Source organism: Phalangium opilio, unplaced genomic scaffold, assembly GCF_054372755.1.
Source record: "Phalangium opilio isolate 3A_F unplaced genomic scaffold, DU_Popi_V2 ptg000082l_1, whole genome shotgun sequence".
Classification (NCBI taxonomy): domain Eukaryota; kingdom Metazoa; phylum Arthropoda; class Arachnida; order Opiliones; family Phalangiidae; genus Phalangium; species Phalangium opilio.
The window spans coordinates 13,172,501-13,578,587 of NW_028324189.1; the positions used below are offsets into that span (position 1 = coordinate 13,172,501).

General features: G+C 37.9%; 25 protein-coding genes and 6 long non-coding RNA genes across 63 annotated transcripts in view; 17 read left to right on the forward strand and 14 right to left on the reverse strand.

Moving 5' to 3' along the window:
* The window catches only part of dre4 (SPT16 homolog, facilitates chromatin remodeling subunit dre4), a 13,345-nt gene extending 3,220 nt beyond the window's left edge, over nt 1–10,125 (forward strand). Inside the window, exons 3-19 of one of the 2 annotated variants that reach the window (XM_089848903.1) lie at nt 613–837; nt 1,807–2,046; nt 2,104–2,519; nt 2,860–3,049; nt 3,118–3,180; nt 3,253–3,384; nt 3,812–3,927; nt 3,995–4,077; nt 4,656–4,854; nt 4,933–5,068; nt 5,151–5,277; nt 7,073–7,191; nt 7,264–7,578; nt 8,757–8,926; nt 8,987–9,261; nt 9,336–9,404; nt 9,468–10,125. In XM_089848903.1, the coding sequence (XP_089705029.1) occupies nt 613–837; nt 1,807–2,046; nt 2,104–2,519; nt 2,860–3,049; nt 3,118–3,180; nt 3,253–3,384; nt 3,812–3,927; nt 3,995–4,077; nt 4,656–4,854; nt 4,933–5,068; nt 5,151–5,277; nt 7,073–7,191; nt 7,264–7,578; nt 8,757–8,926; nt 8,987–9,261; nt 9,336–9,404; nt 9,468–9,697 (3,105 nt within the window). In that variant the 3' untranslated portion in view covers nt 9,698–10,125. The remainder of the gene's footprint in view (nt 1–612; nt 838–1,806; nt 2,047–2,103; nt 2,520–2,859; nt 3,050–3,117; nt 3,181–3,252; nt 3,385–3,811; nt 3,928–3,994; nt 4,078–4,655; nt 4,855–4,932; nt 5,069–5,150; nt 5,278–7,072; nt 7,192–7,263; nt 7,579–8,756; nt 8,927–8,986; nt 9,262–9,335; nt 9,405–9,467) is intronic. The other variant, XM_089848904.1, reaches the window with a different exon arrangement.
* A 1,730-nt stretch (nt 10,126–11,855) lies between these two features.
* On the forward strand, nt 11,856–16,995 carry Vps35 (Vacuolar protein sorting 35). Its single transcript, XM_089848915.1, has 13 exons — nt 11,856–11,887; nt 12,132–12,231; nt 12,296–12,494; nt 12,564–12,687; nt 12,758–12,943; nt 13,003–13,219; nt 13,288–13,481; nt 13,540–13,636; nt 13,710–13,858; nt 13,919–14,282; nt 14,348–14,650; nt 15,290–15,673; nt 16,471–16,995. The coding sequence occupies exons 1-13, from the start codon at nt 11,871–11,873 to the stop codon at nt 16,648–16,650; spliced, it is 2,514 nt and encodes an 837-aa protein (XP_089705041.1). The 5' UTR covers nt 11,856–11,870; the 3' UTR covers nt 16,651–16,995.
* An 802-nt stretch (nt 16,996–17,797) lies between these two features.
* On the forward strand, nt 17,798–32,321 carry LOC149651834 (uncharacterized). 4 transcript variants are annotated; one of them, XM_089848916.1, is made up of 30 exons: nt 17,798–18,209; nt 18,310–18,450; nt 18,527–18,607; nt 18,675–18,754; nt 19,501–19,604; nt 19,665–19,726; nt 19,797–19,830; nt 20,245–20,293; nt 20,362–20,474; nt 20,541–20,623; nt 20,689–20,830; nt 20,895–21,028; nt 21,115–21,225; nt 21,299–21,394; nt 21,791–21,979; nt 22,051–22,100; nt 22,175–22,251; nt 22,308–22,418; nt 22,486–22,802; nt 22,867–23,121; nt 23,184–23,368; nt 23,444–23,570; nt 23,626–23,762; nt 24,351–24,468; nt 27,092–27,151; nt 29,756–30,100; nt 30,167–30,318; nt 30,867–31,095; nt 31,165–31,270; nt 32,114–32,321. In XM_089848916.1, the coding sequence occupies exons 1-29, from the start codon at nt 18,132–18,134 to the stop codon at nt 31,228–31,230; spliced, it is 3,726 nt and encodes a 1,241-aa protein (XP_089705042.1). In that variant the 5' UTR covers nt 17,798–18,131; the 3' UTR covers nt 31,231–31,270; nt 32,114–32,321. The 4 variants fall into 4 exon arrangements, with proteins under 4 accessions (XP_089705042.1, XP_089705043.1, XP_089705044.1 ...); XM_089848917.1 differs by having other exon boundaries at nt 32,175–32,321; XM_089848918.1 differs by having other exon boundaries at nt 24,363–24,468.
* Nucleotides 18,479–19,297, reverse strand: LOC149651835 (uncharacterized). The gene is made up of 2 exons (XR_016371358.1): nt 18,963–19,297; nt 18,479–18,817 (listed from the first exon to the last, which is right to left on the reverse strand). It is a non-coding gene; the product is annotated as an uncharacterized LOC149651835 (long non-coding RNA).
* On the reverse strand, nt 31,217–36,466 carry Prp16 (ATP-dependent RNA helicase l(1)G0007). The gene is made up of 11 exons (XM_089848921.1): nt 35,770–36,466; nt 35,299–35,706; nt 34,151–35,240; nt 33,938–34,084; nt 33,127–33,400; nt 32,747–33,050; nt 32,350–32,677; nt 32,120–32,268; nt 31,741–32,056; nt 31,464–31,681; nt 31,217–31,403 (listed from the first exon to the last, which is right to left on the reverse strand). Exons 1-11 carry the CDS (start codon nt 36,063–36,065, stop codon nt 31,322–31,324), a joined length of 3,612 nt encoding a protein of 1,203 aa, XP_089705047.1. The 5' UTR covers nt 36,066–36,466; the 3' UTR covers nt 31,217–31,321.
* A 917-nt stretch (nt 36,467–37,383) lies between these two features.
* On the forward strand, nt 37,384–40,232 carry LOC149651837 (ATP synthase F(1) complex subunit epsilon, mitochondrial-like). Of its 2 annotated transcripts, XM_089848944.1 has the most exons (4): nt 37,384–37,559; nt 38,749–38,873; nt 38,949–39,005; nt 40,108–40,232. In XM_089848944.1, exons 1-3 carry the CDS (start codon nt 37,531–37,533, stop codon nt 38,960–38,962), a joined length of 168 nt encoding a protein of 55 aa, XP_089705070.1. In that variant the 5' UTR covers nt 37,384–37,530; the 3' UTR covers nt 38,963–39,005; nt 40,108–40,232. The 2 variants fall into 2 exon arrangements, with proteins under 2 accessions (XP_089705070.1, XP_089705069.1); XM_089848943.1 differs by lacking the exon at nt 38,949–39,005 and having other exon boundaries at nt 37,403–37,559.
* Nucleotides 40,233–41,442: 1,210 nt separating this feature from the next.
* Nucleotides 41,443–61,141, reverse strand: LOC149651838 (mitochondrial coenzyme A transporter SLC25A16-like). The gene is made up of 9 exons (XM_089848930.1): nt 61,123–61,141; nt 60,856–61,060; nt 58,497–58,723; nt 53,526–53,589; nt 52,098–52,219; nt 49,629–49,695; nt 49,380–49,542; nt 47,874–47,942; nt 41,443–46,944 (listed from the first exon to the last, which is right to left on the reverse strand). The coding sequence occupies exons 2-9, from the start codon at nt 60,911–60,913 to the stop codon at nt 46,773–46,775; spliced, it is 942 nt and encodes a 313-aa protein (XP_089705056.1). The 5' UTR covers nt 60,914–61,060; nt 61,123–61,141; the 3' UTR covers nt 41,443–46,772.
* A 2,040-nt stretch (nt 61,142–63,181) lies between these two features.
* LOC149651839 (uncharacterized) lies at nt 63,182–65,758 on the forward strand. The gene is made up of 3 exons (XM_089848940.1): nt 63,182–63,218; nt 63,292–63,346; nt 64,986–65,758. Exon 3 carries the CDS (start codon nt 64,994–64,996, stop codon nt 65,444–65,446), a length of 453 nt encoding a protein of 150 aa, XP_089705066.1. The 5' UTR covers nt 63,182–63,218; nt 63,292–63,346; nt 64,986–64,993; the 3' UTR covers nt 65,447–65,758.
* On the reverse strand, nt 64,950–103,573 carry LOC149651840 (uncharacterized). 8 transcript variants are annotated; one of them, XM_089848935.1, is made up of 3 exons: nt 103,192–103,573; nt 96,630–97,938; nt 64,950–66,064 (listed from the first exon to the last, which is right to left on the reverse strand). In XM_089848935.1, exons 1-2 carry the CDS (start codon nt 103,200–103,202, stop codon nt 97,098–97,100), a joined length of 852 nt encoding a protein of 283 aa, XP_089705061.1. In that variant the 5' UTR covers nt 103,203–103,573; the 3' UTR covers nt 64,950–66,064; nt 96,630–97,097. The 8 variants fall into 8 exon arrangements, with proteins under 8 accessions (XP_089705061.1, XP_089705059.1, XP_089705060.1 ...); XM_089848933.1 differs by lacking the exon at nt 103,192–103,573 and having other exon boundaries at nt 64,950–65,643; nt 65,769–66,064; nt 96,630–98,007; XM_089848934.1 differs by lacking the exon at nt 103,192–103,573 and having other exon boundaries at nt 64,950–65,649; nt 65,769–66,064; nt 96,630–98,007.
* On the forward strand, nt 76,534–80,259 carry LOC149651841 (uncharacterized). 2 transcript variants are annotated; one of them, XR_016371355.1, is made up of 6 exons: nt 76,534–77,847; nt 77,941–78,149; nt 78,236–78,486; nt 78,555–78,712; nt 79,802–80,035; nt 80,110–80,259. It is a non-coding gene; the product is annotated as an uncharacterized LOC149651841 (long non-coding RNA). The 2 variants fall into 2 exon arrangements; XR_016371354.1 differs by having other exon boundaries at nt 76,534–78,149.
* Nucleotides 83,554–109,895, forward strand: LOC149651842 (uncharacterized). Of its 5 annotated transcripts, none has more exons than XM_089848924.1 (11): nt 83,554–83,706; nt 83,796–83,884; nt 90,353–90,429; nt 91,711–91,776; nt 93,376–93,457; nt 93,597–93,701; nt 95,268–95,399; nt 95,946–96,073; nt 103,644–103,732; nt 107,248–108,021; nt 109,706–109,895. In XM_089848924.1, the coding sequence occupies exons 3-11, from the start codon at nt 90,425–90,427 to the stop codon at nt 109,753–109,755; spliced, it is 1,431 nt and encodes a 476-aa protein (XP_089705050.1). In that variant the 5' UTR covers nt 83,554–83,706; nt 83,796–83,884; nt 90,353–90,424; the 3' UTR covers nt 109,756–109,895. The 5 variants fall into 5 exon arrangements, with proteins under 5 accessions (XP_089705050.1, XP_089705052.1, XP_089705053.1 ...); XM_089848926.1 differs by having other exon boundaries at nt 103,644–103,726; XM_089848927.1 differs by lacking the exon at nt 90,353–90,429.
* A 5,525-nt stretch (nt 109,896–115,420) lies between these two features.
* LOC149651843 (uncharacterized) lies at nt 115,421–131,447 on the reverse strand. Its single transcript, XM_089848942.1, has 2 exons — nt 130,567–131,447; nt 115,421–115,832 (listed from the first exon to the last, which is right to left on the reverse strand). Exons 1-2 carry the CDS (start codon nt 130,676–130,678, stop codon nt 115,612–115,614), a joined length of 333 nt encoding a protein of 110 aa, XP_089705068.1. The 5' UTR covers nt 130,679–131,447; the 3' UTR covers nt 115,421–115,611.
* Nucleotides 131,448–132,264: 817 nt separating this feature from the next.
* Nucleotides 132,265–136,413, reverse strand: LOC149651844 (uncharacterized). The gene is made up of 2 exons (XR_016371357.1): nt 135,451–136,413; nt 132,265–132,472 (listed from the first exon to the last, which is right to left on the reverse strand). It is a non-coding gene; the product is annotated as an uncharacterized LOC149651844 (long non-coding RNA).
* Nucleotides 136,414–138,070: 1,657 nt separating this feature from the next.
* LOC149651845 (uncharacterized) lies at nt 138,071–140,189 on the forward strand. The gene is made up of 3 exons (XM_089848923.1): nt 138,071–138,317; nt 138,408–139,235; nt 139,318–140,189. Exons 2-3 carry the CDS (start codon nt 138,416–138,418, stop codon nt 140,187–140,189), a joined length of 1,692 nt encoding a protein of 563 aa, XP_089705049.1. The 5' UTR covers nt 138,071–138,317; nt 138,408–138,415.
* A 118-nt stretch (nt 140,190–140,307) lies between these two features.
* LOC149651846 (uncharacterized) lies at nt 140,308–144,353 on the reverse strand. The gene is made up of 4 exons (XM_089848922.1): nt 143,380–144,353; nt 143,039–143,313; nt 142,542–142,711; nt 140,308–142,477 (listed from the first exon to the last, which is right to left on the reverse strand). Exons 3-4 carry the CDS (start codon nt 142,568–142,570, stop codon nt 140,455–140,457), a joined length of 2,052 nt encoding a protein of 683 aa, XP_089705048.1. The 5' UTR covers nt 142,571–142,711; nt 143,039–143,313; nt 143,380–144,353; the 3' UTR covers nt 140,308–140,454.
* A 2,517-nt stretch (nt 144,354–146,870) lies between these two features.
* LOC149651847 (uncharacterized) lies at nt 146,871–153,854 on the reverse strand. Its single transcript, XM_089848941.1, has 4 exons — nt 153,685–153,854; nt 153,536–153,577; nt 151,798–151,980; nt 146,871–147,254 (listed from the first exon to the last, which is right to left on the reverse strand). Exons 1-4 carry the CDS (start codon nt 153,697–153,699, stop codon nt 147,108–147,110), a joined length of 387 nt encoding a protein of 128 aa, XP_089705067.1. The 5' UTR covers nt 153,700–153,854; the 3' UTR covers nt 146,871–147,107.
* Nucleotides 150,410–151,020, forward strand: LOC149651848 (uncharacterized). Its single transcript, XR_016371356.1, has 2 exons — nt 150,410–150,728; nt 150,849–151,020. It is a non-coding gene; the product is annotated as an uncharacterized LOC149651848 (long non-coding RNA).
* Nucleotides 153,855–153,927: 73 nt separating the features above from the next.
* LOC149651849 (uncharacterized) lies at nt 153,928–155,413 on the forward strand. The gene is made up of 2 exons (XR_016371353.1): nt 153,928–154,092; nt 154,315–155,413. It is a non-coding gene; the product is annotated as an uncharacterized LOC149651849 (long non-coding RNA).
* A 4,136-nt stretch (nt 155,414–159,549) lies between these two features.
* Nucleotides 159,550–182,693, reverse strand: LOC149651850 (cytochrome P450 2J4-like). 4 transcript variants are annotated; one of them, XM_089848948.1, is made up of 9 exons: nt 182,332–182,460; nt 181,447–181,637; nt 164,206–164,330; nt 163,148–163,254; nt 162,621–162,922; nt 161,671–161,780; nt 161,323–161,575; nt 160,270–160,454; nt 159,550–160,041 (listed from the first exon to the last, which is right to left on the reverse strand). In XM_089848948.1, exons 2-9 carry the CDS (start codon nt 181,449–181,451, stop codon nt 159,869–159,871), a joined length of 1,260 nt encoding a protein of 419 aa, XP_089705074.1. In that variant the 5' UTR covers nt 181,452–181,637; nt 182,332–182,460; the 3' UTR covers nt 159,550–159,868. The 4 variants fall into 4 exon arrangements, with proteins under 4 accessions (XP_089705074.1, XP_089705072.1, XP_089705073.1 ...); XM_089848946.1 differs by lacking the exon at nt 181,447–181,637 and having other exon boundaries at nt 182,332–182,693; XM_089848947.1 differs by lacking the exons at nt 181,447–181,637; nt 182,332–182,460 and adding an exon at nt 164,562–164,974.
* A 127-nt stretch (nt 182,694–182,820) lies between these two features.
* LOC149651851 (uncharacterized) lies at nt 182,821–192,124 on the forward strand. Of its 3 annotated transcripts, none has more exons than XM_089848951.1 (8): nt 182,821–182,995; nt 185,514–188,365; nt 188,438–188,543; nt 188,813–189,122; nt 189,652–189,866; nt 190,457–190,743; nt 191,312–191,546; nt 191,618–192,124. In XM_089848951.1, the coding sequence occupies exons 2-7, from the start codon at nt 188,316–188,318 to the stop codon at nt 191,544–191,546; spliced, it is 1,203 nt and encodes a 400-aa protein (XP_089705077.1). In that variant the 5' UTR covers nt 182,821–182,995; nt 185,514–188,315; the 3' UTR covers nt 191,618–192,124. The 3 variants fall into 3 exon arrangements, with proteins under 3 accessions (XP_089705077.1, XP_089705076.1, XP_089705078.1); XM_089848950.1 differs by having other exon boundaries at nt 182,913–182,995; nt 183,060–188,365; XM_089848952.1 differs by lacking the exons at nt 182,821–182,995; nt 185,514–188,365; nt 188,438–188,543 and adding an exon at nt 188,551–188,741.
* An 11,115-nt stretch (nt 192,125–203,239) lies between these two features.
* On the forward strand, nt 203,240–212,572 carry LOC149651852 (uncharacterized). 6 transcript variants are annotated; one of them, XM_089848967.1, is made up of 7 exons: nt 203,250–203,379; nt 203,452–204,575; nt 205,971–206,317; nt 206,489–206,703; nt 210,726–211,012; nt 211,738–211,972; nt 212,044–212,572. In XM_089848967.1, exons 3-6 carry the CDS (start codon nt 206,287–206,289, stop codon nt 211,970–211,972), a joined length of 768 nt encoding a protein of 255 aa, XP_089705093.1. In that variant the 5' UTR covers nt 203,250–203,379; nt 203,452–204,575; nt 205,971–206,286; the 3' UTR covers nt 212,044–212,572. The 6 variants fall into 6 exon arrangements, with proteins under 6 accessions (XP_089705095.1, XP_089705093.1, XP_089705090.1 ...); XM_089848964.1 differs by having other exon boundaries at nt 203,452–204,421; nt 204,488–206,317; XM_089848965.1 differs by having other exon boundaries at nt 203,452–204,383; nt 204,462–206,317.
* LOC149651853 (glutamate receptor ionotropic, kainate glr-3-like) lies at nt 208,689–314,617 on the forward strand. Of its 2 annotated transcripts, XM_089848970.1 has the most exons (5): nt 208,689–208,811; nt 310,353–310,456; nt 310,811–310,902; nt 310,967–311,054; nt 312,263–312,600. In XM_089848970.1, exons 2-5 carry the CDS (start codon nt 310,412–310,414, stop codon nt 312,431–312,433), a joined length of 396 nt encoding a protein of 131 aa, XP_089705096.1. In that variant the 5' UTR covers nt 208,689–208,811; nt 310,353–310,411; the 3' UTR covers nt 312,434–312,600. The 2 variants fall into 2 exon arrangements, with proteins under 2 accessions (XP_089705096.1, XP_089705097.1); XM_089848971.1 differs by lacking the exons at nt 208,689–208,811; nt 310,811–310,902; nt 310,967–311,054; nt 312,263–312,600 and adding an exon at nt 313,606–314,617 and having other exon boundaries at nt 310,248–310,456.
* LOC149651854 (uncharacterized) lies at nt 218,096–220,865 on the reverse strand. Of its 2 annotated transcripts, none has more exons than XM_089848961.1 (3): nt 219,854–220,865; nt 219,584–219,789; nt 218,096–218,166 (listed from the first exon to the last, which is right to left on the reverse strand). In XM_089848961.1, the coding sequence occupies exons 1-2, from the start codon at nt 220,170–220,172 to the stop codon at nt 219,611–219,613; spliced, it is 498 nt and encodes a 165-aa protein (XP_089705087.1). In that variant the 5' UTR covers nt 220,173–220,865; the 3' UTR covers nt 218,096–218,166; nt 219,584–219,610. The 2 variants fall into 2 exon arrangements, with proteins under 2 accessions (XP_089705087.1, XP_089705088.1); XM_089848962.1 differs by having other exon boundaries at nt 218,111–219,789; nt 219,854–220,150; nt 220,626–220,865.
* On the forward strand, nt 220,995–222,673 carry LOC149651855 (uncharacterized). 2 transcript variants are annotated; one of them, XM_089848959.1, is made up of 2 exons: nt 220,995–221,256; nt 221,475–222,673. In XM_089848959.1, the coding sequence occupies exons 1-2, from the start codon at nt 221,160–221,162 to the stop codon at nt 221,972–221,974; spliced, it is 597 nt and encodes a 198-aa protein (XP_089705085.1). In that variant the 5' UTR covers nt 220,995–221,159; the 3' UTR covers nt 221,975–222,673. The 2 variants fall into 2 exon arrangements, with proteins under 2 accessions (XP_089705085.1, XP_089705086.1); XM_089848960.1 differs by having other exon boundaries at nt 220,997–221,256; nt 221,498–222,673.
* Nucleotides 224,049–235,064, forward strand: LOC149651856 (translation initiation factor eIF2 assembly protein-like). Of its 3 annotated transcripts, none has more exons than XM_089848956.1 (3): nt 224,049–224,197; nt 224,267–224,721; nt 230,631–235,064. In XM_089848956.1, the coding sequence occupies exons 2-3, from the start codon at nt 224,280–224,282 to the stop codon at nt 231,194–231,196; spliced, it is 1,008 nt and encodes a 335-aa protein (XP_089705082.1). In that variant the 5' UTR covers nt 224,049–224,197; nt 224,267–224,279; the 3' UTR covers nt 231,197–235,064. The 3 variants fall into 3 exon arrangements, with proteins under 3 accessions (XP_089705082.1, XP_089705084.1, XP_089705083.1); XM_089848958.1 differs by having other exon boundaries at nt 224,056–224,197; nt 224,272–224,721; XM_089848957.1 differs by having other exon boundaries at nt 224,065–224,201.
* On the reverse strand, nt 233,769–297,547 carry LOC149651857 (carnitine O-palmitoyltransferase 1, liver isoform-like). Its single transcript, XM_089848955.1, has 18 exons — nt 297,392–297,547; nt 297,215–297,333; nt 271,882–272,045; nt 267,394–267,548; nt 265,916–266,038; nt 263,810–264,021; nt 254,338–254,423; nt 251,273–251,377; nt 251,072–251,203; nt 250,051–250,235; nt 249,322–249,461; nt 247,836–248,035; nt 247,603–247,756; nt 246,491–246,562; nt 246,249–246,412; nt 244,199–244,355; nt 241,277–241,393; nt 233,769–239,943 (listed from the first exon to the last, which is right to left on the reverse strand). Exons 3-18 carry the CDS (start codon nt 272,004–272,006, stop codon nt 239,755–239,757), a joined length of 2,316 nt encoding a protein of 771 aa, XP_089705081.1. The 5' UTR covers nt 272,007–272,045; nt 297,215–297,333; nt 297,392–297,547; the 3' UTR covers nt 233,769–239,754.
* Nucleotides 289,119–295,993, reverse strand: LOC149651858 (uncharacterized). Its single transcript, XM_089848954.1, has 2 exons — nt 295,754–295,993; nt 289,119–290,174 (listed from the first exon to the last, which is right to left on the reverse strand). Exon 2 carries the CDS (start codon nt 290,169–290,171, stop codon nt 289,464–289,466), a length of 708 nt encoding a protein of 235 aa, XP_089705080.1. The 5' UTR covers nt 290,172–290,174; nt 295,754–295,993; the 3' UTR covers nt 289,119–289,463.
* Nucleotides 314,618–322,597: 7,980 nt separating the features above from the next.
* On the forward strand, nt 322,598–323,276 carry LOC149651859 (uncharacterized). The gene is made up of 3 exons (XR_016370895.1): nt 322,598–322,811; nt 322,879–323,021; nt 323,124–323,276. It is a non-coding gene; the product is annotated as an uncharacterized LOC149651859 (long non-coding RNA).
* Nucleotides 323,277–325,064: 1,788 nt separating this feature from the next.
* On the reverse strand, nt 325,065–325,985 carry LOC149651860 (uncharacterized). Its single transcript, XM_089847124.1, has 2 exons — nt 325,802–325,985; nt 325,065–325,563 (listed from the first exon to the last, which is right to left on the reverse strand). The coding sequence occupies exons 1-2, from the start codon at nt 325,916–325,918 to the stop codon at nt 325,075–325,077; spliced, it is 606 nt and encodes a 201-aa protein (XP_089703250.1). The 5' UTR covers nt 325,919–325,985; the 3' UTR covers nt 325,065–325,074.
* A 79-nt stretch (nt 325,986–326,064) lies between these two features.
* On the reverse strand, nt 326,065–329,332 carry LOC149651861 (uncharacterized). Its single transcript, XM_089846976.1, has 7 exons — nt 329,289–329,332; nt 328,151–328,190; nt 328,006–328,082; nt 326,887–326,909; nt 326,734–326,813; nt 326,316–326,471; nt 326,065–326,250 (listed from the first exon to the last, which is right to left on the reverse strand). Exons 1-7 carry the CDS (start codon nt 329,330–329,332, stop codon nt 326,065–326,067), a joined length of 606 nt encoding a protein of 201 aa, XP_089703102.1.
* A 12,157-nt stretch (nt 329,333–341,489) lies between these two features.
* LOC149651862 (N-acetylglucosamine transporter UNC93A-like) lies at nt 341,490–368,315 on the forward strand. Its single transcript, XM_089848972.1, has 7 exons — nt 341,490–341,786; nt 347,075–347,311; nt 352,993–353,285; nt 354,678–354,859; nt 360,041–360,408; nt 362,317–362,587; nt 366,535–368,315. The coding sequence occupies exons 2-7, from the start codon at nt 347,153–347,155 to the stop codon at nt 366,738–366,740; spliced, it is 1,479 nt and encodes a 492-aa protein (XP_089705098.1). The 5' UTR covers nt 341,490–341,786; nt 347,075–347,152; the 3' UTR covers nt 366,741–368,315.
* The last annotated feature ends 37,772 nt before the right edge of the window (nt 368,316–406,087 follow it).

Genomic DNA, 406,087 nt, shown 5'->3' on the forward strand with positions numbered 1-406,087 from the left:
CCTCGCAATTAGGTCTCTTAGGACCCCTAGTTAAAAGGCCAATGTATTATTCCAACATTTCGTTTTGCATGTACATTCTGTACTGGCCTCGCAATTAGAACACTTAAAACGCCTTGTTAAAGTGCATTACCCAATTTCATTTTTCCTGTTTATTCACGAAGTATGCGCCTCTTTACACGGAAAAAGACAGTAATATAGCAATATTTTGGTTAGTCAGAAATAATTTGGAAAAGGCGGCAATTTATTGTTAGTCAGCAATATTTTGGAAAAGGCGGTAATTTATGGTTAGTCAGCAATATTTTGGAAAAGGCGGCAATTTATGGTTAGTCAGCAATATTTTGGAAAAGGCGGCAATTTATGGTTAGTCAGCAATGTTTTGGAAAAGGCGGCAATTTATGGTTAGTCGGCACAATGTAGCAATTCATACTATTTTCTCCATCATAGGTTTTGCTTTTCCATGTAGGGGGAATACTACTATTTTTACTACCATCCTACTAAAAAATTTACCACTATGGAAAACGGCCTCTAAAATAGGAATGACCCTAGTTAGTTAATGCTACCATATTTCTTTATTGTTTCCCACCATTTCTGATTGTTTCATTAAATCATTAGACGTGGCTTTTTGGATATGAACTCACTGACACTGTCATGGTCTTATGCGAGCAAGGAATATTTTTACTAGCTAGTAAGAAGAAGGTTGAATTCTTGAAACAAATTGATTCTGGCAAAGAAAATGAGACTGAAGTGCCCCCTGTTACGTTACTTGTTCGTGATAAGGGAGATAAAGATAAGGCCAACTTTGGAAAACTTACCGATGCCATCAAGAAAAGCAAAAATGTTAGTTTTTTACAGGGTTCATACAAACCTGGAAAAATCAACCTGAGGGAAAACTCAGGGAAATTCATAATTTTTAGTAAAATTCAGGGAAATTTGCGTCAAACAGGCGCCGAGTAATTAAGCAAAATGCTCATAAACATACCCTCCATAGGATTAACATTACACTATACTTTGGAGGCTCATAACTGCGGTTCTACTAGAGATACGGGGATGCCCTTTGAGTATGTTATAGTCCTATTTGCCCCCCATCCAACCATACTAAAGACTTGGGACTAAGACAAACAGGGGCCGAGTAATTAAGCAAAATGGTCATAAACAACCCCCTCCATAGAAATAGCGTTACACTAAACTTTGGAGGCTCATAACTCTGGTTCTACTAAAGATACGGGGATGTCCTTTGAGTATGTTATAGTCCAATTTGCCCCCATCCAACCATACTAAAAACTTAGGGCTACGTCAAACAGGGGCCGAGTAATTAAGCAAAATGTTTGTGAACATTCCCTACATAGGATTAACATTACACTATACTTTGGAGGCTCATAACTCTGGTTCTACTAGACATACGGGGATGCCCTTTGAGTATGTTATAGTCCTATTTGCCCCCCATCCAATCATACTAAAAACTTAGGGCTATGACAAACAGGGGCCGAGTAATTAAGCAAAATCTTCAAAAACATAGCTCCTTCCATAGGATTAACATTACACTCTACTTTGGAGGCTCATAACTCTGGTTCTACTAGACATACGGGGATGTCCTTTGAGTATGTAATAGTCCCATTTGCCCCCCCCCCTCCTTCGTTAACATTTTCTCCATATGATACTCCATATACGGGAGAAACCTGGAAAATTCCGGGAAGTATATGGGGAAAAACCTGGAAATGTCAGGGAAATTTGTTTTCCAAAAGTTGTATGAACCCTGTTTTAGTTAAACCTCATTTAGATGGCGAAATATAACAAATAATTTTATAGGGTAGAACAACGGGGGAGTTTGCAAAAGATAGATTTGGTGGTGAATTTATGGATTTATGGAGAGCGGCTTACGGAGCTGAAAAATTTGAATCAGTTGATGTCAGTGCTTCAATTGCTCTTATTATGGCACCCAAGGAAGATTCGGAGCTTTCAATTTTGAAAAGGGCATGCCAGCTCACACTAGATGTTTATACCAAATATCTAAGAGATCAAATGATGGAGATCATAGATGCTGATAAGGTTAATTAAGGATTTACATTTATAACTTCAAACGGTTAACTTAATTTTCATCAATAGAAAGTAAAACATTCTAAGCTAGCGGAAGGTGTTGAGGCTGCTGCCAGTGATAAGAAATATATCCACGGTGTTGATGTCAGTCAAGTTGATCTTTGTTACCCGGCCATTATCCAATCTGGGGGAAATTACAATTTAAAGTTTAGCGTTGTTAGTGATAAGAACAACCTTCATTTTGGAGCAATTACTTGCGCATTAGGAGTTCGTTATAAATCCTATTGCTCAAACATTGTCCGTACATTACTGGTTAACCCTTCTCAAGCTCAGCAAGACACCTACAACTTTTTAACTGAGCTTGAAGATGAAATTTTAAAGACCTTAAAAGATGGAGTCAAACTCAGTGACGTTTATAATGCTGCCTTATCATATACTGAGAAGAATCGCAAAGATTTAGTAGAAAAAATGACCAAGAATGTTGGGTAAGTAAACCTAAAAATAAGGTTTATAAGAAAGTCCGAGTCCGACTATGGCGAGTACTCGCGCAGCCCTAAAAATTAGGTTTATAAGAAAGTCCGAGTCCGACTATGGCGAGTACTCGTGCAGGCCTAAAAATAAGGTTTATAAGAAAGTCCGAGTCCGACTATGGGGAGTACTCGGGCAGGCCTAAAAATAAGGTTAATAAGAAAGTCCGAGTCCGACTATGGCGAGTACTCGCGCAGGCCTAAAAATAAGGTTTATAAGAAAGTCCGAGTCCGACTATGGCGAGTACTCGCGCGGGCTTGGCTAAGTAGTATTTATGTCAGTTTATTTTATTCATAGGTTTGCAATGGGAATTGAATTTCGAGAAAGTTCACTCCTTATAACATCCAAGTGTAATGTAACTGCGAAAAAAGGCATGGTGTTTAACATCTGCGTTGGTTTCTCTGGGTTAGAAAATAAAGATGCCAAAGATGATCCATTGGCGAAAATATACGCTTTATTTATCGGTGATACAGTTCTTGTTACTGAGGTATTTATTTACTAATCAAGTCTTTTATTTTAATAATAACTTTTTAACGTAAGTTTAACATCCCACAGGGTCCAGCTACCATTTTAACCAACAATAAGAAAAAACTTAAAAACATTGCCATCTTTTTAAAAGTAATATTTTGCTGTTGCGGTTGAATTCTTGTCAGAACAAATTATTTAAATTAATTCTTAATAATATTTCAGGATGAAGAAGAAGAAGAGGAGGAAGAGGAAGAAGAAGATGATAAACTACCGGCAACAGAAGCCTTGAGTAAAACCCCTCTTGTTTTGGGTAGAGGCGCTCGTAGAACAGCCATTGTTGAATCAAAACTGAGAGTAAGAAACTTAGTTCTTTATTTTTTAGCAGTATTTACTTGGGTTGCAGTCTTGGAAGGATTAGATTAATTTTAGTCCCTTCTCAGATTGCAACGTATTTTATTTATTATCATTTTTTTCATTTCTGTTTCCTTTTGTAATTAAAAATGGTTAAAATAAGTTAAATAACCAAATTAAAACAAAAGGTGTTGTGTGCTTTTAAGTTTGATGTTCGTTTAAATTAGTTTTTAATACATTTGTACTTTTTTGCAATTCAGTATCCAATGGTGAGTGGGTTAAAATTACTAGGTTTTGAATGACCGTTCCGTTTTAACATTTTTTTTGGTTATTTTTGACTGTTGTTATGTTGTTTAGCTTTTTTTAGGTATAATTTCTACTCTCTCAATTATTATTATTATCTAATGATTATCACCTGCTCAATTTACAGACTGAAGCGTCCGCCGAAGAGAAACGTAAAGCTCATCAAAAGGAATTAGCGGAACAAATGAATAATGAGGCACGGGCTAGATTAGCTTCATTAACCGGAGTACAGAAAGAAGAAAAGTGTGTTTTGAATCTTGTAGCTTGGTAAATATAAAAGGTTGTTAATGTTATTCGTGGTTTTTTTAAGGGTTCGCAAGTCTAATATATCTTATAAATCAATTGGGCAAATTCCCAGAGAACCAGAAATCAGGGAACTTAAAATTTACGTTGGTTAGTTGGTATTTCAGAAAAGTTTTTGTTAAAGGGAGGGAGAAGTGGAAAATCAAGTGATTTTTTATCGATTCTTCAACTAATTATAAGACCAGTCTGCATAGTGAAACATTCAGGAAATAGTGTCTCCGAATGATTTTAAAATTCAAATTAGGTTCAGATTTTAAGGATAATTTGAAATTAGGACCTCCGACCAATCGCGTAACGCCCTGCCTTTATATTAACAAAAATCACGTGGCACGCTCCATGTCTCGCGCCACGATTGTCACGTCGCGCGCGAATTTTATCAAATCTCGTGATAAATTTCATTCAACACGGAACGTGCCACGAGCATTGTGTTAATAAAAAGGCAGGGCGTTACGCGATTGGTCGGAGGTCCTTCTTTAAAATTATCCTTAAAATCTCAACCTAATTTGAATTTAAAAATCATTCGGAGCTGGTATTTCCTGAATGTTTCACTATGCAGACTGGTCTTATAATTAGCAGAAGAATCGATAAAAAATACCTTGATTTTCTACTTCACCCTCCCTTTAAAGACTTGATACTGCTTTTAAGGTATAACTAATGTTATTTCGCAGATAAAAAATACGAAACCATAATTCTACCAATTTTTGGTGTTCCTGTACCTTATCACATCTCAACTGTTAAAAATATTAGTCAGTCTGTTGAAGGAGATTACACTTACCTTCGAGTGAATTTCTTTCATCCTGGATCAGCCCTAGGAAGAAATGAAGGCAATATTTTCCCAAATCCCGATGCGACTTTCTTAAAAGAAATGTAGTTCTTTTTATTTTTTTATTATTCTTTTTAAAAAACTGTTTTATTAATAATTTTTCTTGTTATTTTATTTTATAGAACGTACAGGAGTACAAATGTCAAAGAACCCGGAGAAATATCGGCTCCTTCCTCTAATTTGAATACCGCATTCCGATTGATCAAAGAAGTACAGAAAAAGTTCAAAACAAGGGAGGCTGAGGAGCGGGAAAAGGAAGTAAGTTTAATAATGCTTATTTTATTACTTTTTATATTTAATTATTGATTGATTGATTGATTAATGATTGTATTAATGACAGGGAATAGTTAAACAAGACTCTTTGGTTATGAGCTCTAATAAAGGCAACCCCAAGCTCAAAGATCTTTACATCCGCCCAAATATTTATTCTAAAAGAATATCTGGTACTTTAGAGGCTCATACAAATGGTAAGATTATTTTTAGAGGCGTGCTAGTCCTAATTTTTAGAGGCGTGCTAGTCCTAATTTTTAGAGGCGTGCTAGTCCTAATTTTTAGAGGCGTGCTAGTCCTAATTTTTAGAGGCGTGCTAGTCCTAATTTTTAGGTTGCGAGTAGTGGAAAACTGGACTCGCCAAGTCCTCGAGTCCAATTTCCCAGTACTCGCGAGTTCTAGGGGGAAAATGGACTCGTCGTGTAGTGTTACTAGCCTTGCGGAGGACTCGCGAGTACCCGCAAATGTCTAGGAAAACGGGTAGCAAGTCGGACTCGCGTGCGTGTACCCGCAAATGACTAGGAAAACGGGTAGCGATTCGGACTCGCGGGCGAGTACCTGCAAATGACTAGGAAAACGGGTAGCGAGTCGAACTTGCGTGCTAGTACCCGCAAATTTCTAGGAAAACGGGTAGTGATTCGGACTCGCGGGCGAGTACCCGCAAATGACTAGGAAAACGGGTAGCGAGTCGGAATCGCGTGCGAGTACCCGAAAATTTCTAGGAAAACGGGTAGCGAGTCGGAATCGCGTGCGAGTACCCGAAAATTTCTAGGAAAACGGGTAGCGAGTCGGAATCGCGTGCGAGTACCCGAAAATTTCTAGGAAAACGGGTAGCGAGTCGGAATCGCGGGCGAGTACCCGAAAATTTCTAGGAAAACGGGTAGCAAGTCGGACTCGCGTGCGTGTACCCGCAAATGACTAGGAAAACGGGTAGTGAGTCGGACTCGCGTGCGAGTACCCGCAAATTAGGAAAACTGGTAGCGAGTCTGAGTACCCGCAAATGTCTAGGAAAACGGGTAGCGAGTCCGAGTACCCGCAAATGTCTAGGAAAACGGGTAGCGAGTCCGAGTACACGCAAATGTCTATTAAGACGGGTAGAGTCCGAGTACCCGCAAATGTCTAGGAAAACTGGTAGAGTCCGAGTACCCGCAAATGTCTAGGAAAACTGGTAGAGTCCGAGTACCTGCAAATGTCTAGGAAAACGGGTAGCGAGTCCGAGTACCCGCAAATGTCTAGGAAAACGGGTAGCGAGTCCGAGTACACGCAAATGTCTATTAAGACGGGTAGAGTCCGAGTACCCGCAAATGTCTAGGAAAACTGGTAGAGTCCGAGTACCCGCAAATGTCTAGGAAAACTGGTAGAGTCCGAGTACCCGCAAATGTCTAGGAAAACTGGTAGCTAGTACCCGCAAATGTCTAGGAAAACTGGTAGCTAGTACCCGCAAATGTCTAGGAAAACTGGTAGCTAGTACCCGCAAATGTCTAGGAAAACGGGTAGCGAGTCCGAGTACCCGCAAATGTCTATTAAGACGGGTAGAGTCCGAGTACCCGCAAATGTCTAGGAAAACGGGTAGCGAGTCCGAGTACCCGCAAATGTCTAGGAAAACGGGTAGCGAGTCCGAGTACCCGCAAATGTCTATTAAGACGGGTAGAGTCCGAGTACCCGCAAATGTCTAGGAAAACGGGTAGCTAGTACCCGCAAATGACTAGGAAAACGGGTAGCTAGTACCCGCAAATGTCTAGGAAAACTGGTAGCTAGTACCCGCAAATGTCTAGGAAATCTGGTAGCTAGTAGGAAAACAGGTGGCGAATCCGAGTGCGAGTCGGACTTGGACTCGCATGCGAGTTCCCGCAAATTTCTAGGAAAACAGGTAGAGAGTCGGACTCGGACACGCATGGGAGTACTCGCACAGGCCTAATTATTTTTGAAAGAAAATCATTGTGGAAAGAAAGCTGGAAGAACCTATGAAATGACTTCTACTGTTTACAAAAGGTTTCAGATTTACATCTGTTCGGGGTGACAAAGTAGATCTTCTTTACAACAACATAAAACACGCTTTCTTCCAACCCTGCGATGGAGAAATGATTATTCTCTTGCATTTTACTCTTAAAGTGTGTTGAGTAACGCTACTTTTTACTTTTTAGACATTGAGAGTTGGTACGAATATAAGCTTTGCGTTTCAGAACGCCATTATGTTTGGCAAAAGAAGAAACAATGATGTTCAATTTTATACCGAAGTTGGTGAAATCACCACTGATTTGGGGAAACATCAACACATGCATGACCGTGATGATTTAGCCGCTGAACAAGCTGAAAGAGACATGAGGCAAAAGCTTAAAACTGCTTTTAAAACATTTTGCGATAAGGTGGAACAAATGACCAAACAAGAGGTTGAGTTTGATACACCATTCCGGGAATTGGGATATCCAGGAGTTCCTTACCGAAGTACAGTTCTTTTACAACCAACATCAGGATGTCTCGTTAACTTGACTGATTGGGTAAGTTTAATTATTTATAATCCAAGGTTCATACAAACCTGGAAAACAGGGAAAACCTGGAATAATCAGGGAAATAATTAGTTGACAAAAACCTCAGGGAAAACTCAGGGAAATTTGCATCAAACAGGGGCCGAGTAATTAGGCAAAATGGTCATAAACAAACCCCCCTCCATAGGATTAACATTACACTAAACTTTGGAGGCTCATAACTCTGGTTCTACTAGAGATACCGGGATGTCCTTTGAGTATGTTATAGTCCTATTTGCCCCCCATCCAACCATACTAAAAAGTTACGGCTGCGACAAATAGGGGCCGAGTAATGAAGCAAAATGTTCGTGAACATTCCCTACATAGGATTAACATTACAGTATACTTTGGAGGCTCATAACTCTGGTTCTACTAGAGATACCGGAATGTCCTTTGAGTATGTTATAGTCCAATTTGTCCCCCATCCAACCATACTAAAAAGTTACGGCTGCGACAAATAGGGGCCGAGTAATGAAGCAAAATGTTCGTGAACATTCCCTACGTAGGATTAACATTACACTATACTTTGGAGGCTCATAACTCTGGTTCTACTAGAGATACGGGGATGTCCTTTGAGTATGTTATAGTCCTGTTTGCCCCCCATCCAACCATACTAAAAACTTAGGGCTACGACAAACAGGGGCCGAGTAATTAAGCAAAATGTTCAGAAACATAGCTCCCTCCATAGGAATTATTACATTAAACTTTGGAAGCTCATAACTCTGGTTATATTAGAGATACGGGGATGTCCTTTGAGTATGTTACAGTCATATTTGCCCCCCCCATCCAACCATACCAAAAACTTAGGGCTACGGCAAACATGGGCGCAGTAATTTAGCAAAACGTGAACAAACAACCCCCTCCATAGGAATAGCATTACACTAAACTTTGGAGGCTCGTAACTCCGGTTATATTAGAGATACGGGGATGTCCATTTTATTGTGTAATAGTCATATTTGCCCCCCCCCCCCTCCTCCTTCGTTAACATTTGCTCCATAGGATACTCCATATTCGGGAAAAACCTGGAAAATTCAGGGAAGTATATGGGGAAAAACATGGAAATCTCAGGAAAATTTGTTTTCCAAAAGTTGTATGAACCCTAGCTGTAATCTTTAAGATACAGTTTGGTACTTAAAAGTATTTTATTTTAGCCACCGTTTGTTATAACTCTGGAAGAAGTGGAACTGGTTCATTTTGAAAGAGTTCAATTTCATTTGAAAAATTTTGATATGATCTTTGTTTTCAAAGATTATCATAGAAAAACATCCATGGTTAACGCTGTTCCCATGAACATGTTGGATCACGTTAAAGAGTGGTTGAAGTGCGTTATTTATTATTTTGATGTGCTCGTAATGTTTTAATTATTTAACTATTAATATAGTTCTTGCGATATTCGTTATACCGAGGGTATTCAAAGTTTAAACTGGACCAAAATTATGAAAACTATTACCGATGACCCCGAGGGATTCTTTGAGAATGGTGGTTGGTCCTTTTTGGATCCTGATAGTGAAGGAGAAAATGAGGATGATGATGATGAAGATAAAGAGGATGATCAATATAAACCAAGTGAATCTGAAGACGAGGAAGAAGAGAGTGAAAGCGAAGATAATTACTCGGATTCAGACGCATCTGATAATTCCTCATCTGGTATGAAGAGTAAATAAATATTAATTGACCAATCAGGATGTGTTTGAAAAAAATGATCTCAATGTGTTTTGCAATCCTTTCAGGTGGAGAGGAAGGTAGTAGCGAAGAAAGTGGAAAAGACTGGTCAGAGCTAGAAGAAGAAGCGGCTCGCGGTAAATTAAAAACGCTTTGCGCAAATGTTTAGTTAAAATTTTAACTACGTTTCTTCAAAATAGCTGATCGGGAAAATGAATACGAAGCTGCTCCAAGCTCCCGACACAATAGAAACAAAAAATCATCTTCGTCTCACTCCAAATCTAGTAGCAAACCAAGTAGTAGCAGCCACAGTAAAAAATCTTCGCACAATAGTCCAAGAAGAGACAAACATCATTCATCCTCGTCCAAAGGTAAACGCGGTCGCGATACATCTGGAAGTGAAAACACCCCTAAGAAAAAGAGAAAATAAAAAAGAGAAATCATCTTCGTTTACACGTATTATGGTTTTACTTCCACCAACCAAAAATTAATAATCTTTTATTTTATGTTATATCGCGTGAAATTCAGGAAAAAAAAGCCTCCATTCTCATCAGAACTTTGTATATAAAATCAAATCACGCTCCTGCCCCTCAAAACTTTTTATTTTTTTAAGTTTAAGCTGTTAGAAATTAAAAATAAAACTTCCGAGGGATAAAAAGTTAAAAACAAAAGGATTCTTTTAAATTGAGAATTTATAAACTTCAGCTTTCTCGTTACAGTAATTTAAATTTTAATATAGTTTGAGTGAACTGATTCTGACTCCCCCTAACCTTTTCGCGTCTTTATAGTTATACATTGTAATTGAATGTTTTTGGTTCATTCACTGAAATAAATCTTAAGATAATTGTAGTTTTTCAAGACGGCGCTTTTTTAAGTCATTTACGGGAAGGAAGGTAATTAAAAATTATCCCATACTTTCTACTCTACATACATTTATTGTCATTCCTCCATGGCATGGCCAACTTAGATTACCTGCGGTAGAAAGCCTGCCAGCTTTACCCGAGCCCCATGTTAAAAAAAGAACTAGCAAAATCGCCCCTAGTTCCGACTTTCGCCGCTAGGTGCGCTACCAACCCAGTTTTCCTCCTAAAGCTTTTTCTATGGGAAAAAATATTCGGAAGTGGACTCGGTTTTAGAGCATTTTTAATATATTTACCGATTTTTTTCGTGGCCGAGTTTTAAATGAGAAGTCAAGTAAGTTCTAATCTATATTTTGAGACCAATTTCATAACTTTCCGTCCGTTATTTGACGAATAATCAGCATTCAAAGTTGGAGTTGTTTTTAAGGCGGAGAAATGCGCCGTTTAGAGTTAAGCCTCGGTCTGGAGGAAGTTTACAATAAAATTTAGTGGCGCCGTTGGACGAAGGCTTAGGTTTTCCGAGAAATTTATTTTATCCGCATGAAAAACAACCCCAACTTTGAATGTTGATTACTAGTCAAATAACGGACGGAAAATTATGCAATTGGCCTCAAAATATAGATTAGATCTTACTTGACTTCTCATTTAAAACTCGGCCACGAAAAAAATTGATAAATATATTAAAAATGCTCTTAAACCGAGTTCACTTCCGAATTTTTTTTCCCATAGAAAAAGCATTATGAGGAAAACTGGGTTGGTAGCGCACCTAACGGCGAAAGTCGGAACTAGGGGCGATTTTAACATTTGCTAGTCGTTTTTTAACATGGGGCTCGGGTAAAGCTGGCAGGCCTTCTACCACCGGTAATCTAAGTTGGCCATGTCCATGGCCAGGGGAGAAATTTGATTGGCGGGAGAGGGGGCGTTCCCGCCGTGTTTCGTGTGTATATTCCGCCATTATCAGGTCTGATTTACGCCGTGTCGGAAGTTTTGTGTGGACTACTCGTTTTAATTTTTGGTTTTAGAAGACTTTTATTACAAAGGTGATATATACTCGGATAATATCTTCTCAAACATCATTAGATTTACTGGAAAATGGTATGTAATGTTCTAATTTTAGTTAATTTTTGCTAAGCCTTTGACATGGTTTTTCCGGATCATCACTCGTGACACTCATCAGTCACTCAAAAGGGGTGGGGGAGGGATCGGGATACTTAATTAAAATTTAAATCTGTGAATATAAATTAAAAGACATTATAGTGGTTTAATAGTTTTGAACAATGTATTGTCATAGTCTTAAAAGAAAGTGCTTGTAAATAATATACCCCATGTAGTTGTTAATTAATTAATTTAAATACCTTAATGCCCCTCAATTAGCAGTGGTCCAATCCAATGTGCGAGGAATTTATCCATATTAAGCATTAATTTAGCTATTTGTTTCTAAAATTTAGTTTGAATATTGATTGGCCAAGTGTACGTGTGTTTGGAAATCTTATATTGATACCATACAATAAGTATTACAATGGCTAAAGCTGAGATGGTGTCAAATAGTATCCGGAGCCAATCAAACTATGAAAATACATTGGTATGTTCATGTGGGTTTCGTTTGTGGTTTATACGTTTTGTGGTAGCATTAAATGCTGGTTGAACATATATTCTATGAAATATAAAGCTTATACACAGCTACATCAATTGTCAGGTTGTCAATAAGAGTGTTCAAAATTGTCTAATAGAGATGAATTAATAATGGAAGTTAATAACTGGTTCATAAACATTAAAGAACCATTTCGTTCCTATGAAATTATTCCATTAACAGTAATTTTCCAAACCTGTTTCTTAAATTCTTCCCCCACCACAAGATGACCCAATTTTTTTATCTGCCAAGTACGTAAAACTTTCCTAAGGAAGTCTGGAATCTAATCTCAAATATTTCTTGTTGTTAACTGAATTAGTCAAATGAATATATATCTGATCAAATCATAAATGCGTGTCTAATAATATGAATAGTTATCCTCTGCCCCATCCTGGAAAAAAACCTAAAAATTCCCCCAAACCCTCAATAATAATTAAAATCCCAAAGAACCAGATGTTAAAACCAAATTTTAAGGTAGCCAATGCGAGATTAGCTTCTTCGGATGATGTTAAAGGTATCATTTGGTGTTGAATTTTAGCCCCAAACTCCGCAAATATCTCCTCAAGAGGAGCAGGAAAAGCTTCTAGATGAAGCTCTTGGTGTGGTTAAGGTCCAGGCATTTCAAATGAAAAGATGTTTGGACAAATCCAAGTTAATGGAGGCTCTCAAACACGCGTCCAACTTTTTAGGAGAGCTCCGTACTTCATTATTGAGTCCTAAGAGCTACTACGAACTTTGTATCCTTTTTAGCCCCTAAATTTTAAGTGCCGTATCTTATATAAACAAACCCTTAACAAACTAATTAGATATGGCTGTAACTGACGAACTTCGTCACTTGGAAATATTCCTTTTAGACGAGTTTCAAAAAGGTCGAAAAGTTGCTGACCTTTATGAATTGGTTCAGTATGCTGGAAACATTGTGCCTAGATTGTACGTTACGTTACTTTTGCAACTGCGAAATTTAAGGTTATGCGTTCTAAAATAAGTTTTTTTGGGTTAGATACCTTCTTATAACTATTGGCATAGTTTATTTGAAAAGTAACGAGTCTTCGAAGAAGGATTTGCTAAAAGATTTGGTTGAAATGTGCCGAGGTGTTCAACACCCTCTTAGAGGGTTGTTCCTTCGTAATTATTTGTTGCAAAGCACCAGAAATATTTTACCTGACACTGATGAAGAGAATACACCGTAATGAAAAGTAAATTTATCCGTTATTGGTTAGAATTTACAAGAAATTTATCATTCAGAGACCCTGATATGTCAGGAACTGTCAAAGACTCTATAGACTTTATTCTAATGAATTTCGCTGAAATGAATAAATTGTGGGTTCGAATGCAACATCAGGGACATTCTAGGGAGAAAGACCGACGCGAAAAAGAGAGACAAGAGCTTAGATTGTTAGTTGGAACAAATTTAGTTCGTCTTTCTCAGTTGGAGTGTGTGGATATGGAAAGATACAAGAAGGTTGGAGGATTTTCATATTTACGATAGGTTGAGATTGCCGAATTTTGTCTAATGATAAATATCAAAAGATGGTACTTCCTGGTATCTTGGAGCAAGCGGTCAGTTGTCGAGACGCAATTGCTCAAGAATATTTAATGGAATGCGTCATTCAAGTCTTTCCTGATGAATTCCATCTTCAGACTTTGAATAATTTCTTAAGAGCTTGCGCGGAATTGCACCAAGACGTCAATGTTAAAAATATTATTATTGCTTTGATTGATAGGCAAGTTGCGTGAAAGATTAATATAAGTAATTGGCCTAATTAATAAAACTCAATTTAGATTAGCAGTTTTTGCCACAAGAGAAGATGGTGTTGGGATACCTAGTGATATTAAACTCTTTGACATCTTTTCGGAACAAGTGGCTCAAATTATTCAAGTGATTTTGCGCTTTTTAGCAATTTTAGATTCTGTGCCAAACGTACGTGGAACTAATTTAAAAAACATTTTAGTCTCGACAAGACATGCCACCCGAAGATTGCGTATCACTCCAAGTTTCCCTTATAAATTTGGCCTTAAAATGTTACCCTGATCGTGTAGATTATGTTGATAAGGTTCTTCAAACCACTGTAGAAATATTTGGAAATATGAACATTGGAAAGTATGTAAGACAATGATTTAGGACGGGTTCGAGTATTAAAAATTTCACTTTCTTCTTCAGAGTCGATTACACAACACCTTTAGCTCGCGAACTGCAAAGGCTTTTAAAGATTCTAGTTCAAAACTACAACAATCTTTTGACTGTTTTGAAATTGAAACATTTTGGAGCTTTGATTGACTTTTGCGATTATCATTGCCGCAAATCCATGTCCGCATTCCTGATGTACAATGCTCTAGAGAATGAAACTGTCTTTTCAACTCCCGACGAAGTTGATCAAATTTTGACCCTAGTCTCTCCATTGGTTCAAGATCAGTCTGATCAACCAGCCGAAGAGGAAGACCCTGAAGATTTTGCGGAAGAACAAGGACTTATGGGAAGATCCATTAATTTAATGCAAGCTGACAGTCCAGACCAACAATATCTCGTAATTAAATCTTCTAAGACGCAATGCGATCCATTCAACTCTTTAACTTATCATTAATTTTATAGATATTAATCACAGCGCGTAAACATTTTGGAAGTGGAGGAAATAAGAGAATTCGTTACACTTTGCCCCCTTTAGTATTTCAAGCTTACAAGTTAGCCTTTAGGTACAAAGAAATTAGCGAGGAAGATGATAAATGGAATAAGAAGTGCGAGAAAATCTTCCAATTCTGTCATCAAACAATCAGCGCCCTTATAAAGGCTGAAATGGCTGAATTACCATTAAGGTTGTTTTTACAAGGCGCCCTCGCCGCTGGCATTACGGGCTTTGAAAACCACGAGACTGTCGCTTACGAATTTGTGTCTCAGGTTAGCTTTGTTTTGACTTGGGCTGTGCGGGTACTCGAAAATGACGGGTACTCGACTTCGAGTCCGAGTCCGAGTACTCTCGGACTCGGACTCGAAACTGGTTTTCCTAGGACTCGAACGGGTACCCGGGTCCTTGACCAAGGCCTGAAATTACCCGTTTAGGGCTTGTCGAGTCCATTTTTCTTTACCAACCTGATAGCCAACTTTATCAGCTACTGATTAAAATGTTTTCATATTTAAAAAAGTTAAAATTACTATTAATGTTTAGTTTGAAACAGTTAGAAAAAAAAAAACAAAATGTTTTAAGAGTAAATTTGACGAATTTTGGGCTCGGATTAAGAATTTTGGACTCGAAACCATGTTTTTTGGACTCGAAAATGGACTCGAAGTCACTCGAAACCATGTTTTAAGGACTCGAAGTCACTCGAAACCATGTTTTAAGGACTCGAAGTCACTCGAAACCATGTTTTAAGGACTCGAAGTCACTCGAAACCATGTTTTAAGGACTCGATGGACTCGACGAGTCCACTTTTCCAGGACTCGGACTCGGACTCGAAACCTAAAAATGAGGACTCGCACACCTCTAGTTTTGACGAAACAAAATTGTACCGTGATTCATTGTGGTTTGAATATTTTCAGGCATTTTCTCTGTACGAAGATGAAATATCAGAAAGCAAAGCTCAGCTAGCCGCCATTACGTTACTAAGCGCCACCATTGAACAAACTAAATGTTTCAGTGAAGAAAATCACGAACCTCTAAGAACCAAGTGCATCCTAGCCGCTTCTAAATTGTTGAAGAAACCGGATCAGTGTAGAGGAGTTGCCATTTGCTCTCAGTTATTTTGGTCGGGTAAAACGAAAGAAACCAATGGGGAGGAGTTAAGAGATGGCAAGAAAGTAGTGGATTACTTAAAGAAAGGTATCAGGATTGCCAATCAGTGTATGGATTCGTCAGTTCAAGTTCAACTGTTTGTTGAGTTGTTAAACACGTACATTTACTTTTATGAAAAGGGAAATGATCAGGTAATTGTAATTTTTTCTTTATTGTTTTGGGCCACTTCATCAAATTAATTAAACAACTTGTTATTTTGGGTATTCGATAGGCCTGTGCGAGTACCCGGTACCCGAAAATTACCCGGTCGGGTATCGGGTCAGGTACCCGACCCGATACCCGAAAACTTAATTTCTTAATACCCGAAATTATTCGAATATTTAAATTTCCCCGCTCATTACCCGTGACAAGGCTTAGGGCAATCAGGTATTGGTTTGGCAAAGTTTCTTGAACTTAGAAGAACTTAAGTTTGAGTAAACTTTTCCACAATGCTCAGTATTATTCATTATTTCAATCCTCGCTAATAGCTTAAAGGTGGAATTCATAAACGTCGGACGCAACGCAATTTAGTACAGGCAAAGGCAGGGCGTCGTGCGCAAAATTCGGAAGTTTGCGCACGACGCCCTGCCTTTGCCTGTACTAAATTGCGTTGCGTCCGACGTTTATGAATCCACCTTTAGCGTCGTATTTTTGTACTTTTCGCCATAATGGTATCCAAGTCTTTCATGACACTTATTTTTTTCACAAATAAAAGTATTTCATCCCGATAAGTACCCGATATGATTTTTTGCTACCCGAAAAGCACCCGACTAATGGTAGTTTAGCTAGGCCTAATTATTCGAGTACCCGTTAGAAATCCGGGTACCCGACCCGATACCCGATTGGAAGATTTTTCAACTACCCGTACCCGACCCGAAACCCAAAAATCACAACCCGCACAGGCCTAGTAATTTAACTAATTAACTCGCTATTTTGGTTGATTTTTCAGGTTACAATTCCTATTTTGAATCAACTTATAAGTAAGATTCGGGAAGAGTTACCGAATCTCGAGTTCAATGAGGAAACGGACCAAATCAATAAGCATTTCACAAATACTTTAGAACATTTAAGAAATCACTTAGAAAATCCTGAGGGTAATGGACCTTCCTATACAGGAATTGTTCTATAAATACTAATCAATGTTTTCACGCTAATACAATCATCATTAATTTGATTTTCTTTTCTTCAAATATTTGCCTATAATTCAGTAGTCTGCCCTCAATTTAACCTTAAAAATGTTATTTACGCTTTAGATCTCGTACAAAATGTTTGAAATTAAAGAGTATGTCATATATTTTATCATTTGTACAATTTTAAATAAGCAGTTAATTGATAAATTAAAATCTTTAATTTATTATTATTATTATTAAATCATTGTGAATTTAATATGAAAGTTAATGTAAAAAAATGGTTGTATATTTTTGTAGTTGATTGGTGGATTCCTTATTGCAGGAATAAAGAAATATGTAGTAAATTTAATTGGAATTAATTTGAAATTTTTTCCAGTGTTAAAATAATGAAGGAAAAAAATGCGTTCAGTAACAGCTACCAAAAAGACCGGTTTCAATTAAAATCCACGAGATCGGTTGTCTTCAGAGTGGGAAATAAGGCACTGGCACAGGGCAAATGACCAGTTTAAAAATTGCCTGGTCAAGTTTAAAAATTAAATCGGAGGGGGGTCAGTGGTCCACGGGACCACTAAGAAAATTCTAGGGTAACCAGGGTCCAGACAATATCCGAACTATTTTAATTACCCACTCATTGAGTTCAGAACATGTTACCCACTTCTTTAGTTTAGCAGACGACGCGCCCTGGTCAATGGTCATGGACCAGTTTATTTATTCCAGGCCAGGGGGGTTGCTGGCCCAATGTCCAGTTTTAAAAAAATCCTTATTTCCCACCCTGGTTGTCTTACTCATTGAGTTGAGAAAATTACCACTAGAGTGGCCTTTCATCCGCAAGGATATAGACTTTACTTACTTACTTACTTTATCACGTGCTTGTGGCGCCATCCCGGTGCAAAAAATGGAACTAAAAGAAAAGGCGGGAAATTTGAACGAAGTTCAAGAATACATGTAAATGGCCGAAATTCAAGTTCGTTTTCTAGATGGCGACACCATCGTTTGATAAACTTGGTGGCTGTCCGTCCGTCCCGTTGTTTTAAAAGTGTCCCGCGTTCCCCCAATAGGCAGGTTAACGCTACTCTAGTGGTAATTTTCTCAACTCAATGGTCTTACTATTATTTGCTACGTAGTGCTGAACGCACTAGAAGCCATTGAGTTGACAGTTGAGTCTCAACTCTCAACTGATTTGGTGAGAATTTTCCGTGCGTAAAGAGAAAGTACTTAATTAGATAGAAAATTAATAACTATTAAATTTTAAACGCTGGTGCAACAAGTAACTAAAGATCTTATTCAGTGATGCGAAGTAATTTTTATTTGTATCATTGTGCGGTATATTAGTTTTACTATAGTTATAAAAGTTGAAAGGCCAAGGCCCTAATCCCATGTGTTTCGGTGTTTGGAGTTGGCGGTCTTTTCGAACGTTAATAAAGCGCGTCTTGTGAAAAAGGCCCGAATAAATGCACTAAAAATTTAAAAACCGATAAATATGAATAAAGAAGAAAGTGTTAATGCCCTAAATCAAATTGTTTTTGAAAACTTGGACGTGGATGAGGTGTTCAAAGAGGTAAGAGTATTTTATAATTATTTTGTGGTGAAGGTATAAGTCGCGTTACATCAACACCATGGGAGCAAGGCATAGGAACGACATTTCACCCTTTGTTCAGCTTTCTTCGTGCCCCAATGAAGAAGTTTCTTGGCTTTGCCCTTCATTGACTTTACTAATTGATGTATTAGACAACCTTACAAAGTCTGTTTATGAATATGATAATGGTGATTTGGTTTATCTCTATAATGAAGATCAATCTGTAAGTTTTAAAATTAGTTTGGTCAAAGTTATCGTAACACCAAACCCAATATTTTAATTTTAAACGAACGCTCCAGATAAGGGTTGAAACAATTATACGTAACATAGCAACTGATTTAAATTCACGGAAAGATGTAGCGTCCGCAATTTGTTCTAAGGTATATTAGCGTTAATAACTCAAAGGTTTAACACTGTCATTCTTCAATTGATCATTTTTAACATTAGTTTCAAAAGAAACTGCCATTGGAAGTGTTTTATTTGTTACACAAGCATCACGTTTTATATTTGGAGGAATATTTTTCGAGGCAAGCTATGTCCCTTGTTGTAGCGTAAGCAGGGTTCATACAAACCTGGAAAACAGGGAAAACCTGGAAAAATCAGGGAAATAAATAGTTGACAAAAACCTCAGGAAAAATTCAGGGAAATTTCGAATTTTTAGTAAAATTCAGGGAAATCAGGGAAATTTGCGTCAAACAGGGGCCGAGTAATTAAGCAAAACGTTCATGAACACACCCTCCATAGGATTAACATTACACTATACTTTGGAGGCTCATAACTCTGGTTATATTAGAGGTACGGGGATGTCCTTTGATTATGTTATAGTCCTATTTGCCCCCCTACTTCGTTCACATTTGCTCCATGGGATACTCCATATACGGGAAAAGAACCTGGAAAATTCAGGGAAGTATATGGGGAAAAACCTAGAAATCTCAGGGAAATTTGTTTTCCAAAAGTTCTATGAACCCTGGTAAGTTCATAAGATATGTTCCATAAGTTTATCACTGGTTACAAACTGGAGCTTGTCATGAAGTGACCACGTAGGTCATAGATTCGAGGTAAAGCGACGCCCTGTGACTGGAGCGCTGTCAAAGGCTTAGTACAGACTAAATAGGAAGATGGACTGCAAAATTAACCCAGTGTGCTGTCGCTAACATTACGGAGTGTAGGCAGGCAGTGTTATACTTATGGAACATATCTTATAAACTTATGGTTGCAGTAAATTTAATATCTTAGATGGGCTTGTATTAAAATCAACTACATTTAAATATAGGACCATTTCGTCAAACGAGTCTCAAAACAGATTTTCAAAAGCAATCTTAAATTTATTTCTGTCACCGGACACTTCCAAGTCTAATTCTCAGAGAATGGCTTCTAGTAAGCTATATAACTACCCGAATTTCACAATTGTTTGACATAATTGACATAATCTTTTAGCTGTTATGTCATTTCTTATGGAAACCAACTTTGAAAGTGGAGTAAAACCTTCTATTAGAAATGTATAATAACAATTACACGTAATTATATCATCTATTAATATTATATTAATTTGAATTTGCGTGAACTTAGGCATCATCTAATATCCTGGATATCTTAATAAAAGGTTAGATTGTGTATTATCAAGAAGTGATATCTAGTTTACTAGGGAGAAGGTATTAGATGCCTAAGTATTCGCGCGCCATAGTCCCAGTTCCCCTTTCAAAATACAAAGGGGGGGGGGGCGTAAAAGGAGGCCGGGCTATTTCGCTGCCTCTCCTCAGTCGGAAAATACGTAATTTTCGTCATTCGCGTTGGCCGCGCTGACGTGAGTTTTCAAGAACCAATGAGATGCTGGTTGTAATTTAGAGGCGGCGGGGATTAACTCCAGACCTACTATACGTTTGGACTGGAGTTAAAGCTGGAAATGTGGCGAATTTATACCTTCTCCCTAATAAACTAGGTATCACTTCTTGGTATTATTAAGGGTTAAAATGTCAGATTTTTAGAGAATCTATATATTTATTTCTGAAAAAATTAGACGTGATTATTACTTCCATAAACGATCATTCAGTCAAACAATATGAAAGGTATTTTAAAAAATATTTAGTTTTAGTATTTTAATAACCAAAAAAAAAAAAAAAAAAAAATCCTGTAGATTGAGTTTGCTAACCGCAGCCATGAATATTGCTGGCACAAACCTCGCAAAGTTATCGCCATTAGCTGAATATATACTGTCAGAAATTATCAACTCAAATTTACCTGAAAAATGTAATATTTAGGTTTAATTTCTTAAAATATTAATGTAAATTTAACTAAGAACGTGGGATTTATTAGACACAACTACTAATTCTATACGAAGTCATCAATCGTGTCTTTTTAAACAAAATTCCATGTTTTTCAATGAAGTTATTCATAAAGTAATATTATCCATGTAAATAAAATTATAAACTGACGCGTTCAATATCGCCTTCACCTTGCATAGATCATGGTGATATTAGACACGAAACGACTTATAGAAACGATAGAAGTATCGTTGCAAAATGAAAGTTTAAATTGGAGATGCGCTTTGACTATTACGTCAGTTTTGCTTTATACCCATTCAGAGGGTACCAAACTTCTTTATGGTAAATTAATTAATCAATCGTAATTAATCGTTATTACAGTCGTTAAACTTCGTTACACAATTAGGTTTGTTAGATAAATGCTTAAAAGAATCTTTATCGGAAAGTAACGGTATAAAATTTACACGATGTTTGATTATGGCCAGACACGTTGCTCTGCAAAAAACTCCGACGAGTTTAACTTACGAGAAATGGTTTTACGTAAGCTTGTGTATTAATTAATTAATTGTTATTGATTTAACCTTCCTATCAACTGCGAGCTAAATTTTTTAACGAATTTAAAATAGAAATATTTTGGAGATGGAACCACGGCTTACGTAAATACACCAAATATTTTCGCGTTTCTTATAAATTGTTTAACAGAAATGGTGCCGCACGAACAAGCTCAATTTCTAAAGGTAATGTTGACTTGGAAGAAATGATAAATCCACGGTCACTTCCGAGTTGACCGGCTAAGTTTTTAACGTTTAGGTTCATTTATTGAAACCACCTAAAGTGGCACCGCAATGCCGTCCATTACTTAATGAATATATAGTGTTGGCCAAAACGAGGTTGCGAGATCTTAAAGTACGTTCTGTCGCGAATGGTTGCAAACAGGGATAGATTTAATTTTAGAAGTAGGAATGGAGAACAGAGTAATCTGGGTCTGCGTTCGTCAAAGTCCCGGACCCCCTTCCCCGGAACGGGTGGGGAGTATGAAAAAAAGAGGCGGGTCATAGCGACAGAGGTATTTTTCGCCGTCCCCGTCAGAAACGTCATCAAAACGTAGTTTAAGTGAGCCAATAAGATAATTTAAACTTTTCGTTACGTGTTGGAGGGAGGGGTTCTATACTGGGTGGTCTATGAGTCGGACTGAAGTAAATACTAACCGTTCTCCATTCCTACTTCTAAAATTAAATCTATCCCTGTTGCAAATATTCTTGAAAGTCGTACGATTGGAATTAAGTGATTATTGTTAATTAGGAGCCTTTTGAGGAGATGGGAATTTTTGTGAAAGCTTCAACTGAAGAACCAGCTGAAATTGATGTAAAAACGGCTCTAGAATCTTACGAAGCTTGTAAAAAAATACCTTCGAGTGTTATTGAAGCTAGTGTTTTAAAGAAAAATTATTTCAATAATCGATTCTTGAAAATTCTAATGAAACCCAGAGTGGTAAAGATTAATTTATTAATTTTTTTTTATTAATTGCGGGGGAGTTTATTTATATATTTCTTACGTTATAGCTTCCCGATGCGCCTGATACTAAAGTTAAATTCATAGACGAATTAAAAAAGTATACATATTTAGGCCCAATTATTAATTTTGTAGTTAACAAAATTAATTTTGTTGCGTTGTGTTGCGTAACAGAGCCGGAAAAATATCGCAAATTGATTATGACACTTATTTAGAAAATTGTAGTCTCGAAGCTGTGAAATATTTTTCTGGTAGGTTTATGAGTTGCCATTAAAGCTTTCTTCGTTACAGCCTCATTTTTATTCAGGAATTGAAAGTGATATTGATATGGACGTTGATGAAACGTCAATAGATCCGCAAAATGAGATTCAAACTGATTTAGAAATTTTATTTACTCGCATTTCAGATGGGGATACTGGTAAATAATTAAGTTGTTTTTTGGTTGCGTATTTTTAATTAGAAAATTGGTTTACAACATGAAATAGATTTTTTCACACTGATTACTAATCTTTCGACAAAACTTGCCACTTTCTTGGAAAAATTGCCTACAAGTCTAACGCCCGTTAAAAAGAATAGTTATAACTACGCGGACCTTTCGCAAATGGACGCGAAATTTAATCCGGTTATAGAACAGATTGTCAATTATTTTTGCCGAATTCGGCAATATCTCGAAGACAATCCTATAGGAATTGATATAAATTCCGAGGAAACGACATGGGATTCCTTATACGTTACAATGTTAACTTGGCACGAGATGTTGGAGTTACCACTCTTGAGTTACATTTGGAGTAATTTTTTAACGGTAATTAAGTTATTTTTTGTTAATTTATTTTTTCCCGCGTAGTTTTTAATTATTTTTACGTTAGATTCAGAATGTGGTGGATGCTTCAAAGATGAAAGGGCTTTGCTTATTGGTTTATAGAGTGCAACAAATTTATGACGTTCGTGTATTTGAAAGTGAAATGGAGAGAAAATTTCACCACGCTTTGTTCGATCGCGTGAAGATTCATTCTTCGGAACAGAGAAACAATTTCTTACGGATAACTTCGGAATTCCTTAGAATTTATTTCAATGATAAACCAGATGATGTCAATTCCATGGAAAATTCACTTTTAACCAAAGTAAAACAATGTCGGAATGGAATACATCGAAAAACAAAGAACCTAACGTTGAATTTTTGTAGTTCTTCTACGTCTATACTTGTCAAAGAAGAAATACGATTGATTCTGAACAAGAAGATAATGTTTCAAAATTCTTCAATCTTGATAAGTTTCAAAGGGAAATGAAGAAAATTTCCTTCAAATTTGAAGAGTTTTTGAAGTTGGAGTGTGATATTTCAATAGACACTTCAAGAAATCCCGAAGATAGGTCAGTCAGTCAGTATAAAATTTAAATTTAATTACTTTTCTTACTGTAAACTCAGTTTATATTGTAACTTTATAGGCTTGAAAGAATTAGGTTTCTGTTTACAGTATGCAAAATTGAGGTTGAAGAAGGGTTGTCAATATTATTTAAAGTTTTATTGAAGGAAAAACGACCAGTTTACTTTCCCTTGACCCTTTTCTTACAAGTAACGCGTCACTTGTAATTTGAATTACTAGTTATTAATTATTTTTTACTAATAGGAACTATCTAACCAATTACAACCAATGAAGGAAGGAACTTCATGGTTGCAATCTGAATTTTTATCCTTATTTGAAAGTAAACCTAAGGAACAAGCTGGCCAAATTCATTTAGATGGCCAGTTAAGGAGTTTTTTTGCGTAAATTAATTTTATTTTTAGCCTCGAATAGAGCTATCTCAGAAGCCTTAGTGTGACGTCACCCATGCTATAGAGCTATTTCAGTGGTGGAAAAATTTCGTCTGCTACGAAAATTGGGCCTGCCTTTGAGCAGCCTGGGAAATAGCACACTTCCTCTGGTCCAAAACCAGTTTATTAATTGCTTGGACTAGTTTTTTAATTCAAGAAGTGGGGGTTACTGGTCCTCAGGACCAGTTTATTAATTGCAAATCTATAGGAGAACAAAGCCTGGGACCACTCCGGAGACCAGTTTATTATTCAGGACACTAGGGGGGTCACCGGTCCCAAGGACTAGTTTAAAAAATATCCTTATTTCCCAGACTGCCTTTGAGTGTAGGGCGGCCATTTTATGAGGGTTTTCTCTATGGGCAAATAACATTGGTGACGTAGCCATTACCCCCCTCTGAAATAGCTCTATTTGCCCATAGAACCAAAGCGGTACCAAACATGGCCGCCCACTGCCAAAGCTAAGCCCGTGACGTTTTACCTAGGCACTGACGTCACAACTGAGATAGCTCTATTCGCGAATCCATGATTTAACTGTTGCAGTTACACTTTTAGATTGGCATGTGGACTTTCACCACATTTTCTCTTTGTTAATTATCCCAATGAAAATGTTTCGGAAGCCTCCATGGTCACTGTTAAAAATATAATAGAAAATTATATGGTAAGTAGTTAACCCGATTTTAGTTCGGTTTTAGGTTAAGAAAAATGCGGTTTATCGCTGTTTTACGCTTTTATTGGATTTGGACAAGAGTCAGGTACAAAAAAGTTTAAGTTTTGTTACAAAAACTGTTCAAAAATGGCAAATGAGCGAGATCTTCAATGTTTAAAACGCTTCGGCTTTTGCGTAACGCGAAATTTGATGAATTGATTGGTATGGTGAGGTATTTTTTGGCTAATTGACTTAGATAAGGTAAGATAGGAGACATATTTCGCCACCATTCCATCGGATCAGCTTTGAAATTGGTGCTAGCGCATCTGTTGTATCGTTGAATTTCTTCTTGAGCTTGCGTGGACAAATTTGCGTCGGCTTCTCCTTCTGTGGGCAAACTTTCAAATAGTCTCTCCAATGAGCTGTAAGAGTCCAAGTGTCCATTTTGAGTTGTTTTCCTCGGTGGTTTCAAGTACGTGATTTCTTCCATGATTTGTTGTTCCACGTTTTCTTTATTATTCATTAGAGCTAGATTCTTGAATCTCGGATCGAGCCACATGCTTTTCTCTAATAAGATTATCGTTTCCGCTTCCGAATAATAGGATTCGATTTTATCAGTCATTATTCTTTTGAAAGATTGAGCGAGATGGGAATCGTTGTTGTAGGGTTTGATGATCTCCAAGAATTTGTAACGTAAGGGGATCAGCATTGAAATTGGGATGTGATTCATTTCATTCATTACCGAAAGAAAGTTATCGACTTTATCCAGTTCGCAGCGCAATTCTTTTATTTCAATCCATTGTTTCGTTGATAATTTTAAAGACAAAGACGTTTTCTGATTGGGATTGGCGACGCCAATTGATTCCTGTTTCAAAACTTCTTCCAGTCTGTTTGTCACGGCTTGGTATACTTCCAGAATTTTCATGTTTTTGACGTTAAAGTTTATTTTCTCCAACAAGCTACCGCAAACTCCTTCGCTGAGCGCGTCTTGTAAAGCCACGCAAAGTACAGTTTCGAAACTCGGGATGCTAACCACTCCCAGAAATGAGCAGTTCTTTTCAAAATTCATCATGGAGCTTGTTGATGAAACTAATTCTTTATTTCCTCCGTTAAAAACGCTGACATTCATTTCGTTTAACAGCCTTTTGATTCTCTCAGTTGTAAATTTCCAATTAGTATGATTGGTATTTGTCGATAAGTTCCCCAAGACTTGATTCCTAATCTTCCAACGCGCGTCTAAATAGCAAACCCGTACTTCTAAATAAGTAATACACCAACGTGAAACCCATTCTTCTAATAATAAAGAGAAAACTTCAATTTGATCTTGAATCAAAGATAATTTGAAATCAGCTTGACATTTACGGTATTTCGCTTTTAGCATATTGTTAAAGATATCTAAATTGAAGGTGAAGTTGTCATTTAGATCGGGGCTAAGGATTTTTAATAGACTTTGGAAACCGTCTTTTGTGACCATATCAGACCCAACGAGGTCTTTAACAGAGTAGTCTACGAGATGTTCGTAAATTTTATCAGAGGGTTTGGTGGTGGTGGTTTTATTTGGCGTTGTTATAGGAATAACGTCATATTTGAGGACATCAGATTCCTCAAAGTCTTGCTCAGTATCTAAGTCCTCCAATACTTCAAAATTATCATCAAAATCGTTTGAATCATTGGCGCCTTTCTGTCGTTTATAAGAATCTTTCCTACCATTGGGTCTACCTCTTTTTTTGCAATTTCTAGGGCTGTCAGATAGTTCTAACCTATTGAGTCTAACAACAGTTTTTTTATTATGAGTGTGTAATGGTTGGAATTCCGTTTCATCAAGGTTTTTTTCATTCCTCTTCCTTGGCAATTCGATTTCAGGGTGTTTTCTCGCGAGATGGCCGTATAAATTCGTGGTATTTCCGCAGTAACCTATTTCGGGTGCCGAACATCCATTGACAAGGCAAAAAACAGTCCCAGAATGCTCTGGTAAAATGGTAACCCCGTCTTTCGAACATAACCCGAAATATTGCCATATTAGTGATTTTCCTTTTGGTAAGGGTATTAGATAATATCCTTGGGCGTTTAGATTAGATATTTTTTCATTTGATACTTGTTGAGTATGAGAAATTAACGCTACAACGTTACTTGGTTGATTGTCCTTCATTTCATCGCTGTTTTCTTCGTAATCATCGTCATTTTCTTCGTTAATATCATCGCATTGCGATTTTTCGTTTATTTCCTCTTCGATTGATGTTAAATTCGACATCGATTCATCCTTTATAGTATCGCCCGCCTCCATTGTTGACATTATCGCCGCGTTCCTGATAGTGGGCTTTGCTGGAAGATTGCGGCGGTAACAACGCCCTATTCGTTCACGAACAGTGAATAAATTCAATTCAAATCCAATAACTATTAGCGGACGATCTATCTCTACTTCCCTGTTTTCTCTTTATTAACACACTATCGTAGAACAAGGTCGATGCAAAGACGCGCTCTACGATTCGCTCGTTTCTTTCCTATCGATTATTTCATTATCGATCTCAATGTTTTTGTTTTTCCCACCCTAGTTTGTAGTTTTATACGAAACTCAATTGAACTCGATATTGAAAATGTTCAAAATATCGCTAAAATTTAGTTTTTAATATTTTAGAAGCCATATATGTGCGAATCTGGATATCTAACTAAGAAGTTGACTGTTTATTTACATCTTGTAAGTACTAAAATTTAAATCCCCCATTTTTGGCGCGCTTTAGACCCCATGATGGGGTACAACCAATCAGCGTGTAGGAAATCTTAGGCGGGATTTATGAAAATATTTACTCGTGGGCATATTTAATTTTCTCTATGGCCTAATTAATTATAGATTGATTTAATTTTCTCTGGGGCCTAATTAATTATAGATTGATTTAATTTTCTCTGGGGCCTAATTAATTATAGATTGATTTAATTTTCTCTGGGGCCTAATTAACTATAGATCGATTTAATTTTCTCTGGGGCCTAATTAACTATAGATCGATTTAATTTTCTCTGGGGCCTAATTAATTATAGATCGATTTAATTTTCTCTGGGGCCTAATTAATTATAGATTGATTTAATTTCCTCTGGGGCCTAATTAATTATAGATTGATTTAATTTTCTCTGGGGCCTAATTAATTATAGATTGATTTAATTTTCTCTGGGGCCTAATTAATTATAGATTGATTTAATTTTCTCTGGGGCCTAATTAATTGTAGATTGATTTAATTTTCTCTGGGGCCTAATTAATTATAGATTGATTTAATTTTCTCTGGGGCCTAATTAATTATAGATTGATTTAATTTTCTCTGGGGCCTAATTAATTATAGATTGATTTAATTTTCTCTGGGGCCTAATTAACTATAGATCGATTTCATTTTCTCTGGGGCCTAATTAACTATAGATCGATTTAATTTTCTCTGGGGCCTAATTAATTATAGATCGATTTAATTTTCTCTGGGGCCTAATTAATTATAGATTGATTTAATTTTCTCTGGGGCCTAATTAATTATAGATTGATTTAATTTTCTCTGGGGCCTAATTAATTATAGATTGATTTAATTTTCTCTGGGGCCTAATTAATTATAGATTGATTTAATTTTCTCTGGGGCCTAATTAATTGTAGATTGATTTAATTTTCTCTGGGGCCTAATTAATTATAGATTGATTTAATTTTCTCTGGGGCCTAATTAATTATAGATTGATTTAATTTTCTCTGGGGCCTAATTAATTGTAGATTGATTTAATTTTCTCTGGGGCCTAATTAATTGTAGATTGATTTAATTTTCTCTGGGGCCTAATTAATTGTAGATTGATTTAATTTTCTCTGGGGCCTAATTAATTGTAGATTGATTTAATTTTCTCTGGGGCCTAATTAATTATAGATTGATTTAATTTTCTCTGGGGCCTAATTAATTATAGATTGATTTAATTTTCTCTGGGGCCTAATTAATTGTAGATTGATTTAATTTTCTCTGGGGCCTAATTAATTGTAGATTGATTTAATTTTCTCTGGGGCCTAATTAATTGTAGATTGATTTAATTTTCTCTGGGGCCTAATTAATTGTAGATTGATTTAATTTTCTCTGGGGCCTAATTAATTATAGATTGATTTAATTTTCTCTGGGGCCTAATTAATTATAGATTGATTTAATTTTCTCTGGGGCCTAATTAATTATAGATTGATTTAATTTTCTCTGGGGCCTAATTAACTATAGATCGATTTAATTTTCTCTGGGGCCTAATTAACTATAGATCGATTTAATTTTCTCTGGGGCCTAATTAATTATAGATCGATTTAATTTTCTCTGGGGCCTAATTAATTATAGATCGATTTAATTTTCTCTGGGGCCTAATTAATTATAGATTGATTTAATTTTCTCTGGGGCCTAATTAATTATAGATTGATTTAATTTTCTCTGGGGCCTAATTAATTATAGATTGATTTAATTTTCTCTGGGGCCTAATTAATTATAGATTGATTTAATTTTCTCTGGGGCCTAATTAATTATAGATTGATTTAATTTTCTCTGGGGCCTAATTAATTATAGATTGATTTAATTTTCTCTGGGGCCTAATTAATTGTAGATTGATTTAATTTTCTCTGGGGCCTAATTAATTGTAGATTGATTTAATTTTCTCTGGGGCCTAATTAATTGTAGATTGATTTAATTTTCTCTGGGGCCTAATTAATTATAGATTGATTTAATTTTCTCTGGGGCCTAATTAATTATAGATTGATTTAATTTTCTCTGGGGCCTAATTAATTATAGATTGATTTAATTTTCTCTGGGCCTAATTAATTGTAGCTAGATTTAATTTTCTCTGGGCCTAATTAATTGTAGCTAGATTTAATTTTCTCTGGGCCTAATTAATTATAGATTGATTTAATTTTCTCTGGGCCTAATTAATTATAGATTGATTTAATTTTCTCTGGGCCTAATTAATTGTAGATTGATTTAATTTTCTCTGGGGCCTAATTAATTGTAGATTGATTTAATTTTCTCTGGGGCCTAATTAATTGTAGATTGATTTAATTTTCTCTGGGGCCTAATTAATTGTAGATTGATTTAATTTTCTCTGGGGCCTAATTAATTATAGATTGATTTAATTTTCTCTGGGCCTAATTAATTGTAGCTAGATTTAATTTTCTCTGGGCCTAATTAATTGTAGCTAGATTTAATTTTCTCTGGGCCTAATTAATTGTAGCTAGATTTAATTTTCTCTGGGCCTAATTAATTATAGATTGATTTAATTTTCTCTGGGCCTAATTAATTATAGATTGATTTAATTTTCTTAGGGTATAATTAGACGAAGGAATGCTGAGGAAGTTTTCAAGTTTTTCAATACTAACTGTCCTCTTATTATATCGTCAGTGATTCACTTTTGGCCCGTTATGCCTAATTGCTATTCTGATAGAGAAAATCAGTATATCGAAACATACTTCAACGAAATAAGGTCACTTTTTGATAAGGAGACTAAATCCACTCTGTTGCCTAACGAATTAATAGGCTTAATTTTATACAAAACTGGTTTGAGAAATATTTTGCAAACCATGGAGAATAAGTCGTTTTTAAATGAAGTTTACCAATCTGCCGTTCAATATATGATTATAGAACATTCTCTACAATTTACTACCTTTAAGGTACATTGGCGCCGCCGTGACTTCTATTTATATATGATATCTAATAGGTTTTTCATTCAATTGTAGCCTACTGTAAAATGGCCGAAAGATTACTTAAAGTTTATTAGCGCAAACCCTGATATTCTAAATTATTGCAAACAAGGCGTATTTGAAAATGGTTTAATGTGTAAAACGTTCCCAGAATCCATAGTTTTGGTTTATCCGTTAATAGTTTCAACGTAAGTCGCAAATTTCGATGTCAATTGGCCATATGTCTAATCAGCGCCACTAGCGGATGGTCTGAGAACTACTCCCATAGAGACTAGGTATATTTAAGAGGGTTTGCAGAATCATAGCCAGGTGGCTCGAACGCCGCGCCATCTGACGAAAATTCTGCAAACCCGCTTAAATATACCTAGTCTCTATGGGAGTAGTTTTCAGACCATCCGCTAGTGGCGCTGATTAGACATATGGCCAATTCTGGAATTTTATTAATATTTTTGTAAGATATGTTCCATAAGTATGACACTACCTATACTTCGTAATGCGAGAGACTTACAGCTCGAGCTAGTTCGAGTCTCGAGAACGACGCGAGAATATGACTACACTCGGTTTTACAGTCCATCTTCCTATTTACTATTTAGTCTGTACTAAGCCTTTGACAGCGCCTGATCTATGACGTCTCACCTACGTTGTCACTTCATGATAAGCTCTCAGTAACCAGTGACAACTGACAACATATCTTATAAACATAATTACGAATTAAAACTAATAGATTTAACTTTAGTTTGATGTTGGAGTTACACGAATCGGAGTTCATCGAATCCAGTTCCATTAATTTTCGCATTGCATCTTTAATAATATTATTAACAAATCTTTCTACGTGCAATAATATTGACGACAAAGTCAAAACTTTACCAATGGCTGAACATATTGTTGCATTAACAAATGTTACTAGTCGAACTGTGAAACTCCTGCAAAACATTCCATATATGATGCTAACAGCTTTATCCAAAGTTAATAATAATAAGGTTACTTTTAATTTAAATTTAGAACACTTGATTAATTTAACGCTCTGTTTTCAGGATTTAATTGAAAAATGTATCCCTCCTGTTAAATTAACAATCATACAAAGGATTAAACAACAATGAGTCAATGATGTTTTATTTTGCGTTTTACATTTCCTTAATGGTAAGTAAATATGTTTAATTACATTTAAAATTAAATAAGTTCATTAATTCTTTACAAGCCAAATCTGGCAGGCATTCTTTTGGGTGTCCCTGGTGTACCGGGTTCTTTGCGACCTGGTGTAACAATTCGTGTTCTAAAAGAAATATATTATATTAATTAATCCTTTATTAACTAACGTTACTTTGAACCTTACTTTTTAATTAGAGATATTGATTTAGCTTCAATTTCATCTTTTCTCTGTCTAATTTGCTCCTGAGCTAATGCCATTTCTTCCTCCATTTGAGTTTGATTTTCCTTGGCAATTCTTCTACCATCCAATCTGGATTTTCCCGCGTGTTTAACGCTAAAAAACATGGGACCTAATTCGGCTAACCAGTTTCCATCAACTGCGGTAACGCATTGCATGTATTCCTGCAACAAAATATTAAAAATTAATCTTTAGTCTAACAATCGGATTAATTAAACTTTACTTTGGATGTCATGACGAGTTCGTGATAAACAACGTAATCAGGCGTAAAACCCATTCCAAATAGAGCGCTGGTTGGATGTAAATGGCATGGCATTCCAGTACGACAGTTGACGTACTCCCCAATGCCCTTAAGTCTCGCGGCTTGATGAAAATAAGCTGAACAAATGCATTTTCGAATTATATCCCAATCAGTTCCGCATGAAATTAACTTCATCTTCTGTTGATCCATAATTTCCTTTAACTGCTGTCTAACTTCTCTCACTTTCCTCATGGCTTTGACGTGAATAAAGTGTTCGTTGCACCACGTCGCTGAATAACTTTAAGTACAATTACAAATTAATTAAAAATTCACTACATTTTGCTTTTACTTTTAGGTATACTTATGCTGTTTCCATTGAATATAAACATTCAAGTACGTTAAATGATCACTTTCAGGGACTTGGAACTTTTCGTGGGCGGCGTCACTCTCTTCCTCGCGACCTTTTGGTCGATAGAAAATTGCGGGAACTGATAACATTGATACAATAATCTAGAATGAAAATTAATTAATATTTGTTAATTAACAATTTTTCCATCAAGTAATTGTACTATCTTTTTTACGCGTTGTTACCAGTATATCCATACTGCATTCCATTTCACACGACGCGATTAGCATTTTAGACATAGCTGGATCCAATGGAAATTCTTCCATGGAACGTCCCAATGGTGTTAAATTCCCAACGTTATCCAAAGCGCCCAATATCCATAATTGATACATGGAATTTAGCATATTGTCTTCCGGAGGTGGGTCCATAAAATGAAACTGCAGAAGATCCTGAACGCCGAGTGACTTCAATAATAGAACTACGTTCGATAAATTAGTTCTTTGAATTTCAGGAACAGTTGTTAAAAGCATTTCTTGCTTATATTGACTTTCGGTGTATAAACGAAAACAATTTCTGTGGTAAATAAGAAAGAGTTTATTAGTTTAGAAGGTAGGTGTTAGGAAATGTAGCGGTAGACATTACCCCGGTCCTGTTCGTCCAGCTCGACCGGATCTTTGATTCGCATTGGCTTGACTGATAGGGTAAATCTGCAAGGCATCCATACCAATTCGAGGGTTATAAACCTTTAATTTGCAATAACCACTGTCTACTACAAACATGATTCCATCAACTGTTAACGATGTTTCGGCTATGTTAGTAGCCACGACGCATTTTCTAATTCCATCAGGAGCCTTTTGGAATATTTTCGCTTGCAAGTCACTAGGTAATTGAGAGTAAATCGGCAAAATTGCCAATTGCGGCGCATTATCAATCTCTCCCAGGCGATCTACAATTAACAAAATTTAAATTGTTAAATAACAATGCTTTAGAATTGTTTCATTTCGGGTTATTAATGTTTTTACCAGAAATTAGTTCGCAAGTAACTTCAATGTCCTCCTGTCCAGGCATAAATATTAGAATGTCGCCTGGAGTAGTTTGAAGATGGATTTGCAAGGCTTGTTTTACAGCCGCGTCAACGTAATCCTCAACAGGGTTCTTGCTAAAGAATAATTCAACTGGAAAGGTACGTCCGGGTATTTTAAATTCGGGTACTGAACCAAAAAAAGACGCGAATTTCGAGGAATCCATGGTAGCTGATGTAACAATTAATTTCAAGTCTTGTCTCCGAGCTACAACCTATTGATGGATAAAAGTTTGTAGACTTATATCAAAGTGAAAAAGGTAGAGGTGTGCGAGTCCTAATTTTTAGGTTTCGAGTCCGAGTCCGAGTCCTGGAAAAGTGGACTCGTCGAGTCCTCGAGTCCAATTTTGCAGGACTCGTCGAGTCCATCGAGTCCTTAAAACATGGTTTCGAGTCCATTTTCGAGTCCAAAAAACATGGTTTCGAGCCCAAAATTCGTCAAATTTGCTCTTAAAACATTTTCTATTTTTTTTTTCTAACTGTTTCAAAACTAAACATTAATAGTAATTTTAACTTTTTTAAATATGAAAACATTTTTATCAGTAGCTGATAAAGTTGCCTATTAAGTTGGTAAAGAAAAATGGACTCGACAAGCCCTAAACGGGTAATTTTAGGCCTTGGACCAGGACCCGGGTACCCGTTCGAGTCCTAGGAAAACCAGTTTCGAGTCCGAGTACTCGGACTCGGACTCGAACTCGAGTACCCGTCATTTTCGAGTACCCGCACAGCCCTAGAAAAAGGTTAACTCTTACTTCTCTCAGTAAACCAAAAAGGACATCAGTGCTTAAGGAGCGTTCATGAGCTTCATCCATTATAATAGCACTGTAATGATCCAAATCAGATTCCCTGAGGGATTCTCTTAATAGTATACCATCTGTCATATATTTGATGATCGTGTTCTGTTTTGAAAAATAATATTAATTTGATTTTTAGTACTAAGTAATAACTTATGACAACAACTTTACCTCACTAGTACAGTCCTCAAAACGAATGGCATATCCAACTTCTTCACCTAAATTACATCCCATTTCATCCGAAACTCTCTTAGCAACTGACATGGCGGCCACGCGTCTAGGTTGGGTGCACCCAATAATGCCATACTTGCTGTAACCATCCTCGTGCAAGTACTGTGTCAATTGGGTTGTTTTTCCAGAGCCAGTTTCGCCCACGATAATAACTATACTGTTATCTCTAATAACATTAAGTAACTCTTGTCTAACAGCAAAAACGGGAAGGTATTGTCTTTGCTGTAGCATTGATTTCTTTCTAGCAAAATCACTGGAAGCTTGTCCACTTCCTTTCATGTGTTCCGCAAATCTGTGTTCAGCTTTGTAGTCTTTATTGTTGTCTTCCTCATCCTCTTCCGCAATCTTCTTTTTCCCATCATCATCTCGTTTGACTCCCATTATCTCTCCAATTCTAGTTCCAGCCAATTCCCATTCCTTTTTCTGAGCTTTACGACGTTCCTTTTGTTCTCTGTAGTATCTTACAATGGCACTTCCTTTACGCGATATTATTGCCATGTCAGAAGCTGGATCTTTGACGGGAATAATTGGTTCTGGTTGTTTAGTGAAGACTATTCTTCCATCCAAAAATGGAGGAACAAGATTATGGACCAATAAATGTACTCTGGCTTCGCTAACTTCTTCAAAATCATCATCGTGGTCTATTTTTTGTACCACTCCACTGGTTAACATTCTATTTGTTTCCCACATCTCATTATCTTTGTGAATTTGGCGCTGTTGCGCTGACATTTTCTTCTTTTTCTTCAACTCCATCGCCTCTTCTTTTTTCTTGGTGTATTCGACGGAAAGTCCGGAGAAAGGGTTATGAACATCATCGTAACCTTCATCCATAGAATACCATTCTCTATCGAGTCTTTTTTGCTCCTCTTCCCAGTGGCCCTTTTCTTCTTCAGCATCCCATGGTATTGCTTTTCCATCTTCCCTTTCTTTCTGGCTGGAAATTTGGGGTGTGGCTCCAGTTTTTCTCCGATCTGGTGCCCAACTGTTATATTTGTGAGTGGGTGTTGCAGCTGGAGTGTAATCGTAAGGCCTGATGATGAAAATTAAGAGTTATAATCAGGTTTATTAATATTAACCATTTAAATTACCTTCTTTCTGATCTATCACCCCTTTCACTACTCCGTCTTGAATTTGGGGTTGGTAGATCCCAAGCGGAATGATGGAGAGGGGTTTCTTCATCCTCTTCCCAATTGGTTCTTGATGGGGAATCTTTGGGTCTTATGGAAGGTGACGGAGGTTCGTCTCGTCTTCTCGGAGTCTCATCCCAGTCTCGTCTTGAAGATCTGTTGGAATACTCACCCTTGCTGGGGCTTCTTTGAGACCTCTCACCATCTTTACGGCGTTTAGAACTACTATGTTTATGTTTATCCTTCTTGGAAGAAGCGTAAACTCCCTTTTCTCTTTCGCGATCATGTCGACTATGCTGTTTTTCTTTATAAGAGGTGCTAACGCCTCCAGTGTGCGATGGAGTTTCAATTCGAGCGGGTCTATAATGCCTGAAAATGCAAATTGAGACATTAGATAGGCCACACAATCACATACTACAATGTCTTATATACCTTGGTTTATCAGTTTTATCTCTGGAATCTTTTTCTCGATCAACCTCAACGTCTTCCCAATCGTCATTATAGGAACTTACTCTTGAACGTTTTTCTGGTTCATCTCTTAGCTCTCTTTCTTTCCTCTTAGCGGCAGCGAGAACGTCCAATCCTAGTAGTGAGGTTTTTCGTTCTGGAGCCTTAAATACGTGTTTATCATCGTCCGATTTTGGTTTTTTTAATATTAATCCACCGACTTCGTCTTGGCTTCCTTCCAACCTATGTATGGACTCTAAATTTATGTTACTTTTATTCATTTTAAAAATTTAATGCAGTATTTTAATGAGTGAATGACAATTGACCAGGGCACATCGTCTGCTAAATTAAGCAATACCGTTACAGTAACCGTCAGGCTGGGAAATAGCACACTTCTCTGGTCCAAAACCAGTTTATTAATTGCTTGGACTAGTTTTTTAATTCAAGAAGTGGGGGTTACTGGTCCTCGGGACCAGTTTATTAATTGCAAATCTATTGGAGAGCAAAGGCTGGGACCAGTCCGGAGACCAGTAAATAATTTCAGACACTAGGGGGTCACTGGTCCAAAGGACTAGTTTAAAAAATATCCTTATTTCCCAGCCTGGTAACCGTACAGCATCGGCAAGAAAGGAGGGCTGTAAATAAACCTACTCACGTTAATCAAGGCCAGAAGGCCTGTGCTCGCATAGAGACTATAAACCCCAGGTTTAGTCTCTATGGTGCTCGGCGCCGATTTTTATTTTTTCGTTTGGCAATTTAATGTGCCGAATTCTCTCACCCGAGAGCGCTATTAGTTGGAAGGAAAGGGAGGGTGAAGTGGAAATCAAGTTTTTTTTTATCGATTCTTCTTCAGTCTGCATTGTGAAACATTCAGAAAATACTTCCAAATGATTTTAAAATTCAAATTAGATTCCGATTTTAAGAATAATTTGAAGTATCCCCCTCTGACCAATCGCGTAACGCCCTCTTATATACATCCTCCTTGATTATTCGTCAAATAACGGACGGAAAATTATAAAATAGGTCTCAAAAAAAAAATTAAAACTTACTTGACTTCTCATTTAAAATTCGGCCACAAAAAAAAATCGGTAAATACATTAAAAATGCCCCAAAACCATAGATATAGTAAAACTATGTCCAAAAACCGAGTCCACTTCCGAATTTTTTTCCCATAGAAAAAGCATTACGAGGAAAACTGGGCGAAAGTCGGAACTAGGGGCGATTTTGATAGTCGTTTTTTAACATGGGGCTTGAGTAAAGCTGGCAGGCCTTCTACTACTGGTAATCTAAGTTGGCCATGCCAAGGTCTTTAAAATTCGCCCCTCCCGAAAGCAGGGATAAGGGAGCCGAAAGTCCCGGAACTACCGCGCATGATTAACGTAGGCAGTGCCCACTCGATCACGCGCTTAACGGTTGTGCTTTAAAAATATTTACACGATTGTAGGAATCAAATGACATTTATACATCAAATTTTATAAATAAATCAAGCATAAGTAAAGAATTCAGATTACCCAAAAAGGGGTATACTTGCTTCTCGAAAAGCTAGTTTCAGAGAGAATTCTCTCTGCTAGTTTCGGACTGGTGGACTGCCAAATTTGAAGGGCATTTACAATTTCAGGAATTACTAAACCGTCCATTGAGTGCTCTTCCGTATTCTCTGCTTTGTGGAAGCCGGGTTGCTGCCGAACGTAAAGGTCATCCAATTTAGACGAATTTCCAGTCTATTTTCAAAAATATAATATCACCATGACTTACTGGAGGCAAGCTGGATTAACGTAAGATATTTTCCACACACTTGAAATAATTTTTATTTATATCTACGTATGTTAATCAACGATTAGGCAGTGTTTCTTGACTAAGCCTTGGTTCTCCAATTAAAATTTATCCTTGTCGGGTTCCTGGGCTCGGGGGTCGATGAGGGTTGGGGTGGGAAACTTGCTAATATTAGTATGCAAAAATTAAGGACATTGGTCCTTAACAAATTTATTCTATAAAACTAGGGATTAGAAATTAAAATATGAAATCTAAATGGTCGGAAAACCCCTTAAGCATGTTCAGTGTTGTGCATATGTTGTAAAACACCACAACTTGACCTCATAAACTGAAACTATGATCTGAACAGGGCCCCCAAAGGTCCTATAATTCCTATAAAATCCTATATTTTCAAAACTGTCCTATAAAATCCTATATTTTTGGCGAAATTAATCAAAAATCCTCTAAAATCCTATATTTTCAAAACTGTCCTATAAAATCCTATATTTTTGGCAAAATTAATCAAAAATCCTCTAAAATCCTATATATATATTTTCAGAACTGTCCTATAAAATCCTATATTTTTGGCAAAATTAATCAAAAACCCTATATTCTCAAAACTGTCCTATAAAATCCTATATTTTTGGCAAAATTAATCAAAAACCCTATATTTTCAAAACTGTCCTATAAAATCCTATATCTTTGGCAAAATTAATCAAAAACCCTATATTTTCAAAACTGTCCTATAAAATCCTATATTTTTGGCAAAATTAATCAAAAACCCTATATTTTCAAAACTGTCCTATAAAATCCTATACTTTTGGCAAAATTGATCAAAAATCCTATATATTTTTGAAATTTGCGCCAGTTTTAAGCAATCCATCGGTTAAACCAGTTGAAAAATTAATATTTTAGTGTCCTATATAATCCTATAATTCTGGAAAAGTCTCATAAAATCCTATATTTTGGCAAAACTCGTCAAGAATACTATAATTTTGAAATTTGACTTTAAAAAAAGAGAAATTAATATTTTAGTGTCCTATATAATCCTATAATTCTGGAAAAACGTCCTATAAAATCCTATATTTTCAAGAATTAATTAGTACCTATAATTCCTATAAATATTTTCTAAATTCGGCTGGGGATCAAATTCTTGTCTTATATCCTCAAATTTTGGCTAAACACAATCCAAATCTTTAATATCTTTGACAGTTACTTGCAATTTTCGACCATCGCTGCTAGGGCTGTTCGAAGCGTCGTGAAGCCGGAGTTTAAGAAAGGAGCAACGGACGCTTCAATAATGAAGAAAACAATCTGGAAGGATGGCAAACCCACAAGTAAAGCCAGCAATTAATGTTTATTTCTGATTTCAGAACATATTCTTCCTTTTTCTTCTTGTTAAACTCGTATAGGTTTAAAAGAGTAGAATGGACTACCTCTCGCTTTATTAAGGCAGCTCGTTCAAATAGGTTTATTTTATAAGTTTTATTGAGAATGGTTTTCTTGATAAACATTGCTTGATTGACGAAAGTTACTAGAGATATTAACCAAATACCATTAGAAACTACTGTAATTTTACCAAACATATCTATAAATTACCGTAACTTTACCCAATTACATTAGAAATTAGCGTAATTTTACCAAATGCCTCTATAAATTACCATAATTTTACAAAATATGGCTACAAATTACCATAATTTTACAAAATATGGCTACAAATTACCATAATTTTACAAAATATGGCTATAAATTACCATAATTTTACAAAATATCGCTACAAATTACCATAATTTTACAAAATATCGCTACAAATTACCGTAATTTTACCAAATATCGCTATAAATTACCTTAATTTTACCAAATATCGCTATAAATTACCGTAATTTTACCAAATACCGCTATAAATTATTGTAATTTTACCAAATACCGCTATAAATTACCGTAATTTTACCAAATATCGCTATAAATTACCGTAATTTTACCAAATATCGCTATAAATTACTGTAATTTTACCAAAAACCGCTATAAATTACCGTAATTTTATCAAATACCGCTATAAATTACCGTAATTTTATCAAATACCGCTATAAATTACTGTAATTTTATCAAATACCACTATAAATTACCGTAATTTCACCAAATACAGCTAAAAATTTTACCAGATATTGTAGTTAGAACTTTCATAAAACATTTTATTGAAAACAATTTAAGAGTTTTTATGTTACGGTAATTTGACGTCTCTAGGCAAGAGCAAGACTAAGAGATTAATTTACTAACAGTCTGTTGATTTGGAAGGATAGTGAATTTTCTTAAGAATAGTGTTTGCAATGATTATTTTCAAATATCAAAAGGTTTAACCATTCATTATGTTTTTACTATAATCCTACTAAATAATTTAACACGCATCAAAAGGGACTCCCATACTATTTAATATTCCCCATAAACTTCAAGCACGCTTTAATTTTATTTGAAAATAGCATAATGAAGTATGCTTAAACATGATCATAAATTAATACATTAGTAATCATACTAATTTACTAGGTTCTAATAACCTGTTCTCTTAACTTTCAGAAGCGGTAGCGAGTGCCACCTCTTGAGTTATCGTCTTCTATTTTAATGGAATTGGAGTAGTTTTGACATTATTGGTGTATATATATGACAGAATTCATAGTTGATTAAAATTAATGTAAAATCCATTTAATGGCCTGTGTTATTATAAATATTATTAAAATCTGGAAAGGCACAGTAGTGTTTAACTTTTCGTAGGGGTGGTAATTTTCCCCGCTAATCGTCACGCCAATCAGACGCGTTCCCTCACTAGGCTACCACCCAATAAAGTTCGCCGCCACTTTGGTGGAAAGGGGAGGAGCCATTTTAAGCCACATCCCTCTGGCCTCTCCCTATACTTCAATCGATGAAGTTATTTTGAAAACTATTTGGAAGGGGGGGGGGGCAATTAGCTTCAGCATAAGTTTATCATGCCTCTAAGTACACAAATATGGGTTACAACTGGGCATCTTACGCAGGCTACTGTGAGTCTGTGACGTCAGAACTCGTATAGCGCGAAGATCCGAAGAGAGAAAATTTTGAAATTTCTGTCGCGGTGCAGCCACCAAGCGGTCGAGACGATTACTAAATGGGTCACATGAAAAAAAATCATCCAATGGAATAAAAGAGATTTTTACGTTTCGTATAGGCAGGCATTGGGGGGGGGGCGAATTTTACTTAAGAAATCCCAAATCCCTCTCTCTCGAGATAGAGGCGGTTTCAGTCCTGAAACATTCTAAAATGGATAAAAGAAACGCTAGGCTAGGCAGTACAATTTTGTATTGAAGTTGAGCTGATAAATGATACGGAGAGAGTATGGGGTTTCATTAAAGGGAGCCAGACAAACACTATTGCCATAGAAGTAGCAGCCATTTCTCTACTTAAGAGGCATGATAAACTTATGGCTTCAGTAAGTTTTGGATGGTAGAAAGGAATAACCTGGTAACACTGCAAAAGACAGCTTAAACTTGTGGACTCTATGTTGAAGGGTTCACATCTCCAGATGCCACAGTCCAGGATCGAACCCGAGACCTGCTAAATACGAGATGAAAGCGATGACCATGGGTTGATAAATGATAGGAGAGAGTATAGGGTTTCATTAAAGGGAGCCAGACAAACACTATTGCCATAGGAGTAGCAGCCATTTCTCTACTTAAGAGGCATGATAAACTTATGGCTTCAGTAAGTTTTGGATGGTAGAAAGGAATAACCTGGTAACACTGCAAAAGACAGCTTAAACTTGTGGACTCTATATTGAAGGGTTCACATCTCCAGGTGTACACATCATACGAGATGAAAGCGATGACCATAACGCCACCCCTTAAATTATAATTAGTAGAAAAATTACACGCAAACAAATATTCTCAAGTATTTTAATGGTATAATAAAATATAACATTTTATATACAACTCTGTTATCATGCCCTATATATTATCAAGAACTTATTCAAGATAGCGTAATAACTTGAAACGTGAACCTTAATTCTACATAAAACCATAGCCCCCTCGATCACGCATTCGACATCGAAAGCGAGCAACGTGATCGAGTGGGCTATGCATATACCTAAATTATTTTTAGCGCCATCTAGTGGCTAAAAGGTCAAGTAAGTCCGTTATTTAAAGTATCCAATAGAGGGCGCCGATAAAAGCAAAATAATAGGCCCCTCCCTAATAAGTATAACTTAAAGCGCCTTCATGACCTTGTTTCACCATTCTTATGGCATATTGAACACGTTCTTGATATTGTACTTTACATCAACACTAAAAGGGAGGCGGTCTCAAATGTAACGTAACCCTCGTTTTAATATTGCAGTATAATTATATATAATATACAATCCGTAATAATTTTTCTAAACACCATTTTTAGAAAAATAAATATAAATAAATTATTATATTATATAATTATTTGCGGGGAAAAGTAAACCCAATATAAATAAAAGTTTTGGTATTTAAACACGTAAATAAAAACTATTTAATAATAACCTATAAATATAGTTCTATTCCCATAAATATTTGTTTAATTTGAGTTGTAAGAGGTTTCGTAAATATTTTCAAATAATTACTTTCCCCCCCCCCCCGAGGTTTGACCAAACCATGTAGCCGTTAGTTAAATTATGCACCAAGTTAATGTAAATCTCTTTCAGGTTTAAAAATTAATAAAAACAACAGATCTTAAGACCCAATTAATCTTCACCAACAAATGTGATTGCGTCTAAGAGTACCTGGGAAAATTAATGGGGTCGTCATTGCTAACGCCATCTAGCTTCAATGTAAAGCAAAAAAAGTAGCTCTCTAGCGTTAAAAATAAGTAAACACTGAATTAAAGCATCGTTTATTTTTTTATACGTTTATTCTTAAAGAAGGCATCAGTGGTTGCGGGTAAAAATTATTTGAAATACGTCATAGGCACCACGTGACACCAAGAAGATTCAAAGACTTGACGTGAAATAGGAATGGGTACTTCGCCTGCCCCTTGTTTTACACCCGATTGCAGCGCTAATTTCTTAAGTGCTAGTTTTCAAAATAAAACCAACAAAGTTTTTTTAACCACGCCTCTCCTAAGTCACGTGCCGGTGCCTATGACGCATTTCAAATAATTTTACCCACACGTAAATTTTACCTTCTTTACAGTCCCTTTAAGTTTTTGAAGGCAATTTTTAGTATTTTAAATAAATAAATGTTAAATTTGGGTAGAAACGTTGTATTCTTTGGATAGGCATTTAAAGGGATGTAAAATGTGTTATGTAGGGGCGGGGCTAATATCAAGACCGTTAAACACAGATGGATTGGAATGGAGATATGGCAGCACTTCTCTAGCGCCACGCAATGACCAATATTGAAACTTTTTCGACTCAAACCATAGCTGTAATATGATCTATGAGTGGAAAGGTTTCGGGACTACCGCCAGGGGTGACGGCAGCTCTACTGGGCATGCGTGGATTTTGTAGTGCAATCCACCTTCTTCCCTTTCGCCAGAAGTTAGGCTTAGCTCGGGATTCATGGAGGGGAGTAACGGGAAGAAATTTGTCTGGCTACAAAGGCCAAAAATATGTACTGTAGCAGACGACAGACGAATTTCTTCCCGTTACTCCCCTCCATGAATCCCGAGCTAAGCCTAACTTCCGGCGAAAGGGAATAAGGTGGATTGGAATAAGCATGGGCATTTTTTTTAATCTATCCGCAGAGTCGTTCCACACTATCATGTGACATTGCCCAATCACTACTCCAGGAAATACTAACACTAGTAGTTAAAAGAATAATTCTTGACACGCTCTTACATAACGAATTCTACACCCTTTTAATATTGTGAAAGTTGTGGCATGACAAAGGGTTAACTTTGCGCCCTTGCAACCAGGCTTCCAAATAAGACAAGTCTACAATTCGAGAACCAATTTATTATACTGTGAGACCACTTTTAAAACTCAAAACCCGAGCCTCACTGGTCCCAAGGACTACTTTAATAATTCCATTTTAAATTAGTAGGGTAAGGGGCACTGGTCCTTGGGACTAGTTTGATTATTAAAGACACCAGCAGGCTGCCAGTTCAAATGAAATGATTGGAGTTCAATTGACCTTGTGGCTATTTAATTATTTAAAAGTATTCCAAGGTTATGCATTTTAAGTGGCGCAGTGGCCAGTTTTTTTTAAATTGAAGTGCTTGGGTTTTATTGGCCACATGTCCAGTATTGCAAAGTTACACATTTTAAGTGGCCGGTTTTTTTAATTGAAGTGCTTGGGCTTTATTGGCCACATGCCCAGTATTCCAAGGTTACGCATTTTAAGTGGCCAGTTTTTTTAATTAAGTGCTTGGGCTCTATTGGCCACATGTCCAGTATTCCAAAGTTACAAATTTTAAGTGGCCAGATTTTTTAATTAAAGTTCTTGGGCTTTATTGGCCACATGTCCAGTATTCCAAGGTTATGCATTTTAAGTGGAGAGTGGCCAGTTTTTTTTTATTCAAGTGCTTGGGCTTTATTGGCCACATGTCCAGGATAAGTGTCCAGTTTTTTTTAAATTAAAGTGCTTGGGCTCTATTGGCCACATGTCCAGGATAAGTGACCAGTTTTTTTTAATTAAGTACTTGGGTTCTATTAGCCAAATGTCCAGTATTCCAAGGTTACAAATTTTAAGTGGCCAGTTTTTTTAAATTAAAGTTCTTGGGCTCAATTGGCCACATGTCCAGTTAAAAAAAAACCTTTTTTCTCAGCCCAGGACACTAAGGAGGACCAGTTTGAAAAGAAAAAAAAAATTATTTCGAAGCCTGGTTGTAACACCGCCATTTTTACAATATTTTGAAAACTAAAAGCTGAGAAGTCTCTCACCAGATGGCTCCAAAGAACAATTACAAACTGTCGAAAAATGGGCAGTACCTTTTTAAATCGCGTTCAGGAATTATTTGGTTTTAACTTCATTAAAATTGAAGTTTATGATTGCCTTAGTCTAACTAAAACACTATGAAAGCGACAAAGCCTATTTGGACTTTTAAAAAATATCTTTGGATCTATTTTGAGATGAGAGACTGAACGAAATTTACCAAATAACAGTATTTTTAATTTTATTATTATTATTTTTTAATTTATCAGGCCAATTAAAAAAATATTAAGTTCTAGATATTGAGGGAGCAATAATTAGGAGACAAGTATCATAAAAGCGCCATCTGTCGATCAAATTGACAAATACAGGGTTTTCCTAAAAAGGGTAATTATAGGACCGAGGTACAGTGAGTTCGTTCTATGGGAAATCAATTTTGAGTCCAAAATGTTCAATGACATTTTGCCCTAAATTATGCATTAGTGTATTTATCGGATGACCTCTTAATTAAATTAGCATTGTCTTCGAGTTTATTACTAAAATTCCAGGGGTCATCTGTAAGACACTAATCATAACTTGTATGACAAAATGTCGTAGAACATTTTCGACTCAAAATTTCTTATAGAACCCACTATACTTCGATCTACAACCCTTTTTGTATATCAAAATGGTATGGATTGGTATGACCTTAGTAGACACGCAAATTTAATTTCAAAATTATTTTCGAATGTCACCAATTGATGGCGCCACCCTAGAAATACGTGTAGTCTGCTATTTGGTCGCCCCCCGCGTCTTTAATAACCCCATAGAATTAATTTCAGTAACAGGCGGCTCCATTAGCACCCCTAGCATTCTGGCTTACCTTACAAATTTGATCTTGCCAAAGGTAGGAACCAATCAGACCTAGTGGCTAATGCACTAGGTCCGATTGGTTCCTGTCTTTGGCTAGCCACTGTGTAGTAGAAAAGCCACCTTAAGGGGGTAGCAACGGACCCGCCGTTTGCTTTAAGGGTAGCTTTTTTACGCCCCTATAGAAGAGAGGTTGGATGGAACGTGTTAATTGCTTCTAGTTTTCCCGCTATAAATGTTTTTGATTAAATAATTTTACAGGAATTGTTTATTATTATCAACATTATTTGATTCCATTAAAAAATTTGAAAAAGAGTCCATAACGGAGGAAAGGTTTGAAAAACATTACTGTGACATTTTTCAAAGTTTAAAGCGTAGCTACGGGTCCAGCGGATACCCTAAAAGGTGACTTTACTTGTGAACTCCGGGTTTAGCTTGCCTTGGCGAAAGCATTAGACATTTACTTGAAATTTGGTAAAGATTTTGATGTCAATTTATCAAATCACCTTATTTCCAATGCGTGCCAAGGCTTAAAACGTGATTTTTAACTGACAAATCTGGGTCAAAATAATGCACTGTCTGCTTCACAGTACACAATATTGAAGCGTTTCCTCTGTGAAGCAGACGACTTATCATTTATACCTAGATTTGTTGGTTAAAATTCGTCTGTTAAGCCTTGGCCACGCATCGAGAATAAGGTGGATTAATTGACTACGAAATTGTTTGCCCATTTTTTTCTCCCTTTATGGCTGCAGCCAATCAGGGTGCAAATACCACATTTATTTATTTATTTCCAATGCGTGCATGCCGAGGCTTAAAACGTGATTTTCAACTGACAAATCTGGGTCAAAATAATGCGCTGTCTGCTAAAACATTACACAATATTGAAGCGTTTCTTCTGTGAAGCAGACGACTTATCATTTAGACTCAGATTAGTTACTTAAAAATCGTGTGTTAAGCCTTGGCCACGCATCGAGAATAAGGTGGATTAATTGACTATGAAATTGTTTGCCCATTTTTTTCTCCCTTTATGGCTGCAGCCAATCAGGGTGCTAATACCACATTTATTTCCAATGCGTGCCAAGGCTTAAAACGTGATTTTTAACTGACAAATCTGGGTCAAAATAATGCGCTGTCTGCTTCACAGTACAGAATATTGAAGCGTTTCTTCTGTGAAACAGACGACTTATCATTTAGACCCAGATTTGTTAGTTAAAAAACGTGTGTTAAGCCTTGGCCACGCATCGAGGATAAGGTGGATTAATTGACTACGAAATTGATTGCCCATTTTATTCTCCCTTTATGGCTTCAGCCAATCAGGGTGCTAATACCACATGATGTCACAGTGACGTTTGCTCTAGCGTTTCTATCGAGTCTCTCTAAAAGTTTTTTTGAACAAAGCTATTTTTTTTAAGTATATTGTCAATTTGTCGCTAAAATTTTTTACGGTGCGTGTTTAAATAGTTTGATAGGTTAATTAAGGTTGTAGTAAAAATAGTTAAATATTGTTCATTGATTGCGGACGCTACATTAATCAACGCCAGTGTCGAGTCCAAGTAATTGTTTGGTGACTTCATAGGTTGAGAAGGAAACAGCGACCATTGGTATAGCTCGCAAGTAATTGATGCTCATGCCTCGATACAGACCCTTCACTACACCGTTTTCTTTCCAAACGATGTTTAACGTTGACAAAAATCCTTTGCTGTAATCAGAAATTAATTATATTAAATTGGCCATTAATTAAAGGTCCGCGCAATTCAGGTTATTCGCATGGAACTTCACAAGGGTATGTGTTTTCCTAAAATCGCGTATGACGAATTTCATTTTTCGACATAAAGTCAGCATCTAGTCAATTTGCAAATTCCCCGATTCAACCTAAAACAATTTGCAAATTCCCCGATTCAACCTAAAACAATTTGCAAATTCCCCGATTCAACCTAAAACAATTTGCAAATTCCCCGATTCAACCTAAAACAATTTGCAAATTCCCCGATTCTAACTAAAACAATTTGCAAATTCCCCGATTCTAACTAAAACAATTTGCAAATTCCCCGATTCCAACTAAAACAATTTGCAAATTCCCCGATTCAATCTAAAACAATTTGCAAATTCCCCGATTCAATCTAAAACAATTTGCAAATTCCCCGATTCAACCTAAAACAATTTGCAAATTCCCCGATTCAACCTAAAACAATTTGCAAATTCCCCGATTCAACCTAAAACAATTTGCAAATTCCCCGATTCAACCTAAAACAATTTGCAAATTCCCCGATTCAACCTAAAACAATTTGCAAATTCCCCGATTCAACCTAAAACAATTTGCAAATTCCCCGATTCTAACTAAAACAATTTGCAAATTCCCCGATTCCAACTAAAACAATTTGCAAATTCCCCGATTCAACCTAAAACAATTTGCAAATTCCTCGATTCTAACTAAAACAATTTGCAAATTCCCCGATTCCAACTAAAACAATTTGCAAATTCCCGATTCTAACTAAAACAATTTGCAAATTCCTCGATTCTAACTAAAACATTTTGTTGCATATAAGCCCTGCAGGATCAAGTAAAATGAGCAATAGATGAACACCATAAGGCAATTGGTTCTAAAATTGAAAGAACATAATAATTTACCCAAATTTCTCTGTTTCGGGAAACATCATACTTAGCTGCATTCTCCGTCTCGCTACGTCCATCGGGTATCTGTCAAAATATTGGGAGAAAAAGATGCTAGAAATTGGGGAGGAATACTCGGAAAAATGGCGGGCGGTCTACGTCAGACGTATCGGGAAGACCGTTCGCCATTTTCCAGTTATCGCGCCGATTTCCCTCAGATTATGCATTCTTCCCCCATCATCCTTGGTTAACCAAGGCAGGTAATACATAGTTTTCAGGCAGTCTGGGAAATAAGGATATTTTTTAAACTAAACCCCCTAGTGTCCGAAATAATAAACTGGTCTCCTGACTAATCCCCGCCTTTGTTCTCCTTTAGATTTGCAATTAATCAACTGGTCACTTCTTCAATTTAGAAACTAGTCCAAGCAATTAATAAACTGGTTTTGGACCACAGAAAGTGTGCTATTTCCCTGACCAGCATGGGAAATAAGGCGGTGGCACAGGGCAAATGACCAGTTTAAAAATTGCCTGGACCAGTTTAAAATTGAATCGGAGGGGGGGGGGGTCAGTGGTCCACAGGGCCACTAAAAAAATTCAATGGAAACAAGGATATTTTTAAACTTGTCCTTGGGACCAGTGACCCCCTAGTGTCCGAAATAATAAACTGGTCCCCCCCCCCCTTCTTGAATTTAAAAACTAGTCCAAGCAATTAATAAACTGGTTTTGGACCAGAGAAAGTGTGCTATTTCCCTGACCAGTGGGGGAAATAAGACGGTGGCACAGGGCAAATGACCAGTTTAAAGCATAGCGCGGCTCCAGTGGATCCCCTACAAGGGGACTTTCCTCCTGAGCTCTGGGTTTGGCTTGGCAAAGGCTAGTGGGCGGGATTTATACATGCACGTATAAATCCCGCACACAAATGCCTCTAGCTTCGCCAAGCCAAAAGTGGAGTTCGTAATGAAAGTCAACTTGTAGGGGATCCACAGGAGCCGCGCTATGCTTTAAAAATTGCCTGGACCAGTTTAAAATTAAATCGGAGGGGGGTCAGTGGTCCACAGGGCCACTAAAAAAATTCGAGGGAAACAAGGATATTTTTTAAACTAGTCCTTGGGACCAGTGACCCCCTAGTGTCCGAAATAATAAACTGGTCTCCTGACTAATCCCCGCCTTTCATCTCCTCTAGATTTACAATTAATAAACTGGTCCTGAAGACCGGTAAGCCCACTTCTTGAATTTAAAAACAGAGTCCAAGCAAAACTGGTTTTGAACCCGAGGAAGTGTGCTATTTCCCAGACCCAGACTGTTTTCAGGCTAGGAAAATTGATACTATTTACACCAGGATTCGAGGCTACTTTGTACTTCACTTTGTCCGCAAAGTTACACCAGGAGCCCAGGTGTAAATGGAGTTAATCTTTGATAGTCTGAAAACTATGTAGTTGAGGTTGGTCTTGTACCAGCTGTATATCAAGTGCCATCCTTCACATCCTTCTCTTATTATAATCTTCTGATAATATGATAACTTACGACACACTTTGGGCGATAGCACCAGCCAAACCTCCACATAGTAATTTAGCGGGAATGATTAGAACCAATCCACCGGTATTACGTTCACAAGGTTTTCCTAATACTGTAGGGAAATATTCCAAACACAAGGCTTTCAAACGTTCAAAGAAGTAAAATGATAGACCTGCGAATATCAAAAAAGCATTAATGAAGATTAAAATTAAATTAACGCCCTTTGAATTGAATATATTAAATATATTAAAATTATACCAGCGTAGGGAACCATTCCGATTAATGTGGGAGATAAGCCTTTGTAAAGAGCGCGTATTCCACCTTCCTGAAAATAAACAATATACATATATTAAATATTAATGTTTCAGCTTTATATTGTTTCTAAAAATTGTTAATAATAAAACAATGGATATCGTTATTTATTCTCTAAAGGTATAACCATGATTTGATTTCCATATAGAAATAAATATATATATATATATATATATATATATATATATATAAATATATATAAAGGATATTATAGGACTCAATATAAAAATTGGTTAACTAGGATCACATGAAATTTTATATAAAAATTGGTCAATTAGGATAATATAGGATTTTTTTATAGAAATTGGTTAAATAAGATAATATAGGATTTTTTTTATAAAAATTGGTTAAATAAGATAATATAGGATTTTTTTTATAAAAATTGGTTAATTAGGGTAATATAGGATTTTTTTTATAAAAATTGGTTAATTAGGATCATATGAAATTTTATATAAAAATTGGTTAATTAGGATAATATAGGATTTTTTTATAGAAATTGGTTAAATAAGATAATATAGGATTTTTTTTATAAAAATTGGTTAATTAGGGTAATATAGGATTTTTTTATAAAAATTAGTTAGTTAGGAAAATAAAGAATTTTTTTATAAAAATTGGTTAATTAGGAATATATAGGATTTTTTTATAAAAATTGGTTAATTAGGAAAATATAGGACTTAATGTAAAAATTGGTTAATTAGGATAATATAGGACTTAAGTAAAAATTGGTTAATTAGGATAATATAGGATTTTATATAAAAATAGGTTAAATACAGGGCTCCCACCAAAATCTTAAAAAAAAGTAGGGAAATAGGGGATTTTTTTAGGCTAGAAATAGGGTGAAATAGGCACCGAATTTTTTAAACTAGGGACCAAATAGGAACCAAAATGGGATCTTTATTTGAACTTATATTTTCACAAAATGACAAAGTCAGATATATGTAAAAATATTTTATCATAAAACTGACTTATTTTTTGTTTATTACATTACTACGTTTTATCTATCACAATTCTATCACACTTAACAATCAGTCTTTTTTCGTTTTTCAACGAAATAAGAAATATAAATGTGTAAATTGGACTTTGGGTTGAATATTATAAGCTGATGGCACATTAAACTAGGAATATGGTGATTTAGGGACCAAATCACAATTCTATGGTGGTTTAGGGACCTCAAAAAAGTAGGGGGTTTTAGGTATTTTAGGGACATGGTGGGAGCCCTGTATACGATAATATAGGATTTTATATAAAAATAGGTTAAATAGGATAATATAGGATTTTATATAAAAATAGGTTAAATAGGATAATATAGGATTTTATATAAAAATAGGTTAAAAATAGGATAATATAGGATTTTATATAAAAATAGGTTAAAAATAGGATAATATAGGATTTTATATAAAAATAGGTTAAATAGGATAATATAGGATTTTTTATAAAAATAGGTTAAATAGGATAATATAGGATTTTATATAAAAATAGGTTAGTTAGGAAAATATAGGATCTTTTTATAAAAATTGGTTAGTTAGGAAAATATAGGATTTTTTATAAAAATTGGTTAGGAAAATATAGGATTTTTTATAAAAATTGGTTAGGAAAATATAGGATTTTTTATAAAAATTGGTTAGGAAAATATAGGATTTTTTATAAAAATTGGTTAGGAAAATATAGGATTTTTTATAAAAATTGGTTAGGAAAATATAGGATTTTTTATAAAAATTGGTTAGGAAAATATAGGATTTTTTATAAAAATTGGTTAGGAAAATATAGGATTTTTTATAAAAATTGGTTAGGAAAATATAGGATTTTTTATAAAAATTGGTTAGGAAAATATAGGATTTTTTTATAAAAATTGGTTAGGAAAATATAGGATTTTTTTATAAAAATTAGTTAATTAGGAAAATATAGGATTTAATATCAAAATAGGTTAAATAGAATAATATAGGATTTAATATCAAAATAGGTTAAATAGAATAATATAGGATTTAATATCAAAATAAGTTAAATAGAATAATATAGGATTTAATATCAAAATAAGTTAAATAGAATAATATAGGATTTTATATAAAAATATATAGGTTAAATAGGACAATATAAATTTTATATAAAAATAGGTTAATTAGGATAATATAGATTTTATATAAAAATAGGATAATATAGGATAATATAGATTTTATATAAAAATAGGATAATATAGGATTTTATATAAAAATAGGTTAAATAGGATAATATAGGATTTTATATAAAAATAGGTTAAATAGGATAATATAGGATTTTATATAAAATAGGTTAAAATTATAAATATATAATATAGTTTCACTCCCCTTACTAACTTATTTCTATTTGCCTTTGCTATTACCAGGGATATATTTAATTTTAAAATTAAATCTATCCCTGCTATTACGAAATGAAACTTACAGATCGGACAATGGTGGTCATGGTATGAACTATTCCAGTGTAGATATGTTCCCCCGTAACTTGAAAGGCTAATCTCGCTCGAATGACGTCCAAAGGATATGTTGCTAACACTGCCGACACACCTATAGAAAATTAAATAGAAATTGGAATTTAATCAGTTAGGAGTGTGCCAATATTAGCGTATAGTCGCCTTATTCTAATCGATTAAAGGGAGGGTGAAGTGGAAAATCAAGCGATTTTTTTATCGATTCTTCAACTAATTATAGGACCAGTCTGAAAAGTGAAACATTCAGGAAATACTGACTCCGAATGATTTTAAAATTCAAATTAGGTTCAGATTTTAAGGATAATTTTAAAGAAGGACCTCCGACCAATCGCGCAACGCCCTGCCTTTTTATTAACAAAATTATCATGGTACACTCCGTGTCTCGCGCCACGATTGTCACGTCGCTCGCAAATTTGATCAAATCTCGCGATAAATTTTATTCGACACGGAACGTGCCACGAGAATTTTGTTAATAAAAAGGCAGGGCGTTAGGCGATTGGTTGGTCGCAGGAGCTTATTTCAAATTATCTTTAAAATCTGCACCTAATTGTAATTTAAAATAATTCAGAGGTATTTCCTGAATGTTTCATTATGCAGACTGGTCTTATATAATTAAACGAAGAATTGATAAAAAATCACTTGGTTTTCCACTTCACCCTACTTTTAATAAAAGAGATGGGCACAATAATTGATCGATTAATCGAAGTGAATTAAATAGAAATTGTTTATAATTGATCGATTAATCAAAGTGAATTAAATTGAAATTTTTATAATTGATCGATTAATCAAAGTGAATTAAATTGAAATTTTTATAATTGATCGATTAATCAAAGTGAATTAAATTGAAATTTTTTATAATTGATCGCTTAATCAAAGTGAATTAAATGGCAATTGTTTATAATTGATCGATTAAACGAAGTGAATTAAATGGCAATTGTTTATAATTGATCGATTAAACGAAGTGAATTAAATGGCAATTGTTTATAATTGATCGATTAAACGAAGTGAAACAAATATCAATTATTTATAATCAATATCAATTGTCTATAATGAATCGATTAATCGAAGGGAATCGAGTATCAATGGTTTATAATTGATCGATTAATCGAAGGGAATCGAGTATCAATGGTTTATAATTGTTCGATTAATCGAAGGGAATCGAGTATCAATGGTTTATAATTGTTCGATTAATCGAATGGAATCGAGTATCAATGGTTTATAATTGTTCGATTAATCGAAGGGAATCGAGTATCAATGGTTTATAATTGATCGATTAATCGAAGGGAATCGAGTATCAATGGTTTATAATTGATCGATTAATCGAAGCTAACCAAATAGCAATTGTTTATAATTGATAGATTAATCGAAGTGAATTAAATTACCTGCAGCAGAGCCAGCGATAAATTTACTGGCGTGTGATTTGTATCCCAGATGATTTTTTAATAACTGAAAATATACAAAAGGAAACATTAATTAAAGAATATGGTTAAAACAATAAATCTAATGTGTCCCATGAAGGCTACTTTATGTACACAAGGGCGGAGCTAAATTGAATAGAATCGGGCCACTCAACACAACCCCTAGGTACATTAGTTTATAATAAACCGCAACCAGTTAAACTAACTTTAAGCCTCCCAAGAACATCCTGGTAACCTTTAACACCCGTTAAAGAATTTTTTGTTATTTAAAAGAACAAATGAAATAATATATCAAATTGGAACCACATATTTCTTATTCGACACTACGTGTTACGCATCACTGCAAAGCGGATTCCAAGCCATATACTACCCGAATTGGACAACTAATAACACATGACTGATTCGTTCGTGGACCTATAGTATGCGATCCTCTTCAGAGATTCTCCCAACACATACTCTTCAGTAAAGTAATTAAAAGCTAGTCGCGGATGTGGTTTAGTTCAAATAAATGCCACTAGATGCTCCCATAGTCGAGGGGTTCTGGTAGCGACGAGTTCTGATTGGTTAAAGCCTTTACCAAGGTAAAACTGGTGGGTAGAAGATTAGCCAGCACGGCTTAAATTGCTAGTTTATTTGGTTTTATACTGATACAAGGTTTTAATTATATAGTCATGGCAGTTATATGTATGCAAACGTCATACCCTTCTATCTCTTAGGTCAGTGTCATCCCAGTACTGGGCGCGTACAGTATCCCCTCTTACAACAGAGCCGCCCAGAGGGAGGAAATCACAGTCTACGCCTCTTTCTACCGCCAGTAGTCTATTTTATTTACTCTTTTCCAAGAAAAACGTAAAAATTCTAGTCCTGGGTTTATTTTTAAAGTTATCGAAACGTTATGGTACTACTCTAACAGGGTTTTTACAACTTTTGAAAAACCGATATCCCTGACAATTAAAGGTTATTCCCGCAAATGTATATTTCCCGGACGTTTTCAGGTTTTTCCCCCATGTATTTCCCGGAAATTTACAGGTTTTTCCCCCATGTATTTCCCGGAAATTTACAGGTTTTTCTCCCATGTATTTCCCGGAAATGTCCAGGTTTTCCCCCCATGTACTCCCCGGAAATGTCCAGGTTTTTCCCCCATGTATTTCGCGGAAATTTACAGGTTTTTCCCCATGTACTTCCCGGAAATTTACAGGTTTTTCGCCCATGTATTTCCCGGAAATTTACAGGTTTTTCCCCCCATGTATTTCCCGGAAATGTCCAGGTTTTTCCCTCATGTATTTCCCGGAAATTTACAGGTTTTTCCCCCATGTATTTCCCGGAAATTTACAGGTTTTTCCCCCATGTATTTCCCGGAAATGTCCAGGTTTTTCCCCCATGTACTTCCCGGAAATGTCCAGGTTTTTCCCCCATGTACTTCCCGGAAATGTCCAGGTTTTTCCCCCATGTACTTCCCGGAAATGTCCAGGTTTTTCCCCCATGTACTTCCCTGATATGTCCAGGTTTTCCCCCATGTACTTCCCGGAAATGTCCAGGTTTTTCCCCCCATGTACTTCCCTGAAATGTCCAGGTTTTTCCCCCATGTACTTCCCTGAAATGTCCAGGTTTTTCCCCCCATGTACTTCCCTGAAATGTCCAAGTTTTTCCCCCCCATGTACTTCCCGGAAATGTCCAAGTTTTTCCCCCATGTACTTCCCGGAAATGTCCAGGTTTTTCCCCCATGTACTTCCCGGAAATGTCCAGGTTTTTCCCCCATGTACTTCCCGGAAATGTCCAAGTTTTTCCCCCATGTACTTCCCGGAAATGTCCAGGTATTTCCCCCATGTACTTCCCGGAAATGTCCAGGTTTTTCCCCCATGTACTTCCCGGAAATGTCCAGGTTTTCCCCCCATGTACTTCCCGGAAATGTCCAGGTTTTCCCCCCATGTACTTCCCGGAAATGTCCAGGTTTTCCCCCCATGTACTTCCCGGAAATGCCCAGGTTTTTCCCCCATGTACTTCCCGGAAATGTCCAGGTTTTTCCCCCCATGTACTTCCCGGAAATGTCCAGGTTTTTCCCCCATGTACTTCCCGGAAATGTCCAGGTTTTTCCCCCATGTACTTCCCGGAAATGTCCAGGTTTTCCCCCATGTACTTCCCGGAAATGTCCAGGTTTTTCCCCCATGTACTTCCCGGAAATGTCCAGGTTTTTCCCCCATGTACTTCCCGGAAATGTCCAGGTTTTCCCCCCATGTACTTCCCGGAAATGTCCAGGTTTTCCCCCCATGTACTTCCCGGAAATGTCCAGGTTTTCCCCCATGTACTTCCCTGAAATGTCCAGGTTTTTCCCCCATGTACTTCCCGGAAATTTACAGGTTTTTCCCCCCATGTATTTCCCGGAAATTTACAGGTTTTTCCCCCCATCTATTTCCCGGAAATGTCCAGGTTTTTCCCTCATGTATTTCCCGGAAATGTCCAGGTTTTCCCCCCATGTACTTCCCGGAAATGTCCAGGTTTTCCCCCCATGTACTTCCCGGAAATGTCCAGGTTTTCCCCCCATGTACTTCCCGGAAATGTCCAGGTTTTCCCCCCATGTACTTCCCGGAAATGTCCAGGTTTTCCCCCCATGTACTTCCCGGAAATGTCCAGGTTTTCCCCCCATGTACTTCCCGGAAATGTCCAGGTTTTTCCCCCATGTACTTCCCGGAAATGTCCAGGTTTTTCCCCCCATGTACTTCCCGGAAATGTCCAGGTTTTTCCCCCATGTACTTCCCGGAAATGTCCAGGTTTTTCCCCCATGTACTTCCCGGAAATGTCCAGGTTTTTCCCCCATGTACTTCCCGGAAATGTCCAGGTTTTTCCCCCATGTACTTCCCGGAAATGTCCAGGTTTTTCCCCCATGTACTTCCCGGAAATGTCCAGGTTTTTCCCCCATGTACTTCCCGGAAATGTCCAGGTTTTTCCCCCATGTACTTCCCGGAAATGTCCAGGTTTTCCCCCCATGTACTTCCCGGAAATGTCCAGGTTTTCCCCCCATGTACTTCCCGGAAATGTCCAGGTTTTCCCCCCATGTACTTCCCTGAAATGTCCAGGTTTTTCCCCCATGTACTTCCCGGAAATTTACAGGTTTTTTCCCCCCATGTATTTCCCGGAAATTTACAGGTTTTTTCCCCCCATGTATTTCCCGGAAATGTCCAGGTTTTTCCCTCATGTATTTCCCGGAAATGTCCAGGTTTCCCCCCCATGTACTTCCCGGAAATGTCCAGGTTTTTCCCCCATGTACTTCCCGGAAATGTCCAGGTTTTTCCCCCATGTACTTCCCGGAAATGTCCAGGTTTTTCCCCCATGTACTTCCCGGAAATGTCCAGGTTTTTCCCCCATGTACTTCCCGGAAATGTCCAGGTTTTCCCCCCATGTACTTCCCGGAAATGTCCAGGTTTTCCCCCATGTACTTCCCGGAAATGCCCAGGTTTTTCCCCCATGTACTTCCCGGAAATGTCCAGGTTTTTCCCCCCATGTACTTCCCGGAAATGTCCAGGTTTTTCCCCCATGTACTTCCCGGAAATGTCCAGGTTTTCCCCCCATGTACTTCCCGGAAATGTCCAGGTTTTCCCCCCATGTACTTCCCGGAAATGTCCAGGTTTTCCCCCCATGTACTTCCCGGAAATGCCCAGGTTTTTCCCCCATGTACTTCCCGGAAATGTCCAGGTTTTTCCCCCCATGTACTTCCCGGAAATGTCCAGGTTTTTCCCCCATGTACTTCCCGGAAATGTCCAGGTTTTTCCCCCATGTACTTCCCGGAAATGTCCAGGTTTCCCCCCCCCATGTACTTCCCGGAAATGTCCAGGTTTTTCCCCCATGTACTTCCCGGACATTTCCAGGTTTCCCCCCCCCCCATGTACTTCCCGGAAATGTCCAGGTTTTTCCCCCATGTACTTCCCGGACATTTCCATGTTTCCCCCCCCCATGTACTTCCCGGAAATGTCCAGGTTTTTCCCCCATGTACTTCCCGGAAATGTCCAGGTTTTTCCCCCATGTACTTCCCGGACATTTCCAGGTTTTTCCCCCATACATTTCCAGGACATTTCCAGGTTTTTCCCCCATAAATTTCCCGGACATTTCCATGTTTTTCAAACCCCATATATTTCCCCGACATTTCCAGGTTTTTTCCCCCATATATTTCAAGGACATTTCTAGATTTTCAGGGAAAACTTATTTAAGCCTCACAAATTTCCTTGATTTCCCTGAACCTTTTTTAGTCAATTTATTTCCCAGGCATTTCCAGGTTTTCCCCCATATATTTCCCCGACATTTCCAGGTTTTTTCCCCCATATATTTCAAGGACATTTCCAGATTTTCAGGGAAAACTTATTTAAGCCTCACAAATTTCCTTGATTTCCCTGAACTTTCCAAAAAAAAAAAAATTATAAATTTTTTAGTCAATTTATTTCCCAGGCATTTCCAGGTTTTCCCCCATATATTTCAAGGACATTTCAGGTTTTTTCCCCCATATATTTCAAGGACATTTCCAGATTTTCAGGGAAAACTTATTTAAACCTCACAAATTTCCTTGATTTCCCTGAACTTTCCAAAAAAAAAAAAAAAAATTATAAATTTTTTAGTCAATTTATTTCCCAGGCATTTCCAGGTTTTCCCCCATATATTTCCCCGACATTTCCAGGTTTTTTCCCCCCATATATTTCAAGGACATTTCCAGATTTTCAGGGAAAACTTATTTAAGCCTCACAAATTTCCTTGATTTCCCTGAACTTTCCAAAAAAAAAATTATAAATTTTTTAGTCAATTTATTTCCCAGGCTGCATTTCCAGGTTTATATGAACCCTGTCTAACCCCTAATTGCACAGCTGCCTTTAAAAATGACTTGAAAACGCAGCTCAATTCAATTCATCATTTTAAATTAAAACCGACAAACAATAGACATATAACATTTACCTTTTTGTAAACTTCAAATGTGAGAAATTGCACAGCACCGTAAGGGAATATTCTGACCATCTGCGCTCCGTTTCCTTTGTAAAGTCCAATAAAGGATTCTTTTTGCACAATTCCCTTTAATCCACTGACGACGCCATGGTGTTTGTAGTGAGTGTTATGAGCTTGAAGCAAAATCTTTATCCTGTCTAATGGAGCCACAGTAGATTTAGCACACATTCCAGCCATTCCTAGATTTTAAATGGCAAAAAATTAGGTTATATGAAATTAAAATTTATCATACATTAGAAACTATTTGATAAATGAAATTTTAATTATTTACAGAAAAAACGGAATATTTTTAGGTTTTATAGGATTTTATGGAAAACCTAGAATATTTTTAGGTTTTATAGGATTTTATGGAAAAATTAGAATATTTTTCTGTTTTATAGGATTTTATGGAAAAATTAGAATATTTTTCTGTTTTATAGGATTTTATGGATAAATTAGAATATTTTTCTGTTTTATAGGATTTTATACGAAAAATAGAATATATTTAGGTTTTATAGGATTTTATGGAAAAACTAGAATATTTTTAGGTTTTATAGGATTTTATGGAAAAACTAGAATATTTTTAGGTTTTATAGGATTTTATGGAAAAACTAGAATATTTTTAGGTTTTATAGGATTTTATGGAAAAACAGAATATTTTTAGGTTTTATAGGATTTTATGGAAAAAACTAGAATATTTTTAGGTTTTATAGGATTTTATGGAAAAAACTAGAATATTTTTAGGTTTTATAGGATTTTATGGAAAAAACTAGAATATTTTTAGGTTTTATAGGATTTTATGGAAAAAACTAGAATATTTTAAGTTTTATGGGAAAACTAGAAAATTTTTCTATTTTATAGGAAAAGTAGAAAATTTTTCTGTTCTATAGGAAAACTAGAAAATTTTTGTTTTATAGGATTTTATAGGAACACTTGAATATTTTTCTGATTCATAGGATTTTATAGGAACACTAGAATATTTTTCTGATTCATAGGATTTTATAGGAAAACTAGAATATTATTCTGTTTCATAGGATTTTATAGGAACACTAGAATATTTTTCTGATTCATAGGATTTTATAGGAACACTAGAATATTTTTCTGATTCATAGGATTTTATAGGAACACTAGAATATTTTTCTGATTCATAGGATTTTATAGGAACACTAGAATATTTTTCTGATTTATAGGATTTTAGAGGAAAAACGAGAATATTTTTCGGTTTCATAGGATTTTAGAGGAAAAACGAGAATATTTTTCTGTTTCATAGGATTTTAGAGGAAAAACGAGAATATTTTTCTGTTTCATAGGATTTTATAGGAAAACTAGAAATTTTTTGTTTTATAGGATTTTATAGGAACACTAAAAATTTTTTGTTTTATAGGATTTTATAGGAACACTAGAATATTTTTCTGATTCATAGGATTTTAGAGGAAAAACGAGAATATTTTTCGTTTTCATAGAACTTCATAGGAAAATTAGAATATTTTGTTTTATAGTAAAACTGGAAAATTTTTCGGTTTCATAGAATTTCATAGGAAAATTAGAATATTTGGTTTTATAGTAAAACTAGAATATTTTTCTGTATTACAGAAATTAAACGAAAAAACGGAATAGTTTTCTGTTTTATAGGAATTAAAGGAAAAATGGGATATTATTCGGTTTTATAGGAATTAAAGGAAAAATGGAATATTATTCGGTTTTATAGGAATTAAAGGAAAAATGGAATATTATTCGGTTTTATAGGAATTAAAGGAAAAATGGAATATTATTCGGTTTTATAGGAATTAAAGGAAAAATGGAATATTTTTCTCTTTTACAGGATTTTATTGGCAAAATCGAATATTTTTTCTGTTTTAAAGCAAAAGTAGAATATTTTTTCTGTTTTAAAGTAAAAGGAAAATATTTTTTCTGTTTTAAAGTAAAAGTGGAGTAAAGGGCTTTGTAGCCTTTTTACATTGAAAACTGTAAGATGCAAGAGTATAGCAATTATTTTCATACTAAACAACAATTATATTAGAAAATTAGGACTTTGCGGAAAATACGGGATTTTATAGGATATTTTAAGAAATTAAAAGTCAATATAGAATAAGTCAAGAAATATGGTTATATTTTTCAAGAATCTTTTAAACTATACAATTATCATAAAATTCACAAACTAAAATTGGTCTAGATTTCCATTAAAAAACTGGTTCAAACGTTATAAATTTGGCCATATTAAGAATGAAGAAACCCAAACAACGCGGAGACCCTGACCCAAGTTAGATTTTAAATAGAACACCACATAATCCACATTCAAGTTCAAGTTTATTTCAAAACAAAGATTACTTACCACCGGCAAAAAAAGATTTCAACATGAAATCTGATGATTTTGTTTCCTTCTCGGCCATTATTAAAATTAATTAAACTATTATGTCTATTACGTTTTTATTTATTAACTTAATTTGATTATTTTTGGAGCCACGTCGTTTTTGTTGCACCGTCGGGGGTAAAGACGGTTCGTATACCGTTAGTTCCGTACTCAAACACGCCCGGGGCTGTAAAGAGAATTTAACGTTGACCTTTCCGCGTTACATACAAATTACAAAAAAAAAATTGCTTTTAGTTCTATCTGTTCCGCGTTTCCCCTGATTGGTTGGCGTAACTTCGTATTCAGAGTTGGGCACTCCTCCTTAGATAGATTTTTTTCCTATCAAACTATCATAGATGGCGAAACTATCAATTCTTCTGGCTATATTTTAGAGTGGAACTCCTTCTTAGATAGATTTTTTTCCTCTCAAACTATCATAGATGGCGGAACTATCAACTCTTCTGACTATATTTTAGACTGACATTGCTGGTTAGATAGATATTTTTCCTCTCAAACTATCATAGATAGCGAAACTATCAACTCTTCTGACTATATTTTAGACTGACATTGCTGGTTAGATAGATATTTTTCCTCTCAAACTATCATATTTGGCGAAACTATCAATTCTTCTAGCTATATTTTAGACGGGCATTATTTGTTAGATAGATTTTTTCCCTCTCAACAAATCATAGATGGTGAAACTATCAAATCTTCCTTCAATATGTTAGATTGGCTCTCATTGTTAGATAGATTTTTTGCCTATCAAATCAAATTGAAATCTTTAGGAACGACTAAATTAATCGATTATTTAATTTCCGGACTTTAAATTTGATTGTTTTCGATCAAACTGATTTGGGCTCTACCTACTTTTACTCTGTTTAATCGATTCCTGATATTTCCTGATTTTGTAGAATTTCTAATATTTTCATATATTCATATAATTTCCATAATCTCATTTCTCAAGTTTGACTTTTAACTGTCTATAGTTCAAAAGCTACTATCCAAACTTTTTCAAATTATTCGCCCTTGATTTAATCTAAACCATCTACTATAAACGGTTAACTAATAATAATTAAAGGCAAAAATTGCAATTAAAACTGTGGGTAATAAAAATCAGAAAATCTACACTTTAATTTATCTACTTCTACGTTTGGATGATTTCGTGGAATCGTTCTTCCTCCTCGAGTAGTCGTTCACATCAGTGACAGCACGGAGCTTCTATATACAAGAAGCTCCGTCTTCAAGTTCACAGTTTGAACTGTTGAACCATCGTTTATTTTATTTTTATTTATTTGTTTGAGAGGGTTATAACGACCACCAAGTACAGAATCTTCTTATAGAATAAACCTACACTTGCTAACGTTCAAATATATTAAAAACTTCGATATCATTCAAAAAACGACTTATCTTTCCAGAAATTTTCATAACTATCAAAATTGCCTATCAAAGATTAGCACATAATTTTTTAAAATGAAATCAGAAAACAGATGTCGCCAAATAAACTCACTCAAAGAATCAATTTATTTCTCAAGGAATAATGCCTATCATTTTTTATGATTTCTAAAAGATGGGGTTAGTAGCCAGATCACGTTGAGAATCGATATTTTTCTCTAGAAGATTTCAACGAATCAATGAATCATATCAACTTCGAGTGCACTTTCTAAGCTATCAAACTCAATCGATCATTATAATTCAAATTTTTCTCGAAAATAACTATCAAAATTGATACTTTGATAGGGGCAGATTTAGTTTTCTATCGTATCAAGTGGTAAAACTATCAAATGATATGATAGTGCCCATCTATGTTCGTATTTCGTAAGTGTCTTATCTCCTTGAAACGAATCCGATTTTTAGCCACGTAGAACGAGCAGACGACAGTCAAGAACGGCACTCTGACGCACTCAGGCAGTCTGGGAAATAAGGATATTTTTAAACTAGTCCGATTCGTTGGGAAGCTTGGCAGGCTGGGAAATAAGCATAATTTTTAAACTAGTCCTTCGGACCAGTGACCCCCTAGTGTCTGAAATCATTTACTGGTCTCCGGACTGGTCCCAGCCTTTGCTCTCCAATAGATTTGCAATTAATAAACTGGTCCCGAGGACCAGTAACCCCCACTTCTTGAATTAAAAAACTAGTCCAAGCAATTAATAAACTGGTTTTAGAGGAAGTTCTGCTGGAAACCCTCGCGCGAAAAATAAAAAATACTGGACATAAGAAAAAAACCCACCGTTTTGCTTCTAGCAGACGACGCTAAGGAAAAAAATCGACGGTAGCGCGTGCGACTAAAAATACAAATCCATTGATGTACAAATCTCGCGCTTAGTTTGAGCCTTTTGAATCTAAAAGTAAGTTGTGATTTTTTTAGGGCCTATTTTTTTTGACTTTCTAAGCAATTAACGTTCTAATTATTATTTTCAGCTACACAACACAAGTAAAACAGCTAACAAAAAAAAACCAAAAAAGGCAATAAAAAGTAAGTTACGATTTAGTGAAATAATATATATTGCCCCCCCCCCTTAATACAGGCTAACCTTGTTGTTTTATCGACTACAGTCTTTGCAACAAAGGCTAAAGGCTGATTTACATGGTTTCTAAAAATCTGCTTGTGCGTGAACTTTTTGCTAGCCGGGAGTGTGGCGCACTCCTGTAAGCCAAGCTTCTGGGCGGCAAAGTTTGAGGGAATACGACACATGTCGGCGATCCTACCCTATAGGTGCCGACTGTCCCGTGTCCGCCGGAGGTGACTTACCCCAATTCCACCTTCCGTCACCTTCCAAGTAAACCTCATTTCCTTCCCTGCTTATACACATACGACCTAGCGGCCCCCGTCAGTGCTGGGCCGCGTAGGGTCTCCCGCTCATTTCTTCCTGGTGCTCAAGGCCTAACGGCTAAGCACTAGTGTCAGTAGGTGGCAAAAAAAAAAAAAAAAAAAAACTTTTTGCTAGTGACAGAGCTTGAGATTTTTTTATTTACGTTTTTACAGGCCCAAGCGCAAGCTTCAAGCATTTTGATTTACATGCTTTTAAAAATATATTTTAAGATATAACTTGAAATTGTTCAGATTTTTGTTAAGCCTAATGTTTCAAACTCTTCTTAAGCCTAATGTTTCAAACTCTTCTTAAGCCTAATGTTTCAAACTCTTCTTAAGCCTAATGTTTCAAACTCTTCTTAAGCCTAATGTTTCAAAATTTTGCTAAGCCTAATGTTTCAAACTTTTGCTAAGCCTAATTTTATAAATATGTGTTTGGCCTAATTATTCAAATATTTGTTTGATATTCATAACGTCAATTCGGTACATTTGCCATTTCAAAGAGGCCTAATATCCAGTTAAAATTTTGTCAAAATGATTAGAAACGGAAATTTCATTGATGGCGGTAGCTTTTTTTGACGCTTGCTAGAAAAAAACCAAATTCGTTTTGGTTGCGGATTGAGATTGTAAAAAACCAAACCAAGGAACAAGCGAAGCTACAAGCAGTCATGTAAATGGCCGAGCTTGAGCTTGTGCAGAAAAGATTTAAAATATTTCAAGCAAAATCCTGTTTTTACGAGCTACAAGCGTGCATGTAAATGAGCCTTTACTATTTTGCGCTTTTTCTCTAACTTTAAAGCCAAGTGTTAGCCAACCAAAGGGGGAGGCAACTAAGCCTTGGCCTTTTCGACAGGGGGATTTTTCCCACGATTATTTCTATTAAAATCGCGAAAGATAATTAGAATTAATACTTACTCTCGTCGCTCCCATAACTTCCCTCATTATTTGTTCAAAAGCTACCATTTGATTCTTACCCTTTTCTTCAGCCTGTTTTTCAGACTAGTCCCTTTCAGAGTGGGAAATAAGGCACTGGCACAGGGCAAATGACCAGTTTAAAAATTGCTATTTTAATTACCCACTTCTTTAGTTTAGCAGACGACGCGCCCTGGTCAATGGTCATGGACCAGTTTATTTATTCCAGGCCAGGGGGGTTGCTGGCCCAATGTCCAGTTTTAAAAAAATCCTTATTTCCCACCCTGGTCCCTTTTCTCTATTAAAATCAGCCTCCATTAATGTGAAAATAGTCCTTAAGTAAAACAAAGGCTAATACCAAAATAATAAATGTCTTTATTTCAAAATCTAGTCAACAACATGGACCATGCCCATGTTGTGTCTCAAGCCAACAACTTTACTTTTACTGTACACATTTATAATGGTGGAAGAGCTCCCGCCCCCAGGATGGTGCAACCGGCTGCACCTATTCCCCGCGGTCGTGCTCGCAACCCTCGGAGACCTGATAATCCCGAGCCTGCCGTAGAAGAACACAATCCGGAGAATGCCAGAGGGGAAGGTGCGGTGCCGGTTGTCAACGAAGTTCAACCACAACCACCAGCGCCTGCCCGAAGGCCGCTCCTCCTATTCCACGCCGTCAGAATCCCGCTGCAGTCGCAAAAGTTGAGCCTGCGCCTAACGTCGAAGAACAAATTCCGGAGAATGCCAGAGGGGAACCAGAACCGCCTGCCCGAAGGGGGCACCTATTCCCCGCGGTCGGCGAAATCCTCCCACCCCCCCTCCGGCTCCACTTCCCCGCGGTCGTGCTCGTAACCCTCGGAGACCTGATAATCCCGAGCCTGCCGTAGAAGAACACAATCCGGAGAATGCCAGAGGGGAAGGTGCGGTGCGGGTTGTCAACGAAGTTCAACCACAACCACCAGCGCCTGCCCGAAGGCGGCGAAGGGGCCAGGAAGGCCCAGGGCGCGGCAATTTGATAATTAATCTAAATTAAGTGAATCAACTCGGCCCTGATTCTCAAACAAAAAAAAATAAAAAAAAAAATTAACTCTCCGTTAAAAAACCGAATATAATTTGAGATGTATAAAATTTTAAAATTAAATAGTTAAAAAGCTTTTATGGAAATTGTTGTTACTTTTAAAGGAATTTCCAGTTTTATGCCAGACGTGTTTGGGTGATAATCCATACATTAGGATCTTAAGCTTGATTATTATTTATGAAATAATTATTATTTTAATAAGTTTATTTCTTCTGGTTCTAGAGGCGGATCAATCTCCTCTTGAGGGTCTTCTCTTGGATGGATTAAATGGTTTTCTGGGTGCCCGCCATTGTGGTCTCGTTCACCCCGTCTTATTTCTCCTCCTTTGTAGTACACGTTCATCGTAATATGGCAATTGTCCGAGATGGATATAAATCTATCCATTTTGTTGACTAGATTTTGAAATAAAGACATTTATTATTTTGGTATTAACCTTTGTTTTACTTAAAGTGTTAGTGACATAATTTTCGTCACCCACAAACTTAAAATGCTAAAAAAATCCTTGAAAAATCTAGTTTATTATGATATGTTTACTTTTGTATTTGGTTTCGTAGAAATTTGTAAAATTGCAATCAAAGTTTAGTGTTTGGAAAAGGCCTAGTTAAAATTTTGTTTCGCTTAATGACGTAGTAAGGAGAAACTTTCACTCTAGATGTCGCTCACGTGACGCCTATAAGTGTCTCAGCGCCGCGTTAAGCCTATTTTATTCAGATTCGCGCGGCATTAGTAGACTCGGGAGTCTCGGGCGCGCGCGCTTGGCTTTTCCGCGAGATGCCGTGAGTGACGTAGCAAGGAGAAAACCCGCCAAAAATCTTCTCCGCAAATTTGCTTTTGCCCCCCTAATTTCAAGTTTTCAAAGTGTTTTTCTGTGTTTTCCTTCATATTTAAATATTAATCAAGCATATTTTTGGAATCAGAAGAGTTTAAACTCTAAAAAAAGTAAGGTTTTCTTTAGATTTCAGATAATTTTTAAATCACGTCGCTATTCCTTTAAAGTGTTAGAGTCACCAAAAATCGCTATTTTTAAAACTAAAAGGTTTTATTCCCATCTGAAAGATCAAATCTTTCTGATTCAGAATATCTATTTATATAATGCATTATAATTTTCCAAATATTATTAAAACCCCGGCTTTCGGAACCTACTCGCAGAATTTTTTCAAACTATTTTGACAGTTAAATTTCGCGGTACTCCATATACCCCTGGTGACGTCACTATTCGAGCGCGCGTGAACCGAGACTCCACGCGCGACTCCGCAAGTCCTATTTTTTATTGATAGGTGGTGCTTTCAAAGTGATCGAATTTGACGCGCGCGCGATGTTTAAAAACTAGGCTTAGCTCTCGTAATGAAATCTGTCTCACGCTGGTCAACCTCTTATGACGTCACCAGGGGTATATTTATAATTTATTCCGTCTTAATGAGGTATGTGAAATATCAATTTTCTTTTTCATATTACAAAATGAATAAATTTCTATAAGACTTTTTACTTTGGATCTACTGTTATTATAACCCAATTGATCTTTTAAAACCAAAATTAGCCACTTTTCAAAAAACGTGGCACTAACACTTTAAGGGTAAGACTATGGTAAATTTCATCCTGTATTGCTTACATACCTAGGAGGATTCATACCATTTACATAAGGAGGCCGGATTTTAGACTCATTCAGTGAGTCAGGCCTCCTTGCGTAACACCTTAAGCCTGGCCTCCCGTGTAAATGGTATGAATCCTCCTAGTCTGTAAACTATGTATAAACTGAGGCTGCACTATCCCTTTAAATTTTAGGCGGTACAAAAATTGGAAAAATTGGGGTGCCTTAGCCGAGGGTAGAGAATGGAATTGGCACGGAGCTGTATTGTAGAAGGAGTAGATACTAGGCCTCTAGGGCCTAGAGTCCTAGACATAAGCGTACTAGTGCTCCGCGCACAATTTTCGCGCATACCGAGCCAATGTAAACAATCTCTGACGTCACGTGTTTTAAAGAAGGCGTCCGTTCTCTTCTTTCCCGGCTTAATTCTTTGAATATTTTCCATATTATAGTTAATATAAATAGAAATAATAGTAAAAATAAAAATTTAAATAAGATTTGCAAACGCTTGAGAAACTCCCCTCACCCGGACTCAATACGCAAAAAACCGAGGCTTAACCCTCCTGAACGTTCGTAGCTCGCGGCCATCTTTATTGTTTACATTGGCTCGCCTAGGTTTGGAGGGAGGGTCAAAATTCAGACCCCTTTTTTATGGACAAATAAGGTCTAGCTTTTTTTAATAGAGGGGAAGCTACGAGTCTCTACTCCTTGTACAATACAGCTCCGTGGAATTGGCTAGACCGAGCATGGATAACTCATAAGTTCATAAGATATGTTCAACATAAGTTTGTAATTGGAGATTGTCATGAAGTGGCCAAAACTGGACAATAACAGTAAACACTGATTTAAATAGAGATTGAACTTACATGGTAGCAGCAACCGTAAAATGCACAGAATAGTTCTTTTACACAACAAACTAGCTAAGCCTAATCCTAAGAATGCGCGTGCTGAAATACAATATCAGTTGTCAGCACGCGCAAAGCTATAGAGCTAGTTCAGAGGGGTAATGGCTACGTCACCAATGCTATTTGCCCATTGTAACAGATACATAGAAATATCTGGGAACTGAACCCTTGGCCATTCTGATGCTTCACTGTTAGTTTCTCCTCGTAAGGATCGAAACCAACAAATTTTAGGAACTTTTTTTCATAAATTAGTTTGTCTTCATCAAGAAGCGAATCGAAATAGCCTTTCAAAAAAAACTCATTTTTAAACTAATGTTCAGTCATTCTATAGGAAGAATCAACGGTATACTGAAAAATCGTCTACTAGGTTTGGCTCAGCGTTGCCAGATGAAAATTACCAAATTATTTTACCAAAGCCAAAAAATTATCGATTTTCAACCAAAATTATCGTACGCTCTGAGCGCCTCCAAAATAGCAGTAAAACCTATGCGAGTGTTCTGATTCACCTTGAATTTATACTAAAATCAGTACAAGGGTCATAAGGAGATAGGATAATAACGTCTCCAAGCGTTTCTCACATCCTGCCTTTCGTGTGTATTATTACTATGGGATGAACATGATTCGCTGCCTCCCATTTCGCCTTTTTCTACCCCTAGCGAGACTTTTCTGCCCAGATTAGTTCAATTTCCCGTTGATTTCGAAATTATCGTACAATTATCGTACGCCTAAGCCGAATTATCGAATTTAGCGTACTATATAGTACAGCCTCAAAATTATCGTACGCTTCGAAAAAACTCTTAAAATTATCGCATTGTACTATAATTATCGTACGTCTGGCAACGCTGGTTTGGCTCACAGAAAATCTGGCAGCCCGACACCGGGGAGAGAACGGGGGATGAATTCAGGGGTAAAAGGCGGTCTCCCCCTTTTATGAAAACTATGAAATTCATTGAATCTCCCCCAAACGAGTGAATGGGCTTCTGAAGCAATAGATATTCCCAGTGAAGACCAAGCTGTGTCAGAAGAAATATTAACTAATAGAGTTTCTGTAGAAGTGCAATACCTAGTTCAAGGTCAATTGAGGTGCAGACCGTTGGTAACTTGTGGGATGATGCCGAGAAAGTTAGCATTGGGACAGATACTTATACGGAAGAAAGCATCCAAACAGAATTGGATGACTTCTATAAAAAAAATAGTCACTTTGGCTATGAAAGACCACACTTATGCAGCTTCATCACTACAATCATTGAGCCCAATACGTAATGAACCAAGAACTGCGGCTTTAACTTCTACACCCAAGGCAAATTTGGAAGGGCCAAAAACACTTTTATCACCTTGTTTGAGCCTGATTTCTGAGGAGTCTGACAATTTGGAGCAAGATACTTTTGTCTCAGCTAATGCCTCATTGTACGAGCCCAGTTACGACAGTTGTCAGCACGCGCAAAGATATAGAGCTATTTCAGAGGGGGTAATGGCTACGCCACCAATGCTATTTGCCCATTGTAACAGATACATAGAAATATCTGGGAACTGAACCCTTGGCCATTCTGATGCTTCACTGGTATAATTATCAAGTTTCTCCTCGTAAGGATCGAAACCAACAAACTTTAGGAACTTTTTTTCATAAATTAGTTTGTCTTCATCAAGAAGCGAATCGAAATAGCCTTTCAAAAATTGTTTTGGCGTTTTAGAACTCATTTTTAAACTAATGTTCAGTCATTCTATAGAGCGGTGGCGCCATAGGATCTCTATGGGTGGCGCTAAGGTGTGGTGAAACGTCATAGCGAGAAGTGAGGGGGGAGTGAAACAGCGTGCTGCCATCTATAATGCCAGAGTAAACGTCAATAAGTTTTGGGTAACCATCTAGGGAGCGCTTAAGCCAGGGATAGATAGACTTTTTTAAGACGGAATGGGTAACAGGATTATTCGGGTGCGCGTCCAAGTCCACGACCCCCTTACCCGTGACGGAGGGATATAAAAGAAGAGGCGGGTCTTATTTTCGTTATGGCGTTGTATGTATATCCGGGTCAAATAAACGTCGTCTGCCAAGTTGGAATGGGCTTAGAAAGAACATTGTTGAACAAGAGGTTCCAAGGGAAACCCTTACAATTTTGTCGCGCTTTCTAATGTATTTTAGCAATGTATAATGAACTCCATATTGATATAATAGCAAAGGATAATTATTACAAAAACTATATTTAGGCACTGTATAATTAATGCCTTACTTATATACAGTAACATTGCATTAATATTGAAATCGTATAAAGAATATCTCCTCAACAAAAGCCGAGATACAACAAACCCCAAAAATCCTTATTTCTCAGCCTCTGCCTGTTCTCATGCGGCTCTGTCGACACAGGCCAGATGTCCAGTTTAAAAAAATCCTTATTTCTCAGCCTGTTACGGCTACAATGACAGGGAGCCGAACATAAAGAGGTCACACAAAAGACACGTGTCCTTGGAATGACCCATATTAGTTTAAAAGACGTTTCCGTACAATTTAAATGAGATCATAGTGTTTAGCAGACGGCATAATGAATTTTAAACTTATTAGGACGGTCTGAGACAAGGACTAGGCAATATCCCCGTCGGCGTTACAGCGTCACTTTCGGCGAAAATGAGCCAAATAACGATGAAACCGAATTAAAAATAACGATGAAACCGAATTAAAAAATTAAACACCGTTAGCGGAATGCAGTGAGCAACAAAAAATGTCGAGTCAGCACATTTAATTACCGAAATTCAAAGAATAACAGCGAAAACATGAGAGTGGAGGTATATTTAGTAAGGTCTCAAACACAGTTATAGAAAAAGCCCCGTCATGAGTCCCGAGGAACAAACAATACGAGCTTTTCCAAGACCAAACACTTAGCTCACAAAACTCCTGCCCATTCACTAAGCCTTGGTTAACTTCATCAAATTCGTTTACAAAATCATGAGGATAGTAGACATGATTGGCTTAAGAAAGAATTAGCGAACACTTTTCACCCTTACAGATGTACTCCAAATCCAAAACACCGGCACCAAATTCACTAACTACCTTCTTAATTGCTATTAAAAACAATTCCCGAATAATTACCGGACCCTCGCATTTAGACGGCTCCATTTTGAGCCCCTGTGATTCTGTGAAGACGCTAACGCTTATCTGTACAACCATAGCCCACTCGATTCGCTATACGCGATGTACGAGGTTACCTCCCATTTTTAAAATGTGAGTAGTTTTTGGTAAATGCCATCTAGTGAGCGATTTCTGTACTTTGATTTTATTCCGTATTTTAAAAATGGCCGCGGACAACAACAATCTTTATGACACAGAGTTAACCCTTTGTCAGGCCCCGAATGAAGTTTGCAAACGCGCGATCTCCACTCCCTAAAATCCCTATCACTACTTTTACAGCCAAGAACGGAACATTTTCTAAGCCAATCTGCCATTTTTATTTTTCAAAACTTACTAATTACCAATGAGAATTAAAAAATATGTTCAAATCATCGGATTCATCGAGCCAAAGGATTTCAGACGATGGTTATGAACTTCCTGCTTTTGAACGCTAGATGGCTTTAAACACCGACGTTTAAAGAGACAAAAATAACGAATTTTACGCTTCACTTCGAAGCTAGATGGCGGTATCAAAAACTACTAAGACGCAATGGCAGCCCCCCTTGAATTTGCCTGGTAAACGACGTATACTCGTCTATGAGTCGGACCATAAGTTTATAAGATATGTTCCATAAGTGTGTCACTCGTTAATGAGAGCTTGTCATGAAGTGACGTAGGTGAAACGTCATAGATTCTCGTAAAGCGACGCCTAGTGAGGCGCTGTCAAAGGCTTAGTACAGACTAAAGAGGAGGATGGACTGCAAAACCGAGTGTAGTCAATTCTCACGTCGTTCTTGAACTAGCTCTCATTAAGCCTCTAACATTACGAAGTATGGGTAGTGACATACTTATGGAACATATCTTATAAACTTATGTCGGACTGAAGTAAAGGCCGAACATTGTTTATTCCGTCTTAAAAAAGTCTATCTATCCCTGCTTAAGAAGCCTTATAATGTCGCGTAAACATAGACGTTGTTGTGTTAAAAATTGCAAAATAGGGAAAAATAAACTAGAAGAAGTAAGTTTTTTCAGAATACCGAAAGTTATTGAAAGCCAGGGTGAAAAAACATTTAAGCTTTCGCGGGAAAGACATAATCTTTGGCTTAGAAGGCTAAGGCTTAACAGTATAGATGTTCAAAATTCAGATAAACGAGTTTGCTCAAGACATTTTATCACAGGTTGGTCATTTTTTAATTAAGTGTTTTATACATGGATGAAGGATGCGCGGCTGTAGCAACTCCCTATACTAAAAAGTAGACAAGTCGATACTAGCACGGCCTGGCTACCAGCGCTGGAAACCCTCGCGCGAAAAATAAAAAATACTGGACATAAGAAAAAAACCCACCGTTTTGCTTCTAGCAGACGACGCTAAGGAAAAAAAATCGACGGTAGGGCGTGCGACTTAAAATACAAATCTCGAGCTTAGTTTGAGCATTTTGAATCTAAAAGTAAGTTGTGATTTTCTTAGGGCCTATTTTTTTTGACTTTCTAAGCAATTAACGTTCTAATTATTATTTTCAGCTACACAACACAAGTAAAACAGCTAAGAAAAAATCCAAAAAAGGCAATAAAAAGTAAGTTACGATTTAGTGAAATACTATATATTGCCCCCCCCCCCTTAATACAGGCTAACCTTGTTGTTTTATCACGAATGGCTAAAAGTGCGCCTCTTTTTAGGGTAGAAAGAAACTAAAAATAATATTTTTTAGGAAAAGGTGGCAATAAACAAGCTAATTAGCCATGATTTGGAAAGGTACCAATAATTAGGGGTAAAAACATATTCTATTTAGTAAAATTTTGGAAAAGGGGAAATGTATTCAGTTGATAAAACTTGATAATAACAAAAACAGGCGCACATTTAGCCGCTCATGTTTTATCGACTACAGTCTTTGCAACAAAGGCTTACTATTTTGCGCTTTTTCTCAAACTTTAAAGCCAAGTGTTAGCCAACCAAAGGGGGAGGCAACTGAGCCTTGGCCTTTTCGACAGGGGGATTTTTCCCACGATTATTTCTATTAAAATCGCGAAAGATAATTAGAATTAATACTTACTCTCGTCGCTCCCATAACTTCCCTCATTATTTGTTCAAAAGCTACCATTTGATTCTTACCCTTTTCTTCAGCCTGTTTTTCAGACTAGTCCCTTTCAGAGTGGGAAATAAGGCACTGGCACAGGGCAAATGACCAGTTTAAAAATTGCTATTTTAATTACCCACTTCTTTAGTTTAGCAGACGACGCGCCCTGGTCAATGGTCATGGACCAGTTTATTTATTCCAGGCCAGGGGGGTTGCTGGCCCAATGTCCAGTTTTAAAAAAATCCTTATTTCCCACCCTGGTCCCTTTTCTCTATTAAAATCAGCCTCCATTAATGTGAAAATAGTCCTTAAGTAAAACAAAGGCTAATACCAAAATAATAAATGTCTTTATTTCAAAATCTAGTCAACAACATGGACCATGCCCATGTTGTGTCTCAAGCCAACAACTTTACTTTTACTGTACACATTTATAATGGTGGAAGAGCTCCCGCCCCAGGATGGTGCAACCGGCTGCACCTATTCCCCGCGGTCGGCGAAATCCTCCCCCCCCCCCTCCGGCTCCACTTCCCCGCGGTCGTGCTCGCAACCCTCGGAGACCTGATAATCCCGAGCCTGCCGTAGAAGAACACAATCCGGAGAATGCCAGAGGGGAAGGTGCGGTGCCGGTTGTCAACGAAGTTCAACCACAACCACCAGCGCCTGCCCGAAGGCCGCTCCTCCTATTCCACGCCGTCAGAATCCCGCTGCAGTCGCAAAAGTTGAGCCTGCGCCTAACGTCGAAGAACAAATTCCGGAGAATGCCAGAGGGGAACCAGAACCGCCTGCCCGAAGGGGGCACCTATTCCCCGCGGTCGGCGAAATCCTCCCACCCCCCCTCCGGCTCCACTTCCCCGCGGTCGGGCTCGCAACCCTCGGAGACCTGATAATCCTGAGCCTGCCGTAGAAGAACACAATCCGGAGAATGCCAGAGGGGAAGGTGCGGTGCCGGTTGTCAACGAAGTTCAACCAGAACCACCAGCGCCTGCCCGAAGGCCGCGAAGGGGGCCAGGAAGGCCCAGGGCGCGGCAATTTGATAATTAATCTGAATTAAGTGAATCAACTCGGCCCTAATTCTCAAACAAAAAAAAAATAAAAAAAAAAATTAACTCTCCGTTAAAAAACCGAATATAATATAATTTGAGATGTATAAAATTTTAAAATTAAATAGTTAAAAAGCTTTTATGGCTAGTCCAACTTAACCGGCGCAGAATATGCCACTAATAAAAAAATTAGATTTTAATAGTTAAAACCAAAGTTAATTAAATAATTTGTTAATTTGTATAATGGCAACATCCAAGGGAAGCGATACTTTGGGAAGATGCTGTAAGTCTTTCTACGTGTTTAAATGTTACAGACCAAAGAAAAGTTTGGGAAAGAGTGTAAGATATGTTCAAGACCCTTCACAGTGTTCCATTGGTGCCCAGGAGCAAGAATGAGGTTTAAGTAGACGGAAGTCTGTCAAACTTGTAGTAGACAGAAGAATGTTTGTCAAAAAACCCACCGTTTTGCTTCTAGCAGACGACGCTAAGGAAAAAAATCGACGGTAGCGCGTGTTTTTTCTTATGTCCAGTATTTTTTATTTTTCGCGCAAGGGTTTCCAGCGCTGGTAGCCAGGCGGCGCTAGTATCGACTCGTCTACTTTTTAGTATAGGGAGTTGCACATCCTGTAGAGCGTCGAATGTTTTTCACGCGCATCCTTCATCCATGCTGCCAGCTTTACTCAAGCCCCATGTTAAAAAACGACTATCAAAATCGCCCCTAGTTCCGACTTTCGCCCAGTTTTCCTCGTAATGCTTTTTCTATGGGAAAAAAATTCGGAAGTGGACTCGGTTTTTGGACATAGTTTTACTATATCTATGCTTTTGGAGCATTTTTAATGTATTTACCGATTTTTTTTGTGGCCGAATTTTAAATGAGAAGTCAAGTGCTTAAGTTTTAATTTTTTTTTTTGAGACCTATTTTATAATTTTCCGTCCGTTATTTGACGAATAATCAAGGAGGATGTATATAAGAGGGCGTTACGCGATTGGTCGGAGGGGGATACTTCAAATTATTCTTAAAATCGGAATCTAATTTGAATTTTAAAATCATTTGGAAGTATTTTCTGAATGTTTCACAATGCAGACTGAAGAAGAATAAAAAAAACTTGATTTCCACTTCACCCTCCCTTTAAGTCCAGCTAATAGCGCTCTCGGGTGAGAGAATTCGGCACATTAAATTGCCAAACGAAAAATAAAAATCGGCGCCGAGCACAGGCCTTGATTAACGTGAGTAGGCTTATTTACAGCCCTCCTTTCTTGCTGATGCTGTACGGTTCAGCCATGGAAATAACACAGGTTTACAGGTCCAAAACCACTTTATTAATTACTCAGACTAGTTTTTTTATTCAAAAACCGAGGGTCACGAGTCCTAGGGACTTGTTTATTAATTCTAATTTTTGTTAAATATTGAAAGGGGACCAGTTTATTAATTCAAGGTTTTCGTCAAATTTCGACTCCTTTCACATTGCAAGGAGTCTTAATCTTATTTCCTAATTATCTCTACTCCTAGTCGTAGTTTCAGATTAGAAGTAATCAGTACAGCGTTGCCAGACGTACGATAATTATAGTACAATGTGATAATTTTAAGAGTTTTTTTCGAAGCGTACGATAGTTATGACGCTGTACTAGTACGCTAAATTCGATAATTCGGCTTCGGCGTACGATAATTGTACGATAATTTAGCGGGAAATCAAACTAATCTGGGCACAAAAGGCTCGCTAGAGGAATAAAAAAGGTGAAATAGGATGAAATTATTAATGTTTTAAGTCCAAAGGCAGGATGAGAGAAACGTTTGGAGACGTTATTTGTCCATATTCTTCAGGACCCTTGTAATTTGTACCGATTTTAGTAAAAATACAAGGTCAATCAGAACACCGCTATTTTGAAGGCGCTCGGAGCGTACGATAATTTTGGTTGAAAATCGATCATCTTTTGGCTTTCGTACGATAATGTAGTCAAAGATGGCTAAATAAAATTGGTAAAAATGATTTGGGACCATGTAATTTTATATTTATAAATAATTTTAAAGTGGGACCAGTAGTAAAATAAATCGCACAGGGGTAACTGGTCTTAGGGACCAGTTTGAATATTGTTGATGTAGGGGTCGCTGGTCCCGAGGACTAGTTGGTAAAAAAACCTTATTTCCATGGCTGGTACGGTTACGAACCGGTAACCAGGCTGGGAAATAAGGATATTTTTTAAACTAGTCCTTTGGACCAGTGACCCCCTAGTGTCTTAAATCATTTACTGGTCTCCGGACTGGTCCCAGCCTTTGCTCTCCAATAGATTTGCAATTAATAAACTGGTCCCGAGGACCAGTAACCCCCACTTCTTGAATTAAAAAACTAGTCCAAGCAATTAATAAACTGGTTTTGGACCAGAGGAAGTGTGCTATTTCCCAGCCTGCTAAAAAAATGCCTTGACTACTAAAATAAATCGAAATCTGGGGGTTCACTAGTCAACTTGACTAGTAAAAAAAATGTCCCAAATATTCGTAAACCATGCGTCTCACTAGTCAGTGACTACTAAAAAAAATTGGCATAGGGGGCTCACTAGTCAGGCTGACTACTAAAAAAAATATCCTTATGTAGAGCCCTGACTCTGACGCTCTCAGGCAGTCTGGGAAATAAGGATATTTTTGAACTAGTCCGACTCCTTGGGAAGCTTGGACCAGTGATCCCCTAGTGTCCAAAATAATAAACTGATCTCCGGAGTCCGGACTGGTCCCAGCCTTTGTTCTCCTATAGATTTGAACTTAATAGTAACGCCCACTTCTTGAATTTAAAAACTAGTCCAAGTAATTAATAAACTGATTTTGGACCAGAGGAAGTATGCTATTTCCCAGACTGTTTCTAATGTCTATGCGTTGCCTACGTTAATCAAGGCCTGTGCGCGGTAGTTTCGAAGATGGCGACTTTTAAGAAACGAGACATCTTTTTTTCTCCGTATTTTACCGCGAGACGGCATTGATAGCTGGACAGTATCGCCATGGAGGAAGGATACGAGCTATGGGCTCGTTTGAAAAAGGCCAGTTGTCTACCCCTCAACTGTTAACCCTATATTCTTATTAATAGAAACTGTCTTTGCAGACAAGGACTAGAAAAAGTAAGAGATAAGTTTATAAATTAATTGCCTGAAGTAACAGATATTAAAATGTTGACTTTTGAAGACATGATTATAAAACATTTAATATTCGAAAAAAATTCTTATCTTATATTAAATATATAAATATCGTAGGCGTTGATAGGGGCCAAGTTCTTTGATAGGGGCCAGCGTGGGAAATAAGGCGGTGGCACAGGGCAAATGACCAGTTTAAAAATTAAATCGGAGGGGGGTCAGTGGTCCACAGGACCACTAAGAAAATTCATGGGTTTCCAGAGTCTAGACATTAGCTAATATCAGGAGTTCATAATAACCCCCTGCTAATATATATTAATTATCCACTTCTTCAATTTAGCAGACGACGCGCCCTGGTCAGTGGTCATGGACCAGTTTATTTATTTCAGGCCAGAGGGGTTGCTGGCCCAATGTCCAGTTAAAAAAATCCTTATTTCCCACCCTTATAGGGGCGCTGTAATGTTTTCAAAATGGCCGTTTCAACGGGGTATATAATGTGTTTATCGAAGAATTAGGAATTTTAAATGTTGACAAGTTTAAGGTAACATTATTTGAAATTTATATATACGCGAATTAGGTATGACAAGCTCTTAGTAACCAGTGACAAACTTACGGAACGTATCATCATGCGTCCCTTCTTTGTTTTCTTGGTTGAGAGGTAGGTATACTTTCGTTGGCCGTGACCGAGGTCTTTACAGCAGCGTCGGTGAAATTTTCATGGTTGACTGTTCTATTACTGAATAGTTCTATTCTCTTTGAAATGGAAATCGTTGTTCGCAGTCGTATGATTAGTACTTAGTTTTCACAGTGATGTCAAGTATTTAAACTTCGGGTCACGCCTAGGGTTCAACTTTATTATTTTTATATTATTTACATTAATTTTTTTGGCCTATTTCTGAGATAGCGTCTGTCTACGAGATCGTTAGCTATGTCTGTCCGGATTCACATCCGATGTTTTGGAACTCTTAACGTAATTTATGTGTATAATTTGCGAGGTATGACGTGTCTTTAATTAAACGTTGCGTCATTATGATATATGATTAACAAAATATCTAAATTTCAGCTTTTAGTATCCCTTTTGAAAATATCACATGGGATATATATGTCACGTGATTATAGGAGCGCGTGATTTTAAAATATTTCAAATCACGGGATTCAAAATTGCTAGGCCTAACTTGAATTTCAAAATTTTGCTTAAGTCAACAAAATTTTCCAGCAAAGGTAAGACCTTCAAGTTTTTATATGAGCGGCTAAATGTGCGCCTGTTTTTGTTATTATCAAGTTAAATCAACTGAATAAATTTCCCCCTTTTCCAAAATTGTATGTTTTACTTCAAAATATTGCTACATTGGAAAAACTTTACTTTAGCTCGGGCATTCAAAGTACACTTTTTTCAATAAATATAATTTCTTGGAGGTTAATTATATGGTGCAATTGCACTATATCTATGCACATGAAATAACGGTCTTACCTGACTAATTAGACCACGGGGAGTTTAAAAAAAATAGTTAAAAAAATATTGGCCCGCCGCAAGTTGGTCAAAATTTTTTTTGAAAATTTGAAAATTGCATGTACTTACCGCCATTAAGACCGCTACGCCTTTTCCAAAATATTGTCGTTTATCTTCATTTACTTCCCAAATAATGTTACGCCTTTTCCAAAATATTATTGTTTATCTTCATTTACTTCCCAAATAATATTGCGCCTTTTCCAAAATATTATTGCTTACCTTCATTTACTTCCGAAATAATCTACGCAATTTAGCAAAATATCGTTGTTCATGGCGGTAAGTACATGCAATTTTCAAATTTTCAAAAAATTTTTTGACCAACTTGCGGCGCGCAAATATTTTTTTAAACTCCCCGTGGTCTAATTAATCAGGTAAGACCGTTATTTCATGTGCATAGATATAGTGCAATCCTACCAATTATATGATAATTAATTACATTTAAGTCGCGGTAACTATTTTAATAAATATTTTCACGACCATAAAAACCCGACCAGTTTCTTCTTCCTAGCCACGAAGTACTAATTATCTTATAATTAACCTTGAATAAACGATATTTATTGAAAAAACTGTATTTTGAATGGGCGAGCTAAAGTAAAGTTTAGCCGTGACATTTATGAGGAAACGATGAAAGCTGTGATATTTTGGTGTCTGATCCAACTTTCTTTAAATTCTAAAAATCCTTATTTTTCCTGATATGTTGCAACCCTGATTGAGCTATGTAATAGGCTAGTTTTTGGCCAGCTTTGAAACTAGGAAAGTAATCTTAGTTAATGGTAATCAAGTTTTATTTTTTAAAAAAGCGGTGAAAAAAAAAAAAGAAAAAATGAAAAAAAGGTGGAGGAGGGCCCTAAGAGCGGCGAAGGTGAGAAGATGGAGGAGGGCCCCAAGAGTGGCGAGGCCTCCTCCACCTAGGCGAAAAAAATGAAGAAAAGGTGGAGGAGGGCCCTAAGAGCGGCGAAGATGAGAAGATGGATGAGGGCCCCAAGAGCGGCGAGGCCTCCTCCACCTAGGCGAAAAAAAAATTAATTTTAAATGTAAGTCAATGTAAATGTTTTACAATTGCAAGATTATATCAAAAATAATAATTTTTATATTATGTTTTATGTAGGTCCAAATGTGAATTTGAAGATATTTTTTTTTGTTATAATATATATTTTTGTTTATAATATTAATATTTTTATTTTTTAATTTTATTTTTTTTTTTTCAAAATTGAATTTTTTTTCTAAACTTAGTAAAATAAACAATATTGAAACTAAAGCAGGGCTCGTAGTGATCCTTTAATTCCTATATTCTCCTATAATTTTGGGATGATCCTATAAAATCCTATTTTTTCAAAATTTATCCTATAATTCCTATATTTTCGCCGATTCTAGTTTTTTTACGCTGAACGGTAGCTCTAAGCCTGAAAAAACAAGCGAGGGGGCGAAATTTTCATCTGAAAAATATATTAATATTAAACCAAAAGTAAACGTGTCACTTTGATTCGTAATGAATGCATTGAATTTGAAAGGTTTTGACTTAGATAGCATTGATAACCAGGGCCAGAAATAAGGAAAGATTCTTATAGGACATGTGTCCAGTTACGCCCCCTTTGACTGTAAAAGTTATTGGACATTGTCCACTGGAGTGTGCAAAAATACTGTTGCATCTTTATAGTTTAACCATGAAAACTACGGAAAATTTATTGGTCAAGGTGTCCAGTGACCCCCTTAGTTTTTAGAAAAATTATGGGACATTTTAAAATTTTACTGCACAATGTCCAGTGTCCTGTGCTTATTTCCGGCCCTGTTGATAACTGGATCGAAACGGGCACGAAAATGAGTATTTAAAATTCCAAGCGAAGGAAAATGAACATTTCAAATTCCAAGTGCAAGAAAATTTTAAAATTCCTTAAGTCCAGACTGTCCAGCTATTAGCGCTCTCAGAGAGAATTTGGCAACTTATAGCGTTTTTCTTTGAGGTGATCCGAGCGCTCCCGGAGCGCTCCGAAAAAAAAATCGTCTTTCAGAGGTAAAAAACGAGCTGCTCCGAGACGGAGGCGCGTCTTACATTGGCCCAGTCGCTCCCTCCCGGTTAGCTCCCGGATTGATCCCAACCGCTCCGACTAGCTCTAGAAATGGAGCGACCAAAATGGAGCGCCTGATGACGTCACAAACCCGCTCTAAAAAAAGCTTTTAGTCTTTCATTGGGAGCAACTACATTCGGTCCTCCGAGCTAGAGCGATGACGTAGTACGAAAATATGGAGCGATCTTGGAGCGCTCTCAGGCGACCACAAAGGAAAAGAGCGCTCCGAGATCGCTCCATATTTTCGTGTTACGTCATCGCTCTAGCTCGGAGGACCGAACGTAGTTGCAAAGAGGAGAGAAAGAGGTAGAGAGAATCAGTATAGGCAGCCGGGATCCATGCGTGGTGAAAAGGGGGGTAAATCTATGGAACCTGAGCGCACTGCTGAGCGCTGCTTTCTCGTGCACAGTTGACGTAGGGGATGACAGAGATAAGGCGAGGAGGTCAATGCCCCCATGCACAAAGGATGTGCGTTCTAAAACTAACGTACCGAAAGTTGTTTTTACTACCCCCCTATTTTCCCATTTTTCGGCGGATTTTATAAAGCGCGTTTCTATTTCCCCCTCTCTCTCTCCTCTTTGGTAGTTGCTCCCAATGAAGGACAAAATTTTTTTCAGAGCGGTTTTGTGACGTCATCAGGCGCTCCATTTTCTAGAGTCGGAGCGGTTGGGATCAATCCGGGAGCAACTGGGTCAGTGTAAACAGAGTTGGGCACTCCTCCTTAGATAGATTTTTTTCCTATCAAACTATCATAGATGGCGAAACTATCAATTCTTCTGGCTATATTTTAGAGTGGAACTCCTTCTTAGATAGATTTTTTTCCTCTCAAACTATCATAGATGGCGGAACTATCAACTCTTCTGACTATATTTTAGACTGACATTGCTGGTTAGATAGATATTTTTCCTCTCAAACTATCATAGATAGCGAAACTATCAACTCTTCTGACTATATTTTAGACTGACATTGCTGGTTAGATAGATATTTTTCCTCTCAAACTATCATATTTGGCGAAACTATCAATTCTTCTAGCTATATTTTAGACGGGCATTATTTGTTAGATAGATTTTTTCCCTCTCAACAAATCATAGATGGTGAAACTATCAAATCTTCCTTCAATATGTTAGATTGGCTCTCATTGTTAGATAGATTTTTTGCCTATCAAATCAAATTGAAATCTTTAGGAACGACTAAATTAATCGATTATTTAATTTCCGGACTTTAAATTTGATTGTTTTCGATCAAACTGATTTGGGCTCTACCTACTTTTACTCTGTTTAATCGATTCCTGATATTTCCTGATTTTGTAGAATTTCTAATATTTTCATATATTCATATAATTTCCATAATCTCATTTCTCAAGTTTGACTTTTAACTGTCTATAGTTCAAAAGCTACTATCCAAACTTTTTCAAATTATTCGCCCTTGATTTAATCTAAACCATCTACTATAAACGGTTAACTAATAATAATTAAAGGCAAAAATTGCAATTAAAACTGTGGGTAATAAAAATCAGAAAATCTACACTTTAATTTATCTACTTCTACGTTTGGATGATTTCGTGGAATCGTTCTTCCTCCTCGAGTAGTCGTTCACATCAGTGACAGCACGGAGCTTCTATATACAAGAAGCTCCGTCTTCAAGTTCACAGTTTGAACTGTTGAACCATCGTTTATTTTATTTTTATTTATTTGTTTGAGAGGGTTATAACGACCACCAAGTACAGAATCTTCTTATAGAATAAACCTACACTTGCTAACGTTCAAATATATTAAAAACTTCGATATCATTCAAAAAACGACTTATCTTTCCAGAAATTTTCATAACTATCAAAATTGCCTATCAAAGATTAGCACATAATTTTTTAAAATGAAATCAGAAAACAGATGTCGCCAAATAAACTCACTCAAAGAATCAATTTATTTCTCAAGGAATAATGCCTATCATTTTTTATGATTTCTAAAAGATGGGGTTAGTAGCCAGATCACGTTGAGAATCGATATTTTTCTCTAGAAGATTTCAACGAATCAATGAATCATATCAACTTCGAGTGCACTTTCTAAGCTATCAAACTCAATCGATCATTATAATTCAAATTTTTCTCGAAAATAACTATCAAAATTGATACTTTGATAGGGGCAGATTTAGTTTTCTATCGTATCAAGTGGTAAAACTATCAAATGATATGATAGTGCCCATCTATGAGTGTAAAGCTACGTTTTCATGGTCGCTTGTAGCGTGTAAATGACTAGCTTGCGAGTAAAAAACGGGCGAAACTCGCAAGCATTTTCATTTTCGTGGTCGCTCTAAACATACGCTTGTAGCGTGAGCTTCCAAACTTTGATTTTTGAACGCTACACGCCGAGATCAAATCGAAACAGATATTTTAAAGACGCGGAGCGGCTCCGGGAGGGCTCAGATCTCCACAAAGAAAAACGCTATTAAATTGCCAAACGAAAAATAAAAATCGGCGCCGCGCACAGGCCTTGATTAACGTAGGCAACGGTATATGGGTATAGTTTTCTGGGTAGCTTCACCGGACCGTACCGTCCATAACTACCATTACGTCGTCTGCTTTAAGAGTAACCGACGGATTTGGAAAAAACAAAAATGTTTTGCACTGAAATCAAGAAAAATTTGTAAATTTTATTAGTATTTTGGCTTTATAATTTTGTTTCATTTATTATATTGTGTAGATAATTAATATTTGTTATTGTTATGTTTCTAGAAACAATTTAAACCATTAAAAGGGCAAGCTTTGTTAGGGGAACAGTTCCTTCTCAAGCAAAAGAAAAACGTTCATATAACCCCTGACTGGTAAGATATGTATATTAACCCAAAAGTCCATTACTTTATTACATATGTAAAATGTTCCGTGTACAGGGTTTCAAATCCGTTAACTTAACTTAGAAAGCATAACAAGCGGTTAATCAGAACTTTTGATTTTATTCACATAAACTTAAACTAAATAATTGAACATAACTAAAGAAACTGAACCATGAGGTTCAGGGAAATAAGAACGACTACATTCCACCCGGGTGTGAATGCGAATGTATATGCTACAAGATAAATTTCTCTTTATATATAATTCCATGTGGATGCTAACTCCTATCCGCGAAAGGGGGAAGGGTGGCAACCGGAAAGATCAGGATGTATGGGGTTGAGGTAGTTAAGCGACGGCAGTGGACTGAGCATAAACCGGCGGTTTTAAAATGTGAGGCTTCCGTCCACTGTCGTCTGCAATGGGTCGTCTGCAACGGTAGGCCTAAACCGTTGCACATAGCGAATAAAGTAATGGACTTTTGATTAAACTGAGGGGAAACACGGCAATTTTACAGAATAGCTTCTGGTAGCAGATCTCTTTCGTTTTTATGTTTATGATATGCAATATTGGATGAGAAAAATTATGGCACAAGCGTTTAATTCTTTGGCGTGCGCAAAGGCTTAGGGATCCATGTCATTGGCTAAAAAAGCAATAGGGACTTGGCAGTACTACGTCACGCAACGTCAGGCTACCTTCCAGTAGTGCTAAAAAACATACCAGGAGGAGGGGCTTATATAGCTTTCATTCTGTTAAAAAAACATACCATAATGGCGCTGGGGGCGGAGTTAAGCCCGAATTGCCAAGTCCCTATTATAAGTGGAAAAAGGACCATACACGAGTCACGAATTAAGATCTCTGCAGACGAAAATAACCAAACCTAACCAAACTAAACCTAGCATAACAAAACTAAACCTAACCAAACCTAATATATAAATATTTTGGAAAAGGTGGCAGCTAATTAATAGGAGAATATTTTGGAAAAGGTGGCAGCTAATAAATAGGGGAATATTTTGGAAAAGGTGGCAGCTAATAAATAGGAGAATATTTTGGAAAAGGTGGCAGCTTAGTAGGAGAATATTTTGGAAAAGGTGGCAGCTAATTAATAGAAAAATATTTTGGAAATGTGGCAGCTAATTAATAGGAGAATATTTTGGAAAAGGTGGCAGCTAATAAATAGGAGAATATTTTGGAAAAGGTGGCAGCTAATAAATAGGAGAATATTTTGGAAAAGGTGGCAGCTTAGTAGGAGAATATTTTGGAAAAGGTGGCAGCTAATTAATAGAAAAATATTTTGGAAATGTGGCAGCTAATTAATAGGAGAATATTTTGGAAAAGGTGGCAGCTAATAAATAGGAGAATATTTTGGAAAAGGTGGCAGCTAATAAATAGGAGAATATTTTGGAAAAGGTGGCAGCTAATAATTAGGAGAATATTTTGGAAAAGGTGGCAGCTAATTAATAGAAAAATATTTTGGAAATGTGGCAGCTAATTAATAGGAGAATATTTTGGAAAAGGTGGCAGCTAATAGGAGAATATTTTGGAAAAGGTGGCAGCTAATAAATAGGAGAATATTTTGGAAAAGGTGGCAGCTAATAAATAGGAGAATATTTTGGAAAAGGTGGCAGCTAATAATTAGGAGAATATTTTGGAAAAGGTGGCAGCTAATAGAATATTTTGGAAAAGGTGGCAGCTAATTAATAGGAGAATATTTTGGAAAAGGTGGCAGCTAATAGGAGAATATTTTGGAAAAGGTGGCAGCTAATAAATAGGAGAATATTTTGGAAAAGGTGGCAGCTAATAATTAGGAGAATATTTTGGAAAAGGTGGCAGCTAATTAATAGAGAAATATTTTGGAAATGTGGCAGCTAATTAATAGGAGAATATTTTGGAAAAGGTGGCAGCACCATAATTTGTTTCATCCAATTTTACATATAATAAACATAGAAAGAAAAGTGAACGACTACCACGAGCTATTCTGAAATATGTCCGGAAACACCCTTGGTAACGCTAAATCTTTATTTATGGCTATAATTTTATTATTATCAACATGTTACGTATGTTATATACTTTTGTAAAATGGTGGGGCTCATTCCTATTTTAGAGCTCGTTTTCGATAGTGGGAAATTGTATAGTAGAGTAGTAGTATTCCCCCTACAGGGAAAAAGCAAAACGTATGATGGAGAAAATAGTATGAATTGCTACATTGTGCTGACTAATTGTAGGTCAATGTGCCCCTGTTTTCGTTATGATTAGCCTCATAAATTGCCGCCTTTCCAAAATATTGCTATTTTTCTGTCTTTCTGCTGTGAAAAGGCGCATACTTAGCCTTTCGTGAATAAACGGTTAAAACAAAATGGGGTAGCCTTTGAACTAGGCGTCTACAGTGGCCTACTTGCGAGGCCAGTACAGAATGAACATGGAAAACGGAACCAGGGACAATTACAAGGGCCTACTACTGTACAAGAGTTACCTAGGAGAATTACGAGTTTCCCCCTGATAATGTCCTTACGTTCAAATGATATTAGACCAGGTGAAGTTAGGTTAGATTCAAGCTATGGGGGTGAGAAGCTTGTTTATAATATTTCATGTCAGGCCCCTGAACTAAGTAGTAGACAATTAAATGAAAACAATTAAAAGTGGAGCTGTGTAAAAAATAAATTAAAGCAATGCATAAAAGTAGCATTAATAAAATCATAAGAAAATAATATATAGCTCCCTATAAGTATGAAACTCTCCATTTAAGCCATGTAAACAGCATTTTCTTCCATTGAAATTTGTAAAAAGTTTCTAATGCCACCTATTAAGAGTTTTTGGCGTTAAAAAGATGAAATATTTGTTTAGAAATTTTTCAAATTTTATATTGTAATTAAATAGGTAAAGATCTAGACATTATTATGATAATTATAACTGATTAATTACATGTCAAAATTATCATAATAAATTAATAGATGGCGCGAGATTTTGACGAACGAGGCTAGCTCCTACACTGGTACGAGATAAGGAGTATCTTGTATCTCTACGGGCGCGGCGATATTTCCCCGGCCCATCGTGCCTTTCGAGGACACCTTAGGTGGCGGCGGAGGTTCCCCCCCCCCCTTTTACTCGTAGTACCGAAACTTCTCCCACGGGGCGTAAAAGCGTAAGCGCGCCAAATTTGGGAGCAAATGCTGTAGTATGAAAATGTACTACGTTTCATACTTATAGGGAGCTATATATTATTTTCTTATGATAAAATATATTTACAAAAAGAGATCAAATAGAATATTTACAAAAAAAAAATTGAAATGGATAAATTATAAAATCAAAAACGGATTTATGTACTAAGAACGTCGGATCATTGTTTTAGCCTCTGGTACAGGGCCGGAAATAAGCACAGGACACTGGACATTGTCCCATAAAATTTTAAAATGTCCTATAATTTTTTTCAAAACTAAGGGGGGGTTGACCAATAAATTTTCCGAAGTTTTGATAGCTTGACTATGGAAGAGCGGCACTATTTTTGCACACTCCTGTGGGCAATGTCCTATAAATTTTCCAGTCAAACAGGGGGTCACTGGACACATGTCCTATAACAAATTTTTCTTATTTCCGACCCTGCTCTGGTACCATCCTAGCATACTTTATTGAGAAACTTCGTCTGCTTATATTTTGACTCCACCCACAAATTTTGTATATAGCGACTTACTTTGGAAGCTCATAACTCTGGTTATATTAGAGATACGGGGATGTCCTTTGATTATGTAATAGTCCTATTCTCCCCCCTCCTTCGTTAACATTTGCTCCATAGGACACTCCATATACGGGAAGTATATGGGAAAAACCTGGAAATCTCAGGGAAATTTGTTTTCCAAAAGTTGTATGAACCCTGTACTGCATGTAAGATTTGCCCTCGGTATAGGGAATTTCGTTCTCTCAACACGGAACCTTGCCATGAATATAGCACTATTCGCTAATAATATTGCGGAATGGTTAATAATCAAAAATTATTTAAACAGTAAAACTATACAAAACCGTGGTTACTCAATATTTGAATTATGCCTCTCCGTCATCGGTTTAGCTTTTCAGTCTAGGAAAAACACTACTAATTTAGTAATTTTACTACAATCCTACTAAAATAAATTCCCACTATCGAAGGAATTAAATAGGAATGATGCAAATTGGATCATCCAATGGTGGTCATACCTGTCCACTATCGCTTGGGCTCAGCTCAGCTCGCGTTACTTAATAAAAATTCACGAAGAACTCTCCACAGGCTTAAATTTCAATCAATTTTTCCTAAAGGCTCATTTACATGCACGATTGTAGCTCGTAAAAACAGGATTTTGCTTGAAATATTTTAAACCTTTTCTGCACAAGCTCAAGCTCGGCCATTTACATGACTGCTTGTAGCTTCGCTTGTTCCTTGGTTTGGTTTTTTACAAGCTCAATCCGCAACCAAAACGAACTTGGTTTTTTTCTAGCAAGCGCCAAAAAAAGCTACCGCCATCAATGAAATATCCGTTTTTAATCATTTTGACAAAATTTTAACTGGATATTAGTTATACAGTGTATACCTGACTTTTTTGAAATGACAAACATACCGAATTAACGCTATGTTTTATATTGAGGCAAATGGTAAGGATGAACCACCTTATTTTGGAATACGCTAATTTTAATTTTAAATCGAAACGTACAGGTATTTTTTCTATCAAAAAAGTTGGTCTTTGATATCGTGATAACAATATCAAACATATATTTGAATAATTAGTCCAAACTCCAAACACATATTATTTATAAAATTAGTCTTAAGAAAAGTTTGAAAAATTAGGCTTAAGAAAAGTTTGAAAAATTAGGCTTAAGAAAAGTTTGAAAAATTAGGCTTAAGAAAAGTTTGAAAAATTAGGCTTAAGAAAAGTTTGAAACTTTAGGCTTAACGAAAATCTGAACAATTTCAAGTTATATCTTAAAATATATTTTTAAATGCATGTAAATCAAAATGCTTGAAGCTTGCGCTTGAGCATGTAAAAACGTAAATAAAAAAATCTCGAGCTCTGTCACTAGCAAAAAGTTCACGCACAAGCAGAATTTTAGAAACCATGTAAATTAGCCTTAAGAGCTCAATCTCAGTTTTTATAAATGAGCTCACCTTGGGCTCTTTCACATAATTTTGACGGACTCTGCTCGAGTTTAACCTCGCTGTAGTATCTTTCACGGGCCAGGGTTGGCAAGTTTTTGCCAGGGGTGGAAAAAACCGCGGTTTTTACCTGGTAAAAACCGGGTGGCAAACTAATTTTTCCGCGGTTTTTACCGCGCGGTTTAAACCAGGTTAAAACCGGTGGCAAAAACCATTTTTTCCGCGGTTTTTTCCACTTTTTAAGGTTTTTTCCAGTTGCTATGTGAAGTATTTGACTTATTATTCGTTAAATATTCGCGAAAACCCGGCAAATTTGAATACTAAAAATTTAATAGAGTAATAACCACCTCAAATTTAAAAATTAAAAATACTATTGTTATTTTTCTAACATAACATTAACAAACATCACGAAAATGCAATTAAAACTCGCTAGTTTACCACTTTGTAACCATGAATTTATTTTTTGCCGGTTTTTACCGGTTTTTTCCACGTGTCCCGGCAAAAACTAGTTTTTTCCGGGTTTTTGCCAACGCTGGCTCACCTCGAGCTCGGCTCTGTCAATTTAGCAATCTTTCATATTTGCGGAGAATTTATCTTCCCATCAGTGGAGATATTGAAATAAATTGAATTTTATAGCTATTTTTAAGCAATAAATTCAAAACTAGGATATTTATTTACTATCCAAGTGACACGCCCTACTTTTGGATTAGCAAAACTTCATCTATCAATGAGTTACAACAGAAGTAAGATGAGACTAGAAGTAGAGAGCTCTAGCATTGGTAGTAGATCCTGGCACTAGTGAACAAATTTGAGGATTTTATGCCACCGCTTCCATCGCGCCTACACTAGACTGAGAAAAAAAATTGGTCGAGTTCCAAAAAAATTCCTACCCCCTTCCCCTCAACCTAAAGCCGCGGAACACGGACGCGGGTGCTTGAATCTAGTTCGGCCGTCTACCGCCGCGAGAGTTTCACGTTTTGGAGGGAAAACTCAGAAACCGCTACCAGAGGGCCAACCGTTGGTGTGTTATCAAGAATATTCACTTTCGCCAAGTGAAGAATTTGGAATCCTCGATATTTCTAGTCCCATATCTTACTTCTGGTTACAATAGTTTCTGTTTGCACTAAATAGTAAATGGGGCGCTGAGCGTAGCCTTAAAACAGTGAGCTCTCGTAATTTTGAGTTCACCTCGGTCGAGCTCAAGAAAGGCATAAAATTTGTAACAATGCTCAGGGCAAGCTCTCGTACGGTTAATATTATTGTTAAACCTGGGCTCTGCTCCAGGCTCACTTTGTGACGTATTATGAGCCCGGGCTCAACCTCAGAAATGTTTTTCATAAACTTTCAGGCTCGGCTCGGGCTCTAGAACTCATTCATTATTTTGAAGAGCTACGCTCAATCTGGGCTCGGGCTCACTGCAATGAGGTGAGCGCGGAAATAGGCAGGGCTGCCACGGGTCAGGGAAAACTTGGACAGGGTTGCCACGGGTCAGGGAAAACTTGGACAGGGTTGCCACGGATCAGGGAAAACTTGGACAGGGTTGCCACGGATCAGGGAAAACTTGGACAGGGTTGCCACGGGTCAGGGAAAACTTGGACAGGGTTGCCACGAGTCAGGGAAAACTTGGACAGGGTTGCCACGAGTCAGGGAAAACTTGGACAGGGTTGCCACGGGTCAGGGAAAACTTGGACAGGGTTGCCACGGGTCAGGGAAAACTTGGACAGGGTTGCCACGGGTCAGGGAAAACCTGGAAAAGTCAGAGAATTAAAAAAGAGGGCCGAAAAGTCAGGGAATTTTAAAAATTTCAGCAAGTCAGGGAAAAGTCAGGGAATTTTAAAAATTTCAGCAAGTCAGGGAAAAGTCAGGGAATTTTAAAAATTTCAGCAAGTCATGGAAAAGTCAGGGAATTTTAAAAATTTCAGCAAGTCATGGAAAAGTCAGGGAATTTTAAAAATTTCAGCAAGTCAGGGAAAAGTCAGGGAATTTTAAAAATTTCAGCAAGTCAGGGAATTTTAAAAATTTCAGCAAGTCAGGGAAAAGAAAGGGAATTTTAAAAATTTCAGCAAGTCAGGGAAAAGTCAGGGAATTTTAAAAATTTCAGCAAGTCAGGGAAAAGTCAGGGAATTTTAAAAATTTCAGCAAGTCAGGGAAAAGTCAGGGAATTTTAAAAATTTCAGCAAGTCAGGGAAAAGTCAGGGAATTTTAAAAATTTCAGCAAGTCAGGGAAAAGTCAGGGAATTTTAAAAATTTCAGCAAGTCAGGGAAAAGTCAGGGAATTTTAAAAATTTCAGCATGTCAGGGAATTTGATTTTAGTGGGTAAAATTTCTAGGGATAAGTCTTTATTGAAAGAGTAATGAAAGTTTCTCCTCATCCTCCCTTAACGCTGAAAACTCTAGAGCAATCCTTAAAAATGTCTAGAATTGTTTTTATAAAGTAAATGTTCTCTAAAAAATCTCTGTTATTTATAGTTAAAATGTTTCTTAATCATTTTGGTGCAACAAATACATTGGAGAACTTAATGTAGAGAGTTTATTTAATTATAAGCACTTAAAACGTGCTGTAAAAATATACACTTCCACTATAAAAAGTTCAGGGAAAACCTGGAAAACTCAGGGAATTTCGTTCTGATAATTTCGTGGTAACCCTGATAGGACATACGGGCTTTCAGACCTTTCCCAACTTATAAATAAATGTTATCTTAACAGGGAAACTGTACTAAGTACGATGGATTTTGCGAAAGACTGTAGTGTTATAGTCAAACGTTTAAGCTGGTAAGTTATGAATAAAATGCAACTTGGATTTTAATAAGGCTAGCTTGAAAAGAAATAGGTCTTTCTTGCTATTTCAAAAATTAAAAATACTAGCAGAGTAAATAATTGATAAGAAGCTCGGTGTAGTTGTATTTGTAAAATGGGCTTGAGGAATTCCCTAGTCAGGAACAAAATTGCACTATTAGTTATGACAACGAGGGGTCCGACATTTACACGAAATCCCGTACGCTTCTCGCAAAATCGCGAAATATTTTAAACAAAATCACGAAACCTTTGAAAAAATTACTATTACAAAGAGGAAATACCGAAATTTTGGGCGCAATCACGAAATCAAATTAAAAATCCCGAAATTTTTGGCGCAATCGCGAAATCACAGAAGAAATGCCGAAATTTTTGGCGCAATCGCGAAGTCACAGAAGAAATGCCGAAATTTTTGGCGCAATCGCGAAATCACGAAATCATTCTCGAAATTGAGAAATCAAAGAAGAAATCCGGAAATTTTTGGCGCAATCGCGAAATCACGAAATCATTCTCGAAATTGAGAAATCAAAGAAGAAATGCGGAAATTTTTGGTGCAATTGCGAAATCAAAGAAGAAATTCCGAAATTTTTGGCGAAATCAAAGAAATCTCGAAATCAAAATGGAAATCACGAAATCATTCTCGAAATCGCGAAATCAAAGAAATCTCGAAATCAAAATAGATATCACGAAATCATTCTCGAAATCGCGAAATCAAAATAGAAATCACAAATCTTTCTCGAAATCGCGAAATCAAAATAGAAATCACGAAATCATTCTCGAAATCGCGAAATCAAAGAAGAAATCACGAAATCATTCTCGAAATCGCGAAATCAAAATAGAAATCACGAAATCATTCTCGAAATCGCGAAATCAAAGAAGAAATCCCGAAATTTTTGGCGCAATCGCGAAATCACAGAAGAAATGCGGAAATTTTTGGCGCAATTGCAAAATCAGAGAAGAAATCCCGAAATTTTTGGCGAAATCAAAGAAATCTCGAAATCAAAATGGAAATCATGAAATCATTCTCGAAATCGCGAAATATCGAAATAAAAATGGAAATCACGAAATCATTCTCGAAATCGCGAAATCAAAGAAGAAATCCCGAAATTTTTGGCGCAATCGCGAAATCACAGAAGAAATGCGGAAATTTTTGGCGCAATTGCGAAATCAAAGAAGAAATCACGAAATCTTTGGCGAAATCAAAGAAGAAATCACGAAATCTTTGGCGAAATGAAAGAAGAAATCACGAAATCTTTGGCGAAATGAAAGAAGAAATCACGAAATCTTTGGCGAAATCACAAAATCTTTGGCGCAATCACGAAATGAAAGAAGAAATTATGAAATCTTGGCGAAATAAAAGAAGAAATCACAAAATCTTTGGCGGAATCGCGAAATGAAAGAAGAAATATCGAAATCCCTTAGGATTTTTTTGGGAATGTCGGACCCCTCGTGTAACAACATTTTGAACTAGTTAAGCCTTGCCATATTTCTCTTAGCTTTGAAAGCGAAAGCTACAATGTATTGGGAAACCTTTCTTAATTGTTATTTGTTCGTTTTTGAAAAAATATTTTACTTTAGGAATGATTTAGAATTTGACAAACTCCCTTTACAAAGTTCCAAAACGAGTTTAGTAAATCTTCAAAGGATGGCGATTAAAGAGGTATTTCCGAAATTATTGGAATAGACTAATGGCAGTTTCCCAACTTTGACTGTATTATGGTCTATGGACAAATAACATGGGGTGCCATTAGTCTTCATATAGTCTTCAATAGAAAGTTGCGGAAACTTCGTTTTTTTAGGAAATGGATTACGAGGAAGATTGTAACTATGATCACTTAAGCAAAGATGATCTTATCAATGAAGTAAAAGCCAAGAATTATCGAATCAGGAAACTGGAAGCTAAGGTATTTTTCAAAGCATAGGGGGAACTGTTTTTAGTAGTTCATATCCCATTTTAAATGTACAGCGGTACAGGAGTTGTCAAAGTTGAATCTTGCGTCCCTTAAAAGAAAGCGCCGCTCCATGATCACCCCTAGCATTCTGGCTTATCTTCCGGACACGAATTTTACCTTGCCAAAGGCAGGAACCAATCAGACCTAATGCACTCGTTCCCATTGGTTCCTGCCTTTGGCTTAACTAGCCTTCAGCAAGCTTAGCCACTGTGTAGCAGAAAAGCCATCTATAAGGGGCATCAACGGAGCCGCGCTTTCCTTTAAAGTAGAACCAAGGATGATGGGGGAGGATGCGAAATCCGAGAGAAATAGTCGTGCTAACTGTGGAACGTCTAAGGTTGGGTGGGACGCCAAAAATGGGGGAGGAATAGTCGGACTCAATGGCAATTGGTTCGTCTGTACACTACCAACGAGATATACAAGGCCATAAGTCTATTATGTAAGGTCCTTACATAATAGACAAGGCCCATGCACGCTCATTTCGAAGCGGGGTCCCTCACCCATATATATTTGACTTGTGTGGTTGATAGATGGCGCTTCTTGGTCTCTAAGGCCTAATTTACATGAAATCCCTCCGCGCGCTCCTTCATTCGAGGTTCGAAAATTAGAGCAGGCAGCTGGTCACGTGAGGTTTACATAATTTATTTAGACTTAAACGCGCCTCTAGCGGAGAATCGTGGCGATTTAAAAGGTCCGGAAAAAAATATTAAAAAATTGGCGCCCGCATGGGCCTTGTATATCTCGTTGGTAGTGGTCTGTAGCACTTTTTGACATATTACAATTGAATCCGACTATTCCTCCCCCATTTTTTGGTGTCCCACCCAACCTGAGCCGTTCCACAGTTGGCGCGCCCATTTCTCTCACATTTCGCATCCTCTCCCCATGATCCTTTTTAGAACAAATGAATAATTACCTCTCCGAGTGACGATGACGTCACGGAGAGGTATTACACTGGACGTGTCTGTCTGTATCTGTCACCGCGTTCGAATCTGGCAAATCGGAGAAAATGTGTTCGCAGAAAGCAATTTCGTTATGATTAACAGAAACGTCTAGCCTCCCAATGGCAGGGCTATCATTTATAGTGAAGCAATCGCCTTATATACCCTGAATTTCCAAATATTGTTAAAGAGACATACGCTTGAATTCAAACGTCAACAATAGCTATGTTCAAAATTATTTTAGGATGAAAGTTTCTTAGAACGATTTAACTATAATTAAGCTAAATTAATGTCGATTAAAATAATTAATATCAATTATATTTATTTAATTATTTAAGAAAACCCTCTTAATTCCGTCTCGACTCGGAGAGGTTTATTTTGGTTTCACAACTTAAGATTGGTGACAATACCTACCAGAATTGTCTCTAATCTAAGGGTATTGGTAACGCATCCCTCTTTATTAACCCAACAAGAACCTTTGTTGCAGATCCCCCTTCTTCTGTTTAAAATACCATTCAGCCAATGAAAGTCCCGAGAATATTAAGTGTTGTAATTGTAATGTATGTCTTTTTTTGTTTAGTGTAATGTTTTAATTTCAAACATGGAAAAAGAAAAAGAGAAAACAACTTTGACGATAAATAAGCAATTACACGAAATTGAAAGACTCAATTGCGTCATTAACGACCTGGAAAGGAGAATCAAAGATCTTATGGTATGGAATTGCGAAGCTTCGTTTTAAAAACCTCTGATTTATATAACAAAAGATAGAATTAATTTCTGTGAATTCAAAAATATCAAGCTTTTAATTCTCCCATTTCTGCTTATTTGGCAATACGCATTTGAAAATGCTTCATATGAAATTATTTGAAATCCTTGTTTTATGAATGGTCAAAACGTGTCCCGTAGGCTGACGTCACAGATATATTTTTCACGTCAGATGGCGCCACTCTCTACGCTATCAGACCCAGAGTTTAGGCTAGCGAGAAGCTCGAGACGCCTATAGGATTCCCGAGCTTTTTCCCCCTGACGTCATAGTGACGTCATCAAACGGTCAAAAACAAGCTCGACAAGACAAAATTATTGATATATCGAAACTGAGTTAAATTCGTGATTTTTCAATGGATTTTAAAAATAGAAACTTTGCTTCAATTATATTAAAAGCTTGATATTTTGAAAGTGTAACATAATACCATTTTCGTGCTAAAATATGATATGAAATTGTAAATTCGCATTCCCTTTAATTACGTTTAAAATATAGGAGAAAAGTGGAACACATCAATTAGCTAATGTAAAAACTGAACCCGTTGAAAATGAATCGGGAATAAATGGCCAGGAATTAACGGTTTCAATTGTGATGCAGCAACAACCGAAAGAGAAAATTCAAAGGTATTTAATTGAAAGGGTGACTTGGGCAACTAAGGAGATATCAGGGATAGATTTAATTTTAGAAGTAGGAATGGAGAACGGTTTGTATTTACTTCAGTCCGAGCCCGTCCCTCCAACACGTAACGAAAATTTTAAATTATCTTATTAGCAACTACGTTTTGATGACGCTGTTGAAGGGGACGGCGAAAAATATGTAATTCCTTTTTACCTCTGTCCCCTCTGTAACGTGGAAGGGGGTCCAGGACCTTGACGCGCGCCCAGGTTACTCTGTTCTCCATTCCTACTTCTAAAATTAAATCTATCCCTGGAGATATTCAAGATATATAGTGGCAAAACAGATGTCGCTAAAAGCATCCGTAGACCATTAATATTGCAACAGAATGCCCCAGTGAGAAATTAAATTGGCCGGTCGTTAAAGGGGAATTCCGCTACAGGTAGCCCTGATTTAACAAAAGGGGGACCTCGTGACAACGTTAAGTCTTAAAAACGGGGATTTAAAGATAGGCCTAGTTTAACAACTTCATCCCGTTGGATTTATAAAAGAAATTATTCATACCTTCGGCTCATGTTGAAGTTAAACGTAGTTTTTAATCGAAGAATTTATTATACAAAAATGAAAGAACTTTCGACAAGAATTTGCCGAGGGACGACGGCGCGAGTACAAAAACTAGTCGCGAGACGCGGGACCAGAGCTTCTCCCCGTCGACGGCTTCCGAAGTTCCGAACAAAATTGAAGTGAAGACAAGTGCCTGGGTCTTTCACGGGCTTATATATTGTAAAAATCATAAAGAAAGGGGGGAGAAGGAGAGACAAGGAAGAAGAAGGAGTTGTCGTAGACGACGAAGGAGCGGACATATTCCCCGTGGAATATGTCCGTCCCTTTGTCGTCTGCAACAGTTTCTGGGCGAAACCGCTGCAAACGCCCCCTCGAAAAAGAAGAAAACAGGATAGAAAATTTGAAAGGAAGAAAAGGGAAGGAGGAGCCTATTTTTTTCGCTCGGTAGAACAAAAATTCTTTTTTTTTTCAAAAAGCGATTCTGGTATTATATACGCCGTTTCGTCGGTCTTTTTGAATAAACTTACGCGGGCACAACGAGGAACGGTGCATGCCCTCAGCCTGACACGCGGCACATTTGTAATTGAGAGGGGGGCGCGTAATGATGGGAAATCCTTGGGGAGTTACTGGATATAGTCGTACCAGGTCGCTTTGGGAGATATTGTCCCAAGTTACGGGGAACATTTCCCTATTTCTTGGCGGGGCTCTTTGATATGGTTGGTCCTGGAGGAAGAGTTTGGAGTAATCATCTAGTTCACATAATTTTTCCTGGGGAATAGGTATTTGTCCGTAATCTAAAAAGTTTATTTCTAATTGGGAGATGGTGGGTCGAGGTCGAATAATGGGGGGGACCGGAACAATGGCTGCGGCTTCTTCGGCTGGGAGTTCCAATGGGATTTCTCCTTCGGCGGTAGCGATGTCGGCGGGAAGCTCCAAGGGGATTTCTTCAGTGGCGATGGCTGTGGCGGCAGGAAGTTCCCGGGGGACGTTTTCCGCTGCGATTGTGTTAGCTATCAGGATCTCAATTGGGATCTCCCCTGAATCATTGTCAGGAACTTCTGCTGGGGCGGCTCTGGCGTCATTATCTGGTTGATCATCAGGATCCGGGTGCAAGATTATGATGTCCTGAGGATGATGCGTGGGGTTTTCAACCCTCTGGGTATTTGAGTTATCCTGGAGAAAATTGGTTGCAGCTGGTAATGAGACTATTTCAGGGTCCAGTAAGAATTCTTCCGGCGCCATAGTTTCCATCCTTCCTCTTTTATACCGAGGTCCCGTGGCCCAGTAAAGGGGTTTTTTCTGACTAGCTCTTAAAATAATATCATCATTAGATAACGTGAACATAAATAAATAAGAAACAAGCTCCCAAAGGGATGAAGTTAATGCGTAAAGGCCCGTTTTCAATCAACTTTTTCCAAGCTTTTCGCTGTGGCTTTTTTGAGAACTTTTGACGGGCTTTCGAAGATAAAAAATCTTCAAAAAAATTAAAACGGAAAAGCTGAAACTCGTATCGTTTTCAAACAAGCTTCAAATGAATAAAAAATTACAAGTGGGCGTGTTTTCATGTGTGTAGACGTCATTTTCTTTTCAAAAAAAGTCCTAAACCCTAGCAAAACGCGCCAAAACTGTTTGAGCGGCAAAAGCTTAAAGAAAATGAGAAGCAAATATCAAACTCATTTAGATATCTGCTTCTCGAAGGTTTAAAGCCTGAAAAGACGAAAAACTGAATTTGAAGCTTGTTTGAAAACACCAAGATTTTTTGCTTCGGCTTAATTTTTGTTCAAAAAAATCTTGATTGAAAACGCGCCTTAAGGATTTCGCGATATTAGACGGCCGTTAATACTGTACGTCGTGGGTGAGCCAACCGGACTCTTTCCCAAGGAGGTTTTGCTATAGGTACTCGTTTGAAGTTAAAGTCTTCTGGTTCTAAATCGACGATTCCCCTTTCTCGTAAATATTGGGATATCTCGTTCCGAGAGCGTAGCATGCTGCTCTTTGGCCCTGGTGGATAGTAGTATACGTCCATATCTACTTTGCCGGGCTGGACAGTGTGGCGGTAGCATAACTCGCGAACCCAGCCTTTCTTGAAGGGTTTCTCATAATTGGTCGGAAATTGTTCCTGAGTAGAAGACGGTATAGGAGAATGAACTTCTCCGCTACTTGGGGATTAAGATAGTTCGTCTACGGGAACTAAGCGTTTGGGGGTCAATGAGATGAGCGGTTCAGGACTTGTTTCTCGGGGCTGTGGTTCTCCTTCCGGACTCGTGGATAGTGAATGAACTTTCGGAGCCTTTTTCTTTGGTCTTGTCGAAGAACTTCCTGTTGTCGGAGCTCTGGCTCGTTTTCTTCTTTTTTCTCTATCGGCGACTCTGTCTATTTCGTCTGAGGATGAACTTAATTGGTCTCGAAATTGAGCTTGTGGACGTCTTTCTCTTCCTTGGATAGGTGGACTAGGAGTAATTACAGGTTCTTTAGTAGTGGTACTACTTGATAATTTTCTTAATTGTTTCTTCTTTCGTCCTATGGAAGAAGAGGTGGTCGTTGGGTGACTTCTCTTTCGGAGATCGGGGACCTCAGGTTCGTCACTGGAGAGGTTGCTACTTGATAATTTTCTAACCGGTAGTCTTTTAGGTCCAGGAGCGGCGGAAGAGGTAGTCGGATGACCTCGTTTTTCCGGTTCCGGTTCGGATATTCTATCTTCATCAGTAGACGTACTTAGTTTTTGAAGAGTCTTTCTTCTGGGTCCGATTCCTTCTGTTGTCGTTGTTGTAGGGTGATTTCTTTTTGGTCTTTCGGCTGTAGGAGTTGAAGGGGGAATTACTTGAGTTGTCGCTGGAGGAGGTAGAGGTCCTTGAGGCAATGGCTCGGTTACTGGATGGGTCTCTCCTTGATTGACAATGTTTTCCTGTGATTCCACTTCCGGCTGGATTTCTTCCGGTTGATGTGTTTCTGGTTCTTGAGTTTTCTTTTTCGGTACTCTGTCAACAAAATAGGAATGGGCCGATTATTTCTTCTACTTCCTCGAAAGACTCGGAGGAAGGCTGAGGTCTGTCTTCTGGTACATCTTGAGGTGGTATTCCTTCTGGAGTCTGAGCTCTTGGTCTTGGCGGAGAGGTGATTTCTTTTGGTCGAGTAGTTTCATCTTCCTGGGTATTTTCCTCAGGGATGACTTCAACTGGCTCGACTATTTCTTCTCTCGGAGTTTCTGAGTCTTCATTTTCTTCCAGTGGAACTTTTGACGTCAGATAGAGTTTGAGTTGAGACATGTTGATGGGACCTGTTTTCTGTCCAGAGATCATATCTTCGAGGATGTAAACAAGAGGGCTTCTTTTTTCTACGATCTTGAATGGTCCAGTCCATTTTGGGCAGAGTTTTCCCATTCGACCGAGATTGGCGTTAGATAGAGGATGAGTTTATTTCCAGACTATCGTTCCGACGTCAAATTCGATATCTTCTCTTCTTAAAGAGTAGTATTTTTTCTGTTTGGCTTGAGCCAATTTCGAGAAGTTCTTTGTCAATTTCCATTGGTCCTTTAGGATCTTCAAGGTCTCGGATCTATCTTCAAATTCTTCCAAGGGCATATTGATGTCAATGTCTCATGGGAGTCTTGGCTCTCTTCCCATATTGAGGTAGAATGGAGATCTTCTTGTTGTCTCATGTGGAGCTGAATTTATCGCGAAGGCGAGAGCGTTCAAAGTTTCGTCCCACGTTCGGCGATTGTTCTCCACGTAGATTGAAATTGTTTCTCCGAGAACTCGATTTACTCCGATTACTCGTTCTGTGATGTTCGACTGAGGATGATATGGAGAAGTGTGGATGGGCCCAATGTTGAATAATTTGCAGGTTTCGTGCCAAAGAGATGACACGAATTGGGTTCCTCGATCGCTCAGGATCTGTATCGGCAGACGAAGTTCTTTAGGGCTAGTGCGCAGGCATCGGCAGTTATTCTTTTCAGAGGTATTAACTCGACGAACTTGGTCATGTAGTCTGTGAATACGAGTAGAAATTTATATCTTCTTCTGCTGACGGGAAATGGTCCCATGATGTCTACTCCTATCTTGTCGAATGGTCCAGTCGGAACTGTGGATATCATAAGTCCGGGAGTTTTCCGGTTGCTTATCTTGTATTGCTGGCATAGGACGCATTCTCTGACGTATTGCCTGACGTCCTTGTCCAGATCGGGCCACCAATATCTATGTCCGACTTTCTCTCTTGTCTTGTAATGTCCTCGGTGTGCGGAAAGAGGATGGTCGTGAAGAAGTCTCATGGTTTCCCTTCGGAGAGATTTTGGTAGATAGATCCTTGCTGGACGTGTTCCAGACGTTTTTCTGTATATCAAGTTGTTGACCATCTCGAAATCTGGGTGTTCCGGAGGATTGTCTTGTCGTAATAGCTCGATGATTTTGCGGATAATGGGATCTTCTCCTTGGGCGGTAATGATGTCATCGCGGTCGAAAATGTGAAAGTTCGCGTGTGGATATGGAGGAAGAACGTACGCATGATGAGAATGATCCGATGGGACATTAGAGTTTTCGGATGTTGCTTCTTGATTTTCTTCTTCCATGGTGGAGGCGACTGACATGGCAAACAGTCCCAGAGGAGCTCTTGAAAGGGCGTCTGCGACAATATTTTCGACTCCTTTCTTGTGTTGGACTTTGAAGTCGAAGGTTTGGAGGTACATCGCCCATCTGACGAGTTTTGAATTCGTTTCGTTGAGTCCAAAGAGCCATTGTAGTGCTTTATGGTCGGTTACAACGGTGAAAGGTCTGCTTTCCAGGTATGGGCGGAAATGTCCTATGGCCCAGTATATCGCGAGACATTCCTTCTCGGATGTGCTGTAATTTGCTTCGGCATTTCTTAGATTTCTACTGGCGTAGGCGTTTGGAACTTCAATCCCGTCTTGGATCTGTGATAGCATTGCTCCTAGGCCGGCATCTGAGGCGTCCGTAGATAGGATGCTTGGTGCATCTGGCTTGTATGCTGCTAGAGGTGGATTACTGCAGATGGCTTCCTTGATTTTCTGGAATGCTTCCTCTTGAGCGGGACCCCATTCGTACTTGACTCCTTTTTTCTTTAACTGGTTTAGAGGAGTGGCTATCTTCGAGGAGTGTGGTATTAATCGGTGGTGCCATCCGGCCATTCCAAGGAATCGTTGAAGTTGTTTCAGCGTCTTCGGCTGGGAAAGTTCTTGATGGCTTCCACTTTGGACGGATCTATGTAGATTCCGGTTTCGTTGATGACGTGTCCCAGGACTACTGCTTCTGACTGGGCGAATCGGCATTTCTTCAGTTGAAGAGTAAGGCCGGCGTTCTTCAATTTGGTCATGACATATTCCAGAGCGTTCTTCTGCTCCTTCCAAGTTTCGGATGCGATCAAGATGTCATCTAGGTATACGACGATAGAGAAATTTTCTCCATCCCGGAAAACTTAATCCATTAGACGCTGGAAGGTATTTGGCGCATTGCAAAGTCCAAAAGGGAGAACGTTGAATTCGTATTTCCCGGCGTGAGTGATGAAGGCGGTCTTTGGTGAGCTTCCTGGTTCCATTTCGACTTGCCAGTAGCCTGATTTCAAGTCCAAAGCTGTGATGTATTTGGGTTTCCCCAACTTACTTAAGGTTTCGTCGATACGAGGAATGGGATATGGATCCTTTGCGGTGATAGCGTTTAATTCTCGAACGTCGATGCAGAAGCGATATTTCTTTTTTCCTGTTCCGGATCCGTCATCTTGTTCAAGGATTACGACTGGTGAAGCCCATGGCGACGTTGATGGTTTGATGATGCCATCCTTTAGCATATCGTAGATATTTTGTTCGATAATTTTCTTCTTTTCGTCGCTAACTCGATAAGGTCTTTTATGTATAGGCTTAGCGTTACCTGTGTGTATTCCGAAGTTTCCGAATCACGGGAGGAAACCGAAGAAATATCCGAATCCTGGCTTTCGCGATAAAATTTTAATTTCGGGCACGATTCGGGATTACTCATTTAAATTTTCAAAAATAACTAAATTCAAAATTATTATCTATCCAAAAAATAATTTGGTTTATCACGAGATTTAATTCCATAAATAATTCTAATCTAAATAAATAATACAATAAATAAATTCTATTATTCAATTCGATTTAAAATTAAAATTGGGAAGCACGCCCTCGAATGTTCTAGAAAGAAGGGTACCCAAAATGGCGGCTATCTCGCTCAAACTAGAACTAACCTGTAACGAAGCTCGCGAATCGGGCCCGACCACCCCGTCGGAAAAGAAAAGCGACGGGACGGGAAAAAAAAACAATAACCGAGGTTCAAAAAGACGGGCACGGCACACGGGGGTTCGAATCCTGGTCACGGCACACGGGGGTTCGAATCCTGGTCACGGCACCATTTGCAACAGAATGCCCCAGTGAGAAATTAAATCGGCCGGTCGTTAAAGGGGAATTCCGCTACAGGTAGCCCTGATTTAACAAAAGGGGGACCTCGTGACAACGTTAAGTCTTAAAAACGGGGATTTAAAGATAGGCCTAGTTTAACAACTTCATCCCGTTGGATTTAATAAAAGAAATTATTCATACCTTCGGCTCATGTTGAAGTTAAACGTAGTTTTTAATCGAAGAATTTATTATACAAAAATGAAAGAACTTTCGACAAGAATTTGCCGAGGGACGACGGCGCGAGTACAAAAACTAGTCGCGAGACGCGGGACCAGAGCTTCTCCCCGTCGACGGCTTCCGAAGTTCCGAACAAAATTGAAGTGAAGACAAGTGCCTGGGTCTTTCACGGGCTTATATATTGTAAAAATCATAAAGAAAGGGGGGAGAAGGAGAGACAAGGAAGAAGAAGGAGTTGTCGTAGACGACGAAGGAGCGGACATATTCCCCGTGGAATATGTCCGTCCCTTTGTCGTCTGCAACGGTTTCTGGGCGAAACTGCTGCAATATTACACTAAACATGGCAATCTCTCGTTGATGTTTAGATTCTAGAATTTTCTTTACATTGAAAACTGTAATATGTTTTATTTGGATAGATTGCTAAGTACAGCTGCTGAGATAATCAACGACATTTCCCAAAGTCTACTTGACACGGAAGCCAATAAACACAAGAAATCTGGTAATGGTACGTTAATTTTGATAACTTCACGGAATTCAGGGTTCGTACAACAAGACCTGGAAAACCAATGAGATAGATAGAGTTACAATTCATATCGGCTTACCGCGAAACACATTGCTTTTATCAAGCACGTTTATCAAAACATGACAGCGCCATCTGTGAGCCTCTAGCGGAACTAATTACAACTTTTACTCGCTTATTTGCAATCAGAAACATCGTTATGATTTTTATTTCATCTATTTATTATATTAAAAAGGACTAAAGTTTTTATTATTTAACTCGCGTATTTTATTTAACACGTTTAAAAAACTATCTTGACAGCTTGTTACGCAGATTATAGCAGCAGACGGTAATAAAAAAGTTCTTAGGGTGGCGCCACCCGTATTTGATAAAGATTCATGCTCGACAAAAGGTGTATCGCGAAACGTCGATCTCGAGATTTCACGTTGTGACTCTAGGTTTAATATATATATTCTATCTCATTGTGAAAAACTTGGAAAAGTCAGGAAAGTTGATTATGGGCCTAAAAGGTCAGGGAAAAGTCAGGGAAATTGAAAATGGAAGTAAGAAGTCAGGGAAAAATATATTGGAGGGAAATTTAAAGTAACAGGCGGCTCCATTATCACCCCTAGCATGCTGGCTAATCTTCTGGACACGAATTTTACCTTGCCAAAGGCAGGAACCAATCAGACCTAGTGCACTAGGTCCCATTGGTTCCTGCCTTTGGTTTAACTAGCCTTTGCTAAGCTTAGCCAACGTGTAGCAGAAAAGGCATCTTTCAGGGGCATCAACGGAGCCGCCCTTTGCTTTAAAGTGTGGCTAACTGTAGGGTGACCAGAAAATGTGTTGTCTGAGATTTTACCAGTTATTTATGATTTACTTAGATAAAGTTGGCTTATTTTTTATAACAATAAACGCTCTTTCAGACGATCCAACTTTTTGACTCGGCTTGATGGGTCAACTCGAGTTCAATCAACTAGTTGGATCGTGTGAATAGACGCTGGAACAACAAAAAAGTTGGCTCAACTTTTTCATTTCATTTAACCAATCAAATGAATTATCAAAATAAAATATTTTTTTCGCGGGTTATTTCGTAAGTGCCAAGGTAGATGGCGCTTAAAAAGTTCCATTTGGCGGTAAAAGTTTATTCTTGAAGGAGAGAGTAATGGAGTGGAAACCCCCATACCTTAAGCGTTGCCTTTGTACCCCCCACCTACGGCACCATAGTCCTCCCATCATCCCCAGCGGTTAGGTAGGGTCGTGCCGGACGAAATTGTAAAGGACGCTCCCTCTATCTCAAAAATAGAAGCTAGTTCTCATACAAATAAAATGGCGCTACGCGGCAGCACTTAGCAATCGCCTACGGAAGGGAAGGGGCGTGCGCGAGGTACACTGGGAGAGATACGGTGCCGCAGGTCGCCCATCATCATTTCCAATCCATCTGACTCCCTTATCCCTGGTTTATTCGAGGGAATAGGAACAAAGAGAGTATAGGGGAGGAGTGGAAAGAGGGGAAATCTTGTTGCTCTTTTCTACCGCGCATCTTCAATGCGCAGTACCGAGGCATTTCCGTTTGAGACATTAAACGGTATCGTAGGTGGCGCGACTGAGCCGGAAACTCCCTCGTACCACTAGTATAATTTAGGGGCAACATTGTAATTTAGCCTTGTGGAGCGGGGGAGCTTCCACTCCTCCCCTATACTCTCTTTGATAGGAAGGATTTATTTCACTTTTCCGTTCAAAAGTTGGGCAAGTTGATACAATTTTATGACCCATCGAGTTGAGCCAAAAAGTTGGATCGGCCGGGAGTGTGGCGCACTCCTGTAAGCCAAGCGTCTGGGCGGCAAAATTAAGAGGGAATAAGACACATGTCGGCGATCCTACCCTATAGGTGCCGACTGCCCCGTGTCCGCCGGAGGTGACTTGATCGCCACACCCCGTCCGTCACCTCCCAAGTAAACCTCATTTCCTTCCCCTGCTTACACACATACCGAACCCTGAATAATCGCATCCTTGCCGCGGACGTAAGAGCCCAATTCGCATTGAAACCTCAAAAAAAAAAAAAAAAAAAGTTGGATCGTCTGAAAGGGCCTTTACTCGTGCAAAAATGACTCTATTGAATTTAGATTGGTTTTCATGTATGTTCGCCATGTACATTATTGAAAATGGTCAGGGAAATTTGTGGAAGTTGGTCAGGGAAAACTTGGAAAAGTCAGGGAATTTCGTTCCAAAAATTTTGTACGAACCCTGCGGATGTTAATTATCTTTCTAGTTTACAGCTCCTAAAGTTAGCCATTGCTGGTTGGTTAGGGATATGGTCAGTGTGAAGTAGTATGAAATCTATATTGTTTGACAGGCTTACTAATCGCGCCTATGACGTCACACCCAACCTTTTTCAACCGGAGCCTCCGAGATGATCTAGGCCCGTGCCTATCGCGAAGCGAGAAAATTGTTTTAACTAATTTAGTTCGCCGTGTTTTCTCGCTTGGTAGCGCTTTTAGTACCGTAAAATAAAAATAAGTTTAGCCTCGTGACCCCGTCGACTGCTGCAATATTTGGGCAAGGCATAGACGTTGAGCGGTGAAGCCGAGGTCGCGGATAGTAGAAAAATGTTTTAAGACCTTTATTTAAAAATCATGCCAAAGAAGTCTAATCTAACCAAAAGATTCGATAAAAAATAAATAGCCCCTGAAACAATTAGTTTAAAGGGTATGGGAATTTACAATTTCATATCATATTTTACGATGAAAGTGGTATTATGTTACACTTTCAAGTTAATACTTTCAAAATATCAAGTTTTTAATATAATTGGACCAAAGTTTCTATTTTTAAAATCCATTGAAAAATCACAAAAACTGCAGTTTCGATATATCAATAATTTTGTCTTGTCGAGCTTGTTGGCCCGTTTGATGACGTCACTATGACGTCAGGAGGAAAAAAGCGCGGGAAGCCTATAAGTGTCTCGAGCTTCTCGCCATTCTAAACTCTGGGTCTGATAGCGGAGAGAGTGGCTCCATCTGACGTGAAAAATATATCTGTGACGTCAGCCTACGGGGAAACGTTTTAGCTTTTCATAAAAAGTGGATTTCTAATAATTTCATATGAAGCATTTTCAAATGCATATTGCGGCCAAATAACCGCAGAAATCGGAGAATTAAAAGCTTGATATTTTTGAATTCACAGAAATTAATTCTATCTTTTGTTATATAAATCAGAAGTTTTTAAACGAAGCTTCTCATACCCTTTAATTTAAGGGTGAAACCTTTCTCTTTCATAAAATCTTTTTAATTGGCCCCTAAAATATCAACGGCAATTTATGGAAGACCCCCTTCGCAACTGTAATAAAAGCGCCATCTAGTACACATATTGGGTGTGAAAATATTTCCTCTATGAAACTGTTACTGGATATTTCCCCTCATAAAAATCGACACGCACGGGCCTAGATCATCTCGGAGGCTCCGCTGATACGTAGTTCTCATTTAATAAGACACTTATTCATTTTAATATTTTTTCTTAATTAGGCTCATTGGAAGATGCCGAAGCTGTCAATGTACAAGGCATTCTGGATAAAGAAGATATTATTCAAGAATCACGTCCAGCTGTTTCTGAGCCTCAAAATGTTGCGGAGATTGGCAATGCAAACACCGAAACTACAATTACCTTGGAAAAGGCTGAAAAAATGGGGCTTATAACGCGAATTACGAATGTAAGTGTCGCTAGACTGAAATGCAGTGACAGTGACAGTTCGCCTAACCTCGAGGTCAAAAACCAAGTCGAAATGTCTCCTGACACAATAACGGAAAGCGATTCGCCACGAGAACCTCTTGGGAACAATATTAACAATTCTTTTCTTAAGTCGCAAAGTGTCTCAACAGAGGATATTACAACTCGTGTTCCGGAATTGAATGTTGAAGTCGAAAAACACTTGGATCATCTTTCTCTTGACGCAAATATCGAAATAGATTTAGTAGCAGGAGCCCTAGAAACCGATCTTGCTGATATCCAATTCAAAATCAGCTTGACAGAAGCGAATGAAACTGATAATAGAGAAAATGAAACTATGAAACCGAAGTTTGTTGATACGAAGTCATTGAGTGTGCCAGTGTGTGTTCCAAAGGTTGAATATCACCCAAATGAACCCTCAGAATTGACCTCCGTCTCTATGGAAAGCGATTTACCCTTAGTTCCAATTGAAGTTGAAAAGAATAGTTCGGTATCCGACTCGGAGACATTTGAAAGTGTCGCTCCGAAGTATTCCGAAGGTAATACCGCGTCGGCTCGATCTGAAATTGCAGGTGAGTGAGAGGTTCTATTCCTAAGCAACTATACCCGCCTTCTCGGTGTAAAGTCAACAGGGTTCATACGGTACCTGGAAAGTCATGGATTTGGAAATGGGGTGGGGGGAGTCAGGGATTTAAATTAATTTCCTAAAAAAGTCAGGGATTTCGTTTGATAATCAAAGCATGCTTGGAGCAATGCTAATTATGGGCTGCAAGATGAAGTGGGCTCTCGATCGTAAACACCTTAATATGGTCAGGGATATACTGGCAAAATTTTATCAGGGATAAGCTGCGCTTGAATGTTATTGTATTTTTGAGACCAGGGATAGATTGAATTTTAGAAGTAGGAATGGAGAACGGGTTGTATTTACTTCAGTCAGACTCATAGCCCAGTAAATAGCCCCTCCCTCCAACACGTAACGAAAAGTTTAAATTATCTTATTGGCTGACTTAAAGCGAAGCGCGGGTCCAAGTTGACTTTCCTTACGAACTCCAGTTTTGGCTTGGCGAAGGCAGGATGCATTTGTGGGCACTTATAAATCCCGCCCGCTAGCCTTCTCCAAGCTAAACCCTGTGTTCAGGAGGAAAGTCAACTTGTAGGGGATCCATTGGACCCGCGCTTTGCTTTAAACTACATTTTGATGACGTTGCTGACGGGGACGGTGAAAAATACGTAATTCCTTTCTACGTCTGTTGCTATGACCCGCCTGTTCTTTCATACCCTTCCGTCCCGGGGTAAGGGGGTCTGGGACTTTGACGCGCGCCCAGATTACTTTGCAACGGAAAAGTTGATTCTTGTACCGTTGACAAGGGCGTTCAAATACTTAAACTTAAATTAGGAGACATTGATAAATCAAACACTTTTTGATTTTTATTAATATAAACTAAAGTAAATTTTAAACATAACTGAAGAAACTGAACCATGAGGTTCAGGAAAATTACAACGACTACATTCTACCCGTGTGTGAATGCGAATGTCTATGCTACAAGATAAATTTCTCTTTATATATAATTCCATGTGGATGCTAACTCCTATCCGCGAAAGGGGGAAGGGTGGCAACCGGAAAGATCAGGATGTTTGGGGTTGAGTAGTTAAGCGACGGCAGTGGACTGAGCATAAACCGGCGGTTTTAAAATGTGAGGCTTCCATCCACTGCCGTCTGCAACGGTAGGCCTAAACCGTTGCATCTTTGTTCTCCATTCCTACTTCTAAAATTACATCTATCCCTGTTGATACTAAATTGTAAATGATATATATCGTTTTTAGCCAGGCTCTTAGTTTGACCCGAGCTGTAGTAGTAGTAGTAGTGGTAGTAGTTGTGGCCGGATTTTTCGCTTCGTTATCGTCAGATTTTAGCTTGAAAGGAACTCTATAGTACCTCAACCCACCCATAGGGGTAACTGAGCTCGGTTAGAAATTTTATTTTAATTAAAATATTTTCACATCGCACCCGCGGGATTCGAACCCGGGTCGCTGGTACAGCAGTAAGACACGCTACCACTGAGCCATGAATAATTGTCAGGAAGAGCGAGTCGGGAATGAGGGAGGGCCTTATTTATTTGTGGGATCGAATGCTTCTGTCTTTATATTTCTTTTCTTTTTATTTATGTGCTAATTAAATATAGATAACGATGTGGCTACTATTAAGGCCCAGCCCTTGGGCCATCTTGTTATATTTCTTTCATACATTTTTTCTAGGGAAATCCAAAAATAAAAAAACGTTCAACTCGGTTCAAATATTCTTCTGAATATAAAAGGGGTCTACAACGTCACGTTAGAAAGGGTAACAAAGGAAAACCCTTCAAGTGCGATCAGTGTCACCGTGCCTACGCGATAAGGAGTGGTTTAAACAGGCATAAACGCATTCACAGTGGCGAAAAACCCTTCAAATGTCATCTGTGCGACTACGCTGGTACTAGTAAGAGTACTTTAAAAACACATCAACTGGTTCACACTAGTGTTGAAAAACCCTTCAAATGTGATCAATGTGACTATAGCTGCTGGAGTAAGGGTAATTTAATCAAGCATGAACGCGTTCACAGTGGTGAAAAACCCTTCAAATGTCGTCAGTGTGACTTTGGATCCAGGGATAAGGGTAGTTTTGTCAGACACGAACGCATTCACAGTGGTGAAAAACCCTTCAAATGTCATCAGTGTGACTACGCTAGTTCTCGTAAGAGTTCTTTAATCACGCATCAACTGGATCACAGTGGTGAAAAACCCTTCAAATGTGACCAATGCGACTACGCTAGTAAATATAAGAATGCTTTAATCACGCATCAACTGGTTCACAGTGGTGAAAAACCCTTCAAATGCGATCAATGTGACTACGTTAGTAAATATAAGAACGCTTTAATCACGCATCAACTGGTTCACAGTGGTGAAAAACCCTTCAAATGCGATCAGTGCGGCTACGCTAGTAATTATAAGAGTACTTTAATCACGCATCAAAGGGTTCACCGTGATGAAAGACCCTTCAAATGTCATAAGTGTGGCTATGGATTCAGGCAGAAGTCTCATTTGATATTACATAAACGTAGAAATCATAGGAATTAATAGATGTATTTGAAGACTGCTTGACAATGTAAATTGTTTTTAATCGTACCATGAACATCATCTTCCGTAATGAATGGGCTGAAACTGTTCATGTAACAATCGATTAAAATTCTACATTCTGAATTGTATTGTTTTTCCTTACAGTCTAATTAAAAAGCTAGATTTCAAAGCTGAGCCATTATCCCATAGTGTAATTCATTAAACAATATTAATTAAATTATTTAATTATGAAAGACAGAAGTATTGAAAGATGCGCGGTAACGTCATGAACTGGACCCGTGGGGATTTTGTCAGACTCGGCAGCGGGTATTGGCAACATAGAGACTATAAACCCCACTTGTTATTTACAATATGACAGTGATTGTATAAGGTTCTAAGACTTGGAAGTATTATTGTTCCGGACTTTCTTAATGACTGATAAGTCGATTTTGACTTGTTTTTGATATATAAGCACCACTTGCCATGATCACAACTGACCAAAGCTTTGACACAGTTATAACGAATTTGGACAGCGAATTTCAAAATTGCACGACTTGGTTCAATGACATAAGTATGTCAATAAATATAAAGAAATGTGAATTCATATTGTTCGGCCCTTCTCCAAAATTAACCGCTATAGATCACATAACGGAACTACCCTTGTCAAAAATTGAACGAGTGAGGGCGAGGGGTCGGACGTTTAGGAAAAAGTGTACGGGATTTCGAAATACAATTTGATTTCGTCGGATTTCGTTTGATTTCGTCGGATTTCGTTTGATTTCGTCGGATTTCGTTTGATTTCGTCGGATTTCATTTGATTTCATCGCATTTCGTTTGATTTCGTCGGATTTCATTTGATTTCATCGGATTTCGTTTGATTTCGTCGGATTTCATTTGATTTCATCGGATTTCGTTTGATTTCGTCGGATTTCATTTAATTTCATCGGATTTCGTTTGATTTCGTCGGATTTAATTTGATTTCATCGGATTTCGTTTGATTTCGTCGGATTTCATTTGATTTCATCGGATTTCGTTTGATTTCGTCGGATTTTGTTTGATTTCAGAATTCGATGAAATCCATTAATTAATTAATTAATGTTTTATACATGACAGGTAAAGCTGGCTCATTACAAAAACTACAAATTTTACAAAATACAGCGGGAAAAATTATCTTGGGAGTAAAAAGACGGACATGTACCAAATACGTTCATACTAGCCTATCATGGCTAATGCTTGAGACTCGCCGGAAAGCTCATCTAGCGTGCCTAGTATTTAAAGCCCAAAAGGGCCATGTTCCCAGATATATCAGCGATCTGTCGCATGTACATGTAGTGATCGTACGGGGAACCCGAACCCGACCCGGGATGTTGGGGATCCCCGGTATTTTCCAACCCGACCCGACCCGGCCAGTCAATTTTGAAGTCGGGTTTAAAAAATTCGGGGTGGGCCCATAGTAGAGGGAAAGTTATTATTGACGGTCGCGCTTTGTGATAGAGTAGATAGGAACTCGAATCTGATTAGGGCGAGCTTGAATATTTAATTTTTTCTTTCTCGAGGCTTCTAAAGCCAGAAGAACACTGATATATTTCGGCAATTTCATGGTCGTCCGCCAAACGCCAATGTATTAATTGTGTGTTAAGTTGCGAGCAATTAATTTCAAAATTGAAAAAGTGGTAGAAGAGTTTCCCGAGAACCTGAAACCCCATTCAGCCACTGCCCAAGACAAAGGACAAGGACAATTTGAAAACTTTACAGATGGAAGTTGCAGCTGTTCAGGGACAATTAGTTACCCCAAACCCTTCCACTACGTTCTATCAGATAGCAATGATATGGCAGATTCGCCTACTATTGGATTCACTATAGCAGTGGTAACTTGGAACTAAATTACTGAAAATAAATTTCTATGTATAATTTTTTAAAATATGTTAATTAAGTTTATTTTATTGAAAAGGAAAACCCCGACCCGACCCGATTTTCCGGGTTTTTTTCGCAACCCGACCCGACAAAAATCTCACCTCGTACGATCACTATGTACATGAACACAAAACAAGATCAGCGGCAAGTAACCTTTATATCTGTTCACAGTCATCTAACCTATCTAAACAGCGACTATCGTTTCGGGGAGTAGTGCTGTGGAATAGCCTTCCTCCCACACTAAAGGATTTACAAACCTATGGAACTTTTAAATTGAAACTTGACTCGTATTTTAAAAACGAATATGTTAACGATACTTAATTTAACATTATTGAAATTTCATGGGGATTTCTTTTTTATTCTTTTTCAAATTGAAAATAGACTCAGTATGTATGAAAAACAAATGAGTTAACAGTTAAGTTAATTAGGACGACACTTTTGTAAATTAGCCTAGCTAAAAAGAATATCGTCAATAAAAATGCCTTTATTATTATTATTATTACTTTATGAAATTTCTATCCCATTTCATTCCAAACTTCGGTCGTTCGAGAGCTCTGATTTGCTGTTTCAAGAAAATGCTCATAAACGATCCTGGTTTCTCATTCTGCAAACGAGCTTTGAATGGTTGCTTTAATATGGAAATCTCCTTTTTTGCTTTCCTATTTACAACAGCTTCGTTTCTTTGATCTTTGCTTAATCTTGTAAGAAGAGTGTTTCTCTAATAAAACCTTTCCTTCCTCAGTCTTGGTCAATTCTTTTGCGCGGTGACGCAGTCGCAAAACACTTAAGCTTCGTCTGTGAACAATGCACGCTGGGCATTTCTTCTTTCTCTTTTGAATGAGACAGTGACAATCATTACTATAAACTGAACCAAACTGTTCTGAATAATGGCTTTTTGTTTTGCGGTTATTTTTGGCACGTGACTTATAAATTGATATCATGTCCTCATCATCATTTCCAGGACAAACTTTATATTCATTAACTTTTAACAGGAACTTGTAAATATCACCATTAGTTTTCAATTCAATATGTTTAAAGAGTTTTTCTCTGGATATCTCGACACCCAGAACTATTATTCTCACGTCAAGTTTTTCATCATAAGAAAAAATGAACCGCAACACCACCAAAGAATTTTTGTTTGGATTTCAGTTCCATGCACCAGCCAATGGGTGGAGATAATGATGAAAAGTTAAGAGAATTCGTGTTATTTTCATCTACTTCTTGTAAACACAATTGCGTGCGTTTCGTATCTTTTCTTTCCTCGAGTTTGGGTGTTTCAGTCTAAAAATATTTGGAGTTTGTAAAATAGAATGCTACCAGAAGGGGATAATAGAAGAAGGATGCCACTCTGTATCATCTTAATACATTAGTTATGTAACGTCACTCTTCCCAGGCTCCCCCTTTTAGTTGCTTTCCCGCTCATCAAACTACAAATGGGCATCGCACCGTAAGGTGAATTATATAACTGTTTGGTACTAAATCCTCAGCAATAGACTCTATAAACCTCGTCATGGGGTGAGACGCACACCTCTAAGTAGAATGACCGCACACCTCTAAGTAGAATGCTACTAATTTTTAAGTTTAATTTAGTACTTCAAAATTTAGAATTTGTTTGTCAATTTGAATTTTTCCGCTTGGTGTTTCTTGACTTGACTGTAAAGTAGTTAATATTGTAGGTCATAACCGCTATATAGAGCTATTTCAATTCGGGGGAAAGGAGAGCTTTTGAGGCGTGGTTTCGCCAGTCCCCGCCTAGGAGCCATATTGTGCGGTAAATTTAGCATAAAGTTCTTCAGCGTCCCGCACGGAGGGAGGGTGAAAACCGGCTCCGTTTATTGGCAGGCCCAACTGTGACGTTTCCCCCCTTCAACTGACAATAGGGACTTGGCAATTCGGGCTTAACTCCGCCCCCAGCGCCATTATGGTATGTTTTTTTAACAGAATGAAAGCTATATAAGCCCCTCCTCCTGGTATGTTTTTTAGCACTACTGGAAGGTAGCATGACGTTGCGTGACGTAGTACTGCCAAGTCCCTATCTAGTTCTCGCAGATCGAGGCTTTGATATAGATGATGCAGTCGGTTTTTATCGCGCAACTATCAAGTATCCCGCCTTTGTGAATGGGCAGAAACAGTTATCTCCAAAAGATATGTCGAGGCAACCAGAAAACTAGCTAATGCGCGTATCCACGTGAAAAGGGTTATTGGACAACTTCGACAGAAATATACAATCCTACACACAAAACTGCCAGTGGAATTATTAAAACGCGCTGAAACTGAACAAGCGGCTACTATAGATAAAATAGCTACTGTCAGAAGGGAATAAGAGAGAAGGGACACACTTTATATCTCCATAATGCTTTACACTCGTAACAACAGTCTTACTAACCTCAAATCAACTACCTTTCACTGATTGGCTATCTAACTTCTGTCTTAGCTGTGACGTCAGATAAGAAGGTTGACGTATAAAAACTAGTTTTGTTAACAACTTTACATTGAAGGAGATAAAAATGGCCGAATTTCATGTTGATAAACGAAATCAAGCTGTGCAATTAATTTAGATGCACGGGAATTGAGATCAGATAATTTGAAGGTAATAAATAGATGAAAACGAATTATTCTGAATTAATATTAAAAAATAAAAATTAGTTTTAATAAAATACATACTTGAGGTTATAATTACACAAGAACGAAACATCGACAGCCCTAAGCCTTTGGAGAATGAAAATTTAGCAGACAAATGGGCCGATACCGCGGAGAACTTAAAGAACTATTTTTGCAGTAAATTGGTTAAAAGCTGTGCACTTGCGCAAAGTTTTCGCGGTTTTCTTAAGGTTGGTCGGACTCTCGTTACCATAGCAGGCTCTAATGTCTCCCTTCTCTCTTATTCCCTTCTGCTACTGTGTGTTGCGCTTTAACGAACCTGACCCCGTCAGTTGTACCAACTGAATAAATTGCAAATAAGAATTACAAGTAATTAGTTAATACTTTTTAATAACTCGTAAGACAAAAGTTAAAAATTATTGAACATTATAACGAGTGCATCAGTAAATTTTATCAGGTACCGCAAGTATTTTTTTTAATCACATCACAGTAGAATTGTAAAGCCATTTTCCATTACACATTAAAAAGAGTTAATCACGAAAGACAGTTTAATTTCATCTTATTACTCGAGTATTTTTTAAATTTAAATTAAAATTTAAGTTTAGAGGCGGATCAATCTCCTCTTGAGGGTCTTCTCTTTGATGGTTTAAATTGTTTTCTGGGTGCCCGCCATTGTGGTCTCGTTCACCCCGTCTTATTTCTCCTCCTTCGTAGTACACGTTCATCGTAATATGGCAATTATCCGAGATAGATATAAGTCTATCCATTTTGTTGACTAGATAATGAAAACTGTCTTTGTACACAAAGACGCGAAAAAGTAAGAGATAAGATTAGAAAATTAATTGTTTGAAGTAACAGATATTCAAATTTTCATTTTTGAAGACGTGATTATAAAACATCAATTATTTTAAAAAATTTCTTATCTTAGTTTTTTTCACCAAAATTCCTTAAGTAAAATATTTTATCCTTAAACATGTGCATCATTTTAGAAATAGAAAACGTATGCATTTTATTTTCTTTTTAAAATTTAGAGTTAGTTTGAGTATTCGGGCCTATAAGGAGAATAAAATGGACAGAAAATCGTTGATAGCAGACAAATTAAAAGGAGCATGGAAACTTATTCTAACGTGTTCGTTAATTTTAAAGTTTTCGAGGTTCCAAAAATTGACGTGTTGTATATCTCTCAAAAGATCACGATCAAGCTACAGATCCTTTTGACTATAATAACTACATCACAGTCAAAGGGCGAATGTAATTTTCGGTTCGCAATATCTTCAATTTTAAAATATAAAATTAAATTCTTCTAGCTCAATTTTTCAGATATCCGAGTATTTGAACTTCCTCGAAGCAAATGTTTCTAGAAAATAAACAGTAGTATCAAGGTAGTTTCTCTGCAATTTTTGTGAAAAAAACTAAGATAAGAAATTTTTTAAAATAATTGATGTTTTATAATCACGTCTTCAAAAATGAAAATTTGAATATCTGTTACTTCAAACAATTAATTTTCTAATCTTATCTCTTACTTTTTCGCGTCTTTGTGTACAAAGACAGTTTTCATTAATATCTGTCACTTCAGTCTTAATATGAATTAAAACTGTTTAGAAACTAGTATTTTAAAACTTATACTGAAAAAAAGGGGCTCCATTTTAGTCTTGTGGTGTTGCTCGTTTATTAGTTACCGCGTTTGAACTAACAAGGCCCTAACCATCTATTATAGAAGTATTAATCTTGATTGCTTCAACGCCCAGTCCAACTCAAATTGCCTTCCCGTCATGGATGCAATAATACAAATAGATTCCGAAGACCTAGGCTAAAAAATTATTACGTAGACCTGTGTATAAAAACAATCTATACACCTGTGCACAAACATATTCCATAGACCTGTGCTGGGTGACCACATTTCCTAAATTTTATAATTTTTCCTATTTTCGGATGTCTTCCTATTAGTTCCTATAATTTCGAAAATTTTCCTATATTGTCCTATTTTTTGAAATTGTAGATATTTTGTGCGCTCTCACTTTTGGTTTTGTTATATATCACTCAAAACAGAAATTTGACAGAAAGCAATGCCGATTTCCACTAGCTACTAGCAATCAGCCACCGTGGATTTACTATACAGGCTAACGCTTCTGTGATTCAGATATTCCGATCGTGTTTTAAGTTTAAGTTTAGTATTCCATGAGGTATGTAGCTAAAGCTATGGAGGCCTCTAAAAATATTTGTCACGGAAGTCTGTGATGTTTTAAAGTTATAGCATACGTTTCTAGGATTACGTTCCATAAGTATGACACTTCCTATATTTCGAAATGCTAGAGACTAGAGCACGGCTTTTTCTATCCATTATCCACAAATTGGTGGATAACCGATTATTTATATACTAAGTTGTGGATTATAATACGATTTAACATGTAAGTTCTGTGGATAATTTTCGAGTATGGATAAAGATAAAATAACGTGGATAATGGATAGATAATGCCGAGCTCTACTAGAGACTTAATGAGAGCTAGTTCGAGAACGACGCGAGAATTGACTACACGCGATTTTATACTCCATCTTCCTATTTAGTCTGTACTAAGCCTTTGACAGGGCCTCATCAGGCGTCGCTTTACGAGAATCTATGACGTTTCATTTACGTCACTTCGAGACAAGCTCTCAGTAACCAGTGACAAATTTATGTGACATATCTTACGAACTTATGGTTATAATTAAACCAAAGTTCCTATGTAAATCTTGTCTTATTACTTTCAAAGCATTTGCAACCTATATTTTGCTATTTTTTCAAGAGTAATTCTCTTGTCTTTTCCTGTTTTTTTAATTATACATCTATATCTATATAAATCAAAGTCCTGACTGACTGACAGACTGAATGATAATCATCGCCCAGCCCAAACCGCTGGCCCCAGAAGGCTGAAACTTTGGAGGAACGTTACTCGTAACTAGTAGGCGCGTACTAAGAAAGATTTTTCCAATCCGCCGCCATCTTAATAAATGGCGCCCAGAAATGTAAGAAATCTTCTCTTTGTTAGTCCGCGCGTTTCAACCGATTTCACCAATATTTAGTACACTGGATTCCATTAACCTATAGACGGGCTGAATGGTCTTTCGGGATCGATTTGTTGTCATCATTTTAAATGGCGGCCAGATATTTAAAATCCCTTCTTTATAGAATGTCTGCGTGTAAAGTAATAAAAAATGTCCCGACGAGCTGATGGGCGACGCCGAGTGCCTTCGCTCCTAGGATGCTACAAAAATATTAGTCGAATCAGTAAAATGTACCCATACTTGATGGAAGTTCTTACTACACTCAAGCGATGCCGCGGGTAACAGCTAGTCTCCTATAATTTCCTGTAAATCAATTGTAAATTTCCTATTTTCCTAAAACTATTACAAGGCTTTGTTGTGGTCACCCTGCCTGTGCACAAACATATTTCGTAGAGCTGTACACATACAGATACCATAGACTTGTGAAAACACATGTCATATAATTGTGTACAAACAGATCCCGTAGACTTGTGCACAAACAGATCCCTTAGAATTGAGCACACACTGATGCCATAGACTTACGCAAAAACAGATGTCATAAACTTGTGCAAAAAGAGATGTTTTATAACTGTACACAAAAAGATTACATGGACCTCTGCACAAAAACATTCCATACCCCTATGCTCAAAAATATGCTCAAGAATATCTCGTACACCAGTGCACAAAATTACTGCATATCTATTTGCACAAAAATATCCCGTATCCATTTGCAGAAAAATGTTCTTTAGACCTGTGCAGTGGCCTTTGCAAAAACAGATTCCTTAGGCCTCTGCACAAACCGATTCAGTAGGCCTATGCACAAAAACATTCCGTAGACCTGCGCACAAAAATATTCCGTAGACCTGTGCACAAAAATATTCCGTAGACCTGTGCACAAACAGATTCCGGAGACTTGTACACAAACGGAAGTCACAGGGTTGCGCACAAACAGATGTCAAAGACTGGCGCAAAAAATACATCATAGATTTCTCAAAAAGAGATGTCATGGATATGTGCACATCAGATTCCATGGACTAGTGCACAAACAAAAGTCTTAGACTTGTTTACAAACAGAAGTCATAGACCTGTTTACATAAAGATTCCATACCCATTTGCACAAAACAATTCCATACCCATTTGCACGAAACGATTCCATACCCATTTGCACAAAACTATTCCATAGACCTGTGCCCAAAGAGATTCCATAAATCTGTGCACAAAAAGATTCCCTAGACCTGTGCTCAAAAAAATATGCCGTAGGCCTGTGTACAAACAGATTCCGGACATCTGTTTACTGATTCCGTAGCCATGTGCACAAACAAATTCCGTAGACTTGTACACAAGTGGAAGTCACAGGCTTATGCCCAACAGATGTCAGAGACATGTTCAAACCAGATTCAATAGTTTTGAGCACAAACAGAAGTCATAGACCTGTGCACAAAAACATTCTATAGACTTGTGCACATCAAGTTTCCATAGACCTGTGCACAAAAGATTTCATGGAGATGTGTACTAAAGATTTCATGGAACTGTTGCACAAAACATTATATAGCCTTGTGCACATAAAGATTCCATAGACCTGTGTACATAAAGATTTCATACCCATGGCACAAAACTCTTCCATAACCATTTGCACAGAAATATTCCCCAGACCTGCGCACAAAGATATTTCATAAAACTGTGCACAAAAAGATTCCATTGACCTATGCACAAAATATTCTATTGGCTTTTGTATAAACATGTGACATAGACCTGTGTACAAAAATATTCCATGGACCTGTGCACAAAAACATGCCTTGGACCTGTTCAGAAACATTCCATACCCCTATATGCTCCAAAATATTCCACACCCATTTGCACAAACATTTTCCGTAGACCCGTGCACAAACAGATGCCGTAGACTAGCGCATAAACAGATTCCATAGATTTGCGCACAAATATATTACGTAGACTCGTGCACAAATAGATTCCACAGACTTGTACACAAACAGAAGTCACACGGTTTTGCACAATCCGATGTTATAGACTTGTGGACAAACAGATGTCATATGCTTGTTTAAAAAACTGATTTCATAGACTTGCTCAAAAAGAGATGTCATCGACATTTGCACAAAAGATTCCGTAGACTTTTGCACATAAAGATTCTTCAGACTTGTGCACAAACATATTTTGTAAACCTGTACACACACATATACCATAGACTTGTGCAAAAATAGATGTAAAATATTTGTGCAAAAATAGATGTCTAATATTTGTGCAAAAATAGATGACAAATATTTGTGCAAAAACACATCCCTTAGACTTTTGCACAAACTGATGCCATAGACTTGTGCACAATCATATGTCCTAGACCGGTGTACAAAACATTCTATAGATTTGTGCACAAACATGAGTCATATACCTGTAGCCAAAAAAATCCCCCTTACTTCTGCACAAAAACATTCCATATCCCTATGCTCAAAATTTTCCTTACCCATTTTCACAAAAATAACACTTTCACCTGTGCACAAAAATATCACGTACACCAGTGCACAAAAATATTCGGTATCCATTTTCACAAAAATATCACGTACACCTGTGCACAAAAATATTCGGTATCCATTTTCACCATAATATTCCGTACACCTGTGCACAAAAATATTCCAAATCCATTTTCACCATAATATTCCGTACACCTATTCACAAAAATATTCCGTACACCTATTCACAAAAATATTCCGTACACCTGTGAACAAAAACCGTTCGTACACCTGTGCACAAAAATATTCCGTACACCTATGCATAAAAATACTTCGTACACTTGTGCACAAATAGAAATCACAGGCTTGTGCACAAAGAAATGTAGACTCGCGCTAAAAGACATGTTATAGACATGTGCACATCAGATTCCATAGACAAACATTTTCAATACCCCTATGCTCAAAAAGATTTCAAACCCTTATGGTCAAAAAGATTCCATACCCATTTGCTCAAAAAGATTCCATACCCATTTGCTCAAAAAGATTCCATACCCATTTGCTCAAAAATAATCCGTAGACCCGTGCTCAAAAATATTCCGTAGACCCTTGCTCAGACAGAAGTCACTCGCGTGTGCACAAACAGATATCATAGACTTGTGAATAAACAGATGTCATAGACTTGTGAATAAACAGATGTCATAGACTTGTGAATAAACAGATGTCATAGACTTGTGAATAAACAGATGTTATAGACTTTTGCACAAAGAGATGATATAGACTTGTTTACACACAGGTGCTTTGACTTGTTCACACACAGGTGTTATAGACTTGTTCACAAGCAGGTGTTATAGAATTGCTCACAAACAGGTGTTATGGAATTGCTCACAAACAGGTGTTATAAACTTGTTCACAAACAGATGATTTAGACTTGTGCACAAACAGATGATTTAGACTTGTGCACAAACAGATGGAATAGACTTGTGCACAAACAGATGTTTTAGTCTTGTGTACAAACAGATGTTTTAGACTTGTGCATAAACAAATGTTATTGACTTGCGCGAAAAGAGATGTTATTGACTTGCGCGAAAAGAGATGTCATAGAAATGAGCAAATCAGATTCCATAGACCTGTGCACAAACAGAAGTCGTAGACCTGTGCACAAACAGAAGTCGTAGACCTGTGCACAAACAGAAGTCATAGACCTGTGCAATTAAGATTTTTCACTTGGGCACATAAAGATTCTTTAGACTTGTGTGCATATAAAGATTCTTCAGACTTGTGTGCACATAAAGATTCTTCAAACTTGTGCACATAAAGATTCTTCAAACTTGTGCACATAAAGATTCTTCAAACTTGTGCACATAAAGATTCTTCAAACTTGTGCACATAAATATACCATAGACCCATGAACAAAAAATTCCATAGACCTGTGCACAGAAGATCCCATACTCCTATACTCAAAAGGATTCCATGCAGATTTGCACAAAAACATTCCGTAGACCCGTGTAAAACAATATTCCATAGGCCTGTGCACGAAAAGATTCCATAGACCTGGAAAAAAAATATTCCACTGACCTGTGCACAAAAAGATTGCAAAGGCCTCTGCACAAAGAGATTTTATACCCTTTTGCACAAACATATTCTGTAGGTCTGAGCTTAAACAGATTCCGTAGACTAGTACACGTAGGCCTAGATGTTATAGTTTAGACTCGTGTAAAAATTTAATTACCTATAATTGGTAATTATCTTTATTTGTTTATTTTGTTTAATTATCTTTATTTGTTTATTTTGTTTAATTATCTTTAATTGCTGATATTTTTTAATTAAGTTTAATCTGTACTTCGCAACTAAATTAGTTGGACGCGCAAAAGTTATAATGACAATTAAGCTAGCTAATTGCCATACCAATTTGATTATCCGCAGTAAAACGACGTAAGTCCTAGAATGACTTTCTTTATTACTTAACACAAGCAAAAAAGTCTCAAGTTCCACAGTTTAAAGGTAAACCACGTAATTCGGAGCAGGTACTTAAAACTTTTAAAAACAATACTTAAACTTTGTTTTTCTTAATGAAACAAAAACTGGCGCCCACTTTAAAAATGGGGCTTTCATTTAAGACCGTTTTCAAATCTATCAAACGTATAGTTATTTTTGTAAGGGTAGTTACAAAATGGGTAAGTTTGGAAAATTTCCCATGTTATTTCTATGGAGATTCTCTAGTTTTTCGCCAAAATCTGTGATTAATTTTATGGAAATGAAAACCACCCTTAGCATTTTTATGCTTTATAAAATGAACTATTGGATGGATCATCTTGAAATTTTTACCACATATTAAGGGCCCGGAATTTAGTTCAGTAAAAAAATTTCAAAACAATAAACTTAATACGAAAAAAGTTACAACCAATCCAAAAACCTTCCTTATACATTAGAGCCGTCATCAGGCCTTATCTAAGGGAGCTACCGCTCCCTTAGAATTTTGGTATTAACCTTTGTTTTACTTATGGTAAATTTCATCCTGTATTGCTTACAGACTAGGAGGATTCATACCATTTACATAAGGAGGCCTGATTTTAGACTCATTCAGTGAGTCAGGCCTCCTTGCGTAACACCTTAAGCCTGGCCTCCCGTGTAAATGGTATGAATCCTCCTAGTCTGTAAACTATGTATAAACTGAGGCTGCACTATAACTTTAAATTTTAGGCGGTGCAAAAATTGGAAAAATTAGGGTGCCATAGAGGGTAGAGAATGGAATTGGCACGGAGCTGTATTGTAGAAGGAGTAGAGACTAGGCCTCTAGGGCCTAGACATAAGCGTACTAGTGCTCCGCGCACAATTTTCGCGCATACCGAGCCAATGTAAACAATCTCTGACGTCACGTGTTTTAAAGAAGGCGTCCGTTTTCTTCTTTCCCGGCTTAATTCTTTGAATATTTTCCATATTATAGTTAATATAAATAGAAATAATAGTAAAAATAAAAATTTAAATAAGATTTGCAAACGCTTGAGAAACTCCCCTCACCCGGACTCAATACACAAAAGACCGAGGCTTAACTCTCCTGAACGTTCGTAGCTCGCGGCCATCTTTATTGTTTACATTGGCTCGCCTAGGTTTGGAGGGAGGGTCAAAATTCATACCCCCTTTTTATGGACAAATAAGGTCTAGCTTTTTTTAATAGAGGGGAAGCTACGAGTCTCTACTCCTTCTACAATACAGCTCCGTGGAATTGGCTAGACCGAGCATGGATAACTCATAAGTTCATTTGATATGTTCAACATAAGTTTGCAATTGGAGATTGTCATGAAGTGGCCAAAACTGGACAATAACAGTAAACACTGATTTAAATAGAGATTGAACTTACATGGTAGCAGCAACCGTAAAATGCACAGAATAGTTCTTTTACACAAACTAGCTAAGTCTAATCCTAAGAATGCGCGTGCTGAAATACAATATCAGTTGTCAGCACGCGCAAAGCTATAGAGCTAGTTCAGAGGGGGTAATGGCTACGCCACCAATGCTATTTGCCCATTGTAACAGATACATAGAAATATCTGGGAACTGAACCCTTGGCCATTCTGATGCTTCACTAGTATAATTATCAAGTTTCTCTCAAGTAAGGATCGAAACCAACAAACTTTAGGAACTTTTTTTCATAAATTAGTTTGTCTTCATCAAGAAGCGAATCGAAATAGCCTTTCAAAAATTGTTTTGGCGTTTTAGAACTCATTTTTAAACTAATGTTCAGTCATTCTATAGAGCGGTGGCGCCATAGGATCTCTATGGGTGGCGCTAAGGTGTGGTGAAACGTCATAGCGAGACGTGAGGGGGGAGTGAAACAGCGTGCTGCCATCTATAATGCCAGAGTAAACGTCAATAAGTTTTGGGTAACCATCTAGGGAGCGCTAGCTTAAGCCAGGGATAGATAGACTTTTTTAAGACGGAATGGGTAACAGGATTATTCGGGTGCGCGTCCAAGTCCACGACCCCCTTACCCGTGACAGAGAGAATTTAGAAGGGGAGTGGAAGGCCCCCCTTTGACTCTATTAAACGTGATGACGCCCAAACAAGATGTCGCGTTGAGCTTTTTGGGGTAGGCTAGTTTCCGGTCACGTGTTCTAAAATCTATCTATTACAAACGCATCATACCGGAAATCGACCTGCCTAGATAACGTTTAGCAGACGACGTTGCGCTACATTCCAAACCACCCCTTCCACTCCCCTTCTAAATTCTCTCTGCCCGTGACGGAGGGATATAAAAGAAGAGGCGGGTCTTATTTTCGTTATGGCGTTGTATGTTGTTGTGTTATGAACTTTAACACCTTTAGATTTGTATAAAAACGTAAACTTTATTGCATTATTTATGCGCGTCTGTATTTGCCTCTACGGGACTTAAAGTAACAACTACAAAGATAATGGGAGGGTACGATATTTATATACTTCTTATCTGTAGACTTTAACCCCTATTAAGCGGGCTGACCATAAGCTGATAACACATCCTCTCCCATAAGTTAAATTCCTACATTACAATTCAATATTTACAACTACTTTACAGTAATGATTTTAGCTAATTAATTACAAATTAAGTCTATCAGTTTGTTTCACTTGGCGACCACTTCTGGTGCGTATTATTGCTGTGTGTTCGTTACTCCTGGCATCCGGAACTCTTGCAGGGTCAAGTTCTTCATTCTGACTAGTTGATGGTTCGGTTGGTAGATTATTCGTCAATGGATCTGCAGGCCTGATACTCTCCTGCACCCAAAAAATAAGTGACGGAAGTGACTAAAAATTTTAAAAAAAGTGACTAAAAAGTGACTTAAATAAAAACATTTTAAGGTTGAAAAACTGCCCTACAGGGGTCCTAACATATGTAGAACGTAACACTTAATCTTTAAGTTAATGTTATGTAAAACATTCTGTCCAGACTCCACAGTTCCAGACAATCACTACTAGCCAGCGTTGCCCTTATGAAAATTCCAAAATTAAAAAAAAAAAGCGGTACAACGTATGTGGGTGGCCAGGTGATCTGATTCACTTTGTATTTATACTCGGGGTGTGCGAATAGCACTTTTTGGGTATCAAACCGGTTACCGTATACCAAAAAGTTTTCCTTATCAAATACCGAATCGAATAGTTTATTCCAAATCAAATACCGAATAGTTAGGCCTAAAAGATTAATCGCGACTAGTTAAGTCTAGTATTTGCGAATAGTTAACCCTAATACTCGTGAATATTAGGCTTAACTATTTGCGATTAATCGGTTAGTAACCCTAATATTCGCAAGGAGAAAAACATTTTGAAGCTCCTATCCTAATTGGTATATCTGAAAATTTCCTAGGCACTTGCTGGTAGTTTTTGATGGGAGACAAATAAAATTGGGACAGGAGCGAGATCTCTACGGCTCCCAGAAAACAATTTGGTTTAGTTAAGTACAGTTCCAACAAAACAAAAACTTAAGTCTAAGGAAAGGAACTGTGCCTTTTTTGTGTTTAGAACTTTAGACGATTGAAATATACTAAGTTGTTAGCAAAGATTTAGAATTCAAATATCAAAATACTGAAAATTTCAAAAAAGTGACAAATAGTGACTCATTTCAGAAAAAAAGTGACTTTAGTGACTAATTTCAGAAAAAGTGACTTTTAGTGACTGAATTTAAAAAAAGTGACTTTTAGTGACAAAAGTGACTCAGTATCAGGCCTGGTCATCTGGAATTGAATTCTGATCGCCGACTATCGTTGGTTCTGTATTAGTAGCTTCCGTTGAGATGGTTGGTTCTGTATTGGTAGCTTCCGTTGAGATGGTCGGTGCAACAGGATACTGAACAGCGTGGTTTAGGCACATCTCTTTAACTCCAGTGGGATGTAGTATGTGACGGGTACCATCCTCTGGTTCTTTTGGCATTGGTACCAAGTGAAATCGATTTCTTCTTAGCAAACCATTGGGCGTTTGGATTAGGTATGATCGGGGCTCAGACGTTTGGTCTTGTATGGTCCCTTGTACTCTTAGATTTGTGACCCACACTCTCTCTCCTCTCGAAAGTGATTGCAATGGTTTCACCCGGTGACGGCGATCATAGTCTTCCTTCTGTCTCTGCCTACGTTTCTCTTCACGTTTGAGGACAATATGAAACGGCGGTATTTGTGGCAACAGCTCCTTGTTCGATGTGGGTAGGGTTGTTCGGAGTTTTCTGCCCATCAATAATTCCGCTGGACTATATCCGTTGGCTAACGGTGTCGACCGATATGCTAGAAGTGCCAAATTCGGGTCCTTGCTCTTTTTCAAGGTCTGCTTTATGATTTTCACGGCTGCTTCTACAAATCCGTTACTTTGCGGGAAATTCGGGCTTGACGTCACGTGCTTGAATCCAAATTCCCTTGCGAAAGCGGTGAAAGTTGATAGTAGTTTATTTTGAAATTGTGGTCCGTTGTCGCTCCTGACTTGCTCGGGGATTCCATGCGTGGCGAATATTGATTTCACGTGATTGATGATAGCAGCTGATGTTAAGTCATTGAGCTTTCGAACTTCGAAATAGCGAGAGTAGAAGTCTGTTACCAAGAGATACCACTGTTTCTCTAGGTAGAAAAGGTCCATTGCCACTATTTGCCAGGGACGGTCTGGGAATTCGCTCGGAGAGAGTGGTTCATGTCGGTTTGTGATTTCTTTCGTGCATGCTGTACATTTCTTTACAGTTTCATCTATTTGCTTCGACAGTCCTGGCCACCAAACTGTAGATCTTGCTCTAGCTCGACATTTTGTTATGCCCTGATGGCCCTCGTGTATTCTATCCAAAACGTCGTGTTGCATTTCGCTTGGTATTATTATTCTGGATCCTTTCATCAGAATATCTTGCTGGACGGAGATCTCATCACGGTATGGATAATATTTAGTGAGCTCTTGTTTTAGTTCCCTCGGTTTTGGCCAACTCGATTCCGAATACTTCGTCAACGTTTTGCAGGTATCGTCTTGCTTTTGTGCTCTCCAGACTTCAGCCAATCTTTCGTCAGATACAGGAATGGAAGCCGTAACCAACTGAATATGTGCTGCGATTTCTTCTTCTAGCTCAGCATTACCGGTTTCTGGTAACGGGCCTCTTGATAAGACATCTGCTATGATTAAGTCTTTTCCTGGCGTATAATAAACAGTATAGTCATATCGCATTAGACGGATACGTAGTCGTTGTAGTCTAGGTGACAGGTCGTCAAGTGCCTTGGTTTGCATTATGGCTACGAGTGGCTTATGATCGGTCTCGATCAAAATCTGAAGTCCCAAGATGTAATCTTGAAATCGCTCGCAGGCCCATGCCATGGCTAAGGCCTCCTTCTCTATTTGGGCGTACCGTACCTCCGCTGGACTTAACGTCTTGGAAGCGTAGGCGACGACCTTCAATTGCTTGTTATCTTGTTCTTGACGGAGAACGGCGCCGATGCCATATGATGATGCGTCCGCTGATACTATGGTTTTCAGTTTTGGATCATACAGTGACAACACAGGCTTCGATGCGAGGATGGTCTTAACTTCCTGGTAGGCGTTAGATTGAGAGACGCCCCAAAACCAGCTATTCTTCGTGCTTAAAAGTGCATTTAATGGTTGAATGATGTCGGCCATCCTTGGGATGAACTTCCCCAAATAGTTTGCAAGACCTAGGAATCTTCTTAGCTCCGTGGGATCCTTCGGTTCCGGAAAATTCGTAATTGCTTGAACCTTTTCCTCGTCCGGGCTGATTCCATTTTTGTCGATAACATGACCCACAAACTTGATACGATTTACAGAGAATTGGCATTTCTTCAAATTCAACGTGACGCCTGAGTTTTGCAGTCGTCCTAATACAGCACGAAGGTTTGTGTCATGGTCTTCCTGTCCTTTTCCAAAAGGTAAAATGTCGTCCAGTAGCGCAATTGGCACTCTTCTTGGGGTAGTTAATGCGAATGGAACAGCATTTGGTACCAACTAAATCTTGTAAGATGTTTTCATCTTTCCCAGGCCGTTGAAAAGTGCTGGGAATTCCTTGACGGGATTCACCGTTGATCTTGTCTCTGTTCCGATATCTTCAATTATTTGGATCAGTCTGAGATCCTCGCTTGCCGTTAACCCCAACAATGGAAGTTGTAGTTTCTCGATAACGTAGAGATATTCATCGATTCTTACACCGTGGTATTCCAGCTGAACTTGGATTCTGCCTTCCGTTTTCAACCGTGATCTTCCCGGTCCATACAGCCTTTTGTCTGATGGTAAGAGCGTCATCTCAGTTTTTCTTGGTTCATACCAGTCCCAAGGTATGGCAGAAACTTCTGCTCCGGTATCCACTTTAAATTTGACCAACTCGCCGTTTACTTTGACTGGTACTATCCATTTCTTGTCCCGTTCCTCTGATATTGAATGGATGTATGCGTCTTCTTGCTGCATAATCTTGCTAGCTGAGTTGTCTTCCTCACGAAATAGACTTTCCAGGTTGATATCCAACTCGTGGATTTCCATGTCGTCTACGGAAATGGCTCCTAGGAAGACATCTTCCATCTCGACTTGGTTAATAGTGGTTTTTCGGCAGTACTTCGCAAAATGTCCAACGGCGTGACATTCGTGGCATTTGCTGCTCTTCGCTGGACACTTGTCTCGGGAATGACTTGCTTGGCTGCCGCAACGAGGACATCCTTTACTGTTCTTCGTTGTGTTGAACGGTGGTTGCTTCTTCGTTATGTTGTCGTATGTGCGCTTCTTACGGTTTTTCCAATCCGACTTCTAGCTGCACGCACTTGCGCGTTTGTTGTTCGGTTGGGTTCCAATTCGGTCTACTTGGCTAGCTGGTTTGACTCCATTTAAATCCAGCTGTTCCCGTTTCCGATCCTCAGCGCTTCTGACCGTCTGTATAGCTTGGTCTAGTGTTAGCTTCGGGTCGTCTTGTAGCCGCTCTGATAAGTGTTTGTTGTGTATTCCAACGACGATTCGGTCTCTTATCAGTTCGTCCCGTAGAATACCGTACTCGCAATGTTCGGATACAGCGTATACTGCGGTAATAAATTCATCCGCCGTCTCACCTTCTCGTTGTGTCCTTGTATTGAATCTTGCCCTCTCGTAAATGGTGTTTCTGCGTATTACGAAGTGTTTATCAAACTTGTCCAATACTACAGAGTATGTCTTCTTTTCCGCAGCCGTCAGTGTGAACGAAAGAAATATGTCATCTGCTTGATCTCCCATGAGATAAATTAACGCGTTGACCTGTTCTTCCTCCCCTTTTGAACTGAGACCAGAGGCATTACGGAAACGTTCGAAACGGCGGCTCCATTTTGGCCACTCGCTCGGGCAAGCAAAGGTGAAAGGATCCGGGGTTGAGACTTGAAACACGGGCGCAGAGGCTGGCACAGCGGTCATGTTGAGTTGTTTTTCTGTTTAAGTAGCAATAGGTAAGCGTTACAGTCTAGCGTCCGCAAACACGATGATAGAAACTGGACCGCGACGGCACGAAACGCGTTACCGATACTCTGAGAAAACGAAAATTTAAAAAACTACGCGGTTATAGAGCGCTCGCGAAAGTTTCTTCTGACACCATGTTGTGTTATGAACTTTAACACCTTTAGATTTGTATAAAAACGTAAACTTTATTGCATTATTTATGCGCGTCTGTATTTGCCTCTACGGGACTTAAAGTAACAACTACAAAGATAATGGGAGGGTACGATATTTATATACTTCTTATCTGTAGACTTATAAACGTCGTCTGCCCCTTCGTCTGCCAAGTTGGAATGGGCTCGGATTGTAATTTTAGAAAGAACATTGTTGAAAAATGGAAGTTACGCAAGACATAGGGCTTGCAAGTGAAAAAAAACGGGGAAGACCCAAGAAAATTAAAAGTGAGTTAGAATCGAGTAAAAGTCCTCATAGATATTACAGCACGAACAGGTTTTAACCAAACACTTAGCTCACAAAACTCCTGCCCATTCACTAAGCCTTGGTTAACTTCATCAAATTCGTTTACAAAATCATGAGGATATTAGACATGATTGGCTTAAGAAAGAATTAGCGAACACTTTTCACCCTTACAGATGTACTCCAAATCCAAAACACCGGCACCAAATTCACTAACTACCTTCTTAATTGCTATTAAAAACAATTCCCGAATAATTACCGGACCCTCGCATTTAGACGGCTCCATTTTGAGCCCCTGTGAAGACGCTTATCTGTACAACCATAGTCCACTCGATTCGCGCTCTATAGCTATAGCGCGAGCAGCTTGCGTCGTGACGCGCGTGATCGAGTGGGCTATGGTACAACGCAAGAGGGGTCGTAGTCATAGCGACAGAGGTAAACAGGAATTACGTATTTTTGGCCCTCCTTGTCAGCAACGTCACCAATACGTAGGTTTAGTGAGCCAATAAGATAATTTAATTTTTTGGATACGTGTTGAAGGAAGGGGCTATATACTCGTCTATGAGTCGGACTGAAGTAAAGGCCAAACATTGTTTATTCCGTCTTAAAAAAGTCTATCTATCCCTGCTTAAGCCTTATAATGTCGCGTAAACATAGACGTTGTTGTGTTAAAAATTGCAAAATAGGGAAAAATAAACTAGAAGAAGTAAGTTTTTTCAGAATACCGAAAGTTATTGAAAGCCAGGGTGAAAAAACATTTAAGCTTTCGCGGGAAAGACATAATCTTTGGCTTAGAAGGCTAAGGCTTAACAGTATAGATGTTCAAAATTCAGATAAACGAGTTTGCTCAAGACATTTTATCACAGGTTGGTCATTTTTTAATTAAGTGTTTTATACATGGATGAAGGATGCGCGTGAAAACCATTCGACGTTCTACAGGATGTGCAACTCCCTATACTAAAAAGTAGAGTGGGATATAGACCGAGTGGGGAAAGGTGAAGCCCCGCCCATTGACATGCGCGGTAACCACTGGATGTTTTACTTCCAACAGTAACACGTAGATGGCGGGAAAATCTACACTTTGGCGCGAAATTTAAAATGCTTCCTTTTACAACATTGGTGTTGATATAGATAATATTAGTTCAAATCTTAATAAAAAGGTGAATATTTGTGTTAAAATATAGATTGTAAAATATATTTCCCACCATGTTTTAAACACAACATACACATTGTCTATTGCTAAATAATAAAGGATTTACATGGATTATTATTAATCTCGACGTTAAGAAAAATGGTTAAAATTATTTGTAGACCGAGCGATGATGCCTAAATTGGAAAATACCTGCACTTTTGTTTTTGCAAGATCATGTCTTGTTTTTCAATGAAAGACTAATAGTTTTCTGATAGCTATTTTGTTTCAAGGCTCATTTTTCTCTGAATTTTTGCAGTTAATTCCAGGATGAAGAGAGTAGTTTTGCAAAGTGCGGTGCTTGAAGTCAATTTAGCTACCAAAAACGTTAATAATCACGATAATGAAACAGACAGAATGTATGTTAAACTTGTTTTGTTATTGTCTTAACTTTGCATTAATATAGCCGAAGCAAAACAAGTTTAAAATACATTCATTCTATTTCATAATCGTGATTATTTACAAGTAACTTCAAGTGCCGTACTTTACAAAGACTTCGCTCTTCATCCCGGAATTAACCTCAATTAATCACAAAAACAACCCTGATAACAAACAAGCAAGATATGTTATTAAATCTAATTTTATTATACATTTCCGCTGTTCATTCTTTTTTTCATCATAGGAGCTTCGATTGATCTGCATTTGAGAGTTTCTTTATTATTTCTACCAAAGAAATTCAGAGAAAAATTATAATTGAATGTTTATTGTGTATGAAAAAGAATTGTAAAATAACTCACGATATTATAAACTTGGTACACACACATTTTCAATACAAAATATCAAGAGAATAACGCATAAATTAAATAGTCACGCGTACAAATTTAAATTGGAAAAAAAGAAAGTAGTAAATCAGTGATTTTTTTCTCTCTCTTCTTTTAACGTTTAGTAGGCCTAACATCGAGGGGGAAACCACTAAGAAAATTTTGTACACCTGATTTCAGATTTCAAATGACTTCAATTGAACTATCAAAGACTTCATTCGACTTCAAAGACTTCACTAACTGTATTTGATTTCAGATGACTTCAATAAAATTTATAAAGACTTCAAGGGACTTCAATACAATTTATAAAGACTTCAAGTGACTTCAATACAATTTATAAAGACTTCAAGTGACTTCAATACAATTTATGAAGACTTCAAGTGACTTCAATATAATTTAGAGACTTCAAGTGACTTCATTACATTTTATAGACTTCAAGTGACTTCATTACATTTTATAGACTTCAAGTGACTTCATTACATTTTATAGACTTCAAGTGACTTCATTACATTTTATAGACTTCAAGTGACTTCAATAAAATTTGTAAAGACTTCAAGTGACTTCAATAGAATTTGTAAAGACTTCAAGTGACTTCAACATAATTTAAAGACTTCAAGTGACTTCAATGGAATTTATAGACTAAAGCCGATTTCTATTTTTTTCTCAATTTAAATTGTAATAATTAAAAAATATCTATGTACTTCGCTATTAAGTACTAAGGTTCAGAGCAACCGAAAGCAATTATCTATGCAGAATTATATCAAGAATTAATTTACTATAAGAATGCCTAAGTCACTAGATTTTACGCTTCTACTCTTACGCCGGTGTTAGTGGACAAGTAAGCCCCACCCCTTTCATGTCCCTCATTGCTCTGCGCTTTCCTATTGGATCCCGCGGGGATAGGTCATACAGACGCGATTGACGTATTCCGAATAGAGAAAGAAAACGTCTAGCAAAGTAAGCAGAAAATGGAGGCTGCCAGCGGTGCTGAAACGGTTAGGGAATAGTTTTTAATTGCCATTAACAAGTTAGTTAAAGGTTTTGAACCTAACTTAATGGATTTTGAATACTTGTCTCTACGTGAAAATCGTTCGTTCTATAATTGTTTCTAAATCGAATCAAGTGTACTATACTTATGATTTCGTGAGTTCCAAAAACCAAACCAAGGCTTAACGAGAAGGTAAAAGAGATAGATGGTGGAAAACATAGAGTAAGATAAAATATTAAGTCCCGCCTTCTTTTCCAGCCTCCCCCCACCCATGAGGGGGGATTGTCGACTATCACGCGCGCACCGGACGCCTTTTTAGGCCTTCTTATAGTAAATTCCTTCTTGATTATATGGCGCAGATACAATGAGGGACATGAAAGGGGTGGGGCTTACTTGTCCACTAACACCGGCGTAAGAGTAGAAGCGTAAAATCTAGTGACTTAGGCATTCTTATAGTAAATTAATTCTTGCCCGGATAGTATACTGATCCATTTGATCGTCGCTTATGTCTCAAGAATTCTGCGACGTTCCACGCGGGAAAATATGATCACGTGATCGGCCGCTATTTACGGAAAGAAGTTTTTGTCGTGGCATAGCTAACTCAATCACGCCAGTGAGCGCTTGGGCAGTAGTTTTTGCAAGGGGTCGGTCATTCATGAAATCCCGTACGCTACCCGCGAAATCCAACTTAAAAAATCTCAAAAAAAAAAATCCGAAATCAATAAAGAAATAACAAAACAGTAAAGAAATCACAAAATCAGTAGAGAAATCACAAAATCAGTAAAGATACCACAAAATCAACAAAGAAATCACAAAATCAGTAACGAAATCGCGAAATCCATTACAAAATTCACGAAATCCAAACTCAAAAGAAATCACAAAATCCAACGAAATCAATTGAAATATCCCAAAATCTGCCGAAATCATGGAAAAAATCCGAGGAAATCACGGGAAAAATTGCAAAATCCGTTGGATTTTATCGAATTTTGAAATCAAAAAATCCGACGAAATCAAACGAAATCCGAAGAAATCAAATTTGGATTTCGAAATCCCGTACACTTTTTCCAAAACGTCCGACCCCTCAGGTTTTTGAAACTGATTATCGTCTGATTCATACTCGAATTCATAGTTCAGAGAACTAGAAGACACAATTTTTAAATTGGCTGCTTGTATGCTGTATTTCGAAGGATCCCAATTTAGTTAAATAGTAGTTTAAATTAAGCCAATTAAACTTCGCCACAAACAAAAATATATCGTTTTTACGAATATTCTTTGAAAACGGAATGATTAGCAGCCGACATTAAGTCCAAAAAGGAAAAAATTCTGGGGAGGAGTGTCTGGCACAAGAGTCTGGTAGCATTGCACCTACGAAAACGGCCGAAAATTGAGGGATCAAGACCAACCCCCCCCCCCCTGTTTGACTGGAAAATTTATAGGACATTGTCCACTGTAAAGTGCAGAAATAGTATCACATCTCCAAGGTCAGGCTATCAAAACTTCCAAAATTTTATTGGTCAAACTGTCCAGTGACCCCCTTAGTTTTCAACAAAATTATGGCACATTTTAAAATTCCAGTGTCCTGTGCTTATTTCCGGCCCTGATCAAGACTATTGAAAATAAAATTTGAAGAAAAGGAAATTTCCACTTATGAAAGACGGAATTTCAATAGACTTCAAGGGATTTTTCTACCACTTCATTTGACTTCAAGAGATTTCCAACGGACTTCGTATGACTTCTAAGAGACTTCAAGAGATTTCCGAGAGACTTCAAGAGATTTCCAAGAGACTTCAAGAGATTTCCAAGAGACTTCAAGAGATTTCCAAGAGACTTAAAGAGATTTCAAAGGGACTTCGTATGACTTCTCTTGACTTCAGAGAGACTTCAAGAGATTTCAAAGGGATTTCGTATGACTTCAAGAGACTTCCGAGAGACTTCGACTGACTTCAAGCGATTTCCAAGGGACTTCGCATGACTTCAAGGGATTCTCTAGGGACTTCCTAAGACTTCCGAGATTTCAACTAAACTTTGCGATTTATAGAGACTTCAAAAACAATTTATGGACTTCAATTGTGATTTCAAAAATTTTGTACACCTGATTTCACAAGTGGTTTCCCCCTCGCCTAACATTCAATAAGTTGCAGTCGAATTATTTTATGTACATCAGATAAGTTGTTCGAGTAAAGATCAAAAACTCTAGTTAAGGAATTGCATTTGCATCTTAATTGTTATACTGCGATTGTAAAATGTATTTTGGGCTGCGCAAATGTTTAGGAACAGAAAAATTAAGAGCATTTAATAGAGTCGAGAGCGGACGAATGTTAAGAACTAACTTGCGAATAAAAGTAACATGATTCGGTCATTAAATTTGAGGAGATCAAGGATTGTCAATAATAGTCCATAATTCTAGGAGAGCGATAGCTCTCTTAGATAAGACTTCACACCGACTTTAATGTATAAGGATGGTTTTTTGATTGGTTATAACTTTTTTTGTATCGTATTAACTGCTTTGAAAAAATTCCACAGAACTACAATTCGGGCCCTCAATATGTGGTTAAAATTTCAAAAAGATCCACTAATTAGTTTATTTTATAAAAAATAAAGTTGCTAAGGGTGGTTTTCATTTGCATAAATTTGTCAGTGTTTTTGGTGAAAAAGTAAAATTTTCCCATAGAAATAACATGGAGTTTTTTTCAAATTTAGCCATTTTGTGGCCACCCTTTTGAAATGAAATATTCGTTTGTTACGTTTGGGAACGGTTTTATATCAAAATTTAAACCTTTTTCTAGGACCATTTTTAAGGTTTTTGAGAAAAATTAATTTTAAGTATGTTTAATTTTAAATTTTAAAAACTACCCCAATCTGCGATATTTTAGCATAGATAATAGTCAGTTTATGATGTTAGCACGGTTAAGGCTATTTGGTCCAATTTTCGTAGTGGTAAAAAAACAAGAGAACCTAAGCTTGTGTTAGCTAACAAGTTAAGTTGGAAAAGTACCCCACACATATATATTAAGTTAACAAGATTACCTGCGACTGTTAATTAAGCAAGAAAAACATGGCGTTTGAGCTCTTGTAGGTGCTTTGCCCGGGTGCTTGTAGGTACTTGTGGGTGCTTGTAGGTACTTGTGGGTGCTTGTAGGTGCTTGTAGGTACTTGTAGGTACTTGTGGGTACTTGTGGGTACTTGTGGGTGCTTGTGGGTACTTGTGGGTACTTGTGGGTGCTTGTGGGTACTTGTGGGTACTTGTGGGTGCTTGTAGGTACTTGTGGGTGCTTGTGGGTGCTTGTGGGTACTTGTGGGTACTTGTGGTTACTTGTGGGGACTTGTCAGGGCCGGATTTACAATATTTTGGGCCCTAGGCAAGGCGTTAGTTCCGGGCCCCCAGCCCCCCAACAGACCACAGTTTAAAAGAATCTAAGAGACATACTGCTTTTTATATTTTTAATTGACTTAACACTTAACTGCATATTTAAATTTCTTTTTGAACTCAATAGTTAAATTCCTTTCTTTCTAACATAAGAAATTTATAAATTATCTGTTCATAGTCTATGAAGTCTTTTAGTAAATCCTTTTCAATATATATCAAAGATAAAGAACTTAATTTTTCCTGGGCTGATGTGGTTCTTAAGTTTTTCACTCTTTTTAAAGCTGAAAAGGATCTCTCGCCTCTTGCATTGCAAACACAAGTAAATTCTCAAAACAATTTCTAAGTTTGGAAAAGTTGAAATGATATTATTGGTACGAATGAAGGAATCAAAGAATTCAGGGTTTTTGCTTTCTCCATTCTTCACGAAATGCTTGAAATGTAGCAGTTCGTTTTCAATCTCTTCAAAATTTAAATCATTGCAATACGGTTCTGCCAATTCTTGGAAAGCTCCAAAGAAAGATTCATCGGGGGCATTAATGTTAAAAACAGGTTTGAACTTTTCATTAGTGTCCTTGTTAGCTTTAGATTGTTTTTTAGTATTTGTCATTAGATTGTCACATAAGACGTAAAATGCTTTTATTTTGAAAGCTTCCCGTCCACTCACGTGTGTTATCATCGTTTTTAGCCACATCGTATGATGTACATCTACGATGAGTCTCTTAGTTTTGCGTGCCCTGTTGTACTCGTCCTCTTACTAGTACTAGTACCAGTAGACGTGAAAGAGTAGCGCGTTTGGCAGTATAGAATTTTTCGTTCGTCATTTAAGGGAGAGTGAATGGGACAGAATTTTGGTTATGTGATTATTACGTTCGTGTATTTTAAGAGGATGGGATTATAATAGTAACTTTAAGCATTTTATTTAATTGTACCAGTAAGGTTAAGCATTTGGGATTGTGTTTTACGATTGCTCGACATATTTAAAGTGAAAAAGAGGATTATCGTGTTACCTTAATTAAAATGGAAGGTTTAATACTCCCTCTAAATTTCCTGTCACCCGTCAACAACAAGGGTTTCACGCTTTCAATCCCGCTCCCCTATTTCAAAATCCAAAGAAATCGAGGAGAATTTCTAAAAATTCCGACGTTATATTTAGAATGGTCTTAAGGAGATGTTTATTATTAGAAGTTACCAGAAGTAAATAGGGGAAGTACGTATTCGTACCTTTAGCTAGTGCAAGTCGTCCTTCTCTCCCAGAAACAAGCTATCGCTTTAAATTGGCCAATCAGAGATAGGCAGAGAACCGATAGAAATTTTTGAAGGTGCGCCACCATACCGTGAGAAACCGAACTACAGAGTATAGACGATTAGACGACGATTTCCGTCCTTCTTTCGCCCGGGTAGATTGACATTGAAAGTTATCGTTAAATTAAGACAGAAGTAAATAGGGGAAGTACGTATTCTTAGCTATTTCGCGAGACGTCACTTTATCGGTTTTTTCGCGCCACTGACTATCCGCTTTTTTTGGCGGGAAACCGCGGATGAATACAAGAAACTATTTTCTTCGAAGGTTCGTCTGCTATCCAGCTGAATGCTGATTTTGTTATGGTACCTGACTGACCTGTGAGTATTAGCGTGCATTACAAGTTTATATATGAAAAATCGTTATTAACTCCGATTATATTAATAAAACGATATATTTTTTACATTTAGGTATAAAAATGAACATAAGCAACATTACTACTAATGTAAGGGAAGAATTTAAAGCCATTTCCCTGTTTGAAAAAAGGTATAAGATCTTTGACAGGCTTAAAGAAAGTGGTGATTTTGAAGAGCTATTTAACATTATGGTTAGCAAATTTGAGTACCTTAAAGATGTTGCTAAACCTACTAAAACAAATGAAAAAGCTGGGGGCTATGGATTTTTTTTAAATTCATGGCAAAATTGGAGAACATCTGTGATTTCACTGGCGCTTGGAATTGAAACCGAAGAAAGAGCGAGTGAAAGTGATAAGAAAATGATAGATATAATTGTCAAATATTTGAAATCAAAGTCTGATGGGATGGTTGAGGATATAGTTGTAATTTTGAATTGGATAGCTCATGCTATTCTAGATTGCAACAATGAAGAAGAAATGAATAATTTAAAGTCAAATCTCTGGGAAGCCAACGTGGATAAAGTTCAAATTAATGATGAACCTAAAATATCTTTAAGGCATAAACCAACGGATATAATATACGCAGCATACAGATTAGGAGGAGGAGCCCTTGGGGAAATGATTAATGTTAATAAGAGACGATTGGACAATAAAAACCTTTCTAACTCTCAGGTTAGCAAAGCTTCACAGTTTTTGGAAATTGCCCTGTTGCTCCGTGATCCTGTTAAAAGTGCCAAAATGATACCAAAAGCTATGCATAACCGAGACAAAGGTGGAATGCATTTCTTACACGAATTACTTGTGCAATATACAAACGAAGTTGGGCGGGTCGTTGCTACCCAATATAAAGAAATTTGCACTATCGGGGAACGCAATGTGATAAGTAAATTTTTTGGTCAACATCTGACAACCAAATTTCTAATTTAACTGAAATAATGGAGTTATATCGTATTGGTTTATTTTAGAGAAAACTATGCAAATACTTCTTTTGGATAAAAATTTGGAAAAAATGTTCTACTCGGCTGTATCTTCTATCGATGGCATTCTAAAACGTGGCTTTTCAAGAGAAATTTTGGAAGAATTCCGAAAGGTCCACCTGAGAAAGATGGGCCACGCTATTCTAAATGACTTTATTTCCGCTAAAACTGAGCAAATCAATAGGAAAAAGAAGAACCGTGGTCAAGGGGGGCAGTTATTAAGGGATCAGCTTTATCAACTATCATCTGGGTCCAAAAAAAGTAAGGCGAATATCCAACCAAAGAAAAAGATAAAACAACGAAGTTCTAGTCAACAAACACCAAGAAAAAACATGCGCAAGACAACTTCACTTGAATATTCTGCCAAGAATACCTCACCAATTCTAAGCAAAACAAAACCTGCCAAATTTACCGAAAAAAACTCAAGACCGGTTTCACCAATCTCAAGCAAAACAAACCCCACTAAACGAGGCAAAATAAATGAATCTACCTTGAGTAAAATTAATTCTGTCCAAGTGATCTCAAAGGAAATTAATTCTGCCCAAACAATCTCAAAGAATATTAATTCTACCCAATCGATCTCAAAGAAAATTAATTCTGCCCAAGCGATCTCAAAGAAAATTAATTCTGCCCAAACAATCTCAAAGAATATTAATTCTACCCAAGCGATCTCAAAGAAAATTAATTCTGCCCAAGCGATCTCAAAGAAAATCAACTCATCTAGAAGTGAAAACTACGAATTAACTTCAAGCCAAAGAAATTCCACGCAATCTGGTTTAGTAGAACAAACCAACGCCAAAAGTGCCTCAATTAGAGGAAGAATTCGAAAACCTAATTTTAAAATGGATTTTATTTATTAGTAGATGTAGTTTTTAATGTTCCTAGCTTATAAGCCAAATATTAAGAATTTTAGAAAACAAAATGGTTGAATGTTTTTAGTCTACTTGTGATAGCTGAAGTGTGATACAATATAATTTCTATCCTGTGTTATGAGTTTGTGATAGCTGAAGTGTGATACAAGATAATTTCTATCGTGTGTTAACTTATGAGTTTCACAATAAAGACATTACCACAAATTATCTGTCTTTTCACTGTTCAAATTAAAAAAAATTATTTATTCATAGTTCATTTGTCTACATTTGGCAAATCTAATATAGATGAAACATTTAACTCGACGTTTCTGTAGGCATTCTCGCCAGTTTGAACTTCATTTTTCTTGGGGCTTTTCATGTCAGCACTGATAAGGATGGATCTACGAGCAGTTTTGTAATTTGTGCTAGTTAGTTTGCCAGCTGTTACGAAACGTAACTGGCTGAAAAAGGATTCTACAACGCTGCCATTTACTTTGACAGGATAGACATAAAAACTAGGATTTCTTTGGTGAAAGTCTTTAACAAACCCAAGAAATCCAAATACCATCACACGCAACAGATCCCATGTTTGCCAAGCTAAGAAGGTCTTTCCATCTTTTCCTGACAAATCTTTATTACTTTTAAGGGTTTCTGTAGCCCAGCTTTCGAAGTATTTGAAACCTTTTAAAATGTTTTGGGCTGGTTCGCTTTCGACAGAGTGTACCTTTTTGTGAGAAAGAAAGCCAACTTCAAATAAGTTATGGCATGCTGTTAAGAAGTCATAGCACGCCATAACTTCCTTTTCATCATGGGGTGCTTGTATTTCTTCACAAATAGCATTATTTTTGTCACCCACAGCATGCAGTGGCAGAAAAGTTGTGTTTGGGTTGGCATAATTGTAAAGTTCACTCAAAAATGGCAGCTGTTGAAGTATCTTTGCGGGCGTAACATTTAACTTCGTCCATGCGTCCCGCTCAATATATGCGTGACGTAAACCTTTCACTTGAGAAAGCTCAAGGTTTTTCTTTCTTTCATCTTCTCTTGCTTCAACGTCTTCTATTTGTTTCCAACCGAAGCCAATGTTGCCCTTTTCAAATGATCTTGTGCCACCTTCTTTTGAATGACTCAGCCCATTTATGAGATTTTTTAATTGGTGGCTGGGACAGATGATCCAATAGATCCATCGGTCCGGCAATAATGGGTTTCGAAATCTTGGTTCAACATCAAAGTTTAAAGTTCCATCTTCTCTAGATGTGTAAGAGTACTGACCAGTTACACCATGGCTGGATTTGATCATGGTCAAGTTAGAGCTAGCGCCATCGCAAATAATTGCTGATATAAAAAATCCAACAGATTGGAAAGCAAATATGCTTTTCTGTGTCAGAACTGTTAATTCCTCGTGAGTGAAGGGTACGTGGCTTGGAAAATAAGGACCAATTACGTCAAATTTTTGTCCAGCGCATCTCCAAATGAATTGAAGAACGTACTGGGCAGCTAAGCACTCATTTACAGTCGTATTTTTATAAAAGTTATGTAGCGACGGTATCTCCTCCTTATCCATAGCTAATCCAATAAATTCGTTGGTATTTGCATTCCACACCATTTTACCGATTACCTTGACCTCGTCTAATACTAGGAAACCTTCTTGAGGCGGTCTTTCGTTTTCTATATTAGTATCGAACTTAGTCTTAAACTTTTCGCTCTCTCTTAACAGATATTCAATATCTATACCCGCGTCACATTTCATCTTCTGAACTTTCTTTTGAATAGTGTGTATACTTGGCAAATTAAAAATCTGCAGAGATTTCAGTGCTCTGTATGATGCGGGTGATCTTGAGTACAAGGTGAGGGCCAGACGATAAGTTAGAGGGCTCCAAGTATTCCCCTTCCTAGTTTCTGAATGTTTCTCTTGGTCTTTTAAAAATGTGGATAACTTGTTGTTTTCACTATCGGTCTTCCAAGACATCTTGAACGCTTTTGATAGAAGAGGGTTCCGTTTCTTGACTTCGGAAATGGCTTTCATAAAATCATCTTTGTGATTCAAATTAATTTCATTAAGCATTTGAGCTAATTCATAACTTTGTTCAGTATTAAGAGTTATGGCGTTTTCCTTGACTTCTTTTTCCATTTGTAGAATTCTTTTACTTAGCCGATATCTTTGATTGCGTAAATTCCTAATTCGTATGTTTCTACTTTTTGGTGTTAAATCTTGGATAGGGAATTTGGAACTGATGTGTCTTCTTTTTAGTTTAGTTCTTGGTGTTACATCCACAGCTTTCTTTCTATGTCTAAGGTACCTGAAATAAGTTTCATTAAAAATATGTCTAGTAATTGTAGTTTAGAATGAGTGTAAGTACTTACTTATCTAACGAGGAGCATTTTGGGCACATAAATCCATTCACACTACCTGATGCAGAAACAGAAGATTTTATTTTAGGTATTCTGAACAAAATTGGACAGAGTTTAGATTGCTGCCTTTCGCAAGGATGGTGTAAAATTTCTAAACTCTTTGGTTTTCCGAAATGAAAGGCCTGCAAAAGTAGTAACCAATTGTAAACATTAGTTGTCTTTTCTAGAAATGTACAAGCCAGGTAATAATACAGGGTTCGCACAAAATCTTTGGATTGAAATTCCTAGACTCTTAAAGATTTGTCCCGTCCATTTTAGGCCTATTATCAATTTCCCTGACACTTCCCGCCTGTTTTCAAATTCCCAGACATTTACAGATTTGCCCCATTCATTTTAGGCCTATTAACAATTTCCCTGACATTTCCCGCCTGTTTTGAAATTCCCAGACATTTCGAGGTGTTCATGGTCGTGTAAGAACCCTGTAATATGGATATTCTCGATTTACTGACATTTTTAATGCCTGAACAAAAGGTGTTTGCTTCAGAAAGATAATTTAGCGCTCTAAACACAGGCGCTGGATCGATGGCCAAGTTTTCAGAATCCCAATAAGTTTCTTGAATAACTGGCTTAAAAACTAAAACCACAGAAACAATGCCATCTGAGGTAAATTTGATTTTCACTGGAACTTCATGCAAACCCCCAATATCTTGAAGAGAGTCTTTACGCCAAATTTCCAAACACGAAACTGAGCTGTGTTTGTTATGTTGCAAAATATAGTCAATATCTGGTGAAATAATTATAAGACTTGTTAGATAAGCGAAATATTTTTGATTAGAAAAAATTAACCCACCTGTTCTATCTTTAATGACATTTAAAACTCCCTGAAGACGCTCATTAGTTATTTGAAGATTATCTGAACAGGGAATCTTAGCTGCTGCTCGAGTATTCAGCTTCTCTACGGAATCTGAAGCTTTTCGTTTATTTTGATTTCTTAAAGCAGTCTCACTAATGTCTGTAAATTCACTTATAGTTTTACCGGAGGCTGGACTTAATATTTCAGTTTCGGATAAATTTGATACACCATAAGAATCCGCGAATATTTTACAGTTCAGATTTGGTTGTTGCAAAGCCCCAACAACTCCTATAGAGGTATCTCAGAAGCCTTATTGTGACGTCACCCATGCTATTTGCCCATAAAACTAAAGCGGTACCAAACATGGCCGCCAACTGCTAAAGCTAAGCCTGTGACGTTTCACCTAGGCACTGACGTCACAACTGAGATAGCTCTATTGTCACTAAAGTTTGAGATTCAGAGGCATTTTTAGCTAGCTCATTTGTTTCACCATTAAGCTCTTGGGTTTGTTCTTTCAGAGAGGTTGTTGATCCTTCTGGTAGTGTCTTTACATTAGACTTCTTGAGTTTACTATGGCCGAGGCTTAACGAGTCACTCGAATTTGGCGAAAAATCTACTTGAATACCTTTAGTTTTGCCTTTAAAACTTGTCTGGCTTTTCTTGTCACTAGTTTCACGGTATACTAAATTACACTGGACAGAACTATCCATTTTTAACTCTTAATTTAACGATAACTTTCAATGTCAATCTACCCGGGCGAAAGAAGGACGGAAATCGTCGTCTAATCGTCTATACTCTGTAGTTCGGTTTCTCACGGTATGGTGGCGCACCTTCAAAAATTTCTATCGGTTCTCTGCCTATCTCTGATTGGCCAATTTAAAGCGATAGCTTGTTTCTGGGAGAGAAGGACGACTTGCACTAGCTAAAGGTACGAATACGTACTTCCCCTATTTACTTCTGATTAAGAGTTAAAAATGGATAGTTCTGTCCAGTGTAATTTAGTATACCGTGAAACTAGTGACAAGAAAAGCCAGACAAGTTTTAAAGGCAAAACTAAAGGTATTCAAGTAGATTTTTCGCCAAATTCGAGTGACTCGTTAAGCCTCGGCCATAGTAAACTCAAGAAGTCTAATGTAAAGACACTACCAGAAGGATCAACAACCTCTCTGAAAGAACAAACCCAAGAGCTTAATGGTGAAACAAATGAGCTAGCTAAAAATGCCTCTGAATCTCAAACTTTAGTGACAATAGGAGTTGTTGGGGCTTTGCAACAACCAAATCTGAACTGTAAAATATTCGCGGATTCTTATGGTGTATCAAATTTATCCGAAACCAGAAGTAAAATTTACTTCTGGATAAAGTTATGGTCCCCTTTATACGTGTTTCTGCTAAGTGCAGATTTTGAAAATGTAAAACAGTTTCTTAACATTCTTAATTAAAATGAAGACTGAAGGAACAGATATTAATCAAAAATGTCTTGATTAGAATCAAGACCTAAAAAGTATCGATAAGACTGAGGTTATCACTTGTCTGAAGGATCAGATATTAATTTTTCTTTTTAATTGAAACTTAAATGCATGCTTAAGAAAAAACAACGTTCCATTACCGTTTTCCGTTGAAATAAATTATTTTACTGCTAATCAATTTCAAAAATTTACTTATCTCGGCTTTTCGACCACAATTCCATTCCCCGAAAACATTTTATCATTACATTAATTAGTTTTGGGAGATAACGTGTCAAAATAACCTATAAAACAATAAAAAACTGTAATAGCGGTCTGTTTAGCCATGAAAACAACCTTTTAAAAGTTACAAGTACTATATAACCCTTTCGAGACTAACAGGACCTGAGCAAACTATAGCTTAACCTGCTACTAGTACGACCAGGGAGAATTGATGTAAACTGGAGTTGAAATTTCATCATGTGCGACCTGCGGCCCTGAAACTCTCCCATAGTCCCAGTGTGTGCAGAACATAATTTTTTCGCTGTTATCTGCCAAAATCAATCTTTCTAGGTAGTGTCGCCTCCTCACTTGAATTTTTCATGATATATTAAGGTTTGAACGAACAAAATTCTAGATTACTATTTTCACTACCATGTCCCTCTGCTAACTTGAAGCAAACTTTCCTCTCTTTTTGCTGCTCATTACCGGTGCCATTCCCTTGACTTTCTATTAGTTATAACTAATGAGTTTATTTATTTCAAACAAAAATATTAAAAAATGGATTCTTTTTCCTTTTGTGCTACTTTGAATTTACAAATGTATATAACGTTGTGCCGTGCCATGTCAAATAGTCTCTAACCATTGTTAGAAACTAGAGAGAGAAATTGGGCAGTAACACTGATCATGCCCTGAACTATGAGAAAGAACAATACGACGGTTGACTAAAGTACACTTGATATTACATCATTTTGCAAAAACCGCGAGTAAAAATCTTACTGTCCCTATTGAATTTGGCGCCATTGGTTTTAGAATAATTAAAATGTTCCACTGCGAAGCGTGCCGGTCTCGAATGGGGATGTAACGTCTTTAGGAACCTTATAAAACGCTAAACCATACACGTACTCTCCCAAAAGTAATTAATGTAATGATAAAATGTTTTCGGGGAATGGAATTGTGGTCGAAAAGCCGAGATAAGTAAATTTTTGAAATTGATTAGCAGTAAAATAATTTATTTCAACGGAAAACGGCAATGGAACGGTGTTTTTTCTTAAGCATGCATTTAAGTTTCAATTAAAAAGAAAAATTAATATCTGATCCTTCAGACAAGTGATAACCTCAGTCTTATCGATACTTTTTAGGTCTTGATTCTAATCAAGACATTTTTTTTAATAAATTGCTTTAAGGGCTGCACCGAACTTGTTCGTATTTAACACGAGAACAAACCGTGCTTAAAGGCCGACTTCCATCGAAAAGAGTTCTAACGAACTGAAAGCCGAGCATCGAGTCTAACAATGAAGCGACAGTGCCAATTTTTGAATCGCCGCTTTGGTAAAAGATGGAAGGGTTCTCGCTAACTGAAAGCCGTGGTTCTAGCGAACTGAAGATGAACAATAGAAATGCTTTTAAATTTATTTCCTCTCTGAAGGAAATTCTCTATTGCGTATCTTCAGTTCGCTAGAACCACATTGCAGGGCTTTTCAGTTAGCTAGAACCCTTCCATCTTTTACCCCAGCGGGGGTTCGAAAATCGGCACCATTGCTCCATTGTTAGTATGGATGCTCGGTTTTCAGTTCGCTAGAACCCTTTTCGATGTAAGTCTGCCTTTAAGAAATTTATTATTATGGATTAGGGAAGCGCCATACATATTATCACGCATTAATGTTCTTCTCCGCGATCACAGTTTTCAAATCGGAGCAAACGTGTTCGCAACTTCTGGACCGCGTTCACAGTTCATATCACTTATCCGCCAATCATTAAGAAGTCGTTAACCCTTCATTCATTTAAGAATTCCGATGTTGCAAAATTTTGAAAAATATGATAGGGTTTATTGATTCACTTCTCATTTTATTAAAACGTCGTTAATATATATATATATATATATATATAATACATTAATTTGCCCATATCAATAGAGAAAAAGGCAGTGAAATGAAGAAGACAGTTACATGAGTATGACATTATCACTTGATTTTCATTCTAATGGCTATGATTACTTTTAAAATAAGTTATGGTTGTTAAAAGATACATTTAAAATCAAGGTAGTGAGGGATATTAGGGATTTTAAGCTATATGAACGTGTCCACCTCCCGCACTATGGTACCGCAAGGCTAAGGGTGGTGTTTGATGTACCTGGTGACGATTGTTCTCGTTCGGCGCGCCTAGAATCGTTGATCGCCACTTTTTAAAGAAACAATATCCATCCACGCACTAAAGGGATAGATAATATAGTTTATTAATTATTGCTGTTGCAAATATATCTAGTAACCGCAGCGATTATTTGAAAGATCAATGGAAAAGCATTGGGATTTGCCATGTTTATCATTATTAATTTATTTTATTTTCCAATGTAACAATTATGATTTCCGCTAGCTAATTGGACCAAGTCATCTTGCGACTTATTGCCACTTATCTAACGCCTTTACAATGCATAGAGGGGTGGTGGCAAGCCCCTATGCCACAGCTAACCGACAGCGCCTATACTAACTATTACCGTTAACCTCAGCAAGTTTTGATTTGGAAGGCAAGCGTATATTTGAAACCTTTTTACTTCATTTATTTTGGTAGTTGCGTTTCGTGTGTACGTTTCCCCTGGTAATTTTGCCTTAATGAATACACGCGATGCAAAAAAGCCTAGGTTTGACAGAGAACTCGTGATTTGATGCATATTATTATATGTTACTAGTATTTACGGTTTTATTTTTGGTTTATATATTGTCATGACATTTGAAAATGCACACTAAATTTGGGAAAAATCGCTTCGGTATAAATGGTTCAAAAACGGCTTACATGTTTTGACCCTGACAGAAAAACAGCCAACCATAACCGTGTAATACAAGAAGATCAATATTGAATCTCAGACCACCTAATCCTGGACAGGCAACTGAATAGGGGATAGGTTTGCTTAGAGCAACGCCTGACACTAGCGCTGTGGCGGCGGGTGTCGCAAGTTTATCACCAAAACCTAGTAAAATAGTACAATTGGCGATAAATTGCGGTCGGCAGACGCGTGAGGGCGAGTGTAATGCATTGCCATTTGTTGACGCGGGTACAACATGGCTTTGCCTGTCTATGGTTATGTGGTCCGAAATTGAACTTATATCAGTTGGGAAAGAATTTTTGCTCAAAGAGCTTTATATAGTGGACCAATATCTAAATTTTTATTGCAGTTGCAAACATTTAGATATTCGCCTACAATAATACTCGGGAGTCGGTACGACAGAATAGTGGCTGATATTGGTTCAGTCACATCGGAGACTAATTACGACATTAAGTAACGAGATTCCCCACTCGGCTTCTTTACAGGGAGCCTATTCTCTAAAAATCTAAATCATTTGGACGATGATCCAAATCTAAACGTTTGGATCGGCTCCATTTGGATAGGGCGCTTAAAACCGTATTCTCTAACCCAAATCCAAATCGACATTTGGATCTCCCGCCAAACCTTTATCCAAACCAAATGTACGTCACTTAATTCCTCTTTCATTACGTAATTTTACTTACTGTTTATTGGTCAATTCTTTTGCAGCGTTTAATATAAAAGTAAAATGTTTTTAAGCCTTGGGTTTTTGCATGTTAGATTGTAATAATTTTGTAAAATTAAGAAACCTCTTAATTTGATAGTTTAAGCTTATTAGGCCTAATTAATATTAAGTGGGAAATTAATTTGAATGAAAAATAGGTGGATATCTTTTATTAATTGGGAAATAATGCACACATTTTTACATTTGAATTTTAGAAGCTAAGTTATTATTTATTTTGTGTATATAAAATTCAGCGTTAATTTCACTAAGGCAATAAATTAATTACCAACGAGGAATTAACTAGTACATATGTTTAGTATTAGAATTTAATTGTTTCAAAACTAATAAAGTTTTGAACCAGTTTTTGTAATTTAGTTATTAAAATTTGTGATTGTCGATTGGTCAATATTGTAAATTAACCAATGGTGGAATCAATTTTTTTTAAACTCAATGAAACTGAAATATCAATCAATCATCTACTGAAAGAGGTATCAACCTACTTTTTTTCAAAAGAAGGTAAATAAGGATTAGATGGCTTGCTGCTTCAAACAAGATTTTTAATCATGAAGAGAATATTTTGTTAATTTTGGTCAAATTTAGATATTCGGTAATCGAGTTGATATGAATAAAGCCCTTTTTGCTCATGTCTATTTTAAACTTTAATCACAGATTTCGCTTACCATTTTACAAGCATAATAAACACTACTGAAGGACGCAAATCTATCTGTGATCGGTAACGGTGACCAATATAGCAATTTGCCCAATTAATCGGTTTGAACTTCATTTGCACATTTCTACTCGTTAATTTGATATGTTGCGAGAAATTTGAATGGAATATAAGTAGTTATCTCTTTCAGTAGATAATTTTTGATGTTGATATTTAAGATTCATGGAGTTAAAAAAATTATTAAGCTTTGATATCAACATCGGTTAATTTACGATATGGGCTTATGGTAGTCGGTTTATAAGATTAAATCGTTACTTTAAGTGTCACTAGACAGTATCTACCTCCAAAATCGAGACTTAGTAACTTTATAACCATCTCCTAGTCACAGGATATCCGAGGGTCAATTTCTTACATCATTGACATGTGATAGTGATTATCGGAGGAAGGCTTGCTATAATAGCTGTCAACTTTTGGCAAGGCCTAATACCGTTTTGCTTGACTTTCGCTGTCAAATTCCTTTTGAAGCATAGATCATATAGTATCCACCCTTGATTTTCATTTAGCAACACACGTTGGATTCGTAAACGGTAAACCTCGACGCGTACCACGATTAGAAGCATTGAAATGCAAAAACAACACACTGACCGCATACATTTTTTTAGTAAATAACATTCACTCTACAGCTGTTTTGGGGGCTGACAGACGATAAAGAAAAAGCCTTCGGAGTCCGGCCCCTTAAAGGGGGTGGTTTCGAGGGAACGAAATTCAAATGCAAGGCGCGTCCCTTGAATTCGTAAATACCGACGTTTAACGCAATTATAATATTGAAATCTTATACAATTAAGTTAAATTTAAGAAAACAAAGCGCTACTTTCAAAGTCTAAACTTTAAAAATACGACGATAAGAGAAGGCGAAGTAACGGGCAACGAGACTCGAGAGGCACACATTTAAATGGCAAAAATTAACGGTAGGCCAAGGCTTAGCGCAATTTCACCGCCTTAAAAAAAGGGCCAAGTTTAGAAATAGATTGTGGGACAATAAAAAGGTGGAAAATTATGATATTAGGCTTATATTAAAGCTTGAAACCTACTTTATATTATATTTAAAATCCATCCATAAGCAAATCCTCAAAAAATATGAAAATGACCACGAAAAAGAACCCACTCTCAAATTTTTTCCCCTTAAAAAAAAATGGCGGCCACAAACGGGGTGAAAATGGGGAAAAGAGCTATCCAAATGACGATTTGGCCGGCCATTTGGCTTGCCAAATGTTTGGATAGGGTTTGAACACAGCCCACTCGATCACGCAAGTTGCACTCGCTATAGAAGCCCGTTCAAAGAATTCAAAACCCATGCATTTTCAAGAATCGAGGGGATGTAGTGGAAAAGCTAGTAAAAACATGAACGAGTCTAGATTTTTGAGACAAAAAGCACTGAAATGTTAGGGGGAATTGTCGAGTTGATGAACAAACTTTTATAGGAAAGTGAAAAATGTAAGCTCTAGCTTCCTGATTTTTTTACTATTTGTAAATTAAAGTACACTAAAAATTTAGATAATATTTTGAAAGGCTTAGGACTAATAGTTATTTTTCTAAAAATTATCAAACTTTCAGTTTGTGGTTTTTTCAACTCTGGATGACTTCTAGCCATTTTAAAACGCGCTGGGCAAATTTTTCAAATAAATAATTTTTCCCCCAATACTTGTAGTACTTGGTTTTCACATATTTGCCAAGTTGTTTTAACGACTAGTAAATTGTAATAATAAATCAAATATAAGATATTAAATACAGTATTTTGATGAAGAACGTTATCAGAAGGGAATTCCCTTCAGGCGTTATTAGCTGGATTGGTTGGACCTAGTCTTTAATTTTTTACTGAAAACTATTAGCGCTTGAAACTTCAAGATTTGTAGGACTTTAGAAAACGTTACTACGCACCTCTCAATAAAATTTCAAGACATTTGATCCACAAAAAACGAAATTACGCCCATTTTACCCCAAAAAACGGCGTTTTTCTCATAGACATAATGCTAATTCGTAGACTGTTTTGACGAGCTTTATCGGTTGGGCCTAGTTTTTATTTTTTTACTGAAAAACTATTCACTCTTGAAACTTGAAAATTTGTAGGACTTTAGAAAACGTTACTACGCACCTTTTCTTAAATTTTCACGACATTTGATCCACAAAAAGCGAAATTACACTCATTTTACTTCAAAAAACGGCATTTTTCCCATAGACATAATGCTAATTCTTAGACTCGTTTACCAAGGAGTACTAATCGGTCATATTCTTGACTTTTGGCTGTTTGAAGGGGCTTCTATAGCGAGTGCAACTTGCGTGATCGAGTGGGCTGTGGTTTGAACCAAATGAAAAGGGATTTGGAGTTACAGAATACGGATTAGTGTCATTTGGGGATGAGCCGACCCCAAATCCAAATCATTTGGATTAGGAACGATCCAAATGTAGTTAGAGAATAGGGTCCCTGGCCACAGGTACCGGTCCTTGTTACCAGGATATTCCGCAAAATCAACTCTATTTATTTAAAAAAGAATATTAACTATACCAAAGAGACGGCGCACAGAATTAGGCAACCGCCACAGATTGGGATAAAGTTGATAAATTTTTCCAGGCAGTATCCTTCAACATCAGGTGTTGATTTTCTATACGGATTGACTGTTAATTCACCATCTTCTCCTTCGACATATATGAGGTGGCACTCCCCTGGATATCGTGTACAGTACTGTGCCTGCAAAGTAATAAGTAGAAGATAAGACCATTAAACACAGATGGTCTGGAATGATAAGCTAAAAGCCCCCGTTCTTCTAATGGCATCGCCTAACGACACCCCTAGCGGGAGAGTTCCGAAACGTTTCTACTCATAAATCATGTTATGGATATGGTATGTGTCGTAAAAAGTTTCAATACTTATCGCGGTGTAGTGCTGCCCTAAAAGAAGCACGCGCTGTATCTCCATTCCAGTTCATCTGTGCTTAATGGTCTTAGGTAGAAATGTTTCTACTTGTATCTGATAAATTGCAGAGATATATAACGAATATATGAACTAATGAGTGCAGTGAACGCTTAATTCACGTTGCCTCCCGCGGAATACTAGGGGAAAATTCGCTTATGAAACCATAATGTAATGCTACAGTATTTATTGCTCTAACAAAAATGCTGGACAGAAGACCCGATTTGGTCATGACATGATACCAAAAGCATGGAAGAACTAACGCGAGATGGAACAGGCCCCTAGTGTTGAAAAACCTGTCGTCCAAAAACTTGAATACCCCCTTTAGATTCCTCCTCCCTTCCTAAAGGTGAGTACGTGGAAAGGCTGCGCGCGTTGGTTGGCGCGCGCCAGTTCAATTTCAAATTTTAGTGAACAAGGCTTACGTTACTCTCGCCAAGTTTCGAGAGATGGACGGTTCGGCGCTGCTTCGGCTTTAAACCTCAACGTTAAAACAGCTGTAACCAATAACAAATCAGAGGCGCGCGAATATTGCGCAGACCGAACTTTCTGTTCCCACTATCTCGGAGAGCTCTCCTACGTCACTCGCTTCATTTCTGGTAGAGGCTCCGCTACCTTCGTCGCCGTTCCATCTCGCGTGGTTATTCCATGCCAAGAGAAAATAGAATAGAGTATAGTATTTCTGCCTCGGTGTACTGCGGCTCGTTTGAGGGGTTATAGTAACGTCGGTTGATATCTCATCACAATGTGCACAAGAAACATAAAAAAATTGGCGAAAACAATTGTGAAATACAATGCATTACTGTAAAGAGGGCATTTATGCATTTTCCAGAAAATAGTGACCACAATGATAAAGTTAAAAAGAGGAAATTAGAAAAGAATCCAGATAAAATGTTAAGCCTTTGCCAAAATAAACCAAACGAGCCTTTAATAATAAAGATAAAACCAATCTCTCTTAATCCTGTAAAAGACGTCTTCTGTGGAAATCAGGGATAACTTTTTCTACTACTAACCTTACTTGAAACCATATTATAACTTTAAATATTTTAAAACCTTACCAGTTACCAACTCTGTCCAGACTACAAACACATTCGAGGAAGCTCTAGCATACACAATAGCAGACGACGGTAACCGCGCATTAACACAAGACCAGACAACGGGGTCGGTACTCGGTAACCGCGTAACCGCGCATTAACACAAGACCTACTTTTAGGGAGTGAATAAGCTTATTATAGCTACGCCGATTCAACGGCCAACTACGGCGAAACTCTGATGACTCGCGACTTTTGGCCATTTTCATACTTTGCCCTCATCCACTTTTGATAATACTTACCGAGCAAAGGCTCACATATTGTTTTCTCAATTGATAGTGATCCTAAAATAAGAATTTAATTTTTGCGATATTACAAAGTTATTATTATTATGTTACAACAGGGATAGATAGACTTTTTTAAGACGGAATAAACAATGTTTGGCCTTTACTTCAGTCCGACTCATAGACGAGTATATTGTCCCTTCCTTCAACACGTAACCAAAAAATTAAATTATTTTATTGGCTCACAAAAACTACGTATTGGTGACGTTGCTGACGGGGAGGGCCAAAAATACGTAATTCCTGTTTACCTCTGTCGCCATGACTACGACCCCTCTTGCATTGTACCATAGCCCACTCGATCACGCGCGTCACGACGCAAGCTGCTCGCGCTATAGCTATAGACCGCGGATCAAGTGGGCTATGGTTGTACAGATAAGCGTCTTCACAGGGGTTCAAAATGGAGCCGTCTAAATTCGAGGGTCCGATAATTATTCGGGAATTGTTTTTAATAGCAATTAAGAAGGTAGTTAGTGAATTTGGTGCCGGTGTTTTGGACTTGGAGTACATCTGTAAAGGTGAAAAGTGTTCGCTAATTCTTTCTTAAGCCAATCATTTCTACTATCCTCATGATTTTGTAAACGAATTTGATGAAGTTAACCAAGGCTTAGTGAATGGTCAGGAGTTTTGTGAGCTAAGTGTTTGGTTAAAACCTGTTCGTGCTGTAATATCTATGAGGACTTTTACTCAATTCTAACTCACTTTTAATTTTCTTGGGTCTTCCCCGTTTTTTTTTTCAGTTGCAAGCCCTATGTCTTGTGTAACTTCCATTTTTAATCAATGTTATTTCAAAAATTACAATCCGAGCCCATTCCAACTTGGAGGACGAAGGGGCAGACGACGTTTATTTGACCCGGATATACATACAACGCCATAACAAAAATAAGACCCGCCTCATACCCCTCCGTCACGGGTAAGGGGGTCGTGGACTAGGACGCGCACTCGAATAACCCTGTTACCCATTCCGTCTTAAAAAAGTCTATCTATCCCTGGTTACAATAAAATCTATATACCGACCTTAATTGATAAAATCAAATCTAGTATTCCCAAAATAACGGCGAAAATACCGAACATCACAATCCAAATCAGGTGCTGTTTTTTAAAAACAAAATTTAACATTTACGAAAGTCGAGCCAGCGAAGAATAAGTTACCGTGGCGTAGTGTCTTTCTTGTTTGTTAAGGTCTTTGTACTCCATAACTAAGCCAGCGATAGAATAAATTGCAATTAAAATGGCACAAATAAGGCTCATGACAACTAAAGAGGTGGTCGATGAAACATCTCCCGTTATATCACGAAATTTATGCAATGATATCCCCCCGAAAACGAAGACTAAAACTAAAAGAAACTGATAAAACGCGATTTATAAATTAATAATTCCAAACGGTATTAAAAACTAACAATGATCTTATGAGAGAATGTGAAAAACACTGCAAGTTAACTTACCAATCTCATGGCTGTTGATCGCGTCACCAGTGAACATTCAGCTATATCATCAGAACGTCTACGCGCAGTCTCCATTCGCAATTGGTCCTCCATGTTAAAACGTGATTGATAATTATATTTAAAATTAAGAGATACAAAATTTTAACCCGCTTTGAAGCAAGCCGTTCAGTCTCTCGAAGATATTAAAACTGAAATAATAAAAATATTCTTACGAAAGCGATTTTTTTTATGGTCTACTATAATTTTTTCGCCATGGAGTCGCATTGACAAAGAGTTATTTTCAATATTATGCATTATTAGGCGATTCTTCAATATTACTCCTATAAAATAACTCCATCGCAAATACTAATGGAAAAACACATAATAAAATTAAAGGGTCTATTTTTTATCAGAATTTGCCTTGTCATGTTTTTAAAGCAGTTTGAAAAAATACTCCCAAGATTTTTACCTCTCCGAGTGACGTATGTCACGGAGAGGTTCTGTAACGATCGTGTGTCTGTCTGTGTGTGTGTCTGTGTGTCTGTGTGTGTGTCTGTTGTTACACCCACGTGACCGCGGTCGCAGTTTCCAAATCGGAGCAAACGTGTTCGCCATTTCCGAACTGCTTTCACAGTCACGGAAATGGCTACTCTATTTGAGTTCTCACACCACCATCTTATGGCCTTCGTCCATCCCACATGGACACCAGTCTGTACAAACTGGCTTCTAACACTACCATCTTATGGCCTTCGTCCATCCCACATGGACACCAGTCTGTACAAACTGGCTTCTAACACCACCATCTTCTGGTCTTTGTTTTTGTCCATCCCACATGGACACCAGTCTGTACTTGCTGGTTTCTAACACCACCATCTTCTGGTCATTGTCCATCCCACATGGACACCCGTCTGTACACACTGGCTTCTAACACCACCATCTTCTGGTCTTTGTTTTTGTCCATACCACATGGACACCAGTCTGTACACCTGGCTTCTACACCACCATCTTCTGGTCTTTGTTTTTGTCCATCCCACATGGACACCAGTCTGCACACCTGGCTTCTACTCCGTCGTCATCGTTTGGTTTAAGACATTCGCGGCGATCAGCAAGGGTTACGAGAAACGTCTAGCCTCCCTAGGGTGGGTTGTCCACGATAGGTTTTCGCAATTGCGGTTGTTCTTGCTTTTGACTGAAGTTCGACACCCTTATATACTACCTATTTGTGTAAGGCGAAGCAACCGGCGTATGCTTCATTTCAAACGCCAATATTAGTCAAGTCTCTCAAGAATGTTTAATTGTTCTTTTTTAAAACGATGTAACGTTCAATAAGGCGAATAACTAACGAAGAAAATATTAAATATTAATTATATTTATTTTAATATTTAAGATAATCTTGTTTCTCAATTCAAAATTAATACGGAAAGAGTTAAAAAGCAGCATCTTGTCTGTGTGTGTCCGTCCGTTGTTACAGTAGTGCGCTGCGTTAGAAGTTCGTTTTGATTTGATGTGTAAAGAAATCCTACAGAACCATAATATTCCCTTTATCCTTAATATAAAGTGAATATGTAGAAATATTTTTCGTAATTATGATGTATTTAGTACTTTTGTAGCTTTAAAGCTCTATTTCATTTTGATATTCCAAAGACGTTTTTTAATATTATTATTTAAAATGGATGTTTAAATATTACTTAAGCTATACTACATCTGTTTATAGCATAATCCTTTCTAAAGTGAATACAAGCACAACGCTACTATGTTGGTCAAATGAACTTTTATTTGTCAATAGGCCTAGTGAACCAAAAATTAAACGCTTGGGTTTGGATTTCGTTTCTGTAATGCAGAGACATTAACGGTTCAGAGTGAGCCGAAAGTTAAATACACTTTAGGCTTAGATATTATAATCATGGTGGAAATCTGGGCCGCGTTCAGCAGAGCCCAGCGCTGTTAGCAGTGTCCTACATAACGGGATTTTGTTTTTGAATTGTGGCGTCACGGTGCTTAGCGCTGAGCTAGCGCGGTCTTCAAAGAAAATAGTCGGCTCTTTGGATAACGTGACGTAAAACGCATAGTTCTCAGCTTGGCGAAAAAACCATGGAGGAATTAATACAAATAGCTCTATGGGACTATAGCTATTTAATTGGCGTGAAACCGGTTGATCACGCGAGAATTTTAAGAGATATGATAGTTTCTAATTTTAATTATAAAAGTTGTTATCTATCTCTATAAATATGTTATCATACAATTTTTGTTAAGCCTTGGTACCTTGCACGCTTTATTGCGCTAGCGTCATTTATAAAACGCCCATGACCGGAGAAAAGCTATGACGACAGAGCTCACCGGTAAACATTTCCAAAATCCGCTGTCTTTTTTGGTGAGCTCTGCTGAACGCAGACCAGACCAGTGAAAGGTCTGATCGTAATCGGATAATAGCTTCGTGTTTTCATGCTTTTTATGGTACGCATTTACTTTCAGTGTGTGTAGCCAAAAATAAGCTTTGGTGTTATGTAACGTTAACAGTCATGTTGACAAACTAAGAAAATCGTTGAGGTGAAACGAGAGGATAGTGTTTATATGGCAACGCTGTTGTGAATATGGCTTTGAACATAGAGGGCATACAGTTGAGGAGTAGAAAATTGGGCCTTTACAAGCACGTAAAGGTAATATCCCTCCTAAGTTTTATCTCTTCATTTCCCGTTTCTCCCCCATCGGATGATTTTAATGTGTACAAGTATAACATTATTGGATGTAAAATGTCGTCTAATTTACAGTATATTTGCTATCTTAGTATACTGCTTTAATATTTCATAAATTTTAACTTAAGAAACATTTCCATATCTGGGTAAATAAGTTTGTAAGTTGTCGTCTTGACTCGGAGAGGTAATATTTTGGTTTTCCCAACTTGTTATTGAAATATGTTTAACATTTTAAGCCTATTTTGCGTTTCGTCACAGACAGTAGCATTATTGTTATAGATTTATGCCAACCAGTAACTTCTATAGTATAAAGCGCTATGCGCATAGGAGACAGATTTTTTTACTGTACGGTTTTCAAACTTCCGGTTTCTACGCCACCGTGTGCATCGATGATACACTGATCGATGCTGGAAGAGCGTGGTTTTTGCTGAACATTCGTTTTTTTGACGTCAATATCAATGGCGACTGATAAATTTTACGTGGGCGGAAATATTTAAATTGCCAAAAAAATGGACAGTTAATATTACCAGGGATAGATTTAATTTTAGAAGTATGAATGGAGAATGGTTAGTATTTACTTCAGTCCGACTCACAGCCCAGTATAGAGCCCCTCCCTCCAAAGGGAAAGTTCAGGTAACATTACACCTTAAAAGAATGGCCCATTTCTAAATATAGAAGGAAAAATATTTTAAAAAAAATGATCTCTTATTACAAAACAATTAGCATTTAATTAGTCTTAAAAACGAGGATTACTGCGCCATCTGCCGTTGGTTTAGTGGCGTCTGTTAAACCGAACCTCTTAGCCCTACGGGATAGGTTGAATTCTCACAGGCTGAGAGAGGTAAGGGTAAGAGAGGTTTAGTATTTACTAAGCATGGGCGAATACCAGTTTTTGACTGTCGAGACGAATATCGAATAGTGAAAAATTTTCTTATCGAATACCGAGACGAATAGTTGTTTGGGAACCGAATATCGAATAATTGGGCTTAACTTAAAATTGCCCTTATCGAATAGTTATCGAATAGTCAGAAATAGAAGGATTAATTAAAATCAATTTAAATTATATTTAGAATTTAGATGCGCTATAGAGTAGTAGCACTTCAGGCCTATTTTCCCATAGAAACTTATACATTAAAAAGTGTAACTGCCATTACTTTTTTAAAACATTTTTAGGGTTAATATTTTTGTTTTCTTGAATAGTTAATCGAATATTTAACGAATAGTTAATCGAATATTTAACGAATAGTTAGTCGAATATTTAACGAATAGTAGGCCCGAATAGTAAAATTCACTATTCGTTATTCGTTCGAATACCCGAAATGGGGCTTATCGAATATCGAGACGGTTATTCGTCTCGATATTCGATCGAGTTATTCGTGTTACTCGAGTATTCGCCCATGCTTAGTATTTACTTCAGTCCGACTCATAATCCAATATAGAGCCCCTCCCTCCAACACGTAACGAAAAGTTTAAATTATCTTATTACCTCACTTAAACTACGTTTTGATGACGTTGCTGAAGTGGACGGCGAAAAATACGTAATTCCTTTTTACCTCTGTCGCTATGACCCGCCTCTTCTTTCATACCCCTCCGTCCCGTGGAAGGGGATCCGGGACTTTGATACGCCCCCATTACTCTGTTCTCCATTCCTACTTCTAAAATTAAATTTATCCCTGTTATTACTAAGAATCATTATTTGATTGCAAAATAATTTTAACCCAATACTTTCGGAAATGAACTACAATTTAACGAAATTGGTTAAGAATTGTTACTGGATGGTTTGCTGGAGCACGAAAAATGCGTTCAACAACTTATGACGATGTGTTGCCAAAGTCAACGCAATGGAGAAAAAAAACTGTTTAATTATTTTTAAGTTTTATTTGGTTTAATGTACAGTACATGTATTTTTATACCGTATCTTGAGAACATAATCACGGATTTTATAGATTTCAAAGATGTAAGTTTATTTGGTGTAGATTAATTTAGTGTAATTATTTTTAAATTCGAAGAAATTTTATATTTGCAGTAATATTAAATGAAAAAATTTCTAACACATCCAGGCCTATGGGTTTCACAGAAAATAGGTATAATACGGTTTTTAGGATTGCTTAGCGGGACTTGTTTTGAAGAAAAACTACGCGGTAATTATTACAATCAGTGTAATGATCTAGCTCTTGTTATCGTCGCTCAATTTTCAATGTGGGATTCGTAGGCACGATAGTCAATGATATTTCTTTGGAAAAATCCAGTCCATTAGTAGATGGCAAAAACTTAAATTTTTGAATCAGCGTTGTTAGTGTAATGAAAACTTGCATCAAAGCTAGTTTTTCGCCAGGACATTTACGTTGGCCTGTAAACAGTAAAATGAATAGAAAATTTCATCAGATTAAATAGACAATATTATTGTTGTCCCTACCAGTCTTCAAACTAAATATTTAAACTAGTTGCCCTACTCTGGATTAACTTTTAATAATCCCAAGTTTATCATAATTGAAAACTGATCCAGAGACTAAATTAATTATATTTCTACGCTTTAACCTTAGCTAATCTCAAGATTGGTAACGAAAAATTTTCTCACCATAGGAAAACGGGATATAGTTGTCGTGATTTATAATCTTTCCATCGGGACTGAGAAATCTTTCAGGATTGAATTTTTTGGGTTCAGGCCACACTTCGGGATTCATATGAATGTTCCACAGGTTCGCCATTACCACAGTGTCTACTGGTATGTCATAATCGAATATCTTTGTTGCCTTTTGAGCTCTAGAACAAATAAAACGTGTAAATTTTCTCCAGCTCTGTTGGATTAGTGTCAAATTGTCAACTATTGGTAAGGTATTTCAAAGGTAGAAAATGTAAAGCTTATGATTATGTTTAATGTTTTTGCAAATTAAACATGGTGCTATTGAGAAACAAATTAGATTGATAAATATCAAGGGCAAAGTGAAATGAAAGAAGGTTAGGCGATAAAAGAAAAGGAAATCTTACTCTTTAAGCCCCTGCGGTATACTGTGAATATTTGTGAATGCAGGCAAACCGATGTACATTTGCCAGGTTTTTACTATAAAAGCTATGATCACATAAGAGGCAGAAATGTTGATGAGCCCCCAATGCCTCAAAAGTTGAACCTAGCTTCGCCAGAAAGACCAGAAATATAACTTTATAAGAAGAGGACAGTTGCCCAAACATAGAAACGAAAGAGAAAGCGAAAGTTGGCAGCGTCGAAAAACACCATAATATTCACAAAAGAAAGCCCTCATTCACCACTTCAAATATTTCTAATTGCCTTTGTTATGACATAAGTTCATAAGATATGTTCCATGAGTTTGTCACCGGTTACTGAGAGCTTGTCATGAACTGAGGTAGGTCGTAGATTCTTGTAAAGCGACGCCTGGTGAGGTGCTGTCAAAGGCTTAGTACAGACTAAATGGGAAGATGGAATGCAAAACCGACTGTAGTCAATTCTCGCGTGGTTTTCGAACTAGATCTCAGTAAGTCTCTAGTATTACGAAGTTTAGGAACATAGCTTATAAACTTATGATATGGTTAGATAATCAAAAGTTTTAATACTATCTTTTGACGCCAATACCCCTACCCCTTTGATTTATTTAGACTATAAGAAACTACACACTTTCTTGCAGCTGACAATGGGGTAGTTTTTCTTCTTAACGTTTCTAACATAACAGGGTAGTTGTAGGGCAGTGAATCCCTATCCTTCAATGATATTTGCTTTTCAGGTCCCACGTTGCTTATAATTTCGTTGTAGGCTTTCTCCTGAATATCTTGGTGCTTTGCCAATAACATTAAGCCCCACTCTACGTTAGTTCTACTCGTTTCACTACCACCTAGCAGGAACATTTGCGAGTGGCCGTTAAGCACATTAGCTGTAACATTGAAAATTTTAATTATTTCGATTTACCATAAACAATGGTATTGTTGTGGCTTCTAAACCTTTAGAACCGTATGTCTAGTCACATACTTGTAAATCCATTTTCACCATTCGCCTTTTGGATCTGAAGTAAAAAGTGATCCATGAAATCTGATGGTTCTTCGAGCTCCATGTGCTCCTTGTGTGACTCTATTTCGGAACTAGAAACAAGAAAATTTTGGATTACTGAAGTTAACATCTACTTGTGTTAGCGAAACATTACATAAACAAAATGTACTCTGATATCATCTGATACTACTACTATACAGGGGAAAACAAGGGAAAAAACTATTTTGCATTACTCAGTGTGGTTTCCAACGTGCAAATGTTGTACAACAAAATACAACAAACTATAAGGCCTAACTTTGAGTAGAGTGCCTACCCAATTCAATACTCGTGCGATATAGTGGCCACGACACTATATGATGCCATTTGTAGCATACCATAAAATGTTCTTTTTCCCTATAGTGTAAATGAGCCCTTGCAGTGACAAATTTCACAATATCACTTGCCATAAAACTAAATAATTAATTTTACGGGTCTATTGAATGGGTTTCATATTTCTAAGGCATTTCGAAAACAACCTGAACGCGACTCATCAACCCCCCCCCCCAGTAAGGGGAGGCTTTCATTTAGTCGCGTCGCAAAGCAAAGTGAACATCGAGATTTTACCCGTTTCTTTCTTTGTCTATACACGAGTTTAAAGCTGATTTTCATAAACAGTTACTTGCCATACTTGTATGCGTGTAGAAGGGCACACACTCACAACCCAAACACACAAAACATAGGCGTATTACTCCACGTGGTTCGAAAACTATCCTCATACTGGGGAGTTTTTTTAGGAATTTATAGGAACATTTCCCTCACGAGGAGAATTTCCGTTCAGTATTACGAATGTTATAGAAAATTTTAACTAACAGTGATGGGTACTTATAATTTCCAGGATATTCTGGAAATTTTTTTAAATCTAATTTACACTTGAAAAATGGAAGATGACTTACTTCAATAAGTTTTCCATTTTGGTGATAGCCTCGTTTGGGGTTTTGAAGTTAGGCAAAAACTTGAGTATCGGTTTCAGAAAAGGGAAAGCAAATAAAGTCGAATCCGAAGCTACGTTCCGCAAAGCTTGTCGTTGATAATCATGTAGAACCTTCGATTTTGGATCGCCATCCGGTATAGTTTTTCCGCATATCATAGAGAATATAACATTATCAGATGATAAGCATAGGACTTCTCTGACATTGACATCGTTATCATAGGCGATCTTTGCATCTATTTTATGAATTGCTAGACTCAGTTGTTCCTGCAAAAATATTATCAACAAGTTTGATTCTTATTTCAAGGAACAAGCGTTAGAAATATGGATGAAATTAACCACCAATAATTTGGTTTCCCTCAAAAACTTAAGGAAACCCAAATTAAACGATTAATTATTTTCTAATTTATCGAAGGGATTTATGTGGCAGACTATTAGTTACATCTGAAATTCCATCTTCAATCTTACTGCAAATATTTAAATCGATCATACTTGAATGGCTTCTTCAATGGTGTCCTTTCCCATTCCCACATTTCTTAAAATAGTTTTGTTGAACCGTGAATGTTCCACCCAGAGTTTGCCACCCATATTCGCTACATCTAATTGTAAAATTTAATTGTTTATGAAAGATGTTTGCCTGCTATACATTAAAGGATGCGTTCTTTGGGTCATATTGATGGGAAAGTACAAAGAACATGAGGACTACAACATTTTGTCACGTAGATATGGACTCCTAAACATTAGCCGCTAATGTCAAGGAAATAGTCACACACGAGGAGTAACTCATCAGTCTTCCCATTTTGTTTAGAAGTATGAGTCGGATAGCCTTCAATCTAAGAACACTATGAAACTTTATCTAACAGAAGTGTACTCTGGTAAAGTAAAGCTAATTCAAAGTGTCATAGTGTTTTCAAGATCTACAGCACCAAGTACAAGGGTTTAGAGTTAAGGTACCTGTTATTCGCACAATGTTAACATCATTATTTAGAGGTATTGTTCAAAATGTTCACTCTTTAGTATCATCTCAGGGACATGCAGGGGCCAATGTTTTCCAACACATCTCCGAATCTAAATATTGTAGGTCTAATATTTCTTGACACTTTCCACTCAGTTTTAAACAAATAACACACCCTTCACTTTACGACAGAGTTATCAAAAACACCTTATGTAAGATATAAAAACCAGTATTATCAAAATCAAATAGCAATAACAAAGTGTGGTACTGTGGTGTATAATGAATTTTCGGTTTCTAGGTTGTTTATTTGGCCTAACTTCCTTTTTCTCTGCCCGGTTTCTCTCGTAGTACACTCGCGCTATAGTTTACTTTAGTACTCTTTCTCGTTGTTTCAGAGACAGCCTGATCAATTTCACAATTTGTTATTTCTACTCGTTTTTGGTATGGTACAGAGCATGATTGTGAAGAGCTTCAACAATTGGTGTAACCGAAGCCTTGCGGTAACGCGCTTCGGTTAACTGTTATAATAGGGCCGCGGAAACATTCATTTGGCAATTGCACTTGCAGCAATTTACTTTAAAACGATAGAACTCACTATCATATTTTTCATTAAACAAGAAAAGTCCTGGTGGTCTAGCTGATAACTCATTTTTGGAATAGGCTTCTTTAACAGCAGCCAAGTCTTCCAAAATGACAGTGTAGCGACTTCCCAGATATAACCTGAAACAATTATTTTTATTTTAGCGTCGAAAATTGTCAGTGGCCATCAGCTAGAATCGAAACCAAGTAATTTAATCATCAAATCTCTTAAATATTTTAAAGTCAGTTAAGTTTGCACGAAAAAATAAAGTTGTCAAATTGCGTTGACCTTGACTATAATAGAATTTTTTGACGATATATTCCCTGATACAAAAACATATGTAGCCTAACTCAATGAAATTTGATATTTACTCTTGCTTGTTTTTTCTGAGCAGTGACAAACGATAGGATAGTGATAAGATAGTCTTTATGGTATAAACTGATAACTGATAGATTTTAATGTAGTCAAGAACGTAAAACGACATATATTCTTCTAAAGCGACCACTGATAAGGCAATATCAGAAGTTCATACGCTATGGCTCATATCAGAAACACTAGAAGGTTTTACAAGGGGTTTAGTTGACTTCTTAGAGGTTGGAACCGCGAGCCCCTTGTCATAATCTAAATCCACAACATTAAGCTTTATCAGAAGTAAGATAAGGGACTGGAAGTAACGTGCTCTAGCATTGGTAATAGATCCTGGAACTATAGTCTGTCAAACGAAAGAAGAGCCCTGAGAAATTTGTCCAAATTGGTGTCGCCACCATCGACCCCATAGTACTTTATCAACTTGTTTTGTTTTGTCAATAGTCGTCTGTAATATAGTCTGCTATATACAGATAGGCTTAATCGCAATAGAACCAATACATTTTGCAATATATATTTAATACGTTTATGTTTCATGGTTTTCTACGACCGAGTATTAAAGAATATAAAACAAAATTAACGACAAGACACCAGTTTTATCTTTGTTGAACTAGCATTGCAATTTATTTTAATGGCATAAGTTATAGTATCTGTATATAGCAGACTATATTACAGACGACTATTGACAAAACAAAACAGGTTGATAAAGTACTATGGGGTCGATGGTGGCGACACCAATTTGGACAAATTTCTCAGGGCTCTTCTTTCGTTTGACAGACTATAGTGAACAAATTTGAGGATTTTATGCCGCTTCCATCGCGCCTAAACTAGAGAGAAAAAAATTGGTCGAGTTCCAAAAAATTTTTATACCCCCTTCCCCTGAACCTAAAGCCACGGAACACAGACGCGTGTGCTTGAATCTAGTTCGGCCGTCTACCGCCACGAGTGTCTCACGTTTTGGAGGGAAAATTCAGAAACCGCTACTAGAGGGCCAACCGTCGGTGTGTTATCAAGAATATTCACTTTCGCCAAGTGATGAATTTGGTTACCTCGGTACTTCTAGTCCCTCATCTTACTTCTGGATTTATGAATAAGAATAACCCCTAATTAAGCATGAATATACTGAATGTAAAAGTTGAAACATTGTTCAGTCTAACAAGTTGGGAAAACCAAAATATTACCTCTCCGATCCGAGACGAATTTACTTTCCAGCTAGTGAGAAAAACCGGAAATACGTAGTTCAAATTAGCGGGATATTGCGAAGGTCATTTGTAAAGGTTTAATCGTTTAACATTTCCCTGTGTATCCTCATAATTCTAATGAGGACCTAATATCTATCACTTGAGTGTGTATATAACTTTCGGCTCACTCTGAACCGTTAATACCTCTTGTAAGAGGACACAAAACAAGGTCAATTCTGGTTTAACTCTAGGGTATCTTATTTCATAGACCCAATCGCTTCAACACTTAGAGAGAGAGAGAGGCGAAGTACTAAAATCCATATCATGTAGTGAAGTTAAAAGTTGTGTTTACACTATATATAAATGTAGTAAAGCTGAATTAAAAAGTAAACACCAAATTTGAAATGTTAATATAAAAGATGTTCTTGGAATATTGAGATGAAACAGAGCTTTATAGCTACACAACTACTTAAAAAATCGTAATGCCGAAAAATATTTAAACTATTTCCATTTAATATTCTGCAAAAAAATGTTATCGTTTTGTAAGAGATCTTTTCATCCTACTCGCTTTATATTAACTTTGATATTCGTGTAGTGTTTCGATTCAGATGCAATCTTCATTACTCGTTCTATATAAACTCTCACTTGTGTCATTACATAGAAAGAAGTTAATCTTAAATAATTAATTAAATATAACTGATATTAATTATTTTAATCGTCAGTATTTTACGTTAATTATAGTTAAGTCGGTTTAAGAAACTTAATTCCTAAAATAATTTTAAACATAGCTATATTTAACGTTATACTTCTAGGGAACACGTATATCAGAACTTTTGTAAATTTAGGGTATATAAGGCGATTGATTCACACTAAACGATAAGAAAATGCGCAATTGCGTGAACCTTTGGTGGAAGCCCTGCCATTGGGAGGCTAGACGTTTCTCGTAACCCTAGCCGCTCGCCGCGTACATCTTAATCCTAACGATGATGGAGTAGAAGCCATTGTGACAGATTGGTGTCTATGTGGTATAGACGAAAGACCAGTAGATGATGGTGTTAGAAGCCGCCAATAAGAACAGATTGGTGTATATGTGGTTGTTGTTAGAAGCCAATAAATACTAAGGGTGTTGAGTGAAACAATTGGCGGTTGGTCAGCAGATGAAGGTATAACGACTAGTTACTGATTGACGTTAGTAGTATATAAATGAGAGAACGGGATGGGTATGAATTTGCCATAGAGATAACATGGGGTATGATACCCTATGGGAAAATTAACATTGGGTATGAAAATTCGACGGTCTCGAATTTTTCCGAAGCGGCTTTTTTGTGCACCTTGGACGGCACGGAGAGTACGTAAGTTTCACGGTAAAATGAGAACAGAGCGGGACGGGTTAGTAATAACATTGAGGGAAAATTAACATTGGGTATGAAAATTTGTCGGCCTCGAATGTTTCCGAAGCGGCTGTTTTGTCTACCCTGGACGGCGCGGAAAGTACGTAAGTTTCACGTTAAAATGAGAAAAGAGCGAGACGGGTTAGTAATAACATTGAGTGTATAATTTCGACTCGATTTCTCTGAATTGGCTCTCTTGGACGGCAAGGAGAGGACGTAAATTTTAAGGTTAAAAAAAAAAAGACAGAGAGATAGCTCTAGTTTCGTTACGATGAGAGAACTCGAGGTTTGGAATTTCATAAATTGTTTATGCGTGCATTTCACCCATACGAGACAGTTGTCTGCGGCGGTGGTGTTTTTTTAATTAGATAAATCGGATTATAGGAGAGAAGAAAATTAAGCTAAATTTTGACGGTCTTTGAACAAATCGCGTACGGTTGGATATAAGAGATGGGGAAAGTTGGGTATACGTACAGGGTGATAGAAGAAACATGAGGCATGGATGAGGGATATACCCTATGGAATATTACCATAGGTATATACATGTATATACATATTATATGGATTATAGTATTATTAAGGTACAGTTTTCAAATAATTTCTTGTTTAGCCGAGCATAGAAACGGTTTGAAAAATAAGAAATACTTTTGTGCTCTTCAAAAATGTATCCTATTCTTCACGTGGATTTATAAACATCAAGATTATGTAAATTCTTTATTGGTAAATGAAAAGTTTTGCCACCTCATAGTACGGTACAGGCCGACAAAGGTAGTACGGAGGGTCCGTACACAAATCGACGAGGGAGATTGGATTCTTACCGTTTCAGAGTACGGGGGAAGACCGAATTAATTGTTCGACAATTATATGCCTAATTATCGATGCTTCCCTGGGATATTACGGGAGTCTGGTTTCGATTAGGGTTCGAAAATTACGGTAATTTTGGAAAATGGTAAATTACGCCGTAATTTACCGCGTAAATTACCGTTCATGCTAATTTACGAAAATTAAAAAATTAAATTATATTGATCGTTTTTAAGCTAAATAATGAAAATATCACTTGAACACAGCTATTCTTTTTATAGCATAGTGTTTTAAAAAAATATTTAAACACCGAGTTTTGATGTTTGCAGCTCAAAATACTTTTGAACAGCAACATCCACTTTCTTCTTCTTACCAATTTTGCGAATTTTTGCTATTTCACGTTTTTAGAACAAAATTCTAGAGAAGGGCCGATAACAGTTTAGTCAAATTTCGGTGCCGATATTGGTATCGGTATGGGCCCATCTCTAGAAAATTCTAACAACTACAGCTTTCCAGGTCAAGCAAACGAACTCGACAGCAAGAATAGACGAGAAAATCAAATTTCATTTCCTTAATCAAATTTTACCCACGTTTGCCGTTCAACCTTTTATGACTCACTCATATATCATGGGAAGAAATAAGTGTGCATGCACGGGTAGAGCAAAATATATGTTTCAAGTTACGAATATAATGGGTGTTACTACCCATTTAATTTCATTCTTTATTCGTATCTGGTTTCGCACACATTTTGGAAAACGACATATAATATGGCTGAAAATGTTGTCAAATACTAAATTCAATTAAAAGGTGCGGTTGGATGATATTTTCATTGAAAATTACTGTTAAATAACTAATTTCAATAAGAAATTCTGCTTTTAAAATAAAATTTGGTTGAAACTATTGTAAAATTATTAAAACGTGTTGTTAAATAAGTAAAAATTATATAAAAGTGTTGTTAAATTAGCAAAAAATAGATAATTGTTAATAAATTACTATAAATTATGGTTTAAAGTTTCGATAAATGAGAAAAATATGGTTACATGTCGTTAAATGACTAAAATACGCTAAAACATGAATGAAAATGTCGTTAAATGGCTTTAATATAAAAGGAAACGATGTTAAATGACTGAAAAGCGGTTTAAAGTGTAGTTAATTTACTGAAGTGCGGCTTAAAGTGTTGATAAATGCCTAAAAAGTGGTAGAAAGTGTTAATAAATGAATAAAAAAGTGGTTTAAAGCTACGTTGAATTACGATAATATGATAGAAAATTATGTTAAAGGACCGAAAAGCTGTTTGAAGTGTTGTCAAATGACAAATAAAAGTGCTAGGATGTGTCGTTAAATGAATTAAAGTTAAACATGAAAGACAAGGCTTAAAATTCCTCGATATCCAAACATATATGAAGGATGCTATGGGACCAGAATGAATACGAATTGGACGAACTAACTAGAATCGTCCCAAGCATATCGGAAACAGGGGCTAGAAAAACAAGTATATCATTCCGAATATTTTGGAAAAACAATTATAAACTTCGAAGACTTAGGCTGCCCCAAGTACAAAGACTTGTCTTATCACGGTTCAGATTGGGTGGAAATATCACTCTGATAATAAATTGTGCATTATTCAAGCGCACAAATTGAAACTATGGAATGTGTAATATTTATCCCACGAAATAATCAGGGTGCGATGTTATTATCTGATATATATTAGGCCATTTGGCCAACATTTTCTCCCAAGCCTCGAGAGGAAGCGAAAATTCTTTAAGGTTATTCTTATTAATGTTTTATGAGGTCCATCACCACATGATATCCAATAAGGCCTACAATTATTTTGCGGAATTTTTTTTAACTATGTCTAACCTCGATTGTCTAAAAGTATAAGACTTTTTTCAATATAATATGGTTGAAAACTTTTTGAAATACTAAATTAAATTAAAAGGTGCGGTTGGAGGACATTTTCATTAAAAATTTCTGTTAAATAACTAATTTCAATAAGACGTTCTGCTTTTTGAACAAAACGTGGTTGAAACTGTTGAAAATTATTAAAATGTGTTTTTAAAAAAGGAAAATTATAAAAATGTGTTGTTAAATAAGTTAAAGTTAGATAATTTTTGATAAATTACTATAATATATGGTTGAAAGTTTCGATAAATGACAAAAAGATGGTTGCATGTGCTAATAAATGATTTAAATGTGGTTGAAAGTGTCGTTAAGAAACTAAAAAGAAGTTAAAATTTCGTTAAATGACAAAAACCTGAATGAAAATGTCGTTAAATGCCTATAATATGTTAGAAAATGATGTTAAGTGACTGAAAAGCGGTTTTGAGTGTTGTAAAATGAATAAAAAGTGGTTGAACGTGTCGTTAAATGAATAAAAAGTGGTTGAAGGTTTCGTAGAGTCACTAAAATATGAATGAAAATGTCGTTAAATGACTATAATATATAATAGAAAACGATGTTGAATGACTGAAAAGCGCCTTGAAGCGTAGTTAAATTACTGAAAATATTTGAAAATGACTAAGAAATGGTTGAAAGTGTTGATAAATGATTAAAAAGTGGTTCAAAGCTTCGTTAAATGACTATAATATGATAGAAAATTATATTAAAGGACCGAAAAGCTGCCTGAAGTGCTGTCAAATGACAAAAATTGCTAGAAAAAGTTGTTAAATGACTAAAAACAGGTTGAAAGTTTTGTTAAATTAATAAAATGGTGATGAAATTGTTGATGAATGCCTAAAAAAGTGGTTGAAGGTTTCGTAGAGTGACTAAAATATGAATGAAAATGTCGTTAAATGACTGTAATATAATAGAATACGATATTAAATGACTGAAAAACGGTATGAAGTGTAGTAAAATTACTGAAATGTAGTTGAAAGTCTTGATAATTGACTAAAAAGTGGGTGAAAGTGTTGATTAATGACTAAAAAGTGGTTCAAAGCCTCGTTAAATGACTATAATGAGATCGAAAATTATTTTAAAAGAACGAAAACTTTTTTGTAGTGTTGTCAAATGACAAAAAAGTGCTAGGAAGTGTCGTTAAATGACTATAATATAAAAGAAAACGATGGTAAATGACTGAAAAGCGGTTTGAAGCGTAGTTAAATTAATGAAAAGCAGTTGAAAATGTTGATAAATAACTAAAAAGTGGTTTAAAGTGTTGATAAATGACTAAAAAAGAAAAACGTGGTTCAAAGCTTCGTTGAATGACAATAATATAATAGAAAATTACGTTAAAGAACCGAAAAGCTGTTTGAAGTGCTGTCAAATGACAAAAAAATGCTAGGAAGTGTTGTTAAATTACTAAAAACTGGTTGAAAGTGTTGCGAATGATAAAAAAGTGGTTGAAAGGTATAAATGTCTAATGTTTGACTCTAAGGCGCTGTAAAAACATACGGAAAGCGTGTTAAATTAACAAATTCAGTCAAAATTTTGGTTCTGTGTAATGAAAAACCAAAAAAAAAACAAAAAAAAAAATAAATAAACAGTTTATAGGAAGAGTTGAAAGAAAATTTTTTCTAGCATTATTTGAAACATAGTATATGAGATTCGCCAGCATGTACGTGATTGGTTGAATTTAACATATTATAGAAAGACGCTACATGGCATGAGCTTATAAAATAAAACGCAGATCCCAACATAAGGCAATTCTTCAAGCTGTCCACAATATTTCTAAATAGGTCAACCAATTTAATACCTTAACGTAATTAATTAAAACCATTTTAATCGATTTAACCAGCTTTGATCAAATATTTTCTATACGAAGTGAAAATGTCACTTTTTGGTGGGCATCGTCCACCGATACATCACTAATTTAAATGGTGTAGGTGTCCCAATGCTGATGAAGTCGACGGAGATGGACGGCTGAGCACGTCATATATATGCACATAAGTCTAACTTCAAAGATAAGAAATAACGTTCGTATGTAAGTCCATCACCACACAATATCATACCCAATAGGGCCTATAATTGTTTTGTGGATTTTCTTTAACAATGTCTGGCCTAGAATTTCTAAACGTTAAAGATATCTATCAATAAAATACGGTTGAAACGTTGTCAAATACTAAATTTCATTAAAAAACGGTTGGACGAGAAATGTTTCATTGAAAATTGATCTTAAATAACTAATTTAAATAGGAAGATCTGCCTTTTCTATAAAATACGGTTGAAAGTGTTGTTATATGAGTAAAAGGTAGTTGCAAGTGTTAGTATTGACTAAAAGTGGTTGAAAGTCTTTATAAATGAGAAAAAATGGTTTTAATGACTTTATAGTGGTTGAAAGACAACAACAAGGTTGAAAATATCGTACGAATAAAGAATGAAATTAAATGGGTAGTAACACCCATTATATTCGTAATTTGAAACATATAGCTTATAGATATACCGTATATTTTCCTTGAAAACTATAACTTAATAATATCCATCCATGTTATATTTTAAAGGGTGTATATACCACTCGATATATTCCATAGGGTATATCCCTCATCCATGATCCATGTTCGTTCTATCACCCAACTTTCCCGATCTCTTATACCCCGCCGTACCCGATTTGCTCAAAGACCGTCATGCTATAACTTAATTTTACATCACGCCAAAAAAATTCCTTTTCTTCTCTCCTATAATCCGATTTACCTCTCTTAATTACAAAATACACTTCACCGCAGACAACTGTCTAGTACGGGTGAAACGCACGCATAAACAAATTATGAAATTCCAGAAACTAGAGATCTCTCGTTATTTTTTTACAGTGAAACATGCGCCCTGCCCTTGCCAACCAAGAGAGCCGATTCAGAGCAATTGAGACGAAATTACACACCCTATGTTATTTCCATTGTCCTAACCCGTCCCGCTCCGTTCTCATTTTACCGCGAAACTTAGGTATTCTCCATGCCGTCCAAGGTGCACAAAACTACGGGTAGCAACACCCATTATACATATAATAATTCGTTTTTAAGAAATATAGCTTGTAGATATACTGTAGATCTTCCTTGAAAACTGTACCTTAATAATACTATAATCCATAGGCATGTATATCCATGTTAAAGGTTGTATATATCTATCTTAATACTCCATAGGGCGAGGGGTCGGACATGGAGCGATTTTGTGTACGGGATTTCAAGATTTTGGGATTTTCAAAATGATTTTGGAATTTTGACTTGGATTTTAGGATTTTGACCTGAATTTTAGGATTTTAGAATTTTGACATGGATTTTAGGATTTTGAGTGGGAATTTGGAACTTTGACCAGGATTTTAGAATTTTGACCAGGATTTTAGGATTTTGATTGGAATTTGGAATTTTGACCAGGATTTTGGGATTTTGATTGGGAATTTGGAATTTTGACCAGGATTTTGGGATTTTGATTGGGAATTTGGAATTTTGACCAGGATTTTGGGATTTTGAACGGTATTTTGGGAATTTGACCCTTATTTTACGATTTTGAACGGTATTTTGGGAATTTGACCCTTATTTTAGGATTTTGAACGGTATTTTGGGAATTTGACCCTTATTTTAGGATTTTGAACGGTATTTTGTGAATTTGACCCTTATTTTAGGATTTTGAACGGTATTTTGGGAATTTGACCCTTATTTTAGGATTTTGAACGGTATTTTGGAAATTTGACCCTTATTTTAGGATTTTGAACGGTATTTTGGAAATTTGACCCTTATTTTAGGATTTTGAACGGTATTTTGGGAATCTGACCCTGATTTTAGTTTTCAACTTATTATTATAGTGTTCTGAGCGCTGAATTTTATGCCAGTGTCGGATTTCAATCCCAAGTATATTGTTTTCATTCAATTTACAATACTACCACTTAAGCGTAGTGTAAAAACCGAAATTTAAAGTTAAAAGTAGATCACCTATTCATCATATTTTGACACCATATTTAATGCATATCAGGGGAAAGGCGCTAGTTATGTTAACAAATAAGCGGACCGTCACAACAAATCCGTTTTAGAACCCTTAAAATTAAATTGATTTTTATTACTTATAACACTCGGCCTATCTACTAGTTTTCATCGTAACATGTTGAAACAATTAAGAAGTAGAAACTTATCCGACAGTTATCTGTAGAATAATAGAACAAGTTGCGAAACCAAAATAAACCTCTCCGAGGTCAGACGAGGGCTAACTACCAAATTAAGAGGTTTTTCTTAAATAAATATAGTTTATATTAATTATTTTAATCGTCAGAAATGTACCTTAGTTCTAGTTATGTCGTTTTAAGAAATTTTATTCCTAGAATAATTTTAAACATAGCTATTTTTAATGTTTGATTTCTAGCGACCATCTTTTTCACTGATTTTGTAAATTTATAAGGCAATTGGTTCATATTAAATGATAAGACAAGTTGGGAAACAAAAATAAACCTCTCCGAGTCGAGACGCAATTTAAAGGGACCGTCCATAAACTACGTCACGCGAAAAAAAGCATTTTCTGACCCCCCCGTCCCCCCAGATCACGCTTCGTCACGCTTTTCTCAGACCCCTCCCCTAAAAACCACGTCACATTTCTTTAACCCCCCCCTCTGCACTATGATTTGTCTTAATTTACAAATTTAATTTGATTAATTTCTTAAGTGATATGCCGCTCTCGCAGAAATATTTTGCTCGGCTGAAAATTCAAGTTCTCTTCTGTTTTAAGCTTTTTCCCTCTGATTGACCTTGAGAATTTTAATGTCTGGATGTGCTTTTTATAACCTTCAAAAAAGTTCCATAAAGCTTAGTTAAAGGGGCACACTTTTTAGGTTTCGACACTGTCACCGAAAACAGACTAATCGAGCTTGAGATTTAGAAAATTTGCCAAAGAAACTAAACCATTTCAATCGGCATTGGGATTTGATTCATCCTCACAAATAATAGGGGCGAATAAACAGAGAGTTTACGCTGTTTATTTTAAATGCGCTATTTAAATTGGCTATAAAAAGGTGTAAATAGTAGAAAATTGCTTAAATTTTCTACTATTTAAGCGATGATGGAATAACAATTTTGGTAAATTATTGTAACGGTGGACTATGGAATGTTGTCTTTCCCTCTTCTATAACATAAGAGAGCCAATCGGCCTCTTACTGACTTCGTAACAAAATAAATGCTAAATGTGACGTCACGCATAGAAGAACCCCTCCCTCCCCCTTGTCACGGACCGTCACAAATTTAGAAACCCCCTCCCCCCATAAGAGTGTGACGTAGTTTATGGACGGTCCCTTACGAGATTTTCCTTAAAAAATTAAATAATCGTCATTAATTTACCTTAATTCTACCTAAATCTTTTTAAAAAAACTTTATTCCAAAAGTCATTTTAAACATAGCTATTGTTGATCTTTGAATTCAAGCGTATGCCTCTATCTTTAACAACTTTGGGAATTTAGTTATAAGCAAACCCGCAATTGCGTTATCCTTTGGTGGAAGCCGTGCCATTGGGAGGTAAGAAGTTTTTCGTAACCCCAGCCGATCGCCGCGTACTTCTTAATCCTAACGATGGGAGTAGAAGCCAAAAATTGCTTTCTGTGAACACGTTTGCTCCGATTGGCCAAATGCGGACGCGGTGACAGACTCACACACACCCCCAGATCGTACGTCCAGTGTAAGGCCTCTCCGTGACGTCAACGTCACTCGGCGAGGTAAAATGCCGCAATTGCTTGATCACTGATCAGTTGGTGGAAGCCCTGCCATTGAGAGGCTAGGCATTTCTCGTAACCCTAGCCGATCGGCACGTACATTTTAACCCTAACGATGATGCTGGAGTACATGCTAATACTGTGAACTGCAAATGCGGTTCGGATATTGCGAATACCTTTGCTCCGATTTTGGAACTGCAAACGCGGTGACAGACACACAGATAAGTCCATTGTAATAGCTTTCAGTGAGCTCTAAAGCTGGTGTCGAGCGTTTAATTCATCTGTAGATCATGGAAGATTAAGGAAGACAAGTTGGGAAAACCAAAATTTTACCTCTCCGTGTCGAGAAGATTATATAACCTTAAGTATCCAATGAAAACGTCGACCTTTTTGCCCTCATCCTTTCCCGCGCTTTGCGCGTCCGCATTTCATCCTTACTCTCAACATTATCTTCTTCCATTTTACATAAAAAAATCAAATACTCACAAAATGAAGCGGCAAAAACCTGCTCGCTCTTTACAAGCACTTAATTTGACTTAATATCCAATTTCCAACAACAATATATACCGGTAGTTTAATTGACAACCTACTAGCATCGAAATTCTCATTAAGAATGGCTCCCGCGGATAAAAAAGGGCAATTTTCAACTAGGTGGGCGTTATCTCATTAGATTTGAAAAATATCACTTGTCTTTTTTACCAATGCCTAACCGTTTGGATTTTTTTAAAGCAATCTTAGCACCAAAAAATATTTTTTGATACAAAATAAATGTTTTATATTCTTATTAAGAATAAAACAAGAGGATAAAAAAGGTCTGTCATCTCGTAATTTTTTAAGCTTTTATCATGATTAGTCTATACAACAGTAACAAGGAGTATAAACCTATTAGTGGAAGCAGTATTTTTTTCCGAAACAATCTCGCTTATGTTTATCCTCTCTAGACTTCGCTAAAAACGTATTACTCCTACGTAAAATATTAATAAACAGGCAAGGATTCATACCATTAAAGAAGGAGCGCAATATTATCCATATTTTCATTTCATATACAGAGAAAAGAAATTATTATGTTTCTGAGAGGAGCTTCCCAATTTTGTTGTTGTTTTGAAAAATATATCGCAATGCACGGGCCTTGATAGATATAGGAGGCAATGAATGAAATGTATCACAATGCACGCGCCTTGATAGATATAGGAGGCAATGAAGGAAATATATCGCATGCACGGGCCTTGGTAGATATAGGAGGCAATGATAATCTCTCTCTTTGCACGAGAGGTTTATCTTTAATATTTAAATAAATATAATTATTTTAATCTTCAATAATTAACATTAATAATAGTTAAATCGTTTAAAATAAAGTTATACCTATTATCATCTCAAACTTTGCTAATATTGACGTTTAAAGTGAAGGGTACCCATCTTGCCCGCCTTCTTCAAATTTTGGGGTATACATACGATTCGTTTCCATTATTATAGGGTCAGCTGCCCTAATTTGGAACAGCTCTAATTTGGAACACTTTTCTTAAAATCGTCATAACTTAAGTTTGAGAGCTTCAAATTAATATTTTAAGGGCTCATTTGGAAGAATGAACATCCCTCTATCCATAAAACACGGCCTCAAGACTCTATCATAAATTCCAGATAAGATACAAGCATAATTAGACAACCTCATATTTTGCATAATTTATTTTTTCCAAAATGAAGGGAAAGTTCTCCCATGGGTCTCGGGAAATAAGCTTTCACGGCCAATGGGAGAAACATAGGCTTACGAAAATGATTCCATTGAAAACTTCGGATCTTTCTCTTCAAATTAAACACTTTAAACGCCAGGTTAGGCCCAAAAATTATTGAGAAAACTCGAATAGAAAATATGTCCTCATTTGCCTAAAATGGAACACCCCGATACACGAAAATTTAATCTATCTTTTTACATCCATAACTAATGTTTTACTCACTAAAGGACAACAAAAAGACCTTAGAAGATGCGTTGATTCATTACCTGTTTAATACTTTTGGTTCCGTTAGCGTAGATTAAGATGCGGAAAAGATAAGGGTATTATCAGCCCAGTGTCCAGATTTAGTCATAAACGTGATGCCAATTTTAGCTGATTTAGCATGTTTCGCCTAGTGATATTGGGTTTCAAACACCGTATCATGACTCATTTGATGTAAAATGTAGATTCGACACAATTACGCCACAAAAACATAACAGTGTAGGTTACTTTGATCTAACTTGGTAATTATTTCATTCGAAATACCGTTAGAGTGCATTTAATTTAATGGCAAAATTACAATGTTTAACCGTAGTGAACTGACAGCGCGCCAATTTTTGAAGCTTTAAGCAGATGACACTCAGTGCCCTTTAAAATATATGTACAGGTATAAAATGGAAAGCGTTGGTCGCTAGATGGTCGTAGCATCGCTAACAAATTATATTTGCTTATTATTAGTTGCAAAAACACGGATATTTTCGTATTCAAATTAGGGTGTTCCAAATTAGGACGGGGGCGTTCCAATTTAGGACGAACTGTTCCAAGTTAGGGCTGAAATCGATCTTTTTTAAAACCCATTTTGCAGGAAAAGTACGCGTCTTAGCAATCTGAAAATGGGTGCAATCGATCGGCAATAGTTCAAACTTATTGTAATGGTCTGCTTGTTCACTTCAGTAACTTATTTGTTACTGAAAAATCTGACTTTCCAAAAAGTTTGAGAAAGTGTTCCAAGATAGGGCTACTGACCATAGTAAGGAAAAAGCGCAATTGCGAAAACCTTTGGTGGCCGATCCCACCTTAGGGAGGCTAGACGTTTCTCGTAACCCTAGCTGATCGCCGCGTATATCCTTAAACCAAACGATGATAATGGACTAGAAGCCAATGATACAGATTGGTGTCTATGTGGAATAGACGGAAGACCAGTGGATGGTGGTGTGTTAGAAGCCAGTGTAAGTGCAGACTGGTGTCCGTGTGGGATGGACAAAGACCAGAAGATGGTGGTGTGAGAACTCAAGTAGAGAACACGTCTGCTCCGATTTGGAAACTGCGAATGCGGTCACGTGGGTGTAACAACGGACAGACAGACACACAGACAGACACACAGACACGGCCGTTACAGAACCTCTCCTGGACTACGTCACACGGAGAGGTAATTAAGGATAATGGGGGAGGATACTTATAAGGCCAGGGTTGTAAGAGGTATTAAAATCTAATATCCCTGGTAAGGTGAACTCCTAATAGCTTGGGCTGTTAGCCATCAACAACAGGCGGATGGGGAGGGTTCAAAAACGCTGAAACGTATCCGTGTAAAAATCTTGCCAGGAGCTTGATTTCCTTTTCAAACATCGTGTTCGCGCACATTTCGTCGCCTCTTGAGTTTTAGCAAGAAGCTGTTTTAGATTTTAATACAAACTTCGTGATTTTGAAGTTTTTTTTACTTTGAAAGGGATTTTAGAATTTTCATTCGGATTTTAGGATTTTCATTTGGATTTTAGGATTTTAACTTGGATTTTAGGATTTCCATTTGGATTTTAGGATTTCCATTTGGATTTTCGGATTTTAACTTGGATTTTAGGATTTCCATTTGGATTTTCGGATTTTAACTTGGATTTTCGGATTTTCACTTGGATTTTAGGATTTTGACTTGGATTTTGAGATTTTAGAATTTCTAAAGGGATTTTAGGATTTTAAACGGGATTTTAGGATTTTAAACGGGATTTTAGGATTTTCAAAGTTATTTCAGGGTAAGTGTACGGGATTTTGGCCGAAGTCCGACCCCTCGCCATAGGGTAGGGCTGTGCGAATAGTACTTTTTAAGGTATTCGTCGAATACCAAATAGCAGTGTTTTTGGGAGCCATCTCTCGGCTCGGAATGGGAAAATGACCAAATAATTTGACCAAATAGTGTGAAGTTCAAAAATTCGACCAAATTTAAATTTCTATAAAACTATTCTACCAAATTTCAAAATAAATAATGGGACACGGAAAGGTACTTTTGAACAGCTGAAAACTTATTTTTGAACGAATCAAAGGTTTTATTTTAATCAAAGTTAGGTTAGTTGTCAATATATCCCTACTCGCTTTGCAATGTATGACCTCTTCCATGATACTATATTTTTTAATAGGTATACTATAGTGACATATTATTAGGAAGTTCAATATAGTTAGCTCCGCAGCGAGAAGTTGATGATAACCAGTATCCTTTAAGTTAAAACCTTTAATTTTTTGATCCTTGTCTATGAACTTCTAAAGACTGAGTGGCTATAGCCTCCTAGATCACGCGACTCTGTGAACGCGGGTAATACTTAACAGTAGCCACGTCAGAATTTTAAGGGTGTGTCTGCCCAGTCGCGTCATCTATTAGGCCACGGTCCAGCGGACATTATCACAGCGCCCATAGGGATAGGACTAGGAGCATAACATTTATGTTTCTATCTCTATGACAGCGCCCTCAAATTCACAAAATCAACAGAAAAATTCAAAAACTGGTTGCGAATACCAAATAATTTGGTCAATAGACTGTTAAAAATATTCACTTTCAAATTGTTTTATCCGCTATAGAATAGTCGGTTTTTCGAAGCTCATTATTTGGTATTCTAGAATTTTGAAAATCATTATTCGATTCGTCGGTGCGAATAGTAAACGTCAATTTTGACCAAATTATTTGGTCCGACCAAATAGTAACGAATAGTCTGCACGGCCCTACCATAGGGTATATCCCTCATCCATGCCTCATGTTTTTTCTAACACCCTTTACGTATGCCCAACTTTTCCGATCTCTTATACCCCACCGTACGCGATTTGTTCAAAGACCTTCAAAATTTAGCTTAATTTTGCATCACGCCAAAAACATAATCTTTTTCTTCTCTCCTGTACTCCGATTTACTTTTCTTAATTAAAAAAAACACACCACCGTAGACAACTGCCTCGTATGGGTGAAAGTCACGCATAAACTTCTGAATCATAAACCATATATGTATACTGTACAACTGGTATGGATAATTTACGATTATACCAGGATTTTCAATAGAACCAGTAAAAATTAATCCATATTTGAATCCTCCATCGACTCCGAGGTATGCACTAACCGTGATATTTAGTCGGCCTCTCCCGTACCCTTGGATCGGTGAAATTAAAAACAATCCCCTTTTTACCTGGTTCAGAAAAATTATATACCCTATAGTCAATGTTGTATGTACAATCTCTATGGAGAATTTATAATGCGCGCTCTTTATACTAAAAACGTTCTCCTCTCTCTCGGAAGGGAAATTTGAGAACTCGTCGCTCTGTCTCGAAACCAGACTCCCGTAATATCCCAGGGAAGCATCGATAATTAGGCATATAATTGTCGAACAATTAATTCGGTCTTCCCCCGTACTCTGAAACGGTAAGAATCCCATCCCCCTCGTCGATTTGTGTACGGACCCTTCGTACTACCTTTGTCGGCCTGTACCGTACTATGAGGTGGCAAAACTTATACACCCAATGTTATTTCTATGGTCCTAACCCGTCCCGCTCTGTTCTCATTTTACCGTCAAACTTACGTACTCTCCATGCCGTCCAAGGTGCACAAAAGAGCCGCTTCGAAAAATTTGGAGACCGTCGAATTTTCATACCCAATGTTAATTTTCCCATAGGGTATCATACCCCATGTTATCTCTATGGAAAATTCATACCCATCCCGTTCTCTCATTTATATACTACTGACGTTAAATAAGATAGGTAAAACAATGAAATAAAGTTTTCGGAATTTCTGTGTACTGCGAACGCGGTCCAGAAATTGCGAACACGTTTGCTCCGATTTTCCAACTGCGAACGCGGTGACAGACACACACACAGACACACACACACAGACACGTCCAGTGTAAAACCTCTCCTTGACGTCATCGTCACTCGGAGAGGTAAAAAATTACATCATTTGTTTAGTGTCAATGAGAAAACCGGTGCAAGTCCGGTTTTCTCAGCTAGAGCGCTATAAAATAAAGAAAGACTCTGAAACTTGTGCGTAGTGAATAACATAACAGCAATAATTAAAGGTGCACTGTTCACTTGTTACTAACTAGTCAAAACGTTTTTAGACGCAGCCCTGCATGATGAGGAAAAGCTGAAAGGTACAAAAACGCAAAGAGTTTTATTAGTTTAGTGTTGACCATAACTTCCAAATTTTCTTGTTTTGCAAAATCTGTATCTATAACATGGAAATAAAGCTAATAGCAGAAGGAGATAATAGAAGAAGGATGACACTCTGTATCCTCTTAATACTTTAGTTATGTAACGTCATTCTTCCCAGGCTCACCCTTTTCGTTTGCTTTCCCGCTCATCAAACTCCAGATGGGCATCGCACCGTAAGGTGAATTCTATAATTCTTTGGCACTAAATCCCCAGAAATCAACCCACAAACCTCGTCTTGGGGTGGGACAAAAATCCACAAGTGCGTCTTGCCAAATAGTTAAACGCTAATAGAGTAATAATGAGGGAACTATTTATCGTGTATGTGATTCGGTTTAGTAACCTTGCTCCAAATGTTCGGATGTTGGGAAGAATGACGTTACACTTACACCGCTTTGTGGTACACTTCTCTCGAAGAGAAGTATTATATACTTCTGCTAATAGTGACATTTAGCGCTATGGCCGATGAGAAAGTCATTCTTTGTTAACACCCTATATTTCTTGTGGTAAAACCAAAGCTCTTATATCATAAAGGTAGCAGCAAAGCCGGCGCATTTTGCTTTACTTATTTTAAAGATTTATTGAGTTATTTGTTGTTTAGCCCCTAAGGTAAGAAAGAGCCTACATACCCAATCACATTACCATATTCCTTTTTTAGTTCCATAAACCTCTTATAAGGGCGTTTGCCCATAAAGGAAACATATCCTACAATAGGTAGTCCCTTTGGTCCAGGTGGTAAATTCAGTTTTTTACCGCTCAATTGTTTTAAAAATACTAAAATTAGAAACGAAACCACTAGCACGATGAAAGAGTTTGTTACGAATTCCGGTGACCAGATATTATCAAACAAAGACATTGTTTCTTTCGTTAATGATTTAATAAACGTTTATAAATCAAGTCGAAATGAAAGCTTTATGTTAGCGGACTTCTAAAATCGCGCACAGTCCACTCAAAATGCGTTTACGAATGAAATCTGTTTAGACTCTTTTGATTATTCCACTTGAAAAAGTTCTCCTAGAGATTTTTTTTGTCATTATCAAAGGGAGATTGGGACGCCAAAAAGTATATAGTAAAGGAGATGAAACTAAATACATGTGAGTCGAAGAAGAACTGATAAAAAAATTCCAATGTACAATATTGATGAGAGAAAAGGACGCATGATTAAAGACATCACCCCGAGTACACCTGCTTTTTGCGTATGTTTACGTGATATCCATTTTTTTTCAAAGAAAAAAGGTTTAAACTAATAGCATAACATAGTAATGCAACTCCAAGTGACCTACTTCTTCGGCTGTGAGTATTGAGTGTCAGATTCTCTCAGTCGATAAAAATAATTTATGAAACTTGAACTTCATAGGCGCCAATTAGCCTGTGCAGATCGTGGGGCCTTTTTTGTGTAATTTCACACCCCCCTCCTTAGCGTTGGTTTTAAGCTACGTGTGTTTGTGTTTTAATTTACATGTTTAAACCAATACTTTATATAATGGACCATTCCATAAAATTCCTGCAGACAAACAACCACACAGGAGTGGAGGTCGCCATTTTAGGTTATTTCCCTCGCGCCAAGAAGCACCGCCAGAGGCAGTGTGAGTTAGCTAGCCTAGTCTTGGTTTCTGAACACGTTATTTATCGAATTATCTATACTGAAGATTGGACGCGAAGCAGTATGTCAAGGTCCTCCTCCGTAATATTTTTAATTGCTTTCCCCCACCCCCCGATTTTGTAAGGTGTATACTATATCAAAAACAGATTAACGTCGGATCATAGCTTCGGCCTCTGGTACCATCCTCGTATACTTCATTAAGAAACTTCGTCTGCTTATATTTTGACCCCACTCACCAACTTTGTATATAGCGACTTCTAGTGGTCAAAAATATCAATATTATGTATATTTTCCTGGTTAAATAATTCGTTCAGAAATTGCGCCAGTTGTAAAAAATCCAAGCGGGAAATAATGCAATGTAACTTACGATTTAGTAGAATTAAGTTTTAAGTTAAGAATATATTTAATTCATGTTTCTTAAAGTATTTGATTATATTTTTATTTTAGTACAATTACAACTTATTATTATGATTATTTGCCTTATACAGTATCCATATTTAAAGCGAAAAATATAAGAGAATAAGGCCGATAGATGGCAAGTATGAGTTTTGAAATTATAAGCCACTCCCATAAAAACAATCCATGTAGTAGGGAATTTCCTTTGTTCAACGTTCTTCTTACATTAATCAGTTTTTTACTATATCTATGCACATAAAAATTGAAGTACGCAATTTGTTCAATACAATTACGAACATTGCGTCGAAAAGCGAATATTCAGTATTCAGCAAGTAACAAGTGAGCACCACGTGAATGTTGTGGCGCTTTTCTGAAAGAATTAATTCTAACATTTTTTTTCCTCTCCGGGTTATAAATTCTCTATTTCGTAAAAAAGTACAGACGTATATGCGAAAGAGCCACAATTTCAAGGCCAAATTAAATCTATGTTAGTCGTGGAACCGGTTTAAGGGGGATTGTCACAAATTACTTTATTTTACCATAACGTTCCCAAGGTGATAAAGTTTTTCTATTGTAAATACAGGTTATGTGTAAGTTTCAATAAGAAGAAAATGCAATTAAATGATATGACGAGTGTTAACGTACAATACCTTCCAAAGATGTTAATGAAATTTCAGATTAAATATAAATTGAAACAATAGCTTTGGGCGTCGTCAAGAAGTTGTCAAAAACATCTTGTCGAACAGTGTACGTGTGACTGTCTTTTTCTAATAAAACTAACAAGTTGGGAAACCAAAATAAATAAACCTCTCCGAGTAGAAACGAGGGCTATCTACAAACTTAAATACCTAAATATGCTTCTGTCGCTATTTATTGATAAGCAACTAAAGGCGTTGAAAATTTAAATAATGAATTATTCAACGTTATGAAGAGTTCCTTGAAAACTCGATTGGTCTGTAAACACTAGAGTCTCGTTACACGTCAACAATATTCAGCATGATCGTTAACGTTTCTTCATACTGACAGAGAGAATTTATAATAGGGAGTGAAACTGAGGAATATTTTGTAGCTCAAAAATCACGTGATCAACACAACTGGCCAGGTCTATTTCCGGTATAATGTTTTGTGGCCCATTCCTCTAGGGTGGTTCTAGAATGTTGCGAGAGGGTCTCTAGAGGAGATGGACACTACCTTTTTAGGAAAAGGGAAACGTCTGACTTAAAATAACTCCAAATGGCGCTAGTCGCACTCGAAATCGCGAACCCTTATTGGGTAATTGTTCAAACAATTGTGATTGAGGGCAGTCTTTAAAATTAAAGGAGTTTCATATGACCGGAAATTTATCTGGCCAGTTTTAGCGTCGCAGCCTACTTGTTTGAGCTACATTGTATTTAGCACTGTCAAGGGCAAGAGCTTCTACTCCCTATTATAAATTATCTCTGATACTGATGATCAATTATCTCTAGCTGCTCAAAAAGAGAACATGCAACAAAGAATGGAAGTTTGACCGATCATACCAACAACCGTGGCATGACTCTTTGTTCTATCATAGAAGACATAAATAGAGGATTAGAGTACAGTTGTTGAATTCAGTTCTCTTTAAACTTCCTGGCGCTATGTTTCTTGGTTGCCACGTGGTTAAAAATATCACTCCCCTCCTACATAAAGCAAATAACCTAACCTGATTTTTGTGAGGGGCTAGTCATCCGCCAAAATTCTGTACACCTGATTACTGATTTCTGAATTTTTTTATGTGAATTGCGATGATTTCTGAACTAATTCCTTGATTTCCGTGATTACGATTATTTTCAGTGATTTCGATAATCATTACAATGATTTTCCGTTATTGAAGCAGATTACTTGTGATTTCAGTTTGAATTCCAATGAATTCCGGTGATTTTTTGGTGAATGCCGTGATAACCACTGGATTTTTCGTGGACGTCGATGAATGCAGTGGGGTGGCGTAGCAGTTAGCGCTCTCGCCTCACAGCAAGAGGATCCCGGGTTCGATCCCGGACTGTGGCACCGGGTGAAAATCTGGGAACAAATCCTTCTGCAGATTCTCTCCCCGCTTGGTAAAAGGAGTTTTCCTCCGCGGTCTAACCCGGTTTCACCTTTCCATTAAAACTTGCAGAGGTTAACGGTAATAGTTAGTATAGGGCGCTGTAGGTTAGCTGTGGCACCCCTCTATGCATTGTAAAGGGACCCACCTGTAATTAAGCCACAGGCTTAGTGTGGAAATCCCTTCATAGACAAAAAGCTTAGATTATTATTATTATTTCTATTTCAACAGATTATGATTTTTATTTTGGATTTTCGAATTCTTCGATTGATTATGCGTGATTAATTCACGAAAGGTGTGATAACCGAGGTGATTTTGGTCGATATCATATTAAAACCGACTGAACGAAAAAAAATCACAAGATCTTAAATATTTTAAAGACGACATTTATGGTTTTGTATTGCAACTTGTATTGTAATCAAAGTCAGTACTGTGGCACAACTACTATGACGAATGTCAGTTAAAAACTCGTCGTAGCAGTTGCATGATGTGATGTGGCTAAGAACTGTTCTGATCGCCTATGTGTACTTATACCAAACAGTGTTGGTAAACTTATGATTAAAAGTATTTAACAGTTTGAAAAATATTTATACAGCTTGTACGACTTGAAATTGTTTTTCATAATGATACGAATAAATATTGAAGATACTCATTTAAAATATGAAAATACAAGTAGGATATCAAAACAAAACAAACCAAGTAATGAAGCTTGGCAATAGTTTCAAAAAGTCCATTTTCTTTTGTTTGATGTTTTTGTTTTAATATTTTCTTCTGCTAAGCTAAGCTACATTTGTTTCGAAATATATTTTAGGATTGGATAAAGTGATAGCGACCAGCATGAATATGTTTAAACATGCCTGACTGTGATAACCTTAACATGGATATAATCCCTCTCGCTTCAGTTAAGAAAAATAATTATAATGAGTTTTTCAATTTGATAATTAAGATGCAATTAACGACAAACGTTCTCGTAGCCCAATTATTTATTTGTAGCAGTTCTTAACGGCTAAAAAGAACTTGCTAAATTAGTTTGTCTTTACCGAAGAAAACGATTGTGAATTCTGCTTACTTGCAGTAAGCGGTTATTTGCATCTTGCGACATGTATACCATGTCAACCTGCCTTGAATGCACCCTCCAGATAGTTTACTACCCCGTTTCTTTCTGTAGTAATGGTCACGAAAGGACAGATATAACAATATTTAAAGGCAATGCGAAACTAGTGGCGTCCCTTGATGATTGCTTTTCTTCTGCCTATCTCTGTAAGGCATCCGTTTTAGCCCCACCCTCCTCGTACAATTTAATTGGTTCCTGCTGTTGGAAGGGTCAAATTTGTGGTGAGAGATTGGCTGAAATACTGAGGACTCCAATCAGCCGCCTCTTGTTTTAAAAACTGCTTTTGATATATTGGAGTTTAATATATCATCTTCTTTCGTTTTTCGTTTTCGTTGCATCAAATATGAACAACGAAATGACTTTCTACATTTAAAATAGAAATGTTCTGCCTTGTATTAATAATAGTTGCGAAGAGTAGTGTGATTAGAAGCTACGAGTCGATTTAGTGAAGGAATGCTTCAAACGCCATTCGAGTTTATCCCATAGGAGAGGACGCTAAAAAATTCAAATTTTCCGATTTTCGTGGCTTTTGATCATACCCGGAAAAAACTCTTGAGCCAAAAATTAAATTTTAACTAAAAAAAACCAAATGGAAGAACTATTTAACTCGAGCAATCGCTACAACTTGACTTTTGCATTTGCAGATGAGGCAAAAATTAAGCACTTTCCTAAGAATTAAGTGTAGCATTTATTTCGAAATTACACATTTATATTTTTTTATTACCTTCATTTTACCCAGAATATTATCACCACTAAGTTTTAGATTTTTTGTTTTGTAACTTTACCAATTTATTTCATATCACTACTACTATTTAAGTTATAAAGATTAAATTTTAATTCATCTCACTACTCTACTACGTCGTTTGCAGAATTTTGAGTCGGCAAATAAAATTCACAAGTGTTTCAGTTTAAAGATCACTCAATTTAAAGAGCATATTCAGCAACCCTTCCATGTCGAAAGACACTTGTTGGAAAACAGTAAACTAAATCTCCTTTATAATAAGACTACTAACATCAATTTGAAAAATAATTCATATCAGAATTAATAAATAGAGAGCAAATAGGAAGATAGTTTTTACATATCGATCAATTTTTTTATAAAAGCTACGTGTCAGGAAAAATTTCAAAGCTATAAAAATATACTTACAATAGCCACAGATAATAGTGTAGATTTTTTAAAAGTTTTTAAAGCCAATTATATACAATTTTAACCAATTTAAGAATATTCACGCGCAAAGATATGTTTACAACAATGATAAAATATTACGCGTGAACGTTGACTCCGACCAAAATATGACGCTGCACTTAACTATTTATTTTTTTGAGTCATCGGAAAACATATCAGGGCCGATAATTTAAAGTGAATAAATACATTAAATAGTGGCTGGAGAAATGGGAGAAGGACTTTTTGACGGCGCCTTATTCTCCGTACTACAATATGGCATATGCAATAGGTCGTTACGTGCTTTTGAGCCTCAAAAATGTGAAGTATGCCAGCATTTATGATATTTTGGCTAAACAAAAAACATCATATGACAAAATTTGGAAATAATATTTCAGACTTATATTTGTGAGTAATAAATGGGTCGAAGGACGCTTGAAGGAGATCAGTGTTACTAATTGGATATCAAATTCTGTGAAACATAGTTTAGCTATTGAGAAGGGTGTAAGTACACGAATGGATCGGGTTTTAAAAGAAAAAGCGTCTTACTACAAATGTGGGAATTTAATGTTAATAGTCCTAAAACGTTTATTCTTTTTTAAATATACTTTAAAAGTAAGCACTAAATATCAGGAACATGAGAGAAGTAGTAGCTGATACAAAACATCGTCTTTTATGTTTTTACGAAAAAATCACTTGTTTGTAATAGTCGCTTTGAAACACTGATGGCCGTATCTATTCTCTGAATCAAAAGTAATTAAATTTTCCTTAAGATTCTAGACACCGTTGTACTCCAATTTTGCCCATTTGAGAGGGATGCGTTGGCAGTTCATGTAGCTCCAATTAGTTACTTCGATTCCAACTCAATATTTTCTAGCGAGCCCATTAGAAACGGGCGTTCACAAAAGATGCTCTACATCAAGGGACTCGAGAACACAGTATGGATCTGCAACCTTTTGTCACTGATATTAGTTTCGTTAGTATCTCTTGTAGCTGCCAGAAAAAGAATGAGATTCAGGGAGTCCAATTCGGGAATCTTCACGAAATACATTTGGATTTACTTTTCGGATTTTCTGCGGAATCGTACGTATCAAATATATAATTAGCTAAAGCACGAGTCCAATTTAAAAGGGAAGTAAAAAGTTTGATGATAAAATCATTTCGATGCTTCAACGAAAGCGTGGTCTAAATAGCTAATATTTTAGACATGTCACTTAAAATATGCTTTTAAGAGAAGTGGGAAGAGGCAAATGCTAACTTCCTCATCGTAAAAAAACACTAACTAGAAAACCTGCTAAATGTATTGACTAATCGAGTAAAGTCGAAGTAAATTTAATTTCAATCAAGGTATCGATTTATTTTTGGTAATTCACGGATATTGGAGCAAAACCGCCCTATAATGGGACAATATTGCCACGATGGTGGGCCAAATCAATTTAGCGAAACAAAAATCTGCAGAACCAAATGATTAAACAAGTCCAAGTTATCAAGGTTTTGTATAGGGGTCGCAATTTCTTTCGATACATTTGGCCTACCCATTTTGTTCGAGATATCATTTCATTATTTTGTCGGAAACCCCCCCCCCCCATGATGTGTATTCAATGCAATTTAGCTGTAACATCTTTGGAAAAACGTGGAGTGAAGAGATTTTTGCGTTCAGTTTGGATTTTTGGGACGTTGGTACTGACTTGGGCGTGGTCGGGCAATTTGACTGGCACACTTTTGACTGGTCATTCATCAAAAATTGATACCATTGAAGATTTAATTTCAACGTCTAACGTTCTCGCTATGATGAAATCGGGAAGCAAAATTTTCCAGTTAATGAGCGTAAGTCTATTGGTTGAATAGCTTTGTCTTTCATAAAACAAAGACATGACCCAGGCACGAAGCTGATAATTTTTTAATTTTTAGTCTCTAATCTACATTAGAGTTTAAATAAGTTTCAAATCCGTTTGAAAGTTAGAGTAATAGTCTGATCTCAATCAAACACTTAACAATAAGAAAAGATTTGACCAAGGCTAATAATTTTTCTAATGCGAGAGATTATGAAATGTTTATTTGATGCGAGGCGGGGCAGTTCAAAATAGTTCAACTGAAAATGTGTGCGGCGGTGGGTAACGACTAACGAGGTTCTAAAGAAACCAGAATCCCAAGATACTTTAAAAATATTGAAATTGAAAACCTTCATTATACTTAATCTGGTATAATCCAAAGGCTCTTCGTTAAGCCTTGGTTCTTTCAAAGCATGCCCATTTTAAGAATTCTTAAAAAAGGAAAATGCTCCAAGTCGCGCTTTATTTTTATCAAGTAAAGTGATTGACTCTGATATAACTAGAAATCGATGGCATAAAATGAAATCGATTACAGACATCATTATCTCTGCAGAAGTAATTAATGGTCGGCATTTTAAATTATAGAGAAACGATTCTGCGTATTCAGCTTTATGGAAAAAAGGAGGGGAATCATTTAAATTCCTTATTGATCCGAATGTTATGAAACGATTGGCGTATGGCAGAGCTGCTATTATTGAACAAACGCAAATGTTTTGGGACTCAGGTCAAGGACATTTGATTCAACTAAAAAAACAACTGGATGATCAACAAAGACGGATTTATGTGGGAAAGAAAACCTACGAGCCTGCATTCGCCCACATGTTTTTCAACCAAAATATTCCTCGAAAAATCTTGGAAAATATCGACTACACGTAAGTATATCTCTATACTTAAAGAAATAATGAGATTTCGATGAGATTTTACTTCATAGTCGTTCATTTAAGTTCATAGTTATTTAACATGAATAAACGCCTTGTTCCGAAAATTCCTTAACTCCCATCATTTATTAATGAACGTCTCAATGTTTTAACTTACTGAGGCTCAGTATTTAATTTAGCCGCAACAGTAATATCATCGCGATAGAAAACAAACGGATATCAGCTGAGGTTAAAATGGTTCCAATTCACCGTGTATTTTCCCCTTATTGGCTTGCTCATTCCATTCAAGAGTTACTTAATCATGGATCTCCATGATGTTACTTTTACGACGCAATAGTGAGCCTAAGTAGCACAGAACTATAATGCAATGAGAATTTTAGATTTTAAGTTTTTAATTTGAGGTAAATACTTTTAAATTTTGGAGTATTCTATATACTATTACACGTGCATTAAAGCAATGACGGTTAGCTTAGCTAGTATTCCTCGTATAGTAATTTGGCGTATCCCATTCCCTTAATCAAGCGTCGATATTTTCATTATATTATATTTGTTTTGCCCACAGTGTCGAAAGAATCTTTGAAACTAGTCTACTTTCCACACATTTCTTTAATGAAAAATTTAAAGCTCAGAATTACCTGCACGAGTCTGACAGTTTGATATTGGACGAACCCATGGACTTGATCTTTCTCTGTTCCGTGTTTCGAGTCTTTGTTGTTGGAAACACTTTGGCTGCGTTGGTGTTCATCTTTGAAGTGGTACTGTATGTAGTGAAATTTTGCACGACCGTTCTAAAATAGGTACATAGCTATATAAGTCTTATTTAAATTTATAATGGGAATAAATACAGCAATTTCTTTTTCTACTACAGGCTCATAAATTGCAGAAGAAATTTTACGTAAAATCGTTCTTATCAATCTTTGAAAGATTTTTATGATCTTCAAGATCGACTCACATTTATTTAAATGATATTCAGCTTTGATAGAATTAAAGAAATTGCGTTCAACTATTGAAAATTATGCTCTTGTATTAATGGTAACCAAAGCCCATTAGTTTTCGACAACATAATGCCGCTCCTAAATTTCGGGCTGCAACTAGTGCAACCAAGGATTCTTTTCAAATTAAATAAACCATAAAATGTTAATTTACTTATTCATTCATTTTAAACCACTATAGATATAATGGGCCCATTACGTAATATTGTATAACTGCGTGACCACTTTTTTACTGCCACCGCGAAAGGAGTTTTATACTAGTTAATGACAAACGAATATGTGAGCCTGATTTACTGTTTTTTTAAATTCCCGTGAATAACACACGAAGTCGTTTCCAATAAGAATGTAAATTTTCTATTGAGTAAAACCAAATTACAATGTCTTTTCAGAAATGTCTTTTCTATTAACGATTGAAAAATTGTCTTACCTAAATTAGCGTATGAAGATACTAAGTTTTCGGCCATCACGCTTACTACACACTCTAGTTTCTAAATTTTGTGATGTATTTGTAATAGATGAATGTAAGATATTTTTCGAAAAAATTTTTAAACATTTCTACTAGTAAAATTTTAACATTAAAATGTCACGTTAGAATAAATTTTGCAACGGAATTTTCCTTACAAAGTATGAAATAGGTCATAATGACGGTCTAAATCCAAATTCCTATACTCTTACAGTAACGTGAATGAATTTATGATAAATATAGAAAAGGTACCATTAATTATTATTGCATATCTAGATATGTTCACCTACATTGGCATAATGCTCACTCATTTTCACGAATTTTAATTCAATTTTCTTCATCAGTTAAATCACATCTAAATTAGCTAAGATATTAAACCGTTGCAATTGGAATTATTTCTTATTAGTCGGTAAAGTTCAAGAATACAATACTTATTTACTATCACAAATAGACGGAATGGAAAATCGAATTTAAAATAACTTCTTCTGTGTGCATCTTTTTATATTATCTCACCTATAACTTCATTTTGCAATTTGCACCCAAGAAAACGTCCATATTTTAAAAAGAAAAGTTTTTTAAACCTAATCGAAAAGTGTCAATTCAAGATGATTTTTGGGGCAGATAGTTCTTTAATCGTAATAGTTATTTGGTTACAAGTTATGCCCATTTCTGCTTTATAATATAATAAAGAACATGTATGATGTAGCTATTTATAAAATAAATTTTAGTTTTAAAAGTGTACAAGAATATTTTTTGAACATTTTTAATTTTTTTCTCGGTCGAATTTTTCCTCTCGGAGTGACGATGACGTCAAGGAGAGGTATTACAGTAGACGTATCTGTCTGTGTGTCTGTCACTATGTTATCAATTGGCAAATCGGAGCAATTTTATTAGCAATATCCGGACCGCGTTCGCGGTTCACAGAAAGCAATATTAACTCCTCCTCATCGATCGGGTTAGGATGTACGCTGCGAGGGCATTCATGAATGGTTATCCTGACGTACGTAAGCTTGTTAAAACCTCTGATGATTACTTGCCGACTGGTTCAAAACTGGTTGATGTTGCTTTACTTGACCATTATATTTCTGCTGCCAAAACAATTAGGGATATTCTTCCATCTGACGCAAATGCTTTTGTCCTTGACAACTGAGGGGAAAACAACTGAAAAAGTTGGTGTAGATACAATTGAGTTGTTTGACATGTTGAGAAAGATGATTTTACAACTATAGCGTAGGCCCAGATAGCATTGATTACATTTAAATATTAAATTAACTGCAGCGATGAGTTTAACAGTTAAAACTTCGAGAATTAAATACCTCTAGAATATTTGTAATCCTGGGTTAGTTTAGGGTAAAGATATCCGTACTTAAGAGAAGATAATGAGCAACCCGTCCACTTCAATAGCAAGCAAAAACGTGACATCCAAAATACAATCCTTGGGGGTGCCCCTTCGTGCAAAAGTACCTCGAAGGGAAATTATAGAAAAACAGGACACCAATTCTTAGGAATTTTTCGATAGGTCCCGTGCACGTGTTTTCAGTAAGACTGGGCTTGGTGAGTGAAGGGGTTAGAAATACATGTATTTAGGAGGGAAGGATAGAGATTCATTTATCAAGATTGAAACGCCCGTTACACAACAAGGAAATCGAGTAAACGGAGGAGGACAGGCTACTCATTATGCTTCAACACGAATGATGTCTGAAGAAACTGATGAAGATCAAATGCTGGAGTATAATATCCCAAAATAGCCAAAAAGTCTGTTTTGTGCTGCAAAGTTTAATCCAAATTCAAATCAATGGTAACTTGAACCAAACTCTGTATAGCTATTACTCTCAACTGCTGATGCTGAAGAAAAACAAATGAGTAATCATTCAGGTATGTTCCCATTCTCCCCAATCCCATGATTCCCAAAAAGAATATTTCGCCCAAAACCTTTTATTCCCTTTTCGCCCTAGCCCGGGGATGTACTGGCGATGTCTATTCGGCGATTGTAAAAAAACGAGTAATAGAGGTCATGAAGGAGCGAGGAGGCCTTTGGACTCTGTTGGTAAAGTGAGCACGCAGGACATAACTAAGTTAGGTTTGGTTTGGTTGGGTAAGGTTATTTTAGCTTTGGTTGGGTTAGGTTAAAAGGTTGGTTAGGTTAGGTTGGGTTGGTTAAGGTTAGGTTTGGTAGGGTTTGGAAAGGTTAGGTTGGGTTTGGAAGTGGTAGGATCACTGATTTTCAAAAATATTTTTATTTTCTTTGAGGTTCTTGCATAATAAAAGCGGGCCTTTTTTTAAGATTCGGGAAAAATAAACGCTACATTTATTAAGGTTCTTGAACAATAAATATTTACCTGTTCCAAAATATTGATTGTATTGAGAAAGGGGAATTGGGGAAACTGTTTTGGGGAAAATGGGGGAGAATCATAATTCAATGCTGGAAAAATGTTCAACATCATTCAACGTTTGCAAATTAAGCTTGATTTGCAGTGGGAACCGATAGGCTTGCAGAGATAATGAAAGTTTAGCCCGAGAGGGAGTTACAAAATACATCAGGATAGAAGACAATTTCACTTTCGACAAGACGAAGCTCTGAACAATCACAAGCTCTTGCACCCAAACGCTTTTGAACTTTTCTCCAGAGGATTCCGAATTCTTGCATTCTGAATTTCTGATGTATAACTCTACAATGAATCAGATTATTTGAAGTACCTACTGTATGGGACAGTTTTATGCGAACATCATTGGTTGGGAATCACATAAAAGCAACATTGATGAACTCTTCTTGACCCATTTTATTTGCCTTGCTGTTCTGAGATTAAATATAAATGAAACTTATCGATTACAATGGGCATCGGACAACAAATTCGTGGCAAGGCAAAATACATATCTGTACCGATTAACAATTCCAAATGCTACAAGATTGCAAGTAAATTTTTGGCAGCACTGAAGTATATTTGCCACTCTGGATTTTAAACAGACATAGACTGCAGGATATAATTGGCTTTTTTGTCCATTTGGTTGTATCAATGTCATTTGTATATTAAAAAACCTACCATATCCTGGAGTCACATCAACAATTTCAGAAGTGGAGACAATTATGCATTCCAATTTAAGGAGGAAATTAAAAATATTGAAGGCAAAGCCTTAAGTGAAGGACGTCGTGACCCGCAAGAAGCCACCCTAAATTTTGCATGGAGGTTTTTTCATCTTAAAATGTATTGTGCCAAATGCGTTTAGGTGTAAAAATTAAAAGACTAAAGTTTCGAACCCATCCGGTGAAGATAGTTAAAAGTTATTAGCATCATCGTAGCATTTGCATGATTCGATGTGGCTAACAACTGGTCACATTGTCTATGTGTCTCACTTATACCAAACAGTATTGGTAAACTTATGGTTAAAAGTGTTTAACAGTATCTGTAAATATTTATACAGCTTGTACGAATTGAAATTGTTTCTCATAATGATACGAATAAATAATGAAAATACTCATTTAAAATATGAAAATACAAGTGGGATGTCAAAACAAAAGAAACCAAGTAATGAAGCTTGGTAATAGTTTCTAAAAGTTCATTATCTCTTCCTTGATGGTTGTTATTTTTAATATTTCCTTCTGCTTAGGATTGGATAAAGTGATATCTACACGCATGAATTTGGTTAAACATGCTTGAATCTGATATCCATGTTCACCAAAACATGGACATAATCCATCTCGCTACATAACTATTGTGAATTTTTCAATTTGATTATTCAGAAGGAATAAAGGACAAACGTTCTCATAGCCTAATTATTTAATTCTAGCCGTTCTTAACGACTAAAAGGAATTTGTTAAACTAGATTGTCTTTAAAAGATTGTCTTTTAAAGCGTTTGTGAATTCTGCCTACTTCCAGTATGCGAGATGTATATCATGTCGACCTGCCTTGAATGAAATGCACCCTACAGAGAGTAATAAAATTCTATATTAGAAGAGGCACTGTTAATTATTATTGAAAATCTAGATGTTTTCACCAACGATGGCATAGCACTCATTTTCCCGAATTTTACATTAAATTTTTTTATCCGTTAGGATAGCTTCACAATAAGCAATTTATGGAAATAAAAAGCCCTTGAATGCTTTGTTCAAATAATCTATATCTATATCAGAAGTAAGATAAAGGACTACAAGTATCTAGCTAACCAAATTCTTCACTTGGCGAAAGTGAAAATTCTTGATAACAAAACACACCAACGGTTTGCCCTTCGGTAGCGGTTTCTGAATTCTCCCTCCAAAACGTGAGACGCTCGCGGCGGTAGACGGTCGCACTAGATTCAAGCACCCGCGTTCTTGTTCCACGGCTTTAGGTTGAGGGTAAGGGGGTAGAAAATGTTTTTGGAACTCGACCAACTGTTTTCTCTCTAGTGTAGGCGCGATGGAAGCCAAGATCTATTACCAATGCTAGAGCTCTTTACTTCTAGTCCCTTATTTTACTTCTGTCTATATAAATTTAAGTCCTGACTGAGTGACTGACTGACAGGATGACTGATAATCAACGCCCAGCCCAAACCACTTGCCCTACAAGGCTGAAAATTTGCAAGAATGTTACTCATAAGTATAGTAGGCGGGTACTAAGAAAGATTTGTCCAATACTCCGCCATCTTAAAAAATGGCGCTCAGAAATGAAAAAGATCTTCTCTATGCAACAAAGTTCGCGCGTTTCAACCGATTTCACAAATGTTTAGTACACTGGTTTCCTTTAACCTATAGACGGGCTGAATGGTCTTTCGGGTTAAATTGCTTGCCATCTTGCGGCCAGAAATTTAAAAACCCTTCTTTGTGTAATAATGTCCGCATGAAAAGTAATAAAATCATGTCGCGACGGGCTGACGGGCAACGCCGAGTGCCTTCGCTCCTAGGGTGCTACAAAAATATTAGTCATCAGTAAAATCTATTCATTGTTTGTATCATTTTGATGGAAGTTCTTATTACACGCGAACGACGCCGCGGGTAGCAGCTAGTGTTATAGAAGAATAAAATGTCGCTCTTTATACAGTGTGGAAGAGATCAGAGCAACACCTATCTTTGTGGAAAACCCCCGAAAACCCCTGACGGACTACTTCACTGCAGTACATTTTCGAGCTCGTATACAGGGTGTGACATGTGTCATTGTATGCAAATGAGAACGTGCAACAAGTATCATAGTTAATATCGTTTAATGATACGCACTTTGAAACGTTAAAGACCTACGATTAAGCTTAGGAACTAAGGCATCACACTACAAATTAAAGGGCTGTTTGGTAAACCCATCAGCGTAAATGTTCGATGTGCCTACCGTCGTGGTGTAGGCACTCTTCAAGACGATTGTCCATGCCTTGTATTACGTTTTCTAGCATTTGAGGAGTGATTCGTTCAATTGCGCTTCGAATTCTGGCCTTCAAGTCGTCTACATTTAAAGGTTCTGTTGCAAACACCTTCCCCTTAACATATCCCCATAAGAAGAAATCAAGTGGGGTTAGGTCAGGGGATCTTGCTGGCCACGGAATTGGTCCACCTCTACCGATCCAACGGTTTGGAAAGTGCTCAGTAAGCCATTGGCGAACATTGACCGCTCAATGTGGTGGCGCACCATCCTGCTAGAACCACAGGTCCCGCATCACTGCTAATGGTAATGCGTCTATCGCATCACTAAACTCGTGGCTTTGGCCTACTAAGATAAGGAATCCATTCGAGGTTACGAAGGTCAGAATTTTCCGCGGCACTGAGAATTCGGCACAATATTCAATCAAACGTACGCGTCGTTACTAGCAGCTTGGTTCGTATAAACGTTGTAAGTCCTGTGTCGTAGACGAATGGCAGCCTACTCCAACCGAGAAAAATTGGACATGACGTTTATTTTGGGTGAATATCGCGGTAACGTTCAACAAGCGGCATTGCTTTATGCCGAACGCTTCCCAAACCGACGAAGGCCGGTTCGAAGAACCTTCACGAACATTAGAGACAACCTACGAGATTTCGGCAGTTTCGTCGTGCAAGACCGTCAACTTGGAAGAGACCGTATAATTGGTAATCATGATAGGGAAGTCGACATTCTAGCACGTTTTGAAGCCAATCCTCATACTAGTAGTAGAGCGGTCGGAGAAGAGGTTGGTCTAAGCCATTCAACCGTTCTTGCCATTTTACATCGGCATCACTACCGGCCCTATCATATCCACCTCCATCAAGCCTTAACGGACGATGACTACCTAAGACGTCAAGACTTCTGTCTTACCATGCGCGAGCTAATTGAAGCCGATCCATTGTTCTTAAGAAAGGTTCTTTTTTCTGATGAGGCGACATTTCACAGGGATGGTACGGTAAACCGACATAACTTACATTACTGGACCCAACGAAATCCATACTGGTTACGGCAACATTACCATCAAATTCGATGGAAGATGAATGTTTGGTGTGGCATTCTGGGGAACAGAATCATCGCACCTTTCTTCTTCGAGGACAACATTACTGGTGACAGGTATTTGCACTTCCTGCGCCACGAGTTTAGTGATGCGATAGACGTAATACCATTAGCAGTGATGCGGGACCTGTGGTTTCAGCAGGATGGTGCGCCACCACATTGGGCGGTCAATGTTCGCCAATGGCTAACTGAGCACTTTCCAAACCGTAGGATCGGTAGAGGTGGACCAATTCCGTGGCCAGCAAGATCCCCTGACCTAACCCCACTTGATTTCTTCTTATGGGGATATGTTAAGGGGAAGGTGTTTGCAACAGAACCTTTAAATGTAGACGACTTGAAGGCCAGAATTCGAAGCGAAAGTGAACGAATCACTCCTCAAATGCTAGAAAACGTAATACAAGGCATGGACAATCGTCTTGAAGAGTGCCTACACCACGACGGTAGGCAAATCGAACATTTACGCTGATGGGTTTACCAAACAGCCCTTTAATTACCTCTCCGTGTGACGTAGTCCAGGAGAGGTTCTGTAACGGCCGTGTCTGTCTGTGTGTCTGTCTGTCTGTGTGTGTGTGTGTGTGTGTGTCTGTCTGTCCGTTGTTACACCCACGTGACCGCGTTCGCAGTTTGCGTATCGGAGCAAACGTGTTCGCCATTTCCGAACTGCTTTCACAGTCACGGAAATGGCTCCTCTACTTGAGTTCTCACACCACCAATCTTCTGGTCTTTGTCCATACTAGACGGACACTAGTCTGTTCTTACTGGCTGCTAATCACCACCATCTTCTGGTCTTCGTCCATTCCACGTGGACACCAGTCTGTACATACTGGCTTCTAATCACCACCATCTTTTGTTCTTTGTCAATCCCACATTGACACCCGTCTGCACTTACACTGCCTTCTAACACCACCATCCACTGGTCTTCCGTCTATTCCACATAGACACCAATCTGTATCATTGGCTTCTACTCCATTATCATCGTTTGGTTTTAGGATATACGCGGCGATCAGCTAGGGTTACGAGAAACGTCTAGCCTCCCTAAGGTAGGATCGCTACCAAAGGTTTTCGCATTTGCGGTTTTTCCTTACTATTATAATGGAAACGAATCGTATATATACCCCAAAATTTGAAGAAAGCGGGAAGAGGGGTACCCTTCACTTTAAACGTCAATATTAGCAAAGTTTGAGAAGATAATAAGTATAACTTTATTTTAAACGATTTAACTATTATTAATGTTAATTATTGAAGATTAAAATAATTAAAAATAATTATATTTATTTAAATATTAAAGATAAACCTCTCGTGCAAAGAGAGAGATTATCATTGCCTCCTATATCTACCAAGGCCCGCGCATGCGATATATTTCCTTCATTGCCTCCTATATCTATCAAGGCCCGTGCATTGTGATATATTTCATTCATTGCATAAACATAAGCGAGATTGTTTTGGGAAAAAAATACTGCTTCCACTAATGCGTTTATACTCCTTGTTACTGTTGTATAGAGTAATCATGATAAAAGCTTAAAAAATTACGAGAGGACAGACCTTTTTTATCCTCATTCAAAAATATTTTTTGGTGCTAAGACTGCTTTAAAAAATCCAAACGGTTAGGCATTGGTAAAAAAGACAAATGATATTTTTCAAATCTTATGAGATAACGCCCACCTATAGTTGAAAATTGCCGTTTTTTATCCGCGGGAGCCATTCCTTATGAGAATTTCGATGCTAGTAGGTTGTCAATTAAACTACCGGTATATTATTGTTGTTGGAAATTGGATATTAAGTCAAATTAAGTGGTTGTAAAGAGCCAGCAGGTTTTTGCCACTTCTTTTTGTGAGTATTTGATTTTTATATGTAAAATGGAGGAAGATAATGTTGAGAGTAAGGATGAAATGCGGAAGCGCAAAGCGCGGGAAAGGATGAGGGCAAAAGGTCGACGTTTTCATTGGATACTTAAGGTTATATAATCTTCTCGACACGGAGAGGTAATATTTTGGTTTTCCCGACTTGTTTGTAGTGTGATGCCTTAGTTCCTAAGCTTAATCGTAGGTCTTTAACGTTTCAAAGTGCGTATCATTAAACGATATTCACTATGATACTTCTTGCACGTTCTCAATTGCATACAATGACACATGTCACACCCTGTATAGGAGCTCGAAAATGTACTGCAGTGAAGTAGCCCGTCAGGGGTTTCGGGGGTTTTCCACAAAGGTAGGTGTTGCTCTGATCTCTTCCACACTGTATAATTTTTAGTGTTTCCTATTTGACGTAAAAGCCAGTTTCACGTCTATACTCAACGGTTTATACTCTGGTGGTCTTCAACTAGTAAACGATCCCGTACGTTTAACCATGAATCTTTTTATAAACATTTAGTTTATCTCACTAAGTATTAAATCAATTTTCAAATTATCCATGTCCATTCTTAAATTATTGATGTATTTTTTTCAAATTTATTGATATTGTAACTTGTATTGTAATCAAAGTCGGTACTGTGGCATTACTACTGTGACGAAGGTCAGTTAAAAACTATTAGCATCATCGTAGCAGTTGCTTGATACGATGTTGCTAAGAACTGTTCATATGTGTCTCACTTATACCAAACAGTATTGGTAAACTTATGATTAAAAGTGTTTAACGGTATCTGAAAATATTTATACTGCTTGTACGACTTGAAATTGTTTCTTTTAATGATGCGAATAAATATTGAAACACTCATTTAAAATATGAAAATACAAGTAGGATGTCAAAACAAACCAAGTAATGAAGCGTGGAAATAGTTCATAAAAGTCCATTATCTTTTCCCTGAAGTTTGGTTTTAATATTTCCTTCTGCTAAGCTAAGGTGAGCTATATTTGTTTCGGAATATATTTTAGGGTTCGATATAGTGATAGCTACACGCATGAATATGCTTAAACATGATTGACTTTGATAACCTTAACATGGATATAATACCTATCGCTCCAGTTAAGAAAAATAACTATGAGTTTTTCAATTTGATACTTCAGAAGAAATTAACGACAAACGTTCTCGTAACCCAATTATTTATTTGTAGCAGTTCTTAACAACTGAAAGAAACTTGTTAAATTAGTTCATATCTTTACTGACGAAAACGTTTTTTAGTTCTGCTTACTTCCAATATGCAGTTATATGCATCTTGCAAGATGTATATCATGTCGACCTGCCTTGAATGCACCCTACAGATAGTTTACAACCCCCTTTCTTTCTATCGTAATGGTCACGAAAGGAGAGATATAACAATATTTAAAGGCAAGGGCGATATCAGTGGCGTCCCTTGATGATTGCTTTTCTTCTGCCTATCTCTGTAAGGCATCCGTTTTAGCTCCACCCTCCTCCAACAATGTCATTGGTTCCTGCTGTTTGCAGGGTCAAATATGTGTGTGAGAGATTGGCTGAAATACTGAGGACTCCAATCAGCCGCCTCTTGTTTTAAAAACTGCTTTTGACATATAGGAGTTTAAAATATCATCTTCTTTCGTTTCTCGTTTTCGTTGAATCAAAGATGAACAACGAAATGACCTTCCACATTTAAAATAGAAATGTTCTGCCTTGTATTAATAATAGTTGCGAAGAGTAGTCTGATTAGAAGCTACGAGTCGATTTAGTGAAGGAATGCTTCAAACGCCATTCGAGTTTATCCCATAGGAGAGGACGCTAAAAAGTGCGTGGCTTTTGATCATACCAGGAAAAAACTCTTGAGCCAAAAATTAAATTTTCACTAAAAAAACCAAATGGAAGAACTATTTAACTCGAGCAATCGCTACAACTTGACTTTTGCATTTTCGGATAAGGTAAAAATTAAGCACTTTCCTAAGAATTAAGTGTAGCATTTATTACGAAATTACACATTTATATATTTTATTACCTTCATTTTACCCAGAATATTATCACCACTAAGTTTTAGATTTTTTGTTTTGTAACTTTACCAATTTATTTCATATCACTACTACTATTTAAGTTATAAAGATTAAATTTTAATTCATCTCACTACTCTACTACGTCGTTTGCAGAAGTAAATAAAATTCGCACGTGCTTCAGTTTAAAGATCACTCAATTTAAAGAGTATATTCAGCAACTTTCATGTCGAAAGACACTTGTTGGAAAACAGTAAACTAAATCCCCTTTATAATTTGACTGCTTACATCAATTTGAAAAATAATTCATATCAGAGTTAATAAAGGCAGAGCAAAGAGGAAAATAGTTTTAACTATCGATCAATTTTTTATAAAAGCTAGGTGTCAGGAAAAATTTCAAAGCTATAAAATTATACGTACAATAGCCACAGATAATAGTGTTGATTTTTTTAATGATTTTAAAGCCAATTATATACAATTTTAACGAAATTAAGAATATTTACGCGCAAAGATATGTTTACTACATTTACGCGCAAAGATATGTTTACTACATTTACGCGCAAAGATATGTTTACTACATTTACGCGCAAAGATATGTTTACTACATTTACGCGCAAAGATATGTTTACTACATTTACGCGCAAAGATATGTTTACTACATTTACGCGCAAAGATATGTTTACTACATTTACGCGTGAATGTTGACGCCGACCAAATTTTTTTTGAGTCACCGGAAAACATATCAGGACCGATAGTTTAAAGTGGATAAATACATTAAATAGCGGCTGGAGAAATGGGTCAAGATGTTCTTGATGGCGCCTTATTCTCCGTACTACGAAATTGGTTTTGCATTGGCTCGATACGTGCTTTTGAGCCTCAAAAATGTGAAGTATGCCTGCATTTATGATAGTTTTCCCAAACAAAAAACATCATATGAAAAACTTTGGAAATAATATTTCAGACTTATCTTTATGAGTAATAAATGGGTCGAAGGACGTGTGAAGGAGATCAATGATACTAAATGGATAACAAGTCACGCGAAACATGGTTTCGCTATTGAAAATAGTTTAAGTACAAGAATGATTTTTCTCGTGTTTTATAATAGATAAAGCGTCTTACAACAAATCTAGGAGTTTTATATTTATAGTCCTTCAAAGGTTTTTTTTTTTTTTGAATATTTTTAAAAATATGCATTAAATATCACGAACATGAGAGAAGTATAGTACCTGATACAAAACATCGTGTTGTATATTTAACAAAAAATTTAATTATTGTTTGTAAAAGTCGCTTTGAAAAACTGATGGCCGTCTAGTCTCTGAATCCTATCAATTAAATTTTCCTTAAGATTCTAGACACCGTTGTACTCCAATTTTGCCCATTTGAGAGGGATCCGTTGATACTTCATGTAGCTCCAATTAGTTACTTCGATTCTTACTCAATCTTTTCAAGCGAGCCCATTAGAAGCGGGCGTTCACAAAAGATGCTCTACATCAAGGGACTCGAGAACACAGTATGGATCTGCAACCTTGTGTCACTGATATTAGTTTCGTTAGTATCTCTTGTAGCTGCCAGAAAAAGAATGAGATTCAGGGAGTCCAATTCGGGAATCTTCACGAAATACATTTGGATTTACATTTCGGATTTTCTGCGGAATCGTAAGTGCCAAATATATAATTAAAGCACGAGTCCAATTTAAAAGGGAAGTAAAAAGTTTGATGTACAAATAATTTCGATGCTTCAACGAAAACGTGGTCTAAAAAGCTAATATCTTAGACATGTCACTTAAAATATGCTTTTAAAAGAAGTGGGAAGAGGCAACTCTAACCTCCTCATCGTAAAAAAACACAAACTAGAAAACCTGCTAAATGTATTGACTAATCGAGTAAAGTCGAAGTAATTTTAATTTTAATCAAGGTTTCGATTTGTTGTTGGTAAATCACGGATAGTAGAGTTTTTTACTTCACATTCAAGGAAACAAATTTAGTTCAAATGCCTAGGTGTATTTCCAACCTTACTGGCGGACATTCTTCTTAGCGAACGGTTTAGCTGGAGGGAAAGAGTTGAAAAAGACGTCACCGTGGATATGTATAATCAGAAGTGGATCATATTACAGCTCCCTAGAAGTACAGGACGATATAACATCGCTGTGCATCAGCATTGTCTCCCAGCACTGAAGGAAAAAGGGTAAATGCCAAACGCAGCGGCGAATTTGTGAACTAAACCAGAGGAATGATTTTGGCGCGAAAGAAATTTTTAAAAAGCGGGGCAAGCAAACGGAAGTAAGTGGTAGCCAATGAGGAAAGGTTCGAGAGAGATGAGCGCGAAAGGAAACAAGTTGTTCCATACATAGTGTTGGGTTGTGAATATAATAGTAGAAGTCCACTTTATTTTTCCGATTTTAAAAAGTAATTGGCGGTCTATAGGTATTTTTAAACGCTTTTGTTGAAAATGAAATTAATATGAATTCAAATGATCAAAATAGCCTTCATCAAGCTAGATATTTTTCAGTTTTACAAAACGTTTTAGTCGCTTTTAAAATCAGACAAATCGTGTTGAAATGTGTCTTTCATTTGGGCATGCGACGATTGTAATTAGTTAGATTGATCGTAGGCGTTTTTCCTAATTAGCAAAGAAACATAAGCCATTCTAAACAAAATTATAACGCGATAACAAGTCACACTAATCACGACACTGACGGCTGTCTGACAGCAGAAGTTGATGACTTCTTATCCTGGGAAGTATTGGACACTAAGGCATTATATAGTATCCATCCCTGCAAGTCAAAATTGCCTATGGCAATCGTAAAAGAGGGTAGGAAGTTTCCTCCCCACTAGGAAAACTATCTAATATACTGAAAAAATCCCACGCCGAGAGGCTGTGGCACTCAAACTGTGGGGTGTGTTCAAAACTTCTTTAGCGCCAATCGTTGAAAAGCCGTCTGGCTAGAACTCTCTGAAAATCCATTACAATCCGTGGGCCTAGGACCCCACACTAGTTTGAACGGAATTTCTAGCAATCTATTAAAACAGCTGTTCTTGTCACCGTTTCTGATTCGTTACCTCAAACCACAGGACACACCTTAAAGTTTCATTACTTGCCCGCTGCTGGCGCTCAAATCAGCCTGCCAACTGAAAATGAGGGAAATGCCGTAGGTGGCGCGGTGATCGGGCCTAATAAGAAGTTGGCTAACAGAGATGGTTCTGGATATGGTTAGAGTCCAATACTTCCCAGGATAAGAAGTCATAAACTTCTGCTGACAGCCATTACCATCAACCCGAACTTCCGTATGTTAACGTAACTCCAGATCCGGGTTAAAGGGCAAACTATACCTGTAAAACTGAACTATAGATGGCGGGCTTGGATGTCTTGGAAGAAAACACTGTTTACAAAAGAACAACCTACGTCCAGTACTTATAGGGAGCTGTAATATGATCCACTTATGGTATAATTAGCTTGTTTGACAATCTCCCCCACCCTCAGGCAAAATCTACTCGGTTCTGAGACAAGGTCGCCCTATGATGTGACAATATCCCCAGGATGGTGGGCCAAAATTCCCGATAGCAGTTTAGCGAAACTAAAATATGCAGAACCAAATAAATTTGACTAAATGATTAAACAAAATTTTGGATACATTTGGCCAACACATTTTGTTCGAGATATTAATATGTTCCTTTATAGGAAGCCCACCCTTGATATGTATTCAATCAGGGACGGATGTAATTTTAGATGCAGGAATGGGGAACAGAGTAATCTTGGCGCGTCAAAGTCCTGAACTCCCTTCCCGGGACGCGATGGTATGAAAGAAGAGGCGGGTCATAGTGACAGAGGTAAAAACGAATTACGTTTTTTTGCCGTTCCCGTCATCAACGTCATCACAACGTAGTTTAAGTCAGCCAATAAGATAATTTAAAATTTAAAAAGAGGGGCTGAAGTAAATACTAACTGTTCTCCATTCCTGCTTCTAAAATTACATTCATCCCCGATTCAATGATATTTAGCGGTAACATCTTCGGAAAAACGTGGTGTGAAGAGATTTCTGCCTTCAGTTTGGATTTTTGGGACGATGATACTGACCTGGGCGTGGTCGGGCAATTTGACTGGAACACTTTTGGCTGGTCATTCATCGAAAATTGATACCATTGAAGATTTGATTTCAACGTCTAACGTTTTCGTTACGATGAAACCGGGAACTAATATCTTCGTGTTAATGAGCGTAAGTTAAGTCTACAGTGTGGAAGAGATCAGAGCAACACCTATCTTTGTGGAAAACCCCCAAAACCCCTGACGGACTACTTCACTGCAGTACATTTTCGAGCTCGTATACAGGGTGTGACATGTGTCATTGTATGCAAATGAGAACGTGCAACAAGTATCATAGTTAATATCGTTTAATGATACGCACTTTGAAACGTTAAAGACCTACGATTAAGCTTAGGAACTAAGGCATCACACTACAAATTAAAGGGCTGTTTGGTAAACCCATCAGCGTAAATGTTCGATTTGCCTACCGTCGTGGTGTAGGCACTCTTCAAGACGATTGTCCATGCCTTGTATTACGTTTTCTAGCATTTGAGGAGTGATTCGTTCAATTGCGCTTCGAATTCTGGCCTTCAAGTCGTCTACATTTAAAGGTTCTGTTGCAAACACCTTCCCCTTAACATATCCCCATAAGAAGAAATCAAGTGGGGTTAGGTCAGGGGATCTTGCTGGGCACGGAATTGGTCCACCTCTACCGATCCAACGGTTTGGAAAGTGCTCAGTAAGCCATTGGCGAACATTGACCGCTCAATGTGGTGGCGCACCATCCTGCTGGAACCACAGGTCCCGCATCACTGCTAATGGTAATGCGTCTATCGCATCACTAAACTCGTGGCTGTGGCCTACTAAGATAAGGAATCCATTCGAGGTTACGAAGGTCAGAATTTTCCGCTTCACTGAGAATTCGGCACATTATTCAATCAAACGTACGCGTCGTTACTAGCAGCTTGGTTCGTATAAACGTTGTAAGTCCTGTGTCGTAGACGAATGGCAGCCTACTCCAACCGAGAAAAATTGGACATGACGTTTATTTTGGGTGAATATCGCCGTAACGTTCAAAAAGCGGCATTGCTTTATGCCGAACGCTTCCCAAACCGACGAAGGCCGGTTCGAAGAACCTTCACGAACATTAGAGACAACCTACGAGATTTCGGCAGTTTCGTCGTGCAAGACCGTCAACTTAGAAGAGACCGTATAATTGGTAATCATGATAGGGAAGTCGACATTCTAGCACGTTTTGAAGCCAATCCTCATACTAGTAGTAGAGCGGTCGGAGAAGAGGTTGGTCTAAGCCATTCAACCGTTCTTGCCATTTTACATCGGCATCACTACCGGCCCTATCATATCCACCTCCATCAAGCCTTAACGGACGATGACTACCTAAGACGTCAAGACTTCTGTCTTACCATGCGCGAGCTAATTGAAGCCGATCCATTGTTCTTAAGAAAGGTTCTTTTTTCTGATGAGGCGACATTTCACAGGGATGGTACGGTAAACCGACATAACTTACATTACTGGACCCAACGAAATCCATACTGGTTACGGCAACATTACCATCAAATTCGATGGAAGATGAATGTTTGGTGTGGCATTCTGGGGAACAGAATCATCGCACCTTTCTTCTTCGAGGACAACATTACTGGTGACAGGTATTTGCACTTCCTGCGCCACGAGTTTAGTGATGCGATAGACGTATTACCATTAGCAGTGATGCGGGACCTGTGGTTTCAGCAGGATGGTGCGCCACCACATTGGGCGGTCAATGTTCGCCAATGGCTAACTGAGCACTTTCCAAACCGTAGGATCGGTAGAGGTGGACCAATTCCGTGGCCAGCAAGATCCCCTGACCTAACCCCACTTTATTTCTTCTTATGGGGATATGTTAAGGGGAAGGTGTTTGCAACAGAACCTTTAAATGTAGACGACTTGAAGGCCAGAATTCGAAGCGCAATTGAACGAATCACTCCTCAAATGCTAGAAAACGTAATACAAGGCATGGACAATCGTCTTGAAGAGTGCCTACACCACGACGGTAGGCAAATCGAACATTTACGCTGATGGGTTTACCAAACAGCCCTTTAATTTGTAGTGTGATGCCTTAGTTCCTAAGCTTAATCGTAGGTCTTTAACGTTTCAAAGTGCGTATCATTAAACGATATTCACTATGATACTTCTTGCACGTTCTCAATTGCATACAATGACACATGTCACACCCTGTATAGGAGCTCGAAAATGTACTGCAGTGAAGTAGCCCGTCAGGGGTTTTGGGGGTTTTCCACAAAGGTAGGTGTTGCTCTGATCTCTTCCACACTGTATTAGTTGAATAGCTTTGTCTTTCATAAAACAAAGACAAGACCCAGGCATGAAGCTGATAGCCTCTAGTTCTGAAAGTTGTGACGATGAGCTTTTTAACATATCCAATCGAGCTCGCGTGCATCAAGAGAAAAATTCGAAAATCTCGGCATAGACCGAGAACGAGTTTTTTAAGCAGCGCTCCACAGCGGTGGAGATTGAAGTTAAACAGGCGGGGCTAATATTAGGCTGATTAAGTTCAAGCATTGAGGGTTCATTGATGATGTGTTTACATTACGGCGTATCGTGTGGCGTCCAAATGTTTTTTAAAGACGGTATTTAATTAAAAATGAATGGATAAATTAGAGGCCTTAGCTAAAGATATAAAAGATAAAGCAAAATTCGAAATTAATATTATAAAAATCCGTTTCGTTATTTTAACTCGATCCGCCAAAACAAAAACTCTGATCGTTTGCTAAGATCTCCGTCTCCCTATTGGCCGAGTAGCTCATCAAGTTTCATGTCTTTTAGGGTGGGGGGGGGGGGCGAAATGTTTTAGCGCGACCCAGCTTTCCGTGGCTGACTTTAGTTGGGGCCGAGAATTATACTAGGGAGTAAGGAACGTTAGAGGGAGTGTTGATCTAATGCTAAAAAAACCGTCATACAGTGGCAAATGGGAAAGAAAGTGGGGGTAGGATCTTCGTTCCACAATTTTAGCTAACGCGCAGGCGCGAGTGACGTCGTTTACTACCGCCAAATTTTAAATCCTCTCTGCCGCCAGCTTCCGCTTCCATCGACTGCTGCCCCACTCACTCTGTTCAACCAACATTGCCAACAATCACCGTCTGTTGGGAGGAAACCGAGGCTTAATAAAAATACCAAATTTTTTTGTAACGGTTGTAGGACTGATTCAAGGTATTCGCTTAAAAATATATGAAAGGAATATCCTTCCACGCGTTTCTAAAGCCAAAAACCCAGATAGAAAAATGTAAAAGATGGATATTAGCTTTCACTAGCTTCTATTCACATTCAATAAATTTCAAGCTTTGTTTTTGGTTTGGGAAATGGTTTGAAAACGATATTTCCCATGTCGGGTCTTGTTAAATACTTATAGGTTACTTGAACAATTAAAAAACAACACCATGGCAGAAATTCAAACACGAACTTCCCCTTCTAGTTCAAAGCCGGTTTTTAAATTTGACGCATGCGCGCGGACACCGCGATGAGAACCCGAGTCAGCGCCAGAGAGAGAGACGAGTTTAGCCACGAAGCGAACGAACGCGCCTATTCACTTTAACACTCCCTCTCAAGTCTCTCCTCCCTGGTTTCCTCCCAACAGACGGTGATTGTTGGCAATGTTGGTTGAACAGAGTGAGTGGGGCAGCAGTCGATGGAAGCGGAAGCTGGCGGCAGAGAGGATTTAAAATTTGGCGGTTTTTTTAGCATTAGATCAACACTCCCTCTTACGTTCCTTACTCCCTGGTCGAAGAAACTGTTTTGGGAGATCGTGGAAATCATAGTGGGGACTCTTTAGAAACACAAATTCTGAGAAAAATAGATTTGGGGGGTAAAAGGATATATTTTTGGAATTCCATGGGATCAATTGTTAAGTGTTTCTTAAGTATATTTTATTAAGACACTCTTAAGAAATAATTTTGGGAAAAAGGTGCCAAACTTCCTAATATTTCCCATTGATACATCTTAAGAAATTCTAAAACACTCTTTCTAATATTTCTTACGCTTTCTTAAGAACTTTTTGTGTAAGGGAAAGTCGCGCTTTATTTTTATCTAGTAAAATGCATGATTGACTCTGCTATAACTAGGAATCGATGGCATAAAGAGGAATCGATTACAGACATCATTATGTTTGCAGAAGTAATTAATTTTTTGCATTTCAAATTTTAGAAAAATGATTCTGCGTATTCAGCTTTGTCGAAAAAAGGAGTGGAAACATTTCAATTCCTTAATGATCCGAATGTCATAAAACGATTGGCGTATGGCAGAGCTGCTATTATTGAACAAACACAAATGTTTTGGGACGCAGGACATGGACATTTGATTCAACTAAAAAAACAACTGGATGATCAACAAAGACGTATTTATGTGGGAAAGAAAACCTACGAGCCTACATTCGCCCATATGTTTTTCAACAAAAATATTCCTCGAGAAATCTTGGAAAATATCGACTACACGTAAATACATCTCTATCCTTACAGAAATAATGGATTGCATGAGACTTTACTTCAAAGTAGTTCATTTAAGTTCATAGTAGTTCATAGTAGTTCATATAAGTTCATAGTAGTTCATATAAGTTCATAGTAGTTCATATAAGTTCATAGTAGTTCATATAAGTTAATAGTAGTTCATGTAAGTTCATAGTAGTTCATAGTAGTTCATAAAAGTTCATACAAGTTCATAGTAGTTCAATTTAGTTCATAGTTATTTAACATGGATAAGCTCCTTTTAGCCCATTGTATTTCGGAACCTTGTTTTGAAAACTACTTAAGCTCCCATCATACACCTTCGTCAACGTCTTAATGTTTTAACTTACTGAGGCTTGTATTTAATATAGACACAACCGTAATATTAAAATAGTTCGATTCACGGCATATATGCTCATTATTGGCTTGCGTATTCCATTCATGAGTTAATCAATCTATGATGTAACTTTCACGACTCAATTGTGAGCCTAAGTAGCACAGAACTATAGTGCAACGAGAATTTTAGATTTTAATTGTTAGAAGTTAATAATTTGAGGTGGATACTTTTAAAATTTGGAGTATCCTAAAATTACACGCTACACATTAAAGAAGCGAAGATCAGCTTATCTAGTATTCTTCGTAGAGTAATTTTGCGTAGCTCATTCCCTTAATCAAGCGTCGATATTTTCATTATTTAATCTTTGTTTTGCCCACAGTGTCGCAAGAATATTTGAAACTAGTCTAGTTTCCACACATTTCTTTAATGAAAAATTTAAAGCTCAGAATTACCTGCTCGAGTCTGACAGTTTGATATTGGACGAACCCATGGACTTGATCTTTCTCTGTTCCGTGTTTCGAGTCTTTGTTGTTGGAAACACTTTGGCTGCATTGGCTTTCATCTTTGAAGTGGTACTGTATGTAGTAAAATTTTGTACCACCGTTCTAAAATAGGTACATAGCTATTTAAGTCTTATTTAAATGTATAATGGGAATAAATACAGCGATTTCTTTTTCTACTACAGGGTCAAAAATTGCAGAAGAAATTTTACGGAAAATCGTTCTTATCAATCTTTGAAGATTTTTATGATCTTCAAGATCGACTCACATTTATTTAAATGATATTCAGTTTTGATAGAATTAAAGAAATTGCGTTCAGCTATCGAAAATTATGCTCTTGTATTAATGGTAACCAAAGCCCATTAATTTTCGACAACATAATGCCGCTCTTAAATTTCGGACAGGGATTTTTTTCCAATTAAATAAACCGTAAAATGTTAATTTACTTATTCATTCATTATAAACCACTATAGATATAATTGATCCATTATGTAATATTGTATAACTGCTTGACCACTTTTTTACTGCCACCGTGAAAGGAGTTTTATACTCGTTAATGACGAACGAATACGTGAGCCTGATGTAATACTGTTTTTTTAATTGCCGTGAATAACATACGAAGTCGTTTCCAATAAGAATGTAAATTTTCTATTGAGTAAAACCAAATTGCAATGTCTTTTCAGAAATGTTTTTTCTATTAACGATTGAAAAATTGTCTTAGCGTATGAAGATACTAAGTTTTCGGCCATCACGCTTACCACACACACTCTAGTTTCTAAATTTTATGATGTATATGTAATAGATGAATGTAAGATATTTTTCGAAAAATCTAAACATTTCTACTAGTAAAATTTTAACATTAAAATGTCACGTTAGAATAAATTTTGCAGCGGATTTTTCCTTACAAAGTATGATATAGGTCATAATGACGGTCGAAATTTCAATTCCTTTACTCTTATAGTAACGTGAATGAATTCATGATAAAATTAGATGAGGTTGTGTTAATTATTATTACATATCTAGATATGTTCACCTACATTGGCATTATGCTCACTCATTTTCACGAATTTTAATTCAATTTTCTTCATCAGTTAAATCACATCTAAAATAGCTAAGATATTAAACCGTTGCAATTGGTATTATTTCTTATTAGTCGGTAAAGTTGAAGAATACAATACTTATTTATTATCACAAATAGACGGAATGGAATATCGAATTTAAAATAACTTTTTATATATGTATCTTTAAATATAATCTCACCTATAACTTCATTTTGCACCCAAGAAAACGTCCATATTTTAACAAGAAACGTTTTTAAACTTAATCGAAAAGTGTCAATTCAAGATGATTTTTGGGGCAGATAGTTCTTTAATCGTAATAGTTATTTGGTTACAAATTGTGCCCATTTCTACTTAATAATATAATAAAGAACATATAGCTATTTATAAAATAAATAAAAGTTTTAAAAGTGTACAAGAATATTTTTGAACATTTATAATTTTTTTCTCGGTCGAATTTTTCCTCTCGGAGTGACGATGACTTCACGGAGAGGGATTATACTGAACGTGTCTGTCTGTGGGTCTGTCACGATGTTCGCAATTGGCAAATCGGAGCAATTTTATTAGCAATATCCTGACCGCGTTCGCGGTTCACAGAAAGCAATATTAACTCCTCCTCCATTATCATCGTTAGGGTTAGGATGTACGCTGCGAGGGCATTCATGAATGGTGATCCTGACGTACAAAAGCTTGTTAAAACCTCTGATGATTACTTGCTTGTTGGTTCAAAACGGGTTGATGTTGCTTTACTTCACCATTATATTGCTGCTGCGAAAACATTTAGGGATATTCTTCCATCTGACGCAAATGCTTTCGTCCTTGACAACTGAGGTGAAAACAACTGAAAAAGTTGGTGTAAATGCAATTGAGTTATTTGACATGTTGAGAAAGATGATTTTACAACTATAGCGTAGGCCCAGATAGCATCGATTACAACTAAATATTAAATTAACTGCGATGTGTTAAACAGTTAAAAATTAGAGAATTATATACCTCTAGAATATTTGTAATCACGGGTTAGTTTAGGGTTAAGAGATCCGTTCTTTAGAGAAGATAATTAAAAATCCGTCCACTTCAATAGCAAGCAAAAAAGTGAAATCCAAAATACAATCCTCGGGGGTGCCCCTTCGTTGAAAAATACAAGGGAAATTATAGAAAAACAGGACCCCAATTCTTAGGAATTTTTCGATAGGTCCCGTGCACGTGTTTTCAGTAAGAATGGGCTTGGTGAGTGCAGGGGTTAGAAACACATGTATTTAGGAGGGAAGGATAGAGATTCATGTATCAAGATTGAAACGCCCGTTACACAACAAGGAAATCGAGTAAACGGAGGAGGACAGGCTACTCATTATGCTTCAACACGAATGATGCCTGAAGAATCTGATGAAGATCAAATGCTGGAGTATAATATCCCAAAATAGACAAAAAGATCAGTTTTAGTGCTGCAAAGTTTAATCCAAATTCAAATCAATGGGAACTTGAACCAAACTCTGTATAGCTATTAATCAAAAATGTCTTGATTAGAATCAAGTCCTAAAAAGTATCGATAAGACTGAGGTTATCACTTGTCTGAAGGATCAGATATTAATTTTTCTTTTTAATTGAAACTTAAAGGCATGCTTAAGAAAAAACAACGTTCCATTACCGTTTTCCGTTGAAATAACTTATTTTACAGGTAATCAATTTCAAAAATTTACTTATCTCGGCTTTTCGGGCACAATTCCATTCCCCCAAAACATTTTATCATTACATTAATTACTTTTGAGAGAGTACGTGTATGACATTGAGTTTTAAAAGGTTCCCTCATTTGTGCCCGGCATGCTTCGCAGTGAATACGTTTTAAAACAATGGCGGAAAATTAAGTAGGGACAGTTAGATTTTTACTCGTGGTTATGCAAAATGATGTAATGTCTAGTGTACTTCAGTCAACAGTCATACTGTTCATTCTCATAGCTCAGGACATGATTAATGCTGCTCACTATTTCTCTCTCTAGTTTCAAACAATGGTTAGAGACCATTCAGTGCCGCAGGTCGCACATGAATATATTTCAACTACAGTTTACATCAATTCTCCGTGGTCGTACTATTAGAGGGTTAAGCACTAATTTGTTCAGAACATGTCTCGAAAGTGTGCTTGTTGTAAGTTTTTAAAGCAGTGTTGCCAATGTGTGGGTAATTTCCCACATCGTGGGAGATTTAGGTTTGGTTTTAGGCTCTGTGGGGAAAAAGTAATATTTTTCCGAAATCAATCAAATGTCGGAATTTTCCTGTTCAAGGGTTAATAGTGCAAAATTTTCAAAAATGCACTAATTTTAACTGCACAGTTAAAATTAGTGCATTTTCGAAAATTTTATCCGGTTTAATAATTTCAAGCGACATTTTGAAATAAATTCGGTGATTTTAAGTTTGGCACTGAAAAAAAAAAGAAAGCATATTTTGAGAATTTTAAAGCTTTATAGCATTTGTACACATTGTCAAAGCCATGCGGAGTGATATTCCATATTAAACTTAGTATGATAAAATAGTCCAGATAAATATGACTGTAAAAAAGGGGGTGTGGGAAATGCGGCAAATTTTTAAAATGGAAGTGGGAACATCCACTTTCTAACATTAGCAACACTGATTTGAAGGTTTTGGTCATGGCTAAACAGACCGCTCATTCAGTTTTTTATTGTTTTAAAGCTTATTTTGACACGTTATCTCTCAAAAGTAATTAATGTAATGATAAAATGTTTTGGGGGAATGGAATTGTGCCCGAAAACCCGAGATAAGTAAATTTTTGAAATTGATTACCTGTAAAATAAGTTATTTCAACGGAAAACGGTAATGGAACGTTGTTTTTTCTTAAGCATGCCTTTAAGTTTCAATTAAAAAGAAAAATTAATATCTGATCCTTCAGACAAGTGATAACCTCAGTCTTATCGATACTTTTTAGGACTTGATTCTAATCAAGACATTTTTGATTAATTATAAGTAGCTTTAGGCAAAAAGTATTTATGACTGAACTCTATAAAATTACGCTGTACTGCTTCTACTGTTTTTTTAGGAGAAATTGGCTATACAGCTACCGCAGGCAACCCAACCAAACTGCAACCTGGAACGAACTAGGCTTAAATATAAGATGCGGAAATGACGAAGAGATTTCAACTGACGACAAAACTTAAGCGAAATCTTTAAGGAGCGACGACATAAGCTAATGGTCTTGGTGACGTGCCTACAAAAATGTAACTTAGCGTCGAATATAGTACTCAAATCTTTAGTTTAAGTTGCTGTGCGGATGGGTTTGGAGTCAATTAAGTAGGAGTTCAGCAACATTCAAACGAATTGGTTATTAGAAAACTATTATTCTTTCATTGATAAAACAAGACATTACCATGCAAAGACGGAAGTGCCGGTACTTTCATTTTAAGCCATCATTGCTCATTCCACTGATAAATTTCCTAACGTTGGGATTATTTTGGAAATAACCGAAATATACATTCACTTCTGTGTTTCTGAAACTCGAAAATGGGAATTTACAACCCATATTTATTTAAGAAATAATAAATTTAAATCATAAAGACAAACTACTCCCATAATTATACATTTAATATTGCAAAACTCATGAACTTAAACATATTTTTAATTTTATTGTTTAGTAATAAACAATTTGTATGTTGTGTTTAAAACATGGTGGGAAATACATTGTAAAATCTATATATTAACACAAATATTCACCTTTTTATTAAGATTTGAACTAACATTATCTATATCAACACCAATGTTGTAAAACGAAGCATTTTAAATTTCGCGCCAAAGTGTAGATTTTCCCGCCATCTACGTGTTGCTGTTGGAAGTAAAACATCCAGTGGTTACCGCGCATGTCAATGGGCGGGGCTTTACCTTTCCCCACTCGGTCTATATCCCACTCTAGTAATAGGGACCGTCCATAAACTACGTCACACAAAAAATGGCATTTTCTGACCCCCCGTCCCCCCTGATCACACTTGGTCACGTTTTCTAAGACCCCTCCCCTGAAAACCACGTCACATTTATTTAACCCCCCCCCCCCCCCAACGGACTATTATTTGTCTTAATTTACCAATTTAATTTAATTTAAAAAGAGATTCTTTCTTCTTTTCCACTAAGAAATTTTTTGCTCGACTTGAAAGTCAAAGTTCATTTCCGTTTTTAGCTTTTATGAATATCGTTTGCCACTGATTGAGCTTTAGAACTATGTGCTTTTTTATAACCTTCCAAAATATTTCCAAAAAGCTTAGTTAAAGGGGCACACTTAATAGTTTTCGACATTGTCCCTTGAAAACCTTAGGCTAATCGAGCTTGGGATTCAGATTTTAAAAATGTGCGAAAGAAACGAAACCATTTACATCCGATGGAGGATCCGATTCATCCTTGCTAATGCTAGTGGCGAATAAACAGTGGCACTACATTTAGCAGTCCTTATGCGTACGTGTAGCTAGTTCTGCAGTGAACGGGTCTCTTTATTTTAAATGCGCTGTTTAAATTGGCTACACGTAAGAGTAAGTATGTGATCATAGCTTACAGTTGCTACTAATTAAAGGGACTCTAAAGAAGTCGGCGGACCCGGGAGGAGGTGAGCAAATTTACATCACAGATTCTCTCAATGTAACCACGTTAGAAACGGAGGGTTACGTTGTTTGATATTCCACGCTACACATTGCCGTTTGTTAATTCGTCTAAATTGCTATGAATTGTTTTGGTACTTGATTTAATTATTGGTATTTAATCAACGATAGTGTATTCACCGTGTGAAAAATTGAAATCGAAATCCTACGGTAAAGCTCAAAGAAAGTTAAATGTGAAAAATCAAGGATGATATTCTCACCATTTCAAAATTTCAACAACGGAAATCTGAGGGAGAACTGCCAGAAAGTTCATTGTGTTTTGAAAACTGGAGCTGTTTACATTAGCGCAGTTCTTTCAACATTACCATATAAAATACACAGGGATTATGCGAGAAAAAACATCGACTCTTTTTTTTTAAATAACTGTTTTATTTTAAAAAAATTATTGAAGAAAAAATTTTGTGAAAATTAAAGCAGAACATTTTTCTAATAAAAAAAATTATAATTTTAAACAATTGTAATTAGAAAAAAATATAGTTTAAAATTATTTATAATATTAAAAAAATTATAGTTTAAAATAAAAAATTTCATTTAAAAAAAATACACTTGAGAAAAAAAAAATTATTTACAAACAAACAATTAAATTTTATTGTTAATGCCAATCCTGTAAGGGGAAATGGTTTAAAATTGTGACTTAAATTATAATGATGAAGGTCCAATTCTGTAATTGTTTTAGTTGTGATAAGTATTTCTAAAGGGTTAATGTCAATGTCGCGAGTCAGCAGGCAATTTTATAGCAGCGAGAAATATAAATAGCTGCAAATTTTACTGTTTGAGATAAACACTAGCCCATTAGTTAATTGTTATCACATGCAAAATATTTTTAAAGAATTGAACCCCCCTCCCAGAAGAGAAAACAGGAAAGGGTGGGAGAACCAAAGTACAGTTGGCTCTATTGACGATTTTGAGTCGAAGATGTTTTATGACATTTTTGCCACCGTTTATGACTGAATTTAATAAATACTAATTTATTGTAACCTTCCGTAATAGTTTAGGGGCCTCCCGAGTTTCTACTCCAGGGGTGTAGGATTTATATAGAGGACTAGCTGTTACCCGCGGCGTCGCTCGCGTGTAATAAGAACTTCCATCAAAATGATACAAACAATGGGTAGATTTTACTGATGACTAATATTTTTGTAGCACCCTAGGAGCGAAGGCACTCGGCGTTGCCCGTCAGCCCGTCGGGATGCATTTTTTATTACTTTTCACGCGGACATTATTCCATAAAGAAGGGTTTTTCAGTTTTTGGCCGCCATTTAAAAAGATGGCAACAAATCGAACCCAGTCCGTCTATAGGTTAAAGGAAACCCGTGTACTAAATATCTTTGAAATCGGTTGAAACGCGCGGACTTTGTTGCATAGAGAAGAGTTTTACATTTCTGGGCGCCATTTTTTAAGATGGCGGCGGATTGGAAAAATATTTCTTAGTACGCGCCTACTACTTATGAGTAAGGTTCCTGCAAATTTTCAGCCTTCTAGGGCAAGCGGTTTGGGCTGGGCGTTGATTATCAGTCAGTCAGTCAGGACTTTGATTTATATAGATATAGATTAACACCCTGTGTTACCTTTGACCTTTCCCTAACTATATAAGGGCAGACTGCTTATGATAATAGTCATTCTCCACTACTAAGATATTGTAGTTGGCTCGAGCGTAGGGCTTTAACCCTGATATTGGACTTCATCTTCGCAAGTAATTATTAATTTCTTTAATTTGTACTAAATACAAGTCGATATTTAGTTTAGTCTTTAGTTATTTATTCAGTTATTATAATAAAGTATGAATGAACCTAAGGTACTAGAGTAGTTTTAAGTATTTACCAAGGTTTTTATGACCACGTGGGGCGAGTTTAGAAATTTCTGGTACATTACTTTTTAATTAATATTAATTTTTAAATTATAATTTGTAAAAGGTGACCTGGACAGCAAAATCTCAAAGAATAATTTCGACTCAAAATTGCATCTGAAGCAAACCAACCCACTGTTATTTGGTCCTACCACTCTTTTTGGGACATAAAGCTTACGAATTTATTATATATATTTATATATATTTATATTATGTCGTCCCCAGAGCCCTCCTCCTCCACCGGCTCCTCCCCAACGCCTCCAGGCTGGGCCGGCTCCTCAGCGCCTTGAGGCTGGGGGGCCTGCAATCCAGCGCCCTGAGGAGGGGTAGGCGCCTCCCCACGCAGAACCTCCGCCAACGGAATTTGTTGGCCATCTTGGACCCCTTTCAACAGAATTGAATAATACTTTGTACATTTTGACATTTAAGTATCAAACGAGTTTTATACCACGAACGCGGCTCCAACAGTCGCGTGCCAAGTGGCCATAGCGATCACAATTATTGCAACGCCGGCCCCTGGCGTTGCGACCGCTATGGCCAACACGACCTCCACGGCCTCCGCGGCCTCCACGGCCCCCGCGGCCTCCAGGACCTCTGCGGCCTCCACGACTTCGAGGGGGCCCCATTGCCCCCGTTGAAATACCGCCCCCTCCTCCGCCTTCCTCACGTCCATTGTTCATGTGCACATGATGCACCGTAACATTACAGTTTTCAGAAATATAAAATAATCTATCCATTTTCTTAACTACAATTTGAAATAAAGACATTTATTGTTATCGTACTAATCTTTCTTTCACTCACGGACTATTTTCACATTTATGGAAGCTGATTTTAATAGTAAAAAATATTAACGGGATTGAAAAACAGGCTGAAGAAAAAGGTTGCACTGGAATAATCTTAAGACTTATTAGTTTTAACAGTCTTGAAACCTTGTTTATCTTAATTACGGGCCTGTATCGTAATTTTAATATTCTGCCTTCTTTCTACTTCCCCTAAGCCTTAGCTGCAGCCATGAAAGAAAGCAGTTTTCATGAACCGAGGCTTAAGGTCTATATTTTTGAAAAAGACGTTAAAAAAGATTTCAAAGTGAAAATATAAGCTGTTGGTGCTTGAAAGGCTACTAATAACGTAATTAAAGGCAAAATAAATTCTATTTGTTAATAAATTTTCCATTTAAAATCATATTCCATGACAATAAGTATAAGGCTAAATTCGCTTACTTCTTCTCGTCGCAATGTTTTAAAAGTGTAAGTGCGTTCAGCAATCACTACCAAGTTCTCGGTTTAATGCCGAATTGTAATTTTTATACGGAACCGTAATCCAATGAGCCTTTATGGTACACATAGCTGAACGTCACTAATGAAACCGGGCAATACGGTAAACTTAGTTTCTACATTTATAGACCTTTTTCCGTGGTTTTAAAGATAAAGTAAGAAAATTCAAATAATAACAGTTATATTTGCAATATTTCTTTATTTTTTTTCTCGGATAACGACTTAAATTGCAGGAAACAATCACATAATAATTTTAAAAGTGGCGGTATAGCAAGTTTGTTCTGTTTCAAGCGACATCTCTAGGAAAAATATGTTCAGGCTCTCTGTTAGAAGGGACGGCAAACAGTATAATTTGGGCATTAATGTTCTGTTTGTAACCTTTTTCTTGATCTTAATATAAGTTTAGTCGTTTTGAGTAATTTCTTTACTAAACTACCTGTTGAAACTAAGTAATAAGCAAGTGTTCAGAATCTATTTACAATGCCATACAATAAACGATGCGTCATTCTTGGATGTTCAAGTTGTAGTGACAATCTAGCCCAAGATGGTTCTTACAGTTTACATTTTTTCCCGAAAGGTATTGTAAACCTTAACAAAAAGTGCCTTTTTGGGCGACTGGGGTATAGAGTGCTGTCAGTTGTGACGTCAGATCCAAGGTTAAACGTCACGAGTCTGCCTTTAGCAATGGGCGGCCATGACAGTTACCGTTTTTTCTTTATGGGAAAACAGCATGAGTGACGTCACACCGGCGCTTCTGACAGCACTCTATTTGGCTAAGTTTTTCCCAACATAAAGGTAATGATGATCTTACTCAAAAGTGGATTCTGGCTACAAATCGTGGTGAAAAGTGGAAACCGAACAAAGTTTCCGTTATTTGTTCGAAACATTTTAGTGAAGACGATGTTATTGTTACCAAAGGGAGAAAAAGGATGTTACTTAAACCACATTCAGTACCAATTCTTGGAACAATTTTACATAACGAGCTTGGAGAGAGCTCAAATTCTAAAATTTTACTAACTGTACATGACGATATAAATCTAGTACATGTTCAAGCTTCTGATGATAATGAAAGAGAAACAACAATTAAATCAAAACCAACTGAAGGTAACCCTGCACTTGTAGATAAAGTCATGCCATCCTGCATGGATAGAATTAGTATTGAAACAGTGAAAATTGGCACCAAATGTAAAGCTACGCAAACTGTTATTACAATGGCTACAAAAGGTACTCAGACACTAAACATAAACAATGTTTGGTTTCAATCGAAAAAGAAGTTATTCGGGTATTGCTGCTAGGCGAGAAAACATTCCGAGATGATTGATTACAAACAGTATCAAAACTCTAACCACAAATGAAGAATAAAGTATGAAGAATAGTTTGAAAGAAGTGGAAAACACTTTTTAATATTTTAAACCAGGGTTCGTACGGAACCTGGACATCCTGGATAAGTCAGGGATATGGAAAATAGGGGAAAAAGTCAGGGATAAGTCAGGGATTTTGTTTGACATATCAAACCATTCTTCATGCAATGCTAAATATGAGCCAGGTGTGATGAAGTTGGCTCTGGTAAACACGTTAAAATGGTCAGGGATATAGGCAACATTTGGTCAGGGATTTTCAATCATTTGTCAATGTAAAAATTTCGTACGAACCCTGGAAGATTCCAGAGATATTTGTAAAGATTACTTTTTAAATTCCTTCCAAGCTTTGCATCAATCGCAAACAACATGCGACGGAAGATGAAGTTTAGAAATTGTGAAAGGAACTAAATGCGAGAGTAATTTTTACTAAACATTTTGTCATTAAAAATCAATGACTATAGAATTGCATCAAAATAAATGTTTGTCTAATTTTCACAAATTTAAATAACATCAATGGCAGTTTTGAAAAATAGCCTCGCTTATTTTTTCTTAATTTAATCCATTTTTGTGATTTCATTCTGTGTACGTTATTTCAAATAAACGTTAAAATTATTGAAATCACATTTTCCACAATTATGTTAATTTAATTATTTCGAGGCCTATTGGTAAAATTTTCAAATTTCTTATAATAAAATAATCAGGGGTGTGCGGGTATCGCGGGTACCCGACCCATGGATAAACTAACGCTAGGGATAGTTCGTTCTCCCGAAAAGATAAAGTATGCATGTTCCAAACGCCCCCTAGCAGCAGCTGCTATCCCTAACAGGAAGTTATAAGAAAATTGGACCAAATATCACGTGTCCTATGACGTCAAAATAGAAATCCTGCCTAAATTGGGCAAAAACGATTTATTTTGCCTAGAGATGGCGCTATATCAACATCCGTTTTGGTCCAATAAATGGGGGGAATGAAGAGGGGAATCAAGGAATAATTGGGAACAGGTAGTTGGCGATAGCATTACATGGGAAACCCGGTTAGTGAACGATCCCTAGCGTTAGTTAATCCATGCCCATATCAACGATCCACGTCTGTCTAAAGGTATGTATTAAAAAGTGGTTAACAAAAATGCAAAACGCCATTGGATTTTTTAGAAAATTGGAGTTTGAGAAATATTGTTGAAATTATTAACAGCCAAATTGACAACTATGACAAGGATATAAATTTGAGTTTGAATTTTTGATTCAAACATTAAACCATAGCCCACTTGATCACGCTGGCTGCACAGCGCTGTGCAGCCAGCGTGCGTGATCAAGTGGGCTATGATTAAACGTGCGTCTAAATACTAGTGTGGAAGCATGGATTAACTAACGCTAGGGATCGTTCACTAACCGGGTTTCCCATGTAATGCTATCGCCAACTACCTGTTCCCAATTATTCCTTGATTCCCCTCTTCATTCCCCCCATTTATTGGACCAAAACGGATGTTGATATAGCGCCATCTCTAGGCAAAATAAATCGTTTTTGCCCAATTTAACCTCATTTTGACGTCATACGACACGTGATATTTGGTCCAATTTTCTTATAACTTCCTGTTAGGGATAGCAGCTGCTGCTAGGGGAGTTTGGAACATGCATGCTTTATCTTTTCGGGAGAACGAACTATCCCTAGCGTTAGTTTATCCATGATATGGGTAGCAATGTGCAAGTTGTTGTTTTAAGCATAGAGACTATAAACCCCAAGCCCAAGGAGTGGCGGAATGCCAAAACTTGTTGCTCTTTTTCCTGGTACAGGGCGACTTCCGCTAAGCAAAATAAACGGGCCGGAAGCTCTCATGTACCAATTTAAGAGCAACATCATTATTTGCGCTTGTAGAGCGGGGGACCTGCCACTCCTTGGGGTTTATAGTCTCTATGTTTTAAGTCATTTTAAATCAAAGCAACAGTCATATTATATTGGCCTTGAATAAAGGCGTAGTTCTACGCAGTGGAACCGTTATTATCTATAGCATTTACAGTCTACGATGTCCTATAAATTTTCCTTATTTCCGGCCCTCATTGTGAATGTAATGTCGTCTGCTAAATTGACGGCGTTGTTAAGTTCATTCATTCAGAATTGTGCTTCGGGGCTGGTTTAATTAAGCTAATGAAACGCAATTTCGTAAGTACGGGGTTTTTTATTTGTAAATAATAATTAATAATTATTATTATAACTGGAATAACATATTAGTATAGCTATAAAGATGAAGGTTAGCAACGTGTTAAACTGCAGTTTCCCAGTTTGGTACCAAAAATTCAGTAAAGTAACCGCGGAAAGTGTCGTCATCGATTTACCCCTGGAATTCACAGACTATTTGAAAGCGGATGGAGTCGTTCTACCAGAATGTTTGACACCCAGAGCGCAATATGCCAGGAATGACAGCGATTCAGAAAGTGAAGTTGATTGGGGTTCCGCTGACGAAGATTCTATCTCCGCTCCCAGTTTCCCCGAATTGGATACGAAGATAAAAAAGGGAATTCGCGATTTGGGGGGCAAATGCTACCCGAAATTGAACTGGAGTTCCCCTAAAGACGCAGCGTGGATTGCTATGAATAAAAGCATGTGCTGTTACGCGGTGCGTGATGTTTATCTGTTGTTGAAAAGCTCGGATTTCATCTCACATGATCTGATGCAACCATTTAAAGGTATTACGGCAATTTTTAAGAATAGCACCTGCTCTTCCAAACTTAATAAATCATATACCAAATGAAAGGTTACGCCTTCCTCTATTCATTGCACATCCTTATAATGAGCGCAAACAATAATTAACATTGAAAAGCAGTGCCAAAAGCTTTGCCGAACTCGATGTGACTGATGATACACGCAGCGACGCATGCGCACGCGTCCGTTCAAAAAAATAAATGAAGATAAATATAGCTTCATACAAACCGCACCTAACCAAACCAAACCTAACCTAAAATGTATGATTTGAGGTAATATATAGTTTACAGGCATTACCATTAACACAAGGAGACCAAGCGACACTTACAGGGTTCATACAAACCTGGAAAAATCAGGGAAATAAATAGTTGACAAAAACCTCAGGGAAATTTAGAATTTTAAGTAAAATTCAGGGGAATCAGGGAAATTTGCGTCAAACAGGGGCCGAGTAATTAACAGGCTTCATACAAACCGGGAAAACCTGGAAAAATCAGGGAAATAAATAGTTGACAAAACCCGCAGGGAAATTTTGAATTTTTTGTAAAATTCAGGGAATTCAGGGAAATTTGCGTCAAACATGGGCCGAGTAATTAAGCAAAATGTTCATAAACATCCCCTCCATAGGATTAACATTGCACTATACTTTGGAGGCTCATAACTGTGGTTCTACTAGAGATAGGGGGATGCCCTTTGATTATGTAATATTCACCCCTCCTCCTTCATTAACATTTGCTCCATATACGGGAAAAACCTGGAAAACTCAGGGAAGTATACGGGGAAAAACCTGGAAAACTCAGGGAAGTATACGGGGAAAAACCTGGAAATCTCAGGGAAGTATATGGGGAAAAACCTGGAAATCTCAGGGAAGTATATGGGGAAAAACCTGGAAATCTCAGGGAAGTATATGGGGAAAAACCTGGAAATCTCAGGGAAGTATATGGGGAAAAACCTGGAAATCTCAGGGAAATTTGTTTTCCAAAAGTTGTATGAACCCTGTTAGAGTGTAAAATCGTCTGCTATTTTACTCTCTAAGTTGCCTGGTCTCCTTGTGCAAATGGTATGAATCCTCCTTGTGTTTAAACTATGTATTTTAACAAAACTCGTAACGTGTAAATTATCATACATTTTAGGTTAGGTTTGTACTTTTAAAAATGCGATTCTTTGACCACTGAAACTTCGAATGTTGGAAGCTATGTTTATTTTTTTTTTGTAACGGACGCGTGCGCATGCGAGTCCCGGCAAAGTCTTTGGCACTGCTATATATATTGTTTAGTACCAAAATAATCATTATCCATCATATTTGACTACTTTTCTTGGCAAAAAAAGGCTACTTAGCTTAAAATCAGGAAACTATGTGTAGATTCCTTAAGGCCATTTTTTTTGGATCATTCGTAGTTACTAGGCCGTCTTCGATATCGGGAAAATGTTTTAGCTAAACCAATGATGGAGAAAATTCTATAGGGAGTGGGAAAAGGGGTGAAAATCTCCCCTACTAAGCGTCAGCCCTTCACTTAGCCAATCTGGAGCCTTCCCCCACTAGCCCTTCACTCTGTGAAGTTTGCCGCCATTTTGGTGGAAAGGGGAGGAGCCATTTTAAGCCACACCTCTCTGGCAGCTCCTCCCCTTTCCACCAAAATCGCGTCAGACCTTCACTTAGCCAATCTGGAGCCTTCCCCCACTAGCCCTTCACTCTGTGAAGTTTGCCGCCATTTTGGTGGAAAGGGGAGGAGCCATTTTAAGCCACACATCTCTGGCAGCTCCTCCCCTTTCTACCAAAATGGCGTCAGACCTTCACTTAGCCAATCTGGAGCCTTCCCCCACTAGCCCTTCACTCTGTGAAGTTTGCCGCCATTTTGGTGGAAAGGGGAGGAGCCATTTTAAGCCACACCTCTCTGGCAGCTCCCTACATTTTGACTATTCACGAGGCGTAAAGTCGATCATTTGATCAACTTAAAATGACGGAAAGTTTTCAATATGCTGTAATGTATGGGTTTTTCGAGTGTATGATGTTCAAGCAGTAGATAAAGACATTATTGTTAAATTTAATAATGGCTTTCCACCAGAAACGCGTTTAACCTAATTTACTCTTATTTATTCCTGATCAGCGCCATCTACCCATAGCGGCGACTTTGAGAACTACTGTAATCGGCAAGCCAACCAGATGTCGGTAAAATCTGGTGACGTCACTGACGGGCACTCTCGGGGTCCGACCAAAAATTAGCCCGCTTTATTTTATCTAAAGCAGCACGCCAAGGCTTAGCGAGTAGCTCCAAAAACGCCATAAAATAAGTTTTTTCCTTTAGGTAAGTGTTGGATATCGTCGAGAAAGAAGTTTGGAGCCAGATTTAGTCCCTATTTCATAATTTAATTCAAATAATAATGCTGAAATTAACTTCAACAAGCTTTAAAGCGGACTAATTTCTGGTCAGACCCCGAGAGTGCCCGTCAGTGACGTCACAAGATTTTAGCGACATCTGGTTGGCTTGCTGATTATAATAGTTCTCAAAATCGCCGCTTTGGGTAGGAGGCGCTGATCAGGGATAAGGCTAATTTGTTCTTCAATGTTTCTAAAAACAAAATCCATTTTGTACCCTAATTTTTGTCAAAATAAACATGAAACATGTGACAAAAGCAACTGCCCCAGTTCTCAAGAAGTCCTACCTACGTAGTCTAATTTTTCAGACTATACACTTCCGGTTAAGAGACCGTTGTAATTGTCCGTGGTTTCATTTTGCATGTTCCTAAGTCGCCGACTATATACTTCTGGTTAAGAGGTCCTTGTAATTGTCCAGTAATTGCATATTCATTCTGTACTGACCTCGCTAATTAGGCCACAATAGACAGGTGTTATGTCCCATGTTATTGTCCCTGCTTTCATTTTACATGTTAATTCTGTACTGGCCTCGCAAATAGGCCGCCTAGTTGAGAAGCCCATTTTTAAATTCCGTGACTTTTCCCTGACCTTTTCGGCCCATTTTTAAATTCCGTGACTTTTCCCTGACCTTTTCGGCCCATTTTTAAATTCCGTGACTTTTCCCTGACCTTTTCGGCCCATTTTTAAATTCCGTGACTTTTCCCTGACCTTTTCGGCCCATTTTTAAATTCCGTGACTTTTCCCTGACCTTTTCGGCCCATTTTTAAATTCCGTGACTTTTCCCTGACCTTTTCGGCCCATTTTTAAATTCCGTGACTTTTCCCTGACCTTTTCGGCCCATTTTTAAATTCCGTGACTTTTCCCTGACCTTTTCGGCCCATTTTTAAATTCCGTGACTTTTCCCTGACCTTTTCGGCCCATTTTTAAATTCCGTGACTTTTCCCTGACCTTTTCGGCCCATTTTTAAATTCCGTGACTTTTCCCTGACCTTTTCGGCCCATTTTTAAATTCCCTGACTTTTCCCTGACCTTTTCGGCCCATTTTTAAATTCCCTGACTTTTCCCTGACCTTTTCGGCCCATTTTTAAATTCCCTGACTTTTCCCTGACCTTTTCGGCCCATTTTTAAATTCCGTGACTTTTCCCTGACCTTTTCGGCCCATTTTTAAATTCCGTGACTTTTCCCTGACCTTTTCGACCCATTTTTAAATTCCCTGACTTTTCCCTGACCTTTTCGGCCCATTTTTAAATTCCCTGACTTTTCCCTGACCTTTTCGGCCCAGTTTTAAATTCCCTGACTTTTCCCTGACCTTTTCGGCCCATTTTTAAATTTCCTGACCTTTTCGGCCCATTTTTAAATTCCCTGACTTTTCCCTGACCTTTTCCGCCCATTTTTAAATTCCCTGACTTTTCCCTGACCTTTTCCGCCCATTTTTAAATTCCCTGACTTTTCCTTGACCTTTTCGGCCCATTTTTAAATTCCGTGACTTTTCCCTGACCTTTTCGGCCCATTTTTAAATTCCCTGACTTTTCCCTGACCTTTTCGGCCCATTTTTAAATTCCGTGACTTTTCCCTGACCTTTTCGGCCCATTTTTAAATTCCGTGACTTTTCCCTGACCTTTTCGGCCCATTTTTAAATTCCGTGACTTTTCCCTGACCTTTTCGGCCCATTTTTAAATTCCGTGACTTTTCCCTGACCTTTTCGGCCCATTTTTAAATTCCCTGACTTTTCCCTGACCTTTTCGGCCCATTTTTAAATTCCCTGACTTTTCCCTGACCTTTTCGGCCCATTTTTAAATTCCCTGACTTTTCCCTGACCTTTTCGGCCCATTTTTAAATTCCCTGACTTTTCCCTGACCTTTTCGGCCCATTTTTAAATTCCGTGACTTTTCCCTGACCTTTTCGGCCCATTTTTAAATTCCGTGACTTTTCCCTGACCTTTTCGACCCATTTTTAAATTCCCTGACTTTTCCCTGACCTTTTCGGCCCATTTTTAAATTTCCTGACTTTTCCCTGACCTTTTCGGCCCATTTTTAAATTCCCTGACTTTTCCCTGACCTTTTCGGCCCATTTTTAAATTCCCTGACTTTTCCCTGACCTTTTCCGCCCATTTTTAAATTCCCTGACTTTTCCCTGACCTTTTCCGCCCATTTTTAAATTCCCTGACTTTTCCCTGACCTTTTCGGCCCATTTTTAAATTCCCTGACTTTTCCCTGACCTTTTCGGCCCATTTTTAAATTCCCTGACTTTTCCCTGACCTTTTCGGCCCATTTTTAAATTCCCTGACTTTTCCCTGACCTTTTCGGCCCATTTTTAAATTCCCTGACCTTTTCGGCCCATTTTTAAATTCCCTGACCTTTTCGGCCCATTTTTAAATTCCCTGACTTTTCCCTGACCTTTTCGGCCCATTTTTAAATTCCCTGACCTTTTCGGCCCATTTTTAAATTCCCTGACTTTTCCCTGACCTTTTCCGCCCATTTTTAAATTCCCTGACTTTTCCCTGACCTTTTCCGCCCATTTTTAAATTCCCTGACTTTTCCTTGACCTTTTCGGCCCATTTTTAAATTCCCTGACTTTTCCCTGACCTTTTCGGCCCATTTTTAAATTCCCTGACCTTTTCGGCCCATTTTTAAATTCCCTGACCTTTTCGGCCCATTTTTAAATTCCCTGACTTTTCCCTGACGTTTTCGGCCCATTTTTAAATTCCCTGACCTTTTCGGCCCATTTTTAAATTCCCTGACTTTTCCCTGACCTTTTCGGCCCATTTTTAAATTCCCTGACTTTTCCCTGACCTTTTCGGCCCATTTTTAAATTCCCTGACCTTTTCGGCCCATTTTTAAATTCCCTGACCTTTTCGGCCCATTTTTAAATTCCCTGACTTTTCCCTGACGTTTTCGGCCCATTTTTAAATTCCCTGACCTTTTCGGCCCATTTTTAAATTCCCTGACTTTTCCCTGACCTTTTCGGCCCATTTTTAAATTCCCTGACTTTTCCCTGACCTTTTCGGCCCATTTTTAAATTCCCTTACTTTTCCCTGACCTTTTCGGCCCATTTTTAAATTCCCCGACTTTTCTCTGACCTTTTCGGCCCATTTTTAAATTCCCCGACTTTTCTCTGACCTTTTCGGCCCATTTTTAAATTCCCTGACCTTTTCTGGCCCATTTTTAAATTCCCTGACCTTTTCTGGCCCATTTTTAAAATTCCCTGACTTTTCTGGCCCATTTTTTAAATTCCCTGACTTTTCCCTGACTTTGCTGAAATTTTTAAAATTCCCTGACTTTGCTGAACTTTTTAAAATTCCCTGACCTTTTGGGCCCATTTTTACATTCCCTGACTATGCTGAAATTTTTAAAATTCCCTGACTTTGCTGCTGAAATTTTTAAAATTCCCTGACCTTTTCTGGCCCATTTTTAAATTCCCTGACTTTTCCATGTTTTCCCTGACCCGTGTCAACCCTGTTATCAATAACTCTCCATGGCAGATAAAAAAATACCAATTTTAATTTAACTTATCATTAAAGATTGCTCCGACGAAGTCTCTGGAACGACTACAAACGTTGACTACAAACTTATTCTGCGCAAATGGATCGAGATTGACCCGGGTTGCGAATTCCGCTGTTTCGTTAAGAACAATAAACTAATAGCGATTAGTCAACGGGACCACACCAGTTTTTACTCCTACATTGAAAAAACGCAAAGAGACGTAACCCGCGATATTCTTTCATTCTACAACGAACACTTAAAAAATAAATTCTACGACGATGACTTTGTCTTTGACGTTTATCGCAAATGCAAAGACGAAGTGAAGTTAATTGACTTTAATCCGTTTGGACGAACAACCGATTCGTTGTTATTTGATTGGGATGAATTGGAAAACACGGAATTCACTTGTCCGGCTCCCGAGATACGTTTCGTCAATGTTAACAGAGGGGTTCAGCCTAGTCCCTTAAGGCAATACGGCTTGCCAAGGGATATGGTTGATCTTTCAACGGGACAAGACCCTTATAAGTTGATGGATTTGTTAACATTAAGAAATGGAGGTGCAAACAGAAATGATATTTCATCCGATGATGATCTTGATGGTTAAAAAAAGTTCCAGGATTATTAATTAATTAATCTATGTAATTGTAATCACTTTAAAGGGAGCCTTAAAGGTTCAAACTAGTTGATTTTGTTTCCTTTAGAAATAAGACTTAAAATCTCAACCAAAATCATTAATTTGTTGGTTTTAATCAAGTTTGGTTGAAAATATGATTTTCTGGCAATTTTAAAGGAAAAGATCTAGTAACATAACATTATACCAGAAGGGAATAAGAGAGAAGGGAGACATTAGGGCCTACTTTGGTAACGAGAGTCCGACCAACCTCAAGAAAACCGCGAAAACTTTGCGCAAGTACACAGCTTTTAACCAATTCACTGCTAAAATAGTTCTTTAAGTTCTCCGCGGTATCAGGCGGCCTATTTGTCTGCTAGATTTTCATTCTCCAAAGGCTTAGGGCTGTCAATGTTTCGTTCTTGTGTAATTATAACCTCAAGTATGTATTTTATTGAAACTAATTTGTATTTTTTAATATTAATTCAGAATAATTAGTTTTCATCTATTTAATACTTTCAAATTATCTGATTTTGGTATGTTTTCAATACCCGTGTATCTAAATTAATTGCACAGCTTGATTTCGTTTATCAACATGAAATTCGGCCATTTTTATCTCCTTCAATGTAAAGTTGTAAACAAAACTACTTTTTATTCGTCAACCGAGGCGTCACCTTCTTATGTGACGTCATAGCTAAGGCAGAAGTTAGATAGCCAATCAGTGAAGGGTAGTTGATTTGAGGTTAGTAAGACTGTTGTTACGAGTGTAAAGCATTATGGAGATATAAAGTGTGTCCCTTCTCTCTTATTCCCTTCTGATTATACCTTAAACGAACGGTCTTTTTCTAAATAAATATAAAACGAAAATAAATGATCTCTTATTACAAAATAATTAGCATTTAATTAGTTTTATAAACAAGGACTACTGCGCCATCCGCCATTGGTTAAGTGGCGTCTGCTAAATTGAACTTCGTACGCGTGTGATCGAGTGGATTATGCCTAGGGGTGTGCGAATAGTGAAATTTGCAATCGAATCGAATATTAAAACTGCAAAAATTTTCGAATCGAATACTCGAATTTTCGAGTATTTTTCGAATATTTATCAAAATTCCGATTGAATACTAATAGAGTTCGAATATTTTAAATATTAAAAAAATATCCTTAAATTAATAATTCATTAATTCTTAATTATTCCCATTACTTAAATTATATGAACTATTATTTCCTTAGTCCTTATTTAAGTAACATTATTAACTATTACTACACCATCAAAAACGCGGCTTGCCCAAGCCCAAAGTCGATTTACCGTAAGTTACCATAGCCCACTCGATCACGCGCAACACGACGCAAGCGCAGCGTCCGTAAGCTGTTCTTCGCCACCCTCCCGAATTTCAAACTACTACTAAAAACTAGTATTTCAACTTAAAAAATTGAAAACTTGTTTGAAAATAAACTACTCGTTTAGCAACCGAATACTCGAATTTTTTTTTCGAATATTCGGCGAATACTAGATGGCCAATTCGATCATTCGAATAGAATGCTCGATTCGAAATTTTCGAGTAATATTCGATCTTTCGAATATTCACACAGTATTAGTTATGCCCTATCTTACTACACTTATGATTTCGTGAGTTCCAAAAACAAAACCGAGGCTTAACGAAAAGGTAAAAAGATAGATGGCGTTCAGTAACGCTCAACGGAGACCAAACGCGTTGAGCTCCGTTGATCAACGGGATGTCATGTGACGTATTAGGCTACTGAACGGTTTTTTGCAAACTTTGCGTTGTATCGTCTGCTTACAGTTCATGGAAATGGATATGCGAGGACCTGCCAGCCGAAATAAGAGCAAACTCTGACCCGTAACTTAGCCAAGGCTTAAGCTTTAAAACCCAATAACTTTTTAAGCTTCATAGATATAATCGAAAATATTTCATAAAATAATTAGCAGACACTATTCTTTCGCATTAAGTCGCTGCTACACCGATTTTATAAATAGTTCCGAAATTATCCGTCAAATTAACTTCTCGAAATCATTCAGGGAGATAGTTTCCTCCATTGCTGCTACGTCACAAATGCGTTGCTCAACGAAGTAATCGGCTCTTACAGCCGATGACTTCGATGCCTCTTCGCTTACAATCGTGGCGTCAAACCGGAAGTTCCGAAAATCGTTCAGTGGCGAATGCGCATTCAACGGAGCCTCCGTTGAGCGTTACTGAACGCAGCCATGGCCTCTCAGCATGTGAGAATTCAACCAATCCTTTCCTTAAGAGGTTCGGGATAGCAGACGCCACTAAGCCAATGGCGGTTAGCGCAGTAGCCCTCGTTTTTCAGACTAATTAAATGCTAATTATTTTTTAATAAGTGATCATTTATTTCTTTTATAATATTTGATTCCTTTCATATTTAGCAAAAGGCCGTTATTTTAAGGTATAATATTATGTTACCTGCACTCAAGCCTCATTATAAACCAAATAATATCAACTTCTTTGTAACCTTCACGCTCCCTTTCAGACACCAGTCACGAGAAATATGTGTCACTCTGAAAATGATTAATTAAACCAAGAAATTTAATTTCTAATTAACCTTTTCTCCTCTTTTAACGAATTTTATTATAAGATAATTTTTACATTATTTTTTTTTTAATGATATAAATTTGGGTACCGGAATAATTCTTACCAACGTTAATATTTTAAAAGCTCCCTGTAATTGCGCAAAGCGTAGCAGCCCAAAAAAGGCTCAATGTGTTACACCCTGTACTCTTATGTGAACGAAACTTTATCATTTAACAATGTGAAATTTACCAAAAAAAAAAAAAATGGCTAGAATGGGCAGAGTACGTAAAAAATAATATAAAATTAATACAAAAATTTACTGCCTATAAAATAACAAAACAGGTGTTAAATTTATTAGAATACTAACGCGCTGAATTTATGGACATCAGAAATATATTGAAGCAACAGGTGGCGCCATTATCACCCCTAGCATTCTGGCTAACTTTTTATCTTGGCAAGGGCAGGAACCAATTAGCCTTATTCCTGATCAGCGCCACCTACCCATAGCGGCGACTTTGAGAACTACTGTAATCCGCAAGCTAATCACTCCAGATGTCGCTAAAAACTGGTGACGTCACTGACGGACACACTCGGGGTCTTACCAATAATTAGCCCGCTTTAAAGCTCGTTGAAGTTAATTTCAGCTTCATTATTTGAATTAAATTATAAAATCGGGCTCCAAACTTCTTTCTCGACGATATCCAACACTTACCTTATTTTATGGCGTTTTTGGACCTTTTAAAGCATTGCTACTCGCTAAGCCTTGGCGTGCTGCTTTAAATAAAATAAAGCCGCGGGCTAATTTTTGGTCAGACCTCGAGAGTGCCCGTCAGTGACGTCACCAGATTTTAGCGACATCTGGAGTGGTTGGCTTGCCGCTTACAGTAGTTCTCAAAGTCGCCGCTATGGGTAGGTGGCGCTGATCAGGAATAAGGCTAATTAGACCTAGCGCATTAGGTCAAATTGGTTCCTGCCTTTGGCTAAGGCTTAACTAGCCTATACCAAGCTTAGTTACTGTGTTTTAGAAAAGCCATGTTTAAGGGGCACCAACGAAGCAACCCTTTACTTTAATTAAAGTGTAGAGCGAGCGGGTCAATTGGCGCTAGTACCGTGAGGATCTGATTACTTGTAATAGAGTAATTGAAAGTAATCGGAATTCATTACTTACAATTATTTGAGTGTTTACTTCAAGAAAAAAAAAACATTTTGTACGAAAAATAACAATTTCAATGTATTATGGTTTTAAACCCTTTCGTTTTGAATGATTTCAATATTTTGTTAACTTTTCAATTAAAATCTTCTTAAAACTGCGTCTCTAAGTTGTTCTAATTTTAGGTTGAATTAAATAGTAATTTAATAAAACCATATTTAATTAGTCAAATCAAACATAACTGCTGCTTTGTCGTGATAAATTAATGTCATTGAAAGTATTAAGATTCTCACAGCACTAAATTGGCGCCCTTAGCATGGGGGCTAATCTTGAACACACCACTTTCACCTTACATAAGGGAGGAACCAATCAAACCTAGTGTATTAGGACACAGCTATAACCTGCCTTTACCAAGCTTAGCCAAGTCCGTCATTATGAAAGGGCACCAATGGACCCGCTCTAGCATGGCAACACTTTACCAGGACAAGAACATGGAATCATAACATTGAACACAGGTACCATGAACTAATAGTCCTATTGAAAATGTTACCGCATTCTAGGAACTGCCATCTAGAGGTGACAATGTCTCGGACATTTAAAAGAATGAAGCTACTGATACCATGGATTAACCAACGCTAGGGATTGTTCACTAACCGGGTGTCCCATGTAACGCTATCGCCAACTACATCTTCCGAATTATTCCTTGATTCCCCTCTTCATTCCCCCAATTCATTGGACCAAAACGGATGTAGATATAGCGCCATCTCTAGGCAAAATAAATAGAATTTGCGGATTTTAAAGATGGCGGCCCCCAATTTAGGAAGAATTTCAATTTTGACGTCATAGGACATGTGATATTTGGTCCAATTTTCTTATAACTTCCTGTTGGCAGGAGTTCATAATAACCCCCCTTCGGGGGGGGGGGGGGAAGTATGAAACTGGCCATAGAGCTAATGGTAAAAATCGCGAACAACAAGATTCAGTCGTTGCGCATAGAAATGATTTGCCTGTTTATGGACATACAACCTTACAGTATATCGTAGTGGTATCTATGCTCCTTGGTTTTCGTTCCAAAACTTCTGTTGGCTGGGATCTCCGTCGAAAAGAAAAATGGCGATATGGTGGACGTAGAAACACGTTGCAATTCTTATATTAAAGATACTGGGAATAAATTTGTCCAAACCGTTTTAATTTAACCACGGAATTCTCACTCACACATATCACAACAAAACATCATTGACGATCGTTTAAAGGGACTGCAAAGAAGGCATCGGCGGGTGGGTAAAAATTATTTGAAATACGTCACAGACATCACGTGATGCCAAGATACAAAGCCTCCTCATGGAGTGGAACTGGACATCTAGTCCTTGTTTTTCGCGAGATTGCAGCGCCAATTCCATGAAGTGGTGGTTTTCGAAATAAAACGAACTAAGCTTCTTTGAACCACGCCTCTCCTTGGTCACGTGCCTCTGACGTATTTCAAATAATTTTTACCCACCCGCCGATGCCTTCTTTACAGTCCCTTTAAATGTTTTGTAGAAAACTAGAAACCCCGACTAAAAGCCAACTTCTTAGCCAAGGCTTAATGTACACCGCGGCTGACAGAAGCAGACGTGAGCCATTTTCGCTCCCAGAATCACAAGATAAAAATAGTGCTAAACCGGAAGTGTGTAAGTTAATGCGCGTGGGCGCTAAAAAATGGCGGAACTATTTCTTTGGGAGTTAAGCGGTGTATGAATCCGCTGAGCTTTACGGCGAAACTTTGTTGTTACGGGCTTTTTAACCAGTTTCGTACTTCGGGTTATTATGAACTCCTGGTAGCGGTATTTGTTAAATTACACGCCATTTACATTATGGACTCTAACACTCCTCTGTCCATGCAAACGAAAATGAACCATTTACTATTAATTGCATTGCGTCATTCAAGCGCTAGAAATATTTCACAGGGTTACAGGAAGCGTTTAGAGATTCTATCATTCGAACCGGTTTTGTATTTCTATTTGTTTCTAAAATTGGAATCGATTAGAATTCATTTTTTAAATTTCATCCCTACAATTTTAACAGTGAATTTGATTAAGATGCGAGTAAAAAATCTCTATTCTAGTTATCACAGGTTATTTAAACCAAAAGGCGAGACGGAATGAACCGTTTTTCATAAGAAAAAAGCGTCTGCAAGCTCGTTATACGCAATTACTAACTTTAAAAGGGGTTGAAGGAAAAATAATCACGTGGTTCTTGCACTTAAAACAATATACCATCATGGGTATAATAGAAATTGAGATACTGCAAGAATACGCGGGAAGTATTTCTAGTTTGGTTAAAACTTAGTCGAAACCTATCTCTACTGCGCATGCGTCATTTAATTCTTAGGTTACTCTGAGGGGCTAATCACTTTCAAAAGATATGTTCACTCGATTTCAGATTTCAAAAAATTCCAAATGATTTGAAAAATTTCATAAATTTTTACAATTTCCAAAAATTTCACCAAAATTTCGTAAGATTTCAAACAAAGTTGGAAAAATTTCATGATTTCAACAGATTTCGAGAAATGTCTTAAAATTTTCAGAAGTTTCAACAAATATTTCATAAAATTTCCAGAAATTTCATCAAAGATTTTATAAAATTTCCAGAAATTTCAACCAAGATTTTATAAAATTTCCAGAAATTTCAACCAAGATTTTATAAAATTTCCAGAAATTTCAACAAAGATTTCATAAAATTTCCAGAAATTTCAACAAAGATTTCATAAAATTTCCAGAAATTTCAACAAAGATTTCATAAAATTTCCAGAAATTTCAACAAAGATTTCATAAAATTTCTGAATTTCAACTAAAATTTATGGTTGAAGATTTCCAAAGATTTCAACTAAGATTTCCCAAAATTTCAACTAAGATTTCCAAAAATTTCAACTAAGATTTCCAAAGATTTCAACTAAGATTTCCAAAGATTTCAAACTAAGATTTCCAAAGACTTCAACTAAGATTTCCAAAGATTTCAACTAAGATTTCCAAAAATTTCAAGATTTCAAAACTTCACCCAAGATTTCCAAAAATTTCAAGATTTCAAAACTTCACCCAAGATTTCCAAAAATTTCAAGATTTCAAAACTTCACCCAAGATTTCAAAAATTTCAAGATGTTGGAAATCTGATTTCATGGGCGTTTGTACACTCGATTTCGAAAGTGATCAGCCCCTCGGGTTACTCGGTAATAAAATAGAAGGCTTTTGAATTTTAACTACTGGATTACCACCACAATTGTAATCTTCAGATTATTTTAACCTTTTAGGCCAAAATACTGTCCACTTTAAAGCAAAAGTACAGGTCACATGGTTCCCCTACAAGTTGACTTTCCTCGCGAACCACGTGACCCGCACTTTCCTTTAAGAGTATAGTTTTATAAATACACTCCTGAGGTTATGTTCAAAATTTGCTGGTCTTTCTGACACATTTTTAAATTCGCCAATGTTTCAAGTTTTCGCTCACCAAAGGCTCAAACGAACGGAGTATTATAGTTTGGAAAGGGGTGAGTTTTTATCCAAATTTAAGCAAGTAGTCCACTTAGCCTTGCGTAACCGTATCGTTACCGTTTTAAGTTCGTAAATCATCCGAAAGAGGGCGTCCATTACCTAAGTCCGAAAGCATCGTTTAAGAAACGCTATCAGATGGCGTTCTGTACGTATTTGGATACGTGACGTTACGTTAACGGTACGGTTTCACAAGGCTTAGTGGACTACTTACTTTACTTGGTAAAGACAGAAACAAAGTCTTAATAATTTCGAATCGCTGCTAATGTTAACCATAACTTGGCCGATGCGCAATAATCATACCAATGTGAAATTAAGGTAACCGAGACCAAAATAGAAGAACCACGCTTTCTTTTTTCCCTTACATCTAAGGCTAGTTAATTCCTTTAGCATTCAAGTTTGGTCACAATAGAGCTATCTCGTAAGCCTTAGCGTGACGTCACCCACGATATTTGCCCATAGCATCAACAGAAGTGAGATCAGACCAGAAGTACTGAGCTAACCAAATTCTTCACTCGGCGAAAGTCAATATTCTTGATACACACCAACGGTTCGCCCTCTGGTGGCGGTTTCAGAATTTTCCCTCCAAAACGTGAGACGTTCGTGGCGGTAGACGGCCGAACTAGGTTCAAGCACCCGCGTCCGTGTTCCGCGGCTTTATTTTGAGGGGTAGGAAATTTTTTTGGAACTCGACCAATTTTTTTCTCTCTAGTTTTAGCGCGTGGGAAGCGGCATAAAATCCTCAAATTTGTTCACTAGTGCCAGGATCTACTACCAATGCTAGAGCTCTTTACTTCTAGTCTCATCTCACTTCTGGCACCAAACATGGTCGCCAAAGCAAAGGCCGTGACGTTTTACCCGGACACTGACGTCACCTTAACCTTATCAACTAAACCCGCTGCATTCATTTATCTTTATTTCCAGTATTACATTCAATGATATAAAATGTTTAAAGTTGCTGAACCAAAATGGGCTTGCATGACGTAAGTCACGTCACGTGATGCCATCTTTCATTAAAGTCAGTTGTGAGCTTGCAAATCGCTTTTATCTCGAAATTACCTAAATCTCTGTCGAGTTTTTTTTAAAAGTTTTCATCATAATCGTTACAATATATAAATATGGAATGTTTTTTTTTGATAATAATAATTAAGTAAAACACTAATCTACCCGCTAATTATCGTAATTGGCTTTGAACTTTCTAAAAAAAAAGAAAAATAATTAAACCTTTTTTTTTTTTTTAAACTTTCTGAAAAAAAAAAAAAAAAAATTTTATTTATCGTCAATGCATGGTGGTCACGGGGCATGCGCGCGTACACGTCACACGCTTTATTTTTGAAAGAGGTTCTTCATTTCATCCATGCTGTTTATCATTTGGTCCAGGAATCTCTTGGAATCGGTGCTTTTACACGAGCGCTTGCTCGAAATGTGGAAGAAAATCTTTTGGTCATTCGGGAATAAGTAACTCATACCGTATCCCTCATCCGAAACTGGACCAAATCCTCCACCTGGACATAGCTGACGAAAAAATTAAATTCAATTTATAGGTTTAAGTCGTTATTGACGTCACAGCTCCACAGGGGTGGGCAAAACGAAAGCCTTTCCTTCTTAAATAGTGCTAAGGCATATTCATATTCATATTTTTGTGTAAAGCCTGGTTTGCACTGGCCCAAAACGTAGGAAAAACCGCGTTCCGCGCCGTTTTTTTCAGCGCAAAATGTCGCGTTTTCTGGGCGGCAAGCACGGAATTGGTTTTCTATTTTTCCGCTAAATTTTACGGAAAGGAAAGCGGTGGCCAATAGGAATCGACGAATGCGTGACGTGGTCAGCGCGTGAGGTGTTTTCGACGCCACTTTTTTTTTTTAATTGAAGGCGTTTGTGTTGTCGAGTTAAATTATAAAAATGTGTAGTGAAACGATTTGTTAAAGAAGTTTGGCTTATATGATAAAAATTAACGTTTTTGCGAAGACAATAAATTCTCTTGGTTGCTATTGGTGCATTTTCAACATAACTGGTAAGCCTTGCTCTCCACGAGCTCGCAATCCTTCATATTACAAGTTTTAGTGAAAACGTTTTTCCGCCGTTTTTTTTTAAGGAATTTTCCGCAAACGTTTGCGGAATTTTTTTTACTGTTCCGTGAAATTTTTGGCAGCGAAAACCAGGCTTTAAAAAAAAAAACAGCGCGGAAGGTGGTTTTTCCTGAGTTTTGGGCCAGTGAAAACCAGGCTTTATACGGCAGGTGATACAATCAGAAGTGGGCATTTCACGGAAAAAGGGGGTAAAATTTGTACAGCCAAGCAGACTTGTAAATAGGGGGTACCAGGGAGCCTGTGACACCCAAGAAATTTCACAGGACACCCTGAAAAAATTTTTTAGGGGGGGTCGGGTACCACCCGGGTACCCTGAAAAATTCGGGGCGATGAGAACTCTCCTCCATAAAGACAGACCAAAACACCTCTCAAAAAAGGGGAAAAAATTAAATGACGAATATTTCCCCTCAAAACTGTGGCCGGAATGCATCCTTCCATCCCTCTCATTTTGTTTATTTACCTTCGTCCACTAGGGAGCCCCGGGTACCCAAGAAAGTTCTGGTTTGGGGGGGGGGGTCGGTAGCCCGCAGGGCTCCCGATTAAATTATCACTATTTACAAGTCTGCAGCCAAGCTTAGACAAACTGCAATTGGGCCAATCACAGCGCCTTTGCTATTGCTACGTAGGACGGTTCTAGGAAACGCAGCAGGGGTCTGAGACTCTCGGGAGTGGGAACTGGGGGAAAGGTGAAGCGGGGGGGGCTCACAACCAATCACAAGAGAGATTAACCCTAACCGGATGTGAGGAACCGCTTTACAAACCTTATTAGCAAAAACTTGCATCTCTGCACTTGGAACGTTAGTTAGTTGGGTATGAGGTGTTTGGCTAGTTGACAGCGTCCATGGTTGGCTTAAAATTGATTGCAGGAACGTGCTATCCTGTAAAAAGACATGAAAAATTATAAGCACATTATGTAGTTTGGAAAGCCATTAGAAATTGGCTCTATTTCAGTTCATATATTAATTAACCTGTTCTTCAAATCAAAGCTTAAAATACTTCAGTTAAGCGACATTCAGACTTGCATGGGAAACCGGTTCGAAGCGATTCAAAACGCTTCCAAAGTTAAGTGTGAACAAAACCATAAGAAAATAATATATAGCTCCCTATAAGTATGAAACGTAGTACATTTTCATACTACAGCATTTGCTCCCAAATTTGGCGCGCTTACGCTTTTACGCCCCGTGGGAGAAGTTTCGGTACTACGAGTAAAAGGGGGGGGGGAACCACCGCCGCCACCTAAGGTGTCCGCGAAAGGCACGATGGGCCGGGGAAATATCGCCGCGCCCGTAGAGACACAAGATGCTCCATACCACGTACCAGTGTAGACGCTAGCCTCGTTCGTCAAAATCTCGCGCCATCTATTAATTCATTATGATAATTTTGACATGTACTTAATCAGTTATGATTATCATAATAATAACTTCTAGATCATTAACTATTTAATTACAATATAAAATTTGAAAAATTTCTAAACAAATATTTCATCTTTTTAACGCCAAAAACTCTTAATAGGTGGCATTAGAAACTTTTTACAAATTTCAATGGAAGAAAATGCTGTTTACATGGCTTAAAGGGACTGCAAAGAAGGCATCGACGGGTGGGTAAAAATTATTTGAAATACGTCACAGACATCACGTGATGCCAAGATACAAAGACTCCTCATGGAGTGGGACTAGTTAACATCTAGTCCTTGTTTTTCGCGAGATTGCAGCGCCAATTCCATGAAGTGGTGGTTTTCGAAATAAAACGAACTGAGCTTCATTGAACCACGCCTCTCCTTGGTCACGTGCCTCTGACGTATTTCAAATAATTTTTACCCACCCGCCGATGCCTTCTTTACAGTCCCTTTAAATGGAGAGTTTCATACTTATAGGGAGCTATACATTATTTTCTTACGACAAAACTGATACTCGAGAAGGTAATTACAAACGCAGTTTCTTGAAGTTGCTTCGCGAACCAACCTTAAGCGGCTTTGGGAGCTAGTTTCGAGTTTTCAGGGATATTTCACATGTGACATCAGGGTTCATACAACTTTTGGAAAACGAATTTCCTTGATATATCCAGGTTTTTCTCCATATACTTCCCTGAGTTTTCCAGGTTTTTCCCGTGTATGTAGTATCCTATGGTGCAAATGTTAATGAAGGAGGGGGCATGGGCAGATAGGACTATAACATACTCAAAGGACACCCCTGTATCTCTAATATAACCACAGTTACGAGCCTCCAAAGTTTAGTGCAATGTTAATCCTATGGAGGGGATGTTTACAAACATTTTGCTTAATTACTAAGCCCTGTTTGTCGTAGCCCTACGTTTTTGGTGTGGTTGGATGGGGGATAAATTGGACTATAACATACTCAAAGGACATTCTTTTATCTCTAGTGGAACCAGAGTTAGGAGCCTCCAAAGTTGGGTGTAGTGTTAATCCTATGAAAGGTATGTTCACGAACATTTTGCTGAAATTTACTAAAAATTCGAAATTTCCACGAAGTTTTTGTCAACTATTTATTTCCCTGATTTTTCCAGGTTTTCCCTGTTTTCCAGGCTTGTATGAACCCTGTGTGATGAGACTAGTATTAAGGGTATTTTCACCAGCCTTAGCAGACAGCACTAACAGAAGCTTCTTAAAAGTGTGAACCGAGGCTGTTGAAATCGCTTTCAAAGCTAGCAATAGGAAGTGTTTCAAAGCTAGCTGGGCAAACGAGTTGTCAACCGACTCCCGTGCAAGTGTGAACATAGCTTTAGTGTAAGAAGAAATAGTAGAGAACGGGTATAAGTGTGAATCCCGCCCTTTCTCTATTCTAGATGGCAGTAGAAGAGGTAAATGACGTTGCAATCCCGCGACGTGCGCGCTATAATTGTACGAATCCCTTTTCTTCCCAATGTCTATTGGGGAGGTGGTCGTGGATCTTTCATAACCAGTTCTTTACATTTATAGTCCGTTAAACGAAAGAAGAGACACGAGTACGACGTGTGAACGTATTTCTCAGGTCCCTTCTGCCGTTGGACGGACTATAGCGCATCCGACACCATAAAAGTCAGCGGGAACGCCGAGGGGTTAATCACTTCCAAAAAATATGTACACTCGATTTCAGATTTCAAAAATTCCTAATGATCTCTAAAAATTACAAAAATTTCAGAAATTTTTACAATTTCGAAAAATTTCACCAAAATTTCGTAAGATTTCAAACAAAGTTGGAAAAATTTCCAGAAATTTCAACCAAAATTTCTTAAGATTTCAAACAAAGTTGGAAAAATTTCCAGAAATTTCAACCAAAATTTCTTAAGATTTCAAACAAAGTTGGAAAAATTTCCAGAAATTTCAACCAAAATTTCTTAACATTTCAAACAAAGTTGGAAAAATTTCCAGAAATTTCAACCAAAATTTCTTAAGATTTCAAACAAAATTGGAAAAATTTCCAGAAATTTCAACCAAAATTTCTTAACATTTCAAACAAAGTTGGAAAAATTTCCAGAAATTTCAACCAAAATTTCTTAACATTTCAAGAGGTTGTAAATCTGATTTCATAGGCGTTTGTACACTCGATTTCGCAAGTGATCAGCCCCTCGGTGTACGCTATAATTAGCTGTAAACCATTCCCAGCTACGCCCGTTTTTCGTGTATATCAGCTCCATCAAGGTTAACTTACGTTCTTATAAACAAAACTATAAAAATGGTATCTTACGTATCTGAGTCCTTTACAGGCGACAAAGAGGGCGAACAAGTGCCTATCAATTCCCTTTCCATTCATTCCATCCCTGTAAAGCTTCTGGTGTTTGTTGGCTGCTGCGTGCATCAACTTTATTTTCTCTTCTTTGCTCGCTTCTTCACTAACCATAGCTCTGAAAATAAGAACACGTTCTAGAGGGTGTAAAGTTCCTGTACAGGGTTCATACAACTTTTGGAAAACAAATTTCCCTGGGATTTCCAGGATTTATCCCATATACTTCCCTGAGTTTTTCAGGTTTTTCCCGTATGGAGCAAATGTTAACGAAGGAGTGAGGGGGGGGGGCAATTATGACTATAACAAACTAAAAGGACATCCCTGTATCTCTAATATAACCAGAGTTATAGCCTCCAAAGAATAGTGTAATGTTAATCCTATGGAGGGAATGTTCACGAACATTTTGCTTAATTACTCGGCCCCTGTTTGACGAAATCCCAAGTTTTTAGTATCGTTGGATGGGGGACAAATAGGACTATAACATACTCAAAGGACATCCCCGTATCACTAATATAACCAGAGTTTTGAGCCTCCAAAGTTGGGTGTAATGTTAATCCTATGGAGGGGATGTTCACGAACATTTTGCTTAATTACTCGGCCCCTGTTTGAGGAAATCCCAAGTTTTTAGTATCGTTGGATGGGGGCAAATAGGACTATAACATACTCAAAGGACATCCCCGTATCACTAATATAACCAGAGTTTTGAGCCTCCAAAGTTGGGTGTAATGTTAATCCTATGGAGGGTATGTTTATGAACATTTTGCTTAATTACTCGGCCCTTGTTTGATGAAATCCCAAGTTTTTAATATCATTGGATGGGGGGCAAATAGGACTATAACATACTCGAAGGACATCCCCGTATCACTAATATAACCAGAGTTATAGCCTCCAAAGAATAGCGTAATGTTAATCAGTTGGAGGGAATGTACACTGAGGTCTTTGTCAACTATTTATATCCCTGATTTTCTCCGGTTTCCAGGTTTGTATGAACCCTGAAGTAGTCTTGTAAATAATTGTTTTTAAAACTCCTCCATGTGATTAGCGACCCTAGCTCTACCAGTAATAAACTGGTCCTTCGTATGACTGATTACATCCTTAAAGCAACTGTCGGCTCCTGTGGCACCCCTAACATTCTGGCTGATCTTCTACACACATATTTTAACTTGCCAAAGGCAGGAACCAATCAGAACTCGTTAATATCGAGGGCGGAGCTAAAACTAGCTTTTGCTAAGCTTAGAGGGTCAGTCAACACCACCCCTCGATTATGGGAGCATATAGTGGCGTTTGTATGAACTAAACCACAGCCGAGAATTGCTTTAAAGAAATGAGAAGTTTCGTTTGAAAAACCTCTGATTTATATAACAAAAGATGGAATTAATTTCTGCGAATTCAAAAATATCGTGCTTTTAATTCTCCGATTTCTGCTTATTTGGCAATATTCATTTGAAAATGCTTCATATGAAATTATTTGAAATCCTCGTTTTATGAAAGGCTAAAACGTTTCCCGTAGGCTGACGTCACGGATATATTTTTCACGTCAGATGGCGCCATTCTCTACGCTATCAGCCCCAGAGTTTAGACTGGCGAGAAGCTCGAGACGCGTATAGGATTCCCGCGCTTTTTTCCCCTCAAGTCATAGTGATGTCATCAAACGGACCAACAAACAAGCTCGACAAGAGAAAATTATTGATATATCGAAACTGCAGAGTTTTCGTGATTTTTCAATGGATTTTAAAAATAGAAACTTTGGTTCAATTATATTAAAAGCTTGATATTTTGAAAGTATTGACTTGAAAGTGTAACATAATACCACTTTCATGCTAAAATATGATATGAAATTGTAAATTCGCATTCCCTTTAATGACACCTAAGATTTTTGGCTTATTGTTATCTCGCCCCCTCACAGAATCGCTGAAGCAAACAGTTTTCCGACACATGGCTCTGTACTAATAGGTTGTGGTTTTCGTACAAACGAGCCACAGTGATTTAAGTTCCTTTATTAGTATCTTACTTGACGAAGTCGGCGACTTCTTTGGTGCAAGATCGAACAGTTTCGGTTCTTCCACATAGATACATTCTAGTCATACTCGCTTCGTAAGTTAACGCAAATTTGCCCTGACTCAACCGATAATACGTTAGTTGAAGGGCCATTTGTATAAAGGCATCTGGCGAGATCTGCAACCACCAAATACGTCTGTAAAAAACTGTCTCTTCTAACGTAGTTATAGTTACTTAGATCAAGGTTTCACTTACCCTGCATTGTTTAATGACACCTTTTCCCCACGCATCGTGATCGTAAACTAACAGATCTAAATCGTCTTGATTCTATTAAAAAAGAATGCCATAGATTGCTTGGTGACAAAAAAACACCATTTTAATTTAAAGGCTAAAATTCAGAGACGTGCGAGTACTCGTTAAGTTCCTTCCGAGCATCGAGCCGAGTACTCGTTAAGTTCCGAGCATCGAGCCGGGTACTCGTTAAGTTCCGAGCATCGAGCCGGGTACTCGTTAAGTTCCGGGTATCGAACAGAGTACTCAAGTTCCGAGCATCGAACAGAGTACTCGTTTAGTTCCGAGCATCGAACAGAGTACTCAAGTTCCGAGCATCGAACAGAGTACTCAAGTTCCGAGCATCGAGCCGAGTACTCGTTTAGTTCCGAGCATCGAGCCGGGTACTCGTTAAGTTCCGAGTATCGAGCCGGGTACTCGTTAAGTTCCGAGTATCGAGCCGGGTACTCGTTAAGTTCCGAGTATCGAGCCGGGTACTCGTTAAGTTCCGAGTATCGAGCCGGGTACTCGTTAAGTTCCGAGTATCGAGCCGGGTACTCGTTAAGTTCCGAGTATCGAGCCGGGTACTCGTTAAGTTCCGAGTATCGAGCCGGGTACTCGTTAAGTTCCGAGTATCGAGCCGGGTACTCGTTAAGTTCCGAGTATCGAGCCGAGTACTCGTTAAGTTCCGAGTATCGAGCCGGGTACTCGTTAAGTTCCGAGTATCGAGCCGGGTACTCGTTAAGTTCCGAGTATCGAGCCGGGTACTCGTTAAGTTCCGAGTATCGAGCCGGGTACTCGTTAAGTTCCGAGTATCGAGCCGGGTACTCGTTAAGTTCCGAGTATCGAGCCGGGTACTCGTTAAGTTCCGAGTATCGAGCCGGGTACTCGTTAAGTTCCGAGTATCGAGCCGGGTACTCGTTAAGTTCAGAGTATCGAGCCGAGTACTCGTTAAGTTCAGAGTATTGAGCCGAGCACTCGTTAAGTTCAGAGTATCGAGCCGAGTACTCGACTCAATACTGAAGTTCCCAAAGAATTGTCCAAAATAATTATTATTGTTCCAAAAAGGATATCAAGTTTGATTGAAAATGACTTACTTTGATATTAAACTGTATTGCGGATTGTATTTTCTCCTGTAACTCTTCATTAACGTCCCAGATAAGCCTTTGAGGATCTTTCAGATCTTTGAAGCGATGTGATTTAGGACTGGGCATACAAAGTCCATTTTCGTCATACTGCTTCTCCATAACCCTACGCAAAGTGAAAATTAACGAAGATATACAGAGAATGTGATCAAGGAAGTCAGGAAAATTAAATGCAGTTTCCTTACTCTTTCGTCAGAGCATATTCCCACATATGAGCCATAACGGGAGCATCGGCGTGACTGTGCTCGCAATTCAATCCGATACTCGCATTGGAAAACAAGACAAAGTTGATAGACTTATCAAACCATATACTGCGGCTATCTCCTCCTAACATGAACCTGCCCCTTTCCGTTAGGGTCTCTCTATTTTCGTCTGAAAATGCAAACTGAATTTGGATTGATCAGCATTCTTCCTTGTCAAAAGTAGGCTTAACGGTAAGCATGAGCGAATACCACTTTTTTACTAACGAGACGAATATCGAATACCCAAAAATTTTCTTATCGAATACCGAGACGAATAATGATTTTTAGCCACATCGTATGATGTACATCTACGATGAGGCTCTTAGTTTGACCTGCCCTGTTGTAGTAGTGTCACAGTCCTGCCTTTGGCAGTATCAAATTTTTCGTTCCTCATTTTTGAACGTCGAGAGAAAATATTTTTCTTTTTAGTTAACGTTGCAGTTCACAGGTGGAGTTTTAAACTTAAATCAGGGAAGAGATTATATTTTTTTAAATTTTCTTCCTCCACGGAGAATCGAACCGCGGACCTTTCACTTGCCAGCCCAGTACTATACAGTCTAGCCCAAAATCGCTTGTTAAGAAACGGTCTCGAAGAGAGAGGTTTGTCACAGGCACGGTCCCCTTCTCTCTCTCTCTATCTCTTCAACTAGGAGTCATGAAATTATCCGAGGCCAGGAGATATAACTTCGCGGTTGGAGAGGCAAAAGCATATTAAATAAATTTTTACCGATCGGGCAGAAGTTTGTATCACTGTTTAGGGTAGGGCATCGAGGGGCTATTCACTCTGATTTTATGCACGGTAAATCATTTAAGCATTGTCAAAGATAGCGTTATTCACTCATTAGGGTAAGGTATAGAGGAGTTATCCACTCATTAGGGTAGGTATAGAGGGGATATTCACTCGTACGATGTGGCTACTATTACGAGCCCTTGGGTCGTCTTGTTTAATAGAATATCGAATAATTAGGCTTAACGAAAATATAGTCTTATCAAATACTCGTCGAATATTAGGCCTATTATTCGCGAATACTTGTCGAATATCAAGGCCTACTATTGGGGCGAATATCAGTACAAAAGGAGGTTGTTAGTAACTTAGTACCCATTGTTTTTACAAAATATTTACTCGGAAATGAAAATGGCTATGCTTTTAGTGAAAGTATACTTTTAGAGGTTAATATTTCACATTTTGTACACATCTTGGTACTTAAAATAGTTGAGTTAAGCCTTGGCCCTTTGCGAAGGAAATTGGTTGTCGAATATTTATCGAATAGTAAAGTCGGTATTCGATATTCGTTCGAATAGTAAAAATGGGTTCAAACGAATACCGAGACACGGTTATTCGTCTCCATATTCGATCGAATTATTCGTTTTAGACGAGTATTCGCCCACCCTTACTTACAGGTTATGAAAACGTAAAACAATTACTGACAAAAAATATGGAGGACTCGACGGTATCCAGGCTTTCTTTATTAACCCCTGATCGGAGGAACTTTCTCCTGATCTTGGCCCATTCTGTTCGCCCCAAACCAGTCAAGGAAGCGATACTCTTTGCCTCTTCGCTTACCTCCGCTATGAAAAATAATATACATTAATTAACTTTAAAGGAGGAATACATTACAGCGCAAAGCATAAGTTCATAAGATATGTTCATTCCATAAGTTTGTCACTGGTTAAAAATTAGAGCTTATCACGGAGTGACGTAGGTCATAGATTCGAGGTAAACTTGTAAAGCGACGCCTGAAGAGGCGCTGTCAAAGGCTTAGTACAAACTAAATAGAAAGATGGACTGCAAAATTAACCACCGAGTGTAGTACTTCAATTCTCGAAAGAGCTCGAGCTGTAAGTCTCTAGCATTAAGAAGTGTACATAATAATAATAATCTAAGCTTTGCCTATGAAGAGGCGCTGTCAAAGGCTTAGTACAAACTAAATAGAAAGATGGACTGCAAAATTAACCACCGAGTGCAGTACTTCAATTCTCGCTTCCGTCATTCTCGAACGAGCTTGAGCTGTAAGTCTCTAGCATTACGAAGTGTACGTAGTGTCATACTTATGGAACATGTCTTATAAACTTATGGTGCAAGCAATGTTCGTGCTTTCGTGTGCATTGGGGCGAGTGTGTACAACAATAATAAAAATATGACCAGTTCGAAACTCACATTGATGTTTGATGGAGTCATCTATGATCCACTGGAACTTCTTTTGAAGCGTGTAAGGGCACAAAAGCCTATTCTGTTCGTCATAAACGTCTAACTTGTAAAAAAGTCCTTTTGAAAAAACTACAACATGCTTAGAATCTTTCGTTTCAAAATGACGAAGCTCATCCATATCTTCTCCAGGCACTCTAGAAATATTTCAAGAAAAGGGAATTGAGAAGCTTCGTTTGAAAAACCTCTAGATAGAATTAATTTCTGTGAATTCAAAAATATCAAGCTTTTAATTCTCCGATTTCTGGTTATTTGGCAGCAATATACATTTGAAAATGCTTCATATGAAATTATTTGAAATCCACTTTTTAAGAAAGGCTAAAACGTTTCCCGTAGGCTGACGTCACAGATATATTTTTCACGTCAGGTGGAGCCACTCTCTCCGCTATCAGACCCAGAAGCTCGAGATGCCCATAGGATTCCCACGCTTTTTCCCCCGGACGTCATAGCACTTTTCATGAAAGGCTAAAACGTTTCCCGTAGGCTGACGTCACAGATATATTTTTCACGTCAGATGGCGCCACTCTCTCCGCTATCAGACCCAGAAGCTCGAGACGCCCATAGGATTCCCACGCTTTTTCCCCCGGACGTCATAGCACTTTTCATGAAAGGCTAAAACGTTTCCCATAGGCTGACGTCACAGATATATTTTTCACGTCAGATGGCGCCACTCTCTACGCTATCAGACCCAGAAGCTCGAGACGCCTATAGGATTCCCGCGCTTTTTCCCCCTGACGTCATAGTGATGCCATCAAACGGGCAAAAACAAGCTCGACAAGACAAAATTATTAATATATCGAAACTGAGTTAAATTCGCGATTTTTCAATGGATTTTAAAAATAGAAACTTAATATGCTTCAATTATATTAAAAACTTGATATTTTGAAAGTAGAGACTCGAAAGTGTAACATAATACCACTTTCGCGGTAAAATATGATATCGTGAAATTGTAAAGAGAAGGAAGACGTCTTACCTGGCAGTTGAAAACATTCTTTCATACTGGGCCATACAAACAGGAACTGTATTACGCAGCATTAATGGAGGTAGTTCTTCTCTATCTACTAACCGCTTAAACAATAAGCAATTATGAACAACAGTAGCTGCCCTGTTAATAGACATTATAGTTAATATAAATAAATTTATAAAACTTAATTGCGGAGGTGCAAAATCGTACCTGCAAACGGGGCTATTCGTTGGATTCCAATAACTCTGGTCCAAGCAATAATAATTGCTATTTATAGCTAAAGGCAGTCTACTTCGTAAGTAAACGTATTTCTCCCTGACAAATACAAACATATTAGTGAATTCAGTAAGTAGTATTATACAGGGTTAACACCAGAGCCTCCGAGATGATCTAGGCCCGTGCGTGTCGATTTTTATGTGGGGAAATATCGAGGGTTCATGAAATCCCGTACGCTACCCGTGAAATCCAACTTAAGAAATCCGAAATCAATGCTGATTTCGGAATCAAATAAAAAAATCCGAAATCAGCAACGAAATCATAAAATCAGTAAAAAAATCACAAAATCAAGAAAGAAATCACGAAATCAGAAGCGAAATCACAAAATCAGTGAAGAAATCACAAAATCAGTGAAGAAATCGCGAAATCCATTACAAAATTCACGAAATCCAAAATCGAAAGCAATCTCAAAATCCGAGGAAATCACGGGGAAAATCTCAAAAATCCGAGGAAATCACGGGGAAAATCTCAAAAATCCGAGGAAATCACGGGGAAAATCTCAAAAATCCGAGGAAATCACGGGGAAAATCTCAAAAATCCGAGGAAATCACGGGGAAAATCTCAAAAATCCGAGGAAATCACGGGGAAAATCTCAAAATCCGAGGAAGTTACGGGGAAAATCTCAAAATCCGAGGAAGTTACGGGGAAAATCTCAAAATCCGAGGAAATCACGGGGAAAATCTCAAAATCCGAGGAAATCACGGGGAAAATCTCAAAATCCGAGGAAATCACGGGGAAAATCTCAAAATCCGAGGAAATCACGGGGAAAATCTCAAAAATCCGAGGAAATCACGGGGAAAATCTCAAAATCCGAGGAAATCACGGGGAAAATCTCAAAAATCCGAGGAAATCACGGGGAAAATCTCAAAATCCGAGGAAATCACGGGGAAAATCTCAAAATCCGAGGAAATCACGGGGAAAATCTCAAAATCCGAGGAAATCACGGGGAAAATCTCAAAATCCGAGGAAATCACGGGGAAAATCTCAAAATCCGAGGAAGTTACGGGGAAAATCTCAAAATCCGAGGAAATCACGGGGAAAATCTCAAAATCCGAGGAAATCACGGGGAAAATCTCAAAATCCGAGGAAGTTACGGGGAAAATCTCAAAATCCGAGGAAATCACGGGGAAAATCTCAAAATCCGAGGAAATCACGGGGAAAATCTCAAAATCCGAGGAAATCACGGGGAAAATCTCAAAATCCGAGGAAATCACGGGGAAAATCTCAAAATCCGAGGAAATCACGGGGAAAATCTCAAAATCCGAGGAAATCACGGGGAAAATCTCAAAATCCGAGGAAATCACGGAGAAAATCTCAAAATCCGAGGAAATCACGGGGAAAATCTCAAAATCCGAGGAAATCACGGGGAAAATCTCAAAAATCCGAGGAAATCACGGGGAAAATCTCAAAATCCGAGGAAATCACGGGAAATATCACAAAATCCGTCTAAATCATGGGAAAAATAGCAAAATCCGACGGAATCAGGGAAAAAAATCAGGGGCTATTTACTTTTTATCGAATCTTTTGGTTAAATTGTGTGGACAACAAAATTAACTATGAGATTTTAACATCGTTGTTTTTATTTTAGTAAAACAAAACTTCTTGGAATTGCTAATTCACAGTTTTATTACACCATAAGAGAAATTTTTTTTTTACTCCGTAATGTTTCATTTGTTTATCCTCTACTTCTTTGGCATGATTGTTTAAAAAAGGTCTTCAGAAATTTTCTAAAACATTTTCTTATTATCCGCGACCTCGGCTTCACCGCTCTACGTCTACGCCTTGTCCTAATATTGTAGCAGTCGACGGGGTCACGAGGCTGAACTTATTTTTATTTTACGATACTAAAAGCGCCCCCAAGTGAGAAAACACGGCGAACTAAATTAGTTAAAAAAAAATATTCTCGCTTCGCGATTGGCACGGGCCTAGATCATCTCGGAGGCTCCGTAACCACTGTATGCCTTTTTTATTAAATTTATTATTGAACTATAGGAGTTGAATTACAGGATTTTAAAGGAATTCTAGATCTTGATAAGTTTTAAGAATTTTAGCGATCAATTTTAAACAATAAACTATTTCAATCCACCTTATTCCCTTCCGCCGGAAGTTAGGCTTAGCTCGGGATTCATGGGGGTGAGTAACGGGAAGAAATAAGTCTGTCGTCTGCTACAAAAGCCGCCAAAAATATGTACTGTAGCAGACGACAGACCAATTTCTTCCCGTTACTCACCCCCATGAATCCCGAGCTAAGCCTAACTTCCGGCGAAAGGGAATAAGGTGGATTATTTCTTTCCCTATAGCATTTTGGACTACAATGGGTTCCACTGTAGAAATATAGGGTATAGATCTGATCTATCTCAGTTGTGACGTCAGTGCCTAGGTAAAACGTCACAGGCTAAGCCTTGGCAGTGGGCGGCCATGTTTGGTACCGCTTTGGTTATATAGAGTGCTGTCAGAAGCGCCGGTGTGACGTCACCCATGCTGTTTTCCCATAAAGAAAAAACGGTAACTGTCATGGCCGCTCATTGCTAAAGGCAGACTCGTGACGTTTAACCTTGGATCTGACGTCACAACTGACAGCACTCTATGGGCAAATAGCATAGATGACGTCACACTAAGGTTTCCGAGATAGCTCTATTGTTGAAAGGGGTGACGCGTCAAGCAAAAGTATACATAGTTTACAGGCATGGAGGATTCCTACCATTAACACAAGGAGATAAAGCGACTTAGAGTGTAAAATCGTCTGCTATTTTACGCTCTAAATTGCCTGGTCTCCGCGTGCAAATGTTATGACTCCTCCTTGCGTGTAAATAGAGCTATCTCAGTAGCTTTAGTGTGACGTCAACCATGCTATTTGCCCATAGAACCAAGTGGTACCAAACATGGCCGCCCACTGCTAAACCTAAGCCTGTGACGTTTTACCTAGGCACTGACGTCACAACTAAAATAGCTCTATTATGTACAGGGTAAAAACACTTAGTTAATTACTCTATACATACCACCAGTCAGTGACGTAATTTTGGGAGATCCACGATTTTAAAAGCAGAATCTTTTGTAATTTTGGACCCGTTGTCTCCTCAAACTCCTACAAAGAGAATAATTACGTAAAACTTTTTATAGTCTGGCGAATTTTGACTTTATTTTAAACTAGCTGTTACCCGCGGCATCACTCGCGTGTAATAAGAACTTCCATCCAAAATAATATAGAGAATGGGTAGATTTTACTGATGACTAATATTTTTGTAGCACCCTAGGAGCCAAGGCACTCGGCGTTGCCCGTCAGCCCGTCGGGATGCATTCTTTATTACTTTTCACGCGGACATTATTCCATAAAGAAGGGTTTTCAAATTTCTGGCCGCCATTTAAAAAGATGGCAACAAATCGAACCCGAAAGTAGAGTCCGACGCCGCCGATAGTACGCCGGCGCGCCGCCACATTTCTAGTTTTTAACCCCGCCGCCGCCGTACGTACTTTTAAACAGCGCGCCGCCCCGCCGCGACGCCGAAATGTCACCGGCGTACGCCGGCGTGCCAACCTTTCTTGGTAATAGCACAGGTCCAAAACCAGTTTATTAATTACTCGGACCAGTTTTTTTATTCTAAATCCGGGGGTTACAGGTCCTTGGGATCAGTTTATTAATTGAGAACTTTTAAGAAAATTGAGGAGGGACCAGTTTAAAAATTCTAGTCATTATAAATTTGTACTCTTGGGATCTAAAGACCTAGCTTTGACTGGTTCTCATTTTTGCCTTCCTTGCTACAACCACAGCCCACTCGATCAATCGTTGGCTTCACACGCCAATGTTTTTCCTATGTAAAAGCGCGTGTTGGTAATTTTGGGCTTTTTCGCTCGAAAAATCGAAGGAGCCAAAGGCCGACTATGGGAGGAACACAGTCATTTAGCCAGAATGTTGAAACTACTGGTTCAAGTCTCTTGAAATTTTAAAGAGATGTGCAAAACAACGTTTGCTATTTTTTGGAAATTTTCAAAACATTTCCTTTTATATAATTTTTTATAATTATTAAAACGAAAATTAGCTCTAATTAAAGGGCTTGGTCTTCGAACGGTTTAAAAGTTTCTTCCGTTTCACTTGATCGAATCTCTTGAAATTTTAGTGAGAGGCATAATGTAGGGTTTTAAATTATGATGCAAAGTTTCAAAGTTTTCAAACGAACAATTCACTTCCAAAAAATTCATTAAAATTTTGATTGTGCATAATCCTACAACCTATTTAGTCGCTTAGAAAAATTTTAATAAAAGAACTATTCGTTTCAAAACTTTTAAATTTTGCACGATAATTTAAAACCTTTCAATATGCCTCTCACTAAAATTTCAAGAGATTCGAACCAGTGAAACTGAAGGAAACAAAAAGACTAAGCCACTAAATTATGTTTAATTTTCGTTTTAATGTTCTTACAAAAAGCCAGGAAAGAGAAACATTTTAAACTTCGCACAAAAATACCAAACATTATTTTGCAAATCACATTAAAATTTCAAGAGATTTCAACCAGTATTTTCGAACATGGACTAATCTTGTGAACACCACCACTTCACAACTGAGCACCACCACTACACAACTGAGAAGTACATACGACATTAATCACTCGTTGTGAACTTACACGCCTCTAACGCCGCCGCCGCCAATAAAATTGTATGCAACGCCGCCGCCGGTTTATAAAACGGCGCGCCAGCGGCGCGCCGTCGCCAATATGCCTAAACTGTGCAAACGCCGCCGCCGACAACTTTTTGGCGGCGTCGGACTCTACCCGAAAGACCATAAAGTCCGTCTATAGGTTAAAGGAAACCAGTGTACTAAATATTTGCGAAATCGGTTGAAACGCGCGGACTTTGTTGCGAAGAGAAGATTCTTTTACATTTATGGGCGCCATTTTTTAAGATGGCGGCGGATTGGAAAAACCTTTCTTTGTACGCGCCTACTTCGTATGAGTAACGTTCCTGCAAATTTTCAGCCTTCTAGAGCAAGCGGTTTGGGTTGGGCGTTGATTATCAGTCAGTCAGTCAGGACTTTGATTACATAGATATAGATAGATGTCGTGACAACAATAAGTATGCCAGTTAATGAAATGCATCATCACACGTGTGTTCCCGAGTGAAAAGTCATTTTCATCAACCAAATTCTTACTTATAAAGATGTGAAGTTACCATAATTTTCAAAAACCGGTATTTTACCGGTAAATTACTGGTTGAAATTTTGGAAAAAAAAAGTCAGTCATTTTTGGTAATTTATATTTTCCCGCGCTTACAATTCATTACTTTAAACAACATTTAATTGTGAGCACTATCTGACTGCTTTACACGTATTTGCGGCTTTTGCTATCAAAGGCCTTGGCCTTTCTAATCTGATCTCTAACCAAGAAGTTATATCAGTATCTCAGAGAGAAGGTATAAGATGCCTTTGTATTCGCGCGCCATAGTCCCAGTCCCCCTTTCAAAATACAAGGGGGGACGTTAAAGGAGACCGGGCTACTTCGCTACACTCTCCTCAGTCGGAAAATATGATTGTAATTTTCGTCACTCGCTTCGTCGCGCTGACGTGAGTTTTCAAGAACCAATGAGATGCTGGTTGCAATTCAGAGACTGGGATTATCTCCGGACCTACGTTTGGACTGGAGATAAAGCTTGCTCTAACTAAAGCTTTATCAAAAGACTATATAATTTCTAGCGCAACTTTGTAAGTACTGGCTAGCGAGTAGCGCCTGGTGAGTCATTTTGGAAGTAAATTTACACAGAAATAATTGATCATTTAAGTGTAAAATGAACTTTTCACGTGTAGTAAAAATGTTTAATTACGGTAAGATATAAAACGGTAATTTACGCGGTATTTGGTAAATTACCGACTCACATATCTAGTTACTTGTCAAAACTTAAAGGAATGGTTCACCCATAAACATTTTTTGTCTCTTAGCCTCAATAGTACTTTCATAAAGATAGTGGTACTACTGAAATTAAATTATTAGCGATAGTTTTCATTTTATAATTAAAACAAAATTTTATATGGACAAAACCCTTAACCCCTATCTCTAAACTTCACTGTCGTGCTTTTCCAGACCTGCCAGATGACTGGCTGGTTTAAATAGCGTTTAGCCAATGAGATTTTAGCACTCCAAGCCAGAGTCCTGCACGGGCCGGGCTCAAGTCCGGTCCGGCCCGAGGCCCGGCCCGATCGGGTCGGGCCGAGCCGGGCTTTCCACTTTTGAAAATTGTATCGGGCCGGGCCGGGTCGAGCTTTTAAAATTTTGAAAATTAACGGGCCGGGCCGGGTCGGGCTTTTAAAATTTTGGAAGTTAACGGGCCGGGCCGAACATGATTCTCATTTAATCCAAAGTTCAAATGAAAAATAATTTAAATGAGTATTAGCTTCTAAGAACAAATGTAACGAACAATTATCAAAAGAAATGAATAATACACGACGCTAAAGCAAATATGAATTCAAATCATTGATTTTATGTAAAAAAATATAAAAATTACAACTGAACTACGTGTAACGGGCCGGGCCGGGCCGGACCTGTTCAATTCATTCAATGTGTCAGGCCGGGCTTGGTTAATGCATGTAACGGGCCGGGCCGGACCGGGCCGAAAAACCAACTATGTTCTCGGACTCGGGCCGGGTTTCGGGCTTATTCAAAATTCTAAAACCGGGCCGGGCTTGGGTCGGGCCTGAAAAACTCGGCCCGTGCAGGTCTCTGCTCCAAGCAGAAGAATTTAGGCATGGATGAAACAAGGATAGTCGACTCTAGCTTTGGCTATATTACCCGATTTTGGAAACGCGACCGTGGCGCCCCCTTTTTGTCGTACGGAAAAACTGGGGGGTATTAACATTGGGGAAACTAGTCCCTTGCCCCCCGTGCATCTAATTATGTTCCGCATGAGAACTAGAGGCCGCTAGAAGCACTAGCTTCTGCAACGCTTCTGTCATGCCTCTACCGGACGTTTACGGAAACTACCGGAGTCGACTCTCCTGGTTTGCTCCATGATTTAGGTCGGGTTTTTTTTAGTCTGACAACTTCGTCTTCAAGTATGTTTAGCTCTCGTCGTTAGTCGTTTCGTTGATCAATTTGAATCAAAATTAATTGCCGAAATGCCTAGTTGTATTATAAAAGACTGTCAGAGTGTTAACTCTAGGTGTGCGGTTAGTTTTTATACTGTTCTCGATCACTGCAAGTACCCTTATAGTGCATTATCGTAATACGATATGCCACGATTCGCTAGCGTACTAGCTAGGCCTTTGCTACGGCGGTCTAGGGCAGGCTTGACTACGGCTCTACCGGCGCTGCCAACGTACCTTGTCGCCGGTCTAGCGCTCAACTGCGTAATAGTCGAGTTTACTTTTTAGTAGAAGCTTGCCCTATAGATACCTCGGCCAATAAGATGGAGGACTGAGTGAGTGACGTATCGCGCTCTCTCTGGCTTTGCGGAAAAGCACCATACAGGCGCTATAAGGTCCTCAATGCAATTAGTTTTTCTGATTTAATTTAAAATATACTTAATGTAAAATTATTTCAACTCTCGAAATCTTGGTTTTGGGAGTAATTAAAGGGATTACAGCAAAAAAAGTTTATGGGTGAACCATTCCTTTAATGCTATACCCCTATCAGGGATTGATTTTATTTTAGAAGTAGGAATGGAGAACAGAGTAATATCTGGGCGCGCGTCAAAGTCCCGGACCCCCTTCCACGGGACGGGGGGGGGGTAAGAAAGAAGAGGCAGGCCATATCGACAGAGGTAAAAAGGAATTACGTCACTATTTTTCGCCGTCCCCGTCAGCAACGTCATCAAAACGTAGTTTAAGTGAGCCAATAAGATAATTTAAACTTTTCGTTACGTGTTGGAGGGAGGAGCTCTATACTGGGTGGTCTATGAGTCGGAATAACTGAAGTAAATACTAACCGTTCTTCATTCCTACTTCTAAAATTAAATCTATCCCTGCTTGCACCCTATATCTAAAAACAAGGAGAAAAACCATTGCACTATGCAGGGTTCATACAACTTTTGGAAAAACCATTGCACTATGCAGGGTTCATACAACTTTTGGAAAAACCGATTTCCCTGAGTTTTCCCCATATATTGAAACAACCCCTTCAAAGCGAATTTACCTCACAAATTTACTAAGTATTTCTTTCCCTGTGTTTTAGCCAACAATTTATTTCTCTGAATTTTCCAGGTTTGTATGAACCCTGCTATGGAAATAAAAAGTGTCATACTTATTGCTATTATAATATTACTAGCATAACTTCCAGGTTTTTCCCGTATATGGATAGTATCCTATGGAGAAAATCCCAAGTTTTTAGGACTGTTCTCGAGCTCGAGCCAGCTCGGGCTCGTGACGAGCGAGCCGAGTTCGAGCCGAGCCGAGCCGCCACTTTTGCGGCTCGATTAATTAACGAGCGAGCTTTTTTATGGTCGAGCCGAGCCGAGCCGACAGGCATCGAGTCGAGCCGACTCACGAGCCGGCTCGCGAAATTAGTCACTGATATAGTGCTTTCCTTTTAGTCTTTATTCTCTCCACCAATAGCGTTCCGTTGTAATTTTACATGAAATAAAGCGTGGGAAAAATCTCTCGTCTCTAGCCTTGAGCATATTTTAAAGAGCGTGTTTTACTGAACCACTACATTCCTAAACATGGGATGGCATTTATAGTCATTCTCAAGTTTGACGTTGGTAGTAGCAATTTTTTTTAAACATGTATATGTTAATCGAGCCAGCTCGGCTCGGCTCGATCATTTTCGATCCGAGCCGAGCTAGAGCCGAGCCAAGACCTAGCTCGGCTCGAGTTTGATGGGGACAAATAGGACTATAACATACTAAAAGGACATCCCCGTATCTCTAGTAGAACCAGAGTTATGAGCCTCCAAAGTATAGTGTAATGTTAATCCTATGGAGGGGATGTTTACGAACATTTTGCTTAATTACTCGGCCCCTGTCTGAGTCTGACGCAAATTTACCTGAATTTTACTAAAAATTCTAAATTTCCCCGAGTTTTCCATGAGGTTTTTGCCAACTATTTATGTCCCTGATTTTTCAAAGGTTTTCCCTATTTTCCAGGTTTGTATGAACCCTGAAAGAAACTTAATTGGTTTTATTTCGATAACAACCACTTGAAATAAATGGCGATAAACAATGACTATGCGTCCAGTCTTACTCCATGTGGTGTCTTAATTTGTATCTTCTCGTCACGTGTGATGTATTTCAAATCATTATTACTCTTACCAGAAGTAAGATGAGACTAGAAGTAAAGAGCTCTAGCATTGGTAATAGGCCCTGGCACTAGTGAACTAATTTGAGGATTTTATGCCGCTTCCATCGCGCCTACACTAGATCGAGAAAAAAATTGGTCGAGTTCCAAAAACATTTCCTACCCCCTTCCCCTCAACCCAAAACCGCGGAACACGGACGCCGATGCTTGAATCTAGTTGGGCCGTCTACCGCCACGAGCGCCTCACATTTTGGAGGGAAAATTCTGAAACCGCCACTAGAGGGCCAACCGTTGGTGTCTTATCAAGAATATTCACTTTCGCCAAGTGAAGAATTTAGTTAGCACAGTACTTCTAGTCTCATCTTACTTCTGCCCTTACCCACCCGCCAATACACTTTGCACGCTTTACTTGACGGCTTAATAGGTACGTTCACTTTTTTAAAATAAAACTAACGGAAACATTATGGTGAAAGTTTCCTTAATGGATTTGATGCGATTTTTTATCAATTTGAAGTGGCTAAAAAAATTGTTTTTAATTCATTTCCTACTTCCCTTTAATTAAGTGAATAATGTTGTATATTATTGTGAAATTTCAGTAATTTTTAATATTGTTAAATTTAACAATTCAAATATTGAGGAAAATTAAATTATCATTTTGTCACTAATATGTTGAGAAAAGAATGAAAAGCACAATGACTAAAAAGATTGGGGTAATATACCAGATATATTAAAGGGTATGTGAAGCTTTGTTTGAAAAACCTCTGATTTATATAACAAAAGATAGAATTAATTTCTGTCAATTCAAAAATAACAAGCTTTTAATTCTCCCATTTCTGGTTGTTTGACCGCAATATGCATTTGAAAATGCTTCATATGAGATTAATTGAAAACGTTTCCAGTAGGATGACGTCACAGATACATTTTTCACGTCAGATGGTGCCACTTTCTCCGATATCAGACCCAGAGTTTAAACTGGGGAGAACGAGGGGGCCGTCATTACTCATGAGAGCGTACGAGATTTGAAATCTTTCTCGATTTTGATGATTTCAAAGATTTAAGAATGATTTGACCGATTTGCTGATTTGGAGCCGATTTGAATGATTTGGGAGTGATTTTCACGATTTTACGATGATTTCGATTCGATTTATGTGATTTGAAGGATTTGGAAATGATTTGAAAGATTTGTACGATTTGAATGACTGGTGGCTTAACAAGGATTTGTCAACGATTTGAATGATTTGGTGCGATTTGCATGATTTGAATGATTTGCTAGCGATTTGAATGATTTGCTAGTGATTCGAATGATTTGAGTGATTTGGCGTTGATTTCATAATGATTTTAATGATTTGATTGATTTGATGATTTCTTGATTTGACTGCTTTGTATAGTGATTTCACTGATTTACGATTGATTTCACTGATTTGAATGATTTACCAGCGATTTCACTGATTTGTGCAGCGACTTGAAGGATTTGATTGATTTCATAGCGATTTTAGTGATTTGCAAGATTTGGGAAGTGATTTATGTGATTTAAAAAACCAAGTGTACGAGATTTGAAGGAGCGACGGCCCCCTCGGGCGAGAAGCTCGAGACGCGTATAGGATTCCCGCGCTTTTTCCCCCTGACGTCATAGTGATGTCATAAAACAAGCTCGACAAGACAAAATTATTTATATATCGAAACTGTAGAGTTTTCGTGATTTTTGAATGGATTTTAAAAAAAGAAACTTTGGTTCAATTATATTAAAAGCTTGATATTTTGAAAGTAGAGACTTGAAAGTGTAACATAATACCACTTTCGCGGTAAAACATGATATGAAATTGTAAATTCGCATTCCCTTTAACTTAGGTAAAATTATGATATGCTGTAAATGGGTTCAAATATCGGGAAAAAATACCATATCATGGAGCTGTCTCAGAAGCATTAGCAGGGCCCCCAGCCGAATTTCTAAAATATTTATAGGAATATTTTCATGAAAATATAGGATTTTATAGGACGGGCTGAATGGTCTTATGGGTTCGATTTGTTGCCATCTTTTTAAATGGCTGCCAGAAATTTAAAAACCCTTCTTTATGGAATAATGTCCGCGTGAAAAGTAATAAAAAATATCCCGACGGGCTGACGGGCAATGCCGAGTGCCTTCGCTCATAGGGTGCTACAAAAATATTAGTCATCAGTAAAATGTACCCATTCTTTATATCATTTTGATGGAAGTTCTTATTACAGCGGATAACAGCTAGTTATCCATAAAATCTCAACCTAATTTGGATTTTAAAATCATTCGGAGTTATTTCCTGAGTTGAAGAATCGATAAAAAAAAATCATTCGATTTTCCACTTCACCCTCCCTTTAAACGGATGTAGCCTACATACAATGCATCACTAACGTAAATTTTCCTCGAATTAGTTCAATTCTGGCGGCAGCCAACACTACCAAAATCTCTGGCGCCGCCATGCAAATTTAATATAAGCTTTCTTCCCACAATTGCAACACTAAAAGACCTTACGCCCTTACATTTCTGTTGATACGCGCATGAGCGGGATTTTAAAAACAAGTTCCCCAAGCCCAGCAACTTTCGAAAGGATAATAATAAAGAAGCGAGGGGTCCGTCATTCGAAAAAAAAAACGTAATCCCTCGGATTTTTATGGATTTTTACGTATTTTTTTTTTATTTAAATGGATTTGTCAATTTTTTATAAAAATCCAAAATCCAGTAGGATTTTCAAAAAAACCGTTGTGTTTTTGAATTTTTTCATGGAATTTCGTATTTTTTCTCGCGATTTTGTAATTTGTTTCGGGATTTCGTATTTTTTTTTAGGATTTTGTATTTTTAACTGTAATTTGTATCGTCTTCCTGGTTTTGTGAATTTGAAAATTTTGGATTTTTTTGTGGATTTTCACAAAATTTGGGATTTTTTTGTGGATTTTCACAAAATTTTGGATTTTTTTGTGGATTTTCACAAAATTTTGGATTTTTTTGTGGATTTTCACAAAATTTTGGATTTTTTTGTGGATTTTCACAAAATTTTGGATTTTTTTGTGGATTTTCACAAAATTTGGGATTTTTTTGTGGATTTTCACAAAATTTGGGATTTTTTTGTGGATTTTCACAAAATTTTGGATTTTTTTGTGGATTTTCACAAAATTTTGGATTTTTTTGTGGATTTTCACAAAATTTTGGATTTTTTTGTGGATTTTTCCCCGAGCGTACGGGATTTTTTGGCAATGACGGACCCCTCGTAAAGAAATATAATTACCTTAGCTTGTTTTTTGAGTAGCGTAAGTTCTTCATCGGTAGTTAAAGGTTCCAGAGACTCTAACAGTTGTCGGATAGTTTCTTTCAAAGGTGGGACGGGCAACCGAGGCAGTGACCTCTGACAACTGTACAAAGACGGCTGATAACCGCTAACTAATTTCACCGCTAAACACCATAATAACGTCGAATTTGAATGACCCTTCACCGGAGTGTCTAAAAAATTAATGAAAATTGAAAATAACGTGGCAATTTATTACTTCTTAAAAAGGATAGTAGAGTCAATTTTAATTTTATCAAAAGTTTAATATATCTTAAGTTAGATAAATTGTTTCCAATTAAAAAGAAAATAATTGGAAGAGAGGTAGGAAGACGTTAGAATGGGTGGTGAATAACCAGAGTTATAGCCTCCAAAGTATAGTGTAATGTTAATCCTATGGAGGGTATGTTCACTAACCCTGATTGTCGTAGTCATAAGTTTTTAGTATGGTTGGATGGGGGCAAATAGGACTATAACATACTCAAAGGACATCCCCGTATCTCTAAAATAACCAGAGTTATGAGCCTCCAAAGTATAGTGTAATGTTAATCCTATGGACATTTTGCTTAATTACACGGCCCCATTTTACTGGATCCCCAAGTTTATAGTATCGTTGGATGGGGGGCAAATAGGACTATAACATACTAAAAGGCCACCCCTGTATCTCTAATATAACCAGAGTTATAGACTCCAAAGAATAGTGTAATGTTAATCCTATGGAGGGAATGTTCACGAACATTTTGCTTGATTACTCGGCCCCTTTTTGATGAAATCCCAAGTTTTTAGCATCGTTTGATGGGGGCAAATAGGACTATAACATACTCAAAGGACATCCCCGTATCTCTAGTAGAACCAGAGTTATGAGCCACCAAAATTTAATGTAATGTTAATCCTATGGAGGGTTTGTTTACGAACATTTTGCTTAATAACTCGATCGGCCCATGTTTGACGCAAATTTCCCGGAATTTTCCCTGAGGTTTTTGTCAACTATTTATTTCCCGGATTTTTCCAGGTTTCTATGAACGCTAGCTGTAAGTGTCGCCATCTGGTGGAAATATCAGAAGCTATTGACAACGTTTGTTCCATAAAGTCTGCCATATGCATCGCCGTAACGAAATGCAATTTACAAGGGTAACACCCAGTTATAAAGGATGTTAATTATTTGTGTGGCGCCATCTAGTGAGCGACTTGAATTTCTCAAATTTTAATTGTAAGGGCATAATCTACCATTTCCACAATTTTAAATCCTTATCACTACTTTTAGTCCAATGAATGGGACATGTTATACATCAATTTAACATCACCATTTTAAAAGTAAATTTCTTTGAAAATGGACTACATGGTTCTGTATTTTATTGTTTACTTTGTGGCTAGATGGCGATAGCATAAACTAATAAGAAGCAATAACTATTTCACTATAAAAAGCGGGTAGGAACAGAGTTACGTCATAAATGTGTCGTTTTCCTAAAGACGTCACCACAGATATTTTATAAGTAAATGCCGGCTCCTGTGGCTCCAATAACATTCAGGCTAATTTAAAACCCGCCAAATTTTACCTTGATAAAGGAAAGGCAGGAATCAATCAAAACTATAGTCCAAGAGGGCGGAGCTTAAACTAGCCTTTGCTAAGTTAACTTGGCCAGTCAACTCCAGCGCTCGACTATTGAGGCATCTAGCGGCATTTTTTTACAACAAACTAAACCATAAGCGAGACTTCGTTTAAGTCTGTTAAAAAGCCTGTTTTAAGCAGAATATACAATAAATAGTTTAAAAACTAGGCTTAGCTCTCGTAATGAAATCTGTCTCGCGCTGGTCAACCTCTTATGACGTCACCAGGGGTATATTTATAATTTATTCCGTCTTAATGAGGTATGTGAAATATCAATTTTCTTTTTCATATTACAAAATGAATAAATTTCTATAAGACTTTTTACCTTGGATCTACTGTTATTATAACCCAATTGATCTTTTAAAACGAAAATTTGCCACTTTTCAAAAAACGTGGCACTAACACTTTAACGTTAGTTACGTTACTATCCTTTTAATTATAATTTCGAATGAAAAACTTACACATCCAGCCTCGATAGGCGAGAAGTATCCTGAGCAGATACTGTCTAATGACCATCAACAAAATGATAAAAATGAATCCAGCTAAAGAAGCTATGCACAATGCTTGCAGTGATCGTGGTAAACCTAAAATTTAAAAAAAATAATTTTGAATTTATTGGTTATATAAGTGCACATAAGTCTACCATAAGTATAGCTAAGAAGTTGTCCGCCAACAGCTTCGCCAATTTACTAGAGTACCCGCCGACATCCTACGTTTACTAGAGTACCCGCCGACATCCCACGTTTACTAGAGTACCCGCCGACATCCTACGTTTACTAGAGTACCCGCCAACATCCCACGTTTACTAGAGTACCCGCCGACATCCTACGTTTACTAGAGTACCCGCCAACATCCCACGTTTACTAGAGTACCCGCCGACATCCTACGTTTACTAGAGTACCCGACAACTTCCCACGTTTACTAGAGTACCCGCGCCGACATCCATCGTTTACTAGTGTACCCGCGCCGACATCCTACGCTTACTAGAGTACCCGCGCCGACATCCTACGTTTACTAGAGTACCCGCCAACTTCCTATGTTTACTAGAGTACCCGCCAACTTCCTATGTTTACTAGAGTACCCGCCAACTTCCTATGTTTACTAGAGTACCCGCCAACTTCCTATGTTTACTAGAGTACCCGCCGACATCCTATGTTTACTAGAGTACCCGCCAACATCCTATGTTTACTAGAGTACCCGCCGACATCCCATGTTTACTAGAGTACCCGCCGACATCCCATGTTTACTAGAGTACCCGCCAACTTCCTATGTTTACTAGAGTACCCGCCAACTTCCTATGTTTACTAGAGTACCCGCCAACTTCCTATGTTTACTAGAGTACCCGCCGACATCCTATGTTTACTAGAGTACCCGCCAACATCCTATGTTTACTAGAGTACCCGCCGACATCCTACGTTTACTAGAGTACCCGACAACTTCCCACGTTTACTAGAGTACCCGCGCCGACATCCATCGTTTACTTGAGTACCCGCCAACATCCTACGTTTACTAGAGTACCCGCCGACATCCTACGTTTACTAGAGTACCCGCCAACATCCCACGTTTACTAGAGTACCCGCCGACATCCCACGTTTACTAGACTACCCGCCAACTTAGCCAGTTTACTAGACTACCCGCCAACTTAGCCAGTTTACTAGACTACCCGCCAACTTAGCCAGTTTACTAGACTACCCGCCAACTTAGCCAGTTTACTAGACTACCCGCCAACTTAGCCAGTTTACTAGACTACCCGCCAACTTCCTATGTTTACATACTTAGTAACACAGTGGAGGGGGAGATAAATATTCCTCGTCTCACCTCTATAATTTTTTGGCATCAACGCAAGCAACGCAACAATATTTCCTGTCAAATCACTTTCCTAACTAATTTCCCGCTTCTAACAATATTTCTATTATAAGTATATAGTTTCATACCATACCCTTGGGTATATGTAATGGATCTCTTACGCTCCATAAGGACCGGTTCAACCATGACGTCATTTGTGGATCAACAATTAGCAAAACGAAAAAGACAGTTACGGCGAATGCCAGGTTAGACATGGAAGAAGGCCACATTCCATTTCTGATGGAGTTTCTGGAACAAAAATGCGAGCGTAGAAATTAGAGATTAAATTAAACGTTTATAGTTGCCACTAAAGGAAGTTTTCAGTTTTGACAACATATTGCCCAACTGTTAATTTGTAAAGACAAAAGACTGAATCTGTACCTGTAGGGGTTAAAGGTTCGGGCTAGCAGACGCCACTAAACTAAAAGCGGATGGCGCAGTAGCCCTGGTTTTTAAGACTAATTAAATGCTAATTATTTTGCAATAACAAGAAGTGATTGATATAAGAAGGCATAAGTCGCGAGATTTTACGCTTCTACTCTTACGCCAGTGTCAGTGGACAAACGCCACCCCTTTCATGTCCGTCATTGCTATGCGCTTTCTTATTAGATCCCGAAGGGATAGGTCAAATAGACGCGAATTACGTATTCCGAGTTTCCGACTAGAGAAAAAAAACTCGGCAGCTCGCGGTGCCGAAACGGTACGACAGTTGTTTTTAATTGACATTAAGAAGTTATAGTTAAACGTTTTGAACCTATCTTGATGGATTTTGAATATGTAACTCTACATGAAAATCGTTCGTTCTATAATTATTTCTAAATGGAATCAAGTGTACTACACTTACAATTTCGTGAGTTCCAAAAACCAAACCGAGGCTTAACGAAAAGGTAATAAATAGATGGTGGAAAACAGAGTAAGATAGAGCATTAAGTCCCGCCTCCGTTTCGTTCGTTCTATAGAGTGCTGTCAGAAGCGCCGGTGTGACGTCACCCATGCTGTTTTCCCATAAAGGAAAAACGGTAACTGTCATGGCCGCCCATTGCTAAAGGCAGACTCGTGACGTTTAACCTTGGATCTGACGTCACAACTGACAGCACTCTATAATTATTTCTAAATCCACCTTATTCCCTTTCGCAGGAGGTTAGGCTTAGCTCGGGATTCATGGGGGTGAGTCTGTCGTCCGCTACAGTACATATTTTTGGCTTTTGAAGCAGATGACAGACCAATTTCTTCCCGTTACTCACCCCCATGAATCCCGAGCTAAGCCTAACTTCCGGCGAAAGGGAATAAGGTGGATTGAATCAAGTGTACTACACTTACAATTTCGTGAGTTCCAAAAACCAAACCGAGGCTTAACGAAAAGGTATAAAGATACTAGATAGATGGTGGAAAACATAGAGTAAGATAGAGCATTAAGTCCCGCCTCCCGCCCCCTCCCACCCATGAAACGGGGGATTGTCGCCTATCACGGGAGCACCGGACGCTATTTCATGCCTTCTTATATAAATCACTTCTTGGTAATAACAGATCATTGTTTTTATGTTTAACGTGCCTTCCTAGCTCTCATTTTTGAAAAACCTAAACCGTTTTTTTTTAAATAAAAAAAAATCATGGTAAAATCGAGTTAAAAACTGTCACCTCACTTTTGAAACTGTGAAAAATCATGTTAAATTAACGGAAAGGATTTTATATATGTTCTGTTAAAGGGAGGGTGAAGTAGAAAATCAAGTGATTTTTTATCGATTCTTCTACTAATTATAAGACCAGTCTGCATAGTCAAACATTCAGGAAATACCAGCTCCGAATGATTTTAAAATTCAAATTAGGTTCAGATTTTAAGGATAATTTTAAAGAAGGACCTCCGACCAATCGCGTAACACCCTGCCTTTTTGTTAACAAAATTCTCGTGGCACGCTCCATGTCTCGCGCTACGATTGTCACGTCGCGCGCCTAATTTTATCAAATCTCGTGATAAATTTCATTCGACACGGAGCATGCGTGCCACGAGAATTTTGTTAACAAAAAGGCAGGGCGTTACGCGATTGGTCGGAGGTCCTTCTTTAAAATTATCTTTACAACCTGAACCTAATTTGAATTTTAGAATCATTCGGAAGTATTTCCTGAATGTTTCACTATGCAGACTGGTCTTTTAATTTGCAGAAGAATCGATAAAAAAATCACTTGATTTTCTACTTCACCCTCCCTTTAACGACTTTGACGTCGTGTTAACAATTTTAATCCATTAAAAATGGTTGTCTGACCATTTAATTTTCCCTTTAAAGTATGAATATAACTTTTCCCCTTCATTCATTCATCTTATTTGATTCCTCAAAATGACAGAAGAAAAATAGTCTTAAGTGACGACGACATAGAACTGCATGATCTGTCTTCAAAAACACTCAAGTCCAAAAATATCAATTCTCTTATCCGAACGTTGACGACCTCATTCCGTTCTAATCAGTTTTTGTTAAGATAATGTTAACCTTTATTTTGAAAACTACAGATTCCCTGAATTTTCCAGATTTTCCTTGACTATTTCCTGTGGTTTAACCCTATAACCTTTGCTAAGTCAATACTTGTCAACTTCAACAGAGTATTTTTTAAAAACATTATTATTATTATAAACCAAGAAGTGATATCTAGTTCATTAGGGAGAAGGTCATAATATCGCCACAATTCCAGCTTTATCTCCAGTCCAAATGTATAGTAGGTCCGGAGTCAATCCCCGCCTCTAAATTACAACCAGCATGATCTCATTGGTTCTAGAAAACTCACGTCAGCGCCACGACGCGAGTGACGAAAATTATAGTCATATTTTCCGACTGAGGAGAGGCGAAATAGCCCGGCCTCCTTTTACGTCCCCCCTTGTATTTTGAAAGGGGGACAGGGACCATGGCGCGCGAACACATAGGCATCTTGTACCTTTCCCTAATAAACTAGATATCACTTCTTGTATAAACTAACTCTCTGGGTTATGTTATAAAGCAGGGTTTATACAACTTTTGGAAAACGAATTTCCCTGAGTTTTCCAGGTTTTCCCCGTATATGGTATATCCTATGGAGTAAATGTTAACGAAGGAGGGGGGGTGAATATTACATAATCAAAGGACATCCCCGTATCTGTAATATAATCAGAGTTATGAGCCTCCAAAGTGTAATGTTAATCCTATGGAGGGTATGTTCACGAACATTTTGCTTAATTACTCGGCCCCTGTTTGACGAAAAGTCCCCTGATTTCCCTGAATTTTACTAAAAATTCTAAATTTTCCTGAGGTTTCTGTCAACTATTTATTTCCCTGAGGTTTTCGTCAACTATTTATTTCCCTGATTTTTCCATGTTTTCCCTGTTTCCAGGTTTGCATGAGCCCTGTAAAGCATCTTTACGTTGGAACTTTCTGCAATTCAAGATTTCCTGACTTTCTTAAAATTCAAGGACTTTTCCATGACCTTCTCGGGATATTTTTAAATTTCACTGACTTTTAAAGCGAATCTCTGCACCTGTGGCGCCCCTAACACGCTGACTAATTTTCTACACACCAATTTTACCTTGCTAAAGGCAGGAACCAATCAGAACTTGTCTACGAGGGCGGAGCTAAAACTCCAAACCCCGACCATGACATTTGTTTAAACTAAAAATTCCCTGACCTTTTTAGCTATATTTATAAATTCCCTGATTTGTCCCCGAGATATTTGGGTGGTTTTAAAAATTCCTTGAAATTTATATGGTTTTCTTGGGCAATTTTTAACTTCACTGACTTTTCCTTAGCTTTATGAGAAAATTTTAACCCTGACCTTTTTGGCAAATTTTTAAATTCACTGAATTTCCCTGAAAGTTTTGTCAGTTAAATTCTTAAAATTCTCCCTGATTTTTCCAGGATTTCCTTGACCCTTGACAACCCTGCTTTGAACGCACCAAGAAGCGATATCTAGTTTACAAGGGAGAAGGTATAAATTCGGATCCACATTTATAATCTAGCTTTATCTCCAGTCCAAACGTATAGTAGGTCCGGAGTTAATCCCCGCCTATAAATTACATCCAGCATGATCTCATTGGTTCCTGAAAACTCACGTCAGCGCGACGCCAATGACGAAAATTACAATCATATTTTCCGACTGGATGTAGATATAGAGCGCCATCTCTCGGCAAAATAAATCGTTTTTGCGGACTTTAAAGATAGCGGCGCCCAATTTTAAGCGGGATTTTAATTTTGACGTTTTATTCCTTGATTCCCCTCTTCATTCCCCCCAATTTATTGGACCAAAACGGATGTAGATATAGCGCCATCTCTCGGCAAAATAAATCGTTTTTGCGGATTTTAAAGATGGCGGCGCCCAATTTTAATTTTGACGTCATAGGACACGTGATATTTGGTCCAATTTTCTTATAACTTCCGGCCAGGGATAGTAGCTGCTGCTAGGGGGTGTTTGGAACATGCATGCGTAATCTTTTAGGGGGAACGAAGAATCCCTAGCGTTAGTTAATCCATGGCTAAGGCATCTAATATCTTCTCCCTTATAAACTAGACATCGCTTCTTGATAGCACCATAACCATAAAAACAACACAAATTAATAATTAATTACCTGGTCCTGAAAAAGAACCTAAGAATGGAGGTTTTCCAGGCTTTTGCGATATCTTTCCAGGAATCCCTTCCTTCGTCCAATTCCTGGACCCTGGGCTCGGCTACAGCACTCCTGGCTTCCGCCATTACGCAACCAAATCAAAAAAATGATTGAAACAAAACGATCTGTCGCAAAAAGAAGAAAGAAACAAATGATTAGATTAAAATATATTTTTATCGCAAAAGGACTTTGTGTTCAACGTCAAGGGGATCGACCCTGTATTTATCAACTGATTCGGTACATTCTACGCAAAAATTTAACAAAATAGAGCAGACGACCTAAATAAATTTAAAGGAAAATTCAAGACGCACAGGGTTCATACAACTTTTGGAAAACTAATTTTTTTCCCCATATACTTCCCTGAATTTTCCATGCTTTTCCCGTATATGGAGTATCCTATGGAGCAAATGTAAACGAAGGAGGGGGGGGGCAAATATGACTATTACATAATCAAAGGACATCCCCGTATCTCTAGTAGAACCACAGTTATGAGCCTCCAAAGTATAGTGTAATGTTAATCCTATGGACATTATGCTTAATTACACGGGCCCATTTTACTGGATCCCCAAGTTTTTAGTATGGTTGGATGGGGGGCAAATATGACTATAACATACTCAAAGGACATCCCAGTATCTCTAATATAACCAGAGTTATGAGCCTCCAAAGTATAGAGAGCTTTCAGATGAGATAGTAGTGCGTCACACCCTCCCAAGTCTTACCGCGGTTCTGGTAGCCATATTGGGTAGTCCCAGCTTCATTCCTACTTTAAACCCACCAATATGGCAGCGTAAATTATGTCACGTGACTCAGCTCCTCCAACTGAAAGCTCTCTATAGTGTAATGTTAATCCTATGGAGGGTATGTTTATGAACCTTTTGCTTGATTACTCGGCCCCTGTTTGACGAAATCCCAAGTTTATAGTATTGTTGGATTGGGGACAAATAGGACTATAACATACTCAAAGGACATCCCCCTATCTCTAATATAACCAGAGTTATGAGCCTCCAAAGTATAGTGTAATGTTAATCCTATGGAGGGTATGTTTATGCACATTTTGCTTAATTACTCGGCCCCTGTTTGACGAAAAGTCCCCTGATTTCCCTGAATTTTACTAAAAATTCTAAATTTTCCTGAATTTTCCCTGAGGTTTTTGTCAACAATTTACTTCCCTGATTTTTCCAGGTTTTCCCTGTTTTCCAGGTTTGTATGAACCCTGTGCAAAATGTCATAGAAGCTACATTTTCAACTCAAAGTCGTTCATCAGTTATACCACCCTTTATGGAACACCCTGTATATGTCTTATATTATTGTGATATTTTCACGGGGAACATTTGGTTGTATAAAATTGCCTAACTTTTAACCTAGAAGGCACTGCTTACGAGAAGATTCTAGAGATATTTGGATTATGCAAACTTTAAAAGCCATAACGGATTGCCGAAATTTGAAAAGTGATCTCATTTCACGAGTATACACAGTTCACGCCCAAATAAGTCTGAGAAACGGCGCCCCTAGTGGGAAACCGTGGCGAACAAAATGTCACTTTTGAGAAGGAAAAATATCACAGTACACAGTACACAGGCCACGATAGATGTAGGTGGCAATGGAATGACTGATAATGAACTACCAGGCCAAACATGTTTAAATAATATGGGCAAAGATGCAATCAACATTTCTTAGTGGAGACTATGCGTTAGGCCTGGCTGTTTCACCACGGAGCTGTATTGTAGAAGGAGTAGAGACTCGTAGCTTCCCCTCTATTAAAAAAAGCTAGACCTTATTTGTCCATAAAAAGGGGTATGAATTTTGACCCTCCCTCCAAACCTAGGCGAGCCAATGTAAACAATAAAGATGGCCGCGAGCTACGAACGTTCAGGAGAGTTAAGCCTCGGTCTTTTGTGTATCGACTTCCGAGTGACGGGACGGGAGTTTCTCAAGCGTTTGCAAATCTTATTTAAATTTTTATTTTTACTATTATTTCTATTTATATTAATTATAATATGGAAAATATTCAAAGAATTAAGCCGGGAAAGAAGAAAACGGACGCCTTCTTTAAAACACGTGACGTCAGAGATTGTTTACATTGGCTCGGTACGCGCGAAAATTGTGCGCGGAGCACTAGTACGCTTATGTCTAGGCCCTAGAGGCCTAGTCTCTACTCCTTCTACAATACAGCTCCGTGGTTTCACCATAGATATGTTAAAAGGGTAGATACACAATTCAATGGGAGGTCGACGTGGAAGGGGCAACGAGCAGACAGCCGCTATTTTCTGGGGGTAGCCGTATAAAACGCCATCTATCGGGAACTTTCGAAACTAAATTAAAGGATGAGCTTAGAGTAGTGGCACTCTATGTTAACCCCCTATAGGGCATAATAAGTCAAACCCTCGGAGATGCCATTACTCCATTTTATACGAGCTAAGAGCAGAAAAACGTATTTTATAAATTTTACACCTGTAAAATCGTTTAAAAAACACTTGGAACTTGTATTTCTACTTACTTTCGAGGAAATACCACCGTTTTCTGACGGTAAGAGTCTTTTTTTATACATTTATTAGTAATAAAAACATTTAAGGCGAGCTAAGCCTTGGTCTTGTAAAACACGGCAGATTAGTGATAAGCGTTGTTTTCAGCGTTGAATAACGTTATTTTATCATGTTAAAAAAACGTTAGCAACGTTTTAAGGTACTGATATTTAAATATCCGGACATTAAACTGTTACATATTCTTAAAATAAGAGTCGATAATGGTGCCCACCATAACAAACTTTGATAAGTGTGTGTCTCTATATTTAAAGGCATAAAACAAAATATAACATAAACGTTTTTATTTACTTATTTATGTAACAATCATGGCTTCAACTCATGTTTGCTGCGTTCAAACTGTAGGTGTAAAGAACGTTTTCTTTCTTACCACAACTTTCCGAAAGAGACTGCCACTAGAAAGAAGTGGATTAATTCTATAACATTAGCTGTAGGACCTCTGTCCACTGATATCTCCAGTTTACGGATTTGTTCAAAACATTTTACAAAATCAGATTTCTTTCCCACCACTGGAAAGAGACTACGTAGAGCGCTCAAACCGTACGGTTCGCGATTCCATCCTAATTTGGAGATCAAATTAATGTAACCGATGAAATTATCCCTAAACTGACTCTCCGTAATTTGACTCTCGAGCAACAATCTGAAGCATCAGAAGAAATGGGAGCGTTGTCCTTTGATCATGGATTGAAGCATGAACCCGCTGCTTTTTCAAATATTCAGGCAACACATCAATACCCAGTGTCACACCTCTGTGGGTTTGATTGTTAATCCACAATTTTGCTTCCTTGGGGCAAGCCCCGATTGCCTTATACTGGTTGAGGACCAGCTATACTTAGTGGAGATCAAATGCCCTTACACTATTTTCAAGAATAAAGAAACTATCAGAGGAAAAGCAGCTTCGGGTAACTTTTACCTTTACATTGACGAAGAAACGGATGAACTGGAATGTCTATCATCAGATTCAGGGTCAGCTTTTCGTGTGTAACGTACCCGTATGCTTTTGGGCAGTATTTGTGCCACCCGATAACATCGAAATCTTGATCATAGTGAAAGACAACCAATTCATCAATGATACCTTGCTTCCAAAATTATCCTCTAAATATTTCATTAGTCTCCTAGGCCTACCTCATTTTGCCATAGAAATGTTCGAATAGCCTAAAAAATAAATTTTCCAAGTCACAAAAGTACAGCCTCTTTTCTCTATGTGCAAATCAAATCTACATTATGGCCATGACCAAGGCTTAGCTCGCCTTAAATGTTTTTATTACTAATAAATGTATAAAAAAAGACTCTTACCTTCAGAAAACGGTGGTATTTCCTCGAAAGTAAGTAGAAATACAAGTTCCAAGTGTTTTTTAAAAGATTTTACAGGTGTAAAATTTATAAAATACGTTTTTCCGCTCTTAGCTCGTATAAAATGGAGTAATGGCATCTCCGAGGGTTTGACTTATTATGCCCTATAGGGGGTTAACATAGAGTGCCACTACTCTAAGCTCATCCCTTAATTTAGTTTCGAAAGTTCCCGATAGATGGCGTTTTATACGGCTACCCCCAGAAAATAGCGGCTGTCTGCTCGTTGCCCCTTCCACGTTTTTTTCGTTAAGCCTAAGCCAGTGAAGTGGATCTGGCAAACACTATTTTACCCCGAAATTATTTTTGCCGAACTTTTGCCGAATTACCCCAAATTCTAAAATAGTAGAATTCTCCCATGCGTCGTCTGCTAAAACATCCTAAATGACTTATGGCTTCGCTTTCGGCTTTTCGGGGTAAATTAGTGACCGTTTCGGCACATTTCGGCACAAAAGAGTGGGGTAAAATATAAAAATACGGCCCCCACACTAAACGTCGCAATTAAATCAAGCAATCATTCAAATCCATTTCAGAAACTAAATAAGCATAACTAAACTACCCTCTCTTGCCCCCAACGACACTTAAAATAATAAATATGTTTTTTTCGGCAAGGATTGAATTTTCAATTAAACATTGATATTAATGTGAATTCTTTATGGAATCTCAATTTATAAGCTAAATCTACTCTGCCGAACCACAATAAAACGTTAATTTCAACTTAATTAAGTATAATTAACGTAAAATTCGACCAAAAACGTACATTTTTGGGACAAAAACTAAAATAACTTTTAATTAAGCTACATAATTAAGATTAAAACTAAGCTATAAGCTGGTAAATCCAATTTTTTCCCATTATACACTGAAATTAATTTATATTATCTCTATAATAGATTAATAGTCACCAAAATTGAAAAGTTTGGGGTAAATTAGGGATTGTTCGGCAGAATATTATAATGAAAAATATGCCGAACTTTTGAAGAAGCGCGAAATTCAAAAGTTTGGGGTAAATTAAGGTTTTTTCGGCAAGCATTGAATTTTCAATTAAACATTGATATTAATGTGAATTATTTATTGAATCTCAATTTATAAGCTAAATCTACTCTGCCGAACCACAATCCAACGTTAATTTCACTTAATTAAGTTTAATTAACGTAAAATTCGACCAAAAACGTACATTTTTGGGACAAAAATTAAAATAACTTTTAATTAAACTACATAATTAAGATTAAAACTAAGCTAAAAGCTGGTAAATCCCCTTTTTTCCAATTTAACACTGAAATTAATTTATATTATCTTTATAATTCATTAATACTCAGGAAATTCAAAAGTTTGGGGTAAAATAGGGTGTTTTTCGGCAAGGATTGAATTTTCAATTAAACACTGATATTAATGTGAATTGTTTATGGAATCTCAATTTATAAGCTAAATCTACTCTGCCGAACCACAATAAAACGTTAATTTCAACTTAATTAAGTTTAATTCACGTAAAATTCGACCAAAAACGTACATTTTTGGGACAAAAATTAAAATAACTTTTAATTAAACTACATAATTAAGATTAAAACTAAGCTATAAGCTGGTAAATCCCCTTTTTTCCAATTTAACACTGAAATTAATTTATATTATCTCTATAATAGATTAATAGTCACCAAAATTGAAAAGTTTGGGGTAAATTAGGGATTGTTCGGCAGAATATTATAATGAAAAATATGCCGAACTTTTGAAGAAGCGCGAAATTCAAAAGTTTGGGGTAAGTTAGGGGTTTTTCAGCAAGTATTGAATTTTCAATTAAACATTGATATTAATGTGAATTATTTATTGAATCTCAATTTATAGCTAAATCTACTCTGCCGAACCACAATCCAACGTTAATTTCAACTTAATTAAGTTTAATTAACGTAAAATTCGACCAAAAAGGTACATTTTTGGGACAAAAATTAAAATAACTTTTAATTAAACTACATAATTGAGATTAAAACTAAGCTATAAGCTGGTAAATCCCCTTTTTCCCCATTTAACACTGAAATTAATTGATATTATCTTTATAATACATTAATATTCAGAAAATTCAAAAGTTTGGGGTAAAATAGGGCTTTTTCGGCAAGGATTGAATTTTCAATTAAACATTGATATTAATGTGAATTCTTTATGGAATCTCAATTTATAAGCTAAATCTACTCTGCCGAACCACAATAAAACGTTAATTTCAACTTAATTAAGTATAATTAACGTAAAATTCGACCAAAAACGTACATTTTTGGGACAAAAACTAAAATAACTTTTAATTAAGCTACATAATTAAGATTAAAACTAAGCTATAAGCTGGTAAATCCCCTTTTTTCCCATTTAACACTGAAATTAATTTATATTATCTCTATAATAGATTAATAGTCACCAAAATTGAAAAGTTTGGGGTAAATTAGGGATTGTTCGGCAGAATATTATAATGAAAAATATGCCGAACTTTTGAAGAAGCGCGAAATTCAAAAGTTTTGGGTAAATTAGGGGTTTTTCGGCAAGTATTGAATTTTCAATTAAACATTGATATTAATGTGAATTATTTATTGAATCTCAATTTATAGCTAAATCTACTCTGCCGAACCACAATCCAACGTTAATTTCAACTTAATTAAGTATAATTAATGAGATATTAAAGCAAAACAACCATATTTTCTGAAAAAACACGAATAACTTTTATTGAAACTAAATAATTCATAATATAATTACACGAGTTGTTCGTGCAACCAATTTTTTCATTTAAAACTTAAATAAATTTTCATTATCATTGAATAACATGGAAGGCGCGAATGTTCGGCAAAAGATAATTAGGGAAAAGTATTTATTGAAACTCATTTTATAAGCTAAAACAATACTGCGGAACCACATTTAAGTGTTAATTTCATATTCATTTGGCGTAATTAAAGAAGAATGAACCGAAAACCACCTTTTTCGGGTAAAATTCATGGATAACTTTTAGTTAGGGTAAAAGACTAAAATTATAACTACACGAGTAGTTCGTCTAATCTCAAATTGCCTATTTCACACTTAGCACTTCAATAAATTTACACTATCATCTAAATTCATGAAAAGGCGCGAAATTCCAAAATTCAGGTAGTTCGGCGAAAACTAAACTATACACTATAAATTAAACTAACACAATTGCGCTACACTACAACCTTAATTTTAGCTTTACTGAGCAAATTTAAGGTAAAATTCACCCTCAACGTCCATTTCCTGGCAAAAGAAAATATATACTGATGTTATTTTTAGAATGGTCTTAGTATATTACAATCATTGGGTGTTTTACAGAATTCTTTCTCTTTAAAACGCTTCTGGACAAAAGTTCATGTTAGAAATTTATAAGATGCGATAAGTATGCGAAGGAATAAGTTGTAAACTAAAACTTCTGTAGGTGTATTAATTGAACGTTAAGTACGTAATCATTTTAGCACTGTTAAAGGTAACTCGATCATCGAGGGATAATCACTAACACTTTCTGTTATTCTATTAAGGGTTATAATACTTGTGAGTAATCAGTTTAGCATTGTTAAAGCTAAAACCTCGTTTTTAGAATGGCCTTACGGGTAATCATTTTAGCAATGTTAAGGGTAGCGCATCGAGGGGCTACTCACTCAATCTTTCTCTTTGCGTCGCACTATTACAATTATAACATAGATAAATTTATTGAAATACTAGTCGTTACCCGCTCGCGTCACGCGTGTAATAAAAACTTCCATCAAAAGGATATAAAGAATGGGTAGATTTTACTGATGACTAATATTTTTGAAGCACCGTAGGAGCGAAGGCACTCGGCGTTGCCCGTCAGCCCGTGGGAACATTTTGTCTTACTTTTCACGCGGACATTATTCTATGAAGAAGGGTTTTTAAGTTTTTAGCCGCCATTTAAAACGATGGCAACAAATCGAACCCAAAAGACCATTCAGCCCATCTATAGGTTAAAGGAAACCAATGTACTAAATATTTTTGAAATCGGTTGAAACGCGCAGACTTTGTTGCATGGAGAAAAGTTTTTACATTTCTGGGCGCCATTTTTTAAGATGGCGGCGGATTGGAAAAATATTTCTTAGTACGCGCCTACTACTTACGAGTAACGTTCCTGCAAATTTTCAGCCTTCTGGGGCAGGCGGTTTTGGGCTGGGCGTTGATTATCAGTCAGTCAGGACTTTGATTTATGGATTGCGGGTAATCATTTTAGCAGAGTTAAAAGTAGCCCATCAAGGGGCTATTCACATAAATTTTATGTACGCCTGTTAAGTACGGTACGATGTGGCTACTATTATGAGCCCAGCCCATGGACCATCTTGTTGTATTTTTAAAAGAGAGACAACTCTCTCCCCGCGCAACTGTCCTCGTCGGAATCCCGACAGAGACTTAACCCCTTGACCAAAAGTCAAAGGGGGTAGGAACCCTTAGACCCGATTCAAGACCCTGTGTCTATAAAAGGAGGGACCGAGGGGACGAGAGATATCTTTTGGCTCCAGCAAAGAGAGTATGGGGGAGGAGTGGAAGCTCCCCCGCTCCACAAGGCTAAATTACAATGTTGCCTCTACATTATACTAGTGGTACGAGGGAGTTTCCGGCTCAGTCGCGCCACCTACGATACTATTTAATGTCTCAAACGGAAATGCCTCGGTACTGCGCATTGAAGATGCGCGGTAGAAAAGAGCAACAAGATTTTCCCCTCTTTCCACTCCTCCCCTATACTCTCTTTGGCTCCAGCGACGAAGGAGGAAGGCCCGAGCACCTTTTTGTTTATTTAAAGAAAGTTTTTACTTTGTAATATTTTTGAGAGATGGCTGGGTGAGTCAATAATAAATTTTGATTATAAAAGTACTTGTATTCACTCTAGGTAAGCCTACCAGTTTTGTGGGGCTTACAGTTGTTAGGCCCCGGAACAGTTAGCTATGCCTTCGTCGACCGGATACAAACTCATTAAGTTAAAAATGAAAAGCCGTGGGGGTAAATAATCCATAAGAACTTTATTTCATGGTCCAGAAAAATGTCAGCGTGGAGAGAGTTGTCTCTCTTTTAAAAATACAACAAGATGGTCCATGGGCTGGGCTCATAATAGTAGCCACATCGTACCGTACTTAACAGGCGTACATAAAATTTATGTGAATAGCCCCTCGATGGGCTACTTTTAACTCTGCTAAAATGATTACCCGCAATCCATATCTATATCTATATAAATCACAGTCCTGACTGACTGATAATCAACGCCCAGCCCAAAACCGCCTGCCCCAGAAGGCTGAAAATTTGCAGGAACGTTACTCGTAAGTAGTAGGCGCGTACTAAGAAATATTTTTCCAATCCGCCGCCATCTTAAAAAATGGCGCCCAGAAATGTAAAAACTTTTCTCCATGCAACAAAGTCTGCGCGTTTCAACCGATTTCAAAAATATTTAGTACATTGGTTTCCTTTAACCTATAGATGGGCTGAATGGTCTTTTGGGTTCGATTTGTTGCCATCGTTTTAAATGGCGGCTAAAAACTTAAAAACCCTTCTTCATAGAATAATGTCCGCGTGAAAAGTAAGAAAAAATGTTCCCACGGGCTGACGGGCAACGCCGAGTGCCTTCGCTCCTACGGTGCTTCAAAAATATTAGTCATCAGTAAAATCTACCCATTCTTTATATCCTTTTGATGGAAGTTTTTATTACACGCGTGACGCGAGCGGGTAACGACTAGTATTTCAATAAATTTATCTATGTTATAATTGTAATAGTGCGACGCAAAGAGAAAGATTGAGTGAGTAGCCCCTCGATGCGCTACCCTTAACATTGCTAAAATGATTACCCGTAAGGCCATTCTAAAAACGAGGTTTTAGCTTTAACAATGCTAAACTGATTACTCACAAGTATTATAACCCTTAATAGAATAACAGAAAGTGTTAGTGATTATCCCTCGATGATCGAGTTACCTTTAACAGTGCTAAAATGATTACGTACTTAACGTTCAATTAATACACCTACAGAAGTTTTAGTTTACAACTTATTCCTTCGCATACTTATCGCATCTTATAAATTTCTAACATGAACTTTTGTCCAGAAGCGTTTTAAAGAGAAAGAATTCTGTAAAACACCCAATGATTGTAATATACTAAGACCATTCTAAAAATAACATCAGTATATATTTTCTTTTGCCAGGAAATGGACGTTGAGGGTGAATTTTACCTTAAATTTGCTCAGTAAAGCTAAAATTAAGGTTGTAGTGTAGCGCAATTGTGTTAGTTTAATTTATAGTGTATAGTTTAGTTTTCGCCGAACTACCTGAATTTTGGAATTTCGCGCCTTTTCATGAATTTAGATGATAGTGTAAATTTATTGAAGTGCTAAGTGTGAAATAGGCAATTTGAGATTAGACGAACTACTCGTGTAGTTATAATTTTAGTCTTTTACCCTAACTAAAAGTTATCCATGAATTTTACCCGAAAAAGGTGGTTTTCGGTTCATTCTTCTTTAATTACGCCAAATGAATATGAAATTAACACTTAAATGTGGTTCCGCAGTATTGTTTTAGCTTATAAAATGAGTTTCAATAAATACTTTTCCCTGATTATCTTTTGCCGAACATTCGCGCCTTCCATGTTATTCAATGATAATGAAAATTTATTTAAGTTTTAAATGAAAAAATTGGTTGCACGAACAACTCGTGTAATTATATTATGAATTATTTAGTTTCAATAAAAGTTATTCGTGTTTTTTCAGAAAATATGGTTGTTTTGCTTTAATATCTCATTAATTATACTTAATTAAGTTGAAATTAACGTTGGATTGTGGTTCGGCAGAGTAGATTTAGCTATAAATTGAGATTCAATAAATAATTCACATTAATATCAATGTTTAATTGAAAATTCAATACTTGCCGAAAAACCCCTAATTTACCCAAAACTTTTGAATTTCGCGCTTCTTCAAAAGTTCGGCATATTTTTCATTATAATATTCTGCCGAACAATCCCTAATTTACCCCAAACTTTTCAATTTTGGTGACTATTAATCTATTATAGAGATAATATAAATTAATTTCAGTGTTAAATGGGAAAAAAGGGGATTTACCAGCTTATAGCTTAGTTTTAATCTTAATTATGTAGCTTAATTAAAAGTTATTTTAGTTTTTGTCCCAAAAATGTACGTTTTTGGTCGAATTTTACGTTAATTATACTTAATTAAGTTGAAATTAACGTTTTATTGTGGTTCGGCAGAGTAGATTTAGCTTATAAATTGAGATTCCATAAAGAATTCACATTAATATCAATGTTTAATTGAAAATTCAATCCTTGCCGAAAAACACCCTATTTTACCCCAAACTTTTGAATTTCCTGAATATTAATCTATTATAGAGATAATATAAATTAATTTCAGTGTTAAATGGGAAAAAAGGGGATTTACCAGCTTATAGCTTAGTTTTAATCTTAATTATGTAGCTTAATTAAAAGTTATTCTAATTTTTGTCCCAAAAATGTACGTTTTTGGTCGAATTTTACGTTAATTAAACTTAATTAAGTGAAATTAACGTTGGATTGTGGTTCGGCAGAGTAGATTTAGCTTATAAATTGAGATTGAATAAAGAATTCTCATTAATATCAATGTTTAATTGAAAATTCAATCCTTACCGAAAAAACCCTATTTATTATTTTAAGTGACGTTGGGGGGGCAAGAGAGGGTAGTTTAGTTAAGCTTATTTAGTTTCTGAAATGGATTTGAATGATTGCTTGATTTAATTGCGACGTTTAGTGTGGGGGGCCGTATTTTTATATTTTACCCCACTCTTTTGTGCCGAAAAGTGCCGTAACGGTCACTAATTTACCCCGAAAAGCCGAAAGCGAAGCCATAAGTCATTTAGGATGTTTTAGCAGACGACGCATGGGAGAATTCTACTATTTTAGAATTTGGGGTAATTCGGCAAAAGTTCGGCAAAAATAATTTCGGGGTAAAATAGTGTTTGCCAGTGGATCTAGACCCTTTATAGTTTTACTATATCTATGGGTTTCACCGCTAAGTAAACTTCGTTGCTCATATCATTTTCTTTAACACTATGGGAGGGTTTGGGTTCTTATCTAGAAGGGCCTACTGGTCCCATGGAACTAACTAACGCTAGGGACAACTTACATTAGTCTCTCTGAAAAACATTCGTTGATAAACCCTCCCACTTTTAACTCCCCCTCCTGAAATTTGGTGATTCAAAACGGAATTGGGCTAGATTCTTAATAACGCCACCTATAATATAGTTTTCGTACTAATATACGGGATCTGCTATGTTAGGCCAAAAGTGGATGAGAGCAGGCTAGGAAATAAGACAGGTTTACAGGTCAAAAACCAGTTTATTAATAGCTTGGACCACTTTTTTTATTCAAAACGTGAGGGTCACTGGTCCCAATGACTAGTTTATTAATTGCAAATCTATAGGAGAACAAGGGTGGGGACCAGTCTGGAGACCAGTTTATTATTTCGGAAACTAGGGGGTCACTGGTCCCAAGGACTAGTTTAAAAATTATGCTTATTTCCCAGCCTGGATGAGAGGAAAGTTATGAAAATGGCCAAAAGTCGCGAGTCATCAGAGTTTCGCCGTAGTTGACCGTTTTATTGGCGTAGCTCAAGGTCTGTATATGAGCAAAAAATTGCACTATTAGGTTGGCTCGTACAGACCCAAAAAATCTCGATTTTTCGGAGCTAGGCGCGAGAGGTAGAAATATCTCAAAACATACGAAACAAGGCGACGCGTACCGCTTGAGGATTGAGAGGGCGAAGTGTCACGTGTGATGAAAGTGGGGAGAGAGAAATCTTTCGCTAAACGGTTAACGGTTCCTGGCCGATACTTTTGGGGTTTGGGCGCGAAACGGCAAATATCCTCCGCGAGATCTAGAGTCCGAGGCTCCGACAACATACTTCGGGAGTCGGGCGAGTGAGTCACGGGCTCACGGCCCTAGTCGGTAAAAGTTGTTCCGGGTAAATATACACGAGAATCTCAAGATAAATTAAATAGTTATTTAAGACTACCATTAATATTATTTTTGGCTTTGAAGCTAACGGCCAGTGATTTTGTTTTGACTATAATTTGTCACGTATTAAAATATCCGGTAAGCCTCGGTTTCGGCTTGGGCACCGGTCGATTCAGCTTGTCATGTTTCACGAGATAGAATAATTATAATATTAATAATAATCAATTATAATTATTATAATCAATAGTTTGCACTAATTAATATACTAGAATAGTTATTGTTATTTTGTACCATGTGCAGGCACCTGAAATAAAACTTTATTCCAACTTCCAAAGTAATTAAACAGTCTGTGAAATAAATGGATTTTATGAAATTTACTGTGCCTATATTTATATTTATTTTTACTCTTATAAACACATTAACCGATCAACTAAAATTCATAATTAAAAAATACTCGCACAAAAATTATTTGTACAACATTTGCACTATAACGCTGTTTCTGAAAAGACTGGATGGCTGATAGACATACGTAAGATATTTTATAAGCCCCTCCGTGCTAGCTTTGTAAACCAACGCGCTGGTTGTCTGGAAAATCGAAAACTCGACGCGCGAAAAGCGCGTATGGGCCCCCCTTGGGCGTAGCTATACTGGGCCTGTTCACTCCCTTAAAGTAGGTCTTGCGTAAATTCGCGGTTACGCGGTTACCGTCGTCTGCTATTGTGTATGCTAGAACTTCCTCGATTTGTGTTTGTAGTCAGGACAAAGTAGCCGGTAATGTTTTAAAAGGTATTTGAAGGTATAATATGGATTTAAGTAAGGTTATCGAAGCAATAGAAGAGCGCATAAAACTAGATACGTTTAAAACAAATCTCGGTAGCTTAGCTATAACGCGAGCAGCTTGCGTCGTGACTCGCGTGATCGAGAGGGCTATGGTTAAACCAAGGAGCATAAATGTCTGAACTACTTTCAGTCGCGAGTTTGCAAGTCCATCAGTCACTAGTAAACTAAATAGTTATTGGCGAAACTTTGATGTCCGCGTTTTTTAACACGGGTTCTATGGCCATTGTCATACTTTCCCTCTCATCCACATTTGATACTATGAAACTAAGCAACGCTTAGAAATTCATTTTATCCCTAACCTTGAAACATAATTTATTTACGGAACTAAGTATTTAACACTTAATAGGTTGTACCGTTGCTTTTAAAATAATCATAAATATAGTGAGACCTAAGAAGATTTGTGTGTATAGTGGTTGTAGAAGTGACAATCCCTAAGCGCATAAACAGTACATGAAAGATGTAGAGTTTATCGCTTTTCCTAAACCTAAGCGTAATTATGAAATTTGTCAGCAATGGACAGAATGGTTAGGTTTGAAAGACTACCCAGTCTTAATTGGAAATATGGCAGACTGCTTTTAAGGCTTTTTGCAACCCCACCCCCGGTTCGCACAAAATGCTTGCTAGGGTGCGTTGTCACCAAACATTTCTCAGATATTCACGCTTGCGGACCGTCCCTAGCGTTAGTTAGTTCCATACTGGTCCTATAGAATTATTGATGGACATGTGGTTTCATTAAATTCATTTTGAATTATTAATTATTAATTATAGAGTAATGGCAGCCCTCTACCTTCGACTGTATTAAGCTCTTAGGGCAAATAACACGGGGTGCCATTAGTCTGGCACATTCCTTTAACGCGAGGATCAAAAGTGAACAGTGTTGTTGGATTTAATCAGCGATTTTAATCACTTCTACTATCTTTTAAAAGTTGTTTTGCAACAAAATAGTTTAAGAAACTAAACTAGATAAGAATGCTACTTGCAGTGGCGTCGCTAGGCCTTTTTTTGACGGGGGGGGGGGGAAGGTATAGGCCCCCAAATTTCAAAGTAAGCCCCCTCAAAATAACGCGTAAACCCTACCAAAAAATTGCTCGTAGCCCCCTAAAATTCTGTAAGAATATAGTGTATTAAAATTATAATAATAAGTTCGTTAAGTTTCATCAAGAAGCGATATCTAGTTTACTAGGGAGAAGGTATAAATTCGCCACATTTCTAGCTTTATCTCCAGTCCAAATGTATAGAGCTATTTCAGAGGGGGTAATGGCTACGTCACCAATGCTATTTGCCCATAGAGAAAACCCTCATAAAATGGCCGCCCTCTACACTCAAAGGCAGGCCCAATTTTCGTAGCAGACGAAATTTTTCCCCCACTGAAATAGCTCTATAGTAGGTCCGATATATATCCATTTTGGTCTAGCTAAGTTAGGATCAAATTAATTTTGAAATGCAATAATTAACCAAAATTATCGTAATATTGAGTTAAAATTGTCTTTACTAGCTACAGAATTACATTCTGCCTCGAATTATCAAAAAATATTCCCCACATTTTCATTTTATTCGATGAAAAACAGACAAAATTAACTTTGTTAACATTATGTCCAAATACCATTGTTAGTACAATGTTGCATAGATCTGAACACAGTCCATACTATTATCTACGTTAGTATATTGGCTTCATAATTTTCTAGTTGCCCAGTTATTAAAGAACAGCAAGTTCGTTAAGTTAAGTTTCATCAAGAAGCGATATCTAGTTTACTAGGAAGAAGGTATAAATTCGCCACAATAGAGACTTGGCAGTACTACGTCATGCAACGTCACCCTACCTTCCACTAGTGCTAAAAAACATACCAGGAGGAGGGGCTTATGTAGCTTTCACTCTGTAAAAAAAAACATACCATAATGGCGCTGGGGGAGGAGTTAAGCCTGAATTGCCAAGTCCCTATTCTAGCTTTATCTCCAGTCCAAACATAGAGTAATTTCGGTTGAGAGGGGGCGTGAACTGTGTATCCCCTACGTTAGGGGCAACTTTGTACTAGAGAATACTATTTGCCCCCGGAAGAGAAGGGGAGGGGGGATATCACTAAGGTAAGAGATAGAGCTAGGGTTATGACGTTGCCGTATATGGGAAAGAAATTACTCTATAGTAGGTCCGGAGTTAATTCAATTCCCGCCTCTAAATTACAACCAGCCAGCATCTCACTGGTTCTTGAAAACTCAGGTCAGCGCGACGCATATGACGAAAATAACAGTCATATTTTCCGACTGAGGAAAGTGTAGCGAAATAGCCCGGTCTCCTCCTTTCACGTCCCCCCCTTGTATTTTGAAAGGGGGACTGGGACTATGGCGCGCGAATACTCAGGCATCATTAACCTTCTCCCTAGTAAACTAGATATCGCTTCTTGGTTTCATCTTTTGTAGAGATTAATTTCAATATCAAACAGTAGTGGGGACTAAAATCAAGCGAAAACTAAACTTAGGACGAGTGAAATTCTTTCACCCACAATTGTCTCGTAGTCAACAACTCGGTTCCGTACCAGGCTAGGAAATAAGACAGGTTTACAGATCAAAAACCAGTTTATTAATAGCTTGGACCACTTTTTTATTCAAAACGTGAGGGTCACTGGTCCCAATGACTAGTTTATTAATTCCTACTTTTATTAAAAATTGATATGGGGACCTCTTTAATTATTTTCATTTTAACACAAATTTCGACTCCAGGAGTCCAGTTGTGTATACAACCCTAAGCCGAGAGAGATTTTTTTAGAAGAGAGAACGACCACAAGTCCTGGGTCCAGTAGAAAAATAAATTGGGGAAGGGTCATTGCTCCCGGGACCAGTTTCATATTTAAGACATCAGGGGTCACTGGTCCGGAGGACTAGTTCAGAAATAAACCTTATTTCCAAGCCTGTTCCGTACTCTTTATCATTAAAAGTTTGTATATCTTTAAGATACGCATAATTTAACGTTGACACAAATTTTCAAATAGTTATAAAGGTCTACAATGTTCCAATGAACAACCAATTATGCAAAAAATTTTGATAATAATTTCCAATAACAACTTTCAAATAGTTTGCCCAGATTAAAGGGAGGGTGAAGTGGAAAATGAAGTGATTTTTTTATCGATTCTTCTACTAATTATAAGACCAGTCTGCATAGTGAAACATTCAGGAAATACCAGCTCCGAATGATTTTAAAATTATTTCAAATTAGGTTCAGATTTTAAGGATAATTTTAAATAAGGACTGCCGACCAATCGCGTAACGCCCTGCCTTTTTATTAACAAAATTCTCGTGGCACGTTCCGTGTCGAATGAAATTTATCACGAGATTTGATAAAATTAGGCGCGCGACGTGACAATCGTGGCCAGGCTTGGAAATAAGGTTTATTTCTGAACTAGTCCTCCGGACCAGTGACCCCTGATGTCTTAAATATGAAACTGGTCCCGGGACCAATTGTAACGGACCAAAAGGCTAGAGCATACATCGTGCGTTAATAAATTGAATAAAGTTACCTTTTTATATCGTAAGAACTTTCCTTTTATTCGCAAGTGCGGTATCAATATTAAAACACAAACTCGATTAAATATTCTTCCCGCACTTAATTATTACAAAAAACCCGAACTGGTCTCTGCTAATACCCGGTAGCAACTGCCTCCTTCTCTAATCGTTCTCTCCTATTTATAGTAGGAGGCACGTCACACAGTCGAGCAGATGACGTCACAATCGTCGTCTGCTCGACTGTCTGCTTACATATTCCCCCTATTCGCTGAGACCAGTCCGTCCACTAATCAAATATTATCGTTTCCAAAATAACACAAGCCAACAAAATTATTTAAGTAAACAAAAGATAAACAAAGGTTAGGAAGAATTAAATTGACGAAGTCCAATAAGTTCAATAGAAGGGCGACATCGTTCCGGCAGCCGTTCTGGCGGCAAGGTCGGCAGACCCCATAGCCGACGCTGGGGATTTTGTCTCAGAACACGCCGAGGGTGTGGGCACGCACTGGCGAGATGTCCATGTCGGCGGCAACGGTAACATCGGCGAAACCTTGGACAGGCCCGGTCATTATGCCCCGCGAAAGAACAGTAAGGGCATTCCTGACTGCCGGACCTTGGCAACGGATAATAAGGGCACTGAGGGCGCCGATGGTCTCGAAGACCACAATGTTCGCAGGACGGCGGAGATCGAGAGCGTCGAGACGATAGAAATCGGGGACGTCTAGGCGACGGAGATCGATGACGTCTAGGCGACGGAGATCGATGACGTCTAGGCGACGGAGTTCGATGACGTCTAGGCGACGGAGTTCGATGACGTCTAGGCGACGGAGTTCGATGACGTCTAGGCGACGGAAATCGGGGACATCCAGGCGACGCAGGTCGGGGATGTCGACGGCGAAAACCAGGAGAATGTGCTTCTGAGTAAGCCCGCGAATACCGTGGGCGAGGAAAAGGATCAGGAGACTGGTTCACAGGACGTAGGCGTTGAGGACTGGTTCGTATACCGACAGAGCGGCACTCATTACGTCTGATAATGACGAAAAGGTCACCAGCTGGGTCCGGTTCCATGTCCTGAGAGAGAAATATAATTGAAACGGGACTTCGGTTTTAATGAGCGTCCCTAAAGATTTCCTGCGTCGGAGATGCACCAGGCGTTGGTTCGGGCCGGAAATTAAAATTCTCCCGGTTAAATCCCCTATGAATATGGGATATATTCTTATAATCGGGCCAGGAGCGAAGTTTTATCCTCTTCGGCCCTGGTGTGTAATAATATACGTCATGGGTTTGACCCAAAGAAGAAGGCACCTTTCGGCGGACCACTTCCCTTGTCCAACCCAAGTTGAGGGGGACGAGAAGGGGACTAATTTCCTCTTCCTGGTCGCCAAGATCGGTGCTATCGGGATCTCCCAGGAGCGAAACATCATTTTCAGAGGAGGTACGATCACGGCGTTCCGTAGTGGAGGGTGATAACTGGGGGTCAGCAGAACTACTGGAGGTTGAATTAAAAGAGGGATTTAAATTATTAGTTAAAATCGGTAAAAGCTCAGTTGTAGTCGCTGCATCATCCTCCGGATCGGAAGTGACAACATGATCGTCCCCATCATCTATGACCAAAGGATCCAGGGAATCATCATCCTGGGTAACGAAATATTTAAGTTGATTTATGTGCCAGGTGCCAGCAGGGGCGCCGGATAGTTCGTGCCGTAAGACATAGGTGAGCGGGCTATGTTTACCAACAATGCGGTACGGGCCTTCCCAGGAAGGTGCTAGTTTGGCTGTGAATCCGGTAGCGGCTTGGGATAGTTTATGGGTTCTCTTCCATACGAGTTGGCCCACTTCCATCTCGGACCCGTTATAATGTCTGTCGTAGTAAAATTTTTGCTTGATTTGAGCAAGTCTTGAGAATTCTTCAGCCTCCTGGCGAACCCGCTGGAGTTCATGTAACGGCCCCCGTTCATAAGAGGTAATATCGGGCCCGTCAGCTTGCAGGCCTGAAAAATCTCGAACCTCCTCGTCTACATCCCATGGGAGTCGAGGGTCTCGACCGTATTGGAGGGAAAAGGGAGAATGTCCGGTTGTACTGTGAACGACGGAATTAATGGCCAGTTGATGTAATTCCAACCCTAAGTCCCAACGGTTATGACAGTTCCCAACATACATACTCATCATCTCACCCAACACTCGATTGACCCGCTCGGTGAGGTTCGTCTGGGGATGATATGGTGTGGTGAATTTCGTCTTAACCTTCATTAAACTGCACATAGAGGACCATAAGGCAGAAGTAAACTGGGCTCCGTTATCCGAACAGACAGCCTCCGGTGAACCATGACGAGAGACGTATTTCATGAAAACATTCCCAACGGTTATAGCCGTGATGTTGCGTACGGCTGTTAATTCGACGTATTTCGTAAAGTAGTCAACAATGACGACGAGGAATCGATTCTGCCTCTGAGTGGTCGGAAGAGGACCCATCATATCAATGCCAACCAACTGGTTCGGTCCATACGTAGTGGTGTTCGAAATCATCTTCCCGGCAGGTTGGGTGTTACAGGACTTATACTGTTGGCATATGAGACAATGCTGGACATACCTATGGATGATAGACCGGAACCCAGGGAAGTAATATCGGGCCATAATTCGACGTTCGGTAGCCAAACGACCGCGGTGTCCAGCGGTTGGATGGTTGTGGTACAGGTCCAAGATACGAGGATGTAAAGACTCCGGAATTACGATCTTCGCCGACTTATGAGGGGCACCATTGCGATACAGAAGGTCATCTTTCAGGTGATACTGAGCATGTCCGTGACCCTTTTTTAGGTGGGTAATTATTGGGGACCACCGAGGGTCGTCCTTTTGTGCGGTGTGTATCTCCTCCTTTGATACAGGATCCACCTCATGTCCATCGGAAGCAATAAAGACCGACAAGAAGGTCTTGATCGGGACAGGGTCTCCCTCAATAATGGAGGTAACGGGTCTGGAAAGTGCGTCAGCGACCCTGTTAGCTTTTCCCGGACAGTGTATGATGTCAAAGTCATATTCTTGTAGTTCAATGGCCCATCTTAATAACTTGCTTCGCTGGTCCTTGAGGGTAAATAACCAAGTTAAAGCCTTATGATCAGTTACCACGGTAAAGTGTCGACCCTCCAAGTAGGGACGGAATTTCCGTATGGCTTCCACCACGGCCATGCATTCCTTTTCGGGAATGCTGTAATTCTTGGCGGCCCCTTGAAAAGCCTTACTATAGTAGGCAAGCGGCACTTCCTTTCCATCCTGAAGCTGCGAAAGCACGGCCCCAACAGCATGCTCACTAGCGTCCGTAGTTAGAATGAATTTAGCCTCCGGATCAGGAACTTGAAGTAACACGGCTGTGGCAATTCTGTCTTTGATCTCCTCAAAGGCTTGTTGTTGGTTATTCCCCCACTCCCAGGGAACATTCTTTCGCCGGAGTTTCTGTAATGGTGCTATTATATCAGTAATGTGGGGAATAAACCTTGCGTGCCATGTAACCATTCCCAGGAACGTTGATAATTCCTTAATATTCCGGGGGGGTTGAACCTTTCTAATTTCGGCGACTTTTTCGTCGTCTATGGCGATACCATCTTTTGATACTTTATAACCCAGGACCCTTACTTCAGTACAGGCAATCTGGCACTTTGAAAGCTTCAGAGTGAGTCCGGCCTTCCGTAATCGGGACAACATGTAATCAATGGCAGTGATGTGCTCGTCCCAAGTCGGCGAAGAGATAATAATGTCGTCTAGGTACGCGACGATGCCCAAGTGACGCTGAAAGGTAGAAGGAGCGTTCTTAAGGCCAAACGGCATTACCTTAAACTGGAATTTTCCCCGATGAGTAATGAAGGCAGTGTACTGCGAGCTGTTAGGGTCCATGGGTATTTCCCAAAACCCGGATCGAAGATCAAACTTGGAAATGAACTTAGGGTTTCGAAATGTGTCGAGAATCTCATCTATTCGTGGCAAAGGGTATGGATCAGTCACGGTGATACGATTAACAGCCCGGCTATCCACACAAAAACGTCCCTCCGAACTATCCTTCTTCGGTACCACGATAGCGGGACTAGCAAAAGAGCTATTCGACGGGCAAATGATGTCCAATCGCAACATTTCCTCAATCTGATCGTCAATAATTTTCCTGGTCTTCGGACTAACACGGTAAGGTCGAGTAGCTACGGGCCTTGCCCCCGGAACGAGCTTAATTTTATGCTTGATCCATGTGGTACGACCCACACGATCAGTCACGACGTCGGGGTACTGTTCAAACATATCCACCAACTCCTTCCGTCTCGAAGGGGAAAGACCGGGGCCAATCATGTGCTGGACCTGAGTGGCAATTGATTCCGACAAAACATCCGTAGGTTGATGAGGAGCATCCATGACATGCAAGGGAACAACACCACCTTCTAGGTGCAGAGATAGATTCCCCCAGTCCAGGAGCGCCTTATGCTCCACGAGGAAGTTACTACCCAAAACAATAGGGTAGGGTAGATACTCGGACACCTCAAACGCCAAATGTGGTAATAGCAGTCCGTTCTCCAGACGGCCCATTAAATGGATTCGTCCAACTAAGGGTAAATCAGAAATAAAACCGGAGGCAAATATATTTTTCCTGCGGACCATGTGTGAATATAAACCCACACGTTTTAACATGTTAACGTTAATAAAACAACAATTAGAACCGGAATCGATGAACGCCAGGTTAGAAAGTTCGTTAATAGTTAGCATTATTCCATACCCCTTTCCAGTAGACAAAAGGACAGGACATTCTATGTGGTGCTGCCGAGGTCCTGTGACTCGGGTAGCCCCTGAGAGTTTTCCGGTAAGGCAGGTGTGACATCCGATCGTCGCGGTGAGGTCCTTCGAGGGGGAGTGCGTTGGAATCGAGGATTAAGTGGGAGAGTATTCTCTGCCTGATCAGGAACAGAAGTATTCCCCCACGTTCGTTGACGTCCCCGTCCGTTACGGGAGCGTCCGGGACGAGAGGAGGGTAAACCATTGTCATTCACGGAAGTCTCATCCACGGTATCCGATCCTCCATGTGGTGTGGACTGGAAGCGTACCCGTCTACTGGGCGATGAGGGCCAAGAAGCCTCTCGGGCCATGATACGCCGGGCCTCATTTTCAAAGATATCGAGAGACGAGCACCAGGCAGGAGAGATGGACGATTGATATTTCGGCAGCATATTACCCATAATAATGCGCAGCATGTCCTCCGATTTATAAGGCTCTTTCAAGGATCGGTTCATCCGAAGTAATCGGGTCTCAAAATCGAGAAGATTCTCCCCCGGCCGTTGACGTTCCTGATGCAATATGGTCTTCAAGGTCCGTTCGCGATCCGGAGACATAAATTTATCCCTGAACGCTTGGACAAAACGGTCCCATACGATTGTACACGGTCCACTCGTGGCTCGGAACTCATCGAACCAGACTGAAGCTCGTTCCTGGAGAGATTTTGATAGTAAATATACCAAATCAGCCACCGGAATCCTCTTTAATTTTATGTATGTCTCGAGATCCTCTAAGTACTTCTTCGGATTATCATTGTCGGCCCCAGTAAATTCAGGTAAATGTAGTTTATAGATACTGGCGGTTGACGGACCCGGAATTGAAGGTATGTAACTACCAAAGGTATCAGGAATAATTCCACCAGACGAGGAGAGCTGACCAGCTGAAGTATAATTCATAGAATCCGGTGCGAGAGCAGGAGTCTCGGCTGAGGTTTCCATGTGATTGTCCGGCCAATGTACATGACGTGGTTCAGAAGATCCCGGCTGAGATCCCTCGATCCCTGAGATTCCGGACCACCGTAAAGGGTCAACCACCGAGCCCACTAGGTGCTGCCGAGAGGTAGGGCCAGCTGGAGTGCTACTAGGTCGGTTTGAAGGATTTGCGGGAGTAGCCGTGCCAGCTGGATGTATTAACTGCGATTGGGCAATGATCAAGTGTTGTAGTTGCTGTAACGAAGCCAGGATAGCATCAAGCGGGGCAGCGGAAGAATTAGGCACAGTTGTAGACGGGCCAGAAGGGGTAGACGACCCAGACGGCCCTGAAGTAGAACCAGCGACCAATGGAACGCCATAATGTGGTTGCGGAGGTAGGCCAGAGGCAAGAGCCCAACGACGGCGAGTTTCTACTACGTAGAGAATGAAACCATTATAAACATAGCGAATAAAGATAGTACATAACCGGCGGAAGCCATGATAAATGAGCAATAATAATTCCGGGATAATTCCGCAAATGAATTCAAGGAACCTCAACATATCACTCTCAGGCCACAAGTGAAGCAAGGAAGTGGTAGCGTACCGCATTACGACTAATGATAAAACGACTCGGCCAAAACTCATTAAATGTGCACTACATGCAGCAAGGGTAGTTAAATCACATACGCTCTGCAAGATCCATAATAATCCCTTTACAAAGTCAGGTCCCATAGCCGCAAAAACACGGGTGCCGAGGCTTAGTGTGGCGTTAAATAGCCCATACATGGTAAGTCGTTAACAAAAGAAGGCGAGGTAATAAACACGTGGTGATTAGGCCCGATCTAGGCTTAGTGACATTCCCCCCATGGGCCACCATTTGTAACGGACCAAAAGGCTAGAGCATACATCGTGCGTTAATAAATTGAATAAAGTTACCTTTTTATATCGTAAGAACTTTCCTTTTATTCGCAAGTGCGGTATCAATATTAAAACACAAACTCGATTAAATATTCTTCCCGCACTTAATTATTACAAAAAACCCGAACTGGTCTCTGCTAATACCCGGTAGCAACTGCCTCCTTCTCTAATCGTTCTCTCCTATTTATAGTAGGAGGCACGTCACACAGTCGAGCAGATGACGTCACAATCGTCGTCTGCTCGACTGTCTGCTTACACAATGACCCTTCCCCAATTTATTTTTCTACTGGTCCCAGGACTTGTGGTCGTTCTCTCTTCTAAAAAAATCTCTCTCGGCTTAGCGTTGTATACACAACTGGACTCCTGGAGTCGAAATTTATGTTAAAATGAAAATAATTAAAGAGGTCCCCATACCAATTTTTAATAAAAGTAGGAATTAATAAACTAGTCATTGGGACCAGTGACCCTCACGTTTTGAATAAAAAAAGTGGTCCAAGCCATTAATAAACTGGTTTTTGACCTGTAAACCTGTCTTATTTCCTAGCCTGATCGTGGCGCGAGACATGGAGCGTGCCACGTGATTTTTGTTAATAAAAAGGCAGGGCGTTACGCGATTGGTCGGAGGGGCTTATTTAAAATTATCCTTTAAATCTGAACCTAATTTGAAATAATTTTAAAATCATTCGGAGTTGGTATTTCCTGAATGTTTCACTATGCAGACTGGTCTTATAATTAGTAGAAGAAACCATAAAAAAAATCACTTGATTTCACCCTCCCTTTAAGCCCCAAAAATTTCAATCCCTAGCGACGCTACTGGCTAGTGGCTACTTGAGATGAACATTAATAATGGTTTGTTGCTGTTACTGAAAACATGCTTTAACTTAACACTTCTCATATGTTTCCAATTCAGTCTACTCAGGATTTGACATAAATTCCCAGACTGCCGACTCCTACTAAAATTCCTACTACTTTAACCATTACCACGTCGTCATATTTAAAACAAATATTCGTCATTTTCAATGGTTAAAAGAAACACAGAACGCTAACCTAACCTAACCTAACACACCATGGGAAGTCAGGTTGCTTTAAATAATATGATATGTTCTTAAGTTAGTTTTAAAGGCACATAATTTCCATTTCCTTCAACTAGTGAATCTCATGGTAACATTTAATCATCTAAATATAAACCTGATATGACGTGACCAAGTCCACAGTCTGTTAAACCTAACCATGTACAGAGTAGTAGGCCTACATGGCTACTGTAGTATAGAAGCTAACCTAACTTAATTAACCAACCATCCATATGTAAACCATTCCAAACCAAAAATAAAAGTTAATTTAACAATTCTACAACTAAAATTTATCGATAACTTATAACTCACAAAAGAACTTAATTATTATAAAAAATAACACGTGAAAATGTCAAAATAAGCGATAACATTTCGATTTCAAAACAATGCGTGCAAAGGCTTAACTTACTTTATTTATTGTTGTGTCTCTCGACGGTGACGTTAGCTTCGCGAAACAAATTCTCCTTTTGTGGGAAACGTTTTCATTAAATTTTTTTAATCCTTGGCGAATCAAAACATTCCTGTCGACTAAATTATATTTTTCATAATCAGAAAAACGTACTTTGCCAAGAAAATTTTAAATTACCCAAGCGAAACTTCCCACTTATTCTTGTCACGGGCTGAAGCCCTTTACCCAGTGCATGGCCAACTTAGATTACCGGTGGTAAAAGGCCTGCCAGCTTCACCCGAGCCCCATGTTAAAAAAACGACTAGCAAAAGCGCCCATAGTTCCGACTTTCGCCGCAACCCAGTTTTCCTCCTAATGCTTTTTCTATGGGAAAAAAAATTCGGAAGTGGACTCGGTTTTAGAGCATTTTTAATATATTTACCGAATTTTTTCGTGGCGGAGTTTTAAATGAGAAGTCAAGTAAGTTCTAATCTATATTTTGAGACTTATTTTATAATTTTCCCTCCGTTATTTGACGAATAATCAACATTCAAAGTTGGAGTTCTTTTTAGAGCGGAGAAATGTGCCGTTTAGAGTTAAGCCTCGGTCTTGAAGGAAGTTTACAATAAAATTTAGTGGCGCCGTTGGACGAAGGCTTAGGTTTTCCGAGAAATTTATTTTATCTGCCTTAAAAACAACCCCAACTTTGAATGTTGATTACTCGTCAAATAACGGACGGAAAAATATGAAATTGGTCTCAAAATATAAATTAAAACTTACTTGACTTCTCATTTAAAATTCGGCCACGAAAAAAATCGGTAAATATATTAAAAATGCTCTAAAACCGAGTCCACTTCCGAATTGTTTTTCCCATAGAAAAAGCATTATGAGGAAAACTGGGTTGGTAGCGCACCTAACGGCGAAAGTTGGAACTAGGGGCGCTTTTGCTAGTCGTTTTTTAACATGGGGCTCGGGTAAAGCTGGCAGGCCTTCTAGCACCGGAAATCTAAGTTGGCCATGGTCAGGGGGAAGATACTCAGAGAACGAATCTACACACTTTTCCACCCCCTTTAAAAACACAACCATAATTTTCAAAGGAGAAGTTTCATCATCTTGTTTCCTAAAGGTTTACTTCATTATAAATGAATATTAATTGTTGATTTGAGGCAAACGAAATATTTTCATGAATATCTTTCGTAATTCTTGAACGTTGAGGCTGGAATATCAAGTAGTTTTAACGTCTGATTGAATAAAATACTTTAAACGTAAAACGAAGTCTCTTTGCGCATGATCGAGTGGGCTATGTCTCAACCACGGCCAACTTAGTTACACCAAAGAGAATATAAGGGAGGAGTGGAAAGAGGGCAAAATCTTGTTGCTCTTTTCTACCGCGCATCTTCAATGCGCAGTACCGAGGCATTTCCGTTTGAGACATTTAACGGAATCGTAGGTGGCGCGACTGAGCCGGAAACTCCCTCGTACCACTAGTATAATTTAGGGGCAACAATGTAATTTAGCCTTGTGGAGCGGGGGAGGTTCCACTCCTCCCTTATATTCTCTTTGGTTACACGAAAGCATATCGAGTATTTACGTTGGCCGTGACACAACCCCAGTAGCACAAGCCTTCCGCATAACAGTCGGTTAAAGGTCGAATAGTCGGTTTACGGTCCAGTCAGCTGTACCATGCTTATTTCGATACTTTTCCGACTCATGAAGCCGACTACTTCTTTTAGTTGGCAATGCCGACATCTATCTGTCAGTTGGAACAGAGATGGTTTAAAGTAGGCTTGCCTACCGTCTAGAAAATTTCAACTTATTTTTTGCCAATTGATTACCGACTCTCTCGCGCTAGTCGGTATTGTGACGTTTAAGAAGAGTAAAATTAAAAGCAAAGTTATGCTTAGGCCGTTTAGTAACCGACATTTATCCGACAGTTGGAACTGAGATGGTTTAAAGTAGGCTTGCCTACCGTCTAAAGAATTCCAACACATTTTTTGCCAATTGATTGCCAACTCCCTCGCGCTAGTCGTTATTGTGACGTTTAAGACGAGTAAAATTAAAAGCAAAGTTATTCTTAGGCCGTTTAGTAACCGACATTTATCCGACTGTTGGAACTGTGGTGGTTTGAAGTAGGCTTGCCTACCGTCCTAAACACGAAACCCACTTTTGCCAATTGATTACCAACTCCTTCCCGCTAGTCGGTATGGTCACGTTATAAAAGAGTAAAATGAAAAACGAAGTTGTTGTATAGGCCTTCTTTTTCCGTGGGACGGTTTTTTTTTACTTTTACTATTCCGCAAAATGTATTAAAGAAATTTCAATACTTGGTATCAGTATCCTTTACTATAAGCGAATCAAGCCTCGAGTTAAGGCTTGATCGTCGCAAAACCGTCGGGCCTCGAGTTAAGGTTTGATCGTCGCAAAAGCGTAGGACCTCTTGCTGACAGGCCGTTAAGTCGACTCTCAAACATGTTGGATGAGGGTCCTATTTCATTCGTGTCGTAACAGTCGGTAAACCAGGGGGCCGTCGTCCCACCGGGCGGACATTTCGATTCTCAAACCCTTACTCTACCAGCCCTTTACCGACGATTTACCGTTCCTATACTAAAAAGCCGCGAAATCGTCGGATTGAGCGCGGCTATAGGTAGGCATAATGACGCCGACCTATAGTCGGCCAACAGTCGTTTTATAGTCGCCTCATAACAGTCTGAAAACCGGCGGGCCGTCGTCCCGCCGGGCGGACATTTCGACTCTCAAACCCTTACTCTACCAGCCCTTTACCGACGATTTACCGTTCCTATACTAAATAGCCGCGAAATCGTCGGATTGAGCGCGGCTTTAGGTAGGCATAATGACGCCGACATATAGTCGGCCAACAGTCGTTTTATAGTAGCCTCAAAACAGTAGGAAAACCGGCGGGCCATCGTCCCTCCAGGCGGACATTTCGACTTTCAAACCATTACTCTCCCGACTTATTAGTGACTTTTTACCAACTCGTCGGTAACACACAAAGCCGACCATGTAGGCCCTACGTCGGCAGTGCTACTGGGGAACAGACCGTCACCTATAATTATGGATAAAGAATGGGCGTGAGGAAATTGTATTCACTCTACAGGATAGGCAACTTCCTATCTCGGACGACAGCTTATTCTGTATATACTCTGTAACAACATCGGTTGTCAGCACGCGTAAAACTATGTCTCTATGTAACGTAGCTTTGTACGTGCTGTCAAGAGACGAAAAACTTCAGGATCTTCAGGATTTAAAATATCCGCGAGTTTTTTTAGCTCGAGTGCACTGACCTCTAGGCCTTAGTTTCAAATACGTATGAAATTGCCTACAGCCTACTACACGTATTTGAAACTAAGGCCTAGAGGTTATTTTAAATCCTGAAGATCCTGAAGTTTTTCGTCTCTTGACAACACGTACAGAGACTTAGTTTTACGCGTGCTGACAACCGATGTTGTAAACAGAGTATATACGGAATAAGCTGCCGTTCGAGATAAGGAGTTGCCTATCCTATAGCGTGAAAACAAATTTCCTCACGAGCTTGCTTTATCCCTGCTATAACTTTGTGATTTTAGCGCCAGATACCTCAATGAAGTGATTGAAGTCTGTCACGTGAATATTTGTGAACTGTTCTGTTAGGGCATAGCCCACTCGATCACGCGCAACACGACGCAAGCTGCTCGAGTTATGGCTTGATTCCGTGAGCGCTGATCGAGTGGGCTATGGTTCGGGATATAAATTAAAGGGCTACAGGCAACCCTTTAAATCGAAATTTAGCTGATTTTCTTTATTTATAGATCGACTTGTGGCGACTACCAGTATTCGTAATAATAAATTATATTTAGAATTAGCGTCATCTTTTATCTGAAAGTTCTAACGGGTTTCAAACCGAATCTTGAATCATTTCCTTTTAAAAATAACGACCGAAGTATCCTGTAAGCCAAGTTTCTGGGCGACAAAACCTGAAGGAATAAGGGACTAGTCCAGCGCTTCTCAAACTGTGGTCCGTGGACCGGCACCGGTCCGCGGACATGCGGCTGCCGGTCCGTAGGCAAGCGCCGGCAGACTCTGCCTTTCCCTGCTATAAACGGCCGTTTCTCTGTTTCTAGTCCCTCCTTATATCAGTAAAGATAAAAAAGACCAAAGTCGTATTTACCTTCTTGAATTTTCATCTTAACGGATCACATGCGCCGATTTAGGTGCGCGAGAGTTAGAGATCGAGCTGTTCCATTATAGTTACCCTTTTTGATCTAACCGCTTTAGTTAAAGTAGAATTGGCCGCGGTTTATTTTACGAACCCCGCTAGGTGTCACCAAGTGCTGACTAATGAGAGGCGTGCCCGAGAAATATCTTTTTCATAAGATCTCTGCGACTCAACGTCCATTATTTTACCATATTAAGCTTATTCACTATTTGAAATTTAAGCGTTTTCCGTTATATCTGTACTAATTTTTTTACCGTTAGTACCCATTCTGTTAAAAAATATGGTTTCAAATAAAATTGAACATCTATTTTGTTGTTGGAGAATAGTTCACATTTTTGGTAAGGGATGGTGAAAAGAGGCCCCCTGGCTCATCCTTGCCATTAAAGGAATACCGAACTGATTTAAAAATTATCTCAAATCTAAAGAAAACCGTACTTTTTTGAGAGTTTAAATTCTTCTGATTCCAAAAATATGCTTAAAAAATATTTAAATAGGAGGGAAACACAGAAAAAACACTTCGAAAACTTGAAATTTGGGGGCAAAAGCAAATTTGGGGAGAAGTTTTTGGCGGGTATTTCTCCTCGCTACGTCACTCACGGCATCTCGAGGAAAAGCGAAGCGCGCGCGCCCGAGACTCCCGAGTCTACTAATGCCGTGCGAATCTGAATAAAATAGGCTTAACGCGGCGCTGAGACACTAACAGGGGTCACGTGAGCGACATCAAGAGAGAAAATTTCTCCTTACTACGTCATCAAACGAAACAAAATTTAGCTAGGCCTTTTCCAAACACAAAACTTTGATTGCAATTTCTACGAAACCAAATACAAAAGTAAACATATCATAATAAACTAGATTTTTCAAGGATTTTTTTCGTATTTTAAGTTTTTGGATGACGAAAATTATGGCACTCGTCATCCACAAACTCTTTAAGTTGTAATCTCATAATAATGGTTTGCACACGTATATAAATAAACTACTAATGTGTTTACCATTTTCTCATTCATTAAACTTGGAAAATTGCACTTTATACCAAACAAAAAATATATCTGGTCCGTCATACATAGTTGAAAGAAAAAACCGGTCCGCAAGGTTAAAAAGTTTGAGAAGCGCTGGACTAGTCGACGATCCTACCCTATGTGCCGACTACCCTGTAGCATGAATTAATTTATTAACATGAATATATATCTGCATTGACTAGTTAAACTACATATTCAGGGATGGGAGGGGCTTAGTTTGAGTGACGTCAGAGGATTTCTGGCGGTTTGTTTTTAAAGCTAAAGCTCTTGTCACGCGGAAGGCTTAATTATGCTTGTAAATTCATCAACTACCGCATTAATTTAACTCCAACAGCAGGGAAAAACCAGCATCATCAATTCTCACGATTTAAAATGTTAGTAGTTTACTTTCAACCGTTACATCATGTTATTATAAATCCATGGTTACATTAATTTTCATAATGGCCAAGGCTTAGCACTTTACCACCAGTTTTCAGTTTCAGATTAGGAAAAACATTGCAGGCACTTAATATAATTTCCTTTAAAAGATCACTATCACTTTCGGACATCGTGTTGAGATATTTATTCACGTATTGTCGATCATTTTTAATATTCAGTTGACGCAGGTTGGTGAACCTAACCGAAAATTGTATCCCTCATTCAATTTTGTTAAACTGGTCGTCTGCTGTTCGAACTTCCAGGTGTCTCGATTTTGATTGGCTATCGCGATGACGTTAAACGCGTATGTAATAGAAAGGTCCCTCCCATCCCTGAATAACATGATAGAAAGGCTAATGATACACATATATATTCATGTTAATAAATAAATTCATGCCTGTAGCTGCTGGTGGTGACTCACCCCAAAATCCATCATCCGTCGCCACCTGTACAAACCTCAAATACTTCAATAAACCACCGTATTCCCGATGCATGTACCAAGGCTTATTGCGCGATTTTAAACTGACGAATGATGCTCAGAAGCAGACGATGCATCTTTAAAACCAAATTTCTCATATCGATTAAACATAATTTCATATTGCAATACATATATTAATTTCTAATTCGGGCTCTTTGTGGGTTTGAAAAAGTGTACTTGTTTCGCCAATAATTGTGTATAAATACAGTTTTAAAGGACTGCGAAGCAAAACTTGTTTTGTATAATAAAATTACGCTACTTAATTTTAAGGAAAAGTAGCTTACATAATATTGTACCTTAAAAGAACGGCCTTTTTCTAAATATAAAAGGAAAAACATAAAAAAAAAGTGAAGGAACTCTTATTACAAAATAACTAGCGTTTAATAAGTGTTTAAAACGAGGACTATTGTGCCGCCATTGGTTTAGTGGCGTCTGCTAAACCGAACCTCTTACCCCTACCTCTCTATGGCTGCTAGAATCATGTATCAAAGAGCGGGCATTATTATTCTGCTAGTATAATCATAGTAAAGGACTACTCAAAAGTGAGGCGTTATCAAAATATGTTCATTTGTTCAGTTTATTACAGACTGAAGTGAAACTTTTCCTTGAAGATTATTTTTATATTTTTTTAAAAAACTGGATTCTGCTGGTATGGTTTGCTCGTCCTTTCGACCGTTCAATTTAAAGCAACAATAACAGTCTGTTGCAAACAACCACTACGCAACTCCCACTCACAGTCCAAGATATGACCTTGCCCTTTAAACATTTCCTGACTGCTTAGCAAAGTCGCGATGCATTTCCTTAAAACTCCAAGCTAACTAACTAATAGACCCAACCAACAAATAACAAGTAGGCTTAGCCTCGTCCCCATCACGTGACTAACAAAGTTGACTCTAGTGCCATCTGTCGTTGAGCGACGAAAATAAATCTCTTATTTTTCTGATTGGGTTAGAGCCAGACTCTTGGGGTTAAACAGGTTCTGCGCATGGCTAAATCAAGCCAATCAGGTTATCCCTTTCTCGCCTCAAAACCCGAGAACGAGAACTGTGCCGTTATAAAAATTCAAAAGATTTGTTGGTTGGGTCTATAGTGTGCTACCACGAAGCTAGGGGGGGGGGGGAACTGTGACGTCAATATTGGGTCCCGAATTTGTATTGCCCAACCTGACGACGTCTCGCGACTGCCAATATGGTCGCCTAAAAATATGGTAAGAGGTAAGAGCATGTGACGTCTTTACAAAGTTCGTGGTAGTCTCAGTTGTGACGTCAGTGCTTAGGTAAAACGTCACGGGTTTAGCTTTGACAGTGGGCGGCCCTGTTTGGTACCGCTTTGGTTCTGTGGGCAATGGGCAAATAGCTTCTGTGACGTCACACTAAGCCTTCCGAGATAGCTCTATAAGAAAGTGTTTAAAAATTTATTTAAATAGATTACAAAGGAAGAATTCATCAATTATTACCATAGAGATACAAGCAAAGAGGAGCAGTTGAGTCCGGCTCAATGGATGCACCTCTTCGCATGTGTGATAGCGTGAGTCGCTTGTGGCGCCATCTACACGCGTCGAGGTAAACTAAAATATTACTAACCCCATGTTTACACTCGAAGTTAAGCCAGGGATAAGGGAGGTGAGATGAATTGGAAATGATGATGGGCGACCTGCGGCACCGTATCTCTCTCAGTGTACCTCGCGCACGCTCCTACCAGTGTGGGAAATAAGGCGCTATCACAGGCCAATTGCCAGTTTAAAAATTAAACGCCTTGGGGTCTACTGGCCCTGGTGGCCACTTAATTAATTCAAATATTTTCCCCCTCAAGATTTTGGTTCATTAAATATGTTAAACCCTAAAATTGTCTCGTCTTTTCTTCTATGCGTGTGCTTGCTTGGCCTGAATTGTGTATGTGGGAGTGGGATTATGGGTGGGTTTCGTATATCTGTCTACGCTCTACACGCAGTGTAGATGAAGTTAGCTAAAGGGAGGATAAACAGTCTCTCGGTAGTCTTGTTTGGTTCTGGTCTATAGGGAAAAGCAGCCTGTTACCTTTGACCAAATGTGGATGAGAGGGAAAGTATGACAATGGCCATAGAGCCTGTGTTAAAAAACGCGGACCTCAAAGTTTCGCCAATAACTATTTAGTTTCCTAGTGACTGATGGACTTGCAAACTTGCGACTGAAAATAGTTCAGACATTTATGCTCCTTGGTTTAACCATAACCCACTCGATCACGCGAATCACGATGCAAGCTGCTCGGGCCATAGCTAAATTACCGAGATTTATTATAAATGTATGTAGTTTTACGTGCTCTTCTATTGCTTCGATAACCTTACTTAAATCCATATTATACCTTCAAATACCTTTTAAAACATTACCAGCTACTCTGTCCTGACTACAAACACAAATCGAGGAAGTTTTAGCATACAAAATAGCAGACGACGGTAACCGCGTAACCGCGAATTAACACAAGACCTATTTTAAGGGAGTGAACAGGCCCAGTTCAATAAAACGGTCAACTACGGCGAAACTCTGATGACCCGCGACTTTGGGCCATTTCATACTTTTCCTCTCATCCACTTTTGATGCGACTGTATTAGCGTCTATGGGAAGATAACAATGGAGTGTCAACTCCCTCCCTACGGCTCGAATAGCCCGAAATTTGGCTTCGGAATAGATAATTTGGCCATAAATTACGAAAGCCTGATTTTTCAGGCTAAAAATGGTAGGTAGCACCGTGGCCAGTTTTTCAATTAAAATACCTAGGCTTTACTGGCCACAGGTCCAGTTTTAAAAAATCCATATTTCCCACACTGGCCCCTACCCGAGGGGTCGGTCATTCATGAAATCCCGTACGCTACCCGTGAAATAAATGCTGATTTCGAAACCAAATAAAAAATCCGAAATCTCAAAATCAATAAAGAAATCATAAAATCAGTAAAAAAAATTACAAAATCAACGAAGAAATCACGAAATCAACATAGAAATCTCGAAATCAGAAGCGAAATCACAAAATCAGTAAAGAAATCGTAAAATCGATTCCAAAATTCACGAAATCCAAAGTCAAAAGAAATCACAAAATCCGACGAAATCACAGGGAAAATCTCAAAATCCGAGGAAATCACAGGGAAAATCTCAAAATCCGAGGAAATCACAGGGAAAATCCCAAAATCCGAGGAAATCAAGGGAAATATCGCAAAATCCGTTAAAATCACGGTAAGAATAGCAAAATCCGACGGAATCACGGGAAAAATCTCAAAATTCAACGGAATCACGGAAAAATCTCAAAATTCGATGAAATCCATTGGATTTTACCGAATTCTGAAATCAAACAAAATCCGATTACAAAATTCACGAAATCCAAAATCAAAAGAAATCACAAAATCCGACGAAATCACAGGGAAAATCTCAAAATCCGAGGAAATCAAGGGAAATATCGCAAAATCCGTTTAAACCACGGTAAAAATAGCAAAATCCGACGGAATCACGGGAAAAATCTCAAAATTCAACGGAATCACGGAAAAATCTCAAATTCGATGAAATCCATTGGATTTTACTGAATTCTGAAATGAAACAAAATCCGATTACAAAATTCACGAAATCCAAAATCAAAAGAAATCACAAAATCCGACGAAATCACAGGGAAAATCTCAAAATCCGAGGAAATCACGGGGAAAATCTCAAAATCCGAGGAAATCAAGGGAAATATCGCAAAATCCGTTGAAACCACGGTAAAAATAGCAAAATCCGACGGAATCACGGTAAAAATAGCAAAATCCGACGGAATCACGGGAAAAATCTCAAATTCAATGAAATCCATTGTATTTTACCGAATTCTGAAAACTAAAATCAAACAAAATCCGACGAAATCAATCGAAATCCAATAAAATCCGACGAAATCAAACGAAATCCAATAAAATCCGACGAAATCAAACGAAATCCGAAGAAATCAAACTGGATTTCGAAATCCCGTACACTTTTTCAAGTTGCCAAGTCCTACCGCGTAGCGCCATTTTATTTATATGAGAACTAGCTTCTATTCTTAAGATAGAGGGAGCCTCATTCACAACTTCAACCCGTACGACCCTACCTAACCGCTGAGGATGCTGGGAGTTTTACGGTGCCGTTCCGTAGGTGGGGTACAGAGGCAAAGATATGGGTATGAGGGTGTGTACTGTACTCCATCCGATTCCCCCCATTTCACCCAAAATCAGTTTCCCCAATTCCCATTTCTCCCAAACTCATTTGTCCCAAAATATTTTTCCCCCAAAACAGAAACATTGGCTATTAATTTCCCTTACAATATCCTCTCGATACGTGCCTTCCACTGCGTTAATAAACTCGGCGCGTATTTCACTGTGTATCTAAAGTAACAAAATAAAAGGAAACCGAATGATTACTACCCTACCCTACCCTACCCTACCCAAACCAACCCAACCTAACCTAACCTACCCTAACCCAACCCAAGCTAACCTAACCTTACCCAACCTAACCTAACCTAACCCAACCTAACCTAACCTAACCCTGATCCAACCTAACCTAACCCTGATCCAACCTAACCTAACCCTGATCCAACCTAACCTAACCCTGACCCAACCCAAGCTAACCTAACCTAACCCAACCTAACCTAACCTAACCAAACCTTACCCAACCCAACCTAACCCTGACCCAACCTAACCTAACAAGGCTAATTTTTTCTAGGTGTTTTTTATTTCTATAGGCTAAAATTAGATCTCAACTTCTGGGTTTGGGCGAAACGGGAAAAAAATCTTTTGGGCGAAATATTCCTTTTGGGGATTATGGGATTGGGGAAAATGGGAACATACCCTCCATCCCTCTCTCCTTCAAGGTGAAGCAGTGTCGAGCCGAGCGCGGTCAGTACTTGGGAGGGAGACAACGTGGATTCGAATCCCGCCGGGGACGTTTTATAAATAATTTTTATTAATATCCGTAGTATTTAATGGAAGAAAAACTGTTTGTAGGATGCAGAGAGGTTTATTAAGAGAGAATTAAAACATTTGCAAGATGAAACATTACGGTATTTATTTATTATTCAAATTTAATAGCTCATTCGCTCGTCGATAGGGTTGCCACGTACCACTCACCCTATCACACACGCGAAGGGGTGAGATTGAAATTTTCGTCGCCTAGCAATAGATTGTCTGGGTTCCTCATACATGTTCCAAAATCTATGATTGACACCGACGCTTACTTTAATCAGAGATAGATTTAATTTTAGAAGTAGGAATGGAGAACAGAGTAATCTGGGCGCGCGTCAAGGTCCCGGACCCCCTTCCACGGGAAAGTATCTACCTAGTAAATATTCCTATGAAATCTTTCTAGGCAGTTTTTACAGCAGGGTTCACACAACTTTAGGAAAACTGATTAACCTGGTGTGTCCAGATATGTTCTTGTTGCCTTATTTCTATGGCGTAATGACAACTGGATTTTTTTTAGTTGCAAGCAGCGCTTACCTAGGACTCACAAAGGTTAATAATTTTCTTACCATAATTTTTAATTATCCATGAATATTTAGTCTAAAATTCTTTTACCTGAAATCTCCCCAAATAAAACTAAAAATTTTAATTTTCCTCAAAACTTTCCTTAAATATTCCCAAAACATTTCACTAAATTTTTCCCTTGAAATTTTAATTTTTACCCAATGAAATTTGAATGTTTTTTTAACCATGAAATGTGAATGTTTTTTCCTCGTGAAATTTGATTTTGTTTCCTTTGAAATTTGTATTTTTTCCTCGTGAAATTTGATTTTATTTCCTTTGAAATTTGATTTTGTTTCCTTTGAAATTTGTATTTTATTTCTTTTGAAATTTGATTTTTCCCCCCATGAAATTAGATTATTTTCCCTGAAAATCTCCCTGTTTCCGGGTTTGTATGAACCCTGAGTTAATATAAAATATATAGGCTTAATTATTCAGACAAAATAAAATTAAATAGTTCAAATCAAATCAAAAAGTTAATTATTTGCAATTTTGGGTGTAAAACTCATTTTCACGTTGATGATTTTTTAAATTGTTTATATGTGAAAACAAAATAGTGTTTTTCACCAATGAATCCCTATCCCTTTTTAAAACATCAATGAATGAAAAATATTAGTAGTGAATATACCCTCGAAGCGCTGCCTTTAAAAAATTACCCGCAACCATAAGTGACCCTTAATCACAATCCCATTTAGAATCAACAGTGAGTATTTTAGTAAGTAGCCCCTCGACGCGCTACCTTTAACGGTATTAAGATGATTACCTGTATAACCCCAAATACCTATCCAAATGAAAGTCCCCAAGGAACGAAACATATTATCATAACACAATCGTAAATAATAGTCGTACAGAAAATGAGTGAAGAGCTCTTCCAATCGCCGCCTTTAACAGTGCTAAAACGTTCACTACATGTTCGACATCGAAATCTTCTTCATACCAAGTCAAACTAATACCCCCATCGTCAGATGTACAGTACATCAAACGATGTGGCTAAAAAGGTAAACTCAATTGTGGTTGAAATGATATTATTGCCTCTGTTCACGTTCTTGGTCGCATCTAAAAGCTCGCATGAAAATATATTGTCCCTGTTGTTGATGCTTTCTGACGTCAAATGGATATTAAAGGCGTGACATTTCGTTTCAGTTTGAAATTTTTAGTATTTTATATGCTCTATTTCATTAAAAAGCAGAAAATTTCGATTCCAATGCTTTTTTAAAAGTAATAAGTTACATTGCTAAAGTGCACCGATTGAATCGCACAAAGAAAAAAAAATCCTACACACAAATGCTTCTAAGAGAACATGGAAAGAGCCAAGGAACCATTTGGCACAAACATAACGTCGCAAATTAATAGTTGGTCACACGATTTCTTATAAGGGCACAACTGAACGCATAATTCGGCAAAATCGAACGTAAAGTGGGCGTTGTTTTCCTATAACATATTTTCTAAATGCTTCCTTAATGGCAATTTCCATGTTTTCCCGTATTCTCTCTTAGAAGCTGTAAATTTACCAAAGTTCCTTACGCAAATTTGCTCTTTACTTCTATTAGATTTCAGCCATCGCACCTAGAGATTGAAAGCGAGTCCACAGTAGTATAATAAAGGCATAATGAACGCCGAAATAGCAAAATACTACACAGCAGTCTTTCATAAAGTGAGTTGCAAGCACATTATCTTATCATTAATAGCATGAAATTCATGTTTATAGTGAATCAATCGCCTTATATACCCTAAATTTCCAAAAATTGTTTAAGAGGCATACGATTGAATTGAAACGTCAACAATAGCTATGTTTAAAATCATTTTAGGAATAAAGTTTCTTAAAACGATTTAACTAATATTAAGGTAAACTAATGACGATTAAAACAATTAATATCATTTATATTAATTTAATTACTTAAAAAAACCTTGGAGAGGTTAATTTTGGTTTCCCAACTTGTTATAATCTACTTTTTCCCTTAATGCACATCGGTTGAGTATGAATTTGATGCATGGTTTTTGTTACCAGAGTTCACCGCAGGTTATAGTGAAGGGCCAAGGAGAGATAGGTGGCTATATGGTAAAATTCCTCCATGTTCTGAAACGTTTCGATAATATCAAGTAATAAAATTTGGAATCACGTTCATTTTCCAATCCAATCACATTCCTCAAAATATTTTGGCAGCGTCACTACCATTCCGAGTACGGAACAAGTTTGGGGTGCGAAAGTTGGTAATTCGTGGAATGGGCTTCTCGGTATGCTCCAGAGAAATGTCAGATACGCTACCAGTTTCTTACTATAGCAAAAACGGATTTATGTAAGAAGAACGTTGAACGTTGCAAATTCTCTGCCCATCCTCGACTACTTTGTATCTTTTGATGGGAGTGGCTTATAATTTCAAAACTCGCGCTCCCGCCATCTATCGGCCTTGTTCTAATATATTTTAGGCTTTAAATGTAGATACTGCATAAGGCAAATAAATAATAATAAGTTATAAAGGTTCTACAATAATAATTTTAGTACAAAGAAAGAAAAATCAGATTATTAAGGAAAATATTTAAAGAAACATCAATTATATATATTCTTAAAGAAAATATTTAAAGAAACATCAATTATATGTATTCTTAATTTTAAAACTTAATTCCACTAAATCAGGAGTTATATCGCATTGTTGTCCTCTTTGCTTTTTCACCACTGGCACAATTTCGAAAAAAAAAAAAAATATTTAACCACGAAATTAGAGATAAGAACGATATTTTCGACCACTAGAAGTTGCTATATACAAAATTAGTGGGTGGAGTCAAAATATAAGCAGACGAAGTTTCTCAATAAAGTATGCGAGGATGGTACTAGAGGCTTAAGCTATGATCCGACGTTCTTAGTACATAAATCCGTTTTTGCAAAAGTGGATGAGAGGAAAAGTATGAAAATGGCCAAAAGTCGCGAGTCATCAGAGTTTTGCCGTAGTTGACCGTTTTATTGGAGTAGCTATACTGGGCCTGTTCACTCCCTTAAAGTAGGTCTTGTGTAAATTCGCGGTTACGCGGTTACCGTCGTCTGCTATTGTGTATGCTAGAACTTCCTCGATTTGTGTTAGTAGTCAGGACAAAGTGCTGGTAATGTTTTAAAAGGTATTTGAAGGTATAATATGGATTTTAGTAAGGTTATCGAAGCAATAGAAGAGCACATAAAACTAGATACGTTTAAAACAAATCTCGGTAGCTTAGCTATAGCGCGAGCAGCTTGCGTCGTGATTCGCGTGATCGAGAGGGCTATGGTTAAACCAAGGAGCATAAATGTCTGAACTACTTTCAATCTCGAGTTTGCAAGTCCATCAGTCACTAGTAAACTAAATAGTTATTGGCGAAACTTTGATGTCCGCGTTTTTTAACACAGGCTCTATGGCCATTGTCATACTTTCCCTCTCATCCACAATTGGTTTTTGACTATAGTAATACAATGAACACTGTCCAAACACAGGAAGGAGATTTTTCTTTAAACCCATTGATAGTGTCTAAGGATCGTTTCAATGCCTTCCATACTTCGCACCCGTTTCTGATTACATATACACAAATATTATTCGGGACAAATCAATCAAACGGAAATGACATTTACTCTGTTGTTGACAAATGGGTAAATTCACATTTCTAATCTATATTTATATAAATCAAAGTCCTGACTGACTGACTGATAATCAACGCCAAGCCCAAACCGCTTGCCCTAGTAGGCTGAAAATTTGCAGGAACGTTACTCATAAGTAGTAGACGCGTACTAAGAAAGATTTTTCCAATCCGCCGCCATATTAATAAATGGCGCCCAGAAATGTAAAAAATCTTCTGTATGCAACAAAGTCCGATCGTTTCAACCGATTTCACATATATTTAGTACACTGGTTTCCTTTAACCTATAGACGGGCTGAATGGTCTTTGGGTTCGATTTGTTGCCATCTTTTTAAATGGCGGCCAAAAACCTAAAACCTTTCTTTATGGAATAATGTCCGCGTGAAAAATAATAAAAAAAAATGTCCCGACGGGCTGACGGGAAACGCCGAGCGCCTTCGCTCCTAGGGTGCTACAAAAATATTAGTAATCAGTAAAATCTACCCATTCTTTATATCATTTTGATGGATGTTCTTATTTTACGCGAGCGACGCTGCGGGTAACAGCTAGTATCTATATAAATCAAAGTCCTGACTAACTGACTGACTGATAATCAACGCCCAGCCCAAACCGCTTGCCAAGAAGGCTGAAAATTTGCGGGAACGTTACTCATAATAGTAGGTAGGAACGTACTAAGAAAGATTTTTCCAATCCGCCGCCATCTTAATAAATGGCACCCAGAAATGTAGAAAATCTTCTATATGCAACATAGTCCGATCGTTTCAACCGATTTCACAAATATTTAGTACACTGGTTTCCTTTAACCTATAGACGGGCTGAATGGTCTTTTCGGTTCAATTTGTTGCCATCCTTTTAAATGGCGGCCAAAAACCTAAAACCTTTCTTTATGGAATAATGTCCGCATGAAAAGTAATAAAAAAAATGTCCCGACGGGTTGACGGGCAACGCTAAGTGCCTTCGCTCCTAGGGTGCTACAAAAATATAAGTCATCGGTAAAATCTACCCATTCTTTATATCATTTTGATGGAAGTTCTTACTACACGCGAGTGACGCCGAGGGCAAGCGCTAGTTTGTAAATAAAACTCTGTAATAAGCTGAAAAAGCTGATAACGGAACAAACTAACGTAGACGCGACCATGGATAATTACAGTTTTATATTTTGCCTTAAAATTTGTGGCCATAATTAATTTTTGATTTATGTAGATTGTTGTGGTTCTCTGTAGTCTGGCTCTACTGATTTGCAGGGCGGGGAAACTGAGCTCCAAATACGGAAAAGAGAAATCGGAACTTCCTCCCATGTTTTTGTTGCAATGCCTCCTGGGAACGAGTAAAAATAGAAAAATCTTCGTCCGTTTTAAAGTATTAACCGTGTCTTCTTGTAAGGTCCCCAAAGTTTGAAGTGCGAGGGAGTCACTCGGTTTCTTTCTGTTGTGTGGAGTCTCGCTTCTTTCGTAGTATTAGTCTTCGTATCTTCGGAAATGACATCTCAGTTTTCGAACAAATTGGAAGCCCTTGCCTTTGACAACATAGACGATATATTTCACTTTCCGAATGCAGATCCCTTTTTGATAGAAGGCAGCGCGATTTGCAGTTTTATACAGGTAATTTTAGAAAGCAGTGGGGGGGGGACACTAATTTACACTTTAGAGTCTTGGAGGATGGATCTTTTTCTTTGAGTTTGGTTTGGTACGTAAAAACTAAAGCCAGACTGCTTGATTTTGCTACGAACTAGGAATTTGGTATAGTGATACAACAGGGAGAAATATTTTTGATGATATGTCTCCGAGGGGTCGGACGTTTTGGAAAAAGTGTACGGGATTTCGAAATCCAATTTCATTTCGTCGGATTTCATTTGATTTCATCGGATTTCGTTTGATTTAGTCGGAGTTTGTTTGATTTCAGAATTCGATAAAACCCCTTTTTAAAATTTTCGTTTTAGGAAAATGCATTGACTAACCCCGCATTTGCGGAAGTAACAAAGCGAGCTGACGCGAACCCACATGTGTGTTACCAGAAGAATAGCAACTCGTTGCAAAAAGCCAATATTCATGCGGGAATTGAAAATCGAGAGAATTTCGTGATCCATACTGGGACTTTTCTGTGGAATGTAATCAAAGACAGATACGCCAAGACAGGAATTTGTAAAATGAAATTAAGCAAACCTTTAATGACAGCCTACATGGCGATGCATTTCAGCAAAAACATTTCAAAAACCCTGGTTGAGACAGTTAACAAAAGGTTAGTTTCTACCGGAGCCTCCGAGATGATCTAGGCCCGTGCCTATCGCGAAGCGAGAATATTTCTTTGACTAATTTAGTCCGCCGTGTTTTCTCGCTTGGGGGCGCTTTTAGTATCGTAAAATAAAAATAAGTTCAGCCTCGTGACCCCGTCTACTTCTACAATATTAGGGCGACGCATGGACGTAGAGCGGTGAAGCCGAGGTCGCGGATAGTAAGAAAATGCTTTAGAAAATTTCCGAAGACCTTTATTAAACAATCATGCCAAAGAAGTAAAGGATAAAAAAAGCTAACGTTAAAAAAATTAAAGGTTACGAAGGAGTAAAAAATTCCTCTTATGGTATAATAAAACTGTGAATTAGCATCTTCAAGAAGTTTTGTTTTACTAAAAAACAACAATGTTAAAATCTCATAATTTATTTTATTGTCCACACAATCTAACCAAAAGATTCAATAAAAAATAAATAGCCCCTAAAACAATTACGTTAATTTAAGGGTGAAATCATTCTCTTTCATAAAATTTTTATAGTTGGCCCCTAAAATATCAACGACAATTTATGGAAGACCTCCTTCGCATCTGTAATAAAAGCGCCATCTAGTACACATATTAGGTGAAAATATTTCCTCTATGAAACTGGATATTTCCCCACGTAAAAATCGACACTCACGGGCCTAGGATCATCTCGGAGGCTCCGTTTCTACTTTACTACGTTAATTATGGTACATACAGTTAAATTTCTCATTTGTCAGATTGCGCCAGCTGACTGAGGGTGGTTGCTACGAGGACCTGAACTCATCTCTCAAAGTGACATCGCATCCTTGTCAGAGTGTAGTAACACCGGATGCTTTCGTCGTAATCAATCTGAAAGCTTTTAAGGCCATTTTCCGTGTCTGTATCCTGGGCTTTTCAGCCTCCTTCATCACTCTCTTCTTCGAAATATACGTGAACACGTTGAAAGTTAACATGTGTACACCTTAATACATAATTATTTATCGTGCTTATCAACCAATGCTATTTTAAAACTCGCAGTGGCGTAACTACAGGGGAGCAGAGCCCCACAACTGCGGGCGGGCCTATGGCTTTTGGGGGCCCTTTCGAAATTTTGCTTATAGACTGATTGTCCAGCATTTCGGAAATTTTACTATAATTTCTCAAATCGTCCAATTAAGTCCTATATTTTTGAGATTTCAAAGTAATTATTTATAATCCCAGCTGTATGACAATTTAAACGCAGAATTAGTGATACCTTATTTGGTCAGATCCAAAAATCGAGGAGCTCGCTCAGGAATTTTTGATCTTCAATTCTCGCATAATTGAATTTATACTATTTTTTAAGGTGAAAATGAAATGATAACAATTACTTAACATTCTCAGCTGCCCAGTCTGCACTCTAAAATAACACAATTGAATTTTGCCTCAGACCTCTCATTTAAATATCTAAGCAAACAGATTGAACTGAATTATTGCACAGATATTTAAAATATGTTTAATTATAAAAAAGAGTTTTGAAAATCTGTCATCTCTGAAAACATCTCTTCCTACCTGACCCTTTTAAAGAGCTTGATTTGGTCACTTTCACTCACTTAGGTCTCTTTTTGCTTTCAGTTTCATTTAATTATTTGTCACTTTTCCAAGTAAATCTATATGTATGTCTGTGTGAGCCCTTCAGAATTTGTTTAGATCTAAGTGCGATGTAACGCTCATTTGAAGAGTCTTACGTTCTCAATATAATAAAATTTATGAGTCCCGTCAATTCTTGGTCCTACAATTTGATTAACCTGGTCCTATATAATGCTATAATTTCGCGAAGAGAATCCTTCTTTTTGTATTAAAAATTGTCTAAAAGAGTTGAGGCCCTGCATTGCAGTTTAGAGGAGTGAGCCATGTATGAGAAATCTTAGTCGAGAGCGGCGACAAGGCGCATTGCTATAAATTATAACGGGAAAAGTTGTAACGTTCGTGATGCTCTCATAGTTTCTGAAACCTGGACACCCAAGAAGGGGCCCTAACTGTCGGGCTGCAGGCGGGTCCAACAAACGTCGTTACGCCGCTGAACACTTGCAACGATTCAGGAGCCTTTAAAAATCTCTTATTCATCATCAGCTACTATTTAGTAGTTAATAAAACTTTATAAGGAACTATCAGAAACGGTCAATGTAGGCCTATAGGACCTTATCATTCTCCCGGGCCGTATTTGAGCTGGTTTGCCTAGTTGGCCGTGACTACACATTTTCTCAAGTCGATATGCAACGGAAATTCCCTGACTTTTACAACAATTTTCAAATTCCCTGACTTTTTACACCCTTTTTCGAATTCCCTGACTTTTCCATGATTTCCAGGTACTGTAGCAACCCTGTAAAACTATATTAAACGTTTATGTGTAACTTACAAGAAGTAAATTTGTTGAAGTAGGGATAGCAAGAATACGTAAACCATGTGGAATAATTATGGTTGGGCTAATCCTTCTTGTTTCCTACTACCTCTGACGATAAAAACAGACGTCCCTTTCAGCTAATGGAATTTTTACCTCTCCGAGTGACGTATGTCACGGAGAGGTTCTGTAACGATCTTGTGGGTGTGGGTGTTTGTGTGTGTGTCTGTTGTTACACCCACGTGACCGCGTTTGCAGTTTCCAAATCGGAGCAAACGTGTTCGTCATTTCCGAACTGCTTTCACAGTCACGGAAATGGCTCCTCTACTTGAGTTCTCACACCACCATCTTCCGGTCTTTGTCCATTCCATTTGGACACCAGTCTGTACATTCTGGCTTCTAATCACCACCATCTTCTGGTCTTTGTCCATCCCACTTGGACACCAGTCTGTACATACTGGCTTCTAAACACCACCATCTTCTGGTCTTCGTCCATTCCACTTGGACACCAGTCTGTACATACTGGCTTCTAATCACCACTATTTTCCGGTCTTTGTCCATCCCACTTTGACACCAGTCTGTACATACCGGCTTCTAAACACCACCATCTTCTGGTCTTCGGTCTATTCCACATAGACACCAACCTGTCTCATTGGCTTCTAACTCCATCGTCATCGTTTGGTTTGGTTTAAGACATTCGCGGCGATCAGCTAGGGTTATGAGAAAGGTCTAGCCTACCTAGGGAGGGTTGTCCACCAAAGGTTTTCGCAATTGCGGTTGTTCTTGCTTTTATCTGTAGTTCAACACCCTTGTATACTACCTATTTGAGTAAGGCGAAGCAACCGGCGTATGCTTCATTTCAAACGCCAATATTAGTCAAGTCTCTCAAGAATGTTTAATTGTTCTTTATCAAAACGATGTAACGCTCAATAAGGCGAACAACTAGCGAAGAAAATATTTAATATTAATTATATTTATTTTAATATTTAAGATAATCTTGTTTCTCAACTCAAAATTAATACGGAAACAGTTAAAAAGCAGTCTATGTTTTTGTCTGTGTATGTCCGTCCATTGTTACACTAGTGCGTCGAGTTAGCAGTTAGCCTTGTGTTGATGTGTTAAGAAATCATACAGAACCTTAATATTCCCTTTTTCCATAATATAAAGTGAATATGTGGAAGTATTTTTCGTAATTACGATGCCTTTAGTAGTTTTGTAACTTGAAAGCTCTGTTTCAATTTGATACTCCAAGGACATTTTTTAATATTATTATTTGAAATGGCTGTTTATATATTACTTAAGCTTTACTACATCTGTGTATAGAATAGTCCTTGCTTTAGTTATATCAAGAAGAACGCTAAGGCTTACACTCAGTCGGTTAAATCAAGTATTATCCGTAATAGGCTTAGTGAATTAAAGAGTAAATAATTGAGGCCCAAGGTGTAGTTAACTATGGGTGTTGATTTTTGAGTCTGTATTGAAGAGACATTAACGGTTCAGAGTGAGCCGAAAGTTAAATACACGTTTAAATAGTCAGGTGTAGATATTATAATAGAAGAAAAGATCATGGTGGTAATTAGACCAGTGAAAGAGCTAATGGTAAACGGGTATTAGCCACGGAATTTTCATTATTTTTATGGTGCGCATTGACTTTCATTGCGTGTACCCACAAGTCAGCTTTGGTGGTATTTAACGTTAACACGCATGTTGGCTAACTAAGAATATCGTTGAGGTGAAACGAGACAGTAGTGTTTAAACTGCTAACCAGTTGTGAATGTAGCTATGAGTGTATAGGGTAAACAGCTGAAGCTTAGACAATTGGGCCTTTACGAACACATAAAGTTTATATCTCTCCAAAATTTATACACTTCATTTCCTGATCTTTTCCCCATTGACTGATTTCCATGTGTCCAAGATTTATCCTTATTGGATGTAAAATTTCGTCTGATTTACTGTATATTCGCAATGCTTGGAATACTGCTTCAATAATTCGTACACTTTTAACTCAAAAAAAGAGAAATAGATCCATATTTAGGTAAATAAGTTTGTAGTAGTAGACCTCTTGACAAGGAGATGTAATATTTTGGTTTTTCCAACTTGTCCAACTTGTTACCTATCACTATCATGTCACTGATAATTTCGCTTGATTAATGAAGTTCAACCATAAAAGCCGCAATTTCCACTGGCTTTCGTCCAGGTAAGTCTTTATTAAAAGTTTGATACTCTATTAGACCTAAACTTAAATTTTTAAAAATTCAGTTTTTAGTCTTGCGTTCATTGAACAGATATTGCTGTCGACCAAAGCAGAGAGAATGCCGAAATACCAGCAAAACAATGTACTTTTTGTGATTGAATGATCAATACACGAATGAAAAGGCTTAGTTGTTAAGTGTTAACCAGATTCGTCCATACCAAAAATATCAGGGAAATAAATAATATCTTGACAAACGAATTGATTGATTAATTTTTAGTTTAATGTTTCTCAGGACGTTGCGAAAGGCCCAAACGCCACTCTTTTTAAGAATAGCCGTATCGGTAAGCGCCCTCTATAATTGTTAATGTATTTTAGTTAAACCTTAATTAAGTTTAATTTAACTCCCAGGTGATGGAGCGAGAGTTGGAAACATGGTAAGGAACTAAGCTGTAGCTTCCAACGGGAGCTTTGTCTGATAGGCTCCCCCAACGTCTGTCTACGTCATAAATAGACATTTTAAAAAGGGCCATAATTTCTGAGAGGTCTTTAACTAGTTCAATTATAAGCCTTAGTTAGAGCGTCTTTGACGTCTTTAAGGATCATTCCTCAACCAGACTTAGGGACACGCGTCTTATTAACCAATGAAATAAGCGAGTTACGAGCCAATCAGAGATAGTCCTGAATTGCGGGAAAGATGAGAGCCGAAATGGTGGCGTTTATTTCTCGAGCAAATACGCAATCTTATTGAAGTTTTCTTCAATTTTAGGATAGACAAGAAGGTGGCATTTCAACCTTTCTCTTATTTGCGCTCATTTTAATAATAGGCATTGTAGTGGGAGTGCTTTTAACGAAGTTTTACAACGTTTAAGAATATTTGTTAACGTTCTTTTAAAATCATATTAAAATGTCTGAAAAATGGCGAGTTTTTTTCCTTATTTCTAATTGTATTCAGTATTTCGATTTGAAATAAGCCTTGGTCTGATCCGTTTCATATTGTAATCGTTTCTGACTTAGGGGAACCGTCCATAATAGGCTTATAACTGCGTCTCACCTTCCCAACTAACGAAGATGAAGAAATAAAATTGATTCGATCGTCATGAACATCGTTGATTAAAGTTATCTTTAAATATTTACTAATTAAACAGTAATTAGTGCGCGTACAAGTGTGCCAGTCATTTGCGACATGTGCAATTCAACCGCTATCTACAAGTTAAGAGCCAAGAGGGGAATGTTGCTAGCCCCTTTAGCGTACGCTATCTATTTGAGATTACAATTCGAAAGAAAAACTCTTTCGTACTAGACCGAACGTTTAATCCCAAAAAAGGTAGTTTTCAGGTAAGACTCGAGTAATATTTTTAGTTTTCTATTATGAAACTTAAAAGGTTTAAAATTAATTTTTCTCTTCGCGTTTATTTAATTGAAATTGCGATGTAGATTTGGTAGAAACCAAGTACTGGAAGGAACCTTTTCGGGACCATGGGTAAAAATCTTCTACAAGTGAATAGCAAACATAAAGTACGTTTAAAAATTTTATGATTTTGTGGAACTCCATAAAAAAGGCAAATGAAAAAAGAAAAAGAAAAATAATTTCCAGAATATATATATATAATCAAGAGGAAATAGGAGAGAGTACAATACTTGGGTCAATATTTCACTCCTGCTTTCTACCTTGTTTGAGGGCAGTCCAAATTTTACCCCCCCTCCCCTTAACTTCATGTAGCCAATCAGAAGACTAGAGGTTAGAACGTGTTTTTGGAAAGTAGCACTGCTCATGAAATTCTGGGAGAGGGAGCCGCTCCTCGTAGCCGTCTCTGAGCCCGTATTCTGTTTTGAGGGAACTATTTCTCTCTCTCTTTAAAAGCTGTGAGGAGGGGTCTCGACCCTCGAGCGGTAGAAATCTAACGTCTTAAACGAAGCGCAGCTTGCGGGAACGGAAGTATTATCAGGAGTTCATAATAACCCCCCTTCGGGGTTATTATAGGGGGAACTAGAAACCATCGCAAAGCTTCTTAGCCAAGGCTTAATGTACACCGCGGCTGCCCGCGCCGACAGAAGTGAGACGCGACTCGCGAGCCATTTTCGCTCCCATTCCCAAAATCACAAGATAAAAATAGTGCTAACCCGGAATATGGGAAATTAATGCGCGTGGGCGCTAAACATTGGGGTAACTATTTCTTTGGGAGTTAAGCGGTGTATAAATCCGCTGAGCTTTACGGCGAAACTTTGTTGTTACGGGCTTTTTAACCAGTTTCGTACTTCCCCCCGAAGGGGGGTTATTATGAACTCCTGGTATTATACTCTCTTCTATTTTCTCCTGATATAATCAGAAATATATCATAGCCCTCTTCGAGAGAAGTGTGCCATGCACAAAGCGGGAGGGGTATAATTGTAACATGATTCTTCCCAACATCAGAACTAAAACATACGCCATGTAAATAGTTCCCCCTCATCATTATTACTCTATTAGCGCTTAGCTATTTTGTGCATTCTTAATCTTGACCCACGTCAAGAGGAGGTTTGTGGCTTGATTGCTGAGGATTTAGTACCACCAAACAATAATTATAAAATTCACCCTAGCACCGTGCGATATTTACCCATCTGAAGTTTGGTGAGCGCTAAGACCATTAACAACCCCCGGGACTCGCACGCAATAAGATCCTCGTATCGAAATCTACGCCTCTAGTTGTTACGGCTGTTTTTGCGACGAGGGTGCCACCAAGTGGCAACGGATAGAAACTTATAAGGTGTACAGAACTTCCGGTTCCGAGTTTCGCTTAAAAAAAGAAATAAGATCGTCTTCTTCTTGGTTTAATGTACAATTATGATAAAATAGCGAAATAATATATCGCTAAATTAGCTTGATATCTGCAATATGGTAGTAAAAAAACATGTACACGTTAACATTTTCATTCTCATCTTCTCCGTCGTGATCCGCCATTTTTAAATAGCAAAGAGAGGAACCTGTAAACCGGAAATTCGGCACCCCTTAAAAGCTTCCTCAATATACCGCTAGGGTCGCTAGGATCGCTAGTAACAGAAAACCATGAAAAGTAGAAAGCTTGCGTTGCGAGTCCCGGGGGTTGTTAATGGTCTTAGATGAGCGGGAGACCAAACCAAAAGGGTAATAGACCTAAAAATAAAATAAACAAGCTGGCCATATATATACGCCCGTTAAGGGGCAAATTGAAAATGAAGCAAGCGCCATCTAGTGAACAGATATACAAACTCAAAGGTGACATTTTTCATTGGCTGAAAACATTCTGACACTAAAATTCTGCCTCTGCGCATTTCTAAGCGAACCAATAAGATCACCCCTCATTCGTGAAAGCCCGGTTTAGAAACTCGTATGGCCGTTGTAAATTTTGAATGAATTTATTTTTAGGTGTATTCCCTCGCCTGGGAAGAATCATGTTACGTAACTAAAGTATTAAGAATGATACAGAGTGTCACGCTTCTTCTATTATCCCCTTCTGATAAAATCAAATGACATTTTAATATCGAGTTCACAATTTTAATTGAATTCCCTTAACTTTTTGACTTGTGATGCTTTTCAGGAAAATAAGGCGAAAGGCATAAACCCCACTATTGCTGATAGTAACACTTTCGGTAAGAACCTGTAGTAATTGTTAATGCATTTCAGTTGAACCCTCATGAACTTTAATTTAACTCGCAGGTGATGGAGTGAAAGTTGGAACCATGGTAAGAAACTAAGCTGGCTCCATTTTCCTATGACCCTTCGCCATGGATTAAATACGACTACGTAGACGTGTCTAAGGAACCAATGAAATTTAAGCGAGATACGAGTCTATCAGAGATGTATTTGAACTCCACGTTAATTTCTCGAGCATCTGACCAAGGATCATCCTTGATCTGATAACTTAATTTATCCAATCTTAATGAAATTTCCTTAAATTACAGGATGGAACTGCAGCGAATTGCGTATTACAATTTTTCATGGCCGCTCTTCTCATCGTTATTGCCGTTTCTTTGATAATTATTATATTTTTGTTGAAAAATATTTATTCGTGTTGTTTGGAACACTCATTAAAAAAATCTTAGAAAGGAATTTTAAACACGAAAAATTATAGGTATCTAAATTGTTTATTAATGCCTGGTCATTTTCGAACGATTTTCGATGAAAGAAATTGCGGAAAAAACGTTCGCCTCATCAACGTCTACCGTTACTCTAGAGTCATTTACATCTTTTAAGTTTGGAGACGCTGAGCAACTTACGATCAAACCAAGTTGAGAGAGTCGAAATGTTGGCGTTTTTCAATCTATATCTATATAAATCAAAGTCCTGACTGACTGACTGATAATCAACGCCCAGCCCAAACCGCTTGCCTACATAGAATGCTGAAAATTTGCAGGAACGTTAATCATAAGTAGTAGGCGCGTACTAAGAAAGATTTTTCCAACCCTCCACCATCTTAATAAATGGCGCCCAGAAATGTAAAAAATCTTCTTTATATGCAACAAAGTCCGCGCGTTTCAACCGATTTCGCAAATATTTAGTACACTGGTTTCCTTTAACCTATCGACGTGCTGAATGGTCTTTTGGGTTCGATTTGTTGCCATCTTTTTAAATGGCGGCCAGAAACTTAACCCTTCTGTATGGAATAATGTCCGAGTGAAACGTAATAAAAAATGCATCCCTAGGGGCTGACGGGCAACGCCGAGTGCCTTCGCTCCAAGGGTGCTCCAAAATATTAGTCGTCAGTAAAATCTAGCCATTCTTTATATCATTTTGATGGAAGTTCTAGGCTGCGTTCAGTAACCGGCATCAAAAACATCGATGACTAAAAGATAGCATCGATGTCTTACTGAACGGTTTTTCGCGTCTTTGGGAGTGACGTCATGATGCTCATCGGATGCCCATCAGAAAAATCATCTGTGAGAGGAGGTTTTTTTGATGAGCATCGGATTCATGACTTAAATTTCGTAATTTTGCGCCGCGACAAAAAAATGGGGGGAACTACATCCCAACCTCCTGCAATTTAAAGTAATGAAGAATTGACAAAAATTATCCTTATGGATAATAATACTAAAAAGCAATATATTATTTCGGTAATAAAATGGATTCTGACAGAATTTTGATCTAATTGATAAAATGAAGTACAATATCTTTGTAAATAGTTCGGATTTATTATTTAAGCCTCTGCCGTAACGTTATCATAATATCGTCGCCATTAAGAAAAGCATCGATTACTCAAAACTGTGCCGTTCAACAACTGCAACGTCATCATGACGTCAAAAGAACACCGATTTCATTTTCCCAAACATCGATGTTTTTCCTGATGAGTGTTACTGAACGCAGCCCTTATTACAAGCGAGGGACGCCGCGGGTAACATCTAGTTAAATATATTTTTTAAGCTATGCCTTATTTGAGACGTCAATTATAATTGGTGCTAATTTAGGCAAGCCTATCGTTACTCATCGCTTCATCCCCTTTTTTTTACGAAAAAAAAAATATTTTGGTCTAATAACTCTCATTCGAGTGTGAGACCGCGTCTGATATGGCCGTGTATTTTTGTGGTCTCTTGAGGTTGTGCACGGTGTTCATCTTTACTGTTTTGAGTCAAGTTTATTGTTTTGTAATTTATTTTTCATACGATACAGTTTAAGAGACATGTTTTTCATTTAACATTTAAATCAAAGCACTGCAAGGTAAGAAATATATATTTTTTTAATTTTGAAGAAAATCTCGGGCCCCTTAAAAGTCTGATTCACATGGGAAAAGGCTAATTTTAGCTTCGTCCGCGTGTACGAGTCCCGATTGGTTCCTGCCTTACGCAAGGTAAAAATGTGTGTAGAAGATTAGCCTGCATGGTAAGGGTGTTAATGGAGCCGGGCTAGGTCGGCCAAGGCTTAGATACAGAACTTAGTTATTAGTTCTAGGAGTAAAGCTAGCGACGATATTAGTACGCCGTAGATGTAGGCGTTGAAAACCTGACTGATGTCGGTCAGTTTAATGACGGCATGAGTTTTAACTGGCGGTTTCCAAAGAACACGCTCGGCCAAAAAGTTTCCTTTCAATTCATTTGGCTGCAAAGGCTTAGTCTCGAAAATGATTTGAAATCCACGAGTCAGATGTTCGTCGAGTGCGGGATCCACAATAAGACTTTTGTTGACGCCGTAGACATTGTATTCGAATTGCAGTTTAGCCACGTGATACGTGATTCCCGCCCCTATGAACTCTGGATTGAAAACCTCGTTGGTGAGAATGGCATTTTCGCTGAGAATTAGGGCAGTTGGTTCATCGATCGAGGCCAGTAAAGGTATAATGTCACCCGCGTAAGTTATATGAGTTAATATCGTTTTGGGATCGAACTTTTCAACCCACGGATGACGCGAAACCTGACAATTAAATGGCATCAACTTTCGTGTTGCTTGAATCTTGATATAACCATTCAAGTTCATAAGATATGTTCCATAAGTTTGTCACTGGTTTGTCAGGGTAAAGCGACGCCTAGTCAGGCGCTGTCAATGGCTTAGTACAGTCTAAATAGGAAGATGGAAGTCTCTAGCATTACGAACTTGTGTGGAAAGTGTTATACTTATGGAACATATCTTATAAACTTATGGTATGACTTACGAATTGGTCGTAAAATGTTTTTTCGTTTCTTGAAAACAATGGTCTAACTCGGTATTTGCCAATGTCGTCTTCGGTTTCGTAAAAAAGATAGTCTTCTTGGTAAAATTCGGATTTCATGTTGCAGTTGATGATTGCGGATAAAAAAATTATCGCGGTTAGCCATGTATTGACCAAAATCCGTTCGCTCAATTTCAGCTTTGAAAGGGATGGAAAAGCTAATAGACATTGAAAAGAACTCGATAAGCCATTGGACATTGGCAATTTTAGTTGCGTGGATTACGTTCGGTGAAGAGCAGGGCCGCAAAGTTCCAAACAGTTGCCAACGAATGTTTCAAGAGTTCTAGACATCGTCCTTGACCAGTTCTGCTCTTGAATTTCTCGTAAATCACGTACGATATCGCGAATAATACAGAGAAAACGGTGAAGCTCAAAAGTAAAAGGACAACGGTCTGAAATACGTACAAAATAATTAAGAATTGAAGGGAAGTACATAAACATAGGAGGCGCTAATTACCGCTTTGTCCACGCTGATAACCATCAACGTTTTCTCCGTAATTCTTTTTGGAATCGAAATCATAATTTTATCCGTTGGTCTCGAAACTGATCTTGGGTACCAAACGTCGAAATTCTCGAAAGACGACAGCAATTTAACCGTGTATATATCCACATTCTAATACGTGAACGTTTTAATAAGAAACACCATAAGTATTTCATATCAATATTGGAGGACATAATCTAATAGTATTAGTGTTTGTTATGCTGTTAATAATTTTGTTCTAACATTACCAGGACGGTGAGAGGGAGTCTTGCTCTAATGTTACAGAAACACTGAATAAGTAATATAAATGGAAGGGGAAAAAAGGGGAGGGTAGGAATTTTTATCTCTTTCGTTCGATTCTAGCTAACGCGCACGCGCGAGTGGCGTCGGTTACTGCACTACGGCCAGCTCCGACTTCCAGTTCCAAACCGGTTTTTAAATTTGACGCATACGAGCGGAGTCCGCGGAGACTTCCTGAGCGTCGTGAGCGAGCGCCGGAGAGAGGCGAACCAACCCTTCTATTCACATCATCATCTCCTCCTCTCACCTATCTCCTCCCTGATTTTACCTCTAAATGAAAAATTAACAATACTACCCCCTATCACAATTGCCACGTTATTGTTGCTACGTGTAGTTGACATTGATTTTGATTTCAAAATGCGTGGTCACGTAAGTATAGCTTACCTCACATATAAATATCTCCTTGTCTCCATCGATGCAAAATAGTCCATGGAAACTGAAAGTACATTAGATATTTTCCCAATATTTATTTTCATTTCGGATAATTAATTCCGCCCTTTTCTTGTATTTTCAATGTTTACTGTTTTGATCAATATAACGGTTAAAACTCTGGACAGTCTCCTGGTGTTTGAGAAGTCATTACGGAAGTCTTATTTAATTATCCTCTTAAAGAGAGGATGAATAGGAAAAATCAACTCATTTTTTAATCGATTCTTGAACTAGTTATAAGACCAACCTCCATAGATAAACCTTAAAGGAAATACCAGCTCCGAATCATTTTAAAGTTCAGATTAGTTTGAGACTATATTTCTTGGATAATTTGAAATTTGCACCCGTGACCAATCGCGTAACGCCCCGCCTTCTTGTAAACATAATACCCGTTTCACGCTCTCACGCGCCACGATGTTTCATTCGCCAAGGAGACACGTGCCACTGGAATTTTATTAACAAGAAGGCCAAGCGTTACGCTATTGGTCGGAGGTGCAAATTTCAAATTATCCATGAAATCTCCAAGTAACTTTAATTTTAAAATCATTCGGAGATATTTCCTGGATGTTTCGCTATGCAGATAGGTCTTTTAATTAGTAGAAGAATCAATGATAAAAAATCACTTGATTTTTCTCTTTCGCCCCCTCTTTAATATTGTTCTCCTAAATTGAACTGTAACATTAAGAACGTATTTCTATAGCTCGATGGAATCTTTTGCTAAACACTGATGGCGCTCTGATATGTTTTAAGGCAAACTATTTTCGGTTGTTTACCTTAACCGTAAACAAAGGGAACCCAGATCAAACTCATCGATTGATTAATTACTCTTAATTACGTTACGGGGACTGTTTACTCGCGGATTAATTAAGTGGGAAATAATAAATACAAACAAGAATACACATGCTAATGTATTCATGATATAAACAACAAATCATACCGTGGAATCAGTTCAAACCTGATATTTAGAATTTTTTCGTAGGCTGCTTTCAAAAATTTCTCATGCTCAGAGTCATGCTACGCGATGGATAAGATTTCGTTAAATCAACAATTGAAATTAATTACGATTAATTTTGGAAACTTACCCCAAAAGTTGAAAAATGCAGAGATCTGGAACTTTGAAATCTAAAAAACAAATTACGTATTAGCTGGAACTAAGACCATCAACAATTGTTAATGGTCTTAGGCTGGAACTAAGACCATTAACAATTGTTAATGGTCTTAGGCAGGAACTAGATTCAACGCCAACAAAGAGAAGTAGGAAATAATAGAAAGTAGTGGGGACAATTCTCTAACTTTTAGACTATTATAAAGCGCCTATTGGTTGATCGTTGAAGCTAGAGAGAAAGAGATCAAGACTCTAGAATACGTCGTAAACATAATTTTATTTCAAATAAAGGGTCAGTACTGAGTACTTAGAACAGCCCCTTTCTTAAAATAGTCATAATTTAAGTTTGACTGCGTGAAATGAGTAGTTCGAGAGCTCGTGTTGAAGATTGAAAATCTATCTATCCATAGAATAGGGCCACGAGACCCTAACGTAAAATCCAGAAACGATACAACCACAATTCGACAACCTCATATTGTGCATATAATTGATTTTACAAGAAGTAGGATAAGGGACTAGAAGTGAAGGGCTCTAGCATTGGTAGTAGATCCTGGCACTAGTGAACAAATTTGAGGATTTTATGCCGCTTCCATCGCGCCTACACCAGAGAGAAAAAATTGGTCGAGTTCCAAAAATTTCCTACCCCCTTCTCCTCAACCTAAAGCGGCGGAACACGGACGTGGGTGCTTGAATCTAGTTCGGCCGTCTACCGCCACGAGCGTCTCACGTTTTGGAGGGAAAATTCAGAAACCGCTACTAGAGGGCCAACCGTTGGTGTGTTATCAAGAATATTCACTTTCGCCGAGTGAAGAATTTGGTTAGCTCAGTACTTCTAGTCTCATCTTACTTCTGATTTTACTTAAAATAAAGGTTTCGTGAAATACGCTTTCACTACGCTTATACAAAAGTAACGGATGGAAACTTCAGATGTTTTTCTTCAAATTGAACGCCAGGTTAGGCCCAACATTTACTCGTTATTGAGATAGGTACTTTTGTTGACTCCTTAAACTAGCTCTCAAGTGCCTAGCTCTCCTTTCACTTCTATTTGCTCAAATAGCCTTGACTAAATATTGACTTAACTTATTCTATCAGCAATAATTAGATCACTTTCTTACCGTAATTGACGATAAATACTGTTGTTGCTTTCAACTTCATTCATATTTTATAGCACGGTCAAGAAATCAACCTGAATGGGGCTCAGCACTGACCACTCTCCCGCGACATTCTAATGGGAAACCTCGGACTACAGAAAATATATATTCGAGGAATCGATAACTTAATTGCGCTTTCCCATTTTTACCTCTCCGAGTGACGTATGTCACGGAGAGGTTCTGTTACGATCGTGTGTGTCTGTCTGTCTGTGTGTCTGTTGTTACACCCACGTGACCGCGTTCGCAGTTTCCAAATCGGAGCAAACGTGTTCGCCATTTCCGAACTGCATTCACAGTCGCGGAAATGGCTCCTCTACTTGAGTTCTCACACCACCATCTTCTGGTCTTTGTCCATCCCACACGGACACCAGTCTGTTCTTACTGGCTTCTAATCACCACCATCTTTTGGCCATCCCACATGGACACCAGTCTGTACATACTGGCTTCTAATCACCACCATCTTCTGGTCTTCGTCCATTCCACTTGGACACCAGTCTGTACATACTGGCTTCTAATCACCACTATTTTCTGGTTTTTGTCCATCCCACTTTGACACCAGTCTGTACATACTGGCTTCTAAACACCACCATCTACTGGTCTTCCATCTATTCCACATAGACACCAATCTCTCTCATTGGCTTCTAACTCCATCGTCATCGTTTGGTTTAAGACATTCGCGGCAATCAGCTAGGGTTACGAGAAACGTCTAGCCTCCCTCGGGAGGGTTGTCCACCAAAGGTTTTCGCAATTGCGGTTGTTCTTGCTTTTAACTGTAGTTCGACACCCTTATATACTACCTATTTGAGTAAGGCGAAGCAACCGGCGTATGCTTCATTTCAAACGCCAATATTAGTCAAGTCTCTCAAGAATGTTTAATTGTTCTTTATCAGAAACGATGTAACGCTCAATAAGGCGAACTACTAACGAAGAAAATATTTAATATTAATTAAATTTATTTTAATATTTAAGATAATCTTGTTTCTCGACTCAAAATTAATACGGAAAGAGTTAAAAAGCAGTCAATATTTTTGTCTGTGTGTGTCCGTTACACTAGTGCGTCGCGTTAGCAGTTAGCCTTGTATTGATGTGTTAAGAAATGATACAGAACCTTAATATTCCCTTTTTCCATAATATGAAGTGAATATGTGGAAGTATTTTTCGTAATTACGTTGCCATTAGTAGTTTTGTAACTTGAAAGCTCTGTTTCATTTTGATATTCCAAGGACATTTTTAATATTATTATTTGAAATGGCTGTTTATATATTACTTAAGCTATACTACATCTGTATATAGAATAATCCTTAGTTTAGTTATATCAAGAAGAGCGCTAAGGCTTACACTCTGTCGGTTAAATCAAGTATTATCCGTAATAGGCCTAGTGATCTAAAGAGTAAATAATTGAGGCCCAAGGTGTAGTAAACTATGGGTTTTGATTTTCGTGTCTGTATTGAAGAGACATTAACGGTTCAGAGTGAGCCTAAAGTTAAATACACGTTTAAATTATCGGGTGTAGATATTATAATAGAAGAAAAGATCATGGTGGCACTTAGACCACAACAGTGAAAGGGCTAATGGTAAACGGGTTTTAACCACGGAGTTTTCATTCTTTTTATGGTGCGCAAGACTTTCAGTGCGTCTAGCCACAAATCAGCTTTGGTGTTATTTAACCTTAACACGCATGTTGGCAAACTAAGAACATTGTTGAGGTGAGACAAGACGATAGTGTTTACACTTCAAACCAGTTGTGAATGTAGCTATGAGTATATCGGGTAAACAGCTGAAGCGTAGACAATTGAGCCTTTACAAACACATAAAGGTTATTTCTCTCCAAAATTTATACACTTCATTACCTGTTATTTTCCCCATTGACCGATTTCCATGTGTCCAAGATTTATCCTTATTGGATGTAAAATGTCGTCTGCTTTACTGTATATTCGCAATGCTTGGCTGCATCAATAATTCGTAAATTTTTAGTTCAAAAAAAGAGAAATAATTCCAAATCTAGGTAAATAAGTTTGTAGTAGTAAACCTCTTGACTCGGAGAGGTAATATTTTGGTTTTTCCAACTTGTTCCATAATATAAAGTGAATATGTGGAAATCTTTTTCGTAATTACGATGCATTTAGTACTTTTGTAGCTTTAAAGCTCTGTTTCATTTTGATATTCCAAGGATGTTTTTACCTCTCCGATTGACGTATGTCACGGAGAGGTTCTAATTTCGACGTGTCTGTCTGTCTGTTGTTACACCCACGTGACCGCGTTCGCAGTTTGCAAATCGGAGCAAACGTGTTCTCAATTTCCGGACCGCATTTCCCGGAAATTGTATTCCACTCCATTGCCTGTCTAACACCACCAGCCTCTAGTCTTTGTCCATCACACATGGACACCAGTCAGTACACCTGGATTCTAACACCACCATCTTCTGGTCTTTGTTTTTGTCCATCCTACACGGACACCAGTTTGTACACCTGGTTTCTATCACCACCATCTTCTGGTCTTTGATTTTGTCCATCCCACATGGACACCAGTCTGTACACCTGGCTTCTAACACCACCATCTTCTGGTCTTTGTTTTTGTCCATCCCACATGGACGCCAGTCTGTACACCTGGTTTCTAACACCACCATCTTCTGGTCTTTGTTTTTGTCCATCGCACATGGACGCCAGTCTGTACACCTGGCTTCTACTCCATCATCATCCTTAAGGTTAAGACATTCGCGGCGATCGACCAGGGTTACGAGAAACGGCTGGCCTCCCAATGGCGGGGCTTCCACCAAAGGTTCACGCAATTGCGCTGTTCTTATCCATAGCTGCGATTCGAAACCCTTATATACTACCTATATGAGTAAGGTGAAACCACAGGCGTATGCTTCATTTCAAACGTCAATATTAGTCAAGTCTCTCAAGAATGTTTAATTGTTCTTTTTTTAAACGATGTAACGCTCAATAAGGCGAACAAATAACGAAGAAAATATTAAATATTAATTATATTTAATTTAATATTTAAGATAATCTTGTTTCTCAATTCAAAATTAATGCGGAAAGAGTTAAAAAGCAGTCAATATTTTTGTCTGTGTGTGTCCGTTACACTAGTGCGTCGCGTTAGCAGTTAGCCTTGTATTGATGTGTTAAGAAATGATACAGAACCTTAATATTCCCTTTTTCCATAATATGAAGTGAATATGTGGAAGTATTTTTCGTAATTACGTTGCCTTTAGTAGTTTTGTAACTTGAAAGCTCTGTTTCATTTTGATATTCCAAGGACATTTTTAATATTATTATTTGAAATGGCTGTTTATATATTACTTAAGCTATACTACATCTGTATATAGAATAATCCTTAGTTTAGTTATATCAAGAAGAGCGCTAAGGCTTACACTCTGTCGGTTAAATCAAGTATTATCCGTTATTGTCTGTGTGTGTCCGTCCGTGGTTACTCTAGTGCGCTGCGTTAGCAGTTCGCTTTGTTTTGGTGTGTAAAGAAATCCTACAGAACCTTAATATTCACTTTTTCCATAATGTAAAATGAATATGTTGAAATATTTTTCGTAGTTACGATGCATTTAGTACTTTTGCAGCTTTAAAGCTCTGTTTCATTTTGATATTCCAAGGACATTTTTTAATATTGTTATTTGAAATGGCTGTTTATATATTACTTAAGCTATACTACAACTGTATATAGAATAATCCTTGCTTTTACGATTTCGAGAAGAAAGCTAAGGCCTGGACCCTGGCGGGTGAATCGATTGTTATCCGCAATAGGCTTAGTGAACCAAAAAGTAAATAATTGAGACCTGAGGTGAAGTAAACATTGGGTTTTAATTTTCGTGTCTGTAAGGAAGGGACATTAACGGTTCAGAGTGAGCCGAAAGTTAATTACTCGTTTAAAAAATCAGGTTTAGATTTTATAATAGAAAAAAGCATCACGGTGGGAATTAGGTCAGTGAAAGGGCTAATCGTTATCCGGTTATAGCTCAGAAGTTTTCATTCTTATTATGGTGCGCATTGACTTTCAGTGCGTCTAACCACGAGTCAGTTTTGGTGATATTTAACGTTAACACTCATGTTGGCAAACTAAGAATAGCGTTGAGGTGAAACAAGACAGTAGTGTTTAAACTGCTAACTAGTTGTGAATGTAGTTATAAGAATATAGGGTTAACAGTTGAGGCGTAGACAATTGGGCCTTTTCAAACACTTAAAAGTTATATCTCTCCAAAATTTATATATTTCATTTCCTGTTTTTCCCCATTTACTGATTTGAATGCGTCCAAGACACATCTTTATTGCATGCAAATGTCGTCTGCTTTACTGTATATTCGCTATGCTTGGAATACTGCTTTAATAATTCGTAAATTTTTACTTCAAAAAAGAGAAATAATTCTATATCTACGTTAATTAGTTTGTAGCAAAAACGGATTTATGTGAGAAGAACGTTGAAGGTAGCAAATTCACTTACTATCCTCGCATACTTTATTGAGAAACGTCGTCTGCTTATATTTTGACTCCACCCACAAATTCTGTATATCTCTATTTTCGTGGTTAAATATATAAAGAAAGAAAAACTAGATGCTTAAAAAAGAAACATCAAATATTTATATTCTTAACTTTAAAACTTAATTCCACTAAATCGGGAGTTATATAGCATTGTTGTCCACTTTGCTTTTTTACCACTGGCGCAATTTCGGAAAAAATATTTAACCACAAAAATAGAGAAGTCTCTATACACAGAATTTGTGGGTGGAGCCAAAATATAAGCAGACGAAGTTTCTCAATAAAGTATGCGAGGATGGTACCAGAGGCTAAAGCTATGATCCCACGTTCTTAGTGCATAAATCCGTTTTTGTTTGTAGTCGTAGTCCTCCTCCTGACTCGGAGAGGTAAAATTTTGGTTTTTCCAACTTGTTTAATATTATTATTTGAAATGGCTGTTTATATATTACTTAAGCTATACTACATCTGTATATAGAATAATCCTTGGTTTAGTTATTTCATGAAGAAAGCTAAGGCCTGGATTCTGTCGGGTAAATCAAGTTTGATCCGCAATAGGCTTAGTGAACCAAAGAGTAAGAGACCTGAGGTGGAGTAAACTTTGGGTTTTGATTATCGTGTCTGTAAAGAAGAGACATTAACGGTTCAGAGTGAGCCGAAAGTTAAATACACGTTTTATTAATCAGATTTAGATAATATAATAGAAGAAAGCATCATGGTGGGAATTAGATCAGTGAAAGGGCTAATCGTTATCGGGTTATAGCTTTGAAGTTTTCATTCTTGTTATGGTGCGCATTGACTTTCAGTGTGTCGAAAGAGGGGGAGTAGAAGGCTTGGCTGGAGTGTTCTCGCTTTGAAAGTTTACATCTGAACTTACGGTGTGCGCGCGCACCTATCTCTGCCCTCTTGTTGGTTGAAGTACAGTGAACCAGATATTAGGAGGGAAATATAAGAAATAAATAAAGAAGAAAAGCGAGAACACCCAAAATGCTTTGCCAAAGCCGCTAGCTTCAACTCCCCCCTTTCTACCCTCTTTGGTGCGTCTAACCAGAAGTCATTTTTGGTATATTTAACGTTAACACTCATGTTGGCAAACTAAGATTATCGTTGAGGTGAAACGAAACAGTAGTCTTTATACTGAAAACTAGTTGTGAATATAGCTATGAGAATATAGGGTTAACAGTTGAGGCGTAGACAATTGGGCCTTTTCAAACACATAAAGGTTATATCTCTCCAAAATTTATGCACTTCTTTTCCCGCTCTTTCGCATTTACTGATTTCCATGTGTCCAAGACATATCTTTATTGGATGTAAATGTCGTCTGCTTTACTGTATATTCGCTATTCTTTGAATCCTGCTTTAATAATTCGTAAATGTTTACTTCAAAAAAGAGAAATAATTCTATATCTAGGTTAATAAGTTTGTAAATATAGTGCTCCTCTTGACTCGGATAGGTAATATTTTGGTTTTTCCATCTTGTTTTAACCATAAAACGGAAATTTATCTATTTCCATAATTTGAACCGGTAATTTTGTGCTAATCAAAACCTTAGCTTTTTTATTCTTTACTTCTTTTGCATGATTGTTTAATAAAGGTCTTCGGAAATTTTCTAAAACATTTTTTTACTATCCGCAACCTCGGCTTCACCGCTCTACGTCTATACCTTGCCCTAATAATTAGGCCTGTGCGAGTACTCGAATGAAGGCGAGTACCCGATCGAGTCTCGAGTCGAGTACTCGACTCGAGACTCGAAAATCAAAATTTTAGGACTTGAAAATTATTTCGAGTCCTTAAAAATCTTCGCTATTGGACTCGAGGAGGACTCGAACAGAGACTTGACGCCTTATCAAGTCCAAAAATATTTACTTTGTGACCCTGAATTTTAAGTAGAGCGCCGCATCTTGTGGGGTTTAATCGATTTAAAGTTTAGAATAGACAGGTGATGGTTCAAAAATTTGACTTCAGCTAAAAGAGTTAAGCAAACCAGAACAAAAAGTTTAAATTATTGTTACTCCGCGTCATTTTCGTCGTGAGATTTATACTTTATGAGTAAAATTTATCCTTATTAGAAATTAGTTTATTATAATTCCTGTGTTATTAATTATGTAAAATTAAACTAAGTAAATTAAATTAAAGTTAGTATTAATAGAATTAATTTAATAGGACTCGAGTGGGACTTGATATAATTTTTCAAGACTCGACACTGGACTTGAAACCTAGTTCTTAAGCTGACTTAAGGACTCGAGGACTCGATACCAATTAAAAGACTCGACTCGAAATTCTATAAGAGCTTTTTAAGGACTCGAGACTCGACTTGAACCCCAAAAAACTGGACTCGCACAGGCCTACTAATAATGTAGTAGTCGACGGGGTCACGAGGCTGAACTAGGCCTGTGCGAGTCCAGTTTTTTGGGGTTCGAGTCGAGTCTCGAGTCCTAAAAACAGCTCTCGAGTCGAGTCTTTAAATTGGTATCGAGTCCTCGAGTCCTTATGTCAGGTTAAGAACTAGGTTTCAAGTCCAGTGTCGAGTCCTGATAAATTATATCAAGTCCCACTCGAGTCCTGTTAAATTAATTCTATAAATATTTACTTTAAGATACATAGTTTAATTTTACATAATTATATTACAAAAGTTATAATAAATAATTTTCTAGAAGGGTAAATTATTCTTACAAAGTATAAAACTTACAGTGCCCACGTCGAAAATGACGCGCATTAACAATAATTTTAACTTTTGGTTTTGGTTTGCTTAACTGCTTTAGCTGACGTAAAATTATTGTCCATTCACCTGTCTATTCTAAACTTTAAATCGGTTAAACCCCACCAGATGCGGCGCTCTACTTAAAATTTCGGGTCACCGAATTCAAGGTAAATATTTTTGGACTTGATAAGGAGTAAAATCTCGGCTCGAGTCCTCCTCGAGTCCAATAGTGAGGATTTTTGAGGACTCGAAATAATTCTCAAGTCCTAAAATTTTGATTTTCAAGTCTCGAGTCGAGTACTCGCCTTCAATCACAGGCCTAGGCTGAACTCATTTTTGTTTTACGATACTAAAAGCGCCCCCAAGCTTGAAAACACGCCGAACTAAATTATTTAAAAAAATTTCTCGCTTCGCGATAAGCACAGGCCTCGGCTTCATCTCGGAGGCTCCGTTCTGTGTTTACGACGGCTGAACCCCCGCAATCTAAATGACATTTAATTCCCGTTTCACTGGTGTCAACGGCAATTATCCTTATCTTTCAAAAGATTATCGCAAAACGATAAACGAAACAGAGAATTGCAGCGAAAACGCCTTAACTTCGATGCAACAAGAGTTAAATGTCGAACAGCGATAACAATCTCGAGGTTATTTCCGTTGTTTGAAGTTGGAATCATTTCGCACTGTAGTTGATAAATAAGAGCTGGGACTCGAAAAATAAAAATTCAGAGGTAATCCAGACCGAGTAAAGAGTGTACTTCCCCTATTACTTATTGGCTATGGCTGTTCCGGAGCCTCCGAGACGATGTAGGCCTATCGCGAAGCGAGAAATTTTTTAAACTAATTTAGTTCGCCGTGATTTCTAGCTTGGGGGCGCTTTTAGTACCGTAAAATAAAAATAAGTTCAGCATCGTGACCCCTTGGACTGCTACAATATTAGGGCAAGGCATAGACGTAGAGCGAGGTCGCGGATAGTAAAAAAATGATTTTGAAAATTTCCGAAGACCGTTATTAAGCAATCATGATAAAGAATTAAAGGATAAAAAAGCTAAGGTTAAAAAATGAAAGGTTACGAAGGAGTAAAAAAATTCATCTTATGGTAAACTGTGAATTAGCAACTTCAAGAAGTTTTGTTTTACTAAAAAAAAGAACAATGTTAAAATCTCATAATTCATTTTGTTGTCCACACAATCTAACCAAACGATTCAATAAAATATAAATAGCCCCTGAAACAGTTACGTTAATTTAAGGGTGTAACCTTTCTCTTTCATAAATTTTTATAATTGGCCCCTAAAATATCAACAACGACAATTTATGGAAGAGCCCCTTCGCAACGGTAATAAAGGCGCCATCTAGTACACATATTGGGTGAAAATATTTCCTCAATAAAACTGGATATTTCCCTACATAAAAATCGACACGCGCGGGCCTACATCATCTCGGAGGCTCCGATTGTAGCGACTACCTCTTCAGTGGGGACGTTACTAGGAAGAGGTACATTTCAAGGCCATAAATACGCTCGTTTAGGTGCGTAAAAAACTCTTCATTTTGCGAATATTTTGTATTTTTCCCCCCCAACACAATAGAGCACAGATATCATTACAAGACTGGTGGTCGATGACACGGTAGCTCTTGTTATTCGTTAACGCTAGTAATCCGTTGTCGTCGTTAGTAAAGGGTTTTCTCCTTGACTTTGTTTCTATCGCCTCTGGTTAAACAAAACCAAAAAGAAACTACCATGGATTCCAGAGAATTTATATATTTATACCTTATCAAGTGTTGCATCACACGTTGTAAATTTAGAGTTAGATAGATGAGGTTGTTAAAATATTATCAAACGGTTACTGTTGTCTTTGTTCGGGAATTGACCGGAAACGTTGAGTGAAAATTAAAATATCCCATTTTGATAAATTATTTCTTAAATTAACTAGGTCTATGTCATAGGCAATTATAAATAGCTAAAAGCGAGGCGGTATGAACCCTGTAAGAGACGTGGGATTGTCCTTGAGCCAAGGAAAGTTATAGTTACAGTCTCTAGTGGAAAAATCGCCTTAGCAATTTCAAATGCAGGATGAGAAAAAAGCAAAAACATTCTATCCAATTTACTATCAGATCATGAGAGGAGAAATGTAACGTCATTAAGTAGAACGCTGATTGGTCGAGAAAGAAGCTAGAGAGAAAGAGAGAGTTTGTTGTTATCAATTAACAGTGACAATTATTTTAAAAACTTAATAAAAAATATGTAAATTAATGTAATGACAAGGGGGAATGAATTTACATTTTAAGTTACTTGGCTAACCAGAATTAGAAACACTTTGAGTGTAAACTTCATACTGGGCAGTAGTACCTCACTTTCGGTAATTTCTATTGGTTTTTGAATATACCAAACAAATCTTTAAAATATATATTTTATTTATGATTCATTCAATCTTCAAGATAATTTTTTTCCCGATCGTTTTATCATCTTGGATTTAACTAATGCAAATATTGTTTCGAGACTTTCTGAAGCAGAAGTTAAAGACATCTATCCCGTGAAGTATAAAACTCTAAGACAAAAACGAGCTTCTTAAAGTTGCGATCACCTCGCCACCTACCTTTTCAAGTTTTGAGGTAAGGACTTGTTTGCGAGCTATTAGTAAGTTTAGAAAGTTCTACGCGAGATCTGTGATTTGAGTTTGCAGCGAATGAGAGGAAGATTCAAGAATAGATTATAAAGGGAATGCGAATTTACAATTTCATATCATATTTTACCACGAAAGTGGTATTATGTTACACTTTCGAGTCTCTATTTCAAAGTATCAAGTTTTTAATATAATGGAACCAAAGTTTCTATTTTTATTTTTAAAATCCATTGAAAAATCATCAAAACTCAGTTTTGATATATCAATAATTCTGTCTTGACGAGCTTGTTTGCCTGTCACTATGACGTCAGGAAAAAAAAACCGGGAATCCTATTCGCGGGGCGAGCTTCTCACCAGTCTAAACTCTGGGTCTGATAGCAGAGAGAGTGGCACCATCTGACGTGAAAAATATATCTGTGGCGTCAGCCTACGGGAAACGTTTTAGCCTTTTATAAAAAGTGGATTTCAAATAATTTCAAATGAAGCATTTTGCCAAATAACCAGAAATCGAAGAATTGAAAGCTTGATATTTTTGAATTCACAGAAATTAATTCTATCTATTGTTATATAAATCAGAGGTTTTTCAAACGAAGCTTCTCATTCCCTTTAAATAGAACCTGATAAATATTCTCATCAAACTCTGAAAGATGTGAGGTGGGGGGGGGGGGGGGGGTTGTAGTGTGGCCGGCAGAAAAAACCACTATCGGTTTTAAACTAATACATTCTTAGAGCCAGTAATATCCCGGTAGACTATTACAAACGCCCATTGGATACACAGCTGGCGTATGGAGTAATGGCAGTACTACGAATGCACACGTCACACCCTTCTATCTCTTTTCTCACTGTTATTCCCTTAACGGACGCGTACATAGTCTACCGCCACAAGTCTATGTCACCTCGTGGTGGGATTCCCTCAGAAGATTAGCAACATTTCCTTTTTTGGGTAGGGAAATTTTGCCACTGGAAATGTTTACTAACTATAGATAGTTTTCACTAAAGGGCCTAGAGAAAATTACTCCCCTCTTTCTCAGCTTTAACTTCAATGAAACAAGACCACGGGAGAAAAGAATCAAGATGGAGTGGCAATAATGATGGCGACCTGTCCCGTGGCACTGAAACTCTGCCAGTGTACCTTGTGCACGCTCCTACCCTTGGGTATTCGATTGTTAAGTGCTGCCCCGTAGCACCATTGTCAGGGCCAGATTAAGCAATTTTGCACCCGGGGGCCGAGATAATGTGCGCCCCCTTATGTCGGAAAAAAAGGAACAGCAAATGTTGCTAAGGGGGAATAGTTTAACTCAATGCGCCCCCAACAAGCCTCGCGCCCGTGGGTCAGTACCCCCTCGGCCCCCTTTAAGCCGGGCCTGGCCATTTTTTTTGTATGAGAACTAGCTTCTATTTTTAAGACAAAGGTGGCGTCCTTTACGATTCTCTACTGTACGACCCTACTTAAGGAGAACTACGGTACAGACTGAAACGTTATAGGTATGGGGTTTCCACTCCATCTCCCTCTCCTTCAAGTTCAAACTCTCTGCAGTCACTTGACTCACCAACGCTTTCGCAAACTTCGGAATAGCAGGGCTGATACTAAGTCACTTTTTTCAAATTCGGTTACTAAAAGTCACTTTTCAAAAAATTAGTTACTATTTGTCACTTTTTTTGGATTTGTGAGTCTTTCGGTGTTATTTATCTTCTCGACCACAACGTTAAACGTAATATATTTGTCTTATGATGGTTTAAACGCAAAAATAGCGAGATCACAGTTGATCGAACCCCAAAATCGTGGATCTCGCTTCTCTTGCTTAGCAAATGTTTAACTTATTATTTAAAATTAATCCAATTCAAATGAATGTTTTGTTTTTGACTTAAAACGACACCAATTACTTCGCATTCTGAGCTGTGCTCCAAAATGGTATAATTGAATTTCGCCGAAGACCTTTTATGAGGTGACTTTTCCTTTGACTGGAAATATCTAAGACCATAGATTGGGCTTAATTACGACACCGGCCTATAAAATATCTTTTAAAAAGGTCATCTCTGAAAACATTTCATTTCAAGTGGCCCTTTTTTTAAAGCTTAATTTAGTCACTTTTTGCTTACTATTTCTAAATTAATTAGTCATTTATTCAACTAAAATTGAGCGTGTGAGTGAGTATCAGCCCTGGAATAGCGAAAACCCCAAAGCCTACGGTCTTATACTTCAGGGGATAAAAGTCGTTCACTTCTGTCTAGAGCTATGCCGCTTTTTCCGAGAACTGAAGCTTGATCTACGCAGTTTGTAGCTCCTCAGCTTGCTAATCTATTAATCTTCATTTACTATACTTATACCCTTATCAACGCGAACCTGTTTCGAATCACAGGCCAATCATATATGAATTTGACGCTTCGTTGTTAAAGAAAGGATAAAATTTATCCTTCGAGCCGGAACGAAGTTGAATTTTTATAACATTAGAACAATTCGTTCTGTATTACAAAATACATCGAATTGTAGCGTACGCGTTTCGCGAATTTGGCGTTTTTAAAATTATTTAGGGAAATCGTTAAAAACAATAGTTTTAATTTGCAAAGGAAAGTGCTCCCGAGAATTTGTTTCGCATTTCTGTGTTATTTCCTGAAACTAACGTTACTGTGTCGAGAAGGAAGCAATTTTTAACAGGTAATTATTTATTTCAAAAGTATTATATTTATAATTTCGTAATAGAGGGTGACTTCTCCTTGCACTTCGGTGTAATTTGTAAAAAATTACCGGCGGTAGTAGATATAATTAATTAGTAGTGGTAATATTGATACAGTCAAATTTGCGACCGGAGACTCCGAGATGATCTAGGCCCGTGCTTGTCGATTTTTATGTGGGGAAATATCCAGTTTCAAAGAGGAAATATTTTCACCCAATATGTGTACTACATGGTTCTTTTTTACAGTTGCAAAGGGGGTCTTCCATAAATTGTCGTTGATATTTTAGGGGCCAATTATAAAAACTTTATGAAAGAGAAGGGTTTCACCCTTAAATTAACGTTACTAATTGTTTAAGAGGTATTTATTTTTTATTGAATCTTTTCGTTAGATTGTGTGGACAACAAAATGAATTATGAGATTTTAACATTGTTGTTTTTTTAGTAAAACAAGTCTTCTTGAAGTTGCTAATTCACATTTTTATTATACCATAAGAGGAATTTTTTTACTCCTTCGTAACCTTTAATTTTTTTAACCTTAGATTTTTTATCCTTTACTTCTTTGGCATGATTGCTTAATAAAGGTCATCGGAAATTTTCTAAAACATTTGTTTATTATCCGCTACGGGTAGCAGTCGACGGAGTCACGAGGATGAACTTGTTTTTATTTTACGATACTAAAAGCACCCCCAAGCGAGAAAACACGGCCAACTAAATTAGTTATAAAATTTCTCGCTTCGCGATAGGCACAGGCCTAGATATCTTGGAGGCTCCGGACTCATCTTTAATTTCCAAGTGAATTTTTTTAGCATTTCAAAGAACTTTGAAGTTCAATATCTACTGCACAGGGTGTTTCTGATAAGTCTGCCATAGATTAAGGGGGATGTTCCTTGAGCGATTTTGAGTCGAAAATGTTCTATGGCAATTTCACCGTCCAGACCACTATTTTTGAGTTCTGACTTGAGTGTTTTAGGGATGACCTCTTAATTAAATTAGAAATGATTGTCTAAATCAATTTATTAATTAAATTTAAGGGGTCACCCGTAAAATACTCCGATCTTAACTCGAAAACAGTGACCCGGACGGCAAAATATCACAGAACATTTTCGACTGAAAATGGCCCAAAGACATTTTGCCTTTTGGGCCACCGTTTAGAGTTATAATTTGAGTATTTTACGGATGCTCCCGTAAATTTAATTAAAAAACTGAAAGACAATGATTTCTGATTTAATTAAGGGGTCATCACTAAAACACTCAAATCATAACTGGAAAACAGTGGCCCGGACGGCAAATTGTCATAGAACATTTTCGACTCAAAATCGCCCAAAGAACATCCCCCTTAATTTATGGCAGACTTATCACAAACATCCTGTATATATGTCTTTCATATATGGGGCCAAAATGTTTTAATGTCTCCTAGTGAGAATAATTAAATGTAGTCCAATTATGACGTAATATTACGTGGCATACACGTTTTTCTGGAATATATTATGCCTGGGATAGATTTAATTTTAGAAGTAGGACTGGAGAACAGAGTAATCAGGGCGCGCGTTAAAGTCCCGGACCCTCTTCACCGGGATGTGGGGGGGGGGGGTATGAAAGAAGAGGTGGGACATAGCGACAGAGGTAAAAAGGAATGACGTATTTTTCGCCGTCCCCGTCGGCAACGTCATCAAAACGTAGTTTAAGTGAGCCAATAAGATAATTTAAACTATTCGTTACGTCTTGGAGGGACGGGCTATTTACTGGCTATGAATCGGACTGAAGTAAATACTAACCGTTCTCCATTCCTACTTTTCAAGTTAAATCTATCCCTGATGCCAATTCTTATTTCGATTTTTTACGCGATATTTAAAAATTTATTTCAAATCTCACGTGATAGAGTTTGGGAAACACTAGAGTCAATTTAATTCTGTTCTGTCACATATCGCAATACAAATTTTAAATGTAGTTCGTAAAACAATTGGTTAACAATACATTTATTTATTTATTTGATACAACATCCGCAAAGACAACTTGGTGTCTTAGGAGCAGACGGCGGTAATAGCGAGGGGGCCGTGACAAGAAAGTATATAATGACTAGGAGGACTAAAATATCAATGAGAATACTTGAGTAAAAAAATAATTGAAAAAAAAAAATCACTAAATACGGGGATGCATCAGGGTTTAAATTAGGTCGTTAAAATGTTCAGAGAGTTTAAAATGTTCAGAGAGTTTAATTCGAAACAGAGATTTGTTGGTAATGGCAATAATGCTAGGGGGCAAGGAGTTCCAATCGTTAATTACAGTATTAGAAACATGGGTCTGTCGAAAGGTGGTTAGGGCTCGTGGTTTGACCAATTTTTGAGAGTGACCACGGGTATTCGCGCTCGTATTTCTGGTGAAAAAGAGGGAGAAGTCAATCTCAAGGTGACCATTGATAAGGTTATGGACAAGGCATAAGTTGTTAATTTTATGTCGGATGTGGACCGGGTCAATATTGAGTAAAGAGAGGCGGTGAGATGCTGGAGAAGAACTGTGTTTGTTGGGAAGCTTAGTGTAAGCGTTTTGTGCCCTTTGTAAGGCATTAAGATCCAATTTAAGATGGGGAGACCATATTGGGGAGCAAAAATCGAATATGGGGAGGACCAGAGAATTGTATAATGTTTTGATAAGGGGTAATGACCGGAAATTAAGGTTGCGGCGGATCATACCCGTGATGCTACGCACGCGCTTGGCGACTTTTGAACACTGGGTCGACATTTTGAGAAGGGGGTCTATTAGGATGCCTAGATCACGTTCGCAAAGAGACTTAGTTAAGGGAGCCGAATTAATGGAGTAATCGAAAGAGGGGTTCCTGCGGCCAAGGTGGAGTGTCTTACACTTGCCAATATTAAAACTGAGCCCATGATTTCTTACATTAAAGGTATTACCAGGGATAGATTTAATTTTAAAAGTAGGAATGGTGAAAAGTTAGTATTTACTTCAGTCCGCCCAGTACAGAGCCCCTCCCTCCAACACGTAACGAAAAGTTTAAATTACCTTATTGGCTCACTTAAACTACGTTTTGATGACGGCGAAAAATATGTAATTCCTTTTTACCTCTGTCGCTATGACTCGCCTCTTCTTTCATATAGGACTGTTCACGAGCCGAGCTGAGCGAGCTTTTTAAAAGCTCGGCTCGGCTCGAGTCAAAAAAACGGCGGCTCGGCTCGACTCGAGCCGAGCTGGGTCTTGGCTCGGCTCGGCTCGAAAATGATCGAGCCGAGCCGAGCTGGCTCGATTAACATATACATGTTTAAAAAAAAAATTGCTACTACCAACGTCAAACTTGAGAATGACTATAAATGCCATCCCATGTTTAGGAATGTAGTGGTTCAGTAAAACACGCTCTTTAAAATATGCTCAAGGCTAGAGACGAGAGATTTTTCCCACGCTTTATTTCATGTAAAAATAGAACGGAACGCTATTGGTGGAGAGAATAAAGACTAAAAGGAAAGCACTATATCAGTGACTAATTTCGCGAGCCGGCTCGTGAGTCGGCTCGACTCGATGCCTGTCGGCTCGGCTCGGCTCGACCATAAAAAAGCTCGCTCGTTAATTAATCGAGCCGCAAAAGTGGCGGCTCGGCTCGGCTCGAACTCGGCTCGCTCGTCACGAGCCCGAGCTGGCTCGAGCTCGAGAACAGTCCTACTTTCATACCCCCCTTCCCAGGGAATGGGGTCCGAGACTTTGACGCGCGCCCATATTACTCTGTTCTCCATTCCTACTTCTAATATTAAATCTATCCCTGGTATTACTGAGTGATATTAGCGCCTGTCAATCCTTTAACATTATATGTGTATAACACATTTGAGATGACAGAAGTATTTATCTGGTCCCCGGCTACACCCACTGTAATAGAAACTGAGATTTGGTTTGCCTCGGGTGTGTGTATTTTTCTGGAGATTAGAAAAAAAGGAGAATTTTTTAATTTCGTTTGTAAAATCAGCATTAAAAATAAATCTATCGTAAAATAGCATCGCAAATAATATAATCATTAAACCTCACATTTTGGCTATTGTCGGTCCAATGTGCCAGCAGCATAAGTTTAAAGGCCGACTTCCAACGAAAAGGGTTCTTACGAACTGAAAACCGAGCATCGAGACTAACAATGGAGCGACCGTGCCGATTTTTGAATCCCCGCTGGGGCAAAAGTTGGAACGGTTCTAGCGAACTGAAGATGGACAATAGAAATCCTTTTAAATTTATTTCCTCTCGAATTTTTGCTTTCCCCTGAAGGAAATTCTCTATTGTGTATCTTCAGTTCGCTAGAACCGCATTACACGGTTTTCAGTTAGCTAGAACCCTTCCATCTTTTGCCCCAGCGGGAGTTCGAAAATCGGCACGGTCGCTCTATTGTTAGTCTCGATGCTCGGTTTTCAGTTCGTAAGAACCCTTTTCGTTGGAAGTCGGCCTTTAAGGTTTTTAAAATGTAATCAACAAGAAAATAAAAATGTTTTTTATTGCAAACTGTGCGGAAATGGGCTTTGAAAAATTGTGCGGAAACGAGCTATAGGTTTTTAAGGTATGAAAAATAAAACTGTGCGGAAACGGGCGACCACCTTCGAAATACCTTTTCTGACCACCGGTTCTTATATTTGGCGAGGTGGATATTTACTATTTATATTCAACCCTAGATTTAATGAAAAGCTCTGTGAGGTTCAACACTTACCTTTTAATATTACTTAAAGTGTTAGAGACATAATTTTCGTCATCCACAAACTTAAAATGCGAAAAAATCCTTGAAAAATCTAGTTTATTATGATATGTTTACTTCTTTATTTGGTTTCGTAGCAATTTATAAAACTGCAATCAAAGTATTGTGTTTGGAAAAGGCCTAGTTAAAATTTTGTTTCGTTTGATGATGTAGTAAGGAGAAATTTCTCTCTAGATGTCGCTCACGTGACGCCTGTTAGTTTCTCCGCTTCGCGTTAAGCCTATTTTATTCAGATTCGCGAGGCATTATATAGTAGATTCGAAAGTCCCTTGGCTTTTCCGCGAGATGCCGTGAGTGACGTATCAAGGAGAAAAACCCGCCAAAAATCTTCTCCGCAATTTTGCTTTTGCCCCCCAAATTTCAAGTTTTCGAGTGTTTTTTCTGTGTTTTCCCTCATATTTAAATATTGATCAAGCATGTTTTTGGAATCAGAAGAGTTTAAACTCTCAAAAAAGTAAGGTTTTCTTTAGATTTGAGATAATTTTTAAACCACGTCGCTATTCCTTTAATCGTAATATTTCTCCTAAATTACAGGGAAGCTGATACATTAAACTGCGAAAGGTTGAGTCGAGAACGCCTAGCTGTTGTACTGAAATACTCAAAGACGAAATCATGTCTTCGACTGACCATTTGGAAATGAATGGAAACTCCAAGAATGGATTCACCAGTCAGGAATCAATTTCGCCCGTTGAGAGCATGTCCAAAAAGGCCATAATCAAAAACCTCTTAATAATATGCGTGGCTTTTCTCTTCATGTTCTGCGCCTTTCAGGTAACATCATTTTATGTATTACCATAAGTTTATCATGCCTCTAAGTAGTGATATGGCTGCTACTCCTATGCCAATAGTGTTTGCCTGGCTCTCTTTAATGAAACCCTATACTCTCTCCGTATCATTTATCACCTCAACTTCAATACAAAATTGTATTGCCTAGCCTAGCGTTTCTTTTATCCCTTTTAGAAATGTTTCAGGACTGAAACCGCCTCTATCTCACGAGAGAGAGGGATTTGGGGTTTCTTAAGTAAAATTTGCTCCCCCCCCCAATGCCTGCCTATACGAAACGTAAAAATCTCCTTTATTGCATTGGATGATTTATTTTTCCTGTGACCCACTAAGTAATCGTCTCGACCGTTTTGTGGCTGCACCGCGACAGGAATTTCAAAATTTTCTCTCTTCGTATTTTAGCGCTATTCGAGTACTGACGTCACAGTAGCCTGCGGAAGATGCCCAGTTGTAACCCATATTTGTGTACTTAGAGGCATGATAAACTTATGGTATTACCAGAAGGGCATAATAGAAGAAGGATGACACTCTGTATTCTCTTATTGCTTTAGTTATGTAACGTCATAATTCCCAGGCTCACCCTTTTTGTTTTCACTCACGCCCATAAAAATTCAGATGCGCATCGCACCTTAAAGGCCGACTTCCAGTGAAGAGGGTTCTAGCGAACTGAAAACCGAGCATCTAGACTAACAATGGATCGACCGTGCCGATTTTCGAATCCCCGCTGGGGTAAAAGTTGGAAGTGTTCCAGCTAACTGAAAGCCGTACAATGCGGTTCTAGCGAACTGAAGGTGAACAAATGAAATCCTATTAAAATTTATTTCCCCTCGAATTTTTGCTTTCCTCTGAAGGGTATTCTCTATTGTGTATCTTCAGTTCGCTCGAACCGCACTGCACGGCATTCAGTTAGCTGGAACCCTACCGACTTTTGTCCCAGCGGGGATTCGAAAATTGGCACGGTCGCTCCATTGTTAGTCTCGATGCTCGGTTTTCAGTTCGCTTGAACCCTTTTCGCGGGAAGTCGGCCTTTAATTGAATTTTATAATTGTTTGGTAATATAGTGTTACTGATATCAATGATGTCGTTTGATCAAAACGGATTTATGTAAGAAGAACGTTGAGCCGTTGCCTACGTTGATTAACGTAGGCAACGGTTCAACGTAGCTAATTCCCTACCCATCCTAGACTACTTTGCATGTTTTGATAGGAGTGGCTTATAATTTCAAAACTCTCGCTTGGCGCAATTTCGGAAAATATATTTAACCACGAAAATAGAGATAAGAATGACATTTTCGTGTTGTGTTTCGTAGATTAATCTGCACGATGTAATTCTAACTTAAGAGTTACTTTATTCGTTAAGTTACGAGTCGTTGTTACATGGTTAAAAGCGTACTCATGAGTCCCGGTAATCATAGTCGGGTTTCATTATATGCAGTTCTAGTTAGGGCAGAGTTCACCTGTTATTCTACATAGTTCAAATCAGTTTAGTTCCAAATATACAACAATTTTCGACCACTAGAATTCGCTATATACAAAATTTGTGAGAGAACGAAAGTGTATAGGAGCTGTGCTTAGTGACTCGTGACTCGTGAGCTACAAGAAAGAGAAGAATGGGATGGATATAGAACCGGTCCGAGAATTCTAGAAGCGCGCTTTGGCAATTTTTTGGTTTTTAGCCACATCGTAGTATACGATGAGGCTCTTAGTTTGTAGTAGTAGTTGTAGTGGCCGGGGTTGTCGCTTTCGTTATCGTTAGGTTTTAGCTTAAAAGGAACTCGATAGTACTTCACCCCACCAATAGGGGTAACTGAACTCAGTTAGAAATTTTATTTTAATTCAAATTTTTTCACTTCGCACTCGGGAATTGAACCCGGGTCGCTGGCCCATAGAGACTGGATAAAGCGTTCGAGTTTTCATCCTTTAGTTTATCTCTAAAGTGTCGGGGACGGGGGGGAGGGTTCTTCTCTATCTGTGGGGTCGGATACTTTTGAATTTTTATCTGTGGGGTCGGACACTTTTTTTTATTTTTTAGGGTCTTTGAATTTTTTTCTTTTTATTTATGTGCTGATTAAATAGATAACGATGTGGCTACTATTAAGGCCCTTGGGCCATCTTGTTTCTTAGCTACAAGGTATCGATGAGACTAATAGTTTTACCCGAAGAGTAGTGGTGGTAGTAGTAGTAGTAGTATTAGTAATTAAATTAGTAACGGGCGTTGGCGATATGTGATTCACTTTGCCAAGCTGCCATTGAAAAATTATTCCCCCTGACCGGTATATTAGGGGATATTTCACTAGAAGTATATTTATTGTAGTAGGGATAGCGAGAGTACGTAAACGATGTGGCTAATTATGGGCTAGACCATCTTGTTTTCTCAATTGCATTTGTTAGTAATATCAGAAGTATATAATCCTTCTCTTCAAGAGAAGTGTACCACAAAGAGGGGTAAATGTAACGTCGGAACATTTGGAGCAAGGGAAGGTTCATTAAAATTGGCTTGGTTGAGTTAGTCAAGCTTTGTGAATAACAAATAATGATAATTTTTTATTTCAATTAAAACTTGTAAAACAATCATTATTAGTTTGACCTGCCCTGTTGTCGACGTATTCGTAGTGTCAGAGTAACCGCCTTAGACAGTATTAAAATTTTCGTTCGACATTGAAGGGAGAGTGGATTGTGGTGAGGTGATATTTTTCCCTCGCTCATTTTATAATGAAGGGAATTAGAATAGTAATTAGATTTAAGCATTTATTGTACTAGTAAGTTTAAGCATTGCATTTATTGTACTAGTAAGTTTAAGCATTGCATTTATTGTACTAGTAAGTTTAAGCATTGCATTTATTGTACTAGTAAGTTTAAGCATTGCATTTATTGTACTAGTAAGTTTAAGCATTGCATTTATTGTACTAGTAAGTTTAAGCATTGCATTTATTGTACTAGTAAGTTTAAGCATTGCATTTATTGTACTAGTAAGTTTAAGCATTGCATTTATTGTACTAGTGAGTTTAAGCTTTGCATTTATTGTACTAGTGAGTTTAAGCATTGCATTTATTGTACTAGTGAGTTTAAGCTTTGCATTTATTGTACTAGTGAGTATAAGCATTGCATTTATTGTACTAGTGAGTTTAAGCATTGCATTTATTGTACTAGTGAGTTTAAGCATTGCATTTACTGTACTAGTGAGTTTAAGCATTGCATTTATTGTACTAGTGAGTTTAAGCATTGCATTTACTGTACTAGTGAGTTTAAGCATTGCATTTATTGTACTAGTGAGTTTAATCATTGCATTTACTGTACTAGTGAGTTTAAGCATTGCATTTACTGTACTAGTGAGTTTAAGCATTGCATTTACTGTACTAGTGAGTTTAAGCATTGCATTTATTGTACTAGTGAGTTTAAGCATTGCATTTACTGTACTAGTGAGTTTAAGCATTGCATTTACTGTACTAGTGAGTTTAAGCATTGCATTTACTGTACTAGTGAGTTTAAGCATTGCATTTACTGTACTAGTGAGTTTAAGCATTGCATTTACTGTACTAGTGAGTTTAAGCATTGCATTTACTGTACTAGTGAGTTTAAGCATTGCATTTACTGTACTAGTGAGTTTAAGCATTGCATTTACTGTACTAGTGAGTTTAAGCATTGCGTTTATTGTACTAGTGAGTTTAAGCATTGCGTTTATTGTACTAGTGAGTTTAAGCATTGCGTTTATTGTACTAGTGAGTTTAAGCTTTGCGTTTATTGTACTAGTGAGTTTAAGCTTTGCGTTTATTGTACTAGTGAGTTTAAGCTTTGCGTTTATTGTACTAGTGAGTTTAAGCTTTGCGTTTATTGTACTAGTGAGTTTAAGCATTGCGTTTATTGTACTAGTGAGTTTAAGCTTTGCGTTTATTGTACTAGTGAGTTTAAGCATTGCGTTTATTGTACTAGTGAGTTTAAGCATTGCGTTTATTGTACTAGTGAGTTTAAGCATTGCGTTTATTGTACTAGTGAGTTTAAGCATTGCGTTTATTGTACTAGTGAGTTTAAGCATTGCGTTTATTGTACTAGTGAGTTTAAGCATTGCGTTTATTGTACTAGTGAGTTTAAGCATTGCGTTTATTGTACTAGTGAGTTTAAGCATTGCGTTTATTGTACTAGTGAGTTTAAGCATTGCGTTTATTGTACTAGTGAGTTTAAGCATTGCGTTTATTGTACTAGTGAGTTTAAGCATTGCGTTTATTGTACTAGTGAGTTTAAGCATTGCGTTTATTGTACTAGTGAGTTTAAGCATTGCGTTTATTGTACTAGTGAGTTTAAGCATTGCGTTTATTGTACTAGTGAGTTTAAGCATTGCGTTTATTGTACTAGTGAGTTTAAGCATTGCGTTTATTGTACTAGTGAGTTTAAGCATTGCGTTTATTGTACTAGTGAGTTTAAGCATTGCGTTTATTGTACTAGTGAGTTTAAGCATTGCGTTTATTGTACTAGTGAGTTTAAGCATTGCGTTTATTGTACTAGTGAGTTTAAGCATTGCGTTTATTGTACTTGTGAGTTTAAGCATTGCGTTTATTGTACTTGTGAGTTTAAGCATTGCGTTTATTGTACTTGTGAGTTTAAGCATTGCGTTTATTGTACTTGTGAGTTTAAGCATTGCGTTTATTGTACTTGTGAGTTTAAGCATTGCGTTTATTGTACTTGTGAGTTTAAGCATTGCGTTTATTGTACTTGTGAGTTTAAGCATTGCGTTTATTGTACTTGTGAGTTTAAGCATTGCGTTTATTGTACTTGTGAGTTTAAGCATTGCGTTTATTGTACTTGTGAGTTTAAGCATTGCGTTTATTGTACTTGTGAGTTTAAGCATTGCGTTTATTGTACTTGTGAGTTTAAGCATTGCGTTTATTGTACTTGTGAGTTTAAGCATTGCGTTTATTGTACTTGTGAGTTTAAGCATTGCGTTTATTGTACTTGTGAGTTTAAGCATTGCGTTTATTGTACTTGTGAGTTTAAGCATTGCGTTTATTGTACTTGTGAGTTTAAGCATTGCGTTTATTGTACTTGTGAGTTTAAGCATTGCGTTTATTGTACTTGTGAGTTTAAGCATTGCGTTTATTGTACTTGTGAGTTTAAGCATTGCGTTTATTGTACTTGTGAGTTTAAGCATTGCGTTTATTGTACTAGTAAGACCAAGCATTGCGTTTATTGTACTAGTAAGACCAAGCATTGCGTTTATTGTACTAGTAAGACCAAGCATTGCGTTTATTGTACTAGTAAGACCAAGCATTGCGTTTATTGTACTAGTAAGACCAAGCATTGCGTTTATTGTACTTGTGAGTTTAAGCATTGCGTTTATTGTACTAGTGAGTTTAAGCATTGCGTTTATTGTACTAGTGAGTTTAAGCATTGCGTTTATTGTACTAGTAAGACCAAGCATTGCGTTTATTGTACTAGTAAGACCAAGCATTGCGTTTATTGTACTAGTAAGACCAAGCATTGCGTTTATTGTACTAGTAAGACCAAGCATTGCGTTTATTGTACTAGTAAGACCAAGCATTGCGTTTATTGTACTAGTAAGACTAAGCATCGTGAATTGTGTTCGATTTGAGTATGAGGAGCTAATATTACGAAATAACAGTATTTTCATTGGGAAAAAAACCGTCAAACCGTGTAACGTTAACAGGTGATTTTCAGGCGCTCGGTAACCTGCAAAGTACGTTGAACACGGACGCTGGAATTGGAGTGACGTCGCAGTCGGTGTTGTACGCGACATTGATTCTATCTTCGTTCTTTCTGCCTACTATCGTGATTGACACATTGGGCATCAAGAAGGCTCTGGCCTTCTGCCTGGCTCTCTACATTCCGTACATTGCCGCCAATATGTATCCACGATGGGGCACAATGATTCCCGCTGCCATCATCCTGGGATTAGGTGCCGCACCAATGTGGTCCGCCAAGTGTACCTACCTTAACGAAATTGGATTCAGGTAAATTACCAACTTTTTTTATAAGCATGTACAAAATTCCTACACTGGCTTTGCTCATGCTGTTGTTTTTGAACCCACAAAGTGTCTGCTTTTTTATTATATACATAGTTTTCAGGCTAGGGAGGTTCATACAATGCACTTTTTGTCCACAAGTAGCCTGGCCTCCTTGTGTAAATGATATGTATCCTCCTAGGCTGAAAACTATCTATATCTATATAAATCAACTAGCTGTTACCCGCGGCGTCGCTCGCGTGTAATAGGAACTTCTATCAAAAGGATATAAAGAATGGGTATATTATACTGATGACTAATATTTTTGTAACACGTCCCTAGGAGCGAAGGCACTCGGCGTTGCCCGTCAGCCCGTCTGGACATTTTTATTACTTTTCATGCGGACATTGTTCTTTAAAGAAGGGTTTTTAAGTTTTTGGCCGCCATTTAAAAAGATGGTTACAAATCGAACCCAAAAGACAATTCAGCCCATCTATAGGTTAAAAGAAACCAGTGTACTAAATATTTTTGAAATCGGTGGAAACGCACGGACTTTATTGCATAGAGAAGATTTTTCACATTTCTGGGCGCCATTTTTTAAGATGGCGGCAGATTGGAAAAATCTTTCTTAGTACGCGCCTACTACTTATGAGTAACGTTCCTGCAAATTTTTAGCCTTCTGGGGCAAGCGGTTTGGGCTGGGCGTTGATTATCAGTCAGTCAGTCAGTCAGGACTTTGATTTATATAGATATAGAAGTCCTGACTGACTGACTGATAATCAACGCCCAGCCCAAACAGCGTGCTCTAGAAGGCTGAAAATCTACAGGAACGTTACTCATAAGTAGTAGACGCGTACTAAGGAAGATTTTTCCAATCCGCCGCCATCTTAAAAAAAGGCGCCCAGAAATGTAAAAAATCTTCTCTACACAGCAAAGTCCGCGCGTTTCAACCGATTTCTTAAATATTTAGTACACTGGTTTTCCTTAACTTATGGACGGCCTGAATAGTCTTTTAGGTTCTATTTCTTCCCATCTTTTTAAATGGCGGCCAGAAATGTAAAAAATATTCTCTATGCAACAAAGTCCGTGCGTTTCAATCTATTTCTTAAATATTTAGTACACTGGTTTCCTTCAACTTATAGAGTGCCTTCGCTCCTAGGGTGCTACCAAAAAATTAGTCATCAGTGAAATCTACCCATTCTTTAAATCATTTTGATGGAAGTTCTTATCACACGCGAGCGACGCCGAGGGTAACAGTTAGTGTATAATAAGGATACAAGTGATATCATAAGTGATAAATTAAGTTAATTATTCACTTATGGTGATATAGATAAGTGGTTCGACATGAAACTCTTGTCTTTTAAGTCATGGACTGGATGATAATTGAAAATATTATTTTAGATACGCTAGAATGAGCCGGAATTCGCAAAGCACAGCATCTGAAAACGAAACCCTTCTGAATGCGACCATCGCTAGGTTCTTCGGCATTTTCTTCGCTTTCTTTCAATCTAGTCAGATTTGGGGAAACCTTATATCCTTCCTCGTTCTTGATCAAACCGCTTCTCCAATAAACGTCACCAACGGTAAGCCTAATTAAATTACGCTGTTCACCTGTAAGTCTAGCATACCATGGACGAAGCAATACTGAAGGGCCGATGGCAGCCCATAGCGCCCCATACTATGCGACTAAACAACCAATGTTAAGTTTACTTCCCCCTTTTCAGCCCCAAAATGGAGGGGGGCTATGAAAATTCCTGAGTCAAACCCCGGAAAAAAGCTAGCGCCATCTAGGCAAAATAAACGCGTTAGCTACTTCCCTCTTTAGAACGTTGATTCCCCCATATGCCCCTCACTATCTGGTTTGCCACTATGTGCCGCTAGAAGGCGAATTAACAAGTATTTTCATGAATTCATTTACTAACATGAAGGTCTTTCCGGCTTACCATACATCGCCTCTTACTCGGCAGTAGGAGGAGCCTATTTAAAAAAAGATGTGGCGAACGGGAAGTTGCGATCAGCTGTTATATTTAAAGCAAACGACGCGTTTTAACAGTAGGCATAGGCTTAGCAACGAAACTCGCGTGTTATAGGCTTATCGTGGTTTTAGGTGTTATATTTTGGTATTTTGTTTATTAATTTTGATGTTATCAAAGATTTGTTGTTGTCAAGGCTTGCTCCAAAGTTTGGCCAAGGCTTACGTGTTCGGTTACAGTTCTTACATTCAAGTCGTCAAATACGGTACAAGCACTCGATATAATGCTTTTTACGAGTTCAAATTCAGGATTATACAGGGTGTTTCTGGAAAGTCTGGCACAAATTAACAGGCATGTTCCTTGGGTCAAAAGGAGTCCGAAAGGTCCTATGACGTTTTGGGGTTAAGCGCTCCGTTGCGATGTTATGGGCTCTCAAAAGTAGGCCGAAAAACAAGGAGATTTTGCAGAATTATAGCATTAGTATTGTGGTTTTGACGCAATTGTTTTCGATTATTGTACATAAGACAATGATCGAAATAAGTTCAAACCTAGTGGAAGACCGTGAACGTGTTAAACGGCCAAAAGCGTTAATCCCTTTGTTTTTATTAATGATTGTAATTAAAGGTAAGGAAAGTAGCTCAGATATCGGTTACTTGTTTGTTCAGATGTACTGGTAACTGACCAGTCTTTTATTCATTATTTCAATTAGACACATTACTTTTACAATAATTCGAATGAACCCCTTAACCTTTACAATAATTCAAATGAACCCCTTAACCTTTACAATAATTCGAATGAACTCCTTAACCTTTACAATAATTCGAATGAACCCCTTAACCTTTACAATAATTCGAATGAACCCCTTAACCTTTACAATAATTCGAATGAACCCCTTAACCTTTACAATAATTCGAATGAACCCCTTAACCTTTACAATAATTCGAATGAACCCCTTAACCTTTACAATAATTCGAATGAACCCCTTAACCTTTACAATAATTCGAATGAACCCCTTAACCTTTACAATAATTCGAATGAACCCCTTAACCTTTACAATAATTCGAATGAACCCCTTAACCTTTACAATAATTCGAATGAACCCCTTAACCTTTACAATAATTCGAATGAACCCCTTAACCTTTACAATAATTCGAATGAACCCCTTAACCTTTACAATAATTCGAATGAACCCCTTAACCTTTACAATAATTCGAATGAACCCCTTAACCTTTACAATAATTCGAATGAACCCCGTAACCTTTACAATAATTCGAATGAACCCCTTAACCTTTACAATAATTCGAATGAACCCCTTAACCTTTACAATAATTCGAATGAACCCCATTACATTTTTTTTATATGATAATCTAAGCTTTGCCTATGAAGGGATATCCACACTAAGCCTTTGGCTTGTTTACAGGTGGGTCCCTTTACAATGCATAGAGGGGTGGTGGCTAGTCCCTATGCCACAGCTAACCGACAGCGCCCTATACTAACTATTACCGTTAACCTCAGCAAGTTTTGATGGAAAGGAGAAACCGGGTTAGACCGCGGAGGAAAACTCCTTTAACAAGCGGGGAGAGAACTTGCAACCTCTACGCAGAAGGATTTGTTCCCAGATTTTCACCCGGTGCCACAGTCCGGGATCGAACCCGGGATCCTCTTGCTGCGAGGCGAAAGCGCTAACCGCTACGCCACCGCACGAGGTTCAGGTCCCGACGGTTGAAGTTTCCCGGTTTCTCTCAAGCGTCTGTCGACTACCGTAAATGTTTGTCGATTGGGAACTTGTCGTTGAGGAAAGTGCTCCTGGTACAAGCGCCGAGCTTCCACCGCATTTCCCCGAGCCAGTCCATAAATAAGATGCATATCTGAGTACTCTGCATTCCTGAAGTAGACCATGATTAGAGGACGTACCGTTACGACTGCGACAAATAATGTGGTTCATGCACGATGGCGCACCGCCCCATTTTAGTCTTCAAGTTAGAGCATATCTTGATGTCGCGTTTCCCCGGAGGTGGATAGGTCGAGGCGGAACTGTTGCGTGGCCAACAAAATCTCCCGATCTCAACCCATGCGATTTTTTTTTCTTTTGGGGCCATCTCAAGGACTTGATATACCGAAGTGAAGTTCGCGATGTCCAAGACTTACGACAAAGGATAATTGATGGATGTGATAGCATCCGTAACACGCCAGAAATCTTCGAACGTGTTCGTGAATCTTTCAAACGAGTGAAACGACGCGCGCAAGTTTGCTTAAACGTTGATGGGTCCCATTTTGAACAATTTTTGTAGAACAATGTAATTGGGTTTCATTCGAATTATTGTAAAAGTAATGGGGTTCATTAAAATTATTGTAAATGTGATGGGACTCATTCGAATTATTGTAAATGTAATGGGGTTCATTCGAATTATTGTAAATGTAATGGGGTACATTCGAATTAATGTAAATGAAAATGGTTCAATTCGAATTATTGTAAATGTAATGGATTCGATTCGATTTATTATAAAATTTAAGGGGTTCATTCGAATTATTGTAAAACTTAAGAGGTTCATTCGAATTATTGTAAAACTTAAGGGGTTCATTTAAATTATTGTAAAACTTAAGGGGTTCATTCGAATTATTGTAAAGGTTAAGGGGCTCATTTGAATTATTGTAAGAAAAATTTGTCTAATTGAAATAAAGAATAAAAACTGGTCAGTTACCAGTACATCTGAACAAACAAGTAACCGATATCTGAGCTACTTTCCTTACCTTTAATTTCAATCATTAATAAAAACAAAGGGATTAACGCTTTTGGCCGTTTAACACGTTCACGGTCTTCCACTAGGTTTGAACTTATTTCGATCATTGCCTTATGCTCAATAATCGTGAACAATTGGGTCAAAACCCCAATACTAGTGCTATAATTCTGCAAAATCTCGTTGTTTTTCGGCCTACTTTTGAGAGCCCATAACGTCGCAACGGAGCGCTTTACCCCAAAACGTCATAGGACCTTTCGGACTACTTTTGACCCAAGGAACATGCCTGTTTTGTGCCAGACTTTCCAGAAACACCCTGTATTTTGTTGCCATTTTAAAATACTATCATGTTATGAGTTAAATGTTAACAACTAAATTATATGAGTAAAACGAAAACCCGATACAGGTAGATTAACCAGTATCCCAAAGAACTGTCTGCTTAATAATAAACGGTAAGACACGCCCGAATGAAGAAGAATTTCCAGTATGGTTCCTATTGGATATAAAATTTACGTCACACGAGTGGCGCGAAAATTTGGCTCCTCCTATCGCTTTTTGAGAGTGGACTACAGGGGAATGCTTAACATGGACATTCATGTTAGTAAATGAATTCATGGTATTTTGCAACTTTCTCCCTCTGCCATCGATCCTTCAGTATTGCTTTGCCCATGAACATACAACATATGTATAATATGGAATCATGAAATTCACATATTACTGTAGTATAGTTCGACAAAGGCAAATGAAAATTATAGACAGCGAGGCCATTCCATTAGTGACATGGGTGAAGAGAACTTTAAAGGGCGTGGGGCTGCGTCAAGAAGCACCTTTAGAAGCAATGCGAGTTGGCTAGCCTCCTACGTGTAGTGAACTCTGGCTCCATCTGGCGTTTGCCTCTTGGCGAGTTGGAATAGACCTCTCAGCCCCTGCGGGACGCGCGTTGGTTTCTCTACAATTTGAAATTACAGAAATGGTCTATAAGGATAGCGTTAGTTAGTAAACGAACATGGCCCTCGTCCCGCAGTATACTATGGGAATGCTCCCAAATGATTACTAGTGCAAGGACGGAAACCTAATTACATTTACGTGGTTTACACAACAAAATCTTCCATGATCCAAAAATATTCTAACGCCCCGATTGACTCTTGAACCGAACTATTTTTGTCATGAAGAGGAAAATCATAACGTTGTAAAGTTGATTGATTAAAAGAAGCCAGCGAGTGAGCGAGACTTAGAGGACTAACATCTGGAAGGATGTATTAGAAAGGAGTGGGAATCAGTACGATGGGGTTTACAATTTCAAGTACTAGGGGCCGAGGGGAAAAATTCAAGATGCAGTAGTCAAATCTCTACTGCATAACTCGACCGTGAACCTTGTCGCCGCAGGGCGCTGGCATCATAGTATTTGTAGGGCTGGAAGCTGCTATTGTACTAGGCCCCGCACGCCTGTTAGGCACAATGGACTCAGACCTGATAAATTCTAGGAACTTAATTAGGATGATTAGAGCGGTGTAACAATAATGTACATAAATATTCTCATTTGAAATACACATTTTAAAGACAATTTAATATTTTCAACTCCTCTATGACCCACGCTGTGACTATTTTCGTGGTGAGACAGCCCTGGTCTTAGTATGAGTACACTGGCAGCATGATGCATCACACTAGGCAGCGCAACTCTTCTCGTACATGATAAGCGACCCAAAAGAAAACAGACCCATTTCTTAACATGCGTTAGCCTCTCCATTATAATACGTCCTCCCAGGTATAACATCACATGGATGGCTATCATCCATACCAGTTCCTTACTTTCTGCCAGCAAAGTTGATCCGTTATCATGCTTCCGCTACGGATGATGTCCAATGCGAGAATAAATGGCATAGAACCAATACTACGCTATAGATTTCACCCCAACAAAGCTCCTATGACTTGTTACACACCCCGGTTTTGTGCCCTATACCAAAAAGTTTCTTCTGGTTCTATATCACTTGCTATTTGTTTACGTTATTTCTTCGGCATCAGTAAACGTTAATGTTGAATTTTTTTATTGCAGGTAATTTGAATGAGTCGTCGTACAACATTTCAAGAGTTATAGTCGAATGCGGTATTGATTACGATTTCGTAAACGAAGTAAGCAGTGAACAACTGAAACCTCCGAGTGACGTCAAGAGATATACTCTGATGGGCGTATACTTGGGAATGGGTTTGGTGGCCGTTGCACTCTTGCTCATATTCCTAGATCCACTTGACCGGGATAACGGGTCCAAGGGTTCTTCTGCCAACAAGGAGACACTGACTCCTACCCAATTAGTCATGGCCACCTTCAAGCATTTAATCTCCAATAAAGCTCAAATGATACTTATTCCATTGACCATGTACAGTGGCCTAGAGCAGTCTTTCTTCACCTCCGAATTTACCAAAGTAGGTACATTGTTGATGATTTTTAAAAACCAATAAGTATTCTACAAAGCCCGGTTTTCACTGCCGAAAATTTCACGGAACAGTAAAAAAATCCGCCAAATTTGGGGAAAATTCCTTAGAAAAACGGCGGCGAAACCTTTTCACTAAAACTTGTAATATGAAAGAGTGCGAGCTCGTGGAGACCAAGGCTTACCAGTTATGTTGAAAATGCACCAATAGCAACCAAGAGAATTTATTGTCTTCGCAAAACCGTTAATTTTTATCATATAAGCCAAACTTCTTTAACAAATCGTTTTACTACACATTTTTATAAATTTAACTCGACAACACAAACGCCTTCAATTAAAAAAAAAATAAATGGCGTCGAAAAAAACCTCACGAGCTGACCACGTCACGCATTCGTCGATTCCTATTGGCCACCGCTTCCCTATCCGTAAAATTTTGCGGAAAAATAGAAAACCAATTCCGTGCTTGCCGCCCAGAAAACACGAAATTTTGCGGCAAGTTATCTCTGAAAAAAGGCACGGAACTCGGTTTTTCCTGCGTTTTGGGCCAGTGAAAACCAGGCTTTAGCAACTTTTTGGAGGAGGAGGGGGGGGGGAAGATAACCAACAGCGATCTGTAAAATTCTACTAGTCCCCTATTCAATGTTTCACCGTTTCCGAAACTGGCAACCGTATTTCCGGAAAGTCATTTTGAACTATAGAAGTTGGGCGTGGTTTTAGGGATCGGTTAACGTTTTAGCAAAAGTGTATAGATATAAATACAAAAAGTACACTTCATTAACAATTCCTTGCCTTTGGTTGTAGACGACATATAAACTAAGAAGCAAACTACACTCCTCTCAACCGCCTATAGGAACTAACCTAACACGGATTAGCTTATTACAGAAAGTAGTACATGATGCTGGCGATCCAAACGTTAATTTTTGGTACTAGAGCTAGCATCCGGTACTTTATGAGCCTATTCGCGGCTTGTTCCCCGTGCCACGGTCGGGAAGGTGGGTCGATAATATTCAGGGGTAAAGGAGGGCTTTCCATATTACACGGCGCCAGCAAGTTTCAACGAAGTGTACTTTTCGTTTCCCCTCTATATACTTTTGCGTTTAGGTTACTATATCCTTACCATTACTGCAATTTGTATAAAGTTAGTTGGGAAGTCAAAAATTGAATGGTGTAGTTGACTGCGTTCAACGAGATAAAGTGAAAAACTAGCAGAAGTAAGATGACACTAGAAGTAAAGAGCTCTAGCATTGGTAGTTGATCCTGGCATTATCTCTCCATTATCCACAGATTGGTGGCTAACCGATTATTTATATTTATAAACAAAGTTGTGGATTATAATACGATTTAACATGTAAGTTCTGTGGATAATTTTCGAGTATGGATAAAGATAAAATAACGTGGATAATGGATAGATAATGCCGAGCCCTACCTGGCACTAGTGAACAAATTTGAGGATTTTATGTCACTTCCACCGCGCCTACACTAGAGAGAAAAAAATTGGTCGAGTTCCAAAACATTTCCTACCCCCTTCCCCTCGAACTAAAGCCGCGGAACAAGGACGCGGGTGCTTGAATCTGGTTCGGCCATCTACCACCACGAGCGTCTCACGTTTTGGAGGGAAAATTCAGAAACCGCTACCAGAGGGCCAACCGTTGGTGTCTTATCAAGAATATTCACTTTCGCAAAGTGAAGAATTTGGTTACCTCGATACTTCTAGTCTCTTATCTTGCTTCTGCATCTAGTTACATATAACCAGTCTTTTCGGTCCGTGCGACTGAACGCATCTTTGTGACGTCTCCAAAATATAAAACCCATCATAAAAGCAGCTCGTTGGTGCCCGGAAGGTTTTAGGAATTATCAGTTGTCCTTCATACAAACAAATAAGACTTTCATTGTGTTTTAGGCGTACGTTGCCTGTTCATGGAGTCTATCCAAAATAGGACTAGTAGCGATGGCTTTCGGCGTGGTGAACGCGTTTGTGTCACCCTTCTCTGGTCATTTGATCAAACTATTGGGAAGAAAAGCTGTCTTCATACTAGCCGCTCTTGTCAATTTGGGTTGCTGTATCGTTATGCTTCTCTGGAAGCCCTCGTCTTACGATAGTCGTGTCTACCTTTTCATTTTGGCTGGACTGTGGGGCGTAGGGGACGCCGTCTGGCAAACCCAAATTAACGGTAAGTACTCCAGTGCTCTAGAAACTGAGCACAGACGGTGAATTTCTTCCACCTCAATGTCTCACTGTCCCTTATTTCTATTCAACTTTGGTACAACCTAAGCTTATAAGATATGTTCCATAAGTAAAACACATCCAATACTTCGAAATGCTAGCTAGAGGCTTACTGAGAACTATAGTTCGAGAACGACGCGAGAATTTACTACACTCGGATTTAATAATAATAATATTTTAATTAATAACATACGTTACAGGCATGGATTAACTAACGCTAGGGATTGTCCGTTCCCCCTAAAAGATAACGTATGCATGTTCCAAACGCCCCCTAGCAGCAGCTACTTTCCCTAACAGGAAGTTATAAGAAAATTGGACCAAATATCACGTGTCCTATAACGTCAAAATCAAAATCCCGCCTAAATTGGGCGCCGCCATCTTTAAAATCTGCAAAAACTATTCATTTTGACTAGAGATGGCGCTATATCTACATCCGTTTTGGTCCAACAAATCTGGGGGAATGAAGAGAGGAACCAAGAAATAATTCGGAACATGTAGCTGGCGATAGCAATACATGGGAAAGACAGTTAGTGACTTAGTGAACAATCCCTAGCGTTAATTAATCCATGTTACAGGCAACCACAGAAGGCCAAGGCCTCTAAAATTGTGGTCCATCTTCCTATTTAGTCTGTAATAAGCCTTTGACTGTGCCTCACCGGGAGTCGTTTTTACGAGAATCTATGAACTACGTCACTTCATGACAAGCTCCAGTTTGTAACCAGTGACAAACTTATGGAACATATCTTATGAACTTATGGTACAACGTTAAGCTTATACAAGTATTTGCAACGAACCTTACTACTGGATCTAATCCAAATTTGTCACTGTTGATGGATACGTTGACACGTGACATTCGGGTAAAGGGCAATTTCCCAATAAAAATTTATTAATATTCATGATAAATTCCGAGACACGTCAACCTCGTTATCAAAAGTGACAAATAATTTTTATTAAGGCCCGTTTTCATTCAAGCTTTTCAAGTTGCTTTTTTTAGAAACGTCACTTCAACCTAAGACCATTAACAACCCCTGGGACTCGCAACGCAATAAGATCCTATTCCGCCTCTAGGAGTTACGGCTGTTTTCGCGAAAAGGGGGTGCCACCAAGCGGAAACGGATAGAAACTTATAAGGTGTACAGAACTTCCGGTTCCGGATATTGCTTAAAAAAGAAATAAGATCGTCTTCTTCTAAATTCGGAGGTCGAGGCCCCAACGGTTTTATGTACAATTATGATAAAATAGCAAAATAATATATAGCTAAATTAGCTTCATATCTGGCATATGGTAGTTAAAAAAATGTACACGTTAACAAAATGTACACGTTAACATTTTCATTCTCATCTTGTTCGTCGTCACCCGCCATTTTTAAATAGCAAAGAGGAGCCTGTAAACCGGAAATTCAGTCCTCAATATACCGCAAGGGTCGCTAGGATCGCGTGTAACAGAAAATCACGAAAAGTAGAAAGCTTGGGTTGCGAGTCCCGGGGTTGTTAATGGTCTTAGCTTCAACACTAAATGGCGATTTGCCTAACAAAAACGCGATTCAAATGGTGAAGCAAAAGCGAAACTCTTCACCCGTTTTCAAATTCACTTCTCGCACCTCTCCACGCTCGTCAGTACCCGTGTTTATATCAGTTTTCCTCTGTTCAGTCTTTAAGCCAGTTAAAAAATTATAATAAATATCCTAAAAATACTGATAAATATCCTTAAAATACTGATAAATATCCTTAAAATACTGATAAATATCCTTAAAATACTCATAAATATCCTTAAAATACTCATAAATATCCTTAAAATACTCAAAAATATCATTAAAATACTCATAAAGATCCTTAAAATACTCATAAATATCCTTAAAATACTCAAAAATATCCTTAAAATACTCATAAATATCCTTAAAATACTCATAAATATCCTTAAAATATACTCATAAATATCCTTAAAATACTCATAAATATCCTTAAAATATTTATCACTCGATATTGTTTTTGAAAATTAGGCCTATTTTCACTTTTAAACACGCGGCACAAAAAAAATGAGCCATAAATACTGATGATCTATTGGTCGAGAGAAATAGCGCACCCACGTGACTACCAGGCCAAGCGCTTTTTCGAATCTACCCGAGGTAGATACGAACTTTTCGATTATTTCTCACGATACTGATTCAGAAGCGCCTCAAAAAGCGCGTTTGAAAATGGTTTCTGGTTTCGCTTCAAAAATGTTTTGAAAAGCTTGATTGAAAACGGGCCTTAATTACTCTTTAGAATATCAATACATCCAAAGCGGAACTATTTCAATAATTTTATCGAATATTATTTTGTCTAATCAGTATTTGATTAAGACATATCATAACTTCTATCCGACAAGGAAGTTTTGTGATTAAAGCCGACGACACACATTTTTAATTTGGGAAATTGTTAAAGGGCTCCTTCGGACCCTTAGACACATGGCCCCGCGGATTTCCATCCCCTCTTCATAGACGATCTTCCTCAGTACTCTCCCTCTCTCTGGCTAGGTAGGGGGGCTCGGAAATCCGCGGGGCCATGTGTCTAAGGGTCCGAAGGAGCCTTTTAAGGTAAAGTTCGCACTCATCCGTATCACTTCATGGAGAACACAGTGGGAAGAGATTTAGGAAAATAGTTAATAGGTGGCTTCGGCTTGTGTCTGGACGAGATACCATAAGTTAATTATGCCTCTAAGTACACAAATCGCTTCCACTTCTATGGCAATAGTGTTTGTCTGGCTCCCTTTAATGAAACCCTATACTCTCTCCGTATCATTTATCACCTCAACTTCAATACAAAATTGTACCGCCTAGCCTAGCGTTTCTTTTATCCCTTTTAGAATGTTTCAGGACTGAAACCGCCTCTATCTCACGAGAGAGAGAGGGATTTGGGGTTGCTCAAGTAAAATTCGTTCCCCCCCCCCAGTGCCTGCCTATACGAAACGTAAAAATCTCCTTTATTCCACTGGATGATTTTTTTCGTCTCGACCGCTTGGTGGCTGCACCGCGACAGAAATTTCAAAATTTTCTCTCTTCGGATCTTAGCGCTATACGAGTTCTGACGTCACAGAAGCCTGCAGAAGATGCCCAGTTTTAACCCGTATTTGTGTACTTAGAGGCATTATTAACTTATGGAGATACTTATATGTCTGAAGATAATCCAAAACGAAATATTCAGATAACAGGCCTCGAAACCCCCCCCCCCCAAAAAATTATAATTCATAATATGATTGGCAATTCCATTGAAAAACTGTGAATTCAAAAATATCAAGCTCTTAATTCTCCGATTTCTGCTTATTTGGCAATAGGCATTTGAAAATGCTTCAAGTGAAATTATTCCGAAATCCACTTTTTATGAAAGGCTAAAACGTTTCCCGTAGGCTGACGTCACAGATATATTTTTCACGCGAGATCTCTCTGCTATCAGATCCAGGGTTAAACTGGCGAGAAGCTCGAGACGCCTATAGGATTCCCGCGCTTTTTTTCCTCACGTCATAGTGATGTCATCAAACGTGCAAACAAGCTCGACAAGACAAAATTGTTGATATATCGAAACTGTGTTTTCGTGATTTTTCAATGGATTTTAAAAATAGAAAATTTGGTTCAATTATACTAAAAACTTGATATTTTGAAATTAGAGACTTGAAAGTGTAACACAATACCACTTTCGTGGTAAAATATGATATGAAATTGTAAATTCGCATACCCTTTAACAGAGTAATGATGAGGGAACTATTTGTCGCGTATGTGATTCGGTTTAGTAACCTTGCTCCAAATGTAAAATGATGTTGGGAAGAATGACGTTACATACACTTACCCCGCTTTGTGGTACACTTCTCTCGAAGAGAAGTATTATATTCTTCTGATAATATATATTTTTGTTATTCCAGCTCTATACGGAGTTCTATTCAAAGGTGATGACGAACCGGCGTACGCCAATTACCGAATGTGGGAATCCTTAGGTTTCGTGGTGGCATTCGGTTACGCCAAATACTTGAATCTAATACCAAAGATATCCATCTTGTTGTCATTCTTGCTAGTCGGTATATCTGGCTACCTTTTCACCGAAATCAAAATCGTTCCTTCTTCTTCTTAGAGCAAGTCTTTATTGAGATTGCTACCTTGGTAATTTTGAGGTTGCAATAGTTGATTTTATAAAACAAAACTAGTGGTCTTGGGCATCTTGTTGGAATGTTGCTTGGTCTCTAAGTCACGTGGCCTAGATGTATTGCAGGGCAGCATTTCCACCACCAAAGATATTTAGGGGCCAGTCGCTTTGATTAGTCTAAGCCTTGGCCATGGAATTTTTGAAAGCGAGAAAGAAAACCTTATAAATTAATTATAATACTAAATTTAACCTTTATCTTACTTAAATTTTAAAATAAATGCGAATAAAACTACCGAGCCAAGGCTTAAGGGTCTTCATTTAGCCCACTCGATCACGTTTGTAGCTCGAGCGAACAGCGTGATCAAGTGGGCCATGCTTTAAGGAAATGGTCGACCTTCATTCGCTCTAGCGAGATAACGTCGAGGGCAACATTTTCTCTATAAGCTCCTCCTCTTTATAAAATCAACTATTGACTTCAGTTCAGTTTTTTTTCAGAGTGCCAAACTAGAACAGGATGCCTAGCTACTCATATGCTATTTTAAATTTTAGATTTATATATTTTAACATAGTAACGGCAAACTGAACTGAATTGAAGTCAGTTCCATTGGTGATATTACAAGTTAAAAGTACAATTTCAAGATATCAACTTAATAAGTTACTGCTGATCGTTTAGATAATTCGTAAAATCAATTAAGTTCAATTTTTTCTGTTTCATATTTTGGATTTTGGCAATCGTGTTCGTGATATCGTAAATTGACGGCCAACTAACTAAGGAAAGAGTAGGACGTGTTGTTAACGGCATTCAGCGATGAAAAGTTATACCTTAAATTAACGGCCTAAATATAAAAACCAAACTATTAAAAAAAATCTCTTATCACAAAATAATAAGCATTTAATTAGTTTTAAAAACGAGGACTATTGCGCCGCTATTGCTTTAGTGGCGTCTGCTAAATCGAACCACTTACCCCTACGGGATTATTTGAATTCTCACAGGCTGAGAGAGGTAAGGGTAAGGTAGAGCATAGCCCACTCGATCACGCGCGTAAGCGGTAAAAGGCCGTTCTTTTGAGGTATAATGTTAAGTTACCTAAACTTTTCCTTAAATGACCAATCTCTTTGGTATATGCACTGAACGCCACTGAGTGACGCCAACAAAAACAGTAAACATATTTAAAAAAGAAGCTGAGAGGTGTCTAAACAATTTTACGAATCATTTATAGCTCGTACATTCCATTCACCCGAGTCCAATTTATTATTTTCAATATCTGCGCTTCAAGGGCGTTATTGAAAAACTTGCGTCTCGGTCGTGGCGGAGTTTAAAAAAATATTCTTTCTTGGAATCTATGCAAAGGCCTAGTCACAACTTTCATTAGGGTCCTAGTATTTTGCGAAAAAAAAGGAGCAGGTTTCTTGGAATTGTATTATTATTATCGTGTAACAATGTTTAATTATCTATTTTTATATATATAAATAAATTTAAAAGTTCAAGGATATATTTTTAAGAAAACATGTAACTGATAAAAATATGATATGAAAGATTACCATGATTGATTTTTATTATTTTATTTGCATAATCGTTTGGTTATTTCAAAAATAAATCGTAAATGAAAGGCATATTTTAACTAATTATATTTACATCGCGTTTAAGAATAATAGACCATTTCGATGTAACTAAGATGGCGCCTGCGCTGTAGTCTTTTTGTATCATGATAGTGCGCAGAGGCGGCAATGTGTGAACCCCCTTGTATGTTCCGATACTGATGGTTGCCTAACCAATTTTTTTCGTCAAAATGGTCTATAAAAGCTGAACACAAACTCTCCGAATTCTGTAAATAGTACCAGGGATCCATGTAATTTTTTAAGCTACTATATTTAGTGGTATTGCATACGTCAAGATGAAAAAAACAGTGGTCAAAGACGAAATTTGCGAATAAATAGGTAGGCTAAAGACATATTTTCTTAACGATTTTACTATTTTCTACGATTTGCGAATAGAGAAAAAATGTATACTAATCTAAATACGTTTATAATGTACCCTAGCCCAGATCATAATTGGGTGCTTTACAACCTAAGCACATTAGTAGAAACCACACGGAGTAATGCAAAATGATTTTTTGCCCTTATTCGATTGCGCCAAAGGGGGTATAAAGAGGAGGAGTTTAAGCTAGCACCTTTGGCAAGGCATTTTTTGAGTTCTCGCATTTCTTATTTATTTGTTTGTTTGTTATATTTTTCTCCTAATATTCGGTTCATCGCATTTCGACCAATAACAGGGCAGATAAAGGTGCGCGCGCACACAGTAAGCTTAATACCTGGTTTTCACTGAGCGAATTTCGTGCGTTTTTCGCATTATTTTGCGGAAAAGGAAAATTTTTTCCTCTTTTTTTTGGCGAATTTCGCGATTTTGCGTTGCGGGTGCTATTTCTATTTTTGCGAATTTTCCCGAGCTACGTTTTTTTCCCGTAGGCACAAAACCAATCATTGAGGGTATGCTAGTCACGTGGTTAACCCTGAGCGCGTGTTTACTAGGGAGTCGCCATTTTGAAATTTTGCGGTGTTTGACCGAGGCTTAAACCTGTTATCCATCATTTGATTACAGAACTGTGATGTTATTTAAATACTAAAATGAATAGATTCGAAAATTTTGGTGGAAGAGAAAGGAAGTATCCTTTATCTTTGGGATAAAATAAATTTAAGTTACAAAGACGTTAATATGAAGGAAATCGAATGAGCTCAATCGCTCAGGGGCTTATCAGATATTTCTTTAGGCAACGGTTTCGTCCAGTGGAAACTGACCACACAGGATAAAAATTTCCGTGACGGATTTTACCTTTTTCTTTTTTTTAATTTCTTTCCGCAAAGAAATTCGCCTAGTGGAAACCGAGTGTAAAGGTGACCTTTCAAAGCGAGAACACTCCAGCCAAGCCTTCTACTTACCTTCTTTCTACCCTCTTTGATTGCGCGGAGGTAAAGTGAATCACATCAAAGAGGGTAGAAAGAGAGGGAGTTGAAGCTAGCGGCTTTGGCAAGGCATTTTTAGAGTTCTCGCTTTTCTTTTTTATTTAGTTGCTATATTTTCCTTCTAATATCCGGTTCACCGTATTTCAACCAATAAGAGGGCAGAGATAGAGGGGCGCGCAGACCGGAAGCTTAGAGGTAATCTTTCAAAGCGAGAACACTCCAGCCAAGCCTTCTACTCCCCCTCTTTCTACCCTCTTTGATCACATCTCCAGCGTTCTCCTGCTTATCTTCCTCACTTTCCTTTATTTTCTATTCCCCTTTGCTTAAACCAGAAGTGAGATGAGACTAGAAGTATCGAGGTAACCACATTCTTCATTTGGCGAAAGTGAATATTCTTGATAACACACGAACGGTTGGCCCTCTGGCAGCGGTTTCTGAATTTTCCCTCCAAAACGTGAGACGCTCGTGGCGGTAGACGGCCGAACTAGATTCAAGGAGCCGCGTCCGTGTTCCGCGGCTTTAGGTTGAGGGGAAGGGGGTAGGAAATGTTTTTGGAACTCGACCAATTTTTTTCTCTCTAGTGTAGGCGCGATGGAAGCGGCATAAAATCCTCAAATTTGTTCACTAGTACCAGGATCTCCTACCAATGCTAGAGCCCTTCACTTCTAGTCTCATATTACTTCTGCTTAAACTCATGAAAAACATTTCGTTTTCGAAATCCAGCAGTCAGTATGAAAGCATAATACAAATTTTTGCAAATTGAACAGAAATAGAAATTCCAATTCCAATAGCAAATATTGTAAAAGGAAATTTGAAACTGGATAATTTCAACACAGTTCGCTTCTCGTGGAGAGCTAGTGTCATTTTAGTCAAACAGGTCGGCTTTTTCACGGATTTTCAACTCTTGTTTTCGGGTAATACCACTCTCGAAAAATCTAAAAAACCTGACAGAAAAAAAACATCATTATACTGTTAGGATAATGAAGTTTGAAAGAAAGATATTTTTTTTTAATTGATGTCGCAAAGTTAGGACTAAAATCGCAATCTACCGTCACCGTTTTTATGACGAAGATCTTATAAACCCAAAAAGGGATTGGAAAGCTGCACGCTTTTTCAAATCAACCATTAAACATACAGGGGGTTTCTTATATGTCTGCCCATTTTATTGTGCATTTAATGCCTATTTTTATCTTATTGCAATCCCCGAAATGTGCCCTCAATGACGGAAACTACCACTATACATCCTCTCCTAAACTATTTCTTTACGAAACATTAGCTTCGTCTCATATGAGTATCATCATAAGTTTATCATGCCTCTAAGTAGAGATATGGCTGCTACTCCTATGGCAATAGAGTAGTGTCGGTAGAGAGGGGAGTAGACTGTGTATCCCTCCCTCTAGGCGCGCTTTCGCAAGAGTGGATACTGTACGCGCCTGGTAGAGGGGGTGACACTGAGCTAAAAGATAAAAGGGTATGACGTTTGCATACGTAGAACTGACATTACTCTATAGTGTTTGTCTGGCTCTCTCCTATCATTTATCAGCTCAACTTCAATACAAAATTGTACTGCCTAGCCTAGCGTTTCTTTTATACCTTTTAGAATGTTTCAGGACTGAAACCGCCTCTATCTCACGAGAGGGCGAGATAGAGATAGAGAAGGATTTTTGGGGTTGCTTAAGTAAAATTCGTCCCCCCTCCACTTCCTGCCTATACGAAACGTAAAAATCTCCTTTATTCCATTGGATGATTCTATTTCATGTTATCCATTTAGTAATCGTCTCGACCGCTTGGTGGCTGCACCGCGACAGAAATTTCAAAAATTTTCTCTCTTCAGATGTTAGCCCTATACGAGTTCTGACGTCACAGACTCACAGTAGCTTGCGTAAGATGCCCAGTTGTAACCCATATTTGTGCACTTAGAGGCATGATAAACTTATGGTATCATATGAAACTTGCGACGGTTTCAGGACGAACTCCAATATTTTGTTCGTGTATGAAGCAATACTTACAAATCATAGTATATATTTTTATACTTCATATTGCGTTCCGATTTCGAGGTAGGGTATCCGTAATACAAGTTGTACAATGACTCCTCCGAAATGTGGTAGTACGAACTAATCTCGTCGCACCCATGCTCGTTTATTTTAAAGTATAGGGCAATAGGAATCCAAAACGTGGCAGAGTTGCCCATCAAAATATCATCCAGGATTTCAAAGATTTCGTATTTGTAATTGAAAAATCCATCAGCCTCGTGAACCCTTTTCCATATTTCTCTCTCGCCTTCAATTGAAGAGTACTACAACGATCAAAGCAACTCATCAAGAAAAATTAAAGGGAATGAGAAGCTTCGTTTGGAAAACCTATGATTTATATAACAAAAGATAGAATTCATTTCTGTCAATTCAAAAATATCAAGCTTTTAATTCTCCGATTAAATTTCTGGTTATTTGGCAATATGCATTTGAAAATGCTTCATTTGAAGTTATTTGAAATCCTTTTTTTATGAAAGGCAAAAACGTTTCCCTTTGGGTGACGTCACAGATATATTTTTTCACGTGAGATGGTGCCACTCTCTCCGCTATCAGACCCAGACTTTAGACTGCTGTCGAGAAGCTCGAGACGCCTATAGGACTCCCGCGCTTTTTTTCAAACGTCATAGTGATGTCATCAAACGTGCGAACAAGCTCGACAAGACAAAATGTTGATATATCGAAACTGAGTTTTCGTGATTTTTCAATGGATTTTACAAATAGAAACTTTGGTTCAATTATATTAGAAACTTGATATTTTGAAAGTAGAGACTCGAAAGTGTAACATAATACCACTTTCGCGGTAAAATATGATATGAAATTGTAAATTCGATTTTGTAATAATAATAGCTAAGTTTGCGTAACACTAAAAATAAAACATCGAAATATTAACTATCATAGATATTTTGATTCCATATGAACAAGAAATCGTCCCCAAGGGAACATAAAGAACTGCTGTTTGGAAAAGGTGCCAAAGAATATGGGGTCTAAAACATTTAGTTTCGGAGATACGGGCGCTCAAACATTGGCCCCTAAAAAGGAGTGTCGCACATAGGGTTTAAAACCTACCAGAGTAGCCATCTTGTTTAAACAATTTCAATATCCTTCAATCTAATAACGTTGAGAGCAGTGTTCTTATAAAGGTAGAAGTGTGCCTAAAGTGGTAATGTAAAGTTGTTCGAAGTGTAATAGCACAGAAGTTTGTAGTTAATGTTTCTTCTATGACATCGTTACTTACAGGTATTGTTCAAAATGTCCACTCTTTCGATCATTACACTTTGAAGTAGGGATGAACCGGTAACGATACCATATCGGTATCAGCACCGATACTCGGGGTTTCCCGATAGTATCGGATCGGTTGATTTAATACGATACTAAACCGATAGTATCGGATCGGTTGATTTAATACGATACTAAACCGATAGTATCGGATCGGTTGATTTAATACGATACTAAACCGATACTCGCTTAAAATGCGTGACAGTTTTAGGTCTTTCAGAAATATCAGAAGTGAGATGAGACTCGAAGTGAAGGGCTCTAGCATTGGTAGTAGATCCTGGCACTAGTGAACAAATTTGAGGATTTTATGCCGCTTCAATCGCGCCTACACTACAGAGAAAAAATTGGTCGTGTGCCAAAAAATTTCCTACCCCCTTCCCCTCGAACTAAAGCCGCGTAACAAGGACGCGGGTGCTTGAATCTAGTTCGGCCGTCTACCACCACGAGCGTCTCACGTTTTGGAGGGAAAATTCAGAAACCGCTACTAGAGGGCCAACCGTTGGTGTGTTATCAAGAATATTCACTTTCGCCGAGTGAAGAATTTGGTTAGCTCAGTACTTCTGGTAATGCATTGGTGGTGATAAAATCTCATTTCCACGAATGTTGATCGTGATGAGTTCTCATTTATATAAAAAAAACTACCTGAATTTAGTCATGAGTGAATCATATACTAGCTCCCTATAAGTTACTCAGCCACACTGGCCTAATGTATCCAGCGTTTTCTTCCCGCCAAAAAAGTGTTACCTATATGCGACCTACAGTGAGAGAAAATAACACTTCTCCCGGCGCTTACGTATTTCCGGTAAAAAACCTGAAAAGGAGATCAACCAATGAAACTTTGAACTGAAAGGTAGTTAGTATAAGCATACGACGTTTTAGAAATGTTGTGATTGTTTGCGGACGGTTCAGAGTCGTATTTTATCTTTGAAATTATTTTAATGGGTTAGGGTAGAGTAATTATAGACCGAGTAGCGCCGATTGGTGAAATTCGACGTCACAGATCAAAGGTTTCATCTACGGCGGTGCACGCATTTTGTTTCGCGTGTACGTGAATAGATGGCGTTATACACTCCCTCCATCAGTTCGGAACTGCAGAACTGATTTGAAACGATCTAAATCCCACAATCCATATGTCGTCTGCTTTTGTTTCATGTAATAGGAAAAAGTACGTTAACGTTTAAGCTAAGGCAAGGCAACGGGTAATATAGGCGGCAATGGTAGGTAACATGAAGGTATGTATATATATGTAAATGTATTTTATCCATTAACTGAGTACACCAACAATGTGTTTATGTATATACTATTTATTCGTGTAGTGAAGAATAGGTACACCTTTGAGCGTTTTCGTTACATGCTTCGCTCGTATATGAACACGGGTACGTACATATTTCGCTATTGCCTTCGATCTTACACTGCAACACTCGCGAAAGATGTGTCTGTACCTGTCTGTATAGTCATGAACTGACTTGGAAAATACATTAAAAGGATCGGTTACTGTATCTAGGTTATCTAAATGTTTCTCCCTCAAACATTCTTCGCAGGACGTAATAAACTTGAGGAATAACGTTGATGGCTGTTTGAGGTTTCCGAAAGCTTTGTTTCCAGCATGAATTGCATCAGGATGCAGGGTATGGTTAGATTGGGGGTCGCAAATGCTATCGAAACATTGACAACACACCTTGTTTTCAAGTGAAAAGCAAATGTAGCCTGCTAGATAGTAGACTGACATACTGTCTAATGTTACAGGTATATCTATTGGGTTAGTGCTAGTAAGCCCTAGAGTGTCAACAATAAATCCCAGGCTATCAGGACCATTACACGCGTGCATATCATATGATCTACTTAAGTAACATTCATCCTCAGGCGAAATATCACCTTCCATGACTCTACTTGGAGGAATGCGTTATCGGGATCAGGTAATTGATGCGAGTCATCCGCCTCTTGGTATCTTTCAAAGACTTCCAGTAATTCACGCTGAGCATCTGGAATGCGTTCTGTATCAGGCATATGCAGGACAGGATGTAGTTCTTCAACGACATTGCAGGCAAACATGGTATCCGTTGCATTACAACTCACATTATTGTCAGAGGGTACTGTGACACTATCACGTTCCAAAGGCTCATGAAGGTTGCAATGTCTACGAGACACTGGTGGTTTTACTATGGTAGTCAAAATGTCTGGTGAGATATATTCCTGCAGTTGTTTAATAAGCAATATTCGTAATCGCTGTCTAAATGCCTTTGCTGTAGGGTATCTATTTCCTCTGTCACGTATACGACCGAACAAACTCTCTAAGGCGTTTTGATTGAATCGTCCTGGCATGATATATGTAAACCCATCCTGTCTTAGGTACTCGTCTAAGTGAAGTATTGATATTGTTGACATTATTAACCCTGTCTGACACGGTTTCCAAGAACGCCCGATTTGTATGCGTTCAATGATGGACATTACTTCTTGTAGCAGACGTCTTCTCTCTACATTTAAGGCCTTGCTCTTGCAACAACCTCGCATGATTGCAAACCAATTGCACATCAAACGGCAGAACCAAGCAGTTGTCTTCGCAGCTTGGTCAAGCCTATTTACCTGCACAAGTGTTTCCAAGGCCGCAGCTGTGGAGCTACTTAAGACGTCTTGCGCAAGTGGAACCCTCATTTTTTCGTAATGCGATGGATTTACATGTGTCGCGGTCAGTTTTGGTGCCAATTTTAATTCAGACGTTGATTGCAGGTTCACAAGTTCCCTTATGTACTTCACATCAACGGTGTCACTTGGAAGGTCATATTGAGCTACAATATCGGGTGGTATTTTCATGGTGTTGTTCAAGAGCGCTGTTCTAATATTCTTGAACACATGGGGTGGATCAGCCATCACATAAATGTCTTTACTTGGTTTGCACGGGTGAGGAAATGTGTTTCGTCTCTCATGTGCATTAACCTTGATCCCCATAAGATTTAAACTTCTAAGGTTGTTGGGACCCATGTCACTCACTAGTGAAACCACTTGCAGGCCAATATTGTCAAGAACTTTGATACAGTCCATGATTAATTGTGTTTGATCTCGTCCATTGACACTGTTTCCTGTTAGGTGGTACGCCAAAATATATTTCCACTTTTGACTAGCGGAGCGTACCATTATCACAGCAGCATGGGTAGCCTTGTTGTCTCCTGGAAGGGTTGCGTTACCAATTACTTGTTTCAGCCCAGCATCGTATTCAAGCGCTTGCCTAATCTGGATCTCGTCCACCAGTATGACCACTTTCCGTTGCATGTCTGTTAGACTTATTACATGGGTTTTAAGGATATTCAGTGCATCGTCTTGAATTCCAGGAGGTGCCTGGAACACTTCAATGGACTTTTGCAATGTTCTAATTGCGGGTAATGGGAATCCACGGTGTCTAAGATACTGATAACCTTTGTTGCCAACATTATGAAGTAAAGACAAGGATTCACACTTGGTTTGAGCTGACCACTGGCAATTACGTGTGATGTCCACTACACGTTTTATCTGATCTTCAGTGAAAAGCTTCTCCCAAGCTAGTTTGTACGCGTTAAGGCGTTGAATTGTCTTTACGAGTTCCTTATTCTCGTTCGATAACCGTTGAATAGTTAAATGCGATACAAGCACCTCATCGCTGTCATTGCGTGTGTTGTGTGTGGCATCTACGGTTTGGGTTAGCTTATGTGCCATAGAATCATCTGGGTGAAGTGTTTGTGTCGCTTGAGTTAATGTACTATTTGATGATGTTTGACACATTGTAACACTTAACGTTGATTCATGGGCTTGGATTAGCTGTTGGGTAGCGTTAGTTTCAACATCTTGATCCCTGATATTGATAGATACATTGGCACCTTCAGGATCATTGTCTTGATTCGTTGTGTTACACATAGGTGTATCGCTCGTGGCACGCTATGGATACCAATATGATATACCATTATTAGACAGTGATACCTATTAAGGCAACTAGTATTACATCGAATCGACTGTACGACTATGAGGCTGGGTGGATGTAATTGGGACATCTTGCTATGATTGCAGTAAGAGCTGCTAATTTGAGCCTATCGAATAGTGCGTCGCGACAATAATAGTAACATGTGTCTTACCGTTATACAGGAGAGTGTATTGCTGTGAGAAGGGATCACAGATATACGTCGCTGGAATCGGGAAGCAATTGTAGGAATGGCCAACGGTAACTTCTGTCCTTTCACACCAAAGGCGGTGGTTGCAAAATGATCCTATTGTTATAAACGCCATTATAGTAATAATAATAAATTATTGTCACATGAAGGATATTTAATAAATATTTGAGAATTATTGCTGTACTTCTATTCGTACCTTACAAACACTGAGGTTAGTCAATGGTTTATTGGTTGGCCGACCAAGAAACAAAAGCCACTTCCTATTGATATCGGGGGTTCTTGGTATCCGATACATTGGTATCCCTGAATCCGTTCTGTTGCTGCAGTGCAATACAGCACACTTTCGTTGCTTAACACCTACCATGGCTTTGTTTTGAACAAATGACACAATTTTATCGCAATAAAGCTTTATTATCTCCATAACAAAATACAATGATGTCATAAACGGTTTTTAACACGTTTAAATCTCGCGGGCAGTTCCGGTTTACCACTTGTTGGTTCGTATCAAATCAGTTCTGCAGTTCCGAACTGATGGAGGGAGTGTATAACGCCATCTATTCACGTACACGCGAAACAAAATGCGTGCACCGCCGTAGATGAAACCTTTGATCTGTGACGTCGAATTTCACCAATCGGCGCTACTCGGTCTATAATTACTCTAGTCGAGAGGAGGGGAGGCGGGTGAAAGTGATAGTAGACGGCGCCCTCTCTTAGGGCTTTAAAATTAATATATCGAGAACTTGCAAAGTGACGATAGTTCCAAATGGTATTAACGGTATTGGAGGTTTGACTTCTTCATTCTTTTGCGTATTGAAAAATAATTTTGGTTTCACAACAGGCTTCGTTAAAAATGGGTTGGGCTTTTCTTTAAGTTTTTCTATTAGTTCTTTAGACGCATTATTAAAATATTTAGTAAGGTTTTCGAGATGACTATTAAGTTGTTCTTTAGCTCTTATTTTTTGATAAAGTTTGGTTCTCTCACCATAAATAGTTCCTGCCTCTGAATGTTGCGTACGGAATAAATTTTTTTATTCCGTAGGCAACGCTCTGAAATCTGAATTTAAATGAGTTTCTATCATTTGGGCTTTGTCAAAAAATATCCAAAATTCTGCCATTTTAATGCGAAAAAAATAAAATTTCCTATTGCGCCAACCCTAACCTAGAGTAATTATAGACCGAGTAGCGCCGATTGGTGAAATTCGACGTCACAGATCAAAGGTTTCATCTACGGCGGTGCACGCATTTTGTTTCGCGTGTACGTGAATAGATGGCGTTATACACTCCCTCCATCAGTTCGGAACTGCAGAACTGATTTGATACGAACCAACAAGTGGTAAACCGGAACTGCCCGCGAGATTTAAACGTGTTAAAAACCGTTTATGACATCATTGTATTTTGTTATGGAGATAATAAAGCTTTATTGCGATAAAATTGTGTCATTTGTTCAAAACAAAGCCATGGTAGGTGTTAAGCAACGAAAGTGTGCTGTATTGCACTGCAGCAACAGAACGGATTCAGGGATACCAATGTATCGGATACCAAGAACCCCCGATATCAATAGGAAGTGGCTTTTGTTTCTTGGTCGGCCAACCAATAAACCATTGACTAACCTCAGTGTTTGTAAGGTACGAATAGAAGTACAGCAATAATTCTCAAATATTTATTAAATATCCTTCATGTGACAATAATTTATTATTATTACTATAATGGCGTTTATAACAATAGGATCATTTTGCAACCACCGCCTTTGGTGTGAAAGGACAGAAGTTACCGTTGGCCATTCCTACAATTGCTTCCCGATTCCAGCGACGTATATCTGTGATCCCTTCTCACAGCAATACACTCTCCTGTATAACGGTAAGACACATGTTACTATTATTGTCGCGACGCACTATTCGATAGGCTCAAATTAGCAGCTCTTACTGCAATCATAGCAAGATGTCCCAATTACATCCACCCAGCCTCATAGTCGTACAGTCGATTCGATGTAATACTAGTTGCCTTAATAGGTATCACTGTCTAATAATGGTATATCATATTGGTATCCATAGCGTGCCACGAGCGATACACCTATGTGTAACACAACGAATCAAGACAATGATCCTGAAGGTGCCAATGTATCTATCAATATCAGGGATCAAGATGTTGAAACTAACGCTACCCAACAGCTAATCCAAGCCCATGAATCAACGTTAAGTGTTACAATGTGTCAAACATCATCAAATAGTACATTAACTCAAGCGACACAAACACTTCACCCAGATGATTCTATGGCACATAAGCTAACCCAAACCGTAGATGCCACACACAACACACGCAATGACAGCGATGAGGTGCTTGTATCGCATTTAACTATTCAACGGTTATCGAACGAGAATAAGGAACTCGTAAAGACAATTCAACGCCTTAACGCGTACAAACTAGCTTGGGAGAAGCTTTTCACTGAAGATCAGATAAAACGTGTAGTGGACATCACACGTAATTGCCAGTGGTCAGCTCAAACCAAGTGTGAATCCTTGTCTTTACTTCATAATGTTGGCAACAAAGGTTATCAGTATCTTAGACACCGTGGATTCCCATTACCCGCAATTAGAACATTGCAAAAGTCCATTGAAGTGTTCCAGGCACCTCCTGGAATTCAAGACGATGCACTGAATATCCTTAAAACCCATGTAATAAGTCTAACAGACATGCAACGGAAAGTGGTCATACTGGTGGACGAGATCCAGATTAGGCAAGCGCTTGAATACGATGCTGGGCTGAAACAAGTAATTGGTAACGCAACCCTTCCAGGAGACAACAAGGCTACCCATGCTGCTGTGATAATGGTACGCTCCGCTAGTCAAAAGTGGAAATATATTTTGGCGTACCACCTAACAGGAAACAGTGTCAATGGACGAGATCAAACACAATTAATCATGGACTGTATCAAAGTTCTTGACAATATTGGCCTGCAAGTGGTTTCACTAGTGAGTGACATGGGTCCCAACAACCTTAGAAGTTTAAATCTTATGGGGATCAAGGTTAATGCACATGAGAGACGAAACACATTTCCTCACCCGTGCAAACCAAGTAAAGACATTTATGTGATGGCTGATCCACCCCATGTGTTCAAGAATATTAGAACAGCGCTCTTGAACAACACCATGAAAATACCACCCGATATTGTAGCTCAATATGACCTTCCAAGTGACACCGTTGATGTGAAGTACATAAGGGAACTTGTGAACCTGCAATCAACGTCTGAATTAAAATTGGCACCAAAACTGACCGCGACACATGTAAATCCATCGCATTACGAAAAAATGAGGGTTCCACTTGCGCAAGACGTCTTAAGTAGCTCCACAGCTGCGGCCTTGGAAACACTTGTGCAGGTAAATAGGCTTGACCAAGCTGCGAAGACAACTGCTTGGTTCTGCCGTTTGATGTGCAATTGGTTTGCAATCATGCGAGGTTGTTGCAAGAGCAAGGCCTTAAATGTAGAGAGAAGACGTCTGCTACAAGAAGTAATGTCCATCATTGAACGCATACAAATCGGGCGTTCTTGGAAACCGTGTCAGACAGGGTTAATAATGTCAACAATATCAATACTTCACTTAGACGAGTACCTAAGACAGGATGGGTTTACATATATCATGCCAGGACGATTCAATCAAAACGCCTTAGAGAGTTTGTTCGGTCGTATACGTGACAGAGGAAATAGATACCCTACAGCAAAGGCATTTAGACAGCGATTACGAATATTGCTTATTAAACAACTGCAGGAATATATCTCACCAGACATTTTGACTACCATAGTAAAACCACCAGTGTCTCGTAGACATTGCAACCTTCATGAGCCTTTGGAACGTGATAGTGTCACAGTACCCTCTGACAATAATGTGAGTTGTAATGCAACGGATACCATGTTTGCCTGCAATGTCGTTGAAGAACTACATCCTGTCCTGCATATGCCTGATACAGAACGCATTCCAGATGCTCAGCGTGAATTACTGGAAGTCTTTGAAAGATACCAAGAGGCGGATGACTCGCATCAATTACCTGATCCCGATAACGCATTCCTCCAAGTAGAGTCATGGAAGGTGATATTTCGCCTGAGGATGAATGTTACTTAAGTAGATCATATGATATGCACGCGTGTAATGGTCCTGATAGCCTGGGATTTATTGTTGACACTCTAGGGCTTACTAGCACTAACCCAATAGATATACCTGTAACATTAGACAGTATGTCAGTCTACTATCTAGCAGGCTACATTTGCTTTTCACTTGAAAACAAGGTGTGTTGTCAATGTTTCGATAGCATTTGCGACCCCCAATCTAACCATACCCTGCATCCTGATGCAATTCATGCTGGAAACAAAGCTTTCGGAAACCTCAAACAGCCATCAACGTTATTCCTCAAGTTTATTACGTCCTGCGAAGAATGTTTGAGGGAGAAACATTTAGATAACCTAGATACAGTAACCGATCCTTTTAATGTATTTTCCAAGTCAGTTCATGACTATACAGACAGGTACAGACACATCTTTCGCGAGTGTTGCAGTGTAAGATCGAAGGCAATAGCGAAATATGTACGTACCCGTGTTCATATACGAGCGAAGCATGTAACGAAAACGCTCAAAGGTGTACCTATTCTTCACTACACGAATAAATAGTATATACATAAACACATTGTTGGTGTACTCAGTTAATGGATAAAATACATTTACATATATATACATACCTTCATGTTACCTACCATTGCCGCCTATATTACCCGTTGCCTTGCCTTAGCTTAAACGTTAACGTACTTTTTCCTATTACATGAAACAAAAGCAGACGACATATGGATTGTGGGATTTAGATCGTTTCAAATCAGTTCTGCAGTTCCGAACTGATGGAGGGAGTGTATAACGCCATCTATTCACGTACACGCGAAACAAAATGCGTGCACCGCCGTAGATGAAACCTTTGATCTGTGACGTCGAATTTCACCAATCGGCGCTACTCGGTCTATAATTACTCTACTCTCGACTACTATTCGGAAGAAAATGCTGGATACATTAGGCCAGTGTGACTGAGTAACTTATAGGGAGCTAGTATATGATTCACTCATGATTTAGTTTATCTAATAATTAATAAGCGAAAATAGCTATAAAACTGTTGATAGAAATATATAATTTATATCACCATATTTTGAAACTAAAAGTTAGTTTCGCAAATATTTTTCAAGTTTTGAATTAATTTTATTAATTTAACATTTTGCTTTCAATAATTCAATGAAAAATCACTAATAATTACTAGAATTAGAAGTATAAGGATAAAAGGGCCTCTCAGCATATACTAGTTAAAAAACTAAAAGCCTCATCGTATACTACGATGTGGCTAAAAAGACAAATAGTGATATTATTTTGGAAGTACCTCTAAACATTTTACTTGGTTTAGTATAATCAAAAGGAGATGATCTAAAAGGACATAGCTTTCCAGTCTAGAAATGAGGGTATTGTGTGTCAGGTTCTCTCTTACGAACGTCTCATCTCGAGTGTTCCTAAAACTTGATATCCCAAGGCTAGGCCGAATGTATTTACTGTTAATGGTAGTTGAACACCCAAAGTTTTTCTCTACTAACATTTTTTCTCGGCGCCAACTAACATCAGCCGCGGAAAGCTGGGTCTCACTAAAAAAATTCCACCCCCCTTAAAAAATGTACGAAACTTCAATTTTTGGATTGGAGGTTGGGTCCGCTTGTGGTGAGTTACTCAGCCAATAGAGAGACGGATAACTTATAAGACGATCGGAGCAAGTTACGAATTCTAGAGGGCCGGTAGGCCCTTCTAGATAAGAACCCACACCCTCCCGTAATGTTAAAGAAATAATTCACAGATTTTAGGCTTAGCGTCCCATAGAAAAAGCATGGGATTTTTGGTGGTCCACTCCATCGAATAACTCAGAAACTACTTCGAAATTAAGGTTCGGAACACTTTTGAATTATCAAGCTACTATTGAATGTTGAACTTCTGAAGTTTGATTAAGAACAATTAATTCTAAGTATTTTATTTTAATTAATTTAAAAATCATGGTAAAACCGTTACATATATTACACTGTTTGCATAGCATTTTATTCAGCCTTCGTCGGGTTTGTGGCGCATAGGATAACGCGTCTGCCTATGGAGCAGAAGATTGCAGGTTCAAGTCCTGGCAAGCTCGGTGTTTGTTTTTACAGATCTTTTATTCAACATAAATGAAATAATCCTATAAATACAATACTTGGATAAATTTTTTGTTACGAAATACGGGCTTGTGGCATAATGGATAACGCGTTTGCATTCGAGGCAAAACATTGCAGGTTCGAGTCCTGGCAAGCTTGGTGTTTATTTTTACAGATCTTTTATTCAACATAAATGATATAATCCTATAAATACAATGTTTGGATAATTTTTTTGTCACGAAATACGGGCTTGTGGCGTAATGGATAACGCGTTTGCATTCGAGGCAAAACATTGCAGGTTCGAGTCTTGGAAACCGCGTTGTCTATTTTTGATGAAGAATCTTAGTATATAAAAGGGAAAATTCTTAAATAACAAACTTTCAATGAAATAGGCGCGTGCTGGCGCGTGGTTTAGAAATAACGTTTTTTTAAACCTATACAAAAAGGTCAACTAAACTTAATTGAGTCACCAACCGCCTTTTTGTGTGAAATAAGTTACCACCCGCCTATCTATGGTGAATTAATTTACCACACTTCTACCAATTGTTAATTAATTTACCACTTCCCTGCCAAATGATTTAAAATTTTAATCTTTCCCATAAAATAATGAGAGGCACTTGGAGTGAGCCAACTGGAACATCGAATTAATGACGTTTGACAAGCATAGTATTATTTTTATAATAGATTAATACAAATTAAGGCTGAAGGAACAGATATTATGTAAAAAAGACTTGGTTTGCCCAAGCCTTAAAAACAAAAGGATAAGAGTTTTTCCAGTTGTCTGAAGCGCGGATATTTTTTCTATTGAATTTTAAAGACAATCCGTATTTTACTACTCTTTAGAATTTAATTCAATCACCTGATTTTACTGCTAATGGACTAGTTTCCTAAAAATTAATTGAAATAAAATAATTACTTATCTCAGATTTTTCAACAACAATTCCATTTTCCTGAAACATTTTATCATGCATTTATTATTTTGAGGGATATCGTGTAAACTCAACCAACACTTCTAAAATCTTCCTCACAAGTACTGATATACACAGTTCAATAATTGTGACTGTGCTTAAAGAAGAAACGAACCTCTTTATCAAATATAAGAAAGGTGATAACAGCCCCCTTTTGTATTCGAAAAGACCGCATATAATACATAATTAATGAGAATATTATTTGAAAATTAAAGTACGTTCTCCATTGAAAAGAAAAGAAAATTCATGATAAAATGTTTCAGGAAAATGGAATTGTTGAAAAATCTGAGATAAGTAATTTTTTTATTTCAATTAATTTTTAGGAAACTAGTCCATTAGCAGTAAAATCAGGTGATTGAATTAAATTCTAAAGAGTAGTAAAATACGGATTGTCTTTAAAATTCAATAGAAAAAATATCCGCGCTTCAGACAACTGGAAAAACTCTTATCCTTTTGTTTTTAAGGCTTGGGCAAACCAAGTCTTTTTTACATAATATCGAATCGGGTGTAAATGTATTAATTTAGAAATGGATAAAAGGCTCTCAAAACAAACTCAGAGTATTTCCGCGCCAGAAAAATATAATTCCGTCGGCTTTCTTTAAAAACGTTTGCACTCCACACGATACACCGTTGCCATAAAAAAACGCAAACACCGTGCACTTGGATGAACCCTCGATGCTTGAACTTACTCGGATAAAAAAATTAACCCCGCCTGTTTTACTTCACTCTCCACCGCTATGGAGCGCTGCTTCAAAAGCTCGTTCTCGGTCGATATTTTAGAAATTTTATCTCTCCATTCACGCGAGCTCCGTCGGGAACTTTAAAAAGCTTAACGTCAGAACTTTCAGAACCAGAGGCTACGGTAAAAAATCTTACATAGGAACTTGGAGTAAGATTATTCTACTTGTGGTATTACTAAAAATATCGGTATCGGTTGAAGTATCGGGTTTTGGATCACAGTGAATAAATATCGGTATCGGTTCATGTTTGCACCGGTATCGATCAGTATCGGCCATTTCTAGATAGAAGAGTAAAACGTTTGTATACGTAGTACTGTACTGCCATTACTCTATTACGTGAACAATAGAAGGCAAATTTCGAACCTTTAAAGCGGCGTATGTTTCGGATCCTTTCAGAATTCTCACATTTAAACTCGGCACTTTTAAAATGTCGGGAACACTATTGATGAACAGTGGCAATGCTGGTGCCGATATTTTCGAAAGCAAGATGCTTTGGAAAAACCATTTTAGCAGTGGAATTGCTTGCATACACGCTAACCCGAATATGAACGTGTGAAAATTCTTTCCAGACATCTGCACTGCTACTCCTAGATTATTAAACAAAATACTACTTTAAAACATAGAATCTTCGTTTGAAAAACCTCTGATTTATATAACAAAATAATTCAAAAATATCTAGCTTTCAATTCTCCGATTTCTGGTTATTTGGCAATATGCATTTGAAAATGATTCATAATCATATGAAATGATTTGAAATCCACTTTTTAAGAAAGTCTAAAACGTTTCCCGTAGTTCGACGTCACAGATTTATTTTTCGCGTGAGATGGTGCCACTTTCTCCGCTTTCAGACCCAGAGTTTAGACTGGAGGGAAGCTCGATACGCCTATAGGACTCCCGCGCTTTTTCTCCTGACGTCATAGTGATGTTATCAAACGTGCAAACAAGCTCGACAAGACAAAATTGTTGATATATCGAAACAGAGTTTTCGTGAATTTTCAATGGATTTTAAAAAAAGAAACTTTGGTTCAATTATATTAAAAACTTGATATTTTGAAAGTAGAGACTTGAAAGTGTAACATAATACCGCTTTTGTGCTAAAATACGATATGAAATTGTAAATTGTGAAATGAAAAATAAAGTTTTTTATGGATTCTTCTACTAATTATATATATATATATAATAATATATATATAATTCATCTATAGTGAAACATCGAGGAAATATCTCCTAATAACTTTGTGTTAGACTTTTTGGATAATTTGAAATAAGGACCTCCGACCAATCGCGTAACGCCCTGCCTTCCTGTTAAAAACTTTCCGTTGCACGCTTTACATCTCGCGCCACGATTGTCACATCGAGCACAATTTTTATAAAATCTCTGTGAATTTTATTCGGCATGGAGCGTGCCATAAGAATTTTGTTAAGAAGAAAGGCAAGGCGTTACGCGATTGGTCGGAGGAGCTTATTTCAAATTATCCATAAAATCTGAACCTAATTTGAATTTAAAAATCATTCGGAGACTTTTCTTGATGTTTCACTGTCCAGATTGGTCTTTTAATTAGTAGAAGAATCCATAAAAAAATCAATTGATTTGAGGAACACTCAATTTTAGAAATTTTCTTTTGATTCAAATGAGCACATAAAATAATGAATATTTTAAACTCGTACCCTTTATTTATTTATTTAATATGTGGCGAGGGGTTGGGTCAGTTTGTGTGGTTAGACATTTGGAGCGACGTAGGAAAAATGTTCTAGGTATTGATTAGTGAAAGGGATTTATCGATTTGAGATATTATTTAACTTTCCCACATATAAATACTAGCTGTTACCCTCGTTGTCGCTCGCGTGTAATAAGAACTTCCATCAAAATGATATAAAGAATGGGTAGATTTTACTGATGACATATTTTTGTAGCACCCTTGGAGCGAAGGCACTCGGCGTTGCCCGTCAGCCCCTCGGGAAATTTTTTATTACTTTTCATTGGGACATTATTCGATAAAGAAGAGTTTTAAATTTCTGGCCGCCATTTAAAAAGATGGCAACAAATCGACCACGAAAGACCATTCAGCCCGTCTATAGGTTAAAGGAAACCAGTGTACTAAATATTTGCGAAATCGGTTGAAACGCGCGGACTTTGCTGCGTAGAGAAGATTTTTTACATTTCTAGGCGCCATTTTTTAAGATGGCGCTGGATTGGAGAAATCTTTCTTAGTACGCGCCTACTACTTATTAGTAACGTTCCTGCAAATTTTCAGCCTTCTGAGCAAGCTGTCTGGGCTGGGCATTGATTATCAGTCAGTCAGTCAGGACTTTGATTTATATAGATATTGATAGATGGTTACACGGATCCAATTTTAAAAATGCACTATTTTATATGCTCTTCCAAATAAAAGAGAAAAATTCCAGCCGAGAAATTCTCGTTAAGGATGAACCTTAATGTTATTACCTTGACTTAGCAAAAGCGCGAAAAATCCGAATGTATTCTTTTGGTAATGGTCGAAAAAATTCATTTCTTCTTTTGAATCGTTGATCACGAAAGACAACAATGGAAATGTAGCCAGAGAGAATAGAATAGCAATCCATATCTTCGATTAAATGAAATATATTTTAAACTGGTATTCAGAACCCACCTAAAACTAATTATTGCATTACAGATTCATCTATATTTTCATATTAAAGCAAAGGCAATTAGAAATAACCAGAGCTGCGAAAATTAATTAGTTAGCTAGCTAATTAAAATTCTGATTAATTAGCATCATTTACTTATTTAAAATGGCAATTGAAATTTAATTTCCTAATTGCTAATTGAAAAGTAATTCTAATTAATTAGTATGTATCGGAAATGCATTTATCAAAATAAAATTTTATTAGGTTTAAGATTAACTAATTAGCCAATTGGATTTTCAATTAACCTTTTACGCCAATTTTTAGTAAAAACTAAAAATCAAGGAAATTTAATCATGATTCATCTATTTGAATTTGAAAAAGTCCTTATAGTATCGACGAGGAAACCTTCGTGCTACTCTAAACTTTTCAGCTCCACAAAACGAGAGAATACTAGTACTAGTACTTGCTCTTCGTGAATGAAATTTCTCCACAGCGAAGTCTGGGAAACTTTCGTGAACCGTAACTGCCCCATTTCGAAGTTTCGACTATTTTTCCTTCTTGAGTTATTAGCAGTGTCCATGGATTTACTACTCAGGTGTTCATTATAGGAACTGTGGCAAGAAAATGAAGAAATAAAACCAATTTCAGCAAATTCAGCATGACGGAAGGCTCGGGTCTTGTCTCATTTTCGAGAATAATTCACGGTTTCCGTACCCGTTTTTCGAGGGCATTAAAACATTAACCTTTGCATTACCAAAGTAGGAAATCCTTGGGCACTTTTATACTATAATGTTTACTTATGGTTTCTTTTTTACCTTAATTAGACAAGTAATTAATTAGAAATTAGAAATTATAATTAATTAGTTCGATAAATAAATACATAATTTCTAATTGAACTTAATTAGTTTCTATGTCTAAATGCTAATTGGCTAATTAATTAGTTCGTAAATATTTATCTAATTGCTAATTCTAATTCAATTAATTGTCAGCTAATTAGTACAACCAGGGATAGATTTAATTTTAGAAGGAGGAATCGAGAACGGTTAGTATTTACTTCAGTCCCGTATAGAGTCCCTCCCTCCCACACGAAACAAAAATTTAAAATTATCTTATTGGCTCACTTAAGGTCGAGCTAAAGCCAACTTGGGAAGGGGGGGGAGGGGTTGTTCATATGCCTTTAGTTTCTGCTCATTTCCAAGCAAGTGTTTCAAATAAAAAATTTCAAGACTTTACAAACCGAAAGACAACATTTCAAAGATTACAACAAAATTGTGAAAAACTTTTATTTTTGAAATTACATTAAGTTAACTGACATTAAATTTAAAGTTACTAATTCCAATATATCTTGTCTTTCCGTCGTTTAAATTGCATAAAATTTTGCATGCACACGCATTTACACCTACGCTAGTGGTTAATCGATACAGTTTTGGAAAATGTCAATTATTTAACTAATTAAGTCACTAATTAAATTAATTTATTCGCTTAATTAGTTACATAATTGACATTTTGCAAAAGTGTCTCGATTAACCACTAGCGTAGGTGTAAATGCGCGTGTATGAAAAATTTTATGCAATTTAAACGACGGAAAGACAATATATATTGGAATTAGTAACTTTAAATTTAATGTCATTTAACTTAATGCAATTTCAAAAATAAAAGTTTTTCACAATTTTGTTGTAATTTTTGAAATGTTGTATATTGGTTTGTAAAGCCTTGAAATTTTTTATTTGAAACACTTGCTTGGAAATGAGCAGAAACTAAAGGCATATGATAAACCCCTCCTCCCTTCCCAAGTTGGCTTTAGCTCGACCTTAAACTTCGTTTTGATGACGTTGCTGGCGGGGACGGCGAAAAATACGTTATTCCTTTTTACCTATGTCGCTATGACCCGCCTCTTTTATCATACCCCCCCCCAGTCCCGTGGAAGGGGGTCCGGGATTGACGCGCGCCCAGATTACTCTGTTCTCCATTTCTACTTCTAAAATTAAATCTATCCTTGCTACAGCTCTGGAAATAACGGTAAATGACATAGTAGGGAGTCACACACGACACATATGAGACATGTCCCCCCATACACAGTATACTAAGGTGAACCTCGTACAAAATGACTTCCGTAGCTTTCCTTAGGCAAATCGGGGAACCTTTGCTACTATTGTAGGGTAAACCTTTATTAATTTTATTTTTGTATAAACGTACTCTGCAGTCAAATACTGATACGATGTCAAAATATCCAAAGTTCCTTTCGGTTGGTCCACCGCTAATAATTTTTATGTTTTGAATCATCAATGGCCCACCAACGTTGACGTATTTTAAGTCTTTATCATTCTGTAAGTGAACCCACGGAAGTCCAATATCCGACTTCTGTAATTTAAAAGAATTGAACGTGTGTAAAAAAAATAGTATTCATGACTATATCAGGGAAATTGTGTGAATGCGGACTCGTCATGTAGTTAAACCGAAGAGTTGCCTCTTTATCCAAACCAGGGATAGACTTAATTTTAGAAGTAGAAATGGAGAACGGTTAGTATTTACTTCAGTCCGACTCATAGACCAGTATAGAGCTCCTCCCTCCAACACGTAACGAAAAGTTTAAATTATCTCACTGGCTCACTTAAACTACGTTTTGATGACGTTGCTGACGGGGACGCAAAAAATACGCAATTCCTTTTTACCTCTGTCACTATGACCCCCTCTTCTTTCCTACCCCTCCGTCTCGTGTTAGGGGGTACGGGACTTTGACGCGCGCCCAGATTACTCTGTTCTCCATTTCTACTTCTAAAATTAAATCTATCCCTGTCCAAACCGTTGCTTAAGGGGAATATATATTGGAATAAAGGTTTTTCGATTAAAAAATTACCAAATTATTATTAACTAGCGGTTACCCGTGGCGTCGCTCGCGTGTAATAAGAACTTCCATCAAAATGATATAAAGAATGGATAGATTTTACTGAGGACTTCTATTTTTGTAGCACCCCAGGAGCGAAGGCACTCGGCGTTGCCCGTCAGCCCGTCGGGACATTTTTTATTACTTTTCACGCGGACATTATTCCATAAAGAAGGGTTTTTGAGTTTCGGCCACCATTTGAAAAGATGGCAACAAATCGAACCGAAAAGATCACTTAGCCCGTCAATAGGTTAAAGGAAACCAGTGTACTAAATATTTGTGAAATCGGTTGAAACGCGCGGACCTTCTTGCATATAGAAGATTTTAACATTTCTGGGCGTCATTTATTAAGATGGCGGCGGATTGGCAAAATCTTTCTTATAACGCGCCTACTACTTACGAGTAACGCTCCTGCAAATTTTCAGCCTTCTATGTTAAGCAGTTTGGGCTGGGCGTTGATTATCAGTCAGTCAGTCAGGACTTTATATCAAAAACGGATTTATGTAAGAAGAACATTGAACGTAGCAAATTCTCTACCCATCCTCGACTACTTTGTATGTTTTGAAAAAAGAAATAAGAAACCAAAAAAATAAAAGAAATAAGAAACCAAAAAAAAACATAAAACAAAAAATCAATCACGCGAATCAGTGAAGGAATTTGTCCAACGGAACCTTGGTCGCGTGGACGGACGAGTTCCTCTTTACCTCACTAGGGAGGCCATTCCACGAGTTAATAACCCTTTGCGTGAAAAAGACACGCCGAATCAAGGAAGTACAACGGAACTTTGAAAGAGTGGGCGCTTTGCGCCCAGCCCATCGAATTTAAAAGAAGGTGGCATCCTCGTCGTAGTGGCCATGAACCAGTTTGAACGTTTCAACTAAATCTTGGTTGTATCTGATACAGGCTCCATGCTTTGGCCAAGTGAAGAATTTCGTTACCTCTTTACTTCTAGTCCCTTATCCTACTTCTGATATAGGTAGATGAATAAATTATTATTCTTTATAAAAGTTTGAGTAAGGAGGCAACCCATCACTTTAAATCCGTCGCTGGTCCGCAGGCACAAATTTACCAAAAAAATATCCGCTTTGACACTACATTACACCCTAAAATACTTACATTTTCGTACAGCCACTTGCCTATACCATTAGCAAAACCTTCAGAATTTGTGACATCAAGCCCTGAGCCAAGCTCGACTAAATCCAGCTTGATTCGCAAACCCCTGTAATAACACGTAAATGTTCTTGACTATGGTACTTTTCAAGTGAGACCAGAAATTCATGGTATAACCATCCGCATAGAAAAATGTATTTAATTATAACACAAGATATTAACACAACTCCAAGAGAACAGCTCCTTTTCACGATAGACTCTAGTTTCAATTTAAAGCTTGATTCGCTTGAGGCCCTCACATTCGTTTTAACTTTAAGTAGAGAAGGATGGAGTGACAACCTATAACGTTGCCTCTGTACCCTCACCTACGACACCGAAGTCCTCCCAGCATCCTAAGTCGAGGACGCCCCCTCTGTCTTAAAAATAGAAGCTCGTTCTCGTACAAATACAATGGCGCTACGCGGCAGCACTTGACAATGACCTACCGAAGGGGAGGGGTGTGCTTAAGGTACTCTGGGAGAGTTTTAGTGCCGTAGGTTGCCCATCATCATTTCCAAAATGCTCGAGACGATACATTCGACTGGGATAATCTGACACACTACAACCTAAACCATAAAGAAGCAAGTTCGTGCCTTGGAGTGGTATTATTACTTTGTGGTTTTCACATAGTCTTACATCTTTCTAAAGTATTGAAATATTGAAGTAAAAACGTCGGCTCCAATTCCTTCCAGAGTTTGTGTGTCAACATCCACCACTTCCAGAACTCCAATGAAATTTGTTACAGCGAAACAAAGTACTCCAACCTCAGAGCTGACGTTCATTTTGGTAACTTGTTTCTAAAATATGGTAAACTAGAACTTAAATTAAAGTTTCAATTTTGTGACGGGGAATTCTAAGGGAGCGGAGGCCTGATGATGGCTCTAATATATAAGGACGGTTTTTGGATTGGTTGTAACTTTTTCGTATTAAGTTTATTGTTTTGAAATTTTTTTTAAAGTTGAGGGGCTCATAGCCTAGCTTAATAACCTCGCTACAAAATAAGTTGAAAGGGAATGCGAATTTACAATTTCATATCATATTTTACCACGAAAGTTTTATTATGTTACACTTTCAAGTCTCTACTTTCAAAATATCAAGTTTTTTAAAATAATTGAACCAAAGTTTATATTTTTAAAATCCATAGAAAAATCACGAAAACTCAGTTTCGATATATCAACAATTTTGTCTTGTCGAGCTTGTTCGCCAGTTTGATCACATCACTATGACGTGAGGAAAAAAAAGCCCGGGAATCCTATACGCGTCTCGAGCTTCTCGCCAGTCTAAACTCTGGGTCTGATAGCGGAGAGAGAGTGGCACCATCTGACGTGAAAAATATATCTGTGACGTTATCCTACTGGAAATGTTTTAGCCTTTCATAAAAAGTGGATTTCAAATAATTTCATATGAAGCATTTTCAAATGCATATTGCCAAATAACCAGAAATTGGAGAATTAAAAGCTTGATATTTTTAAATTCACAGAAATTAATTCTATCTTTAGTTATACAAATCAAAGGTTTTCCAAACGAAGCTTCTCATCCCCTTTAAGTAATATTATTATCCGTAAGGAAGTAATGAGCCAGTCGGGGAAAGTTTAAAAAGTCTTAGTACATTGTTGCTAGGTTACGTAATCACACCTAGCATTGCGATGATGTTTTGTGTGTGTGACGGTGTGGCACCGAACACACGAAAAACAAGCGTGGATCGAAACCGATTAAGGCAAGATCCACAACCAACTTAGAGATCGTAATGGTGAATGAAATACAATAGTTCTATTGTATAAGTAAACGGCAATTTTCCGACTTCGAATGGAGGTAAAACAAGTTGGCGCGGGCCTTATAAAGAAAACATCCTCTTTCGGCTCTTGGAAGTATTGGGAAAGAAATAAAATTGGAATCGTCAAACAATTAACCCAGTGAGATTGCAGCAGACTGAAAGTTTGCGGTTAATTTGATGGACAGCTGCGAAGCCGATTCCTTGGAACACCAATGCAGGGAAATATTTTCTTTATAGACCGGTTTTTTGGGTTGGCGCGGAGGGATGGGGAATGCGGCCACGGTAGTTACAATGAGAGATCATTTGCATACGGAAAGGGCACTATGTGTAATGGCTAGGTCCCTGTTATGTAGGGGTGTGCGAATGCCTTTTTTTGGGTATCGTACCGTTTACCGAATATCAAAATATTTTCCTCATAAAATACCGAATAGAATAGTTTATTCCAAATTGAATACCGAATAGTATTAATCACGAATAGTTAACCCTAATACTCGCGAATACTAGTCTTAACTATTCGTGATTAATCGGGTAATAACCCTAATATTCGCGAATAGTTAATAAAAGCAAGAAGAAAAACATTTAGAAGCTCCTAAATTTCAAAATACCTCTCCTCATTGGTGGCCTAGTATTTCTAAAAAAAATTCATAGGCACTTGCTGGTAGTTTTTGATGGAAGACAAATAAAATTGGGATGACATTTTTTATAATAAGGTGGGTCTCTCTAGTGCCAATGGCCTAAATTTATTTTAAACTTTAACCGATCGAATAGTGAAAATAGGCTTACCGAATACCGGATCGAATTATTCGGTTCGTCACTCGGAGAGGTAAAAATATTAAGATGTAGTTAAAACTGGTGAGAAACTTTAATTTATTGGGAGATTGAAATTTCCAGAGAAGCAGCGTTTTAAATGAAGTACCATCAAAATCATACATAACACTTACCCAATATATTGCGTTAATTTTAAATAGATATTCAAAGTTTCAAAAAAAATGTGGCCATAAGAGTTTTTTTCTTATTTGAGAAAGACAAAGGTCTGCACTAATATAATCGAGGCTAATGACGGTTAATTGTTAAATTATAATTGAAATATAACTCCGACACGCGTTCTTGCCTCTTTCTATGCATTTTTAAATGGTTTTATTGTATTGTGGAAGTCCGTCGTAGTCAGAAGGTTTTGAAAGGCTATATTGATTAGTCAGGCCAGCCGTAGAGCACACAACTAACCTAGTTTCAGTTTAAGAACGAACCACATACGATACAAAGCGCAAGTTGTCATACTAACGTAACAAAAGCTTAATGAACATTATTATTCTTAATTAAAGCTTGAGTTAATAATGCTTTTTCAACTGGTTTTACAGCTAGGCCTACTTGAGTCCGGAAAACATCTCTCCAAAACCCGAATGATGATTTTTTAAAATTCGCATTAGTGTAACTAACTAGCAATATTAGGTCCCTTATGCTTACGCTCCCCTATATTTATGTTTGTGCTTAGTGCAGATTTTGAAAATGCAACAGTTTCTTAACAATCTTAATTAAAATGAAGACTGAAGGAACAGATATTAATAAAAAAATGTCTTCGTGGACAAAGACTTGAAAAAGTAAATGATAAGAGAACAAAATGGAATGACCGAAGTAACAGATATTAAATTTTTCAGTTTAAAGACATGATTATAAAGCATCAATTATTTGAAAAAAATACTTATCTTCGTTTTTTTCACCAAAATTACATTTCTTCAAAAATTTTGTATCATGAAATTTTCCATTCTTTTCAAAATGGTTCGTGTCAAAGCTTTACTATATAACAGATACATGCGACATCGTTTATATTTACAGCTAGATTTCCAGTGTGGTCCATGATAGAAACAGTTCCTCGTTAGTGATATTTAAAAGGATTGCAGCTTTTAATTTGAACTACGATACGTTTTAATACTGGAAACTAAACCCAATAGTGAAATAAATACACAGCCCACCATTTTGTCGGTGTCCATTTACGTGTTTCGTGTTATACGTTTGCTCTACAATGTGTTCCTCATAAATAGCAAGTCGAAGTCGTACCAAACTAATTCAATCACAACTTTTAAAACAGTTCTCAAGCACTCAAGTTTCTTGTTAATAATATCTTTTATCCAAATTTTGATGATTGATTTATAAAACATTTTAAATCGTCGACCCAAAAAATGGGACCCAATCGAATCGTGGTCGTATAAATGCAGGCGCAAAACCAAAGCACCCTAATGCGACGTTTAAAATGTCAATCATGATGAAAGATAAAATTTCTTCCTTCGGTTGCATTTAGTCGTTTTAATTTCGAAAAGAGGAACCTTTAAAAATAAACCATATCCATACTCGGATATTTATTCTAATCCTTTTCATTCGAAAACTGTTAATACCAAAAAGGATATATCGAATGAATCTTTCTTTCGAAAACAATGCTGCCAATGTAATTTTGGTGAAAAAAACGAAGATAAGTATTTTTTTTTCAAATAATTGATGCTTTATAATCATGTCTTTAAACTGAAAAATTTAATATCTGTTACTTCGGTCATTCCATTTTGTTCTCTTATCATTTACTTTTTCAAGTCTTTGTCCACGAAGACATTTTTTATTAATAACTTTTTGCTTTGCGCCATCTATCGGATGGTGCAAAGGTTTAGTCCGACTATTTGATTACGGCTGGGCGCGCCTTTTCCCCCCATTTCCCCCCTCTTTTTCCCGTGCGGAATTCGGAAATTTTTAAAAAGTACTCAGAATCACACTTAGGTGGCTCTGCAACGTGGAAAAATTTTATTTATTTATGAAATTATTTTCCTCCTCGACCGGGTTTCGATCCCGCACCATACACAGAGCTCTCACTCCACGGATTGACGCCTTTACGCTCTCGGCCGTCTAGTCATATTAACAAGTTCGAGTTATGTTGCTTAAACCTAGCATCTCTCTCACGTCGGCGGCCGGCGCGTTCCTCTCGCGTCTTGCTTAGTTGGGGCAGGGAGGAGGGAACTTTGTACGAGGCGGCGAGTCTCGCGTTTCCACGGTACAGTCGTGTCCAAAAAAACTTTCTCTCGCGCGACGGCTTGTTTAACAATTAGCTACACCAAAATTCCTTCTTACTGAGTACCCATTAAAAATGAATACGTATTAGGTTTAATAAAAAACATAGGTCGTGAAAATAACAGAATTAATCTACTAAACGTAGGGTTATTCATACTGGAGGGGATTTGAACACCGCATAAAGGGTTAGTGTCACTAAGAATGTTTAATATCAAATAAGACGTTAATGCCCTGGAATCTCTAAACCGCTGTCACTGTATTACTTTGAAGATTTATCGAACGTTTTCACCGGAGGTGCCAGACAATTTTACCCTTTGGTGGCTCCAAAAAGCCATTCTATTTATGGCATCAAGACCAAAGTCACATTGAAGGTTACAGAATGAAAGCTCACTCAACCACGTTTATTTTGTCATTATGGGCCCCATGACAGGCTTCAATTGTTTACTATTCAGGCAACTATACTTCAACGCGAACCTTGTAGGGTATCAGGCCATAGAATGGGGGAACCATGGAATTTGTGGTTGATTTCATGGCACCTTCTTCCCCGAAATGCTCTTCTGTTTCGTTCGTGCATTGTGGCACTTAATGGGAGGGTGAAGAGGAAAAACCAAGTCATTCGTTTCATCCATTCTTTTACTAATTATAAGACCTATATGCATAGTTAATCATTCAGGAAATATCTCCGAGCTATTATAAAGATCAAAAGAGTTTCACATTTCACTGTTAAACGCAGCGCCTCCAACCAAGCGAACAAAATACTCCTAGCATACTCTTTGTCGCGCGTTACGTTTTTGACATCCCGCGCATTGTTTATCACTTCTCGCGTTATAATTGCTCTCGAAAATAGCGCGTGCCACATGTGTTTGGTTCGCAGTAAGGCAGGGCGTGACAAGATATTATTGATGCGCAGCTATTTAACCATGAAATCTGAATCTACAACTTAGAATTTTGTAATAAGTCGGAGATATTTTCTGAACGGTTGACTATTTAGATTGGTCTTATAATTAATGGAAGATTCGATAAAAATGCACTTGATCTTCCTCTTTACCCTCCTGTTAACACCCTTGATCTGAAAGTTGGTGCGCTGGAAAGTTCAGAAGTATAACGCATTTGATTAGAATTTATGTCTTCACGATGACTAAGAAATTGGTGGCTCTATAATAATAGAGAGAGAGCACACCATATCTTGCAACGTCACGGGTCTCTATCTCTTACGTCGGTGTCATCCCCTCTACCGAGGGAGCACAGTACTCGCTCATGAAAACGCTCCACCAGTAGAGGGGTTGCACGACGGCGCTTGTTCTTTCCCTCCCTAGCCATTGCTGTCTCCCTATATGTCGTGTTAACAATACATTCTAGGTGTTCAGTTATGGCCTATAATTCAATCGCCTAAGAGATTTGTAACGGATTAGTTACCCTTCTTCAGTAATTCATATTATTGTCACGCATACCAGTTTATTTTATGTTTTTGCATATCAATTCAATTTAATTGAAAACCTTTTTTGTTTACCCCTTTAAAATATCATTTGAAATCTTGTTTACATCCATGGCTGGATTACCCCAAAAGAGCTGGTTACCCTTTGCGCGAGCCGGAACGAATGCCCTGTGTCAACCAGAACGACCCGCCACTCTTTTAACGGCAAATTAAACCAGAACCTCCTGCGACCCCTGTAAACCGAATCGAATCACGAGCTCTCTGAGTGCCAGGTGAATACGAGCTCAGACGAATACTAAGAACAACATCACCTGACCCGGCTCAAACGATGAGAGGTTTTAAGAGGAAGAAAGGTTACCAGATAGGATATTCTAGTATTTTTACCCTCTGAGGGACCAGGCTGGACAACGACGGATGCGCGCCTAAGACTTCGTGCCCGCTAGATCTATCTATGATAGACGTTGAACAAACTTAAGTGCCGAGAAATCTAACTCCACCACCCGAAGACCGTGCCCAGGACATTACCGTCTTATATAAACTATACGGAAACGACTTCTAAGACCGCGCCGAGAAACCCCTGTCTTCGTGGGCCAAGATTTGCCACCCAAGATAAACTATATGTGCGCAAATGGTTCGAGCAGTGCCGTCCGCGAGATTACGCTCTAAACAATTTAATCTATAACAATGTGCGCGTAGGACCACCTACCACAAGTTCCGTAAAAGCCGGCGTCATTAACGTAACTCCCGTAAAACAAGGGTATCCAGCCATTCCCCCCTTCTATGTAATGTGTATTATAGTCATTTAACATATGATGCATAATTATCTTATCATTAATTGCGTTTTATTATTAGTATCGCGTTACCATTAAGTCTTGTCCTAAAAGGATTGTCTTAATAAATACAGTATAAAGTCATATCGGCCCGTTGTCCATATTATTAACCAATGATGACACTCTTCAGTTATTCCCCTAGACAACATAACCAACATTAAACTAAATTCTAAAACCCTCTAAAGAAAAGTCTCTCAGATCACACATGCAAGTTCCCTAAGAGATGTTACACTTCTGTTACAGCTATTGTGTTCAACAATCCTCAAGTCACGAGTTGAAGTTTCCACACCTTTGACTGTTTTCTTCCAAACCGTTTTAATGGGTCACATATCTGGATAACGTTCAGAAAGGTAGGCCATTGTGAAACGTAAATCCGGAGAATAGTTGTCAATGATATGTGTAAATAATCGTAGTCAATGATGTTCTACGTATATATTTGTCCGATTTAAAACGCTATTAATGCAATGCCAACTATACCTCTACCTCTACGGAAGTATTACGTATCCTCGAATTACGTAGTTTTTGAGAATAAACGTCTTGTGGTTAACACCTGCAGCATCTCTACCTCGAAAACCTTACATTAGTGATTAGGAATTGAGGAGCAAGTATAGATTCGCCACGTATGACGACTTGACTCCATTTATTCCACCAGTGGAATATCCGGCAAAATGACGACGTTTCTGCTCTTGTTTAAGCTTGAGGAAAGTGTTGGTTTCGGTTCCATGTCCTTGATAATAAATTACTCTTAACACGTATACACGTATTTGAGAAAGTTAAATTTAAAGGCGGATTTACGGCGAAAAGGGTTCTAGTCACACTGAAAACCGAGCATCGAACTAACAATGGGCGACCGTGCTGCAAAATTTGAGGGGTTCTAGGCAAACTGAAAAGCATGCAAAGCGGTTCTAGTCAAACTGAACAATCGTTTTTCATCGAGACTGAGCGAAAATTCGGGACGGGACCAAGTTACGCTCTATTGTTCTTCTTCAGAATGACTAATACCCCTCAAATTTTGCAGCACGGTCGCCCATTGTTAGTTCGATGCTCGGTTTTCAGTGTGATTAGAACCCTTTTCGCCGTAACTCGGCCTTTAACGAATTTAAACTACGGAACATCTAGGGCGCTACACGCTATCGTTTTCTTATAACTATTCCCACTAGAATATATAAATAAAAAAGGTTTAAGGTGCAAATGATGCAACTCCAAAGGTTATTAAACAGCGGTTGTTTTTACTATTGCCAGGCTTACTATAAAAGCTACAGCTGATGAAAGTGATATAACATTCATAATGCCACGTCTAAGTAGCCAAGATCGAGCGAGGTTGATCGCGCTGCATGAAACCGGTCGAAGTGTCCCACAAATAGCTGATCTACTTAATTGTTCTCAACCAACTGTTCGATATTGGATAGCCGCTCATGCTGAAGATGGACGTTTAACTGATAAACCACGAGAAGGGGCGCCAAGAGTGACTACCCAGTAAGATGATGAAATCATTTCAGCTATTGTGTTCAACAATCCTCAAGTCACGAGTCGTCCTATTAAGGTTCTCCTGGACTTGGAAGCATCAGAACAAACCATAAGAAGAAGAATTCGTATGTCCGGTCTACGAAGTCGTATTGCTGCCAACAAACCTTTCCTTAAGCCTGAACATGAGCGTCAACGTCTTCATTTTGCGCAAACGTATCAACATTGGGGTAATGAATGGAATCAAGTAGTCATAAGTGATGAGTCTACCTTTTGCTCGAGTCTTGATCATCAGTGTCGGGTTTGGAGGGAAAGAGGTTGCAGATATGAACCGCAAAACGTTAATTCGCAGAAAATGAGTGGCCGCTTTTCGGTTCCCTTTTGGGGATACATAACTTCCGAAGGACTTGGGAGTTTGACTCGCATTGATGGACATCTGAACTCTGCAAAATATATAGAGATCATAGAGCATAGTTTTTTCCCTCATGTCCTAGACCATTATTTTCCGGATGGCCTCTTTACGTTCCAGCAAGATAATTCCAGGATACATACTTCACGCGCAACGATGGCATACTTTTCTGATCGGCATCCTGAATTGGAACTTTTACAATGGCCAACTTGTTCACCAGATATGTCACCCATTGAAAACGTATGGGCGGAAATGAAAAAAGGTGTGGCCGCTATGGATATTACTCCAAACGATCCCGATCAGCTATGGGACATGGTGCGGGCTACGTGGGACGAAATAGGAGAAAGGCCAAATTATTCCGAAGAACTGTTTGCGTCCATGCCAAGGAGATTGCAAAAGGTGATAGACGTCAATGGAAAGATGACGAAATATTAAATTAAATACAGTTAATAAAACGTAATTGAATAATAACGTAAAAATAATAACAAAAAGTCTTCGATACATTTATCTGTATTAAATAAATGTCAAGGCAAATGTGAGAAATTAAAATAGCTTCGAGATGTGTCACTGGTATTTCTTTGGTTTCTTTTATGTTAATTTAAATTATACATCAATGCCTTTGTGTCAAGTCGCGTTTAACTTCAATTAGCGAAGCCATTTTACCATTGACGTCTATCACCTTTTGCAATCTCCTTGGCATGGACGAGAACAGGTCTTCGTAACAATTTGACCTTTCTCCTATTTCGTCCCACGGAACCAACACCATGGCCCATAGATATTCTGGATCTTTTGGAGTAATATCCATAGCGGCCAAACCTATTTTCATATTCGCCAGTAAGTTTTCAATAGGTGACATTAGGGATGGCAAAAATTCCGGAATTCCGGAACATATCCGGAATTTTCAGAAAAATTCCGGTACGGAATTTTCGAAGTTGAAAACCGGAATTCCGGATCATACGGGATACCGGTTTGTACGGAATTCCGGATCATACGGGATACCGGTTTGTACGGAATTCCGGATCATACGGAATACCGGTTTGAACGGAATTCCGGATCGTACGGAATACCGGTTTGAACGGAATTCCGGGTCATACGGAATACCGGTTTGAACGGAATTCCGGGTCATACGGAATACCGGTTTGAACGGAATTCCGGGTCATACGGAATACCGGTTTGAACGGAATTCCGGATCATACGGAATGTTTTCACCCAACATTACTCAAGAATCAAGAGTAAGACACACCACTATTGTATTCAATCTTCATCTCTTCAAATAATACAAATGGAAACCTTCCATAAACGGCGTCACACTCTTAAGGCTAGTTCTCACTTGGCAAGTAATCGCGGCGAAATTTATTTTTCGCGTGGCGAAAAAAACCGGCGATATTTTAGTCGCTGGATGAGTGGTTCTCATTGGGCGCGAGATTTTAAAAACGCTTCAGCGCTATTTTACGCATCTTAAGCCTAAAAATTCAAACTTTTATTCTATTTAACCGAGTTATTTTTTTGTCCTCCGTAATAGAATTTTTTGACACATCCATATTTATTATCTAATAGAAACATAATCAATTTTAGCTAGCGTACGTATTTCACTCTTAAAAAATTAAATTAGAAGCGTACTTGCCTAAACAAGCCTTAAAATTGGCGACATAGCACACTCCCCCTTCCCCTTCACACTACCTGAACCTGATTGGCTGAAGTCTTTTTTCGCCGAGCGTTTAGAGAAAAAAAATAGAACAGTCGCTTTGGGACTCTTTGGGGCGATTTTGACGGCGACTAGAAGAAAATTCGCTCATTTTAGTCGCGCATATCAAGTCGTGTGGCGAAAAATGCATTTTTTCGCCAAGTGAGAACCAGGCTTTAAGGGGGGAGGAGTTTCTGAATTTGTGACGGTCCGTGACAAGGGGGAGATTGGCGTATGCTATTCGTGGCGTCACATTCAACTTTAATTTTGTTAGGAAGTCGGTGTATAAGAGGGGCGGATTGGCTCTCTTTCGTGATAAAATAATAAAAATTAAATTCTAAATACCACCGTTGAAGCCGCTTTGAGTCCAGAATTGAAACCGTATTGATTCCGGAATAGAAACCGTTTTGATTCCGGAATTGAAACCGTTTTGATTCCGGAATTGAAACCGTTTTGATTCCGGAATTGAAACCGTTTTGATTCCGGAATTGAAACCGTTTTGATTCCGGAATTGAAACCGTTCTGATTCCGGAATTGAAACCGTTCTGATTCCGGAATTGAAACCGGATTGATTCCGGGATTTTTCGGAGCGTAAAAAGAATCCGGAATTCCGGAAAATTCCGGATTTGACATCGTCAAATACCGGTTTCGGAATTTTCCGAAAACCGCCATCCCTAGGTGACATATCTGGGGAACTCGTTGGCCATGGTAAAATCTCCAATTCAGGATGCCTGACAGAAAAGTATGCCACCGTTGCGCGTGACGTATATATCCTGGAAGTATCTTGCTGGAACGTGAAGAGACAATCCGAAAAATAATTGTCTACGACATGAGGGACAAACTATGCTCTAAAATATCTATATATTATTCACAGTTCAGATGTCCATCAAAGTGAGTCAAACTCCCAAGTCCTTTGGAAGTGATGTATCCCCAAACGGGACCCGAAAAGCGGCAGAGCATTTTCTGCGAATTATCGTGTTGCGGTTAATATCTGCAACATCTCCCTCCAAATCCGACACTGGTGAAGAAGACTCGAGAAAAAGTTAGACTCCTTACTTATGTCTACCTGATTTGGTCAAAATGAAGACGTTGACGCTCAAGTTAAGGCTTGAGAAAGGTTTGATGGCAACAATACACTTCAAAGACCGGACCATTTATTCTTATTGTTTGTTCTGATGTTTCCAAGTCCAGGAGAACCTTAACGGGATGACTCGTGACTTGAGGATTGTAGAACACAATACCAGTGTAAATTCTCTTAGGGAACTTGCATGTGTGATCTGAGAGACTTTTCTTTAGAGGGTTTATGAATTTAGTTTAATGTTGGTTAAGTTGTCTAGGGGAATAACTGAAGAGTGTCATCATTGGTAAAGAATATGGACAACGGGCCGATATGACTTTATACTGTATTTATTAAGACAATCCCTTTAGAACAAGAATTAATCGCAACGCGATACTAATAATAAAACGCAATTAATGATAAGATAATTATGCATCATATGTTAAATGACTATAATACACATTACATAGAAGGGGGGAATGGCTGGATACCCTTGTTTTACGGGAGTTACGTTAATGACGCCGGCTTTTACGGAACTTGTGGTAGGTGGTCCTACGCGCACATTGTTTTAGATTAAATTGTTTAGAGCGTAATCTCGCGGACGGCACTGCTCGAACCATTTGCGCACATATAGTTTATCTTGGGTGGCAAATCTTGGCCCACGAAGACAGGGATTTCTCGGCGCGGTCTTAGAAGTCGTTTCCGTATAGTTTATATGAGACGGTAATGTCCTGGGCACGGTCTTCGGGTGGTGGAGTTAGATTTCTCGGCACTTAAGTTTGTTCAACGTCTATCATAGATAGATCTAGCGGGCACGAAGTCTTAGGCACGCATCCGTCGTTGACCAGCCTGGTCCCTCAGAGGGTAAAAATACTAGAATCAAAAGTAGATAGGGGGAAAGTAAAGCTCGAGGATGGTCCCCCACCTTTGACTGTGGGTTTCCTCTAAGTTTAGAAGCTCTCTCTCCTCTCCCTTACCCCCTATGCGAGTTAGCCAATGACGTTTGAGAAAACACCCCTACCCCTTATCGATTTTTTTTGAGAGGTAGTTCATAGCGACGGCAGCGCCCCGGGACAGTAGCCGGTGAAATTGTCTGCTCTAAAGGAAAATTCAAATCGACCAAGTGTTACATCGTTTAAAAATTCGGGGCGCTGATTTTTATCCTTTAATAGTCCAGCAAAAAGAAATGCAGAATAACCACCACTATCTTCTTCATGTTTTGACTTAAGAAGATCACAAATCATATCATATAACAGTTCATTCATGGATCCATTACCTTTCATACAGTTAAATATTCTAATTCTACTTCCAGTATCGTCCGTGGTAAAAAGATCATTTATTAATTTTAACGTATCCACTCACAGATGTTGCTTTACCGTATATCCGTATGCAATCTTGTTAAGCCTTGGCTAGTAGGAGTCCTTTTAAAACTGTTTACAGAACTATTTTTCAGTTGCAAATAGGCACTGGCAATGTGCAATGCCTCTCCTACGCGAGGGGGTAGGAACTGTGAGAGAGAGGAAAGGGGGTTTCTAGGTTTTCATGGCGCGGGGGATCTTCCAAGTGCTTTACTTTCCCCCCTATCTACTTTTGCTAGAATCTCCTATCTGGTAACCTTTCTTCCTCTTAAAACCTCTCATCGTTTGAGCCGGGTCAGGTGATGTTGTTCTTAGTATTCGTCTGAGCTCGTATTCACCTGGCACTCAGAGAGCTCGTGATTCGATTCGGTTTACAGGGGTCGCAGGAGGTTCTGGTTTAATTTGCCGTTAAAAGAGTGGCGGGTCGTTCTGGTTGACACAGGGCATTCGTTCCGGCTCGCGCAAAGGGTAACCAGCTCTTTTGGGGTAATCCAGCCATGGATGTAAACAAGATTTCAAATGATATTTTAAAGGGGTAAACAAAAAAGGTTTTCAATTAAATTGAATTGATATGCAAAAACATAAAATAAACTGGTATGCGTGACAATAATATGAATTTCTGAAGAAGGGTAACTAATCCGTTACAAATCTCTTAGGCGATTGAATTATAGGCCATAACTGAACACCTAGAATGTATTGTTAACACGACATATAGGGAGACAGCAATGGCTAGGGGGGGAAATAACAAGCGCCGTCGTGCAACCCCTCTACTGGTGGAGCGTTTTCATGAGCGAGTACTGTGCTCCCTCGGTAGAGGGGATGACACCGACGTAAGAGATAGAGACCCGTGACGTTGCAAGATATGGTGTGCTCTCTCTCTATTATTATAGAGCCACCAATTTCTTAGTCATCGTGAAGACATAAATTCTAATCAAATGCGTTATACTTCTGAACTTTCCAGCGCACCAACTTTCAGATCAAGGGTGTTAACAGGAGGGTAAAGAGGAAGATCAAGTGCATTTTTCCATTAATTATAAGACCAATCTAAATAGTCAACCGTTCAGAAAATATCTCCGACTTATTACAAAATTCTAAGTTGTAGATTCAGATTTCATGGTTAAATAGCTGCACATCAATAATATCTTGTCACGCCCTGCCTTACTGCGAACCAAACACATGTGGCACGCGCTATTTTCGAGAGCAATTATAACGCGAGAAGTGATAAACAATGCGCGGGATGTCAAAAACGTAACGCGCGACAAAGAGTATGCTAGGAGTATTTTGTTCGCTTGGTTGGAGGCGCTGCGTTTAACAGTGAAATGTGAAACTCTTTT

What these genes read in the sequence shown, in the direction of transcription:
- LOC149651842 (XM_089848924.1), top strand. An exon ending in ATAGTCAAACGTTTAAGCTG is followed by an intron (nt 91,777 to 93,375) that starts GTAAGTTATGAA and finishes ATTTTACTTTAG; the next exon opens with GAATGATTTAGAATTTGACA. An exon ending in AAAGGATGGCGATTAAAGAG is followed by an intron (nt 93,458 to 93,596) that starts GTATTTCCGAAA and finishes TCGTTTTTTTAG; the next exon opens with GAAATGGATTACGAGGAAGA.
- LOC149651852 (XM_089848967.1), top strand. Translation starts at nt 206,287, where the DNA reads ATGAAAGAAGAGGCGGGTCATAGTGACAGAG. An exon ending in GGCGGGTCATAGTGACAGAG is followed by an intron (nt 206,318 to 206,488) that starts GTAAAAACGAAT and finishes AATGATATTTAG; the next exon opens with CGGTAACATCTTCGGAAAAA. An exon ending in TTGGAAAATATCGACTACAC is followed by an intron (nt 211,013 to 211,737) that starts GTAAATACATCT and finishes TTTTGCCCACAG; the next exon opens with TGTCGCAAGAATATTTGAAA.
- Prp16 (XM_089848921.1), bottom strand. Translation starts at nt 36,065, where the DNA reads ATGAATAAAAGTAACATAAATTTAGAGTCCATACATAGGTTGGAAGGA. An exon ending in AATGCAGTATGGATATACTG is followed by an intron (nt 32,269 to 32,349) that starts GTAACAACGCGT and finishes TTTTCATTCTAG; the next exon opens with ATTATTGTATCAATGTTATC. An exon ending in TCAATATCTCTAATTAAAAA is followed by an intron (nt 31,404 to 31,463) that starts GTAAGGTTCAAA and finishes TATTTCTTTTAG; the next exon opens with AACACGAATTGTTACACCAG.
- LOC149651861 (XM_089846976.1), bottom strand. Translation starts at nt 329,332, where the DNA reads ATGAATGAAGTTGAAAGCAACAACAGTATTTATCGTCAATTACG. An exon ending in AGTATTTATCGTCAATTACG is followed by an intron (nt 328,191 to 329,288) that starts GTAAGAAAGTGA and finishes TTTGTTTTTTAG; the next exon opens with ATTTCAAAGTTCCAGATCTC. An exon ending in AGGTTTGAACTGATTCCACG is followed by an intron (nt 326,910 to 328,005) that starts GTATGATTTGTT and finishes TTTTTCATTTAG; the next exon opens with AGGTAAAATCAGGGAGGAGA.
- LOC149651840 (XM_089848933.1), bottom strand. Translation starts at nt 97,973, where the DNA reads ATGTTCACGTTATCTAATGATGATATTATTTTAAGAGCTAGTCAGAAA.
- LOC149651853 (XM_089848970.1), top strand. Translation starts at nt 310,412, where the DNA reads ATGAACGCCGAAATAGCAAAATACTACACAGCAGTCTTTCATAAA. An exon ending in AAACGTTTCGATAATATCAA is followed by an intron (nt 310,903 to 310,966) that starts GTAATAAAATTT and finishes ATATTTTGGCAG; the next exon opens with CGTCACTACCATTCCGAGTA. An exon ending in TCGGTATGCTCCAGAGAAAT is followed by an intron (nt 311,055 to 312,262) that starts GTCAGATACGCT and finishes GTCCAAACACAG; the next exon opens with GAAGGAGATTTTTCTTTAAA.
- LOC149651847 (XM_089848941.1), bottom strand. An exon ending in AATATGTGAGCCTTTGCTCG is followed by an intron (nt 151,981 to 153,535) that starts GTAAGTATTATC and finishes ATTACTTTGCAG; the next exon opens with GCACAGTACTGTACACGATA. An exon ending in TTCTGTGCGCCGTCTCTTTG is followed by an intron (nt 147,255 to 151,797) that starts GTATAGTTAATA and finishes CTATCCCTTTAG; the next exon opens with TGCGTGGATGGATATTGTTT.
- LOC149651851 (XM_089848951.1), top strand. Translation starts at nt 188,316, where the DNA reads ATGGCATATGCAATAGGTCGTTACGTGCTTTTGAGCCTCAAAAATGTG. An exon ending in GTTTAGCTATTGAGAAGGGT is followed by an intron (nt 188,544 to 188,812) that starts GTAAGTACACGA and finishes ATTTTCCTTAAG; the next exon opens with ATTCTAGACACCGTTGTACT. An exon ending in AAATTTTCCAGTTAATGAGC is followed by an intron (nt 189,867 to 190,456) that starts GTAAGTCTATTG and finishes TTTAAATTATAG; the next exon opens with AGAAACGATTCTGCGTATTC.
- LOC149651850 (XM_089848946.1), bottom strand. Translation starts at nt 182,558, where the DNA reads ATGTCTTTGTTTGATAATATCTGGTCACCGGAATTCGTAACAAACTCT. An exon ending in CCATTGAAGAAGCCATTCAA is followed by an intron (nt 162,923 to 163,147) that starts GTATGATCGATT and finishes ATATTTTTGCAG; the next exon opens with GAACAACTGAGTCTAGCAAT. An exon ending in AAAATGGAAAACTTATTGAA is followed by an intron (nt 161,781 to 162,620) that starts GTAAGTCATCTT and finishes TCTTGTTTCTAG; the next exon opens with TTCCGAAATAGAGTCACACA.
- LOC149651837 (XM_089848943.1), top strand. Translation starts at nt 37,531, where the DNA reads ATGACTTACTGGAGGCAAGCTGGATTAAC. An exon ending in TGGAGGCAAGCTGGATTAAC is followed by an intron (nt 37,560 to 38,748) that starts GTAAGATATTTT and finishes TATCTTTGACAG; the next exon opens with TTACTTGCAATTTTCGACCA. An exon ending in GAAGGATGGCAAACCCACAA is followed by an intron (nt 38,874 to 40,107) that starts GTAAAGCCAGCA and finishes CTTAACTTTCAG; the next exon opens with AAGCGGTAGCGAGTGCCACC.
- LOC149651854 (XM_089848961.1), bottom strand. Translation starts at nt 220,172, where the DNA reads ATGTCTTTATTTCAAATTGTAGTTAAGAAAATGGATAGATTATTTTAT. An exon ending in CTGTTGGAGCCGCGTTCGTG is followed by an intron (nt 219,790 to 219,853) that starts GTATAAAACTCG and finishes TTCTGTTGAAAG; the next exon opens with GGGTCCAAGATGGCCAACAA.
- LOC149651845 (XM_089848923.1), top strand. Translation starts at nt 138,416, where the DNA reads ATGAACATAAGCAACATTACTACTAATGTAAGGGAAGAATTTAAAGCC. An exon ending in CGGGGAACGCAATGTGATAA is followed by an intron (nt 139,236 to 139,317) that starts GTAAATTTTTTG and finishes GGTTTATTTTAG; the next exon opens with AGAAAACTATGCAAATACTT.
- LOC149651857 (XM_089848955.1), bottom strand. Translation starts at nt 272,006, where the DNA reads ATGGCGGAAGCCAGGAGTGCTGTAGCCGAGCCCAGGGTCCAGGAATTG. An exon ending in AATTACGTCACTGACTGGTG is followed by an intron (nt 251,378 to 254,337) that starts GTATGTATAGAG and finishes TGTATTTGTCAG; the next exon opens with GGAGAAATACGTTTACTTAC. An exon ending in TCGAGTCCTCCATATTTTTT is followed by an intron (nt 248,036 to 249,321) that starts GTCAGTAATTGT and finishes ATCCAAATTCAG; the next exon opens with TTTGCATTTTCAGACGAAAA.
- LOC149651839 (XM_089848940.1), top strand. Translation starts at nt 64,994, where the DNA reads ATGGACCATGCCCATGTTGTGTCTCAAGCCAACAACTTTACTTTTACT.
- LOC149651860 (XM_089847124.1), bottom strand. Translation starts at nt 325,918, where the DNA reads ATGAAATCCGAATTTTACCAAGAAGACTATCTTTTTTACGAAACCGAA. An exon ending in AAACATTTTACGACCAATTC is followed by an intron (nt 325,564 to 325,801) that starts GTAAGTCATACC and finishes TTTAATTGTCAG; the next exon opens with GTTTCGCGTCATCCGTGGGT.
- LOC149651843 (XM_089848942.1), bottom strand. Translation starts at nt 130,678, where the DNA reads ATGGAGCCGTCTAAATGCGAGGGTCCGGTAATTATTCGGGAATTGTTT. An exon ending in TTTGGATTTGGAGTACATCT is followed by an intron (nt 115,833 to 130,566) that starts GTAAGGGTGAAA and finishes TTCATTATCTAG; the next exon opens with TCAACAAAATGGATAGACTT.
- LOC149651834 (XM_089848916.1), top strand. Translation starts at nt 18,132, where the DNA reads ATGAATAAAGAAGAAAGTGTTAATGCCCTAAATCAAATTGTTTTTGAA. An exon ending in TTTGGAGTAATTTTTTAACG is followed by an intron (nt 22,803 to 22,866) that starts GTAATTAAGTTA and finishes TTTTTACGTTAG; the next exon opens with ATTCAGAATGTGGTGGATGC. An exon ending in CAGTTAAGGAGTTTTTTTGC is followed by an intron (nt 23,763 to 24,350) that starts GTAAATTAATTT and finishes TAACTGTTGCAG; the next exon opens with TTACACTTTTAGATTGGCAT.
- LOC149651856 (XM_089848956.1), top strand. Translation starts at nt 224,280, where the DNA reads ATGAAGGTTAGCAACGTGTTAAACTGCAGTTTCCCAGTTTGGTACCAA. An exon ending in TCTGATGCAACCATTTAAAG is followed by an intron (nt 224,722 to 230,630) that starts GTATTACGGCAA and finishes TTATCATTAAAG; the next exon opens with ATTGCTCCGACGAAGTCTCT.
- Vps35 (XM_089848915.1), top strand. An exon ending in TAAGAGCTACTACGAACTTT is followed by an intron (nt 12,495 to 12,563) that starts GTATCCTTTTTA and finishes CAAACTAATTAG; the next exon opens with ATATGGCTGTAACTGACGAA. An exon ending in GGAAACATTGTGCCTAGATT is followed by an intron (nt 12,688 to 12,757) that starts GTACGTTACGTT and finishes TTTTTGGGTTAG; the next exon opens with ATACCTTCTTATAACTATTG.
- LOC149651846 (XM_089848922.1), bottom strand. Translation starts at nt 142,570, where the DNA reads ATGTGCCCAAAATGCTCCTCGTTAGATAA. An exon ending in AAATGCTCCTCGTTAGATAA is followed by an intron (nt 142,478 to 142,541) that starts GTAAGTACTTAC and finishes AACTTATTTCAG; the next exon opens with GTACCTTAGACATAGAAAGA.
- LOC149651862 (XM_089848972.1), top strand. Translation starts at nt 347,153, where the DNA reads ATGTCTTCGACTGACCATTTGGAAATGAATGGAAACTCCAAGAATGGA. An exon ending in TCATGTTCTGCGCCTTTCAG is followed by an intron (nt 347,312 to 352,992) that starts GTAACATCATTT and finishes GGTGATTTTCAG; the next exon opens with GCGCTCGGTAACCTGCAAAG. An exon ending in CTGGCAAACCCAAATTAACG is followed by an intron (nt 362,588 to 366,534) that starts GTAAGTACTCCA and finishes TTGTTATTCCAG; the next exon opens with CTCTATACGGAGTTCTATTC.
- LOC149651855 (XM_089848959.1), top strand. Translation starts at nt 221,160, where the DNA reads ATGCCATACAATAAACGATGCGTCATTCTTGGATGTTCAAGTTGTAGT. An exon ending in TTTACATTTTTTCCCGAAAG is followed by an intron (nt 221,257 to 221,474) that starts GTATTGTAAACC and finishes CCCAACATAAAG; the next exon opens with GTAATGATGATCTTACTCAA.
- LOC149651858 (XM_089848954.1), bottom strand. Translation starts at nt 290,171, where the DNA reads ATGGAACCGGACCCAGCTGGTGACCTTTTCGTCATTATCAGACGTAAT.
- LOC149651838 (XM_089848930.1), bottom strand. Translation starts at nt 60,913, where the DNA reads ATGGCCGAGAAGGAAACAAAATCATCAGATTTCATGTTGAAATCTTTT. An exon ending in TATCGCTGGCTCTGCTGCAG is followed by an intron (nt 52,220 to 53,525) that starts GTAATTTAATTC and finishes AATTTTCTATAG; the next exon opens with GTGTGTCGGCAGTGTTAGCA. An exon ending in CCCGAAACAGAGAAATTTGG is followed by an intron (nt 46,945 to 47,873) that starts GTAAATTATTAT and finishes TTCTGATTACAG; the next exon opens with CAAAGGATTTTTGTCAACGT.